The sequence below is a fragment of the Schistocerca serialis genome, chromosome 6 (genome assembly GCF_023864345.2).
Source record: "Schistocerca serialis cubense isolate TAMUIC-IGC-003099 chromosome 6, iqSchSeri2.2, whole genome shotgun sequence".
NCBI lineage: Eukaryota > Metazoa > Arthropoda > Insecta > Orthoptera > Acrididae > Schistocerca > Schistocerca serialis.
Genome location: NC_064643.1, coordinates 390,578,338 through 391,155,053, shown reverse-complemented (window position 1 = coordinate 391,155,053; position 576,716 = coordinate 390,578,338). Strand labels below are relative to the sequence as shown.

Genomic DNA, 576,716 nt, shown 5'->3' with positions numbered 1-576,716 from the left:
ACTGGCAAGGCTTCAAATCCCTAAGAATTCCATCCAGCAAATGCTGAAACATTGCCGGATAATTTTTCAAGCTAAATGGCATCCTGTAATATTGAAAACAGCCTCAGAGAACTGAGAATGCAGTTTTGGGATGGTCCTCCAGGTATACATGTATCCTATGGTATTCATACTTCAGATCTAAGGTAGAGAGGCAACTGCAAGTAGTGGAATGAAGTTGAAATGCCGCCAGTCCGCATTGTTGCCAAATTAACCATGACAGCAGCTGTCCCCCCACCGCCTCTCCTTGAGGTGTAGATGTGGCAACATTGCATTATTGACATCACTGCCCTCACTCCTTCCCCCTTCCCACGTCCCCTCATCTACCTCACATTCCCTTTCCCATAACTCACTTCACCTTCTCTCCTCCACTTGTGAACTGGTAGGAAAAAGGGTCAGCTCAAATGGGTCTGAGCGCTATGGGACTTAACTTCTGAGGTCATCAGTCCCCTAGAACTCAGAACCACGTAAACCTAACTAACCTAAGGACATCACACACATCCATGCCCAAGGCAGGATTCGAACCTGCGACCGTAGCGGTCAGGCGGTTCCAGACTGTAGTGCCTAGAACTGCTCAGCCACCCCGGCCGGCGAAAAAAGGTCAGTCCGTGCTGAGCTGCTGAAGAGGAAGAACTTAAGGTACAGTCTCTATTTATCCATTTATCTATCTATTTATTTATTTACTTTAGCAGGAAATGTGTTCTTAATGGCATTACACTGCTGCTGAATTGTCCTACAGCTGCCTCCACACTCTGTCACCCCCACTTTTCACTGCCTCCCAGTCACAATCTTCCTGACCGCATGTATGTATGTTCGTCTTCAAGTTCGAAGACTGACTGCTCTAGTCCACAATACCACCACCAGAGGGTGCTCGAAACTATCCTACAGTCACCCTTTGCCCCAGCTTGTGGATTGGCAGAAAAGTTTGGAGAGGGATGCACTGTCTTTATTTTTGTCAGGAAATTTTTTCAGTTGGTGAGACGTTGGTGTTGGACAGAGAGAAGTTTAACGAGTGTATTATATGTAAGCATATAGCTGAGGACTGCATCCATGGTCTCCTACACCCGGAACAGGAGGAAGTAATAATGGACGAGCATAGGGGGAATGCTTTCCAGCAAATGGCACTGATGCAGTGGGAGACTGAAGGTGCATTTGACAATTCATAGAGATGCTGGAGATGTTCATGGTTTTTGAAGTGGCTGCTCAATCCACACTTCAGGAGACACCTTCACATTTCCATCATCCCTCCCAGCCATCCCTTTTAACTGACTGTGTGTATCTTGCTGTTTGACTTGGATTTTGCTGCAGATGCCTCCCACTGTAATGTTGTATGCCCTACTCAACAAACACTCTGTAGCCCTAGTGTTCAAAATTCAAATAAATGATGGTCTCTCTGTTTCTCAGCAACTTTGTCCCATTCACTGCCATCGAGAAGTCACCTTGGTGCAGCTGCTTAGGAACTTGTACACAGATACCTGGTAAGAAGGGATAGGACAAACAAACTATCACTAAAGTGTAGGAAGGCCAATACACACTTCCAGAAATGATGGAAAATGCTTCACTGCTCTAATAATACACCGAAATAGTCATGAACAGAAATCAACATCGTAAACAAAGGGTCATAATGCAACATACTCACTGGAAACTGAGAAAAGTCATTGTGATAACACAACTACCTAAAAAAAAAGACCCCAAAAGATCTCACCATGAGAGAGTGACTCTTCCTTCCCCACCTATCTCCCTTCCTCCCTCCCAATCTCCCTCCCTCCCTCCCTCCCAACGAGATTGGAACCAATCTTACTTCCCCCCACCCCTCCTATCTCCCTCCTTATCCTCCCTTCCTCCTCTTCCCCCTCCCCCCCCCTCCCTCAAATTGTGATACAGGTTTTTAAGGTCAGTTCTATCCTATTGCTGACAGTACACAAAGAGATCCATCTAATGGCAGTGATAAACTGTTTCTGGACAGCAGAAATCAGTCACAGATGGACAAAAGACTCCAGAACAGTACACTTCCTTTAAGCAGTTAAATGTATTTCTTAGAAAGACTGGCCCCCTGGAACAATAGCAAAGTACCTGACTATCTGTCAGACATGAAGAACTGAATGGTCAACAGTGGCATGCTTTCAAACATTCTCAATCTGATAACACTGTCTGAAAGTGGTTCTCAGCTAAGTAAAATCAGGATCATGTAGGATAAACATTGAAATAATATGTCCTGTGTAAATCAGATACATATAGATATTTATAGTAGTCATGCGCTGATCCGCTTGCTATGTTGCCCCCCCTCCCAAAAAAAAGGTGGAGAGTGGAAAGCAGTGTTCAACGCTACATGCGGTTATAACCCATCATCGATTGCATTTATTCTACCTCTTTATGTAAAATGTCCAAAGGCTGTCTGGTAGAGGTTCCAGATGCTCCACTGTACTGAATAACAGTTGTGTGTGTTTCTGCAATTTCTTGTCTACCATGGAAGAAAGAAACATTTTGCTCGTCTCAGAGAATGTCGTCTTTAAGAACATCCACCTAAGTAGAATGGTTGTTGACAACACTCTAGGTACATATGTGGATGGTTGAAAGCAGCTCTGAAAAGAATATGCACACACAACTGACTGAATAAACACGAACACTCATTTGCTGCATGAAGTATTACCATTGTGTATTCTCCATGTGTGATTCTTAAGCCTGCAACAATGAATATTGTACAAGCAAAGCTCACCTCACATCTTGTAAAGCATGTAGTCTCATGCTTTTAAAATGAATACTTTGCAATAAATGGATATACTACTAAAAACAATGACATCACCAGATAAGAAGTGTAAACTTACTCTCATGGTATGAACTTATACTTGCTACAATGAATACTGTACTGACAGACCTTTTCTCACGTCACGTAAAAGATGTAGTCTTACACTTTTGAAACTAATATTGTGGTGACAACACTGCAAATAGAGGATATACTACTAAAATCAATTAAATCAGCAGCTAAATGAGTATAAACTCATTCTTGTTGTATGCCTGCTACATTGAGTATTAAATCGATGACATTGAATCTACCGAGGACATTGGATCTGGTGATGAATATACTACAAAATATGCACTTAACACCATCCACCATTCCCTAAAAATACTTTCAGCTAGCAAGTTCCACACACTATGGTGAGTAGAAGACTGTCAATAACGTAATGTTGGCAAGACCAAACGGTAACCAACATTGAGCAAACATTCTACAATGGGTAGACATATTTTTCTTGTGAGTGGCACCAGTGTGTCTTAGGAGGAGAGGGGCATAATTCTCTTAAGTGAGAAAGTATTACAAAAAAACATGATAGCAGTGTCTACATTACACTGTGAGTGCACACCAGCCTTGATTCTTCAGGAAGATGAAACAAAAAAATAGATGCGAGTATCACTATGTCGATTTTCTGTTAAAACTATACATGGTTTTATGAATCATGGTTGTAAGTATAATATAATATCAAGGTATGATATTGCTTCCCATGATTCATTAAAAAACTATGTCTTCCAATATGTGTGACCTATGGTACACTGCACGTGGACTGTGGTCACATTAATTACATGTTAACCACTCAGTGGACAGTGCAGGATCATGCTGCCAGAAAGCATGGTGCTCCATGGGGTAGGGTCATAAGAAAGTCATCCATCTTACTGAATTTATAAAATGATGACTTATCCAAAGAGTTTTTTCTGTGTGTGTAAGTGTGTGTGTGTGTGTGTGTGTGTGTGTGGGGCGGTGGGGGGGGGGGGGGGGGGGGGGGGGGGGGGGAGGGCTCATGAAACAAGCTGTGTCTGCAAGTTGTAAGAACTTAAACCATATATGTTTTTTCAACACCAGTGAAATATCTACTAAAAGGAATTCACTCTAGAAACACTACAGTGAGATTCCTACATGAAAAAGTATGTAACTAAGCTGACTATACCGCTGGTGAATTAAACAATTTCTGCTGTTGATCGACACCATTCTCACTGCTTCTGTGAATTACCAGCATTTTGACTGAGTGAATCAAATGGTTACGGAGTGCTTCTCAATTACAAGTAGCTCTCACTTATGAGTTAAATAAAGTAAACACTGCAGATTGTAGTTCCACAAGTTAGTAACCCAACCGCATGCTTTTCATTTCATTGAATTCAACATCTATGTCGTATAAATAAGAATCCATTCTTCAAATCCTGCTTTTAAACCCTCTTCCTGTAATTATGTCACAGAACTACTAGGGGGCAGAACATTGATGGTTCAGGTGGCAATACATTGTCTAGAAGGGATTCAAAGGAATATCTTCTTAGGTGAGTCACTGTTAATGAATACAAGACTTGTAATCCGCAATGTCAATCTAGTTGCTTTTTAATTAAAAAGGCATCTTAGTGATATAATAAAGATAAAAGACATAATTTAACCATGCAGGATGTTTCCAGCAGTCCAGACACCCATACCCACAGCTAGTAGTGTGATTCCAGGGTGGATCGCCCAACAGCAATGTATTTGAATTACAACCCTACCTCCACCAACCAGCTGTCCATGACTCTGTCTCTTGTCAACAAACACCCCCCCCCCCCCCCCCCGTCCCCCTTGCCTGCCAGTTTGTTTATTCATCCACATACACACGTACATACATTCATACAAACAAATGTAGTTTGAAAGGCTGTGATTGAAACAAATGTAGTGATATAGGAGATATGTATTTGCGGAAATAAATGGTTAAAAACCACTCTTCTTTGACTGTGCCCATCGGTGTGTGATTGAAATAAATGTAGTTTGAAAGACTGTGATTGAAACAAATGTAGTTTGAAAAACTGTGATTGAAACAAATGTAGTTTAAAAGACTGTAATCGTGAATCTCCTACTTTCTTTTCTCTTTGGCACCCTCAGATGAGGAGGTGATATATGTAGAGGGGGATATTTTGATATGGGAATGAGATACAATATCAACTGCAGAGACAGAGGAATTTAACATAGGTATATGATCGAGTTGTTGGAACTTCACTCAGCTATGATATCATCCTCAGTCTGAATAAGATCATTGCAAACAAAAGAAAATGATTGTATCCTCTTCCTATTTCACTTAGGAGTGCAGCGCCATGCTGCTGTAATGAATAGAGTCAGACCGATACAGTAAATGAGTGTGCTCAATCCAGTTGAAGTTCGTAAAGCACTCTTTGACACTTTTCACTGCATTTTAGATCTCCATCAAAAAACACACACATGCAAACAGATTATTACCCATGTAATTGACTGTCATTTGAGAAGCACTCCTTAACCATCAAATTCATCTGATCTGAATGCCACATATGATGCTGTAATTTACTGGAGTTGTGCTGCTCTGGTTGGGAGATAATTTTTGTGGAACAATGGTTACGGCATTGGAATGGGAATACAGTGCATGTTTCGTTTTGTGTCCATATTGGCATATACCAACCCTGTATCAGGCAGCTGGCCACAGAATTTCACAGAGGTCCGTGGTAGCACCACTAAAGGAGATACATATTTGCAGAAATAAATGGTTAAAAGCCATTCTTCTTTGACTGTGCCCATCGGCGTACAAAGGTTACAACCACCACCTTTTTCCAGAGGAACTGGCAAATGGCGACCTGGGAGAGTGCCTCCTGATACAACCTCCACCTGCCACACCTCCCAAAAGTCGCCACCTGCAGAAGTGGCGTCGGGAGCCTGTACGAGTGTTTCGTACCAGAGCCAAGCAGCAGTAGTAGCTGTTGTGAGGTGAGTTCCTGAACAGCTTTCTTCCTCACACAAATATTTTTTTTGGTTGTGATCCTGTCCGGCTTAGGATGCAGTCATTTTAATGTAACTTTGGTGAAACATAATGATCTGGCTAATTTGTTTGAGTTTAAGGGGAGTTGTAGGGAAGTGTACTTAGTACCAATAGTGTGTAAAATGTGTAACTTGTCTGGCCATAGTGTGCCTTGTGATAGATATGTTCCTGTTGTGTGTTCCACATGCGTGAATTATGGTCATGCGAAAGAGGACAGTAAGAAAAGTCCTTGGTTGGCAATGAGACGGAGCAATAAGTAATATTTTATATGTTTTGTGTGGTCGTGTGAGAAGGAAATTGCACAAATATAGTGCAAATGCGAGCAGCTTCTACCACAGATACAATTTCCGCTCTAATGGAGCATGTTAAGTTATTGCAGGAGCAGAATGAGCGGGTGGCTCAAGAATTGCATATTTTAATGGTGGATTCGATACAGTCGCGGTCTGATACGTCTAAAGCAGTATTACCAGTTCAATTACCATCCATAGATACTGCAGCCACTGGCCTTATTTCCACTTTTTCTGGTAAAACATCAGAGGATGTCACATCAGAGAATGTGTTATTCACAACTACCTCATGCAACTGGTCTGAGGAGATATCGCTGCAGATGGCCAAATTGTGCTTGTTGGGTGAGGCTAAACGATGATATGACTACTATAAAGATCTCTGTGCATATTATTGACACAGGATGTATTATTACAACATTTTTCCTACATGGGCCTGATTTTACTTACCTGAGGACCACTTTCAGATAGTGTTAGCACATCCAGAATGTTTGAAAGCACACTGCTGTTTACCATTCAGTTCTTCGTGTAGGACAGATAGTCAGGTACTTTGCTTTTGTTCCAGGGCGCCAGTCTTTCCAAGAAAAACATTTAACTGCTTACAGGAAGTGTACTGTTCTGGAGTCTTTTATCCATCTGTGACTGGTATCTACAGTGTGGAAACAGTTTATCATTGCCATTAGGTGGATCTCTTTGTGTACCATCAGCAACAGGTTACAATTGGCCTTAAAAACCTGTATCCCAATTTGGGGGGGGGGGGGGGGGGGAGGATAGGGAGGAAGATTGGGAGGGAGGAAGGGAGATAGGAGGGGGGGGGGTGTAAGATTGGTTCTAATCTGGTTAGTCTGTATCTGCACATTGAAGAGAATGCACATCGAGGTGAATACACATGCCACTGCTGCCACTCTCTCATGGTGAGATCTTTTTGGGTCTTTTTTTGAGGTAGTTGTGTTATTACAATAATTTTTCTCAGTTTCCAGTTCAGTATGTGTCGCATTATGACCCTTCGTTATAAGTGGTAGTTTCTGTTCATGACAATTTTTGTGTATAATTAGAGCAATGGAGCATTTTACAACAATTCTGTTTGTGTATATTGGCCTTCCTAGACTTAAGTGATAGTTTGCTGTCCTATCCCTTCTTACCATGTATCTGTGTACAAGTTCCTCAGCAGCCGTACCAAGGTGACTTCTCGGGGAGGGGGGGGGGGGGCAGTGAATAGGACAAAGCTGCTGAGAAATGAAGAGGTCATCATTTATTTGAATTTTGAGCACTAGAGTTGCAGAGTGTTCGTTGAGTAGTGCATACAATAATGCAGTGGGAGGCATCTGCAGCAAACTCCAAGTCAATCAGCGAGACACATACAGTTAGTAAAAGGGATGCGAAGTTGTCTCCTGAAGTGTGGGTTGAGCAGCCATTTCAAAAAACACAAACATCTCCTGCACAGATAATAGTCTCTATGACTTGTGAAATGCACCTTCAGTCTCCCACTGTGTCAATGCTATTCTCCCTATGCTTGTCCATTGTCACCTCCTCCTGCTCCAGGTATAGGAGACTTTGGATGCAGTCCTCAGCTGTATGCTTACTGGTAATACACTTATTAAGCTCCTCTCTGTCCAACACCAACATCTCATCAATTGATCCCATTCCCTGCCAAAAATAAAGATAGTACCTTCCGCTCCAACCTTTTTGTGCTAGTATTGTGGACTCGAGCAGTCGATCTTCGAACTTCAAGGCAAACACACAAGCACAATTGGTAAAAGTGAGAACAGGCGGCAGCCGAACGCGATGGCAGGGAGTGGTGGAGTCTGGAGGCAGCTGTATGAAAATCCAGCAGCAGTATAACACCACCAAAAACAAATTTCCTGCCAAAATAAATAATAAATAAATAAATAAAGAATCTATTTTATGTCATTCCTCTCCAGCAGCACAGCACTGACTGAAACTTTTTCTCGACAATTCCCAATTTGGGAGGGGGGGGGGGGGGGGGAAGAGGGGAAGTTGGGTAAGTGAGGGAAAGTGGGGGAGGGGGGTAATAGGGGTGGTGACATCAACAATGCAAATGCCATATCTACACCCCAGGGATGGTGGGGCAACAGCTGTCATCTTAAATTTGTAACAATGCAGACTGGCATCATTTCAGCTTTATTCCACTACTACTGCACTGTCCCAAATTACCAATAGTTTCTGTAATGTTTGAGATCGGATGTGCTTTTGTTGTAGTTTGCTGTTAGGGTGACTAAGGAACAACAGAATCTCTATCTTCTGGTCCCATCCGGTGACTCTTTCCACACAACTATGATGGTTGCAGTACATAAGTGTCTGGCATTTATTGAGATGGAATGAGATGATGATATTAATTGAAGACATCGTACCAATGATTAAACTGGATGTCAGTTTGTCTCATTCCCCTAATGAGCTGCTGTCATTAAATTTCACCTGCAGTTCTGCTGTTGTCCTGACTGTGGCCAGCATTAGGCTCCATCACATCTAGCTGGGCTTTCAGATTTCGAATTGATAATGAAAAGAGACAACAGGGGGAAGCCACAGACCAAGGAAAAACAGACAGATCTGGTAAAATGTTGCATGTATTATCCTGGAAGAACACATTAAATGAGAGGTAGCCTGTTACAAGTGAATAATAGTTACTGCCCACAAGTTAAGCTAAGAAACAGGCGAGAACTAGTCTTGCCGCAGGTCAATACACAAGAAAAATTGGACAAAAGAAGGAAGGAATAAACAAATACACAGAGCCTGATTTAGTAGTCATGAAGCAATTAGACTCAAACCAATACAAAACCCATAACTGCTGAACCCAGGCTTATAAAAGTAGACAAATTAGATGACTACAAATTTGAGGGAGGGAGTCAGTTGAACACAAATCAGCACCATCACTAACACCACAACAGCAAGCACAACCAACATCAGTGAGAGACGTTTGAAAGCAAAAAACATTGAAGTAGTGTGTGAAAAATGCAGTCTAACTGTAAGGCATCCCAAAAAGAACTTAAAATGTCTCTCAATCAGCAGCCAACACCTAACAACAATCATATAGCACCACTGCAGAAACCACAACAGAAACCAGCACCAACAAGAAGCCAGCTAATTTAGAATTTAACTTACTTTTAAGTAGACTAGAGAAAAAATATAGTGTGTTCAGCACAGCAGATGCGACTTAGATTGCACCACTTAAAGGGTGATTCTGTGTGTTTTCCAGTAGGTGAGCAGACAGACAGACTTATCCTAAGGACAGAGAATTGTCCTACATCAGCAGAGCCATTGTTCAACGTCATGCCCCAGGTCTGCAGCACAGGTAAGAATCATTTGACTTTGACAAAACATACACAGATCTTGTAAGATAACATAGACGAACATATTTTGATTACCCACAGACAGGCACTAAATGCTTTGTACACCTAAAACTCGTAGAACACACAGGCACAAAAGGAATGTATTACAACATAATACAAAACACAGTACTACAGTTAGTGTGGAAATCCCAAAAATAGGAAAATATCTGTAGGCAGACATCTTGTTGTAGTAATAATAGCAGTAGTAGTGGTGGTGGTGGTGGTGGTGGTGGTGGTCGTAGTAGTAGTAGTAGTAGTAGTAGTAGTAGTAGATGATGTAGTTTACGGTATTTATCTAGAGACAACTTACACTGCATGGATTTCATCAGGAAATACATAGTACATAAAAGTATATAAAATTAATAAATGTATGTAATGCACACACATACACATATAAGGATGTACATAATCCTACAAGTACAAGGGTGCACAGTCTCCTACACAATCTCACATTAAAATTACAAATAGAACTTTGATTAACTAGGTAAAAGATATTTTTCATGGAATAATTAGCTCAGATTAAAAAAAACATATAATAGTTGTAAACTTCTGTTCAATATACTAATTTGGATCATAGCAAAAAATAGACTGAAAATACTATTGACATTGACTATGGCATACAGGACATGAAAGTAATTGTTTGTTACTAGGTTGTTGAAGGCATTCATTTAAACCATAACAGCAGTTGGTCATTAAAAACCTGAATATTGATCCCTTAAATGTAGACAATTTTTTTATTTCTTTTATGTGTGCTAGAGGTCTGTTATACAATTTTGTACCTTGAATGTTTGTTTGCTTCTGGGCAACAGCCTTGTCTACTCTCTTTAGGTGGATATCATTGCACAATCTTGTATTATATGAATGCAGATCTGAGTTGGTTTTGGAAATTTCAATGCAACTTTTTATGTTAATTACACTTTTTATATGTAAAGGCATGGATAAGGTAGAATATTTAGCTGTTGAAATGGCTACTTGGAAGTTGTTAGCCTTAAACTGTTGGTAATTATTCTAACAGCTTGTTTTTTGTAGTGTGATGAGGGTTTTTCGATATTTTCTTACTGCGATCCCAGAAAGTGAGGCCATAGGTAATAGCAGTGTGAATGTAAGCAAAGTTAACAGTTGTGATACACTGTTTACTAGACGCATTTCTAATTACATATAGACCAAACAAAGCAGAACTTGACTTGCTAGCAGACGTGGGCTTTCCACTCTAAATTTTTGTCTGTATGGACACAAAAAAATTTTGTGACAGCTACTCTCTTATATTCTTTGTTTTGTATACTGAGGTCCACGTCATTTTATGACTTTGTTTCCCTGTAATTCTGTGTGTGTTCCGTTGCTGCTTGGTGAGTAGATTTTTTATCTGTCCAATTACATTATATTGTTAAAGTTACCTTGTTCATTTCGAACCAATTTTGTAAATGTTCCAAAACTCTAGCTGCAGATGTTGGCAATACTTGGTTTACATCATTTACAACAACGTTTGTATCATCAGCATACAGGGTTATATGAGTACCACTGATTGGAATATTGATGTCATTTACATATATTAGAAATGAGAGAGGTTCTAGAACACTTCCTTGTGTTATCTTCTGGTAAACCTTCCAGGATGTAAGGTCGTGGTCGATGAAACTCTTCAGCTCCTAACGTTTTGTCCAGAGCTGCGCCGGACATCTTTAGAGGGGTGTTTCTCAACCGGTGAGTCTTGCCGACTCGGCAAGACTCACCGGAGGAGAAACACCCCTCTGAAGATGTCCAGCGCAGCTCTGGACAAAACGTTAGGAGCTGAAGAGTTTCATGGACCATGACCTTACATCCCGGAAGGTTTACCAGAAGATATGTCATCCGGTCGTGAAAGCTTTCATACACTTCCTTGTGGTTTCCCCAATTGATACAGTTCGAAAATAAGATCTGTAAGCAGTACTTTGGTTTTTAAAGTTGGCTGAAGTAATTTCTGCTACCTGCCTTCTGTTACGGAGACAAGACTGAAATCATTTTTTGCAACTCCTTGTATAGCAACAGCTTCTAATTTGTCTAGCAAGATATCATGTTGGACAGTATCAAATGCCTTTGATAAGTCCCAAATTTATTCCCAATGTATTGTTGTGCTTGTCTCGTCCCATTTTGATATTTTCAATGAAATGGGTAATAGCTGATTCTGTACTCAATCCTTTGTGAAAACCATATTTGTTTACAGACAAGAGATTTAATTTTTCAAGGAAATTTGTAATTCTATGTTTCATGACTGTCACTATTACTTTTGAAAATACAGATGACAAAGCTTTTGGTCTATAGTTTCCCACTTCATATGGACTGCTCTTTTTATGCTGTAGTTTCATTTTTGAAATTTGTAATGTTTGAGGAAACATTCTTTCCAATAATGATATATTTATGATGAGTGAGAGTGATGCTGATCTGACACTAGTACATTTTGTTATGACTGAACCAGGTACTTCATCAGTTCCTGAAGACATTTTATTTCTCATTGTTTTTATTATTCTTGGAACTTCTGATTTGCTTCTGGAGCATAGCAATATTAAAATGACAATTTGATCTCTTCGAACAGAGATTCCACTATTCTTAAGGCATTTTTACTCAGGTTGACTGGAGTGTTTATGAAGCAATCATTTATGTAATTTGCTAGACTTAAGATTTCGGAGCAACACACCATGATCGTCTTTTAAAACAATGTAGTCTTGACTTTTAACATTTTAGTAGTAGTAGTAGTAGTAGTAGTAGTAGTAGTAGCTTTATTCATCCGTAGATCTCTTTTTACAAGGATATAGGACATGTCAAAGTATTTACAAATTTAGATCAATTTAAAATAAGCTAATTTGTATACACATATATTTACAGACTTCTAGTTAGAAACAATCATTAGATTTACTCATGGTATACACAATACTGTTTTTTACAAATCACTTATTAAATAATGTAATGCCACATTGTTCACTCATATCTCATTATCAGTCACTGCACACACTACACACACATTGTTTCATAACACTTCACTCACTAGACACACACACACACACACACACACACACACACACACACACACACACACACACACAGGTGATCTCTGGGCCATTTTCTGTACTACAACTTCCCATTTGCTATCCTGAAAAACTGAGTCACCATCCCATGAGTGAGATGTTGAGCTCAGAAAGAGGAGTAGGTGTTAGTATTGTACTATGCGTAGCTTGGGGTAAGTATTTCTAGAAAGGAAAAAAGAAGGAAAAAAAAACATAAAATGAAGGTGTTATGAGGAATGTTGGATATTTTATAATCATTATTATTATTATTTATTTGTATAACTTTTTTTATCAAACCCCTACTCTGTTTTAGCTAAGTAATCCTTCAATGTATAAAATCTATTGCATAACAGGTACTTTTTAGCTGCCTCTTTAAATAAGTGTATTTTTGCAATTTCTTTAATCTCTTTTGGTAATATACGAGGTGCGGCTAGAAAAAAACCGGACTGATGCTGGAAAAAACATTTATTTACAATTATTTACAATTTCATGTTATCTCCTTCAATGTACTCTCCTCCTCGGTCTCTACACCGCTCCATACGAATTTTCCACTGTTCATAGCAATGCTGCAGATCATTTTCGGTAAGTCTATACATTACTTCCGTCGCTTTTTCTTTTACTGCTTCAACAGTCTCAAATCTAGTTCCTTTCAAAGCTGACTTGACTTTAGGGAAAAGAAAAAAGTCACAGGGGGCCAAATCAGGTGAGTAGGGTGGATGATCTAAGATGGGAATGTTGTGTTTTGCCAAAAACGTCTTCACTGACAACGCACTGTGAGCTGGGGCATTGTCTTGGTGAAGGAGCCATGACTTTTTTCTCCACAAATCGTTCCGTTTTCTCCGTACTCGCTCACGTAGGGTAGCCAGGACACTAATGTAGTAATGCTGATTCACTGTTTGTCCCTCTGGTACCCAATCAATGTGCACAATCCCTTTGATGTCAAAAAAAAACAATCATCATTGCCTTGAATTTCGATTTTGACATTCGTGCTTTTTTTTGTCGTGGAGAACCAGGAGTTTTCCAATGCATCGATTGGCGTTTAGTTTCGGGATCGTAAGTAAAAAACCACGATTCATCGCAAGTAATAACATTTTGTAAGAAGGTGGGATCACTTTCAATGTTTTCCAGGATGTCAGAACAAATCATTCTTTGGCGTTCCTTCTGTTCAACTGTGAGACACTTTGGAACCATTTTTGAACACACTTTGTTCATGTTGAAACTTTCATGAAGAATCTGCCTAACACTTTCCTTGTCAACTCCTGTTAACTCAGACACTGCTCTGATTGTTAAACGGCGATCTTGTCGAACAAGTTTACAGATTTTTTCAATGTTTGCATCAGTTTTTGCTGACAATGGTCTGCCAGTGCGAGTGTCATCACTGGTGTCTTCGTGGCCATCTTTAAATCATTTAAACCACTCAAACACTTGTGTTCGCGATAAACAATCATCGCCGTACACTTGTTGTAACATTACAAACGTTTCACTTGCAGATTTTCCTAGTTTGAAACAAAATTTGATGTTAACACGCTGTTCTTTCTGTACACTCAACATTTTCCGACGCACAGACAAAACGTCAACTACTTAAAACAGATGCCACGGGCAGACTGAGTGCAGGAGGCAGATGAAACTCGAGCAGTAGGCGGAGCGAGAGTCACGTGACAGGCCACGCGACTTTCAGCCTTATTGCATTCGTTTTATTGTTTCACCAGTACTAGTCCGGTTTTTTTCTAACCACACCTCATATTGTACACTTTTATTCCTTGATAGAAAATGCTGTTTAGAGTTTTATGTTTATTTTTTCTTGGTAAATGTAAGTTAAGTCTATCTCTTGTTGCACGGTCATGGACAGAGCTGTTTGTGCAGTAATACCAATATTATTTTTATGTATACTGTTGGAATTGTGTGAACAATATACAGGGTGATTCAAAAAGAATACCACAACTTTAGGAATTTAAAACTCTGCAACGACAAAAGGCAGAGCTAAGCACTATCTGTCGGCGAATTAAGGGAGCTATAAAGTTTCATTTAGTTGTACATTTGTTCGCTTGAGGCGCTGTTGACTAGGCGTCAGCGTCAGTTGATGCTAAGATGGCGACCGCTCAACAGAAAGCTTTTTGTGTTATTGAGTACGGCAGAAGTGAATCAACGGCAGTTGGTCAGCGTGCATTTCGAACGAAGTATGGTGTTAAACCTCCTGATAGATGGTGTATTAAACGTTGGTATAAACAGTTTACAGAGAATGGGTGTTTGTGCAAAGGGAAAAGTTCTGGACGGCCGAGAACGAGTGATGAAAATGTAGCACGCATCCAGCAAGCATTTGTTCGCAGCCCAGGAAAATCGACTCGCAGAGCTAGCAGAGAGCTGCAAATTCCACAATCAACTGTATGGAGAGTCCTATGAAAAAGGTTAGTTATGAAACCTCATCGTCTGAAATTGGTTCAAGCACTGTCTGCAGCTGATAAGATTAAAAGAATCGATTTCTGTGATTTTATCCTTGCTCAAATGGAAACAGATGAATCTTTCGTTTCAAAGATTGTGTTTAGTGATGAAGCAACTTTCCACACTAACGGGAAAGTCAACCGTCACAATGTCAGTATATGGGGCACTGAGAATCCACGGGAAACAACTCAGTATGAACATGACTCGCCTAAGGTGAACGTTTTCTGTGCCATTTCAGCCAATAAAGTTTTTGGTCCCTTTTTCTTCGAAGGTGCTACTGTAACTGGACTAGAGTCTCTGGAGATGTTAGAGAATTGGCTGTTCCCTGAGCTCGAACAAGAAGCACAATAATTCATATTTCAGCAGGATGGAGCGCCACCACATTGGCACTTATCTGTCCGTAACTACCTGAACGTCAACTACCCAAGGCGATGGATCGGCCGGCAGGCAGCCCGTGACAGAGCACTTCATCACTTGCCTCCAAGAAGCCCTGATCTTACCCCCTGCGATTTTTTCTTATGGGGTATGTTAAGGATATGGTGTTTCGGCCACCTCTCCCAGCCACCATTGATGATTTGAAACAATAAATAACAGCAGCTATCCAAACTGTTACACCTGATATGCTACAGAGAGTGTGGAACGAGTTGGAGTATCGGGTTGATATTGCTCGAGTGTCTGGAGGGGGCCATATTGAACATCTCTGAATTTGTTTTTGAGTGAAAAAAAAAACCTTTTTAAATACTCTTTGTAATGATGTATAACAGAAGGTTATATTATGTTTCTTTCATTAAATACACATTTTTAAAGTTGTGATATTCTTTTAGAATCACCCTGTATTTCGTGTGTGATGGCGCAAAGTGCATTGTGTAAAATAGACCTCTTTGGCATTGTCTAATACTCTTTGTGTGCGCTAATTATTCTGTTGTGTTCACTGTAAATTTTTTTGTTCTTGAATGTGCAAATATAGTTATTAGTAAAATGTCCTTTTTTCTCCTTAATACTTATTCAGCTGCGCAAATTCCAATAGGTTATGGGCCCAGGCTGCATTTGGAATAAGTATATCAATAAAATAGAAGGGAGAAAGTATTGGGAAAGTTCCAATTTACGTGAAGTGCGAGTTATCCTTACAAGACGATCGCAATTTTTTTCCGCATTATTTTTCAGTGTTCTTTACGGCAATAAAAAGCAAATTACCGTTAAGAATGAGTGCGGCACAAATTTCACAGATTGAAAGACTTATAGGTCGCGAAAACTATGCAACCTGGAAGTTCGCAGTAGAAGCATATTTACGTTTAGACAACCTATGGGACGTGGTAGATGGGACAATGAAATCCACAGATCAGAATTATTCAAATAAGGATAGGAAAGCAAAATCAAAATTGATATTACTGATTGATTCGGTGAATTATGTTCATGTTGAAAAAGCTGCTACAGCGAAAGAAGTCTGGGACAATTTATGAAGTGCATTCGAGGATGGTGGTCTTATGAGAAAAGTAGGATTATTACGCGAGTTAATTACCACTCTTCTGGACGAATGTAAGAGTGTAGACGAATACGTTAACAAAATAATAACCACGTTGAACCGACTGAGAAACATCAGATTCAAGATCGCTGACGAATGGATAGGAACATTGCTGTTGGCAGGACTGCCCGAAAGGTATGCACCTATGATTATGGGACTTGAAAGCTCGGGTATACCAATCACAGGCGACAGTGTTAAGTTGAAAATCCTGCAGGACGTAAAGAGTGCTCCAAGCTGTTGTACATTGGAGAAGGAAGGTGCGTCTGCTCTCTACTCAAAAAACAAAAAGAAGAAACCGGTGAGGTGCTATAAATGTCAGAAGATGGGACATATTGCGTCTCAGTGCAAAGAAAAAGTAAGCCCAAGATCAGACACTCAGCAAAAGAGGTATGATACTGATAGCCCAGAGAGAAGGACCAATAACAAAGGTAAGGCACTCTCATGTTCTTATTCTTTTGGTGGGATGAGTAATCGTGATATGGAATGGATTTTAGACTCAGGTGCATCTGTGCATATTGTTAAAGATAAATCACTTCTTTATGACATCAAAGATAAGACTCATATGGGAATATCTACTGTTGATGGCAACGAGCTCCAGTGTCACCTGGCTGGGAAACTAGATCTACATGTAAGTGTAAATGGTGAATCAGATATGGTTACAGCACACGATGTTCATTATGTGAAAAATGTGGCAACTAACCTGCTGTCTGTAGGGGAAATTGTCAAGAAAGAAAATACAGTCACTTTTGACATGCAGGGTGCAAGAGTAATCAGTGAAAGTGGTGAAGTTATAGCTACAGCAAGTAACAAAAGGGGCGTTGACAGTAAACATAAAAATGTTAGTGATTCAGTATATTCAGCAGAAGGTTATTTATGGCACCGGAGGCTTGGACATCTAAATAGGAAGAGTATGTCTATAATAAAGGATATGGTAAAGGGAATACAGAATTTTAGTGTGTCCAAGGATCCTTGTGAGACATGTATAAAGGGTAAACAAGCAAGGTTACCCTTCAAGACTAGTAAGAGTAAATCCACAGAAGTCTTACAGTTAATCCACACAGATGTATGTGGCCCGATGGAGTGTGAATCCATAGGTGGGAGTAATTATTTTCTTACGTTTATTGATGATTACTCACGATATACTCATGTTTATTTTCTTAGTTCTAAAGACCAAGTGAGAGATATCTTTGAGGAATATTGCAATATGGTTGAAAGGTGGACGGGAAAGAAGATCAAGATCATCAGGTCTGATAATGGGAGAGAATATATTAACCAGAAATTGAAGAAACTTCTGGCAGAAAAGGGAATCGGGCATCAAACTACCATAAGGTACAGCCCACCTCAAAATGGGGTTGCTGAGAGGGCTAATAGGACCATTGTTGAGAAAGCAAGGAGCATAATGACTGACGCTGAATTATCCAAAGATTTTTGGGCAGAGGCAGTGTCAACAGCTGTATATTTGAACAATAGATCACCTACAAAAGCATTAAAGAATAGAACCCCTTATGAGATATGGATAGGAAAGAAACCTGATCTAAGCAATATAAGGGTTTTTGGGTGTGATGCAATGGCACATATTCCAAAACAGCTAAGAGGAAAATGGGATCCGAAAGCTAAAAAGTATATTTTTGTAGGCTATTGTGAAAATTCAAAGGGCTGCCGATTAATGGATCTATTGACTAAAAAGATTGTCACAAGTAGAGATGTAATATTCTTTGAAAATAGAGAGGACTCAAAAGAGAGCAAAACCACTAAGTCAACTGCACCTAGTTCAGAAGTTGAAACCTTGTGTGAGGAAATAGAAAGTGAAGAAGAGGAAGACGACAGCCAAGGACAAATGGATGCAATTTATGATGACAATGAGTTAGAGGATGAAAAAAATGAAGAAAACAATGTAAGGCGTTCTTCTCGTGTACCAAAACCGAAGGAATATCCGGATTTTGAGATGTATACAGCACAGTCTTTTAATGATGAGCCAAGAACAGCAGAAGAAGCAATGAGTGGCCCAAACTCTCAAGAATGGAAAGAAGCGATGAAGAGAGAATTAGAATCTTTATATCAGAACAAAACTTTTGAATGGGTAGATATTCCAGGAGATAAGAAACCACTGCAGGCAAGATGGGTATTCAATTTGAAGAACCCTGAAAGCTCATCACCAAAATGCAAAGCAACACTTGTGGTAAAAGGATATTCACAAAAACAAGGGGTAGATTACGAAGAAACTTTTTCACCTGTAGTCAAGTATGCATCATTGAGATATCTTTTAGCCTTGGCAGTAAAACGAAATTTAATGATTCATCATATGGATGTTAAAACGGCGTATTTAAATGGGAAATTGGAGGAGGAGATATATGTCATTCCACCAAGGGAAGCCATAAAAACCATATCAGAAAGTAAAACGATTTGGCGTTTGAGAAAAAGTATTTATGGACCTAAACAAAGTGGACGTTGCTGGAATCAATGTCTACATGAAACTCTAATAAATATGAATATGAAGCAATCCAAGGCAGATCCCAGCATTTACTATAAAGGGAGAAAAGAAGAAATAATAATAATGGCGATATGCGTGGACGATTTCTTTATCCTGACTGAAAGTGAAGGCCAAATGAGAATTTTCAAGAAACATCTGTAAACCAAGTTTAAGGTGCATGATTTGGGAGAAGTCAAACGTTATTTAGGTATGCAGATTACTAAGGATGAAGAAAGACAAGAATTGAGCATAAGTCAATCATCATACACGGAAAAAATATTAAAGAAATTTGGCATGAGTGATTGCAAACCCATAAGTACTCCAATGGAAGTAGGAGTGAAGTTAAGTGTAAATGAGACTGATGTGGAATGTGACAAGAATGTTCCTTATTTAGAAGCAGTAGGGAGTCTGTTATATTTATCTCAAACGTCACGACCCGACATTGCTTTTGCCACCAATGCAGTGAGCAGTTATTGCAGAGACCCAAAGGAAAAGCACTGGAAAGCTGTAAAGAGGATATTCCGATACCTAAGAGGAACCTCAAACTATGAGTTAAAATACCCTGGAGATGGTAACGCAAAACTAGAGGGATATAGCGATGCGGACTGGGGGAGTGAATTGGGAGAGAGATACTCCACCACTGGCTGCTGTTTTAAATTGATGGGGGGCCTCACATCATGGTCCTGTCAAAAGCAAAAAACTATTGCATTGAGCACCGTAGAGGCCGAGTAGATGGCACTATCTTACACCACACAGGAATCATTATGGCTACGAACATTAATAAGTGAAACAGAACCCAATTTAATTGAGGAACCTACAACCATCTTCTGTGACAATAAGGGAGCCATAAACCTAGCTAAAAACGATGTTACTAGTGCTAGGGCAAAGCATATTGATATACGGCACCATTTCATTCGGGACCACATAGAGCGACAGAACATTGCCGTGGACTATCTGCGCACAGAAGACATGTTAGCTGACCTTCTAACCAAACCCTTGGAAAGGGAGAAGTTTGAGAAGATTGTGAGACTATTTGGTTTATCTTGTGGAAGCAACACACAAAATATAAGTTCAAGGAGGGGTGTTGGAATTGTGTGAACAATATATTTCGTGTGTGACGGTGCAAAGTGCACTGTATAAAATAGACCTCTTTGGCATTGTCTAACACTCTTTGTGTGCACTAATTATTCTGTTGTGTTCACTGTAAATTTTTTTGTTCTTGAATGTGCAAATATAGTTATTAGTAAAATGTCCTTTTTTTCTCCTTAATACTTATTCAGCTGCGCAAATTCCAATATATACAACTGACTGATAAATTTATTCACATGGAGCGGTTAAAATACCCAGTGTTTTGAACACGTATGTACAATGAGCTCAACTAGTGTTTTTGGTTATTATTCTTATGGCTCTTTTCTGGAGTTTGAAAATTGTGTTCATATTTTGTGCATTTGTTCCCAAAAAAAGAATGCCATAGCTAAGAATTGAGTGTATGTAACTAAAATACATTGCATGTTACTCACTGATGATAGGATTCTAAGGGCATAATATGCTGATGACATTCTGTTTGCAAGTACCTTTGGGTGTTCACACCACTTCAACTGAGAATCAGTATTCCTTCCTAGAAATTTTGCATTTGTTACACAGTCTATAGAGGTGCCATCTACATTTAATTTAACATTGTCATTTTTCTTCTTCAAACTAAAATTCATGGCATTAGTTTTCTTTATGTTCAATGTCACTTTATTGCTTATTAACCGATCATAAACTTCCTTGAGAGTTTCATTTGCTTTCTAGGCAAGGAGTTCTCTTGTTTTCTCAGTCATTGATGTATATCAGGAACAGTGTTGGTCCTGATATGCTACCTTGCAGAACCCCTATATTAATGTATTTTGGTTCTGATAAGTGTTTTACTAAATGCTTAGATCTGTTTGAAATGTGTGTTATCTCTACTCTTTGTACCCTATCTGTTAGGTATGATCGAAACCAGTCATTAGCTACCCCTCTTATTCCTAATGCTTCTAATTTATTTAATAGAATCTTGTGGTCGACAGCATCAAATGCCTTAGAAAGATCCAAAAATATGCCTGTGATACACTCATCTTTATCAAGAGCATCACGTACAACTTTTGTGGATTCTACTATGGCTGACTCCGTATTTTTGCCACTTCGGAAACAAAACTTTGATTTGCTTAAAAGATTGTATTTATTCATAATTTCTACTATTATTTTTGAGAATGGTGACAGCATTTTTTTCCACTTGCCATATTGCTTTTGATATGTTTGCTAACCCTAAATTTACTTTGTCATTGTCCATTGTATTAGCTTCTTTAATCACCTTCCTATAAATCTTCTAGTATATCTTAACATAGTATGTGAAGCATTTATCTTTGTTGTCCTTTGTGATTTGACTGAGATATGTTTTAGAATTTGATAAGATACCCTAATAGCAGGTGACATCCACTGGCTGTTGTTCCCTGAGATGACATTGATTTTTGTAAGCTTGTTTGGAAAACACATGTTAAATAGGGACATGAAAGTGGCAGAGAAAGTGTTGTGTGAGTCGATGGTTGTTGTTTTTGGAAATGCATTTTCCAAGGTTTCTTTTGTTAACATTCACTTTTTTTGTGCAGAAGTGTCTTTTACATTTCCACTTATATTTTATTACCTTGAGTGTAGAAGAATTTATACACGACAAGTATGTTATGATCTGAAAACCTAAGTTTACATTTAGTGCCTTAGTGACACCATTATCCATATTTGTGAAGATATTATCTATTGGGAAGATAAAAACTTTGTGATTCTACTGAGTTCCACAAAGAGCAATTTCATATGAAAACTGTTTGGTATACTCAGTAACTGTCTCTTTTCTTCACTTTCATTAACATGTTAACGTTAAAACACGCAGATAAAAATAATGTTACTTATTATGTAAAGTGCTTAACATTGCCTCCAGCTTTTTACAAAATATGTTTTTATCACGCAGGGGTTATCTGTATATTGATATGACAATTCGTTCTTTACTCTCCTCCTCAGTTGTATCTCTATGGCACATGACTGAAAATGCTTCTCAGTATTAAGATGGTCCATGTCTGTTTTTGCTTTAAACTGTTCTTGTATAAATGCATATTCTACAATTTTTACATACACTGCAGCAGTGTTTCTAATATATCTACCATCACATGCTACCATAATAACAGGCAAGCAATTATTGTAAGGCTGCTATAGTAATTTTAAACAGAAATTGTAATGTATGGAGTGGGGACTTGGACTACAAATCTGAAACACCTAAAAAACTGCAAGCAGTAGAAATGGACTTCTGGAGAAGATCAGCAAAAATTTCTAGAAAAGAGAAAGTAAGAAAACAACTAAATAATAAAGAGAATGGAAGTAACAGGAAGAATACATGCTGTGATGGATAGAAGGAAGTTTCAATGGTAAGGGCATATAAGAAGAATGGAGGACGCCAGAATTCTGAACATCATCCTGAAATGGCAACCAGAGGGAAAGAAGTGCAGAGGACACCATATGACAACCTGGCTTCAAAATGTACAATGAACAGTGAGAAGACTTGGCACAGAGGAAGAAGATATACTAGATCAAAACACCTGGAGGAACATCCTGATTAAGATAAATTAAGATCTTATGTCAAAGATGTAATAATTTCTGGGTATTTGTTGTGTCAGAGAAAACCTTTTTATAGAGAAGAATATCAATAAATAATAAATAAAAACTTATAATGTAATTAAGAGAACACAGTTATACAATCAACACTTAGTTATTGTAGAGATAACCAATGGGAATGTTGCATAGGCAATTGCATCCATGTAAACTCAATGCAGCCATCAAATACAACCTTATCGAGCCCACATCAGAGACCTAGCAATGTATGCCAAGGGCAAAAACATTAGTGGTAAGTGCTGACATTAATTCAAGATCCACCCTTTGCAACTCAAATAGAATAGATGACAGAGGACACACAACCACTGACCTAATACAAGAAACACAGTTACGTGTAATGAATACAGAGGGACCTATATCAACATACATAGGATTCAATGGTATGAACAGTAATATTGCCTCTATGCTAGCAGATAATGCAGCACTGGCATATGCAACAAACTGGACTGTACACAACAATATAATCAGTAGTAACAATAATGTCATAACATACACACTAACACACACTCAGAACACAATCCCAAAACACACACCAGGCGCTTATTGCTCCAAAAAGCTGACTGGAACAGTTTAACAGAAATTATCCAACAACACAATCTAGAAAATATCAATGGTGGTGTTGATTACAGAGCACACAGACTAACACAGGTTATAAAACATGTACAAAACACACCAATACTGATGGAATAGAACTCAAAATGTTCACAAATACCATGGACCAACAAACTTATGAGACTCTAACAATAACATGTCAGATTCAAGTGTGAAATTGTATCAACGGGCAATACTAGATAGAGATGCATGCACTTGTGGTATGTAGGCAAGACTTACACAGAAAGACCCTACACAGCATATGCAAACAACATTGGGAATGATTTGTAACAGCACAAACAGAGACAAATGTATGAGGGGAACCATACAAAATACTGGCAGACAAGATAAAAATCCCACTAGTTCAGGCAACACTAAGGCAAGATGACGGCTCAGTGAGATGGGGCTGAAGGAATTCAGTGGAGCTTCTGCTGTATAAACTACTATTTGATGATGTCACAAATACAGACACACAATATCACAGAACAATACGATAAGATTTACACTCACCATACAACACTGCAACTGTCGCCTGCCCTTGTGTGTGAGGTGTTTCACTAGCAATCTCAGAGCTCAAGAACAAAAAAGCACCTGGACCAGATGGCATCCGCTGGGAAACACTAAAAAATCTAGCACCACAGATCACCCCTTTCCTAACAATGTTATTGGATGATACCTTATGGCTGGGTATGGGAAACCTTCAAAGCAGTCATTATTAAGAAATCGGCTGACTAGGATCCTTCAGATCCAAAGACCTACAGACAACTATGCCTAATAAACACCATAGCAAAGTTCCAAAGGAAGCTACTGTGTAAGCACTTGCAAACCCACAGAGCTCTTAGGGGCATGAGCCAACACCAGTTCGACTTCAGAACCGGCAAATCAATAGATGAAGTCATCAACAATGACCTACACTTAGTTAATATTGCAACACACAGATAAACCATGGCAATAACTACTGGGGAATTTAATAATGTCTGGTGGGCTGCAATGTTTCAAAGGTTAATAGATCTGGAGGTACTGCAGTCACTGTACAACTGTTTCCTAGACTACTCTGAAGATCGAGTCACCAAATGGCAGTTGGGCAGCTGGAAAATAATCAAAAGAATTAACAAAGGTTGTCCTCAAGGGTCAATCTGTGGCCCCATCTTGTGGGATATAGCAATTGAACCCCTCCTACAACTTCTACATGGGGATGACAGATCAGATGGAACTGTCAGCTATGCAGCTGATCCATTAGTGGTAGTCACAGCAAACAACAGAGCCGATCTAAAAGAGAAAGCCAGTGGAATACTACAAACAATTACACAATGGTGTCACAAAACAAACTCAGGATAGCTGAAAACAAAACTAGCAAAGACTTGTAAACAATTTAGCAATACTTCTGTTGTGGATACGAGTAATTTTCAAAGAGAGTTGTTTACCAGACATGGCATGCACCTTAACAGATCAGGTAAACAAACCTTAGGTACTCTTTTAAATGCAGCAATCATGAAAGAAATCAACAAAATGTCTCCTCACTCAGAACCTATTCCCCTTAAATGGCTCCAGCAATCCCAAACAGTAGCAGCTGCCTGAGGAGGAGCCAAAGGCTAGGTACAGCTGCTCACTTAGAGATGATTTTTTATGGCACCAAACAAAGAAAAGGAAGAGATTGTGCTAGATCAGCCTGAAAAATTGCAGACACGTGTCAAAAATCAGCAACAAAGCAGCACTTCACCAGGTATTGACAAAATAACAAATACTTGCAAAACTTTAAAGATAATGAGTCAAAATATTCAGTGTCTCAAGAATAAAGTTTTGGAATTAGAAGTCATCATAAACAACTTTGTAGATATCTCTTGTATTTGTCTATCAGAATATTGGTGCAGGGTCAGTGAATTAAGTCTTATAAATATAAGCAATTTTGAACTAGCATCTCATTATTGCTGCATTGTTTGTAAAAATGGTGGAGTTTGCATGTACACAATAGCTGGGCTACAATATAATGTTAGATCTGAAGAATACCATCTAAATATCGAGCAACATTTTGAACCATGTCCCATTGAGCTAAAATCTGAGGAAAAGCGTAAAAATCTAATTGTCATATCAATATACAGGTCACCATCAGATGAGGAAAACATATTTTTTAAAAATTTGGAAGCAGTGCTAAACATTTTGTATAACAATAAGGTGAACTTATTACTATGTGGGGATTTTAACATCAACTTGTTAATTGAAAATGAAGAAAAAGAGACAGCTTTTGAGTATCCTAAACAGCTTTCACATAAAACCACTCTTTGCAGACCCCACTAGAATAAGAGTATTCTTCGTCCCTATTAGATAATGTCTTTACAAATACAGAAAATTATGTTACTGTGACACAAAATGTAAACTTAGGTCTTTCAGACCACAACAAACATGCATGAATTCTTCTGTACCTGCGGTTGTTAAATACAAGTGGGAATATAAAAGGCATTTCTACCCAGAAAAGGTTAATATTTTTATGCAATCATTAGCAAAAGAAACCTGGAAAGATGTGTACTCAAAATCATCAACTGATGAATCATTCAGTGCATTTTATAATGATTTAATGTCCATATTTGAGATGTGTTTTCCAAAAAAACTGACAAGAATTAATGTCATGCCAAGAAACAGCAGCCAGTGGATAACACCTGCTATCAGAATATCCAGTCAAAAGCTAAGACTTCTCAATCAACTGAGAAAAGACAACCAAGATGAACACTTTGTAGAATATGTTAAGACATACAAAAAAATGTATAAGAAAGTAATTAAAACAGCCAAGACAAAGCACAATGACAAAGTAATCATAGCGGCAGCAAACAAGTCGAAAGCAGTATGGAATATAGTATAAAAAGAAACAAACAAAAATGTTAAAAAACAAGATGACACTGTATTAACAGATGACCATGGTGTGTTACTCAGAAATAGTACTCTAACAAATTACATAAATGACTATTTCATAAACACTCCAATCAATCTGAGTAAAAATTTTGCTAGTAATAGAAGTACCACAGTTCAAAGAGAGCAAAGTGGTAATTCAATATTGCTATGTCCCACAAATAAATTAGAAGTTCTTAAGATAATAAAAACAATGAAGAATAAATTGTCCTCTGTAATTGATGAAGTACCAGGTTCAGTCATAATTAAATGCGCTAGTGTCATAGCAGAACCACTCTTACATATCATAAACATATCATTAACAGAAGGGGCATTCCCACAAAGATTAAAAATATCAAAAATGGAACCATTGTATAAAAAGGGTAATATATATGAATTGGGAAACTATAGACCAATAGCTTTGTTATCTGTATTTTCAAAAATAGTAGAGACTGTCCTGGATCATATACACTACTGGCCGTTAAAATTGCTACACCAAGAAGAAATGCAGATGATAAATGGATATTCATTGGACAGATATATTATACCAGAACTGACATGTGATTACATTTTCACGCAATTTGAATGCATAGATCCTGAGAAATCAGTACCCAGAACAACCACCTTTGGCCCTAATAACGGCCTTGATACGTCTGGGCATTGAGTCAAACAGCTTGGATGGCGTGTACAGGTACAGCTGCCCATGCAGCTTCAACACTATACCACAGTTCATCAAGAGTAGTGACTGGCGTATTGTGATGAGCCAGTTGCTCAGACACCATTGACCAGACATTTTCAGTTGGTGAGAGATCTTGAGAATGTGCTGGCCAGGGCAGCAGTCGAACATATTCTGTATCCAGAAAGGCCCATACAAGACCTGCAACATGCGGTCGTGCATTATCCTATTGAAATATAGGTTTTCGCAGGGATCGAATGAAGGGTAGAGCCATGGGTCGTAACACATCTGAAATGTAACGTCCACTGTTCAAAGTGCCATCAATGCAAACAAGAGGTGACCGAGACGTGTAACCAATGGCACCCCATACCATCACGTTGGGTGATACGCCAGCATGGCGATGACGAATACAGCTTCCAATGTGCATTCACAGCGATGTTGCCAAACACTGATGTGACCATCATGATGTTGTAAACAGATCATGAATTCATCCGAAAAAAAGATGTTTGCCATTCGTGCACCCAGGTTCGACATTGAGTACACCATTGCAGGCACTCCTGTCTGTGATGCAGCGTCAAGGGTAACCGCAGCCATGGTCTCTGAGCTGATAGTCCATGCTGCTGCAAACATCATCGAACTGTTCATGCAGATGGTTGTTGTCTTGCAAACGTCCCCATCTGTTGACTCAGGGATCGAGAGATGGCTGCATGATTTGTTACAGCCATGCGGATAAGATGCCTGTCATCTCGACTGATAGTGATACGAGGCCATTGGGATCCAGCATGGCGTTCTGTATTACCCTCCTGAACCCACAGATTCCATATTCTGCTAACAGTCATTGGATCTCGACCAACGTGAGCAGCAATGTCGCAATACGATAAACCGCAATCGCGATAGGCTAGAATCCGACCTTTATCAAAGTCGGAAATGTGATGGTACGCATTTCTCCTCCTTACACGAGGCATCACAACAACGTTTCACCAGGCAACGCTGGTCAACTGCTGTTTGTGTATGAGAAATTGGTTGGAAACTTTCCTCATGTCAGCACATTGTAGGGGTCGCCACCGGTGCCAACCTTGTGTGAATGCTCTGAAAAGCTAATCATTTGCATATCACAGCATCTTCTTCCTGTCAGTTATATTTCGAGTCTGTAGCATGTCATCTTCGTGGTGTAGCAATTTTAATGGCCAATAGTGGTAATTACAAATTACCTCAAAAAATTCAATCTCTTGTCTGTAAACCAACATGGTTTTTGCAAAGGCATAAGTACAGAAACAGCAATTACCCAATTCATCGAAAACATTGTAATAGGACTTGACAGTAATAAAAGTACAGGAGGAATAAACTTGCACTTATCGAAGGCATTCGATACTGTTGATCATGATATCTTGCTAGACCAACTAGAAGCTATAGGTATATGAAGAGTTGCATTAAAATGGTTTCAGTCATATCTCCACAATAGAAAACAGGTAGTAGAAATAACCTCAGCAAACAATAAAAACCAAAGCATTGTGTACAAATCAGACATGCAGACCATACCAATCTGAGTACCTCAAGGCAGCGTTCTCGGACCTCTCCTATTTATTATATATATTAATGATATTAAGATTCCAATCATTGGTACACACATAACTTTGTTTGCTGATGACACAAATATTGTTGTAACAGACATAAAGAGGGTATTGCCAACATCTGAAACCAGAGTTCTGGAATACTTACAAAGCTGGTTTGAACAGAACAGGGAAATACATTATAGGTAAACAAAGTCTCATCATGATGTGAGCCTCAAAATTAAAAATAAACAAACTGAAAGGGTACCTGCATCAAAATTCTTAGGTGTGCAAATTGATGAAAATCTAGACTGGAAAGCCCACATTCTCTACCTCACTAACATGTTAAGCTCTGCTTGCTTTGCATTCCGCATAATTAGTACTGTGTGTAGTAGAGAATGTAGCAGAATTGTCTACTTTGCTTACATCCATTCTGCTATCACCTATGGCCTAACCCTTTGGGGTCACAATAAGGAAAACATGAAAACCATCTTCACCTTACAAAAATTTCAAACAGTACAAGGCTAACACCTTCCAAACAGTTATTTCAGCACCTAAATATTCTACCCTTACCATGCCTCTACATAAAAAAGTGTTGTTAATATAAAAATGCACATTGATAATTATAAAACCAACTCAGATCTTCACTTGCACAATACAAGAATGTGCAATGACATTCACATAAAAAGTGTAAAAAAGACTTTAACACAAAAACAAACCAACATTCAGGGTGCTATTTTGTACAACAAACTTCCAACTCAGCTAAAAGAAATAAAAACATTGTCTACATTCAAGGCAGCAATATTTAAATGTTTAATGACCAAGTGCTATTATAGTATAAATGAATATCTGCCGTAACCTTGTAGCAAGTAACTGCATTCATTTACTATATGTTAATAGTACCATAAATCAAATGCTTGACACTGCCTCTATGTTAATTTTTCTGATCAAAAGTGTTAAATCAATTATTTACTTGTAATGTATTTCACGCAAAAGATCCTTTTCATACTTTTATATTATTACAGTAATCAAAGTTGTATTGCCCAAAAATATTGTGATGGGTACAATGAACCACTGTATTATGTAGGAAACCGTACACCCTTATCTTATTGTGTTATACTATGTTCTTTGGCGAAATCCATACAACGTACATTGTCGCTGCTGGATGAATAAACTACTACTACTACTACTACTACTACTACTACTACTACTACTGGAGGGATCACTCCAAAGGAATCCTTCAGTTTAAATAGGGGACACAAACACCAAATGAGCACAAGTTAAATGCTATTTTGGGGTACACAGAGATGAGAAATTAAAATTCCAGGAACACATAAGGGTACCAACGGAAAAGCAGAAAAAATACTAAATAAATTGGTGAGGCAAAATTGAAAACAGTACATACTACCTCTATCAGTCATAGGGACATAACACTATGAGGTCCTTGAATCAGTACTCAGCTTCCCAGCTAGCATGTGGGCATACTGACTGAACCTGGTCACCAACAAAGCATCAGTCAGACAAGGGCAGACAAGTGTCCTACTTAGGCTATCTGGAGCCTTCGACACAACCTCAGTGGGTGCCTTATGTGTGATGTTTGGAATATGGCCCATAGATATCATAATCAAACACAGATGGGCTAGATAAGGTACGCACAGTAACCGGTATACCAATACAGATGGCCGGCTGGTGTGGCCGTGCGGTTCTTGGTGCTTCAGTCTGGAACTGCGTGACCGCTACTGTCTTAGGTTCGAATTCTGCCTCAGGCATGGATGTGTTTGATGTTCTTAGATTAGTTAGGTTTAAGTAGTTCTAAGTTCTAGGGGACTGATGACCATAGATGTTAAGTCCCATAGTGCTCAGAGCCAGCCAATACAGATGACAAATCACCTTAAAAGTTGGTATTTGGCTACATGGCAAGGTGAGTGGGAAGTAAGTGATTCCTGATGTAAGGAAGAAGTTGAGAATGAAACAGATTGATCCCAGCTGCACTACGGTACATTTCTTACCTGGACATTGACCTTATCCCACATGCATTCAAATTGCATGACTCTGAGACAGGCAATTACATGCACATGCAAGGAAAAGATTTCCCACAATACACTGTCTTCCTCTGTAGACAATATGCGTACAATAGTCATACACTACACTTAGACTACATAAGAACAGACTTACATAAGAACAGACTTACATGTATACACAGAAGTGAGGTGCAGAACAATGGGCACAACTAAATGCATTAGCAAACAGTATTTAAAAACAATAAGTGAAGAGTACCAGTGGACATGACATAAGAGATGTGACTATATGGTAACAACAATGTCCAAATGGTGGACAGCGGCACCCACAGTGACAGCGGCAACAGTGAGATGAAGAGAAATAGGAAGATGAGGTGTAACAGTAAATAAGACACTTAGAATTATGAATAAGACATAACATGCCAAAATGAATTGACAAATTGTACATGTCAGTCAAATAATAATTAAAGATAGTGAATACTAGAGTAAATGTAGTTTAAGGTGCTGGCTAACTAGCAAAGAAAGCATCCAGTGTTGTACAGGGATGAGTACCTGATGTCAATGCATAGGATTAGCGGTACTATTTCTCTACTACTGACTATAAACTCTTTTGTTGTGACCAGTTGCAGCTCAAAGAAAGTATTCTGAGGCATTCACCACCTGTCACAATCAATGATGGCACTAACAAATGTTTCCTCTAACCTATCATCTTTTTACATTCTTCTTAAAACAACATCATTTTATTTCTATTTCAACCTCAAATTATTGTTATTTTTAAAAAGTATTAGTCTTTGTCAAACGAAAAATGTGATATGTATGACCTGTTTTAAAACTTCAGGTGACAGGTCTTTAAATCTAAAATAAATAAGAACCCGTGGTTCTGCTGTTGCCTCAATAGTGGGTGGCATCACGTTCCATCATATCTAACCAGGGTTTCAGTATTCAAGTTGATAGTAAAAAGAGACAACAGGGGGAAGCCACCATCCAAGGAAATAGACAGATTGTGTAAAATGTTGCATATATTGTCCCAAATGAATATATTAAATGAGAGGTAGCCTGTTAAAGTGAATAATGATCACTGCACACAAATTAAGCTAAGAAACTGGTGAGAACTAGTATTGCTGCATCTACATCTACGTAATTACTCTGCTATTCACCATAAGGTGACTGGCAGAGGGTTCAATGAACCACCTTCATGCTGTCTCTCTACCGTTCCACTCTCGAATGGCAGGCGGGAAAAACGAGCACTTAAATTTTTCTGTGTGAGCCCTGTTTTCTATTATTTTATCGTGATGATCATTTCTTGCTATGTAGGTGGGTGCCACAGAATGTTTCCACAATCGGAGGAGAAAACTGGTGATTGAAATTTCATGAGAAGATCCTGTCACAACGAAAAACGCCTTTGTTTTAATGATTGCCACTCCAGTTCATGTATCATGTCTGTGACACTACCTCCCCTGTTTCGCAATAATACAAAACAAGCTGCCCTTCCTTGTACTTTTTCGATGTCATCCGTCAGTCCCACCTGTGTCAGTCCCACCTGATGCGGATCACATACCACACAGCAATACTCCAGAATAGGGTGAACAAGGGTAGTGTAAGCAGTCTCTTTGGTAGACCTTCTAAGTGTTCTGCCAATGAATCACAGTCTTTGGTTTGCTCTACCCACAATATTATCTATGTGATCGTTCCATTTTTGGTTATTTGTAATTGTAATCCCTAAGTATTTTGTTGAATTCACAGCCCTCAGATTTGTGTGACTTATCGCATAATCAAAATTTAGCTGATTTTTTGTAGTACTCATATGAATAACTACACACTTTTCTTTATTCAGGGTAAATTGCCACTTTTTGCACCACACAGATATCTTATCTAAATCATTTTTCAAGTCATTTTGATCATCTGATGACTTTACAAGACCGTAAATGACAGCATCATCTGCAAACAATCTAAGATGGCTACTCAGATTGTCTCCTATGTTGTTAATATAGATCAAGAACAATAGAGGGCCTATAACACTTCCTTGGGGAACACCGGATATTACTTCTGTTTTACTCGATGACTTTCTGTCTATTACTACGAACTGTGACCTTTCTGACAGGAAATCACGAATCCAGTCGCACAATTGAGGCGATACTCCGTAGGCACGCAGTTTAATTAGACGCTTGTTTGGAACAGTGTCGAAAGCCTTCTGGAAATCTAAAAATATGAAATCAATTTGACATTCACTGTCGATAGCACTTATTACTTTATGAGTATAAAGAGATAGTTGTGTTTCACAAGAACGATATTTTTCGAATCCATGCTGACTATATGTCAATAAATCTTTTTCTTCGAGATACTGCAGATCAAAACACAAGAGCAGTTAAACAGGAAACAAATTACAGATGTTCTGATGAATGGTTCAACTTATGAATTAAGGGAGAGTGCCAAGACACACCTGAAATACCAACAATCATGAGAATTGAGGAGAATGGCCCAGGAAGGGGCAGTTTAGATTGCTTTCCAGAACACGACACATTCCCACACCTAAGGGTTGGTACTTGTGCCATTGCTTCGTGTCAGAATTATCATCATTGCTTCGTGTCAGAATTATCATCAATTAGCCCATGGAAATCGATTACTGACCACATTGCAGTGAGTCTTGCAATCAGTGGCCACTACCAATACAAAAAGCATGCACACCCATGCATAATGGTAGCAACTCACTAGCTGACGATGGTCACGAACCTGTTCCAATTAAGCACTGACTTCAGCTGGACCATTGATGGAGTCTCTAACCAGTTTTGTGTGTGAACACTCAATGATACTGTCTGCTTCCACCAGCAATTGTGCCATGGTGTACAAATTCTATATTAATTAAAATGGGCATCAGAAAATTATAATCTCTTTAAGAGCCAGGAGTCCTGTTTTTAGGCAAGCCTATGGAGGTCTCAAATTACCCTGGAAAATTAATTTGATATGATTTAATCTGCATTTAATTAAACTGACTTTTAACCTACTAGTCTGATTCACCCACGACCTATATCAGTCGACTCATAATTTGAAGACAAAGCTGAAACAAAAGTATTAATTAATTTTGATTTGGACACTCCTCCTTTGTCAAAGGGCTAGACTTTCACATGCTTTGTGACTAGGTAGCACAATATATCAGTGCTATACAAGAACTAGTGCTTTCCTCTCTATTACCTCATTTACTAACTGTTGCTCAGTGAATTCCTCTAATACTGATTGCATACAACACAGTGTATAATAAGGTTTATGATATACTGGTGAATCAACTGCTATAGGGATACAATGTTTGGTTACAAGTATTGCTGGTAAAGGCCCGTGAAGGAAAAAGAACTCCTCAGATTCAAACAGTAATTTCTCAATTTCCAGTCTATCCATACCTCTAAGTCACTCTAACTTTCTACGCAATGCAGTTGTACTGGTGGTTTACATATTACCGTGGGACAAAGTGCCTTAGTCTTTACCCATATCATATAGGACTTTCAAATTAGCTGGCAACATCCCCATAGTGAGCTGTACTCCATTGATGCCAATATTATCTAAATTCATAGGCACTACTTTCCCATCCAATTCCTGCCATACATGTGCTATGCCTCTCCTTACAAAGCAATGTGACATATCTAATACATTATTTTCTGCCAGCAGTTATACCAGGCACAGCTCACTAACAGGCCATTTTGGTCCCTCATGTACCCAGACCAACTCCCCGGTGCCTTGTGGCATAACAACATGTGAATTAATCCTTATTGTTGTTGACTGCAGTTTAAGTGGTTCACCCCAGAAGATTGGTGCATCTTGTGTTCATACTACACTAGCAACCATTTCTCCTAGTTGGAATGTTGCTCCCTAAGTTCAACTATATGCTGCCTCAGATCAATTTTGGCATGCTGTGTTGTCAGGAACTCCAGTCCCAAGATCTTGCAGTAACCATCACTTATTGGGAGCATGACTTCTGCACATTGCCTAAAACTCTGCGCCCCCACCTGAAAATGTATCACTGCTGAACCCAAAGATTGTACATCAATATCTCCAACCTGACATAAATTATATTGCGGAGAGTTTAATTGCCTCTGACTAATGCGGTTTGTACTTGCCACTAATACATATGCCTCTGTGTCTAGTAAAAACTTCTGCTTTCTATCTTCCACTGTTCCTGCTATACAACATTCCACATCTGCATTTGTATTAGTTGCATTGAGATTTGTTGGGGACTCCATGTGGTGGCCTGAGGTTCCCTTTCACATTAAGCATCTGCATACTTGACCTGTTTCCCCTTACCATTCCTACAATCAAGTTGGTGGTGTTCTGTCACCCCCATCTGTAGTGGAGAATAATCTTCTCTTATCCCATACTCTGATGCTACATCAGTTTCTTCAAACTTCATGGCTAATCAGACCACAGAGTATAAATATCACAGGGTACTTGTCACCCTTCCAGATATATCAGGTGGCAAGCCTCTCAAAAATGTGTTCCACTTCATAAAGTATGATTCTATTTACTTTGTCACTTTCCCCTGAGGCATATATCTGCACATTTACTTTATGTATTCGATCCACTAAATTCCCTACTGACACATTATGCTTCTTTGAAGTACTATCTAACTGCCTGCGAAAAAAACCTGCACTCTTCTGCTTCCTGTACCTTTGTTGTAGCACTTCTTTCAGCTCCTCCAATGCCTGTGTGCCTCTTAATACCTCTGTACATCTGTCAAATTTCTTGGTTCCCCCTACCAACTGTAGCTTTGTCACCTGTAATAACAGATTGAGTGACCCTCATCCCCCTTCCCTCCAGTATGGGCTGTTAACTGCAGGTCATCCAAAATGGATATCATGTCGTTATCACATCATCAGTCAACTTTACAGAGAAGAATCTGATCAAATTGGCTGTGGCACGATCTAACAAAGGAGTAGGTTGCTAAGATAATTCCTCCCAGGCTGCAAGCTTATTATGCTAGTCTGCATTATCTGTTTTCAGTTGTGGCTTTTAAATAATGAATATTTGAACCGCCTGCCGAATAGTGACACCCAATGCTTAAGACTCTGCCATAGTGGAATCTTAATCTCCAATATACACTAAGAAATACAGAATTTACTCAGGCCACATGACACTTTACAACTATTATGTCTTGTTTTGTCATCACTACTATCTGTAAGCTTCTAGGTGACAATAATTAATACAAATTATTGCTACTGACTCCACAGACAGTGCAAAATGCCATCACAGGTTACAATGATGCCATCTTACAGACTGAAAATTATGCTCCTTTGTATTACAATGGAATTGCAAAAATACAGCTGGTCCCCCCGACTGTAAAAACATAGCCCTCAAATTTCTATGCATCACTCACTGAGAGTTCATGTTCTCTAGATATAAAACAGGAACTACAACCATGAGATCTAATAATCTGCTCATTCACCCCACTGTCCGATGAAACTGCATGCTGTGCTTATGAAGCCATGCTGAATGGAGGTTGACAGCGCTGGCACCAATTGCCAGACAATTTTCACAAGTACTTGTGACACCACCTTATAGTGACCCAGGGGTGAATGGGGCCACAATAGGGCAGAGGTGATGGAGTGGTGGGTCGTGGAGGTGGAAGTGCTGGCTGGGGCTGGCTACAAAAACTCCACTGCAAGATACGACATACGTTATTTGCATTGGATTACAACATTGGAGAGCTGTGGGACCCCTGGATATGCCCTTTGCAGGTGCATGGTTCACAGCCGATGCTGATGACATTAGAAACCTGCAGTGGTACGATGGCCAACTGACATCCATGTCCTACTTTTTTCACACTGTACCTCATTCAGCAGTGCATGCAGTCCTATGTGAGCAGTGCCAGTGATGTGTACATCTGCTGAATGCTGTAGGCAGCCATGACTTCTTATTTTCTCTGTTTATCTGATAGGTTCTGATGACGCCTCTGACCGAAACACATTAAGATGTATATTTTTAAAAATAAAATGCAAATAGTGTTCAAAATGGACAACAATATATTGACCAAAAACTGTCTTTTTATCTTTCCTTGTGTAACACACAAAAGAAATGTATAATTATGGTTCCCGTTCTGTAATCCTTCTGGTCCTTATCATCACTAGGCTAAGGGTGGAATAGGTACATAAGAGACTAAGGGTGGAAGGGATGTTACTGCATCCAAACTAGGGAAAAATGGAATGACTTTAGTCAACAAAGGAAAATTATAATAAGGATTACTAGAGGGTAAAATAGAAAGTGTGACAGAAGTTGTTATAAAATCTGGTGGAAGTTTTCGAGAAAAGTAACACTAGGGATTTTTACAGAATGTAAACAATATCAGCTTCCAAGTCACCATTTAAAATTGTAGGCTAGTATCTTAGCTAAACTGTGAGCAACTCAGGAGAGACTAAACTTCATGAGACAATCAAATGTAAATCCATAGTCAAACTATGACAGAAATAAAAAAAAAATCATCAAAGAACTAAAAGCAATAAAATGCCCAGGGAGGATGGAATAGTATTTGAGATACTTATATTTAGAGCGGATAAAACAGCAGGAAACTTGCATTGTGTGATTTGTGATATCTGAGAAAAAGAAACATACCCAGTGACTGGCTATGTAACCTTAAGCACCCACTCCATAAGAAGAGATATTGTACCAAACCAAACAACTACCGAGGAATTTTATTATAACCAGTTTCTCACAAAGTATTTTTCCTGAAGTATAATTTAGTACAATAGAAAAATAAGCAAATCATCAAATAGGTGAATACCAAGGAGGCTTCAGAAAAGGAAGATCCTCTGTGGAAAAGATTTTTTGTCTGAAGAACATCCTCAGAGTAGGAGCAATAAGAGGTAGAAGTACTGCAGTTGTATTCATTGACTTCAAAAAAGCACGTGACTCAGTTGACCACAAGTCTTCATTGTTTTGGAAGAATTAAGAACAGATGGAAAAAGTAGGGCAATTATACGGCAAATGCTAATGGAAATCATCTCCAAAGTAAAGTGTCATGGAGGAATTTCAGACCCCACTGAAATTAAAACAGGAGTTAGTCAGGCAGATGGACTTCACACATTTTGTGGAAAAGATATTCCGAACACAGAAAGAAGCCACAAAAAAAAGGGGTAATACAAGGAATTTGTTTAGGCCGAAAGACACAGGATTTGATGGTGACAGGTCAAGCATTTTTCTGGTGACTTGGCGTTATTAGCCAATGCTCAAAGCTCAAAAGACTACACAAGATATCTGAAAAAATGGGACTGATGATCTCTAAGAGAAAACAGACTATATGAAATACAAATGTGACGGAGAAACTCATCTGAATGCAAGACCTAAAAGAAATAAAGAGAACAGATAAATTCAAGTATCTTGGAAAATGTATCCAACCAAATAGGCTTGATAAATGAGCAAACAAAGGATTTGCCAGGAAAATAGAACCAGCACACATATTAGTACAGAATAGATACAACCAAAGAACAATGACGTACAATACAAAGATTAGGCTGTACTACACGGTTGTTAAAACAGAATCACTTTAGTGTTAAGAATGCCTGATACTGAATAAGAAATAGAAAAGGACAGGGATGAAGTTGTGATCAGTCAGAAAAAGATCTAGGACAAATAAGAATTTTAAATTAAGTTTGACAAATTCAAGGGGGTTCCAGGAAAAGCCAAGTACTAGGGCCACGATCATCTGGACAGAGAATGGAAGGTGGAACCTCAGTGAAAGAATGAAGAGATTCTGGGAGCAGAAGAAAAGACTAACCAGCAAACTAATTGTTCCCCATTAGTTGAAAGTCAAAGCCATGGGAGAAGGGGGTGGGGGAACTCAGATTATTGTGTGTAACACCAATATTGTGTATTTCAATTACTATGTTCAGGGTGTATAAGCTCCAGGTCAACTGGGAAATGGGGACCAAACCCGGGAATTTTTTTATCCGGGAAAAAACTGGGAAAAACCCTGGAATTTTCTAGAATTCTAGGAATTTTTCATTGTTTTAGTGTTCAATTAAATTTTTGTGATTTTTGACTGGTAAGAAGTGATAAATAGCAAAATATGTTAAAGGCTTTAGGATGAAGACTACGGAATTTTTCGTAACAGCAAACTGTTTCCAGTGAGCGTGATGTCACAACTGTTTGCATATTAGCAGTGCCTTTTTCCACTTCTGGCTACTTCAAGTGTAGCAGCAGCAGTAGTAAGAAGCAGTCATGCTACCCAGAACATATTCTCTGGCACACCCATTGACAGATTTGCACTTGAAGAGAGCAGTCTGGGTTGTAATGGGAAGGGGGGATAGTGACCCAGGTTTACACTTAGTGATTTTGCTGATCCTCTTCATTTACAGTTCACAAATGAAAGCAAAATGGGTTTCTGTGGCTGGGAGCTATCAAGTGAATTAAAATACATTCAGGTAATTACAGAAGGCTGTTATTAGTTACAGTTTTCCAATTTTATTTTATTTCCACATTTTGGCAGTCAAGCATTAATCGTCTTGCACAACAATGAAGTTATTTTTGTTACTTTGCAAAATAAATGTGCATTTTATTGATCTTTTCCACAGATGCAGTCAATTGATAAGAAATGAAGTGTTTCATTCCACACTATTGGCTAGTTTCAAGTGTTACTGAATTTAAAGTGCACATTTTCATCTTCCAGCATGTTTGGCATTATGCCATAGTAAAGAATCAAACATGAGAAATGCAGTACTGGTACTCTAAGAAACTTACATCCTGAAAAGCAACTGAAAAGCTTAATATCAGGTTGGGGCCTACTTCACTGTGAATCTGGACATATGAATGTGTCCTTTAAGCCGAATTATGCATTTTAGTACAGTTTACAAAATTCCTATGCGCTTGGAGTATCCTCTGATGTCCTATTTCTTTTATGACACATGTAAGATCTCTTAGTGGTATATGTGTAAAACATATGGGCTTCCCACATCATCTTAGCCATCCACACGCATTCACGCCTGTTTTCTGGAGCATTCTGGCAGCTGCTGTAACAAACCAAGTCTAAAACGTCATGGGTAAATAATTTGAATGGTTCATCGAAAAGCATTATTTTCAAAGAAAATTTTCTTACATGCAAAATAAACTATTTTACATGTCAGAACATGCAATGGATTTCTTAAATCACAGACTGTTTGACTCTCATTTAAAGCTTAAAACTTGCATGACCAGCCACATCAAAGAATAATTTCCAGCCCAGAAGACCAGACATTAATGTCACTGTTTAAAATTTTACTGACACATTTGTGTGATCCACCTGAAAGTGTAAGACATGCAAAAAAGACAGCTTAACTTTTCTTGTAACTTATTAATCCTTAAGTCCAGCATTATATGTGAGAGCTTAGCTTTTCTTGTAGCTACACTGTGTACATTAATTTAAACCCTTAATTTTTCTTATTTGTGAGTTCACACTACTTAACAGTGATGTTACTATTGGATGACTACATCACATGTCCTATGCTCTGAATATTTGCTGTGTTTGGCTGACAAGATCATGTGACATGAGCTATGATTGGCTTACAATAGTGCATTGGAATCTCTGTTTCAATGCTTTGGAAACTAACATGCTGTGTTTGATGGAATTCGAATTTATACTTTCGTAATATGAAAATATGCAGTGAACATGTTGCTGCACATCAAAGATCTTTACAAAAAATGTTTTTTTTCCACTTTCCGAGTTTTGTTTTCTAAAGTGCTGGGAAGTTCTCACTGGTGTATAAAGCTTTTACCTCAAAGGACTGATGTTTTTACAGCTTCGAGGGAAAGTACACCATCACTTATCACAGAAAAGTGTATTTTCACATGGGAAAAAGTACATTTTTAACAGGGAGATATAGGAAAAATCCGGGATTTCCCCCCCGCCCCCCTTCCTTGCCAGTGTATACACTCCGTATGTTGATTTTCCTCCCAGTACCAAAAGAATATTCCATATGTGGTATCTAAATGCTTTATCTCTTGTGTATCTGTTGCTGTATTTATTACACAATGCACACCACGACCATTTGAAGTCTTCTTTCTTAAACTTATTGGGGTATATTTTGTGCTACATACATAAATAAATACATAAAGTTTACATGATAACCATTTGGGATGCTTTGCAACAATGTATTTAAACAGGCACCCGTAAACACTGATCCAAGTTGCATGAGTAATTTTACTTAATAATTATGAGGATACAGCTCCACTGCTTCAGATGTCTTGATAAATTAGGCCAGTAGCAAGAAAACTTAACATAGTTAAGAGCTCTACTCACAACTTGCAGCTTCCTCTCATCACTGTACTGGTGTTCTTTTTTTTAATAAAATGTGGCTTGAAGAGTTTTAGCAGCTCAGGAAAGTATTTATCACCCATTCTTAAATAATTTTGGAAATTGATGAAGTCGGCATGTTCTGTAATAAAGCTCAAGAGAATTTCTTCCTTCAAAGAAACCATTTCTGTGCACACAGCTTTCTCTCATCATTTCCTGGCTTTGTTGTTCTGAACCACCAAGAAAAATGTGAGTTTTTGTATGATTTTTATATAAAGCTACATCCCAAGGACCACAGACTCTATGAACAATGTCATAAACAATGAGCAGCCAGCAACTGGAATGGGGCACCACTGTGATAACTGCATGTCATCGGTCAGGCAGTGTGGAGGCTGCCACGAAAGCGGTCAGTCGGTTGGTCAGCCGACAAGTTGGTGCATGTGCAGGGCCCTTCAATTTCTTTGTGCCATTGCAGTTGTACATGTTTATGACTAACATGACATGAGTGTAAGTAACATCATGGTAATGTTGCTCCCTTAATATCGGTAACAATGAGTACAACTGAGAAAGGGGGGTTGGGTTATAGCTGACAACCTCACATGAATGGCTAATGGTTGTCGTTAAACTGAAAAGAACAATGCAGTTGAGAATAAGTTTTGTTCAAAACATGCTCAAGCTTTTTTTATGTGGTACTAATAAACCTAGGTCTTCAACTTTTGTTTTATGTTCAACTTGTGTATGACAAAATAAGCTGAACTATGGGCTGAAAAGAAATGGAAATGGCAAACCCAAAAGTGGAACTAATTGCAGACTATTATGAATTAGACTGTAGTACCAAAACTGATGGTGGACTCAAGTTACACACTTCACTATGCTATAAAAACTGTGCCATTATTTTCAAAATTTTTTTCCAAAAATTTTTCTTCTATGTAATGCAAGAAACTTCTCTTTCAAGAAACTTCTCTTTGATATCCAATCTGGGGCATAAATTTATATTTGGACAATTACTATATGAGAATTACACAACAGATCTGACTTGGGCACACACATTATTGCCACTGTACTTTCAATCTGTTTTTCATCACTGCAACAAAACTGTATGTGAAAGTAGGTGTGAATCCCCTTATTAAGTAAGTATTTGAGGTTACATGAAAGCATCAACTTAGTTTTTTGGACCTTTTTAATTAAAAACATAAAAAAATGACAGAACAAATTACTTCTAATGAAATTCGTCTGTCATCAGAGCAATTTGTCATTATGTTAGCTAAGTTAATCATGCATACACAAGCTGAGATAGACATGACTGAATCACAGAAAATTCTTTCCATTGTAGTATAGTTTGTTTACGATAGCCTGAGCAAGTTTTCAGGAGGATGGCGTGGGGAGTGAAGGATACAAAAAAAATGGCTCTTAGCAGTATGGGACTTAACTTTAAGGTCATCAGTCCCCTAGAACTTAGAACTACTTAAACCTAACTAACCTAAGGACATAACACACATCCATCCCCAAAGCAGGATTCGAACCTGTGACCGTAGCAGTTGCATGGTTCCAGACTGTAGTGCCTAGAACCACTCGGCCACCCCGGCTGGCGTGAAGGATACAAGTTCAGTCTATCAGAGCTCAATGCAACAAAGACAGCATTGGAAATGTGGAGGGAACAATCTGCACTTTCCTCATGCAGTTCTGGTACTACATATTCTTACTGGTTTGGCACAACAGACACTTTCATAGTGGCTATGTTACACACAGGTATTGCAGTTTAAAATTATCATTGTAGAATGGCTCCATCTGATGCATAACTGGAGAGGCCTCATTCAGGACATTGTGAAGAAACTATGGATGTATTATTTGAACAATCCAACAAAACATCTCTTACTGAAGAATAAATGGTACTAACTACAAACAAAATATCTGCCAAAAATAAGGAAATGTCTAATAAAATGGCTAATTTTGTCAAAAAAAGGACAAAATTGAAAGCAGTGTCAGTAACTCTTTCTCAAATGGGGCCATGTCCATGGGGATACCAATAGCTATTATAGTCTCAAGGGGATTCTAAAATATTTTTGCTGAACAGTGGCCAAAACCAATGGGATTTTGAAGGAAGTGGCCAATTTATCCAAATCCAAAATAAGATACACACCGGGAAATTGAAAAACAAAAGACAAGAGAAAGGCAATCATTAGTGACTGACTTTGGAAAAAAAAGCCTGATGCGAGAGGATCAGAAAATTGTTGAACTTATTAATATGAAATTTGACAGTTTGAATAACCAACAAACCCAAAAGTGTTTAGAATGGCAGGAAACACATCAGAAGGAACTGAAAGAAAATCTAGATAAGGTATTTAAAAATTGTCTATTGGATTCAGGCAGCGATTCAGTGAAGATGTACCTTAAAACTTTGAAGGAGTCAGTCTCCATTGAACAGGGAAAATTAAGGAACAGATGGATGGAATGCACGAAAGTGCCACAGAAAACCTAAAAGAGGTGCGCACTTTAAGTCTTGTAGAGTCTGGAGGATATAGAATACACAGACCAATTGAAAATAAATATAGTGATTACAAATGGCTGTATATATTTAACACCCTGTGATAATCAATCAAAATTACAGAGAATGTAAGAGCAGTATTTTGATTACTGCCCCTGCTGTAACTACTGTGGAATAGGCATTTGCCACACCCCCACCCCTCTACCTCATTTCGAAGTCTGAGAGGAGTAAGGGGGAAAACGTGGTTGCTGTATCCCTGTCCCCCTCCCCAAAATTCATTTAGAGATGTGCATGATATAAAGGTACTGGATGTGTGATTGTACAATTTTGGCCTTAGCCCATTTCCATAAATCTAAAACAGAAGCATTATACATTGGATGCAATGGTATCAGTTGTGAATTTAACATAAGGGATATCCTAAGATATGCTAGCAGGAGTTTAACTTGCTGAATATGGATGTGTGTATAATGTAGCATCCTGTTACTACAGGTTAAGTAAGGAAAAAGGATGAGGTGCCACTTACATTCAGCATTGATACAGATTTTTAGTGATCATCATTCTGTAGCTTGTGTGTAGGAGCAGATTTTCATGCAAAGCTAATAATAAGAGTCACAATACACAGGCCTTCATTGGTAATTTTGAATTATTTCTGAGACAACTTCATGCATTATTGGGCTTAGTTACCTACACTAAAGCTGTACTTGAGTCACTTGCCATTTTATACTATATACTTCAACTCATGCAATTCGCAACAATAGTCGTGGTAATCAGTATCACTGCTGTTTATAGGCGCATGAAGTTTTTAAAGTCATCATGTAATCCCAAAAGTTAATTGTGTTTTAGGCTATGGTACCATGGTCAACTGATGGTGCTCAATATCAGGTTGCATCATATAAATAAAAAGCGTTTGGGGAAACTACAAAGGTGTTTAGGAATTAGTGCAGTATTTGACAAAATTGAGACTGGAAATATGTACACAGTAACATTAGTTTTAAAGGCTTAATTAAATCTGTGCCATAGTCATATACTAAGCTGAAAATTGTTTTCCTAAGAAATTAACAGGTGGAAGCACATAAAATGCATCTAAACCCTTGTTTACAATGGAATGAGATGATCATGAAAAACTAAGAAAAGACTCTACTTAGCCCCATGACAGGGTTAAATCACATAACAAACTGTTATTAAAACTAAAGTCAACAGTATTTAAAAAAATCTTCTCCAGCAAGAATGTGAGAACTACTTAATTCAAAGCAGAAAAACATGAAACAGTAAAAATGAATCAGAAAAAGGAAGGAATTTCTTTAAAAAAATCAAATGGCTCTGAAAACTATGGGACTTAACTTCAGTGGTCATCAGTCCCCTATAACTTAGAACTAGTTAAACCTAACTAACCTAAAGACATCACACACATCCATGCCCGAGGCAGGATTCGAACCTGCGACCGTAGCGGTCACACGGTTCCAGACTGAAGCACCTAGAACCGCACGGCCACACCGGCCGGCGGAATTTCTTAAAATTTCAAATTTTTTAATGGTAGATGAACTAATCAAAGTATTTGGAGTATATAGCTTACAGTTTCTAAGAAAAGCATCCCAAAGCAAGTTTGATAAATGTTCAAGTTGATATGATGAAATCAGCAGAAAAATAATTGAATGTTGATCAGCTGTGCTTTGAAATGTATTGAGTTCTTTATGTTATGAATTTTTAAACAGTGGGCTTTTGTCAAACCATTTCACAAAAAAGAGAGAAAATTTTAGTAGAAAATTAATAGCCCATTTCATTACCGCAGTAATTTCAAGTTTTCAATAAACTTGTGTACTACAGAATACACTGACTATAGGAAAAAAAGTCCCCCCCATGAACCATCGACCTTGCCGTTGGTGGGGAGGCTTGCGTGCCTCTACGATACAGATAGCCGTGCCGTAGGTGCAACCACAACGGAGGGGTATCTGTTGAGAGGCCAGACAAACGTGTGGTTCCTGAAGAGGGGCAGCAGCCTTTTCAGTAGTTACAGGGGCAACAGTCTGGATGATTGACTGATCTGGCCTTTTAACACTAACGAAAACGGCCTTGCTGTGCTGGTACTGCGAATGGCTGAAAGCAAGGGGAAACTACAGCCATAATTTTTCCCGAGGGCATGCAGCTTTACTGTATGGTTAAATGATGATGGCGTCCTCTTGGGTAAAATATTCCGGAGGTAAAATAGTCCCCCATTCGGATCTCCGGGCGGGGACTACTCAAGAGGATGTCGATATCAGGAGAAAGAAAACTGGCGTTCTACGGATCGGAGCGTGGAATGTCAGATCCCTTAATTGGACAGGTAGGTTAGAAAATTTAAAAAGGGAAATGGATAGGTTAAAGTTAGATATAGTGGGAATTAGTGAAGTTTGGTGGCAGGAGGAACAAGACTTTTGGTCAGGTGAAAACAGGGTTATAAATACAAAATCAAATAGGGGTAATGCAGGAGTAGGTTTAATAATGAATAAAAAAAATAGGAGTGCAGGTAAGCTACTACAAACAGCATAGTGAACATATTATTGTGGCCAAGATAGACACGAAGCCCATACCTACTACATTAGTACAAGTTTATATGCCAACTAGCTCTGCATGTGATGAAAAAATTGAAGAAATGTATGATGAGATAAAAGAAATTATTCAGGTAGTGAAGGGAGACGAACATCTAATAGTTATGGGTAACTGGAATTCGAGAGTAGGAAAAGGGAGAGAAGGAAACATAGTAGGTGAATATGGATTGGAGCTAAGAAATGAAAGAGGAAGCCACCTGGTAGAATTTTGCACAGAGCATAACTTAATGATAGCTAACACTTGGTTCAAGAATCATAAAAGAAGGTTGTATACATGGAAGAATCCTGGAGATACTAAAAGGTATCACATAGATTACATAATGGTAAGACAGAGATTTAGGAACCAGATTTTAAACTGTAAGACATTTCCAGAGGCAGATGTGGACTCTGACCACAATTTATTGATTATGAACTGTAGATTAAGATTGAAGAAATTGCAAAAAGGTGGGAATTTAAGGAGATGGGACCTGGATAAACTGAAAGAACCACAGGTTATACAGAGTTTCAGGGAGAGCATAAGGGAACAATTGACAGGAATGGGGGAAAGAAATACAGTAGAAGAAGAATGGGTAGCTCTGAGGGATGAAGTAGTGAAGGTAGCAGAGGATCAAGTAGGTAAAAAGACGAGGGCTAATAGAAATCCTTGGGTAACAGAAGAAGTATTGAATTTAATTGATGAAAGGAGAAAATATAAAACTGCAGTAAATGAAGCAGGCAAAAAGGAATACAAACATCTCAAAAATGATATCGACAGGAAGTGTAAAATGGCGAAGCAGGCATGGCTAGAGGACAAATGTAAGGATGTAGAGGCTTATCTCACTAGGGGTAAGATAATACTACCTACAGGAAAATTAAAGAGACCTTTGGAGAAAAGAGAGCCACTTGTATGAATATCAAGAGCTCAGATGGCAACCCAGTTCTAAGCAAAGAAGGGAAAGCAGAAAGGTGGAAGGAGTATATAGAGGGTCTATACAAGGGCGAAGTACTTGAGTACAATATTATGGAAACGAAGAGGATGTAGATGAAGATGAAATGGGAAATATGGTACTGCGTGAAGAGTTTGACAGAGCACTGAGAGACCTGAGTTGAAACAAGGCCCCGGGAGTAGACAACATTCTATTAGAACTACTGACGGCCTTGGGAGAGCCAGTTCTGACAAAACTCTACCATCTGGTGAGCAAGATGTACGAGACAGGCGAAATACCCTCAGACTTCAAGAAGAATATAATAATTCCAATCCCAAAGAAAGCAGGTGTTGACAGATGTGAAAATTTCCGAACTATCAGTTTAATAAGTCACAGCTGCAAAATACTAACACGAATTCTTTACAGACGAATGGAAAAACTGGTAGAAGCCGACCTCGGGGAAGATCAGTTTGGATTCCGTAGAAATGTTGGAACACGTGAGGCAATACTGACCTTACGACTTATCTTAGAAGAAAGGTTCAGGAAAGGCAAACCTACGGTTCTAGCATTTGTACACTTAGAGAAAGCTTTTGACAATGTAGACTGAAATACTCTCTTTCAAATTTTAAAGGTGGCACGGGTAAAATACAGGGAGAGAAAGGCTATTTACAATTTGTACAGAAACCAGATGGCAGTTATAAGAGTCGAGGGACATGAAAGGGAAGCAGTGGTGGGGAAGGGAGTGAGACAGGGTTGTAGCCTGTCCCCGATGTTATTCAATCTGTATATTGAGCAAGCAGTAAAGGAAACAAAAGAAAAATTCGGAGTAAGTATTAATATTCATGGAGAAGAAGTAAAAACTTTGAGGTTCGCCGATGACATTGTAATTCTGTCAGAGACAGAAAAGGACTTGGAAGAGCAGTTGAACGGAATGGACAGTGTCTTGAAAGGAGGATATAAGATGAAAATCAACAAAAGCAAAACGAGGATAACGGAATGTAGTCGAATTAAGTCGGGTGATGCTGAGGGAATTAGATTAGGAAATGAGACACTTAAAGTAGTAAAGGAGTTTTGCTATTTAGGGAGTAAAATAACTGATGATGGTCGAAGTAGAGAGGATATAAAATGTAGACCGGCAACGGCAAGGAAAGTGTTTCTGAAGAAGAGAAATTTGTTAACATCGAGTATAGATTTAAGTGTCAGGAAGTCGTTTCTGAAAGTATTTGTATGGAGTGTAGCCATGTATGGAAGTGAAACATGGACGATAAATAGTTTGGACAAGAAGAGAATAGAAGCTTTCGAAATGTGGTGCTACAGACGAATGTTGAAGATTAGGTGGGTAGATGACGTAACTAATGAGGAGGTATTGAATAGGATTGGGGAGAAGAGAAATTTGTGGCACAACTTGACTAGAAGAAGGGATCGGTTGGTGGGACATGTTCTGGGGCATCAAGGGATCAGGAGGAGGAGGAGGAGATTAGTGTTTAACGTCCCGTCGACAACGAGGTCATTAGAGACGGAGCGCAAGCTCGGATGAGGGAAGGATGGAGAAGGAAGTCGGCCGTGCCCTTTCAAAGGAACCATCCCGGCATTTGCCTGAAGCGATTTAGGGAAATCATGGAAAACCTAAATCAGGATGGCCGGAGACGGGATTGAACCGTCGTCCTCCCGAATGCGAGTCCAGTGTGCTAACCACTGCGCCACCTCGCTCGGTCAAGGGATCACAAATTTAGCATTGGAGGGCAGTGTGGAGGGTAAAAATCTTAGAGGGAGACCAAGAGATGACTACACTAAGCAGATTCAGAAGGATGTAGGTTGCAGTAGGTACTGGGAGATGAAGGAGCTTGCACAGGATAGAGTAGCATGGAGAGCTCCATCAAACCAGTCTCAGGACTGAAGACCACAACAACAACAACATAGGAAAAATACTCAGTGGCAAAGAATTTGGATCTCAAAAAAGAATGTCAACTGTAAGGCTTCTTTCACCTTGACAGATGATATAATCAAATTAATTAATCAGAAATTATTACAATTGGGAATATTTTGTGACTTAGATAATGTTTTTCATTATGTGACTTGTGATATCTTGATGAAAAACTTTAAATTTTATGGAATAGTAAAAAAAGTAATTTCATAATATTTATCTTAAAAAGGAAACTGTGTTGATGACATAACAATAGGCACTCAGGAATTGAAGTAATCAGGTGTAGTGCAAGGTACAGTTTTGGGCTTTCTGTTCTTTCTGACATACAGAAATCATCCCTCACTTGGAGTTTCTGAAGACGGAAATTTCTCTTTTTTGCCAGTTTATGAATACCACAATAGAAAATAGTATCAATAAATTTACTGAAAAGTCAGATATTTAAGTATTTGAAACATACAGTGGGTCCATGGCAGACGGTTCAGCATTGAATTTTGGTAAGTAACGGAATCATTTTCTGAGAACTTCACTTGCGAGGATAATATGTTCAGAATACAGAAGTATTTTATAAGAATTATGTCTGGTGATACACTCTTCTTAGAATAACTTTGTTGAGTGACTTTTCAGCGAGTTGAGTGATAGGACAGCTGTAAGTCAATCATAGTTCTTTCTCGAGCATCATATGATTGTTGTGTTGCCTGTTTTGTAGGTACATACTGAACCTTGTCTAGTGTGTCTCGCTTTGCATTGTCAATGTAGTCTCTGCTATTTTAATCTGTCAAGCACATTGTAATTTTAATCAGAGTATAAGTCTAGAAAATCTGGAAGGGGCCAATTTAAAAATATATTCATTCATTAATATTTCGCTTTTCTCAAAATGTATCATTATGGACAAACACACACACACACACACACACACACACACACACACACACACACACACTGAGGGGGTGAACGTTAATACAGAAAGGAGTGAGATACATGTATAATGGAACAGTGTTATTGTCCATAAGGGTAGTATGCTGTTGAGATCTAATTCACCCACTTAGTAAATTTTGTAAAGTTTTTATTTAAATAATAAATACAGAATTGAATTATTGTTCTTGAGATTAAAAGATAAAACAAATCACTTATGTACAGTCTGAGCTCATCCTTAACTTAATATTTGTATTATTAAAGAAAGTAGCAAAATATGCATAAGAAAAGAGAACACCAGATTTTGCTCTTGTTGTTTCTGTTTGGGGAACACTTGTCCTTCAAAATGAGATGTGATCTAGGCACAGCCTGCAGACAGCATTGTGATAGAGGTAACAGATGGCCTTGTTGCATTCCACTGTACTGTAGGCAGACTGAGTGAGAATATTTCTGCATTAAAAAGTTGTCTCTGGTAATTATTATCCATCATTGCAAGAATTACCAGGCCCTATTATGGGTTTGCAGCAATTGCACAACTTTGTTTAAAGTATGTCAAACATGAGTAGCCTTATAATCTCCTTTTCATGTTTTTTTAACCAGAGAAATGAAGAATTTTCAGAAGCATTTTTTGGCACCACATCATCATCTCCACTGCAGTTTGCAAGATGAGCTACACACTTTTTAATTGTCCTTAATGTAAAGAAGAGCCAGATTTATTACATCTTGTTCAGTGATCAAGTGTGTTTTGTTCAATAAATTATCACTTTACGTATTGAGTGTCACTGTTTGATTACAATATCCCCTTCATCTATTTTAAATCTTTATTTCAAATGGAACAATGATGACTGTAACATCAGCCGTAGTAGCTGCAGTGTTTTCTTAAATTTAATGAGTCATAACATTATGCTTTATTGATGGGTCTCTTTGCTACATCACTTACATAAAATTCAACTGCATAAAGTCATTTTCTTACAGTTTCAAGAGCATAATTTCATTATGCAAATGACAAGTATTAGTTTCAACTGAATGGTGAAAAGTCTTACAGTACTGAAAGAAATTGATGAATATCTTGTCAGTTTAATTCTGATTCTTAAAAGCAAGTTTTCCTTTGCAAAATTGTAACTTCAACAACTGTTCCAAGATGAATTAACAGACGTAACTCTCAAAATTCATTACCAGTTGTGACCATATATACAGTAAACAGAAGAATTAAATTTCAGGAAGAATTTCTGAAGGTGAGTTTAGTCTCAGTTCCTGTTCCACCAGTAGATGCAGTCATTATGATTTACGGGAAAGCAAAATCAAGGTGAACAGTGAAATGCATCAAATACTTTCTTGCTAACTACAGCACCCAATGGTTTGTCTGCTAAATGCTTCGGAAGAAGTTTGATAGCCAAATTAAATTTCAGTTAGGTAAAAACACAGTCATGATTAGTTACAGAGTGCTTTGTAATGAAGTGTAATGTTCAAAGTGCAAATACTGTTGTTGTTTGGTTTCATTATTAACTTTTACCTGCTACATCAGACAGATGAAATAGTAGCCAATATAAAACAGAATGAATATAATTAAAGTCTGAAGTAATTATAAACTTACACTACTTCAACTTTTACTGACTGCGTCAGAAGAACGTCAGCTTTGCTAACTACACTTAAGTCTACATCTAGACCTATTATTACAACACTGTTCTACATTGCCCTCACCATTATATGCATGTCTCAGCAATTCTCGAGCTTAAGCATACCAATGTGGGTGACCATTGCATATTTTTTTTAATAGTGTTTCTTAATTATACTTTAATCATGTTAAAATTTTCTGCTAAGGAGTTAACGTTTCTTGTTAGTCTTCATCATTGCTCCCCGGTCTTTTGTTCTTAGTTTGACATTCAGAACATCCACCTCTTCTTAAAATCTTGTAATGTGTCAGAGTAGGATAACGTTTACTGTGTCTACCAATAGCAAGTATAACCACTTTTTTAATTGATAATATCTGAAATAATTAATGGCATTGAAAAACTTTTAATAATAAAAAAGAAACTAAACAAAAGACCTGGTGATCTCACTTAGAAGAAGGCTACATGAGCTGAGAAGCTCAAACATGATAATCACCTCTGTTCAACATCGACATATCGTGCCAATCTGGCCGTGTGTAAATAAACAGATCCTAAATATGTGCAGGAGATTAAAAAATGTTACATTTCTTGCATTATAAAGTACAGGGTTTAGAAAACAAAATAGATGCTTTTGAATCATTTATCACAGGACTATCTCCAGATGTTGTAATAATTACAGAACATCAGAAAACAGTGGACAACATTCAATATTGCAAATTAGAAGGCTACAACATAGCTACATTCTACTGCAGAACACACGATAAAGGTGGTGGTGGTGTTGTCGTCATCTACTCAAGAAGTTCATAACCACCATGGAAAAAGTGTTATGGGAGAACAGTTTCTGTGATGACAAAGATTTTGAAAATGCAATTATTAAAGTCACCATTCCTTTCTATGTCATAGGTGTATAAATATCCCACTGTGAAAGCTTTGATGTTTTTCTGAAATCACTTGATTAAGTTTTAAGTAAATTAATGTCAGGCTGTAGAAGTGTAAATCTTATACTGGGAGATCTGAACATCAACACTTTACATGATGGTCAGGAAAGCAAATGTTTTACAGATTGTATCCTGTGATATGGAGCTAAAGATCTTCTTGGACTAGTACCCACCAGAATAGCTGACACACATAGTAGTTCGATTGATCATGTTATCACAAATTATAACCACATCATCTCAACAGATGTAATAAATGGTCACCTCTCAGATCATTTAGGCCAAACACTAGTGCTAAAATGTAATACCAAATTCAAACCAAGAAAAATGTACAAACAGGCGAATAATATCTGCAAACAACTTGCTACAGTAAGACATGGTTTAAGCCAGGAATCATGGGAATCAGCTATGACTACCATTCAGGTCAACAATGAATGGAACATATTCATGGAAATTATGACTGAGCACTTAAATAGAGCCATGCCATTAAAAAAAGTGAGTATCCAGAAAAATCAGCCTTCAAAATCAAAACCTGTGCAAAAGATTGTAAAACAATATATCTGAAAGAAAAAGTGGAAAACATGTATAGCTTACACGGACTGACTAACTCAGAGTTACATAAAGAACTCTACAAGCAGTACAAATATGAGTACCGCAGAGAAGTCAGGAGATAAAAATCACAAAGAATCAGCAAACAGATACGAGGCCCAGATAATGTTTCGAAGACTTGCTGGTCAATTGTAAACAAAACCAGAAACAATGAAACAGAAAATAAAATTAATAATGTACAGTTAACTGCGAATAATGAAGATATCTCTGATACTCTTCTAGTTAGCAATATTTTTAATAATTACTTCATAGATACTGTCGAAAATGATTTCCCTATGAAACACGATATGCAGCACTCATTTGAGTCCTGTAACAAACAGAACTGTAGTACACTACCCGCAGTAAGCACATATGACGTTCTGCAGCTTATCATAACCTCACAAACAAAAAAATCAGCAGGATTACATGACATTTCTCCACATCTATTGAAGAAATGCAAACATGAATCAATGAAACCACATTTCATATAATAAACTGTGTTCTCGAAGACGTTTTGTTCCCTGACAAGTTGAAACTGTCTGTAGTGAAACCAATACACAAAAAGGGGGGAAATAAAGCATGAACAGAACTACAGACCCATTGCCTTAATCTCAACTTTCAGAAACTGAGAGACAAAATAATATTTAAAACAATCTTGGAACATTACAACAATGCTGACGTATTAAGTGATTTCCAGCACGATTTCAGAAGAGGTTGAAGCGCCGTGTCAGCAGCAGTACAATTTGTCTATTATGTATGGTACTTGAGAAAATACATGAAAAATCCTAAGCAGCAGGAGTATTCCTGGCCCTCTGAAGGGTTTTCTATAGAGTACATCATGACATGCTCTTACCAAAAACTGCAAAGAGTGGTGTCACTGGAAAACTTATGCAATTGCTAGAAAAATATTTAAAGGGTAGACAACAGTGCACAGAGATTATGTACTCTAATGGAGAAATATTGGACAGGAGAATGTCAAGTATAAGAAATACACATTTTAGTGTTTCTCAGGGCTCCATTTTAGGTCTAGTACTATTCATTTGCTATGTAAATGATTACTCAAATTCTCTTGACAATAAGCAATTGATCACTATGTATGCAGATGATACATCTGGTGTCTGCTATGCAGACAATAAGCCCAGCCTAGTTGAAGAGATAGGTAACTTTATTGAAAAGGCAAGAGCTCACTTTGAAAGAGAGTACCAAAAAGTAAACATAGAAAAAAACTAATATTATTCATTTTAAACCAAGTATTACAGACAGACAGAATACTATGATTGATGAAATTCTACCAAAGACCTGTACAGATTTAAATTCTTGGGTTTATGCATAGATGATAGACTTTCACGGAAGCAACAAGCGGATTATGTCTGTAAAAAATAACACCTAGTCTATAAGTATTTAGAAGATCGTCATCACATTTTAATTCTGAAACCCTAAGGACTGTGTATTATGGATTAGCGTGGTGAAAAGAGTTTTTATAGTGCAAAAGCGAGCCTTGAGGATCATAGCAAAAGGGAAGGGATCAGGGCTCTTTTGTTAAACTGCAAGAAAAGTGACTATAGTTAATTGATACCGGACAGACTCACGTTGAAACTTGTACTGAGGTCTAGGTAGATTTTTGCCGTAAGGTCACGGACCAAGAATATCTGAGGAATTGCGTGCGCGAGAGTAAGTAGAGGTCAGTATTTATGAAACTCTTATTACATGCCAAATAACCGATACAAAACGCAGTCATTCATGATCATTTAATATTTTAAATGTTGTTAATAAAAAAACTAAGATGACTTCCATAATAGCTTGTGTATTAGTCAACAATATTCATAAGCAAGCTGCAAACTGTATCTCCGGATGACTGAAGGTTCTATTATGAAATATTACCACGACTGCGATATTACGAAGCGTAAATTGCGACTCAAAAGCTGTTTAACATTTCATTTCCAGTCGGACAGAAATAACACAAAATCAGAAAAAGTGCGAATAAGTAGTAACGTCGAAAATAGGAAGTTGAAATAATAACTAACATCCAAAGACGTTATCAACTATCTCGTCTTCAGTAACTACGCAACAAATTATTATTACGACAAACCAAAATTTAGTCGCCGTTACAGTGAAAATGTTTGTAGCTCTCCATCTGATACGTAGATATTACTAAAAGTCGAGCATATACAGTAGATAACAACATCAATATCTTAACAGCAGATCGATGAAGGGCAGCTGCGACTGGCGCCCAACGTTCGGAAAAGGGTACGAAAACAATTATTACGTAATGCACAGTGGTGTAATGCAACTGTTGTGACTGTGCTGAACAGCGAATGAAAAATTCCAAAATTATATGTTTCATATTCTCCACAGCGACGACGTACGCGCAAAGACACAAGCTGATTGCGGGCGGAAGATCGCATCTGCGAGTGCGGCCGACAATGAGGCGTCGACCTACGGGAACTACAAGTCGTCAGACGCTGTACGGAAGGTAGGAAATAATTTATCTGCGTTACTGCGGCTAGGGCTTGTATGTATGAAGACGTTTTATTACTGGTTGAACAGTACCTCATTGTGCTTCCTTTTGATTTTTAATTGCATGTATAAATGAGGCAAGCCCGTGAAGCAGAAACTGTATAAGTGGTTATATTTATATTTTATTTATTGTGTATTATTATTAGTTTGATGTTATTCTGAGAGTGTATATTGATAACGCAACAGGGATACCATTTCAGATCGAATCTAGATACAAGTTTGGGGACTTTAGGGAGAGAAGACACGAGCGAAGATGAGAACCATGTGGAAACTTTAGATGTTAATAGGCTGTTTGAATTTCTAGTGAATAAATCAAATCAGGAACAATTAGAGCAAAAAAACAGCTTGAACTCAGAGAAATAGAGCTAAATAAACAATGTAATCTAAGAGACAAAGCCTTCAGAGAGGAAATTTTAGAGCAAGAGAAATGACGCGAACTTGCGGAAAAAGCTTTTTGGGAGGAGATGTTAGAATTACAGAAACTGATCATCAAGACCAAGAATTTAAGAAAGTTATATTAAAGATTGTTAGAGCGGGCGTCATGTAACTTGGCGGGTGAGAACTGGATGCGCAGTAGCACGGAAGTCACTTGATCTGGCGACCAATAGGAGTCAGTCAGCCGTAGGGAGCGCCTGATTTAATGTCGTTCTGTGCGGAGCAAGTTTACGATTGGTTTTAGCATTGTATGTGGTGCTTTTTCGGAAGTTATTGCAAGGCATTGTGGTAATATGAGTGGCAACAGCAAATCTCACACGGTGTTACACAGGCAGGCGAGAGAAATAATATTTCGCGTGTATCAGTTCTTTAGACGGGAGCTGGAAGTGGCAGCTACAGCTGACAAAAAAGCGTCGCCCAATGTTGCCAAGTGCCAAGAACGAACAGCTGAGACGCGTGGTATCAGTTCGAGAACTGTACAGCGGATCGCAAGAGAAGTTAAAGCACATCCACAGAAGAGAACGAATAACCTATTTTTAAATCGCCTGGTAACTGCCGAAATCGAAAGAAATTCGTAAGTGAGCTCGACGATTTCAGCAAGAATGTGCTATGGCGCAAAATATTCGACATGTATAGCCACGGTGAATATCCTACGGCAGATAAATTATGTTCCTACATGAAGGAAGCCGAATGCTCAGAATATTACGAGAGGTGGGATTTAAATACAGAAAGAGCAATGATGGAAGAAAACTGCTCTTAGAGAGAAGTGACATTGTAGCAGCAAGAACTGTGTTCTTGAGAGAAATGCATGAGATAAAACAAGCTGGAAAATCACGTATTTATTATCTCGATGAAGCATACGTTCACCAGAACTATTCAAGACCAATGTGCTGGAAGACAAGTGACGATGTTGGTGGCCTAAAGGTTCCTATGGGAAAAGGGAGACGCCTTATTCTGCTTCACGCTGGTTCTGCAGAGACAGGCTTCACGCCAGAGAGTAAATTAATATTTAAAGCATCGAAGACGAAGGAATCATATGACTATCACTCTGAAATGACCTATGCTGTCTTCAAGCGGTGGTTTGTGCAGCAGCTACTTCCGTACATGGCAGAGAATGCTGTTATTGTCATGGACAACGTAAGCGTGCCCTCTGTACAAGTGAATAAGGCTCCTACTTCAAATACCAGGAAGGATGAAATTATTTCATGGTTGTCCGTCCAATGGAATTCCTCACACAGCGTCACAGAGCAGGGCAGAGTTACTCATGCGCATAAATGCATACAAGCCTAAATACCGCACTTACACGATAGATGAACTGGCAAGACAGCATGGTCACCAAGTAATCAGGTTACCACCATATCACTGCCAATCCTATTGAGCTGGTATGGGCGCAAGTTAAGACCCATATCTCAGAAAGAAAAAACACCTTCCGAATTGCTGACGTGGAAAGACTCACACATCAGTGGACAACGTTAGCATATCTACATGGGCAAACTGCGTCAGACATATGGAAACACGCCAGGAAGAGGATTTTAAAAAGGAAATCGACAGAGACTCGGTGATGGAGCCTTTCATAGATAATCTTCACGATTCGGATTCGTCTTTTATCAGACAGCGAGGATGGAGACGATGTTTTGGGATACCTGTGACAGTACTGCAATGCTGCGGTAAGCTTTTAAACATATATCGTAAAACATAAGTCTGTATTATGTAACTTGAGTCTAGGTTTGCCTGGCTGGTAAAGTAATTATAAAAAGATTTTAGTTGCTTACACAATTTCGTTGTGGTCTTTGTTTAAAGCTTGTTTTCAGTGATTACACTCGTCGATTTTCTTGTTGAATTATCCGCCAAAATATGTAAAATTTCGTTTGTATTTATGCTAGTCGGACTGCTGTCTTCATTTTTGAAAAAGTAATTGTTTTTTCTTTCCGAAAATTAGTCCCAACAAACAGCACGTGGAAACTTGTCTTATATTATGTATGACAATAACTATAAATTATTTGTTGTAAGCGAGGTGTCTAGAAACAGAAAGTGCCTTCGGTTTTTTTAAAAACGATTTTTAATATATGACAGGCTCATTTTATATTTTCTGAAATATGATTCTTTCAGCTATGTGCCGAAAAGATGCTCTACATGTAGACTGCTCAGACGTTTGCGTAGGTCACTTAAAAAAAAGTCATGTAAAAATTACACATGTGCGAATATTTCTCCTACAATCCAAATAAATAATTTTGACTACACATGGCAAGCCACCACAGGGTGATTGTATTCACGGGTTCGAAAGGGGGAGAAATGGGCCAGATTACTCTAAGCACTATGGGACTTAACATTTGAAGTCATCAGCCCCCTAGCCTTAGAACTACTTAAACCTAACTAACCTAAAGACGATTCGAACGTGTATTATAAAAATCGTTTGAGTATCAGTAGGTATACATTTTTTCCACGAGGTTTCTTCTGTTTTTCATATTTTATTTTTCAAGGCAGCATAAGCAGATTGTATTTTCTCAGTTAGAATAGGAAAATAAATAAATGCACAGCACTTTTCCCAGTTACTCAACATGGTATGCTTGTGTTGATCGACAGACACAGTAAACAATGCAAGTCTGTCTATTATTCTTGCCCAATGTTCATAGCTTTTTTATTTTTTACACATTTTATACAACTCCATATTTTAAAGGCAGACGATTCGATGACACGCCTTTCTCACAAAGACGTATAGGTATTACTGCGCTTGTCACCTTTCCTGTATGCGCGCGTAGTTCAATGCGCGGCAGTCAGTAACCGACACTTGAATGGACCAGTAACGAATAGTGTGGCTACACTGCCGCAGCTGGCTCCCCCCACTGCCAAGATGCGTGACGCCCACTCTAATGAACTAGAATCATATACTAAGAAAAGGGATGAATACTTATCTGCCAAGATAGATAAAATTAACATTAAGTGTAAAATCTTCTAATGTAATGAACGAAACATTGAAAACTTTGGTCTCCAAATTAGAGTGGAAGAAATAAAGAACAGGAAAGAAGAGAGCAATAAATAAAGAACAGACTAAAATAGCTGAACAGATCGATAAAGTAACTGCACAAGTAGAAGATCTAAAAATCACAAGGCAGGAGTTAATTGATGACTATTTTAGTAAACAGAGGACTAAGATAGAGGAGGATTTGTCAGAACGGTTAGAAGCAAAGGCGGGAAAAGTTCACACGCAAGTTCAGAATGCTATCGAGAACGCGACGCAACAGAATAAACCAAATGCACCGCGACGCAAGGAGGTAGACAGCATGGAACAAATGAAAGCAGAATTCAATCTTATTAAGGAGAAAGTTTTATCCAAGATGCCTATATGGCAGGAATATGTTAGTAACAGTTTGTCAAAAGGTGAAGGTATTCCTAAAAGACAAAACAATTCGAAAGATATCCAGAATAGTATTCTAGAAATCAATCGCCCATTAGGCGACATCGTAACGGTAGAAGTAGCGATGAGTCAGATCCTGAAGAGCAATATTATGATCGCAAGGGGAGTGTTTCATCCTTTAAGGTTGAACACAGTATTTTCAAAGCTAGACAATTTCAAATATTTTCGAACGATAAAAATTCTGAACATCCAGTTGTGTTCATAAAAAGTTTCAGAAATGTATTTCCCCGATCTTGTGAGGAACAAGATAAAATACAGTTTATAGTGTCAAAGACAAGTGGAGATGTGTCACTGTGGGCATCGGAAGCAGCTGAAAGTTGTAGAACATGTAGAGATTTTGAAAATTTATTCATCGCGAAATATTGGTCGCAAAGCAAACAAAATCGATTAAGGAATGAAATTTATAGTCCAGTTATTTTATAGTCCTAAAAAAGGGACTTTACGAAAATACTCTGAAAAGTACATAAATAAAACTCGATACTGGGATGATCTTATTAGTCACAGAGATTATTAGATTTCCCAAGGGAAATTACCCATTGTTTATGCAACAAATTAATAAACGTACCGGACGACGATGTTGGCCAATTTTTGTCAGTTATTGATTCCCTGGACGTAATTCAGGAAGATGCCAAGAGCATGGGGAATCAATTTCACAGTCATAATTCTAACAACTCTCAACAAAATAACTGCTGCAGTGGCGATAACAGTAATAGTAAAACGAAAGACAATGGAAAGGGGTCACCATGTTAATCGAAATCAGAATAATAAGTATAATTAAGTGTTACGTATTTTTTAAATGTGTAACTACTATAATGACTTGTCCCATATCATGTAGTACTCTCTGTACACAAAATTATTCAGTAGGTCAATAAAGAACGAATGAATGAGCAATCATGACGATGGTAATCAGTCTGGAGATAAAAATTATAAAGAGAATAATTCTAATAAGAATTATGGAAGTAATGGACAGAATCGTAATAATAACGTTAAATATAGCAATATAAATCAGCAGAATCAGAATGGATGCAATTCAAATGGTTTTTATAGAAAAAGAAAGTACGAAGAGCAGTCGGGACAGCAAGGACAAGCGCAAGACAGGCATGTTCAGCAGGGTAATGGACCAGATATTCAGTTGCGAGCTCCCACTAATGTTATTACGGTTAACGGACAATTTGTAGCCACGCACTTAATGTCTATGCCAGAGAATATGTCTACTAGCAGTAACAATGAATGGAATGGTTAGAATTCTGAGGTTTGAATGGTGGTTCTCGATAAAACGGGTAACCAATAAACAGATAGGACAAACTAAAAACAGCTGCACTGAGCCTTTACAGTGTAGTTGGCGAAGAGGCGGGCAGCAATAAAATATTAAGAGAGTGTATACTGAGGTATAATGATGGTATGGATGTTGTTGTGGTCTTCAGTCCTGAGACTGGTTTGATGCAGCTCTACATGCTACTCTATCCTGTGCAAGTTTCTTCATCTCCCAGTACCTACTGCAGCTTACATCCTTCTGAATCTGCTTAGTATATTCATCTCTTGGTCTCCCTCTATGATTTTTACCCTCCACGCTGGCCTCCAGTACCAAATTGGTGATCCCTTGATGCCTCAGAACATGCCCCACCAACCGATCCCTACTTCTAGTCAAGTTGTGCCACAAACTCCTCTTCTCCCCAATTCTATTCAATACCTCCTCGTTAGTTATGTGATCTACCCATCTAATCTTCAGCATTCTTCTGTAGCACCACATTTCGAAAGCTTCTATTCTCTTCTTGTCTAAACTATTTATCGTCCATGTTTCACTTCCATACATGGCTACACTCCATACAAATACTTTCAGAAACGACTTGCTGACACATAAATCAATACTCGATGTTAACAAATTTCTCTTCTTCAGAAACGCTTTCCTTGCCATTGTCAGTCTACATTTTATATCCTCTCTACTTCGACCATCATCAGTTATTTTGCTCCCCAAATAGCAAAACTCCCTTTAGTACTTCAAGTGTCTCATTTCCTAATCTAATTCCCTCAGCATCACCCGACTTAATTTGACTACGTTCCATTATCCTAGTTTTGCTTTTGTTGATGTTCATCTTATACCCTCCTTTCAAGATACTGTCGATTCCGTTAAACTATTCTTCCAAGTCCTTTGCTGTCTCTGACAGAATTACAATGTCATCGGCAAACCTCAAAGTTTTTATTTCTTCTCGCTGTATTTTAATACCTACTTCGAACTTTTCTTTTGTTTCCTTTACTGCTTGCTCAATATACAAATTGAATAGCATTGGGGAGAGGCTACAACCCTGTCTCACTCCTTTCCCAACCACTGCTTCCCTTTCATACCCCTCGACTCTTATAACTGCCATCTGGTTTTTGTACAAATTGTAAATACCCTCTCGCTCCCTGTATTTTACCCCTGCCACCTTCAGAATTTGAAAGAGAGTATTCCAGTCAACATTGTCAAAAGCTTTCTCTAAGTCTACAATTGCTAGAAACGTAGGTTTGCCTTTCCATAATCTAGGTTCTAAGATGAGTTGTAGGGTCAGTATTGCCTCACGTGTTCCAACATTCTACGGAATCCAAACTGATCCTCCCCGAGGTCCGCTTCTCCCAGTTTCTCCATTCGTCTGTAAAGAATTCGCGTTAGTATTTTGCAGCTGTGACTTATTAAACTGATAGTTCGGTAATTTTCACATCTGTCAAAACCTGATTTCTTTGGGATTGGAATTACTACATTCTTCTCAAAGTCTGAGGGAATTTCGCCTGTCTCATACATCTTACTCACCAGATGGTAGAGTTTTGTTAGGCCTGGCTCTCCCAAGGCTGTCAGTAGTTCTAATGGAATGTTGTCTACTCCCGGGGCCTTGTTTCGACTTAGGTCTTTCAGTGCTCTGTCAAACTCTTCACGCAGTATCATATCTCCCATTTCATCTTCATCTACATCCTCTTCCATTTCCATAATATTGTCCTCAAGTACATCGCCCTTGTATAGACCCTCTATATACTCCTTCCACCTTTCTGCTTTCCCTTCTTTGCTTAGAACTGGGTTTACATCTGAGCTCTTGATATTCATGCATGTGGTTCTCTTTTCTCCAAAGGTGTCTCTAATTTTCCTGTAGGCAGTATCTATCTTCCCCCTCTTAAGATAAGCCTCTACATCCTTACATTTGTCCTCTAGCCATCCCTGCTTAGCCGTTTTGCACTTCCTGTCGATCTCATTTTTGAGACGTTTTTATTCCTTTTTGCCTGCTTTATTAGCTGCATTTTTGTATTTTCTCCTTTCATCAAGTAAATTCACTCTCTCTTCTGTTACCCAATGATTTCTACTCGCCCTCGTCTTTTTACCTACTTGAGCCTCTGCTGCCTTCACTATTTCATTCCTCAAAGCTACCCATTCTTCTTCTGCTGTATTTCTTTCCCCCATTCCTGTCAATTGTTCCCTTATGCTCTCCCTGAAACTCTGTACAACCTGTGGTTCTTTCAGTTTATCCAGGTCCCATCTCCTTAAATTCCCAACATTTTGCAGTTTTTCAGTTTTAATCTACAGTTCATAACCAATAGATTGTGGTCAGAGTCCACATTTGCCCCTGGAAATGTCTTACAATTTAAAATCTGGTTCCTAAATCTCTGTCTTACCATTATATAATCTATCTGAAACCTTTTAGAATCTCCAGGGTTCTTTCATGTACCATGTATACAACCTTCTTTCATGATTCTTGAACCAAGTGTTAGGTATGATTAAGTTATGCTCTGTGCAAAATTCTACCAGGCGGCTTCCTCTTTCATTTCTTAGCCCCAATCCATATTCACCTACTACGTTTCCTTCTCTTCCTTTTCCTACTGTCGAATTCCAGTCACCCATGACTATTAAATTTTCGTCTCCCTTCACTACCTGGTATGGATATTAGAGAAGAACTCTTAGATAATCCATGAAAATTAGATAATAATCCTATTGAAGTGGTGCAAGCCATTGTTAGGGTTAAAATGTTAGATGAGATAGCATTTTGTAGTGTGAGGAATATTGGACTTTATATATATTTGAATAGCAAACAGAAGTCTCCAGTATTACCGGTAGCCGACTGTACTTTGTCTGGAGCATTAGGAGCCCATTCTGTACCCATAAAGGCCCAGGTACAGGTAGAAATAGTAGCGCAAGGGGAACGACTTATTACCACCTTCTTGTTAGCTCCTAATTTAACTTACCTCTGTATTCAGTATTCAGTGATGGGATTTTGTGTGTGAACAAGACGTAACGCTCGAAACTGCGAAGGGGGGTGGGGAAGGTGTTCCTTAAGGGGACCACACCGTGGTTCAGGTCGAAAAAAATTGATTTTTGGTTTTCATCATATTTTGATAGATTAAGGTTTTACTTAAGTACTCTGAAAAGGATTTTGCTGAAAGAATTTTTTTTTTTAGCATTTTCCTACCACGTGTGTTTATGTGTCACGCCCACTTTCCTGTCACCCACTTTTCTGCATATATTTTAGATTTTTATATCATAAAGTGATAGGAAATGTGACACTTAAAGTAATAAAGGAGTTTTGCTATTTGGGGAGCAAAATAACTGATGATGGTCGAAGTAGAGAGGATATAAAATGTAGACTAGCAATGGCAAGGAAAGCGTTTCTGAAGAAGAGAAATTTGTTCACATCGAGTATAGATTTAAGTGTCAGGAAGTCATTTCTGAAAGTATTTGTATGGAGTGTAGCCATGTATGATAGTGAAACATGGACGATAAATAGTTTGGACAAGAAGAGAATAGAAGCTTTCGAAATGTGGTGCTACAGAAGAATGCTGAAGATTAGATGGGTAGATCACGTAACTAATGAGGAGGTATTGAATAGGATTGGGGAGAAGAGAAGTTTGTGGCACAACTTGACTAGAAGATGGGATTGGTTGGTAGGACATGTCCTGAGGCGTCAAGGGATCACAAATTTAGCACTGGAAGGCAGCGTGGAGGGTAAAAATCGTAGAGGGAGACCAAGAGATGAATACACTAAGCAGATTCAGAAGGATGTAGGTTACAGTAGGTACTGGGAGATGAAGAAGCTTGCACAGGATAGAGTAGCATGGAGAGCTGCATCAAAACAGTCTCAGGACTGAAGACCACAACAACAACAACATATCCCCTACATTGCACGTTAGGGTTTTTTTATTTCCCTAGTGTGTTGGTTATCCTTGGAATGCAATGGTGGGTATTCTTTTGTTTCTGCTATTTGTAAACAATATGCTTTCAAACACACGGTTAGTTTTGTTCAACTGTGTTTGCGAGTATTTGTTATACTTACTTTGTAGGCATGCATACAATGAAACTAGGAGTTCATGATACTGTTATTACATTCAATTGTGGTAATATTGGAAAGTGTTGGGTACTGAAAAAGCTGGGAATTTATCCTGGTGAAAATATGATCATTGGGCTGCAACATTGCGATAAAATGAGGATAGCCAATGCAGACCGGTCTGCATCTAATATGGCGAAGATAGCAGCATCTAATATGGCCAAGAAAGCAAGACAAACATCCAGGAAGGTGAAAAAGACGCTGGAAGACCTGCTAGAGGCCAAACAAGGGTCATCATATAAAGCAGGACTGTTTTAATTAACTGTAAGTAACAAATATCAAAAGTTTTTTCTTTAAGGTCAATTGCCCTCAAACTAAAATTTTCGGTACATATGCCCCATTATATCAGAAACTATCATAGATAAATGAATGAAATTTTCGAAGACTATGTATAACATGAAAAACTGTCTCTGGTACCACATTCATTAATGTTCCCCCATTAGGAAGTTCACAAAAAATATTTTCTGCAGAAAAAACTTAATATTTTTTGTTAATAAATTTGAAAAAAGTATTTCTTAAAAACTATAAAATGGATAAACTAGATTTTAGTACAGTTGACTCTATTGGCGTCATGTAACATACATTAAAAATATTAAGGTGCTGCATCAGATAGTTTTTTTCAGAAATGGGTCAAATAGTTGCATAAATTAACATGGGTGAAATAGGCAGGGTGTGGTCCCTTTACACAATCAGGGAAGGGTTGTTGAGTTACAGAGTTACAGTTAGTCCGGAAACTGGAATTTCAAAACAAAATGTGTAATCAAATTAAAATAAGAAATAATGAGGCCAAAATACTCTACTTCAACAATAAGGACCCCCATATATTCGTTAACTGATCAAGGAGCATCAGACGTCAGTGAACTTACAAAAGTTAAAATGCAAGAATCCGAGTCTCTAACTAATGAGCAAAGGTACGAACTAGCTGCAGCACTTCGAAATCGTGTAATGTGTCTGATAAAAAATCCTGGTATTATAAAGGATTGTGAATAGCTGATCGCGTAATAGACAGAAATGTACTTATTAGTAAAGTTCAGCTAACCTTGCACAAAGCTGGGATGTTAAGGAAACAGAAGTTTGATAGGAAACTAATGTGTATATGTATAATTTGAATGATAAAGTACTGTTATAGAAATACACCAAATCATCTGTGGTGAAGAAGATGAATAAAAAATGGCACCATCTATGTACCAGACCATATAAGGTAATCAAGGTTCCATATCTGGGTAGTTATGTATTGGGAGATATCCATAAAATGAGAAGAGAATGAGGAAGAAGAGTTTAGTTACTGTATATAGGATAAGTTATACTTTTTGGGGTGATTTCATGTAAATGCAAGGAAACTATCTTAGTGTATGTTTTATGTCTGGAAATTAGCACTGTTAGTGAATTTATGTTCTATTAAGTTGAATAAATGCCTCAGATGTAAAGTCAGTCACATGAGGCCAGTATAAGTAAAAACACGATGAGTACTGAAGCAGTAATTCAGTACTTATTGTTAGTGTGAGGACAGTTGTTCTAAAAGTTAAGTCAATTATTTCCTATTTAATGGGGGTTGATCCTAATTCAATGGAACAAACTATGAGAGTTTTTGTAATATATAATCACCGACTGTGACTGACCTTGTATTAAGAACTAGCTTGAGGACTGAATCTTGGTACTATACTTAATGATTTGATGAAGTGTAACTCTGTGTTTAAATATAAACGCAACTGAATCATAACGTGTGAGACAGAGGCTTGGTCAGTCATATCATGCACATTGTGTGTTCGGAACTGAATAAAAGACAGAATCTGGGCTCGTGACGCACAGGAAGTGGTTAATTACGGGTTTAGAATTGAAAAGAGAATCTGAGCTTGTGATGGGGGACATTGATTGATCATGTGTTGTGTCTGTACGTGGGTAGAACTTAAAGGACAGAATTTGTTTACGTAACTAGTTGCACACTTATTAAATGCAATTCATGTCAGTGTTACTATAAAGTGAACTCTATGTGATTATGTATTTAATAGAAGACGATCTAGAATCTGTGTGAAACACAGTGTCGTGAGTAATTTGGTGAAAAATAACTATGATCAAGTTTATTACGTGAAGCTCATGAGCACTTAAGATGATAACTATTTTAAACATGACTAATTATTATTCTTTTGTCATGAAGTGATGCATTTGTTGATAGTGTATATATGCACAAGTTGTATGTTCCATACCCACACTATCTACGAGACTGAGTTGTGCAGAACCACTACCTTCGAGAATCAGCGCTGCAACGTGCTGACGCTGCACAACCTACCTGATGGGGGCGTGAATACACACCGCCACTACCTACATTTTACAGAAAGAGATTACTTGCTGAGGCTGCCCCACAACTATCTGGTGGTTGAGATGACGTGTTGTCGCTGCCTGAATTCTCTGATGGGAAGAGAGCACATTAAGCTGCAACAGAGTACTTCTACATGAAATGAGAGTCAAGATGCTGTACTAGTATCCTGTTGGTCGAAACTGCACGCAGCTAGGGGTCAAGACAGTAAGAAGATAGCAACAACGACAACCCAATAATCAGATGGTCGTCTAAAGCTGCTTATGTCAAGATTGACGATGAGGCCAAGAAAGAAATCTGGGGGGGGGGGGGGGGCGGCACCATCTGCAAACTAAAACCCCATGCAAGAAAGCAATGATGCACTAAAATGCAATGGAAGATGATAAGATCTTAATAAGAACTCCGTCAATCAGCAAGAAGAAATCAGATGCGCCAGTGATCAAGATATAACATCCACCGCTGATTGATAATTATAAGAGGAGACATATCAGCAAATAGTCAGCTGAACGAATGTCTCCTGCAAGTTATGAGAAGAGACAGGTACATAAGTTGGAAACAATCTCACTGAGGCGCTGACGTAACAAACAAGTAACTGAAGTCAGAATGCAGACAATGCTAACAACAATCTGTCGAGTCGCTAGCCTATTCAAGAGGCGGCCTAAAAAGATGAGTTCTATCTCAAATAATTGCTGCACTCCCCGGTGTAATTGCACTCATGAACATTGGTGCTGCTTTCCCCCGTCTAACTGCATGGAGGGCCTCAAGAGAAGTTGATAGCTGACGTCGGCTGAAAACTCTTATCAAGATCAAGATCGAAAATTGTTCTTTTAGACAACTTTTAAACAATTGTTGTAAAGTACTTGCAATGAACTTACTTATTTATGACAGGTAGACTTATTCTGCATAATATACTCATGAAGTATTTAAATAACTTATAACATTTAAAAATCTATGACGACATTATGTAAACGTTATTTGTAAGAACCATTGTAAAACTATCCCCAAATAGATCAGCAAATATAAGTTCATTCCCCCTTTTACGAGAAAGCAAAGACTGTCTACTAACTTAGTGCAAATATAAAGATCACGGTTAAGGGTGAGAATGACAACACTGTGCAGCAGAGTGCATACTGTTGTCATTCTGGTTGGGGAGAGGGAAAGGGGGGAGAGGGAGGGAAAAGGGGGGAGAGGGAGGGAAATGGGGGAGGGGAGGGAAATGGGGGAGGGGAGGGAGAGGGAAATATGGGAGGGGAGGGAGAGGGAAAGGAGGGAGAGGGGGAGAGGGGAAGGGGGAGGGGAGGGGGAGGGGAGGGAGAGGGGAGGGAGAGGGGAAGGGGGGAGGTAAAAGGGGGAGGGGAGGGAGAGGCGAAGGGGGGAGGCAAAGGGGGGAGGTAAAAGGGGGAGGGGAGGGGGAGGCAAAGGGGGGAGGTAAAAGGGGGAGGGGAGGGAGAGGCAAAGGGGGGAGGTAAAAGGGGGAGGGGAGGGAGAGGCAAAGGGGGGAGGTAAAAGGGGGAGGGGGGAGAGAGGCAAAGGGGGGAGGTAAAAGGGGGAGGGGGGAGAGAGGCAAAGGGGGGAGGTAAAAGGGGGAGGGGAGGGAGAGGGAAAGGGGGGAGGTAAAAGGGGGAGGGGGGAGAGAGGCAAAGGGGGGAGGTAAAAGGGGGAGGGGAGGGAGAGGGAAAGGGGGGAGGTAAAAGGGGGAGGGGAGGGAGAGGCAAAGGGGGAAGGTAAAAGGGGGAGGGGAGGGAGAGGGAAAGGGGGGACGGGAAAGGGGGAGTGGAGAGAGAGAGAGAGAGAGAGAGAGAGAGAGAGAGAGAGAGAGAGAGAGAGAGAGAGAACTTTTATAACCGTTCCTTTAATTGAGAACAATATTACCAGACTTATTCTCATACAGGGGAGAGGTGATCTATAATGCCCGCAGCTAAGGAGCACCGCAGGGAAATCAAAGAGGGCTCAATGCGGCTACTTAATGTTTCTAAATTCTACTGTATACACCATGTGCAGGTATTGTTAGTTCCCTTGTCTTGTTTTTTGCGCTCTGAGTAAGTCTACGTAGCTGCGGTCTGTGATATAGCTGACATTTCCATATGATGTGGGAAGGGATCAGAGCTCTTTTGTTAAACTGCAAGAAAAGTGACTAGTTAATTTATACTGGACAGACTTACGTTGAAACTTATACTGAGGTCTAGGTACATTTTTGCCGTACGGTCACAGACTACGAATATCTGAGGAATTGTGTGCGCGAGAGTAAGTTGCACTCAGTATTTATTAAACTCTATTACATGCTGAATAACCGATAATTGAATCTGTGGGCTGTACGAAGAGAGGTGAAATTTAACATAAGAACGGAATTGGACACTTATACCCGAGCTGCTGAAACATTGCACTTGACGTTTGCGTATGAAGTTGGCAGCGTAACAGTGTAACAAGTGAAGAACGAGAGGTGCTAGGTGTTCAGTGTGGGTCGCCAGCCAATCACAGCGCAGTGAGCACTGCTGTTACTCACTCGCTGTGACGTCAAAGTTCCCGCGATGCCGGAGTTGTTTAGTGATGTGTAAACAACGTGAATTGTATGTTGTTTACCGCATGTTTTCATTGTACTGTGTTCTATATCGTTGTGACTTTTGTTACGTTGTGAGTTTACATACTTGGAAAATGTCACCGAAAAGACTTTGTTCACCTAGTGACACTCCTTTGCGTTGAGGGTTGCCGCTAAACAGCCAGGCACTGGAGTTACTATGCAGAACTCATGAGTTTTACGAGCAGGAGAAAACTATGTAAGTATTCATGGACAGCGATCAATTCCTGCCAATAAAGTGGTGGAACATACATCGAAAACACTTGGCATTAGTGCAAGAACCGTAGTAAGTAAGGGAGTATCACTACAAAACTTGGAAGATACTGAAGTGAGCTGTAATGATTCCAAGCTGTCTGGATCAAATAATACATTTTTAATGACTCCAGGAAAGAAGAAAAAGCAGTCTAGTCCCATCACAGATTTAGATTCTTTCCAGACTGATGCAATTCGCAAGCATGTTTATGCTTACTACAGCAGAAAAGAGTTATATAGCCCACTTCCAACCCTAAAGGAAATAGGAACAGATGAGAACAATTGACAGGAATGGGGGAAAGAAATACAGTAGAAGACGAATGGGTAGCTATGAGGGATGAAGTAGTGATGGCAGCAGAGGATCAAGTAGGTAAAAAGACGAGGGCGAGTAGAAATCATTGGGTAACAGAAGAGAGAGTGAATTTACTTGATGAAAGGAGAAAATACAAAAATGCAGCTAATAAAGCAGGCAAAAAGGAATACAAACGTCTCAAAAATGATGTCGACAGGAAGTGCAAAATGGCTAAGCAGGTATGGCTAGAGGACAAATGTAAGGATGTGGAGGCTTATCTCACTAGGGGTAAGATAGATACAGCCTACAGGAAAATTAAAGAGACCTTTGGAGAAAAGAGAGCCACTTGTATGAATATCAAGAGCTCAGATGGCAACCCAGTTCTAAGCAAAGAAGGGAAAGCAGAAAGGTGGAAGGAGTATATAGAGGGTCTATACAAGGGCGAAGTACTTGAGTACAATATTATGGAAACGAAGAGGATGTAGATGAAGATGAAATGGGAAATATGATACTGCGTGAAGAGTTTGACAGAGCACTGAAAGACCTGAGTCGAAACAAGGCCCCGGGAGTAGACAACATTCCATTAGAACTACTGACGGCCTTGGGAGAGCCAGTCCTGACAAAACTCTACCATCTGGTGAGCAAGATGTACAAGACAGGCGAAATACCCTCAGACTTCAAGAAGAATATAATAATTCCAATCCCAAAGAAAGCAGGTGTTGACAGATGTGAAAATTACCGAACTATCAGTTTAATAAGTCACAGCTGCAAAATACGAGGGCAGTTCAATAAGTAATGCAACACATTTTTTTTCTCAGCCAATTTTGGTTGAAAAAACCGGAAATTTCTTGTGGAATATTTTCAAAAAACATTCCCGCTTCGTCTCGTATAGTTTCATTGACTTCCGACAGATGGCAGCGCTGTACGGAGCTGTTAAAATGGTGTCTGTAACGGATGTGCGTTGCAAACAACGGGCAGTGATCGAGTTTCTTTTGGCGGAAAACCGGGGCATCTCAGATATTCATAGGCGCTTGCAGAATGTCTACGGTGATCTGGCAGTGGACAAAAGCACGGTGAGTCGTTGGGTAAATCGTGTGTCATCATCGCCGCAAGGTCAAGCAAGACTGTCTGATCTCCCGCGTGCGGGCCGACCGTGCACAGCTGTGACTCCTGCAATGGCGGAGCATGCGAACACACTCGTTCGAGATGATCGACGGATCACCATCAAACAACTCAGTGCTCAACTTGACATCTCTGTTGGTAGTGCTGTCACAATTGTTCACCAGTTGGGATATTCAAAGGTTTGTTCCCGCTGGGTCCCTCGTTGTCTAACCGAACACCATAAAGAGCAAAGGAGAACCATCTGTGCGGAATTGCTTGCTCGTCATGTGGCTGAGGGTGACAATTTCTTGTCAAAGATTGTTACAGGAGATGAAACATGGGTTCATCACTTCGAACCTGAAACAAACGGCAATCAATGGAGTGGCGCCACACCCACTCCCCTACCAAGGAAAAGTTTAAAGCCATACCCTCAGCCGGTAAAGTCATGGTTACAGTCTTCTGGGATGCTGAAGGGGTTATTCTGTTCGATGTCCTTCCCCATGGTCAAACGATCAACTCTGAAGTGTATTGTGCTACTCTTCAGAAATTGAAGAAACGACTTCAGCGTGTTCGTAGGCACAAAAATCTGAACGAACTTCTCCTTCTTCATGACAACGCAAGACCTCACACAAGCCTTCGCACCCGTGAGGAGCTCACAAAACTTCAGTGGACTGTTCTTCTTCATGCACCCTACAGCCCCGATCTCGCACCGTCGGATTTCCATATGTTTGGCCCAATGAAGGACGCAATCCGTGGGAGGCACTACGCGGATGATGAAGAAGTTATTGATGCCTGGTACCGTGCAGGTATACAGGCCCTCATTTCAAGGTGGCGTAAGGCTGTAGCATTGAATGGTGATTACGTTGAAAAATAGTGTTGTGTAGCTAAAAGATTGGTGAATAACCTGGTGTATTTCAATGCTGAATAAAACAACCCCTGTTTCAGAAAAAAAAAAATGTGTTGCATTACTTATTGAACTGCCCTCGTACTAACACGAATTATTTACAGACGAATGGAAAAACTGGTAGAAGCCGACCTCGGGGAAGATCAGTTTGGATTCCGTAGAAATGTTGGAACACGTGAGGCAATACTGACCTTACAACTTATCTTATAAGAAAGATTAAGGAAAGGCAAACCTACGTTTGTAGACTTGGAGGAAGCTTTTGACAATGTTGACTGGAATACTCTCTTTCAAATTCTAAAGGTGGCAGGGGTAAAATACAGGGAGTGAAAGGCTATTTACAATTTGTACAGAAACCAGACGGCAGTTATGAGAGTCGAGGGGCATGAAAGGGAAGCAGTGGTTGGGAAGGGAGTGAGACAGGGTTGTAGCCTCTCCCCGATGTTATTCAATCTGTATATTGAGCAAGCAGTAAAGGAAACAAAAGAAAAATTCGGAGTAGATATTAAAATCCAGGGAGGAGAAATAAAAACTTTGAGGTTCACCGATGACATTGTAATTCTGTCAGAGACAGCAAAGGATTTGGAAGAGCAGTTGAATGGAATGGACAGTGTCTTGAAAGGAGGATATAAGGTGAACATCAACAAAAGCTAAACAAGGATAATGGAATGTAGTCAAATTAAGTCGGGTGACGCTGAGGGAATTAGATTAGGAAATGAGACACTTAAAGTAGTAAAGGAGTTTTGCTATTTAGGAAGCAAAATAACTGATGATGGTCGAAGTAGAGAGGATATAAAATGTAGACTGGCAATGGCAAGGAAAGTGTTTCTGAAGAAGAGAAATTTGTTAACATCGAGTATAGATTTAAATGTCAGGAAGTCGTTTCTGAAAGTATTTGTATGGAGTGTAGCCGTGTATGGAAGTGAAACATGGACAGTAAATAGTTTGGACAAGAAGAGAATAGAAGCTTTCGAAATGTGCTGCTACAGAAGAATGTTGAAGATTAGGTGGGTAGATGACGTAACTAATGAGGAGGTATTGAATAGGATTGGGGAGAAGAGAAGTTTGTGGCACAACTTGACTAGAAGAAGGGATCGGTTGGTAGGACATGTCCTGAGGCGTCAAGGGATCACAAATTTAGCATTGGAAGGCAGCGTGGAGGGTAAAAATCATAGAGGGAGACCAAGAGATGAATCCACTAAGCAGATTCAGAAGGATGCAGGTTGCAGTAGGTACTGGGAGATGAAGGAGCTTGCACAGGGTAGATTAGCATGGAGAGCTGCATCAAACCAGTCTCAGGACTGAAGACCACAACAACAACAAGATCTTTGAATGTGCAGCCATAAAGCTTACAGATCTAAATCTAATTGTAGCTACAATTTACCGTCCCCCCTCCAGTAGTTTTAATGATTTTCTGTGACAAATGGACTTGTTTGTATCCAAAATAAGTCAGTGATTATATGTGGTGACTTTAATATAGACTTTCTCACCCACAACAGAAACAGGGAAACATTGATTAACATTGCAACAACTTATAATGTGCATGACCTTGTAAACGAGCCCACTAGAATAACACCCACATCCAAGACAGCTCTAGATCAAATTTTTGTAAATAGAAATAAACTTAACCCAACTCTAGAAGTTACAATGCAGGATTCAGCGACCACCAAGCTGTCATTCTAAAGGTCGATGTTAGCAAAGATACCCCAAACCCAGTCCCACCTAAAACTTTACAAAGGTTTTTCACCCTAGAGAACTTTAACAATCTAAATGCCCTCCTTAGTAAAGAAAAGTGGACAGAGATGTACACAGCCAATGATGTCAACATGAAATTCAACATATTTCTTGACAAAATGATCCACCACTTTGAAGAGGCCTTTCCGCAAAAACCAGTAACAGTAAATAATAATAATAATAATAATAATAATAATAATGGAAACAGGAGTTGGATTACACCAGCTATAGAAATCTCTTGCAAACATAAAAGAATACTCCACATGTTATGTAAACAAAGTAGTGACTCCCCCAAACTAACAGAATACTATAAAAACTACACATGTATCCTAAGAAGAGTGATAAGACAAGCAAAAAGGATGCAGAATGATGAGTACATTGACAAATCCAGCAATAAAGTAAAAGCAATGTGGAATATCATAAAAAGGGAAAGAGGGGAAACAAAAGCTTCACACATGAACATAGAACTCAAACTCAATGAATCTATATCTAATCCCGAAGTTGTGGTGAACTCTTTCAACAATTTCTTTACAAGCATAGCTGAAAAACTGGTCCAAAATAATCCTAACACAAATTACCAACCAGCAAACCAAAAATATCACACATGTGCAGAGTCAATTTTCATTACCAAAGCCCTCAGAGAGTTAAAAAATTCATATTCAGCTGGAATTGATGGTATCCCAGCAGCTGTAATCAAAAATTGTGAAAACACAATTGCTGAACCATTAACTCACCTCTGTGACTGTTCTTTCCTGGCAGGTATCTTCTCTGAAGCTCTTCAACTTTCTAAAGTAATTCCTGTCTTCAAAAAAGGTGATAATAAAGATATGAATAACTACAGGCCCATCTCAATCTCATCCTGCTTTTCTAGAGTTTTTTAAAAAATAATGGACAAAAAAATGTTGGACTTCATTGAAAAAAAAAAGATTTACTAAGTTTAGCTGAACATGGGTTCAGAAGCAACAAATCTACTGAAACTGCAGTATATGATTGCATAAATATGCTTTTAGAACTGTTAGATAGAAAACAGCCCACAACAGGCATATTTCTGGATCTGTCAAAGGCTTTTGACACTGTTGACCACAAAATATTATTGGAAAAATTAGAACACTACAGTATCAGAGGAATTGCAAACAACTGGATTGCTACATTCCTAACCAATCGGATGCAGAGAGTCAGCATGAAATATACTAATAGACAAAGCAACTCAATAACCGAACTGGGACTGTGATTGCTGTGTTCGGATGAGGGCTGAATTGGCATCCCTTCGCTCACAGCTGCAAGTGGCGCTGACTTCAGTCGCGCAGCTTGAGGCTGTTGCCAATGGGCACCACTGTGGGGAGCCGGACTTGGGTATCACGGAGATGTCAACCTCGTCCCGTCTGTCCCCAGATTGGTCTGCCACTGTGATTGTCCTGGTTGCTGCCCGCAGTGGGGCTGAGCCCTTGCCTGTGGTTGATTGGGAGGTCGTTCCAAGGCGTGGCAGGCAGTGAAAGACGTCCCCGGAGGCTGATCAGGAAGTCTCCCCGGTGCGTCTGACAAACAGGTTTCAGGCACTGTCTCTGGCTGAGCCAGATGCAGCTGCCTGCCCTGTTTCAGAGGATGATTCTCAGTCTTCAAGGTCCGGGCAATCACAGAGGGTGGGCTTATTGGTAGTTGGGAGCTCCAATGTTAGGCGCGTAATGGGGCCCCTTACGGATATGGCGGCTAAGGAGGAGAAGAAACCCAGTGTGCACCCCGTGTGCATTCCGGGTGGTGTCATTCCTGATGTGTAAAGGGTCCTTCTGGATCCCATGAAGAGCACAGGTTGCAGCCAGCTGCAGGTGGTGGCACATGTCGGCACTAATGACGTGTGTCGCTTTGGATCTGAGGAAATTCTCTCTGGATTCCAGCGGCTATCTGATTTGGTGAAGGCTGCCGGTCTTACTTACGAGATGAAGGCAGAGCTCACCATCTGCAGCATCGTTGACAGAACCGACTGCGGACCTTTGGTGCAGAGCCGGGTGGAGGGTCTGAATCAGAGGCTCAGACGGTTTTGCGACCGTGTTGGCTGCAGATTCCTTGACTTGCGCCATAGGGCGGTGGGGTTTCGGGTTCCGCTGAATAGGTCAGGAGTTCACTACACTCAGCTGGCGGCTACACGGGTAGCGGAGGCTGTGTGGCATGGACTGGGTGGTTTTTTAGGTTAGAAGGCCTCGGGAAAGTACGGGGTGGGCTGCAATCTCAAAGGGTCGATGGCAAATACAGGATGTGCTTGGATCAAGGAACAGTCGGAATTGTAGTTGTGCTGGGAAAGTCCCTGAGCTTCAAGTGCTAATAGAAAGCACAGAAGCTGAAATTGTTATAGGTACAGAAAGCTGGCTAAAGCCTGAAATAAGTTCTGCAGAAATTTTTACGAAGTCTCAGATGGTGTTCAGAAAAGATAGATTAGGCAGAATTGGTGATGGAGTGTTTGTGTCTGTCAGTAGTGGTTTATCTTGTAGTGAAGTCGAAGTAGATACTTCGTGCGAATTGGTATGGGTGGAGGTTATACTTAACAGCCGAACTAAGTTAATAATTGGCTCCTTCTACCGACCCCCAGACTCCGATGATATCGTTGCGGAACAGTTCAGAGGAAATTTGAGTCTCGTAACAAATAAATACCCCACTCATACGGTTATAGTTGGTGGTGACTTCAACCTTCCCTCGATATGTTGGCAAAAATACTTGTTCAAAATCGGTGGTAGGCAGAAAACATCTTCCGAGATTGTCCTAAATGATTTCTCCGAAAATTATTTCGAGCAGTTAGTCCACGAACCCATGTGAATTGTAAATGGTTGCGAAAACACACTTGGCCTCTTAGCCACAAACAATCCAGAGATGATAGAGAGCATCATGACTGATACAGGGATTAGTGATCACAAAGTCGTTGTAGCTAGGCTCAATACCGTTTCTTCCAAATCCACCAGAAACAAACGCAAAATAATTTTATTTAAAAAAGCGGATAAAGTGTCACTAGAAGCCTTCCTAAGAGACAATCTCCATTCCTTCCGAACTGACTATGCAAATGTAGACGAGATGTGGCTCAAATTCAAAGATATAGTAGCAACAGCAATTGAGAGATTCATGCCTCATAAATTGGTAAGAGATGGAACTGATCCCCCGTGGTACACAAAACAGGTCCGAACTCTGTTGCAGAGGCAACAGAAAAAGCATGCGAAGTTCAGAAGAACGCGAAATCCCGAAGATTGGCTAAAATTTACAGACGCGCGAGATTTGGCACGGACTTCAATGCGAAATGCCTTTAATAGGTTCCACAACGAAACATTGTCTCGAAATTTGGCAGAAAATCTGAAGAAATTCTGGTTGTATGTAAAGTACACAAGCGGCAAGACGCAGTCAATACCTTCGCTGCACAGTGCCGATGGTACTGTTACCGATGACTGTGCCGCTAAAGCGGAGTTATTGAACGCAGTTTTCCGAAATTCCTTCACCAGGGAAGATGAATGGAATATTCCAGAATTTGAAACACGAACAGCTGCTAGCATGAGTTTCTTAGAAGTAGATACCTTAGGGGTTGCGAAGCAACTCAAATCACTTGATACGGGCAAGTCTTCAGGTCCAGATTGTATACCGATTAGGTTCCTTTCGGATTACGCTGATACAATAGCTCCCTACTTAGCACTCATATACAACCGCTCGCTCACTGATAGATCTGTACCTACAGATTGGAAAATTGCGCAGTCCGCACCAGTGTTTAAGAAGGGTAGTAGGAGTAATCCATCTAACTACAGACCTATATCATTGACGTCGGTTTGCAGCAGGGTTTTGGAGCATATACTGTATTCAAACATTATGAATCACCTCAAAGGGAAGGATCTATTGATACGTAATCAGCATGGTTTCAGAAAACATCATTCTTGTGCAACGCAACTAGCTCTTTATTCGCACGAAGTAATGGCCGCTATCGACAGGGGATCTCAAATTGATTCCGTATTTCTAGCTTTCCGGAAAGCTTTTGACACCGTTCCTCACAAGTGACTTCTAATCAAGCTGCGGGCCTATGGGGTATCGTTTCAGTTGTGCGACTGGATTTGTGATTTCCTGTCAGGAAGGTCGCAGTTCGTAGTAATAGACGGCAAATCATCGAGTAAAACTGAAGTGATATCAGGTGTTCCCCAGGGAAGCGTCCTGGGACCTCTGCTGTTCCTGATCTATATAAATGATCTGGGTGACAATCTGAGCAGTTCTCTTAGGTTGTTCCCAGATGGTGCTGTAATTTACCGTCTAGTAAGGTCATCCGAAGACCAGTATCAGTTGCAAAGCGATTTAGAAAAGATTGCTGTATTGTGTGGCAGGTGGCAGTTGACGCTAAATAATGAAAAGTGTGAGGTGATCCACATGAGTTCCAAAAGAAATCCGTTGGAATTCGATTACTCAATAAATAGTACAATTCTCAAGGCTGTCAATTCAACTAAGTACCTGGGTGTTAAAATTACGAACAACTTCAGTTGGAAAGACCACATAGATAATATTGTGGGGAAGGTGAGACAAAGGTTGCGTTTCATTGGCAGGACACTTAGAAGATGCAACAAGTCCACTAAAGAGACAGCTTACACTACACTCGTTTGTTCTCTGTTAGAATGTTGCTGCGCGGTGTGGGATCCTTACCAGGTGGGATTGACGGAGGACATCAAAAGGGTGAAAAAAAGGGCAGCTCGTTTTGTATTATCACGTTGTAGGGGAGAGAGTGTGGCAGATATGATACGCGAATTGGAAGAGAAATCAGAGCTCGAACAGAAAGGTTTAGGTGTTCATTTTTCCCGCGCGCTGTTCGGGAGTGGAATGGTAGAGAGATAGTATGATTGTGGTTCGACGAACCCTCTGCCAAGCACTTAAATGTGAATTGCAGAGTAGTCATGTAGATGTACTATCAAGTAATAAAACTGTAAAGCAAGGTGTTCCACAGGGACCCCTACTTTTCCTCCTGTATATTAATGACTTGAGCCTGAATGTTGATTCACACAAAACAATAATATTTGCTGATGACACAACTGTACTCCTCAAAGGGGAGAATACAGAGGCTGTGCAAAAAGCTGTGAACTTGGCTACTGATCAACTCAGCAACTGGGCAAAAATCAACAGATTAACTATCAACACCAAAAAGACAGCTTCCATGAACTTTCACACAACACAAAATGCAAATTCCTCTCAGCCATTTGTCACTATAAATAACCAGTCAATAGATACCAACATTGTTTTAAAATTCCTAGGTTTGTGGGTTCAAGATAACCTGAAATGGAATGCACATACAGGAAAGGTAAATGCCAGGATTGGTACTGGCTGTTATGCATTGAGTGTACTGAAAACATGTGCTAGCCTGAAAACATTAACCAGTGCGTACTACGCTTACATACAAGCCCACCTAAAATATGGTGTAATATTCTGGGGAAATTCTCCAACTGCTCTGAGCACATTCAGAATCCAGAAGAGAGCAATGAGGATTATTACTGTGAGCAAACCCAGAGACTCCTGCAAACCCATCTTCAGAAAGTTGGAAATCCTTACACTTCCTTGCCTCTACATTCTTGAGACTCTAAAATTTTTCAGAAACCACATAGTGCCAACTGACCCCAGAGTCGTAAAAAATAATGAAATACATGTACACAGCACCAGGAAAAATGCAAACCTGCATGTTATACGTACCAACACTCAACTGTGTAAAAAGGGAGTTTTCCACATGGGCCTTCAACTGTTCAACAATCTTCCCACTAGTATTAAGTCCATCAAAGACAACATAAAATTTAGCAAAGCCGTGAAGTCATATTTGTTGTGTCACTGTTTTTACTCTGTAAATGAATACTTAGAACAGTAATCTTGCTGTTTGTGTTAAATTGGAAACATTGAGCAATATAATACATTAGGATACTATAGGCCTACGTTAATAATGTCAACAATGTTAAATGATATTTTCCAACATCTGCAACACACTGTGTACCATCAGATCACATGGAATAAATAAATAAATAAATAAATCCAACTGTAGCTAAGTTATTACTCTCTTTAAAAGAAAGTGAACTCTTCAGGGGTGGTAAAACATCACTAAAAATTGTGCTAAAAAATATAGGTTTCTGTTACAAAATGCTAGACGGATGCGAAGTACTGCTAGAAAGGGCACATATTGTTACCGCTCGAAGCATTTTCTTGCACCAAATTGTGGGCAGAGACTTTAATTCCATAATTTGGCTAGATGGAATGTGGGTTAATGCCGGGGAAGCTGTCAGTAAATGCTCGATGGATAACACACCCAGCAGCAGCAGCCATCAGCCGACGGGAAGAGGAACTAGGTTAACTGTGGTCCATGCAGGCTCCGCCAGTGGTTTTGTCCCCAACGAACTTTTAGTTTTTAACTAATTAACATTTCATTTCCAATCGGACAGAAATGTTTATAAAAAAAACCTAGAAAAGTGTGGATTAGTAGTAGCATCAAAAATAGGAAGTTGAAATAAATATGTTATTAACTATCTTATCTTCAGTAACACCATAGCAAATGAAGTGTGAATGATTGTGCAAAAAGTTAAGATTAATTATTTTTATTATGAAAACCTGGAATTTAGTCGCCGTTAGAGTGACGATGTTTGTGGCTGCTCCATCTGATGTGTAGATATAATGAAAAGTTGGGCATATACAGTAGATAACGACATTATTATCTTAGTTCAGAGAAGTTGATGACCGCATATCAACGGAGGGTGGCTATAGAAGTCAACCTGCTTATCTGGTATCACAGTTCCGGGCGTTCTACTCATGCATTGCGTACATTGTCTAATTATTGTGTTCATACATTTTACTGTGGCATGATCTTTTATTCAAATTCTGTTGCTTTTAGACACTTTTTTGATTTTGTTATGCATGTAAGTGAAAAGAACATTCTTGTAATTCTCAACATGTCAGTATTTTTGTAGCTGAACTTTGTCACATGAAAAAAGTTGACTATTGTAATTTGGATTTAATGAACAGATTAGTTAAAAATCTTTGTTGTAAAATGCAACATTGTATAATTTCATATGAGGATTATAATGTTTTCAAGCATATTTATGGCAAAAGACATTTTGCAGTGTTCAGTGATCCTTGATGGGCAAAACTTTTCCAAAATTACAACTTTTGCAGACTGAATTTTCACTCTGCTGCGGAGTGTGCCCTGATATGAAACTTCATGGCAGATTAAAACTGTGTGCCGGACCAGGACTCCAACCCAGAATCTTTGCCTTTCATAGCAAGTGCTCTACCAACTGAGCTACCTGAGCACAACTCATGACCTGTCCTCACAGCTGTACTTCTAACAGTACATTAGCTCCTACCTTCCAAACTTCACAGAAGTTCCCCTACATACTTGTGGGACTAGCACTCCTGGAATAAAGAATTCTGTAGAGACATGGCTTAGCCCCAGCCTGGATGATTGTTTCCATAATGATTTTTCATTCTGCAGTGGAGTTTGTGCTGATATGAAACCTCCTGGCAGATTAAAGCAGTCTGTCATATCGGTACTATGCCTTTCGTAAGCATGTGCTCTACCAATTGAGCTACGTAAGCATGACTCACAACCCATCCTTGTGAAAGCCAGTCGTACTGGGTTCAAGTATTGGTCCAGCACACAGGTTTAATCTGACAGGAGGTTTCATATCAGCACACACACCACTGCAGAGAGAAAAGTCATTATGTAAACAAAGCTACAGTCTGTAATTAAGTCATGTCTCCATAATGTCCTTTCTTCCAGGAATGCTACTCCCGCAAGTTATGCAGAAGTTTTGAATATAGAGGATATGGTACTGGCAGAAGTAAGGCTGTGAGCACAGGTTACGAGTCATGCTTATGTAGCTCACCTGGTAGAGCATTGGCCTGTGAAAGGCAAAAGATCCTGGGTTTAAATCCCAGTCTGGCAGACAGTATTAATCTGCCAGGAAGTTTCATTACAATTTAAATTGTTTTCAATTAATATTATGGTTTCAATAATGTAACATTATACATTGTTAAGTTACTTGAGGTGACGTGGCAGTGTCTATGGGAGGCAGTTATGAGCTGTCTTTGTAGTACCAGCTATTAGCCAGATTTTGTGATGTCTAATCTATGCCACTAATTTCAGAGTAAAGATTGACATAAACTTCTCTATTAATTTTTATAATATATTTAAAGTTAAAAAAACGATTATGACAACTATGTTATTTAGTAGTTACAGAGCTAATACCATGTTTTCACACACAAGAACAAAGGATTGGTGATGTGCAATAAAATTAACTGTAGCCCATAAATTTTAATCTTTTACAATCTTTTGCAAATCACAATCTAAGTGTTTGCATTTCTTTTCTAGCTGAAAATGGGGGCAGTTGAAAATTTCATGATCAGTGGACTCTTCTTCTCCACATTCACATATTAGTGGGTTACCACATCTCCCGCAACAAGATGTTTTGGATATGGGCCATGACCTGTTAATAGATGCATGATATCTCAAGTAGCTTCGAAGTCGGGTATACTGAGCCTGTTCTTAATCCATGGTAAAGTGTAGAATACCTGCATTGCAGAGCTTCTAGGTCCCAGTCAGAATGCTATTTGCCCAGTCTCCAGGTTTCTTTTATTAGAAATGTGAGCATATTTTATCTCACATTTTCAGTCATATTCTTCACTCTCCAGTCAATGTGACACTGTTCTGTAACGTACCACACTATTTGATGGAAATGTCCTGAGATTCACCAGTAAACTATCAACAGGTTCAGTGCAAAAGACACCAGTGGGCCCAAGGAGTATGCTCTGCTGTATTTGTCACAGTATTATTGTGTACCTTTCCAGTCAAAAGTGATGCATCCAGATGCTGGCAGTGAAGCCCATATATCATTAAAGATAGGTTTGTGATACGACTGCACAACATGCAGCAATAATTTATATTCAGTAGTGCCAGCGTAGACAATATTATACGTAATTTTGACCACTTTCCAAATAACAGACTTTACAAGTTCTACGGCATTCCTTCTCTCATCTAGAAGAATGCATAGATACCATCTAACAATGCTACATTTTACAGAGATTCCATCAGGCCTAAGGACTGGATTTCTGGTAAGAGAAAGTCTTCAGTTCAGAAGTGTGTTTGTGGTTTTCTGGAAAGCTATTGCCAGTTTGTTGTCCGTGCACCATCATTGCATCTGAACACAGGCACATCATTCATCTTTTCCTCAATAGTCTTCCTGGAGCCTGCAAATTCAACTACTTGGATGTCACCCACATACACAACACCTGTTCAACAATTTGTCCCCTGTATAACATATGTAGGAAAGGTTCAGTATCTATTTATTTATTCATGCTTCACATTACTGTCTATTATCTAAGAAGCTAGCTTAGGCCATACAGTCAAGTTTTTGTGGATAGTAAGAAATATATGCATTAATGAAACTTCCTGGCAGATTAAAACTGTGTGCCCGACCGAGACTCGAACTCGGGACCTTTGCCTTTCGCGGGCAAGTGCTCTACCAACTGAGCTACCGAAGCACGACTCACGGCCGGTACTCACAGCTTCACTTCTGCCAGTACCTCGTCTCCTACCTTCCAAACTTTACAGAAGCTCTCCTGCGAACCTTGCAGAACTAGCACTCCCGAAAGAAAGGATATGCATTAATTATTACTTCATGGTACATATAAACATTTAGAGAAAAGAATGCTTAATTCTACAAAAATGCTACTACTACAGCTACTTTCTACCACTACAAAACTACAATAAAAACCCCTTAACCAGTTACCCAACTTAATAGCACTGTTCTGTCTATATTCATGAATTAGAGAGCATCTTAACTGTTGATGTTTTTGTCTGCTGCTGCCCCTCTCATACTACTCCAGTCAAAGCCATTGTCTGCTGGATTCCATGGGTTCAATGCTAGCGTCCCAGAACAATGGACCACGTATGGAGCCTTCAGGACAGCTGTAGGTAATCTTTTTTGATTACCTTGCTTTCTACTACATGCCATTGACAAACTCTTGTACAGATATTTGGGAACCTGGAGATCTCAGAGGCATATGAACACTGCAGATCACCCAAGATTGTCAAATGTGCCTACGATGTCAATCATGAGTGCAGCTAAATATTTCAGAGTCAAATTTTCTATGATGTAAGAACTCCATTAACTATGTTGTGTTTTGTAGTAACTAATCTTAACAACAGTGAATTTAGTTTGTGCAAGATGGCTGGCTTCGTGTCATGTGAGTGTGCGGAATGGCACACTGCTTCTTTATTGTTTCAACCAATTAATGCCATCTTTTCAGACTGTTCATACTCAGCAATATTGTTATTTGTGCGCCGATATTACATTGTAAGATACATGATTTTAGACTCACGAATTCAGGCACCTTTCATGTTATGGCAAAATATGGGAAGACCACAAAAACCAAAAATGGAAACTGAAACACAAGACAACATAGAATCGAATGCCAGTGATAGCCAATTCATGGATAGTAAGGTAGAAGCCAGCAAAGACAAGTATTAAACAACGTTCAGTCAGTTGTCAAGTGAAATGTCAAGTAAATATTTTGAAATGCATAATGAAATATCATCTAAATATGACGAAGTCTCCAATCAGATGTCAGTTAGATGAAATGTCAACTAAATGTAGTGAAGTGTGGAGTCTGTACAACGAAATGCCATCTAACCTAAAAAAAAAAGAAGAATGTCATCTACCCTAAATGAAATGTCATCTAACTTAAATCAAATGTCAACTAAGCCAGATATGTTGTCTAGACAAGGAACCATATCCTCCAAGATGTCAATTAATCTCAATGAAAGACTGGATTCAGAACTGCCCCATATAGTGCAACAGTCTGATACTGAAGTCTCATCTCATAAAGACACTTCTGAAGGAGTAATTAAGATTGAATTAAACCCATTTGAAACTGTGTTAAGTAGAGAATCACCAAGGTGTCAAGAACAGTATTACATCACAAATTAATTGTATATGACATGAGCTGTCCATTGTGAAAATAGTAGTCTTACACAAGATGATGAAATGTATACAACCAAAATAAATCTTGTGAGTCTGCCAATCAAGCATATCTCTTATGGAATAGGGGCAGCATCGTATTTATAGTCAGTCTTATTAGGTGAATGCTTTTTTTTTAAAATGAATGATTTCAGGTTTCTCTATTGATGTGAATACCAATAATAGCAATAACAATAGCAGCACACTGTGCTTTAAATTCTACAGTCATAGCAGGTCAAAAAACTATTGTATCAATCCTGAGATGCAGCTCAACATGCCCTACATGGCCCACCAAATGTTATTAAGACAAGAGGGCAATGGTAACACATACTAACTGATTATCATCATGTCAGTCTAGGACAATGGAAAGGCTATGCCAATAACAATCAATGGTAACCCCATCATGGAAAGGATAACCACTTGACAGTGAATGATATACACTTCCAAGGAAATTATGTGCAAAACCATATGATTGAAGAAACTGGCGAACAGAAAATTCTGCCATGTATATTATTGAGGTGGCAAAAGAGCTCTGCCCTGTGACATCCAGTTTGCATTATACACTCCAGGGTTGACCCTGGGGTGCAATGTATGCAACACAATGATGACAGGGTTATTAGGGAAGAATTAACAACTGACCACTATGAATGCAGCGATCATAGCGAAGAAATTGTTCAAGCTGCTGTAGATGCTATTATAGTGAATGTACAGACTACAGTAGTTGTGGACACACATACTATGATGAATGTTATTTCAGCCAGTTTGTTTGGTAACTCTTGTGGGATCACAAAGGTACCAACATACCATGCACAGAATTGGAAGTTTATTGGAGCTATTGGTGCCAGATTGCAGAATGTCAAACTGCAAACACATGTGGAAGTTGTGATAGGAAATGTAATCTAACTGGAATCTTCCCATATCCCTGGCATGTTCCATGTATATTTCCTCTTCTTGTGATTCTTGAACAGAGTGTTTACAATTAATCGCAGAACTCAGTTAATCTTTCTCATTCCTACTACCAAGTCCATATTCTATGGTTAGCTGCAGCAGGTGGAAGACATGCTTTGTTGGTGTTGCACAATTACTGATTTCAGCTGAGATAACCTCACACTGCAGTGTTCCTTGGCACATCAGAGTAGAAGTGTCCACAGAAACAGTGAAGTAAAAAATCCATGCAGTATGCATGTTCATTTATACATAAAAGCCGATTTTGGAATGACCCTTTGTGTGAGACTGCATGTATAAGATTCGTGTGCCAATTTGAATTTCTAGATTTGCATATTTTACTGTTCGTGTTGCTTCTGTGTAATCTTATAGTGATTGCATCAACACCTGTTTGTATTATGATACATTGTATGATCTAGAAAATTCCCAAGTGCTGCAATAAACTCGTATTGTTATTGTCAATTGTAGGCTTAAACTTACATATGCTCTTTCAAAATTTTTGAGAGCTTTAGTCCTATCCTCATTCAAAACAATCGTTCTCTAATTTCAATGTATTATTACATGAAAAACAGCTTATTTTTCAGAAGTTTCGGACACTTGCAAAACTATATTTTTGTAATTTACCGTTACAAGTGTTTTGGATATATAACATATTTCATAGCAAATCAATATTCATGTTTCACAGTTCTGCCAGATAATACATCACTCCTGAATTTCAGTGTATAGCAATGGATTGTGTGTTTTTGAGAATTTTTTGAAGCTACCACTGACCTTTGCATAATCTATGAGCAATTTGTAGTAAATCGGGGTGTGTCATTTAGTTATGTAGCAGGTAATCTAAATAACATAATATATTACATATAGTTTTCCCTTAAAGAGGAGTAGCCCTATATATTATCTGCATATATCATAAATTAACTGTTTTCAAGATTGCTATCAACTATAATTAACCTCAAAATGTTGTAGGGAACTAGTAGTTTTTACCAAAAGTTTTTGTGTTGCTTGAATAGAAATCTTGTTTTTTTAATATATATACAAAGATGATGTAACTTACCATACGAAAGCGCTGGCAGGTCGATAGAAACACAAACAAACACATACATACACACAAAATTCTAGCTTTCGCAACCAATGGTTGCTTCGTCAGGAAAGAGGGAAGGAGAGGGAAAGATGAAAGGATGTGGGTTTTAAGGGAGAGGGTAAGGAGTCATTCCAATCCCAGGAGCGGAAAGGCTTACCTTAGGAGGAAAAAAGGACCGGTATACATTCGCGCGCGCGCGCCCACACACACACACACACACACACACACAAAAGCAGACATTTGTAAAGGCAAAGAGTTTGGGCAGAGATGTCAGTCGAGGCATAAGTACAGAGGCAAAGATGTTGTTGAAAGACAGGTGAGGTATGAGCAGTGGCAACTTGAAATTAGCGGAGGTTGAGGCCTGGCGGATAACGAAAAGAGAGGATATACTGAAGGGCAAGTTCCCATCTCCGGAGTTCTGACAGGTTGGTGTTAGTGGGAAGTATCCAGATAACCCGGACGGTGTAACACTGTGCCAAGATGTGCTGGCCGTGCACCAAGGCATGTTTAGCCACAGGGTGATCCTCATTACCAACAAACACTGTCTGCCTGTGTCCATTCATGTGAATGGACAGTTTGTTGTTGGTCATTCCCACATAGAAAGCTTCACAGTGTAGGCAGGTCAGTTGGTAGCACCCACATGATTTACCAACTGACCTGCCTACACTGTGAAGCTTTCTATGTGGGAATGACCAGCAACAAACTGTCCATTCGCATGAATGGACACAGGCAGACAGTGTTTGTTGGTAATGAGGATCACCCTGTGGCTAAACATGCCTTGGTGCACAGCCAGCACATCTTGGCACAGTGTTACACCGTCCGGGTTATCTGGATGCTTCCCACTAACGCCAACCTGTCAGAACTCCGGAGATGGGAACTAGCCCTTCAGTATATCCTCTCTTCTCGTTATCTGCCAGGCCTCAACCTCCGCTAATTTCAAGTTGCCGCCGCTCATACCTCACCTGTCTTTCAACAACATCTTTGCCTCTGTACTTCCGCCTCGACTGACATCTCTACCCAAACTCTTTGCCTTTACAAATGTCTGCTTGTGTGTGTGTGTGTGTGTGTGTGTGTGTGTGTGTGTGTGTGTGTGTGTGTGTGTGTGTGTGTGGGCGCGCGCGCGCGCGCGCGCGAGTGTATACCTGTCCTTTTTTCCCCCTAAGGTAAGTCTTTCCGCTCCCGGGATTGGAATGACTCCTTACCCTCTCCCTTAAAACCCACATCCTTTCGTCTTTTCCTCTCCTTCCCTCTTTCCTGACGAAGCAACCATTGATTGCGAAAGCTAGAATTTTGTGTGTATGTTTGTGTTTGTTTGTGTGTCTATCAACCTGCCAGCGCTTTCGTTTGGTAAGTCACATCTTCTCTGTTTATATATATATATATCCTCATAGGGTATTAGCAGCTTTTTAGCTCAACAGATTAAAAAATAACCAGCAAGCTTAATTTACAGTTATTTGTTCAGTGCCTTGTAATACATTGCACCAGCCAAAATGCAGCCCCACAGTGAATGCTGTTGGTTGACATTCATAAGCAGCTGGTGATAGCCCTGACTACTGTCAAATGTTGGCAGCTGCTGTGAATCGGTGTGTTAGAAGAGCTTCTGAGAGTAATGTACTTGTGAAACCAGTACAAGAGGAACCTCAAGTAATATCCTCTCCTGTGGATCCTGTTTGCTCTGCAGGAAGTACGGAATTTGACTGCAAGTGGCATGTCAGTGGTAGATCTAGACATCCTGTATGGGATGGACAGGGGCCAGGAAGGACTCAGGGTGTTGTAATGATCCGCTTAACCAACAAGTTTGAGATGCTGTCTTTCACTGACACTGAAACCGAGTTGGTTGGACTCATTTCACCTATTCTGGGGAAACCTGTTTTGTCTGGAGGCAAGATGAGGTAAATGCAGAAGGGTGGGAGTCTACTGATCATTAGCAATTAATATGTATGGCGAATGACGTACCCCCTTAGGGAAATCTCTGCAAGGGATTGGAAAGGACACCAGGTGCACTCAGTGTGTATGCTTGAGGGCCTCATTCAACATGTTGAAAAGGCTATTCCAGCAGCCATCGTGGGAACAGTGTGCAACCAACTCTAGATTGTCACACTTTGAAACAAATGATGTTTGTCATTTGGGTTTTGAGGTCATACTTGGGTCATTCCACAGACTGGCAGAGAAGGCTGACAATACCAGCCTTGTGCATGGAGTTTTAACAAACCTCACAATTAGCAGCAATGTCAGATTTGGCTTGAATTCGAACACATAGTATCGACAGCAATTGAGAGATTTACACCAAATAAATTAACAAACAATGGAGCTGATCCCCCACAGTACACACAATGTCAGAACACTGTTGCAGAAACAACAAAACAAACATGCCAAATTTAAACAAATGCAAAATCTACAAGAATGGGGATGTTTCATAGAAACTCAAAATTTAGAGATGCTTATAACATTTTCCACAAAACTGCCTCGAAACCTGGAAGAAAACCCAAAGAGATTCTGGTTGTATGTAAAGTACGCTAGCAACAAGACACAGTTGATGCCTTCTTTGTGCGATAGCAATGGAAATGCTATCAATGACAGTGCTGCGAAAACAGAGTTACTAAACACAGCCTTTTGAAATTCTTTCACCAAAGTACACAAAGTAAATATTCCAGAATTCGAATCAAGAACAACTGCCAACATGAGTGACTTAGAAGTAGATATCATTGGAGTAGTGAAGCAACTTAAATCACTTAATAAAAGCAAGTCTCCTCTCCAGACGGTACAACAATTAGGCTCCTTTCAGAGTATGCTGATGCATTAGGTCCATACTTAACAATCATATAGAACCAGTCGCTTGACAAAACGCCCATACCAAAAGACTGGAAAGTTGCACAGGTCACACTAATATTCAAGAAAGGTGTGTTTGAACATTATGAATTACCTCGTGCAGAATGGTCTGTTGACACACAATCAACTGGATTTAGAAAACACAGTTCTTGTGAAACTCACACGATGTGCTGAGTACTATTGAAAATGGATTTCATATTAATTACATATTTATAGATTTCCAGAAGACGTTTTACACTGTAGCTCACAAGTGGCTTCTAGTCAAATTGCATGCTTATCATCTCAGTTATGTGACTGGATCCATGATTTCCTGTCAGAGGTCACAGCTCATACTTATTGACAGAAAGTCATCGAGTAAAACAGAAGTGATTTCTGGTGTTCCCCAAGGTTGTATTATAGACCCTCTGCTGTTCCTTATCTGTATATGTCTTAGGTTGTTACCAGATGATGCTGTCGTTTATCTCTAGTAAACTCATCAGAAGATAAAAAAAAAAATTGCACAATTATTTAGAAAAGATATCTGCATGGTGTAAAAGTTGGCAATTGACCCTAAATAATGAAAAGTGTGAGGTATCCACATGAGAGCTAAAAGGAATCCCTTAACTTCAGTTACACGATAAAACAGTATAATCTAAAGGCTGTAAATTCAACTAAATTACTAGGAATTACAATTATGAACAATTTAAACTGGAAAAAACACACAGAAATTGTTGCGGGAAAGATGGGGGAAGACAAACCAAAGACTGAGTTTTCATGGAAGAACACTTAGAAAATGTTAACACATCTACTAAAGAGACTGTCTATACTAGGCATGTCCATCCTCTTTTGGAGTACTGCTGCGTGGTCTGGGATCCTTACAAGCAATACACAGAGTATACCGAGAAAGTTCTAAGAAGGGCAGCATGTTTCGTATTATCGCAAAATAGGGGAGAGAGTGTAACGGACATGATACAGGATTTGGGATGGACACCATTAAAACAAAGGCGTTTTTTGTTACGGCTGAATCTTCTCATGAAATTTCAATCACCAATTTTGTCCTCCAAATGCGAAAATATTTTGTTGTTGCTGACCTACATAGGGAGAAACGATTAGGGAGAAATTATCATCAGAATACAATAAGGGAAATCAGAGCTCGCACAGAAAGATGTAGGTTCTGGTTTTTTCCAAGTGCTGTTTGAGAGTGGAGTAATAGAGAATTATTGTGAAAATGGTTCGATGAACCCTGTGCCAGGCACTCAAGTGCGATTTGCAGAGTATCAATACAGATGTCGATAGAACTTGCAGAATATTACCCTTATCAAAGAAAAGTGCACCTTGGGTATGAGCAAGTGACTGCTAGAAGGAATATGATTCAGTAAAACATGCTTTAATTAACTCTGATATTTTACATTGTCCATATATGTCTAAGTATTTTTGTGTTGTGATTGATATCTCATTTGCTGGATTGGGAGCATGTTTATTTCAAGTTCATGATGAGGACTTCAAGCAAGATATCCGTATGTATTTTACGGATTGTAACATGCTATGTACTACAAGACATACCTTAATTTTTAAGCAATTTTTAAAAATTTGTATTATTAGGTTGCAAAGCCAGACTTTAAAAAATTCTTAGTTTATAAAACTCAACTGACCTTTAAACCCCCTGAAAATCATCATCTGAACATTTTACTTCCTCCTCTTAGTTGTCATGGTTGCCCTCTTCATTCATGAGATGGTCTTCACTGCCATTGAGAGAATTACTTATCCCGTACTTCTTGAAACATTTAACAATAACGTCTTCTTTCACCCTAGACCATGACTGTTTTATCCATTGACACACATGTTTGATTGTAGGCCATTTTACTTTGACAAAAATTCATGTTGGGTTTCATTCATCATCCATTTGTTCCAATCCTCTCTCATACACACTTTAAATTGTTTATTTATCTAGACATCAAGAGGCTGCAAATGTGAAGCAAGTCCTCCCGGAATAACAGCAAGCTCTGTGTTTTCCTTTCTCAATTTCTCTTTCAAAGAGTTTTTCAAATGACTATTAAACTGATCTAGCACAAGAAGATGAATCTTCTTCAATGAAGCACCTTCCCTTCTCTCCCACATTCTTTTAATCCATAATTTCATACCAGCTTCATCCATCCAACACTTGTTAGGTATGTAAATTGCAACGCCTGGCGGTATTTCAGAAGGTTTCGGCATTGTTTTATGCTTGAAAATGATCATTGGATTAAGTTTAGTACCACCTGGACAATGTGAAAGGATAACAGTGTAGTGCATTTTTTCATGTCCATTTGTTTTTATAGTTACAATTTTTGCTCCTTTCATGACAACAGTTCTGTTACTTGGCACATTAAATGTTGGAGGAGTTTCATCCATATTAGCTATTTGGCTTAGTTCCACACTGGTTTTCTTTTGATGTTAAATAACAAAGCGATGGAAAAAGATTTTTTGTCTTGATATTCTTAAAGCATTTTCTGATATATTTTGGTTTTGGTTTGCATGCTAACTCCATGACACTTCATAAACTTGCAGAGCCAACCAAATTCACCCTTAAAGTCTGTAGCACTAGCTTACAAGTGCGCATTTGAATAATTTTTGTATTAATTCCATTGCCATTTTAATGGAGTCCTTGAATCCATCTTCTAGTTTCGGTCATTTTGCATTCAGTCCTCTATCTGCACATTTAGTCTTCCTCATTTTATCTGTTCTTATTTACTAGTAAGCCAATCATGAATGGTTCTTTCTGTTGGTGGAGGCCCTAAATGTTGCTCAGCTGCTCTGTTTCTATGTTCTCAACGTAGACTGCAATGATGCATCATAGGCTGGACAGTGTTCTGGGTTTGTGATGGTGGAGTGGGGGGGGAGACAGTATTACCAAGCTTGTGAATCCCCACAACTCATGTTTGTCACATCAGTGCACTGCTGCTGCCAGTTGAATTCAATTTTGCCAGATGAGGTAGGTTTCCCACAGCATAGAATATATGGCCATTCTTAAGACTGGCAGGAATTTTAATTCAAACGCTGGACATTTTTATATTAATTTTGATATAAAACACACCTGAATTTTAATGGCAATTTTTCAAAGAAAAGAGTATGTCTTACAGTCCATAAAATATAATGTAACTGCACACTGTCAAAATGCAAGTGAGCCTACTCTGCTACTGAGTTGGAAACTCCAGTTGTAATTTGGGCCTTTAAGGAGTTCAGTTACTATATTTATGGAAAAACTTCAGAGTCTTCTTTGATTATCAGGCATTAACCTTTATTATGTCATGTAAACTACTCCATGCATGCCTGGCACTTGGTCACTATTTTTACAAGAGTACAGTTTTTAAATCATACACATTTCAGGGAAAGATAACAAAGTGGCCATGCTTTGCTTTGTCTATCACCAAGTTTACCAGAGTACATAGAACTTTTATGGAAAAAAAACACTGATTATCGTGCATTTTTAATGAATACTGTAATTACAGACAGTATTATTTAAATATGTGCCAAAATATGGCTGATATGCAACATGATAATCAGCACTGGTGAAAATCCTACTGAAAAATTAAATCATTACTACAAAATATGTAATGAGGTTTTATTCTATAGATGTGATGTACAATTTGACACATCGTGTCTTTGTATTCCAGCTGCCAGCCGTATGTCAGGATGCCTTAATTTTGTGCATACATCACATGTGGGACAATTATGCAAGAAAGATGAATTTGTATTTTTATTTTTCCAGAATGAGGAGGTAAATACAACAGTTGCAACAATGTCTCTCATATCAGAAAACAAAAGGATTGAAAAAAAAGTTATGATACAGAATTGTATCCTGTCATACCAACAAAACAGCTACAAATCATTTCAATTGATATTGCAGGACCTTTGTCCTCTGCAAGAGGCAGACTTAAATGCATAGTAGCTCTTTATGACATTTTCACAAAATATGTTAAATTATATGTTACAAAGTCTACTGTGGCAGGTCCAATCATTAAAATAATTGTAAATGATTACAAGCCTACAGTTCATAAGCCTGACATCTTGCTGTCAGACAATCCATCAAACTTCACTTGTCAAATGTGAAAAACATTGCTACTTGAACGCCAAATTAAACAAATGCTAATATGAAGACTTAACCCAGAAGATAACCCCATGACAAGAATTTCCCATGAATTGAATATGTTTACACACACTTAAGCACACTGTCAACAGACACGATAGGTAAAATATCTAGAGTTATTCGAACAGACCGTAAATAATTTGCCACTGTACACAACACAATACATCCCAGCTGAACTAGTGTGCAAGAATGTATATACACGAATTAGCAATTAACTTCATAACTGATGGTGGCAGAAACTTTGGAGCCACATGCAGGCATGGTATCCATATGGATACCAAAGCTATGTGATTAATACTATTGATACTATTTAGTACAGAAGGAAAATTTTGACGATTAGAGTTTAGTTTGACCAGACCCTCATACACTAGTTATATATGTCAAATGGACTGATTACTAAGCCTTACATTGCCTGTGTTACTCAAATATTAGTTGAAATGTATAGGTAAATAGTAGTTATTACAAATTCAAAACCAAAAGACATATTAGTGTTAGTACGTGTGCTGTATGAACAGTGCACTATGATAAACAAAAACTACATGGTGTGATGCTATCTTACTCAAAAGGAAAATATTTCTTTATATATTTTTTCCAGTACTTGTACAAATTAAATGAAAGATTGGAGCAAGAAAGGCATGTGCTCACCACCAATTATATGTAAATTCGTAACAGGTCTTGTTGCTATATCTTAAGGATGAAAAGTTGATTTAGTATTAGTAGTATTCAAAAACATTTAAATAATGACATCAGTCATGTAAGTGGGCTTGAAGAATGACATTTATCATGGCATCCCGCAAGTTCTAAGCAAGTGTTCTGCTCGGATTTGAGCATGTTTTTTGTTCTTTCTCTATGCTTTGCTGATATGTCACATGTGGTTTTCACTTCATCCACATATGCAAAGGTTAATTTTGTCCAATGAATAGATGATGTTGCCAAACCCGCATAAACGTTGGTTCATTGAGAACACTAACGTTTTAAGAAATCAGGCCAGATTCATAAAAAAAGAAAAACATTATTGGTAGCAAACTTATTTCTCTAATGGAGTATGGATCTCCTTCCAACAGTATGATGTATACAGTTAGTTTATCAGCATTTTTAACTGTATTTTACTAGAACAATTGAGATCCATGGGGGTGGCACAAAAGCACGTAGTGTAAACAGTATTTACCGATAAATTGTGGTATAGTGAATTCAGTTTGTAAAAGGTAACGGTGTTAATAAATCTGTGAAGTAGATATGGACAATGATGAATACACATGGTGAAAGATCAAGGCACAATAGAATGGTGGTGGTGGTAATTCACACACACACACACACACACACACACACACACACACACACACGAGGGAGGCCTTTAACCTCCGATGGGGGAGCTGCCTGAACCATACCAAGGCACCTCAGACCAGACGGCCGCCATGCGCGGCGCACAGAACTAGCACTGTGTTAGGACACGTTGAAATGGACAGCGAAAACTAATGCTGGTAAAAAGCTCTATGCAAAGTCTTGCAGTAACCTGAGATGAATTCAGCAATCTGCTAACACTTCTGCAGTAGTGCAAGATGATGCAATTTTCTTCATGTGATTGGCATGATTCTATGCACTGTTTCATACATGCTAAGGAATTCAGATGTTTGATGTGCAACCGGCACAGTGACCTAATGGCGTGACTAACTGTACTGCATACCATGCACCTACCCTGGGCACACAGTCATTACTGATTTGAACTGTACATTCAAAACACTATAAAACTGTCCTACAGAGACACTTACACAGTGCATGTCGTAAAAATACCCCTCCCCACCCCCCCCACCCCCCAACAAATCAGATCCATTTAATTTATCCTTAGTAATTTCTATTTGTGTAATAAAATTTTACTTGTATTTTAAAAAGCAGTGGCTTTCAGTATAACTGTTGTAGGTCATAAATTAAACAGCAGTAATTCTGTTGTAAAACTGTTAGATGAACTCTGATTACAATGGAGTATCTGATGGCCTCATGAGACAATCCAAGCTATTATGACAAGACCCTCCTGATGTCCAGTCATCATCCTCTGTCCAGAATGTGACTACAAACATAGGTTCCCAAGATGACTGACAACATCACACACACCATGTCCTTGGGTCCATCCCTTGTCAGCACCAGCAAAACCACTCAACCATCACCACTGTACAGCATATCCTGATTTCTGACACTTACTGTTGTGAAACACAAACTATAACAGTCATTTCACAGCACTTTTCATATGTGTCATATGCTGTTGATACAATGCTATCTGTGAGACAATGGAAAAGAAAAAATAGTAGTTAGGACACTAACTACAAGTTTATATATGTATACTTGTTAATTACACCAAATGAAAGTTACTCTTGCAAATTTGAGTGGTACAAACTGAAACTGTTTTATCGAGAACCATACTCAACAGACTTGGCACCTGTAATCTATTCTGCAGCGTTCTCACTGTTAAATGGTACATGATATCTCACACTTTGTAAAGCGTTGACATCTGAAGGCCCCGTTGCAGTTTCCTCAGATTTTCCCTTGACTACACCAAAACAGGGGTGCAGATATTCACCAAAAGTGTCCTGAGCATAGCATTAATTCCAGGCTTTAACACTAAGTCATTACATCTAATATTTTGTTATGAAAACTTTAAGCAATCTGCTATGATCGAATAGCTTACCTAAATATCATGAGAAACAAATCAATTCTTTCATATTAATCAACTGTAACTGTTCACTGTGAATCATTCTTTATCTGAAACAAACCAATTATCTAGCAAAGCTAGTTTCTCTATTCTATTAACTACAACTATGTAATTGGTATGTTGCTACATTATTTTGAACACTGAATGGAGCTTCCAAAATCTGGAACAAACATTATCTTCGCTGTTCATGGGGGTAGGGTAGAAAATCATTATAATTCACTATCTCAGAGATAGAACCATTATGCTTGAAACAGAATCTCTATCCATGTAATAAATTCATATCTTTTTCTGATTTTTCGACTGTATCCTGTTTTTTAAGAAAAATTGAAGTACAATAAATTGTCATCTCATGCTTCTTCCTCTCATTGCTAACTAGTATTGTCCTGACTGCCGTGCTGTAAACTCATGTATCTTTTATATTCTGTAATCTTACTTGAATAATATTAGGTTTAGGCTTAACTATATTTTCATTCTCTAGTAATGTGATTCACCTTTTTTACTAACAATGTATAAAGCATGTGTTAATGTTTCAGTCTGCTAAATTCGTCAGAAGTGGCTGGTTAGTGTTGAAATGATCATGCGACATCAGTACACTATCGTTTACATATTTTCATTTCTACAAATTGAGCCTGTGATCTAATGTTCTTTATGAAGATCGTTTATCATTGTTGTTATAATTTCATTGCATTGAAACTAAGCATTAACAAGGTTTTGTCTCTCAAACTTTTCTGCTCTCCAACAGTGAAACAAAATTTTGTGTCGGCAAACTTTTCTGCTCTACGGCGACGACTTCTGGGTCATTTACATGAAGATAATGTGTTTATTCAATGGAAAGAATTAAATGAAGCAGGAGAACTAGATTCTAATTCATTAACTCTAAAACTTAGGTTTTCATGACTTTGGTATTCTCTTTCTGTTATCAATGGGATGCGACCTTGTTTCACGAATATTATGCCTCCAATTTCAAAAACCTTTAAACAATTCTACATGGTATAGACAAAGCCAGCATTAACTTCTGCCTTAGCTGTTATCCAAAAAAATCACAATCCCACTTATTTGCTATGACTCTTTTAATAATAATACCAAATAAAGACCTATCAGTGGACACATCACTTGCGCAACCTCAGGGTAGAAACCACCTGAACCTGGTGCGTTTTCAGTTTTGAGCTTGCAGACTGAGACAGCAGCTTCTTCCTGAGAAAAAGGCAACACCAACATCTGACTGCTGTATTCTTTATCATGTCTGCTTTGAAGTTGTGCATCAGAATCGGTGTTCATATTATCAGGAAGTAAGGCTGCCCCTCCATCCAATCAGCATTGAGCCGCCTTTTCTTAATGTGCCACAGAACAGATTTTGCATTCATCTCTGTCGCCACAAGGGGAGACGTAGCTCATCTGTAGAGAATTATCACCCTGAGCTTATTTATAAAATTTGCAATAGGGTGTGAATACGGCATGTACACTGTCAGGCAGAAAGAGGAAAGCAATAAGATGACATGCTCAGATGCCAATGTAACTTCGTACACATACATACCATTGGTTGGTATGTGACTGATTCGACTCGCAATTCTCTGTGACAGGTAAAATGGCCACTAGAGTGCATTGGTGCTGTTCATGTTTAGTACTGTTACCAAGGCTGATAGGGCTTAGAAGGGGTGCAGATGTCGACTGATCACTGTGAGACAGTGTTATCAACACATGACAAATGCCTCATTGTGAGTTTCCATTTGTCTGGCTGGTAGAATCTTGCAATATCCAGATTTGTGGGGAATTTGGAAGCGACAGTGGCTTGATGTGGAACTGCATGGACATGCGAGGGCAGGCATACTTGGGGTCAAGGTTCCTGTCAACCATATTTGACCACGGCAAGAAAGTGATTGCTCTATGGTGCACCAAACACGTTGTAACCCCTTCATACCCGGATCTGGCCCGATAACAAGTAATGGACTCCCTACAACATTCTGGGTCATCCTGTACCATTGGTTTGGAGACAAGCAGCAGTCATACTAAGGAATTAACATCCCATGTGTAGGTTGTTGTTAACACCACAACACAGACAGGTGCATTTGGAGTGGTGCCATGCCCAGGAATGATGGACAGTTGACGGATGGCGTCACACTGTGTTCAGACATGAACTGCAGTTCTGCAGTACCCAGGATGACCAACTTCGGCAAGTATGGCCTTTATCTGGAGAGAAGACCTACTTGTCCAGTGTTCTGAAGTACAGAGGTGTTACTCTTGGCATCACACTTCATGTCACGGCTGGTATAGACTAAGGGAACTATGATGGTACAGTGGTACATCACAGACATACTGTGTCATCACGTGTTAACCCTCATGAGACAGAATTGCGGTGGCATTTTTCAATAGAACAATTCTTGTCCATAGGTGGCACATGTCTCTATTAACTATATGCGTGATGTTGAGGTGTTCCTGTGGCCAGCAAGATGCCCAGATCTGTCCCTGATAGACCTTGTGAGGGACCAGTTCAGGTGTCAATGCCTTCCCAGTGCCAGTATCCAGGATATCAAGGACCAGTTACAACAATAGTGGGCCATCTTGCCTTAGGAAAGGTTACAATGACTTCACAACACTCTTCCCAACCAAATGAGTGCATGCATCCAAGCCAGTGAAAGTGCAGCATTGAGCTGATAAGTGGGCTAATACTGTCAAGTTCTTTGTCAATCTGACTTGATTTTGTAATCACTGAAATAACATCACATACCCTCCTAGCCCATGAAGTTTCTTTTGCTTCCTTTTCACATTCAGTGTACTTTAGTCTTTTTGTTGGACAGTGTGTACACTTACAACAGTTTGTTTTGTCTGTGCATCTTTCATTTCTACTGTGACAATTTGCCTTAGTCACAGTGACTTTCCTACTTGTAATGACGATGACAGACATTCCCTCATCATGACCAGCAATTGTTAAGATATTTACAAGAAAATGTGGGAACCTATTGTTTCTACAGTGTGGTACTTGCAAACAGACTGTATCAACATTGTATTTCACTAACAGTCAGTTTACTTACGCAGCATTAATCTCTGGCATCTTTACCCTTTTATGTTTATTGAGCGATAACAAAGAACTTCAGAGAACAGAGGATTGTATCAAAATGTATACATACATATGCTTTAGGAATACATATTCGTAACTGTTAGAGGTTGAATGCTTCACATCTTCTCCTGAATATTTACTGGAGGAGGTCACATAATGATTTAATCTCTGTCTGATGCCCCAGGGATGGAACAGATAGCCGATTCACCTTTAAGATATCCAACTCTGATAACATGTCTACGGGGAACCCACAGTTCAGTGGGAGCCTCTAAAGAACTTAAATCCTTATAAAGTTTGTCTGAAAGTAACCGATTACCATTTTTAGTAGGGCTCAAAATACCAAAAAGAATTTTTGTGTTGAACAAGAAGCTCCGAGTCTCTCCGTAATTCACTCTCTTGCAATTTTTGTATCCACCAGTATTACCAGTCACCACATTCCACTTCTCATACTTGTACATTTAGGGGAGAATTTGCGATGGTGTCAATGCCGCAAGGGCACCTGCTATTACTACAGCTGTGATAGCAGTTTCATCACCACCACCACTGCTGCTACTGCCACTGCCGCCGCCGCCACCACCACCACCACCACCACCACCACCACCACCTCTGGTAAGAGCTGCATGAAAATGGTCTTCGGGTTGAATAGCTGATGTCAGGAAGCCTCCCATTGCAGATGTTACTGCAGCAGGAATTTTTCTTTTGAAAGCAGCCACTGCAGTTTGATGAGTGGATGCAAGTGTTCCCCTCATGGTCTGTCCTGGAATGAAGATGATGAAATTCATCTACATCTACATCTACATTGATACTCCGCAAGCCACCCAACGGTGTGTGGCGGAGGGCACTTTACGTGCCACTGTCATTACCTCCATTTCCTGTTCCAGTCGCGTATGGTTCGCGGGAAGAACGACTGTCTGAAAGCCTCCATGCGTGCTCTAATCTCTCTAATTTTACATTCGTGATCTCCTCGGGAGGTATAAGTAGGGGGAAGCAATATATTCGATACCTCATCCAGAAACACACCCTCTCGAAACCTGGCGAGCAAGCTACACCGCGATGCAGAGCGCCTCTCTTGCAGAGTCTGCCACTTGAGTTTATTAAACATCTCCGTAACGCTATCACGGTTACCAAATAACCCGGTGACGAAACGCGCCGCTCTTCTTTGGATCTTCTCTATCTCCTCCGTCAACCCGACCTGGTACGGATCCCACACTGATGAGCAATACTCAAGTATAGGTCAAACGAGTGTTTTGTAAGCCACCTCCTTTGTTGATGGACTACATTTTCTAAGCACTCTCCCAATGAATCTCAACCTGGTATGCACCTTACCAACAATTAATTTTAAATGATCATTCCACTTCAAATCGTTCCGCACGCATACTCCCAGATATTTTACAGACGTAACTGCTACCAGTGTTTGTTCCGCTATCATATAATCATACAATAAAGGATCCTTCTTTCTATGTATTCGCAATACATTACATTTGTCTATGTTAAGGGTCAGTTGCCACTCCCTGCACCAAGTGCCTATCCGCTGCAGATCTTCCTGCATTTCGCTACAATTTTCTAATGCTGCAACTTCTCTGTATACTACAGCATCATCCGCGAAAAGCCGCATGGAACTTCCGACACTATCTACTAAGTCATTTATATATATTGTGAAAAGCAATGGTCCCATAACACTCCCCTGTGGCACGCCAGAGGTTACTTTAACGTCTGTAGACGTCTCTCCATTGATAACAACATGCTGTGTTCTGTTTGCTAAAAACTCTTCAATCCAGCCACACAGCTGGTCTGATATTCCGTAGGCTCTTACTTTGTTTATCAGGCGACAGTGTGGAACTGTATCGAACGCCTTCTGGAAGTCAAGAAAAATAGCATCTACCTGGGAGCCTGTATCTAATATTTTCTGGGTCTCATGAACAAATAAGGCGAGTTGGGTCTCACACGATCGCTGTTTCCGGAATCCATGTCGATTCCTACATAGTAGATTCTGGGTTTCCAGAAATGACATGATACGCGAGCAAAAAACATGCTCTAAAATTCTACAAGAGATCGACGTAAGAGATATAGGTCTATAGTTTTGCGCATCTGCTCGACGACCCTTCTTGAAGACTGGGACTATCTGTGCTCTTTTCCAATCATTTGGAACCCTCCGTTCCTCTAGAGACTTGCGGTACACGGCTGTTAGAAGGGGGGCAAGTTCTTTCGCGTACTCTGTGTAGAATCGAATTGGTATCCCGTCAGGTCCAGTGGACTTTCCTCTATTGAGTGATTCCAGTTGCTTTTCTATTCCTTGGACACTTATTTCGATGTCAGCCATTTTTTCGTTTGTGCGAGGATTTAGAGAAGGAACTGCAGTGCGGTCTTCCTCTGTGAAACAGCTTTGGAAAAAGGTGTTTAGTATTTCAGCTTTACGCGTGTCATCCTCTGTTTCAGTGCCATCATCATCCCATAGTGTCTGGATATGCTGTTTCGAGCCACTTACTGATTTAACGTAAGACCAGAACTTCCTAGGATTTTCTGTCAAGTCGGTACATAGAATTTTACTTTTGAATTCAATGAACGCTTCACGCATAGCCCTCCTTACGCTAACTTTGACATCGTTTAGCTTCTGTTTGTCTGAGAGGTTTTGGCTGCGTTTAAACTTTGAGTGGAGCTCTCTTTGCTTTCGCAGTAGTTTCCTAACTTTGTTGTTGTACCACGGTGGGTTTTTCCCGTCCCTCACAGTTTTACTCGGCACGTACCTGTCTAAAACGCATTTTACGATTGCCTTGAACTTTTTCCATAAACACTCAATATTGTCAGTGTCGGAACAGAAATTTTCGTTTTGATCTGTTAGGTAGTCTGAAATCTGCCTTCTATTACTCTTGCTAAACAGATAAACCTTCCTCCCTTTTTATATATTCCTATTAACTTCCATATTCAGGGATGCTGCAACGGCCTTATGATCACTGATTCCCTGTTCTGTACATACAGAGTCGAAAAGTTCGGGTCTGTTTGTTATCAGTAGGTCCAAGATGTTATCTCCACGAGTCGGTTCTCTGTTTAATTGCTCGAGGTAATTTTCGGGTAGTGCACTCAGTATAATGTCACTCGATGCTCTGTCCCTACCACCCGTCCTAAGTAGTGATTCTGCACATGCTGAGGAAGGTCCTACTCGTTTTGTGGGCAAGTCATTACGAGACATATCATCATCTTATTTAAGCTTCTTGGAAGTTCAAAATTTACTTGCACAAAACTGCTGTATGTCATGTTCATTTACCATACAACACTTATTTAGTCTGCATCATCTCCCATTTATAAGATACTCCTACGGTCTTTTGCAACTGTTGCATCTAATCTCTTCTATAGTGTCACCTATGAAAATCAAAATGCTACTTTTTTATAAACTTTCTACTGATGGGTGCCAAAATGCCCTCAAAATGTGATGATCTTCTCCATGATAGTATAAGCCCAATATGTTGATGCCAGGCTATGGCACGACACCAGTTCCTGCCTACTATCGATGAGGCATATGTTTCCATTTCTGTGGAATATGTCTTTCGTTACTTGATTTACACACATACAACATGGACTTGACCACTCTAAGTCTGCTGGTATTTTGGGATGGGGTTCCATAGTCAGTTCTAGCTATTTCACTTATGAACAGCACTACGCAAGTTGCAATCTTTTCCAGGTGAGTTCTATTTTTCTATTCCTATTGCAACATGAAATGCAGACAGGTTTCTCTTTAATTTTTGTGCATGCATTTTTCTGATGGGCCTCTGACTATGGTGAAGATAGCCAGATATGGGAAATTAAAGAGCCCTTCGGAGAAAAGAAAAGCAATTGAAGGAATATTAAGAGCTCTGATGGCCAACCTGTAATAAGCAAAGAAAGGAAAGCTGAAAGGAAAGTATATAAGGGAAACAAACTTGAACACAATATTTTTAAAAAGCAATAGGTACTAGATGAAGATGAGGTGGGCGATATAATACTGCGAGAAGAATCTGACAGGGCTCTGAAACACCTATGCTGAAACAAATTGATGACATTCCCTCAAAATTATTGAGATCGTTGGGAGAACCAACCATCACAGAATTATTCCACTTCTGTTCGCTTGGTATGCAAAAGACACGAGACAGGAGAAATGTGCTCAGACATAAAAAAAATTGTAATGATCCTAATTTAAAAAAAGGCAGATGTTGACAGGGAAGAATATTACTGAACTATCACTTTAATTAGTCATGTCTGCAAAATACTAACATGAAACAAAATAATGGAAAGAAGAAGCCTAATTTCAGAAAGATCAGTTTGTGTTCCAGATAAATGTAGGAACATGCTAGGTAATACTCACCCTACAACTCATCTAAGAAGATAGACTGATGAAAGGCAAACCCTCATGCTACATAGCTTTAGAGTAAGCTTTTGGCAGTATTTAAGTGTTGAAGGACAAGAAAAGGAGTCAGTAGTTAAGAAGGGAGTGAAACAAGTTGGGGCATGCCTTTCATGGTTTTCAATTGTTACACACAGGAAGCAGTAAGCGAAACCAAAGAGAAATTGCAGAAGGGAATTAAAGTTCACGAACAACTAAAAAGTTTAAGGTTTCTGATGACCATGTAATTCTGTAAGGTACATGAAAGGACTTTGAAGATCAGCTGAAAGGAACACACAATGTCTTCAGAACGAAGTGTAAGATCAACATCAGCACAAGTAAATCAAGAGTAATGGAGTGTAGTGGAATCAAATCAGGTTATACTGAAAGAATTACTTTCGGAAATAAGACCAGGAAAGCAGTATATGACTTTTGCAAGTTGGGAACCAAAATAATTGACATTGGGTGATATAGAGAGGATATAAAATGCAGTCTGGCAATAGTAAAAAATGAGTTTCCCAAAAAACAAAGTATTTCATCATTTAATATAAATGTAAATGTCAAGAAGTTTTTTCAGAAAGTATTTTTATGGAGTGTAGACTTCTGTGGGAGCAAATTGTGAATGATAAATGTATAGACGAAAGTAGAGCAGAGTCCGACGCATAGGGGAACGGTTAATTTTGTAATAGACGGAAGTGTGGGGCGTTAAATATTGTAGAATAAAACTAAGGCACGACTACAATAAGCAGGCTCAACTGCTTATAGAGTGCAGTAGTTATGCAGAAATGAAGAGATTTTAACAGAATAGATGTTGTGGAAAGCTGCACAATGCCAGTGTTCAGACCAAAGACAACAACAACAAAATGAGACCAAAAGCAGTCTCCTCCTCCATCTAGACTGAGTGAGGTGGCGCAGTGACTAGCACACTGGACTCGCATTCGGTAGGACGACGGTTCAATCCTGCATCTGGCCATCCTGATTTAGGTTTTCCTCGTCCTTCCCTAATCCGATGAGACTGATGACCTCGCTTTCTGGTCTCCTCCCCCAAACAACCCAACCCCAACCCCTCCATCTTGTCCACACTCCTAAAGTGGTACTCTTCAGCCCACCAAGTTTATACAATATCCTGATCCATCCATATGCCACACCCACGATAAACCCCTTTCCATATAGTTCATATCATCATGAAAGCTCCAGGTGAAGACTTGCCCAATACACTCACCTAGAACATACCATACCACTGCAGTATCATCACAGGCTCATTCTATCTCATCAGAGGCAGGGTCCTGTGTGAAAGCAGCCATGCCATGGACCATCTCTGCTTGAATTTCTACACGGATTTTATGTGGGTATGACCAAGACACAGCTGTCCACCTGAATGAATGGCTACTGCCAAACTATGGCCATGAGCAGAGTTTGCCACCCGCCCCCCCCCCCCCAAATACCAGCTTTTTGGAAATACACAGATGAGAGTTGTTCTTGCAACAAATTCTCTGGTCTTGTAATCCTTCAGCCTCAATCTCCCCTAGCCCCCTTCTCCACACTGCCCCAAGACCCTGACTTCACTCTCCTGCACCCATAAACTTTTCCCTACAGCATCTTCTACCTCTATTCAATCACCCTCTTCCAATCCATTCCTCCACATCATCGTCTAGTGCATTGCACGACCTTGCCAGTTCCAGGTCCCATGTTGCATTCCTTCTGTGTGCACCTGCTGCCTCTCTCTTCCACATTATTATTCTGTGGATCTGCTATCTCCCTTCAAGCCATCAGTCAGCCATCCCCAACCATCCATTCTGCTCCCCAGTTCATTTCTCCCCTCTCTGACTCTGTCAGACGGGCAAAAGCTATCAGAGTTTTCAGTCTTGTTTGAGTGTGTGTTGATGACTCAGTGACACAGCTATTTGATGTGTCATTACTTTTACTCCTAAATTATAGAGGATGTTTGACTATTATAGGTACAAATGAAAGGGGCAAGCAGAGGCCAATGAAACAAGCAAAAACTTTAAGTATACGTAAAACAGTATGTGTAACAGTGTTGTAGCATCTTCTGTCATTGTCTAGTGCCGTGACATGCTCGGGTGTTTGAAAGTACAGTGCTGCGAAACTTTCCCGCTGGACGCCAGAGACGCTATACACAAGCAACATTTGTTCTGTGTTTTATTCTTTGATCGTTGTTTTCTGTTCCACATTCAACTCCTCGACGAAAGCGTGAATCCAAGTGTGTTAGATACGGAATCCGAACTTTTCTCACGCCTTCGCATGAGCTATCGGTTGCATTGTATGATTGTTCCAACCACAGGGTTGGACATAGAATTTCTGCGGCAGGATCGCTACCAGAAAAGGTGGAAGCCATTTTGCGCATTCTGAGGCCCGCTACAGCCAAGGAACTACGGTGTTTCCTCGGGATGTTAAATTTTTTCTGCCGCCATTTGCCACACACTGTTGAGCTACAGAAACCTTTAGTCGCAGCACTAACTGGTCCGAAAGCCAAGGGCAATGCGCTCATAACTTGGACTCACGAAATGACTGTCGCATCTGAAGCGGCCAAGAAAAGCATCGCCAACGCAGCCCTGCTGGCTGGATCCTACCGCCACGTTAGCACTGGTAGTCGATGCTAGCCAGGCCGCAGTCGGCGCTGTGTTGCAGCAACAATGCAGTGACACGTGGCAGCCACTCGCATTTTTTTCACGCAAGTTGACAACCTCACAAAGACTTTGGAGCGCATACGACAGAGAATTTCTGGCCATTTACAAATCTGTCAAGTACTTCAGACCGCAACTGGAAGCACGTGACTTTGTTATCTTTACGGATCACAAGCCACTAACATAGGCATTCCGCGAGAACAGAACAACATGAACAGTTCCCCCAGACAACACAACCAGCTCATGTTTATTTCTCAGTTTACCACTGATATATGTCATGTGTCTGGGATCGACAATGTAGTGGCTGACTGTTTGTCCAGAGTCAGCAGCATTGCCAGTACGATCGATTACGTCAACCTCGCTGCAGCACAGCAAGCCGATGCAGAATTACAAGTGATTCTGTCAAATGGTGAATCAGCGCTGGATCTGCAGCTGGTAGACATTCCTGGAAGTGATGTAAAGCTACATTGGGACATGTCCACGTCAAAGCTGAGACCCTTCCTACCTCTGGAATTTCAGAAGTACGCTTTCCATTCACCGCACAACTTATGTCACCCAGGCATACGAGCTACGACACGCTTAGTAACAACGCATTACGTGTGGCCTGGAATGCAAACGGACTGGTGAATGGGCGAGATGCTGCTTGAAATGCCAGCATAGCAAGATAAATTGCCATGTCCACTCACCGGTAGGAAGCTTTCCAATCACGACAGCATGATTCACCCATGTCCACCTTGACATTGTTGGCCCACTGTCAGCACCCGATGGTCAGCATTATGTACTTACGATGATTGATGGGTACACTCAATGGCCAGAATCTGCACTAGTGGACAATGTTATGGCAGAAACTATCGCATTCACCCTCATCACACACTGGGTGTCACGTTTGGTTGCTCGCTGCACATTACGACAGACAGGGGACGTCAATTTGAGTCCCATTTGTTTCGAGAGTTGACAAAATTTTGTGGTACACTTCACCACCGGACAACGAGCTATCACCCTGCCAGCAATGGTTTAATAGAGCGATGGCACCATACCCTAAAAGCTGCTCCAATGTGTCATGACACCAGATGGACCAAAGCACTTCCTGTGGTATTACTTGGACTCCGAAGCACATTCAAGCTAGACCTGGATGCTTCTTCAGCCGAATTGGTTTATGGTGAAGTATTATGCCTGCTGGTAGAATTCATGGCTACCGGTGCTCTGCCGAACCCTACGGGTGACCAGCCGGAATTTCTCCGCCAACTGTGACAACGTGTGGCTCGCCTCCATGCGCAGCAACCTCACCGACACGGGACTCCTGCCACGTTTGTCTATCGTGACCTATCCTCCCGCTCACACGTCATGTTACGAACGGAAGGTATTAAACCCTCACTCCAACTACCATATTCCGGCCCACACCGTGTCGTAACCAGAGGAAGCAAGACCTTGGACATCTTGATCAACGGGAAACCGACTACAGTCTTCACTGACCGTGTGAAACCAGCGTTAAGTCTTTCCGGAAGCAACGACGTCTGACCTACCACGACTTCTGCCTGACTCAGCAATCACTCCGTCAACATCGTTGCCGACAGACGCAACTGGGGGCCGCAGTTGACCCACCACCACGCACCTCAAGATATGGACGACATGTCAATTTTCCAGCACACTATTTGGAATGACACTCCGCTTCCACCATGGGGGCTGATGTGGCGTCTTCTGTCATTGTCTAGCGCCATGACATGCTCGGGTGTTTGATAGTACAGTGCTGTGAAACTTTCCCGCTGGATGTCAGAGACGCTATACACAAGCAACATTTGTTCTGTGTTTTATTCTTTAATTGTTGTTTTCTGTTCCACATTCAACTCCCTGGCGAAAGCATGAATCCAAGTGTGTTAGATACGGAATAATTTACCGTACTGGACTTTTCTCACGCCTTCGCACGAGTTATCGGTTGCAGTGTACTATTGTCTGTGCCGACCACAGGGTTTCGTTAATAAATTATTACATCCACCTGAGACTAGCCTACTTCTCTTATTCAGCCTACAAGCACACCGCAGATGTTTAACCGTCGATCATGGTAATTGAAACTGGTACCGACAAGTGTTATACAAAGTATTTCCATTAATAATACGAGTTCAGTGCTTGTACCAGATGTAAAACATCCTGCAAAATATATCTGAATCTATAAAACCGTCACTTGTGTCTTTTCTTACACTTTTATGTCACTGTTTACAGGTAGAAACAAGGTGCACATTATTTAATGCAAATACAAAATGTTCATTATTGATAACTACGTATTTACTTTATTATAACTTTTTATAGATGTTAGACTCAAAATATTGTTGATGTTCAGTGATCTTTCTGACAGTGAAATAGAATCATGAAGGGATAAGAAGCTCCAGAGACAAAACAAGTAAAAAGTGAGTAATGATGGCTTTAACATCTTACCTATGGGAAAGTTACAAGTAATGGGCTGAGGAACGCCTTCGCTGAAAATGTTTATTGAGTCGGCCATCTTCTGACTGGTTTGATGCAGCCTACATGAATTCCTCTCCTGTGCCAACCTCTTCATCTCATAGTAGCACTTGTGACTACATCCTCAATTATTTGCTGGGTGTACTCCAATCTCTGTTTTCCTTTACAGTTTTCACCCTCTACAGCTCCCTATAGTACCATGTGCCCCTCCTTCTTGTCAGTGTTTTCCATATATTCCTTTCTTTGCTGATTACCTGGAGAACTACCTCAATTACCTTATCAGTCCACCTAATTTAAACATTCTTCTGTAGTACTACATCTCAAATGGATTGAATTCTCTTCTGTTCTGGCTTTCCCACACTCCATGTTCCACTATCATACAAAGCTGTGCTCTAAATGTACAGCCTGAGAAATTTCTTTCTCAAATTAAGGTCTATATTGATGATGGGAGACAGCTCTTGCCAGGAATGCCCTTTCTGTTAGTGCCAGTCTCCTTTTTATGTCTTCCCTGATCCATCCATGATGGGTTATTTTGCTATCTATGTAGCAAAATTCCTTAAATTCATCTACTTCTTGATCACCAATCCTGATGCCAAGTTTTGCACTGTTCTCATTTCTGTTACTACTGATTACTTGTGTCTTCTTTCAATTTATTCTCGGTCCATATTCTCTATTCATTGGGCTGTTCATTCCATTTAGCAAATCCTGTAATTCTCCTTCCTTTAACTGAGAACAGCAATGTCGTCAGTGAATCTTATCATTATTATCCTCTCACCTTGAATTTTAATTCCAGTCTTGAACCTTTCTTGTATTTCCATCATTGCTTATTTGATGTATAAACTGAACAGTAATGACGATCATCCCTGTCTTGCACCCTTTTTAATTGGAGAAGTTAGTTCTCTATCTTCCAATCTTCTTGTTCTCTCTTGGTTCTTTCCCTACAGCTTACTCCTTTTTTTCTCAGAATTTCAATCATATTGCACCATCTAACATTGTCAAACACTTTTTCTAGGTTGACAAGTCCTAAGAACATGTTTTGCTTTTTCTTCAGTCTTGCTTCCATTATCCATCACAATGTCAGAATTGAGTCTCTGGTGCCTTTCCCCTTACTAAAGCCAAACCAATCATCATCTAGCACATTCTCAATTTTCTTTTCTGTTCATCTGTATTTTATTCTTGTCAGCAACTTGGATGCATGAGCTGTTAAGCTGATCGTGCAATAATTCTTGCACTTTTTGGCTCTTGCTATCTTCGGGACTACATAGATGATGGTTCCCCAGAAGTCTAGTGGTATGTTGCCAGTCTCATACATTCTACACACCAAAGTGAATCATCATTTTGTTGCCACTTCCGCCAATGATTTTATAAATTCTGATGGAAAGTTGTATATCACTTCTGTCTTGTTTGATCTTAAGTCATCCAAAGCTCTATTAAATTCTGATTCTAATACTGCATCCCCCATCTCACCTACATCAACTTCTGTTTCTTCTTCTATCACATCATCAGACAAGCCTTCACCCTGAGTAATTTTTGTACCTATTCACACTCTCCTCTGCATTTAACAGTGGATTCCTACTGCTCACTTAATGCTACCACCCTTGCTTTTAATTTCACTGAAGGTAATTTTGACTTTTCTGTATGCCGAGTCAGTCCTCCTGACAATCATTTCTTTTTTATTTTTTCGCATTTTTCATTCAGCCATTTTGCCTTACTTCCTCTGTACTTCCTATTTATTTCCATTCTTAAGTGACTTGCATTTCTGTATTCCTGAATTTCCCGAAGCATTTTTGTACTTCCTTCTTTTGTTATTCCTGGTTTCTTCACAGTTACCTTCTTTGCACTTATGGTTTCCTTTATAACTTCTGTGACTGCCCTGTGTAGATATGTCCATTCCTCTTGAACTGAACTACCCACTGAGCTGCACCTTATAGCAGTATCTACAGCCTCAGACAACTTCAAGTGTGTCCCTTAATTCCTTAGTACTTTCATATTCCACTTCTTTGCGTATTGATTCTTTCTGACTAATGTCAAACTTCAGCCTACTCTTCACCTACTAAATTGCAATCTGAGTTTTTACATCCAGGGAACACCTTACAATCCAGTGTATGATTTCAGAACCTCTGTCTAACCATGACGTAATCTCACTGAAATCTTCCCATATCTCGCAGCCTTTTCCAAGTACCCTCCTCCTCTTGTGATTCTTGAACAGAGTATTTGCTATCACTAACTGAAATTTATTGCAGAACTCAACTGGTCTCTTTCCTCTCTCATTCCTAGTACCAGTACCAAATCCATGTTCTCCTGTAACCCTTTCTTCTACTCCTTCCCCTAGAACTGCATTCCAATCCCCATTGACCATTAGATTTTCACCTCCCTTTACTTACAGAATTACTCATTGGGTACCCTCATATACTTCATCTCTTCATCTTTGGCTTGTGATATTGACATGTTTATGCCTGAACTACTGTTGTTGGTGGTCATTTGCTGCTGATTCTGATGAGGATAACCTTATTACTGAACTGTTCACAGTAACTAACTTTCTGCCCTACCTTCCTATTCATAACAAATTCTATTCCTGTTACATCATTTTCTGCTGCTGTTGATATTACCCTATGTATATCTGATCAGAAATCCATGTCTTCTTTCCATTTCAATTGTTGGCCCCCACTGTATGTGGATTGACCTTAGCATTCCCATTTTTAGATTTTCTAGCTTCTCTACTATGTTCAAACTTCTGACATTTCACATTCCCCAATTTTTGGAGCATTAATCTTTCATTATTTATTCAATCTTTTTGTCATGGTCACCTCCCACTTGACAATCTCCTCCCGAAGATCTGAATGGGGGATTAGTCTGGAAGTTTTTTGTTATTGGAGAGATAATCATGACACTTTTTCATAACAGGCCGCTTGTAGATATGCATGATGTGTCTTTAATGCAGTGGTTTCCATTGCCTTCTGCATCCTCATGCCATTGATCATTGCTGGTTCGTTGACCTTTGGGGCAGTTAGCCACCCCAGTGGTAACAGAGTACCCTGAACCTCTGTTCCTCTGTCCTCTTTGACAAGGCCATTGGCAGCATTATAAATCCATAACAGGGAATTGGAGAAAATAACAGTACTACCCTATTGAAGATGTAACAGAATTATGATCTCTAATTGGTCATAGTACACACACCAAAAACTGTTTCGCATCACCCCGTTTCCCAGAACTCCTAATGATAGACGTTCACTGTGGATATTTTACCACAGACACAGTCCCTTTGACACAACCATGCATGAGCAAAGCCTGTTAGATGGAGGGGGTCCAACAGCCAATCAGCTCCAGTCATTTCACCAGGAAGAAGGTACACGGCTTGCGTTGTCTGTAGTTCAACCACGCCTAGATGGTCAATACCGCGGTTCGATCAGGTCCGCATTGTTACTTTGTGCCAGGAAGGGCTCTCAATAAAGGAAGCATCCAGGCATCTTGGAGTGACCAAAGCAATGTTGTTTGGACATGGTGGAGATACAGACAGGAAATGCAATGACATGCCTCACTCAGGCTGCCCAAGGACTACTACTGCAGTGGATGACTGCTATCTACCTGTCTGACAGCAATGCCACCATGTTGAATAATGCTTTTTGTGCAGCCACAGGACGTTGTGTTATGACTCAAAGTGTGTGCAATAGGCTGCATGATGCACAACTTCACTCCTGATGTCCATGGCGAGGTCCATCTTTGCAACCACGACACCATGCAGAGCAGTACAGATGGGCCCAACAACATGCCAAATAGACCGCTCACGAGTGGCATCACATTCTCTTCACCAATGAGTGTCGCATCATATGGCTTCAAACTGACAATCGCCGGAGACGTGTTTGGAGGCAACCCGGTCAGACTGCCCCCATCGTGCACATCTTATGAACGACTTCCTTCAGGATAACGACATTGCTCGACTGGAGTGGCCATCATGTTCTCCAGACATGAAACCTATCGAATATGCCTGGAATAGATTGAAAAGGGATGTTTATGCGTGACGTGACCCACCAGCCCCTCTGAGGTATCTACACTGAATCGCTGTTGAGAAGTAGGACAATCTGGACCAACAGTGCCTTGATGAACTTGTGGATAGTATGCCACGATGAATACAGGCATGCATCAATGCAAGAGGACGTGGTACTGGGTATTAGAGGTACATCGATCTGGACCACTACCTCTGAAGGTCTAGCTGTATGGTGGTGCAACATGCAATGTGTGGTTTTCATGAACTATAAAAAGGGCGGGAATGATGTTTATGTTGATCTCTATTCCAATTTTCTGTACATGTTCCAGAACTCTCGGAACCGAGATGATGCAGAATTTTTTTGGTGTGTGTGTGTGTGTGTGTGTGTGTGTGTGTGTGTGTGTGTGTGTGTGTGTGTGTGTGTATAAAATAAAAAAATAACAGATCTGTCAGATCAAATATATTTCCCATTATTTACAGTGAAAAGTATTTTAAATAATTATTCATTTAGACAGAATTTCTAGAATTTTATTTTATCTATCATTTCTGTATTATTCAGTTCGATTTCTGTGTAACAAATACTTGTGCCAGCTCATCATAATCATATGTCCTTTTTAGAAAAATGTCTGTGAGGCGAATTCCTGATATGTTCTGAAACACACAAGAAGAAAATCATATTTAATGAATATAACAATAGTGGATGATTCAAAGTAATGAACAGTAGTTAAAACTATGGAGAGTACGAAACAGTGTCACTCAATCACATTTTTATGTAACTACACTTCTTTTGTAAATAATAGAACACAAAATTTTGTCAGATGGACTACCAGAAACTAAACAAACACTATAAACAACATATTGCCACAGTTGCAGTTTGGATTTATAAAGATTTCTCATACTGAGGTTACAAACATATATAGTGAGAAGTACTTAGTTCATTCAATACTAAATTATAGGTTGCTGGTGTATCCTTTGATCCATGAAAGGCATTTCAGTGCGTAAATAACTTTCTTTTAAGTAATTAAAAATGTTATAGTGTCACAGGAGATTCTGCAAAATGGTTTGATTCAGTTCTCATCACACAGTGAACAAGTGCTTGTGGTGACCAATAAAGTTCCACCTAGTGAATCTCTTAGCTGAAGTAATTGAGGTATACATTACAAACAGTATTAAATGATGTGAGTTATATGTAATAAATGAATATTGGACTTCAGCAAAAAGTGGGTAATTAAAAAATGTAACCATTTCTTTGCCCCCTACAACAGCCAGGAATTATTTTACCCATTACTTCTTTAAAAAATCATTATAGAAGAACAGTTACAAACAAGTTTAAATTTGATCCACTAGATTTTGGGTATGCAGCCATAGAAACTTAACTGATATTTCAGATATATATTTTTCAATCTTCTTCCAAGTAAGCCGACAGACTAAAATTACAGCAATCGCATTTCTTATTTTAACACAAGATCCAAATAACTTTACTTGTGCTCACAGCATGTATAAGGCCCAGAGATGTTGTTCAGTGGCAAAGAGCTTTGCACAAACTGAATCAAGAAACTCCCAGACAAACAAACCAGTCTATAAACCAAGACCAACAGACTGTCAATAGGACTGGTTATTTCAGATGAAAAAAGATTGAGATCCAAAAGGAAGAAGAAATACTGGGGGCAACAGAAAATCTTTTTTACAAAATTGAATAAAGAAATACAATGAAGACCATGTATAAAAGAATAAAAAGGCAAGTTGGAGCACTTGGTTAGCTCAATAGATAATAGGCAGACTAAGAATAACTTAAATTCAACAAACCAGTAAATTTTAAGCTTTGTGACAACCACTAGTGAAACTTGGCAATTTGAAGCATTTTACAGATGTACTGGATCAACACAACAGCTTAATAACAGCTCTTCAAGAACTTCACAATACAGATCAGGACCAACTTGAATCACAGGTATATTCTCTTTACAAAGGACCTTCAGGGAGAAAGAGTAACACAGAATGTCCCTCAATGCAGTGGGGGTTATCAGTCCATAATAACATAACAGACTTGACAGAGGATTACTTCTTGAACTCTTCAAGGACAGCAATCTTCACAACTAAAGTAGAGAATAAAACCTTCACGTTTTCATAAATGTGTAAGCACCAACAAGGGATAAAAACAAATGTACAGGAGAAATGGGGAAAAACTGAGAAGAGCTCAATCAAATGAAATCAAATAGAGCTAATGTACAAATAAAAATGTTTCTAGAAGATTTTGGTGTGAGAATAGGATAAGAAAGGTGGTCACACATAGGTAGGAAAACGACCAACTTATAAACTGACAAAGAAGAATGGTCAATGATGAATGGACTTTATCCTTGAAATTACCAGATTTATCAGGCAACCACTTAAAATAATCACCAGTAAATGTAATAATATAAAGTTAGGAAAGTTCCAAACTGATCATGCTGCCATGGGCAAAACCTACAAGGAAATTTATAATGTCAAATTCCTATAAGTGGTTGACACTGGCTTAGGTCATTCTACATGAGAAATGAAAATTAAGTTAACAGCAAAAAGGAAACATAATTCTTCCCAAGCCAATAGGAATAAGAATTTTCACACCAGTTATTTAATAAAAAATAAAGTAGTACAGAGAGGTACAAAATATACCTACTTGACCAGCACAAGATGATGATTAATAAGTTTAACGCCACAGCTGAAACTGATACTATTAAATAGAGGAAGAAACATGCCTAGTAGATAAAGATAAATTGCCAACAACAGAAATACAAATAATTCAGAGAAGAACTAAGGCTAGATGACAAGTGAACTTTCAGGCAGCATAAGACAATGGAGTATTACAAAACATTTAAACGATCCTGCCAGATGTACTAATCCAAGATTGAAGCTATTGATAAGTGACATTATGTCTGCATTTCGGGAGGGCACTACCAGGAAGGAAAACACAGCCCCAATGGCTGATTGATCATGTGTGACCAGCTGACGCTGTGTTCTCTTCTAGCCACTGAGAGTATATTTCCACCCCCTGCCAAATAATGGAGCAGACTGCTCTTACTGTTGTACAAGTTAAATAACCCTGAAAGTGAGATTGGCAAAGTGAAGTTGTGCCTCAGTACCTACGGCCTCCTACATTTATATAGCCAAGGGAAGTAACTATCACCAAATCCATTTTATTATATGGCAACTGGCATGTACTCACTTTAAGCTGTGTGCACACTGAATTAGTTGTGTGAGTTCTTTAATTATCTTGCAGCTCAGAACAATTATTTTATTTTACTGTGAGCCTATTGGCATTTGTTTCATGTTACAATGTACTTATGCGAGTGTAATAAATGGCTGTTGCACTAGAAGAGCATGTCACAAAGTCACGAAATAATCCATCGAAGCTTATGGTGAGAAACAAAATGGGGAAATGGCAGATAAACATCAAGATAATACAAAATCTGGGCAGAATACCTTAAAAAGTTTACCAAAGTATGGAGATCTAAAGCAGACAAACATTACTACCAAAGGTGACACTTCCAAGTTACAACAAGGTGGCCACTGTGATTAGCTTGGTCAACAAATACAGAGTGGAAGAAAAGAATCAAGTAGCTGCAGTGTTATGGAAAATATGCCAATTATCAAACCCTTCACCATTTATAAAGCCTATTATCTATATCTAGAATATTGAAAAAATGCATGAGGAATTGGATGCAGTGATAATCCACCCATTACACAAAGTAAGTGACAGATCAGATCTGACTAATTATCAAGGGATATTCCGACTTGATGCTGTGTTGCAAATATGATTTTATCCAAAATTATTGAATCCAGTGCTGCTTTGCAATTGCTAAATATGCATGGGAATTCGATATATGTCCTAATCTCCTTCTTTCTCCCTCCTACCGCTGTTCATCTCCTCCTCCCAGCACACTCTCCCCCCCCCCCCCCCCCCCCCCTCGGCCCTGTCTCTCACCCTCTCTCTCCATCTCATCATCTCCCTTCTCACTGTCCACTTTCTCCTTCCTCCTCTCTATGTCCATTCCTTGCCTCTGCCCTCCCCTCCTCTTTTCTTCTCTGTCCATCTCATTTTCCTCCTCCTCCTCCTCCTCCTCCTCCTCCTCTCTGATCATGATCCTTGTTCATTGTTACTGCAAATTAAATCTTTGACTGGGAACTGAAGTAGTTTAAAATGAATCAGTAAATCAGGAATACTGGTATATGGCATATGACATATCTCTCTGGCTGCTGGATCTGTGAGGCTAGTAGCTGTTCAAGCTGCTAATGTGTAGGATTACTAAGTTAGCCATAAATACAATTTTTTCTCTTTTCTGTTAAAACTAACTGCAAGGAAGAAAACAAAACAGCACATTCCTGTGTATACAATTGTCGAAAATTATACATAAGGAGAAAGAATTTATATGAGAGAACTGATTTGTCTAATGATTTAAATGCTCTGCTATTGAAGTTAAAACTGTCTGTGAGAAAGAAAAGAACTCGCACATTTTCACAGACAGCACAGCATTTTCGTTCTTGAAAAATATGTATTAGAGTATCATGGAAAAACTTGGACTAAATCAATCATGAACTTTTTGGGATTCTTGCTAAACAATACAGACCCTATGGCCATTCAAATGTTTACTGGAGTGTCATGTAAAATTTTGAAGTAAATTTGTCAGGAACTATTCTGGAATTTTGCTAACAATGTTTCCCCCATTTCATATTTGTATACATTGGGGAGGGGGAGGGGGGGTGGGGTGGGGGAGAACACTACACACTACAAAGGAATTATCCACATGGGACAGAAATTGGATGTAATGTACATGTACAGACAAACAGATTGTTACAATTCCAAAAGAGCTTCACAAATTAAGTAAGTTCAACCTTGGTCCACCCCTCATTACAGATGTCAGACATCATAGGCTGGGCAGACTGATAAAACAGGACACACGGTGAACTCTAGCAGAAAAAACATCCGACTAATGCTCAGCAGAGTACAAGTGTGTCTGAACACACATTGCATCCGATAATCCTAACAATAGGCCTCCGCAGCTGACGAGCCCTGCATGTGCCAATGTTAACACCATGAAATCGGCAACTATGCAGAAATGGGTGTTGCATGGTCTGATGAATCCCGATACCTTCTTCATCATGCTGACGGGAGGGTGTGAATCCACCGTCTTCCAGGGGAACAGCTCCTTGACACTTGTACTGTGAGACAGTGACAAGCTGGTCGTGGTGCCATTATGCTCTGGGGAACATTCACGTGGACATACAGGGGGTCCAGTGGAACTTGTGCAAGGCACCATGATGGCCAAGGAATGTTGTACACCAGTTGCAGACCATGTACACCCCTTCATGATGATCACGTTTCCCAATTGCAGTGGCATTTTTTAACAAGCTAATGCGCCATGTCACAAGGCCAGGAGTGTGATGGATTGGTCTGAGGAACACAGTGGCAAGTTCCAACTGATATGCTGCCCCACCCCGCCCTCCAACTCACCAGATATTAACCTGATCAAACACACCTGGCAAGTGATTGAACATGATGTCAGAGCTGATTGCCCCCTCCCCACAATTTACGGCAATTAGGGTGTGTGTGTGTGTGTGTGTGTGTGTGTGTGTGTGTGTGTGTGTGTGTGCACACGTGCAGATGTGGTGCCAACTCCCTCCAGTGACCTAACAAGGCCTCATTGCTTGCATGCCACGATGTGTTACTGCTATTGTTTGTGCGAAAGGAGTACATACTGGCTAATAGGTAGGTGGTCATAATGTTCTAGCTGATCAGTGCATGCACACTTGTGTGTGTGTGTGTGTGTGTGTGTGTGTGTGTGTGTGTGTGTGTGCGTGGGCGCGCGCGCACGCACGTTTTTTTTTATTAGAGTATTGTGTGAAAACCTGAACTGAATTGACCAAATTATTTTCAAGAAATTTTGATAACAACGTTAGACAGCTTGTCTCTGTGTAGTAGTATAGATTACTCACACAAGAACTTAGGAACAACTTGACCGCAAACTTGTCCAAATCAAATAATAAGTGTTAAGTGTATCATTAAATACTGACGAGTTAAAAACAAGTGCCTAATCATCACTTTTCTTTATTCTGAAAAAATTTATGACAGTGTCCAACAGGAGTCATTGCTGGAAACACTTAAAGAACATGTGTATACATAAAATCTCACCTACCTCACAGGAATCACCCTCAAGTATACTAAATCAAGAGTTAAATTTAGAGGTGAATTGTTCGATCCATTTACGTTCCATACTGGAGTGATAAGGGGAGGGACTCTCACTGATACTGTTTAATTGTGCGTAGACGCTTTTCATGTGAGAATGTAAAAAGATTTGCTCACCATGCAAGAAGATTGGTAAAATTTATAAACTTAACTGCCATGCTTTGGTTGGTAACCTTGCAATATCAGCAAATAATGTGGAAGAGTCTAAACTCCAAAATAAACAACTAGAAACATAGCAGGGTAAGTGGGACTATAAATTTCATTCAAAAAGATATAAATGATGCCAACCTTCAATACTGAAGCACCTTTCATCTGACTAAACAACAATAAAAAAATAAAAGTTGTACGTAAGTTCAAATTTCTTGGCAAAATTGTAGCTTGCAATTCCAATGGGAAATATTAATAGGAGAGAAATCAATGGAAGAGAAACAACCACGACAAATCATCTGGTCCACCTTATTACGAAAAAAAAATATTGATGAACACCAATAGTAAATAGTTTGGATTTGTAATTAAATATGAAACAATGTGTGTTAGTGAAACATTATGTCCAATACCAAAAGAAAAACAGACAAACTACAGAAAGTAAACAGAAGAACCATCAGAAAATCATTAATTAGAAACATCAAACAACAGAAAACTGAGATTGTTGCCTAATGAAATTATCTGCTAGGAAAATGAGTCAGTTGGAGAAAACAATGGAAAAAATGAGAATGGCCTTTTTCTACCATATATATCAAGACTATCAAACACCAGACTAGCGAAAACGACTATTCAACACCTTTTGAAAAAATAAAACCACAATCAGTTCCTCCAAGGAAGTCTAGGATGATATAGAATAGTCTGATATAACACTGCAACAAATCAGGTAGAAAAGAAATGGGAATTCTTTGGATCAGGGATGTAAGACAAACTAAAAACATCTGAATGGAAACAACACTCAATTACTAATGAAGAAATGGCAGCTAGGACATAAAGACTGAAGCATGAAACTTTCAGATTAAAACTGTGTGCCAGACTGAGATTCAAACTCACGGCCTTTGCCTTTCACAGGCTCTAGCAGCTGAGCTGTCTAAGCACGACTTGCAAATCCCCCCCCCCCCCCCCCCCCCCACACATACACACACAGCTTTAATTCAGCCGGTACCTCCTCTCCTACCTTCCAAACTTGAAACATTTTTGAAAACAGAAGACAAGCCAAAAAGCATATCAGGCTAATACTTTGATGACTTTTGTGTACATGGATTGATTAAGTGCTCCAATGTGGAGATAAAACTGTGGTAATAAATGCGTAAAAAAATAAATAACAAATGGGTCTCTGTTGTTGTATGGGAAAACCTCTCAATACACCGAGTCATTCAAGACATCACTGCTGTGTTGGAAATGGTAGTAAACCAGCACTTAAATATAACCCAAATCACAACTATGTAATTGGATTATGGAGACTGTGCAGTACTTTTACACAATTATGAATAATTTTGTTTAAAGTGATAGGGCAGTGTGTAGAGACAATGCGTAATGGTCCAAAATGAAATTTTCACTTTGCAGCGGAGTGTCCCCTGATGTTGAACTTCTTGGCATATTAAAACTGTGTATTGGAAAGATACTTGACCTTGAGACCTTTGCCTTTTGTGGGCAAGTGCTCTACCAACTGAGTTACCCAAGTATGACTCAAAGCCTGGTCTCACAGCTTCACTTACGCCAGTGCCTCATCTCAGACCTTCCAAACTTTTCAAAAGTTCCCCTGTGAGACTTGAAGGACTAATGCTCCCAGAAGAAAGGATACTGTCGAGACATGGCTTAGTCATAGCCTGGGGGATTGATTCTAGAATGAATTTTCACTCTGCAGCAGAGTGTGTGTTGATACGAAACTACGTGGCAGATTAAAACTGTGTGCAAAACCGGACCTGAACCCAGGACTTGTACCTTTCACAGGCACGAGCTCTACCAAACTGAGCTACGAAAGCATGTCTCAAGACCTGTCCTTGTGCACACAGTTTCAATCTGCCAAGAAGTTTGATATGAGCACACACTCCACAGCAGACTGAAAATTCATTCTGGAAACAATCCCCAGATTGGGGCTGAGCCATGTCTCCACAATACTCTTTCTTCCAGGAGTGCCAGTCCTGCAAGTTCTGCAGGAGAACTTCTGTGAAGCTTGGAAGGTAGGGGATGATGTACTGGTGGAAGCAAAACTGTGGAGGCGGTTCTTGAGTCATGCTGAGTTCTCAGAGAGCACTTGTCCACAAAAAGAAAAGGTCCCTATTTAAAGATTTAATTTGTCACACAGTTTTAATCTGCCAGTACATTTCGATGTGTAATAGTATTTAATGCCATGATAAATAAGAATAATGGTGTAAAATGTTTGTTTCAGAACCTGTCACGAACCACATCCACATTGTGCAGCCAAACCAAACTAGGACTGGTATCATTGTACACTGAAGGGGTATTACAACGAGAAGAAGGCTGCACTGAATTTGGACCTGATTCAGAGATATTTGTGTAAAGTATGTTTTCCAGTGTGACTCCCATAGGATACGCTCTGGCACATGGCATAAGCGTGTCTTAATGAAATAAGCTCCCATGCAGTTACCAGCATACACAGGTCAGCATATGAGAGATTGTTGCATCACGACCTAGCTGAAGTCTGCATTCCCTGCAAGGATGATCTAATTGAGTATTGGTCAGAGATGATTACACTACAGCAGGGGCGGGCAAACGTTGCACTCGGCTCATGAGTACACAGCGCTGCATGTGTGCTGCTCGCGTGCAATCGTCGACCGGGGCAGTGGCGACAGCCGGCAGGTTGCGGTAGTATAGTACCAGGCTAAGCTGCATACATTGATGCGAAGCGACCACTACTTAGTGAACGTTGTATTTCAAGAATCGGAAAATACAAGGTGAAACAAGGAAACAGAGACGTGGAAATTTGCTTTCTTTTAAAAATGAGTGGGAGAATCATTTTTTCTTTGAGCAAAAACGTGAAAATTCGAAATTTTTAATATGTGGCAGTATTCTCGCTGGTCAGCGGAAGTTTAGTATTGAGCGCCAATATAACACATTTCACAAGGACGAGTACTATTTATTTTCGGATTCTGAGTGGCTGGGGAAATTCACTGAGCTTAAGAAGAGCGATCTGACGATACTAGATGAATCTGACATAAGTTGCTGTTGTCACGAGAGATCTGCGACCTTCTTTCGTCATGTCTCTCATCTAACTGATTTAACATTTTATGGAGCACTGTTTTCAATTTTTCAGGATGACAACAATGATAGCCCAGCGGTACGTGCAAGTTATAAGATTGCGCTTAATATAGCGATAGCTGGAAAACCATTTGCTGATTGCTAATTTATAAAAGAGTGCATCAAAGACGCTGCTGATTTACTTTTCCCATTGAATGCAAATCAGTTTCAAGCTATCACTCTTTCTCGGCGGACTGTAAGTCGTCGAATAAGTGCCATGGCAGGTGACGTTTACCGTCAATTAAGGAGTGCAGTGCAGGAGTTTATTGAATTTTCCATCGCACTTGATGAATCCACAGCTATTTCAGACACCACGCAATTAGTGATTTATGTCTGCGGCGTGGACACTGTTCGGCACGTAACAGGGGATTTTTTTAGATAAGATATCTTTAAAAAGCATGACCACCGGCGCAGACATTCTAAAAGCCGTTGAAGAAGTTAACGATTCAGCTGGCTTAAACTGGGAACGTTTGGTGTTGGTGACAACAGATGGAGCACCTGCAATGAAAGGGGAACAAATGAGATTTGTTGGATTGCTAAGAAAAAGGCTACAGCATACAGAAGAATCATTGTACAGCATCCACTGCATTTTGCACCAAGAAGTACTCAGTGCAAAAGCAGCAAAACTGGGGGACATCATGCAAGTGGTTATTCAGCCAGTTAATTATTTGAGATCTCACGGGCTTACACATAGGCAGTTTCACACATATTTAGCTGAAACTGGGGAAGAGTACGGTGACATACCATACCACAGTGAAGTCCGCTGGCTTAGCCGCGGTAATGTACTCAAAAGATGTTTTGAGCTGAGAATACCAATAAATCAGTATTTAAAGGACAAAGGAATGTAATTCTCGTCTGAGAGACAAATTCCTTTTGACAAGACGTGTAATAGACTTTTATCATGACTTTCCACAGCAATTGTTTCCTCATCTCCATCGTGAAGCCGCGAAGATATTGTCAATGTTTGGCTCGACATAGGTTTGTGAGAGATTTTTTCTGTTATGAAAATTAATAAGTCTCGGTTAAGAGCAAACATCACTCATGAAAATTTACGTAACTGTTTGCGTTTGTCTGCATGTAGAAATTTTGTTCCAGACATTAACCGTATTGTAAACCCCACCTGTGATAATTAAATAAAATGTATCGTAGGTAATAGATACTCTTTCAAACCATGATTTCTTTCAAGCACTGCTACTAACCTTATTCCTTCATTCAATAAAGCAAGCCAGGAAATAAAAACGCATTACAGAGGAAGGAGCGGAGAGACGGTATGGGGGGGAGGAGAGAGAAGCGGGTGGTCAGCTTGCTCCTGTGTGCATGCAGAACACCCATTAACTGCACACGAGCAAGTGCACCGCACACGTGCAGGATTCCTGCCCACCCCTGCACTACAGTATTATACAAGACAATTAACTATGTGTGTGCAGGTGCTTGTCACCTAAGTGAGCTCTTACATTAAACATCCCAATTTGTGTGCTGTAATGAAATTTACAGCTGACTACCGTGCTTGTCAATGATGGTTCACAGTTTATATCACAAAGTGACAGCACATTACTATGATGGCTCAAAGTTTATATCACAACGTGACAGCATATTGCTGTGGTATGGTAGGAAGCTAGGTCCAATTATCATCGATCAAACATACGTGAAAAATATGTCTTTAGGAGATATCTTATTTGTGTTAAGGCAGGAACTTTGGCCTCACAGGACAGCTGCAGAGACCAGACTCTGGATACAGAGTGTGTCACTGCAGCCTGATAATGTTATACTACATCATGACACAACTTCACTGCATGGGTCTCAGTCTGTAGACAAATTTCCTTCGACATTTTGTTTTCAAGAGCAGCAAGTATGGCTAGATAGCACTTGAGTGACAAGCCTGTTTTTAATACTTGCTGAAACATAAGTTTTCGTCTTGTTTTTACTGTATTTTTGTCTGTTTCACATTTTGATAACCTTTTCAGTATATTTCATGGTTATTATAGTGAAAGTTTATGTGTAAACTGAATTTATGATTGTTATTATCTGTTCTAACTTTTGTTTGTGTACTGAACTCACGAAGAGAACCATGCGCATCCTTGTGTACTTTTATAATACCTTTTGCTGTGAATACCTACAATAGCATCTCTTGATTGTCACAAAAGTGAAGATTTGGCATCTCTACAATACGTTTAGGAATTAACTTGTGTTATTGTGAATTTCTGTTAGGTGCAAATTCTGACTAACATTTCATTTACACATGTCTGACATAATTAAACTGAGGCTTGTAGTTAACTCCACACATTACTGGTTGTTGCATTCTTTTATAGTGAAAGGGACTAAATACACCACAGAATATTCTTTTAGTTTCACATATTCAGAGTTTTTCCCTTTGCTATAGATACTTTTTTTGACTATGAATAGGAACTGTGTAAGTTGTCGTACAAATAGTAATAAAATGCTTTCACAGAGGTGGGGTTGGAGGGGGTCTGGAAGTATACTGGGGAGAGCTCTGTGGAGGTCAGTGATGCCCTCTCTTGGAACTGCAAAATATGCAGCTGGAATAGGTCAATAGAGGAGCAGGAAAGGAAGATCCATGCACTTTACACACATTTGGATGAAGCTAAGAGAGAGCTAGTGAGGATGAAGGAAAGCTGTGGTGACAGAGATGTTCGGAAATTAGCTGTTGGCAGGAAGGCTAGCAGGAGGAAGGCATGCTCTCACAGTTTTGTTGTGTCTACCAGGAACAGGTAGCTGGCTGAGGTAAGGGGAGAGGGGCCTGGTAGAAGTAGGTACTGTGCTGCAGACTCTGCCCTTGAGTAGTAAAGATAGGAAAAGCACAAATGTGTGGAAGAAGAGAGCACTGGTGCTATGTAACAGAAGTGTAGTCACCAATTACAGGAGAAATTAGGGGAGCTTTTTCAAGCTCAGTGCCAAGATGAATCAGGAAATTGAGAGTTAAGATTTTTTGTAAGAATTTCAAGAGAGATTATCAAGTAGTGATAATGAACAGGCAGGGTGCAGCTTGGATACGGACAGGATCTGTAACTGAGTAAGATAGCTTTCCTAACTGGTAGAACCAATGTGAGATAGTTGAGCTGTACCAGCAGCATGATCAGCCTCATCTTAGCATGCCGTATGACAAGTTAATGTGATACTTGAGAGGCTGCTGATGACTGGCTATTGGGTGCACATTGCACTGGTGCTGATGGGGACTATTGAGAGGTGTGACTACACTAGGCACAGTCTGCACCTCGACAGGACTGTGAAAGGAAGGTTGGTGGAGTTATTAGTGAGAGCATAGCAGGAGGTTGTGGGCATCACATGGTCAAACACCTCTTGTCATGGGAAGGAGGATTAAGTTATTTTTAGGATAAATTATTACAACAGTCTCTCAGCCTTAAGACTATCTCAATCATTTGGGAGATTTCTTCAATGGTATACGAAAGACAGAAAGTACCACAATGGAGTGCACAAACACCACAGAAATTTGCTCAGAATTATCTGTTATTAATCAAAACATGCACTCTATTGAAAATACAGTACACCAGCTTGAAGTTGAATTACAGACTTTGAAATTCTTCAAAAATCTTGGTGATATGCATTGCAGAACACTTGTATAGACACAATGAAATACAGCATCTAGTGCTATAGTCATATGAATGTCGAAGTTGCTACTGTATAACTGCTTTGAAGGGTAGGTACAGGATTGTGTATTTGTATCATAGGTGGCACACATTTTCAAGCTGGAAATGATATGATCACAATTAGTGTAGATTAATATTTTGAACTGGCAACCAGTAAAATTAATGAAGCTAGACATTCATAAGGAGATAGTGTGTGTACCGCTCACATAGTGGTAATGTGCACACTTTCGTCAATAAATCAACTCAAGTCCTGGAAGGGGCAGCAGCCATCAAAATTAACATTATGAGATGTGGAGACATCTATATTAACACAGGTATTGATGATGAAATTAGTACTAACTTCCTAAATACTTTGAGCACATCTTGTGTAACTTCCTAAATACTTTGAGCACATCTTGTGGAACAAATGAGTGTATCAAAAAGTTCAGCAGCATCAGTCTTAGACCATGTGCTTACAGATACCAACAGGGAAAATTGTGAAGTATTTGTGCGAGATCTTAGCCTTTCCGATAATTACTGTCAGATTGTTTTTATTTTATCTTTGTCTGCAAAAACTAGAGAGAAGAGTTCAGAACAACTACACACTACGCCCAACTGACAGAAGGAAAGACAGCCAAAAACAGGCACTCGGAGGAAGGTCGATAAAATACGTCCTAGAGAAATGGTGTCCTGAACTAGAGATTATATGTCCTTCACTATACTGCTATGACAGATAGAAAGTAAAACACAGCCAACAGCCTGCATGTTGTTTGCCAAAACAACTGATAACTCTGATGGCAAACATGAGAACGTAAGTGTTAAAAAAGAGGCAATCCATCAGTCACAGGTTGAGGGCATTGAGCACATAGTGGTGGGGAAGCACCACTTAACAAATGGTGATGGCTAAAAAGACAGTGTCTAATATGCAACCTGGCTAAAATGATCTCCTTGTGGCAAGAGGGCTAAGAGGAGATCATTGAAGCGAATGGGAGAGGATTAATTTCCTGGAGCTTGTTCCCATGAAGGGAGGATCAGGGATGATGGCAAAGTGACACCACCTGCTGACAGATGGCAACACACAGATCATGGGAGGGAATGAAAGAACTAGCGGGCAGAGGTATGAGGACTGCAGCCTTGGCAGCAGTGTCAGCAGGCTCATTTTCTGTCAGAACAATGTGATCCGGTACCCACAATAACATCAAGAGTGACAGTTTTCCTGGACCCCTTGCATTAAAGGAGGAACAGTGTATGGTATACTGAGGCTCTGAATAGCACTGAGAGTCAGAGCAGATGACACAATTGAAGATCTCATGTCTCCAGATGTACTGTGTCACCTGACACAGGGTGAAGAGTCCTGCTGTAAATACTGAGCAGTGCTCTGGAAGTCAATACTGAAAAATTTTAGTGTCAATGATGAAGACACACCCGACACCAAAGTTCGTCCAAGAACCATGAGTGTGCACAAAGGTACTATCACAAAGTTCTGTGCAAAGGTTGTGAAAGTTACGGTGATAGATTGAGCCTGGCGTAGTGTCTTTAGGAAGTGAGTGAAGGCCAAGGTGAAAACGGGCTGCCGCATGAAGCCGAGGGGTCACACCCATCGGGAAAGTGGCAGGTAGCATGAAGTCAAGCTGCTGGAACAAGAGCTGAATTTGAACTCCAGGAGGTAACAGACAAGAGGGACATGCCCCATATTGGTGATGAAAGGAGTCACTGAAGAAGGAGGCATAGGATGGGTGGCCAGGCATGGCTGATAAACGACATGCATATCTGCCGAAAAGAAAGTCACGGTGGTATGATAGCGGTAGTTCATCAGCTTTGGCATACAGACTCTCAACTGGGCTAGTGTAAAAGGTGCCAGTGGTCAAATGAATGCCACGATGGTGGATAGTATTGAAACGGTGTAAGAGGGATGGACATGCAGATGCATAAATGAAACACCCACAGTCTAGTTTCAAATGGATAAGGGACTGATACAAACAGAGGAGAGTGGCCCAATCCATTCCCCAGGAAGTACAGCTGAGGACACAGAGGACAATGAGGGACCATGTACAGTGGGCAGCCAGGTAAGACACGTGGGAAGACCAAGAAAGCTTGCTATCGACCATGAGCCCCAGGAATTTAGTTCCAACGAATGGAAGAGCAACAGGTCCAAGATGTAAAGACGGTGGAAGAAACCAATTGTGCCACCAAAAATTCATACAAATGGTTTTGTCAGTGAAAAAGCAAAAGCCACTGTTGAATGCTCCATGAGTAAGGATGATCAAGATATCGCTGAAGATGCAGCTCAAGGAGACAAGTATGTGGAGAACTGCAATAGATCGCTAAATCATCAATGAAAATGGAGCCAGAGATGCCCAGTGGCAGACAGGCCATTATAGGGTTAATGGCAATAGCAAAGAGGGCGATGCTCAGGACGGAACCCTGAGGCACATTTTCCTGGATGAAGATGTCAAACAAGGCAGAACCCACATTGCCCTGAAAACTCGGTCTTTTAAAAATTCCTGAACAAAACTGGGCATGTGGCCATGGAAGCCCTACGTGCAGAGAGTACAGAGGATACCAGTCCTCCAGCAGGTGTCATAGGCTTTCTCCAAATCGAAGAACATGGCTACAGTCTGGTATTTCTGCAGAAAACCATTCATGACAGGGGTTGACAAAGTGATGAGATGGTCAATCACTAAACGGCGTGCTCAAAATCCACACTGTGCAGTGGTTAGTAAATTGTGACGCTCTAGTCACCATACCAGCCAGGCAAGAATCATACATTCCATCACCTTGCAAACACAGCTGGTGAGAGACATGGGGCAGTAACTAGAAGGAAGGTGTTTGTCCCTGCCAGGCTTATGTATGTGTGTTACAGTGGCTTCACGCCATCATCTGAAAAATGTGCCCTCTGCCCAGATGCGATTGTACATATGAAGGAGAAAGTGCTTGCCCACAAGAGAAAGGTTCTGCATTATCTGGATGTGAAAACTGTCCGGCCCTGGGATGGAGGATCGGGATGAAGTGAGAGCATGATCTATGTAAAGGTGGCATTGTAGCACTCATCATTCTGAGAAGAGAAAGGTATCACCCAAGCCCCCTCCACTCATTCTGATGGAGGAAGGCAAGGGGCCGGGACACGGAGCGGCAGAGAGGAATTGCGAGGAATGAAACACTCTGCAACAGTAAGGGTAATGTTCGTAAGATATTCTGCCTGGTCCTCACAACTGGGGGAGTGGTGTTCGTTGGTAGTCTCCAGGGAGTAGTAAAGCCTCCAGCCAGCCCTAGAAAACTGTCATTTGGATGTGCATGTAGGTGCGGTAGGAGTTAGCAATCCGATAGCACACTGGAAATTGTCGCTCGATATTTGTTAGAGAGAATGGACCACTCGAGATAATGGGCAAGCTGGGCAGTGCAGGAGAGGCCCAAATAGGAACATGGGTGCTCCTGTGTTAAGGCAGATGAGGTTCAGTTAATTGAGAAGTCAGCAAAGAGGGCACTTTTCTGACAGGAGAATTCCAAAAGGGATGGTGTGCATTAAAGTCACCGAACCGAAAGGAGTGAGGGAGTTGCCCAATAAGCTGGAGGAAATCTATCCTGGTGACATCAAACAATGGAGATCCAGTACAAAGGGGAAAGATCAAGTGAGGAAGGAAAATGTGGACTACAACAACTTGAAGCTGGGTAGTCAGGGAGATTGGTTGACTATGATCATCATCTCCGATGAGCAGCATGTCTCCCCCCATGAGATGGAATACCCTCCTTGGGAGGAAGGTCAAAGCGGACTGGGAAGAAATGCGAGAGCTCGAAGCGGTCATGAGGACACAATTTTGTTTCCTGGAGGCAGAGAACAAGCAGATGCTGTGATCTAAGAGCAGCCATAAGTCCTCTTTGTCGGACTGAAGGCTACAACCATTCCATTGGAGGAGAGTCATAATGATGAAAGGGAAGGAGGGAAAAATGAGGCAGTGTCACCTCAGCGGCTGCCTTTGAAGACTCATTCCTATAGGGCACAGAGGCTGGAGGATCCTGCTCCATGAGATCAACAAAGGCATTCTCCTTCTGTTAGTCTGTAGAGTCAAGGGCAGAAAAATGGATGAGGTGCACACCGGTGACATGGAGGCCAGCCGGATGAGGGTATCACATGGCAACACCGTTGAAGAAGATCTCTGAGTCAGTGAAGGAGAAGACTGTTTGCCTTTGCTTGACTTCTTGGAGACTTTCCATTTGGCATAGGAAGACTCAGATGTTTGTTGGCTGGAGGGACGTAGGAAGTCTTCATGGGAGTATTCCTTCTGTCCTTTCTGGCCTGCTGGTTGTGTAACAGGTGACTTCGCCCAGTGAGACGAAAGTTTGGTGGCTTGTTGCACACCTGGAGGAGGAGTCAGGACTGCTACCATGACATTGGGCAATTTTACAACCATGGTGCTGAATTTGAGGTCACATGTCTGCTTGGTCATGTCCTACATGGAGCGAGATGTAACAAGAACACTACTGTAGGTGCTGGATGGTAGAATGCACGGTTTCTGACTGGCCAACAACTTGCGAGTGACTGGGTATGGCCCTTTTTCCTTCACCTAGATCTCCTGGATAAAGAGAAACATGGGACATAGGACAATCATGGGACGAGGCGACATGATTACCATCGCAGTTGATACAGTAGGGAGGAGGAGGTCGACTATTGCCCTCATGAGCATCCCTACCACAGGTTACACATTTGGCCGGGTGTCGACAGGACATTTGATGTGGTTGAAATGGTGACACTGGTAGCATTGCATCAGGTTCATAATGTATGGTCGGACTGTGATAACTTCATAGCCTGCTTTGATCTTTGACGGAAGCACCACTCTATCAAAAGTGAGAAAAAGAGTGTGTGGGCACTAAGGATGCATCTACCTTTTTGGTCACCCGATGTACTGCAATGACACTCTGATCAGAGGGGTACGTTTGGATATCTGCCTCGATCAGACTATCGGGCAGCCTAGTGTAAATAATACATCGGGAAGAATTCAGTGTTTGATGGGCCTCAACATGAACAGGATGGCCATGGGGAAGTGAAGCTGCAAGCAGTTGTTGTGCTTGAGAATCAGAAGTAATCTCCAAAAGCAAAGTGCCATTTTGTAAATGAGAGCAGGATTTCACAGGGCCAGCAATTCTATCAACACATTTCTGAATAATATAGGGATGTACCGCAGCAAAGAACTGACTGTCTTCAGCATGTGAAATGATGAGGAACTGTGGTGCAGCTGGGAGTACTCGTTAGGCTAATTCCTTTTACATTTGGTAGATGTTGAATGTGAAGATGACGATCATTTCATTGCAAGAAAACCCCATATGATTGCCAGCATTCTTTGATGGTGTGCCCCTTCTAACTGGGAGACCCCCATCCCCTCAGAAGGGGGCGCACCATCTTAGGTGATTCATACCTCATGTCACACATCCCGAACACCTGACAAAGGGACTAATCGGCAATTTGGGAAGGTAGCAGCTCAGCCAATGTCCTTTCCTGGGCATCGTCTGTACCAGGGGGTACATGCGAACCCCAACTGTCAACCTAGGACTGGGAATTAAGCATTACCCAGTCACCTGTTATGCGTCACATGTGGCCTGGGCTTCAGGAGCACACAGGGAGGAAGAAGAAAAAGAGAAACCTCAAACACCAAAACGGAGGAAGGATAGGAGAAGGGGGAAAAAAGGGAGGGAGGACGAAAAACAGTGGAGAGACTGTTCTTATAGCGGCCGCTGAAAATTCAGAACACATTTCCAATATTATCCCAGACATATACCCCAATGGAGGAGAAAAATAATAGCAAGAAGATAGGCATGCAGCATGAAGGAAAAAGATGCTGCAAAGGGTGGGGCACCGTAGTAGCCAATCACAACCTTCCAAAGAGCGGAGAGCCTCCTTGGGGGTATACAGTCAGATGATAAAGCTAAAGACATGCTGGATAAAAATCTGTACACAACTAATCTCCAAAAGAATAATCTTGACACATTACATACCTGTTTTTTCTAGGACATTGGCAATTCAAAGGTGGGGTGAGGGCTATATGGAAAATAATGTATATGCTCAGTTTTCTAAATTCTGCACATTGTTCAAATTAACATTTGAGGAGATATTTCCAAAACTAGTCACTTCACCAGCAGCACCTAAGGAAAATAGATGGTCAGCTGTGGGTATTAGAATAGTGTCCCAAACATTTAAATTTCTTGGTTCTTTACAAAAGCACGACATAATCCACAATTCCTAGATTACTATCACAGATATAAAAAAATATGCAGGAGGATTGTGCTTGCTGCCAAAAAGTCATTAAATGACAAAATAAAATAAAATGCAAAAAATAAAAGCACAGTAAGGTGAAATGACATAAAACACTAAGCTGGAAAAGGTATACATAACTATAATGGGGATAGGATAACAGAAAATCCTTAATGCTTTGCAAATTTTGTAATGAATATTTATATAGTATTGAGGAGGAGTTGCAATCAAATCTTCCTAAAACACATGTAGCACCCAATATGACATTCACAGCAACACAATAATGTTTTCCACAACAGAGCTTGAAGAAAGGAAAGTAATACAGAAATTAAAAATGAGAAGTCAGCAGCCATAGATGAGGTTCCAGTCTCTGTTTTCAACGTTGCATGGACAGCATACAAGACCCATTAATAAACATAATATTAGAGTACTTTAGTTCAGTTATTTTTACTGAATACCTAAAGTATGAAGTCTGTCCTTACAAAAGGACAGTATTGCTGAAAGTATTGAAAACTACAGATCAGTTTCTACATTCTCAAAAATAATTGAATCAGTTATGAAAGTTGGAATAATGAATTACATGGACACACAGACAACATTTTAATGACTAATAGTTTCCTTTCCAAAGTGGGTAAATTATGAATTGGCCATATGAGTGGTTCCAGTCTTGCCTGGAAAACAGTGTGCAAAAGGTATAGTGTGTTCACACACCTTCTGCTGCTAAATTTATAGAAAAACAATTGTCAGACAAGAAGCACACACACACACACACACACACACACACACACACACACACACAGGTGTTCCTCATGGCAGTGTATTGGATCCAATTCTGTTTTTAATACGTATCAATGACATTCCAGACAGTATAATTCAGGGGGGAAAAGTTGTCTTTTCTGATGACAGCAAAAATCAGTCACTGATGAAACACCAGAACTCTTACTAGAGAAAGCAAATGAAAACAACAAGGATGTTTATTATTGGGCAGCAGGTAATGAATTAACATCAAATATAAAGAAAAGAAACAGTACCCACTTTGGCATAAAGTGGGAAAACAACTGTCACATTAAGCGTATATGACTAATCTACAGAAGTGTGACAAACACAAAGTTTTTGGGGGTGAATACTGAGCACGGAAAAAACATGCAAAGATAGTGAAAAAAGAGAATATCATCAGCATGTTATGCTCTCAGGGTCCTATTATCATTCTGTATCAGCCTATGTCCAGTGGTGACATACTATTCCTGTATGGGCCATTTCCAGCTATGGGATTCTTTTCTGTGGACTGAAAGCACAAAACATGCACACAATTTGGAAAAAAGGCCAAGAATAATACACAGAAGTAGGAGTCAGGCTCACTGTAACGAGCTGCTTAAAAACCTTGGTATCTTTAGTGCAGCAAGTGAATACTTTTACCAAACTTTTGAGTATATCCAGAAAAAAATTACTAAGTATTTCACTAATAGGTCTATATGTCATCATGGAACAAGTCAGTTTGGACTTATATTTACCAAGAAGGAAAACCTCGGAACAGCATGTTCTACCAAAGAGCAAAATTGTATTACAAAACGTCCCAGGAAGGAGAAGAAAAAGATGCTAAAATACATCTGTTTAAAAAGGCATTCTTCTTCACAAGTAATGCATATTACACAACTGAAGATTACTTACAACGAGAAGACCTTAGATACACCAAATGATTCAGCTTAGTATCTGTCACATCACTTTTGTATAACCTAAAATGAAAGACTCTATAAGATACTTTGTATCAGTACTACCCATTTCGGTACCACTGACTCAAAACTGATGGGGTCAATAATTAACTGAAAACCGAGCATTTTTTGTCATCATATACAGAGTTAACGAATGCATATTTTCCTTGAAATTGTGGAAATAAACTTATACGACTACTGCTTACATACCAATAACATAAACCTGGTTCAATAAAAGTGCTGCTGGCAAAGCGACACTGGTGTCTAGATGGGGAAAAGACAACCATATTTGATTGCCACAGGCGTTCTGCAGTTCATTTGTTTTCATTTGTATTTTTCTCCATATTGAAATTGGTAAGAGTAGGAGGGTTAATTAAATGAATAAATCACTAAGGAATAATAAGAAGGTACTACTTGGATTATAAAAGATTAAAATTTTAAGCCTTACTGTGTGTAAACAATTCTGAGTAAGATTGCTGCAAATCCATCATCATGAGGGACTCCAGACAGCTGACTGCTCATCACTTCTTGCAGCGAGGTGCAGGACAGAATGCACCCAGGGACAGTTATATTATTCTCATTGCGTGCTCATCATATTATTGTTCTGAACTCAATGAGGATTTCCAGCAGTTATGGTATGTTCATCAATTGGAAGATGTTCTTGGTGCTGCAAGTATGTTTTCTTCAAATGTTTACAAGAGAAGCACTGTCTATCTACTTATTTGAAGGAAAGTGAGGACATGTAAAAGAGTAAGTGAGAGAGCCATTGTAAAGCAACCATGGATTAAAAGTTTAATTCTTTGTTAATACAAGCTGTTCGAGAAATTTATTGGCCTACCTTGTTATAGCTTCTCAATTTACTCATCTCATTAACCCTATTACTCCCACCAATTACGATATGTAGAGACTGTATAATGCATTTGGTAGTCGAATACAGGTTCTCTGACATGCTCATTGGTCCTTGGGGTACTGATAGCAGATTTGTAAGAAAAGCAGAACTTATTCACATTGAAATCTGCGATGGCTGTAAATTTTCCAATTTTTATGAAAATAAGCATTTGTGGATTCCATATATGATGATGAACAACGCTCAATTTTCAATTAACTATCGATCCCATCAATTCTGAACAATTGCGCGTCATGAACTTTAGGGATGGTTTTCCTAAGAAATGGGGGATATCTTAAGAGTCTTTCATTTCAGGCGGTATGTAAGTTATATGTTAATATATGCCAAATCCATTGGTGATGTCATACAGCACTCACAGTAGTGGTTAATAATGAAAGGTGATAGGTATGTCACCCTGTAACATTACGTACATGATCACAATGTAATGCTTTTACAAGAAAATAATGTGCCAAAACCTCTAGTGCCTGGTAGTAATGTCTTATCATTCTCCTGAGTTCAAAATCTCATTCATAATGGGGGGATGCTGACTCAGTTTTTCAGCTGAGTAAGGGGAGAACATGAAGATGTTCACTGTGCATAGTTGTTGCTTGTTTATGGGCCTGAAATCATGTTTTCTGAACAGACTGTAATTAGTGCAAAGGGCGCAGAAGCATGTTCATGATCCAGGAGTCACCAGCAAAAGGTCTTAGAGTGAGCAGCAATGAAGAGCGAACTATGTTTTACATTACAAGCTATCTGGAGCACACTGTATGTACTTCAAAGAACATTGTACAATATGGACTAACTGGATGAAGCGGTGTAGTTGTTTAGACAATGATCTCATATTTGGGAGGACAGAGTTTACTCTGTCTAGCCATATTGATTTAGGTTCCTATTTCAGGAAAATGATGTGATGGTTCCTTCACAAAGGCCATAGCTAACCACCTGTTATATCCTTATAAAAACGTAATTATATGTTCTGCGTGTATGTATATTCTGAGTTATTTATTTTCAATGTATTGTGATAACAAAACCAGTAACATTGTAAGATGATTATTGGATGAATAAATACAAAACATTAAATAATTTGAAACCCGAATCCTATATTCAGCATGATTGACATGCTCATGGGTCCTTGGGGTACTGATAGCAGATTTGTAAGAATAGTAGAACTTATTTCCATTAAAATCTGAGATACCGTCTACATGGTGTACATCAAGTCCGGGAACACTTTCAATTATTTATTACATGAGAACCAAACACTGTGCATATGTCATTTTGAAGAGAAACCCAGAAAGTTTTTTTCATGTATACCGCCAGAGACAGTGTAGTTTGGTAATTTGGTAGTTACAAACATGGCGAGTTCAGGTGCAGAGCAAGCTCTCTGTGTGTTGGAGTTCAACAAACAAGTGTGCTACAGCTGTTCAACGAATGTTTAGAACCAAGTACGGTGAGCAGCCACCAACAAGAAAGGCCATTTACCACTGGCACAACAAATTTGTTACGACAAGTTGTTTGTGATCGGCAAAGAGAAGTGGACGTCCCAGTGTGAGTGAAGTCAATGTGGAGCACATAAGAGACATTCATAAGGAGTCCAAAGAAATTGGTGCATCGTGCATCCCATGAACGTGAAATGGTTAATGACAGTGTGGAAAATCCTGCAACAGAAGCTGTCTTGAAACCATTCAAATTGGAGCTAGTGCAGAAGCTCAATGATGATGACAAAGATAAACATTTCGAGTTTTGTTCACAGTTGCAACAACTGAATGAGGATGGGGATGGCATTTTTGATTGACAAAGCCATCTTTCACAGTAATGAGAATGTGAAACAAGCATAATTGCCAAATCTGGGGTACAAAGCATCCACACGAATGCATTGAATTTTAGTGTGATTCCCCAAAGGTAAATGTTTTTTGTCCCTTGTCACATCGAAAACTGTACATTCCTACTTGGACATGTTGCAGCAATGGCTGATGCCTCAAATGCAATCGGACTCTCCATTCACCTTTCAGCAGGAGGGCTCTCTGTTCATCTTTCAGCAGGAGGGGGCTCCACCTCATTTTCATCGTGAAGTTCGTGGGTACCTGAACACAGAGCTGATGCATCGATGGATAGGCCTTGCTACAGAAGGAAACAGCTCTGTTTCATGAAATGGCCTCCCCAATCACCATATCTCACTCTGTGTGACTTTTTTCATGGGGACACATTAAAGATATGGTGTATGTACTGCCTCTACCATGTGATGTAGCAGAACTCTGGGAGAGAATACGGGAAGTGACTGCAACAGTCAACGATGCCATGCTGGGACAGGTATAGGAAGGATTCGCTTACTGTATTGACATCTTCTGGGTCACTCATGGTTCGCATATCGAATGTTTGTCAAAAAAAACTTTCAGAATTTCTCTTCAAACTGCAATATGTATTACATCTGTACAATGTTTAGTTCTTGTGCAATAAATAATGGAAAGTGTTCCCGAACTTTATGTACCCCATGTATATTAGTGTCACACATTTCTGTGTGTGTTTCATCAGTGCCTTATGTAATCACATTCCGTATTGACATTAGTTGGGCTATTGCCAAGCTCATACATCTATTTGCAACATTTCAGTCATGTTCAAGTTCAAACATAAATTCTTTCACTGTAACAGTATTTTAATGTTATACATACAAGTTCACAATACTGCCAATAAGTAGATTAAAAAACACCAGCTATTTTATTAAAAAAAATGTTTGTTTTTACCTGTAAACCTGGTGTTGTAGGAACTAAACAGAGAGAGAAATATACTGAAGCCCCAGGTTCCAATTTACCCATCTGCCTGCCAGACACTCCACTCCAAACAAGACCAGATGCTGCTGATGACTCAAGTCCCAACACGAGGTCCATTGATCTTTCACTGTAAATGACAAGAATGCTATTATATGATGGGATCTCGATGGTATGATACTCTGCATACTTTCTAAAAATATCTAGGATAAATGTGAAGAACTGGGTAATGGTTGAGATATAAAGTCAGTTAAGAATCATGTTCTCTCAAATTTTCACTCAGATTCACTTGCTTCATTACACCTAACCCTTCAAAATGTCTGTTTCAATTCTTTTTTGTAACAATGTAGACAGGTAATCAGAGCAAAGAATTAAATAATAATATGTAAACAAAGGGGGGGAGGCAGGGGCAGGAGGGAGGGAGGGAGGGAGAGACACTACATACCACCCACCTTCCCACTGCACTTGGGGGGGGGGCGCAAACTAGAGTATGGGTGCCCTTGCTTACAAGAGGGAGACTTGTTTCAATCATTCTTTCTTTCTCAATGCCCATTCCTTTCATGACCAGCCACTCCTGATTATTTTTACTGATTTTATCTGGGGGCATCGTCAAATAGATGCCGTAAATGTTATCGTCCTACATGAGCATCTACTAATTCGGAGCTATTTTGAACAAAATTCTTAGGCATCTTCAAAAATCCACTAGTTTTAAAAAATGAATGTTTTTAAGGTACAGTTTAAACACTACAAACAATGAAGTACTGTGGTTAATTTTAGGCCCAACATTATCAATCTCCTTTAGTTTGCGGTGTCGCTCTTGCACACATACAATACCACAATAAACTAACAAATTACTAATGAATTCCCAAATAAACAAATAAATTATCCCTCCAAAATTACTACCACTAATTACAGATTAGAACAGCTTTTCACTTCTGCCCTTTCTCTATATACCTTTAGCAATTTTAAACTTCTCTCGTTTCCACATATGTGGCAGCAACAACCATAATGTTCTACTATACGAACGCCAATCAGTTTGCTAGAATCACACTCTTCCTTCGTATACCAATTTGTACGAACTTCATTACACAAACTATCTCCATCCATACTATTTACTTCAGCCCCCTCTAAGTTTTCTGTTAGTTCCTCCACACATTTCGCCGGTTCACTACCCACAGCATGCACAACTTTACTGTTTTTCCTCTCCAAAATATTGACACTTGTAGCTTCAACAAAACTACACATCAATTCACTGTCAAACACTTTATCTTCCTGAAATGATACGTTGATGCCTAAGCCATCATCATCATAAATATTCATCTCGGCAACCTTATATGCTGATACACCATTTAAATCACAACAAAAATTCACATAAGAAACCTTACTTTCCTCCGTTCGACAAATTAACTGTACGTGAATCGTACACTACTTTATCCTCCACCGCTACATTACACAAATTGCTACTACCTTGTTGTACAATTTTGGGACTTCCAGACTTGCTACATTCCACTGTACAAAAATCAGTACACACTGCCATTTCTACACACTTTTTATCCAGATTAAGCCCCAATCCTACTTTACATACATTTTCACATTCACACACTGACAAACGTTTTAGATACACACATTCATCAGTAAGTCTCATTTCACCTTGATTTGTGACTAGAAACACGTAAATTCCTTCCTCCGAAGTATCAATGCCAGTAGCTTTTGCATCATTACATAAATTACTATTACTCTGTTTCTTTAAACAGAAATCCTCTACCTCCGCTGATACATTTTTTACTTCAACTGCTGGTGAGACCAATGCTAAGCCTCCCTTAGTAACATTGACTCTTTCCACCGAAATACAATCACCCTCACTTGCAGCTGAAGAGACCAAAGCTACGCCGCCTTCACTAACATCAACACTTTTCACAAACTCAAAAATACTTTCTACTGCAATTGCTACTATTTGCTCTTACCTCTTCAGAACTCTCCACACAATTTGCTTTCACAAAATTCCTCTCCTCTTTAACTTCTTTTTGAACCACTGAATCTTCCCATTCATCACCATTCGCCCGTTTCCTCACAAACATTTCCAAACGGTTAAAATGCAGACTCCTACAATCACAGTCTCTGTCAAATCATAACCGTTTAAATTTTGTCGATTTGTTTACGCTCTCTGTAGATTAGTTCAGACGTTCTTTGCAAAGCAGTTTTTAGCATGGATAGGGACTGCAACTGCTGTGTTCGGATGCAGGCTGAGTTGGCATCCCTTTGCTCCCAGCTTCAGGCAGTGTTGGCTTCGGTCACACAGCTTGAGGCTGTTGCCAATGGGCATCACTGTGGGGGTCCGGATTGGGGTTTGTCAGGAACGGCCAGCTCGTCCCACGCATCCCCCGATCGGACTACGACTGTGGTTGCCCGGGATACTGCCCGCATTGAGGCTGATCCCTCACCTGTGGTAGAGTGGGAGGTCGTCTCAAGGTGTGGCAGGGGGCGAAAGACATTCCGGAGGGCTGAACGGAAGGCCTCTCCAGTTTGTCTGACGAACCGGTTTCAGGCTCTGTCTCAGGCTGATACTGATCTTTGGCCGGACATGGCTGCTTGTCCTGTTCCAGAGGTTGCCCCTCAGTCTGCAAGATCCGGGCGGTCGCAGAGGGTGGGCTTACTGGTAGTTGGGAGCTCGAATGTCAGGCGCGTAATGGGGCCCCTTAGGGAAATGGCAGCAAGAGAGGGGAAGAAAACCAATGTGCACTCCGTGTGCATACCGGGGGGAGTCCTTCCAGATGTGGAAAGGGTCCTTCCAGATGCCATCAAGGGTACAGGGTGCACCCATCTGCAGGTGGTCGCTCATGTCGGCACCAATGATGTGTGTTGCTATGGATCGGAGGAAATCATCTCTGGCTTCCGGCGGCTATCTGATTTGGTGAAGACTGCCAGTCTCGCTAGCGGGATGAAAGCAGAGCTCACCATCTCCAGCATCGTCGACAGGACTGACTGCGGACCTTTGGTACAGAGCCGAGTGGAGGGTCTGAATCAGAGGCTGAGACGGTTCTGCGACCGTGTGGGCTGCAGATTCCTCGACTTGCACCATAGGGTGGTGGGGTTTCGGGTTCCGCTGGATAGGTCAGGAGTCCACTACACGCAACAAGCAGCTACACGGGTAGCAGGGGTTGTGTGGCGTGGGCTGGGCGGTTTTTTAGGTTAGATGGCCTTGGGCAAGTACAGAAAGGGCAACAGACTCAACGGGTGCGGGGCAAAGTCAGGACATGCGGGGACCAAGAAGCAATCGGTATTGTAATTGTCAACTGTCGAAGCTGCGTTGGTAAAGTACCAGAACTTCAAGCGCTGATAGAAAGCACCGAAGCTGAAATCGTTATAGGTACAGAAAGCTGGCTTAAGCCAGAGATAAATTCTGCCGAAATTTTTACAAAGGTACAGAAGGTGTTTAGAAAGGATAGATTGCATGCAACTGGTGGTGGAGTGTTCGTCGCTGTTAGTAGTAGTTTATCCTGTAGTGAAGTAGAAGTGGATAGTTCCTGTGAATTATTATGGGTGGAGGTTACACTCAACAACCGAGCTAGGTTAATAATTGGCTCCTTTTACCGACCTCCCGACTCAGCAACATTAGTGGCAGAACAACTGAGAGAAAATTTGGAATACATTTCACATAAATTTTCTCAGCATGTTATAGTCTTAGGTGCAGATTTCAATTTACCAGATATAGACTGGGACACTCGGATGTTTAGGACGGGTGGTAGGGACAGAGCATCGAGTGACATTACACTAAGTGCACTATCCGAAAATTACCTCGAGCAATTAAACAGAGAACCGACTCGTGGAGATAACATCTTGGACCTACTGATGACAAACAGACCCGAACTTTTCGACTCTTTCAGTGCAGAACAGGGAATCAGTGATCATAAGGCCGTTGCAGCATCCCTGAATATGGAAGTTAATAGGAATATAAAAAAAGGGAGGAAGGTTTATCTGTTTAGCAAGAGTAATAGAAGGCAGATTTCAGACTACCTAACAGATCAAAACGAATATTTCTGTTCCGACACTGACAATGTTGAGTGTTTATGGAAAAAGTTCAAGGCAATCGTAAAATGCGTTTTAGACAGGTACGTGCCGAGTAAAACTGTGAGGGACGGGAAAAACCCACCGTGGTACAACAACAAAAGTTAGGAAACTACTGCGAAAGCAAAGAGAGCTTCACTCCAAGTTTAAACGCAGCCCAAACCTCTCAGACAAACAGAAGCTAAACGATGTCAAAGTTAGCGTAAGGAGGGCTATGCGTGAAGCGTTCAGTGAATTCGAAAGTAAAATTCTATGTACCGACTTGACAGAAAATCCTAGGAAGTTCTGGTCTTACGTTAAATCAGTAAGTGGCTCGAAACAGCATATCCAGACACTCCGGGATGATGATGGCACTGAAACAGAGGATGACGCGCGTAAAGCTGAAATACTAAACACCTTTTTCCAAAGCTGTTTCACAGAGGAAGACCGCACTGCAGTTCCTTCTCTAAATCCTCGCACAAACGAAAAAATGGCTGACATCGAAATAAGTGTCCAAGGAATAGAAAAGCAACTGGAATCACTCAATAGAGGAAAGTCCACTGGACCTGACGGGATACCAATTCGATTCTACACAGAGTACGCGAAAGAACTTGCCCCCTTCTAACAGCTGTGTACCTCAAGTCTCTAGAGGAACGGAGGGTTCCAAATGATTGGAAAAGAGCACAGGTAGTCCCAGTCTTCAAGAAGGGTCGTCGAGCAGATGCGCAAAACTATAGACCTATATCTCAGACGTCGATCTGTTGTAGAATTTTAGAACATGTTTTTTGCTCGAGTATCATGTCGTTTTTGGAAACCCAGAATCTACTATGTAGGAATCAACATGGATTCCGGAAACAGCGATCGTGTGAGACCCAACTCGCTTTATTTGTTCATGAGACCCAGAAAATATTAGATACAGGCTCCCAGGTAGATGCTATTTTTCTTGACTTCCGGAAGGCGTTCGATACAGTTCTGCACTGTCGCCTGATAAACAAAGTAAGAGCCTACGGAATATCAGACCAGCTGTGTGGCTGGATTGAAGAGTTTTTAGCAAACAGAACACAGCATGTTGTTATCAATGGAGAGACGTCTACAGACGTTAAAGTAACCTCTGGCGTGCCACAGGGGAGTGTTATGGGACCATTGCTTTTCACAATATATATAAATGACCTAGTAGATAGTGTCGGAAGTTCCATGTGGCTTTTCGCGGATGATGCTGTAGTATACAGAGAAGTTGCAGCATTAGAAAATTGTAGCGAAATGCAGGAAGATCTGCAGCGGATAGGCACTTGGTGCAGGGAGTGGCAACTGTCCCTTAACATAGACAAATGTAATGTATTGCGAATACATAGAAAGAAGGATCCTTTATTGTATGATTATATGATAGCGGAACAAACACTGGTAGCAGTTACTTCTGTAAAACATCTGGGAGTATGCGTGCGGAACGATTTGAAGTGGAATGATCATATAAAATTAATTGTTGGTAAGGTGCATACCAGGTTGAGATTCATTGGGAGAGTGCTTAGAAAATGTAGTCCATCAACAAAGGAGGTGGCTTACAAAACACTCGTTTGACCTATACTTGAGTATTGCTCATCAGTGTGGGATCCGTACCAGATCGGTTTGACGGAAGAGATAGAGAAGACCAAAGAAGAGCAGCGCGTTTCGTCACAGGGTTATTTGGTAACCGTGATAGCGTTACGGAGATGTTTAATAAACTGTGGCAGACTCTGCAAGAGAGGCGCTCTGCATCGCGGTGTAGCTTGCTCACCAGGTTTCGAGAGGGTTTGTTTCTGGATGAGGTATCGAATATATTGCTTCCCCCTACTTATACCTCCCGAGGAGATCACGAATGTAAAATTAGAGAGATTAGAGCGCGCACGGAGGCTTTCAGACAGTCGTTCTTCCCGCGAACCATACGCGACTGGAACAGGAAAGGGAGGTAATGACAGTGGCACGTAAAGTGCCCTCCGCCACACACCGTTGGGTGGCTTGCGGAGTATAAATGTAGATGTAGATCATCCATCACTGGGAAACATGGGTTGCATTGAGAGACAAATATTTATAGAAGGAGTAACACCATCACTAAGTTTCATAGTCGTAACTTTATTATTGTCAATATTATTATTATTATTATTATTATTATTATTGATATTACTTTAGGTGATGATAAAACTTTGTGACCATTCCTTATAAAAATCTATTGTGTCCAACTTCTTCCCTTTATTACAAAACGTCTTGTTTTTCTTTCTGTCCTGCTGGTCCTTATCAACTGACAAATGACAAAACTTATCATCCTTTTCTATTTTGCTTCTTTGAATTTTAATGACAGACATCCTAATTTTTTATTTGCTTATTACCATTAATTTTTTCTATTAATTTTAATGGACCAATCACTTCAATGGTGGATGAAGCTGACAACCTCAAACAGTGTTATTCATATGAATGCAATTCAGAAAACACAAGCTGTCAACTTAGATTGTAACTCAGTATTTATTAGCATGGTCAGCATGACCTGAAGGGCAGTAAACCTTTGATGTAGAAGTCAAGAGGTGTTTTATATATACTCATATGTAGAAATGGAAAAGAATTTAAAGGATAATGCAATTGCATTATTAGAAATGGTCTGCTTGTATGAATTTAGGCTATTCGGACTTCCTCTCTTACATTTCAATTGTAGATGCTGGCAGCTGACTTCAAGAACACCAGTGCATGTCAAAAAATGAAGAAAATCCTCCTTACTGGGCTACACTTCACTTCAATAAAAATACTTAATACTGCTGTTAAGTCTTCGCTTATTCATACACACATATAATACATAACACTCATAATACTCCATACTCCATATACTGCGACAATGCATATTTGCATTTTTCATTTGCCTTATGACATTTGTATAAATAACCTTATAGCTACTAAATTGTTCACTTGAGATGCGGCCCGTTTCTTTATTTGATACCTACTACTCTTGATGTAATTCTCTCCTTCTGCACCATGACAATGCACTGGTCATAGAAATAAAAAAAAAAGACTTAAAACTAATTGCATTACTTAGCTCAGTGGCCACTGATACATTTGATAATTACATCCGTCCACAGATATTTTCATACTTTGTTTAAATTCATAGACATTCATTTATTCTGTTACCCATTATGATTCATTTACCCTGCAAAGAAAAATATTTTACATTTCTTATGGTATTTTATCGTTTCTTCTTAGCTTACACGTCACATATGTTTTTTCATAACGCTTCCTTTTGCTTGTAAATATGTTGTATATAACTTAGTACTTCATTAAATCTCTGTGTACATATATCAATAGGTTTCTTAGTTCTTAGACAATAGATGCAATTGCTTAGTATTTAAGTTAGGTACATGCACATATCGCATTCCTGTTTGGCTGCGCCTTCTGCCAGTCTGTCGTGCATGCACACAGGACAATGCCTCCTCTCCTACTACTGGCGTCAGCACGTATTGTTGAGTGTGGACTGCTGAGCTGTCAGCTAATTTTGCTTATACTTTTTGCTTTGCCTGAAGCGGCGTATTCCTTCTCATTGCTGTTGATTTTATGCCTACATGCACAAAGCAAAAGAATTACATCTACATCTAGATCTACATGGATATTCTTTCAAACCACATTTAAGTGCCTGGCAAAGGGTTCATCGAACCACCTTCACAATTCTCTATTATTCCAATCTCGTATAGCACACAGATAAAACAAACATTTATATCTTTCCATTGTTGTTATTGTTGTTGTGTTCTTCAGACCTGAGACTGGTTTGATGCAGCTCTCCATGCTACTCTATCCTGTGCAAGCTTCTTCATCTCCCAGTACTTACTGCAACCTACATCCTTCTGAATCTGCTTAGTGTATCCATCTCTTGGTCCCCCTCTACGATTTTTACACTCCACGCTGCCCTCCAATACTAAATTGGTGATCCCTTGATGCCTCAGAACATGTCCTACCAACCGATCCCTTCTTCTAGTCAAGTTGTACCACAAACTTCTCTTCTCCCCAATCCTATTCAGTACCTCCTCATTAGTTATGTGATCTACCCATCTAATCTTCAGCATTCTTCTGTAGCACCACATTTCGAAAGCTTCTATTCTCTTCTTCTCCTAATTATATATCGTCCATGTTTCACTTCCATACATGGCTTCACTCCATACAAATACTTTCAGAAACGACTTCCTGACATTTCAATCTATACTCGATGTTAACAAATTTTTCTTCTTCAGAAATGCTTTCCTTGACATTGCCAGTCTACATTTTATATCCTCTCTACTTCGACCATCATCAGTTATTTTGCTCCCCAAATAGCAAAACTCCTTTACTACTTTAAGTGCCTCATTTCCTAATCTAATTCCCTCAGCATCACCCGACTTAATTAGACTACATTCCATTATCCTTGTTTTGCTTTTGTTGATGTTCATCTTATATCCTCCTTTCAAGACACTGTCCATTCCATTCAACTGCTCTTCCATTTCCTTTGCTGTCTCTGACAGAATTACAATGTCATCGGCGAACCTCAAAGTTTTTATTTCTTCTCCATGGATTTTAATACCTACACCAAATTTTTCTTTTGTTTCCTTCACAGCTTGCTCAATATACAGATTGATTAACACCGGGGAGAGGCTACAACCCTGCCTCACTCCCTTCCCAAACACTACTTCCCTTTCATGCCCCTCAACTCTTATAACTGCATGTTGGTTTCTATACAAATTGTAAATAGCCTTTCGCTCCCTGTATTTTACCCCTGCCACCTTCAGAATCTGAAAGAGAGTATTCCAGTCAACATTGTCAAAAGCTTTCTCTAAGTCTACTAATGCTAGAAACGTAGGTTTGCCTTTCCTTAATCTAGCTTCTAAGATAAGCCGCAGGGTCAGTATTGCCTCACGTGTTCAAATATTGCTACTGAATCCAAACTGATCTTCCCCCAAGGTCGGCTTCTACGAGTTTTTCCATTCGCGTTAGTATTTTGCAACCATGACTTATTAAACTGATAGTTCGGTAATTTTCACATCTGTCAACACCTGCTTTCTTTGGGATTGGGATTATTATATTCTTCTTGAAGTCTGAGGGTATTTTGCCTGTCTCATCTTGCTCACCAGATGGTACAGTTTTGTCAGGACTGGCTCTCCCAAGGCTGTCAGTAGTTCTAATGGAATGTTGTCTACTCCCGGGGCCTTGTTTCGACTCAGGTCTCTCAGTGCTCTGTCAAACTCTTCACGCAGTATCATATTTCCCATTTCATCTTCATCTACATCCTCTTCCATTTCCATAATATTGTCCTCAAGTACATTGCCCTTGTATACAGGGCTATTACAAATGATTGAAGCGATTTCATAAATTCACTGTAGCTCCATTCATTGACATATGGTCACGACACACTACAGATACATAGAAAAACTCATGAAGTTTTGTTCGGCTGAAGCCGCACTTCAGGTTTCTGCCGCAGGAGCGCTCGAGAGCGCAGTGAGACAAAATGGCGACAGGAGCCGAGAAAGCGTATGTCGTGCTTGAAATGCACTCACATCAGTCAGTCATAACAGTGCAACGACACTTCAGGACGAAGTTCAACAGAGATCCACCAACTGCTAACTCCATTCGGCGATGGTATGCACAGTTTAAAGCTTCTGGATGCCTCTGTAAGGGGAAATCAACAGGTCGGCCTGCAGTGAGCGAAGAAATGGTTGAACGCGTGCAGGCAAGTTTCACACATAGCCCGCGGAAGTCGACGAATAAAGCAAGCAGGGAGCTAAACGTACCACAGCCGACAGTTTGGAAAATCTTACGGAAAAGGCTAAAGCAGAAGCCTTACCGTTTACAATTGCTACAAGCCCTGACACCCAATGACAAAGTCAAATGCTTTGAATTTTCGGCGCGGTTGCAACAGCTGATGGAAGAGGATGCATTCAGTGCAAAACTTGTTTTCAGTGATGAAGCAACATTTCTTCTTAATGGTGAAGTGAACAGACACAATGTGCGAATCTGGGCGGTAGAGAATCCTCACGCATTCGTGCAGCAAATTCGCAGTTCACCAAAAGTTAACGTGTTTTGTGCAATCTCACGGTTTAAAGTTTACGGCCCCTTTTTCTTCTGCGAAAAAAACGTTACAGGACACGTGTATCTGGACATGCTGGAAAATTGGCTCATGCCACAACTGAAGACCGACAGCGCCAACTTCATCTTTCAACAGGATGGTGCTCCACCGCACTTCCATCATGATGTTCGGCATTTCTTAAACAGGAGATTGGAAAACCGATGGATCGGTCGTGGTGGAGATCATGATCAGCAATTCATGTCATGACCTCCACGCTCTCCCGACTTAACCCCATGCGATTTCTTTCTGTGGGGTTATGTGAAAGATTCAGTGTTTAAACCACCTCTACCAAGAAACGTGCCAGAACTGTGAGCTCGCATCAACGATGCTTTCGAACTCATTGATGGGGACATGCTGCGCCGAGTGTGGGAGGAACTTGATTATCAGCTTGATGGCTGCTGAATCACTAAAGGGGCACATATCGAACATTTGTGAATGCCTAAAAAAACTTTTTGAGTTTTTGTATGTGTGTGCAAAGCATTGTGAAAATATCTCAAATAATAAAGTTATTGTAGAGCTGTGAAAGCGCTTCAATCATTTGTAATAACCCTGTAGATCCTCTATATACTCCTTCCACCTTTCTGCTTTCCCTTCTTTGCTTAGAACTGGGTTTCCATCTGAGCTCTTGGTATTCATACAAGTGGTTCTCTTTTCTCCAAAGGTCTCCTTAATTTTCCAGTAGGCAGTATCTATCTTACCCCCTAGTGAGATAAGCATCTAAATCCCTACATTTATCCTCTAGCCATCCCTTCTTAGCTATTTTGCACTTCCTGTTGATCTCATTTTTGAGGCGTTTGTATTCCTTCTTGCCTGCTTCATTTACTGCATTTTTATATTTTCTCCTTTCATCATTTAAATTCAATATTTCTTCTGTTACCCAAGGATTTCTACTAGCCCTCGTCTTTTTACCTACTTGATCCTCTGCTGCCTTCACTACTTCATCCCTCAAAGCTACCCATTCTTCTTCTACTGTATTTATTTCCCCCATTCCTGCCATTTGTTCCCTTATGCTCTCCCTGAAACTCTGTACAACCTCTGGTTTAGTTAGTTTATCTAGGTCCCATCTCCTTAAATTCCCACCTTTTTGCTGTTTCTTCAGTTTTAATCTACAGTTCATAACCAACAGCTTGTGGTCAGAGTCCACATCTGCCCCTCTCTTTCCATACGAGCTCTGATTTCCTTTATTTAATTGTGGTGATCGTTTCTCCCTATGTAGATCGGTGTCAACAAAATATTTTGACATTCAGAGGAAAAAATTGGTGAGTGGAATTTTGTGAGAAGATACCATCGCAACACCTTTGTTTTAATCGTGTGCAGCCCAAATCCTGTATCATTTCAGTGACACTCTTTCCAATATTTCGCAATAGTACAAAAAGTACTGTCCTTCTTTGAACTCTTTCTATGTACTCCATCAGTCCTATCTGGTAAGGATCCCACACCACATAGCAGTATTCTAAAAGAGGACGGACAAGTGTAGAGTAGGCAGTCTCCTTAGTAGATCTGTTACATTTTCTGTGTGTCCTGCCAATAACATGCAGTCTTTGGTTAGTCTTCCCAACATTTTCTGTGTGTTCCTTCCAATTTAAGTTGTTCATAATTGTAACTCCTAGGTATTTCGTTCAATTTATGGCCTTTAGATTTGACTGATTTATTGTGTAACCGAAGCTTAACGGATTCCTTTCAGCACTCATGCGGATGACCTCATGCTTTTCATTATTTAAGGTCAACTGCCAATTTTCGGACCATTCAGATATCTTTTCTAAATCGTTTTGCAATTTGTTTTGATCGTCTGATGACTTTATTAGTCGATAAATGACAGTGTCATCTACAAACACCCAAATAGTTTATATATATTTGGAACACCAAAGGGCCTTTAACACTACCTTGGGGAATGCCAGAAATCACTCCTCTTTCACTCAATGACTTTCCGTCCATTACTACAAACTGTGACCCCTCTGACAGGGAATGGGAATCACGAATCCACTAACATAACTGAGACGGTATTCCATAAGCATGCAATTGCACTACAAGCTGCTTGTATGGGGAAATCCACAAATACGAAATCAATCTGAAATCCCTCATCAATAGCACTCGACACTTCATGCGAGAAAAGAGCTAGTTGTGTTTCACAAGAATGATGTTTGCTAAATCCATGTTGACTGTGTGTCAATAGACTGTTTTCTTCAAGGCAATTCATAATGTTCGAACACAATATATGTTCCAAAATCCTGGTGCATATCGACGTTAATGACATGGGCCTGTAGTTTAGTGGATTACTCCTACTATCTTTCTTGCATATTGGTGTGACCTGTACAACTTTCCAGTGGGCATGGATCTTTCACCGAGCGAATGGTGTATAAGATTGTTAAGTATGGAGCTAATGAATCAGCATACTCTGAAAGGAATCTAACTGGTATACAGTCTGGTCCAGAAGACTTGCTTTGATTAAGTGATTTAAGTAGCTTCACTACTCTGAGGACATTTTCTTCTATGTTACTAATGTTGGGAGCTGTTCTTGATTCAAATTGTGGAATATTTACTTTGTCTACTTTTGTGAAGGCATTTCGGAAGGCTGTGTTTAGTAACTCTGCTTTAGCAGCAATGTCTTTGATAGTATCTCCATTGCTATTCTGCACAGAGAAGGAATTGATTGTTTCTTGCCGCTAACATACTTCACATACGACCTGAAAATCTCTTTGGATTTTCAGCCAGGTTTCGAGACAAAGTTTCGTTGTAGAAACTATTATAAGCATCTCGCATTGGAGTCCGCACGCTAAATTTCAAGCTTCTGTAAAAGATTGCCAATCTTCGGGATTTTGTGTCTGTTTAAATTTGGCATGTTTGTTTCGTTGTTTCTGCAACAGTGTTCTGACCTGTTTTGTGTACCAAGGAGGATCAGCTCCATTGTTTGTTAATTTATTTGGTATAAATCTCTCAATTGCTCCCGATACTATTTCTTGGAATTCAAGTCACGTCTGGTCTATGCTTAAATTATTAATTTTGAAGGAATGGAGATTGTCTCTCAAGAAGGCGCCAAGTGAATTTCTGTCAGCTTTTTTGAATAGGTATATTTTTCGTTTATATTTGGAGGATTTGGGAGTTACAATATTCAATCTCGTTATGACAATCCTGTGTTCACTAAGCCCTGTATCCATTTTGATGCTCATTATTAACTCAGGATTATTTTCCACTAAGAGATCAAGTGTGATTTCACAACCGTTTACTATTCGCATGGGATCAGGAAGTAACTGCTCGAAATAATTTTCAGAGAATGCGTTTAGCACAATTTCGGATGATGTTTATGCGTACCTTTGGAATTAAACATGCATTTTCACCAACATATTGAAGGTATATTAAAGTCACCACCAACTATAATCGTATGAGTTGGGTATGTATTTGAAATCAAACAAGTTTTCTTTGAACCTTTCAGCATTTTATTTGAACCTTTCAGCATTTTATTTGAACCTTTCAGCAACTGTATCACCTGAATTGGGAGGTTGGTAAAAGGATCCAATTATTATTTTATTCCAGTTGCCAACAATGACCTCTGCCCACACTAACTCACAGGAAATATCTACTTCAATTTTGCGACCTGACCTATTCAGCGGAACCCCGAAACCCAACCACCCTTGGCACAAGTCGAGGAATCTGCAGCCTACATGGTTGCAAAACTGTCTGAGCCTCTGATTCAGACCCTCCACTTGGCTTTGTACCAGAGGTCCGCAATCTGTCTTGTCAATTATGCTGCAAATGGTGAGCTCTGCTTTCATCTTGTAACCAAGACTGGCAGCCTTTACCACTTCTGTTAGCCCCTTGAAGCTGAATTACTTATGCCTATACACATTACTTTATCTCAAAATATACTCCAGAAGAAAAAAATTACATTTAGAGTTATGTACACTATGTACAATTATCTTGTGATAGAAAGAGAAAATGCTACCTAGCTTCATCATTCTATAAAAGCGTTTATATCTTTGTGAGAGTGGAGATTCTTGTCTCTCCCTATTTTCTCATAGGTTAATCTGTACATCCCAGGGTATGGTATTTTGGAAATTATATGTGGTCCTGAATAGAGTAATTGCCACTTAGTATTTAGTTCACCAAATTTTGTCGATTTAGGGTGTGTCCGTAAAAAGGACTCTCTGACCTTCAAGAAACTGTGAAACGCATTTCCGTTTCTTATTATAAATTTTCCTTCAATACTCGGCCCTGTTTTCTAGTGCAACCATGGTTTGTTTCATTTTGTCTTTTACTGTTATTCCTGTAGTGGGTACCTTTGGCACGGGCAACTCCCACTCATTCATTTGTTTTGTCTGGAACATCAATTCGTTATGTGTGAAATCTGATTAAGAGTGTGGATATTGACAACTTGCATGAAAGTAGTTACATATTCTTCCCATCAGGTGTGTTTGTGAGGGGCATGTGCCCTAATAAACCGGTTAAATTCTTTAAAGACTTGTTCTACTGGGCTACCTTCTGGGTGGGGGAAAAAAAAACTTGCTAATACATGTTTCATGCCCTGTGAGGTCATAAATTGTTTACACTTTTGCCCAAACGAAATATGAAGCATTATCAGTTAGTAGTAACTTTGGTTTACCTACTCTTCTCAAATGGTCTCCCTCAGTTCTTTTTCTGATATTTGTGACTGTTGCATTTTTAATGGCATACATTTTGATACGTTTTGAGAAAGTATTGTGTAGTGCTACTATGTATCTTACTCCTCCTCTACTTCTTGAATACGGACCAGCTATGTCCAGGGATACTATATGTAGAGGGTTTTTTGTGAGTATTGGGTGTAGCTCAGTATATTTTGACAGATTGGACTGGTTTGATTTCTGACATATTGCACACCTTAATACCTGTAGGACTTGCCTTCTCAAACTTGGAAAATAAGAAAGTGTTGCAACTTTTTCAGTACATTTGCCAACTACACACACACACACACACACACACACACACACACACACACACACACACACACACACCACTGACCAGATTTTTCTATGAAACAAAACGCCCTTGTACTCCTGATACCATTTACTTATCCTTCCACCTTCATCTTGCTTGAGGTTTTGCATGATTTTACTCCATCAGTGATTTTGCTGTTGCATAATTTTCATTTGCTTACAAAATGTATGGGAATCAGACTGTTGTGCTGTATCTTGCATTAATAACATTTTGATTTCTGCATCTTGCTCTGCTAATTCACTAAATTCCTCTAAACCTTGTGGTAACCCAGACAAGGCATCTGCAATAACATTCTGAGTTCCTTTACTATAAATGATCTCGAAATTGAATTCTTGTAAATATAGACACCACCTAGCTAATCTACAATGCAATAGTTTACATGTTAAAAGAAATGACAGTGATTGATTCTTACCCCACAAAAAATATTCAAACTTTTTAAATGCCCATATTACAGCTAAACTTTCCAATTCTGACACAGAGTAAGATCTTTCTGTTTCTGATAAAGTGGACTAGCAAAACTGATAACCTAGGGTTCTTCTTTATCTTCTTCTTCTCACATCTGGAACAATCATGGCCCCAGCCCCTGAGATGAAGCAGCTGTTCATACACAAAAATCGTTGGACATGCCAGGGTGGCTAAGGATGTTTGCACTGACTAATGCCTCCTTAATGTTATTTAAGTCCTCCTGACACTTATCATCCCATAACCAAGGCCTTTTTTTTTTTTTTTAAAAAAAAAAAAAACAAGTTGAGTAATCCATCATTACTCATCAGTTGTTACTGTACAAATTTTCGAAAAAAAGGATGCTAGTTCTAAAAAAGCTTTTAGTTGTTTTTTATTCCTTGGAGCTGGACAGTTGCGTATGGCATGAAGTTTTTTCAGATCAGGTAAGACACCTTGTTCTGACACGTCCTAAAAATCTGACTTGCTCCCTACCAAAGCTAGATTTTTTAAATCGGCTGTTACTCCGTAATCTGCAAATTATTGAAGCACATGTTCAATTAGACTGATATGTTGTCACCAAGTGGGTGTGGCTGTTAGCACGTTGTCAACATAAACATTGACTTTGCTAAGCAATTCTGGTCCCAAAACCTTGTCCAATGCAGATATAAACACTCCTGCGCTAATGTTCAGTCCAAACGTTGTGTGTACCATCCTTGCTGTGTGTTTAGATCACACTTTACTGAATGATTTACATAATTATGTTGTTGTCGTGCCTGATTTTCTGTTGTACTCTTGGGTACAGGTCTTTTCTCATAGATTAAGTCGATAGAATCGAGCACTGACAGAAAGCATTCAGTGTCATGCTCTGGCGTTGTGACTAATTTTTCTCTAATGTGCAATGGTAAACGACTTTTCAAAATTGTTAACATGTCTACCTGTGACATTGGGTTCGTCCAGTAGCATGTCTTGTTCAGGTATTTTTCAAAGTATCCACATAGGTTACCGTATTCGCCATTGAATGGCACAGGGTTGAAAACCTCACATCTGAGTCTTTCTTGCACAGCCTCAGACCAGTGTTTGTCGAGGGAAGCTCATTCCAATTGGATATAAGTCCTGCAACGTTCGGCCACTTCAGTTGCCCATAAAAGAATGTCACCTTGCATATATCCCATGACAAATCCAATTTTGTGTGCTTCCATCCAGTTGCGTGGAAATGCATTATGAAAAGCACGGATAACTACTACTGGATTCATTCTTTTACCTTCGGTAGTGAATATGGGAAACTGTCAAGGTCTCAGCAAACCTTTGTCTGCAAAAATAGTGGAATTTTCAGTTGTATTATGTTGTTATTGGAGGTACCTGTAATTCCGGTTGGTAATTGCTCAGGTATTGGAGTTGTGGGTATGTTAATATTTTGTGCTCCACAACTGTCACTGGTACCTGCTGTGGGACTTTTGACAGTTTGTGGATAAATACAAACAGGTTGTGGTTTGTTCTCTGTAGCCTGCGTATTATTTACATGCATGTTTCGAGATCCAGTAATATTTTCTTCTAAAAGATTGCGGAGCCTACATTCCATGGCTTGTACATTAATGTTTACCTTGTTCAGTATTTCATTTTCTTTTTTCTGACTAGCCTTTTCTATTACATCTCTGTATAGCTTACAATCTGTTACTAACTTCTCTGCATGGTATTACTCTTATCTAATGTCCCTACTTCAGCTTGACAAATGATATCCCTCAGATTTTCATTGATTTTCTTTCTCTCCTTTTTAGCACATGGAGTCAACTTGCTACCCTTAAAGTAAGCTCTTCTACAGACAGAGGTACACCTTCATAGTTTTTATTTTGTTTGTTAACGACAGTGTTTACCGTTTTTACTGTCAAACACAACTGGTTTTGTGTGGCTTCAATAAAAGTGTTCACATCTGTGATTTTCTTTATCTGTTGCTCTACTAGATCATGATGGTCATTAAAAGAATCTACCTGCTGTTTTAACTCCATAATATTACTGTTAACTTCAGAAAGCACTTGATGCTTTACTTGTTTTTTCATATCATTCAATTTTTCGTTGATTTCAGTGCGAAAATTTTTGGCTCAGTCATTGAATTTCTGTAAGACCGTGTCTTTCAAATACTTGACTACTCATTTTTGTTCTTGTTTCATTGTATTTAGATCTTGTGTGACAGTATTCAGATTGTGTGTCAAATTATCAATTTGGTACTCATATCTTGTTTCACATCACTGAAATTGGTGTTCATTTGTGTTTCATATTACTGAGATTCGTGTTCATGTTATCAAATTTCATGCTTATGTTAGATAATAACTGTCATAGAAGTGCTTCATTTGTATTACTGTGGTTGCTGTCAGCTGTACCTTCCAAGTTAATGTTTGTGTTGTGAACAAGTGGTGTTTGTAACATGTTGTCAAGCCTGATATTTGTATTGCTCTCCAATGTTTCATTCATGAGCAGTATATCACTCTGGGAGATTTGAGACACTGTCTCATCAATTGTAAACATTGTGTCGTGAACGTTATTCTGCTGTGGAGCGTCGCTATAATTTGTCACGCCTGCGACACTCATCTCTGACCTACTTAAACCTTCTGCAGTAGGCATGCATGGTGTCTGAACTTTCATTGTTCAATTGCGCAATTCTACGCCACCTTGGCCGATTGCGTTTTCACTATTGCTATCATCAATGGACATATATTTTTCTGCCATGTTGTATGAGTATGCAAAAATAAAAATTTCACACAAAGTGTTAAAATTTCATATGCTAATTATTACACTTGATAATTATAATTTACACGATATCAAAGCCTGTTTTACATCTATTATGATGAGCAAAATAGTGTGTCACAATTATTTATGTTTCACTGACAACGCATATCGCGCTGAGAAACTCCTGTAAATTTTCCACCACAAAATTCAAGGAAGGGAATAATGGGGAAAAGGTTTCTGTCTACATCAAAAGAGGCGCTACCAAGAGTAACCATGCTGCGCCGAAAAAAAAAAAAGCTTACTATGAAAAATTTTACATAACCTGTGTCTAATTCTTATTCCTTTCAAAAATTTTTTCCTTACTTTTTGCCTTTTTGCTTTACATGCTCCCCATTGTAGTTCATGCAAACAGAAAATACAAACAATTAGTTTTATGACTAATAACAATGTCATAGAAATTTCTTACTACATCAATAGTTAACAAACCCCACTCACATGTTCTGCTTGTACGAATTTAGGCTATTCGGACTTCTTCTCTTACATTACAATTGTAGATGCAGGCGGCTGACTTCAAGAACACTAGTGCATGACCAAAAATGGAGGAAATCATCCTTACTGGGCCACAGTTCACATGAATAAAAATACTTAATACTGTTGTTAAGTCTTCTCTTATTCACACATCCATAGAATACATAACACTCTTAATACTTCATACTTTAAGCACTACATCTTAATCATCCTTCTACATATGAGAGAGAAAAAACAAAATCATGTACAAAGAAAAATGAATGATTCCCTCCCCCCCCCCAATTTGTCTGTGCCTTACCGCATATTCATAATTAATGTCTTTGCCGACGCTTATGGTCTATCGCTGTTTTTTTATTTTTAAACCTACACAGAGGATACAATCACATTATTTCTTGAATACAGTATTATAATTAGTTGCAGCTGTAGGTTAAGGTAGAAATTTGACCTACACCAAAAATCATTAAACTGAGTTTTGCTTGGCTGAAAAATTTTGTCTTTGCTTGTGAGTGATTTATGAAAACTGAGTTCATTGTAAATTGAGCAATGATATGTAATGCCAATGATTCTGGAACAAATGAATACTGATACAACTGACACACCACACTGAACTGTTTCCATAAGGAATTTGGCAGCTCCCAGTACCAGTAAAGAGGATAAGTACAGGTCCAGGCTAGTCCATAGACACCTGAGGCCAACCCAGTACCCTGATGGAGGATAGCATCAGTCACGCTTTATGTATGATTGAGAGGTTTACTGTCATAATTCTGAGAACTTATATTCCAACAACAGTCTGGCAACATATTACTGATTCCCACACGTGGATTCATTTTTTATGACTATGTTCACTTTTTTATCCATATGTCTACTCACAATACTTCTTTCCACTGAACATGTCAACAGCCAGCTATAAATATTCAAACTGTGAATTTTGTTGCAAGAGGAGTATTAATTGACCATGTCCTGTTTGTGTGGCCACCAACTTGAAACACAAGACTTTATCACCTAATCTTTAGACAATTTGTTTTACGTAAAGCTGTCTTTTGCCTGACGAAGGGTCTCTAGATTATATAGCCTGTTCATCTGTTATCTTCTTTTGTGTGTGTATATGACTGCTACCAACTGGTACTATGTTTTTCTCCCAAGCTTTATTTGGCTGTTGTGTCATCAATAAATAATTCAACTGATAAGGGGTCAGTTGTTTAAAATTTGCAAAAACTGGAGTCTCTCTACAAAACAACTCAAAAAATTTATTTGTTCAGCAATAACTGAATCGTGTCTCACAAGGAGCAATTAAAAATCAAGAGTAAAATGAAAATGGCATACAATTTCTTCATGAAGTGGTAGCATGCATTAAATTATTGCTGCAAATAATGAAAACAACTGACAAAATAATTCCAAGAAAATCATTGTAATCTGTTAAAAACAGGCACTGATAAGAGAGATATATAGTTCCTTATGTAGGAACTAAAAGAAAGAACATAGAAACAATTGGGAAGAAATAAATAAAAATAATTTTCTGTAGGTATTAGAAGCATAACTTGCAGGAAGTTAACTGGAATGTTCATCTGTTGTTGTTGTGGTCTTGAGTCCTGAGACTGGTTTGATACAGCTCTCCATGCTACTCTGTCCTGTGCAAGCTTCTTCATCTCCCAGTACTTACTGCAACCTACATTCTTCTGAATCTGCTTAATGTATTCATCTCTTGGTCTCCCTCTACGATTTTTACCCTCCACGTTGCCCTCCAATGCTAATTTGTGATCCCTTGATGCTTTGTAACAACAACGACGTTGTACTATTTTACATATAAATATTATATTTTTTTTCCATCTGATTTTTCGTTAAACTTGAGTAATTGATGTTCTGATTTCAATTCTTTTTTGTTTCATGCCATTATGTTAAGGAAACTGTAAACAATTTTCAATGTGAATATTAATGTTTATGTCAAATGTCAAGCAATATTGTAATAGAATTGAGATGTAACAAATGTTGAAACTATTGTAAGATGTTTAAAATTGTAACTGTGCGTCTGGTCCACATGTAGGCAATGTGTTAGAATATGTAGAATGCAAAACCTCAGGTGAATACCCTGTCTGTAAGGGAGCGGTAAAAGGTGGATGGCAGGCGAGCGCGGGAAAATGCACATGGGCGCTGCACGGCACAACGGGCTCAGCAGTAGTAGTTGGAGTTTGGCATTGGTCTGAGCAACACGTTCTGGAGCGAGGAGGCTCTCCTGGAAGACGTAGTTTCATTCAGCCTCGGGTATGCTGTTCCAACGCCCATACAGCATGGCAAAATTCCACAGGCACTAAAGGGAAAAGTATTGCGATGCTATGAAGAAATAAAGTGCCGATACGTCAAGAGCCATAGCTGTGGTTGTATGTGTGCTTTGTGCCTCGCCATCTCGCCGCCTGCCAACCGCCGCATCGATATGAACAGGTTGAAACTTTTAGTACTGTATTCGTATGGACCAGTGTTACTTTTGCTCCGTACTGTTCAATAACAACTTAAATTTTACCAGAACTTTCCTATCATTTAATTATCCTCACAACTAACCTAGATAGGGTCCTTTCCAAATGTTGTGCAATCCGGGTGTCCCGAAATGAAAAAAATAAATTTTGTATTAATAATAATTACTTGCAGACCTAACTATGTTAGAATGGAGTTTAAAGAACTGTTTTGTTAATGAACCAGTAAATGAATAACGAAGGTCTGATAAAGTTGGAGGATAACTTTAATATTGATTAAGTAATGAAGTTTAATTATTTCGAGACAGATATAAAGGTATTTAAATGAGTAGGAAATAAGATAAAGAGAGTAGTAACTCATATATTGGAAATCTTGAGCGCATAATGGTGTCAGTAATAATGGTCCCCCCCCCCCCCCCTTTTTTTTTATTCATTTGAATTTTGAAGTGTTTTGAATTGATTTGACCAGCAAAAGTTAAAGTCAATATAAAAGCCAAAATTTATCAGTGTTTTATCTTTATTAAAATTGACATTTTGTTTGTGGCTTGAAATTACTATTTCTAGCGTAACCTATGCCCGATTTTAATCAGATCAATAGACAGTACGAAGTTTTGTAGTATACATTATAGTGTAGTGTTATGTATTTATGGTTTTTCCATATCAGTACAGAACGTGAAACTATCAGTTCAATAGATTTTCTGGTTCTAAAATTTACTATATTATGCAGTGTTACTACTTGTTGGTTTGCATGTTTATACACCAACTTGTACAGGAAAGAAACTCAGTTAATGCCTAATTAGGCTGGCGACCGTATTATTAACAAATTGGTAGCATCTTCTGTGTTGTTTCTCGTCCGTCCTGACGTGTAGTTGCATTTCGGACTTGCTTGACGTATCATTGTTATTACAGAGTGGGTGTAAGTCTGATTTGCCACCATTCAGGTACACGCGGTCAATATCTATACAAAAATCCTGTCTCGTAAGGTGAACCCCACTCACCATAGTACAGGCTTTAATGAGTATTGTGTGCCAAACGCGCACGTTACAGCCTCAGGACATGTCCTACCAACTGGTCCCTTCTTCTTGTCAATTTGTGCCACAAACTCCTCTTCTCCCCAATTCTATTCAATACCTCCTCATTAGTTATGTGATCTACCCATCTAATCTTCAGCATTCTTCTGTAGCACCACATTCTGAAAGCTTTTATTCTCTTCTTGTCCAAACTATTTATCGTCCATGTTTCACTTCCATACATCGCTACACTCCATACAAATACTTTCAGAAACGACTTGCTGACACTTAAATCAATACTCGATGTTAACAAATTTCTCTCCTTCAGAAACGCTTTCCTTCCCATTGCCAGTATACATTTTATATCCTCTCTACTTCGACCATCATCAGTTATTTAGCTCCCCAAATAGCAAAATTCCTTTACTACTTTAAGTGTCTCATTCCCTAATCTAATACCCTCAACATCACCCGACTTAGTTCGACTACATTCCATTATCCTCGTTTTGCTTTTGTTGATGTTCATCTTATATCCTCCCTTCAAGACACCATCCATTCCGTTCAACTGCTCTTCCAAGTCCTTTGCTGTCTCTGACAGAATAACAATGTCATCGGCGAACCTCAAAGATTTTATTTCTTCTCCATGGATTTTAATACCTACTCTGTATTTTTCTTTGGTTTCTTTTGTTTCCTTTACTGCTTGCACAATATACAGATTGAATAACATCGGGGAGAGGCTACAACCCTGCCTCACTCCCTTCCCAACCGCTGCTTCCCTTTCATGCCCCTTGACAGTTACAACTGCTATTTGGTTTCTGTACAAATTGTAAATAGTCTTTCGTTCCCTGTATTTTACCCCTGCCACCTTCAGAATCTGAAAGAGAGTATTCCAGTCAACATTGTCAAAAGCTTTCTCTAAGTCTACAAATGCTAGAAACGTAGGTTTGCCTTTCCTTAATCTAGGTTCTAAGATAAGCCGTAGGGTCAGTATTGCCTCACGTGTTCCAATATTGCTATGGAATCCAAACTGATCTTCCCCCACGTCGGCTTCTACTAGTTTTTCCATTCGTCTGTAAAGAATTCGTGTTAGTATTTTGCAGCTGTGGCTTATTAAACTGATAGTTCGGTAATTTTCACATCTGTCAACACCTGCTTTCTTTGGGATTGGAATTATTATATTCTTCTTGAAGTCTGATGGTATTTCGCCTGTCTCATCTTGGTCACTAGATGGTAGAGTTTTGTCAGGGCTGGCTCTCCCAAGGCCATCAGCAGTTCTAAAGGAACATTGTCTACTCCCGGGGCCTTGTTTCGACTAAGGTCTTTCAGTGCTCTGTCAAACTCTTCACGCAGTATCTTATCTCCCATTTCGTCTTCATCTACATTCTCTTCCATTTCCATAATATTGTCCTCAAGTTCGTCGCCCTTGTATAGACCCTCTATATACTCCTTCCACCTTTCTGCTTTCCCTTCTTTGCTTAGAACTGGGTTTCCATCTGAGCTCTTGATATTCATACAAGTGGTTCTCTTTTCTCCAATTGTCTCTTTAATTTTCCTGTAGGCAGTATCTATCTTACCCATAGTGAGATAAGCCTCTACATCCTTACATTTGTCCTCTAGCCATCCCTGCTTAGCCATTTTGCACTTCCTGTCGATCTCATTTTTGAGACGTTTGTATTCCTTTTTGCCTGCTTCATTTACTGCGTTTTTATATTTTCTCCTTTCATCAATTAAATTCAATATTTCTTCTGTTGCCCAAGGATTTCTACTACCCTTCGTCTTTTTACCTACTTGATCCTCTGCTGCCTTCACTACTTTATCCCTCAGAGCTACCCATTCTTCTTCTACTGTATTTTTTCCCCCCAATTTCTGTCAATTGTTCCCTTATGCTCTCCCTGAAACTCTGTACAACCTCTGGTTTTATCAGTTTGTCCAGGTCCCATCTCCTTAAATTCCCACCTTTTTGGAGTTTCTTCAGTTTTAATCTACAGCTCATAACCAATAGACTGTGGTCAGAGTCCACATCTGCCCCTGGAAATGTCTTACAATTTAATACTTGGTTCCCAAATCTCTGTCTTACCATTATATAATCTATCTGATACCTTCTAGTATTTCCAGGATTCTTCCATGTGTACAACCTTCTTTTATGATTCTTGAACCACGTGTTAGCTATGATTAAGTTATGCTCTGCGCAAAATTCTACCAGACGGCTTCCACTTTCATTTATTTCCCCCAATCCATATTCACCTACTATGTTTCCTTCTCTCCCTTTTCCTACTCTCAAATTCCAGTCACCCATGACTATTAAATTTTCGTCTCCCTTCTCTACCTGAATAATTTCTTTCATCTCATCATACATTTCATCAATTTCTTCATCATCTGCAGAGCTAGTTGGCATATAAACTTGTACTACTGTAGTAGGTGTGAGCTTCGTGTCTATCTTGGCCACAATAATGTGTTCACTATGCTGTTTGTAGTAGCTTACCCGCTCTCCTATTTTTTTATTCATTATTAAACCTACTCCTGCATTACCTCTATTTGATTTTGTATTTATAACCCTGTATTCACCTGACCAAAAGTCTAGTTCCTCCTGCTAGCGAACTTCGCTAGTTCCCACTATATATAACGTTAATCTATCCATTTCCCTTTTTAAGTTTTCTAACCTACCTGCCCGATTAAGGGATTTGACATTCCACACTCCGATCTGCGGAATTCCAGTTTTCTTTCTCCTGATAACGCCGTCCTCTTGAGTAGTCCCTGCCTGGAGATCCGAATGGGGGACTATTTTACCTCCGGAATATTTTATCCGAGAGGATGCCATCAACATTTAACCATACAGTAAAGCTGCATGCCCTCAGGAAAAATTACGGCTGTAGTTTCCCCTTGCTTTTAGCCGTTCGCAGTACCAGTACAGCAAGGCCATTTTGGTTAATGTTACAAGGCCAGGTCAGTCAATCATCCAGACTGTTGCACCTGCAACTACTGAAAAGGCTGCTGCCCCTCTTCAGGAACCACACGTTTGTCTGGCCTCTCAACAGATACCCCTCCGTTGTGGTTGCACCTACGGCACGGCTATCTGTATCGTAGAGGCACGCAAGCCTCCCCACCAATGGCAAGGTCCATGGTTCATGTTCATCTACTTCTTTCAAAAGCTCTAAAAGGAGGATGCTGGCCTACTAATTATACAAAGAGAGACCTAAGAATGTGTTACTTAAGAATAAGCAAGAAAATAGTAACGGGTTCCTCAAAAATGTGAAGAAGGTGCAAAGCTACGGAAGGGATGGAAAAAAAAATGTTAGTAAGAAATGGTAGTAACTTGTAAAAAAGGAAAGAAGTAGTTGAAAGGTTTCATCAGAAGATGCTGGGGGAAGGGGGGGGGGGGGGGGGTGTACTGAAGAGGGAAGTAAAAAAGTCAGAACTGGAAGATATCATGACAATAAGCAATGTAAGTGAGTAGAATACCAAATAAGCTAGAAAGCACGATCTCCTTCAAGGAACTCAGAGGCACTACAGAAAGAGTTCACAGGAAATTAGTCCAGATCTAATAGTTTTCAGTGCAACATGAATGAAGCATATCATTAGACTACAACTCCTAATGGCAACTTCCCAGTTTGCAGAGTTGCCAAGTCATGGTGTTTGATAAGGGGTCTAAAACATCCAATTCAAGTGCTGTTTGTTTTATTCCATATCATCTGCAGCTTTGATTGCGTGATTCAGAGCTACCTTAAATTTCAGGAAGGCAGTCAGGAAAAAGGGGAGCAGATAATGGCACATTTGTAAGGAATGGGCAGAAAGAAGGGGAAGAATGTGGCTCTGCTATTTGGTTATTTACAGGTGGATCACTATTACTATTATCCAATATGTGGAACACATTTAGAAAAAAAAAATCCATCGGCACCTGACCAAATGAATATTTACTTAATATTTCACATACCATGTGTTGATTATCCTGCACACAATCGTGAAGGCTTCCTCTAAAATCACAATATTTGGGAGTTCTTGCACAGACAAACGTATGTCCCCATAATCTGGAGCCTGGAAAAAAAAGAAAAACTTTTGTAACACATACATTGTCGAACACTTAAAAAACAATGAAACATGAATGTCCAATGTCAGCAGATTATCTACAGAACACTACACAAGTGATCTGTTACTTTAATGCTTATCAGTTAGTGACTCAGTCAAATGTGACGGCAAACATTCACAAAAATTTTTAGCTAAAAAACAATAATGCTGTGACATTTGATATGGACATCAGTGAACTGAATTATGATGATATAAAGGAATTTCTATTTCAATTCAGCAAAGAATGGGGACATGTGGTGGCTTACTGTTTCCAATAAGATTGGTGCACAGTGTCCAAATAATTACATCCAAAATCGCTTAATATTTTCTTATTAACTGAAAAATATACAACAGTGTAAATAGTAATCTCTCTGATGGTTGAAGATGTTGAGCCTGACAATCCTGTTAGTGCTTTTCTCTGTAGTTATCATTTCATTCTTTAACTTCTCTGAGCTCCTTTATACTTTATGTCATGTTATGCTGTATATATACATATTACAGTTATCTAACCTGAGCAGTACATTCAAGAAATTTCACTCTCAGTAACTAAAAGCCTCTGTGCATCTGAGAGAGGGAAAACAGTTGCACAAACTTCACACTAACCAGTATATATAATCTATTATTATTTCAAAAGATTCTAAGAATTTAACAGTAAACAAGTTGCACCCATCCATATTTAGTATCACAATTTACACATTGAGATGCAGTTTGATGATTCAAAATATTTATAGGTGGATACTGATGAAAATGCACTGAGATCCCATATTCAAGACCCTGTCGGCATATGTGTAGTGTACTCAGTTGGCATTGGAAGCTGCCTTGCTGATTCATAAGGGACCCAGTCATGTTACCACTTATTCACTGATGCTGAGTCACAATCCTTGTTTCATTGTAACTCATCGAATCACCAGTAGAAATATAGTGTTCGGTGATAGTGGACTTATTGGCTTGGAGGAGGTGAGTATGACACTGATTTTCCACAATGTGATCCTGAACAGTGTGCATCATTTGCCATACATAAGATTTGCTGCATTTACATGGAATCCTGTGAACAGCTGCCTTGTGGAATTCTAAGTCATCTTTGGCAGATCCCAAAAGTGAGAGATTTTGAAAGGAGGATTAAAAATTACTTTAACCTTTTGTCTTCTTAAAATTCTGCCTATTTTTGCAGAAGCATTTCCAGTATACAGTAGACAAGCAGTCATTCTGAAGGCCCCATCCTCTTTCTTGTTCTGTTTGTAGGTGTTCCAGTTCTGTTAGCAGATTATCGGAATTTGAGACCGTTTGGGCTCGGTGGATTAAGGACTTCAGAATACCCACTGCACCGGACGGTGGAAACTAGTAGCTTGTAAATACAGGTCTGTATGAGTGGGCTTTTGAAACATGGAATGTTGAAGTGTTCCATCGCTTTTATGTTGCACAAAAACATCTATAAGTGGCAATCAATCTTCTCTCTCCATCTCCCTAGTAAATTTTATGTTTTCATTTATGGAGTTCAGATGTTTAAGGAGCTCTCAGAGACAGCTCAAATGATGATGTTAAATTATGAAAGTGTCATCAATGTATCACCAATATACAGTTGGTTTAAAATAGATGAGGTGATGGCTTGCCCCTCAAAAATTCCATAAAAAGCTTGGCCACCAGGCAAGGCAAAGGAATCCTCATGGTGACAGTCAGACTTTTTGAAAAGCTCTCTTATAAATAAAATGTATGTCAGGGAGACTTTGCTCTAACAACACTGTAACATTAGCCCCAAAGCTATTGCAGATGAAATGTAGTGAGTCCACCAGAGGCACATTTGTAAAAAGTGAAACTTTCCAGCTAAAGTGACTTACATCTGTTGACAAAATCAGTATAATTTCTTACATGATGTGGATACTAGCCTACAATGGAACTGAGTGAAGACTCCAAAACTGGCCACAATAGGATGTAGAGCTGCATCTTCTTTGTGGATCTTGGCCTATTCTAGGTCGAACTAAACTATTTGGTCTCAAATGTCTTAATAACGTTCAATTGTAGAGAACTGCCAGACAGAAGTTCTGCTGTTTTTCTCATCACTTTTCAATCTTGCGATATGTTGATCACTTACCAAAATATTTATCTTATTGATAATAGTCCTCCCACAGTGAGCACAGTACCATTATGTTTATCCACTTTGAGTGTCACTGTACCCATGTCCACTCTTAAGTTAAGGAGGGCTGTCCCCTCCAAAGGTGAAACGCCACCCTTCAGTTTTGTGGCTCTTGCCAACACACGGCAAGACTATATCAAAAGTTGGTCAATCTTTGCAGTCAGTTCACTTTGACCTGTGTCACACCAATCACGCAGTCCTCAGACAATGAAGACAGTCTTGCTGCCACTTCTAAGTGCAAATAATATACTTACATGTTGACAAAGACGGAATCTGATTCACATCAACTGAAATGAATTCTCTGTCATATGAGCACTACACTCACTCTGCTAATCATGTAATTTGCAGCAGCAGTATTAATAAGAAGCACAATTTTAACAAATTTTAGAATATTGCCCTTGCCTCTGCAACTTAATAAAGCCATCAGTGATCAGTAATTTCGCTCTTCTTCCACGTATTGGACCTTTGAATAGACTGCATCAATTCTTCATCATATATTTGCTAGATGTAAAATTTAAAACTTTCCCAGGGTACAGATTGTTCCATGAAATTCTCGGCAAACTGCTGGATGTTTGCAACTTGCTGCCATGATATCCTGATGCAGAGTCATATCACCATTTTCAAGTGAATTCTCACATTTAAGGCCCCCACCCCCCGGAACATACATGATGTACCGAGTTGGCATTGTGCATGCGGTTCTTGAGCACATGTGCTCTTGCTGCAAGTCTGTTGTTTGCTGCACTGGGCATCCTCTTAGGTGAGCTCAAGCAGTAAAATCTTACAACAATGCTGGCTGAATACAGCACAAAGTTTTTTTAAGAGAGGATTCCATGCAGAATTTGACTGGAAGCCACTGTTCTGACTGATGAGAGTCATATTTCCACTGACTCATTCATGATGGAGCACCAAACATTTGATTTGTGGACCACAATTTTTGTGTCATTGCATTTCATCAAATAACCAATAGAAATATAGTGTTTTTTTTGCTTAATAACTTACAAAAATCATAAAAAAATAATTTTATCATTTATTAGTGTTTGTAGACCTCATCGTGAAGAAGCAGCCTTCAGGAATGTAAACTGACTCGGATAATCACAAAGAAAGAGAAACAGAAATAAAACCTGTACAGGGTATTAACAATAAGATGTCACTTCATTGCTGCACGATACTGTATCCACGAGTGAATGGCACTATTGGTCAGGAGATCCCATCTGGAGTTGTTCAGCTGCCTTGTGCAAGTCTTTTTGACACATCTCTGGTGACTACTGCATTGAGTTCATGCATAAATAAGCTGATAGATAAAATTATCATAAAAGCTGCTACCTGCTTTCAGGTATACTAAAAAGATGCTGTTCATCTATTACCGTGAGCTTAACAGGTATGTGAAAACCTTGTGTATGTAAAGAAACAACAGTTACTTGTACATTGTAAAAATTCAAATAATATATACTTCTTTCTTGACTAATCTTACTCATTATTTTCAAGATTGTTGCCAGATGAGCTGTAAAGGGCCACACCTCTTTTGAGGGAACCATCCCAGTATTTGCCTTAAATGATTTAGAGAAATTGTGGAAATCCTAAATCCTTATAGTCAGATGGGATTTGAACTGTCATCCTCCCGAATATGTGTCCAGTGTCTTACCACTGTACCACAACACTGAGTATGGCAGTGTGGCAATTCAACTGACTATACAGGTTGTCAGTTGTTGTACCAACATAGAAAGGCTAACAGTAACAGCATAGATGGTACATGATGCGGTGACGATCACCTTTGCTTTGATAATGAATGACTGTGACTGGACTGCTGTAGATGCTATTGGTGGGATGTATTGAAAAGTCTTACACTTTGCCGTCCGTATACAGAAGAATGTATCCGTGAAGTATAGGTCTGGGTCTGGGAGATATAATTGGGAATTGCACAGATTGTGAGAGTGCCAGAATGTGAGGAGTGGGATTTTGGGTACAGGATATACCTCAATGCAGGGCAAGCAAAAAGGTAACCAATGTTCTTGTAAAGCATGTGGTCGAGCTTTAAAGGCATAGATGATATAGGGTGACAAGTGGAGTGTTTCTGAATAAAGTCATGGCAGTTGGCTGTTAAAATATTATTTATTGCTGAGATTGCAATTTCAATATATGGTCATCGTCAAGCAATGTAAGATAATGGGACCCACTCCACAGCATAAAGTTGCCATGCTGGAGCCTAACTCCCAGCAGTGTAAAAACAACATGAGGTGGTACAAGTCTATCCACTGTTCCGTATACCATGTTACCATGAATGAAAAAGCTTATAAAATAAAGATGAACAGCTGACATGACAGTAAGAACAATGTCCACTATAAACATTAAAATCCAAATCTCGAGTAGAAGTAAAAATCTCACAGTGTATGTAAAAGTGGATAGATTTATACCATCACATGTATTTAGTTTTATACTGCTGGGAACTATGTTACAGCATGCCACAACTTTATGTTGTTGAGTAGGTACCATTATCCCACAATACTTGACAGCAAAAATGTTGAAATTGAAATTGCAATAAATAATATTTTAAAAGCCTAAAGAGGCAATGACTCCATTCAAAAATTTCACTAAGGCTGTGCACCCACTCATCATCAAGAGGAGTTTTTGTTAGTGACTGGATTGGTGATGGATGAGACAGAAATGGTGTAGAATGCTTCTTTGTCAACTTGATATACAGGTATATTCTGTCTGTGTAGATCTAATGAGGGTATCACCATATTTTACTAACACCTAGTTGCCTCTACAGACATGACACCCATGAATTATTTAAATGTAGAGAAAGATATTTTTAATGTGAACTGAGGACAGCTGTCAAAATAGAGATACTGTTGGTGATTGGTGTGTTTGACATTGATAAAATTATTTACTGTACCATCATATAGGTGAAGATAAATATCCAGGAAGGTTCCATAAGGTAGCATTCCATGGCAACAAGGTGGTGGGCATGGGGGATCATGAAGAGATTATGTATTGGGACACAACATTTACAAGATGCGCTTTAAGTTCAGGTCTCAAATTTCTTTTCCTACCTGAGGACTAAAGTTCATTAGCATCTCAGTGAGATATGTGGTGGTGCTGCCATGAATGTGAAGAATGTGTGTTCATGGATGTGGCACTTCGAAAAAGGCTGAATGTCGTGTGATAACAAACCAAAAAACTCTTAGCTTCAAAACACCACACTAACAACTTGGTCAAATGAGTGGAGAAAGCTGTTTTGGTGGAGTGCTGATTGTGTGTGGAATGTATTGCCTACAAAGTTGGAATTTCTGCGGGATATATAAACACAATCCTGCACGATACCTGAAAATATGGAAAGTGTACTCCAGGTGGGTGGCAAAAATGCTGACAGATGACTTAAAGGTTGTGTGCATGTTAAATTGCTGGGCAATGATGACAAGATGGTGGCAATGATGGGATTTTCTTTTCAACAACTGTGGCAATGTATGAGAAGTGGACACCATTTTTCAATCCTGAACAAAGCACCAGTCAGTTCAAAAAAATGGTTCAAATGGCTCTGAGCACTATGGGACTCAACTGCTGTGGTCATCAGTCCCCTAGAACTTAGAACTACTTAAACCTAACTAACCTAAGGACATCACACATCCATGCCCGAGGCAGGATTCGAACCTGCGACCGTAGCTGTCGCACGGTTCCGGACTGCGCGCCTAGAACCGCGAGACCACCGCGGCCGGCACCAGTCAGCTCAGTCTAAGCACATGGACTCACTTCCACCAAAAAGTTGCAGCCAAGGGCCAGTCCTGAATAGCAATGATGTAATCTTTGCTCTCTGTGTTGAAAAGGGCACAGTGGTGACAGGTGCAAACTACTAAAATGATTTTAAGAACAAGCTCCTTCCAGCATAGTGACAGAAACAGCTAGAAAAGGCTGCACATGTACTTTTTCACCAAGCCAATGCAGAGCACATCAGGCAAATGCAACATAGGAGTTTCCATATAAATACAACTTTGAAGTAGTTTCTCATGCTCCTTGCTCATCTGACATGACTCCTAGTAAATCTGGCCGTAGTGAATCTGGCAGTAGTGAATCTGGCAGTCTCCAATGATGAAAGACAAACTCCACAGTTACGCATTTTCCACTTGTGCTGCTATGATCCACTGGACAATACAAATTTCTAATAAAAGCGTTCTTAGCAGTCATGGTATCATGGTGTCAACAATGTGAAAATTGTATATGGCTTCAGAAAAATTGCTTAAGAAGAGACAGAAGTTTCGAATATTTTGTGTGACTATTTGTGAAAAAGAAAATTGCACCTCATACACTGATAAGCAAGTAATTTGGTGGTGATACTGCAAGAACTGTGGGAATATGGAGGAGGAAGTGATTAATGCTATAGATGTAGGAACAGAGACTCGATAATTGGATTATGTCAGGCATCATTAACAGTGGCTCTTTGTGTGTGGTATCAGGTTTAGTGGTGCTCTTTAAGCAGGTACACATTGGTTGTTGGTTGTACATAGGTCCACAATCGGAGGTAACAGATTTCGGGATGACTTAGTTTTATGGTGGATATTTGGGAAGAGATAACAGTGATATGGCTTGGAAGTGGAGGAGTCAGAAAGCTGGTGGAAACATATTACCCATGCAGTCACTGTGGGGGACTTCTCAATGATAATGGCAACAATGACGTTAACAATAATAGTAATAATATGAAGACCACTCCATAGCTATTATGCTGGACTTACTAGAATGGTGTTTGGAGAGGAAAGGAAAAGCCACGTTGGAAATAAGGAATTTTTGGAAGACTATAAAGGGTGGCTGGGTGGAAGAATTATGGTTGGAGTGAGAATGGAACTGAATAAGAGATGTTTCAACATGTACTTTGGATTGGTTGAGGTGTTTAGCGTGGACGGCAAAGAAATGTTTCTGCTTGGAAGAAGAGTGAAGGACAGGAGGTTTTTGACTATTCAAGTAAGGATAAAGTTAGGCTTAGACCAAGAGAAGATGCCTTTTGAGAAGGGTGAGACTTCTGAACAAATCAGGTTTTCACGCATATGTTTAGCCAGGAGAAAATAAACATACACTACCGACACAATATTTTTGTAGTGTTCTATGTCATGAAATGTGAAATTCTGCAAGCCAACATGTGCTGAATGCAGAAATAGGTGGAAAATGTGCAGGCACGTGTAAGCAGAAGTATGACACAAATGCAACTGCTGTTGTTTTAAATGAGTAAAACAAAACACATAAAATAAAACATATGCTGATGACAGTATTTTGCATGGAAGAGTGTTTGATGTTTTATAGGAACTGACACAAGCTTTTATGGGTATGGGAGCCAGTATTTTGTTTGGAAGAGTATTTGACGTTTTATAGGACATGAAATGTGAGGGCCACAGCAGGGCAGCAAGGACAGGTCAAACAAATTATGACAGTAATGTTTCATGTGAATTATCTACAGTTTCACACAAAAAGTAAAAGTAAGTCTTAAATAATCGCACCCATACACTCCCAACCTCACACCTGATCACCACACAATTAACTATCCAACATCCTTTAACATGGCATAAAATTGCTCAGATTTTCTAAAACAAGCAATTATAACACATAGGCAAAAAAATCTACTCACCAAGCAACAGGAGACTGGCAAGGGAGACTAACTGGACAGGGTAGGAAGGAAAGATTGATTGTTGGTGACTACACAGTACAAGATTTGAAAACCTGAGAGCTTAAAGGTGGAAGGTAGGTTAGTAATCAAGAAAGAGATTACTAACAAAACATCATACACGAGTTAATAAGAGCGGTAAACTAAGAGATTATATGTGATAAAGGTGATTGGGGGTGGGGGGAGTCAGGTCAGAAAATGAAAGATACAGGAAACTAAAAGGGAGTAAAGAAAGTAATAGTTACTGTGAAGAAATGAAGAGACTAAACAAATTAACGTGAATTAAGGTGCGATGGGCAGTGAGAATGAAGGACATGTTGTAATACCAGTTCTCTCTTACAGAGTTCTGAGAAACTAGTGTCTGGTGAAAGAATCCAGATGGCACATATGGTGAAACAAGAAACGAGGTCACGTCTGTCATGTTGTAGAGCACACACTACAACAGGATACTGTGTGTTGCCAATATACAACCTCTATGCCCATTCATCCTAACTGATATCTTGGAGGTAACCATGCCGATGTAAAAGGCTGAGCAGTGTTTACGTAACAGCTCATATACAAAGAGTGTCGTTTCACAGGTGGCTCCCACTTTGATAGTACAGGGTGAGACAGAAAGAACTCCCTGATTTGAAAGGCATCATGCAGCGTGCAACCACAGAGTAGAGGGATGGGGGTGCTCTTTAATAGGTGCATTTGTGCCATTTTCAGTGTACGCCATGACATGATCATGGTGCTTTTGTCATTGAGCAGTTTATTCAAAATGGTGGATCGCCATTAACTACTCAACGTGTCCTCCACAGTCAATTCACGCTCTGGCGACGGGATCCTGTTCCTGATAAGGAAACCATTTATTCATGGATTCTGAATTTTCAAGAGATTGGTTCTGCATTCAAATATAAACCCTTAGATTGATGGCGGCTACAGGCCTGGAAAACGTTGCTGCAGTGATATATTCATTTCAACAATCACCTTGACGTTCTGCAAGAAAGCGTGCATTACCCACACTATCATCTGATAGAGGCATGAGAAGAATATTGCATCAAGATTTTAAAATGCACCCCTACATGATTGTGTTGATTCAACAACTGTGTGGAAGTGATTACGAAGTCAGTACAACACTGTGTCAAAATATGTTTTGGGAACGTTCACCGAGAAGATGTGATTTTTTCATACAAGGCACTTTTCCATTTGTCAGGTGCAGTAATCAAGCAAACTTGCAGGTACTGGTCTGAAAACAACCCCCAGGAACTCCATCAATGACCACTCCATACTCCCAAAGTAACAGTGTGGTGTGCTGTTTTTAATTCTGGTGTGATTGGTCTGTATTTCTTTGAAGAAAATGGTGAGATTGTTACTGTAAACAGCAGTCAGTACTGTGCCCTGCTCCGTGACTTCCTACGGCAAAAACTAGGTGAACTGTTTAATGATCTTGACCTTGAGAATGTGTGGTTCCAACAAGATGGTGCTATAGCATACATAGTGTGTCAATCACATGCACTGGAGAGGGAAATGTTTCCTGGACATGCCATTTCTTTGCGTGGTGATATTGGGGGACCATTACGTTCGCCACACTTCACACACTGTGACTTTTTTTTGTCTATCCCAGGTCCAAGGTGCACCAACATTACCTTCAAACTATAGAGGCCCTCAAGGAAATGATAACTAAAGAAGTTGAATCATGCTCTATATTACCTGTAGAGTAATGAACAATTTCACACAACAGCTCAACCAATAGATCAAGAATGGAGGCAGCCATTTGAGTGATGTATTGTTTGAAACAAATTAATATTGTTTTCTTGTGTTTGTAGAAATAAAAATGTCCTACCTTATTTGGTTTAGTTTTTCTTAACTTCCTTAAAAGGGGGTTCTTTCTGCTGCACCCTGTGTATGTTTTTCCAGTTACACTTACAGCTTTCCATTCTTATTAACTCATGAACTATGTTTCGGCAGTAATTTCTGTCTCGCATATACCGTATTTCCACTTTTAAGCTCTCAGATTTTCTAATCTCTTTTGGTGCAGTCTCCAACAGTCTTCTTTCCTTCTCATCCCATCTGGTAAGTCTCCCCTGACCTGAGGTTCTGGATGACTTTACTGAACTCTCTCCAATTCATAAACATCACTAGTCCTTTTCCTTCAACCCTCTTCCTTCCCCTTCAAACCTTTATGCCAGAAGGAGCCACTGCCTCCATAAGCTTGCAAATTTAAATAACTTTATGTTTGTTTTCCCTTGCTGCTGCTGCTTCTGCTTTTTTATCTGTCCAGTTACATTACATTTTAAAAAACTGATTATTTTCATTGATATATATTAGTCGATAAAATGTGGTGCAATGTGAGCCATGTGCCACAAGCATGCACACATTGGAAGGTCCTCCTGCCGGAACAAAGAAATCATGTGTCATAGGGCTCTGTCCTATGTGAAGGCGACTGAAAGACCTCATCCCCTCTGTGTGGCTGGAAGGAGGTATGTCATGACTAAATTATTTACTTTACTAGACACAGCTTATTGTTTGTAAATTCCAGCCACTATCTCCCATCTACATATGATTTTGTATCTCAACAGTGAGATGAGAGCATGGGGAGGAATCACATACTGAACTATTTGATTATCGTGACATGCCTCCTTGGCAGCTACATCCACCATTTTGTTTCCCTTAATACCAACCTGGACTGGTACCCAGCAAGAAGAAATCTCCTTCCTCAGGACTTTCTAGGTGAGGAGGACGTTCTGGATATTCTGAGCTACTTTATCTGATATGTACAAGTACTGTAAATAGTTATGGGCACTCAGAGAGTCAAGACAGATGAGGAATTCGGCAGTTGCAACACATCTCTTTTGGTCCAGTGACCTCAAGATCACATATAATTCTGTATTGAACACAGTGAATTCTTGAGGCAATCTGATCTTGAGGGCATGATCGGGGAAAACAACAGAGCAACTAATGGAGTCTGTTATTTTAGATCCATCTGTGAATACAGCTACATAGTTGGGGTGCTCATTTAAAATGTCAAGAAATATGGAAGAGTGCAGCTTCTCCGGTACTGAACTAAATCTAAAATTACTCTTGGCCTTTGCAGCTAGCATGGTAACAGATGATCCCAACCCTGGATTTGGGTTTGTACTTTCCCTACACCACGCAATTCCAGAAAATGCTGTATGCAGATCCCAAACAGCCTTGTTGCTTCTGTATGCTTCGATAAAAGGCATTCCACAGCTGGATGAGCAACAGTATGGTATGCTGACAAATTGGGAACAGTGAGGGAGGACGTTCTATGCTAACGCACCATGAGGAGTTGCCTCTGCACAGTCAGAGGCAGTTCCACAGCCTCAGCACAGAGAATAGGTATGGGGCTGGTCCTGCATGCATCTGTGGCCAGCCTGATCCTCTCATGGTGGATAGCATCAATGATTTTGAGGTAAGAAGGCCCCATGGACACACACACTGCGCACACAGTGTCTAGCAATGATCACACAAAAGCCCTACATAACTGGAGCAGAGTCAATCTGTTCATTATCCATGACCTGTGGCCTAAGGTTCCTTATGATATTGAGTGCTTTCCGGGCCCTTGTCTTCAGGTCCATTACGTGTGGTAGCTAAAACAGTTTGGAATAAAGAATGAGGTCCAGAAACCTCACAGAGTTCTTAAAATGCAGACTGGTGCCCCTCATATGCAAGCTAGGTAATTTAAAAATTTGTTGAGAATGGACACACTTATCTGCAGAAAATTTAGAACCAGTCTAGGCAATCAACTCCTCCAACTTTTCACTGTAAGTTGTAATTGATGACTCATTGCTGCAGTGCTGGAGGAGGAACAGAAAAGCATAAAATCATCCACTAATAAGGACCACTGCAGAAGATGCCTTACCATAGACATTGTACTGCTTATGACTACAGCAAAGAAGGTAACACTTGAAACTCTTCCCTGGGGAACACGATTCTGTGTTTCAAAATTATATGACAGTACATCACCAACTAGGTATCTCAAAAGAGTTTTGATAAAGAGGACTGAACGAACGCGGGGATATGACCACGAAAGCCTCACTGGTGGAGCTGTCCTAGAATACTGTGCCCCAAGTAGCATTGTACAGCAGACAAACTTAAAACAAAATATTCCTATAAGGGTTTTCCTTCATAGCTTATTAAAGCAACACTCTAGTAACTACTGGGACATGTTTGGTCCTTTCCTGATTTGAGGAAGGGTACCAAAACTGCCTAACTCCTTGAACTGGAGAACTGTTCTGTCCACCATATCAAATTAAAAAAATTCGAAGTGTATTTCATGTGATTGTATTTGAAAGTTTTGCAACATGCTGTATAAGATTTGGTTGTGACTGGGTGCAGTACCCACAAGCCTCAAACAGTGCTGAATTCAGCTGCCACATGGAGAAAGAGCAACTGTATGACTCAGAATTGATGGATGTGAAGCCCAACTCAACCTTTTCTGTGGTCACATGGTATTGGGGAAACTCTGGATCCTGGCTGCCAGTAGCAGTAGTCATTATAAAATGCTCTGCCATTGTCTGGATGATGTCTGTGGGTGTTGTTTGGAGGCACAACTACTTCAGCATCTCTGCTACAAGTAACCGATTTCTTTTGCCAGAAATCCTCTTGATGGATTCCCATACTTTTACAGCAAGTGAAACTATGGTAGGATTCAGGAAAATGTGCCATGACCTTTTCTTGCTCTCCACAATTATATATCAAGCTTCGGCTCTCACTACTCGAAGGCTGTGAGGTTTTCTGCTGCTGGGTAGCACTTAAACCATTGCAGAGCTGCACATCTGACCAGGATAGCTGAGCTACCTACATCAAGTTACAGGTGGACTGACAACTTCCGGATAGATAGTCAGAAGCATGGTGGATCACACTTGTAGCTTAGTATACCCATTTTTCGACATTGTCTCTTAGTTCAAACACAGCCAGGTAGCAGAACTTCATTAAGTTAACTCTGCTGATCATGCACATGGGTGGCTTCCTTTCAAGGATTGCTCTTTCTGGCAGGTGGATCCAGGATAGGGAGTGGTCACTGGAATGAAGGTTATCAGCAACTTCTCACTGAACATAATTTGTGATGGCTGGGGAGCAGAAAGAGAGGTCCTTGGTTAAGGATAATCCAGTAGCATGTTGAAATGAGTGGGATTGCCTGTGCTGAGGAAGCACAGTTCCAGACACATTATGATGGTTTCCAAGATTCAACCCCTGAGGCAAGTAGAATTTGGGGCTCATAATAAGTCTCTCAGTACAAGAAATTCTTGAGGAAGTTGGTCTATAAGATCTGTGAGAACCTCAGAATCTAACGCTTCTTGTGGTGGTAAATACGTGAGCGTATAGTGATCCTCTGACCCACACAAACTTCAACTGCAATAAATGCAAGTGCAGCAGATGGTCCCTGCACTAGGAGTTTCAGTTTCTCCACATGCATCCTGAACCTACAGACATTATGTTTAAGTCTGGGACCCCATGTATCAATGAGGTTTTCCTTTCATCCTGTGTCTCTGTTGGGGTAGGGACCCTGCAATGAATGGAGGCTGAGACCAGGGACTAGATGGTTGCCCAAAACAGATTTCATAAGGCAAATCATTAGAATTGTCAGATAAAGTGCGATTTACATGGTCCAATGGTTTATGGCCTGTCTTCTACTGCGGTTGATACTTCCTGTTTGCTTTGTTTGCCAGAGGAGACTTCAAATGAATGTTTGTGGCAGCAGCAGTGGCAGTGCTGGTGTGTTTACTAGAGTCTGCCTACTGAGGTGCCAGAAGCTCTACAATGTCAGCAATTTTGACATTTTCTGATGTTCTCTGGGCGATGCCTTAGGCTTTGTAATAACAGCACCTACACTAATAAATACAGGTAGTAATGCTGACACTAGCAATTTCTGTCTGTGTAGAGGCATCGATTTTCTGAATAGGCTTTTTAAGAGCTGAAGTAAATGAAGTGGTGTAAGTGAGGGGTTGCATGGTTTTGTAGATCTTATTGGCCTCACCATACAGGATACACTTAATTGTTTCTAGCTCCTCTATCTTCCTTTCCTCAAGGTATGCACTACAGTCTCTACTCCAGAATAATAACTAGATTAGTTAATGCATTTCAAAGGAAATTAACAAATGACACCATTGTGGGTGGCTTTACCACATTTGCCACAAGTGGCTTCTCCCTTCCATGATAAAGTGATGACTAAAAGCAGTGGCATTTAAAACAGCACACTAGGTTGGGAATATCATGCCTCACATTTAAGTAAATAAAACCTGCCTTGATATGCTCTCTGAGTGTTGTGCTACTGAATGTAAGAATAAAGGCATTTGATTTTACAAGTTCACCATCTACCCATTTTATTATACTTTACACATTAATGACACATTCTTGCGCCTACTCGCCTTTCACTTCCTCTTTTAGAATACCTGTAACATCTCTACAAGACAACTTTTTACTGTAGTTCAAGGCATTATATAACTCTTTTTCGATGGCATGTTCCCCGAGGTGTTTATATGGGAAGACCAAAAAGTTTTCATTTCAAGACATCGTTGCAGCATATGTGCAACATAGCGGAACCACTTTGTGGGCATATTAGAGCAAATGTGAGAATGTGAACTATGGTGACACTATTTACAAAATGTACTATTACTCTTTTCTTGGCGCCAAAGGACAAACCCCGGCAGACATCAATTGGAGAATAAAAATTACGTATGGGGCAGACTGTCAAAAACCACTTTTGTGGAATGGTGTGCCAAGTTCCGTGCTGACTGCAGTTTTACACAAGACACCCAATATCACAAATGTTGTAACACAGAAGTTATGCCAACTCAAGTGGAAGACAATCGAGCACCTGCCCTAAAGTCCTGCAAGCACCTGCCCTGAAGTCCTGATCTCTCCTCACGCAATTACCAATTTTAAGTCCCTTAAAAAAAAGTCTCGCAGTGTCAATGACCCCTGTCAAAGATGTGCAGCACGCAGTTACAGGATTCTTCATGCAGCAGGACACAGTGTTTTACCAAAAGGTATCTTCAATGTGCTGCATTGGTGCGATGGTTGCCTTGGTGTTCACGGTGATTTTTCCTGATTGGCATACCAATTCTGGACTGTATGGCCTTCGAAAATGGAAACTTTTTGATCGCAACCTTATGGTTGCGTGGAGGCTTGTTGCTTGTTGGGAACTAGAGGTTTCAACTAACAGTATTCAATTGCTTTACAGATTTTAAAGAGTCAACATTGCCTTCTAAAACCTTTTGAGTGTAGAAAAGTGAAACTTCCTCAAAACTGCCCTCTTTCTTTTTAACTATTACAAACACATTCTGTTTAGCAGCATGTGTAATGTTAAGATATATGGAAATAATCCACATGTCAAGTCTGGTGACATGAGCCCTCTTATTAGGTGAGATGCTGATACGCCCCAGTGATGCAGCCACTGCACTGTGAGTTGATAAGGTTGATGGGTCCATCTCAGTCCCAAGCGTTTTAATAGAAGTCTATACCATTCTCGCAATCCGGGCAGTTAAACCAAGATTCCGATTCTGTATCACACAGAACGCTTCACCACTGTGCCGTGGTTGCCGTAGCATGCCTGGGGCTTATGGTTACATGGAAATGGTGGTGCTTACAAGTCCCCAGCTCAGGCAACCCAAGTTCGCTAACTGATATCCAGCAAATGAAAGCTAGGCTTCCTGAGGTGCTTGTAATTTAGAATGACCTGGGGAGCATATGTGGTTTTATACAAAATACCAGAGACACAGCAAGCATTACCCCCCCCCCCCCCCCCACCCCACACACACACACACTTACTTTGAGCATTGATGTTAAATATGAGAGTACTATGAGAAGGATAGTTGCTACTCACTGCATAGCGGAGATGCTGAGTCGCAGATAGGCACAACAAAAGGCTGTTGGAAAGTGAGCTTCAGCCAAAAACTGAACCACCACCACCACACACACACACACACACACACACACACACACACACACAACAATCTCATGCAGTTGCAGCCGGAGTCTGGCTTCAGCTGCCAGAGACTGTGTGTGTGTGTGTGTGTGTGTGTGTGTGTGTGTGTGTGTTTTCAGCAAATGTCTTGTTGGCTGAAAGCTTACTTTGTGACAGTCTTTTTGTTGTGTTTATATGCAACTCAAAAGCATCTCCTCTATAAGGTGAGCAGCAGCTGTCCTTTTCATAATATTTTTACATTCCATCCTGGATTTTCCAATGTTAAATGTTAGAATTTTTGCAGGGGATTATACAGTGATTGTTTTGTTTATCTGTGGTAAATAGTTCAACTGTGGTGGGACTAGGGGTGGGGGCTAGATAGGGGTGAATGCAATGGAAAAACCAATGAGACTATGTCAATGTACTGCAGGTCAGGCATTTGGAAAAAGCTAACAGGGGACAGGAAAGGGAAGATTTGAGGCTTGGATATAAGTGGAAGGAACTGAGAAAGAACTGCACAAGAATACAATTTAGAGAATGGGGGGATGACACAATTACTGATAACAAGGCAGGCAGAAAGAATACATATTTGCAGTTTACTGTTCAAATAATAAAAAAAATATAAAAATATTTTAAAAATTAAAACAAAAAGTCAACCAGCAGTAGCAGTTGAGTTGAAAGCATCTCCAAACAGAATTGTGCATTAACCTAGCACAGCACCTCAACTCGGATGAGGAGAGCATGTGAGAGCAGAAGGAAGAGAGGATGAAGAGAAATGACTGGAGGTAAGGGAGGATGAGGTCTGCAAGAGAGGTAGTACAGGAACAAAGAAACGAATGAAGTGCCAATGAACCTTCCCTGGCACAGACAGGGGAAGAAGTGTGTGTTACACAATGATGTGGAGGGCTCGGTGGTTGAGATGGGTAGTAGGGGGAGAGGTGGGGGGGGGGGGGGGGGGTAAGGGGGGAAGACAAAAGATGAGGGAAACTGCAGAAGATACAGTGTGGGCATAAATTAGTGGAGTAAAGTGGGAGGAATGGGAACCAGTGGAGGTAGATGTGGGACAGAGTCTAGCAGAGATGGAAAATTGCACGATTAAAGGATTTGTTGTAATAACAATTACCATTTACATTATACAGAGAACCTTAGTATTTGGGAAGGGAGTGGGGTTCAGTGATAAGGATGGTATGGGCTGTCACATAGTCACTGAAGTAGAACATGTTGCCAGTGACATGCTTTGGGTGGTTAATTTCGTTCATGGTCACAGTTCGGCAGTGGCACTCAATTGGATGGGTTGTTTGTCTATAATGAAGTCCACATGAAAGGCTGTCAAGGAGCTGCAGTACAGTTGGTGTAGAACATTGATAGATTGATGGCTGTAACATGTTCCCCAGCCTCTGATGAGGACAGCCTGTGACAGGACTGGAATAGATGATAGTGGGAAGATGCATTGGACACATCTTGTATGTGGATTTTCCACTGAATGTGACCCAGGTGGCAAGAGGTTGGAAACAGGTGTAACACAAAGATAGATCATGATATTTTGTAGATTGGAGGTGTATTTCAGTCAGGTGGGAAGGATTTTACAGAGGATTTTCTTTTTCAAGGCACAGTTAATGGTAACTGAAACCCTCACATAGGATCTGGTTAAATGTTCCATTTGGGATTATATTGGGTAATAAAGGGATGAAGGGGGTGCTCTTTGCAGCTAGTTAGTGTGGAGTGGTGGGAGAAGAAGAGATATATGTGGCCCACACAACACACTCCCTCCCAATCCCTCACTCCCTCCCAATCCCTCATCCCCTCCCCAACTTACCTGCTTAACTCACTGTGAGCTACATTCAAATTTCCCCTGCATGATGGTGGGTTTGCCAGTGCCATATTTGGCTGATGACCTTAGCAGTTAAGTCCCATAGTACTCAGAGCCATTTGAACCAAGCTCAGTGCCGTATTCCTAACCTTTTTCCTTGTTGACTCTCTCTTCCACCTAATACCCTTTTTCCCTTTACCCTTCACTTTCTTTATGTACCTCTCATCCACTTCACCTAAGAACTGCTCACACCAGTCTGACTACAACATAGTAGTGATGTATATGTGTATGTGTGTGTGTTTGTTTCTGTTAGATTTTTATCACCAAGAAATGAGACTGCACAAAAACTTAGCAACTATTTCTGTCTTGTTTGTGCACTAGTCAAGTCACTCAATGCCTTGTCTATACAGTGAGTGGGTCTCCCCTTTCGTTGTTCACTCAGAACTTCACGGTATTGTATCAGTACAAAATTTTGAGCAGACGCCTAAAGTGATTAAGAACTTATGAACAATGATGGAGATTAGGAAGACTGAAGTACTGTTGTTAGGCAGTAGTCATAGTGAGTTGTAGGTACAGAGTTCAGGAATGTTTAACATGGTATCAAGCTATCAGGTTCTTCTGAGAAAGAGCACAGCTCAATCAGATGATTGGAGACTAAGGGGCTTTAGGAAAAAGTTTTACGCAAGAGCATCAGATGGTGATAGATGGTGGAAAAGCACTAGTCAAGTTGCAACACCTAGACAATGTAGGCGGCAAAGAGAATATTGCTGTGTGTGTGTGTGTGTGTGTGTGTGTGTGTGTGTGTGTGTGTGTGTGTGTGTGAACGTTTTCAGTTTTGTTTATGTGCCTGTTGTCTATATAGACAAGATTTTTAGACTAGCAAAAAGGTGTTACAAATGGTAACCAAGGTAAATAGGAAAGAGCCTTGTAGAGATGTTTTCAGAAAATATAAAATACTTTCCAACTATACTGTGTACATTCTGCAGCTAAACATGTTTGTGAAACTAAATCCAGAACATAATGTAATAAGCAGTAATGTACACAACTACAACCCACAGGAAAGGGAAAACTTTCACAGTATTACAAGTAATAAAAAGGCTGCAGACCACTGTCCACATATATAGGGACAATTTTTATTTACAATAGACTACAATTTGATTCCAATACAACTGATGTAAATAATTAAGGAATTAGCTAAATCACTTGTTAATAGAGAAATCATTGTATTCAACACAAGATTCTAAATTTTAATGTTCCCTTGTAAATCTATTAGTGTTTATACGCATTAGCTTGTTTTTGTAAGAGAAACCTGATAATTACTGATCCTCTGTTTTTATATCAATGTATGAATTTATAATTTACAGATAATTACAATTAGTAGAACCTTGTATCTCACCATATATGTAAACTAAGGTCATGATAATGTCCGAAAGGTGGTTGTTGTCTAGAGACCACATAAACACAAATAAATAAATAAACAAAGTTAATGTCTCAACTATAAGATGAGTGGTTAAGTTTAAAAAAAGAAGGCACAAATATCAATGAATCAAAGATAAATGTGTTAGACTATAGAAACTCTTACCATCCTTTGCAACTGACTTGTCTGTAATCTTCCCCGTTCCCCAAGGTTAGATCTCCACACTATATCAAGTTTTCCTATATTTGTAGCACCAGCAAGTAGTCTCAAATCAGATGTCAGTGACGGCTGTGGAGCAAGGCAATAAAGAAACTGTCGGCTTGCTTGTGGCTGAAGAACGTTCACTCGGCCAAAAACAGATTCTCCAGCTGGAGTTGAGTTTAAGGCTGTCACTGAAAATCATTTTCCACAATAAAAGTCCAAATATTAAAAACTGGCCTTTCAGAAGTAATATTTACTAAGCAAAATTATTGATAATTTATGGTTAGAAAACAACTTATGTGCGTTAATGATATATTGCATACAGTGTGTGTATTGTAATATATCGTGAAATTTTGAACATCTGCAAATGTCACAATAAGCTATTACTGTTACTGTTAATTACAGGCTTAAACTTAATTGAGCTCTTTTAAAATTTTTGAGAGCAGCAGGACTATCCTCATTCAAAACAATCATTCTTTAATTTCATTGTACAATTATGTGAGAAATATGTCCTTTTTAAGAATTTTCACATGATTACAACACTATATTTCTATAATAAAAATATCCACGGGTGTACTGCCGGTCTACAGTGTCCAACGGGCACAATATTTCAGCGATCATACATGTCGCCATCATCAGGTGAACTGACGGACTGAGCTCCTGTGAACGTGCCACCACCCTTCACAGAGGAATGGGGTTCTTAAAACTCTAGTACATAGGGCGTGCAGTATCTCTGATGCAGAGAATCTACCCCAGGAATTGGAGCATCTGAGAACTGTATTTCAAAAAAATGGGTACTCAGAGTGGCAGATTCAACGTGCTCTCTGCCCAACCACTACAGCACAACCTGTGGAAATGGATGAAATCACGAGGGAGGAGGTAGGCACTGCATTTATTCCATATACAGGTGCACTCTCGGGGAAGGGTGGAGGGGGAAGACGGGGTGGGGTGTGGGAGGGTGGAGACGGGGGGGTGGGGGTGGGAGGGGGCAGACGGGGGGGTGGGGGTGGGGGTGGGAGGGGGCAGACAGGGGGGTGGGGGGTGGGGGTGGGAGGGGGCAGACGGGGTGGGGGGTGGGAGGGGGCAGACGGGGTGTGGGTGGGAGGGGGCAGACGGGGGGTGGGGTGGGAGGGGGCAGACGGGAGGGTGGGGTGGGAGGGGGCAGACGGGAGGGTGGGGTGGGAGGGGGCAGACGGAGCGGGGGGTGGGAGGGGCCAGACGGAGCGGGGGGTGGGAGGGGGCAGACCGTGGGTGGGGTGGGAGGGGGCAGACTGGGGGTGGGGTGGGAGGGGGCAGACCGGGGGTGGGGTGGGAGGGGGCAGACCGGGGGTGGGGTGGGGGTGGGCAGACCGGGGGTGGGGTGGGAGGGTGCAGACGGGGGGTGGGGTGGGAGGGTGCAGACGGGGGGTGGGGTGGGAGGGTGCAGACGGGGGGTGGGGTGGGAGGGTGCAGACGGGGGGTGGGGTGGGAGGGTGCAGACGGGGGGTGGGGTGGGAGGGTGCAGACGGGGGGTGGGGTGGGAGGGGCCAGACGGGGGGTGGGGTGGGAGGGGCCAGACGGGGGGTGGGGTGGGAGGGGGCAGACGGGGGGGTGGGGTGGGAGGGGGCAGACGGGGGGGTGGAAAGACGGGGGGGGGGGGTAGGAGGGGGCTGACGGGGGTGTTAAGTTAGTAATTTACAAGTATCTGGGTTTATAGCTGTCACTTTATTTTGCCATCTGTCAAATCTTAATGAAAAAATATTACGAACTAAAAAAATCTTTCTTTTCTTATCAATTATTAATTGCATGATATTAACATAGTTCAATAAACATTTTTTATCTTGCCTTCTTTTGCAAGAATGTAAAGATTTACCTTGTTTAATTTTTGACTATACTATCAAAAATAAATTTAAAAATTACAAAATATTTATCATCTACTACAAAATGGATTCCTGTTTCAAGAAAACAAGGTGGGCATGAAAATAAAATGTGCACTTTTTAAAATTATTAAATAGCATTCAACTGTCAAAGAAAGAAAGTTAATAACTTTTAGTTCAGTGCAGTGTAAATTTTGTAATATTTCTACATGGAATAACTTCAGGCAGCCTCATGTGTCTGCCAGTTTCAGTAGGCACAGCTCACGATATGCCTCCCCCCTCCCTGCAATCAATTGCCCCAATGCATGACAGTGCAGCATACACAGCATTGCTACCAAGAGGTGTGTGCAGAGGTTGGTTGGTTTTGGGGTTTGATGGGGGCTAAACATCGAGGTCATGAGTCCCCAGTTTCAAACAGACATACATGTAAAAGGCCTATACAGTAAAAGTGTAGCCCCTGCACCCAGAGCGAGGGAACACCAAGGGGTACAGAGCTAAAAGGAACACCGCAGTAACACAAAATAGAGGACACTTGAAAGGAGCAGAGCAAATAGTTGACTTGAGTAAAACAGACTACAGTGGTTGATGGATCAGGTAAAAGGTCAACCACTCAACGACGCAAGAACCTGCAGCTGGAAAGCATTGATAGAGGTACCAACACAACTTGTAACCATAAGAGACACTATTTTGGTATCCACGTCACAATTAAAAGTTGCTGGAATGGGTGTAGCCTTAGAAACCATGCGAGAGTGCCCACACTAGAGCGAGTGATAAAACCCAGCTGAACGGATAAAACGTAAAACTAAGTTAGCTATAGAGGCATTGTCACCGAGAATTAAAGGAAGTGCAGCTGGTAAATTAAAGGACTGCCGCAAAGGGGCTAAAAGGGGGCAGTCCATCAGAAGATGGACCACTGTCAGACCCGCATCACAGCGACACTTGGGCGGGTTCTCATGATGAAAGAGATAGCTGTGGGTCAACTGTGTATGTCCAATTCGGAGACGGCAGAGAAAAACTGAGTCCCTATGTGTGCCCCTCAAGGATGAGTTCCATATGGCCGTGGACGACTTGACCATGTGGAGCTTATTTGGCGTGTTCAAGACAGACCATTGAGAGCTCCAGACATCGCAGACCTTGCGATGTAGGGCTGACTGGAGGTCTCTTTCCACGAGACCAAGCTCCAGGGGTGGCGAAGTGGTGGCCTGCTTGGCCAACCGATCAACACGTTCGTTTCCTGGAATGCTGATTAGGCGTGGGGTCCACACAAATGTTGCTGAATGACCACACTTGGCGAGAGCAAAATCTCGACTACCACGCACCAAAGGGTCCCGAGAAAAACACTGGTCAAGTGCTTGCAATCCACTCAGAGAGTCACTGCATATGACAAATGACTCCCCCGGGCAGGAGGAAAGGTGAGCGAGTGCACAATAAAGAGCAACCAGCTCCACAGTGAAAACACTGCTCCCACAAGGCAGGGAATGCTGCTCAACGTAGTCGCCGTGGATGTAAGCAAACCCAGTGCATCTATCGACCACAGAATGATCGGTGTAGACTACATCTGCATCGCGAAACGAGGCAAGAGGAGCCAGGAATTGTTGACGAAGACTGGCAGATAGAACGGAGGACTTGGAGTCGCAGGACAAACCCAAGCAAAGCCGCAAGCGAGGGATGGACCACGGAGGGGTAGAAGAAGAGGGCCAGAAGGATGGAGGAAGGGGAAAGGACTCGAGTGACGAGAGAAGGGAATGAACACGGATCGCGATTGGGAGACCTGACCTAGGCCGCCGTCACGGAGAGGGGAATGCAGAAGATTGTAAAAGGAGCCTGCGGTTTGGATGGTGGGGCGAGGCATGGAAGTGGGCGATTTATGACGCAAGAAACTTGTAGGGGAGGGATTCCAGCTTCTACAAGAAGGCTAGTCACCGGACTAGTGCGGAAGGCACCTGTCGCCAGTCTGACGCCACAATGGAGAATCGTATCGAGGATCTGCAATGTTGAAGGTGCTGCTGAGTCATACACCACGCTCCCATAGTCGAGACAGGACTGGACTAAGGCCTTATAGAGCTGTAGGAGGGTTGTTCGTGCAGCCCCCCAAACGGTGAGGCTGAGGCAGCGAAGGATGTTGAGGTGTTTAAGCTCGCGAAGATGAGGTGTCCAAGTGAGCTGTCAAACAGCATGCCAAGGAAGCGTTGCGTCTCCTCAAAAGTTCATTGGCAAGGTAGAGCTCTGGATGGAGGTGGACCGTTCGACGACGACAGAAATGCATCACTTGGGTCTTAGAAGCTGAGAGCTGAAAACCATGGTTGGATGCCCAAAAATGTGCCTTACGGATAGCTCCCTGCAGCCGCCGTTCAGCAACACTGATGCTTGGGGAACTGTAATAAAGACAAAAGTCATCGGCATATAGAGAGGAACAGACCGATGAGCCCACCGCAGCCGCAAGACCATTTATCGCCACCAAAAAGAGGGGAACACTGAGAACCGAGCCCTGCGGGACACTGTTCTCCTGAATTTGAGCAGAGCTAAAGTAAGTGCCAACTCCAACCCAAAAGGAGCGATTGGAGAGAAAATTCTGTAGAAAAATCTGAAGTGGACCCTGTAAGCCCCATTCGTGCAGTGTAGCAAGGATATGGTGGCGCCAGGTGGTATCGTACGCCTTCCAAAGATCAGAAAAAACAGCAGCTAGATGTTCTCCCTGAGTAAAAGTTTTATGAATAGCCGACTCTAGCGAGACTAAATTGTCGATCGCTGAACGGTCCTGACGGAAGCCCCGTTGCTGGGCTAGGAGGCCCCGAGCTTGGAGGATCTACATGAGCCGCCGACTCACCATCCGTTCCAGGAGTTTGCACGTAACATTGGTAAGGCTGATAGGGTGATAGCTATCAACCACCAGTGGATCTGCATCAGGTTTCAGCACCAGGATGGTAATGCTATCCTGCCAATGAGTTGGGAAAACGCCCTCTGTCCAGATGTGGTTAAACAGGGTGAGTAATTCACCCTGACAGTGTGCCGAGAGATGGCGAAGAAACTGGTTGTGAATTCGGTTTGCACGTGGAGAGGTATTGGGGCAAGCTGTAAGGGCACTTTGGAACTCCAATTCACTAAACGGGGAATTGTATCGTTCCCAACGGTGCATGCGAAATGACAACTGCATACGCTCAGCCTAGTCTTTAATGGTGCAGAATTCTGCGCTGTAGCCTGCTGTCGCAGAAATACGAGCGAAGTACTCTGGCAGATGTTCGGCGATGGCGATTGGGTCAGTACAAATTGTACCCCGAAGAGAAAGGCAAGGGACAGATGCATGAGGGCGAAAGGCAAAAATGCGCTGAACCCGCAACAACACCTGAGATGGGGAGGTGCGAGAACCTATGGTGGCAACATATCATTACCAGAAGTCCTGTTTGCTCTGCCAGATTAACCGCTGAGCCTGGGCCCGTCCCACAGCCGTTGAAAGGCAACCAGATTCTCTAGGGAAGGATGACGCCGGTGTCGTTGCAGGGCTTGCCAGCGGTCCCAGATAGCTTCTGCAATCTCTGGTGTCCACCAAGGGACTGACTGACACCTTAGGGTACTTTAAGAGCAGGGGACAGTTGCCTCGGTAGCAGAAACAACGGCCATAGTGACCTCGTCCAGTTCCAAATCAATGTCACCAGGAAGCGGAGCAATGGCCGTAGAAGCTGAGGTGTAGGCTGCCCAATCAGCTCCATGAAGAGACCATCGTGGCAGCTGGTCAGGGGGTTGGGATTGAAGAAGAGAAACCAGGACAGGAAAGTGGTCGCTACCACAGAGGTCATCGTAGACCCTCCAACTGAGGTAAGGAAGAAGACCTGGGCTACTAAGAGAGAGGTCAATGGCTGAGTATGTGCCATGAGTCAAGCTAAAATATGTGGGAGCACCAGTGTTAAGGAGGCAAATGTCCTGCTGTGCCAAGAGAGTCTCAACGTTCCTACCCTGGCCCGAGATCTGGGGCCCACCCCATAAAGGGTGGTGGGCATCAAAGTCCCCCAAAAGGAGGAATGGTGGGGGGAGCTGGGCAAACAAGGCAGCTAGGTTGGCAAGAGGGACAACCTCATCCGGGGAAAGGTAAAGGGAACAGATGGTAAGCTCCCATTCCTGCCCAGACTCTTAACAGCCACAGCCTCGAGAGCCGTGTGAAGTGGCACTGGGGCACTAGGAACAGTGGCAAGAACATAAACACAGACACCGCCAGACACCCTGTCATATTCTACGTGGTTCTTATAGTAACCCCGGTAGCCACAGAGGGATGGGGTTCGCCGAACAGGAAACCAGGTTCCCTGTAGGGCCAGACAAGTGGCAGGGAAACGGCACAAAAGCTGTTTCAACTCAGCAAGGTGGTGGAAAAAACCATGGCAATTCCATTGAAGGATAAAGGTATCAGACTGTGAAGACATGAAAGAACCTGGGGGGGGGGAGGGGGCATAGGTTACGCCTTAGGAAGCACTCGCCGCCACCGATTGCAAAGTAGCCGGATTAACATCCGTAGGAGCTGTGGGTCGAGCAACATCTAGCTCCTGGGGAGACGCTAGATGCTCCACATCATCTTCAGGTGTAGTGGTGAACTCCTATTCTGTCTCTATGTCCTTCTCCTTTTGCTTTTTCTTCTTTTTGGTAGGGTCCCGTTTGTCCTTCGGTTTATCAGGCTCGGTGGGCTTTTCCGACCCAGGCTCATGGACCAAAGAAGACCTGGACCCCCTACAGCCCTCATGTGGTGGCTTTTTCAGCCACTGGCTGACATCTGGAGGGGCAGTAACCGTGGAAGGGAGGGCACCAAGCGATCCCTTCCACACGAGGGGAGCCGGAGGAGGCGCGCACTTCTCTGGCTCAGAGGTGGGGACTGAAGTTCCTAAAGAATGAGGGGTAGTTAGTCCCGATGTTGATAACAGCGGAGCAACGGAAGAGGGTGTTCCCCCAACTACCTAGGGGTCAGGAATAGACGGCCGGGCTGGAGGGCCCACAAAAAGCGGCTGAGCTTGGGGGCTCGTCGCCAGGGATGGCGACATCAAAGCTGCTGCAGCAAACGTCGATGAAATGCGCATAGGGTGAAGTCAGTCGTACTTGCGTTTAGCCTCTGTGTATGTGAGCCTGTCCAAGGTCTTACACTCCATAATCTTCCATTCTTTTTGATAAACCGAGCAGTCTGACGAGCAAGGTGAATGTTTCTGTCCGCAGTTGACACAAACAGGGGGCGGCGAACACACCATGTTGAGGTGGGAGGCACGTCCACAATCCCGACAGGTAGGGTTGGCGTCACATCTAGATGACATATGACCAAACTTCCAGCACTTAAAGCAGTGCATGGGAGGAGGGACGTAAGGCTTAACATCACATGTATCATCACCTTGACCTTCTCGGGCAGGATGCCTACCTCGAAAGCCAAGATGAAGGCGCCGGTGGCAACCCTACTATCTTTAGGTCCCCTGAAGACACATCGTACAAAGTGGACACCGCGGTGTTCCAGATTTGCACGGAGCTTGTTGTCAGACTGCAACAACAGGTCATGATGAAAAGCAAGTCCCTGAACCATATTGAGGCTCTTATAGGGCGCAATGGAGACTGCAACATCACCGAGCTTGTCACAAGCAAGCAATGCCCACGACTGTGCTGGGGATGCTGTCTGTATGATGACTGCTCCAGACTTCATTTTAAACAGGCCCTCAACTTCTCCAAATTTGTCCTCTAAATTTTCCACAAAAAACTGAGCCTTTGCGGCCAAAAATGAGTCCCTATCTGTTTGGTTGCAAACCAGAAATCGAGGAGAATACGTCTCATCAGGTAATTTTGACCGCCGTTCCTCCCCTGGTGTGGACAGGGAAGGGAACGATTGGGGGTCATACTGTAAAGCATTGAACTTTCCTTTCTTAGAGACTCGTGCTTGCACACTATTCATATTTCGTTTCATGGTGGTCCCACGAGCAGCTAGGGGAAGGAATGTCCACCCAGACAGAGCCCCGCTTGCCTGGGTAAGCCTAATACAACCGGGGGAGGGGCAGGGGGGGGGGGGGCGGCAGGTTCCCCAGAGGTCGCCCGCTGGCAACTGTTCTACCTTAACAGCCATGCGTCTCCTCAGCGTACAGCACACCTTGAGATTGAGGATTTTTTTTATAGAGGTTTATACCATCTTCGTGACCCAGGCAGTTAAGCCAAGATCCCCGGGCTCTGTAGCATACAACGTTCCACCGTCGCGCCTTACGGTGGTCATTGAAGCACGCTCAGAGCTTACGGTACTGAGGACTGGTGGCACTTCCCAGTCCCCAGTTCAGGGACCCCGGAGTTGCCAAGCCCGTACCCAGCAACTAAATGCTGAGCCCTCTGAGGGGGTGTGCAGAGGGGCACGGGGAAGAGCACATGTCTACAAGCTATAACAAACTTTATGAATTTCTAACATGGTTTATGTCCACTGATATAAAAACAGATGCTCCTTTCCTTACTTCACCATCTTACAGATGGTTTTTTTTTCCCACTTTCTAAAAAAGTAATCTATGGTCTTCCTCAGGGTTCAAGCTATCTCGATATTAAATTTCATCAAAACGTAACAGTTATTTTCACATTTATAGCATCAGTATGGATTAAAGGGCTCAATCATATTTTTTTTTTTTTTCCTTATGTCATTAGAACCATATTCTAACAGCAATTTCCTACAATATTCATTTCTAATCTGCCACTATAGCACAATACTAATGTTAACATTTAATTTTTCTTGTTGTTATAGTGATCAAGAAACCTCATTACTTTCAAAGGCAGCAGTAATACTGCTTTAAGGAAAGTGTGGGAAAATAACATCTGAAGACCAAAATACTCTGTGTGAAATACCAAACAAAAGGGTTACCAGTCAGAAACATAAATCTTCTTAACCTATAACATATACTGTGTTACAGTTTTAAGATGATACATACCATTGAAAAGATGTGAAGATTCCAAAGATACTTTCTCCAAACAGATGGGGCCTGACGTAATATTCTGTACTTGGGCTTCTAGGTAAACTTCGTCAGACTATATAAGGAAAGAATTGAATTTTTTTACAGATATTAGCACACTTACAATAATATCACAATTTTATGAAGCAATTCATCATAATAATCAATAAATAAAATAAAATAAATGGAAAACACAGGACGAAATAATGACAGTATTACGAAAAGGATAGTTGCAACTCACCATATAGTGGAGAGCGAGTCACAGATAGGCAAAACAAAAAGACTGTCAAACAATGCTTTTGGCCAAACAGTCCTTCATCAGAATAGATAACATAAATGCGCGCGCGCACACACACACACACACACACACACACACACACACACGCAAATGTGCCTTGGCAGCCATAGGCTGTGGTCGTTTGCATGTAAGTTTCATTTGTGTAAGTGTGTGTGTATGTTGTCTAGTCTGATGAAGACCTGTTTGGCCAAAAGCTTTGTTTGATGGTCTTTTTGTTGCCCCTATCTGCAACTCATCATCTCTGCTATATTGTGAGTAGCAACTATGCTTTCCATAATATTGTCAATAAACAAAATTGCAAGCTTCTCTGGCTAACATCATGCGTATGCTATATCATAACAGCGAGTCGTGAATATATATCTGTGTGTGTGTGTGTGTGTGTGTGTGTGTGTGTGTGTGTGTGTATGTGCACAGTCAATTATAGCAGCACAGAAGCAGAAAGCATTTATGAATTACAAAAGCAGACGCTTTAGATATGGATGTCATTTTCCTGAAGCATACAGTTTTGTTTGCTGGGCTAGTGGCTACTATTATGAAGACAAGCTATCTGTAACTATAACAAGCAAAACAACGAAAAAGTGACATCTCCTGAAGAATGAGCAACTTGCAATGTTATATATAACAGATCAAAAGTTTTAACTTACTGTTTTATATTTGTTTTCTTTAAAAGCAAAGAAGGCCTTCGGTAATTATTGAAGAAGGCTTTACACAGTGCTGTTTTGGCTGTCAAACACATTTCATTTAGAATATCTCTATATTTACTCCTATGCTCTGCTTTACACCTATTACATAGTAGTTGTCATTGCTAATTTAAAAGTTTCTTTACAGAGGCTGTATTACTATGGATGGTCCTTCCTATCACAAATTGTTCTACTAAGTGTTTATCAATTCAGTGCTTATCAACTGTTCTAAACTTCAGCCACAGTTTCTCTAAGTGCTCCTGCCCAGTGCTATGCATTTTAAATTCCTCTACATTACTGCCTCTCTACCCAGTTCATTAAACATGTAAATCTTTCTACTTATTTTGGTTACCCATTGTACTTTATTAATCATTATTGGTGCAACTGCCTTACGCTCACTGATATCAGTTTCGCCATAGAAGAAGTCAACCTATTCACTGCCATTAGATCTAACAGGTTTCCATAATGAGTGGGCTTCTAATCTACCTTTTCATGGTACTTTTCTGAGAATGCATTTAGTATTGTTTGGAAGGAATGTATCATGTCCACCACATATTGAACTGCAATTATCCCATTCAACTGTTGGGTGTTGAAACTCGGCACCAATAAGGATAGTGTGACAGGGGTACATATGCACCAGTGGGCTGTGGATTTTGTAACAATTTTTGATTACATTTGGGAGGAGTCTACCACCCTTGATATCAAGTCTGTCCCAAAAAATCTTGTATGTAAAGTCAATTTCTATCTCAGTGGGTTTTAGTTTCTGTGGCTGCTACATACACCACCTCCATTTCTCATTTGCCTACTGTTTTGATATACGGTTACAAGGGAGCAGTCCAATCTGACGTGTCGAAACCTGCTCTGAAATTATTTATACACAAAGCATACACTGAAAGAAACACTGTGCCAAAATTTTTGCTGCTAAGACACACTACAAGTTTTTTTTAATTTTTAATTTTCAAAATTGTGATTCATAGCTCACCTGGCAGCTGTAGAAATGTACAACCCTGCTGTAACTATAACAGACAGCACACACACAGCATGGCAGGTGCACAGCCTTGATTGCTGGTGCAATAGGAAACAGATGACACATCATAATTTAATTATAATTTGTAAAGCAGATTTCAGTGTCCATTGATAGTGTCTTTGATGCAATTCTTCACTGTTACTATTCGCTTCAATCAACAGCTCATTTGATATCCATAATAATTAGCAGTTGCCTTTGAGAAATTGCTAACTGTTACGAATGGAGATAAAAACTGAAATAATTTTCTTTGGTTTCTCCGTATATGCCTGCTAATAGCATCCATCTTTGTGCAATTTCCAGAGTTTCACACTAATGTGGAATCTTATTAATGTTTTTAGCGTCACAAAGATGAAATATGAAGAACACAGACACAATCACCATTCTCCTGAACACCAACACACTTATTATTAGAGTTTATTTCTGGGACATTCATTTGAATGATGTCATTATTTTGTTAGAAACTTTGGAAACATTACAAGAAACAGGAAATAACCCTGACAATTGTGTGAATTGTGGTTTGAACAATGAAATTTTTGGTTGAACGAACGGGGGAGAAAAATGGTTGTAATGAAGCAGTGAGGAAAGCCAGTTTTGTTTCATAATATCTGAATGCGAATTGTATAAGTGGAAGGTAGATTTACACAAACTACGCAATACATGCCAAAATGAAACTTGTGAAACTGTGAAAGAAGAACTATTCAAAAGATTCAGAACTGCACACGAGAGACAATGTAACATCACTGAGAGAGACGTATGAAACTGGGCCCTCTGAATCGCAACTGAGATGAACATTACTGATTCCCAGATTTCTTACACCCAGTTTCAGATTCAGGAAATTGTACAGGAATGGCAGTCACAAAATTACGAAATTTACTTCAAGTATGTTTGTAGAGAAGATGTCGTTAATAGGTAATACTATAGAGAATTTCATAGCTGACATAAGATGAAGTTTCTTGTTACCCCATGAAGTATGGCGTATATAGACAATGAGTCAGGTGTTGTGCAAGAACTGCACTCTAAATATGCTTTATCATTTTGAGTGAAAAAAGACAGTCACTTTGCAGTCAATGAATGCTATGACACATTTGTATACAACTATGCCAGTGATTGGGATCTGTCGGTTACTGTTTCCGCATCTTTCTTCAGAAAGATCAAGGATGCAATTGATGAAGAAAAATCTAGAAAAATGGGAGAGAATAAGTTTCAGTATTGCAGCCGATACGTGTTCTTACCGGTTGCAGAAAATAATTCAGTGCTTTTGTTGAACTCTTGGCCTGGACACACCAATACATGTCTTTAGGAGGACAGCAAAAAGCTGTTAATGTGAACTGGATGCCATCAGGAACTAACAGTGCGATTCAGCCTCTCAATAAAAATAAAAAAATAATTCTACAGCCTAAATGGTCAGATAACATAATTTCCTATAGCTCTTTGGCATTTCAGATTTAAACTTCAGATGTTTGTGCATTGTCAGTTTGCAGCACCACATTTGGAAAATTTGCTCAAACATGCCTGGTATGCAACATATTAGGCAGAACAACGGCCATGACCCTTTCTACGGTGTTGAGACGAGATCATTGCAACATGGCATGACTGTAGGATTATTAAACCTTTAATGCCGAGTGTCGTGAATTTGCATCATACCAATGCTGTGCTAATAACTGGAAGGTTAACTGTTTTTGAATGCCAGCACTGGTAGATGCTGATTCTTCGAGGAGCTACCAACACTTCTGACAAGTGCTGCATTGTTCCAAGTGTTTTGGGTAGCTCTAAAGCAAAACAATTTTTAATTTTTATCTTTCATCTAGAGTTTTATTCAGGCTTAAGGGGTTAAGGAAGTTACTATTGTTTTTGTTATGGTAACTATACAAGTAATAACAAATAAGACAATGGAGAAATCTGACCACATGACGTGTCACATGAAAGCTGTCAATGTAGGAAAACTACCTAACAAACTTCTTTTCAAATTAGACATATGTATAAAGAATTACAGATGATTTAATTATGAGTCGATAAGCATATGTGTCAAAACTATAAATCCTCAACTGTGACATGCAGCACGAAGTCAGCACAAGTTTCCCAGATCTTTACCTAATATTCCTACTGGCTGAATAACCACAACTTCCTATTTCATACATATTTATAATTTTAAGTCTTGTCACGTTGCGAAACCAGACATCGGCATGCATTGGGAATATCCTTTCATAACTTCTTTAATACTGTCCTGTTATTTTAATAGGAGGATGAAAAATTACTGCAATAATTAGTTTTAAATTTTTCAAGTGGTCATGATTTAAAATGTCTAACTTGATTCAGCAGTGTGTGACATTACAAATTATTTAAGGGGGAGTGGCAGAATGCACAGGACCTTTTGCTGGTTTCAGGGAAAGCCTACAGCAGTTAGACTGGGATGAGGTGTACCGTGAACCTGATGCCAATTTAAAATATAATTTATTTCATGACATTTTTGTAAATGCATTTGAAAACTGCTTCCCCAAGAAAATATTTAAATATACTCGTAAGAAACCTTGTAACAAACCATGGCTTACTAAGGGTATAAAAATATCTTGTAACCGGAAAACGGAAATGTATCTGACAGCAAGAAAGAGTAGTGACCCAGAAACTATCAAAAATTATAAAAACTACTGTGTTATATTAAGAAAAGTTATTAAAAAATCCAGGAGTATGTGTATCATGTCTGAAATCAGCAACTCTGATAATAAAATTAAAACAATTTGGAATATTATTAAAAGAGAAACAGGTCAACCAAGAGCAGAGGAAAACAGTATTACCATCAAATTGAATGAAAACTTTACAAACAAAAAGTCAGAAGTTGAAAATATTTTTAATAATCATTTTCTAAATGTTGTGGATATAGTAGGATCCAGGTGTTCATTAGAAGATGCTAGGCTGTTAATGGAAGAGGCCATACCTATGCAATTTGATACAATTGAAATCTCACCCACTTCTCCCTCTGAAATTAGGAAAATAATAAACTTGCTTAAAAGCAAAAACTCACATGGAATTGATGGCATTTCCAGCAAAATACTAAAAGCTTGTTCTCAACAGATAAGTAAGATTCTCAGCCACCTGTGTAATAGCTCTCTGGAACAGGGCATTTTCCCTGATAGACTGAAATATGCTATTGTTATACCTTTGCATAAAAAGGGGGATAGATCTGATGTCAACAATTACCGTCCAATCTCCCTTCTAACAGCTTTATCCAAAATTTTTGAGAAAGTAATGTATTCAAGAGTAGCTTCACATATCTGTAAAAATGAAGTACTAACAAAATGTCAGTTTGGTTTCCAGAAAGGTTTTTCAACAGAAAATGCCATATATGCTTTCACCAGTCAAATTTTGAATGATCTGAATAACCGAACACCACCCATTGGGATTTTTTGTGATCTCTCAAAGGCTTTTGATTGTGTAAATCATGAAATTCTGCTAGACAAGCTCAAGTATTGTGGCATGAGTGGGACAGTGCACAAATGGTTTAATTCGTACCTAACTGGAAGAGTGCAGAAAGTTGAAATAAGTAGTTCTCATAACATGCAAAGATCAGCACATTCCTCAAACTGGGGTACTATCAAGAATGGGGTTCCACAAGGGTCAGTCTTGGGTCCTTTGTTGTTCTTATTATATATTAATGACTTGCCATTCTATATTCATGAAGAGGCAAAGTTAGTTCTCTTCGCTGATGATACAAGTATAGTAATCACACCTGAGAAACAAGAATTAACTGATGAAATTGTCAATACTGTCTTTCAGAAAATTACTAAGTGGTTCCTTGTAAACGGACTCTCACTGAATTTTGATAAGACACAGTACATACAGTTCCGTACAGTGAATGGTATGACGCCACTAATAAATATGGACCTTAATCAGAAGCATATAGCTAAGGTAGAATATTCCAAATTTTTAGGTATGTCCATTGATGAGAGATTAAATTGGAAGAAACACATTGATGATCTGCTGAAACGTTTGAGTTCAGCTACTTATGCAATAAGGGTCATTGCAAATTTTGGTGATAAACATCTTAGTAAATTAGCTTACTACGCCTATTTTCACTCATTGCTTTCATATGGCATCATATTTTGGGGTAATTCATCACTGAGGAATAAAGTATTTATTGCACAGAAGCGTGTAATCAGAATAATAGCTGGAGTCCACCCAAGATCATCCTGCAGACATTTATTTAAGGATCTAGGGATATTCACAGTAGCTTCTCAGTATATATACTCTCTTATGAAATTTATTATTAACAACCAAACCCAATTCAAAAGTAATAGCAGTGTGCATAACTACAATACTAGGAGAAAGGACGATCTTCACTATTCAAGATTAAATCTAACTTTGGCACAGAAAGGGGTGAATTATACTGGCACTAAAGTTTTTGGTCACTTACCAAATAGTATCAAAAGTCTGACAGATAACCAACAAGTATTTAAGAAGAAATTAAAAGAATTTCTGAATGACAACTCCTTCTACTCCATAGAGGAATTTTTAGATATAAATTAAGAAAAAAAATATTAAAAAAATAAAAAAAAATAAAAAATAAAAATAAAAAACACAAAAAAAAGTTGTTATATTAACTTAAGTATGTTGTTAAATTAACCTAATTATGTCATGTATTGGAAAATTTGACTCGTTCCACATCATTACGAAATATCGTATTCATGATCCATGGAACTAGTATTAATCTAATCTAATCTAATCTAATCTAATCTAATCTACTCCTTCGTATTTGGTTGGTGTTGATGAGAGTGCTTTTGTCAAATGGCTGTGCAGCCAAGCAGTGTGGGAGTTATGCAGTTTTTGTCGGACTTGCAAGGAGCCTAAAGGACAATGAGCATTTTTAATACAGTAAAGCAAAGTTGCTTCTTTGCTGGGTCGTACGATTCTGCTTGGCTGCTAAGTGGGTGACCCGTTTTTGATTCCCGACATGAAATTTTCAACAAAGGTGCATGCTCTATGAGAATAAGTCAGGCTTTAGCTCTCAGCTGTGATACGAGTGCATATACAGAACAGCAAGTTAAGTGTTTATCCTTCTCTGTGTTATCCATGTAGTATATTAAATTTTGTGCATGTTTCTCTGTTTAAGAGCATTAATCTCGCATTTTTGTGAGTGTAAATTCATTTAGTCTTTAACGCAATAGTTGCCCACTGAACACCATCTTTAACCCATCAGTGTCCACTGGTGACACCAGGTGGGTAGCAAGTTGCATATCTAGGATTGCTTTTATAGTTCACTTCTTCAGTTAGTCTTGCTAGGACACGTAGGATGCATGCATGCTGCGTGCAGATACAGGAGCAGCTGACTGCAGTCCACGAACAACAGAATGTACTGTTGGCTACGGTCAGTCACCTTCAGGCTGCTCTTTTGTGGTGTAGCAGTGGCGGAGAATATGGTGTGTTGCAAGGGAGATTTGGTGTCACTTGTTTTGCCCATGGGATATGCTTCTGAGGCACCTCCTACAGCATACGATGCGGTGGATCTGCCTTCACAACAGGGTGAGTGGCGTGTGGTAACGCATTCGTGTCGCCCGAGTGGGAACTCTAATGCCCCTTACGCAGATAGCATTCAGGACAAGAAAGGAAGCCAATTGTCACTCAGTATGTCTGTCGGGGGGGGGGGGGGGGGGGGGGGGGTCTCATCTGAGATGTGGAGGCAGCCTTGGAGGTGGCTATCGAGCGTGCAAGGTGCGATCTTCTGCAAGTTGTGGCTAACATCAGAACCAACGATGCCTGTCGTACGGGTTCTGAGGTGATCCTCAGCTCGTACAGGTGGCTGACGGAGGTGAAGAAGATTGCTGGCCTCACTTGTGGGGTGCAAGCACAGCTCACAATTTGCAGCATCGTTCTCAGAGTTGATTCCAATTTGGTTTGGAGCCAAGTGGAGGGTCACAACCAAAAGCTTCATTGACTCTCTGATGGTATTGGCTGCAGATTTCTGGACCTGCGTTAAATTTGCAGAGATTTATAGGACTCCCCCTGATAGTTTAGGGTTGCACTACACAAAGGAAGCAGCTACTTGGGTAGCAGAGTGCTTGTGGAATGCACGTGAGGATTTTTTAGGCTAGGTGGTAGTTTTAGGTGCTCTGATGAACACTCGCCAGTCGATTCACAGCAAGGGAAGTCAAACAGCATTCAGAATAAAGACACTTCACCTGTCACAATTTTATCAGTGAACTACCGAAGTATTTGTAATAAAGTTCCCGAATTTACTGCCCTCCAGGAAAGTTCTCATGCTCAAATTATTCTTGGGACTGAGAGCTAACTGAAACCTGAACTGGAAAGTTCTGAGATATGTAGCAAATCATGGAACATATATCAGAAAGACAAATTGGAGGCCATAAGAGGTGGAATGTTCACTGTAGTTGACAAAAATAGATTCTCTCTATTGAAGTCAAAGTAGAGTGCGCCAGTGAAGTTCTCTGGTCACACATAAGAGCGTTGGTGAAACCAGGTTAATTGTTGGATCTTTTTACAGGTCACCCGATTCCGCTGTGAAAGTTTTAGAGTCATTGAAAGAAAGTCCTCGGTCAATAGCATGTAAATAACCAGATCACGCAATGCTAGTTGGAGGTGACTTAAACCTGCGAGTATAGACTGGGATGTCAATGGGTTCATTTAGTGTGTGTGTGTGTGTGTGTGTGTGTGTGTGTGTGTGTGTGTGTGTGTGTGTGTGTGTGTGTGTGTGTGTGTGTGTGTGGGGGGGGGGGGGGAGGGGGGGGGGAGTGTTACAGCCAGACAATCATGCGAAATACAAGGGTCATCTACAAAGTACGTTCCGTTTCTATTTATATCCATGTCAGCGCTACGCGCTACGATCGCAGTTCTGTGCATGCACGGCAGTAACTCTGACTCAAGGAGAAGATATGTATGCCATTTTCAGATCGCTGCTGCCGACATGTGTTCTGTAGTGCTTCTTTATAATGTCAGCCATGATTGAAAATGACGCCACGTGTGAAATCAGATCTGTGATTCGTTTTATAAATGCAAAGAAAGTTAAACCAAAGGAAACTCATTGGCAAATCTGCGAGGTTCACAGAAAAAATGCTACGAGTGATTCAATGGTTAGAAGATGGGGGTCAAACTGTTCAATGAAGGACGCGATCAAGTGCACGATAAAGAACGAAGTGGTCGCCCATCTGTGGTTACTGATGAACTGGTTAACACAATTGAAGAGAAGATCAAGCACAACTGTAAGTTTACACTTAATGCCCTAGAAGTTCTGCAAATCTCACTATCACTAATTTGTGAAATTGTTACTGAAAAACTGAAATTTCGGAAACTTTGCTCACGTTGGGTACCCAAAATTCTTACTGAACAATACAAAAAACAAGGGACGGGCAGTGGATTTTAATTTTTGACATGCTACAATGAAGAAGGTGATGGTTTTCTTTCTCGGGTAGTCACAGGGCACGAAACTTGGGTATCGTACGACACCCGTGAAGCAAAATGGCCATCAGTGGAATGGAGGCACACTTCATCCCCAGCGAAGGTTAAGCCTAAGCAAATATGGACACCTCAAAAAGTCATGTGCACCATTTTTTGGGATAGATAAGGCATTTTGATGATTGATTTCTTACCACAAGGCCAAACAATCAATGCACATGGCTGCTGTGAGACCATTAAGAAATTGTGCCGCGCAATACAGAACAAGCGCCGAGGATTACTGTCAAAAGGTGTTGTTTTTTTCCATGATAATGCCCAACCTCACACTGTGAATGTGACCAAACAACTCTTACAGGAATTTCACTGGGACACATTTGATCATCCTCCGTACAGCTGGACCTCGCTCCTAGCGACTTTCATCTCTTCTTACACCTAAAATCTGTCCTTTGTGGTTAACACTTCAATGATGATGATGAGCTGAAAGAACATGTTACCACATGGTTAAATACGCAGGCGGCAACCTTCTATGTAGAAGACATAAAAAATTTTGTACCACACTATGACAAGTGCCTACAAAATTTCGGAAGCTATGTAGAAAAGTAATTTAACAGTTTTAGATTTTTGTACAATAAATATTTTTTCTATATCTGTTACACGTTTGTTTTATATAACCAAACTGAACTTACTTTGTGGACATACCTCGTACTTTTGAACACATTTTCTGAAAATTGTCTTGAGCAGCTAGCTCGACAGCCCACACGCTGTGGAAATATATTAGGCTGGACCTTACTGACAATGTCAGTATAGAAATTGCGATCAGTGATCACAATGTCATTATAGCAACTATGATTATGAAAGTTAATAAATCAGTTAAGAAGGCCAGGAGAGTATTTGTGCTAGATAGAGCAGATAAGCAGTTATTAACATCTTACTCAGACAGTTTGGCATCACTTAGTACTGGTAAGATGGATGCAGAGGAATTATGGGCAAAGTTTAAGCAGATTTCAAATTGTGGTCTGGAGGGTTACGCGCCTAGTAAGTGGATAACGGATGGAAAAGACCCACCATGGTTCAATAATGAAACTCGTCACATGCTGAGGAAGCAGGGGCTGTTGCACTTTAGGTTCAAAAGCGGATACACAAATGACAACTAGTGAAGGTTAGCAGAGATTTGTGGGCCTATGAAAAGACCTATGCGTGAAGCATACAACAACTACCACCGTCACACACCTTTGAAAAGATGAGGCAGAGGAAAATTCTGATCTTATGTAAAATCGGTAAGCGGGTCTAAGGCTTCCATTCACTCCCTTGTTGACCAGTATGGTATGGCTGTTGAAGATAGCAAAACGAAAGCCAAAGTTTTAAATTTATACTAACAAAGAGATAGAGGGGCTGGCCAGTACTCACCTCAGCTCAGTACAGCCGATAGATACACATAAAACAGAACTGAAAATTTACATTCCTAGCTTTCGGAACTTTGTTCCTTCATCAGGGAGGAGAGAGGGGGAAAAAAAGGGAAGAAGGGAAAGTGGATTCAGTTACTCACAACCCAGGTTATGAAGCAACAGGGAAAGGTAAACAGGGAGGGTAGCAAGGATGGAGGCATGGTTGTCAGAGGGAAGCCAAAGATATTCTACTGTAAGTACTGTGCCAGCTTCAAACCAAAGAGGATGCATACAGAAGTAAAGAGGTATATAGTATAAAGATAAACACAACTATGTAGGATGAAAAGATGCGTGAATGGCTAAAGAGGAAAGGGAAAGAGGAGAAGACTGAAGAGTGAATGGGAGTGAGGTTGTTTAACGTAGGTTCAGTCCAGGGGGATGGCGGGATGAAAGGATGTGTTGGAGTGCAAGTTCCCATCTCCGCAGTTCAGAGGGACTGGTGTTGGGTGGGAGAAGCCAAATGGCACATACAGTGTAGCAGGTTCCTAGGTCCCAAGAATTATGCTGGAGGGCATGCTCCGCTACTGGGTATTGGGCATCTCCTAGGCGGACAGTTCGTCTGTGTCCGTTCATGCGCTCAGCCAGTTTGGTTGTTGTCATGCCGATGTAAAAGGCTGTGCAGTGCAGGCATGTCAGTTGATAAATGACATGTGTAGTTTCACACGTAGCCCTGCCTTGAATTGTGTATGTTTTACCAGTAGCGGGGCTGGAGTAGGTGTTCCTACCCCCAGATCACACAGAAGCATCCCCCTTGTCACCCAATATTATCCTGGCCTCGAAAACATCAACAAATTACTCCGCCAGGGATATGACTTTCTCAAGTCAACCCCTGAAATGAGATCATCCCTTGACAAAATTCTCCCCACACCACCCAGAGTTGCCTTTCGTCGCCCCCCCCCCCCCCCCCCTAACCTCTGTAACAACCTTGTTAAACCCTACAATATTCCCAGACTACCTTCTCTACCCAGCGGTTCCTACCCCTGTAACCGACCCCGCTGCAAAAGCTGCCCCATGCATCCCCCCACAACCACCTACTCCAGCCCCGCTACTGGTAAAACATACACAATTCAAGGCAGGGCTACGTGTGAAACTACACATGTCATTTATCAACTGACATGCCTGCACTGCACAGCCTTTTACATCGGCATGACAACAACCAAACTGGCTGAGCGCATGAACGGACACAGACGAACTGTCCGCCTAGGAGATGCCCAATACCCAGTAGCGGAGCATGCCCTCCAGCATAATTCTAGGGACATAGGAACCTGCTACACCGTATGTGCCATTTGGCTTCTCCCACCCAACACCAGTCCCTCTGAACTGCGGAGATGGGAACTTGCACTCCAACACATCCTTTCATCCCGCCATCCCCCTGGACTGAACCTACGTTATACAACCTCACTCCCATTCACTCTTCAGTCTTCTCCTCTTTCCCTTTCCTCTTTAGCCATTCACGCATCTTTTCATCCTACATAGTTGTGTTTATCTTTATACTATATACCTCTTTACTTCTGTATGCATCCTCTTTGGTTTGAAGCTGGCACAGTACTTACAGTAGAATATCTTTGGCTTCCCTCTGACAACCATGCCTCCATCCTTGCTACCCTCCCTGTTTACCTTTCTCTGTTGCTTCATAACCTGGGTTGTGAGTAACTGAATCCACTTTCCCTTCTTCCCTTTTTTCCCCTCTCCCCTCCGTGATGAAGGAACAAAGTTCCGAAAGCTAGGAATGTAAATTTTCAGTTCTGTTTTATGTGTATCTATCGGCTGTACTGAGCTGAGGTAAGTACTGGCCAGCCCCTCTATCTCTTTGTTAGTATTTGTTTCACATCTTATATGAGATTTTCCATTAATCATTTAAAGTTTTAAATTTGACGTTCAAGAAATCATTCACACAGGAAAACCATACAAACGTACCATCATTGACCATCGGACAGACTCCCTTATGGACAACAGGGAAATAACCATACCTGGTATAGAGAAGCAACTTAAACATTTGAAAACAAATAAATCACCAGGTCCGGATAGAATCCCAGTTTGATTTTACAAAGAGTACTCTATGGTATTGGCGCCTTACCTAGCTTGCATTTATTGTGAATCTCTTGCCCAGCACAAAGTCCCAAGCGAGTGGAAAAAAAGCACAGTTAATTCCAGTATATAAGGAAGGTAAAAGGATGGACCCACAAAATTACAGACGAATATCCCTAACTTCTGTTTCCTGCAGAATCCTTTAATGTATTCTCAGTTCAATTATAATAAACTTTCACAAGACTGAGAAGCTTATACCCACGCATCAGCATGTTTTTAGAAAGCATCACTCATGTGAAGCTCAGCTTGCCCTTTTTTCACATTATATACTGCGAACTACGGATGAAGAGCAACAGAGATTGCATATTTCTATATTTCCAGAAAGCATTTGACACGGTGCCCCACTGAGGGTTGTTAACGAAGGTACAAGCGAAGACAATAAATTTGCAGATATGCGAGTGGATTGAAGACTTCTTAAATAGCAGAACTCACTATGTTGTCCTCATGGCAAGTGTTCACTAGAGACAAAGGTATTGTCAGGAGTGCCCCAGGGAAGTGCGATAGGACTGCTGTTGTTCTCTGTATAAACAAATGATTTGGCAAACAGGGTGAGCAGCAATCTGCACTTGTTTGCTGATGATACTGTGGTGTATGGTAAGATGTTGAAGTTTAGTGACTGTTGGGAGATACAAGATGACAGACAATATTTCCAGTAGGTGTGATGAATGGCAGCTAGCCCTAAATGGGGAAAAATGTAAGTTAATGCGGATGAATATGAAAAATAAACCTATAATGTTCGGATACAGTATTACTAGTGTACTGATTGACAGTGTCAAGTTGTTTAAGTAGGCATAATGTTGCAAAGCGATATGAGGTGGAACAAGCATGTGAAAACTGTGATAGGGAAGGCAAATGGCCGACTTTGATTTATTGGGAGAATTTTAGGAAAGATTGTTTCACCTGTAAAGGAGACCACATATAGGTTGCTGGTGTAACCTATTCTCGAGTACTACTTGAATGTTTGGGATTGGTACCAGGTCACATTGAAGGAAGACATTGAAGCAATACAGAGGAGGGCTGCTAGATTTGTTACTGGTAGGTTCAAATGAAACTTAAGTATTATGGAGATGCTTTGGCAACTCAAACGGGAATCCCTGGAGGGAAGACAACATCCTTTTTGGGAAACACTATTGAGAAAAAATTTACAATTAAATCAATACAATGAAATGAATACCCTTAGCTGCATACAGGCATTGATATATGTCAATTGCGACAGTTGAAAATGTGAGCCCCGACCGGGACTCAAACCCAGGATCTCCTGCTTACATGGCAGACACACTATCCATCTGAGCCACTGAGGACACAGAGGATAGTGCAACTGCAGGGACTCACCTCCAGCATGCCTCCCGTGAGACCCACATTCCCAACTTATTGTTCGCACTATATTCGTAGTGCCCCTGCCCATTACACTCATTACTCGTAAGTTTACCGACGCCTGTAAGAGTTCAGGCAATGTGTGTGCATCCGCACAGAAGATGGTCAAATGGATGGTGAGCCTTAACTATTTATATGAAGGTGGTATCTGTTCTTTCGGACATGTCCAAAAGAACGGCTATATAGTTAAGAGATATATAGTTAACATATGTATAGTTAAGGTTCACCGGACATTTTACCATCTTCTGAGCAGATGCACACACACATTGCCTAAACTCTTACAGGAATCGGTAAAGCCACCAGTAATGAGTGTAATGGGCAGGGGCACTATGAATATAGTGCGGGACAATAAGTTGGGAATATGGGTCTCACGGGAGGCATGTCACAGATAAGTCCCTGCATTCCTCGGTGGCTCGGATGGATAGAGCGTCTGCCATGTAAGCAGGAGATCCTGGGTTTGAGTCCCAGTCGCGGCACACATTTTCAACTGTCCCCGTTGACATATATCAACGTCTGTATGCAGTTAAGGGTATTCATTTCATTGTACTGATTTAATTGTAAATTCATTCTAACAAGCTGCACGGTCACCGATGGTATCTGTTCTTTCAGACATGTCTGAAAGAACAGATACCATCTTCATATATACCATTCACAAAATCTGGAGAACCAGCATTTGAAGCTGACTGATGAAAGATTCTGCTCTTGTCAAAATACATCATGCGTAAGGACCACAGAGATAAGGTACGAGAGATTAGGGCTCATATAGAGGCCTATAGACAGTTGTTTCTTTCCCTAGCTCTATTTGCGAGTGGAACAGGAGGGGAAATGACTTGTGGTACAGGGTATCCTCCGACACCCACCTTACCCTGATGAGTATAAATGTAGATGTAGAATTATTACAAAGCTTAAAATATATAGAGAAAAAAAGGAAAGAAAGATAAAAAGAAAACTGAATCAGTACCACTTGAGAATGGCAACTGCCTTGACTCCTTAATCACTGATGTTTATAAAAGATTGTTTAAATTACAAATTTATTTTCATCTTCATGTATTTTACTCTTCACAGAAATGCTCACTGAATGCTCTTTGCTTAAAAATTTACCTAAGCTGGGAATTGAACTTGTGCCACCCTCATGCAATGTGAGCAGTCTACATTCCTGTACAGAGGCATGCGGCCTGTAAAAAAACCCAACCAACCCTGCTTCAGGGTATTAAAGACACTCAGAAAACAGCAAAATCAATTTTCTCAAGAATTTTTGAAATGGAATTTGACTGCTTCTGTGGACTGACATATGATCACTGTGGGGTCTCCTCTTAAGTATGATTTTGTGAGCAAGAGTTACAGACAGTGACTGATTTTGTGCAACTGTATGAACTTCAGTTTTGTTTAAGGGATTTGAGACAGCTGTGAGCTACAATTATTTTCTGCATTTTATATTTATATTCATGTGTAATGGACTTGTTGCATAATTTTTTTTAAATTTTCAATATTTCCTTGCAGTCGTTATTTAGAATAAAATTACTTTAGTTTCCATCACAATAGATAGTGGGGAATTACACTTCCTGACTGAGTATTTTCTGTTGTTTTTTTGTATTACTGTGCAGTTAAATGAACTTTGCTTACACATTTTCTGTACTCTATGTGATGCTTGCACTGCTACCTCACTATCTACTACCTACCCATCTACCTACCTACCTACATACATACATTATTGTTTACTTGTTTTCCCTATGAATGTGTAATCTGTGTGAGGACACCATTCTCATATGCAAAAATTTTGGTTAAAGAACATTTATTTTGTTTAAACTGTAACTGTCTAAATCTGTAATCTCATTAGTTCTATGGGATTTATCCAGCCACTTTCTTATTTACATATATTTTGCTTAAAATGGTGAAGGATTTATTTTGGGTTTACTGTATGGGCTTCTAGCAATGGTGCATGGCCAACCCCTCACATATTACAATGAGTCAAGCCAAGCTACCCTGATAGCAGCCAATTAACTGTCAATGACTCATAATGGGAATGAATGATTTATTACAAGGATCATTCCCAGCTGCGTGATTCAGAAAAACTGGTGTTAGTGGGAATAATCCATATAGCATGGGCTGTGAATCACTTGCTGCAGTCAAGCACACAGTGTTGCATTGCACCATCAACATGTCCTGTCCAAGCATTTCAAACTCCATCAAAGGCATGGCTACGTTTGTAAGCAGAAAAGTGGTTTGCCAACTTAACTGCAGCTACAGTGCATAATAGTATGTGTGCATGACCACTAATAAACTGTCTGTCCACCTGAATGGTCACCGCTCAACTATCACTAAGACAGTTGGACCTCTCACTTGGTGAGCATGTAGAGCAACATGGGATACTTGATTTTAACGACTGCTTCAGAGCCTGTACTATCTGGATTCTTCCCATCAACTCCAGATTTCCTAAATATGCAGGTGGGCGCTCTTCCTGCATCATTTCCTTTGTTCCTGTATCCCCTCTGGCCTTAACCATTGGTTATCCCTGTCCTCCACTTGCCTCTTATCACCTTCCCTACCCTCATTCCAGCATCACACTTGACTTCTACGTTTGCAGTGCACCTGCACAGTTCTTTCTCCTTCTCTCCTCTCCCTTTTTTCTTCTCAGCAGCCTACCAGCCCATCATCCTGTTTCCTCCATATCCCTGCACAATTCCACAGACAGCACTACAGTATCTTTCTCCTCCTCTGCACTGCTGTCCTTCCCCTTCTCACATCACACTGTTTCCCTCACCCTACTACACACCCCAGCTGAGATCACTAGTAACCTTAGTCCAGCTTCAGCGTTCAAAGATGACAGTGGTCATGTGTCTGCAAGGTGTGTGTGTGTGTGTGTGTGTGTGTGTGTGTGTGTGTGTGTGTGTGTGTATGTGTGTGTGTGTGTTTTAGTTTTGTTTACTTAGGTCTGGGGATCCCCAGCTATGTGTCTGTAAAGCACTTCCACTATTTGTTTGCTTCAAATACTTTCAGCCTATTTCTTCAGTTTGCTGTTTCTTTAATTGCCATTGTGTTACTTTTATGTTACATAAAAATATTAATTTTATTATCTACATCTTAACACTGTATTTGCTCTGAGCCATTTTAATTTTGAAATAGTTGTTCTAAAAAGTTCCTTGATACTCGTCATGCTAATTTCTCTTCCCTTCTCTTCTCTTCACTTTGTGCCGACTCCTATCATGAATTTACACTAATACTTGGTTTTTTTACCACTATATGTCTCCCACTTTCTGATGCCTGCTACAGTTTCATAACGGATCCAGTATCCTTCTACATATTCCAATGAAACTACTCCAAATGAAACACTCTCAGACTGTTTCTCAAATATTAAGACAGTCTCCAAGTCCATAAAAACAATATTTTGTCACTGAATTTTCTCTAATTGCAGCCTGTAATAGAAACTTATTCATTTTATGTACTAAATAATTTACAGATAAAAAAATCTACTCAACAAGTGGCAGCACACGTAAAAGGAAGGTAAGATTTTGGAGCCCGTGGCACCTTCTTTAGACAGAAGGGTTGAAAGGGTAGGAAAATGGATGAAGGACTCGACAAGTCTACGAAAAGGGGTAGATTTCGCGAAAGTCATCCGGGACCGCAGGTCAAAGGAGACTTACCGTACAGGATAAGAAGGAAAGACTGATTGTGGTGACTGCATCAGACAAGTTTTGAAAACCTGATAGCTTATAGGTGGAAGACAAGGTAATATGCAAGAGAGAGATTACTGTTTAAACATCATGTACGAGTTGATAAGTATGAAAAGCTAAGTGCATTGTGCGTAAGAGGGGTAGGAGGGGGGTGATGAAAAATACATGGGTAAGACAATGAAAGATGTAGAAAACTAAAACACAGTGAAGAAAAGAGTAGTTACTGTGAAGAAATGCCGAGACAGGAGAAATTAATGTAAATTAAGGACAGGTGGGTGGTGAGAACCAAGGAAATGTTGTAGTGCTAGTTCCAGCCTACAGAGTCCTGAGGAACTGGTGTTCAAAAATGGCTCTGAGCACTATGGGACTTAACATCCATGGTCATCAGTCCCCTAGAACTTAGAACTACTTAAACCTAACTAACCTAAGGACAGCACACAACACCCAGCCATCACGAGGTAGAGAAAATCCCTGACCCCGCCAGGAATCGAACCCGGGCGTTGGAAGCGAGAACGCTACCGCACGACCACGAGATGCGGGCAGGAACTGGTGTCTGGGGGAAGGATACAGAGGGTGCATGTGATGAAACAGGCACTGAGATCACGAATGTCATGTTGTAGAGCTTGCTCTACAATAGAATATTGTGTTGTCAGTATACACCCTCTGCCTATGCCCATTCATACTATTGGTGGTAGTCATGCTGATGTAAAAGGCTGAGCAGTGTTTACATAACAGCTGGTGTATGACGTGTCATTTCACAAGTGGCTCTCCCTTTGATAGTGTATGTTTTGCTAGTTACAGGGCTGGTATAGGTGGTGGTAGGAGGATGCATTGGACAAGTCTCACAGTGGGGATGGTCCATAGGGTAGGGAGATGGATGCAGGAGCAGCACAGGGTCTGACAAGAATATTGCAGAGATTGGGAGGGTAACAAAAAGCTATTCTAGGTGTGGTGGGTAAAATCTCAGACAGAATGGATCTCTCTCTAGGGCATGGTTTTAGGAAGTCATAGCCTTGTGAAGTAGCTGATTAATACATTCCAGATCAGGATAATACTGAATCGCCAGTGGTGTGCTCAGAAGTAATTTCTTGGAGGGATCAGCAATACCAAGATTGGATGTGCTGGCCCAGCAAATCATCTTTCGAACTAGACTGGAGGACCAATTATATCCAGTGAAGGCAGAAGTGAGAATGGTGGTGTATTGCTGTAAATAGTTTGCATCTGAACAAATATGTCTGGTCTGAATGCCAAGGCAGTATGGGAGGGAACGTCTGACATGGAAAGGATGCTGACTGTCAAAATGTACGTAGGGTTGTCTGTTAGTAGGTTTAATGTGGACAGAAGAGTGTACCTGGACTTCAGTGAGTTATTAAGAGATTTCAGGAATTTTAACAGGTCAGCCTCACCATGAGTCCATATGGTAAAGATGTCATCAATGTATCTAAAACCAAACCAAGGACTGAAGACTTGTGGATCCCAGGAAAGCCCCCTCCAAGTGATCCATGAAAAGGATGGCAGGGGAAGGAGCCATTCTGGTTCCCATGGCCATACCCCTGATATGTTTGTATGTCTGCCCCACAAAGGTGAATTAATTGTTGGAAGTATAAAATCCCGGTCTGGAATGTATTAATCAGCTACTTCAACAAGGCCATAACTTCCTAAAATCATGCCCTGAAATGAAAGCTATTCTGCCTGAGATTTTACCCACCACACTTAGAACAGCTTTACGCCGCCCTCCCAATCTCTGCAATATTCTTGTGAGACCCTATGCTCCTTCTGCACCCATCTCCCTACCCTTTGGCTCCTACCCCCTGTGACGGTCTCTGCTGCTAGAGTTACCCTACGCACCCTCCTACTACTGCCTATACCAGCCCTGTAACTGGCAAAACATATACTATCTACGGTAGAGTCACCTGTGAAACAACACTTGATATACAAGCTGTTGTAACACTATTCAGCCTTTTACATCAGCATGACTACCACCAAATTATCAATTAGGGTGAAGGAGCACAAGCAGAGGGTGTATACGGGCAACACGCAATATCCTGTTGCAGAGCATGCTCTACAACATGACAATCATTATCTCAATGCCTGTTTCATCACACGCGCCATCTGGGTTCTTCCCCCAGACACCAGTTTCTCAGAACTCCGCAGCACTACAACATGTCCTTGGTTCTCACCACCCATTGCCAAATATTGTTTTTGTTATCATTTTATGTACTGACAGACGTTGCCCATCACATCTGTGAGTCCACTCCATCTGATCGTACTGAGTCCCAGAAGTGCTTCTTCTCATGGTGTTTTATCACAATTTTACCCTGATACCAACAGGTTGTAAGGGGCACGATACACAGTCTAATTTATGATGGATGCTTCATAATAACTAAAGTGTCCAAACTGGCCAATTGATAGGGTGATTATTAGTCAAGACACCAAAAACAGAAAACCCGATCTCTTACAAGTAACCCGTTAATATCTTCATGATTAATATTACCAATATAGGGATGCCATCAGCACAAAAATGAATTAGACACCATATTACTATGCACTAATCATAGAATAAAGACCCCACTCCACTAATAAATGCCAATGAAAATGTGCCTACAACATTACCTACGGAAGAACTAAACCTTAGTCCCAGTAACATAGAAAAAAAAAAATATTACTAAGGTGAAGCACATGACAAGAGTACTTAACTGTTAAAGATGATTGTATTTTGATTAAAAAATTTAAATATTTCCAGATGGTAATAAAACCAAAATAAAATGCATTAAACTTACAATGAAGTCCTTTTAACATGCAATGCAGCATGCAGGCACCAGCAAGATTCATGCAGTGAACATAAAAAGAAGATTATATGAATGTAAAATTTAGTTTCCAGTATGTCACACATGTTACTTTGTATAAATTAATAGCAAATTTTATTCTATAATAAATGTTAATAAAAATGATCAAAAATGTTAATAAAACACTCTAATTTATTATACACTGTGATACCGTAAGTTCACCATTGAGTAAGGCAAAATTTCACACATTGCTTACAATATTAATTTAATGAAGCACCTCTATTCAACTAGCCATGCACCACAGTATTATAAAATACCATAAATTTCAACAAAAACATTAACTTTTTCATGTTATTCAGTCATTTTCTCTCTGCCTTTTCTGCTCCAAATAACATATATACTTAATGTGGCCTTCCCCAATGAAAATATACACACTATGTACGAGGGCAATCCCAAAAGTAAGGTCTCTTATTTTTTTTATAAGTTTGCTCTGCCCAAACTCTTTGCCTTTACAAATGTCTGCTTGTGTCTGTGTACGTGCGGATGGATGTGCGCGTGCGCGCGCGCGCGAGCGAGTGTATACCTGTCCTTTTTTCCCCCTAAGGTAATTCTTTCCGCTCCCGGGATTGGAATGACTCCTTACCCTCTCCCTTAAAACCCACATCCTTTAGTCTTTCCCTCTCCTTCCCTCTTTCCTGATGAAGCAACCGTTGGTTGCGAAAGCTTGAATTTTGTGTGTATGTCTGTGTTTATTTGTGTGTCTATCAACATGCCAGCACTTTCGTTTGGTAAGTTACATCATCTTTGTTTTTAGATATAATGTAAATAATGAGTCACGTAGACCAAAATTTAATTGAAATTTCTTTGCTCCAGACATTCCTGAATTATGCTTCTCTGTCACTCCATTTTCACCCACAACCACCACCCCTATGGAACATAGGTTGTTCTTACTCATGCAGTGCTTCTTTCCACACAGAAAATGATGTCTGTACCAAGTCTTTGTTGAAATTGATCCAGTCAGTTTTCTGAAGGAAGTGAGGTAATGCCAGTAATTAATTCGAAAGAAAATTCTTATAGAAGATGGCACCAATCTTAGAGGTACAGTCCAAAAGGTTGATAAGGCAAAGAAGAAACACGAATGAATGAATAATAATATAACTGAATTCAATGACACAAGCAATTTGCCATCTAAAACTTGGATGCTTATGTTTAAAAAACTATGTAGAAGAAATGACCTACTTTTGAAGTAGTGCACTTTCACTAGTGTTTCTTCACAATGTTATAAATATCCCTCAAGGTTACCCTTCTCGATGGGATCTACAGAACACAGTGATGAATGAACGCTACTTGGAGCCTGATCAATCAAGAACGGATGGTCCGATTTCTTTAACAAGACATCCCTCCAAAACATTATGGTTTTCAGGAATCTCCTGAGGAAAGTAGTAGAGGCAGCAAGACTCAGTGACTAAGCATGCTAAAGATGTACTTAAAATAAGAAATAAAACATTTGAAAGCTCCCCTGGTGGCCTGCAGTCGAGTCAGCATACGTTGATTCCTGACAGCAACTGGGTGCAGCACCTTCACCCATCTACTTCAACCAATCACGTAAGGTGATTTTGTAACTCTTTCTACGGCTGTGCCTCAATGTTCACACACCTCCATACACAGTGCTTCACATCTGAAAGCTGACAGCTGTGCTCCTAGCTGTGAGGGATCCTCTTATGTAGACTCAATTAAAGAAAAATATTTTATTGAGTGCTGTTTCAGAATACTTAAGACAACCACAGAATATTTAACTAGCACAATTCACATCTTCATTTTCAAATGGCAATAATGTTGTATGTGGTCTGGAGCATCACTCAACATGTTAAAAGTACAGGCCAATGCCAAGTCATTACATGTGTGGTTCAACAAAATGTTCCAAGATATTCACATACCATTCTGAATTCAAACTGTTTTACCTTTTTTATGTTTTTTAGGGAATTTGCAATTCCAAAAACACAGGACTCCACACAAAACTATCAATAAGCCAGAGTGCAACAGTACCTCATGCAGTTTTCGTTGGTTTACAGATATTGAATGCTATATGTTCACTTTGTTGACTAATCTTCGTCTGCCTGGAAGAAATTCTTCAGGGTGCCCACCCATTAGAATATAGAGTATGACTAAACAGAAAGCCACAATTACTGTCTTGATTATTTCCAATATTTTTCAAAGTTCCAGCTTTTAAGAGTGAAATTTGAAAAACTGGTTTGGCTTAAAAGTTTTCAGTTCCAACCTAAAATGTAAGAATATTTGTACTCTGAGTATTGAGGGCAACAGCAAACTTTGTGCATGTATACTGATTAACATGATTATGTTTCATGTTAATAATCAATGCTTTCTTTTTCGATTTCTGGAGGCAAAACAGTATTTCCCCATTATTGTTTCATAGTAACAGGGCATAGAGGAAACATAACACTGCATTAAGAGACACATCACTGTGGCCGAATTTTAACTGAAGTGGTACCATGCCCTGTATTGTTTTTTCTGGTGCAAACAGCATGAAATTACTGCACCTGTGACATGTGAAAATTAAAAATTTCTTGTTTGGCTGGGACCATCACATATAAATAAACTGATTTTACATTGAAATAACTTAAAATAGAGCTAATATGGCTAAGAATTTCTTAACCAGAGAAGCTATAAAAGGATTTATCATCATTTCAATGAACAGATTTTTTTTGTAGCAGTAGGGTCCACAGCCACAACAAACAGTCTAAATGTTATCATACAAACTGTAATTATAACATAGGCCATTAAAATAAAAATGTTGAGAAAGATAGCACACAAAAAATTTTACTTACTGCGAGTACACAATATACTGGGAAGAATATATGATTACATTTGTAGGAGATTTTGGGGTAAATATGATGCAACATTTACTACATAGAGTTGTCACTGCTGGCAGAACACTGCCTATAGTCTGTCTGGAAAAAAAGTAAAACACAGTTTGGATGATGGGTAAAAGTGCAACAATCCATGCAACTTTAACTCTGTGCCAGAGTTAATCAATTATAGTGCCTGGTAAGCAGTGGCCTGCATATCTCTCAGCAACCAGTGACCAGACATTCTGGACTGAGAGATCTGGAATAGGTGTTGCACAGGACAACAGCTGAGCAACCCCCGTTTCAAGGTAGGTCAGGGCAACACGCGCAATATAAGGTCTGGCATTATCTTGTTAAAAGATACCATCATTGAGACCTCAAAGATAAGGCACACACTCTGGCCTTATCATTTCAAAAATGTAATAGCTAATGCTGTCTGAATCATAAGTGATCATGTTGTGTACTCAGTGGCATCCTATTACATCACGTCATGTGTTGGACCCATATGATGATGACTAATGCATTGTGGCAACAATCGTTCTACTCTGAACATCAGCAATGTGATACCTGCAGTTTGGTGACCTGCAATTTGATGCTGTATGCAGAACTCTGATTACTCTGAAAAATGACTTGTTGCTACTCCTGCGTCCAGTGTTGTTGTTAGGTGCACCATCTTTGGCATGCTTCCATCAGTTGCCATGTGGAAGGAAGGCACAACATAGATTGCTGTGCAAACAGTCCTTAATGCTCCAGCAGTTGTAGCACTGACGATGCCGATACTTGTCTTGCTGCAAACAAACTCTTATCATGACTCAAGATGTGTGACAAGACCGCACAGTCCTGTACTTCTGAATGAAAAATCTTACCCTTTTATTAACAACAGAGGAAAAGATAGATTGCAACTTACTGTAAAGATGACACGTTAAGTTGCAGACAGGCACAATTAAAGGACACTTACACATAAGCTTTTGGCCGCAGCTTTGGTTGGAAAAAGAGAAACAGGTACACAGACAATTCTTTCACACAAGCAAGCACACCTCATGCATACGTGACTGCCAACTCCGGCATCTCACAACTATCATGTGGGATGGAAGCAGCAATCTGGAGGGGACGGGACAGGGGGAGGGATAGCAGTTTATGGGTCGGGGGAGAGAGAAGTACCATCTGGTGGAATCTGCAGGGACTAGAATGCCAAAAGGTGCAGTATCAGGCATCTGTGGGCAGCGAGGTGGGGAAAACACAGCAAACAAGGAAAGGAGTGCAGAAAGATGGGCGGGTGCATTGACAGAGGGTGGGAGACAAGAAAGGGGAGGTGATGGTAAAACAGATGTGAGTGGAAACTGTTAGGTGGAGGGTGTTGGGAGAGAATGCTACCGTAGGTTGAGGCTGGGATAATTACAGGAGTGGAGAATTTGTTGTGAGGAAACACCCATCTGTGCAGTTCAGAAAAGCTGGTGGTGGAGAGGAGAATCCAAAGGAATCCTGCAATTAGCCCAGCCTCAACCTATGGTAACATACCGTCCCCGCACCCTCCAACTAACAGTTTCCGCCCCTCTGTCCTGTCATCTCCTTCCATTCTTGTATTCTATCCTCCTTGTTTGCCACCCTCTGCCGACGCACCTGCCCGTCTTTCCCCACTCCTCTCCTTTTTTGCAATGTTTTTCCCATGTCCCTGCTCCACAACCTCCTGATGCTGCACCTGTTGGCATTCTAGTCCCTTCACACTCCACAAGACAGCACTTCTCTCTTCCCCCACCAATACACTGCTATCCCTTCCACCTCCCCACCCCATCCAGAATGCTGCTTCCATCCTACATGATAAATGCATTCTGGCCTGAGCTGCCGGAGTTGGCAGTCATATGTGCGTGAGGTGTGCTTGCTTGTGTCAATGAATGGTGTGTGTTTTCTTTTCCCGATGAAGGCTGTGGCTGAAATCTTATGTGTAAAGTCTTTAAACTGTGTCTGTCTGCAACTTAGTGTGTCATCTTTATGGTAAGTAGCAATCTATCATTTGCTACATTGTTGATATTCCTACTTGGAGTTTACATTGTTTGATATTACCCTCTTCTTACTCACTTCTTGCAATGATGTGGGTCTGTTGAGCTCCTGTATGGCATAGAGTATCCCCTCCCATACCCACTGTTTCCATACTTGCATGACAGTCATGGGATCTCAACCAAGGGGAACAGCAATATTGCATAATGATGAAGTGCAGTCTCAATAGGACATGATACTGCCATTGTCAAATTCGCACAAATGCTGGCGAACATTTCTGGTTCTTACATGAGGCATAACACAGTCTTTTCACAAATAACTTAAAGTCAAATGAAGTTTCTGAATGAGAAATATGCTGTGAGATCTTACATTATATACAAAATGCAGATGGCATTACTCCTACCTACTTCTTACAGTTGCACTGAAATGCTAAGCATTTGCATATGCAAGCAAATGTAGTACACTTCAAGGCAAGTTGACATTTGTTGCATGTCATTTCATGGTGTTTTAATTTTAATAGTCAGCAGAGAAGACAAAATACCTTTTCACACACCCTGTGCATCAACAATTGGACCAACTCTATAAGAAATTTGCAAACCCAGAAATACATGATGAACAGTCTTTAAAGGTGCTGAATGATTAAAATGTTTTTAAGTATCATTCAACTATTCCATCATTGCTATCATATGACTGGTTATCATTAATTCTATAACATGTCACTTATAACAAAAGAAAGTCTTAAATTAGCCATTTAAAATTCCATTAATACCAAAATTTCTTTTAAAACTGAGCCTGTATAGATGTTTATAAGATGCACTTCATGAAGTTAAAAGCACTGACAGTCAGCATTGTCTTCATATTGAAGTGGGGATTTTTAAATGTTTAGTTGTAATGAACTAGTTGAAAATAAGAAAATTATGTTAAATACCTCTGCATTATAAAACTTTGTTTTTACATCCAAAGGTTTGAATACTTCAAATTTAAAAAACTTGCGAAATGATAAATGATTCTTCATGGGTGAATTGTAGCTCACTTCACAAAGTAGTCTGCAAAGAAATGGTACAAGTTTATGAGTGGGAACATAAAGAAGACAAATGGTTCATACATTTCGAATAATGATCAGTTAAAATACTTTATATGAATCAATATTTTAGCACAGCAATCAACTGACGTTAATTATTACTGAGAATCAATGGCAAACCTTGAAAGGAGGTATGAAACTCTCATCTTAGCAAATAATTGTGAAGCAGGTAAGAGAGAACGGAACATAGCTGTCAAAATTAGTGAGTGTCTCAGCACTGTCAGGCATGTGAAAAATCAGATAAAGTTATGAAATTAAATTTTCCTTCATATTCTGAGCTAAATGGATAGGTTTTCTTATGTAGACTTTGGATTCCCTTAGCAGGGTCACAATTTCACAGCAAAAAATCACATATGCAACGTGTAATTTTCATATATATTTGAGAAATTGATGTTTGAGATCATGACAGGTCGCATCTGGATCTGGTCACATCATTTAGTTATTGAAAAACTGTCTCTCTATGAAGCTCACCAGGAAGTTAGGGTATAACAATATATAATCAAATTCTACTTCACTGACACATGTCATACAATCTAATCTCTCATTGCAAGTTTAAACAATGTGTAAATATTTCATGTGGAAAGGCATCCACTGTTTCATTTCTCATAATGTTTGGACAGTACAAGCTGTAGAACAACAACTGCAAAATTTTCGTGTGATGCCTGTTTATGATTTTGGTGTGCTGGAGGAGGAATCAGTGACTTGAATAAACTGATTTGGAGATTCTTCTCAGACTGTCATCAAAATTGTTCACCAACTCAATGAATTCAGATGTAAAAAGACAGAAACACACACATATTTCACTAACAAAGACAGCAGGTGATTGGGCCAAGCATTACCCATTGTCAATAGAAGTATGTATCAATATCAAGAATGATTGAAACTGATGGCCACTACATTCACTAGCATATTCAGTGCAATCTAAGACCATGTTGAATAGTTGTTGCTAAGCTCTAACATTACATTCTTCATGCCAAGATGACTGGTGGGAGGAGGGGGGGAATGAGATTTTGTCAATTGAAGCATGTCCTTGAATAAAGCTGTATGGCACATTTTGTAGAAATGCGTGGAACAGTGTTGTATACGGCAGTCTGCATCACCTGTTGTAACAGTTGACCCATTTATCATCCAAGGGTGGCACTTAACAACAAGGAGAATCTCTTAGTTTTTGCACCTCTGCACAAATAATGCTGTGTATTACTAGAATGGTGAGTGAATCAAGGTGATGCAAAATGTGCCATACGACATTATTCATGCACATGTTTCAATTATTAATAGAAAGTTGAATGCTTGGATTTCTGTCATCAGCAGCATTACAGCATTAAAAATAATACATTAAAATCACTATTTACCTTTCAAGCTGATGACTGTGGTTTTACCAGTTTGTCCAAAAGACATACTACCAGCTGTGTTTCTGGACCTTATAAATAACACCCATCAAAAAAAAAGCTAAGTAAGTAAAGAAAGCATACCATAGATGAAGGGCAGCAGGCATATTTCATATCCATAGATTTCAGGAAAGTATTTGACACAATTCCCCATTCCAAACTGTTAATGAAGCTACGAGCATACAGAATATGTTTTCAGATATGTCAGTGGCTAGAAGACTTCCTAAGTAATATAAACTAATATGTTGTCCTGGATGGCTAGCAATCATCAAAGACATGGGTATTGTCAAGAGTGTCCCAGGGAAGTGTGATAGGACTTATCTTGTTCTTTATGTACATAATTGATTTAAGGGATACGGTGAGCAGCAATCGGCAATTATTTGCTGATGACATGGTAGTGTACGGGAAAGTGTCATTACCATGTGACTGCAAGAGCATCCAGAAGGGCTCTGAATTTCTATTTGGTGTGATGAATCACAGGTAGCTGTAAATAGAGAAAAATATAAATTAATGCAGATCAGTAGGAAAAACAATCCTGTAATGTTCGAATGTCGTTTGGTGTGGTGCTGCTTGACACAATCACCTCAATTAAATATCTAGGCATAATGTTGCAAAGCAATATGAAATGGAACAAGCATGTAAGGGTAGTAACAAGGAAGGCAAATGCTCAGCTTCAGTTTATTGGGAGGATTCTCGGAAAGTGTAACTCATTTATAAAGGATACCTTGTAGAACACAAGCGTGACCTCTTCTGTAGTAGTGCTTGAGTGTTTGGGATCCCAACAGGTCAGATTAAAGGAAGACATTGAAGCAGTTCAGAGGCTTGGTGCTGGGTGTGTTACCAGTAACTTAGTCAACACAAGTATTACAGAAATGCTCTCTTAACTCAAATGGGAATCCCTGGAGGGAGTACGATATTATTTTTGAGAAACATTTCAGAGAAAATTTAGAGAACCAGTATTTGTGGCTGACTGCACAATCACTCTACTGCTGCCAATGTAATTTTTATGTAATGACCATGAGAACAAGATAAGAGAACTTAGGGCTCATACAGAAGTGTATAGAAAGTCACTTTTCCCCTCACTCCATTTGAGAGTGGAACTGGAAAGGGAATAACTAATAGTGATACAAGGTATTCTTTGCCATGCACTGTGTGATAGCTTGTTGAGTATGTATATACATATACTACAGATGGGTCTCTTTCATCCTGGGGTGTGAGTGACCTGTATTTCCTTTTTAACCTATTTTGAACCTATTGCCTCCTCAGTGAAGTAACTAATAGTTCTGCAAGCTAGGATAATGTCATCACTTTCATGTGTGTCCACCAGCAATACTAAACACTTTGCCATCTGAAGTACTGACCATCAATTCTGTCTCAAATTTATTTTCTTGGCAGCACTTTCCTTTGATAGAATTAAATTCAATCTCTTTCCCTGATTCATGTTTATTCACTTTGATACGTTAATTTGCAATCTACTACTATTTGCCATTTGTCTATTTTATTGTTTTGATGATTTCTTAAATTATTTTTGCAACTATTATTCAGCTACACCCTTCCACCTACTATTTCTTACTTGCATACTCCAACAGTACCATTAGGTCTAAATGCTTAAGCTTATATCATTATCTTTCCTCACTGCTTTGTTCATAAATTGTAGAGAACTGAGTTGGTTTGAAACCAAAACCAAAAATTTTTCTGAAAAAAAAAAAAAAAATTACTTTATCAGAAACTTAAAATTTAACAGAGAGAGAGGATTACTTATTGTGAAAAAGTATGAAATTATTTACGTACTTAAATTTTGCATTTTTCAGAAAAACCTGCTGAAAGTAATGTAGCTGTACAGCTCAAAAAAAGATATTCTACATCACCCCCCAACACAAACATTACTAGCTGCAAGCTGTCATTTTAATGGTGTACCATGTTTCACAAGAAATACTACAAATTCACCATCTCTACATAAAAATTAAAGAAAACTTTGGAGAAAAGAGAGCCACTTGTATGAATATCAAGAGCTCAGATGGAAACCCAGTTCTAAGCAAAGAGGGGAAAGCAGAAAGGTGGAATGTGGAAGGAGTATATAGAGGGTCTATACAAGGGCGATGTACTTGAGGAGAATATTATGGAAATGGAAGAGGATGTAGATGAAGATGAAATGGGAGATATGATACTGCGTGAAGAGTTTGACAGAGCACTGAAAGACCTGAGTCGAAAAAAGGCCCCGGGAGTAGACAACATTCCATTAGAACTACTGACGGCCTTGGGAGAGCCAGTCCCGACAAAACTCTACCATATAGTGAGCACGATGTACGAGACAGGCAAAATACCGTCAGACTTCAAGAAGAGTATAATAACTCCAATCCCAAAGAAAGCAGGTGTTGACAGATGTGAAAATTACCGAACTATCAGTTTAATATGTCACAGCTGCAAAATACTAACGCGAATTCTTTACAGACGAATGGAAAAACTGGTAGAAGCCGACCTCAGGGATGATCAGTTTGGATTCCGTAGAAATGTTGGAACACGTGAGGCAATACTGACCTTACAACTTATCTTAGAAGAATGATTAAGGAAAGGCAAACCTACATTTCTAGCATTTGTAGACTTAGAGAAAGCTTTTGAAAATGTTGAATGGAATACTCTCTTTCAAATTCTAAAGGTGGCAGGGGTAAAATACAGGGAGCGAAAGGCTATTTACAATTTGTACAGAAACCAGATGGCAGTTATAAGAGTCGAGGGACATGAAAGGGAAGCAGTGGTTGGGAAGGGAGTGAGACAGGGTATTAGCCTGTCCCCGATGTTATTCAATCTGTATATTGAGCAAGCAGTAAAGGAAACAAAAGAAAAATTCGGAGTAGGTATTAAAATCCAGGGAGAAGAAATAAAAACTTTGAGGTTCGCCAATGTCATTGTAATTCTGTCAGTGACAGCAAAGGATTTGGAAGAGCAGTTGAACGGAATGGACAGTGTCTTGAAAGGAGGATATAAGACGAACATCAACAAAAGCAAAACCAGGATAATGGAATGTAGTCGAATTAAGTCAGGTGATGTTGAGGGAATTAGACGAGGGAATGACACACTTAAAGTAGTAAAGGAGTTTTGCTATTTGGGGAGCAAAATAACTGATGATGGTTGAAGTAGAGAAGATATAAAATGAAGACTGGCAATGGTAAGGAAAGCGTTTCTGAAGAAGAGAAATTTGTTAACATCGAGTATAGATTTAAGTGTCAGGAAGTCGTTTCTGAAAGTACTTGTATGGAGTGTAGCCATGTATGGAAGTGAAACATGGACAATAAATAGTTTGGACAAGAAGAGAATAGAAGCTTTCGAAATGTGGTGCTACAGAAGAATGTTGAAGATTAGGTGGGTAGATCACGTAACTAATGAGGAGGTATTGAATAGGATTGGGGAGAAGAGAAGTTTGTGGCACAACTTGACTAGAAGAAGGGATTGGCTGGTAGGACATGTCCTGAGGCATCAAGGGATCACAAATTTGGCATTGGAGTGCTGTGTGGAGGGTAAAAATCGTAGAGGGAGACCAAGAGATGAATACACTAAGCAGATTCAGAAGGATGTAGGTTGTAGTAGGTACTGGGGAGATGAAGGAGCTTGCACACGATAGATTGGCATGGAGAGCTGCATCAAACCAGTCCCACGACTGAAGACGACAACCACAACAACAACAACAACAACAACAACAACAACAACAACAACATAAAAATTATCCAACATGTAATTGAATCTTACAAAATCAAATTAAATAGCAATCTCACTTAGTAGACATAAATTTACTGTGTTGTTAAATGGTTTCAAATGGTATAATATCAGTGAAATTCATTTCAATAAAATACAGATTATCTGGAACAATACTTACATGTGTGTACCAACCTCCTTTACTTCATGATGAATCACATCATCAACAGTCTCTTGTGGATGAAGCTCTTTAGCGACAGCTTCTGAGTGGCCACCCGATAGAGGAATACGTTGGGAATTTGTCTGCAGATCCACCTATTGAAAAACATACAAGAACTATTAGTTATGGAAACTGTAACATAAAATTTCTCATGTACAAATTCAATAACAAATCAGAGAAGACACACACACACACACACACACACACACACACACACACACACACACACACACACAAGTGTGTGTGTCCACTTCTCCAGCTGCTGGGGCATGTTGGTCTTCATCTGAAAGCTCAATACTTTAGCAGTCTTTTTCACTGTGCCTGTCCGTGATTCAACACCACCTCTATGTGGTGAGTAGCAATCTGTCCTTTCCATATTGTTGTTATTCCATCCTGGACTATCCCCATTGTTTCATATTTAATTAGCAAGAAGTCAAGTTTTAAACAAATTACCAGTTCATTTATGAATTTACCCACCGAGCAAAAGCACTTCTGCATTAGTGCTTCAAATACCTTTCTTTTTAGTGGACCTAACTTCAACAGTATTATTTTGTTCAATTTATATATAGCAGACTGTGTGTGTGTGTGTGTGTGTGTGTGTGTGTGTGTGTGTGTGTGTGTGTGTGTGTGAAAGGGGGGGGGGGTGTGTTCTCCGCCTAAACACCTAGTCGGATATCAACTAATTTGGGCACACAAACAGCATACTTCATCAGTATCAGGACTGTGAGGTTTATAACCTAGCTCCAATATGGGTGGAGATACAGGAAAAACATGTTCTTTAGCTCCTACCACATAGGCATGACAGGTGTAATGTGTTGCATTAGTAAGGCCTGCCTTATAAATCAGCTTTCGGGGGGGGGGGGGGGGGGGGGGGGAGGTGAGGTGAGGTGATTTTCAAGCACCAGTTGTGTAAGTTACCATGCATAGGTAATGGAGAGGGAGGAGGATGAGGTGGACAGTGAAAGAAGGGAAGAGGGGATTGTCAGGGGGGGGGGGGGGCAGAAAGAATGGACAGAGAGAATTGGAAGGGGACACGTTCAGGCAGAGAGGGAGGAGGCAAGTTGTACCAGTAGTATCAACATACCTTGCAGGGCTAAAAGTCAAAGTGCAGATGGGCACAGCTGAGAAGGAGAAGGAGGCTAGTGTGACACGGGGTGATGTGGTGGACAGGGGAAGGGGGGAGGATGAGATGGGCAGAGAGAGGGGAGGATGACACGGACGGAGAGAGAGGGATGAGGGGGTGAGGGGAAGGGGGAGTTGCAGGGGGTGAGGGGAAGGGGGAGTTGCAGGAGGCAGGTGAAAGGTGTAAAGAGGTAGTGGGCAATTGGAAAAGTAAGAGGGCAAAGACAGGTAGAGAGAAGGAGTAAGATATGGACAGAGTGGGAGGGTGGGGGGGGGGGGGGGGGGCAGATAGATGGAGGTGAGAGGATGAGGTGGACAGAGAGATGGGGTGGGGGAGGGGGGGTGAGGGTGGGAGGAGAGAAGAAGTGGACACAGAGAGCGCAGAGGAGGCAATGTGTGTAATTTGTGTGTCCAACAGGTACATGAGCAAAGCTGTGGGGAAAATACTTGTTCCTTAGTTACATGTTAGACAATGGTCTTGCTGCAGTGGATACACCGATTCCCATCTGATCACTGAAGTTAAGCACTGTTGGGCGTGGTAAACACTTGGATGGGTGACCATCCAGGCAGCCATGCACTGTTGCCATTTTTCGGGATGCACTCAGCCTTGTGATGCCCATTGAGGAGTTACTCGAGCAAATAGCAGCGGCTCCAGTCAATGAAAACCATCATAACAACTGGGAGAGTGCTGTGCTGTGCTGACCACACGACCCTCCTATCTGCATGCTTAGCTGAGGACGACACGGGGGTCGGATGGTTCCGATAGACCACTTGTGGCCTGAAGACAGAGTCCTTTTTTTTTTAATTACACGGTCCATGAGTCATTTTGCACCATAGATCATAATGATGTGGAATGAGTCATTTTGCATTCACACTGCAAATTAATTTGACCATACCGTTACATTATTTTTTTCCCAAAAAAAAAAAAAAAAGAAGAAGAAGAAGAAGATATATGTATGTGAGTTAGTAATTCCTACCTACCACCTTTCACAGATTACAGTAATATAAATTCTTCTACGCTACAGAAGGAGTTGCAAGGAGAAACTTTCTCAGTTTGTTTTCACATTTTACTTTTGTCAGATATTTTATACCATTGAGTAAGTGATCAAAAATTTTAGTTTCAGCATTGTGCATCTCTTCTTGTGATAAAGACAACATTAATGTGGAGTAACGAGCGTCATTTTTCCTTTTGGTATAGTAATTATGTTCATCATTGTTCCTTTTGAACTGTAATGCATTATTTACAATGAACTTCATGAGGGAATAAATATACTCTGAAGCAGTAATCGGAATCCCCAACTCATTAAACAGATGTCTACCAATAATTGTGGGTGTGCATCACATATTATTCTTACAGCACACTTTTGTGCAATGAAGACTTTCTTTCTTAAAGATGAGCTACCCCAGAACATTATTCCATATGAAATTGTTGAGTGAAAATATGCCAAATGTGTAAACTTTCTGATCTGTCTCTCCCCAAGATTTGCAATGATTCTTACCACAAATATGGCTAACTACGTTGTTTTAGGCATTCCAAAATGTGATTTTTCCAATTTAAATTCTCATCAATGTGGATCCCTAAGAATTTTGAAGTTTCCACCCTGTTCATTATTTTCTCACCATGTACACCTATCATTGGTTTACTACCTCTAAATGTGCAGAACTGAATGTGTTGTGTCTTTTTAAAAATGAGGGCGAGACCATTCACAGAAAACCAGTCAATGATAGTTTTAAGAACTTTGTTAATCATTTCTTTTGTTTCTGTACACATGTTTGGATTGATTACAATACTAGCGCCATCTGCAAAAACAACTAATTCTGCTTGTTGTATACTAAGCTGGAAGATAATTTATGTATAGGGGGAAAGTATTGGAGCTAAGATTGAACCTTAGGAATGCCATATGTGATTTCTTTGCGGTCAGAATTACGTCCCTAGACTACATGTTTGAATTATTAAGTACAACTTTCTGCATTCTTTTGTTTATATATGACATTATTCATTGGTTGACTGTACCATCAATTTATGTAGGACAATACTGTGATTTACAGTGTCAGGTGCCATAGAGGGGTCACTGAAAATGCAAACTGGAGCTATTTTATTATTTAGCACTTTTAAAATCTGGTGAGTGAATGTGTAAATGGCATACTCAGTAGAGCAACTTTTCTGAAACCCAAACTATGATTAGCTGATGACATTACTGTTGCTAAGCTGAGATACTATCTAGAACACATCACCTTTTCTAAGATTTTGGAAAAGGATATCAAGGGTGAAACAGGTTGGTAGTTATTGACATCTCCCTCATCACCATTCTTAAAGAGATGTTTATCATCATCATCATATTTCAGTTTCTCTGAAAAATGCCTTGAGTTAGTGACGGTTATTTAAGGTAAGTCTGGGCTTACTAATGGGAACAAATTTTTAGTACTCCACTGGAAAAAAAACTTCAAAACCAGATGAGCTTTTATTTCTGAGAGAAAATATAATTTTTTTTAATTTCAGAAGGAGAAGTTGGTGATATATTTGTATGACTGAATTCTGTGAAAAGTACATTTTCAACATATTGTTGTGATTTTGTTCTTGCACTGTTTGTCCCTATGCTTTCTACTATATTTAAGAAATGATTATTAAATGAGTTTGCTACCTGTGAGTCATTATTTATAGCCCTTCCATTCAGTTCAATAGCGACATTGTCTTGTTCTGTGGCTGGTTGTCCTGCCTCTCATTTCACTACATTCCATATAGACAAGTCTGTGGGCAGAAGTGCTGATTTCTGATATTAAGTGCATGTTCCTTGATTTATTAATAACCTTTCTTGGTAAATTTGAGTAATAGTTGTAGTATGCATCTACTGCTCAATCCCTACTTGTTCTTGCCAAAAGATTCATTTCCCTTTTCCTTTCAGGAGATACTTTATCCCACAAGTGATCCACAGTTTTTTACATGGCTGTTTAGCATCCTTTCTGATTAGCTTATGTGGAAAGCTATTTTCATGGAATGATATGAACTTATCGTGGAACAGATTATTTATGTTAACATTTGGTTCATTACAAATTACGTCTCATGTCATCTCCTATAAACTGTTCTTAAAAACATTTGTCTTGAAGTCATTAATAATTCTGTTTCCACTGAGGAGCATCCATACTGTAAGGCACTGTTATTTATCCTAACCAACCGTGCACCATGATCAGAGACAGCATTTTTTTACTGGGTAAACAGTTATTTCTTGCTCTGAGTGTCATCAACAAAAACATGATCAATTAGGGTCCTACTGTCTTTATCCATAGATGTTAGAAAGTCATTTACTCAAATTAAATTGCAGGATCCAAACAAAGTTTCCATATCATTTTTACTATCAGAATCCCTTAGAAAACCTACACTGAAGATACTGCATATCATCAATTGCTTGCAGCTGTCTGACAGATAGCACAGCGAGGACTCCAGATTCCTCATAAATAGTTCAAAATTTCCCACTCGGGGATTTGTAAATGGTTACAATTACAAGTGAACTATTTTTCAGCATTCATTCACTAACACACAATTCTATGTGCTAATCACTACAAAATCCCTGTCTCAATGTTTTTGAACTTGTATTCTGCCTTAAGTACTAACAACTCCTCCTTTTCCCAGTTATTTCTACATGAGTAAGCTGCAATAGTGTAATCTTGTATATGTAACTTATCCAATCATGTGGTTATGTGGGGCTTAGACAGGCATAGGATATTTATCTCTCCAGAATACACAAAACTCTCCAAACAGACAAGAAGCTCTTCTACCTTACTACTCTCTCTTCTAAGGTAACCTTACTTTTCTGTGCATTATTAAACATTTTGTATTATATGAGGTTCATTCAAATGAAACCTTGTCAATGTGTCTACGTTTGTCTTACATGTAAGGTGGCAACACGTAATTGGGCGTATGGTGGCGTCACCTATTGGTAGAGAGACTGATGTGGTCACCACCCACACCATAATGCATCAAACCTTGAACTTTCGAAAAATCTTTGCACAGTGGGTTCCCCACTAAATGACTGCCAAACAGCGCAATACTCGAATGGCACTGTCTTTGAGTCATCTGCAATGTCATCATGAGGAGGAATACAGCTTTCTGTTGCTTATTGTCACAGGTGACGTAACATGGCATCACCATTTTGAACCGGAAAGCAAGCATCAGAACAAGCAGTGGAAACATGCAACTTCACCACCTCCAAAGAAACCAAAGGCCGTGCAAACCAGTTCTGGTAAGGTCATGATGTCCTCTTTTGACCACAAGGGTCCACTGCTTGTCGAGTTCCTGCAACGGGGAACCACCATCAATGCCCAGCATTATCAAGCCACTTTACAGAACCTTAGATGAGCCATCAAGTCTAAACACCGAGGCATGTTGTCCAATGACATTATCCTCCTGCACTACAATCCCCGCCCACACACAGCCAATGCGGTGAAGATGACATTGCAGCAGTTTTTGCGACTATTTTTGAGTATGTGGACTGTGTATAACTACATTTTTGAGTTAATAAAATCATTACCATTACTTTACACCAGTGCCAGGTTTCATTTGAATGCCCCTTATATAAAGCAGACACACTGTGTGTGTGTGTGTGTGTGTGTGTGTTTTCAACAAAATTTGTTACACAAACAAAAACTTCAGGAGTATCAGCACTGTGGGGTTTATAATATCCTAGATCCAATAGGAGAGGAGATGGGGGTAGAAATGAGGTTTTTTTCAGCCCTGCTACATAGGTCGCCCAACATGACAGTTGTGTTGCGTGGGGATAATATAGGCCTGCCTTACAGACCTGTCTGCAGGGCAGCACACAGGTCAAAAGCAAGAATGGTTTTCAAGCCTCCAAATTGTAGTCTGCCCTGCTTGACAGGTGTGTTTTGCTGTAGTAGTACCTGCCTGCCTTATTGAACTACTTTGGATGGCGCGCAACACGTCATTGGTGGGGAGGAGGAGATGAATGAACAGAGAGAGGGGGTGGAGGAGACCCATAGAGAGAGTTGGGAGGCGAAGAGTGACAGATAGAAGGAGGGGAGGAGATTTATAGAGAGAGGTGGGAGGAGGACATTGACAAAGAGAGGGAAGGAGAATATAACAGAGAGAAAGGGGACTAAAGAGGTAGATACAGTGAGGATCAAGGAGCAGATGTGTGCAACGTATGTGTTGAATGCCTACACGGGCAAAGCTGTGGGAGAAGGCGTGCATGTTTGTTTGTGTGTTTGTGTGTGTGTGTGTGTGTGTGTGTGTGTGTGTGTGTGTGTGTGTGTGTGTGTGTGTGTGTGTGGTGGGGGTGGGGATGGGGATCTTCTCCCAAACCCTTGAATTGATTTCAACCAAATTTGGCACACACACAGCAATATTCACAACTATCAGCAATGTGGGAATTATAACCTCCTACTTGCAATAGGAGTGGAGACACAGAAGGAACTCTCTTTTTTTTTTTTTATCAGCCTGCTTTGCAGGACAGCCTACACAGAAGGGGGCAAAAAATGGCTTTCCGACTTCTGACATATAGCTTGCCTTGCTCAACAGGTGTGTTGTGGGAGTAGTATCAGCTTGATTTATTGAATTGTTTTGCAGGTGCTACATGTGCAGATGGACATGTGTGGGGGAAGGTTGAGATGGCTAGAGAAGGGGATGAACAGAGAAAGGGAACAACATGGTTGGATATGGAGAGAAGAGGAGATGGATAGGGAGAAGGACCTGGATAGGGCAAGGGGGAGATGGATAGGGAGAAATGGACTGTAGGAGGTAGATAGATAGATAGATATAGATAGATAGATATAGAGAGATATATGGGCAAGAGGAAATGAAAAGGGAAAGGGGAACAGGAGATGGACAGGGGAGGATGTATGAGGAAGGTACGGACAGGGAGACGGGAAGGAGATGAGCAGAAAGATGATGAGCAGAAAGATGGTTTGGGGGAGGGGGGAGGAGGAGGAGAACAGAAAGAGAGAAGGAGGAGGAGATGTACAGAATGAGAGGGAGGAGGAACAGATGAACAGAAAGGGGAGACAGGTATGGATAGAGAGAAGGGGGGAGGAGTAATTGGACAGAGAGAAGGAAGTGGATATGGACAGAGGAAGGGGGAGGAGGAGGGGTGTACTCAGAGAGATGAGGGAAGGAAGGGGTGTACAGTGAGAGAGGGAGGAGGAATTGGGTGAAATATATGTATCGAATGTGTACAGGAAACAGGTAGTTAATTATAAATCTCCCTCTCTACACAGGGTGTCCCGTTTATCTTGACCACCTTAAATAACTGTTTGTCCAGATGCAAATTACAAAATGTTTCAGGCAAATGTTCTTTAGCCATCAGGAGGACATCAATCAGCATGATTGCCTTCATTGTAGCTTTGTTTTTTACAAAGATATGACCAGCAGTATGACTTTTTTAAATGGCACCCTGCATTTTTTTATTCGGTAATTCATTTCCTCTCCTAAAGACCTATTCATAAAATGTATCACAGTGCACAATTCACTGAAACACAACATTATCAATTACATAACACAACATTGACATTGATGCTCCCAGCGCTTAGTGCAGGCACTCAGAGTAATGGAACACATCCACATGTTGATGTTGACTGAGGACAAATGTAAACATAAGTAGAACACACACCTGTCATTCTGTCAACCATGCAGATACAACCAGCAGCCATCTACAGAGCTGTGACAACAATGAGCTATTGTCATGGAGATATTTACAAAATAGTGTTATTTACTGGTTGAGGTAGGCCCGTGCAGCTGCACCACTGTAATTGTCAAGGATCAACTTAGTTTATTGCATTGTTCTTTAAAACGGACGTTAAATACCTATGCACAGCTTTCACTAACAAATCTCCAATATACAATGTCACCAGGTTGTATAGAAGTTTCTGGATAATCAAATTATGTTCTTTGTTTGAATGATATGATCTTCTTCACTGTGGCTTTGAAGCAAACTTGTTCCCATGTGGCCATAAACACTTTTGTAATGTCTGTTAGAGTTATCTGTTATGCTTTCTCCTGAATTTAGCATGCTGTTGAAATGTTTGTCTACTTGGTAGGGCCTGCCCTAATCTAAATTTTTTGAGTTGGACACTGCTACCACCTTTTTTTGTGTCAGTTTGGCTCTCAAAGGAATGACCAGCAACAGTACTTAGAGTCTGGAGAGAATTTGTGAGAGTAATGAATTTAATCGGATGTGATGAGAGTTTCTGGGAATATATGAAGTAGAGTATGTTGAAAAGTATGGTCTGAAAGCTGTGGGTGTCAAAGATTGGGGAGGGGTCAGCCTGAGAGAATTATTCCTGGTGATGGGCAGTAATACTACCAGATGGGGGTATAATGTAAGTACTTTAATTAGTTTCCACAGATGGCATAGGGAATATTCAGTTCCAGCTATTGCAGGACAAGGTTTCAGTTTCAGATATGGGGGACTGGAAATGCCTGTCACAGACTGAAAGGATTTTGCAAAGACAGCAGAAACAGTTAAGTAAGGTGTGCACTTCAGTGCAATAACTTTATAAGACTACAGTGTTGAGGGAATTGGGAACCAACGGAGACAACAATGGTGAATTTTTATATACTGGACAGGTCACTGTCAGATAGTGATTTTACAATAAATCTAATGGGAGGGCTATCAAGAGCCAGGCAGGCTTTCTCGCGAAGTATACATGGAATTGCATTTTAGACAGGATGAAAGTAGTTCATCTGAAATGGCGAGGCAAAATGAAGGCAGGTTCAAGTCGGAGAAAAATGTTTTTAAATCATATTATACTGAAAAAATAATGGATATATTATTGCTGATATTTTTTTGTGGGCTGTCGTCCAAGGCATAATTCTCTGTGTCGGATGATGGCCTTATGTCCATAACATAAATATTAGTAATGATGCAAATACTGGTCTTGAAAGCTTGCATTCAGTGGAAAGTTTTTTTGAAAGAAGATATTAGACCCTACTATGATAATAAATCAAGAATATTTGCAGACTATTAACAAAGCAGCACTGAAATTGTAAATGTAGAAGGAAGGGTAAGTGACTACATATAATGACATGTAGCAGAGAAGCTTCATGTGTTATTCGACTGAGAAGCAGGGACTGGCACCTTGAGTATCAGGTATACTGTGCATCATATGATGTAAGGTAAAATACACTGAGGTGGCGAAAATCGTGGGATTGCCGTATGAACACATGCAGGTGGTGGTAGTATCATGTACACAAGATATTAAAGGGGAGTCTATTGGCAGATCTGCCATTTGTACTCAGGTGATTCACGTGAAAAGGCTTCCAACTTGATCATGGCAGCTTGACAGGAATTAACAGACTTTGAACAAGGAAAGGTAGTTGGAGCTAGATGCATGAGACATTCTATTTCCAAATCTGTTTGGAATTCAATAGTCCATGATCCACAGTATCAAGAGTGTGCCACGAATACCAGATATCAGGCATTACCTCTCACCACAGACAATAGAGTGGCTGACAGCCTTCACTTAACAACCAACAGCAGCGGCATTTTTGTAAAGTTGTCAGAGCTAACAGACAAGTTAGAGTGCGTGAATTAACCGCAAAAATCAGTGAGGGATATACAACAAAGGAATCTGTTAGGACAGTGTGGCAAAATTTGGCATTTATGGGCTGTGACAGCAGATAATCGATGCGAGGGCCTTTGCTAAAAGCATGTGATCACCTGCAGCGTCTCACCTGGACTCTTGACAATATCAGTTGGACCCTAAAGGACTAGCAAACCATTGCCTAGTCAGACGAGTCCCAATTTCAGTTTGTAAGAGCTGATGGTAGAGTTTGAGTGTGGCACAGATCCCATGAAGCCATGGGCCCCAGTTATCAACAAGGCACTGTGCTAGCTGGTAGTGGCTCCATAATGGTGTGGGCCGTGTTTACATGGAACGGACTGTGCACTCTGGATCTTTGCTTGCAGACCATTTTCAGTCATTCATGGATGTTATGTTCCCAAACAATGATGGAGTTTGCACGGGTGACAATGCGCCATGTCACTGGGCCACAATTGTTTATGATTGATTTGAAGAGCATTCTGGACAATTTGAGCAAATTATTTGGGCATCCAGATCGCCCGCAAGAATCCCATCGAACATTTATGGGACATAACCAAGATGTCAGTTCATGCACAAAAACCAGTACTGGCAACACTTTCGCAATTGTGAATGTTCATAAAGGCAGCATGGCTCAATATTTCAGCAGAGGACTTCCAACGACTTGTTAAGTCCATACCACATTGAGTTGCTGCACTACACTGGGCAAAAGGAGGTCCGACATGAATTAGGAGGTATCCCATGGCTTCTGTCACGTCAGTGCACAATATTAAAAGTGAAAATAAATAGAAGGAAATGTAAGAGGAAACAGCACCTGAGGTTCAAATAAATGGCTTGTCCATACCACAAGTGATCTGTATCTTCAACAAGGTTGATGCACCACTTATTGTTCCCGAATTATGGTGGAATGGTCTGAGGAACACTGCACATCAGAGTGCTTGTGCGGTTCATCATGGAAGGTGTGTCCAATACCACACACACACACACACACACACACACACACACACACATTCTGATTCCTTATGAACAGTACCCCACAACTTAGCACCTGGGTGTGGGAGAACATGAAAAAGATTAAGTCAGATGGTAGGGTGGGGGGACACATGTGGAGCCAGGAGGGGTAGAGAATGTTTGAGTCACAGGAGAGGATGGATATAGGTGGCTTTCAGTGACAGTGGTAACATGTGGGTTAACAGCATTAAAAGTCCTGAAACTGAAAAGGAAGAGCACTTTGCCAACATGAAAACCAAGACATTTGAAGAATGTATTTTTGGAACATGGTCACATGCAGCATCCTACTCACTTGCACTGATTCCCATATATATAGAAACTTGTGACTGGAAAATATTTTGGTTCCAATGAAAAGTTTATGGTAACTGTAGTGGGTATTCTGGAGAACTGGAATTGAACCTAAAGGGTGGAATCTATGTATAGCAAAATATTGTGAACGTACACAACCTTTGCTCAGAAGAACAATAGCAACTGAGGATCATATTGACTAGACTGAAAACTCACTTCAGCTGTGAATGATGTATCCTTAACTGCATGACTAGTTTCAGAGACCTATAGTTCCATCACCTGGTGTCACACATCAAATGTGTTTGTTAAGTCATAGGTATGGGACAGGTGGGCCAATTACCCACAAAAGATCTAATTCGTGCATATGCCACATTTCAAAGTGCCAGAGCAGTGAGAGGAGTGCGTGCCCCACCAGTATCCAATGAACTAAATGGTGTGGCAGCAGAGGTGACCAGCATATGAACTGTGTGGCTGGGGATGGAAAGAAAATCGTGGGAACTATAGAAGTGCCCGAGTGACGGATCATTCACTTACATTATTAAAAGGTGCAGACAATAAAGAGGAGACACAATCACGGTATAATGTGAAACATATCAGTAATACACGCAAAAAATCATACTAAAATGAAACTCCATATTTAAGCAATAAAAATAAATAATACATACAAAAAACTGTATACTAAATGAAAAACCCCCATACTAAGGCAATAAAATAGGGCGATGGAGTAGTAAGATCTTACAATATATAACACAACTGTCTGTAGTGCTCATTAAGGCAGTAAAATATAAAATAAATCTGCTAACAGTTCAAAATGACAGAAAAACAGAAACCAGCTCTGTGCTAACAAGCCTCAGGAGCATGCACCCATGTGTTGAATATGCCTATGCTACCTTAGCTTACTCTAGTTTTTATCTGTACTTGTTCTAAAAATAGCCACGCACTTTTGCGTTTATGTTTTATCTGCCTGGTAGTTGACTCCTCGGCACACCGGGCAGCCCATCCAAGCAGTCGCCCTGCCAGGAGGAAGTATGTAAATGGCTCTCACCAAAAAATAGATTTTTCCTTGTATGGCCTGGCTGTTTACCAAAAAGTTATATGTCATCTCCTCAGTGTCTGAGAGCACCAACCTTGCCGACAGGCACCATGTCTGTCACATCAGAGTGCTGTCGGCAGGGAACTATTTTGCTACCTAGTTCATTGCCACAAAGGTAGCCATCTACTCCTCAGGGTCATTCCATGTAAAGTCATCCAGGCCTGACACCTATTATCTATTTGTGAACTGAGATTTGGTGTAATGCTTTTGTATCTAATATCATTAACTCTTGCCAATTTTTATTGCTTTACATACATTCTGTTGGTAGCAATTGCTGAAAGTTTTATGCAATGCGTTACTTCAAAGCAAACTGTAAAAATTTTAAAATTGGCTGTAGTTTTTAAATAAAAAATGGTAAGCTGACAGTTTTCTCCCTGAATATCCTTTCGGACATGCAGTTTCTGAAAACATGTTAGACTGGTCCAATTAAACTTTTTTAAATTAATTTTATTTAATTTTATTGTTAAATTATAAAAAATATTTTGGACAACTGCCCCTCTGGGAAACACTCAAAAAAATTAGAAAGTGATCTACAAATAATAAAGTTTCATCACACAAAAAATCAGTTTTGAGAAATGAATGGCACTGGGGAACACAAACACACACACACACACACACACACACACACACACACACACACACACACACACTAGAGAGAAATAAAATTACTACCCAAGAGACTTTAACAACATAAGTACACATAACAATATCCAAATTAAACAAAAATTGCAATATATGAAACAAAATTACACATTATAAAATATAGGGCAACTTGTACATTATATGACATATGAACACTTTCTTACCTCTGCCATAACCAAATTAACTCTATGTAAAAATACATAGCATTTTGTTTATAATATTTAAGCATTTTGTCAAAAGCCAATATTGTCAACACTGCACTAAGTGCTGGTGCTGCAATCTGCATTAAAGTTGGTTCGTAACTACACATGTGACAAGACACTTTGATGCTTAGACAATATTTTCTTGTACGAGAACCACTTTTCTTCCATCAACTTTGAGGACTCGTTGCTCAGAGAATAAGTACAGCCTGTTGCTGTTGTGACAACTTCACACAGAACATGAGAGAAAGAATCACAAACATCATTATCAGGCCAATAGAAGGACGGGGCTGGTCCACGAGGACATATGAACTTTGCTGTAACATCTCCTCCTTCGAAATTCACCTTCTCAACAATTCCCAAATACCAAGAAGAGCCATATGCACATGCAACATAGCAGTTGGGCTGCACAGTGTATTCTGGCATTAGTGGCAGAAGAGCATCTGAGAAATCATGCACAATAGTAAAATCCCTGCCACAGCTCAGCCTTTTTGCTCCCATCTTGGTTGGTGGTATTGGTACAATGTGATGCACAGAATTGTTTTTGCACTTGTTAAATGCTGAGAAAGATAATGTCTGACTTGTACTGTTTCATCTTTTGAAACAAAGAGAACTGAAATGCCTTGCAGGTTCTCGTGACAGAATTCAAATACCTGTGAAGCTGTAGGTATTTGACCTTTATAAACTCTTTGAAAACTTGTTTTTGTGACAAGTCTTAACAGTGCCACCAATACGATCACAGGGAGATTTGCCATTGCCGGTAGCAAACAAGGACCAGCTGCACTTTATGTTGAAGTCGTGCTCATGGTAGAAGATATTTCTGAAATTCTTACAATTTTTATATTGTGCAGCACAACCATCAGTGAAATATTCAACATACACAAGATAAATTTCTGGAAATTCACAATTAAAAAAATTCAATATTATCTTCTTCGTCTGGTACAAGAAGACTACCTCATGTTCTAGATCATCAGGAACAATACAAATACTTTTTGCATGCAAATGTGTGTCCTTTTTGAAGTGTGCAGAGTGCAGCTGCCATTGTTCCAATGGTACCCCTGCAGTTCATCTTGAGCAACAAAATTGAGATTTTCACTGAAATCCATTAAAATTAACAGTGATCCTTCATCGAGTGTTTCCTTCTTTATTTTCATATAATCAGATTGTAATTGAGAAAAAAAAAGGAAGAGTAAGTTTTTCAATTTTCTTAATTAGTGTGTCACAGAATTCTGATAGAGCAGTGATTTGAACACTTTAGAAGTCATTCTATCAGTTTATGCCCATTGACTGTATTGAACCATCTCATCAGGATCATAGTCTTCTATTTCATTTTCTAAGTGGGTTTGAAGCAATGAACTGGTGGGGCATTTTTCCACACAGACGAAACATATAGGCTCGGCTATTTATATCACATGTTGTTATTTTAATTAGATCTTGGTATGCTTCTTTAATAGAAATGGAATTCAGAAGCAATTTAATGTTTTGGCGGTAAATGCACACACATGCAGTATGTTTTCCTGATGATTCTGCAAGTATACACTGTTTTGGTTGAAGAGAAGCAAATTTTGAGAACCCTACTTTGTCTTCAGGATACTTTTTTTTTTGAGAGAGAATGCAGTTCAGTTAAATTACTTAAAACAAGATGCTTTTGTTCATGGGTATTTTTGGTGGTGCTCACTTTGTCTTTTTTCCCCCAGGTGTTATTCTTGTGTTTTCATCATCCAAATAAAAACTCTTTACTCTTTGCACGGTATCATGTGACAATGTCTTTCCTCTTTTCTGCTCAGCCATAATTAAATACCCTTCTTCATTAAAAGAGCTCTTGCTTGTCGTACCAAATATTCAGAAACCTGAAATTGGGAACTGACTTTCTGTCAAGACCAAGTTGGTGGCACAAGAGCAAGTAACTGAATTTTTTCACGATTATTTGCATATTCAATTTTCTGTTTCATTTTGTCTATGAGTTAGAATTCTCAAAAATAGAACCACTTTTCATCACCTGTAACTATACAACACAAAAATGGCTTCCTTTTATACTACCGAATGAGCAAAATTTCAGATTTTTTTTGCACTTTTCTATTTGCCTGTTGTTCAACTTGTGGCACCCATCTACCAGTCTTCTGAATCTTTCTCATCTCTCATAGCCTATTGGAAACAGCTTGTTGACTAACATCCAATTGCTCGGCAAGTCGATTTTGTGTTTGTGAATACCTTCATTGAACAATGCTTCCAATTCCACATCTTCATATTTTTTTGGTAGTTTTCCACGTTCCTTGTTCATAACATCGAAGCCACCATTTTTGAAATGCCGAAACCATCATTCACACACATTTTGCAATGGAGCATGTTCACCATAAGCTTCTCTAAGTAACTGGTATGATTCAGCACCAGTTTTCTTCAAATGAACACAAAAAATTAACTCTGCCTGTGAATGCTCTTTGTTCGGTACAAATTTCAACATATTGAACAAACAACACAACGCTACGCACACCTGTTTCCATTTTATCACTCGTGTGAGTGTCTTTCACTTGTTTATGATACAACAAAATGGCACAATGTCAAATCTTTATAGCACACACTGCATTGGTGCGACATCTGTTGTCTGAAATCTGCATTTCATACTTGTACACTTGGTAGATATTTATAATTAACTGGATTGCCTGTCGCACCCTGTGACTTAAGAAACCATGTGATGGGTGGCACCTGACAATTGAGCTATGGAATTCCTAAACTAGATGTGCAATAATAGATATATTCACAGTTGAAGCTGATTTTCAATCTACTTATTGTAAAAGTTCATTGCCCAAAAAAGAGACTGCAATGTAGTGCATTTTTTTAATCTAAAAATACATAGACTTGCAGTACTAGGCCATGTTGTACATTTATTTCAGTTCATTGGGGCATTTTGTTTATGAACAATCTGTTCACTTTCCATCATAATGAAAGTGTATGTGGCAAACAACATATCTAGCACAAAACAAAACACAAGAGTTTAAAAAAATCATTACCTTGACAGAAACATCACTTGCTACCTGGTTACTGTCATTGTGGACACAAATATAGCTTGAGAAGGTTTCGCCAAGATAAATATTTCTGAAAATAAAGAAAAAAAAGCTTCTCACTGCTTTGGTAACACATTTCATCAGCCATAAAACACTGGTGCTACATATCTTTTTGGACATAAAATTCATATGTATAAGAAGTGAAAAGCAAACAATGGAAAATCCAGAATGGAATGTAACAATATTATGAAAAGGAAAGTTACCACTCACCATATAGCAGAGACACTGAGTCACAGATAGGCACAACAAAAAGACTATCACAAATAAATAAAGCTTTCGGCCACTAAGGCCTTCGTCTAAAACAGGCATAGACACACACACAAGCAAACGCAACTCACACACGTGACTGTAATCTCAGGCAACTGAAACCACACTGCAAGCAGCAGCACCAGTGAATGATGGGAGTGGCAACTGCCTGGGGGTAAGGAGGAGGCTGGGGTGGGGAGGGGGAGGGATAGTAAGGCGTGGGCGGTTGACAGTGAAGTGCTGCAGGTTAGATGGAGGGACAGGGGAGAGGGGGGGGGGGAAGTAGTGGAAAAGGAGTGACGTAAAAAGATAGTATGATGGTGGAACGATGGCTGTGTATTGCTGGAATGGGAACAGGCAAGGGGATGGATAGGCGAGGAGAGTGACTAACAAAGGTTGAGGCCAGGAGGATTACGGGAATGTAGGATGTATTATTGCAGGGAGAGTTCCCACCTGCGCAATTCAGAAAAGCTATTGTTGATGGAAAGGATCCATATGGCACAGGCTGTGAAGCAGTCATTGAAATGAAGGATGTCATGTTTTGCAGCGTGTTCAGCAACAGGGTGGTCCACTTGTTTCTTGGCCACAGTTTGTCAGTGGCCATTCATGCGGATGGACAGCTTGTTGGTTGTCATGCCCACATAGAATGCAGCACAGTGGTCGCAACTTAGCTTATAGATCACATGACTGGTTTCACATGTGGTCTTACCTTTGATGGGATAGGTGATGTTAGTGACCATGCACTGTCCAATGGCATTATCCTCGTATCTGCACAAATGCTTTTGGCTGCCTTAGTTGCTGTCATCCCTCCACTGACTGGAGTAGGTGATGGTGGGAGGATGTATGGGACAGGTCTTGCATCTAGGTCTCTTACGGGGGTATGGACCATGATGTAAGGGGTTGGGAGCAAGGGTTGTGTAAGGATGGACGAGTATATTGTGTAGGTTCGGTGGACGGTGGAATACCACTGTGGAAGGGGTTGGAGTTGATTTGGGGGAAGAGACCAAACAGCAAGGTCATTGGTCTTAGTGGATTAGGGAAGGATTGGGGAGGAAGTTGTCCATGACCTGTCAGAGGAACCATCCCGGCATTTTCCTGAAATGATTTAGGGAAATCACGGAAAACCCAAATCAGGATGGCCGAAAGCGGGATTGAATCGTCATCCTCCCGAAAGAGAGGTGGGAGGGGTGGGAAGGATAGTGGGCGGATGCACTATTTTCGACAAAGGCCTTGCTGACCAAAAGCTTATTTTGTGACAGTCTTTTTGTTGTGGCTATCTGTGACTCAGCATCTCTGCTATATGACAAGTAGCACTATCCTTTTCATTACATTGTTACATTCCATATTGCATTTTCCACTGTTAGAAGTGACATAATCTGTTTTTATAAAAAAGTAATTCAGTATTGTCTTACAAAGCCAGCATCTATTTGCTACAAATATAAACTCCTACTAGGTAATAACAGCATAATCGTTGAAGAAAAATATTAACTTTCACAATACCAAAACTGATGAAAACGAGTCCCAGATATATAAGCCACAGAGGTCTTTATTGATACTCAACACAGCATTTAACACAAAGTTCACATCAAGAACTGCAGTTAATACTGAGTTAGTGAAATAAGCCAGTCATTCAAGAAAACTTGTAATTACAATATTGTAACTAAATCTTTGGTTGTGCAAAATATGTAATATTTTCCTTGCTCTTCAACTAGGAAAACATCTGAGAACAGCTGACTAGCAGAATGTAATGTGTTTTATATAGATCTACTCTTTGTAGTTCTTGAGTTAAAAAAAAAAAAAAAAAAAAAAAAAAAAAGCTTGCTTATAATTCTACTGACCGGCAATAGATTCTTTAACTAACAAAAGATCATATCCACTGTAACTTTTTATAAAAAATGTAAATTTCAAGAAAGTTTTTCCATGGAAAATACATAGAACAGCAGTTTATCAGCAGATTGCTCTATCTGCAAGCAAATACTGTTTAAAAAGTTTTCATGTCCTTTGAATCCTACAGACATACCAATTATTCCATCAGAATATCTACTTCTACGCCTACATGCATATTCCACAAGCTATTGTATGGTGCACTATTAGTCATTTCCTTTCCTGTTCCACTTCCAAAGAGAACCAGGGAAAAACAACTGTCTATATGTCTTTGTAGAGCCCAATTTCTCTTATGTTATCTTTGTGGTCCTTGACAAAATGTACACTGGCAGCTGTAGAATCATTGTGCAGTCAGCTTTGAAAGTTGGTCTCTGAATTTTCTCAATAGTGTCGAAAAGAATTTCACCTTCCCTCCAGCGATTCCCATTTGAGTTTCCGAATCATCTCTGTATCATGTGTGCTGACTGACCATACCTGTAATAAATCCAGCAGCCTACCTCTGAACTGCTTCAGTGTCTTCCTTCAATCTGATCTAGTGGGAATACCACACACATTAGCAGTACTCCAGAATGGGCCACACTAGTATTCTGTATGCTGTCTTCTTTACGGATGAACCACACTTTCTAAAAATTCTGCCAATAAACTGAAGCCAACCATTTGCTTTACTACTACAACTCTTACATGCTCATTTCATTCCATATCGCTCTGCAACATTATGCCTACATATTTAATCGATGTGACTGTGTCAAGCAGCACACTACTAATGCTGTATTTGAACATTATGTAATTGTTTTGTCAACTCATCTGCATTAACTTACATTTTTCTACATTTAGAGCTAGCTGCTATTTATCGCAACGACTGCAGCATTATGCCTACATATTTAATCGATGTGACTGTGTCAAGCAGCACACTACTAATGCTGTATTTGAACATTATGTAATTGTTTTGTCAACTCATCTGCATTAACTTACATTTTTCTACATTTAGAGCTAGCTGCTATTTATCGCAACGACTAGAAATATTGTCCAAATTATCTAGTATCCTCCTACAGTCATTCAATGATGATACCTTCCTGTGCATCATAGTATCATCAGCAAACAGCCGCAGATTGCTCCTCACCCTGTCTGTCAGATTATTTATGTATATAGAGAATAAAAGTGACCCTATCACACTCCCCTGGGGCACACCAGAAGATAACCTTGTCTCTAATGAACACTTGCCATGAAGGACAATATACTATATTCTATTATTTAGGAAGTCTTTGCGTGCCTCACATATCTGGGAACCTATTCTGTAAGCTCATACCTTTGTTAATAGTCTGCATTGGAGAACTATGTCGTATGATTTTTGGAAACTTAAAGAGTATGGAATCTGCCTGTTGCCCCTTCTTCCATTGTTCACAGGATAACGTCAGAAAACGGCAAGCTCACTAAATCCGTGCTGATTTGGGGACAGAAGCTTTTCCATCTGCAGGAAATTTATTATGCTGAAACTGAGAATATCTACAAGGATTCTGTGGCAAACGAATGTTAAGGATATTGGTCTGTAATTTTGCGGGTCCATTCTTTTACTCTTCTTATAAGGGAGTTACTTGACTTTTTTCTGGTCACTTTGAACAGTGAGCATGGGGAAAGATTCACAATGAATGCAAGCTATAAGGGACTAATGCAGTAGAGGATTCTCTGTAAAACTAAAATGAGATTCCTTCTCGACCTGGTGCCTTATTTGTTGTCAGCTCTCTTAGCTGCTTCTCTGTGCCAAGGATGCCTGTTACTATGTCCTCCATAAGGACGTCTGTGCAATGGTCAGATGTTGGTATGTTTGAATAATCCTTCAGTGTGAATGATTTCTTAAATATGAAATTTAAAACTTCAGCTTTCCTTTTGCTATCTTGTATTGTCACACTAGACTGGTCGATGAGTGGCTGGATACAAGCCTTTGACCTGCTTAGCAATTTTATGTAGGATCAGATTTTTCTTGGTGGTATGACGGTGGTCGTAGATGTACGTTTTGCGCACTGATCTTTTTGCTGCCACATGAATCCTCACTAACTTTTGCCTGTTGTCATTTACACATTCTGTTTTGAACCAATGCTTCCACAGCATTTTCCAAATTTTGTGATTAAACTGCGGTGGGTCTTTTCCATGCTTAATCTACCTACTATGCTCATACTTCTCCTCCAGAGCACAATTTACTATAGATTTAAACTTCATCCATCATTACTCTATGTTCATCATAGTGGAACTAAATGATGTCCATTCAGTGTAAGACAACAACAACTGCTTATATGCTCTTTCTAGAAAAAATAATCTTCTAGACTTCTTGATTGATTTATTAACTTTAGTAACCACTGTTGCTATGATGCCATCATGATCACTAAGCCCTGCCTGTATACTGTTGCCATCAATTAGGTCATGCCTGTTTGTAGCTGCAAGGCCTAAAATATTTTCACTGCATGTGGGCTCTCAAACTAATCCTTCAAGACAGTTTTCCAAAAGCTGTGTCCAAAAGAACTTCAGAATATATTATATTCAACTATCTTTTACCCCGCGATATTGATGGAAATTAACACAAATGTGACGATCAGAAAGTGTTTATGTAAACACACTCTGCAAATATATAGACTATTTTTCTACACGTTAACAATGGCAACTGAATCTTTTTTCATAATGTTGTACCAGCTTTCTTATTCCATTCTTACCTCAACACAAAAATGTCTGCAGTCTGTCTATTAAGCCAATATCATCATGGTCTCCTACAGTTCCACATCCAAGAAATCCACAGGATGTCATGTTACTGGGGACAACAATCGATGTGGCTGCACACTGTGAGACATTCAATGCCGGCTTACCTGAACCCACGAAGCTTCACTGTAACAGCCCCTGATGTGTTATATAACAACTTCTTGAGGGAAAGAGGATCAATTTTCTCTGATTTATAAGATTCTTTAGGGGTGTAAAGGTAATAGAAAGTAGTACTGACATTAAATCAGGAGGCATGCTTTGATTACAGTGTACCACAAATCATAATAGCCAGATATATTTTAGTCCTATTGTCAATTACATCATTTTAACAATCACCACAGGTGAGAATACCTCTCTAAAACAGTTTTCAATACAAATGTTTTGAAGCCTTTCTGGAAGTTTTCTGTTTTCAGAAAAATACCAATTATGCTGAAACTTCCTGAAAGTAAAATCATGTGCTGGACTGAGACTCAAACTTGGAACCTTTGTCTTTTCCGGGCAAGTGCTTTACCAACTGGGCTACCCAAGCACAACTCTTGATCCATCTCCACAGATTTACTTCCCCCCATACCTTACCTCATACCTCCCAGACTTCACAGAAGTTCTCCTGCAAAACTTGCAGGTCTAATACTCTTGGATGAAATGATATTGCGGGGACATGGCTTAGCCACAGCCTGGGGATGTTTCCAGAATGAAATTTTTACTCTGCAGCAGAGAGTGAGTTGATAAGAAATCTGCCAGGAAGCAAGATGATGGCGAAAGTTGTCTGAAATTTGTAAAGCTATAAAAAGTTTGATGTGTAAAGCATACAACAACTTTCACTGTCATATCTTAGCAAAAGCTCTTGCTGAGAACCTGACAAATTTCTGGTCCTAAGTGAAACTGCTGAGTTGGCCAAAGGCTTGGTCACCAGTCTGGTGTGGCAATAGAAGACAACAAAAGTAGTTTTAAAATTCAGGTTGAAGCCATTCTGTCTGAGGATTGTACAAACATTACATAGTTTGACCATCACAGACACACCCGTATGGAAGACATAGTAATAGGTATCCCTGGCATAGAGAAGCAATTCAGTCTTACGGAGAGTACTCGACGGTGTTAGTCCCTTAGTTAGGTTGTATCATAAATCTCTTGCCCAGCACAAAGTCGCAAGCAACTGGAGAAAAGAAGAGGTGACTCTAATATACAAGAAGGGTAAAATAAATGGACCCATAAAATTACAGATCAACGTCCTTAATATCAATCTACTGCATACACTGAGTTCAGATATAATAGATTTTCTTGAGAAAGAAAGCTTCCATCCACAAATCAGTATATACTTAGGAAATGTCACTCATGCAAAACTCAGTTTGCCATTTTCTCACATGATATCCTGTGCACCATGGATAAAGGGCATGAAGCAGATTCAATGTTCCTAGATTTCCAGGAACATTTGATGTGATGCCCCACGGCAAACTTTTAATGAAGGTCTGAGCATTTGCAATCAGTTCCCAAATATGTAAATGGCTCTGAGACTTCTTATGTGATAGAACCCAGAGCATCGTCCTCACCAGGAGTGCACCAAGGAAGTGCAATAGGACCACTCTTATAGTTAAAAGCACAAATGATATGATGGACAGCAATCTCCAACGTTTGCTCATGATGCTGTGGTGTGCGGGAAGGTGTCATTGAGTGACTAAGCTTGCTCTAAATATAGAAAACTAAGTTAATGCAGATGAGTAGGAAAAACAATCTTGTAATGGTTAAATACAGCATTGGTAGTGTGCTACTTGACACATGCTGATTAAATATTTAGGTGTAACGTTGCAAGCCAGTATGAAATGGAATGAGCTTATAAGTGTGATATTAGGGAAAGTGAATAGCCAACTAGGATTTATGAGAATAATTTTAGGATAGTGTAATTCATCTATAAAGAAGATCACTTATAGAACACAAGTGTGACACATTCTTGAATACTATTTGAATGTCTGTGATCCCCAACAGGATGGATTGAAGGAAATCATCAAAGCAATTCAGAAGCGAGCCACTAAATTTGTTACTGGTAGGTCAATCAACATACAAATATAACGGAGATGCATCATGAACTCTAATAGGAATCCCTGGAGGAAACATGACATTCTTTTCATGAAAACCTATTGAGAAAATTCAGAGAATCAGCATGTCAAGCTGACTGCGGAATGATTCTACAGCTGCCAATGTAAATTTCTCTTAACAACTACGAACAGAAGATATGAGAAATTAGGGCTCATATGGAGGCATACAGCAGCCATTTTTCCCTCGCTCTATTTGCAAGCGGAACAAGAAAGGAAATTATTAATAATGGTACAAGGTACCCTCCTCCATGCACCACACAGTGGTCTGCAGAATGTGGGTTTAGATGAGAGTATTTTGTAACCTATCTTCTTTGTATACTAGTATTCCATCAATTCATCAATTAACCGAAGTCTGACACCTGCTTTACATACAACTGAACCTATTTACATTCCATTTCATATTCTTACAAACTGTTACATCCAGGTATTTTTAATAGCTAAACAATTCCAACTGTGACTCTTTGATATTATAGTTTTAGGATACTACTACTTTTTATTTCATGAATATATATAACTGTACATTTATGTACATTTAAAGCACAATGCTAATCTTGTCAAGATCTGACTGAATATTTGTGCAGAATCAAACAACTGAAAGTTGAGGATGGAATAACAGCAATATGGAAACGATACATGGCTACTAACCACACAGAGGGGATGGTTGGTTGGTTTAAAAGAGGGGGCAAGGGACCAAACTATGAGGTCATCGGTCCCTTGTTCTTAATAAAACAATGCTACAAGTGTGAGAATAAAACGGATGAGACGTATAACACAAAACAGGAAAAAAGCAAAAACCACAAGAACGAAGGAGAGGCAATGAACCCTAAAAGGAACAAAAGAGGACTGGAAAACAACAGAGAGGCATTAGAAACAGAAGAAAGTAAAACAAAAAAGCAGATTACAGTGGGTGGCCGACCATGAGAATAAAAAGGAAAAGCCAGCCACTCTGCAACAAATCCACCCTAAAAGCACTAGGGTGGAGGACACAGAGGGACAGAGGATGTACGCTAAAACCTACATAGAAGTATAAAACCCACTCTCACGAATAAAATATAAAACTAAAGCTGCTGCTGACGCATCATCACCCAACACCGAAGGTAGGGAGCTGGGAAAGTTAAAAGCCCGAGCGGCTAAAAGTGGGCAGTCCAGCAAGAGGTGGACGACTATTATTTGGGAGCCACAGCAACACAGAGGAAGATCTTCACGACGCAGTAGGTAACCATGAAATTAGCCATGTATGGCCAATGCGGAGCTGGCAGACGACAACTAATTCCCTGCGAGAGGACTGCATGGAAGACATCCACACATTCATTGTCTCCTTAATGACACGAAGCTAGTTGTGCATACTGTTATGCCATTCCGTCTCCCAAAGCCTGAAAACCCTGCAGTGTAAGACAGAATGCAGGTCAACTTCTCAGATGCCCATCTCCAGAAGCAGTTTCCGCATTGCATGTTTGGCCAGCCTGTCGGAAAGTTCTTTGCTGGGATTCCGACGTGTCCTGGTGTCCACACAAACAGGGCATAGATGGATTCCTGGATGGACACTAGCAGAGGATGGTGTGGGTAGCACTGGTTGATAGCTTGTAGGCTGCTCAATGTGTCAGTAAACAGGAGAAATGACACACCAAGGCATGAACGGATGTGCTCAAGAGCACGAGATATGACCGCCAGCTCTGCAGTGAAAGCACTGCAGCCATCCGGCAAGGAGTGCTGCTCAATATGTCCTCCACGAACATATGCAAAGCCTACATCACCATCAGGCATTGAGCCGTTGGTGCAAACCACATCAGAGCCACGGAACACGTAAAGAATTGAGAGGAAGTGACAGCGGAGAGTGGCGGGGTTAACGGAGTCCTTAGGGCCATACAAAAGGTCCAGACGAAGCTGCGGCCGAGGCATACACCATGGAGGTGTACGTGAACGGACCGCAAGTAGAGGTGGCAAAGGGAAGAACTCCAGTTAGGAGAGAAGGGATTGCACATGAACCGCAATCGTTAGTCCCGACCTGGGGCGCCGATGTGAGAGATGGACTACCGCGGGCGAGAAAAGGGGATGGTAATTTGGATGCTCAGGAGAACTACAAATGTGTCCAGCGTAACTGGCAAGCAGTTGTGCACATCTGATCTGCAATGGAGGGACCCCAACCTTCACTAGTACGCTGGTCACCGGACTCGTCCTAAAAGCTCCTGCCGCTAGTCGAACTCCGCAGCGGTGCACAGGGATGAGTAAATGCAATGCTGAGGGTGTTGCCGAACCATAAACCACACTCCCATAGTCAATTTGGCACTGGACAAGGGCTCTGTAGAGTCACAGCAGCGTAGAGTGATCTGCACCCCAATTGGTGTTGCTCAAGAGAATGGAGGGCATTGAGGTACCGCCGGCACTTACGTTTAAGCTGATGAAGATGAGTAAGCCACATCAATCGAGCGTTGAAAACCAGTCCTAAGAATCGATAGGTTTCTACTACAGTGAGTGGATCGTCATCAAGGTAAAGTTCTGGGTCCGGATGAACGGTACGATGGCGACAGAAGTGGATGACATGACTTTGCGGCTGAAAACTGGAAGCCGTGGGATAGAGTCCATCATTACGCCTTGTGGATGGCTCCCTGTAGGCGCTGCTCAGCAACACCAGCACTGAAGCAGCAGTATGATTTGCAGAAGGCGTCTGTATACAGAGAAGGTGAGACGGAGGGCCCGATAGCTGCTGCTAAACCATTAATAGCCGCTAAAAATAGAGACACACTCAATACAGAGCCTTGTAGGTCACCATTCTCCTAGATATGGAGGAAACTGTGGGAGGCACCAACTTGGACACGGAAAGTACGGAGTGACACGAAGTTTTAGATAAAAATCGGGGGTTCCAGAGACTCCACTAATACAATGTGACACGGATATGATGTGGCCAGGTCGTATCGTATGCTTTACGTAAATCAAAAAAGACAGCAAACAGGTGTTGGTGTCCACAAAAGGCTGTTTGGATGGGAAACTCGAGGGACACAAGATTATCAGTGGCAGAGTGACCCGACCCGACTACCGACACACCATACGTTGAGAGCAACTTATGACAGTAAACTTGCGACAGTAAAGTTTCGACATCTCTGCCTTGGCCAGTAAGTACAGTGCCACCCCACAAGGGGTTATGGGCGATAAAATCTCCCAAAAGTAGGAAAGGTTTAAGGAGTTGATCAATCAGTGCAGCTAATACATTCAGGGGGACTGCAACATCTGGAGGAAGATACACATTGCAGACAGTTATTTCCTGTGTCATCCTTATTCTGACAGTCACAGCTTCAAGAGGGGTTTGAAGGGGCCCAGTGTCACTACCGACTGAGTTTAGGATGTAAACGCAAACTCCACCTGACACTCAATTACAGTCACTACAGTTCCTGTAATATCCCTTATAGCCATGGAGGGCAGGGTTCTGTATTGCCAGGAAGCATGTTTCCTGGAGGGCAATGCAGAAAGCAGGTTTAAAGCTTAACCGTTGCCATAGTTCAGCCAGGGAGTGGGAAAAACCGCCACAATTACACTGGAGGATGATATCATCGTGAGACTGGTAAGGCATAGAAAATTCAATGAGGCAGTTTACGCCTCAGAGTCACCTGCTGCCACCGACTTTTTGCCTGAGCAGTCTATATCCATTGCGTCCGTGGGTCTGGCAAGATCTAGGTCCTCAATGGAAGCCAGAATCTTCACCCCATCCTCAGACGCACAGCTTGTAGGTAGTGGGGGTGTAGGTGTCACTGCAATTTCCTTGGTCTTAGGGGTCCTATTTTTGGATTTGTCTCACTGCTCCTTGGATTTCCTTGACTGGGAGGACTTCACTGTCTCAGTCTCCAGTACTGAGGATGAGCGTGAAGCCGTATGACCTGCTGCTTTTGAGCTCTTCAGCCACTGGTGGATGTCATCTTTCCCACAAGCAGAAACCTGGGAAGGGAGTGACCCAAAGGACCCCTTCCTAGTGAGAGAAGCCAAGTAAGACATATGCTTCTCCAGCTTAGAAGTGGGGACGGATGTCCCCGATGGTTTGGGGAAGGGGAGGGTGTTGCTCCCAAAGTAGGTGGTGCGAGAGCAACAGGGAGGGAAATGCCCCCAACCATCATGGAGGCAGGTGTAGTCTTCTGGCTCTGAGAGGTGACTGGGGTTTGGCGGAGCTGATGGTGCCACAACTGTCGTAGCAGTGGCGTAAGACGATGTCATACGTACAGGATGCAGGCGTTCAAATTTTCTCTTAGCCTCAGTGTAAGTCGGCTAAAGATCTCAATGTACGATGGACACTATGCACCATGTAAGGCACCCTTCCCCAATTGGCTCGCTCTTCTGGAAAATTTTGAAAAATGGACGTCAAACCATACAGGGGACCATCACATAAAGGCTGAAACATGTGAAACTCCTTTAGTCGCCTCTTACGACAGGAAGCAATACCTTGGGGCTATTCTTACCACCAGACCCACAGGGGGGCTAGGGGATGGTGAATCACAGACAGGCATGATGAAAAAGAATGCTAAAATGCTTAAGCTTTTGGATCAGGTCCTTCTTCCGCGCGCGCACGTTAACGTGGGCAGCAATCTAGCTGGGATGGATAGTACGGGTAAGGAAGTTTTGGGGCAGGGGCGGGGAAATATGGCATGGTAGGGTTCAGAGAAGATACTAGTGCTGCCTGTGAGAGCAGGCAGGGGCGTGGTGGCAACAGTATGGAGTGGGAGGGGGAAAGGAAGAGAGAGAGAGAGAGAGAGAGAGAGAGAGAGAGAGAGAGAAAGGAAGGGGAGAGATGTAAAAAAGGGGAAAGGAATACATAGGTGTGTTAGAGAAATAGAATTCCTATGTAGTTCTTGAGTGTGAGCAAGGAAGGGGATATAATTTGATGGACCCCAACCGTATTCAGTCTGAGGAAGTCTTTGATGCTGCCCAGAAGATTCTGTATTTTTGCAGGTGGTTAAAATACAATTCTGATACCTTTCATAGACAGAGCTCAACTGATTCTTGCAGATATTGTACCCATGTATAGCAGGAATACAAGTTTTCGTTCTCTTCCATTGTTTTCCTCTGTTTTGGGCTTGTCATTGTTTCTTAGTGTCCCCCAGCACATTCTTAATTTCTTCATTTATATAGCCATTGGAAATGAAAGCTTTTTATAGGCAATCCATCTCTATCAATAATTTGTTTGCTAGCATCATGTATGTGTTTCTTAGTATCCCCCAGCACATTCTTAATTTCTTCATTTATATAGATTGAATCTGTAGTTCTTATGTGGCTGAGGCACTGTCCTTAAAATATAAATCGCTCATCCTAAAAACAGCAGTATGAGAAATTTGCATGCAAAACTACGCATCTTACCACAAAAGACATCTGAATGCTAACCTATTCCAGGTCTATGAGAAGAACTTTGGAGAGAGAGAAAAAAAAAACCATTTTTACAGGATCGAAAACACACACATTTCAATATTGTGACTTACTGATACACTTCCCTCTACTTAATATAATTATCTAACTGATCAACAAATTTTTCTACTGGCCTGATAGCATTACACAGCTATTCAAGTCTTCAAAGTGCACATGTGGGATTTCAATGAAGTGGAACAGAACGATATGCACCTCTGACTAAAGTCACTTTATCACATTCAACATCACATCTGCATTCAAGCAGTCCAATATCAAACACCACACTAATTGCATTTTAAAATGATGCTATTGGTATGTTACTGTTGTGATCTGCCTTTTGCTAAAAATGTTGTAATGTATGCTTATACTTCTTTTCTTTTTTTGTGTCATGGGTCTTCTGACCGGTTTGATGTGGCCCGCCAAGAATTCCTCTCTGTGCCAACCTCTTCATTTCAGAATAGCACTTCCAACCTATATCCTCAATTATTTGCTGAATGAATTCCAATCTCTGTCTTCCTCTACAGTTTTTTGCCCACTATAGCTCCCTCTAGTACCAAGGAAGTCATTCCCTCATGTCTTAACATATGTCCCATCATCTTGTTCCTTCTCCTTATCAGTGTTTTCCGCATATTCCTTTCCTCTCCGATTCTGCACAGAATCTTCTCATTCCTTACCTGATTAGTCCACCTAATTTTCAACATTCGTCTGTAGCATCACATCTCAAATGCTTCAATTTCCATCTGTTCTGGTTTTCTCGCAGTCCATGTTTCACTACCATACAATGCTGTTCTCCAGATGTACATTCTCAGAAATTTCTTCTTCAAATTAAGGCCCATGTTTGATACTAGTAGATTTCCCTTGGCCAGGAATGCACTTTTTGCCATTGCTATTTTGATTTTGATGTCTCCTTGCTCCATCCGTCACTGGTTACTTTACTGCCTAGGTAGCAGAATTCTTTAACTTCCTCTTCTTCGTGACTATCAATCCTGATGTTAAGTGTCTCTTTCATCTTTCTTCAATTTACTCTCAATCCACATTCTATACACATTAGATTGTTCATTGTAATTCTTCTTCACCTTCACTCAGGATAGCAATGACTGAAGTCTACAATGTAGGAAAACAGACTACTATTTACTGTGAAGATAACATGCTAAGCTGGAGGCAGGCACAATTAAAAGACACTTACACATAAGTTGTGAGCCACAGCCTTTGTCAGGAATAGAGAAACACACACCATTCACTCACACAAGTAGATGATGATGTAGCCCAACCTTTTAATGGTGAACCTCAGTTGAAGAGGCTATGAGTGTTCTGAATTCTCAACAATAGAGAGAAGCAGCTATGGAAAGTGAACTGGAGTAATTTCATCAAAATGAAGCTTCTGAATTGGTTAAAATACCAGAAACGAAAGAACTGTTAAAGGCACAATAGGTGTTGTTGTTGTCTTCAGTCCAGAGACTGATTTAATTCAGCTCTCCATTCTACTCCATCTTGTGCAAGCCTTGGAATCTCTGAATAACTACTGCAACCTACATCCTTCTGAATCTGCCTAGTGTATTCATCTCTTGATCAGCCTCTATGATTTTTACCCCCCACACTTCCCTCCAATACTAAACTGGTGATCCGTTGATACCTCAGAACATGTCCTACCAACCGGTCCTTTCTCCTAGTCAAGTTGTGCCACAAATTCCTCTTCTACCCAATTCTATTCAGCACCTCCTCATTAATTATGTGATCTATCCATCTAATCTTCAGCATTTTTCTGTAGCCCCATATTTCAAAAGCTTCTAGTCTCTTCTTGTCTACACTGTTTATCATCCATGTTTCACTTCCATACACGGCTACACTCCATACAAATACTTTCAGAAAGGACTTCCCGACACTTAAATCTCTACTTGATGTTAACAAATTTCTCTTCTTCAGAAATGCCTTCCTTGCCACAGCCAGTCTACAATTTATATTCTCTCTATTTTGATCATCATCAATTATTTTGCTCCCCAAATAGAAAAACTCGTCTACGAATTTAAGTGTCTCATTTCCTAATCTAATTCCTCGGCACCACCTGATTTAATTTGACTACATTTCATTATCCTTGTTTTACTTTTGTTGATGTTCATCTTATATCCTCCTTTCAAGACACTGTCCATTCCGTTCAGCTGCTCTTCCAGGTCCTTTGATGTCTCTGACAGAATTACAATGTCGTTGGCAAACCTCAACGTTTTCATTTCTTCTCCATGCATTTTAATTCAACTCCAAATTTTTCTTTTGTTTCTTTTACTGTTTGCTCAATATACAGACCGAATAGCATTGGAGATAGGTTACAAGCCTGTCTCGCTCCCTTCCCAACCACTGCTTCCCTTTCATGCCCCTCGACTCTTACAACTGCTTTTTGGTTTCTGTACAAACTGTAAACAGCCTTTTGCTCCCATTATTTTACACCTGCCACCATCAGAATTTGAAAGAGAGGATTGTCAAAGGCTTTGTCTAAGACTACGAATGCTAGAAATGTCGGTTTGCCTTTCCTTAACCTGTCTTCTGTGAGAAGTCATAGGATCAGTGTTGCCTTGCATGTTCCAACATTTCTATGGAATTGAAACTGACCTTCCCTGAGGTTGGCTTCTACCACTTTTTTCATTTGTCTGTAAAGAATTCACGTTAATATTTTGCAACCATGACTTATTAAACTGATATTTCGGTAATTTTCATACCGGTCAACACCTGCTTTCTTTGGGGTTGGAATTATTATGTTCTTGAAGTCTGAAGGCGTTTCACCTGTCTCATAGATCTTGGTCACCAGATGGAAGAGTTTTGTCAGGGCTGGCTCACCCCAGGCTATCAGTAGTTCTAATGTAATGTTATCTACTCCCAGGGCCTTGTATCAACATATGCCTTTCAGTGCTCTGTCAAGTTCTTCACACAGTATCATATCTGCCATTTAATCCTCATCTACATCCTCTTCCATTTCAATAATATTGCCATCAAATACATCACCCATGTATAGACCCCCTCTATATACTTCTTCCACCTTTCTGCTTTGCCTTCTTTTCTAAGGACTGGTTTTCCATCTGAATTCTTGATATTCATACAGGTGGTTCTCTTTTCTCCAAAGATCTCTGTAATTTTACTGTAGGCACTATGTTTATTACCCCTAGTGATATATGCTTCTACATCTTTACATTTGTCCTCTAGCCATCCTTGCTTAGTCATTTTGCACTTCCTCTCCATCTCATTTTTGAGGCATTTGTATTCCTTTTTTCCTGCATTTTTATATTTTCTTCTTTCATCAATTAAATTCAACATGTCTTCTGTTACCCAAGGATTTCTACTAGCCCTCATTTTTTTACCTACTTGATTCTCTGCTGCCTTCATTATTTCATCTCTCAAAGGTACCCATTCTTCTTCTACTGTATTTCTTTCCCCTGTTCTTGCAACCGTTCCCTAATGCTTTATCTGAAACTCTCTACAATCTCTGATTCTTTCAGTTTATTGCTGTCACATCTGCTTAAATTTCTACCTTTTTGCAGTTTCTTCAGTTTTAGTCTACAGGTCATAATCAATAAATTGTGATCAGAGTCCACATCTGCCCCTGGAAATGTCTTGCAATTTAAAACCTGGTTCCTTAATCTCTGTCTTACCATTATATAATCTGAAACCTTCCTCTGTCTCCATCCCTCTTCCACGCATACAACCTTCTTTCATGATTCTTAAACCCAGTGTTAACTATTAATTAAGTTATGTTCTGTGCAAAATTCTACTAGATAGCTTACTCTTTCATTCCTTATCTCCATGCCATATCACCTACTACTTTTCCTTCTCTTCTTTTTCCTACAATCAAATTCCAGTCCCCCATGACTATTAAATTTTCATCTCCCTTAATATCCGAATAATTTCTTTTATGACATCATACATTTCTTCATGCCTATCTTGGCTACAATAATACGTTCACTATGCTGTTCGTAGTAGCTTATCCACATTTTTTTTTTTTTAAACCTACGGCTGCATTACCCCTATTTGATTTTGTAGTTATAACCCTTTATTCTCCTGACCAGAAGTCTTGTTCCTCCTGCCATTGAACTTCACTAATCCCCACTATATCTAACTTTAACCTATCCATTTCCCTTTTTAAATTTTCTAACCTACCTGCCCGATTAAGGGATCTGACATTCCATGCTCCGATCTGTAGAATGCCAGTTTTGTTTCTCCTAGTAGCGACATCCTCCTAAGTAGTCCCTGCCCGGAGATCCAAAGGGGGGACTACTTTACCTCTGGAATATTTTACCCAAGAGGTCACCATCATCATTTAACCATACAGTAAAGCTGTTGCCCTCAGGAAAAATTACAGCTGTAGTTTCCCTTGCTTTCAGCTGTCTGCAGTACCAGCACAGCAAGGCTGTTTTGGTTGATGTTACAGGGCCAGATCAGTTGCCCCTGCAGCTACTGAAAACACTGCTGCCTCTCTTCATGAACGACAGGTTTGTGTGGCCTCTCAACAGATACCCCTCCATTTTGGTTGCGCTTACGGTATAGCTACGTGTATCACTCAGGCACACAAGCCTCCACACCAATGGCAAGGTCCATGGTTCATGGGTGTTTAACAAACACACACACACACACACACACACACACACACACACACACACACACCAAATGTGTTGGAAGACAGCTTACTCAAATGGGGAAGTAGATGAGGAAATGTGTGTGACCCTTCCAGATGAAGCTGAAACGCTCACCTAGGAAAAGAGAAGATTTGACAAAGAAAAGTATTTACAGATTGAAACAGAGTGGCTGCTGCTGGAACAGACGTCTGCACAAAACCTTGATAAAGATGAGTACGAAACAGCCTAAGATAGATCACAGTATCTGTTATACAATTAGTAAAGAGGGGGTCACAATAATGGCTGTATGGGTGGATGATTTCTTCATTCTACCTAAAGAAGAAGATTAAATGAACAATTCTGAAAGACAACTAAAAACCAAATTTAGTATGCATGGCCTAGGAGAGATAAAGCAATACTTGGGTATAAAGAACATTAAAAACAAGAAGACAGAAGTGTTATGCATAGACCAATCATCATACACACAGTAAATTTTGCTAAAGTTTGGTATGAGTGATCAGTGACTGCAAACCAATTCCTACACCACTGAAACCAGGAGCCAAATTAACAACCAAATAATAAGATGTAGAGTGCAATGAAAATGTACCCTATGTAGAGGCAGTACGCAGCCTTTCTTATTTGTCACAATAATAATGTTGCTTTCACCACAAATTTTATAAGAAGATTCTGCAAAAGCCCAAGAAAGAAACACTGGAAAAATATTACATGGATATTTAGATACCTAGAGGGAACAACAGACTATAAATTAAGATAATATAAAATGGGAAATATAAAACTCAAGGGCTATAGTGATGGAGACTGGCAAAGTGAGTTACAGGACATTCCATTACAGTATGTTGTTTTAGATTAATTGGAGGGCTTATATCCTGTTCCTGTAGAAGACACAAAACATTAGCCATGAGCACTGTAAAAGCTGAGTACATTGCTATGTCACATGCAATTCAAGACACATTGTAGATCAGGACTCTAATAAGTGAGATAGAGCCTAATATCAGTATGGATTTCAACGAGATTTTCTGTGACAACAAGGGAACTATAAATGGAACTAAAAATGATGTTACTAATGACAAAACCAAACACATTGATATAAAGCACCATCTTATTAGGGATCACATAGAGCAATGGAGTACCAAAGTCGAGTACTGATGCACAGAAGTGACGTCGGCTGACCTACTAACTAAATCCTAGAACAAGGGCAAATTTGAGAAAATAATGAAACAATATGGTTTGACACGTGAAAGTCACATTCAAAATTTTTTCAAAGGGGTGTGTTGGGTATGTGTGAACAATATACACAGACAGAAAATAATACACCACCATAGAGGAGGTGTGTGACATACACAAAAGTTGGTAGGCATGTTTCTACATGTGAAAGATAATGTCTATAAAATTTCGTGCCAGTAGCGTAAGAGTCGTGCGAGTTGTGCCACTATGAAAAATCGAACGAAGTTTGCTTTAAATACATGTTGTAATGGTTGTGAGAGTCAATGACCATTGAGGTTGAACCTGGTTCATTAATGTGAGTCAAGAATGCCTCACTGAGGTAGAATGTGGTTGTGTAATAGGGTATGAGAAGCTGGATGTTCATTCTGTGATATTGCAGAAAGACTTGGCTGTAATGTAGCCACTGTACATGACTACTGGCAATGGTAGTCACAAGAATGTGCAGTCACAAGGAGACCAGGCTCCAGACAGCCACTTGGCACTATCGTGAAGGATGACCACTGTGTTTGGTGTATGGCTCTGAGGCATCATACTGCATCTGCAGCAGCATTTTGAGCAGAATTTGGCACCACAGTGACACAATAAACTGTTACAAAGTGGTTACTTCCAGGAACCTTTGAGCCAGATGCTTTGTAGCGTGCATTCTACTGATCCCAAACAACTGCCATTTGTGAATTCAGTGTTGTCAAGCAAGAGCTCATTGGATGGTACAGTGGAGGTCTGTTGTATTTTCTGAGGGAAGTTGGGTTTGCTTTGGTGGCTGCGACTGCCGTGTGTCAATTAGCAGGAGGCCAATTGACAGCCTGCCACCAACCTGTCTGCAAGTTAGACACCCTGAACTTACAGATGGAGTTATGGTCTAGGGTGCAATTTTGAATGACAGCAGGAGCACAGTTGTGGTTATCCCATGTAACCTGACTGCAAATCTGTAACATCAGTCTGGTGATTCGACCTGTTGCGCAGCTATTCATGAACTGTACTCCAGGGGTTGTTTTCCAACAGGGTAAAGCTCGCCCATATACTGCTGTTGTAATCTAACACACACTACTGAGTGTCACACACTGCCTTGGCCTGCTTGATAATCAGATCTATCTCCAACTGGGCACATAAGGTACACCATCAGATAGCTCTAGTGTCATCTACAACCAGGATTAACCATACTAGTTGATCGACCACGTCCAACAGGTATGGAACTCCATCCCACAAACTGACATTCGGCACCTGTACAACACAATGCATGCAAGTTTGCATGCTTGCATTCAACATTCTGGTGGTTACACCTGTTATTAATGTGACAGCGTTTCACATTTCAAAGGCTTATCTCACACTTACATTAACCTGTGACCTGTGATCTTGCAATGTTAATCACTTAAATATGTTACCTAGAGAATTGTAACGTACTATGATAGTTGTTACTCACCAATGTATGCATATGTGTATCTATTGTTGACGAAGGCCCATGGCTGAAAGCTTTAATTGCGAGTGTCTTTTTATTGTGCCTATCTGTGTCTCAGCATCTCTGCTATATGGTGAGTAGCAACTTTCTCATAATATTGTTACATTCCAGCCTGGATTTTCCATTGTTTGTTTTTTACTTAGAGAAATGTATTTCCAAAATTTCATTACTTTGCATTAAATATTTTTGGTGTTGCAATTTTTTTCTGTCCATATATCTTGTATGTGTGTATATGTTGGCTGCACAGTACACTGCACAGAGTCCAGTAGAGCTCCATGACTGTTTTGTATACTCTGCAGTGTTACCTTAACTATGTACTGAAATGCGAGGCTCTTATGTAATTGCCTTATTCATGCAATTTTGTATTCATAATTACTTATTTTTTGTGCTCATTCTAACACTATTGCAATACCGTCACTGGTATATTCTACCCCATCAGCAGCAGGGCCAACCGTGACATTCGGTTAATGTGACTGCAATCACTGTATGACATTTACCTGGCTATGAGCACTGTGCAGCTTTGCTTTCATATGAAGGGGTGCTATGAGATTTTAGCCAAAGGCAAGAGACACCACCTACTTACAGATACTGCTCAGTACAAGATAGCCAGCATTTAAGACTGCTTTGTAAGTGGGACCATCTAGTTTCTCAGTGGGGTGGTGAGGGGTGAGGTTGGGTGGGGTGGTGTTGGGTAGGGAGAGGAGATGAGAGGTGGGTGGGGTGGGGGGTGGGGGGTGGGAAGAGGGGAGTGGGGAGGTGAGGTGAGGGGTGTGGGGAGGTGTGGTGAGGGGTGTGGGGAGGGGAGGTGAGGTGAGGGGTATGGGGAGGTGAGGTGAGGGGTGTGGGGAGGTGAGGTGAGGTGAGGGGTATGGGGAGATGAGGTGAGGGGTGTGGGGAGGTGAGGTGAGGGGTATGGGAAGGTGAGGTGAGGGGTTTGGGGAGGTGAGGTGAGGTGTGTGGGGAGGTGAGGTGAGGTGTGTGGGGAGGTGAGGTGAGGTGTGTGGGGAGGTGAGGTGAGGTGTGTGGGGAGGTGAGGTGAGGTGTGTGGGGAGGTGAGGGGTGTGGGGAGGTGAGGGAAGGTGCCACCCAAAGTCACTATGAGTACTGGTGCAACATTATTACTATTTACAACTATGGCCCCACTATTCAGATGGCTCTGACCCTCAGGTACACTGTCTGAAGGGATCACACCAGACTCTGGCATACAAACCAGCCCACGGATGGCCTTCATGGTGCTGCGATTGCTATTATCCTGCCTAACATGGTATTTTCTGGTGTCCTTTATTTGTAATAGACTGAACTCTGATGTGGCTTGGGTTGTACTTTGGGAATACTGACTTCAGTTCAATTGAACTGTTCTTTGTAACACCTTTGTGTGTGTGTGTGTGTGTGTGTGTGTTTTATTGTGAATGAACTAATCAGTGCAGGGGTGCAGATCACCTTTTACAAAAATCCATTTATACCTACCTATCCATTAACGCCTAATGCACAACAATACAGTAAGTCATCAGAACACAAAATAGTGGCTTTTTCTCTGCCTTTTTTTGTTCCTAAGTACAGCAGTGAGCTCAATAATGTGGAACGGAAAATTACTCATAGATGAAGGAAACCTGTGCTCTGAATGCCACCCTCATCTTCCCTTTTCACTGTATGTGTGTGTGATATAAATGAGAGCTTTGAGCAGCCGCTGGTGAAGTATCAGTGCAGCAGCAGTGCAGCAGGGAGTCGCATATTTAGCTTTCATATTTGTTTTGTAGTTTGATTCTTAATTTCTTTCTGAGTGTTTGTGCACTTGCATATTTAATTACATAAAATCCTTGCATATTCTCGTATTTGAGAGGAGTTACATTGTTTATTGATAGCTGTAAATTATAAATTCGCAGAGTTGTTAGTCAGTTGTTTGTTTTGGACAGCCAGTGCTTTCAGTTTATTTTGTAGAGTCAGTTAGCAGCGGACAGAGGCCAGTGCTGTTTCATCTGTGTTTGCAGAGTGGCGTGTGCGAGCAGCAGTAGCAGAAACTAGTCATATATTCAGTTTTTCGTATAAGTTCTGCACGTTTAATTCAAATTACTTTGTGTGTTTGTGTGCTTGTGTGGTGAAATTGTTTGGAACTTTGCGTATTTTTGGATTAGAAAGGTGTAGTATCAAATTTTAATAACAGTAGAGTGTAACATCGCATAGGCGGTTGTCATTTGTACTAAGACAGGGGTAGGATTGCATTGTAATATCTGCATAGTGGTGTAGTCATGGTCATTTGATTGCTTTGATCATAAGTAATTGTTCATACATCGCAGCTCAATCTAGTGCTGGTGATGCAACTATGCAGTCGCATATTGCTGTTTCATCTGTTGCAACTCTATACATCCAGATATTAGCAATAGGATGGATAGGGTGTGTCCGTGCTGTGTGCGGGCGCAGGAGGAACTGACCGTGGCTTGCGAGCAGCTGAGCGTGCTGCTGGCCACGGTCAGCCGCATTCAGGCTGCTGCCTCGAGGTGCAGCAATGGCGGAGGGTCTGGCGCGTCGCTTGAGACACCTCAGGTGTAGCTTGCTGCGTCAGCCGCTGAGGCACCTTCTTGTGTACCTGGCGCGTTGGGGACGCCCTCACCTCAGGGTGAGTGGTGGACAGCAACGCGTTCGAGTCGCTCGAGGCGGTGGGTCAATTTGGAGGCTGGCTGCCTGGCCTCGCCCGTTCATCCTGTCTGTGGGCAGGTGGCTGCTCCTTCAGCAGGGCCCGAGCAGGCACACAGGGGCAAAGGCTTGCTGGTTATTGGGAGCTCCAATGTTAGGCGGGTGATGGAGCCCCTTAGGGAAATAGCGTACAGGGCTGGAAAGAATTCTAACATGCAATTGGTTTGTCTGCCGGGGGGCTTCATCCAAGATGTGGAGGCGGCCTTGCCTGCGGCTATCGAGCATATGGGGTGCAGTTGTCTGCAAGTAGTTGCTCACGTCAGCACCAATGATGCCTGTCGCTTGGGTTCTGAGGTGATCCTTAGTTCGTACAGGCGGCTGGCGGATTTGGTGAAGACCGCTGGCCTCGCACGCAGGGTGCAAGCAGAGCTCTCTATCTGCAGCATTATTCCCAGAGTGGATTGGGGTTCTTTGGTTTGGAGACGAGTGGAGTGTCTCAACCAGAGGCTTCGTCGAATCTGTGACGGTCTTGGCTGCAGATTTCTAGACTTGCGCTATTGGGTGGGGAATTGTAGGTCGCTCCTAGATAGGTCAGGGGTGCACTACACAAAGGAAGTGGCTACTCGGTTAGCAGAGTACTTGTGGCGTGCACATGGGGGATTTTAGGCTAGGCAGTAGTGCGAGGTGTCCTGATGAACACTCAGCAGCCAACGTGCGGGCAGGGAAATCCGGACACGCTCAGTGTAAAGACACTTCAGCTATCAAGATATTGGCAGTAAATTTTCAGAGTGTTCGGAATAAAGTTCCTGAATTTACTGCCCTCCACGAAGCATGTGGCGCACAAATTATACTCGGGACTGAGACCTGGCTGAACCCTGAGATAGGAAGTTCTGAAATAGTTTAGTGAGGGTTGGAACGTGTATCAGAAAGACAGATTAGACACCGTAGGAGGTGGTGTCTTCATTGCAGTTGACAAAAATATTGTGTGTCCTGAGGTCAAAGTAGAGTGTGATTGTGAAGTTATCTGGACACGTTTAACAGGGCTAGGAGATATAAAGTTAATTGTTGGATGTTATTACCAGTCACCAGCTTCCACCGTGACAGTTCTAGAATCATTGAAAGGGAGTCTACACTCTGTATCGCAGAAGTACCCGGATCATGCTATATTAGTCGGAGGCGACTTCAACCTACCTAGTATAGACTGGGATGTCTATGGATTCATTACAGCTGGTACAGACAAACCGTCGTGTGCATTGCTTTTGAACACATTATCCGAAAACTGTCTTCAGCAGCTAAATTGACAGCCAACGCGTAATAGAAATATTTTAGATCTGGTAGCCACGTACAGACCTGACCTCATCGACGGTGTCAGTGTTGGAACAGGGTTTAGTGATCATGATGTTGTCATTATGTCTATGGTTACGAAAGTTAAAAAGTTGGTCAAGAAGGCCAGGAGAGTATTCTTACTAGAAAGAGCAGATAAGCAGCTGTTAGCATCCTACTTAGTAAATGAATCTGGTACAATGGACGTGGAAGAATTACTGGCAAATTTTAAACACATCGTAAATCACGCATTGGAGAAGTATGTGCCGAAAAAGTGGGTTACGGACGGAAAACACCCACCGTGGTTTAACAGCGCAACTTGGAGAATGCTCAGGAAGTAAAGACAGTTGCACTTGCGGTACAAGAAAGATCGGGAGAATGAGGACAGGCAAAAGTTAGTAGAGATTCATGCTGCTGTAAAAAGAGCGATGCACGAAGCATACAACCACTACCACCGTCATACCTTAGCAAAAGATCTTGCTGAAAACCCAAGGAAATTCTGGTCTTACATAAAATCGGTAAGCGGGTCAAAGGCTTCCATCCAGTCACTCACTGATCAGTCTGGCCTGGCAATGGAAGACAGCAAAATGAAAGCTGAAATTTTAAATTTCGCATTTGAGAAATCTTTCACGCAGGAGGATTGTACAAACATACCACCGTTTGTGTCTCGTACAGATTCCTGTATGGAAGACATAGTGATAGACATCCCTGGGGTTGTAAAGCAGCTGAATGGGTTGAAAATAAATAAATCACCAGGTCCTGATGGGATTCCAATTCAGTTTTACAGAGAGTACTCTACTGCATTGGCTCCTTACTTAGCTTGCATTTATCGTGAATCTCTTGCCCAACGTAAAGTCTCGAGCGACTGGAAAAAAAGCGCAGGTGACACCTGTATATAAGAAGGATAGAAGGACGGATCCTCAAAATTACAGACCAATATCCTTAACATTGGTTTGTTGCAGGATTCTTGAACATATTCTCAGTTCAAATATAATGAATTTCCTTGAGACATAGAAGTTGCTGTCCATGCATCAGTATGGCTTTAGAAAGCATCACTCCTGTGAAACACAACTTGCCCTTTTTTCAGATGATATCTTGCGAACCATGGATGAAGGGTATCAGACAGATGCCATATTCCTTGACTTCCGCAAAGCGTTTGTCTCTGTGCCCCTAATAGAATACAGTACGTTGTCCTCGATGGTTAGTGTGGTAGGTCCGCTGTTGTTTTCTATCTACATAAATGATCTTTTGGATAGAGTGGATAGCAATGTGCGGCTGTTTGCTGATGATGCTGTGGTGTACGGGAAGGTGTTGTCATTGAGTGACTGTAGGACGATACAAGATGACTTGGACAGGATTTGTGATTGGTGTAAAGAATGACAGCTTACTCTAAATATGGATAAATGTAAATTAATGCAGATGAATAGGAAAAAGAATCCCATAATGTTTGAATGCTCCATTAGTAATATAGCGCTTAACACAGTGATGTCGATTAAATATTTGGGCGTAACACTGCAGAGCGATATGAAATGGGACAAGCATGTAATGGCAGTTGTGAGGAAGGCGGATAGTCGTCTTCGGTTCATTGGTAGAATTTTGGGAAGATTTGGCTCATCTGTAAATGAGACTGCTTATAAAACACTAATACGATCTATTCTTGAGTACTGCTCGAGCGTTTGGGATCCCTATCAGGTCGGATTGAGGGAGGACAGAGAAGCAATTCAGAGGCAGGCTGCTAGATTTGTTACTGGTTGGTTTGATCATGTGAGTGTTACGGAAATGCTTCAGGAACTCTTGTGGGAGTCTCTGGAGGAAAGGAGGTGTTCTCTTCATGAATCGCTACTGAGGAAATTTAGAGAACCAGCATTTGAGGCTGACTGCAGTACAATTTTACTGCAGCCAACTTACATTTCGCGGAAAGACCACAAAGATAAGATAAGAGAGATTAGGGCTCATACAGAGGCATATAGGCAGTCATTTTTCCCTCGTTCTGTTGGGAGTGGAACAGCGAGAGAAGATGCTAGTTGTGGTACGAGGTACCCTCCGCCACGCACCGTATGGTGGATTGTGGAGTATGTATGCAGATGTTGATGTAGAGATACTACGGGTAAGACAAATAGAACATGAAAATAATTAACTATGCATACAAGTGCACACTTAAAAATGTCAATGTACAGTTTGAAAAAAAGTAGTCCTGGTTGTCACAAGAAACAAAACTTTATGAGAGCAGGCTGCACAATGTTAACCAAGATCAATAATTACCCAAAACTTTGTGGTAACAGGAGAAACTGTCCAGCAGCTAGTGTCTCAACACTTGATACAGAAGTAATGTCATGCTTCAGATCATTGTTGAACAGGTTTCCTGGCAGATCTTTCGCATCACTTGTCACGATTAATGGACTTGATAAAGTTGGTCTTGTAAGTCGCATAACTGTAAGGAAGAACAAAAAAATATTAGATAAGAATACCGACAGCAGAAATTACTGCACCAAATATGCAATAAAACATTGAAATTTGTGGCATGGTGTTTAGTATAAGCACAACAAACTTTAACGGAGTGTTATCTCAGATTGTGTTGACCATACACAGTCTGGAGCTTGAACTGTATAATTTGAGGACAATATAAGTTAACCATTGTGCCATTCATTACTTTGTTATACAAATATATAAAGAAAATATACGTAATACATCTTGGAGAATAAATGGTAGTTATTCTGTGTTAACCCTTGAGTGGGTGCATCTATATGTAAAGCATGCCAACCACAAATAACATTGTCTTGTACTGTTCTATTATTGTTTTACAATTGTAAGCATCTACCTATTCCTTCACTATAGCTTCAGCTAAAACAGTGCTAAGTGAGCAGCGATAATATAAAGTAGGTGAGAAAAACTTTATGATCCGTGCAAGGAAAGATCCACATTCCCACCCAGCAGCAATAACTCACAATGAGGCAGTTGTCTGCAAGCTAATTATAGTTGGAGTTAACGTTGATTGAGCCATTGTATGTGGCAACAGAACAATATAATGACAGTTTATTTTATTCTTGTTTGATTAAAGAGTGATATAGCTCTATAATGTAACTTTATCATTTTTTAATTAAACCAAGATTAAACAGTAATTTTGCTCATACATGCTTCTCTTGGTAACATAAAAACAGCTATTCTTTACATGTGTACAAAGTGCACCACACATCTGCTCATATTGTATAAAACCAGACTAATTACCAAAATGCTACAAACATACCAATAAAAATCCTTTTCAAACATGACAACAGCTCCTTTATGATAACTTTGGTGCATGATGTTTCCCTTACACAGTCAGTAATCTTACAACAAAGTGAAACTATAAACATACAATCACTTTTGAATAACTGAGAATTGCCACACAAGGATAGAGATTGTTGTTGCTATTGTCCGTTTAGTTACTGTAGTGGCACTACCATTCGGGATAGGAAAAGTCAGTATTGGTGCAATATTTTTGAGCGTGTAAATTACAGCCAGGCGCGGGCCTTTTTACAGTGAGTTATGCTCACCAGCAGCTGCAAAGTAAAATGGAGGCTACAGGGGCATAAAACCGCTGGAAAAAATACACACAGTGTTTTGTATGGCGCAAGTCACAGGTAGAAGAGGCCCACTGGCCAACGTAAGTGTTATGAGTATGTAATGCAGAGTGGCGCGTTTAGCAAAACAGAGATGCGTAGCCACATGTAAATAGGTGCCAGTTCACTAACAAAGCATTCAAGTGTTACAGCTCTCCTGGACGGCGGGGCATATCACACCACCAGCTACACACAGCAGCAGATGGGGTGCCAGCATTCCAGTCCACGGCAGGTTGTTGGTTTGACCCTCTGAGGCCAATGCAGGGTCCGTAGCTAACCAGCGGTGGGCCACGCCACGGCTTGCTACTGCGGGCAGTCTTGTTGGCTCCCAACACATGCCGGAAGCATCCCGAGGCAAGGGCCATAGATTCGGACGCCGGATCGTGGGCGCTTGTTGTCACTGCGATCTTAACCACGACGGTGAAGAAGCACGCAGTGCAGCTCCCAGCGAACGCCAATGACGCAGGGATGAAGACCACTGAGTCGACTGCCAGCGCATCCCGAGTCGCAGCTGTACAAGGCCGACATACAGCGGAGTGTTGCACGGGTCACTGAGGCACCCATTCCGCGCCAAGCTGTTTCACAGACAGCAAAGTGGTGTCCTCAACATTGTGGGACCCGATGACGCAGACCGAGGGGAACGCGGCACTGTAGTTGTAAACAATAAATCACTTGGAAAGCTCGGACAAGTATTACTAAGGTGCCTTCTCCCTCTTCCCACTACTTTTGGTGTAGCTGTTACATTTGGTGTCAGAAGTTGCTACTACATTACTCATTAAAGCTCTAAACTTACTTTTAAACAATAATTTTTTGACACCTTATCCTTGCACAGGGATGAGATTATAATGATTCAAAGCTGTCACAAATGAAGTAATTAATGTTTTCTGTCAAACCAGCTCTTTTAGTCTAATGTAAATCACAACTGGTATATTTTTGTTTGATATCATTAGTGTCTGCTGTCTATTAGGTAGTTTACTAGGCATTAATGAAGAGTTAAACACCCACTGTATATTACAAATAGCTCCAAACCTAAAAGCTTGTATACTTCAATTTGAGTGTAAAATGAGCTGAGTGTTAGGTGTAACAAATATTCACTAAAGAATGATGTATCATATAAAAAGATAATAGCTACCTGAGAGAAAGCCACTGCATTATTTACATTTTGTATATGTGTATAACAGATTACACTTTACTTAAAAGAATTACAGTAAAAGAAAATCATATCAATTATATCATCTTAATATGAAATAATGATTGATAATACATAATTGTTGTGGTATTCAGTCCAAAGATTGGTTTCATGCAGCTTTCCATGTGAGTCTATTCTATGCAAGCTCTTTCATCTATGAATAACCACTACATCTTACATACACTTGAACCTGCTTAATTACTGATCTCCAATTTTATCCCACACACTTACCATCATTGCCAAATAGACAATTCCTTGATGCCTTGAGATGGGTTTTATCAATCAATCCCTTATTTTAGTCAAGTTGTATCATAAATTTCTTTTTGCTTAAATTCAGTTCAGTACCTACTGATCAGTTATTCACTTTACTCATCTTATCAGCCCCCCATGAACCATGGACCTTGCCGTTGGTGGGGAGGCTTGCGTGCCTCAGCGATACAGATGGCCGTACTGTAGGTGCAACCACAACGGAGGGGTATCTGTTGAGAGGCCAGACAAACATGTGGTTCCTGAAGAGGGGCAGCAGCCTTTTCAGTAGTTGCAGGGGCAACAGTCTGGATGATTGACTGATCTGGCCTTGTAACATTAACCAAAACGGCCTTGCTGTGCTGGTACTGCCAACGGCTGAAAGCAAGGGGAAACTACAGCCGTAATTTTTCTCGAGGACATGCACCTTAACTGTATAATTAAATGATGATGGCGTCCTCTTGGGTAAAATATTCCGGAGGTAAAATAGTCCCCCATTCGGATCTCCGGGCGGGGACTACTCAAGAGGACGTCGTTATCAGGAGAAAGAAAACTGGCATTCTACGGATCGGAGCGTGGAATGTCAGATCCCTTAATCGGGCAGGTAGGTTAGAAAATTTAAAAAGGGAAATGGATAGGTTGAAGTTAGATATAGTGGGAATTAGTGAAGTTCAGTGGCAGGAGAAACAAGACTTTTGGTCAGGTGATTACAGGGTTATAAATACAAAATCAAATAAGGGTAATGCAGGAGTAGGTTTAATAATGAATAGGAAAATAGGAGTGCGGGTTAGCTACTACAAACAGCATAGTGAACGCATTATTGTGGCCAAGATAGACACAAAGCCCATGCCTACTACAGTAGTACAAGTTTATATGCCAACTAGCTCTGCAGATGATGAAGAAATTGATGAAATGTATGACGAGATAAAAGAAATTATTCAGGTAGTGAAGGGAGACGAAAATTTAATAGTCATGGGTGACTGGAATTCGTCAGTAGGAAAAGGGAGAGAAGGAAACATAGTAGGTGAATATGGATTGGGGGGAAGAAACGAAAGAGGAAGCCGCCTTGTAGAATTTTGCACAGAGCATAACTTAATCATAGCTAACACTTGGTTCAAGAATCATGAAAGAAGGTTGTGTACCTGGAAGAATCCTGGAGATACTAAAAGGTATCAGATAGATTACGTAATGGTAAGACAGAGATTTAGGAGCCAGGTTTTAAATTGTAAGACATTTCCAGGGGCAGATGTGGATTCTGACCACAATCTATTGGTTATGAACTGCAGATTGAAACTGAAGAAACTGCAAAAAGGCGGGAATTTAAGGAGATGGGACTTGGATAAACTGAAAGAACCAGAGGTTGTAGAAAGTTTCAGGGAGAGCATAAGGGAACAATTGACAGGAATGGGGGAAAGAAATACAGTAGAAGAAGAATGGGTAGCTCTGAGGGATGAAGTAGTGAAGGCAGCAGAGGATCAAGTAGGTAAAAAGACGAGGGCTAATAGAAATCCTTGGGTAACAGAAGAAATATTGAATTTAATTGATGAAAGGAGAAAATATAAAAATGCAGTAAATGAAGCAGGCAAAAAGGAATACAAAAGTCTCAAAAATGAGATTGACAAGAAGTGCAAAATGGCTAAGCAGGGATGGCTAGAGTACAAATGTAAGGATGTAGAGGCTTGTCTCACTAGGGATAAGATAGATACTGCCTACAGGAAAATTAAAGAGGCCTTTGGAGAGAAGAGAACCACTTGTATGAATATCAAGAGCTCAGATGGCAACCAGTTTTAAGCAAAGAAAGGAAGGCAGAAAGGTGGAAGGAGTATATAGAGGGTTTATACAAGGGCGATGTACTTGAGGACAATGTTATGGAAATGGAAGAGGATGTAGATGAAGATGAAATGGGAGATAAGATACTGCGTGAAGAGTTTGATAGAGCACTGAAAGACCTGAGTCGAAACAAGGCCCTGGGAGTAGACAACATTCCATTAGAACTACTGATGGCCTTGGGAGAGCCAGTCATGACAAAACTCTACCATCTGGTGAGCAAGATGTATGAGACAGGCGAAATACCCACAGACTTCAAGAAGAATATAATAATTCCAATCCCAAAGAAAGCAGGTGTTGACAGATGTGAAAATTACAGAACTATCAGTTTAATAAGTCACAGCTGCAAAATACTAACACGAATTCTTTACAGACAAATGGAAAAACTGGTAGAAGCGGACCTCGGGGAGGATCAGTTTGGATTCCGTAGAAATGTTGGAACACGTGAGGCAATACTAACCTTACAACTTATCTTAGAATAAAGATTAAAAAAAGGCAAACCTACGTTTCTAGCATTTGTAGACTTAGAGAAAGCTTTTGACAACGTTAACTGGAATACTCTCTTTCAAATTCTGAAGGTGGCAGGGGTAAAATACAGGGAGCGAAAGGCTATTTACAATTTGTACAGAAACCAGATGGCAGTTATAAGAGTCGAGGGGCATGAAAGGGAAGCAGTGGTTGGGAAGGGATTGAGACAGGGTTGTAGCCTCTCCCCGATGTTATTCAATCTGTATATTGAGCAAGCAGTAAAGGAAACAAAAGAAAAATTCGGAGTAGGTATTAAAATTCATGGAGAAGAAGTAAAAACTTTGAGGTTTGCCGATGACATTGTAATTCTGTCAGAGACAGCAAAGGACTTGGAAGAGCAGTTGAACGGAATGGACAGTGTCTTGAAAGGAGGATATAAGATGAACATCAACAAAAGCAAAACGAGGATAATGGAATGTAGTCAAATTAAATCGGGTGATGCTGAGGGAATTAGATTAGGAAATGACACACTTAAAGTAGTAAAGGAGTTTTGCTATTTAGGGAGTAAAATAACTGATGATGGTCGAAGTAGAGAGGATATAAAATGTCGACTGGCAATGGCAAGGAAATCGTTTCTGAAGAAGAGAAATTTGTTAACATCGAGTATAGATTTAAGTGTCAGGAAGTCGTTTCTGAATGTATGTGTATGGAGTGTAGCCATGTATGGAAGTGAAACATGGACGATAAATAGTTTGGACAAGAAGAGAATAGAAGCTTTCGAAATGTGGTGCTACAGAAGAATGCTGAAGATAAGGTGGGTAGATCACGTAACTAATGAGGTGGTATTGAATAGGATTGGGGAGAAGAGAAGTTTGTGGCACAACTTGACTAGAAGAAGGGATCGGTTGGTAGGACATGTTTTGAGGCATCAAGGGATCACAAATTTAGCATTGGAGGGCAGCGTGGAGGGTAAAAATCGTAGAGGGAGACCAAGAGATCAATACACTAAGCAGATTCAGAAGGATGTAGGTTGCAGTAGGTACTGGGAGATGAAGAAGCTTGCACAGGATAGAGTAGCATGGAGAGCTGCATCAAACCAGTCTCAGGACTGAAGACCACAACAACACAACAACATCTTATCAACATTCTTCTACAGCTTCATATTTCAAAAGCTTCTGATTTCTTCTATCTGAACTGCTTGTCATCCTCATTTCACTTCCATACAACACTGCACTACATACAAATGCCTTCACGAAAGACTTCCTAACACGAGATATTAACAAATTTTTTTTCAGAAATGATTTTCTTGCTCTTGCCAGTCTCCATTTTGCACCCTTTCTACTTTGGCCCTCACCAATTATTTTGCACCCTGTATAGCAAAACTCATCTACATCTTTTAGTGTCTCGTCTTCTGGTCTAATTCTCCTGGCATTGCCCGATTTAATTTGACCACACTCCATTACCCTTGTTTTACTGTTATTGATGTCAATCTTACCAACTCTTTTTAAGACATTCTAATTCCATTCAGCTGCTCTACCAAGTCCTTTTCTGTCTCTGACATTATTACAATATTGTCTGCAAACCTCAAAGTTTTTATTTTTTCTCGTTAGTTACCTTTACTGCCTGCTCAACATATATGCTGAATAACATCAGGAAATCATTACAAACCTATCTCACATTCTTCTCAACAATTGCTTGTCTTTCATCACCCCCAACTCTTATAACTGTAGTCTGGTTTCCACAGAATTTGTAAGTAACCTTTCACTCCATGTATTTTATCCCTGATACCTTCAAAATTTCGAACACTGTCTTGCTGTTAATACTGTCAAAAACTCACTCTAAACTAATAACCTGTCTGGTTAGTATCAACACAAATCAGTTGTTACCCTATTTCTCCGGAATTGAAACCGATCTTCCCTCACATCAGCTTCTGCCAGTTTTTCCATTCTTCTGCAAACATTTCATGTTAGTATTTTGTGACAATGACTTTTTATCTTATGGCTCAGTAGTATTAACACCTTCCAGCATATGCTTTCTTTGGAACTGAAATTATTACACTTTCCTTAAGTCTGATGGTATTTTGCCAGTCTCGCATACCTTGCACACCAAGTGGAATAGTTTTGTGAATATCTCCCAATGGTCTCATTAATTCTGAGGGAATGACATCCACTCCAGGGGCTTTATTTTACTTCCATCTTTCAGTGTTCTCAATTTTCTCTCTCAGTATTGTACCTATCATCTCATCTTCATTTACTTCATCTTCCCTTATGATTGGCTTCCCATGCATGTTCTTGATTTACGAATATTCGTAATAGAAGCATATCTAAATGTGAAATTAGCTCTGTAGAGTAGACAATACCAACAAGAACAAAGAATAACATAACAACATCCTTTCCCAAGGCTTTAGTTACCAACCACCACAACCAGAAATAAGGAACTTCTCCCCCAAAGTCTCTCTCATCCTTCCCAACTTAGTATTCTGCCACCCACCCTACCTAGAAACTCTCACACTAGTCAAGCTGCAGTGACAGTAAAATCTAAATGGCCATGCAATGTAACCACGTAAGTCAATGCATTTATTTGCAGTCTGTTGTTACTCTACACAAGACATCATCAACAGCTCAACAATGTTTTCATTCTCGTTTATGCACCTATTCATCACACAGTGCCTCAATGCATGCACTGATTCAGCTGGGAAGGGTGTCATGAGCCGTTGAACAATCTCCTGAGACAAGCTATCCCATATATGTTGGAACTTGTCCTTAACATCCTGGATACTCGCAATGGGACGGAATCTGCATCCGAGGTAGTCCCTCACATTCTTCTGGGGTCAGATCTGGGAACCCTGATGGCCATGACAATACCTAAACACCACACAGACAATTCATTGACACACATGCCATGCATGGACAAACACTGTCCTATTGAAAAATGGCACCATGATACTGCCACAGGATAGGTAAACATATGAGAACACAGGACATCTGTGACATACTACTGTGTCATCAGAGTTCCACCAATCACTACTAAACATGACCTGAAGTCATACCCAATACTCTCCAAAACATTGAAACCTCCACACAGGTTGCCACTGTACTTGCTGACAATGGACATTCAGGGTAGTGCAGAACTGCAATTCATCACTGAACACAATGCGACACCATTAACTGGCTGTCCACATTTCCCCGTCATCACTCCAAAAAAAGCCCTTTGTGTTAATATAATTCTGTACATGGGACATTAATTTCCTGGTTCAGATGCTATTAATATATGACCAAGGGTGTGAGTTTACCAAGAATGTTGAGACACAGAATGTTTCAGAAAGTCTGTTACTTGTTCTCACTTGAAAGGTGCAGATGTGGAGTTATGATGTGCTTGGATTACAACAATCCTCTCTCATATCTGAATGCTGTAGAAATTTGGATATTGTATGACTGACCATCCAACAAAATGGATACCCACAATGAGGCCCCTTTCAGCACTTTCAGGTGCTGATAATTCTGGCTCATATGAGTACATGGCATCTCCGTGTCCTTCACAGTTACCACTCAGTATCTCTTGGTGTTCTTGCCTCATATACACCTTACCAAGCCTGGTAACTACACTAAACATGAACCACATGAATACTCTCTGGTGGCCATTCTGTCTTTCACAGAGAATTGCATCTAGCAATTTACATACACACTGATGATGTGTACCTGTACGAAGTTATGTTGACAATTGACCACATTCTCAAGAAGCTTCATTTTTTTTTTGTCAGGCTGTGTGTATGGAGAGTTGTATATTTACTCCTTTCGTTTTTTATAGTCACCAATAATTCCCCAATATTGTTTTTTGTATTTACAACAATATGAAACGAATAGATTGCTACTCACCACACAGAAAAGGTGCTGAGTGGCAAGCAGACACATTGAAAAAAGACTACCAGATATTATTAGCTATCAAACTAGGTCTTTCATCAGATGTAGACAAAACAGAACACGTGTGTGTGTGTGTGTGTGTGTGTGTGTGTGTGTGTGTGTGTGTGTGTGTGTGTGTGTAGGAGGGGGGGGGGCATGGAGGAGGGGGGGGGGGGGGGGGGGAGGATGTAGGGAGGAGAGTGCAGGCGTGCATGGGCTCAGGCACTGGCCAACAGCTAATAGTATCTAGCAGTCTTTAATCTATCCTTTTCACATTGTTATAATTTCTCCCTATATTTTCCATTGTTTGTGTTTTGTATTTTAGAGTTCTTTATAAGGATGTTGCTCACATGTTCAGCAATGTTTTGAAATTAGTTTAGGTACATGTCAACTGCTCAACTCGTCAACTATATGGTGATTGCTTATACTTTTTCTTTCCATTATTTGGATTCCAGTCACGACCTTCCAGTATCACAATAATTTAAAAATTTGACATGAAACACAATGGCAATTTTTACAGTGCACATAAGAGATATGAAAAGTGGGTGCAGATTACTATGCACACATGTAGCTACTGACAATTAATTCCTGGTGAATTCACATTTACACTGTAAAAACAAATCATACAAATTGAAACAGCTCCCATCAATTAAGCTCTAAATAAAAATTTCTGAAGTCTAGAATTGGCACTTTCACATGAGCATACCTAAATATGGCTAAATTACCAAGAATGCTTATAGAATAAATAAAATAAGACTGTAGTAATATTTTGCCAATACAGCTACTATACACAAAAGTAATTCCCATCAGGGATTTGACTGCATTACAAATTCTGCACACAGTTAACAAACCTCATTATTTATGAAGTAGTAGTTATTGTCGCTGCTGCTTAAGGTTTGTGATAGCAAAGCCGACAGCTTCCGTACATCAATATTTACAAAAGTAAATTTCATAGAAGTTTCACTTACTCAAAAACACAATACTGATGATAAAAAACAGCAACAGAGATAAGAACTAACATGGTTTTTGTTGTGGTCTTCAGTTTGAACATTAGTTTGGTGCAGAGCTCTACACACTAGTATGGCCTGCACAAGCCTCTTCATCTCTGCATAAACTACTGCAATGTCTATCACTTTGAATTTGCTTAAGCCTTGGTCTCCCTTTACACTACCCACACTTCCCTCCATTAGCAAAATGACTATTCCTCAGTGCCTCAGGAAGTTTCCTACCAAGTGATTCCTTGTTTTAGTGAAGTGGTGCCATAAATTTCTTTTCTCTCCAATTCAATTTAGGATCTCTTCATTACTTACTACATCTCTCTTTTCAGCATTGTTCTGCAACACCAAATAAAAAGTAATACATGCAATAAAGGCATTCAAAATTTAAATAATGAGCTACAAAACTGAATAGATTCGTACTTTCCTGTACGGAGCAGCAAAATGGACATACACAGGGTGGAGAAAAATTGTGCCACAAATTTTAACCTTGGATACCTAATGCCAGTAGAAACGAAAATTACAAATGTTGTGTAGGTTGACAACGCACCATTTTTAAACTATGGAAACTTGGCGCCACACACTCCGTTGATGGGCAGCGTTATAGTTGTCGGTTCACATATTCAAACGTCCCTCCCCCGTCACTGCCCCAACGTGATAATCACACATGTCAAATAGGTCTTGTTATTTGTCTCTACCTCACATCAGAGGCTTCCACATGCAAGCTTCGCATTGGAGAACACACGCGAAGCGTGGCACCACAGTATTCGTTTGAAGAACAATGAGATATGGCTTTTGTTTATGGACTAGCTGATGGTAACGCACATGAAGCTCGACGGTTGTATGAGGAATGGTAGGCACCAAGACACCACCCACAACTGAAAACGTTTACAGCAATTCACTGGCGACTTGGTGAAACAAGCTCATTAGCAGGATATCATGGTTATGCTGGAAGACCTCAAACACAACAGGATGCTGCATTTGAAGAGACTGTTCTTCGAGTGCTTCGAGGAAGCACCTACGACAAGAACTCAAGCGGCTGGACATGACATGGGGGTCACTCACAAAATCCTGTGGTGGACTATGAACACAAGCTAGGGTTTTGCCAATGGTTTACACGAGGCGTTGCATGAGATCCTAGCTTCCCCGCCATTGTGTTGTTTACCAACGAGTGTAACTTCCACCAGGATAGCGTTTACAACACTTGAAACATTCATTACTGGGCAAGGGGAAATCATTATGTCACGTACATCCACAGACATCAGGAACGATTTTTGCTCAACATTTGGGCAGGCATTGTGGGTGACAATCTGATTGGGATGGTCCGTCTAACTCCTCAAATTACTGGGGCAAATTATCTTCCCTTTTTGCAAGAAACTCTATCTGACCTGCTGGAAGATGTACACCTGGACATATGGCTACGCACGTGGTTGCAGCATAATAAGGCCCCCACACATAACAGTCGTGATGTGCACATTTAAATGAACTCTTCAACGTCTGGGTAATTGGCAGAGGTGCTCTCATAGAATATGCTTGCCCCCCTCTCGCTGTTCCTTGGGTTTCCCTGGCTGGGAGGACTTCACTGGTTCAGTCCCCGGGACTGAGGATGAGGGTGAAGCCCTACGACCAGCTGCTTTTGAGCTCTTTAGCCACTGGCGGTTGTCTTTTTTCCCCACTAGCAGAAACCTGGGAAGGGAGTGACACAAGGGACCCCTTCCTAGACTTATGTGTCTCCGGCTTAGAAGTGGGGACGGACGGCCCCAATGGTTTGGGGGAGGGGGGGGGGGGGGAGGGAGGGGTGTTGTACTGAGGCAGGTGGTGCCGGAGCAACAGGGAGGGAAATGCCCCCACTATCAAGGGGCCACGTGTAGTCTTCCGGCTCTGAGAGGTAACTTGGGTTGGCGGAGCTGATGGTGGCAGAACTGATGTAGGGGCAGCGTAAGACGATGTCATACGCACAAGATGCAGGTGTTCAAATTTTCTCTTAGCCTCAGTGTAGGTCAGTCGGTCCACAGTCTTTTATTCCATGACCTTCCTTTCTTTCTGGAGAATCCTGCAGTCAGGCGAGCAAGGCGAATGGTGCTCTCCGCTGTTGACACAGATGGGAGGCGGGGCACATGGAGTATTGGGATGGGATGGGATGCGCGTCCACAATCTCGGCATGTGATGCTACAAGTTCAGTGGGAAGACATATGGCGGAACTTCCGGCACTTAAAGCACCGCTATGAGGGAGGGATATAGGGCTTTACCGGTAGACCATCACCATGACCTTCTCGGGCAATGGATCACCCTCAAAGGCCAAGATAAAGGCACTAGTGGCAATATGATTATCCTTTGGACCCCAGTGGACACGCCAGATGAAATGTACACCTCGACACTAAATCGGCGCGCAGCTCATCGCCGGACTGCAAACGAAGGTCTCTGTGAAATATGATACCCTGGACCATATTTAAGCTCTTATGGGGCGTGATGGTTACAGAAACATCCCCCGGCTTGTCACAAGCGAGTAACTCCTGTGGCTGGGCAGAGGATGCTGTTTTCATCAAGACTGACCCAGACCTCATTTTGAACAAGCCCTCCACCTCCCCAAACTTGTCCTCTAAATGCTCAACAAAAAACTGAGGCTTCATCGTCATGAAAGATTCTCCATCAGCTCTTGAACATACGGTACTGGGGCGAATAAGATTTGCTGCCATCCTTAGCCTGACATTCCCCCCATGGTGTGGCCAGGGAGGGGAACAATTTTGGGTCGTATTTCTGTGCGTTGAATTGAGCTCGTGATCGCAATGTAGAGACATTGCATTGGAACACAAATTAAACATATTCAATTAGTTCTACGAACTAGGTGATAATGTTAAACAAAACTCTTATTTGGTGAAAAACTGAAGTGTATGCAATGTTAGAAGAAGGCATCATGGTTCTTACACAGGAGAGTCGCAGAGAGGCTAGGGTTTTTTATACAGTTCCTGATGACGAAGATAGACATTTTCAAGTTTGCAAAAAATCCTTTCTGGAAATACACAAAATTACCAGGCAAAGAGTGGAAACCTTGGTAAAAGCAAAAAAGAGTGGTGATGTTACCTACATTGAACATAGGGGAAATAAAAAAAAAAGAAAGGAAATATAAAGCTGCTGATGTAAAATGCATTGTTGAACACATCAAAAGTTTCCCTAAGGACGTACGTCATTCCACAAGGACTAAAAGCTCCCTTCTACTTTCAAGCCAAGATTTAAATTACTGCAGAATGTATGAGGCTTTTGTTACGCTTTATCCAAACTCAAACATCAGATATTTGTACTACAAAAAGTTATTGAAAGAATACTTTGCCAAACTGAGATTTCACAGCCCACGGAAAGATACCTGTAACAGGTGATCTGCTTAAAAGTAAAATGTTGAATGACTCAACCAATAGAGCTGTACATTGTACTTCACTAGAATTTCATCATAGACACAGTGAAAAAGCTAGAGAAGAGATGGAGCATGATCATATATATTCTACAACTTCTACAAGTGATACATGCACAGCATCCATAGATTTGCAACAGGTTTTCTCTCTGCCAACATTGTCACACTGCCAAATGTATTATTTACGCCAACTTTCTTGTTACAATTTGGGGCTGCATATGACAGATAATAATAAAGGTCTTTTGTTTCTTTGGCACAAGGGCATGAGTGGCAGGGGAGGCAACGAAATAGCAAGCTGTGTTTAGGGGGATTGAAAGTAAAATTACCCAGAAAAAAAAGTTAATAGTGTGGTCTGACAACAGCTGTGGCCAAAACAAAAATCCAATGGTATTGTTCCTCTGGTTATAATTCGTCTGTAATGATTTCTTTGATGAAGTTCACCACAAGTATGTCGTCTCTGGACACTCATACTTAACCTGTGTCCGAGACTTTGCTCTAATTGAAAAAAGAAACGGAGCAGAAAAATGTGAAGTTCCTTCGGATCTTGTGAGAGTTTTGTGTAATGCCAATAGCAAAACTCCTTTTCTAGCCACTATGATGATTTTTATGACTTCTTCAAAGAAGCTAAACAACACTTCATCACAAAAAAGTTAGAAATTTCCAAGGCTGTTTGGCTCAAGTTTCCAAAACGAACCCAGGACAAGAATAAAATAAATTCAATGGAGCTGAAATGTGAAAGCAAACAAATGTATTCAAAAAAGATGTGAAGATGGAAACCATGAAAGGCTTAGATCTCCCCCGGTTTGAGCTAACAGCCAGATTGAAAAGTGAGGAGGAGGAGGACTTAAAGATGATACCTTATCTCAAACAAGAAAACAAACTGTTTTACCAAAATATGACTGAGTAAACACAGCAGCTGTTTATAGACTGTAACACTGCAATATTTTGTTAGTAAAACAGTGGTAAATTAATACAACATGTAACTTTTTAAACCTTGTAAAAGGCTTTTATTTCAAAATAAAACTAGTAAGAACACATTAATGTGCTTGATTTTTGTCTTTGTTCTTTAACTAGTTTGTCTGCTAACACAGCACTTCTGTAGGACTGACTGACTTTTCATAATAATATAGTTGTTATAGAAAAACTGTAAACAGTAGTTTCCAGATTTTTATAATAGCAAAATAATAATAATAATAAACCCCGTGGAGGCCCAGGAAAAGAATATGTCCCCGGTATGTTCTGCCAGTCGTAAAAGGCGACAAAAAGAACAAACCACTAACAGGGCTAATCCCCCTTTTAGTGTGATTAGTTGGTTCAGGACAGAACTAAAGAAGCCTCGGACAAGCGCCGTCATAGTCGGGGACGACGCTTGAACCCTATGCCCGCCCATAACGGTAACGACACTGCTAGCCAACTGGAAAATGATTTAAATCCAAATAGAGGTGTTTTGCAGGATATGCTTCCTGCAACCACCCTAGAAGGAAAACAAAGACAGAGGATGAGATGGTCAGATAAAGTTAATCGACACCTCATGTTCTGTTATTACCAAGCAACAAACGTAGGAACCAACACAACTGGATACAGATCACAAGTATACATAACATTTATTACCAGATACCCACAATTAAAATTTTTAACATAAGAACGACTAGCTGATCAGATCCGTGTAATAATCAAAAATAACAGGATACCCCAGTCAGATTTAGAAAACATCAAACAAGAAGTACAACAAATACTGGAACAAAATAATGTGCAATCAGAAGAAGAAGAAAATACAGTAATGGACTCAAACATCCCAGGGCAAACAAACAAAGAACAACACGCATCAATTAAACAATCAGAGCAAAACGAAATCTTAAGACAGCCACCAGAACAAGCACAAATAGAACACGAAGTGACACACATGTTAGATATAGAAGAAAAATTTCAGCTGACATATATAGAATACAAATACACAAATACAGACATTAGATCATTCTTGCATAGACCGCCAAATAACCCACAAGTCGAAACAACAATAAAAACTATCAACACAATCATACACAACAAAATAAATGAAAACACAACTATGGAAGAGTTACAACTACTGGTTTATATAGGAGCACTCACTACACTAAATATACACACTAGGCAGAGATCAGAACCAACCAACACACAGAAGAAACCCACAAAACCAGCATGGCAACACAGGCTACAGATTAGAATAGAAAAACTGAGAAAAGACATTGGACAGCTAACACAATTTATAAGAAATGAAATGTCAGAAAAAAAAAAAAAACGAAAAAGGTTAGGTAAAATCTCACAACAAGAAGCGATAGAGCAATTAGATGAAAAGAAGCAGAAATTACAAGAAACGACTTAGAAGATACAAAAAAGTGAAAATAGAAGGAAACAAAACCAAACATTCAACACAAACCAAAAGAAATTTTACCAGACAATAGATAACACACACATTAAAATAGACAATCCACCAAACATAACAGACATGGAACACTTCTGGAGCAACATATGGTAAAACCCGGTACAACATAACAGGCATGCACGGTGGATACAAGCAGAAACAAACACATACAAGATGATACCACAAATGCCTGAAGAGATAATTTTGCAACATGAAGTCACCCAAGCAATTAATTCTACTCACAATTGGAAAGCCCCTGGAAAAGATAAAATAGCAAATTTCTGGCTAAAGAAGTTCACCTCAACACATTCACATCTAACTAAATTATTTAACAGTTACATTGCAGACCCATACACATTCCCTGATACACTTACACATGGAATAACTTATCTGAAACCTAAAGATCAAGCAGACACAGCAAACCCAGCTAAATATCGCCCCATAACATGCCTACCAACAATATACAAAATATTAACTTCAGTCATTACACAGAAATTAATGACACATACAACACAGAACAAAATTATAAATGAAGAACAAAAAGGCTGTTGCAAAGGAGCACGAGGATGTAAAGAGCAACTGATAATAGATGCAGAGGTGACATATCAAGCTAAAACTAAACAAAGGTCGCTGCACTACGCATACATTGATTACCAAAAAGCTTTTGATAGTGTACCCCACTCATGGTTACTACAAATATTGGAAATATACAAAGTAGATCCTAAATTGATACAGTTCCTAAACATAGTAATGAAAAATTGGAAAACCACACTTAATATCCAAACAAATCCAAATAATATCACATCACAGCCAATACAGATGAAGCGTGGAATATACCAAGGAGACTCATTAAGTCCTTTCTGGTTCTGCCTTGCTCTGAACCCACTATCCAACATGCTAAATAATACAAATTATGGATACAATATTACTAGAACATACCCACACAAAATCACACATTTGCTATACATGGATGATCTAAAACTACTGGCAGCAACAAATCAACAACTCAACCAATTACTAAATATAACAGAAATATTCAGCAATGATATAAATATGGCTTTTGGAACAGACAAATGTAAGAAAAATAGCATTGTCAGGGGAAAACACACCAAACAAGAAGATTACATATTGGATAACCACAGCAACTGCATAGAAGCGATGGAAAAAACAGATGCCTATAAATATCTAGGATACAGACAAAAAATAGGAATAGATAATACAAATATTAAAGAAGAACTAAAAGAAAAATATAGACAAAGACTAACAAAAATACTGAAAACAGAATTGACAGCAAGAAACAAGACAAAAGCTATAAATACTTACGCTATACCAATATTGACCTACTCATTTGGAGTAGTGAAATGGAGTAACACAGACCTAGAAGCACTCAATACACTTACACGATCACAATGCCACAAATATAGAACACATCACATACATTCAGCAACAGAAAGATTCACATTAAGCAGAAAGGAAGGAGGAAGGGGATTTATCAATATAAAAAACCTACATTATGGACAGGTAGACAATTTAAGAAAATTCTTTCTAGAACGAGCAGAAACTAGCAAAATACACAAAGCAATCACTCATATAAATACATCGGCTACACCACTGCAATTTCATAACCACTTCTACAACCCTTTAGATCACATAACATCAACAGATACGAAGAAAGTAAATTGGAAAAAGAAAAAACTACATGGCAAGCACCCGTATCATCTAACACAGCCACACATCGATCAAGATGCATCCAACACATGGCTAAGAAAAGGCAATATATACAGTGAGACGGAAGGATTCATGATTGCAATACAGGATCAAACAATAAACACCAGATATTACAGCAAGCATATTATTAAAGATCCCAATACCACAACAGATAAATGCAGACTTTGCAAACAACAAATAGAAACAGTAGATCACATCACAAGCGGATGTACAATACTAGCAAATGCAGAATACCCCAGAAGACATGACAATGTAGCAAAAATAATACATCAACAGCTTGCCTTACAACATAAACTTATAAAACAACACGTTCCCACATACAAGTATGCACCACAAAGTGTACTGGAGAATGATGAATTCAAATTATACTGGAACAGAACCATTATAACAGATAAAACAACACCACATAACAAACCTGACATCATACTCACCAATAAAAAGAAGAAATTAACACAACTAATCGAAATATCCATACCCAATACAACAAATATACAAAAGAAAACAGGAGAAAAAATTGAAAAATACATCCAACTGGCTGAGGAAGTCAAGGACATGTGACATCAGGATAAAGTTGACATTATACCAATTATATTATCAACTACAGGAGTCATACCACACAATATCCACCAGTACATCAATGCAATACAGCTGCATCCAAACTTATATATACAACTACAGAAATCCGTAATTATTGATACATGTTCAATTACCCGAAAGTTCCTAAATGCAATATAACACATGCCATACAGTTAAAAGGAAGTGACGCTTGATCAAGGTCCGCGTCAATTTCCATTTTTAACCAGACTTAACGTCTGAGGAAGTAAATAAATAATAATAATAATAATAATAATAATAATAATAATAATAATAATTATTATTATTATTATTATTATTATTATTATTATTATTACTATTATCCTTCCCACACCCCTTTATTTACAGATATAAGTGGCAGACTTAGCCCAGTTTCTATGTTAGAGAGGTTGGCACATAATCCTGCTCTTGTTTTGTTCCATCAACAATTTTTGTTGTTGTTGTTAAATCTTTTACAGTAACTTTACTCTAAAAAAATGTTTGTAGATTAACTGTCTTCATTTGTTTAGGGTATGAAAAAATAAGGATATCAAAAAGGAATGCTTTCTGGAAGTTTTTTGCGATTTCCTCAAAACAGCAGTTGTGGCACTTACCATGGATTTTATGATTAGTCAACAACTGTGGTTAGAGCAATAAACAATCAACACTTCATAGTTTACCTGCAAAGCAACGTCAATAATATCACCCGTCTCAAAAAATTAGTTAAAGTGCTTCACTTTGATTAAATAGCTAACAGCAGAAGGATTACACATCATTTATTAGATGTTGCACTTCTCGTACCAGTCAGCGTATATTCTTTTCTGGATTATTTTATTCATTGCTTCAATTAATCACGCAATGTAGGCTTTCACAGCTGGTGCTTATTTCAGTTAAAACCACTGGGCTGAAAGGCAGTGGTTGATATATAAAACTATTCTTAAGTTTTGTCTCCAACTGCAGGAGACATCATCGGAGGTAAAAAGGCAAGGGCATACTAGGATCTCCTTCAGGTGATGAATCTTCCCCTGGTCAATGTGGAGATTGAGCATAATGTGCTACTCCTCTGGATCTGTGAAATGTATAAACCTGTACTTCTCTTTTTGCAATGTCTTCTCCTTTTCCTGTTTCAGATTTTATGTCTTCTGAGACCCACTGCAACATCTCGGCAAGGTGCAGAACATTGTCTGCAGTCGATTAACAAAACTAGATTTTCACTTGGAACAGTGGCAGCTGTAGCATGGTGGAATGCTTCCTTGGCGTGTATGGCGGTTCATAGCATTGCCGCTGCTGTCACATGCCATGGTGTGATGTTTACTGTTACAGGGTTTTCCCCCAAGGGAGATCATCTCACTCATCCTCCTCTAGCATGTTGGCCCTGGTATCATTTCCAGTAAGCACACCCTTTCTTCTGCTGCTCCCTGGAGTAGAGATGGTTTTGGTAAAACCCCTGGCTAGCATTGGTGCGATGCTGACAGTGCTAATCGGTGCTGCCACTGTCCTTGTGCTTGCTGCAGACATTGAGAGGACAAGCTAACCTACATGCTGCCATGCTGGTGAGCTATCACAGCCTTAAACTTACCAGTCATGACAGTTCACAACATGCTTATGCCACTTTCTTGCACCTTGGCATGTTCATTTTTCAGTGGGGGCCTTCTGAACTCAGGCAGTCACTTGCACACTACGTACATGACACCATTGGCACCCACTTCACCTGAAAGAGGTTTCTGTTCTCCATCTTATTGGTTGCTATAAAGAGGAGAGATGGAGACTCCTGTAATAAATTATTGATGGTGTGCAGCAACCAGACGCAAACTGACTTTAGGATACTTTTTGAATCAAGTATCATTATCAATTTTGAATTTTTCACAATTCATCATCAGACGATTTTTTCGTGCTTTCATCAAAATGAATTATACAATGGTTTTCTATGAGTTGCCCTAGAATAAACAATAATTCACAATTATAAAAATGGTTGCATTAGATATTCGTGTTAGAACATAGCACAACCATTCTGGTTATTAATTATCCTAGGCAACTCCTAGGAAACCACAGCATTGAGAGAGAGAATTACTAAGGTACTATCTTATTTACGGAAATGTCCAGTTGTTTGTTAGCTCCTTTTCTTCACAACGGTTATGATCTCAGTACTTGTGCTGCAAATGCAATCACTCAAATATCTTATTGGTTTAGAGAAAACTGATACCTGATGAATGAACACAAAAGAGTCACAGGGGTAGGGGGTCCGGGAGGGGAAAGGGGGGTTGGTGATTTTTACTTTAGAACCAAATTTCTCCACATATGATCCTCGTTGTATTCAGTTCTTAGGTGATATTTAGATGATAAATTATCTTAGGTCAACATGTATAATATATTTGTGGTAAACCGCATAGAGTAATTCATACGTTAAGATGCTTTATGAACTGTGAATCTGAAAGCTTTATTTTTCCATGGGATATCATCATGTACCATTCTTTTGTGGGAAATCCTAGCTGTGTGCATGACATCTCAATTCAGCAGACTAAAGCTATTAGTGTAATTTCTTGTTCTTCATTACACAGTACACTGTAAACCTTTGTTTTCTGAACAAAAAATCATGACAGCACCAAATTTCTGGAATGTGAACCTGTTCTTGAGGCAAATTTTCTGGGTATTTAGGTACAAGGCACCTGTGATCTCTGGTGGTTCACTACAGAGTAATAATGTAATTATGATTCATTCAGTTGTTACCTGTTGTCATACACCTACATGAAAACGTAAAGGTGATGTGGTTGCTATCACTTCAGGAGCAGCTCACCTTAGTGATGTCATGACACTCATTCAGAGAACCCATACACAAGGTTCATATTGGCCAACTCTTCATACATATTTGTTAATGTACAACTAACACTCCCAGAGAAACAAACCCGAGACAGAAGCAATGTTGAATGCAAGCTTGAGGTTGATGCGTAGAGTGTGAGTGTTACTGTTGTCAAATAAGGCAACTGTAAAATCAAAACCTAAGCTATTGTACTTTTATATTATCAATTAACTGTATTATGTATATAACATTATCTACTGCTGTGTTGGTCTAACGACAGTAAAATAATAATAAAAATTATTATTATTATTATTATTACAACCACCTCTATTACACTTTCTGCAAATATGAAACTGACTTAAAATAAATTTCTTTGAAGTTTTAGGCACCAATAAAGTGTAACTGTAATCTGAGTCCTACGGTGTTTCATGATCCACTTGCTTTAAGTTTACTTTCTGCAGTTGTATGTTACTGGAGCAGGTCACCTGTCCCGTGAATCCAAAATTATTCATGGAAGAAAGAGGGTCCACTAAAGGTGGATGGATCCAGTTACGGGAGTCAAATTATAAAATAATGAAGTTAAAACACACGTAGTAATAAGCATAAAAAGTGAGACCAAATCTAAAAATTGGAAAAAAGGGGCAGTTTTCCATGGGAGAGTAGTCAGGGGTCCCAGACCAAGAAGACACGCATAGAGGTCCCCACCACAATCACCCTGCCCCTGCTCTAAGAGTAATGTAAAACCTTATATCTGGAAACAAAAACCACTTTCACGGAGGAAACTGAGGACCAGTTCAACTATCCTTAAATTGTCTGCTAATATTTAAGGAATCAGGGAAACTATACTTAGCACGAAGGGCCACAAGAACAGGACATTCCACCAATATGTGGGACACTGTCAGTCTGGCTCTACAACCACATTGTGGGGGTGGTCCATTACATAGGAAGAAACACAATGGGTGGCCTGGTATAACAAATGCACAGATGGCATGAAACAGTTGACTTCTTCCGAGAGGAGCGGAAGGAGGAGAGCGAAGCTGCAGCCGACTCCTTGATTGCGCGGAGTTTATTACTATGAGCAGTAACGCACCAGACTTCATTACATTTTTGGGCAAAGAGAGATCTGACGTCGATCCGCATACCAACAGCTGGAATCATGAAAGGGAATGGGGATCCAAACAGTTAGCCAGTTAATTCCCTGGGATACCACATGACTTAGGACCCAGAGAAAGACAACTGAGGAGGCAGAATGGCCAAGGGCAGAGAGAAGGTCAGAAATAGGAGAGACCAAAGGGTGATGAGAATAGCATTCGTTCAAACCCTGCAGGCTGCTCATTGAGTCAGTACAAATTGAAATGCTGTGAAGGAAGGCCCGAAAAACAAAATGGAGGGCTCTGTGAATGTTTAGAAGCTCTGCTGTGAACACACTACACGATCCTGGCAATAAATGGTGTTCTAAGCCAGTATGAGACGTGAAAGCGTATCCCACCTTACTGATTGTCTTAGAACCATTAGTGTAGAAGAAGGGGGCACCCTGGAACCCTGCAAGGGTGGCATGTACAAGATGCTGGAAAACCATAGAAGCGACAGATTCCTAATCCACGGTGTAGGCATCATCCAAAGGGGGGTATGGGAGGAAATAAACAGGATGCATTCCAGTCAGTGAAGATGGAGATCCTGACAGAGGGAAGTAAGACACATGCCAACTGGCAATCCCACCCGTGGGAGGGTATCAGGAGGGAGACACCCCTCATTTGCAAATAGGACAGGGTACATGGTATGGTCAGGGAATTGGCAATTGGTGACTGCATAAGAAACCAGGAGTTGGCTCCGTCGTATTTGTAGATGGAGAATCCATGCTCCTATGAGGATACTGTCAACGGGACTCGTGCAAGAGGCACCAATAGCCAGACTCATCCTTCAATGGTTAACATGGTCAAGTATCTGCAAAGTGGAAGGAGCCACTGAACCATAAACCTGACTACCATAATCTATTCTGGACAAGACCAGAGCAGAGTAAAGATGGAGATGAATGGTACGGTCTGCACCCCAAGATGTGTGGAATGTGAGGCGGAGAGCATTAAGCTTCAACATGCATGTAGTCTTTAAGTGGCAAATATGGGGCAGCCATGTCAGCTTTTTATCAAAAATAAGGAACAAGAAACAGGACTGTACTACAACATAGATGAGCTGGTGCCTAAATAAAGTTCTGGATCAGGGGGTACTGTGGGTCGTTGACAAAAATGCATAACCCGTATTTTGGAGGGAGAAAACTGGGAGCCCATGCAAAGGTCCACTGGATGGCGCCTTGGAGTTGGTGCTCAGCAGATGCTACCGAGTGGGAGCTGCAACAGATGCAAAAATCGTTAACGTACAACACCGGGTTAACCAGAGGCCCAACACAGGTTACAAGCCCATTGATGGCTATGAGGAAGATTGTGACATTTAACACAGAATCCTGTGGGATACTGTTCTCCTGAATCGGAGGGGTAGTGAGTGAAGTGCCAACTCAAACCCGGAAGAGCCGTTGAGATAAAAACTTGCGGATAAAAATCAGAAGGGGGCCATGGAAGCCCCAGCCATGGAGGGTAACTAAATTGTGATGACACCAAGCCATGTTATATGCCAGTCAAAGAAGACCGTGCCAAGATGCCAGTGATAGTAAAAGCCATCGGATGGCTGTTTCCAATCTGAATAAATGGCCAGCTGGAGATCGTCCTTCCCGGAAGTCACACTAATATGGGGACAAAAGGCCCCGAGATTAGAGTACCCAGCATAGTCTGAAGTTAACCACTCTCTCTAACAGTTTACAAAGTACATTCATCAGGCTAACTCAGTGGTAACTGCCAAAAGACGTTGGGTTCTTCCCAGGCTTAAGGACAGGGCAACTATAGTGTTTCACAATTCTGATAAAAAAGCACCCATGAGCCAAATGGGTTTGAAGACCCTGAGGAAATGTTGCCTCTGGATAATATCCAAGTTCTGGATCAGCTAGCTGTGGACGGAATCCGGGTCTGCGACTGTGTCTCATGAATAGGTAAGAGCCTGCAAGAATTCCCATTCAGTTAAGGGTTCATTATAGGGCTCAACATGGTGCAGGATGAAACAGAGAGCGTCTTTTCAACTCGGCTTTTCTGCTGGAGAAAGGTAGTAGGATAGGAAGAGGACACCAATGGCATCACAAAGTGTGTTGCGAGATGTTCTGCAAGGACAAATGGACCAGTGCATAGAGTACCTTGGAGGTTAAGACCCTGGACTGTTGCAGCCCAGAAGGCTATGGAGCTTGGACCAAACCCGTCGTGAAGAGGCATACGTTCCCAGGGAGGAAACAAGGTGCTCCCAGCATTCCTTTTTACTGTACCTATTAAGGTAATGAGCCTTAGCAGAGAGCAGCTTAAAAGCGAGGAGGTTGGTGTCTGAAGGGTGTCATTCAAATCTCTACAGTGCCCGTCAGAGACCCTCGACAGCAACTGTGACATCCTTAGTCTACCACTGTAACGGCCAACAATGAGGACGACTTGTGTATAGGGGGACAGCAGTGCCAGCAGCATGAAGAATAGTGGCAGAGACGCCGTGCATGACTTCATCAATGGAATTCGACAGAGAGGTGTCAAAGTGAATAGCAGATCTATATGAAGGCCAACTGGACCTGTGGAATGCGCAACAAAGGGGCCTGTCTGCCTGGTAGCGACAGGGTAACGATTGAATCACTGGAAAATGTCAATGTCACAATGATCATCATGGGGCGACCAATGTAGGGAAGCAACAAGAGCAGGGGAGGAGATCATGCGATCGGTAGCAGTAAAGGTGCCATGAGTGGACTGAAGTGGGTAGGGAAACCATCATTGAAGAGACACAAATCGAGGTCCGTGATAAGTTGGTCAACTAGGAGACCCCTACCTACTGAAGTGGCACTCCCCCACAGTGGGTGGTCAGCACTGAAGTCCCCAAGGAGAAGAAAGGGGGTGGGAGTTGCTGGATTAAGGTAGACAGTTCAATCTAATGAAGTGTCCTGCCGGGAGTGAGGTAGACTTTGCAAATGGTGATTGCCAGATTCAGTTGCACTCGAACCACTATTGCTTCCAGATTGGTATGTAGGGGGATCCAGTCACTAATGACATCGGAGCAAACCAAAGTGCAGACCACACCAGATGCTACCCTGGGGTCACAGGGTTCCGACAGAATGCACGATAACCAAGAAAAGTTGGAGAGTGGTCACCAGGGAAATGGTTTTTTTTTTAAAAGAACAAGACTGACTGCAGAATATGAGGAGACAAGATGTTATATTTCCAGTAGGTGACGATAGAATCTGTTGCAATTCCACTGGATGATTGTGTGCCGTGAGTCCAAGTAAGATGTAAAGAAGCCAAGAGGAGGTCACGTCACTCGATCAGTGGTCATCACCGACAAGGATGGGGTGACATCCATAACTAAGATGACAGACTCAGGTTGCGGGCGGGGGGAGGGGGGGTTGTCTTGAGACTTCTGTTTCTTCTTCTTTTTCAGAGATGGAGGAGGGGAGGACACAGAGGGAGTACAGGCATCAGCAAGATCTGGAACCGAAAGACAGCGGACGACATTGGGGTGCACAGATGGTGCATCTCATGGCCGAGTGGTGGTAGGAGTCTTCCGGCCTGAGACACACTTGGGAGAGGGGTCCTAGGAGGCAGCCTGATCACCGGCAGGTGCCGAATAAGGGAGCACTCCTTCAGCCTGGGAGGGGAAGTGACTCTGGAATGGGAGGTTGTGGGAGCTGCAAGGGAGGGAGAGGGGAGCGGGAGACGGGGCTGGAATAAGGAAGAGGTAGAGGGGGAAAGGATGTAACAGAGGCAAAAGTGGAATATAAGTGACACTGGATGGAGTCTCTCATACTTTTGGCGAGCCTCAGTGTAAGACGGGCGATTCAGGGACTTATATTCTTGTGTCTTCTTTTCTGTCTTGTAAGCTGGGCAATCAGGTGGGCGAGGGGAGTGACGGTCAGCACAATTAACACACACAGGTTGCGGAACACAAGGGGTTGCCTCATGGAGGGGGTGGCCACAGTCACCACAAAGGGTTCGCCGTACAGAGGGAAGACATATGCCCAAAACGCAAGCACCAAAAGCACCGCATAGGTGGAGGGATGTACAGCTTCATGTCACATAACCTTGACCTTCTCTGGGAGGGTACCCCTTCCGCAAGGCAGGATGAAGGCACTAGTATCGGTGCGGTTGTCTTTGCGATCCATCTGCACACGTCGAACAAAATGAATGCCGCATCACTCCAGATTAGCCTAGAGTTCCTCATCAATTTGCAGGATGAGGACCCTATGAAAAACCACTACCTGAACCATATTCAGAGATTTGTGAAGAGTAAGAGACACTGCGACATTGCCAAGACGATCACAAGCACGAGTAGCTGCAAATTGGGTGACAGAAAAGGCTTTGATCAAGAGGGAGTTCAACTGCATCTTACTAAGAGGCTCCACTTCACTTCACCAATCTCGCCCTCGATATTCTCCATTCTGACAAGGGGCTCTCCCTATGGGCGCCATTCAGCCACAGCAAGGGCCACCTGGCATGGCAGTTATTGTCGGGAGTTCTGATGCTCCAAGAAGACAAGGAACCACTCCTTGGCATACATGGGGAGTGAACAGCTGAGGTGTCAATAGTGTGATCCCTGTGTTGTCAGGAGGCTCAGCCCCACCACATGGAAGGGGTACCTGTGCTAGTGACCTAACAGGGTAGAAGGAAGGGGGGAGAGGAATCCACGCCATAGACACTAGGGAGGGAGCTCTTCCCCAAATAACTCACACTAAAAACAGAAAATTTAGAAGTGGAGGTCAAACCTCAAGCGGTGACCTAAATGCCAAAAAGGATGAAAGAACAGGCAGAAGGAACAGAATTGTAAGCAATACAGGGAACCAGGTGGATAGCTAGGTCGACGCAAATCAGAACACTGAGAAAGGGGCAGGAGGGTGCAACGGGGATGAAATTAGGAGAGGGAGGGAGGGCAGCATGAAGGAAATGAGGCCAAGGATGGAATGGCTGCAATAGCTCTGGGCCCCGTGTGCGCCATGCACGAACTCATGAAAGAACCATGAGCCCCCTGCGGGATACAAAATATTAGAATTGCTTTTCAATTATGAGAAGGAACTCTCACACACAACTGCAGGCTCAGGCAACTGAAACCACACTGCGAGCAGCAGCACCTGTGTATGATGGGAGTGGCGACTGGGTGGGGATGAGGAGGAGGCTGGTGTGGAGAGGGAGAGGGATAGTATGGTTGGGGTGGCAGACAGTGAAGTGCTGCAGGTCAAACAGAGGGCAGAGGAGAGGTGGAGAAGTAGCGGAAAAGGAGAGAAATAACAAGACAGTGTGGTGGTGGAATGACGGCTGTGTGGTGCTGGAATGGGAACAAGGAAGGGGCTCGATGGGTGAGGACAGTGACTAATGAAGGTTAATGCCAGGAGGGTTATGGGAATGTAGGATGTATTGCAGGAAAAGTTCCCACCTGCAAAATTCAGAAAAGATTGTTTTGGTGTGGGGGGGGGATCCAGATGACACAGGCTGTGAAGCAGTCACTGAAATGAATTATGCCATGTCTGGCAGCATGTTCAGCAACAAAGTGGTCCACTTGTTTCTTGGCAACCGTTTATCGGTGGCCATTCATGCAGACAGAAAGCTTCTTTGTTGTCATACCCACATAGAATGCAGCACAGTGGTTGCACCTTAGCTTGTAGACCACATGACTGGTTTCACAGGTAGCCCTGCCTTTGATGGGATAGGTGATGTTACTGACTGGATTAGAGTAGGTGGAGGTTGGAGGATGTATGGGACACATCTTGCATGTAGGTCTATTACAGGGGCATGAGCCACAAGGTAAGGGACTGGGAATAGGGGTTGTGTATGGATGGACAAGTATATTGTGTGACAGCTGCCACCTGTTCCATACCAAAAAGTCCCTTCCATACAGCCTAGCCCATGGTCGTTGCATCTGCAGTGACGAACAGTCCGTCTTGAAATATACCAAGGGTCTCACTGAAGCCTTCACTGACCATAATTATCCTCCCAACCTCATACAAAAACAAATCTCCTGTGCTTTATCTTTCCAGTCTCTCACCACCTCCCAAAGTCCCACCATCTGGCCACAGAGGAGCATTACCCTCATAACTCAGTACCACACAGGACTGGAGCAACTGAATTACATTCTCCGCAATGGTTTCAGTTATCTCTCTTTATTCCCTGAAATGATAAATGTCCTGCCCACTACCCTTCCCACCCCTCCCACACTGGTCTTCTACCACCCACCGACCCTGCACAATATACTCATCCATCTTTACACAATCCCTTATACCTCATGGCTCATACCCCTGTAATAGACCTAGATGCAAGACCTGTCCCATACATCCTCCAACCATCACCTACTGAAGTCTGGTCACTAACATCACCTATCCCATCAAAGGCAGGGCTACCTGTGAAACCAGTCATGTGGTCTACAAGTTAAGCCGCAACCACTGTGCTGCATTCTATGTGGGCATGACAAAAAACAAGCTGGCTGTCTACATGAATGGCCATCGACAAAAGTGTGGCCAAGAAACAAGTGGAGCATCCTGTTGCTGAACACGCTGCCAAACATGACAGCCTTCATTTCATACATTTCAATGACTGCTTCACAGCCTGTGCCATCTGGATCCTCCCCACCAACACCAGCTTTTCTGAACTGTGCAGATGGGAACTTCCCAGCAATACATCCTACGTCCCCGTAAACCTCTTGGCCCTAACCTTTGTTAGTCACTGTCCTCATCCATCCAGCCCGTTCATTGTTCCAATCCCAGCACTACACAGCCGCCATTCCACCACCACACCCAGTCCTTTTATTTCTCTCCTTTTCCATTCCTTCTACCCCTCCATACATCACTCCTACCCACCATCTGATCTGCAGCACTTCATTGTCCACCAATGATAACCAATTGATAACATTTTTATAGACAAATCAAAGGAACAAAATCATAGCATAAAACCTGTTATAAATGGACTATCAGATCATGACATGCAGCTCCTTGTTTCAGATGTAAATTCTAAGCAGATTATCAAGACTGCTAAATCTGAGTACAGGAGAGTAGTCAATCAACCAAAAATAGAGTGTTTTAGAAAACTGCTCAAAGATATGAACTGGAAAGATGTTTATAGTGCTCATGACATGAATTAAAAATGTAACACATTCATGAACAATGTCAGTACCATGTTTGAACACTGTTTTCCTCTAAAAGTTACTCAAATTAAACAGAAGTCTATAATAAAACCATGGATTACGCAAGGAATAAAGATTTCTTGTAGGACAAAAAGGAAAATGTATCTGTCGACCAAGAATAGCTCCAATGCTGATGATTTAGCTAAATACAAGGAATACTGTACAATATTAAAAAAAGTAATTCAGACATCTAAACAAAGGCACTACAAGAAGAAGATAGCAATGTCAGGGAACAAAATAAAAATAATATGGGATATAGTGAAACAGGAGACTGGTAGAACCAGAAAGGAACAGGAGCAAATAGCACTAAGGGTAGATGACACATTAGTAACCGATGGGCATAGTGTGGCAAATCTATTTAACAAGTACTTTATATCCATTACTGATAGAATGGAATTGTCAGGATCAGTAAATAATGCCCTTGAATATCTGAAACTAGCCTTTACAAATAGCTTCAGGTACATGAATGTGTCACTCACTTCACCAAAAGAAATAACTTCCATAATAAAATCTTTAAAAACAAAGCATTCTAGTGGTTACTATGAAATATCAACAAAGTTAATTAAGGCTTGTTCTTGTGAGTTTTGTACAATTCTAAGTTACTTGTGTAACCAGTCAATTATAACTGGGACATTTCCTGACTGGCTAAAATATGCAGATGTTAAGCCTCTATTCAAGAAAGGGGATAAAGAGATACCATCAAACTACAGACCGATTTCACTTTTGCCAGCATTCTCAAAAATTTTATAAAAAGTAATGTACAGGCAGCTTCTCAATCATCTGACCACAAATAACATATTACCAAGAACACAGTTTGGATTTCTGAGGGGTTCTGATAAGGAGAAGGCTATTTACACCTACAGTGAAAATGTACTTATTTAATGGATTAACAAGTTACAAGCAGCAGGTATTTTCTGTGATCTGTCAAAGGCATTCGATTGTGTGAACCACAACATCCTTTTAAATAAATTAGAATTCTATGGTGTCACGGCCAGTGCTGCAAAATGGTTCAAGTCATACGTCGCTAACAGGAAACGAAGGGTGTCGGTGCAAGCGACTAGTGAAAAGTCATCATCAGAATGGGAAGAAATTACATGTGGTGTCCCACAAGGATCCATCTTAGGGTCATTGCTTTTTCTTGTGTACATTAATGATCTCTTATCAGTTATACTGCCAGAAGCAGAGTTCGTTTAGTTTGCAGATGACACAAGTATTGCAATAAATAGTATGTCGAGTGTAGTTCTAGAAAGATCTGCTAAGGATATTTTCATGGATATTAATAAATGGTTTAAAGCCAACTCACTGACATTAAACTTCGAATAGACTCACTATATGCAATTCAGAACCTGTAAGAGGTTTCCACCCAGCATATGCATAAAGTATGAAGAAGAGCAGAAAGAAGAGGTTGACAGTCTTAAATTCCTGGAATTACAACTAGATAATAAATTCAGTTGGGAGGAGCACACCACAGAACTGCAGAAATGCCTTAAAAAATCTTTATTTGCAATTCGAGTGTTAGCAGACATAGGCGACATAAAAATGAAAAAGCTTGCATACTTTGCCTACTTTCATTCCATAATGTCATATGGTATAATATTTTGGGGTAACTCTTCAAGCCAAAAGTTTTCAGAGTCCAAAAGCGTGTAATACGTATTATTTGTGGAGTAAATTCAAAGACATACTGTAGAAACCTCTTAAAGAACTGGGTATACTAACTACTGCCTCTCAGTATATTTACTCCTTAATGAAATTTGTCGTAAATAATATATCTCTTTTTTCCAACAAACAGCTCAGTTCATACATACAATACCAGGAACAAAAATTATCTGCACAAGGACTTAAAAGCACTTACTTTAGTTAAAAAACGGGTCCACTTCTCAGGAACACTCGTCTTCAATAATTTGCCAACAAACATAAAAAATTTAGCTACAAATAAAGATCAGTTTAAAAAGGAGCCTGAAAGACTTACTAGTAGCCAACTCCTCCTACTCCATTGACGAATTTTTTAATAGAAACAAATGATGTATTGTATATATTCATACTATTAGTATTGTTATTTCAGCTTTAAAAATAAAAGAAATAAAATTGACATGTTCCACATCCACGAGGATCTCCTCAGCACAGATCTATGGAACGAAAAACTAATCTAATCTAATCTCACCCTCATTGTGCTATCCATCCTGCCTTAGACTGCAGGCTGTGTGTGTGTGTGTGTGTGTGTGTGTGTGTGTGTGTGTGTGTGTGTGTGTGTGTGTGTGTGTCTAGTGTTGATGAAGGCCTTAAGGGCCAAAAGCTTTAATTGTGAGAGTCTTTTTGTTGGGCCTATCTGCAATTCAGCATCTCTGTTGTATGGTGAGTAGCAACTTTCCTTTCTCATAATTGTTACATTCCGTCTTGGATTTTCCTTTGCTGGAATTGCTTTTCCTTATACAGCAAAGGTGACAGACAATGTAGAACCAGACATCTTCTTACCCAGCTGCAAAAATCACTTAAACGATGCTAAAGAAAACAAAGAATTTTAACTTAAGATCCCAAGTGTGTTCCACTCATACTCAAAATAATAGTAACCTACACTGAAGCACCAAAGAAACTGGTATAGGGATGTGTATTCAAAAAAGGAGATATGTAAACAGGCAGAATACGGCACAGTTGTTAGATTGGTTACTGCTGCTACAATGGCAGATAATGAAGATTTAAATGAGTCTGAAAGTGGTGTTATAGTTGGCGCATGAGTGATGGGACACACCATCTCCATAGTAGTAATAAAGTGGTGACTTTCCCCTATGATCATTTCACCAGTGTACCCTGAATATCAGGAGTCTGGTAAAACGTCAAATCTCCGACATCACTGTGGCTGGAAAAAGATCCTGCAAGAATGGGGCCAGCGAAGACTGAAGAGAATCGTTCAACCTGACAGAAGTGCAACTCTTCCACAAATGGCTGCAGATTTCAATGCTGGGCTATCAAAAAGTGTCAGTGTGTGAAACATTCAATGAAACATCATCAATATGGGCTTTCAGATGCGAAGGCACACTCATGTACCCTGGATGACAGCAGGATACAAAGATTTACGCTTCGCCTGGGCCCGTCAACACTGACATTGGACTGCTGATGATTGGAAACATGTTGCCTGGTTGGACGAGTCTTGTTCCAAATTGGATTGAGCAGATGAACATATAATGGTATGGAGACAACCTCATGACTCCATGGACCCTGCATGTCAGCAGGGGACTGTAATAATGTGGTGAGTGTGCAGCTGGAGTGATATGGGGCCCTTGATAGTCTAGATATGCTTGACAGGTGACATGTAATCATCCTGCCTGATCACCTGCAACCATTCGTGTCAATTGGGCATTCTGATGGACTTGGGCAATTCAAAGCAGGACAATGCGACACCCTATACGTCCAGAACTGCTATACAGTGGCTCCAGGAACACTCCTCTGAGTTTAAACGCTTCCACTGGCCACCAAACATCCCAGAATGAACATTATTGAGCATATCTGGGATGCCTTGCAACGTGCTGTTCAGAAGGGATCTCTGTCCCCTCGTACTCTTACAGATTTATGGACAGCCTTGCAGGATTCATGGTGTCAGTTTCCTCCAGCACTACTTCAGACATTAGTCGAGTGCATGCCACATCGTGCTGTGGCACTTCTGCATGCTCACAGTGGCCCTGCACGATATTAGGCAGGCCTAACAATTTCTTTGGCTCTTCAGTGTAGATCTTCCATACTCATGACTGACATCAACACATAAGATGCAAAGTACTCAAGTTTGAAATTCTATAACTAACTCCCAAAGTCAGTGTGCAATCCATCCCCAAACTGATTCAAGCATACCACAGAAGAGTAGTTCCAGAATACACAATTCTATTCAATTGATGAGTTTGTAAAGAGCAACACACATAACACATGCAATAAGAAGCCAATAATTACATTATGAACTACATATGAGTGACAATAATGTATAAGCATGTATTATTCACACTTTTTTACATGGATATTTAAAACAAAACACAATTATGTATGATACTATTGTACATGTGATCAATATAATGTCTTATTAAAATAATTAGTGTTATATTAACACTCTATAGTACCACTGTATGTACGAGGGCAACAATAAGTAACTCAAAACATTTTTCTCTGAAAACAGGTTGGTTTTATTCAGGATTCCAATACTATTTTTCAATGTAATCTCCAGTCAATGTGACAGCCTTATGTAAACTTAATGGGAAGGCCTGTATGCTTGCATGGTACTGCTCTACTGGTTGACATCAGAGCCAACATCTCGCTGCATCAACAACCTCCCCACCACTCATGTAATGCTTCCTGCAGAGTGCAGCCTTCATTGGCCCACACAAGCAGAAGTCGGAAGGTGAGAGATCCGGTCTATAGGATGGATGAGTGAGAACAGTCCAATGGCGTTTTGTGAGCTGCTCTTGCATGTGCTCAATTTTGTGAGGTGAGTGAGGTTTTGCGTTGTCATGGAGGAGAAGTTTCATTTGCATTTTTGAGGCAACAATCACACTGAAGCCATTTCTTCAATCTCCTGAGGGTAGCACAATACACTTCAGAATTGATCATTGCACAATGAGTGACAACATCAAACCGAATTACCCTTTCAGAGTCCCTGAGAACTGTCACCGTAACTTTACTGGCTCAGGGTGCTCCTTTGAACTTTTTCTTTAGGGGCGAGGTGGCGTGGTGCCACTCCATGGATTGCCAGTTTGCTTCCGGTTTAAAGCGATGAAGCCGTGTTTCATTGTCTCTGATGAAGTTAGACAAAAAATGTTATGATCAGTCCCATAATTCACAAGCAATTACACAGAGGTGGTCCTTTGTTTATTGTCTTCTATTAGTGTGGAAACTAGTAGCTACACACCTTTGAGTACCAAAACTGGTGGACAGAGACATGCTGCTGTGCAGCAAGGAGTTTGTTTGTGATCCATTGATCACCTCAAATGAGACTATTCCAACATTGTAGGAATCACAGTTGCGCGTGTCTGGCCAGCACGCTGCAGGTCAGAAAGGTTTATGCGACCTCATTGTGGTGATGGCAGACGCCTTGCCCAATGACTCACTGTGCTTTTGTTCTCTGCTAGGTCTTCACAGACATTCTACAAGAGTCTATAAATATCTGTGATGCTCTGGTTTGCTGCCAAAATAATCTCAATGAAGCTCTCTGCTTGGAACGCACCTCTGTTACAGATGCTATTTTGAAGGCTACGATAGTGCAGTCTCCTATCTGAACAGGGACTGATGTGGGAATATTCCACAATGTCCCACAAGTTTTGCATATTCCCAACCAAAACTGACCAAGAAAAACATGTGTTGCATTACTTATTGAACTCCCCTCATATGATTCTTGCATCATCACTATTATTTTAGCATATATACCTACTTGTAATGCATAAGCATATTTATGTAAAATAAATAATAGTACTGTTTTATGTATTAAACACACTGATGAAACCAACAGTATGGAAAACATATTAAAGTCAAATAAAGATTCTACTCTATTTTATCCCACTGCATGTGCCTTCATGGAGTCTACCAATGTGAACACATCAGCTTTAGTAGTTGTTTGCTAGGTTGCTTGGTTAGTTCCATAGATAATATTCACAATAAGATTTATGGATGATGAACATGTCAACTGAACAAAATATCTCATACACAATTGAATGTAAATTGGTCATTTACAAGTTTGTAACTGACTACTTAACTCTATTCAAGAGCTCCTAAACAGTGCTGAAGGAAAACACTCCAGTTGTTTGTCAGATATTTTCATGTGTAATCAGGTATATTCAGTACACTGAATGAGTCACTGATATTTTAAGGCCTTTCCTGTGCTCCATTTTCTGTAATGATCTCTAGTTCTGATCATAGCAACAGTGTCTTGCAAGTTTCAAAATAATAACAATAATAATAACAATAATAATTTACATTGTGTATTTTTGAGATTAAATTCATTAACTCATGGTAGAGGAGCTAGTGGTAAGCTAGAAGTCTGAGATAGTAGAAAACTACACTTACTTTAAGAGCACTGAATACAAAAGGCAAGTGTCTGGGTTCATATTTTGGCTCAGTATCAAATTTTAACTTACTGAAAATAGCTTTTGTTTTCTTTCAGATGTGTTGCTCATTTCTCAAGGTTCAGTGATTTGTAAGTATAAATTATGTTCCTCTTCTGCTTCAAACTGCGTTACGGGAAAAGCTTTACTCTATGGAAAAAAATGACTGTGTAATCCTATGATAAAATCAACATAGGAAAGCACATGGGTGCCCTCCTTGCATACAAGATGACAAATTAAAATCCAACAGGGCAGCACAAATCTTGATCTGTTCTATATCACCTGCCTTCTTTAACCTTTGACATCATGAAAGTGGCAGACAAACCAGTCACCAAAATCTAAATTCATAACAACTAAATTTTGCCACCTCACAATTAGAAACAACCAAAGTACCTTTCACCTAATGTTCACCTCCTGATCACCTTTTCATCACAATCTTCATTTCAGCAAATAGCTTCTTGTTACTACACAGTCATCATTTTTCCAATCTGAAATCATCATTACATAACAGGTCAAAACCGCCAACTGGTATCATTAAGTTCAATCCAACAGGAGCAGAAACCAGAAAGGGTAACATGGGATTGGACTGAGTGTTCTTTGCAGATTTGCTAAATGTTTAAATGCAATACCAGATGGTAGTCTCTGAGGGATGCAAAGAGACTGCATTTTCAGTTAATCAGACATGCTGCTGTAAGTTGACAGACAACAGATGAGGTTAGTGTAATGCATGTTGTAGGAGATGGGGAGAAAAGAATTTCAAGTTGTTAAAATTTTTACTCGCATTTGTTTTGCTTTACAGTGCAAAAGACAACTGAGGTCATACATGCCCAAGTCAAAACTACAGAACACGAACACAGAGAGGAGTTAAATGTCTATACGCCAGTCCCAATGGAGGAATAGGAGACAGCTAAAAACAAGCAACTGGAAAGAGGGCTAAAAAAACACCATACAGAAGTGGAGATCCAAAACTAAAAATTAAATGGCCTTTGCCATATTGCTTCGGTGGATAAAAAGTAAAGCACAGTCGACAGCCCGCGCATCATTCACTGAAATGGCTGATAAATCAGATGGCAAACCCAAGCTGGAACATAAATTGTTAAAAAAAGGGCATTCCAGCAGGAAGTGGCAGACAGTTAAAATTTTGGTGTAATGTGTACAAAGTGGTGAGGTAGTGACACTTGGCAAATGACGATGGCTAAAAAGGCAGTGCCGATACACAGCCGAGTTAAAATAATCTCCTCCCAGCGGGAGGGCCGAGAGCTAGTTGTCCAAGGTGCAAGGAGGTGTTTAATAAGCCGAAGCTTATTTCCGTGAAGGGAGGACCGTTGGTGATGCCAAAGGGACACCACCTCCTGACAGATGTCAACGTAGAGATCAATGGAGGGAATATAGGTACTCGTGGGCTGAGCTGTGATGACTACAGCCTTGGCAGCAGCGTCATCAGCAGCCTCGTTTCCTAGCATGACCAGGGACCCACAGAAACATGACATGGGCTCCACAAAGAGTGAGCGAGTGACAGTTTTCTTGGACTGGCTACACTAAGGAATGAGCAGTGTGCAGTGCACAGACTCTGGAGGGCACCGAGTGAGTCTGAGCATAGGACAAAATTGGAAAGGGTGTGTCACCGGATGTACTTCGTGGCCTGATACAAGGCAAAAAGCTTGGCTGTAAATACTGAGGAGTGTGCCAGAAGCCAATATCGAAAGACATGGGTGCCAATGACAAAGGCACACCTGACCCCACGGTCAGTCCGAGAGCCATCAGTGTAGACAAAGGTACTATCGCCAAGTTCTGTGTGATGGTCGTGAAACTGGAGGCAATAGACCGAGGCTGGAGTAATGTCCTTAGGAAGTGAATGAAGGCCAAAGTTAATATGGGCCGCTTCACAAAGCCAAGGTGTTCAAAGGTTCACACCCACCGGGAAAGTTGCAGGTAGTGTGAAGTTAAACCGCTGTAGCAAGTGGCAAAAGCGGGCTCCAGGAGGTAACAGAGAAGAGGGCAAGCATCTGTACTGACCGTCAAAGGAATCATCAAAGAAAGAGGCATAGCAGGGGTGGCCACACATGACAGACAAACGGCATGTGTAGCTGCTGAGGAGGAAGTCACGGTGGTAGGACAGTGGTAGTTCAGCAGCTTCAGCATACAAACTCTTGGCCGGGCTGGTGTAAATGGCGCCCGTGGCCAAACGGGTCCATGATGGTGGATAGTGTTAAGACGGCGTAAGAGGGATGGGCATGCAGACACACAAACAAAGCACCCATAGTGGAGTTTCAAACGGACAAGGGTCTGGTACAAACGGAGGAGGGTGGTTCGATCAGCACCCCAGGAAGCACAATTGAGGACAGGTACGAGCTTGAGGGATCGCGTACGGCGGGCTGCCAGGAGACACATGGGAGTACCAAGAGAGCTTCCTATCAAGCATGAGTGCCAGGAATTTAGTAGTTTCCACGAATGGAAGGGCAACAGGCCGAAGATGTAGAGATGGTGGGAGAAAGCATTTGCACCACCAGAAATTCATATAGAGGGTTTTGTCAGGGGAAAAGCGAAACCCATTGTTGATGCTCCAGGAGTAAAGATGATCAAGACAGCACTGAAGATGCTGCTCAGTGAGACAGGTCCATGGAGAGCTACAGCAGATGGCAAAATCGTCAACAAAAAATGGAGCTGGAGATGCCCGGTGGGAGACAGGCCACGAGAGGGTTAATGGCGATAGCAAAGAGGACGACACTCACGACATAACCAGGAGGCACACTGTTTTCCTGGATAAAGGTGTCTGACAATGCAGAACCCACATGCACCTTGAAAACTCGACTTTGTAAAAATACCTGAAGTAAACAACAGGGCAGGCGGCCACGGAAGCCCCACGTGTAAAGAGTACGGAGGATGCCAGTTCTCCAGCAGGTGTCGTAGACCTTCTCCAAATCGAAAAACACAGTCGCAGTCTGGGATTTCCCCAGAAAACCTTTCACGACATGAGTGGACAAATTAACTGCAGAATATCGTGCTCAAAATCCACACTGTGCATTCATCAGTAAATTGTGAGCCTCGAGCCACCACACCAGCTAGCATCAATCATTAAGTTCCATCACCTTGCAAATGCAACCGGTAAGAGAACAGAGATGGGGTGGTAGCTAGAAAGAAGGTTTTTGTCCTTGCCGAGCTTAGGTATGGATACAACAGTGGCTTCACGCCAGTGTCTGGGAAATGTTCCCTCTAGTTGTACTTGTTTAGCAGAAAGTGCTTGCCCGCAAGAGAAAGGCGCTGCAACATCTGAATATGGATGGTGTCCGGCCCTGGAGCACAGGATCAGCATGAACTGAGAGCACAATTGAGCTCTCTCACAGTAAAGGCATCATTGTAGCACTCATGATTTGGAGAAGAGAAGGGTATCGCCTGAGCCTCCTTTGCTCATTTCCGATGGAGGAAGGCAGGGTGATAGTGCGAAGAGCTCGAAACTTCCGCAAAATGGTGGACCAAGGTGTTGGAGATAGCAATAGGGTCCACAATAACATCGTCTGCTACTGCCAGGCCAGAAATTGGAGAATGGATCTTGATCCCAGAGAACCATCGGAGGTTGGCCCACACGACAGAGGAAGGGGTGGATCTGTTAAAAGAACCAGTGAATGAAATCCAACTAGCTCTTCTCCTTTCCCAAAGAATGTGATGACACTTTGCATGCATCTGTTTATAATGAATGCAGTTTGCCATCATAGGATGATGGTCTCTGTGGGTGAATTGCATTGTGGCATGCCTCAGTCCACCAAGAGACTGGAACACAATGTGGTAAATAGGAAGTGCGAGGAATGGAACAGTCTGCACCAGTAAGGATAATGGTGAGATAGTCCACCTGGTCATCACAACTGGGGAAATCTTGTTCTGCAAAGGTCGCCAGGGAGGAGTAAAGCTGCCAGTCGGCCTTAGTAAGCTGCCATTTGTGCGTGCATGCAGATAGGTTATGAGTCAGCAAATGGAGAGCGCACAGGAAATCGTCACTCAAGTAGGTGTCTGAAAGAACGGACCACTCAAGACAATGGGCAAGCTGGGCAGTGCAAAAGGATAGTCCAAATGGGAATAGGTATGCGAGGGTTCAGGAATGAAAGTGGGTGTTCCAGCATTAAGGAAGAAGAGGTTAAGTTGATTAAGAATGTCAGCCAAGATGGCACCTCTCTGACAGGTCCTGGAAGAACCCCAAAGGGGATGATGCACATTAAAGTCACTGAGTAGCAAAAACGGGGGCACTAGCTGCCCAATAAGCTGAAGGAAGTCTGCCCTGGTGACATCAAAGGACGAAGGTCCATAAATGGTACAGAGGGGGAAAGTCAGGCGGGGAAGGAAAAGCTGAACTGCAGCAGCATGAAGACAGGTAGTCAGGGAGATGGGTTGACTATGAAGGTCATCCTGTACGAGCAGCATGACGCCCCTAAGAGATGGAATGCCAACCTCAGGGGGAAGGGCAAAATGAATCGGAAAGTAATGTGAAAGCTCAAAGCAGTCGTGAGGGCCCAATTTCGTTTCCTGAAGGCAGAGTACAAGGGGATGCTGCAATGCTAAAATCAGCCATGAATCATCTTTGTGGGACCGAAGGCCGTGAACGTTCCATTGGAGGACAGTCATGAGGAAAGAGATGGAGGGGTGTCAACTTGGCGACCGCCAAGTGACAGCCAGTATAGAGTCGTTATTACAGGGCACAGGAGCAGAAGGATCCTGCTCCATGGGGTCCACAGAAGCACTGGCTTGCTTGTAAGGTCGGTTTGTGGAGTCCAACGCTGAAAAATTGTTGGTGGTGCGCATCGGTGAGACAGAGGCCGGCTAGCCGGCCGGCCGGCCTAAGGTACCATGTGGCAACACTGTCTAACAGAACCTTCAAGTTGGCGAAGGTGAAGACTGTTTGCCTTTAGCGGACTTCTTCGAGCCTTCCCGGGTAGAGGAAGACTTTGGTGTTGTTTGATGGAGAAACGGAGGAAGTCTTCATCGGAGTACTCCTTCAGTCCTTTCCTGCCTACTGGTTGTCTAGGCAGTGGCTTCACCTCTTGACGTGAGAGTTTGACGGTTTGTTGCACAGAAGGATGGGGGGTGGCGTTGGTACCTTGACACTGGGCGATTTCACAACCTCAAGAGCCGAATCTGAAGTTGCATGTCTGTGTGGCTATGTCCTTCATGGAGCAAGGGGTAACAAGAACAGAACTATAGGTGCCAGACGGGAGAACACAGGGTTTGCAACTAGCCAGTAACTTGCAAGCTACTGGGTAAGGAACTTTTCTCTTTATCCGAATCTCTTGGACAGCCCACTAATCTAGATACACGGGACAATCCCGAGAGGAGGTGGCATGGCCGCCATTGCAGTTGATACAGCAGGGAGAAGGTTACACATTTGGCTGGGTGTAGACAAGATGTTCTGGTGTGGTTAAAACGATGACACTGGTAGCAGCGCATTGGGTTTGGAATGTACGGCCGGACTGTGATAATTTCATAGCGTGCTTTGAGCTTGGACAGCAGCGCCACCCTATCGAAGGTGAGGAAAAGAGTGTAGGTGGGCACTAAGGAGGAATCTACTTTTTTCATTACACAATGGACAGCAATGACACCCTGATCAGAGAGGTAACATTGTATTTTGGCAGTTAGACCGTCAAGCAGCCTGGTGTAAATTACACCACAGGAAGAATTAAAAGCTCTGTGGGCCCTGACACAAACAGGGTAACCATGGAGAAGCAAGGCAGCAAGCAGTAGTTGCGCTTGAGAATCAGAAGCCTTCTCCAAAAGCAAAGTGCCATTCCATAAATGAAAGCAGGATTTCACAGGGCCAGCAATTGCATCAACACCTTTCTGAATAATAAACGGATTGACCATGGCAAAGGACTGACCATCTTAGTACCTGAAACCACAAGGAACTGTGGGGCAGTGGGAAGGGTCTTCGAATCAATAGCCTCATTATGTTTATGTTTTGTAGACACTAAGTGGAAAGTTGATTGACTCATCACAAGGAAATTCCCCACAATTGCCAGCGTCTCCAATGGTGTGCTCCTTCCAACTGGGGGCCCCCTTCACAAGGGGGTGCACCCGCCTTAGGTGGCTGTTCACACCTCAAGTCACACCTCCCGAGCACCTGATGGAGGGACCATCGACAATTTGGGAAGGTTACAGCTCAGGCAATCACCCCTGCCTGCGCCTGGCCTGTACCATGGGGCACGTGCGAACTCTACCTGTCGACTTCGGGCTGGGAATTACGTGTTACTCAGTCAACTGTTACGCGTCAGATGCGTGGGTCAGCCTTCAGGAGTGCACAGGGAGGAAGAAGAAGAAGAAGAAGAAGAAGAAGAAAAGAAGGTCCTCAAACGCCAAAGCAGAGGAACAAGAGTAGAAGGGAAACAAAGAAAGGAAAAGGGAGCAAAAAACAAAGGTGAGACTGTTTGCATGTCAGCAACAGAATGCAGAACATTCCCAATAATGCCCCAGACATGTTCCCAAGGGTATACACATTCAGCACTTAAGGGGAAAATTGCTGCAAAGGCTTGGGCCCAGTGGTAGCCAAGCACGAACCCACTAAAGAGTGGCGAGCCCCCCTGGGAGGGCTCACATTCGTGTCCTCCTGGCCTCAACCTTTGTTAGTCATCATCCTTTACCCACCTATACCCTTCCCAGTTCCCCTTCCAGCACTACACAATTCTCTATTCCATCAATGCACTCACAATCTTTTTACTTCTTGCTAACCCCCACCCTATGTCTAATCTCCCGACTGTTTGGTCATAAGCATCACATATCCCATCAAATGTAGGACTACCTGTGAAACCAGTCTTGTGATCTACAAGCTAAGCTGCAACCAATATGCTGCATTCTACGTGGGCATGACAACCAACAAGCTGTCTGTCCGCATGAATAATCATCGTCAAACTGTGACCAAGAAAGAGCTGGACCACCCAGTTGCTGAGCATGATGCCTAACACAATGTTGTTTATTTCAATGACTGTATCACAGCCTGTTCCATCTGGATCCTTCCCACCAACACCAGCTTTTCTCAGTTGCACAGATTGGAACTCTGCCTGGAAAATATTCTACATTTGTGTAACCCTCCTGGCCTCAACGTTCATCAGTCATTGTCCTTTACCCACATATCCCCTTCCCTATTCCCATTCCGGCACTACGCACCCCTCTATTCCATCGAGGCACCCACAGTCTTTTTACTTCTCTCCTTTTACATCACCCACCCATCGTCTAACTCCCAACTGCACCTAGCTGCCCTACCCTCTCTCCACCTCGACCCTGTATACTCCACAAGCAGCACTTTAGCGTTCCCATCCCTATCCTATTATCCCTCCCCCTCACCACCCCAACCTCCTCCTTACCCCCACCACCCAGACTGTGGTCATGTGTGTGACTTGCATGAAAGCATGAGAGAGAGAGAGAGAGAGAGGAGAGGGAGAGAGGGAGAGAGAGAGAGAGAGAGAGAGAGAGAGAGAGAGAGAGAGAGTTTAATTCTGATGAAGGCCTTTTTGCCTGAAAGCTTGCTTCTTTGACAGTCTTTTTGTTGCGCCAATCTGTGACTCAGCATCTTCGCTATATGGTGAGCAGGAAATATCTTCTACATAATAAGTCATTACTCCATACTGGATTTTTCATTGTTTAAATGTACAATAACATAGACTGAGATCTGCAAAATCTAATTATATAAATTCTTAGCATGTCACTCCATGCAAATGGTCAGTGTGTTACCATATTTTCACTGAAAAAAGTATATTTTAGTAAAGAAACGGACATGTTCATCATCATAAGGAAATATCATGTGTATGGTTCATGAAATGAGGAATAAACTAGATTTAACTGATCTGAACTCGTCAGTGACTTTTAGAGCTATTTATTTCTGCATGATCTAGTTCAACTATGATTGCAAAAAATGTCACAGGCTTAAAGCATAATAGTAACACCACCATATAATTACACCAAAATAATTGAAAACTTAATAATATTTCGATAGATGACCTGAAAATAAATGACTAAGTCATCAAACTCTACAGCCATTTCGATTTAGTAGGTATCACATATTCTCCACTGGAGATGTTCAGTGGCAGCTGCAATAAAAAGGGGATGTAGAATATAGATATTACTTGCTACAATACACAATATGTTTCACACACATCTGCGAAGTGTAAGAAACATTGCATAGAGTGTTGATTGGTTAATAAGTTTGATGTTCCACAGATTATTTGCACGATAAATCGTAATGATGTGGAACAAGTCATTTTACATGCACATTGGAAATTAATTTGTACACTTGGCTACATTTATAAGTTATTATTATTATTATTATTATTATTATTAATTCCTTGTTAAGGAGAGTGCTACAACACAATCTCTTTCTGAATTGGGCTGTAGATCTTTCTCAGTATTTTCCTCTTTTGTTTTTCCATCACCTTTACTTTTGTTATTCCCTTTATTACTGTTGTTTCTGAGACATACAATGCCTCTGGTAAGACTAGACTAATGTACTGCAGTGTCTTGATTTGGTATTGATGGAAATACCTCTTTTTTTTGTAAAGGTTCCATTGAAGCTTGTATACTTTCTGTAGTTTTGCGATCCTTTGTTCATTGGATGTTGCGTTCAGTTCTGTTTTCTGTACAATGTCTTCCAGGTATTGTAAACTATCTACTTGTGTTATTTTTCCATACTTTCTTACCAATGGGTTTTCTTGGATTGTGTGTCCATGTATTGCAATTTTTCATATGAGATTTGTAGTCCCATTTTTGCTGAGATTTTGTGTAATGTCTGTAGGGTTTCGTTGGCGTCTTTTCTGTTATTTTTTTTTGATGGCTATATAAACAGCAAAGGTCAGACATTTTAAGTTGATGGTTCTATCATTGTGTCTCCCTATCCTTAACCCTCCTTTGTCCCATGTCCTGATTATTCTCGCCAAAACAGAGTTAAATAGAATGGACAACTGCCTGTCTCCCTACCTCACTCCAGTCTTGATTTCGAATGGTTGCAATTATTATTGTTGTTGTTATTATTGTTATTGTTATTATTATTAAACAGGTGTGAGTTAGTGATTCCCACCCACCACCTTTCACACTGTCCTGGAGAAACTTTCTCAGTCTGTTTTAAAATTTTACTTTTCTGTCTGACAGACATTTTATACCATTGTGTAAGTGAGCAAAGATTTTAGTTTCTGCATTGTGAACCCTGTTTTGTGCTAAAGATAACCTTCATGTGCTATAATGAATGTAATTTTTCCTTCTGATATTGTAATTATGTACATCATTGTTACTTTTGGACTGAACTGGATTATTTAAAAAATCTTGAGGAATTAAATATACTGTGAAGCAGTAGTCAGGATGTCGATTTCTTTAAACAAATGTCTACAAAATTATAATGGATGAGCACCGCATATTATTCTTATGGCATGTTTTGCAGCAATGAAGACTTACTTTCTTAAGGATGAGTTAACCCGTTCCATATGAGACTATCAAATGAAAATCTATAAAATCTGTAAACTTACTGATTTGTCTCTCCACAAGATTTGCAATGATTCTAAGTGCAAATGTGGATGAAATATGTTGTTTTAGGAGTTGCAAAATGTGCTCTTCCCAGTTTAAACTCTCATCACTATGGACATCCAAGAATTTTGAAATTTTCACCTTATTTATCATTTCCTTATCATGTGTTACATTCACGATTGGTTTAGTAACCCTAGATGTGCAGAACTGAATATTTAAAAAAAATATTGAGGATGAGACCATTCACAGAAAACCAGCCAATAATACTTTAAGAATACTGCTTACCATTTCTTCCATAGCTTTACACACACTTGGACTGATTACAACACTAGTGCCATAAAAAAAAATCTGCCTATGGTATATTAGATGGAAAATCATTTACATGTAAAAGGAACAATGGCAGACTAAGATTGAGCCTTGGCGAGTTCCCTATGTTTTCTCCCCAGTCAGAGGAACCTCCCTGGGTCATTCCATGTGAATTCAACCAATTTGAGAAAATGTTCCAGCTGACAGTTTCAGATTTGGCTGAAATTTAGCACACCAATGCTACCAAGTGCGGAACACTCATGTACAAAATTTTAAATTCCCCTGCCAATTAGTTCCAGAATTACGGCTTGTGAAAGGTGGCGTGACCCGGAAAGTGCAACCCGCATCTGGCAATCTATCTTCAGACCCAGCTTCAGGTCTTAATAACTTTGGAACTATTCTGCACAGTCCAGTGAAATTTTTACAACCCAATAACATCCACTTAGAGAACACACTCTATGAATCAAAACATCAACAACATATTTCGGAGGGAAGATAAATTCAAAAATGTGATTAAAAAAATTTAATAAATTAAAAGGTACATATTGTAGGTGCCCTTTATGCCAAATATAATTCACTCAAAAAGGGTATTTTTTTTTTTTTTTTTTGGTAAGCTTAAAGTGGCCTAAACACACACAGAACTCATCTTGCCCATATCAGTCACACTAACAGAGTTACATGCACACAAAAATACAAAAACTTGAAAAATTACCTGAAAAACATGGATTTTCTAAGTGTGGTAGCACAAAAGGGACAAGTGATATCCGAGACAAATTTCAAACACTGCATAAGTAGACCATAATATAATATGTGGCAAAATTTCAACTTGTTATTGCAAGGCATTTGTGTACAATAAAAGTTGACAGAGATGTATTTGGTTACGTTTCTTTTAACATGATTTAGCAAGTAATAGTGATGATGCAGACAGCTTGTTTCAGATAAAGCTGCAGCAATTGTTGGGAACCATTAGGCAACAGAAAGTTAAACAATGGTAGTTTTCAGGGACAGAATGATTCATAGGCAGGAACAACAACGGAAACAAGCGACAATTACAGGTTACTCATGTTTTTAAGATTCTAGTTCAGACTGGTCAATACTGTTGTGGAAAGTCAGTATGGAGGCAGAAGAGTGTACGAGTGGTACTTTTGTTCAAACAAGTTGCAGTATTGGTAGAGCACAAGCATCTGAATGTCATAAAACAACATATGGAACAAAATGTGGCATTCACTTTGTACTGTATGATCTGGATGAATCGGACCAAGATTTGTTGCTATGGAGATCCGGGATACACCCTGTGGGCACAAGAAGTACAGTTACAGGAAACTTTAGTGTTTGTTATCATCATATGAAAGTGTTTCTGGATAAGTATTCTTTCCTACAAAGAAGTTGTTTTGATCCATTTTGGATTCATAAGAAGACAGTGAAGTGTAGCCTCAGAGAAATTTATATAAAATCAGTATTGAAAGTGAATCAGTGCATGGGACTTAACATGAACAAGGACAAAAGTTATGTTCCATGTATGTTACACTGCTAAAAAATGAAGAATATTCTGATAATTTACATGACAGTGACGAAGAGTATCAGTCACCTACAACCACCGCGGATGAGCAATTAAATACTTCAGTGACTGCTCTTGGTTTGTCTCCCATGAAGACACACACAAAGTTGGGAAAAGAGACAGGCCCAGCTGTGGTAGCAGAAAACACCAAGAAGCTCAAATGGAATTAAAACACAAAATAGCTGACACACTAATGGTGAAAGAGGAAGAACTATCTGCTCCAAAGGAACAGAAATCATGCCAGAAATGCTCTGATTTGGGCAAAATTGTGCATGATTTGAAAGAAAAATGTGCCATATCCACACATCAGAAAAAAGTAGCTATTCTTACCCTTGCACCTTCCAGCTGGTCTATTGACTACACTGCAAAGGAACTCAATGTTTCTACATATATGGTAAAGCAAGCTAGGAAAATAAAAGCAACCCAAGGAATGCTTCCATAACTTCAGCAGGATCAGGGTAAGCAATTGAGTTCAGAAATAAAGGTGCTAGTGTCAGAGTTTTATGAAAATAATGACTACAGCCGAATAATGCCTGGAAAAAAGGACTATGTAACGGTGAAAATGTGAAATGTACGTGTACAGACGCAAAAAAGACTGTTGCCATACAACATATCAGAACTATATGTAGAATTCAAGGAAAAGTATCCCAATACCAAAGTAGGTTTATCATCTTTTTTCAATCTTCGGCTAAAATGGGTTGTGCCTGTAAGTGCAAGGGGCACACATAATGTTTGTGTATGTGAGACCCATCAAAATGTTAAGCTGATGTTTGCAGCTATAAAGGATTCTGGTCTGGATTACAAAGGTGCAATGAAGCTGCTAGTGTGTGACATCAGTTCCTACCAGTTCACGATACACAGGTGTGAAAAGTGTCCTGGTATGGCAAATCTTGCAGAACACATGAATAACAAACTGTATGGTGAACTCGTTATTGATGACGATGAACTTGTTTCTTATAAACAATGGACACACATGGATCGCACAAGTCTTGAAACAAAGTGAAGTACAGTGGAAGATTTTGTTGAAATGTGTTGTCAAAAAATGGACAAACTGACCACACACAGCTTCACAGCAACAGCAGAATCGGCTTACCTCCAGTTTTGTAAGGATAATTTGAAACAAGATGAAGTTGTAGTAATACTAGACTTTTCTGAAAATTATGCATTTATAGTTCAAGATGCCATCCAAGGATATCATTGGGACAACAGTCCAGCAACTATCCAGCCATTTGTGATTTACTATAGAGGTGAATCAGGTGATGTGTCCGTCATGAACATGGGCATTTTTTGTGACTGTTTAATTCATGATGCCATTCCAGTTCATGCCCACATTCGCACTGTCATGACACGTGAAAAACAAGCTGCCTCACATACATTTTGCGAAATACTTCAGTGATGGGGCAGCTAGTCAGTACAAAAACTGTAAAAATCTCAAAAATTTATACATGCATTACCATGATTTTCAGATTCACACAGAATGGAATTTTTTCGCAACAAATCATGGCATCATGAGCTAGTCTGCAGCACCCTACAGAAGGTCACATTCTAACACCTCTTCAATTATTTACCTGGGTACAGAAAAATGTCTCTGGCATACAATCATTCTATGTTTCGAAAGATGAGGTGAAACCAGTCGAAGAGTTGCTAAAAAGCAGACTAGAACACGTTAAAACTGTTGCAGGCACAAGGAGCCATCATCACTTCTCTCCAGTGGACTCTGACAATGAGCAGATGAGCAGAATATCTGGTTATAACTAAAGGTTCATGCACAACATGTGTCTTCACAATGTGTCTGACTCAGGATTCAGAAGCAAAAGCAGCAACATACAACCAGGTTGCTATGTTATAGGTGTTTATGATGACAAATGGTACTTAGGATGTGTTGCAGAGTGCTGTGAAGCAGATGGTGATGTATTTGTGAACTTCATGGCACCAGCAAGATCATTTCATTGGCCATGTTTGGCAGACAGGTGTTGGATTCCTTTTGAACATATTCTTATGACAGTTCCAGTTCCTACCACAGTGTCAGGAAGACAGTACAATTTGCCACTCAATGTACAGAGTACAGTAGCTAAAGAGTGGGAGAACTTCTGTTCGAAGCACAATCGACTGGTTTTTAGCAGTTAAGGTGCAGTAAACATTAATGATAGGTTGTCTTAATCTGTCTATATGTTGTTGCTTAGTGATTAAACAGTTGTGGGAGACGATAAGAAGCAGCAGAACAGTTTACAATATGTTTTTACAAAATTGTGTTGTGGAACAATGGTCAATCACCAAATACATCTGTCAACTTCCATTGTACACAAATGTCTTGCAATAACATGCTGAAATTTTCAGATATATATCATTATGGTCTACTTATGCAGTGTGTGAAATCTGGCTTGGATACCACTTGTCCCTTTTGTGCTACCACACTTTGAAAATCCATGTTTTTCAGGCAATTTTTCAAATTTTTGTATTTTTGTGTGCATGTAACTCAGTTTCTGTGACTGATATGGGCATGATGAGTTCTGTGTGTGTTTAGGCCACCTTAAGCTTACCACAAAAAAATTTATACCCTTTTTGAGTAAATTATATTTGGCATAGAGGGCACCTACAATATGTACCTTTTAACATATTACATTTTTTTAATCACATTTTGGAATTTTTTATTTTCCCTCAGAAATATGTTGTTGGTGTTTTGATTCATGAAGTGTGTTCTCTAAACGGATGTTACTGGGTTGTAAAAATTTCACTGGACTGTGTGGAATAGTTCCAAAGTTATTAAGACCTGAAGTTGGGTCTGAAGATAGATTGCCAGATGCGGGTTGCAATTTGCGGGTCACGCCACTTTCTTTCACTAGTTATAGTTCTGGATCTAATTGGCAGGGGAAACTAATACTTTGTACACGAGTGTTCCATAGAATTAGAGTACTGAATTCCAGTCAAATCCGAGACTATGAGCTCGAGCCCCGGGTTGAACTGACATGGAATCACAACCCACCCCCCCCCCCCCCCCCTCCTCCAATTACATTGGTTGGATTCCGAAGTATGACTTTCTGCATTATTTTGGTTAGATATGACATTATCCATTGTTCAGCTATAAAAATTGCATATAACCTCTGTTTATCTAGGAGGATATTGTGGATCACACTGTCAAATGTCTTAGGTAGGCCACAGAAAATATAGGGTGACACAGAAAAACGGGAACATTTCCACACTCCAATGAAACTAGAAGTGATGAAGGAAAGAAACAGCATTTATAATTTTTTTTTAAAAATTAGGTCCTTTAGATGGCATCCTCCTTATGAATACATTTATGAAATCTACTGTTGAGATTCCTCATTGACCACTGCAACATCTCACCTGGGATACTGTGAATTGCATCCCAAATTCTCTGGTCTAACTCATCCAGGGTTCTTGGTCGAGTCGTGTAGACTTTGCTTTTGAGGTAGCCCCACAAGTAAAAATCACAAACAGATAAATCTGGTGATCTAGGGAGCCAAGGAATGTTACCGATTTGTAAGATCACACGGTTGCCAAAAAATTCTCACACGTATGCCATTGATTGCCATGCAGTGTGTGATGTCGCTCTGTCCTGTTGAAACCAGGCTTCTTGAGTGTTTGGAAAGTTGCTCAATGCAGGAGTAATGACAGTTCATATCATTTCCATGTAATGATTGACATTGACAAGTTATTGTGTTTCCCTGTTCATTTGTGAAAAAATATGGTCCGATAATCTGAATACTGTCACTTTACTAGCATGTAAAGTGTCTCATCTGACATCCACAACTTGTTTAAAAATTCATCATAATTGTTTATTTTTGATATCATTTGTTGACAGAATCCTAATCGTAACCGGTATTCATTTTCCTTCAATTGTTGCGCCATCTGTAGTTCGTACAGATGAAATTTTTAATCAAGATGAAGAATTCTGTGAACACACTCCCGAGACATTCCAACCGCTGCTACTTGCTTACGAATTGAGCGCAGTGGGCTCCGTAAGCAAGACTTGCACGTACAACATTGATGTTCACTGGAGAATGCACAGTTCTTGCTCATCCTGTTGGTTTCTTCTTGTGGGTGGATCCAGTCTCTTCAGTTATTAATCCAACATTTTATCATGTGTATTGGCAGAATGGCACCATAACGTCCTAAATTATAAACACGTCGAAACTCACTCCATTTTTATGGTTAATGCATGCTGCTGTCCATTTCACCATAATTACTGAAATAGTGTACGGTTTACTCGCTAACTGTCAAGAACCCACAGTGCTGCCACCTGCCCACGGCTGCCACTACTCATTTAAAACATTTCTGTTATGTGTCACCCTGTACTAATCAGTGCTATTTTGTTATTTAATGATTGTAAAATTTGGTGAGTGAACATGTAAATGGCATTCTTACTACAGCAACTCTTCTAAAATCCAAACTTTAATTTGCTGAGGACATTATTGTTGAGAGGTGAGTAGTTATTGATATTTCTCCTACCACCTTTCTTAAACGGTGGTTTAACAATGGCATACATCATTCTCTCTGGAAAAATGCCTTGAGTAAGCGATGCATTACATATTTCTGATAAGACAGGCCATAATATATGGGAACAAATCTTAGTACCTGGTTGGAAATACCATCAAATCCATATGAGCCTTAATTTTTGAGGGAATGTACAGTTTTCTTAATTTAGGGGGAGAAGTTGGTGAAACATTCACATGACTGAATTCTGTGAGAGATGCTTTTTCAACATACTGCTGTGATTTTTCTGTTGAACTGTTTCTCCTCATATTTTCTACTCTATTTAAGAAATGATTAATAATTATTAAACACATTTGCTATTGTGACTCATGATTTATAGCCCCTTCATTTAATTCAATGGTGATGTGATCTTGTTCTTTGGTCAGTTGTCCTGTCTCTCATTCAATGACATTCCATAAAGCTGTAAGTCTATTGTTTGAATTACTGATTTCTGACATAATGTGTATGTTCCTTGATTTTAAATAACTTGTCTTAGTAATTCTGAGTAGTTTTTGTAGTGTGCAAATACTGCACAATATTGACTTGTTCTTGCAAAAAGAAACAATTCTCTTTTCTTTCCACAAGATAATTTAATCCCTCAAGTGAGCAAAGGGTTTTTACATGGCTGTTTAATGTCCACTCTGAGTAACTTATGTGGGAAACTATTTTCAAATAATGTTATGAATATATATGGAATAAATTAAATTCTATGTCAGCATTTGGTTCATTGTACACACATCAAAAAAAGTTTTGCATCACCCCATTTCCAAGAGTTCTGGAACCTGTGCAGAAAACTGGAATAGAGATCAAAATAAACATCATTTCCGCACTTTTTATTGATCATGAAAAGCACACATTGCAAGTCGTACCACCATACAGCGAGATCTTCGGAGGTGGTGGTACACACTGCTGTACACACCGGTAGCACATCCTATTGCATTTATGCATGCCTGTATTCGTTGTGGCATACTATCCACAAGTTCATCAAGGCACTGTTGGTCCAGATTGTCCCAGTCCTCAATGGCGATTCGGCGTAGATCCCTCAGAGTGGATGGTGGGTCATGTCGTCCATAAAACAGCCCTTTTCATTGTATCTCAGGCATGTTCGACGGGGTTCATGTCTGATGAACATGCTGGCCACTCTAGTTGAGCAATGTCGTTATGCTGAAGGAAGTCATTCACAATGTGTGCACAATGGGGGTGCGAATTGTCATCCATGAAGATGAATGCTTTGTCAATATGCCGCCAATATGGTTGCACTATCGGTCAGACGGCTTTCACGTATTGTACAGCTGTTACAGTGCCTCCTATGACCAACAGCGGCGTACATAGGCCCCACATAATGCCACCCCAAAACAGCACGGAACCTCCACCTTGCTGCACTCACTGGACAGTGTGTGTGTAAGGCATTCAGCCTGACCACGCTGCCTCTAAACACGTCTCCAACGATTGTCTGGTTGAAGGCATATGCGACACTCATCGGTGAAGAGAATGTATTGCCAATCCTGAGCAGTCCATTCAACATGTTGTTGGGCCCATCTGTACTGCGCTGGATCGTGTTGCAATTGCAAAGATGGACCTCGCCATGGACGTCAGGAGTGAAGTTGCACAACATACAGCCTATTGCACACAGTTTGAGTCATAACACGGCATCCTGTGGCTGCAAGTAAATCATTATTCAACATGGAGGCATTGCTGTCGGGGTTCCTCCGAGCCATAATCCATAGGTAGCGGTCATCCACTGCAGCAGTGGCCCTTAGGCGGCCTGAGGGAGGCATGTCATCATTAGCTCCTGTCTCTACTCCATGTCCGAACAACATCCCTTTGGTTCACTCCAAGACGCCTCAACACTTCCATTGTTGAGAGCCCTTCCTGGGGCAAAGTAACAACGTGGACGCGATAGAACCATGGTATTGACGGTCTAGGCGTGGTTGAACAACAGACAACACAAGCCGTGTACCTCCTTCCTGGTGGAATGACTTGAACTGATCGGCTGTTGACCCCCTTCCGTCTAATAGGCACTGCTCATGCATGGTTGTTTACATGTTTGGGCGGGTTTTGGGACACCTCTGAACAGTCAAAAGGACTGTGTCAGTGATACAATATCCACAGTCAACATCTATCTTCAGGAGTTCTGGGAAACGGGGTGATGCAAAACTTTTTTTGACGTGTGTAAATTTCATCCCAGGTCATCTCTTGCAAACTATTTTCAACAAGATTTGTTCTGGAGTCATTAATTATTCTCACTGATTTCTACTGAGAAGTATCTACAATGTACAGAACTATCTCATTTATCCTAACTAGCTGTCCACCTTGGTCATAAAGAGCACTGAGTATGCAGTTATTTCCTTGCTTTGAGCTACACAGAAGACATTATCATTAGAGTTCTATTATCTTTATCCGCTTGTGTTGGAAAGTTGATTGCTGAAATTCAATTGTAGGATATAAATAAGGTTTCCTATCAGAATCTTTTATAAAATCTACATTGATATCACCACAGACTAACTGCTTTCTACTGTCTGGCAGATGGCATAATAAGGAATCCAAATTCCCATAGGCAGTTAAAAATTCCCCAGTAGGGATCGTACAGTTACAATTAAAAGTGAACTGTTTGTCAGTATCAATGCACAAGTACACACTTCTATGTGCTAATCACTACAAAAGCTCCCTGTCTCAATGTATTTGAGCTTTAATTTTGTCTTAATGTATGTAACGACTCCTCCTCTTCCCATATTAGTTCTACGTGAGTAAGATGTTAGCGATCTTTTATATTTAACTTCTCTAACACTGTGGTTATGTGTGCTCATACGGGTACAGGATGCTCTAAATTTTCTAAACCGACAAGAAGCTTTTTTACTTTATTACTCAGTCATCTAATATTCTGATGACGTATGGTAAATGCCTTACTTTTCTGTGCATTCTTAAGCATCTCATGTGATTCTTCAGTTATTTTAATTTCTTCATACTAGGGTGCCTGAATGCTGATTCTAACTGAAGGAAGATACCATTGGGACACCAATAACCGCAGAGATCTCACATTGTGTGATAGTGCCCCCCACCACATTTTCTGAAAGAAGCTCAGCCAACCTATCTTCCCCTCTCTGGTTCAGGTGTAGGCTTTGGCTAGTATATCCTTGTCTCCCAATTGTAGCAACAGGCACTGCACTCATGTGTGATTTCATTTCTGGCAGCAGCAGTGCCTGCTCAACTCCGTGTTCACAAGGCTTGCAGCAGTATAACACAGAGCTGGTCGCGATGCTGTGGGACCTCCATAAAAGTCATACCTGTGTGTGTAGTTGTTACTTTTATTTCATCAAAATCACGTCTACTGCTGTAATTTCTGTCTTTAGCGACACTGTTCCCTGTTCCACCTTCTAAGATAGCCTGATCCTCCTAGTCAAAATCTGTACAAAAATTCCCAGTGTCCTCTGTCAGTTGGACAAGACTAGCACTCTGCTTCACAATACTTATGATCAGGTTCCCTCTTCCTAATTTGTCCTGTACCATCTGGCCTACACCCTCTCATGGCTACTACCTAGCAGCAGGACTCTTCTTTATACCCTTTACTGATAACAACCTACACTTAGTTTCTTTGCTAGAAGTGTGCTGAACTCAATTGTAACCTACACCTAGATGAGTCTCTTCCCCTCCTACTTCAGGTAACAAGTCAAATTTACCAGAGACAGAAAGGTCAAATGTACATGAAGTTGCAAAGCTGTTCCCCCTTTCACCCATTACTTGTTACCTTAACCGAGTTCCCATGATGTTTTTTTCCATCTTCAACCTATCTAGTTGAAATTTCGCACAATCTAATTCGGCCCGAAGGGTACAAATCTTTTCCTTCTGTTTGACGATTCTCCATCTTTTCTGCAGAGCCTACAATTCCGAGGGAGAGCCTTGTTGAGTCCTCCATCGCAGTTGCCCCAGTGAAATTCCAGCCCACAATCTACACATACCAACTCTGCCTGACTACCCTGTGGCAACAACCACACTTATCACACACCACAACACAACTTAAAAACACAGAAATCTAATTAAAACTATTAGCACACTTTCCAGTACCACAAATTTTCATAATTTATGAGATGCAAAAATTAGGCTTACTGGAAAGCAATTCAGATGTACGATATAATACGACAAGTTAATTCTTCCACTTAAAAAACATAACTCCGGCAAAATATGGCCTCCTAAGCACAATGCAATTTTATGTGACAATTTAAAAACAAAACCATTGATCCCAAGATCTTCAACAGCCCAGATGAATGAGTTATAAAAAATGAATTTATGCATAAAATATTCTTCGCACAATCACTTTATCCTACGAAAACTGACTATTTTTAACCAATAACACAAACACAGCTTTAGCCTGGCACCAGTGCTACCAACCCAAAAATCAAGTGACAACCCACCCAGCCCCTCCCAATTTCACTCTAAAATCTTAGCTGTTGTGACAGACTGATATGTAGCAATCCCAACACCTGCATTAGTTTGGAGGGTGACAATCTGATTGAGAGTTTGTGAAGCCAACAAATGTGATTGAGAAATAAAGGTTATGGCAAGGGACTGATCTGTAATGGATCTAAATGTCTACATTTGAACTGCATTTAGTTTAAGGCAATTTTCACTATAACAGTGAAACTGGAAGGTAACTTTAGAAAACATTAATTTGCTACAGATATTTTCATGCATATTATGCACATACACATCAACTATGAAAACTGCAATGGAAGCCACTATGTAACTCATATGAACACATGGATCTGTCATCATACCTACAAGAAAAACTGAAAGCATGGCGAAAGACTTACGAGGCTTCATGAAGGAATATTTTGTTGGTTGGGAATGACAATTCCTCTGGCTTCCAGTATTTAATTTTGATTACATTGTGGGGACAAAAACAGACACATAACTGGCTTCTAATGTGATTCACTAGAACCATTTGTAGATTGCAAAAAAATACAAGGAAGTACTCTTTCACTAGAGCAACACTACAGCAGCCATAATGGTGACTACACATAATTTGATATCTGAACATGTTCCTCACCTACTTTGTTCTCCTGATTTGGTCTCGGCAGACTTTTGCAAATTTGGCTACACAGAAAGAAACGGCAGCACATTCTGTGAAGTATCTGTTCAACAGTCACTGATGTCAGATCACCTACAGAAGAAGTTATAGCACCCACAGCAGATGGTGTTAGATCACTTACAGCTGAAGCCAAGTGAACTGCAAAAGAGGACCCTACGCCTGCAATTGGAGACTTGGTACTGGCATCAGCAGACAGAGACTGTTTACTGGCAGCACTAAATCCAGCCTCATCAGTAGCAGCTGCAGTGGACATTGCAATGCAACCAAAGAAAAGATCTAAAAAGTACCTACAATCTGTAATACTCAAGGATTTTCGGTGCCCCACCTCAAAACAGCAATAGATGGGACACAGAGAAGTATAAGTACAACAGTTACTAGTATAACTGTTCTAGACGTTTTCATATTTCAGCTATAATACCTATACTTTGAGAAATAAATCTTTTGAACTTAAATTTTGAGTTAATGATGCCAATACTGACCGTATGTGTAACATGTAGCACTGCTGCAGGGATATATTGGGCCCTCATTTTAAGTGAAGTTATTGAAATATCTCTGAAACTACATATCAGATCAAAAATTTCATTTTGTTTGTCTCAGAGGGAGACATCAACAGATACCATACTCGAGCTGCCATCTCACCTCGTGCATGGGTGGTAGGGGGCCATTTTAAAATTTTCAATGGGAACTGCCATTTTTTATTACAGATTACAACTCTACAGCAATATCTACATACATGTTCTCTGAAACACTTTCTTTGTTCTGCCACAGATGACGCTCTAATCGGAGGAAAGAAATGAGTACACAATCGTAATTTGTGATGTACTACATAATGGCCCTTGAATATCCAATGGCACGTGGGACCACACCTCCAAGCTGTGAGGGTGGGACAGGCCAGCATTTCGTAACTTCTAAGTGGAAACCTCGTTCACAACATTATATTCCTCCAACATATTCGATGTGCCATTGTGGCCATGTAGCAAACTACAGTGTATCATAAATGGCAGTAAACTGCAACTGGAGCTACATTTTGTGCACACTTAGAACAGATAGTGGCTCTGAACATTACAATATTTACACAGTGTTTATTGTCTGCACACCTATCTCTCATTTGGAGAACACATGTGCAAGTGGATGATGACTGTTACAATCACAGAAGAAAAAAAATGAAAGTATCCTGATTTACAGAGAATGTAGGAGAAATGTTGAGGCTGCTGTTGCCTTAAAAGCCAAGTGTTTTCCACAGAAAGTTCACTCTTGTTCATTTTTTACAAGGTTGTGAACACCTTTATATCTGATGCCAGCATATAGACCAGCAAAAAGAAACGAAACAAACGTGTTACAGGAGAAGATAATGAAATAACTGTACAAGTGGCAGTGCACCACAATCCATGGATTAATGAACAGCAAAAGAATTACACCACTATTCCGGTAGGTTCATAGGTAGTATTGTCATAATACTACACCATCATAAGTATCAACTATACATCATCACTGTATCAAGAACTTCAAGCACCGACTTCTGTAACTGGGTAGTGTTTTGTGAGTGGGCATGTCAACAAATACAAATGACCCCCATGTTCTTTGCTAAGTACTATTTTCCAGTGAGTCTACTTTCACAATGGTACTGTTAACAGGCGTGACATGCATTGCTAGAGTGTAGAGCCCCCCCCCCCCCCCCCCCCCCGCTCCCCCCAGTTATGACAAGTTGACCATCAACGTCCTTGGTCAGTTAACATACAGTGTGGCATCAAGGGGAACAAACTCATTGGTCCATATTTTATCAACCGCACAGTCAATGGATGGAAATATCAAATGTTTTTGGAACAGGAAGTACTGGTACTACAGCAGGATGCTGCCCTGCATGTTTGAGATCATATGTGAATTCAGCATGACGGTTGCTCAGTGCATTACGCAATTAAAGCATGGGATGTGTTAAAACCTTGATTACATAGGCTGGTGGGTCAGCTGAGGTGCCCCTATTAATTGGCCTGCTAGGCTACCGGATCTGATGTTGCCGGATTTCTTTCTGTGGGGACATTTAAAAGATAAGGTGTACCAGCAAGTTCAACAGGCTCTGAGGACATGGTTGACTGCATCAGAAATGCCTGTGCTGATATTCCTCCAGATATGCTTCTATCCTGTGTACTGTTATTTTAAAAGAGATCACTAATAGGTATTGTTATTATTAGTCATTGCAATTTTGCTGGTCAGTTCTCTAGGAATGCTAAATATAAAAGGAGGTGTGAGGTTGTGTATTAAAAAATATTTTGAAGGTGCTGCATTAGAGTTACATGGGGACCTGGGTGAAGTAGTAATAATAATAATAATAATAATAATAATAATAATAATAATAATAATATCAATATGCAGGTCACTTAACTGGAAATAAGACACTTTCATTAATATATCAGTCTCTGTTGGAAAAGGCCACTATAACTGCCTGTGAGGACTTCAGTATAAACACTGTGAATGGATCTGTACCAAAGCAGCTATTTCTTAGCATACTGCACAGCTTCAACATGTTTCCTTCTTATAAATAGCCTCATAAGAATAACAAATAGAACGGAAAGTCTTTTTACAATAGGGCTATATTATTATAATGCACTCATCATTACAATTCCAACTACCCCTATGAAACAAGTGTATATCCTCTCTCTCTCTCTCTCTCTCTCTCTCTCTCTCTCTCTCTCTCTCTCTCTGTGTGTGTGTGTGTGTGTGTGTGTGTGTGTGTGTGTGTGTCACAGGAGAATTTCTCTGCAGAAAAATAGGCTAGCTATGTTAGAAGTGCTTTCACACCCTGATACAATTCTTTCTCTTGTATGTGTAATAAAAGATGTTTTCTCTTTAGTATTCATGACCAGTTTTGAAATGTGCTTTCTGAAGGAACTAACCAGAGCCCATTCATGTGGGGCCACTAAATCTAGTACCTAGATACGGCAGGCATTAAGTTTTCCAGTAGGACTCTAAAAAGTCTCAGTTCTCAAATAAAAAAGGCATAAAGGCACCCTGTTTGTAGAATATCTGAAAACTTATAAGAAAATATATTGACAGGTAATTGCAAAGGCAAAACTGCTAAGAAAAGATAAGATAACAACACTGCCAAGCAATCCGAATGGGGGGAGGGGGGGGGGAAGGGGCGGCAAAGGGGGGGGGGGAAGGGGGGGGGACACAAGAACAGCAGGAGATCGCCCTTACAAATGTTGACAACATTAATTTTGGCACAAAAGATCTACCAAATTATGTAATGGAGGTGTGGTGTATTTGAAACGTATCATCATGTTTGCAGAGAGAGAGAGAGAGAGAGAGAGAGAGAGAGAGAGAGAGAGAGTGTGTTGGAGTATGCAGTGGCACACCCTAGTGCAGGATTTTTATGTTCCTAATATTTGTAAGTGGTGTTAGAGATACTGAACTCCTTGAGAGCTGATTTGGTATTAATATTGGAAGAGTTTGTTGTGGTTCGTTAGTGAGTTACTTTGATGTTGGCAGTTATACACAATAGATCAGCTCTCAGGTTTGGAAATATTACTGTTGTGTGCTGTTTATGTTTGGAGATTTAATTTTATGTTTTGTTTTTAGTTACTTATTGATGTGACAATGAAGTTCATGAGTAGGTCCCTGCTTGTTGCAATGGGGACAACATATTGAGCAAGATTAAATTCCTTCAGTTATTACCTTTAACTGCAAGTGTGAAGTGTTAATGTTTGTGGAGAAGTTGCTGTGCCTTGGACCAGTGACCAGTATATGTGACTTTGTAGGTGGGACAACACATGGCATTCCATACAGACGAGTCCCCGGTTTGAGAAGTGTATGCTTGCTACTTGAGAGACTGTGTGATCGGCATATTGTGTTTACCATTGCTGGATAACAGATTTGTGTATGCTTATTATATATTTTATATATTATATATTTATTATATAATTATTACAAAAGAAAATGAAACAGCAGCAATCCATGCATCACCTGTAATAAATCTGACTCAGCTTCCACACAACGCAAATAAATGATGTACAAATACATGAAAAAATACAGCTCTTCTTCAGAAAGGCATACACTCTCCAAGCATCAAACTGTATAATGCATTATCCCAATCCACAAGAATAGTAATGAACAGATACAATTTAAAATCAACCATGAAGAATTACTGGGCCAAGCACTGTTTCAATGCAGTAAAGGTATATCTTGGAAACAGAGGAGGAAGGGGGGGGGGGGATGGGGTGGAAGACACTGTAGCACAAATTAAGATTGACTCTGTGAAGCATGTAGAGCAATAATATATTGTGTAATGTTAGTTTTGCTAAAATGGTGGTACACCATATGTAAGAGTCAAGAAAAGTGTATAGTAATTAATGGTCCAGTATCTCTTTTACACTGTTTAAGATTCAAAGGACCAACAAACAAATAAATAAATACACACACAACCTTTGGTTCGCTCCATGTAGAAGAACTTTTACTTAGATGTGTGAGCCGCTTTGGTGTAATTTTTTATAACGCACTTCCATCATACATAAAGACATACGAAAAGGAAACAGCTCTTTTAGAGCAGAATTAAAAACATTTCTTGCTAGGAAGTGTTTTTGAAGCATAAGTGAATATCTTAGTTTGAAAAAATACTAGACCCTCATTTACTGTTGAGTACTTTTTAATCTTATCAGATGTACCATCTATGTTGTGTTTGCGTAATTGAACAAAAATATTTCTAATTCTGATTTCCTGTTTCAAATACACTCCTGGAAATTGAAATAAGAACACCGTGAATTCATTGTCCCAGGAAGGGGAAACTTTATTGACACATTCCTGGGGTCAGATACATCACATGATCACACTGACAGAACCACAGGCACATAGACACAGGCAACAGAGCATGCACAATGTCGGCACTAGTACAGTGTATATCCACCTTTCGCAGCAATGCAGGCTGCTATTCTCCCATGGAGACGATCGTAGAGATGCTGGATGTAGTCCTGTGGAACGGCTTGCCATGCCATTTCCACCTGGCGCATCAGTTGGACCAGCGTTCGTGCTGGACGTGCAGACCGCGTGAGACGACGCTTCATCCAGTCCCAAACATGCTCAATGGGGGACAGATCCGGAGATCTTGCTGGCCAGGGTAGTTGACTTACACCTTCTAGAGCACGTTGGGTGGCACGGGATACATGCGGACGTGCATTGTCCTGTTGGAACAGCAAGTTCCCTTGCCGGTCTAGGAATGGTAGAACGATGGGTTCGATGATGGTTTGGATGTACCGTGCACTATTCAGTGTCCCCTCGACGATCACCAGTGGTGTACGGCCAGTGTAGGAGATCGCTCCCCACACCATGATGCCGGGTGTTGGCCCTGTGTGCCTCGGTCGTATGCAGTCCTGATTGTGGCGCTCACCTGCACGGCCCCAAACATGCATACGACCATCATTGGCACCAAGGCAGAAGCGACTCTCATCGCTGAAGACGACACGTCTCCATTCGTCCCTCCATTCACGCCTGTCGCGACACCACTGGAGGCGGGCTGCACGATGTTGGGGCGTGAGCGGAAGACGGCCTAACGGTGTGCGGGACCGTAGCCCAGCTTCATGGAGACGGTTGCGAATGGTCCTCGCAGATACCCCAGGAGCAACAGTGTCCCTAATTTGCTGGGAAGTGGCGGTGCGGTCCCCTACGGCACTGCGTAGGATCCTACGGTCTTGGCGTGCATCCGTGCGTCGCTGCGGTCCGGTCCCAGGTCGACGGGCACGTGCACCTTCCGCCAACCACTGGCGACAACATCGATGTACTGTGGAGACCTCACGCCCCACGTGTTGAGCAATTCGGCGGTATGTCCACCCGGCCTCCCACATGCCCACTATACGCCCTCACTCAAAGTCCGTCAACTGCACATACGGTTCACGTCCACGCTGTCGCGGCATGCTACCAGTGTTAAAGACTGCGATGGAGCTCCGTATGCCACGGCAAACTGGCTGACACTGACAGCGGCGGTGCACAAATGCTGCGCAGCTAGCGCCATTCGACGGCCAACACCGCGGTTCCTGGTGTGTCCGCTGTGCCGTGCGTGTGATCATTGCTTGTACAGCCCTCTCGCAGTGTCCGGAGCAAGTATGGTGGGTCTGACCGACCGGTGTCAATGTGTTCTTTTTTCCATTTCCAGGAGTGTACAATGCAACATATCTCCACAGAGTATGGCGCCAGCTGCAAGAGTAGCTGAGATGGATATAATGTGGGTGTTTGCATGTATATACCCTTCAGAAGTGTAATAAAATTTGTTATTTTTTCAGAAGTGCAACATAACAGTTTCATGGTCTAGATATATCACTGAATATACTTTTGTGTAATATGTTGGCTCGTTGTAGACTAGTTACATGTAACCTACTTTCTTAGTTATATACAAAGCGAAGTCGTTACGGCAGTGTTGAAGCACTGGTGTCGCTTGTGGAAGGAGGGAGCTCTTCGTCTGGCCGAAATTCGCGATCAAGATTTTTCCCAACTTGCTAACGTGAATGTTAAGACGGTTCCTTTGATAAGGTTATGTCAGGTCTCCTGCCCTATCTTCACCTACTTGGTATACATATATTATTACTTCTGGAATTTGACTGTCCTATACTGTTGTGCTGAATTGTCGTCGGGTGAATAAACACACAAATTTTCCTAAAACGAGCGACTTCCATCATAACGCAGTAATTTGCAGTGTAACAAAACTAACTTACTCCCTGACAATACAGTAAGCAAAATGCGGTACGTGTTAAGATTATGATGGAAGCTTACGGTATTTTAAAAGAAAACAATCAAACGGTGCATAAAATTTTCACATATCCTACATCACCGTAAGCAAATTATACGGATACTCGTATTATTCTGTTAACAACCCATAAAACCCATCCGTTACCTTTCAAAGCAAGAATGTGCTCGTTTCTTTCCTTGCCTTCCATCTTTCCACAATCCAATGGCGTTAGGAACACCACTCTCTGCAAAACACTGAAATAAACTAGTTTCTTATATGATGCCCAAATGACAACATAAGTTTTTCTTCATTTTCCGATTAGAATTTTGTACGCAGGTAATCTGTATACGACTGAAATCATAGTATATATGTGCCTCTAGGAAACTTTCATAAAAGCGTTTACTTTGCAACAGGCTTAGCGACGCACTACAGACTCAATTCCGAATAAACTGCATCATCAACGTCATGTCAACAGATGCTGCTCTTGACACATTCACATTCACCAGCAGTCGCAAAGTGACAATCAAAAACAAGGTAGCAACGCGTGATTCTCGCATCTCTAAATAAGTTTTTTTGTTATAGCTTAAAGATATTTTCTAGTAACGAAAAACAGCAGACCCAAATTATTGAAACGTTCGTTGACGATAACTTTCCGCAACTTTTTTTCCCCCGGCGTCTTAATGTTTTACAAAGTTGTGTCAACCGACCGGATTGTCGTCTGCTTATCGTTGGTGACCAGTGATCTTCATACATGAGTAGCATTCGTACAATGTGTCTTTGCAGGTGTGGAGTTGTTTGGTTTTATGTGTGTGTCGAGTTGTAAAGGGAGTGTTAAATGTGATTATTGTGTGAAGCAGTATATTGAAGTTCACAGAAAATGTCGTCGTCTTCTGTATATATACTCGATGTGAAAGGCAAAGTTCTCATATCGAGGAACTATCGAGGCGACATAGACCTTGGTGTTATTGAGAAATTTATGCCGTTGCTTATGGAGAAAGAAGAAGAAGGAATGCTGACACCAATACTACAAACAACAGAATGTACTTTCGCCTATATAAAATATAACAACTTGTATATTGTTTCCACCACTAAGAAGAATGCTAACATAGCCCTGGTGTTTGTTTTCCTCCATAAAATAGTGCAGGTAATGATCGAATATTTCAAAGAACTAGAAGAGGAAAGTATAAGGGACAATTTTGTTGTAATATACGAGTTGCTGGATGAGCTAATAGATTTTGGCTATCCACAAACTACGGATAGTAAAATTCTTCAAGAATACATAACACAAGAAGGCCATAAACTTGAAATTCAACCTAGGATTCCTATGGCTGTCACAAACGCAGTGTCATGGAGATCTGAGGGTATAAAGTACAGGAAGAACGAAGTATTTTTGGATGTCATTGAATCTGTTAATTTGCTGGCAAATGCTAATGGAAACGTCCTCCGCAGTGAAATAGTGGGGGCAATAAAAATGAGGGTGTACTTATCTGGGATGCCAGAGTTGAGACTTGGATTGAATGATAAAGTTCTTTTTGAGAGCACAGGTAGAGGTAAATCGAAGTCAGTAGAGCTGGAAGATGTCAAATTTCACCAGTGTGTTCGTTTATCCAGGTTTGAGAATGATCGTACAATATCTTTCATTCCTCCAGATGGAGAATTTGAATTGATGTCTTATCGTTTAAATACACACGTGAAGCCATTAATTTGGATTGAATCTGTTATTGAAAGGCATGCACACAGTCGGGTAGAATATATGATTAAAGCAAAGTCACAGTTCAAAAGGAGATCCACTGCAAATAATGTTGAAATTGTTATTCCTGTGCCGGCTGATGCAGATTCACCAAAATTCAAGACAACGATAGGAAGTGTGAAGTATGCTCCAGAGCAGAATGCCATCACCTGGACTGTCAAATCATTTCCTGGTGGTAAAGAGTATCTCATGCGTGCACATTTTGGTCTTCCAAGTGTTGAAGGCGAAGATGTAGAAGGAAAGCCTCCTATTCAAGTCAAATTTGAAATTCCATATTTCACAACTTCTGGAATACAAGTACGTTATCTTAAGATAATTGAAAAGAGTGGTTACCAAGCGCTCCCTTGGGTTAGGTATATAACTCAGAATGGTGATTACCAACTTCGTACAAACTGAATTCTTTAATTTATGACAGCTAAGTTTTATGTGCAGAAAACTGTTGTGTGAATGGATAACATTGTTATAATCTGTTAAAACTTTGTAAATATTTTTTTGAAAGATCTATATTCCATATTGTGAACCTGTATTCTGGAGATGAAATTTAGACAGTGAGAGAATTTCATAACTGTTGCGGTACTTGATGTTTTATTAATTTTACGCAAATCAATGCACATGATCTTGTAAAGATATTGCACTTGACCATTAACTGAGTGTGCATTTAGTACTACATTCCTGGCCACTGATTGTAAATTTCTTTTTGAAAAACAAGTTTCTAATAAACAGTATTAAATATTTATTTCTTGATTAATTGTTCCATTCTGTAATTTTTTTCCAATGCAGTACTATGTTGGCACTGCAGTACCTTTATCTAAATCTTGTTTAGTTTTTATCATCATGCTTAGCAACATAATTTTTCGAAGAGACAGGTTGAATATTAGCAAATTTGCAAGTTTTTATATGATTCTTTAGATTTATGAAAAGTGTTGCATTTAGTGTAATTGCATGTTTTTGAGAATGACATACCCTCATATATCTGCTCAAGGGGTAAGAATGGTATTTCTTTGCCTTGCTTGGTTTTAGCATAGTTGAAGGGTAAAATGAACTATGGCTGCCCTCGTCCCACAAGGGAATTAGTGGGCTTGGTTCCAATGTTTTTGAACACCCTAATTTAGGTGGAAAGACATTTTACCAGTCTAACAAGAGTGCTTCTTTAAAAGTTTGCTTGATTTTAAATTGTTGGCACCAACTAGTTATTGCTTTTCACTGATCATTGTGGGTACATTATCCTATTAATACTTAACCATTGTAAAGAAAAGTAACCTTACAAATTAGTGTTTTCATATTAACAGTGTAATAAGTAAAAAAAATAGCAGATCTTACAATTTCCCTGAATTGTCCATGTGTTTAACACTGACTGTCGTACCTGTAGTATTAAGTTACCTTCAGTGTTGGAAAGAACACCATGCCTGTAATATTTTGGGAAGAACATTTTGGTGAGGACTGCTATGCCCATAATATTACAGGAGTGGCAGTCCTCACTTAAGGTGCCTAATATACTATCGGCATGGTATTCTTTCCCGCAGTGAATGCAATGTAATACTACGGGCATGGCATTCAAAAGTGTTAAGTAATGGTGTCGTATGGGAAATAATTTGTTGATTATCTTCTTTGACTTGTTACATTCATCCAGACTGTCCATTAATTTTCATGCTTATCTGACAATGCTTGTGTTTATTGATAATGACAACTGTGATATTTTTAACTGTAAGGCAGTATTTATTTGTTTGCCACGAACCATTGTAATTACAGTATGAGACATGTCAAGAAATACATTACAAAAAATGTAATTGAACAGTGGAAAATCCAGGCTGGAATATAACAATATTATGAAAAGGATAGTTGCTACTCACCATATAGCAGAGATGCTGAGTCGCTGATAGGAACAAAAAAAAATACCGTCAGCAAATGAGCCGTTGGTCAATTGAGTGTGTGTTTGTATGTTGTCTATGTCCGACGAAGACCTTGTTAACCGAAAGCTTTGCTGACAGTCTCTTTGTTGTGCCTATCTGTGACTCAGTATCTCTGCTGTATGGTGAGTAGCAACTATTCTGTTCAAAAATGTAAAAAGATTACATAGATGTTAAAACAAATATATGTATATGTACAACAAAGCACATGCTACAATGACGTGGAAATGAAGTATCTTCAAAGAAACAATTGCAGCATTTGCCTCAGCAGATAGGGAAAACCACAGAAAAACTTAATCAATACGGTTGGTGAGGGATGTAAAACCTTCTCAGAGAAACCACATTTCACTGCTGTTCTCTCCAATGTAAATTACATTTGATGTAATATCAATAGCAACAACTTCAAAACCAATATCATAGCTAACAGGGAAATAGAACTTATCAAAGCACCACTCAGTGTTATATTCGAAGCACTTTTCTTGGTACAGCTGGCAAACAAAAACAACTGCAATGAGCATTCTTGTAAGCTATTAACTTGTTATGCATGACTGTCTCCTGTCACAAAGTTAATGTAGGTATTCCATACAGATGTGTGGACAAACCAGAGTCATGTGCTGTTTTATTTATTTTTGAAGCCAGACAGCACACTGATATTCTTTATGTTGGATTGAATCTTGTTGGGGGGGGGGGGGGATATATTACTGCCTGCACCTACTGGGTCTTTATCCATTAATTTTAAACCTTTACATTCTGTGTGATAATGAGTATCATTTATTTTATGAAAATAATGATTTCAAATGTGTACAATGCTGGGATAGTTAATATCTGGAAATCTTTAACACCTTTGTACAGGTTCCCGGTAGGACTTGTGAAGTAACACTGTAGATGGACAGCACCCAGGTCTTGCTCATGCAGTGAATTAACCTTCATAGCTGCAATTGTGCTTCCTTCCCTCTACAGTGACCACCTAGAAAGCACAAGGAAGGGTCTCTTCCTTGTGCTGCCATAAAGCTTTTAAATTCTGACCTATCTGTACTCAAATACAGCGGCTTGTACACTGTTGTGTCCACACTGGTTTTATCTGTCTGTAAGAGCCAGTAGGGGAAAAAGTTCCAAAAAGAAACACTCTTGTGGTTTCCAAATTGTAATGTAGCTTTTTGTATGCTGAAGTGTTTTAAAACATACCACACCTAGACATATTGTGTGTTAATGGCATGTACAATTCTTTTGTTCCAGAATAAAAACAAGGTTCAATAAGACTGTTTGTCTCCTACTATGAGTATCTCATAATCCAGTGTTTACAAATAGTTAAATCTGGTTTCATCATTTCAAATGACACATAACAAGAATTTATTGCTTTTGCAGTTACAATGCTGTGATTGTCATAAATGTGTTAAAAGCTGCCATGCGGTTGCCTCTACCACAGTTGCTGAGGGCTGCCTCGAAAGTGTTAATTTTATCTCTGTGAGAAATTATAGGATATATTCTCTTTTTGCATCATATGACTTTATTTTGAAGTTTTAACAAGCTTTATATACACAAATTTGCTGCACAATCACAGGCCAGAAAGAAGTAGGCCTAAGCTAAGTGTGGACATATGAGACTGAAGTACATTTTTATAAAGTGTCTTTGTTTATATTTTTCCTTAATAAGAAATATATCAGAGCTTATTTTTAGCAGGTCTTACCTGTGTGAGTTTTCCAATTCATGTAACTGTCCACTAGCACACCCAGAAACTTGTAACTGTTTGCCTTTTGTATGTCTGGGCTTCCAAGACTGATTCTAAAGCTATGAGTATGGACTAATCTGCCTTCGTGTACATTATTTTTCTTTTTTCCAATACTCAAAGTTTTTGAAGTTTATCAACTGAGTTGCAGTAAATAATAAGTTTCATCAGCATATGTGATGACTTTGCCCCTTTCAATATTGTTTAAGTCATTTACATAAGGAATTTAAAGTAATGGTTCAGGTACTACATCCTGATGCTCCATACTTGACTTTATGGCACCCAAAGTAAGTATTCATAACAGTGTTATCTGTTTTAATTTTATCTCAGAACAATGTTCACTCTGTTTTACTAAAGGTCTGTAAGATTGGGTGACTTTCTCTTACACCATAATGGTGAACTTTCTGCATGAATGTGACATGACAGTCACAAGCTTTATAGAGGTCAAACTAAAAACTTGTTTTTTCATCTAACACCTTTGAAATAAATGATACAAAGTTAGCAACTGCTGTCTCAGTTGACCTATTTGTTGGAAAACCATGCTATGCTCCACCTAGAATGTTGTGTCTGTTTATGGACTTAATTGATTTTCATTAGTTTCCATTATTTTTGCAAGCAGAAGTAATGGTTATGGGTCCATTTTGCTACCTCCCTTATATAAAGCAATGATTTTTTTAAATATTTTTTTTTTTTTTAAAGAGTTCACAAAAAAATAGTTTCCTCCAGAGTTAAGTTGATTAGAAAAGTTGAGATACTGCCATATACTGACAACAATGTTTAATTACCCTAGAAGATATATGATCTAGTCCTTCTGTACTATTACCTTTTAAAAGATTTGTAATTTTTGCTACTTCATGGTCAACTATTAGGAACAGAAACAGAATTTCTGTTACTTCAGCAGTGTTAACTTCTTCCTTCACTCTATGGGCTCTACATCCTGTCAGTGTGCTTACAATAAGTATATAGTGCTGGTTGAAAATGGAGCAGATGTCCTTTAGGTCTGAGAAAGTGTCCTTTCTTAGTTATATTTCTATGCCCTATACTAGATGAGCCTTTCCTTTGTGTATTTATGTAAGTCCAGACAGTCTTTGCTGTCCCCACTTTCTTTCTTGTTTAATGAACAGGAAGTGTAAATGCCCGACCAGTTTTCTACTTCAAGCATTGTATGCCATTAATTTATATTTGATGCATGTGTCAGTCTGACTTCCATGAAAATATCATTAGTGCTCTGTGTTGTCAGTTGTGTGTATTAGCAGTCCATAGTGTTCTATTATTACAGTGTTTATAATTTGTACGTACATCATGTTCTATGGTATATTTGATGTAACAAAGTTTTTAAGTTGGGAGTGCTGATTGGATTACACAGCTGCCTAGTAAAAGAATTTTCAGTTAAAGTGCTAACTAATGCCTCCTGCCACTGCAATATATGGGATATGCCTCACTGCATTTACAAGAAACACATCTAGTTCTTCAAGAAATCTGTCTACAAAGGCACTTGGGGATCTGTGTAATCTGAGAATCAGGCATTTATGTCCCTATAACATAGTCTCCATTGCGGCTGTCTTAAAAAAAACATTTCTGTACTGCTTGAAAATACCTGTTGAATATAGCATTTGCATCACCTTTATGTTTCATTCTACCAAAAGAATCAGTTCCTTGGAAACCAGTTACACTGTAAGTCCATATTTCATTTTCTCGTAGATCACGCACTGCAATAATGAAAATGTTGGGGACTCAGAAACAGTAAGCATTTCTATCTAGTCTGCTTTCCTTACAGTATTCTGACCTTCTGATGTAGGATTCCAATGTTTGAAATGTGTACCTTGATATTCATATTTACTATTTTTTCTTTTTTCCTTCCTGTATGTAAAAAAATAAATAAATACTATATCCTGACCCAGTAGCTGTATAGGCTTATAGGCTTCCTGGATCTTGAGATTGTGGCCCATGTCTTCATCTCGGCTGCTGGCCTGGTGCTGATGCAGTTCGTGATGATTCTGGGAGCCGTTTGGTTGATTAGAGCTCAGTCCGTAGTGCTGAGATCTAGCTGACCTAGGTAGATATTAGAATTTCTGCAATGTCAGCCCCTGCTTTTGGTGCTGTTGGCTTAGTTGCCACAAAAACAGACCCAAAATATACTGGATGTTCCTAAAAAGAATGTTGAAAATGAGAGGGCTGGTAGAGTGGGTCGTAACAAGCAACTTTCATGCAGCAACCCATGTCTGCATCTCTTACGCTCAGAACTAGGTGTCATTTCAATAGTGTTGCATGCTGCTGTGAAGGGAGGCATACATTCTGCCATCTGAGTCAAGATGTAGCAGATCTGTAGGTCAACATTTTCAATTTCTTTGTGCCAGCAAGATAAAGAGAGGTGATGGGATTGATGTTTCGTGACCTTTATTTGCAAACAGTTACAAAAACTGCTCAGAATTACAACCTCTGCTTGAATGTGTGCAATGATTGTCACGCCCTTTCAGACACCCCTGGCGTAGTGGGGATTGCATCAGAGGCTACCATAATTTGCGCTATAAGCTCTTCATCTGTTTTGATAGATGTTCCATAAGCAACAGATTTCAGCTGCTGCCAGCACGTCAGGTCAAGGGAATATGCAGGTTGTGACACTGGCCCAATGTGCCCTATCCAGTTCTCACCAAAGGTCTCATCCAAATGATTTCACACTACCCAAATGAAGTGCAAAAATGCGCCATCACGTTGGTAACATGTGTGCAGTTACACATTAAGTAGCAAATGTTCCAGTTGCCTACCAGTGCAGCCAAATGCTGACAGTGAAGCACTCTTGTTGGCCACAAATGAAGATGGTGTGCAGATTTTCCTGTGCCCACACATGTTTATTGTGGCTGTTTAACAACACACCTACTCTTGTAAAGAATGTCTCATCCATAAAACCTACAAAATGTGGGAATTCAGGTTGAATAGCACACTTCTGCAAAAACCACTTGCAGAAATCAATGCAACATGGAAAATTTCTGGGTTAAGGGCTTTAACTTTCTGAAGGTTGTAAGGCTGCAAATCATTTTCATTCCACACATGTTAGACTGTGGAATCGCTTGCACCCATTTCTCAAGCAACACTCTGTGTGTCCTTGGAGAGTGTGTTTTGCAGCGGTGCCAATGCCTCCTCTTCTAACTCCAGTGTGTGCACTTTGCATTGACAATCACTTCCATCCAGCCTTTGCACCTGTAGCACAAAATGAATGCATCAGGTTTTGATGAAGGCCATTAGGACACCTTTTCAGTGAACAGCTCACTTCAAGAGCACCTCTCTCTCTCAGGGACTTATTGATAGCGGTGAACATGCATGGATCTGGTACTCGACTATTTGGAGACTGCTGAGCGTACAACCACTGAGCAGTGAGAGCATTTCCATAAGCTCAGTACATGCCTACCCCTTTCTCCTAAGAAAAGTGTATCCTTTCCCATATGCTCAGCACAGAACCAAGCACAAGTGTGTCCCTGTTTGTGGTCACACTGATGTAAAGCAGACTTGACTCTGCGGTGGACACAGGTGCTGCAGTCCATGCAACATCAAACCAAACATTGCATTTGCTTTGCCAAATGCAATATGTACACGTCCCAGCAAATGCTGCATGAAAGTGTATGGTGTTTTCCCTCCCAGAATACCTGCCATTGTTTTGACTCGGGTGGCAGGTTGTATGCCTACCTTTGTGGCGGTGCGCGACACTGTTAAATGATGGCCAGTGCTGAATGCTAGGGGATGCAGACATCAGTTGCTATTTGAAAGTTGCTTGTTACGACCCACTCTACCAGTACTCTCATTTTTTAAATTCATTTTAGAAACAGCCTGTATTTTTACAATGAACACTAATTACTTCAGGCTCAGACGAGCTGATCTGGACTATATGCTTCAAATGTCTGCACAGCTTCTTTTTTTCCTTGCATAACTAAATGTATGCCATGCCTGGTATAGTCATTCCTTCTAGTGTTAACTGTTCCCTGTAGAAATTCATTAAGAGCACTTTTAAAGCCCTTAGTATTTCTTCTGGTGTCATTTGCTCCACCAATAATGATGACAGCACCATTTATAAAAAAAAAACCTTTCATCCTTTGGTCTGTATTTGAGACCACATCCTTTAACAGTGTGCAAGGCTTATAAACTGATGAGACATGGTAACCTGGGTGGACAAAATCATTCATTATACTGGCAAAGTTATGATCATGGCTGTGAGCAAGCAGGAGAGACTGTTCTGCTCTTTGGTTTCATTGCCTGTATGATTCAGTATTTCAGTGCACACGTTTTGTTTACAATTTTCGCCTTCCTTTGACACTTATGCTCCTCTTTATATGATGTATTGTTTGAGATCAATGTCAATATCCATACAGACTTTACTTTCTTGTCTTGTGTTCAGAGTGAGGTTGTGTATTCTAGTGTTAACATCTTTATCAAGTTCGCATCACACACAAATCAAGAAATTGGTAATTCCGTTAAATTTAAATGAAAATCAAAACCTTTATTAGCCACTACTCCTAGAAATTATGTGATTATCTAGACAACTTGATTGAAGATACCTGTTAGCTACATAAAAAAATAACAATGTTCATTGTCAACAAACTTTGCTTTCTGTGGTTTATACCTGCTGTTCATGATAAATATCACTATGGTTGGCCATTAATTCATTGCATTCTGTGGATCATGTCTATGAGAATTATGAGTGGGGATGTGGAAGGAGTCAAGGTATACATTAACAAACAACTCATAGAAACTTAATATATACACTATATTGACAATAGGCTATCATTGTACTGCTTAAAGCTAATTATGTCAATGCCAACTAAATTTAGCTGAGGAAATTAGAAAGGAAGGTGCTATTTTGAAAAGAAAAAAAGTAAAGAAGAAGCTGCCGATTATTTAATTATACTGAATAACTACTGCTTATCTCATATTGCTAGCTTAATATTTACTTGATTACATTTTTATTTTACAAGAAAAATAGTTCCTTAAACATGTAAATACTGAGTCACAATATAAGGAAAAGGATCTTCATAAAGATGATCCACTGAGTGATAATCTGGCACAATAAAAAGACAGTACACATATAGCTTTTGGCCTTCAGAAAAGGGAACATACAAACATTCATTCAAACAAGCAAGCACACCTCACTCAAACATGGTCACGATCTCCAGCAACTCAGATGGGAATGTGTGTGAACAAAAGCAGCAATCTGGAGGGGGCGGCAGGGGAAGGTATAGCATGGTAAGGGGGAGAGCAGAGTGCTGTCTGGTGGAGCATGCCAGAACTAGATGGAGGTGTGAGAAGACTGCCATCAGGTGCAGTGTTGAGAGCCTGTGAGGTATGGAGGTGGGGATGGGGAAATGAGGGGTAGACAAGGACAATGGAAAGGGGTGCATTGCCGGAGGGCAGCACACAATGAGGTTGAGGGGATGTGAATACGGAGAAGGTGATAGAATAGATGGAGTAGAAACTGTTATGTGGGGACAGTAGGTTACCATAAAGTGAGGCTGGGATAATTTCAGGAGCAGAGAATGTGTTGTAAGGATAACTCCATCTGCACAGTTCTGAAAAGCTGGTGGTGGAAGGGAGGATCAAGATGGTCCCAGTTGTGAAGCAGCCATTGAAACTGAGCATTTTATATTCAGCTGCATTTTGTTTCACAGGTTGGTCTTCTTTGGTATGGGTCACAGTTCGCAGATGGTCATTCATCCTGGTAGACAACTGGTTGGTATCATTACCAACATAAAAATCCGTGCAGTGGTTGCAGCAGAGCTGTTATATGACGTGGCTGCTTTCATAGGTGGCCTGGCTTCTGACAGGTTATTGTAAACCTTTGGCAGGAGTGGAATGAGAAGTGCTGGATGGGAGGATTAGGCAGGCATTGCACATGAGCCTTCCACAGGGGTGTGATCCCTGTGACAAGATGTTGGTATTGGGAATGGCATAGGGATGGACTAGCACAGGGACACACGATATATGGCCCACGGGCCTGTTAAGTCTCTGACTGTGGCTTGCAGGAGAATTCTAAGAAGAATGATCAGTTCCAAATTTTTTTGATACAGTTATTTGGTTTTTAGATTAATCTAGTCTGATAAAAATCTAGGTAGCATTAAAAAATTCTTTGACTTATTAGCAACGAAACTCTCCGAGCAGATAGGTAAAAATAGGATTACATTTTTAAACTTATCAGTAATGGAAGTGCATGCAACAAGATGGCAATTATGGGCTTTGATTTACTGGTGCTATCATTAAACAACAGTAGTGGGAACAAAACTGCACTACTAATGCGCTCCACTAAACAGGTTCTATGCGTACCTGCCAAGCGGCACACAGATGGTGATTTAGGGTGGGGGAAGCTGCTTGATTGGCTGCTATCTCACGTGGACAGAAAACACTGCATCTGACTGCTGCAGTTTCAAGTGATAATGAAGTGTTTCTAAAATGTTGAAAGAGGAAAAACTGCCAAGATACTGTACTCTTGTGGAATTAATATTGCTGACATAACGTTGATTAAAGAAGAAAATTATTGTCCATGGTTAGAAGTTCAAATTCATAAGTCTTGGGATGAACATACCACTTTATTTGTAGCTTGTGCCATTTATGAGCCCTCTGCTTTTACATTGCGTGCAAGGTAAAGTAAGAGTTTTATTTATTAATGTTTACTTCAAAGTGGCCAGAAAGAATGTGACAACAACTGCAAGTGAATAATTGTGCCTGAAGGTAGAGAATTTAATACCGAGTGAACAAATAAGTACCTTCTTATGTTGTACAATGTATTTTGTTTGTTCACTACAAATCAGTTGTTGGTGAATTTTTATTAATTTCAAAGATCATATTCAACAGAGTTTACCAGGAGGTATATTGTGGCCTGTGCTTTAGATCTAGTTTGGGTTTGGCCCTAGATTACTTTTGTGTTGTGCAGGGCTGGGCTGGGATGTTGCGGAGATTGTGTGGGTGATGGAACACCAACTTAGGAGGGGTGGGAAGGATCTTGGGTAGGATGTCTCTCATTTCAGGGCATAATGATAGGTAATCAAAGACCTGATGAAGGATGTGGTTCAACTGTTCCAGTCCGCGATGGTATTGGCTGATGAAGGGGGTACTACTTTGTCACTGGTTCTTGGAAGTGATAGTATTGGAGGTCTGTGGGGAAATGGCATGGGAAATTTGTTTGCAAACTAGGTCTGGGGGTAGTGCCTGTCTGTGAAGCCGTGATGAGACCTTCAGCAAACTGGACAAGAAAGTACTTGTCACTGCAGAGATGATGTACACTGCAGAGATGATGTACCCAGGCGGTCAAGCTGTTTGGAAGGGATTTTTTTCATGAGGATGGGATGACAACTGTCAAAATGCAGGTACTTTTGGGGGTTGTTAATGTGGAGACAGATGTGGGTGGAACCATCAGAGCAGATGAGGTCAAAGTCCCAGAAGATGGTATGCTGAATTGAGGAGGACCAGGTCAAGTGGATGGGAGAGAAGGTGTTCTAGTTGTGAAGGAATGAAGATAAGGTGTCTTGGCCATGAGTCCAGATCTTGAAGATATTGTCACTGAACCTGAGCCACATTAGTGATTTGGTGTTTTGGAAGACTAGGAAGGTCTCTATATGACCCATAAACTAATTGGCATAGGAGGCTGCCATGCGGGTGCCCAAGGTGGTGCTGCGGGTTTTGTTTCTATACCTTACCTTCAGAGGAGAAGTAGTTGTGAGTTAGGATAATGTTAGCAAGGTGTATGTGAAATGAGATAGTAGGTTTGAAGTCTGAAGATTGAGAAAGGTAGTGTTCAGTAGTGGTGAGACCATAGGAATGAGGGATCTTGGTGGATAGGGAAGTGGTGTCAACAGTGATGAGTAGGGATCAAGGACTAAAGGGTTAGGGATGTTGTAGAGTCAGTGAAGGAAGTGGTTGGTATCTTTAACATGGGAGGCTAGATTATGGGCAATTGATTGGAGGTATTGGTCAATGAGGACCAAAATTCTTTCAGTCTGGTCACAACAACATCTGCAATTGGGCATCCAGGATAGTTAGGTGTGTGGATTTTTCAGACCACATAGAATGTGAGAGTGCATGGTGACAGGGGGGTTGGCTCTGCTATGTGGATGATACATTTGTTATATGGCCACACAGCAAAGAACAACTTCATGCATTCCACAATTTCTTAAATGGAATTCACCCCAAAATCAAATTTACTTTGGAGGTTGCAAGTGAGGTCGGTCTTCTGTTTCTAGATGTGTTGGTATAAAGAACATCTGATAACACTCTAGGGCACAGAGCGTATAGAAAGCCGACCAACACAAACAGGTATTTAGATGAAACTTCCTGGCAGATTAAAACTGTGGGCCGGACTGAGACTCAAACTCGGGACCTTTGCCTTTCGCGAGCAAGTGCTCTACCAACTGAGCTACCCAGGCACGACTCACGCACCGTCCTCACAGCTTTACTTCTGCCAGTACCTGGTCTCCTGCCTTCCAAACTTTACAGAAGCTCTCCTGCTTATTTAGATGCCACTTTGCACCACCATCCAGCCCAGAAGCCAGCAGTGCTCTACACTCTCTTCAGGTGCCTTCCGCATCAATGATGATGACAACTTCGAATTGGAGTTGGACTTTTTAAAAATGACAATGAAGGCAAATGGCTATGATAGTTGTTCAATCGACAGGGCTTTTAAGCAGAATATTAATCACACTAATAAGAATGATGAGGAACCACCTTCTCCCTCTGTTAAGTTACCATTCTTTTCTGGGGTCACTGACCGCATAAGCAGAATTCTAAAGGAAAATGGTATCCAGACATCTTTCTTTAGTCAAACCAAAGTAAAAGATTTTTTTCTGATGAAAAATGGATGCACCTGATTGCCTCCACAATGCAGGCATCTATCAAGTGAAATGTGACTGCGGCAAAGTGTATACTGGTGAAATGGGAAGAATTGGTAAAGAACACATTAAGGAACACGAACGACATACGCGGCTAAAACAAAGTGTAAAGTCGTCAGTAGTGGAACATCATGAGAACTGTGGCTCTGACATCTACTTTAATAATGTATGTGTGCTGGCTAAGGAAACCAACATTTATAGAAGAAAGGTCCGGGAAGTGGTCGAAATTTCCAAGAATGCCTGTAATTTCAATAGAGGCGATGGCTGTACGCTCCTGGCATCGTGGCTCCCTGCCATAAAGAAAGTGAATATGCAGCTGAGGTGTGCAAGCAATATAAAAAACATGCTGCAAGTCATCTCGGCTGACAATAATATTTTTGGTAAACATTCCCCCTCTCTTGCTCCGTCTGTTTTGCACCTAGCCAATGATAATGGCCAACCAATAGCAGTAGGAGGAGTTTCAACCAATAACCCTTCTCCACTAAGTGTGGAATAGTGCCTTTATATCAAATAATGATGGGCCACCAATAATATCATATGAGTTTAGCCAATAACGCCCCTTCTTCTGCAACAATGGGAAAATTAGCCAATGATCATGGTCCAACAATGGCAGTCACAAGAATTTTAACCAATACTCCCACTTCTCCAGCACAAACAGGGAAAACTCCCCTTTATAAGAGAATACGAGACTTGTCTCTGACAGTGTTCTAGCAATAGTGGATATCGAAACATAGTGAAGAAGGTCCCAGCAGAGGGGTCGAAATGTCGATTATTTTAGAAGGAAATATGATGTGGCCTAACAACCTGGAAGATTTTAACTTAGTAAACATGGTTAAATGTAGGCACAGGGCTATAGGTGAGGCCTTTGGATAGGACTGAAACTTTTGTGGGGTTGAGGGTTTTGATGGAAAGATGAACAACATTGTTCCAGGAATGATTTGGCTTTGCATTTGGTGGAACATTGGTGGGGTTTTTTGGGGATATGTCAAGCTGAAAAGGTCATCTACACAGGGTCTGCGTGCTATGAGGCATTGACAAGGAGGATCACTGTGGGTAGGATAAGGGTTAGATTGTGGTGCCCTGAGGCTGCAGTAGGATGTCAGCAGATTGTTTAACTTATGAAGGTGGTGTCTGAATTGCCCCTCCCGTTGCTCTTGAGCAAAGGATTCAATTTCAGATACATGATGTATGTAGTAGGAGTTCAACAGTAGCAGGATCTTGTGGAGGTAGAAGAAGTGGTTCTGGAATGCTTGTGCCACGGAGATGTATTTTTGCAGTACCAGGTTTGTGAGGGTCAGGGACTGGTGGTATCTGGAAAGATGAAGGTCATTGTGAAAGGAAGAGTGAGATGCAGTGAAAGGAATTTTTATAGTTAGGCCATTGGGGGTATACCATGGTTTATTCAGCATTTAAGGAACATGAATTGAGGCTCGGTTTTAGCTGGGGAAAGGCTACTTTTCTGAACTGCTGTAGAAAAATGGAGCAGGAGTTCACGGTGGCAGGGATGTCATAGGGGAAATGAGAATAATGTAGAAATGGTCAGATGAAAATTAGATAGTTGGGAGGAGAACTGGAGCATGAAAGTACATCTACATATGCAAAAATACAATAAAAATGTAGAAAAACATGTGACAAAAGGAACAGATGAGGTAAGGGAGTATGCATGTTTTGGGATAGGGAAGAGAGGGGGAAAGAGTGACTGGTCAGGTTGAGGTTCGCAAGGGGTAGGTGTGAAAAATAAAATGCAAAAATATGCAAAGACAAGGAAGGAAATGGTATCAATAGGAATAATTGTAATTAGCAGTTGGAAGAATTAGGGGTGTAGCTGGAAGCGATATCGATCAGTGGATGTAGATGGCAACAATATGTTTCAGTGGGTTTTATCTTTATGTATATACTTGTTTGTTCTGTTGCTCTGGTGCACACTTTAAATATGTTTTGATGCTAACTCACAGTGTTTTAATTTTTACTTTATTGTAGATATATTAAGTACCTTGCAAGTGTGGGGCTTATTCTTTATCACCATCAATTCTATCCGCTTAAGGTAGATAGCTGAAGTGGTGACCCTGCTGACAAAGTAGAATCAAGAGTAACAATACTGTCAAGTTGGAGCCACAGCAGCAACATCTAAATGCAGCTACACAAGACACTACAGCAGAGGCAAGCTCTTAAAATGAACTTACAGTCTCTACATTTTATGGCAAGAGCTTCAACCATGTTAAACCTCGCACCTTCTGGATGAAATGACCACACCTGGGGTTCAGGCAGGTAGAGAGGATATTTTTGTAACATGGCATCCTAGCTTCACTTGACAGGTTCCATTGTGTGGTGACACACTTGGATGAGGCACAAATTACAGCAGTAGAGGATTTGTTAAGTTCACAGAATTATGCGATTCTAAAAGCAAGTTTAATCAAAGAGTGTAACAGTATTTTATCAATCAATTTTATCAGTAAATTTAATCAAAGGGTATTCTTTAATCCCACAGAGCAGACTGAATAAACTTTTACCAGAGATGCTGACTGGTGACATGTTGGCAAAACAAATGTTGGCACAACTAAAATCACTAGCTGGTAATTATTTGTTGCCTGAGACTTCCCTTCAGTTATTATGGCTTGGGCAGCTACCACCAATACTTGGCAGTTTTGGCTGACAAAGCCAAGACAATAGCTGAATATTCAGAGTGTAAAGGTTATAACACTGTCAAACAGACTACAATGGTTGATGGCCCCAAACCAAGCATTACCAGCAAAGGCAGGCAAGGCAGTTCTGTTGCAGGTATAGTGCTAGCTATGCCCTTAAGCAAAGCAGAAAAAGTGATGGACTCCTATAACAGTTTATGCAATCTGCTCTCCAGGTTTAAAAAATACTTTTTGATTAAACCTGCTTTTAAAATCTCATAGCTCTGTAAATTTAAGAAGTCCTCTGCTTGTGTAATTTGTGCCTCATCCAAATGCGCCACCACACTATGAAACTAGGACACTATCTTGCAAAAATATGCTCTCTACCTGCCTGAACGATAGATGCGCCCACACACACACACACACACACACACACACACACACACACACACACACATACACACACACACACAGAAAGAGAGAGAGAGAGAGAGAGAGAGAGAGAGAGAGAGAGAGTCACATGAGCACAAAACACACACATGAACCTGGCTGTTATGGCCAGACTATGGACTGCAACAGCACCTGATGGGAAAATCTGTCTGGTGTGGGTGATGGGGTTAAGGTGAAGGCTGGTGCCGGGATGGGAAGGGATAGCAGGGTAATGGTGGGGGAAGGTGTAGCATGTTCAGCAACTGGTTGGTCCAGCTGTCTCCCCAATTTGTTGGTGGCCATTCTGGGGGACAGACAGCTTATTAGTTGTCATACCCATGTAGGAAGCAGCACAGTGGTTGCAGCTTAGATTGTAGATCACATGATGCTTTCACAGGGGACAGGAGATGCTGTGACTGGACTGGAGTAGGTGGTGGTGGTGATGGGAGGATGTATGAGACAGGTCTTGCATCTAGGTCTATTGTGCAACTATAAACCTTGAGGTAATAATGGTTTGGGAGCAGAGGCGTAGTAGTGATGGACAAGGATATTGTTTAGATTTGGTGGGCAGCAGAATACCACTGTGTATCGGGGGGGAGGGGGGGAGGGGGGGGGGGGAGGATAGTGGGTAGGGTATTCCTCACTTCTGGGCATGACTGGTAATCAAACCCTGGCAGAGAATGTGATTCCGTTGCTCCTGGGTGGTACTGAGTCATGAGGGAAGTGCTCATTTGTCACTGGATGGTGAATACGTGAGAGGTAGTACGTGACTGGACAGACAAGGCATATCTACTGGGTTGGAAGGGTAATTTCACTCTGTGAGGGCCTCAGTGAGACCCTTAGTATATTTGGAGAGGGACTGCTTGCCACTACAGATGTGAGACCATGGGTGGTTTTGCTGTATGGAGGGGACTTCTTGGTATGGAGTGGGTGGCAGCTATTGAAGTAGAGGTATTCCTCATGATTAGTAGGTATGGAACTCAAGGACATACTGAAGGAGCAACCATGGAGCTGGAGGTTAACATCAAGTAAGGTGGCTTGTTCGGTTGAGGATTGCTCGGATTGTTGATGCAGCTTTGCATTTTCCACATTATTCCAATCAATGTAATTAATCCTAGACCTACAAATTGATCACTCATTCTCAATCACCCTTCTCTAGTTTTGCATATTATTTTCCATGCTTTCTGTGCAATACACACTTGTTGAACCATGACCTTATCAACCCCATCCCTCCTTCACTCTCTTGTCTTACTCCAGTACACACATAATAACCTCACATAATCCATTTACATCTGCTGTCCCTCTCTTCACACACATCCACACACTGGCCACTGACCTGCATCCCACTGTTATAATGGTCATTTTTTAATTTATTTTTCTCTTTATCTCACTGTATTTTCAATTTTAGTTCATTTTTGCCTTTCACTAATGGCCTTGCTTCCTCGAGTTTCATCTTTTTCTGCATACATCATCTGTTCCACCCTTTTCATTATTTTTTCCCCACATATTTTTATGTTTTTATCCTCCACTGGGGATCCTTGCTCCTTCCCTCTGCACTAATACAGACACCTTTCCCTATTCATAGCCAGAACCCAGTTCCACATACTGTTTCTGCATTGTTGCCTGAGCATATCACACCCATCTCCACCTGCAACCTCTCATTACATAATGACCTCTATCTGTTCAAATTACACCAGTCCACAGCTCTCACCAACCTAGTCCTACAATAATACGTAGATCAGGCCAAAACCATCTTGGAGTAGCTCCCCTTCATCTGTAAAATTTTCCTGCTCTGTAATCCCAAATTCTTTCATCCTATCTCTCACACTGAAACTCTTACACTCCATGAACTTAGAGCAGGAAGCACGCCACTGCGTCAAAAAATTCTCCAACCTGTTCTGTGATGGACTATAACTATTTATCCTCCCTACAAAAGCCTCCAAACCTCCCCACATCTCCTCATAGCTGCAAACCCTGCCTCGCAGACTTACCACATTCGCCACACCCTCAGAAACTCCCACCAACCATAATACAGAATCCATATCCTAGACAGATCCAAAATACTGCCATGAACGTTTTCTCCAAAATGCTTAGTTCCATAGAAGTAGCAGTCCTTCCACAAGCTCTACCTTTTACCCCAGTCCAAAATTCAATAATGCTGAACTTGTTAAAGACCTTCTTTCCTTCCCCCAGACCCTATAGTGGAAACACTTTTCCACCACCAACCCTACCAATCAGACTCAAGCCAAAGCCAATGTAGAGCTTCACCTGACTAAGTTCACTCCTTCATCCAACCATGATCCACCCCCACTGACTTTAAATCAGCCACTGTTGAAAAAGACTTCACCATCATGGTTTTGAACCACACGGATTACCTGTTGAGGGGGAGTCCACCATCTGTCAGCTCATCCACCTACAAACCCTACCACAGTGACTCCATTCCAGAAATCCAATAGGATCTCCTGTCCCTCCTCAAATCTGCAGGCCCATCCCACAACCTCTCCCCTAAGCTGATTAGATTAGATTCAGTTTTCATACCACAGACCCAAAAAATGAGATGATTCTCGTGGGTGTGGAACATGTCAGAAAGTATAACATAAAACATTTGAATATAATACTTACTACCCTGATCATATGTCAGGAGATTGTCAAACTAGGTGAATACAATGCGGTAAACTGGAACAGCTAATATTTACAGAATTAACACACTGTCAGAGTGAAACATTGTTATGCACTATAAATAAATTTATCACACACAAAATACTTAATTTTGACTGTTGTGACCAAGTGCTGTCAAAACTGAAATACAACAGACATTTTTACTTAAGCTGGCTTAACAGTCTCTGCTAAGGTATTCGTCTATGGAGTTGAAGGAGCTGCCTATCAAAAAGTCTTTCAAACTCAGTTGGAACTATGCTTTATCTGAAACCAAGTTTTTAATGTTTGCTGGCAATTTATTGAAAATGCGTGTTCTTGAATATTGGAACCCTATTTGGACCAAGGTAAGTGATTTTATGTCTTTATGTATAATGTTCTTATTCCTAGTATTGATACTATGTATTGAGCTATTGGTTGAAAATAGAGATGTATTACTTGCAACTAATTTCATTAAGGAATAAATATACTGAGAAGCAGTGGTAAGAATACAACGTTCTTTGAACAGGTTTCTATGTGATGTTCTTGAATTTACACCACAAATGATTCTTATCACATGCTTTTGCACCCTAAAAAGTTTTGCTTGGTTTGATGAGTTGTTTAGGTGCTTAAGCTATTCTGTGGTATGTGCTTCCCATCTGAATTTATTATCAAGTTGTAATCCCAGAAATTTAACATTGGCAACCTCTTCAATCTGCATGTCTTCATACATTATTAGATTAGATTAGATTAGATTTTCTTTCATTCCAATTGATCCGTAGTGAGGAGGTCCTCCAGGATGTGGAACATGTTAGAAAAACAATAATACACGACAAATATTTACAACTAAAACAAATAAGCTAATGTACCATTCCACAGGTCCCAAGTGGAATGATCGTCATTTTTTAATGAACACTATATGAAAGTCATTTTACAAATACTAATGCACTGAATTTAAAATAAAATCTCTTACAGGTTCTGAACTGCATATAGTGGGTCTTCTCAAAGTTTAATGACAGTGAATTAGCTTTAAACCACTTACTAATGTCAGTGAAAACTTGATTAGCAGGTATTTCTAAATCTGTACTTGACTTGCTACTTATTGCAATTTTTCTATCATCTGCAAACAAAACAAATTTATCGTCTGGCAATGTAACAGATGAGAGGTCATTAATGTACACAAAAGAAAGCAAGGGACACAAGATAGAACCTTGAGGAACACCACATGTAATTAATTCCCAGTCAGATGAAGACTGAATGCTTACTGCGCAGGTATTTAGCAATGACACCCTTTGTTTCCTGTTGGATGGATAAGGCTCAAATCATTTCACAGCATTGCCAGTGACGCCATAATATTCTAATTTTATGAGAATGCTGTGGGTCACACAGTCAAAGGCTTTTGATAGGTCACAGAAAATGCCAGTAGCCTCTAATTTATTATCTAATGAATTAAGTACATTTTCACTGTCAGTGTAAATAGCTTTCTCTTTATCAGAAGCCTTAAGAAATCCATACTGTGATTTGGACAATATATCATTTGCAATCAGATGCTTAAGGATATTTGAGAAAGACAGCAAAAGTGAAATTGGTCAATAGTTTGATGGTATCTCTTTATCCCCCTTCTTGTAAAGAGGCTTAACTTCAGCATATTTTAGGCAGTCTGGAAATGTTCTGCTGATAAGAGACTGATTACACAAATAACTTAAGATAGAATTCAACTCGCATGAGAACTCTTTGATTTACTTTGTTGATATGTTCTCATACCCACTGGAATACTTAGATTTTAAGGATTTTATGATGGATGCTACTTCTTTGAAAGATGTGAGTGTCATTTCCGTTATACTGAAGTTATTTTTAAAGACTGGTCTCATACACTTCATTGCACTGTTCACCGAACCTTATAGCTCCAAGCTGTCAGTAACAGAAATGAAGTACTTGTTTAAGAGGTTTGCAACACTACATGTACTTGTTACCAAAGTCTCATTTATTTTTAGAGCTATCTGTTCCTCTTCCTTTTGGGCCCCACCTGTCTCTGTCTTCACTCTATCCCATACAGTTTTATTTTGTTGCCTGATGTAATCATATTTTTCTCATAATAAGGCTGCTTTGATTTCTGGACTACTTGCTTCAATATTTTGCTTTATTCTTTGTAATGTATTACAATTCTAACATCAGAGCTGTTCCTAGATGGTAGATACCATCCCCTTTTTGTCCCACATGATACCTTTATTCTTTGTATAATCCAGGGTTTATTTTTTGACTTCTGTGTGATTCAAGTTACCTTTAGGGGAAAACCATTTTCAAAAGTCGAGGTAACTTTATTAATGAATGCTTCGTATTTTCTATTTGAGTCAGAAGTATTGGAAACATCTATCCAGTTCATGTCTTTGAGCAATTTCCTGAATTTCTCAATTTGTGACTGGTTTATTACCCTTCTGTACTCAGATTTAATAGATTTTTTATCCTGACAAGTTTCAACATTTTCTCTCTCTCTTCTCACCCCTGCTAATCCCTGCAAACCTAGCTTCTATATGCTTGCTTAAGTCCATAAACCCAACCACACTGAACATCCCACTGTGGGATGTTACTGCACCCTTGCTAGAGGATCTCTGCTCTCATGTATTTACACCCCATTGACAAGAAATCAACCATTTCCTCCACTGACTCTCCACAGTTCCTGTTCCTCTATCACACGGCACCCTGCTTATCACTATTGATGCCACTTGCCTCTACATAACATCCCCAATCTCCATGTCCTTGTTGCTATTGAATACTACCATTCCCAATGACTTACTGACTCCAAACCTACACCCTCCTTCCTGGTCACCATGACCAACCACATTCTCACCCACAATTATTTCTCGTTTGAATGAGGGCATCACCTATGAACCTCGGTGTTGACTTCTACCTCAAGGATGGCTAAATCAGTACCTCAGTCCATAACAGACATAACAACCACCAGCAATCCCTATACTTTGGCAGCTGCCACCCATTTCATACATCCTATCTACCCAAGGTGGTTGTATCTGTAGTCCATGAGCGTCCCTCTCCAAATATACCAAGAGCATCACTGAGGCCTTCAAGGACCAAAATTAACCTCCCAACCTTGTACAGAAACAGATCTCCTAGGCCACGTCTTTCCTGTCACTTACCACTTCCCAGACCCACAATCCAGCCACACGGAAGCACTTCCCTAGTGACTTAGTACCATCCTGTGCTGGAGCAAGTGAACCACATTTTCCACCTGGTTTTGACTACCAGTCATGCCTTGAAGTGAGGAATATCCTGTCTACCCCTCACACAGTGGTATTCTGCTGCCCACCAAATCTAAGCCCTATCCTTGTTCTTCACTACTCTACTCCTGTTCCCAACCCCTAGCTTCATGGCTAACATCTATACAATAGACCTAGCTGCAATACCTGCCTCGTACATCCTCCCATCGTTACCTTCTCCAGTATGGTCAAAGCATCTATCTCATCAAAGACAGAGCTACCTGTGAAAGCATCACGTGATCTACATTATGCGCTACAGCTACTGTCCTACTTTCTACATGTGCAAGCTTGTTAATTAACAAGCTGTCTGGCCACCTGAGTGGCCACCGATAGGCTGGCTAAGAGGAATCTGGATCTCCCAGTTGCTGAATATGCTGCCCAACACAATGTGCTCTTTCAGTGAACGCTTCACAGCCAGAGGTGGGAACTCTTTCTGCAACATACACTATGTTCCCATAATCCCACTGGCATTAACCGTCACTAGTCCCTGTTCTTCACCTACCTATCCCCTTTGCTGCTTGCATTCCAGTACTACACAACCTTCTATTCCACCAACACACCCACTAGCCTCCCCCCCCCCCCTTCCTCTGTTTCTCTCCTTTCCCATTCCCTTTACCTCTGCCCCCCCCCCCCCCCCCCTCCCCACACCCACACCCTACAAACTTCACGATTGTAGCTGGCAAACCTACCCTTTTCCCACCATGTCTCTGCATGCTTCCACAAGCAGCACTACGCCTTCCCCCACCCCTACCCTGCTATCTTTCTCCCTCCCTGCCCCAGCCTCCTCCTCACCCACACACCCCATGCCATACTGCATTTCCCATAAGGTGCTGTTGCAGTCCACAGTCTGGTTGCCACGGCCAGTGTGTGTGTGTGTGTGTGTGTGTGTGTGTGTGTGTGTGTGTGTGTGTGTTTGTGTGTGTGTGTGTTTTCCAGAGGATGGCATTTTGGCTGAAAGCTTAATTGTAAAGCAGTCATTTCACTTGGCCCGTCTGGAACTCAGTGTCTCCGATATACGGTTAGTAGCAATCTATCCTTTTCATAATACTGTCAGTATTCCATACCAAACTTTCCACTGTTTGATCTACACGATTCGATGACCTACATTAAAAGTAAGTATCATAAACTCTTCATATTGACAAGATGAATCTAAGGCACATTTTTAACCCCTGAAAATATATAAAAACAATAAAACTATTGCTGTCACAAATCATGTAAATGGTGCTGATAGTTTCAGCAGTGCTGGTAGAATTTACATATACGTATTGTTTCCAGTTTCAGCATAAAAACAATTTCAATCAACAAGAAATCAATTAAGGCGGGAACACACATATACAGTGATCAACATTATTACGAACATAAATTTATAATAAGCTCTGCCTAATCTTCATCCTGATGTGTCCAAATAGGAGCTTTCAGATAATATTATTAATGATTAATTAACTAACATGTAAAAGATTTGGCTCTTACCAAAATTTGGTAAGACTCAGAATAATTGATAGTTTATTTGATTTTTTAAAATATTTGTCTCTTTCACAATGTTGCGAATTTGGACTATTTGTTGTTGTCTTCTATCTGAAGAATGGTTTGATGCAGCTCTCAATGCTAGTCTATTCTGTATAAGCCACTTCACCTTTCCATAACCACCACAGCTAGCATCCATTTAAACATCCTTATTGTGTTCAAGCCTTGGTCTCTCTCTAAGATCCCCTCCTTTTTCATCCATTACCAAATTGACAATTCCTTGGTAACTCAGGATGTTACCTATCAAAAAATTCCTTCTTTTTTCCAGTTTGATTCAGTACCTCCTCATTAGTTATCTGGTTGTCCATATAGTCTTCCACATTCTTCTATAGCACATTTCAAAAGCTTTTATCCTCTTCTTTTTTGAACAGCTTACTGGATGTATTTCACTTCCATATAAAGTTGCACTCACAACAAATACCTTAAGACAGGACTTCCTAACTTTTAAATGAATATTAGATGTTAACCCATTCTTTTTCAGGCAGTGGCTGGCACGAAAGTAGAGTCCTCAAGGTCATTGCTGCTGCCTGCCGCCAGCAGGGTCTGCAGGCTGTGATTTGCTGCCTCTCGGCTTTGTTGCCGTGTAGGTACCGGTAGCGTTGCGGTAGGTTAGAGGAGCTGAAAGCTCAATGTTGCCGTGCTATATCGACTGTTCGTGTCTGATCTCAGTGTCTTTAGAAAGGTGCTTTGATGTGTGTTTGGTGGTGAACCACAATGCAGGAGCAACAGTCTACTTGTAGTACTCTTCTGGTCAGTGTGCATAAAGGGTCAAACGACATTCATAAACAATTAAAATTATCATCATATTAAATATACTAAAGTTTTTTTACTGATATGACCGACAATGAAGAAGTGAGGAATAACTTAAATTTTGCTTACTGCTAAAGCGTGCGATATCTCCAAGTCAACTGTAGGCTGTATTAGCAAATCTTTATCATTGGTAGAATCTCCAGACATGAATGAGTGTTTCGATTCTCCAAGAAAGGGACTGAACATGAATGGAAATCAACCAACTTTTACGATTTTAACAAAGAGCTCACACGTAGAATTGTACTTGGATATTACAACAAACGAGAGTATCCAAAGGCTAAAAAAATACAGGCTGACCTCCGTGAAAAAATTAATTATTTGGGCTCACAATTCTTCATCTTCTCTGCTCCCTTGGTTTCCGATTCAAGAAGTGTAATGAGGGATGGAAATTCTTAATGGAACGCAGAGACATTGCAGCAGCAAGAGCGAAGTTTTTGTGTGCTGAACACACCAGGTCTATAGTGTACTTGGATGAAACTCGGGTTTCACAGAACGACTCCAATAAGTATATATGGCACGACTTCAAAGGAAAGGGCAGTTTGAAAGTGCCTACTGGTAGAGGTGGCTGATTAATCATTGCCCACACTGGTTCATTACCCATAGACTTCATACCAGAGGCCAAATTTGTTTTTCGTGGTGGGAAAAGTTCTTTCGAATCCGATTACCATCCAGAAATGAATGGAGAAGTTTTTAAGAATTAGTTTACTCGACTGTTGTCAATTATCGTGATGGATAACGCCAGCTGCCACTCCACTGAGATAGAAAAAGATGCCAAATCCAAATTGGCGCAAGGCAGATATTATGGAGTGGTTAAAGAGAAAGAATGTTTCATTTTCAGTCAATGAAACGAAGGCTGAACTCCTGTCTAAGGAAGAAATCGTAGGTGCCAAAAAGGCTTACGAATTAGATCAACTGGCAAACAAAATGGGACACCAAGTGCTACATGTACCACCATATCACTGTCAGTATAATCCCATTGAATTGATGTGGGCCCAAGTAAAGAGAGAAGTAGTGAAAATTAATACTACTTTCATACTTGCTGATGTCGAGAAGCTAACACACGAAGCTCTTGACAATGTTACTCAGTAGGATTGGGAGAGGTGAGTAAAACATGCAGAAGCATTGCAAGAAACTGATTTTTTGAACCATGGTTTAAGAGACACCATAATGGAATCGGTGATGATACACCTGGCTGAAACAAGCGACAGTGAATCTGAAGACACAGAGCCAGAAGAAACTTCAATTTAGGTAAGTGCCGTCTATGTAAAAAGCTGACTTGATGTAAATTTTGTCTATTCATTTCAGTTATAGAGGACATACTGTGAATGTTTTTCCCTTACAGTAGATGTCTGATAAATTTATCACAAGTGGTGGTGATTAGTTTACTCGACAGTAACTGTCAATTAAAAAAAGATTGTCAATCCTGCATTAATTAGCAACGGTTTTTCCTAAAAACATGTATCGAATGTCTTTACATTTGGTTATAATCTTACTGCATTCGGTTTACTTGTACATTCAAAATTTTTTTTTCATAGGATTTACTGGCTGTTTCGTAGTAAGGGTAATGCAGTTCATAAAATGACAAAACAGTGTGGTACTTCTGTATCGACTGTATCTGTAAACAGTGCAGTAACATCAGAACAGACCCATCACCTATTCTGATTCTCCAAGAAAAGCATACATGACTTTTACAAAAAGCTAGAATGTAGAATTGTATTACTTTAGTATGACAGAAGATAATATCAGATGGCTAGAGAAATACATTCAATGCACTGTCTTCTCTGCCCACTTGGTTTTTAATTCAGAAACTGTAATGATGGACAAAATTTGTAACACGAGACAGGGACATTGCAGTAGTAAGAACGAGGTTTTTGTGTACCAAGCACATATTGCATACTGAGAATAATAGGCTTACAGCAAATTTAGATAAAACTTGGGTTTCACAAAACCTTTAGAACAAATATTTTGCTCGACTTCAGTGAAAATATTGGCTTCAAAAGAGCTACCAATTACTTCTGTGTAGCACATATTGGCATTTTGAGTGATGGTTGCAACGACGAAGGATATGTATTAGCAGCTAGTAAAATATTTTCGGGATGTAGGGAATATTCTCGATCATATTAAAGTGAGCCGTCCGAACAAAACTCTTGGCGACAGCCTACGACTTGCGCGCTGCTGTGCATGGAGTATCCCGTAAGTAATTTGCCTCTGAATGTGATACAATACAATAATGATGTCTGAAATATTACCAAAAATAATTTTGTAGTTTTCTTAACAACTTTCTTGCAGGAAGTTTCTTTGCAGTCCCACAGAATGAAAATTCATCAGGTACTACATTTTTTGCTACGCAGCCAGTGCAGTTTCACACCTCATAATATTTTATTTTTTATCTCAGAATACTTTTATGTTCCCAAAATAAAAGACGCAGAACATGCATCTGTAAACTTTGAGGATGTTCATACATATTTTTTTCAGTCTAGTTACATTAGTGATTCTGTTGCTACCACAGGTTGAAGTAAAAAAATTATTATCCTCCAAAATTTCTTGTAATTTCAGTTTTCATTTTTTTTTTCCTAGCAGCTAGTGAGAATTATCTTTGGGAAAGTACTCCATCATATTCTAAACTAAAAACAGAGTTGCCCAATCTGTTTTTAAATTTTTATGAACACACGAAATTGATAACTGGCAATGCTGTAAGACAGCGAGATGACCCTGAAGCCCTATTTTCGTGCCGGCCACTATAGTGCCCATCAGTATTTCATGTCCTCCCTAATTCACCATGATCACTTATTTATTTCCCAAACAGCAAACCTCATCTATTACTTTTACTGTCTCATTTTCTAATCTCATTCCCTTAGGACTACCTGATTTAACTCTATTACATTTCATTATCATTGTTTTACTTTTTTGATTTTCATCTTATACTCAAGACACTATCCATTCTTACTTTGCTGCTCTCCAAATCCTTTGCTGTCTTCGATTCCCTTTCCATTTCTTCTTGAGTTCCTTCACAGCCTGCTGAATGCACCTATTAAACATCATCGGTGATAGGCTTCAAACATGCCACACTCACTTCTCAATTCTATAAGCATGTCCGACGTTACTCGAATGACATCATTCCAGAATGCTGGATTGGAAGAGGAGGAGCAGAAGATGAACTTAATTGTCGGTGGCCTCCTAGGTCTTCAGACCTCACAGCGACTTTTATATGTGGGGTTATGTAAAAGACCGCGTTTTTATTCCCCCTATGCCTGACATTCTTGGAAGTTTGGAACATCACATTGTAGCAGCTGTGAATTTGATAACAAGAGACTTTGCTTTGCGTGTGGCTGGAAATGAGCCACTGTTTTGATATTTGTTAGATAACACATGGTGCTCACGTTGAGTACATAAACATTTGAACTTTTCACTTTCCAGGAGCGTATTAACTGTGTTTCTATCTTTCGTGCTTTGGAAGCAATAAACGTTTGATAACTGTTCCTTCTTTTTGAATAGCCCTGTATTTTCATAGATTTTGGAGTTTGCTGAATTTACTGCTGGATTCCATGATACAAAATCTCATGTAAGTTTTGGACTCTTAACTTTGGATGGCGTAAGGCACTTTATTTGGTTCTGGAATATAATCGATATTTTGAAACTTGAACTTATATTTCATTTGAGTGTACATTTGCAGAAGTTTTACTGTTTTGCAGTATTTTGCTAAGTTTTATTTTTGGTGAATTAAGAAACAATGGCACTTGAAATTTACATACTTATTGTGTGAAATAATGATAGCTGCTCTGCACATGTTCTGAAATATTAAACTTTACTGCTTGCCAATTCAATTATGTGAGTTAGTAGCACATAACTCTTACGTAAATGTAAATTTGTAATGGGCACCATTAATTTCATTTAAAATTAATTTCACTCAATGAAACTTTTCATATATTTATTAAAATCATTTAGAGATCCGATGTCTCTGAGAAATTATCTGGTATTAAATAAATATACCATATTTACCCAAACGTAAGACGAACCTGAATATAAGATGACCCCCATTTTTTTAAGAGGCTACTTGAGACAAAAATTATTTTTGAACATATTTTGACTAATTGAAATTACAAACTTTTCTTGATGTAAAGGTATCTGCCTAAAAAGTTAAAATCGCACCTATTCTAAACTTACAATATTACAGAAGGAAAGTTGCTACTCACCATATAGTGGAGATGATGAGTCGCTAGGCACAACAAAAAGATTCACACAATTATAGCTTTCAGCCATTAACGCCTTTGTCAACAATACACACACACACACACACACACACACACACACACAGAGTCACGCAAACGCAAGTTGCACACACGTCTGCAGTCTCAGTCAACTGAAACCACACTGCGAGCAGCAGCACCAGTGAATGATGGGAGTGGCGACTGGATGGGGGTAAGGACGAGGCTGGGGTGAGGAAGGGGAGGGATAGTATGGCGTGGGTGGTGGACAGTGAAGTGCTGCAGGTTAAGTGGAGGGCAGGGGAGGGGGAAGTAGCGGAAAAGGAGTGAAGTAAAAAGAGACTGAGTGTGATGGTGGAATGATGACTGTGTACTGCTGGAATGGGAACAGCGACGGGGCTGGATGGGCGAGGCTAGTGACTGACAAAGGTTGAGGCCAGGAGGGTTAGGGGAGTGTAGGATGTACTGCAAGGAGAGTTCTCACCTGTACAATTCAGAAAAGCTGGTGTTGGTGGGAAGGATCCATAAGGCATAGGCTTTGAAGCAGTCATTGAGATGAGGGATATCATGTTTGGCAGCATGTTAAGCAACAAGGTGATCCACCTGTTTTTTGGCCACAGTTTGTCGGTGGCAATTCATGTGGACAGACGGCTTGTTGGTTGTCATGCCTTCATAGAATGCAGCACAGTAGTTGCAGCTTAGCTTGTAAATCACATGACTGGTTTCACAGGTAGCCCTGCCTTTGATAGGATAGGTGATTTTAGTGACCGGACTGGAGTAGGTGGTGGTAGGAGGATGTATGGGACAGGTCTTGCATCTTGGTCTATTACAGGGGTATGAGACATGAGGTAAGGGATTGGGAGCAGGGGTTGTGTAAGGATGGACGAGTGTATTGTGTAGGTTCGGTGGATGGTGGAATACCACTGTAGGTGGGATGGGAAGGATAGTGGACAGGACATTTCTCATTTCAGGGCACGACGAGTTCATAAACTCCTGAAGTCCATAAACCCAACCATCCAGTATGCCCCATTGTGGCCGGTTACTGTGCCCCCACTGAGAGAATCTTTGCCCTCATAGACCAACACCTTCAACTCTTCTCTATTATTGTTACATTCCATTCTGGATTTTCTGTTCTAAACTTAGCCATTTACTGGCTCTCTACATTTTGATAATACAAGGAGAAATAAAATAAATTTAAATTTTTATCTTCACTGTCTTTTTATGTTTACTTAGCCTGTTGTCTGTGGTACCACTGCTGTTGACCATTATCATCCTAACAGGGCAGCTGTGAAACTTACATCTTTCTTGTTACAAATATTTGGCTGCTTCTTAGAAATATGTTCCAATTCCATTTTTTCTGAACGCACAACACATTTCGCTTCTATACTGACATGAGAATGTTACAATGTGTTTTGCTTCCAAACACAGTCTGCCACCGCTCAATTCATTGGCTGTGTAGAACCAGAAGGTGACGCGCCCCTTATTGTTCCCATCATACCTCACAATGAGGTTCGACAACATTGCTGCTTGTAACACAGAAGTATGCCACTGGCCCCAATCTAGACTTTTAGGATCTCCTGCAGAAATTTGTGCTGTTGTTGAGTATTTGTCTAATTTTAAAGGCTATTTGATTCCGAGTACAGATGGATTCAGGTAAACTGCAGTTTAAACATGGTAAATGTTCATAAAAAGCCAAAGCACACAGCATAGATTCTCATGGTTGGCAGCATGATGAAATATGCTGCCCAATCACCTCTCTCTTCCTCACACCCATTATAGTTCTCAGCCAAGCTGGTATCACTGTTCACCCTCCAAGCCTTCTGCTGTGCTGTGCTTGCGCACCAGAGAAACATGAATGGCAATACCTTCAAGGGTGCACGTCATATGTAACAGCAAATAATTCATAAATAAAAGATTGCAATCATGATTCAGTCCATTTCTCTACTTTAACTTATACCGTGACCTAATGATGTCTGTTGATACTGTCTCCACAACTGGTCTTTCCACTGTAATTTATTCTTGCAATAACAAGTGCAGTCAAATTGGATGTGATTTGTTTTATTTGTTAGACATTTATTTCTGGATTAATTTTCTTTCTCATTTCATCTGTATGTCACCATCTCGTTCCAAAGCTGAGAAAAACGTGGTAACATTTTTCCCCGGTATTTGAATATATGATCAGCAACATAATTTCTTATTTGTAAACCCCTTTGTAAATCAATAGTTTCTCACAACCAAATAAAATATTGACTTGGGTTCAGAATCAAATAATGATGTTTGAAGGACAAGATTTTCTTCTTTGAATGGTACCTTTACTTAAAAAGCAATGTAAAATATGTTATCCATACATGTATGAGAACTTCCATTGGAAACCTGCTCAAACGCAACAAAAGTTTGTAAGCTGATAGAATTTAATGCTCCCGTGTTTCACAAAACTGTCAATATTTTGAGCAGAGCATTAGATTGTTGTAGTAGCTAGTTCATAGTTCTGATGTATCTGTTGCACTAGTGCCACAAGTCAGATGTCACGATTGTTCGAGTGAGATCAATACTGTATTGAGCACTTCAGCGTATTGGGAAATCTCAAGCCTATTCGAATGAAAGTACTACTGTTTCCTAAGCTATACTCTTCAGAATTGCTCAAAATAAATTTTTACGAAATCTCAATAACCAAAGCTTCATCTGTAAATGTAAGATGACCCCAATAATAGTATTTTTCGAATGACAAATTTGGGAAAAAACCTTATCTTATAATCAGGTAAATAGGGTAACAGGGTTTTACAAGTGTGAGATCTGTCCCTTAAGTACAGAATACAAGCCAGGTTTATTCAGAGCCACATGTTTACCCAACTCATTGTGGAGGCTGGTAGAGGAAGTCTCAATGATTTTCTTGTAATTTAATCAGACCAATAGGGGAAGCCTCCAAGTGTAATACAAAGGTAAAGCTGTCATCCATCCAAAGGTTGGTTTTAACACCACACTTTATTAACCTTGGTTATACTTAAGTTGTGCCACTATCTTACTCCAATCTTTGAACTAACTTACCCAGGCAATTACAGGGGAAAGAACAGTTTTATGTGGGTGCCTGATGATGGTGTGACATGGCATTTCTCACATTAATAATATATTTCCAAAACCAAAGTGGGTGATAAGTGACAAAAATAATCCTTGGAAGAGAGGCATTAATCCCCAGATTTTTTGATTTGCTGTCTGGCACTTACCTACCAAGCCACACAATGTGACAAAAAAATTGGAAGAATTGAAAACATTTACAGCAGATACCAAGTCAATCTCATTTAGCAGCAATACAACAAGACAATTTGTACCCATGTTCTCACTTGGTACACTTTCAACTATACCATAAAAACTAGCATACTATTCAATTTCAACATCCACTGTTTGAACTTCTCTTTTGCATTCTGTATATGATACTTAAATGTCATACTTCAGGATGAATCAGAAGCAAGTCTTCTCAATTCGAAGAAAGTGACACAAACAAACTGGCTTTTTGAAAATCACAAAAACCCTATTGAAAAGATTGCTTCACTGCAACAAGCAATGTGCTAAACAAAGGAATGGAAAACGGAGATCTGAGTAAGTTTGCTCCAACTGCTCTAATTTTAAATAGTCCCAAGAATATGTTACCTTTACAATTATGGCACCACATGACATTCGAAGAGAGTATTTATGATATGGAAGTCATCAAAGGAAAGACAATGCCCAATACAACATAGCGAAAATTAAATAAAACTTTCGATATAAAATAAACTGTTTAATTATATAATACATTAAGAGAGATCAGTGACTATAACATTGTACTGAAGAGCAGCAGTGTAAAAATAGATAATTTCAAAAATTGTTTGTTATTACTTGTATAAATATTTACAACACAGACAGCCTTTGTGATTGGTTAACAGCAAAATTTAAATAACAAAAACTTAAAAAAGTGTAAATGTGCTTCTTTTTTCTTACATTAATGACTAGCATCAAATGACTACAATGTAAATATTTTGGCATTGTTAAATAAGTACAGTCATAAAAAATGTATAAATATATCATGAACATCAGTTCGAACAATACAAAGTCATCAAAATTTCTCTGTGACAGCTCATGTGTAACAAAATGAGAGATTGTGCAGTTGTTAAAATCCCATGTAGATACGTAAAACAAAATCTTACACCAGATTATAGCAGTCTTCCTCATTATCATACTCCACATGGGATAGTGAAGTTGAAGAAACTTTCCACTTGCTTAAGTGAAAACTTGGGATTGGTACTAACATAAACAAGACCAGTTGAGCCAGTGTCTTTTGCTATATTCACTGCCACCTGAAATATGAAAAGGACATTGATTATTGCAAAAAGTGACTGAGGAATATTTACATAGTTGCACCCTTTTAAATTGCTGCAAATTCAGCAATGCATGCACTGAAAAATGAACTGTACAGACACATGAAATGTTAAGGGATCAAATCGTATTACTTAATATTATCAGAGAAAATTACAAAATCAGATATTTCCTAATAGCAAATTTGTGGACCAAGGCAATTTCTTGCTTTTTCAAAACTCTGTGTGCCTCCCATGCAGAGTTAACTGAATTAACCTCTGTAGGAGACAGAAACTGTGCCAGATTCTTGTACCAGGCACTCTAACTTTTGCTAGAAGTGCTGTTACCACGAGCATGACTTGCAAAATTTCATATTAACTTCAATTTGCCCCATGTTTCTATTGTAGAACAACATGTGAACACTTTGCTAAGAAATAACATTTTCCTCCTGGACTCTAGACACAAACAAATAGAAAATAACTTTACTAAGAGTTAAAATATTGTTCGAAAAGTAGCAACATCTTTTGGTTAATGAGTCCTTAGTCCAGACACGGCAGTTTTGAGCCACTGTAGATGTGACTGTTTCATGTTTTTTAGCTGTTAGAACAAGTACCCCAGGTTAAATTTGCGAGACCTCTTCAGTTAGTACAGCACTACCTGCCGACTAATTAACAGGATGCTTCTGGATGTTTTGCCAAGTAGTTGATTCCATTTTGAGCACAAACTTGGCAAAGCACCCAGAAGCACACTATTTTCAATAATTAATCTCTCATATACTGTGTGTCACTTTTTAAATTCCAACTATCCTAGTAACATACCAGAGTTATCAGAAAGTAATTTTCTCACACTGCCAAAAGAGACAGGGCCTCCCCCATAAAAAGGCAAACGCTCATGCGTCAGAGATTTTCAACATGTATATGATACCTTATAGATGATACTTCCCGTCACTCACTAAACTGTCTTCGTAACGGGTGGTATTGTCAACCGTAATTCTTTTAACGACTGCCAGTTAGATTTGTGACTGAACATAACAGCAATAAAATTTCATTGTCATCTTTGCTCTGCCTACAGAACAGGTGTCATTAGTATGCAAGTAATGCATATTAGTCAGTCAAAATATCTTAAATGAAGATCTTGAATATACTTCACACTTCAATGTTTCAAGTTAACCTTTTTAACATTAATTCTGTCAGTCTACACAGTTTATGTCAGTAAATGTACATCCATAATATAGTAAAATTTATTTCAAATATGTTTTAATCTGTAGAAGCACACTTGACTATGTAAAAGAGATATGTTTCCTACAGGAAAATTAAATAGAACTTTGGAGATAAGATAGTCACCTGTATGAATATTAAGAGCTCAGATGGCAAGCCAAGAAGGCTGCAATGTGGAAGACATATATAGATGGTCTATACAATATAAATGGACTTGAGGACAATATTACAGAAAGGGAAGGGAAAGTAGATGAGGATGAGCTGGGAGATATGATACTGTGAAAAAAATTTGACATAGTACTGAAAAACCTTAATTGAAAGAAAGCCTTTGGAGTAGGTGAAATTCCCTTATCATTAATTAGCACTGTGAGAGAGCCAGCCATGTCAGGTGCAGGTGCTGACAGAAGTAAATATTATCAAATCATCAGTTAATAGGCCATGGCTGCAAAATACTGACAAATTATTTACAGAACTGAAGAAACGGGTACAAGTTGACATTATGGAAGATTAGTTTGAGTTCTGGAGAAAGGTAGGATCATGCTAAGTTAAACTACATTTATACCATTTGTAGATTTAGAGAAAATTTTCAGAATGTTAACTAGAATACATTCTTTGAAATCTTGAAGGTAGCATGAAAATATGCAGGGAATGGAAGGTTATCTACAACTAGTACAGAAGCAAGACTGCAGTTATAACAGTCACTGGACATGAAAGGTAAGCAGTAGTTGAGATGGGAGGGAGACAGAGTAGTGGCCTATCACCCATGTTTTTCAGTTATTCAATCTGTACACTGAACAAGCAGTTAAGGAAACCAAGGAGAAATTTGGAAAGGGAATTAATGTCTGTGTAGAAGAAATAACAATTTTGTGGTTTGTCGAGATCACTGTAATTCCATAACAGACAGCAAAGGGTTTGGAAGATCAGCTGAATGGAATGCATAGTGTTCTGACAATAAGTTATAAGATGAACATCAACAACAGTAAATAAGTGTAATGAGATGTAATCAAATTATATAAGGCAATTATGGAGGAATGAGATTAGAAAATGTGGCACTAAAAGTAGTCAACAAATCTTTCTACAGCAACAGCAAGAAAAATACCGCTGAAAGAGAGAAATTTGTTAGCATGTAATATATATTTATGTTTTACGAAATCTTTTCTCAAGTCAATTGTCACGAGTGTAGCCTTGTATGGAAATGAATTACGGAAAATAAATAGTTCAGACAGGAAGAGAAATAAAGTTACACAATTAATTTTCTGTTCACTTGCAGATAGATGTCTGCAGCACTGGCACACAGAAACCTTTTGCCACAGTATTGTAACACACCAGTAGAGGAGAAAAACAAAATGGCACAGACCACTAACAAAGCGGAATAAGTAGGAGGGGTATTCATAAAGTTTTAATTATCACTTTCAAAAAATAGTTGTATAGATATATAGCTTGTTGCACAATCTGCACTGCATGGAAAGACTACTGTAAGCACTGTACCTATTTATTTCTCTCCAAAATTCCATTCACAACTTGAAACCTGATCAATAACAAAAAATTGTCAACACTAAATCTACCAAAGAATAGCTTCATTACAACTCAGCTGCTTGACCAAAGAATAATAAATATGTCTGTATTCGTCGTCTATAGCAGGTGCTTTCCTCAGAGATCTCCCCCTCCTGGCAGAGTGGAGCTCCTGGTATGTGTTGATACTTGTGAAGAACACGCTGACCTGTCCTTGTGAAAGTAGTCGGTGTTTGTTGCTCCTCTACAACACTGTCAGCAGCTTATCATTGTATGCTGTCTATAATGTATGTTTGTTTTGCTTCAGCATCTGGAAAGATCCTAAATAAGGGGCTGCAACTGCATGCATACCATATCCGTTCTTAACATGACGTGCGAGCACATTGCAATGTCCTTACGTATGAACACTTTTCATACATCATGTCATGAGGCTTTGGAAGGGAGCAGTGTAGTTATTAACCTCTTAATCTACTGCAGCACATACGGTGGCTCTGATGATGTATCGGTCAGTTGTGCTACATAAAAATCCATCAGTTGGCACAAAGTTTCCCCACGAACCATTTGAGTGCTGGAGGCCTCCATGTCAGTCTTAAAGGCTTTCTGCAGCCCCAAAAAAACTAGTGGCAAGGCTGTCACCTTTGAGTTATTGTGGTACATAAATGCAGTTTTTAACATCCTGTGCCATTTCTCCACCATCCCATTGTTTGCTAGATGGTGGCTGATCCTGTGGTGATGTTGGAATCCACATAATGTAGACAGCTCTACGAACAGGGTCAGTTCAAACTGTTGCCCCTGATTGGTGGTGATGTGATATGGACATCCACCAAATCATGACACCTATGTGTTTACGAAGGCCCTCAAAAAATGGCTCTGAGCACTATGGGACTTAACATCTCAGGTCAGCAGTCCCCTAGAACTTAGAACTACTTAAACCTAACTAACCTAAGGACATCACACACATCCATGCCCGAGGCAGGATTCGAATCTGCGACCATAGCGGTTGCGCTTACGAAGGCCCTCCGTTTAGTCTCTGCTGAAATGACTCTGACAGGTACTGCCTCTGATCAACAAGTATACCTGTCTATTGCTGCAAATGAATAACAGTACTCCTCAGATGGCGACAGTGGGCCTTCGAGGTCTATGTGCACAGGGAAAAGTTGATTTGTTGCTTCTGGGGAGTCTCCTACAGTCTTGTGAATGTCTCTGCTATAGTGTGTTTACAATAAGTTGCGACTTTTGACAGTTCAGCACAGAGCAAGTGGAGGGACGCATAGTTGTCAGTGTGTGTAACATGCGTGAGCAGACGTCGACAGTATAATGCCAGTCCTAGTCGCTGCGGAACATGGCAGGGTCACTTGACTGCATGAACAACAAACTGGCCGATCTGCAATTTTTCTGAAATGATTTTATAGAAACTATTTGGTAATAAACTCTCATTCTCTCACATCCTATAGTTGAAGCTGTCAGCTTCATGACAAACCACCTATCATTTTGTTAATAGTCATAGTTACTGTGATATTTCAGTAGTAGGTAAATTACTGCAAGAAATTCTTAGTTTGCAGTGCAAAATAGGTTCCCTATGAATTTGTGTTTGATGCATGTTAGGTTACCTGTTGCTGTGTATTAAATGTACATAATATATTGAATTACTCTTTAAACTTGCCAGGATATCACTGTCTGTTTCCAAACTTGAGAAAATGGAATGTACATAAAGCACTTTGACATGAACTCTTGGGTCAGTAAAAAAACTAGAATGGAATATTCATAAATTTCTTGTATCATAAATGTTTTGAGATATCGAAACAAGATTTTGGCAAATGAAAATGATTATGAGACTGTTCTGCCATATGATTAATAAGTGGGATTTCCTTACAGCAATATTCAAGTGACTACAGATTTTTTTCAATGAAATAACGTAATTATTGAGGACCACGATGAAACAAGAACTGCTGTGGGTTTTGTAACAATATAAGCTAAGAAGTTACATGTTTATTTGTGTACTGAGAATTTGCTGTTTCATAAACTACTGACCTGACTTACACTAAGTTGTTAGTTTAATAATACACTATTTCAGGATTCTGTTTCAATTTCGACTGCATTTCAATGTTAGTGGGATGAATATTTCCAAACTATACTGTGTTTTAACAAGAGAAGCAGATTTTAACATGGAAACAGGTGAAGTTACGAATTCCTCAAAACTCATCACAATCCTTCATGAATCAATGTCTCCTCAACTACCTTTTTGGTATTATGGCTGACACCTCAAGCCCAGCCCTGTCGTGTAACATTTGCAGTGGGCTTCTTTTATCAGCATTTCAGTCTCAGTGAGTGTAAACTTCTTCCTGTTTTTTGCCATGTTACTTTTCACCTAGGCCAATATATTATGTCAGATTTAAATGAGCATGATATGGGTGAAGCCAGATTAAACTACGTACTTTACCATTATCCAGTTCGTCGACATGGTATCGTGAAGTTTTGGATTGTAAAACACTAAAAGTTTCATTAATGTCACCTTATACGTGCTAGGTTAAACTTCATCTCATGAAACATTTCTTTGTACCCAGAGAAAAATATCCACTTTCGGCCACTACGCTGTTGGAGCTTTATGCATCACAACAGAGTGGCACGGCGTTTTGTCCATTACTATTATCAAATTCTGAGGTATGTTTTGCAGCAGAACATTACCTTCCCACCTGGTGAATGTGTTCTTGGATGACACTTTTATTGCAAATCTCATATTCAAAAGTACTGCACTGTTGTCATTAATGCAACGCCAACACAAAACACTTATTCACGATACCTGATGACTACAGAACACTTCGACACCAGAAAATATGACTTTACTACAAGAGCTGACAAACACTGATGCATCTAATGCTTGACACCACAGGCTACTGTTTACTCGTGGTGTGGCAAAAGGGGCGCTTTACCAGCCGAAGTGCTGGTGCCTGGTGTGGAAAGCCAGCTTGCCATTGGTGTTACCTGGACAACGGTGTCACGTCCCCCCTCTGGTCAGTTAAACGTCAAAAGTTGCAACTGATTTTAAATGCACTATAAGATTACACTTTTGACGGGGTCAGCACTTGCTCACCATCTTCCAGAAATTTTTCTTTACACCAGGCCACAAAATTTACTTCATCAAGAATTCAAACAACAGAAAATCCAGGATGGAATGTAACAATATTAAGAAAAGGAAAGTTGCTACTCATCATATAGCGGAGATGCTGAGCCACAGGCACAACAAAAAGACTATCACAAATAACGGTTTTGGCCCATAAGGCCTTTGTCAAAAATAGACGACCAGTGGATACAATTGCCTGACACTGTAGTCACGTGTGCGTGACGTGTATGTGTGTGTGTGTGTGTGTGTGTGTGTGTGTGTGTGTTGTGGTCTATTGTTGATGAAGGCCTTAACAGCCTAAAGCTTTAATTGTGAGTGTCTTTTTGTAGTGCCTATCTGCGACTCACTATCTCCACTATGTGGTGAGTAGCAACGTTCCTTTTCATAGTATTGTTACATTCCATCAACAATTTGATGGTTGTGTTAGGCCGTGAGTCACACTGAATGAGTCCCTCCTTGCATAATATCCACACTTGCTGGAGTTTAAGGGACATCGAGTTGTCCTGCAATAATTGCTCTAGATGTCCAACCATGGCTTGCTCTGTTCTTAGCTGATCATAATCTGCTGGTGTATAAAATGCACCGACCCTTGAGAACAAATCAGCCATGATACTGTGCATCCATTTTATGAGCTTGATATAGGTGTTAAATTGCCCACTGAATTCCAGCTGGTGGAATGGCTGTGGAGAACAAGCTTCTTTCCTCCCCCGTAATGTGAAGGTAAATGACTTATGATCAGTACAAACTGTAAAAGGCCAACCTTTGACATACGAATGTAAGTATTGAAATGCCCCATAAATGGCCAGCCGCTCCCTGTCATACACACTCAACTTAGCTTGTGCTTTTTTGAGGAAAAGTCCTAAAGGTTTTCAACTATGCTCAACTTTTTGATGCAGGGCCATACCAGTTACAAACTGGTTGGCGTCCACTACAACTGTCAATGTCACATTATGAGCAGTGTGTGCCAAAAGGATTGCTTCTTGTAAATTGTGTCTTACCTTCTCAAAGGTCTGTTGCATGGCAGGCATCGGTGGCAGGGCCTGTTTGCAGTAGTGGGATGTTTTTAATGGCCTACACATTTTCTTTGAGGACAGATACCCAACACCGATACTTCACGCCCTAAGAATGTGACTTGTTTTTGCTGGAGGGCACACTTAGTGTTGTTTATTATTAGCCCATACTTCCTGATTACCTTGAACGCCATCTTCAGTTGGTCTTCATGTACTTCAGCCATTTGTGAAAATATCAATACAGCAGAGGCTGAATCAGGTTATGAAGGCAGTCTTGCGAATGTCTGCTTCAGCCACTAGGAGCTGGCTGTAGGCCAGTCTACCACGCTGAAAACTTGGGTTCTGTCCAACACATTTGTAAAATCCCGTAGAATGGGAACAGGGTAGTGGTCAGGGAATGTCCTTGCGTTTAGTGCATGATAATCCCTGTAGGGTCTCCAAGTGCCTGAATCCTTTCGGACCAGGTGCAAGGGCAACACCCGCAGGCTATCTGATCTCCATACGATGCCCGCTTCTAACATGCTGCCAAACTCTGCTTTTGCTCCTGCAAACCAGTTTGGGCCAGTCTTCTCAGCCTTTGAAAAACCAGTTTACCTGCTGTGGTTTTAATGTTATGCACAGTGTTATGAAGCACCTTATGGCCCAATTCTGGTGAAACTGCATTATTAAGTAAGCAACAGCATTGCTTGAAACTCTGCTACAGCACCCATAGTTACCTAACTCTTCTGTCTAATTTGTGCTGTGCTCAGCTGTAGCTGTAGCCCATGGTGGTGGATAAAGTCTGCTCCCAGTATTGACTTGGGCACTTCTGCTAGTACGAACTTCCACTTGAATCTCTCACTGAACTTGATATGTACTGTTACTTATTGTTCACCATATGTCTTAACTAGTGAATTGCTGGTGGTCATTAGATGAAGTGCTGCACCCACTATTTCCTCTTAAGTACGTTTATGTGGCAGCATACTGATATCTAAGCCGTATCAACTAGGCCAGGACTTAACAACTGGCCGGTTTTGAGCGCGAGTACTCGCCTCTGCTCAGGCACGTGCTCGCGAGCAGGTGCAAGGTCGCGGAGTAGGGAGGGAGAGGAGGAAGGGGAAATGCGCACGCACGTTTGAATAGGGCCGCAGCGTGCCTATTGAATTCGTGCCGACTGTGTAATGTTTAAAGTACTACTATCAGCTCTAACAGTCACTTCGCTGGTTAAGAATCATGTCAAGTCGCCGTTGTGTAACCACAACCATGCTTTCGCAGTTCAACCCCCATTGGGAGGAATTGTATCTGTTTACAGAAAAAGATGGTGTTGCAAAATGTTTAGTGTCACAAAACGCTGAATTCTTCTAGGAAACTTAATTTGCAGCGACATTATATGTCGTACCACGCGAAAGACTACGGAAGTGGAAAATGTGATGGACCAGATCATGCACAGGAAGTTATTAAACTTAAAAGAAAGCTATCCGTAGAAGATCTGGACGGCGAAGAAAAATCAACTGAGGCAGCTCTCAGAGTGAGTTACAAAATTGCTTTGCTTTTAGCAAAATCCCTGCACCCCTTCACTATGGCGATTTAATAAAAGTATGTCTGGTAGTTGCAGCGGAACATTTGAGTCCATATCAAGTTGAACAGTTTTGGATTGTGCCATTATCTAACATGACCATTATGCGTCGCATACAGGACATGGCAGACGACGTCCAGAGCCAGCCTGCAAATATCTGTAAAGATTTTATGGTGTATTATCTAGCTCTGGACGAAAGTGTTGATATCACTGGAACAGTGCAGCTTGCCATATTTATTAGAGGTGTTAATAGAGATCTTCAGGTGAGGGAGGAGCTCCTCGATGTAGTAGCCATGAAGAACATTACAACCGGAGGTGATATTTTAAGTAGTGTTGAAGAAAGTGTTGAAAATATAGTATTGTCGTGGAATTCTTTAGTTTCAGTGTCTACAGACGGTGCACCAGCGATGACAGGGAAAAAGTCAGGTTTCGTTGCGCTGTTGAAGGAGAAAATGCAAAAACTGACCGTGCCAAATGAAATAAGGGGCATTTACTTTGCGATCCACCAGGAAAACTTATGTGCAAAGAGTATCACTCTAAAAAATGTGATGAGTATTGTTGTTCGTACAACCAATTATATAAGGAAGCATGGGCTACAACACAGGCAATTTAAAAGCTTTCTTGAGCATGAAAGCCAGTATGGTAGCCTGCCTTATTACAGCGAGGTCCGCTGGCTTAGTCGTGGCGAATTATTAAATCGATTTTTTTGCCTATTAGATGGGATAAATATGTTCATGGAAATAAATAACATGTGTGTTCCTGAATTGAAAGAGCCTTCATGGAAATGTGATCGCGCGTTCTTAGCAGATTTAACTAGCCATCTGAATGCTTTGAACATTTCACTACAAGGTAAAGATCTGCTAATTACTCATTTCGTAGGTCGAACACGAGCTTTTAAAATGAAATTGACGCTTTGGGTGAGTCAACTGGAAACAGGAAAACTAGCTCATTTTCCTAAATTATCATCTGTGCAAGGTGTTCACAAAGACTGTGAACGTTATTCACATAGTTTAGTTGCCCTTAAGGAAGAATTTGATCAACGCTTTCAAGATCTGACAGCACTAGACAGTGATTTTGATCCGTTCTCCTCTCCATATTCAGCGAATATTGAAGAGATTCATCCTGAGCTGCAACTAGAAATTATTGACCTCCAGTGTGACATAGAATACAGAGACAAATTTCAGAACAAGAAAAACATTTTGGAATTCTACAGACACTTTCCTCAGGATAGATTTCCTCGTTTGCACAAATTGGCGGCTACAATAATATCAATGTTCGGTTCCACGTATGTTTGTGAACAACTGTTCTCTGCAATGAAATGTAACAAGACGCGCCTGAGAAACGCATTGTCTGATCGAAATTTAAACTGCACGCTGCGCCTACAATGCACAAGAACAATTACTCCGAACACAGACGCAATTGTAAAGAGCAAAAAGTACAAGATAACCGAGAATCCCACACTTCAGTGACATCTTTTATTGTGTAACAGTTCACAAATTAATACGAATGTAGAGGAATACACTAAGCTAATAAAATTATGTGGCACGTGTACATTCTCCTTTATTTGTTTCATTTGTCGCAGTAATAATTCGTGAGTGATATCCCTGCAGGTGGCCGCAGATTTACATTGACTGGTGGCAGCTGTTGTGTGCCCCACGTGACTCTCCCCACTCTCCGCTCTGGTCCGGTAGTGGGGGTAGCGTGCTCGCGCTGCTCTGTGCTCGCGCCTTGCTGCTCACAACTTGCTCCGAGAGCACGTATGTTGTGAAGCCCTGGACTAGGTAATGTCAGTTTGTTTATTGCTCCTTTACGTAAAGGTGCCCAGATAATGTGAGTAGTCAAACAGTTTTCTCTCTTGTTGGATGTGAGGTCTGCCAGTTATGCAAAAAACCGTTTTTCTCAGTACCCAAACATGCTTCGGCACTGGGTACTGAGAAAAACAGTGTTTTGCATAACTGGCAGACCTCACATCCAACAATTTTAACTGCAAACATGGCCAATACAAGGAGCTGCAAATCAAAAGATGGATAGTTTTCTCTCTGTTGTCCTGGCTAAACTCTCTCACATAATTGGTCCAACCATGGGTGCAGAACCTTGTTTGTTTCCTACGATTTCACACTCAGTTACTATGGTTGTAGTGATTGTCACCTCATCTGTATCTTGGTAACTTTCAGAAAACATACGGCCTGCTACGCTTACTGCACTGCACTGAGCTCATTCGGGAATGAGGAACGTGAAGTGAAGCTAGTAGCCCTTGAGCCTAACTGTTTGTGGTATCAACATATAGGTTCATCTCATCCCACCTGTGCCTGCCTCTGTCGTCCAGGACAGATATGCCACTAGCATAGACAGCTACTTATGCATTATGTCAGTCTGTAGCTTCACATCACGGAGTTGCGCATCAACATTAACTCTCAGCACTTGCCTTATAGGCTGCAGCTTCCACAGCGCTGTCGCCGTCCACATCTTGTGTTATTGCTGCTCTGCTTACTTGTCCCACTACTGCATCTCTTTTATCCGCATTGACAACACAGAGTTGATGTTATCAGAGGTACATGTGACAATCACCGCCTTCAACAACAGTGGCATCAATGTGAGTCAAACATGTCTTAGTGTATCTCCTCTACAATATTTCAAGAGATGCTGCCAAAACTCAGAAGGTGTCCTATTGACAATATGTTCTGGGTGCACGACCTGCTGCATTTGCTGGTCTATGGATGTGCATAGACACTGTATTACTGTATGAGATTTTCACTCTGCAGCGGAGTGTGTGCTGATATGAAACTTCCTGGCAGATTAAAACTGTGTGGTGGACCGAGACTTGAACTCGGAACCTTTGCCTTTTGTGGGCAAGTGCTCTACCATCTGAGCTACCCAAGCATGACTCACGCCTCGCTGTCACAGCTTTACTTTTGCCAGTATCTCGTCACCTACTTTCCAAACTTTACAGAAGCTCTCCTGCGAACCTTGCAGAACTAGCACTCCTGAAGGAAGACATTGCGGTGACATGGCTTAGCCACAGCCTGGGGGATGTTTCCAGAATGAGATTTTCACTCTGCAGCGGAGTGTGCACTGATATGAAACTTCCTGGCAGATTAAAACTGTGTGGTGGACCGAGACTCGAGCTCCTGAGTTTGAGTATAGGTCTGCCACACAGTTTTAATCTGCCAGGAAGTTTCATTGTATTACTGTGTCTCTCAAGTGAAAGTACCAGTCTCATGTGGGCATTTAAATACAACATCTGACACTGCCTCTACCGTTTGTGCATCCAGGCTATTGACAACCACCATGTACTTTGTGTAATCTTCTGTCATGTTGTTCAGCATGAATGCTAGATCCAACATGGCAAACCAAACCTCAGGCTTCTCTGATAGCAACTTCAACACTTGTCTCTTCATTCAGGAACTCGTGACCACATTACGTGCCACTGTTCCACTGGCTGTTGCCGAGGCTGGCTGTTTGTAAGGGTGAACTCTTGTCATCCTGTACAGTGATTTTCATTTGCAGGTCTTTAATTTGTTTCTCCAAATCTCCAAATAGCCATGAAATTTGTCGTTCTATCTGACTGCATCTGGCTTTGTAATTTACCGTTTTGTCTTTCTTTTCTGGTGTCACCAAGTCATAGGTATAGCTAGCTGCACTAATAAAAATGTCTTTCTATTTGTGCTTCCCACAGTTATGTAATCCAAGTGCTAGCCAAGCCTGACAATGCTTAACTTCGGTGATCTGACAGGAAATGGTATAAACCACTGCAGCAAGACCAGTGTCAAAAAATTCATTAAGCAACTTTAGTTTTGCGAGGTGGTACTTAAAATTTTGCCTTTCCTTCTCTAGTATGCTGGTGTTATCTGCACATCTCTGTGCTATTTTCTATGCACTGTCCATCAACTGACTAACTGAGTGGTTGCCTTTTCTCATTTTTGTTAATCATCTCATTATGCATATCACATTTTGTGGTTCACTTCCTAAAAGAATACGAAACATCCTCATATTATTTTCACTGCATTACAAAGAAGCACGGAAAAATTTATATGTGGTTCTGGTTTTAGAAATTTTTTTGCAGCATATTGCAATTTTTGTTTTTCCTATTGACTCCTTGGTATGTTTTCCTGTGGTGGAAGATGGCAGGAAATGTTTCCCCAGTAGATATTTGCAGTAAACCCATAGTTACCACTACCTTTCACTGTCTGCCTCACTCCAGATCCATACGCTGCACCAACCAACAGGCACAACTCATTACTTTTAATTATACAGTATTTTTCTGACAACTTACACACCTGAATTACATTCCACTTTTCTACAGAGCAATTATCACTTTCATACTCAACATATCCTTGGGTCAGTAGTAATGAAGCATCTGTTGTTCAGGAAATTGTGAGCTAGGTGAGAGGCAAAGACCTTAATGTGTAAACACAAAGCCCATTGTGTAGAAATAGCACTATCATTTGTGCAGTTGTATCAAAATGACGGCAACAAATTATTGCATAGTATTTGCACAAATGATGAATGGACAACTGTTTGATTTATCTTAGGAATTTAGGTGAAGTTGATGCACTGACATGTTGGTTGATGGTCCTTCACGCAAGACAACATTCATGCTAACTGTATTAGCATTAAAACAGATGTTAGTTATTGGAGACAGAAAATACATTTCATTCACCAATGACTTGCACAGAAGTGAAACACAGAACATTTAATGTCAGAGTTCCCATATACAATCAAACTTATTTGTCAAATCTGCTCTTATAGAACCATGGATGTGTCAACCAAGCCCGTACACAATCTTACAAGTTTGCCAACTTAATTTCACTTCTGAAGGAGGTGCTAATCATTCACGTTGTATTCTGAAACAATTGGGAATCAATACAAATGCAAATAAAACATTTCTAACATTGACTATGGCAACGTCTTGAAAGAAGGGAAAGAAGAAGAAAAAGAAGAAAACAAGATGCTCATCCAGGGAATGGTATAAAATGAGAGAGAAATATACACAAGTAAATCTACATTGTACTCAGAACCTGATGACTACATCAACTTTCTACAAATAGACAGCGAAACATTTAACATCTTGTTTAGAGTCACTTCACCCTCACACAGAAACAGAAAACACAAGCATGTGAAAATTATTTCTCATTTACTTGGTCCTCCAATGACATTTTGTTAAGGTATTACAATGTGGGAGCATATAGCCTACATATCATGTGGAAGAACCAGAGAACTTTGATTTTTACTTTATTTTATCTGTATTTTTTAAAAATTTTTAATTGTATTTCCACTTGTATGCCGTGCACAGAATTTGTTCTTAATCTCTTCCTGCATAATATACAAGGTTATTATAAATGACTGAAGCGATTTCATAAATTCACTGTAGCTAGATTAATTGACATATTGGCACAAAACTCAAAACACATAGATAAACTCAAAAATGTTGACAACAGGTACCGAGAAAGTGTATGTTGGGCTTGAAAAGCATTCACATCTGTCTGTCATGACAGTGCAATAACACTTCATAATGTAGTTCAACGAAGATACACCAAATGCCAATTCCATTCGGCAATGGTATGTGCCATTTAAAGCATCAGAATGCTCTGCAAGGGGAAATCAATAGGTCGGCCTGCAGAAAGTGAAGAAACGATTGATCATGCGTATAAGAGTTTTGCACGTAGCCCATAGAAATCGACGAACAGAGCAAGCAGAGAGCTGAACATCTCACAACCGACTGTTTGGCAGATCTTAAGGAAGCGACTGAAGCTGAAACTTTACTGCTTCCAATTACTACAACCCCTAACTCCCAATGTCAAAGTCAGACTCTGAATTTTTGTCACAGTTGCAACAATTATGGAAGAAGACAGTTTTGTGAGAAACCCCTCTTCAATGGTGAAGCAACATTTCTCGTAAATGATACAGTGAACAGGCACAATGTGTGAACCTGAGGGACAAGGAATCCCTATGCTATTGTACAGCACTGTCTCATGGTTTAAAGCTTATGGTACCTTTTTTTTCTGCAAAAAGACTTTTACATGACACATGTATTTGGACATGCCGGAATATTGGTTCATGCAACAACTGGAGGCCGACAGTGTGCTCCTACCAACAGGAGGTGCTCTACCCCACTCCCACCATGATGTTCACAAATTCTTAAACAGAAAATTGGGACACCGATGGATCTGTCATGATGGGGCTGATGATCAGCAATTCATGTTAGGCCTCCACACTCTTGTGTGAAGTTACATGAAAAATTCAGTGTTAACACCTCCTCTACCAACAAACCTACCAAACTGCGAGCTCAAATCAACAGTATTTTTGAACCGATTGATAGGAACATGCTACACTGAAATGGGATGAGCTTGATATCTGCAGAATCAGGAGGGGTCACATATGAAGCACTCTTATCAATAATAATAATAATAATAATCATAATAATAATAATCAAAGATTTTTGATTTTGTTCTACTTGTGTACAAAACCCTGTGATAATATGTCAAATAACATAGCTACAGTAAATCTGTGAAATCATCTCAATCATTTATAATACCCTCGTATGGCTGGGAAAGACAAACCACCTCTATCGTTTTGGTAACTGCTAGTACTATTTTTTTTATCCTTGATCATTGTTTCCACAGTTGTAAAAACTCACAATACAGTGGGATAAATTGTAGTAAAACTCTTTTTCACTACACATGTGGCGAAACTTCAACATAAGCAATGACCACTAAACTTGTCAAATTTCCTGTCAATCAAAATTTCTCTCAAACATGTTCTATGTTTGACAAACATATCAAATAGCACCGCACACCATCAAATATTTGGTACATGTAGTAAAGTTCTGAAAATTGTCTGATCATATACGGAGCCCTTTATAATAAAACACTATGGAAAACCATGACAGTCTATTTAGAACAGCATGGATAGGTACACAACGCAGTTGATGAGTTGATTCAGAACATAACTCTCCCACAAAGATTCAGCACATTTTGTTTGTTCATCCATACTATGGCAAAATTTTTCAACTTTTCTTACCTCCCTATAAATTCTTATTTCTTCAACATTTCTGTAATGATGAAGTAGTACAGGCAGCTTTCACACACTGGAACAAACTCCAGGTGACAGACTCTCATGACACAAAGATACAAAAGTTGATCCCACAAAATGATGAAATATCTGAAGGTGTGTATGTTGAGAAGTAGATCTACAACTGTTGTAGCCATTTTTTTTTTAGGGGCCAGGGAAACTTATTTTTTCAATGCAGCTCCCCAGATGGATAAATACACAAAGTACACTCTTGTGGACCTGAACTAAAGACAGTTATTTAGTAGCATGTAGCACCCCCCGCCCTGGTGATTGATGATGCGTTGTGGCATGGGCTTCCCGAGACACTGTGGGTGTTGGGAAGCCCCCCTAACCTACGAGTGCCACCACCAACAATTCTTTGATATTGGGCACAGCTAGATCCAAAGAGACCACATCTCACTCAATAATGTCCAAAACGAGTTCAGCAGAAATGAGGTAAGATGACCATCATTTCCTCTGAGGGTTCCTTAAACCACAATTCAGGAATGACAGGGTGGTAAATTGTTTTACTGCGATTACAAGTTATTTGTGAGATGCTGTGCTGAAGAAACACACAAATATGATCAGATAGTAGGTTCCTGTATCAGTAGCTGGTTAGATACAATGTCAGATGTATAAGGGGTCCTGTTTCACCACATATAAATATCCACCACATGAGACAACCTCCATCACCTGCCTGAACAGTCTCCTGTTGGCAAGTGGGATGCATCACTGCATGTAGTGTTCCCCTGAATTGAACCAAGATTCAACAGCCCTGCCCAACTTCTGCCATGCTTTGAGAGTCCAGAGGTAGTGTTCAGGCATTGTTGCTAATCTCTGCACTCAGTTCCATGCAATGATCAGGGAAAAAAATGTTGTACAATCATTCCTGTACATCAAAGTAAGGTGACAGTTCTGGACAGCATGGCTGCTCACTGGTTCTGTGAATTGGTGAGTGATTTTCTACACTATGGCCACTCTATCAGCTCTTTTAATACAGAATAGTTGATGGCTACTGTCAAGAACAAACTGTTGCACATCATAGAAACTTTGGTGGCACTGGTTTTCTCTTGAGACATACACAGTACACCTTTATCATATCATACATGATATGGGCCTGCATGATCTCAGAGATGGAATAATCCCATGCTCAAGCACCCAATATCAGATGCACTGATATTATGCTAGAGTTTTGCGCAATGGACAGTTGAAGGTCTGATAAAATACCATTTACACATTATGGCCAAACTATTGCAGTTACTATGAGGACAGGTGTGCTCCCTTGCTAACATAGCAGCTTTAACCCATTCAACTGCTTTTATGTGAAAGTAGCAAAAAAAGATCAACAGTGATTCACCTATAATTGAAAATGACGTAACAAAAATGCTGCAAAATTTGTGAACATTCCACTCTCAGTTCAAATACGAATTTAGGGGAAATGAGAGACCAAACTCCATTTCATCTTCAAATCCTCTTTGGCTATTTCGTGTAAAACCATATCCAGTGGCATAGTTTATAGAAAACTGAAATGTGCCACACTACTACTCACTTCAAGAAGCTGCAGACATCTTCTCCTCATGACCTGAAACACTATGAAGTCCTGCAGCACGATTTCAATCCAACATTTGCAGCTGGTTTTTTTTTTAAGGGCGCAAAACTGCTATGGTCATTAGCGTCCGGTCTGTGACTTAGGAAAAGCTAAAAAACGAAACTGGAAACCAGCAGCAATGGGAACAAAACTCAAAAAATTAGAGAAACTAAAAACAGAAGGAAAGCTTTAAAAAACCACTATAGAAGGGGGTTGGTTGTCCCCAAAAAGAGCTTCAAATGACTGATGTCATCTCACTGGCACTAATAAAATCGAGAACGCGATCGGCTGAGCGTGTGTCATCTGCTAAAATGGAAGATATATCAGGCGACAGCTGTAGACGGACGCATAATGGAGTAAAATAGGGGCACTCAAGTAAAAGGTGTCTTACTGTCCACAGCTGAGAGCAGTGGGGACAGAGTGGGGGAGGATCGCCACATAAAAGATTTCGATGGCTAAAAAGACAGTGCCCTATCAGGAGGAAGAGATTCAAGCACAGGGAAGAGCTTTCACGTCTCGCAACTTATTATTGGGAAGTGTCAACCAATGTGCGTGCCATAAAAAAGCAACACGACGACATAAAACACTCCGTAGATCGGCGACAGGAATCATGCGAATAGCTGGCCGAAGAAGAGAGACTGCTGCCTTGGTCGCTATATTGGCTGCCTCATTTCCACAGATATCAAAGTGTCCTGGGAGCCAGAGGAACGCCACAGAGATGTCCCCGAAGTGGAGCAAGTGGAGGCAGTCCTGAATCCGGTGGACCAGAGGGTGGACAGGGTAGAGAGCTTGGAGACTGAGGAGAGAGCTGAGAGAATCTGAACAGATAACATACTGTATCCGCTGATGGCGACGGATGTATTGGACAGCCTGGAGAACAGCGTAAAGCTTCGCAGTATAAACCGAACACTGGTCAGGAAGTCGAAATCGATTTGGGGTGTCGCCAACAATATAGACACTCCCAACACCTAACGATGTTTTTGAGCCATCAGTGTAAATAAATGTAGCATCTTTCATTTGTGCGCATAGAGCAGCAAATGCCCGATGATAAACAAGTGAAGGGGTACCATCCTTGGGAAACTGACAAAGGTCATGGAGCAGGCAGGTCCGGGGATGGAGCCAAGGCGGTGCTGTACCCCCAAGTTGTCAAGAAAGTTTTAGGAAAGCGGAAGGAAAGAGAATGGAGCAGTTCACGGAAGCAGACTCCTGGTGGTAGTAGGGAGGAAGGGCGGCCTGCATACCCTAAATCCAAGGAGGCGTCGAAAAAAATGTCATGAGCCAGATTTGCAGGCATGGAAGACAGATGGCTAGCATAACGACTCAGAAGGACAGCTCGCCGATTGGACAGCGGAGGTTCAGCAGTCTCAGCATAAAGGCTTTCCACAGGGCTGGTGTAAAAAGCTCCAGACACTAAACGTAATTCACGGTGGTGGATAGAGTCGAGACGACGAAGAATAGATGGCCGAGCAGAGGAGTAAACTATGCTTCCATAGTCCAATTTCGATCGCACTAAGGTGCGATAGAGGCGGGGGAGGACCACTCGGTCCGCTCCCCAGGAGGTACCATTCAGGACACGGAGGGTGTTGAGGGATCGCAGACAGCGAGCCGAAAAATAGGAAACGTGGGAGGACCAGCACAGTTTTCTGTCAAACATAAGACCCAAGAATTTAGCGACGTCCGAAAACGGAAGGTTGACAGGTCCTAGATGTAAGGAAGGTGGAAGAAACTCCGTACAACGCCAAAAATTAACACAAACGATCTTACTGGGAGAAAAGCGGAAGCCGGTTTCGATGCTCCAAGAGCGGAGGCGATTGAGACATCCTTGAAGACGTCGTTCAAGAAGGCTGGTCCGTTGAGAGCTGTAGTAGATCGCTAAATCGCCCACACAGAGGGAGCCTGAGACATCAGGAAGGAGACAATCCATAATGGGATTTATGGCAATGGCAAACAGTACAACACTTAGCACAGAGCCCTGGGGGTACCCCGTTTTCTTGGGAGAAAGTACGGGAGAGAGAGTAGTGTTCACCCGCACTCTAAATGTGCGCTCTGCCATAAATTCGCGAAGAAAAAGGGGCAGCCGACCTTGAAAGCCCCAAGAGAACAGTGTGCGGAGGATGCCTGTCCTCCAACAGGTATCATATGCTCTCTCCAGATCAAAAAATATTGCTACCGTTTGGCGTTTCCGGAGAAAATTGTTCATGATATAAGTGGAGAGGGCAACAAGATGGTCAACTGCAGAACGATGCTTTCGGAAACCGCATTGGGCAGGTGTTAAAAGACTGCGGGACTCCAGCCACCAAGCTAGACGGCAATTCACCATACGCTCCAAAACCTTACATACACTACTCATGAGAGAAATGGGGCGATAGCTAAAGGGGAGATGTTTGTCCTTTCCAGGTTTCGGAACAGGAACGACAATAGCTTCCTGCCACTGTCTGGCAAAAGTACTGTCGGTCCAAATTCGATTATAAAGGCGAAAGAGGTAACGCAGACTATGGTATGGTAAATGCAGCAACATTTGGATGTGGATACCATCCGGTCCTGGGGCAGAATAGCAAGAAGAAGAGAGTGCATGTTGGAGTTCCCGCATGGAGAAAACAGTGTTGTAGCTTTCGCGATTTTGAGAGGAGAAAGCAAGAGGTTGCATTTCCGCAGCGCATTTCTTCGGGAGAAACGCTGGCGGGTAATTTGAAGAGCTCGAAATCTCAGCAAAGTGTTGACCCAATGAGTTAGAAATTGCGACGGGGTCCACTAATGTATCATGTGCGGCAGTGAGCCCAGAGACCGGGGAGAAACTAGGCGCACCAGATAACCGCCAAATCCGACTCCAAACTTCCGAGGAGGGAGTGAAGGTGTTAAATGAGCTAGTAAAGAAGTCCCAGCTTGCCTTCTTGCTATCGCGGATGACGCGACGGCATTGCGCACGGAACTGCTTATAGCGCATACAGTTGGCTAATGTAGGATGGTGTCTGAAAACGCGAAGAGCACGCCGCCGCTCACATATTGCGTCATGGCATGCCTCGTTCCACCACGGAACTGGGGGGCGCCGGGGCAATTCGGAGGTGCGAGGTATTGAACGTTCCGCAGCTGAAAGTATAACGTCTGTAATGTGAGTGAACTCATCGTCGACACTAGGAAAGTGACGGTCATCGAATGTCACTGGAGACGAAAAAAGTGTCCAGTCGGCTTGGGCAAACTTCCAGTGTCGCGGGCGCATGTATGGCAGGTGTGGCTGCAATCGAAGGACACATGGAAAGTGGTCACTCGAGTGTGTATCAGCAAGGGCGATCTATTCGAAGCGCTGAGCTAGCGGAACAGTACCGACCGAAAGGTCCAAATGAGAGAAATTTGTCGTGGACGCAGACAAAAATGTAGGGTCCCCAGTGTTGAGGCAAACAAGATCCGCTTGGTGGAAGACGTCTATCAATAGTGAGCCACGCGGACAAGGATGTGGAGATCTCCAAAGCAGGTGGTGGTCATTGAAGTCCCCAACCAGCAAATAGGGGGGTGGAAGCTGACCAAGAAGATGAAGGAGATCAGCTCGTGCCATTGGTGTGGACGATGGAATGTATAAGTACAAAGAGAGAAGGTGTATCCAGAAAGGGAAAGACGGATAGCGACAGCTTGGAAGGAAGTGTATAAGGGGATTGAGTGATAATGGAGAGTATCATGGAGAAACCTTACATACACTACTCATGAGAGAAATGGGGCGATAGCTAAAGGGGAGATGTTTGTCCTTTCCAGGTTTCGGAACAGGAACGACAATAGCTTCCTGCCACTGTCTGGCAAAAGTACTGTCGGTCCAAATTCGATTATAAAGGCGAAGGAGGTAACGCAGACTATGGTATGGTAAATGCAGCAACATTTGGATGTGGATACCATCCGGTCCTGGGGCAGAATAGCAAGAAGAAGAGAGTGCATGTTGGAGTTCCCGCATGGAGAAAACAGTGTTGTAGCTTTCGCGATTTTGAGAGGAGAAAGCAAGAGGTTGCATTTCCGCAGCGCATTTCTTCGGGAGAAACGCTGGCGGGTAATTTGAAGAGCTCGAAATCTCAGCAAAGTGTTGACCCAATGAGTTAGAAATTGCGACGGGGTCCACTAATGTATCATGTGCGGCAGTGAGCCCAGAGACCGGGGAGAAACTAGGCGCACCAGATAACCGCCAAATCCAACTCCAAACTTCCGAGGAGGGAGTGAAGGTGTTAAATGAGCTAGTAAAGAAGTCCCAGCTTGCCTTCTTGCTATCGCGGATGACGCGACGGCATTGCGCACGGAACTGCTTATAGCGCATACAGTTGGCTAATGTAGGATGGTGTCTGAAAACGCGAAGAGCACGCCGCCGCTCACATATTGCGTCATGGCATGCCTCGTTCCACCACGGAACTGGGGGGCGCCGGGGCAATTCGGAGGTGCGAGGTATTGAACGTTCCGCAGCTGAAAGTATAACGTCTGTAATGTGAGTGAACTCATCGTCGACACTAGGAAAGTGACGGTCATCGAATGTCACTGGAGACGAAAAAAGTGTCCAGTCGGCTTGGGCAAACTTCCAGTGTCGCGGGCGCATGTATGGCAGGTGTGGCTGCAATCGAAGGACACATGGAAAGTGGTCACTCGAGTGTGTATCAGCAAGGGCGATCTATTCGAAGCGCTGAGCTAGCGGAATAGTACCGACCGAAAGGTCCAAATGAGAGAAATTTGTCGTGGACGCAGACAAAAATGTAGGGTCCCCAGTGTTGAGGCAAACAAGATCCGCTTGGTGGAAGACGTCTATCAATAGTGAGCCACGCGGACAAGGATGTGGAGATCTCCAAAGCAGGTGGTGGTCATTGAAGTCCCCAACCAGCAAATAGGGGGGTGGAAGCTGACCAAGAAGATGAAGGAGATCAGCTCGTGCCATTGGTGTGGACGATGGAATGTATAAGTACAAAGAGAGAAGGTGTATCCAGAAAGGGAAAGACGGATAGCGACAGCTTGGAAGGAAGTGTATAAGGGGATTGAGTGATAATGGAGAGTATCATGGAGAAGAATCGTGAGTCCTCCATGTGCTGCAGTGCCTACAACAGAGGGGAGATCAAATCAGACTGACTGAAAATGGGAGAAAACAAAGCGGTCTTGGGGACGCAGCTTTGTTTCCTGAAGACGGAAGATGACCGGCGAGTAGGATCGTAAGAGGATCGACAATTCATCCCGACTGGCTCGAATGTCGCGGATATTCCAATGATAATGGACATAGGGTGCTCAGAAAATGGAAGAATGTGACCAAGGTTGCCCTCAATTCAACGACAGCTCAGAGCTTGCGACTGACAGTGTGGAACGGCAGTCAGCCGAAGGCAGAAGATCCTGATCCATAGGTTGTTCAGGAGCAGCTCCTGCCACCAGCGATCGGCCGGTTGATCGGCCGCCAGCAGTGCGCCTTGGCGACACAGAAGACGGCCCTCGGCTACTGCCAGGTGGTGCTGTAGATGAGACACACCGTGGCAGAGGAGAGGAACTGGGTTTCTTATTGGCCTTCTTGGAAACAGGATGTTTAGATGAAGGAGGAACTGATGGTTGTTAATTTGGGTACGTAAAAAATCTTCACGTGTAGGCTCTTTTTTGGAAGTCCGGGTGTCTGACTTTTGGGCTCGAGATTTAGCAGAACCCGATGAAGGGTGAGTCTTAGTGTGAGCAGGCGAAAGTGGGGAGGTTGAACGGGCGATCTTTGCGCTGGCCGATCTGACGACTGTGGCACTGAAGGTGAGATCACAAGTCTGCGTGGCCGCCTCCTTTGTTGGCCGAGGAGAGGCAAGGACAGTGCTGTATTTAGCTGTCTGAGGCACAGTGGGCTTTTGACTGGCGAATAATTTTCGAGCAGCAAAGGTCGACACCTTTTCCTTCACTCTGATTTCCTGAATGAGCTTTTCGTCTTTAAAGATGGGGCAATCTCGAGAGGAAGCAGCGTGGTCACCCATACAGTTGATGCAACGAGGGGATGGGGGTGGACAAGCACCCTCATGGGCATCCTTGCCACACGTAACACATTTGGCCGGATTGGAACAGGACTGGCTGGTATGATTGAACCGCTGACACCGATAGCAACGTGTAGGGTTTGGGATGTAAGGGCGAACGGAAATTATCTCATAGCCCGCTTTGATGTTCAATGGGAGTTGAACTCTGTCAAATGTCAAGAAGACAGTACGGGTTGGAACGATGTTCATGTCAACCCTTTTCATGACTCTATGAACAGCAGTTACGCCCTGGCCAGACAGGTAGTGTTGAATTTCCTCATCAGACAAACTGTCGAGGGAGCGTTTATAAACGACTCCACGTGAGGAATTTAAAGTGCGGTGCGCTTCCACCCGGACAGGGAAGGTGTGTAGCAGTGAAGAAAGCAGTAATTTTTGTGCCTGTAGGGCACTGACTGTTTCTAACAACAAGGTGCCATTTCGTAATCTGGAACAAGACTTTACAGGACCTGCAATTGCGTCGACACCTTTCTGAATAATGAAAGGGTTGACCATGGAGAAGTCGTGACCTTCGTCAGACCGAGAAACAACAAGGAACTGTGGAAACGATAGAAGAACTGTCTGTGGCTGAGACTCATTGAACTTACGCTTGTGAGCAGACATAGTAGAAGATGAGGAAACCATTGCGGAAGTATCCGCCATGATTACCAGCGTCTCCGATGGCGCACTCCTCCCTTGTGGGGGCCCTCTCTGAGGGCACTCCCGCCTTAGGTGATTGTTCACACCTCAGGTCACATCTCTCGAGAAACGGACGGAGGGACCAATCGGCACTTTCGAAAGGTATCAGCTTGAGTAATTACCCCTCCCTGGGCCTGGCCGTTACCAGGGGGTACGTACGTGGTCTACCTGTCTACCGGGGGCGGGGAATTACGCGTTACCCCGTCACCGGCTACGCATGGAAATGCGTGGGTCGGCCTTCAGACACGCACAGGGAGGAAAAAAGAGAAAGGGAAAAACAAAGAAGGGGAAAGGAAAGAAGAGAGGTCTCAAACGCCGCAGCGGAGAAAGGGTAAAGAGAAGAGGTAAGGAAAAGAGAAGGACAAAGGAAGGACGAAGACTTGCAAGCACAGAAAGCGAAGAATGTGTTACATTTTCGAGCGTACGTCTCCGGACGTAGGCACAAAACATACTCCCAGAGGGGGAGAAAGGGAAGGGAAGAGGTGGAGGTGACGGGGGAGGGGGGGGGGGGGCAAAGATGGGGGATGGGGAAGGATGCAGAATAGGAAGGTATGCAGCCCGGAAAGGAAGGAGGGCCACATTAGCTTGGCGTCCCGTGCTTGCTACACAGGTATCCACAAAAGAGTTGTGGACCCCCTGGGGGGTTTTGCAGCTGTGTGTGCTTGGCACGGTAAAGAAAGGTTCTTCACTTCACCTATGACCACATGCTGAAACTGTTTAAAAATTTGAGGAGTGGGTACACATGCTCCCTGGTGTAATTCATCATGTCCTCCATTCAAATAACAGCTGTGAAGCATTTGCTAAATAATGTGTTCCAGTGGATTCCACTCAAAGGTATCACTGTGTTATGTATGAAACTAAATTGTGAGACAGTTGCTGATCTTCAACTTGTCAGACAATTCCCACTTTGCAGAATCTATGAGAACAGAATTGCATAATGAAAAAAAAGTAACTGCCTAGGACTTCATCTAATAGAAACTGAAAAGGTCATCCCCTGCCACATACAGGGCATGCCCTACAACATAATATATTAGCTTGGGGCATAAGTTCATAACATTTTTGTTTTACATGTTGGTATTCCAGTTGCTATGGGTTTATTTGTCGATTGTTGTTTTTTATTTGTAGTTCCCTGTTGCTATCTGAGTTTACAAATCACCATTTTGTCATTTGAAGATAGTGAGTGAAGCTGTGGATGCTACAGATGGACTGTCAAGCAGAGAAATCAGATCATTTCTGACGTATTCTTTTGTTTGCATTCAACAGCGGGGTGACAACAGTGGAGGCAGAAACAATTGTGTTGTGTACTGGGCTTATGCTGCTGTACAGAGCATGACAAGAAAATGGTTTTCCTATTTTAAGGAGGATCATTTTGCTACTAGTGACTCTCCATGTTCAGAAAGACCTTCTGGGTTTGATAAAGACCATTTAAACAAGTTAATCCACAATGATCCACACCAGTGTACTCAAGAAATTTCAAATGTGACAGACTGTGATCATTCCACCATTGTGTGAAATTTGCATACAATGGGGAAGGTTAAAAAATCAGGTGTAAGTATACTGCATGCTCTAAGCCAAAATCACGAAAATTTGTGGGTGCATCTGTGATTGCTCATCATCAATTGGCTCGTGGTCAACAACAACCACTCCTATCCTGTATCATTACTGGTGATGAGAAATGGTGTCTTTATGCTAACTTAAGGAAAATAAAGGAATTGTTGAACCAAAACAAAGCAGCAACTCCCCGCAAAATACCTGCGCACATCCACAAAAGATAAGGTTTTGCAAATGAAGCAACAGTGTGGTGTACTACAAATTGCTTCCCTGAGGTGTAACTACGACTGCTGACATTTTGTCAACAACTGAGACGATTGCAGATGTAATCAAAGAACAATGGCCAGGAAGACTGTGTGAAGTGATGCTACTCCACGATAATGCCTGCCTGTATTCTGCTAGAGGGACAAAAAGCACTTTTCAGGAGTTGGATTGGGAAGTCATTCTGCAACCATATTATTCAACTGATCTAGCACCCACTGACTTTCACCTTTTGCACTCTACCAAACAACCTTTAAGGAACTTCCTACCAGGAAGTGAAAGTGCTCCAAACATGGCTTGATGAGTTCTTTACTTCAATACCACAATTTCTACAGTCAGATACTCAAAAGGGTAGTTCAGCATTGGGAGATCATTGTAAATAGTAAAAGAGTTTATATTATTGATGCCCCAGGAGAAGATGGAATTATTGCAGAACTATGGAAACTAAATGATGAAAGATTAACAGGAAAAATCCAGAAAATCATATTAAACATTTGGGAAACAGAACAGATCCTTTCTGAATGGAAATGCGCACTCATCCATCCACTCCACAAAAAAGGGGACAAAACTGAACCAAATAATTACAGGGGTATCTCACTCGTGCCGGTCACATATAAAATCCTGTCAAAAGTTCTCATGAATAGATTAGAAGAACAAGCTGACCTACAAATAGGAGAATACCACGCTGGTTTTCGCAAGGGACAATCATGCATAGAGCAGATCTGGAATCTGAAAATGATTCTCCAGATGAGCACACCTGAAACACAGTGGTCACTTTCATAGATTTTAAAAAGGCCTACGACTCAATAGACAGAGTAGCGCTCTGGAACACGCTGGAAGAATTCAGCATTGACAGAAACACAAGAGCAATCATTCGGCAAAACATTAACTGACACAATCTCCAGGGTTAAATTTGTGGGGGATATCTCTGAACCATTTGAAATCCAAACTGGAGTGCGACAGGGTGACGGACTTTCACCATTACTCTTTAATATCATTCTTGGAAAAATTATCAGAACATGGGAAAAAGAAGTCAAAGAAATCCAAATTGGCATTAGAAAAGATAACAGATTCAATGTGAAGTGTTTAGCTTTTGCAAATGATCTTGCAATCCTCACAAATAATAGAAAAGAAGCCACTAACGCCATAGAGAAGTTATAGGAAATTGCACAAAGAACTGGCCTGCAAATCTTGTATGAGAAAACGCAGAGACAAATTGCCTATTGAGACAACCCATGGGAAAATTGTACAAATACCACATTTTAAGTACCTGGGAGAAATCATCCAGCCATCAGGGATCAACCTAAAGGCCAATGAGGAAAGAATAAAAAAACTGCAGAAAGCATATATACTCACGTGGAACTATTATAACAAAAGGTCCACATCCATTAACGCAAAATTGAGGCACTACAACACTGTCGTAGTTCTGGAGGCTCTCTATGCATCTGAAGCAACACAAATAGGTGGGCAAACTAAAATCAAAGAAATAGAGAAACAAGAAAGGAAAATTCTCAGGAAAATTTTTGGCCCAATACAAGAGCAAGGAATCTGGAAGAAGAGACCAACATCAGGATTATATAAATACACAGACAAGATTACAGATACAATAAGGAAAAGAAGAATGCAGTTCTAAGGACATATCCACAGGATGAATGAAAACAGAATTTCAAAGCAAATTCTTAAAGTCATCAACTCAGGCAGAGGAAAAACAAAATGGATAAAAGAAGTTGAAGAGGACCTCAGACAAGCACACACAACAGTAAATGATGCAGAAAATAGAACTGAATTCAGGAACATCATCAAAAAACATAAATTTGACACCACAACACAGAAGAGACCAGGATAGAAATGGACAGCAGAGTGAAAGAAACAACACAATGAACACATGAAAAAAAATTGTGCTCAGAAAAAACATAAACAATCATCATAAAGGAATTCAAGTTCAAACACTCTCTTTAAATGGGAATAATTGAAAATCATAATTTTTTATTATTTTGAGCTTTCCCTCATGACAGAGGCTTATCTCCAACATAACAATTTACTTGGAAATTACAATACAAACAATAAATTTTCAAAATATTCCTCCAGGTGTTTTGATCCTGTGTGTCCTCTTCCTCTGCGCCCATTCTTCTCATTGTGTGCTGTACATTTTGGAGCCAGGTGGTCATAGGTCATCCTCTTCTTCTTCTCTCCTCCGGTTCCCACTGCAGTATCAATTTTGGTATTCTGGTTTTCTCCATTCGTTGTACATGCCCGTACCACTGCAATTTCTTCCTATCCATTACGTCATATATTCTTTCTTTTATTTCCATTCTCCTTATTATTTCGGTGTTCCTTATATTTTCTTTCCTGGAGATTCTTGCCGATCTTCTCCAGAAGTCCATCTCTAGAGCTTGTAATTTTTTAATACACTTCATGTTAATTGTCCAGGTCTCCGTTCCATACAGAACCACACACTCTAATATGGATTTGTATATTAATTTTTTAGTTCTGCTCATTACATTCCTGCTCCATAAGACTGAGTTAAGCATCCCAATGAACCTCCGTCCGCTACTAATTCTTTTATTGATTTCTGACTCTGATTTTCCCTTGATTTCTAAAATGGATCCCAAATAACAGAAAGTGTTTATCTTTTTGATTTTCTTTCCTTCAAAGTATTCTGTTTTTTGGTAATTAATCTTCAAACCCCAAGTTTTGTATGCTACTGCTAGTTGATTGCACATATAGTTAGCATCCTTCCCATCTTGTGCTATGACTACTTGATCATCAGCAAACAATAAATGATGTAGGTAAACTCCACCTCTTATTTCTAATCTCATACTATTACATTTACGAGACAATGTTCTAAGGCTAATATCTATATAGTTTTTAAATAATGATGGGGACATGGGACAGCCCTGTAAAAGGCCTTCGCTTGTTCTAAATTTCTGTGAAAGTTTATTACCAACTTTCACTTGGCAAATGTTATCTTTATACAGGGTTATTACAAATGATTGAAGCGATTTCACAGCTCTACAATAACTTTATTATTTGAGATATTTTCACAATGCTTTGCAAACACATACAAAAACTCAAAAAGTTTTTTTAGGCATTCACAAATGTTCGATATGTGCCCCTTTAGTGATTCGGCAGACATCAAGCCAATAATCAAGTTCCTCCCACACTCGGCGCAGCATGTCCCCATCAACGAGTTTGAAAGCATCGTTGATGCGAGCTCGCAGTTCTGGCATGTTTCTTGGTAGAGGAGGTTTAAACACTGAATCTTTCACATAACCCCACAGAAAGAAATCGCATGGGAATAGGTCGGGAGAGCGTGGAGGCCATGATATGAATTGCTGATCATGATCTCCACCACGACCGATTCATCGGTTTTCCAATCTCCTGTTTAAGAAATGCCGAACATCATGATGGAAGTGCGGTGGAGCACCATCCTGTTGAAAGATGAAGTCGGCGCTGTCGGTCTCCAGTTGTGGCACGAGCCAATTTTCCAGCATGTCCAGATACATGTGTCCTGTAACGTTTTTTTCGCAGAAGAAAAAGGGGCCGTAAACTTTAAACTGTGAGATTGCACAAAACACGTTAACTTTTGGTGAATTGCGAATTTGCTGCACGAATGCGTGAGGATTCTCTACCGCCCAGATTCGCACATTGTGTCTGTTCACTTCACCATTAAGAAAAAATGTTGCTTCATCACTGAAAACAAGTTTCGCACTGAACGCATCCTCTTCCATGAGCTGTTGCAACCGCGCCGAAAATTCAAAGCGTTTGACTTTGTCATCGGGTGTCAGGGCTTGTAGCAATTGTAAATGGTAAGGCTTCTGCTTTAGCCTTTTCCGTAAGATTTTCCAAACCGTCGGCTGTGGTACGTTTAGCTCCCTGCTTGCTTTATTCGTCGACTTTCGCGAGCTACGTGTGAAACTTGCCTGCACGCGTTCAACCATTTCTTCGCTCACTGCAGGCCGACCCGTTGATTTCCCCTTACAGAGGCATCCAGAAGCTTTAAACTGCGCATACCATCGCCGAATGGAGTTAGCAGTTGGTGGATCTTTGTTGAACTTCGTCCTGAAGTGTCGTTGCACTGTTATGACTGACTGATGTGAGTGCATTTCAAGCACGACAAACGCTTTCTTGGCTCCTGTCGCCTTTTTGTCTCACTGCGCTCTCGAGCGCTCTGGTGGCAGAAACCTGAAGTGCGGCTTCAGCCGAACAAAACTTTATGAGTTTTTCTACGTATCAGTAGTGTGTCGTGACCATATGTCAATGAATGGAGCTACAGTGAATTTATGAAATCGCTTCAATCATTTGTAATAGCCCTGTACATCTGGTGTATTATTTTAATCAAGGAAGGGTTTATGTTTGCCATATGTAGTGCTCTCCAAAGTAATTTTCTTGGAACATTATCATACGCTTATTCTAGATCTATGAAAATTAATCCTATATTTTTTTATTTTTCCCTATGTTTCTCCAAAATCTGTCGTAATGTGAAAATATGGTCTACACAAGATATCCCAGCCGTGAATCCACATTGTTCATCTTGGGTTCTACAATTTTTTTCCAGTTTGTTTTTAATTACTTTCGCAAAAATTCTCATTAATGTGTTTGTAACACAAATTCCTTGATAGTTTGAACAAATTTTGTGATCCCCTTTCTTAAATATTGTACTAATGTAACCTAGCTTCATCTGTTGGGTATTGAATCTCCATGTATCATTTTGTTGAAGAGCTGTGTTATCAGTTTCACAATTTTGTCACCACCATATTTCAGACATAATAATAATAATAATAATAATAATAATAATAACTGATGCCTAAAGTCTGTTTTGTGTAGCTGTTGTGTTTATTAAACTTATGGAAAAATGCTATGAAATTATGCACCAACCGAACATACTACCACTGACAGGTTCAGATGAGTAGTAGTATATGAACTTCATGAAAACAGAGTCCTTTCACCTTTATCGTTGTTCCCACAATACTTCACTGTTAAAACATGTAGTCTTTCATGAAGGTCTGAATGAGATTCTAGTTGTTACTACAGATGTTTTTAAAAAATCAATGCCATTCTACATCTTCATTAGTAGAAGAGGAAGAGGATTAGAGTTTAAAACCCTGTCAACAAAGGTCGATTATGAAATGCGATTATGAAATGACAGGGAAGGAAGTTGGCTAAGCCCTTGTCAAAGGAACCACTTCGGCAGTTGCCTGGAATGATTTAGGGAAACCAAGGAAAACCTACATCTGGATGGTCAGATGCATATTTGAACTGTCATCCAGCTAAATGTGAGTCCAGTGTGTTTACTAGTAGGTCAGTATAGGTTAACTGAAAGTTGACAAAAATAGTGTCATGACAGACAGGCTTTTTTCACTCTGGTTTATGGTATACATGTTATTACCATAACTTCTCTTATACTGTTTTTAACATATGATGCTTCTTATCATGACAGAGTCACTACAAGACCAGTTGATAAATCCCTGCAGAAACAAGTATGTAGTGTTTACTCTTCAAGCAACTTTCCTGCAGCATTTTTTGAGTATACACATTAACACTGTGTTATCTAGTTGCCTGTGTACCAGCTTCAGTGACAGATCCAGCCTTAACATGGTCTTGTTGTGATCAGTTATTAAACATTAATGCAATGAGAAGGTTTTTCGAACTTGATAATTTTTCTATTCATTATGTTCATAAAAGTTATCATTCATGCACAACAGTACAATTTTATTGAAGTTCTGTTATAACCAAGTAATTGAAATGTGGCCCTATTATAGCCAAGTAATTACCAAGAAGCTTAGAGTACCAAGCAGCTTAGAGTTATCACACCTAACAGCCCTTGCCACATAACGGCAAGAAGGTTTAAGGAACACAAAAAAGTCTATGATAGAAAACAGTACTCAAATTACATTGTAATGTTTATGACATGCAGAAATTACAGTAGAGTGAGTAAACAGTTATATAAAATCACTACTGAAGTGGGTGTGGGGAAACTTACTTGTTGACATGAAGAAATGCATTCAGGTCCACAATAATGGAGACCAACAACAGGGCCTCTCTGAATGATGCTGTTGTAAGAAGTTGACCTAAAAACTTTCTCCGCTTCAGCAGTACTCAACTGAACCTCCTTGCTCAGAAGTAACAAACAATCAGCCTGGAACAATATCACAAAAATAAGTGATAACACTTATAACAAAGATGATATTAATACTTATTACGATACAACGGGACTCATTCAACCATTCAACATAAGCACAGAGAAAATTAATATAGCTTCAGTGGTGGTGGTGGTGGTGGTGGTGGTGGTGGTGGTGGTAGTAGTAGTAGTAGTAGTAGTAGTAGTTCTAGGTCAAGCAAAGTGCATGTTTGGGATGAGGGTTACACAGGTTAGTTATGGTGGGTTGTTTAAGGGATGAAACAGCAAGGTCATCAGCTCCTCATTCAACAGGTATGCCATACGAAGTTAGTGACATCAGCCAGAAAGTTGAGCAAATTGTGTTAGTATGTAGGAGTGGTAAAACTGAGGCCAAGCATTACTCTGTTGTAAAAGAACGTGGTGATGTACTTGTTACTATACGGTCCAATACGAACCTGAACATGTTAAGGGGTTCGATGTTTCAGTACAATGTAACACTAAAGATTAACGAAGAATAACATGAAAACTTGGAGAAATGAGGGATGCATTTCACAGATTGTATACATCAAGCCCTGTCAGGCAATCAGGTTGACACCAGAGCAGTCACCGTCGCTTTTGAGGGGGATTTGCTTCTTGAAGAAGTAGAAGTCATGGTCTAACATTATTAAGTTGTGTTTCCCACCCCTGACGCGGTGCCCCCCCCCCCCCCCCTCCCCTCCACAAGACGGCACCCAGCCAGAGAAATGCTCACTTGGCTGGATTGACAGTGTCCGGAGTCCTGTTGCCTCACCCCCCCCCCCTCCCCCAGCACCCCCCACCCCCATCACACATACAAGCACATACTCTCAGCATGTGCAGGAAGGTAAGTGTTGGGTATCATCAGTCAGGGGGCTATTACTGTGCAGGTACCAGATGACCCTCACATGGACTAGTTATCGTGCTGAATACTGGCTGACTTTCTAAACACAGCCTTCACTTGCTCATTTATAGTTGACATACAAACATGGTGGGTCACTTCACAATGTGTAATGTGGAGCAATGTTCGAAGTGACCACTATGAGGTATGTTGGAAATGCAAGTTGTTCTGTTGACAGCTGATTTTAAGAGACCAGTGACTAAACTGCGCCAGACAACAGGTTTTGTAGCCTCGAGTTTAAACTCATGTTCTAAGCTAACCACAACCGTATGATGTGTAATGTATCTGAGAAAACAGAGGTCAATAATCTGCTGCAGAACTAAAATCATGATCACTTTGTTCACCAGAATTAAAGCTAACCTCTACTAGTAAACTGTAGACAGAAAAGGTTCAATTTCAACGTTAAAAGCAAACTGTAATTTTTAGCTATCATTGGTTACCTAAAACTATTCTCACACTTGCTACAAAGGCTGCTCCGTTACCAACCACTGAGCAATCCTCATGGCACTTGGTTGTAGATTGTAGGTGATACAGCCAGATTCCAAATGAAAAAGAATGATACTTTTAAACAAATTAATTGAATGAAAATAATAATAAAATCCTTTTTGACTGGATTTAGGAATGAAAATAACTTCACTACCTTGATGGGCTCCGAACCTACAACCTTCTACAATTGAAGTTCATACACTAATAATTGCACTAAAGCACAACACTGTGTGAAGCAGTTCTAGTTATGACTGTGGTGACCCAGTTACAACAATGAATTGCCATCTTTGAAAATATGACTTCACGCAATGTCATGCGAGCTTATCTACTGTAAGCCAATCTCTGTAATTATGACAACTGCATAGATGACACTGAATCATATCTTGTGCAGAAGTACCCAGTAGTGTTTGGTTAGTGCCCTGTATGAAATGCATGTATTTCATTAGCATCATTGTGTGTGTGTGTGTGTGTGTGGGTGGGCGGGGGGGGGGTTATGATGAGTGATGAAATACAAAATGAAGTGCCAGACCCATGATTCAGGATCCAAGTAGTTTTGATTGGACTTATAAGTAATGTGTGACTCTAGTCTCTATCAAACACATCTGTGTATTTTATGAGATATAAAGTTCCTTGATCTACACTACGTACAGTCTTTAGAATATACAACATTATTATTTTTTTTTTTTTTTTTGTATAGGCAGGAATTTCACAAGTTGTAGGAATACGTATCATCTGCAAGTATGACTGACTGACTAAATTACGGACAAGTGTCTCACTTCCAAGAAAGAGAAGTTGTATCTGCATTTCAGTTTTTCCAGCAAGCTGAATGATCTATCAGGTTTGAGCATGCAGCAGAGCTATAATTAGGTTTTTCAATTATTCTGCTGAAATTTTATGGAGAAATAACTTCTCAGCTGTGTGCCTGGAAACTGCTGGAAGAAGAAGTGATAATGTACAATGTAAACAGATGAAAGTGCAGTTACTGAAAGTGTTGAAGAGACTCAACTGTCAGGCTCATACATTATTCCGTCAATATCAGTTATGATATGGGAGCATTTCCATGCAATTATATTTTAATATTTGGTTATTTCAAAGTTTATTAGAGTGCAGAACAGTGACTCAAGAGCTGACATTTGGCACTTGGTGATTTTCTTTCTTTCGAAGCAGTTGTCATTCATTGTGTTTAAGAGAAAGACTGAAGAGGATGGCCACTGCACCTACCAGCACATCCCATGCACTCTTAGGACTGGATTGGCAGCCATTTCTTAAGATCTTCCTTGAGGGTCAACATGCTGAGGAAGTCTGATGTCAATGGATGCCACATCATCATCTAACCTAGAAACAGAAGGTTCAGTATTTGGTGTTCAGTGACTAGTTTCTTTCTCAATCAGGACAGGAATGAGGAATAGAGTTCAATGACACACTGATGTTGAGGCCATTACAGTTGGAGGTTTAGCTCTGTTGGAGAAAGATGAAGGGAGAAAGCAGCAGATGCCCCAATTAGTGTACCACTTCAGTATCTGCCTGAACTCTTTTAGGGAAACCACAGGAAACCTAAATTAGGATGCCAGACGTGGATCTGAAATCCATTCTTTCTAAATATGGCACCTGATGCTTAAATAACTTCTGCAAATAGGAAGTCACAGAATTTTACCACATTTACAAAGAGAACAATAATGCAATATTAGAGATAAGAAGTTCTTTGTCCGCAGTGGCTGCTGTATGATTAATTGAAACTTGTCAAGGTATGGGGTGAAGCAAGCTAAGAAAGTGGATTTGATTTGCACTCTCTGAAGCTATGACCAGGGCAAAAAATCATGCTTTTTTCAAATACACAGTACAGCAGTTAAGAAATATTCACTGACATAATTTACAATTACAGCATGTGAATATTAAGTTTGTATATCATTCAAATTATGAACAGGACAAAATTGACAAAACAGTTCTTTGTTAACAATCAGGCACTCTCTCAGTGTGCTACTGCTGTGAAGAGGATTAGTGGACAATGTCTTGTGAAACTGATTATACTGTCAGGCAACATACTGTACAATCAGGTCTTAGAGTTTGAATAAATTTGTAGAATCTGTAGTTACCTAGTATCATCAGCAAAAGAATGTCTCACAAGTGTAGAAAGAAGATAGAGTAAGAGAAAAAAATTACAACAGTCATGTAATCTCAGTTCAGCTTTTAACTGGACTGGAGCAGAAGCTGGTATTCTTTCAGTAACAGAACGTGAGTGAATGTCAACTCACGGGTATATTTTGACATAAATTGACAATGTCATGAAGAGGATAGACTGCTACTTACCACACTCTTCCCCAGTACCTTTGCTACCACTGAAATAGAGAGTGCATGGAATGGAAAATAATTGAAATATCACAAAACTGTTTAGTAGCTATCTTATAGTAGAGTATAAGAGTAATGGATCAGACGAAATTAATATAAATGCTTTACACTAAATCAAGTCACTGAGCCAGAAAGAGCCTTACTAGCAGAGCTCAATAACTTTCTATGGACCCCACATTTGCTAACTGACAGGTGCCATTCCACATACAATCACGTCCATACACACTGGTATCGTCCAGGAAGCGAAAATAATCTTCTCAGAAATAAAACTCTTGGACAATAGCCAACAACAATAATAATAAAAATAATAACAAAAATTCTGTAGCATAGAAAGCTACAGTACACATGAGCTGTACAGAACTCCAAGCTCCAATAAGGATGGAAGTATAAAGAAGTCACAGAAGTGGGGGAGTGGGGGGAGGGGGGGAAGAGGAAGGTGAAACGCAAACTACGGCTTTCATTTCTCCTGTACTCAATGAATTTATTGTTACAAGCTTTTACATATGAAATTACATCTGCACTTCCTCCACCCAAAGAGTTGTTACAAGTGCCACAGGTTTGACAACACAATTTTGGAATGTATGGTCGAGGAAATTGTGGTAAATATTGTGCAGATTTTCATTAGCATGGTACTGCATACATGTCTTGAAAACTACATTAATTATTCAGAAAAATTATTGAACATGGAGTAAACAATGCCCATTCTTTCTATAGAAGAAATTAAAGTGATCAAATGTTCATCCTATACCAAAGCAATGACGTAATTCGATGTAACACAGCTTCCCACCCTTAGGTTGTAAAGCTCATGCAGTTGAAGTGACTGCTTTGGCATGACTTAATAATTAGGTGAGTAGGTCCCACTTGCACTTGCCACAAGAGGCCCAACAGTGAATCTGTCACTTCAAAGACAAACATCAAACAACGGCAATTGCCCCCCCCCCCCCCCCACCCTTCTCAACCACAGAACAAAAACCTGCAATAACTGTGTCATCAGTGATGGCCCCTCATGTGGTAAACCATCTCACATTACCATAGCCAGAGTGGGCATGACAGGCTCGTTGCAAGCAATATGGTCTGTTAGCTAGGTGGAAGTGTAATGAGTGACAGCTAGAGTTCGTGAAAGGTGGTAGGCGAGGGCAGAAACTTGTACAATGACTGAAAAAATCCTAGACTAACAACTACGAGGAATGTATTCATGGCGGAATATACAACATGCCAAGAATGGCACATGTGTGGATTATGACAAGATGCATTTAGTAGGATTAAGACATGAAGAATTCAGAAACCATTCTAACTGATAAAGAATTTTTGAACAATTCCTGTATGAAATATGTAGCATAGCACAATTTGTACTTACCATGAAAAATACCCCTCTGTTTGGGTAAATTTGCAACATTGTCAGCTGCATTCTGCTCTACATATTGGCAGTATTGTAAATCTTCCACGAATTTCCCTACAGGTATTAGAAGTCCCAGTTCCTGTCACTTAAACATACCCCAGACCATACAATTTCCATCACTCGTCTGCCATTTTGACACCTTCTGTGATGGATAAATAACATCAAAGTGTTGATGAAAAATACAAACTGAGTAATGGAAAGCTGACAAGTTGTTAAGCCAAAATACATTTAATAAGGAAAGACGGAAGATTAAGGTTTAATATCATGTCAACTACAAGGTCATTGGAGATGGAGCACACAGTCTTTTTGAAGGGAACCATTTTGGCATTTGCCTTAAGACTTATGGAAACCACAGAAAACTTAACTCATGATGGACAGATCGGGATATGAACCACTGTCCTCCTAAATGCAAGTCTGGTGACTTATCACTGTCCCACTTCATTTGGCGAGACTTTTTAATACGTGTCTATCACCCAACTGATAAGCTAGTAGTACCAACTAGATTGTTTATAATGGTAATCTACACCAGTTACAGATGAGAGAGTCAAAATACATTGACACTGTCTACTGCATAAGGTCATCAGGGGTATGCTTCTAGGTTAACTACTGTTGTATTGCATAATCAGATATCAAAGTGCAGAATATGCTGGCAAGTACCAGTCACTGGAACATCTCAACTTTCACTTTTCACAGCACTCCTCAGTTGTACTAATGATTCATTATTTTTACAAAAGTCACCACTCCCAAATTATTTTTGTTACAACATTTAAGAACACACTACAGGCCACCAGCCCTACATGAATTTGCTGTACGACACTCACAAAATATCAGTTACTCCGTTAGTTTCCCCAGAGTGGTTGACAAGCTCACTAAATATGAAATTGTGTAAAGTTGCTCACTGACTGTGTGCCCTCATGACTGATACTGTGAGCTGGTGAGATGGTCACAACTGAGTGATCAACAAATAACAGGTACCACTAGCAAAAAGATTTGCATTTCACAACTTACATATTAAGTAGGTGTATTCATATTTTTTGCTCATATGCAATATGAGCATTTTGATATTATTGTAATGAACTCCATGTTAGATTGAAGAATATGACGCTGAACGTGGGCGTCCTTTCACTACTCTTTCCTGACTTAAAACACAAATCACCACTACGATACATGAGGTATGGAATGTTCTGGCAGAACATAAATAATTTTGGAGGAAAGGTAACAATTTACTGAATAGTAGGTGTGTTAAGACTGTCAACACGCACATAAACCGACTGAAAACTCTGCTAGTTTCTGGATAAACTCTTTTTTGAGCTATAGTGCATCCTGTATTTACATGGCTATAAGATGATTTTTTTTCCCCAAATCTGTCACTAAAAAATGAAGGTTTGTCTTACCTTCACAGACTGAACTTTTACTGCAGTCAAGGCTTTTATGCTTTGTACTAGATTAATGTATGGATTGTCTTACTTTTACAGATTAAACTGGCAAAAGAGGTCACTTACACATTTAATTAGAAGATTTTAGAAGGGCTGGAGGAGGAACAGCAACACCAGCCAGGTGGAGCACTAAGACAAATGTGAGGAGGGAAGCAGTTAGTGGGTAGAAAATTTCACTGCACAGCTAACTGTGTGAATGTGCACCTTGGCTTTTTCTGGACACCTATTATGTTTTAAACTGCAGTTCATTTCAATTCATTTTTTGTCAGAACTTAATTGCCTTTAAAATTGGACACATATTCACTGATGATATACATTTCTATAGGAGATAAATTAATGCTAACAAAAATGTGTTCACAAAGAACACTTGAAACAAAAGATTAAAGCTACTACTGCTCTACAGCACCATTGTTTTTCTACGCTGGTGGCAGTATTAGCCCAAGCAGGTAAGATTACAACCAATACAGCTGTAGGGAGCTGAGAGCAGAACATACTATTATGATTCAGTTTGCTTAGATTGTCAGAACTGTAAACTGGAGGACTCAATAATGCGTGAAAATAGCAGCCACGATTCTGCTGTGAAATATAGATCTACAAGATCACAGTTCACAATTGCATAAATGCATAAAATACTGATTGAATAATGAATCATGAAGCAAAGCCCACAAATAACTGTGAAACAGGAAGACAACTTGGTGTCACAAAAATGAATGTCTTTAGGTGGTATCAGATAAAGAATAAACTGAAGAAAGCAGTTCCACATGCCAAACTTTCAGGGGACTGAAAAGGGGCAGGGTTTCCTGAACTGAAGAAGCAGGTTGTTCAGCATGTACTAGAGAAACACAGTGAAGGCTCACTGATTACTTGACAAATTCTTTAAATGAAGGCACAGGAGGTAAAGAGGATTTTCCAACTACATGTGTAATGGAATTCAAACCAAGTTGTGCCTGATGCACAAGGATGACGAAGAGGATGGGGCTTACATTGTGATGCAAAACAGTGCTAGCTCTGCAACTTTCCGCTATGGCTGATGGAAAACGATTTATATATCAGTGTTGTATGACCAATCTCCACCCCCCCCCCCCCCCCCCCCCCGCATGAACCATGGACCTTGCCGTTGGTGGGGAGGCTTGCGTGCCTCAGCAATACAGATGGCCGTACCGTAGGTGTAACCACAATGGAGGGGTATCTGTTGAGAGGCCAGACAAACGTGTGGTTCCTGAAGAGGGGCAGCAGCCTTTTCAGTAGTTACAGGGGCAACAGTCTGGATGATTGACTGATCTGGCCTTGTAACACTAACCAAAACGGCCTTGCTGTGCTGGTACTGCGAACGGCTGAAAGCAAGGGGAAACTACAGCTGTAATTTTTCCCAAGGGCATGCAGCTTTAGTGTATGGCTGAATGATGATGGCGTCCTCTTGGGTAAAATATTCCGGAGGTAAAATAGGCCCCCATTCGGATCTCTGGGCAGGGACTACTCAAGGTCACATCGTAATCAGGAGAAAGAAAACTGGCGTTCTACGGATCAGAGCATGGAATGTCAGATCCCTTAATTGGGCAGGTAGGTTAGAAAATTTAAAAAGAGAAATGGATAGATTAAAGTTAGATATAGTAGGAGTTAGTGAAGTTCAGTGGCAGGAGGAACAAGACTTTTGGTCAGGTGAATCCAGGGTTATAAATACAAAATCAAATAGGGGTAATGCAGGAGTAGGTTTAATAATGAATAAAAAAATAGGAGTGCGGGTAAGCTACTACAAACAGCATAGTGAATGTATTGTTGTGGCCAAGATAGACATGAAGCCCACGCCTACTACAGTAGTACAAGTTTATATGCCAACTAGCTCTGCAGAGGATGAAGAAATTGATGAAATGTATGGTGAGATAAAAGAAATTATTCAGGTAGTGAAGGGAGACGAAAATTTAATAGTCATGGGTGACTGGAATTCGAGAGTAGGAAAAGGGAGAGAAGGAAACATAGTAGGTGAATATGGATTGGGGTTAAGAAATGAAAGAGGAAGCTGTCTGGTAGAATTTTGCACAGAGCATAACTTAATCATAGCTAACACTTGGTTCAAGAATCATAAAAGTAGGTTGTACAGTGAAACCTCTATATAACATTTTTCAAGGGACCACAAATTCTGAACACTGTATAGAGGAAAACACTATAAACAGGAAGACTTCCAAATAATAATTATAGGGCATTACTGAAGATCGGGATACCACTAATCAGCTTTGACAAATGGTGCCATACATGACATTTTAAATTTTCACAACACTGTAATATGATATTCATTGCAAATCATCAATGTATCAAATGATTAGTTTTTTGTAATTAAAACATGGGGCCCATTAGGTGGATGGGTGAAAGTAAATGGCGCTAAAAAGATCGCAAGTAGAATGTGCGTCATATATCAAATGACCATGTTCTGCCGCTGACAAATGAAACACGCTGAGCGTGGGCTATCCGAGCCGGTGCAAACTGTGAATCTACAGAATGGAAAACGATGCATTTAGTCACTTAAACGTTATAAAGAGGTAAATAACTGACCAGAGTTCCAAAAATATAAGCATTACATGGAGGAAATTGCAATATAGAGGAAACGCAGTCAAGAGGAAAATTTAACATTGTTTATATGGGCTTAGCCGGGACTGAAAAAAACAGATGTAACATAGAGGAAAACATTATATAGAGGACCGTTATAAAGAGGTTTCACTGTATACATGGAAGAATCCTGGAGATACTACTAGGTATCAGATATATTATATAATGGTAAGAAAGAGATTTAGGAAGCAGGTTTCAAACTAAGACATTTCCAGGGGCAGATGTCGACTCTGACCACAATCTATTGGTTATGAACTGTAGATTAAAACTGAAGAAATTGCAAAAAGATGGGAATTTAAGGAGATGGGACCTGGATAAACTGCCTAAACCAGAGGTTGTACAGAGTTTCAGGGAGAGCATAAGGGAACAATTAACAGGAATGGGGGAAAAAAATACAGTACAAGAAGAATGGGTACCTCTGAGGGATGAAGTAGTGAAGGCAGCAGAGGATCAAGTAGGTAAAAGATGATGGCTAGTAGAAATCCTTGGGTAACAGAAGAAATATTGAATTTAATTGATGAAAGGAGAAAATATAAAAATGCAGCAAATGAAACACGCAAAAAGGAACATAAACGTCTCAAAAATGAGATCGACAGGAAGTGCAAAATGGCTAAGCAGGGATGGCTAGAGGACAAATGTAAGGATGTAGAGGCTTATCTCACTAGGGGCAAGATAGATACTGCCTACAGGAAAATTAAAGATACCTTTGGAGAAAAGAGAGGCACTTGTATGAATATCAAGAGCTTCGATGGACACCCAGTTTTAAGCAAAGAAGGGAAAGTAGAAAGGTGGAAGGAGTATACAGAGGGTCTATACAATGGCGATGTACTTGAGGACAATATTATGGAAATGGAAGAGGATGTAGATGAAGATGAAATGGGAGGTACGATACTGGGTGAAGAGTTTGACAGAGCACTGAAAGACCTGAGTCGAAACAAGGCCCCAGGAGTACACAACATTCCATTAGAACTACTGACGGCCTTGGGAGAGCCAGTCCTGACAAAACTCTACCATCTGGCTAGCAAGATGTATGAGACAGGCGAAATACCCTCAGACTTCAAGAAGAATATAATAATTCCAATCCCAAAGAAAGCAGGTGTTGACAGATGCGAAAATTACTGAACTATCACTTTAATAAGTCACAGCTGCAAAATACTAATGTGAATTCTTTACAGATGAATGGAAAAACTGGTAGAAGCCAACCTTGGGGAAGATCAGTTGTATTCCGTAGAAATGTTGGAGCATGTGAGGCAATACTGACCCTATAACTTATCTTAGAAGAAAGATTAAGGAAAGGCAAACCTACGTTTCTAGCATTTGTAGACTTAGAGAAAGCTTTTGACAATGTTGATTGGAATACCCTCTTTCAAATTCTACAGGTGGCAGGGGTAAAATACAGGGAGCGAAAGGCTATTTACAATTTGTACAGAAACCAGATGGCAGTTATAAGAGTCGAGGGACACGAAAGGGAAGCAGTGGTTGGGAAGGTAGTGAGACAGGGTTGCAGCCTCTCCCCGATGTTATTCAATCTGTATATTGAGCAAGCAGTAAAGGAAACAAAAGAAAAGTTTGGAGTAGGCATTAAAATCGATGGAGAAGAAATAAAAACTTTGAGGTTCGCTGATGACATTGTAATTCTATCAGAGACAGCAAAGGACTTCGAAGAGCAGTTGAATGGAATGGATAGTGTCTTGAAAGGAGGATATAAGATGAACATCAACAAAAGCAAAACGAGGATAATGGAATGTAGTCGAATTAAGTCGGGTGATGCTGAGGGAATTAGATTAGGAAATGAGACACTTAAAGTAGTAAAGGAGTTTTGCTATTTGGAGAGCAAAATAACTGATGATGGTTGAAGTAGAGAGGATATAAAATGTAGACTGTCAATGGCACGGAAAGCGTTTCTGAAGAAGAGAAATTTGAATCATCGAGTTTAGATTTAAGTGTCAGGAAGTCGTTTCTGAAAGTATTTGTATGGAGTGTAGCAATGTATGGAAGTGAAACATGGACGATAAATAGTTTGGACAAGAAGAGAATAGAAGCTTTCGAAATGTGGTGCTACAGAAGAATGCTGAAGATTAGATGGGCAGATCACAGAACTAATGAGGAGGTATTGAATAGAATTGGGGAGAAGAGGAGTTTGTGGCACAACTTGACTAGAAGAAGGGATTTGTTGGTAGGACATGTTCTGAGGCATCAGGGGATCACAAATTTAGCACTGAAGGGCAGTGTGGAGGGTAAAAATCGCAGAGGGAGACCAAGAGATGAATACACTAAGCAGATTCAGAAGTATGTAGGTTGCAGTAAGTACTGGGAGATGAAGCTTGCACAGGATAGAGTAGCATGGAGAGCTGCATCAAACCAGTCTCAGGACTGAAGACCACAACAACAACAACAACAACAACAACAACATGACCAATCTAAGGAAATGGGACAATTATTTGCTTAGCCACATGGACCACGCTGATCAGAGCCCTGTTTATTTTGGAATGCCATCAAAAGTTACTATTGATGTGAAGGGTGTTAAAAGTGTTCATGGCTGCTGGACTCATCTTTAGCTGCCAAGAAAAAGATGGATGAGAAATGACGTGATGCTAGGGTGAAAGTGGTTTGCACATGCGCACATGACCACCAACTCCAGCATCTTGGCATTTCAGCCTGAGATGCTGGAGTTTGTGGTCATGTGTGTATGACGTGTGTTTGCTTCTGTGTACGAATGGTGTGTATGTCTCTCTTTTACTGATGAAGGTTGTGGCTGAAAGGTTTAAGTAAGTGTCTTAATTGTGCCTGTCTGCAACTTATAATGTGTCTTCTTTACGATAATTCAAAAAGTGCTGCATATTCAATGCTATGGATCGCATAGATGATGACATGCTATGGGAGGAGTATCAGAAAGGAAGAATAGCTAGTGGGCATACAAATGATGATCATACTGGTGGTGATGATTAAAAAAGTTATACCGCAGTTGACTGGCTTAGATAGTATTGGGGGGGGGGGGGGGGGTAAGGGGAAGTGAAGATAAAAATTAATGTAAACCATTGCACCTTGGGAAATACAGAAGTGTTCGATTCCACCCATCTGCTTTGACCCATGACATCACACCATCCACCACGACTCCAATATGGCGCCTATGACGTCATTATGTAAACATGATAACAAACATGGAAATATCGAAAAACCAACACACACACATTCCACAAAAAAACTAATGACACTAACGGGACAAGCGTGGGAAATTGGGGGTTTTGGGTGGGGACAAAGTAAATATAAACACATTTAGACACACACCTCCATACCAAACCACACAAAACGACTAAAAAAAAAGCGACAACACAAAACTCCCAAAATTCCACTAAACACAATATCCTCTGGAATCAGACACTTCCCTTGACCGATGTAGCTCAACAGCAGCTCCCGTTCCCACAAACTTGCGATACCTAAACAGCCACAACCACAAATTAGAATCTAACACTTCCCTTGACCTATATGGCTCAAAACCAACTCCCGACACCAGAACACCCACAGCCACAACCACACATTGTAATGGAACACTTCCCTCGACCCTAACACACAACAAATACACTAAGAACAAGATAAATAAAAACTTACCACAACAAAGTTTCGGCACCGCAACTTAGGTCGGCCACCACAATCTCTCTCTCACACACACACACACACACACACACACACACACACACACACACAAAACCACAAACCAACGAAAAAACACACAGCAAAAAGAAAGACCCAACCCAATCCACTCACACCCAACACAACCTTCCCCCACCCCGAAATAAAATACCCATAAACAAAAACCAAGTGCAAAATAAAAAAATCTCAATCACACACTACAACTCAGCTCAACAAAATAGATCCTCCACAACTAAATCACAAACCAACCACTCCCACCCCCCTCACAAACAGTACCAGCAATTAAAACCCCACTCCCCCCCACCCTGAGCCGTAGCCACCCATCCACCCAAACCAACCTCCTTCGGCCTGTACATCTTACTAATAGCCCTTACCGTCTCATAATTTTTAAACTCTAAACTATGGTTAACAACTAAATGATTGTACCCCCTCTCACCCAACCCCCTATTAGAAGAAAAAGCATTTGAAACTACAGTGGAACCTGGTTCTATAAACTAATCAATTAACCCCACTAAATCCACCTTAGACTGCCCCACCACAACCCTGAAAACACATTCCAAACACCCACCCACCCCCCGGTACAATAGCCCCCCACACCCAGAGACCAACCACAGACTTACCCCTGCCATACTTCCTTTTCCCAAACTGTGACTTGTTCACCTCCACCAAAACCCCAGGCCCACCTAACTTACCCCTGTACTTAATAAACTCAGAACATACTTCACGACAAAACGAAAACCAGTCAAGCACCCTCCTCCCACTCACGCCAGTCTCATGCACGCAAAAACTTCGAGAGGATCTATAACAAAAGTAATACATCAACAACACAATCTCGCGCATGCGCAAACCTAGACTTCTTGAACCAGGAACCGTGACGTATGGAGTGCCATAGGTTATCCCTACAGCACCACCACATATAACCGTCCCTGGTCCGAGACGCTGGAACTTTTGCCAATGTCATTTCCTTACGACAGACAGCACACTTGACCACCTCCGCAATCAACCCAAAAACTCGTAGAAATTTGATCAGCTCCAACTGAGTCGCGCCCATCATAGTATGGAGTCGCACACTATTTATTTTATCAGTCATATCCACACCTAACAAGACCAACAACAAATTCATTTACTGACATTAACATACGACCTACAGTGAACAGCACTACAATAACTTTCACACAACACCACTAAATCATTAACTCACTGAAACCAATTCCGCTCGAAACACAGCCAAAACGCAAACCAGCCATTATAATCAGTAAGACCAAAGTGAACCCATTACACCACACAACACAAAACCCCTAAACACATCACCAGAGGGCACTACGAACCGCAACACAACACCTACAAACATGCTTTACTCACAAAACAAACTCCGCGCCGACATGACGTCACACACCACAACAGCCTTGCATCACTGGTCAAAGCCAGCGGGTTGGGTCGGACGCTTTGGTTGACCCGCACCTTGTAATACTCATTAATAAATAGAATACGTATAACGTCAACTTTATCACAGTTTGTGTGTGTGTGTGTGTGTGTGTGTGTGTGTGTGTGTGTGTGAGAGAGAGAGAGAGAGAGAGAGAGAGAGAGAGAGAGAGAGAGAGAGAGAGAGAGAGACTGACTTTGTGCAGCTTACAATAACAATGGCATGAGGGACTGCACTGTGAAGGGGTGACATAACAGCAGAGAAATGGGAGACTCAGACGAAGAGTATGTGTGGATGGTGGATGAGAAAGTTAGGTTTCTGGGGTATGGTGGAGCTGAGAGGCAAGTGTGAGGTGGGGGATTACAGGAGATTGAGACGTGGAGAATCATGTGGACATGTCTTGCGAAGATAAACACCCATCTATGTAGTTCAGAAAATCTGGTGCTGGGGTGTGGAGGAGGGGGGGGGGGGGGGGGGGGGGCTCCAGATAGTATGGGTTGTAAAGCAGGTATTCGTGAAACTGAGTATGTACAGCAGATGTGTTCCCCATTGGATGGTCAACTCTGTTCCTGGTCACAGTTTGGTAGTGGACATTTATCCAAGTGGATAGTTGGTCAGAGGTCTCATCCTCCATCATTCATTTGTGACCTACATAATCACCAATAAAACTGAAAAACTTGATCCATAATCCAGAATGAGATATTCACTCTGCAGCGGAGTGTGCGCTGATATGAAGCTTCCTGGCAGATTAAAACTGTGTACCGGACCGAGACTCGAACTCGGGACCTGGCCCGCGAAAGGCAAAGGTCCCGAGTTCGAGTCCTGGTCCGGCACACAGTTCTAATCTGCCAGGAAGTTTCTTTATCCATAATATCTAAATCAGACACGTGAGTTACTAAGAAAAATTACTTATATTTGGCTTTCAGATGTGCAACACAATAACAATATCTGTAACTGTGTGTGTTGGCACAATGGCAGTTTTAAATACTACAGGACAATATTGAACAAATGAAGAACTTGACATGTCTATATTCATGACAATACAATATGCACTAACAAGTAAAAAGAGGAGTTTTGGAATGCCCCCGTAACTCTGTCTAATTTGTGATGAATCTGTGTTGATTGTTATGGATTAGGGACCAGGTTCTAAGAACACAGTTCTTTCAAGATGCTCGTGGTAACTCTGGATTATGACTGGCTTTTATTTAGAATTTCTCTTAGCTGATAAAATGTCTATAATTTTTGCATGTCGGCATAAATTAAGGTGCTGGGGTCTGAACACAAATTAATACACAGTCCTTGTTATAGATATATCAGCATATTAGGCACCTTCAGAAGTCTGATACAACTTAATTTTCGTACCACTTGCTTCTGATATTCTACAAATGAAAGATAGCAAACCAAAGATCAGATACAGCATAAAATCAAGAAAGGCATCAACAGGAGATAAATGTAAAGGAAGATTAGGATCTAATGTGCAAAAACTTCGTGAGGCAGAGCATAATCATGGACAAGAAAATGGTGGGGGAAGGGAAATGGCTGTGCCCTTTTCAATACAGCCATGCTGCTATTCATCTTTGTAGAGACAATGAAATTGCAGAACATCTAAAAAAGGATGGCCAGATAGAAATTTGAATCTTGTTTTCTCCCAAGGCTGGTCCAATGTCTTTGGAACCACTAGCTTTGTTTTATTAAAACAGTTTTCTGTTAAATGTGATTTGAGACTTTCTCGGCGTATTCCATTCGTGAAATCTTCTCGGGTGATCAGCCGAGTAAAGGCGTCGTCTTCTCGCAACGTTTCGAAGGGTTTCGTACCCATCATCTTCAAGCGAAGAAGATGATGGGTACGAAACCCTTCGAAACGTTGCGAGAAGACGACGCCTTTACTCGGCTGATCACCCGAGAAGATTTCAGGAAAGTTTTCTGTTATTTTGTCCCACACTTCCACATTAGTTGCTTACCACATTAGCATCAAAATGTATCTTAATTTAAAGCTGATAAAAATTTGATAAACATTTTAATAACAGAAAATGTCTAAATTGCTGTGTAAATTCTACTTGCCAAAACGAAAAGGTTTAATCTAAATCATCAACTGGAAACATAATATGGATGTCATATTTTCATTTATGTCTTACGTTTTCTCTCTTCAGAGTGTTGATGAAAGCTTTTGCACGCTGAACTTGCTGCCCATCTGTGAAAAATATTACAAGACATGATTCCCCATCCATTGTCTTGTGTGGTCCCCAAGTGTATGGCACAACACTTTTATCTTCAAGCAAAGACAGATTTAACCTACAAGACAAATTGATACATTTCATGAGCATTAGTTTGAAAACTATTCAGTCATAATTGCTGACGAATACTTAATAGTCACAACAATAGCCTTTCATGCTTACTTTTTCAGTTCTTCTGCTTTTGGAATGGAGATATAATCATGGATTGTTATTGTATCGGGAAGAAGGCACCAATTATTTTCTCCTTCTACAGGTGTGTAGTCATGAATGACACTCCACTCATTATTAAATGCACTTAACCCTGCTTGATGAAACTGATCTGCAATTTCCATACTCATTTATATGAATTAACTACAGAAAACTGGATGTAATATAGTAGATACAATAAAAAGGAAAACACAAACAAAAGATATTTAGTACATTCTCCATAAGGAAATTATTGGAATAACTATAAAAACTACATTACCTTCGAGGTCATCATAATACAACTGATAACAGCCAAAGTGCATACTAGTTGATGCTTCTATGACAGGTTGTGTTGGGCAACATAAAAATACATCTATTTTCCTGCAGTCACAGGATCGAAACTGTCCACAAGCCACAACACAAGAACAGTCCTTGCAGTTTCTCAGAAAAATGCTGGAACAAGGAGAACAGCAAAGCCTTGTACAACTCAGTGTCACACAGTAACACGTAACCTGAAATTGAAACAATCAGACACGGCACACTACTTGGGTTCTCTGTTACTTCAAACATACATTAATGAACTCTCACTTACAGTGACACGGCATGGAAATTTTTATCTCCTCTACAGATGATACAAATACGAGTGAAAAAAAAGCACTAGTTCTCACTTACTGAGGAGACAGCTATTAAAATATCTAAAAACCTACCAATATATCTCAAAGTAAATGGATGGCATTCTAAGTTAAAAATGACCCATTATACAAACTACAGTAATTCTCATATAATGCTAGTAGCTGTAACTACTGACTATTCAGATGCCAAAATTACAGCAGAAAATCTCTGCTCACGACCTGGAAGTTATACATATCCAAGGAAGATGGAACATTGTGCTTTATGCAATGGTAACTGTGAATCAGGAAGCAGTATGTTATCGACAAAAACTCCACAGTTTAAGGCCAAATGACCATCCTGTGAGAAACACTATCATCTGGATTGCTTCTTTGATGTGTGTTGATTTATGATGTGATTAGAAAGATGGCACATTCAATTCCCCTCCCCCCCCCCCCCCCCCCAAGAAAATAGCATTAAGGTTTTCTCTATCTAATTCTTATGCAGAAACTAATTTGAAAGCATTATCAAAAATAAAAAGGTTTATAATAGTGAATCAAGTTTTGAGATTTGTTGTTTTATAAATTAAACCGAGCATCAGGCCTCACTGGATAGATACTTCAGCAGGTTTGGTATAATACTATTTCATGCTACTGTAAACATAAACTCCGCCCACAAGCCCTAGCGGACCCAGTGGTACTGACTGGCCACCGTGTCATTCTCAGCCTACAGGTGTCACCTGATGTGGACATGGAGGGGCAGGTGGTCAGCACACCGCTCTCCTGGCCATATGTCAGTTTCTGAGACCGGAGCCACTACTTCTCCATCAAGTAGCTCCTCAGTTTGCCCCACAAGGACAGAGTGCATCCTGCTTGCCAAACAGCGCTTGGCACACTGGATGGTCACCCATCCAAGTGCTAGCTCGGCCTGACTGCGCTTAACTTTAGTAATCTGACGGGAACTGGAGTTACCACTGCGGCAAGGCCATTGATGCACATGGTACTGTACATAGCTGTAAATGGTAAATATGATATGACTGGCATCATTAGGCATAATATAAGCAAAGTGCCTGTGAATATAATACGTCCTGAATGGCATTAAGGCCTGTGAGTTGATGTCAGTGTCACATGATAACAAAGTTGTTAAATGTCTACTAAGTAATATGCAGCAGTGTAAATGAAATTTCTCACATAAAAATATGCACATAAACTAGCCTAATAATTCCTGTCTCGGACAGGAAATAAGGATAGGTTGGGGAAAAATATGAAGGAAGAGCTGGTCACTTAGGCCACAGTAAAGGGAAGGATCTGCATGCTTTGAAGATGTATGTAGTATACATTTCCTTTTAAGCTATCGCGCGTTATTCCTCTCACAATCCCACAGAAAAAACTAATACTTCTCCTAGCTCGAACAGTGTGTGCACTCTAAGGTGTATTTAGTTAAGTATTAAATATGCACATCCTAGAAGCAAGCAATTTACTAGCTACAAAAATCGTTTTCTTTTGTCATTTGACACACATTTTCTGTGGAGTGATTTCTTCTATTCCACGGAAGACAACTATAATTCATCCGGGCAGTAGCACAATACATGTTAACAGTATAATATAATGTAATATTTTAGCCATTTTACTGTATTGTAGTTAAATAAATAGAACACACTTTATTTCTTGCTACATATCCGATTCTTCTCTATGGGTTTGTTGTGTATGATTTACATAATCTAACGTAAAATTTCTAAAAACTGTTTTTTTAATGACATGCACTATTTTATGTATTGGTTTTTTAACGGTATGCACTATTTTATGTATATTCTGCTGTAAATCGCGTTTTATCATTTGACAAATGGTGGCTACAGACATGACACCTAACTCACCTGCCCTTTACAGCACCTATTACAAATTTACAATTCACACAATCGTCGATAGTTATGGTATTTATATGATCTAATAAATATACAGTTGATGTTTTGCATTTCTGAATAACAAACTGTTGGCCATTAATTGTTCCCGGCAGCTTCCAAATTTCTTCGTTGTCCAAATTTTCCACAGTAAAATCTTTCAGGTTGACTTTATCTCGTTTGTCCCTAAGAATGAAATATGGATGATAAAAAAAATGGATAGATTTAGAAAAATGGAACGAAAGGAGAAAAGTTAACAAAAACTGTCAAATTATTGACAGTGTCATACCACGAATATTCCTTTACTTTTGAATCTTTAGTATCCTGTCGCCTTCCCTTGTGGAAAAGACATCCCATAATCGATGCTTTTTCCTGCTGCAAATTCAGCCACTGCACAAAATACTGTTCTAGCAGTGTTTGTTTTCGATAAGATACCCGACCCACGCCATAAGCCATTTGTTTACACACCACTATAATCTCTGACGAGCGAGTAACATATCGTGTTACATTTTCGGTTACGGATTGAAATCTGAAATTTTATTAATTTATTGCATATAGCGACCCTATATTACATTTAAGGGGGAGGTAACGTAGTTCCTTAAAACAAAAGTATGAAAATATATTCTTTCAGTATAAATAGTCGCATTAACTTTGATCGAGGCATAGTATTTACAATAAAAGTCTGCTGCTGCTCACTGCCGCGAAGTGGGGGGGCGCAGAAGGCGAGATCCGAGAGTGTAGTCCAACGTACTAACATAGTTGAGCGGTAGTCGAAGAGATCAAAAACGAACGCATAGACGAAACATGGGCTACAAATATTATGATTCCCCAGACGGGCAAGACTGTTTGAAAAAAATGTGGTATACCACAAAAATTGGAGCACTTATCGGCCTTGGACTGTCGTCATTTGACGTTATTATGTATTCTCGGCCAAAAGGTTATTTTCCTACATTAATGAGATATGGATATATTACCCTTCCCATTATGGGAATGGCAGCCTCATTTTCTGCCACAACATGTATCGCCACGAATGCTCGCGGGAAGGACGGAAAACTTAACTATTTCCTGGGTGGCTGTGCTGCTGGTGGAGTGTTCGGGGCGTGGAGGAGGAGTATTTTTGCTGGATTTCTTGGTTGTGTGGCGCTGGGTGGCTTCGCTGTCGCCAAGAAGCTGTCAATTGAAGAAGGTTGGGAGTTCATCGGTAAACCTCCAGGACATATCCATGGATCTCTTCGAGGGGTACGACAGGACTGGACTATAACTGATCACCGTCCAGGAAACTGGAAGGTTTCAGAGTAACTGTATACAACTGATTAATGTGTATATTAGCAGCTTTAGATGAATGTGATCAGTGACATTACCTGTCGAGAGTCTGTGTAGCTTATTTAATGTGAATAAAGCAAAATTGTTATCTAATGGCTGTTGTATGCTTTTACTTATGCTTTTTATTTATACATACATGACCTGCATCAAATAAGAAAATGTAATGTATGGCAATGAAGTAGACGTTTTACAATGCTTTCTCTGGTAATCTTTGGGAAACTAGTTTGGAATTATATTTTGATGTAGCATAGCCTGGTTACAATTGAAATTAATTTTGGCACCCCCTCCCCCCAGTTCCTGATTGTTTAATAAGGATCCATGAAAGGCAGTTGGAAAGTGCAATATTATATAAATATGCATGAATGTCAACAACTTTGAAACTGTGCTGTCAAGGAAAGTCTGTATTATAAGTTGTAGAGAGGTGCAATGAAAATGCAAATTACCGAAATGAAATTCATGCTTTCTTCACAATGAATTCTTGTTTTATTGATGTGTCCATATGACAACTGATATCTTAAATATTAAGTACTTTCATTTGACTGTCTTTTGATAGTGTTTTCATCATTGTTCAAATTTGTTGTTTGCAGCATATTACATGTTAACATGACGGAGAAGGTATCATGCAACTTTTCTATTACACTAAACAATAATATCCTGAAAATTTTAATTCACCTATTTATTCATTGTTTCATGAATTCAATCAAGAAAGAGAAACATTAGTGGTGTGAAATGAGTCAAGGGTGACATTAACGTAAGACAGTCTCGATTTTTATGTTGAAGTAACAATAAACTGTCGCCATAGTGCTTAATGCCATGTAAATTTAATAAAGTAAAGTGGTAAGGAAGCTGCTGCTCCTTCAATTTATTGTATAGCTGCCGTAGGCAGTTTAATATTTACTTGGTTACAACAGCATTTTTCAAAGAAGCTGGTTTTTACATCTATGGATACTGAGATTATGCGTAATACATTTTTAGTTGTAACAAACAGTGCTAATCGTCATGTGGCTAACAGAACCTTCCAGTGCCCGTATCTAGCTATTCTGATAATTTATAAAAAGAGTAGCTAATGATGTATGCTTTTAAGTTTAGTTTGAATTGGTAGGAATTACCAATTTTGTGCTTTATATTAGATGGAGCTTATTGAATATGTTACCTCCAGAGTATATAACTGAAGCATGGACAAGACAAATCATTACCTTTATCCATGCAACACAACTAGGAAGTAATACTGAAGATGTACCAGAGAAACAAAATAATAGCTACAGGCCTAGTATACGTAATGTGGTTGTGGTACTACGGGCGACCTGTATCAGTGGTTCTACACTTTTTCGACTGTGGTCAGTTACACACACTGACGACAACTTACCCTTATCTTCACTCTCCCACATCTGTTGCACAGGCATGTGGTCTGGTCCCTTTAATCGCACAAACCAACCAACAGGCATGTGACTACATCTGGATTTCAGGCATAGGTTCACATCAAAAAGATTTACAGGAGGAAGGTCAGCCACTATATCTATTCCAAATTTTTCTTTGCAGGTAAACTTCTATGTACCAATATCAAAACCACTGAGAAATATTTTTGGATATTTCTCCCTTTACTTTTCAGTTTAATTGTAATTTTCTTATGTGATGTTGCATAAATTACTCGCTCACAATTGACTTGATATCACTCCCAAGCAGATTTTGTTGACTAGATTATTAATTTTTGTAGTGACTAGGCATCTTATGCATTTAAGAATGTAAATGTGTGCAAGAAAACTAATTTCATATCTTAACATTTTTCTTAATATTGTTATTACATATCACATTACTACTGCCAGTGATTGTGGCGTGCAAAGAACACACAAAGGTATGTCAGACTGCAAGAGCACAATTTAATCTGTAAATGTGGTGACATTCTGAACATTTATAAGTGTTTCTTTAATTATACAAGTGTGAGGTAGGAGTTCTTACCTACCACCTTTTACACATTACAGTCATAGAAATCGTCTGGGGTTGCATGAGGCATGGGAACTTCAATTCTCTCATAGGAACAGCAATTGAAATTATTCTATGGAACAGAAGGGGTTGTCAAGGAGAAACTTTAAGTTCTTTTTTTTATCCAAATTTTACTTTGCTGTCCATTGGAAATTTTACATCACCAGGTAAGTTATGAAAAATATTGGTTGCAGCATTGTACACCCCTTTATGTGCTTAAGGCAATCTTAATGTGGTGTGTTGAATGTCATTTTTCCTTCTGGTATTGTAATTCTGTTTGTCATTATTCCTTTTACACTGAAGTAAGCTAGATTATTTGCAAAGGGAATGAATATACTGTGAAGCAGTTGTCAGAGTGCCTAACTCCTTAAACAGATGTATTTATTCAGGCTTTCCCAGTGATCTGGTGACATGTTGAATAATTGGAATCTCTGCTTGATGTTTGTGTCCTTCACACCTGGTATTTTGACAGCTTAACTCGCTGTCTTCTTTCAGGAGTCACCTGAGAACGATTCATAGGTGGATAGTGTTCAGTATCCCTAGGATCATGGTCGTTATCTGAGGTGTGTCAAAGCCGGTGTGTAATTTTCTGTTGCTCTGTCACATGGCTGTTTCCTTGATCTCTACTTCTGTTTCTTGCTGGGCATTCTGTAACCAGTTTGCATCACATGGGATGTTCCGTCCGTGGTCCACGTCCATCAGGAGTGGCTCCAATGGTCCTCTCTCGCACTGGTGTTCCAAATGCCAGCTACGCCCAGCTTGACCGTCTTCTGTGGTTGTGGTCATCATCTGAGGTGTGTCAAACCAAATTTGTAATGTCTGGTGCTCTTGCTCATGGCTGGTTTCTTGGTCTGCACTTCTATTTCTTGCAAAATCTTGAAGTGTCCTATGTTGAGTTTTCAGAAGCCCAAGAGTGAGGTCCCAAGCAATGCTGAGCTGGTATCCAGTTACAGTTGATGAGATTCTCAATGACCGTTATCTCAATGGATTCTTTCATAACACTGCCCCAGTATCTTGGCTTCTGTGTGATAGTGGTGGGTGTCTTTGTAATTTATTGAGTGACCAAGTTCTAGACAGTGTTCTGCTATGGCTGATTTTGTTGCCTGTCTGAGTCTGGTGTGCCTCTCGTGTTCTTTACACCTGATGTTCACAGTCCTGGTGGTCTGGCTGATGTATGACATTCCACATTGGCATGGGATGTTGTAAATACCGAGCTTGCGTAGCCCCAGGTCATCCTTTACATTCCCCAGCATTGTCCCAAATTTAGTGGGTGGGCAAAATACCAACTTGATGTAATCCTTCATGAGAATTCTGCTGATCTTGACAGAGATCAGTCCAGCGCATGGCAGGTATGCCGTCTTCTTTGCCTTTTCTGGTTCAACTTCTGGATCCTGTGGCTGACTGACAGGTCAAAGTGCCTTCTGGATCTCTCTAGAGGAAATCCCATTTTTGCTGAACACCAATTATAAGTGTTCTATTTCTGTCGCAAAAACTGTCAGGATTGACAGATCATATGTCCTTCGGACTAGAGTTTTGCGCACTCCATTCTGCTGTGCTGGCAGTGGCAGCTATTGGCTTGCAGGTATAGGTCAGTGTGAGTTGGTATGTGGTACACACTGAGCCCAAATGTGCCATATGCCTTTCTCTTGACTAGTATATCCAGGAATGGAAATTGTCCCTCCTTCTCCAGTTCCATCGTGAATTTTATGTTTGTTGTTGTTGTTGTTTGCAGTAGTTACTGGGAGATGAAGAAGCTTGCACAGGATAGAGTAGCATGGAGAGCTGCATCAAACCAGTCTCAGGACTGAAGACCACAACAAAAACAAACTTCCTACCATGGGGCACCCAGCACCATCCTTAAACAGATATCTAAAAGATGATTGTGGCTGAGCACATAATGTTCTTACAGTATGTTTTTGTTCTTAAATATAAGTTACCCAAGACCACTATTTCATATGACATTATGGAAAGAAAATATGCTATATATGCCAACTTACTGATTTTTGTCTCCCCAAGATTCATGATGATTCTCAGTGCAAATGTGGCTGAACTGTTTTAGCAGTTCCAAAATGTGCTTTTTTCAGCTCAAATTCTAATCAGTTCGGACACCAAAAAATTTTGAAATTTCCACCCAATTTATTATTTCCTCAACATTTGTTGTGCTTATCATTAGAGTAGTATGCCTAGATGTGCAGAATTGAATATCTCTCTCTTTAAAATTGAGTGTGAGATCATTTGCAGAAAACCAGTTAATGACGCTCTTGAGTACAGTGTTCACTATTTTTCTGTTTCTTTATTTATGCGTGGTTTGATTTCAATACTGGTATCATCTGCAAGAAGAAATAATTCTGCTTGTTGTACATTAGACAAAAGATTATTTACTTGTATGAGAAGAAACAGTGGACTAAAATTGAGAATTGGTGGACCCCATACACAACTTTTCCCCCATCAGAATAATGCTCCTGAACTACATTGGTTGAATTACTAAGTACAGTTTTCTGCATTCTTTTGGTTGTATATGACGAAGAAATTGAAGAAATGTATGATGAAATAAAAGAAATTATTCAGATTGTGAAGGGAGACGAAAATTTAATAGTCATGGGTGACTGGAATTCGAGTGTAGGAAAAGGGAGAGAAGGAAACATAGTAGGTGAATATGGATTGGGGGACAGAAATGAAAGAGGAAGCCGCCTGGTAGAATTTTGCACAGAGCACAACATAATCATAACTAACACTTGGTTTAAGAATCATGAAAGAAGGTTGTATACACGGAAGAACCCTGGAGATACTAAAAGGTATCAGATAGATTATATAATGGTAAGACAGAGATTTAGGAACCAGGTTTTAAATTGTAAGACATTTCCAGGGGCAGATGTGGACTCTGACCACTATCTATTGGTTATGACCTGTAGATTAAAACTGAAGAAACTGCAAAAAGGTGGGAATTTAAGGAGATGGGACCTGGATAAACTGACTAAACCAGAGGTTGTACAGAGATTCAGGGAGAGCATAAGGGAGCAATTGACAGGAATGGGGGAAATAAATACAGTAGAAGAAGAATGGGTAGCTTTAAGGGATGAAGTAGTGAAGGCAGCAGTGGATCAAGTAGGTAAAAAGACGAGGGCTAGTAGAAATCCTTGGGTAACAGAAGAAATATTGAATTTAATTGATGAAAGGAGAAAATATAAAAATGCAGTAAGTGAAACAGGCAAAAAGGAATACAAACGTCTCAAAAATGAGATTGACAAGAAGTGCAAAATGGCTAAGCAGGGATGGCTAGAGGACAAATGTAAGGATGTAGAGGCCTATCTCACTAGGGGTAAGATAGATACCGCCTACAGGAAAATTAAAGAGACCTTTGGAGATAAGAGAACGACTTGTATGAATATCAAGAGCTCAGATGGAAATCCAGTTCTAAGCAAAGAAGGGAAAGCAGAAAGGTGGAAGGAGTATATAGAGGGTCTATACAAGGGCGATGTACTTGAGGACAATATTATGGAAATGGAAGAGGATGTAGATGAAGATGAAATGGGAGATATGATACTGCGTGAAGAGTTTGACAGAGCACTGAAAGACCTGAGTCGAAACAAGGCCCCCGGAGTAGACAATATTCCATTGGAACTACTGACGGCCGTGGGAGAGCCAGTCCTGACAAAACTCTACCATCTGGTGAGCAAGATGTATGAAACAGGCGAAATACCCACAGACTTCAAGAAGAATATAATAATTCCAATCCCAAAGAAAGCAGGTGTTGACAGATGTGAAAATTACCGAACTATCAGCTTAATAAGTCACAGCTGCAAAATACTAACACGAATTCTTTACAGACGAATGGAAAAACTAGTAGAAGCCAACCTCGGGGAAGATCAGTTTGGATTCCGTAGAAACACTGGAACACGTGAGGCAATACTGACCTTACAACTTATCTTAGAAGAAAGATTAAGGAAAGGCAAACCTACGTTTCTAGCATTTGTAGACTTAGAGAAAGCTTTTGACAATGTTGACTGGAATACTCTCTTTCAAATTCTAAAGGTGGCAGGGGTAAAATACAGGGAGCGAAAGGCTATTTACAATTTGTACAGAAACCAGATGGCAGTTATAAGAGTCGAGGGACATGAAAGGGAAGCAGTGGTTGGGAAGGGAGTAAGACAGGGTTGTAGCCTCTCCCCGATGTTGTTCAATCTGTATATTGAGCAAGCAGTAAAGGAAACAAAAGAAAAATCCGGAGTAGGTATTAAAATTCATGGAGTAGAAATAAAAACTTTGAGGTTCGCCGATGACATTGTAATTCTGTCAGAGACAGCAAAGGACTTCGAAGAGCAGTTGAATGGAATGGACAGTGTCTTGAAAGGAGGATATAAGATGAACATCAACAAAAGCAAAACAAGGATAATGGAATGTAGTCTAATTAAGTCGGGTGATGCTGAGGGAATTAGATTAGGTAATGAGGCACTTAAAGTAGTAAAGGAGTTTTGCTATTTGGGGAGCAAAATAACTGATGATGGTCGAAGTAGAGAGGATATAAAATGTAGGCTGGCAATGGCAAGGAAAGCGTTTCTGAAGAAGAGAAATTTGTTAACATCCAGTATTGATTTAAGTGTCAGGAAGTCATTTCTGAAAGTATTTGTATGGAGTGTAGCCATGTATGGAAGTGAAACATGGACGATAAATAGTTTGGACAAGAAGAGAATAGAAGCTTTCGAAATGTGGTGCTACAGAAGAATGCTGAAGATTAGATGGGTAGATCACATAACTAATGAGGAAGTATTGAATAGGATTGGGGAGAAGAGAAGTTTGTGGCACAACTTGACTAGAAGAAGGGATCGGTTGGTAGGACATGTTCTGAGGCATCAAGGGATCACCAATTTAGTATTGGAGGGGAGCGTGGAGGGTAAAAATCGTAGAGGGAGACCAAGAGATGAATACACTAAGCAGATTCAGAAGGATGTAGGTTGCAGTAGGTACTGGGAGATGAAAAAGCTTGCACAGGATAGAGTAGCATGGAGAGCTGCATCAAACCAGTCTCAGGACTGAAGACCACAACAACAACAACAACATGACATTATCCCACTGGTTGGCTATACAATCAGTCCCATAATACTTTAGTTTATCTAGGAGAATACTGTGATTCATACAGACAGTTACCTTAGATTAAGAACTGGATTCATGCACACATTTAAAACCTGGTGTAGTACTACTGATTTGCCTTTCTTGGTGTTTTTCTATAGTCAGCAGCACATTAACACTACTCTGCTGCTTCCCTATAAAAATTCAAAATGCCACAGCAATTTCTAATCTTGTTTTTCCTCCAGCAGAGCTGTACCCAATCTGTATATTACCTCGATATATATCGGACATAAAACTTCATTTAATTTGAACAGAAGTGGTTGAAGGCTGGCTTGGTGGTTGGTGACTGAATTTGTTACCTACAGAACAACTCATTTACAGTATTTCATTGGACTTTGTACAGACACTCTATTCAGACTGGCTCATTAATTGGGATGTACATCAAGGATGTGTTGCTCGTTGTTGCATTGCACTGCAGACTCTGAGGAAACACTGGTGATGATGCAAGCACATCAAATAGATACTTTGCATTGTGAAACAATGTTCCAGGAGTGCCTCAAACATAAAAAACACACCCAACCAAATACAGAATCATACTACCATGTCAACTAATAAACACCTTCATTTTTGGTGAATTGTAATCTGAACTGATCATGTTTGCTCAATCAAAAAGTCTATTGACTAATGTCACACAAACTCTCGTTTGTTTCGTAAAATGCCCTTGTACTTTTACATCCAGTGCCCCTATAATTCAGTAAATGATTCTTAAACTACACACTAATATAACTAATGTATTATAATCATATCTGAATATTGTGCTTTATGTACTCAATAAAAACTTTTTCTCTTTCCCTGTGTTACATATCCATAATTAGTATCTAAAATCCCAACTTTGTATCTTTACATCACGTGGACTCCTTTTTCAAAATAGTTGTGCAGGTTGTGCCCTATTTGGGTGTGGATAGAGTTACAATTTAAAATTCAGATATCGTTACCTTTGAAGTTATTGGTAAAGACTATGGAGTTTGAACTTGTCAGTCAGCATGTGTTACATAAAGTACTCAACAGGATGATATCAGAATAGATATCAAACAAAATATGATGCTTCTGGTGGATCATTTGTAGTCTACTAATAGATGCATTTAATTAATTCTTCCAGGACTATATAATTAAAGTTAAACTTTCATACTGCTGTAGAACTAACACCACTGTTCAAAATGACGTCGAATTGCAATGGAATATTATCAGAGAAGGGGGAAAACATATGGCAGAAGAAAAATAAATAGTTACAAAATGTAGCAATAGATGGTGCTGTAAGCATCATAATTTAATAGTGGTCAACTACAAATGAATCATACAACAATGCTAAAGGTGTACATCTGATGTTAAACAAACTGTAGTATTCAGTATGCATGGGTGTAGAGGCGTGATGCAGTTAGTTACGTAAGCCTATCCGCCACAGCAAGGTCACATCACATCGGATGACAAAAATCAGTTTTTTATTGTCCTGAGGCCAAAAATTGCATAAAAAGCATAAATCAAAATCCATTCAGATTATTAATTTCTGTGTGACTGGCGCAAAACATGTTCAATATGCTGTCCACCATTTTCTGCAACATATTGCAATCGAGAAACAGCATGTTCCACAACTGATCAATGTGTTTCTGGGGTCACATTCAGAATGTGTTGCACAATGTGTGCCTTCAATGCAGCTAAGTTTGCAATCAAAACACTGAACACAATATCTTTCAGATAGCCCCACAGCCAGAAGTCACGCGGATTAAGATCAGGTGACCGGGATGGCCAGGCTGTAGGGAAGTGGTGGCTGACAATTCTAGCATATCCGAAATGGCTCTTAAGCAGCTGCTTAACTGGATTTACAATGAGTGGAGCTGTGCCATCTTGCATAAAATTGATCCCATCCACACTGTTGGAGAGCTGGAATGATGTAGTTGTGTAAAAGACACTCATAGCGCTTACCAGTGATGCTATAGATAAAAGGAGTGGAAGCACCCGTCTCTTTGAAGAAATATGGCCCTATGATAAATGATACTGTAAACCAACACCATACAATAACACATTCAGGATGAAGTGGTACTGGATTTGCAATGTGTGGAGGTGCACCATCTTGCATAAAAATGATCCCATCCACGCTTTTGGAGAGCTGGAATGACGTGGTTGTATAAAAAACACTCATAGCGCTTACCAGTGACGGTACAGATAACAGGACTGGAAGCACCCGTCTCTGAAGAAATATGGCCCTGTGATAAATGATGCTGTAAACCCACACCATACAATGACATGTTCAGGATGAAGTGGTATTGACTGATTTGCGTGTTGATTTTCCATTGTCCATATTCAACAATTCTGTGTACTGACATATTCTGTCAGATGGAAGTGGGCTTAGTTTGTCCACAAAATCTTCCACAGCCAAGAATTGTCCACTTCCATACGAGCAAGAAATTCTAAAGCAAAGTTCTCTCTTGCTGGCAGGTCAACAGGAAGCAACTCGTGCACATGGGTAACTCCGCATGTGTACAGACACAGGCAGACATATGTAAATGCCATATGTCTGTCTCTGTGTGTGTGTGTGGGGGGGGGGGGGGGGGGGGGGGGGGGGCACATGCGCGCGAGTGTATACCTGTCCTTTTTTCCCCCAAGGGTAAGTCTCTCCACTCCCGGGATTGGAGTGACTCCTTACCCTCTCCCTTAAAACCCACATCCTTTCGTCTTTCCCTCTCCTTCCCTCTTTCCTAATGAAGCAACCTTGGGTTGCGAAAGCTTGAAATTTGTTTGTGTGTTTTTTATTGTCTCTATCAACATACCAATGCTTTTGTTTGGTAAGTTACAGCACTTTGTTTTTATATACACTAAAATATTATATTAATTTTATAGTTTATTTTATGAATATGAAAATCCAGTTAGATGAACTAGTAATCTGATTTAAGCAATGTAGACATCAATACAATTCTAGAGCCATATAGACTTTACACATCAGAACTAACCATAGAAAAATGTTTTGTAACTTTTTTCTGCTGAACACACCCAACATCACATAAATCTTTATTTAGTTATAGTAGCACACTGAAGCAGTGCACCCTGCTTGCTCTGTGATGGCTTCTGTGTGAACATAAAATACATAATAGATCTGAACACCAGAGAAATTATCTGATAATTTCTTTCATAAGAGGAACAACGTGCCTGTTATGGAGTAGCAAAGAGGGCAATCTGTCTGAACCTTATTGTTATGAAATTATGTTATAATGTATAACTTGTTAGGAGAGCACTGAAGATGATAGCCACGGTGTGCTTCCCTTTGTCTTCCATTTCAAACTCTTGGGGAATACTCACTGTAACAGGGAACACTCATTCTGCTTGTGTATGCACTCTAAAATCTAAATTATCTTGAGCTTGCAATCATTTCAATTCATTCTTCATAAAACTCAATTAGAAATACTAAAAAATTAAAGTAATTTCTTCTTTGATTTTTGTTGTGGCATGTTAAGTGAATTTAAAGAGTGATTGTATTATTGTGTTTCAAAGAAGAGACCAAAAAACAAGTACCTACATTTCTAATTAAATTATTATTATCTCAAAATTTTCTAGTGCATACTATCATGATCCAAAACACACATACACTTAAATCTTTTGCACACATTATATTCTTTCTTTACACTGTTTTATAGCAAATAACACTTTGTTGTAATATTGAAAGATGCCACAAATAATGGAATCTTGATGTTTAATGGACAAGTAATGGTTTATCAAATAATAAAATGAAAATATTTTTTTTTTTATCCACTGAAAAATTGGCTTTATTGTCAGCTGCATTATGAACACTATATACAACACTGAGTTGAAAATGACCATGAATTTATGATCATGATGGTACCTATCTACTCACTAACATGAGCTACACCCATCTGTCTCTCAGAAAAGAAAAGCAAAGACTAAAGAGGCAAAATTGCTTGCTGGATCTTTATCCGAATACTTTTCAGCTCTTGGAGAAAATAAATATGGTGAAGGAAAGTGTAATCAACTGTTGAGTCTCACGTCTATACAGATAATTACTGAAAAACAAAGATGATGTGACTTATCATACAAAAGCACTGGCAGGTCGATAGAAACACAAACAGACACATACATACACACAAAATACAAGCTTTCGCAACAAACTGTTGCCTCATCAGGAAAGAGGGAAGGAGAGGGAAAGACGAGAGGAAGTGGGTTTTAAGGGAGAGGGTAAGGAGTCATTCCAATCCCGGGAGCGGAAAGACTTACCTTAGGGGGAAAAAAGGACGGGTATACACTCGCACACACACATATCCATCCATGGATGGATATGTGTGTGTGTGTGTGTGCGAGTGTATACCCATCCATGGATGGATATGTGTGTGTGTGTGTGTGTGCGAGTGTATACCCATCCTTTTTTCCCCCTAAGGTAAGTCTTTCCACTCCCGGGATTGGAATGACTCCTTACCCTCTCCCTTAAAACCCACTTCCTTTCGTCTTTCCCTCTCCTTCCCTCTTTCCTGATGAGGCAACAGTTTGTTGCGAAAGCTTGAATTTTGTGTGTATGTATGTGTCTGTTTGTGTTTCTATCGACCTGCCAGCGCTTTCGTATGGTAAGTCACATCATCTTTGTTTTTAAATATATTTTTCCCACGTGGAATGTTTCCCTCTATTATACAGATAATTATTGATGTTGAGATGACAAGCACAAATGAAAAACCTTGTACATGTAACTTTAATGAAGATTTTGACATAAGTGACACCAGGGGGGGGGGGGGGGGGGGGGGAATTGCTTAAGATGGTAATGATGAGAAAGTTACTGAGAATGAACATATTTCTGATGCATTGAACTTCAATTTCTCGTCATCCAATAATACTGCAAATTGGCCAGTAACTGTTACAGAACATATCAGAATCAAGATTACTGAAAATGGTAGTGACGTATATAAAAACAAGAAGGGACCTTTTGAACTTTCAGAAAGACTAAGTGAACATTGTAAAGGAACACACCATTGTTTAATTTTGTTGTGGTTTTACTCATATTTGAATGAGACTGAATGTTTAAGATAATTGTCACTGTACTCAACATCAACAAAGAAACTGTACCATTTTGCTGCTGGTTATTTGCCTCTAAGGGTGACACTAACAAAAATAAATTTATTTCTGGCTTCTGCCAGTGGTGAAAATTGAATCCATAGATATCAAACCATGAATCTTTGCCTGAACATATATCAAATTTAGCAAAATGAAAAACACTGCTATGAGCCTGAAACTTCATATAACCATTGACAAAAATAGTCAACTGATTGTTAATGATGGGACTGAGAAATGGAGAAACATTTTACATTACATTTTAGATATTACACCATTTTTAGCTCAGCAAAATCTCACATTCCATAGTCATTGTGAAGCTGTTTCATAAGAAAATGGCTAAATTTAAGGAATAATTTTTGACAGCATTCCTGATGAAAGCAGAATTAACCAAATGAGTCAAATAATTAGATATGTCCCTACAGAAGACAACATTGTGGAAGTTGGAGTATCTTTAGGTTTTTTAATGTTGGGAAAGACTGCAGAGGATATGTCAAAGGACATTGAACAGAAGCTGGAAAAAGATGGGCTACATATTGTGTCGTGTAGTGTTCAAATTTATGACACTACCACATGTCAGGTGTATATGGAAGAATACAACAAAAATTCAAGTAATCAATCCAAAAGCTCTGTTCAGTCCATGTGCTAATCATTCCTTAAATGTTTGTGAAGTTCATGAATTTTGATCTATTTCCTCTAACATCACCTGTTTTGGACCTGTAGAGGAGTTATAGTCATTATTCGTGCTTTCTACATATAAATGGGAAGTACTTCGAGAAAAACAAAAGAAAGTTTAAATGATGGTTCTGATTTGCGACTCAGCATCTCTGCTATATGGTGAGTAGAAACAATCCTCTTCAAAATATTGTTAAATGTTTGATACTCACTGGGGTGCTCATGATGATCCAGTTAAATTCATAAAAGAAAATATGGAAACAATTGTGAGCACTGTTGAAGGTACACACAAGGCGAACCTTGATACTATATTTGCAGCAAGCTGCTTCTTCCAGCTATTTGTGATTTCACCTTTTTTAGGTACATCACCTTTTGGCTCATGAGGAGGTAAATTTAGTCCAAGAATATCTAGTCTTCAAAAATGACTTGTGGATAAAGGACTTGCCAAATTAAAATCACTGAATGAGTTTTTAGTGACAAAATGAACTACAATTATAGGCAATGCTATTGCTTTTGGCACTACAAATGTGATGATATGGATATTAACAAGGAAGGAGGAGGGTAAATAAAACAATGCCAGGTGAACTAGCTTATGTCACTGGATTATCTATTTAAGAAAAAGTTTGTCAATAGGTGTTTGATGGATAGACTGATTTATACAAGAATTTTTGCAACGATACAAGTCCATTAAGGGAATCACCAAAGTTTTCCCGATTGTTCAAACAAAATTTATGCTTGAATTTTCCGACACTGCTCTGGCTGTAGTGCTGGAGAATCTGGTAGAAATTTATAATGGATTTGGTAAGGAACAGGTACTGCAAGAAATAAAAGATATAGGCATTTACGTGCAGCAAATACAAGTGTGGATGTTGCTGGTAGATGGATAGACCAGGAAATCCTTCAATTTATAACTAAATTGACTTCAGCGAATCATTACCCTGTGCATCACTCATAATCCAATGCTTCTAGACCATTTGTGTCTCAGTCACATCATGTGAGAGAAGTTTTTTTTTTTGTTTTTAATTCAGACAAATAAATAATTTTCTTCACTTTGTGATGAATCACGAACTACTAACCAATCTGCCCATTTTATCAACTGAAAGAAAAGTTTCAAATGAAACAGATGTCAGTGATGTTATTGAGAATTTTAGTAAAGTGAAGGCTCACAGACATATTAAAATAGTATCATTAATAAGTACTATCTTGTACTAAGGTTGTGAAACTAACTGATATTGTTATAATTGCATAACCTTTGTTTCTGGACGTGTAAGATAAAAGATAATTTTCTTATTCTATTCCTTATTATTTCTTTGCGCTCTATATGGTGGCTGCTGTATTAAATGCTAATTCATAATAAAATTAAGAGTGTGCAGAAGACACAAATTAAATATACTTGATTTTTTTTGTCAGCCTTTACATTTAAATTACTCACTTTTTACAAACTGTTTCATGTAAAAATACATTAATATCTAACCAGACTTGGGGCCTCATGTAGTTTTGCTGCCCTGGGCCTATGATGGGCTTACTCTACCACTGACAATATGTCTGGCATTGCCTGTTCAATTCACGCATAGTCTTTCCACCTGGGTTGGTCTGTGGACGGTATTTAGAAATCAAGATGTGATTTGCTTTCTCCCAAGCTGGAATCTCTTTAACCTGTTTAGCTGTCAATTGGGTTCCATTATCAGGAAATTAGTTCTTAGGTGTTTTCATATGTTTGAAATAATTATCCCTCAGCTTAAAAATAACACTACTGGTCATAGCTCTCTTCAATGGGTATAATTTGACTGATTTAGACCAGTATTCCAAAATGGTAAAGATGTACACTGTTCTCCCACCCACCACCATTGATGCAGTGGAACACAGAAATCTGCAGCCAATAAATCCTATAATTTGTGTGGTATTACGGGGTACAGAATGGTGTGCTTCTTTGAAGTTTGTATTTTAACTTTTTATAAGTCTCACATGATTTCTGTCCTAGGCTGGACTCTGGCATAGCAGCTATGGCACCTCTTGTGCTGTTAGTGTCATCTAGGATATATTCCAAGGCACTTGGCCTTGTGTGTTTTTTCAGGCTCTGTCCGTACCTAAGGGTAAGGTCAAGAAGTACTATTTAACCCAGTGTTACACAACTTTTTGTCACTCACAGTACATCCAGATGAGCTTAGACTCAACCTGGTACACCAAAATGTCTACTCCCTCAAAACCATGTGAATCTTAATATAATTATGAATTGTTACATAATTATGTAAGCAATTATTATTATAAAACAGGAATGGTCTTGTGAATTTATTAACAACTTATTAACTTTAATTCACAATAGGTAATAGACATTTGTAATATTAATTTTAAAGTAAATAACTCTACTCCTACATTCAGTATGTATTTGAGCCTGTTCGGCTGCACACAGATGGCTGATTCATGGCAGAATCATTCATAAAGCAAACTTCATTCCTTCACTGATGGATCTGAGTCTCTCTCTCTTTGTTTTAATTTCAGTTGAGAAACCCAGTTCACATTCACTAACAACATATTAAAACCGAACGAGGTGGCGCAGTGGTTAGTCCACTGGACTTGCATTCGGGAGGACGTCTGTTCAATCCTGCGTCTGGCCATCCTGATTTAGGTTTTCTGTGATTTCCCTATATCACTTCAGGCAAATGCCGGGATGGTTCCTTTGCAAGGGCATGGCCAATTTCCATCCCCATTCTTCCCTTATCTGAGCTTGTGCTCTGTCTCTAATGACCTTGTTGTCAATGGGACATTAAACACTAGTCTCCAACGACACATTAACTGTCATCTCTGAGACGGCCTGGAATTCACTAATTATTGAATTCACTAATTATTGACAGACACTATTTAATCTAAGGCAATTTGAAAACTTTAGATTTCAATTTTCTGTCTGCTTTAAAATCTGCCAGTCCCCCTTGCAAGCCTAAAATTAAATTATTCTGAATGTTCATGAGTGGATCATGAATCCAGACAGAATCTTCAATTCTTTCTCTAAAATATTTTTTGAAATCCTTGTGCAAGATTGTTAAAAGTTCTGTAATTAAGTCCATCAGCACCTGATTATCATCAGTAAGGGCCCATACAGTTTGGAGCATATTGCATGATCCACTTTCAGTTGTCTGTATCCACAAATTTGACTTTTGAATTATTTCTTGAATGTTATCACACTAGTCAGAATATTTTAATTTGTATCTTTCATTTTTATGTGTAGTTTATGTAACTGCACAAAAATATTGAAAAGATATGCCAACTTAGACATCCATTCATCACCTGCAAATAAATCCACATAAATCATGCCCCTCAATAGCAAAAATTGCAGGTACCTCATTTCTGAGTTCAAAAATTTGCCTTAACATGTTACCTCAAGATAACTGTAGCACTTCTGTATGTAGCAGAAGAGTGACATGCTGTGATCCCATTTCTTGAAACAAAACATTAAAATCGATTTCTATAGGATCCACAATTTGATGAAGTTCATGAATTTTACCATTTCGTCAGTCACAATTTTCAGAGGAAATGGCAAAACTTAGCAACTATGGCTTCACAGTGGATGAGACAATGGTCAGTTTGTAGGTTAGGATTTACTTCCTGTGCCTTATGCACTAATTCTTTGACTCATCCTGCCTTAAAAGCAATTCTGTCTGTACAAACAATAACACAATCCTCCCACATTAATTAACTGCAACTCAACTATTCATTAGTCACCAAAAAAAGAAAAAAAAATCCACTAGCAATTAAATCTCTCTCAACATACCTTTTGTAGGAATGAAGTTGTGTGTAGCTGCCAATATCAGTGGATTCATTTACCTGAAGTAAATGTAAATGATGTGTGCCTGGGCCCCCCGTTGGGTAGACCATTCACCGAGTGCAAGTCTTTTGATTTGATGCCACTTTGGTCACTTGCGCGTGGATGGGGATGAAATGATGGTGATTGGGACAACACAACACCCAGTCCCTGAGAGGAGAAAAACTCTGACCCAACTGGGAATCGAACCCGGGGCATGAAACATGACATTCTGCCACGCTGACCACTCAGCTACTGGGGGCTGATAGTTATCTGAAGTGAGAACTTACAACTGCTCTTTATTTGCTCCTTCAAAATGTCTTTGATGTCACTGGACATTTCATTAACTCAGTGACAGTGTCAGCAGGGAGAGGAACTTTTGAAATTTCATTATCAGCTTCTGAAACAAAGGCTATTTTTACCACTTCTTTACACTCAGGCACTAACAACATTTTTGCAATTGTATGTGTTTTTTTGGCCTTTGTAGTAAGTTCAGACGCCTTATAGCTAACTTCTTGTACTTTTTGTAAAACATTTACTGATAGAGTCATGAACTTTACTTGCTTTTTATTTTGTTCTAACAACTGATAAAAATAGTTACATCTTTACTTGACAGAGGGGTATGTTTTGGTAACAAATGTCTTTTAAATTTACTGGGAACCATAGCTGCATTACTGAGTTTTTCACCACATACAACATGCTTGGGGACTGGGTACATTTTGTCACTGTCACCACAAAAGAAGAAGAAGGAGATAAGATAAGTAATTATCACTATATTGCCTTTGAACTACTTCCTGTTTTTTTTTTAGGTTCAATGGTTTCATTACTTTCACATGAGCATGGATCGGTCTATACAATGAACTTAACCATATCAGAAAAAAATAGTTTAATAATACTATAACAGAAAATACTGGTGTAGCAGTCACAATATTCACACTGTTGCTGAGCATAGCTTTGGTAAAACTGAACAGTAATATTCAAACAATGGAAAGAGGATGAAATAACAACAAACAAAAAGACCAGCATAGTTTAAGAAGCAGGTGCAACTGGAACAGATGTCAAAATGAGGCAATAAAAATAATAAGAGAATGAGATTTTTGCTAATCCCTGGAATTTTAGGGGAAAGCATTTACAGGCAGATGTACACCGAACATGCAGTGTTACAAAGTACTCTCACCCTAGCATAGCAGCCACTGCACTGTTACAGATGAGAATACAATGAACTTAAGATAAGCAGAGTACAACAAATTACATTCATTTACTTTAAAAACATAAAAATTCACAGCATGTCTAAAACTGAAATTCTTAATTTCTTATAATAATATGTAAATATCCACATCATGCGCAGAACTCTGTGGGAGCACATCAGTGTGCTGCAGCATGTCACTTACAGAGCACTGCTTTAATCCAGTAAGGGGGACAATGTGAACCTTATACTTCACTGAAACCAGGAAAAAATGGCAGTACAATATTACATTCTGAATAAAATATATTATGGGTGCCCAGGTTGGACATAAATGGTGTAAACTTACTGATTAGCCTTTCTCAGCAGGATCAGAATGAAAGATGATAATGGTGGTGAGAAGCAGCGAATGTAGTCATAAAATTGTAATTGAATGTTTTATTTAGAGGAAAATCAAACACACTGAATGATAATTATATAAATGTTATAGAGAAAAAAGAATGTTATTAAGGCATTAATAATTGCATAGAACCATCTTCTTGGAACTAGTAACAAAAGATATGCTAAGGAAAACTATACAGAAACTAAAAGTCCAAGAAACCATCCGGTGATGACAAAACATCAGATCATGTAATAAAACTAGTAAGTGAACAAATAATCATTTCATTGCCAGACTTAGCAAACAGCTCCGTCAGTGGTGGAATTTTTCCATGAAAACTGAAGATAATCAGTCTAGAAGAAAGAGGATAAGGATGACCCCAAAAGTTAAGAGCACAGTTTAATTGATAACAGGTTTCTCTAAAATCCCAGAAATGTTTATGTATAACAGCTCAGTTGCTTATCTGCAAAACTGTAGCATTTTTGTACCATCACAGCATGGATTCAGAAGGGGCACATCTACAGAAGCAGCAGATGTCAGTCTGACAGAATAAATTGTACAGTTCTTAGATGAAAATAGTTCTGTTGGCAACTTTTCTGGACCTCTAAAAAGCATTTGATAGCATTTCCCATGAAATACTGACACAGAAATTCGGAATCTATAGCATTTGTGGGCAAGCATAAAAATGAATACAGAAACTAAAGCCATCAAATGTGAAGTCCCATAGGGTTTGGTAATGGGGCCATTGCCATTTAACCTGTTTTAAATGACATAGGTGTTGAAGAGAAAGAGAAGAAAATGTATGCAGATGGCATGACAATACTCAGCAGTGACCTAAATATGGAAGAGCTAGAGAAAAGAGCATATATTTCTGAAAATGTTGCAGCTCAATAGTTCATGGAAAATGAAGTGATTGTAAACCTGAAAAATTCTATGCAGTGTATGGAAACAAAGGGAAGTCTATTCATATGCATTTAGAGCTGGATGACACAAAAATGGAAGAAGCAGAATTCTCTAGATTCTTACCTACTACAGTGGATAATGTGCTGAAATGGATTTAATGATCCAGCTATTGCAGTATGCAGACTTAATAGCTACTGTGTTCAGTATTCCATGGACACCTTGGACCAGACCTGTAGTGTGGAGTGACAGTGTGGCGAAACTTACATATTCAAGAAACAAAGAGTGTTCACAAAAAAAGACCCTACAATTGTTTTAAGAAGAAAGACTTTGTATCTACTGTTATTTATAATCAATGATGTTAGGATGTAAGAAAAGTGGGTAGGAGGTATGTGATACTGAATTTTTCCTGCTTTTGATGTCTCCCATATTACATGTGGATATACTGTACACCATGTAATCCTACAGCATCAAATAAAATTCAGTTCAGTTCACATATTTCATATAAGATCTAATAGGCATTCTATCAGGTCCAGGGGCCTTTCCTCCAATGAGCAACTGAGTATGGTGGTGTAACAATTAAAAAACTGTTCCAAAACTTGGGAGGAATTTTTTCTGCTTCAGTCATCAGTCTGTTAGTGGTTCACCAGAGAACCCAGCCACATAGCACCTTCTTCAGCAGGTTTCATTTACTCGTTCTTGCTGCCCAAAATTGCTTTCCATTGGTCCACACAAACTTTCTTTGATGATATCTTGGGTATACTTAAATACAAAAAAGCGACTAGGATCATTTTAAGAAGAAAGACTTCTAACACATACAGAAACTGCATCAAAAATCTACACTGGCACCACCTTGCTTATCTTCGGTTTTTCTAGATAAAATTCCATCTCTGAAAGAGTTATCCCCTGTGTCCATAATGGTGTGATCATTTGCTCACGTTAGCTTTATTACGTGATTTGATATTTCATCATCACCAGCTGATTTCTTGACCTTCAGTTTCTGTGCAGTATTCCTCAATTAGTTTTCTGTGACTGGTTTCAGGAACATGGCCCTACTTGACCTTTTTGATACCATAGTAACCTTCTTTTTTTTTGGAGAATTTCTTTCCAATTTATGTTCTCTACCACATTTATCCACCCCATGAACCATGGACCTTGCCGTTGGTGGGGAGGCTTGCGTGCCTCAGCGATACAGATGGCCGTACCGTAGGTGCTACCACAACGGAGGGGTATCTGTTGAGAGGCCAGACAAACGTGTGGTTCCTGAAGAGGGGCAGCAGCCTTTTCAGTAGTTTCAGGGGAAACAGTCTGGATGATTGACTGATCTGGCCTTGTAACACTAACCAAAACAGCCTTGCTGTGCTGGTACTGTGAACAGCTGAAAGCAAGGGGAAACTACAGCCGTAATTTTTCCCGAGGGCATGCAGCTTTACTGTATGGTTAAATGATGATGGTGTCCTCTTGGGTAAAATATTCCGGAGGTAAAATAGTCCCCCATTTGGATCTCCGGGCGGGGACTACTCAAGAGGACGTCGTTATCAGGAGGAAGAAAAGTGGTGTTCTACGGATCGGAGCGTAGAATGTCAGATCCCTTAATCGGGCAGGTAGGTTAGAAAATTTAAAAAGGGAAATGGATAGGTTGAAGTTAGATACAGTGGGAATTAGTGAAGTTCGGTGGCAGGAGGAACAAGATTTTGGTCAGGTGAATACAGGGTTATAAATACAAAATCAAATAGAGGTAATGCAGGAGTAGTTTTAATAATGAATAAAAAAATAGGAGTGCGGGTAAGCTACTACCAACAGCATAGTGAACGCATTATTGTGGCCAAGAAGCCCATGCCTGCTACAGTAGTACACGTTTATATGCCAACTAGCTCTGCAGAGGATGAAGAAATTGATGAAATGTATGATGAGATAAAAGAAATTATTCAGGTAGTGAAGGGAGACAAAAATTTAATAGTCATGGGTGACTGGAATTCGAGAGTAGGAAAAGGGAGGGAAGGAAACATAGTGGGTGAATATGGATTGGGGGAAATAAATGAAAGTGGAAGCCGTCTGGTAGAATTTTGCGCAGAGCATAACTTAATCATAGCTAACACGTGGTTCAAGAATCATAAAAGAAGGTTTTCTACATGGAAGAATCCTGGAGATACTAGAAGGTATCAGACAGATTATATAATGGTAAGACAGAGATTTAGGAACCAGGTTTTAAATTGTAAGACATTTCCAGGGGCAGATATGGACTCTGACCACAATCTATTGGTTATGAACTGTAGATTAAAACTGAAGAAACTGCAGAAAGGTGGGAATTTAAGGAGATGGGACCTGGATAAACTGACTGAGATGGAAACCCAGTTCTAAGCAAAGAAGGGAAAGCAGAAAGGTGGAAGGAGTATATAGAGGGTCTATACAAGGGTGATGTACTTGAGGACAATATTATGGAAATTGAAGAGGATGTAGATGAAGATGAAATGGGAGACACAATACTGCGTGAAGAGTTTGACAGAGCATTGAAAGACCTGAGTCAAAACAAGGCCCTGGGAGTAGACAACATTCCATTAGAACTACTGACGGCTTTGGGAGAGCCAGTCCTGACAAAACTCTACCGTCTGGTGAGCAAGATGTATGAGACAGGCAAAATACTCTCAGACTTCAAGAAGAATATAATAATTCAAATCCCAAATAAAGCAGGTGTTGACAGAAAATTACCAAACTATCAGTTTAATAAGTCACAGCTGCAAAATACTAACGCGAATTCTTTACAGAATTCTGGTAGAAGCCGACCTCGGCGAAGATCAGTTTGGATTTCGCAGAAATGTTGGAACACGTGAGGCAATACTGACCCTACGACTTATCTTAGAAAATAGATTAAGGAAAGCAAACCTACATTTCTAGCATTTATGACTTAGAGAAAGTTTTCGACAATGTTGACTGGAATACTCTCTTTCAAATTCTTAAGGTGGTGGGGGTAAAATACAGGGAGCGAAAGCCTATTTACAATTTGTACAGAAACCAGATGGCAGTTATAAGAGTCGAGGGGCATGAAAAGGGAGCAGTGGTTGGGAAGGGAGTGAGACAGGGTTGTAGCCTCTCCCTGATGTTATTCAATCTGTATATTGAGCAAGCAGTAAAGGAAACAAAAGAAAAATTCCGAGTAGGTATTAAAGTCCATGGAGAAGAAATAAAAACATTGAGGTTCGCCAATGACATTGTAATTCTGTCAGAGACAGCAAAGGACTTGGAAGAGCAGTTGAATGGAATGGACAGTGTCTTGAAAGGAGGATATAAGATGAACATCAACAAAAGCAAAACAAGGATAATGGAATGTAGTCGAATTAAATCGGGTGATGCTGAGGGAATTAGATTAGGAAATGAGACACTTAAAGTAGTAAAGGAGTTTTGCTATTTGGGGAGCAAAATAACTGATGATGGTCAAAGTAGAGAAGATATAAAATGTAGACTGTCAATGGCAAGGAAAGCGTTTCTGAAGAAGAGAAATTTGAAACATCGAGTTTAGATTTAAGTGTCAGGAAGTCATTTCTGATAGTATTTGTATGGAGTGTAGCCACGTATGGAAGTGAAACATGGACGATAAATAGTTTGTACAAGAAGAGAATAGAAGCTTTCGAAATGTGGTGCTACAGAAGAATGCTGAAGATTAGATGGATATATCACATAACTAATGAGGAGGTATTGAACAGAATTGGGGAGAAGAGGAGTTTTTGGCACAACTTGACTAGAAGAAGGGATTTGTTGGTAGGACATGTTCTGAGGCATCAGGGGATCACAAATTTAGCACTGAAGGGCAGTGTGGAGGGTAAAAATCGCAGAGGGAGACCAAGAGATGAATACACTAAGCAGATTCAGAAGGATGTACGCTGCAGTAACTACTGGGAGATGAATAAGCTTGCACAGGATAGAGTAGCATGGAGAGCTGCATCAAACCAGTCTCAGGACTGAAGACCACAACAACAACAACAACAACAACAACAACCACATTTATGTAGTTATCATTAAGTATATTAGCTATTTCTCTACCATTTGTGACCACTATATTGTCTATTATCATTGACCTGATCTCTATTTCTTTCTTTGATCCACCTTTTTCCTTTCTTTCACCATTAATTACATTCCAAGCTGGCTTTATCTTGTTTTTTGAATTCATTGTGGTGGTGTTGCTCTTGCCTTTGCCTCTTTTATTATTTTTTGTACTTCTTTGGTATTGTTTGATAGTCTCAGCTTCGACCATCCATCTCAGAGCCTCCAGTTTCCCATACAGTTCTAATGTTTCACTGGTAATCCATTGCATTTGATCCTGCAGCTCCTCTTCTCCCTTTACTTAGGGAAATGCTACATTAAAATGGTGTTTAATTGCATAATAAATGAATCATACTTTTCATACACATTTTGCGCTTGTGGGGTTTCATTCCAGGTTTCCGTACTTGATGTAGGTCAAAGATGTTAATATTTTGCTCACTGATGATCCTGATTTCTTTGATTGTTCATTTTGATTCTATGTCATTACTTCTGCAGAAAGAGAGCAACCATCTATGATCATGAGATATTTCCATGTGGACTACATGTGAGTCATAGTTACATCTGCTAATATTACTAATTATGTCAATTACTGTCTGACTTTTGAGAAGTCACTCTTGTCACTGTAGATTTTGTTCCCCCCATATGGTACTGTATTAAAAAGTCTCAGAAATCTTGTCGTGTTTATGATGCTTTCCCCAAGTTGGTACTGAGGTCTCTCCATTTTTCAGGAATATTCTATCTTGCCATCCAGTGATATGTACACACAAAGCACTCTAAAGTCATCTGTCACTACACCAGTACTATAATTTCAAAACCTTTTTCTCTAGCTGTGGATAGCTCTGAGTTCTCCCATTTGGAAATGACTTGAGGAACACAAATCACATTTTGACCATAATTGTAAAATTATAGAAATTTGAACTTACAGGGAAGTTTCAACAATCTTTCTCCCTGCATGTGGGGAGAGGGGTGGGGGAAGGTGGATTATTGAGCAAACATTATACAGAGGCCTGTAGAGTGCACATGTAAATGGAACAGTGCAGCCATTGAGGAAATTAAGATAGAGGATAGTAGCTTAAGAGGAAAAGAAACAATTCTCCAATTCAAATTATATAAGAAAAGAGAGTGAAAGGTAGTCAGGATTATCTTATATCCTCATTCACATACATACTCTGCATGCCACATACGGTGTATGTTGGAGGGTACCTTGTACCACTACTACTTGTTTCCTTTCCTGTTCTACTTGCAAACAGAGCAGGGGAAAAATGACTGCCCATATGCCTCTGTATGAGTCCCATGTCTCGTATCTTATCTTCATGGTCCTTATGTGAAATGTACACTGCTGACAGCAGCATTATTCTGTAGTCAAATTCAAATACCAGTTATCTAAATTTTCTCGAGTGTTTTGCAAAAAGAATGTCATCTTCTTTCCAGGGATTTCCATTTGATTTCACAAATTACCTCTGTAATACCTTCATCTTGATCAGCCCTTCCAATAAAAAATATTGCAGCCTATCTATGAATTGCTCCAGTGCCTTCTTTGAATCAACCTGTTGGGTATCCCAAATGTTCATGCTGTACTCAAGAATCAGTTGCAGCAGTATTCCGTGCACAATCTCTTTTACAGATGTACCATATTTTCTTAAAATTCTCCCAATGAAGCACAGCTGACCATTCATCTTCCAGCTACTGTACTTATGTGACCATTCCATTTCACATTGCTTTGCAACGTTATGCCTAGACATTTAATTTACATGATTATGTTCAGGCAGCACACAATTAATGCTGTATTTGAACATTACGGGATTGAACTTTTTACTCATCTGCATTAACTTACATTTTTCTACATCTAGAGCAAGCTCCTATTCATCACACCAACTAGAAATTTTGTGTAATTCATCTTACAGTCACTCAACAATAGCACCTTCTGTACACCACAACATCATCAGCAAATAGCCACATATTGCTGTTCACCATGTCTGTCAGGTCATTTTTGCCCATATAGAATAGGAGTAGTCCTATCACACTTTCCTGGGGAATGAGTGCAGAAGTCAGTGCTTCCTTAGCATTTTCTGAATTTTATTGTGAAGTCAAATAGTGGGTCTTCCCCAATCTTATACCACTTACTTGGCACATACTTCTCTCCAGGGCACAATTTACAATCTGTTTAAACTTTGCTGTTAATTCCTCTTCATCCACAATATTGTGGAGCATTATAAGGAGTAATGCCATGGCTTGTTTCCAAAAACTGGTATACTAACCATAGTAAACATGTAAATTCTAAAAATCATATTACTTGTTAAATGACTGCAGCCCAACATTTGTTCCAATTTGTATCAATACAGTACCAGAAATAAAGGAAAATTTTACATCAGCAGCCACAGAACAGCATTCTATGAAAAGGGTCCACAATACACAGGTTTAAATTTAGCCAATGTACTGCCCAATAAAGTTATGACCCTACCCACAATGAAGCTTCAATTTCAGCTAATTCTTTGTACTTTACACGATTGATTAGATCATAATGTACATGTTTGTAGCTACAGAGTCTAACATATTTCCATTGCCTGTCAGCTGTCAAACTAGCTATTCAAGGCAGTTTTTCAAAACCATATTCAAAAGTCCTTCACAAGACTGCCTGCCTGTACCATCTGCAATGAATCCCAGACATCCCAGGTTATACTATGTAGATTAAAGTTGAGGAGTTTGTTCGGGTTGGTTACACCAAACAACACCTATTTAGAAGTAGTTCATTCATTCACCTAAACACATGCAAGGCTCACAAAGAACTGAACATGGTGGAACAGCCCAAAGACAATGCTCAGAGTCCAGAGATGATGCTCAGAGTCCAAAGACGAACGCATATCAATACTGGTGTCGACCTCATCGCCGCCACATAGCCCACCCCCACAGTACGGAGTACACTTGATGAGAGGCTGGTCGGAGGGGGGGGGGGGGTGACTAAGGCATCAGCAGGGGTGGTCCGTGGGAGCAGGACGACGGTCAGCTTGACAGCATCATCGGGGAGCTGCGTGGGTAGATGTCGTGAAGGAAGGTTCAGCCACCGAACGTGAAAGTCATTGAAGCGAGCCGGGCATCATACCGGGCATGCTGGTCGTGCGGCGACAGGTAGGCCAATGGTTTGCAGGTGGAACGGAGCGATGACGACGATGTCCCTGGTGGGCATGGCGAACACACGATGCATGTCCAGGTCGACATTGAGCAGGAGGGGAACACATTTCACCAGGTGGCAGGGAATGGCGGAGGTTGTGTTATGAGCAGTGGATGAAGAGAAACACATGACAGCGTATAATCGTGCAGTATTATTGATATGTCATGGATTATGGGACAGGCACAAACACCTCAAGTGAGGGCACATTCAAGATGGCGGGGTGTGAGAAACCTCAACAGGGCAAAGCTGGCGACAGTGGAGAGGTCAAAAGGACTGGCAAAGGGCCCGACGGCGAGGGCGTGATTGTAGGTAAGCTCGATATGGGAAGCATGTGGTCACTCGGCGGAGTAGAGAGCGAGGCCAGAGTAGAGCTGGAAATCACTCGACGGAATGTGTGAGACCGGCATAGAGGGCAAGGTCAGAGGAGAGCTCGACGATTGGAGCTGGGAGTCACTTGATCGAGTGTGTAAGTCTGACGTGGAGGGAGTGGTCAGAGTGTGGTGAGCCACGACAGTGAGTGGTGCGGTCGTGGCCTGAAGGGGGTTAGAAGAAGGCTGGACATGAGCAGGCTTAAGTCTGTTGAGAGAGACTGTAACAGCTGTATCTTTCATCCGGATGTCATAGGTGTTGGCTGAGCCCTGGAGAACTCGGTACGGGCTGGTATATGGAGGTTGGAGGAGAGCATGGAGCATGATATACTCGCAATTGTCCAGAGATTTCTGGACGTGAACCTTAGGGCGGGAATGGTTGGTGGAGTGATATGGAGGTTGATGAAGTGGCGTCTGACAAGGTCCATGAAGGAAGGTAAGTCAGACTGAGGGAGAGAAGCGGAAGGGCTCACAAGTTCGCTAGAGAGAACAATGTTCTGGCCATATATGAACTCAGCTATTGTGCCTTTGAGGTCTTCCTTACAGATCGCACGAATGCCGAGTAGCACAAAGGGAAGGGCCTCCATCCATAGAGAGTTGTGGCATCGAAGAGCCGCCTTGAAAGTGCGGTGCCAGCGCTCAACTAGCACATTACTTTGCGGATGATATGCTATGTTATGGATGCGCCAGATGCCGCAAATGTTAGGAATCCTGTTGAACAGGGCCGACTCAAATTGTCTGCCCTGGTCAGTCGTGATGATAGCTGGACATCAGAAAAGCAATACCCATGACTCGACAAAAGCTCGAGCAACAGTTTCTGCCATAATATTGGGGAGGGGGAAAACCTTGACCCCGTGAGTTGTTTGGTCGATAGACGAGAGAACATAACGAAAGCCATTGGAGGGGGGGAGAGGGCCGAAAATGTCAATATGAATATGCTGGAAACGCCCAGGAGGCTTCGAAAAGGCGCCAAGGAGGGGTGAAGTGTGCTTGTGTACTTTGCAGTGTTAACACGCGATGCAGGAGCATGCCCATTGCTGGCAATCCTTGTTGATATTTCTCCACACAAAGTGCTCCGCTACGAAGTGGGCGGACGCACGAACACCGGGGTGGGCTAAATTATGCAATGCGTTGAAGATAGCTCGACAGAGCATGGTTGGGATGAGGGGGTGTAATGTGCCCATACTGTCGTCACACCAGATCTCACCAGAAATGCCAGGGAAGGTGGTGCGGACGAAATGTAGTGAAGAAGTAGAGTCTGAAATCAGGTTTTGTGTTTCCTCGTCGGCGGGTTGGAGGTTAGGCAGTTCAGAGAGGTCTAACATCGAATGGACGGCATTGACTCAAGAAGGTAAATCAGCAACTATATTGTCAGCACCCTTTATGTGTCTGACATCGGTGGTGAACTGAGATATGAAGTCCATGTATGTGAAGCGGCGAGGAGGCAATTCAGCAGGTGGGTTTGTAATGGCGGCAGGCAGGGGTTTGTGGTCCGTTAAAACATAGAAAAGTCGTCCCTCAACGTCAATCTTAAAATGCTTAAATGCTTCGTACACCGCGAGCAACTCCCTGTCAAATATGGAATATTTCCGTTGTGCATTGGTGAGCTTGTGTGAGAATAACTGCAGAGGCGAAGTTTGGCCGTCGATTGTCTGGGACAGCGCCGATGGCAGTATCACTCATGTCTGTGGTGATAAAAAGCTACACATTGGGGTGAGGATGCGCGATAGTGCAGGCCTCGGCAAGAAGATTTTTGAGGGCAGTGAAAGAGTCAGTCATAGCAGGGGTCCATGGAATGGGCCGAGATCCAGAAGTGTTTGTGCCTGCCAAGGCGTCCGTCAGTGGAGCCTGAATCTCCACAGCCTGAGGTAGATGTCGGCGATAATAATTAACCGTCCCCAGAAAGTGCTGGAGTTCTTTGAATGATGAAGGTCTGGGTAGGTTTAGTATTGTTTGTACTTTCTCAGGGGGTGGTGAAATGCCGTCGGTAGAGACCTGAAAACCAAGAAAAGTGACAGCGGGTTGATGTAGCTGCAATTTGTCCTGGTTAGTCTCGATGCCTGCTGCCATGAGTGTTCATAACAGTTTGCACATGTCGAATGTTGTCCTCGATGGAGGAACTGAACTCAAGAATGTCATCAAGACATGCAAAGCATAATTTTAGGTCGAATAGCACTTCGTTGATGAAGTGTTGCCAGGTCTGGGTTGCGTTTTTCAGACAGAAGGGCATGAATCGAAACTGAAATAATCCAATCAGGGTAGTGATTGCTGTCTTCTCGATGTCTTCACGTGCCATGGGGATCTGGTGGTAGGCCATCAATGACAGAGAACATGGTCGCACCTGCGAGGGAACTGGTAAAGTCGGCAAGGTTGTGTAGGGGGTAGGTGTCCATAATTGTACATGTGTTTAGTCGATGGTAGCCTCCGCACATGCACCAGGACCCATCCTTCTTGGGTGTCATATGTATGGGTGTAGAACAGCTACTGGCAGAGGGTTCAATGACGCCGGAGCTTAGTAGTACAGAAATCTGATTTTTAAGGTCGGAGAGGCGCTTGGGACAAAGTCAACATGATTTACTCGAGGTCGTGGGACCTGGCGTGAGGCGAAGCTTGTGAACTGTGCCATTGGTGATGACAGAAATGTTGCCAGCGGTGTGGGAGGCGGTTTGTTTACAATGTGTGGTGGGCGGGGCAGGCGAGGCGTGGTCCATGGTGTTCGATGCCACTCAGCGGATCCGACGGGAGCCGAGGCGGCAAAGTGTCCCAGGAGTCAATGCGACAAGATGGCCGCTGGCCCGAAGCAGTGGCACCGTGATCGGGTGAGCTTGGTAAAGCTCGTGAGCCATTAGTGAGTCCATTGTCCGAGGGTGTTGGCTGTGGCAGCACGGTCACGGGCGAAACGCTTGGCGTGAATGCACTGTTTGTGTTGTCAGTGGCAGTCACACGGCGGCGTGCAGGACCAGAGGTTGCATAATTTGAGGTGCTGTCCATGAAGGGCAGGGTAGGAGCCGTCAGTTCGGGAACACGTGACACTTGTTGCGCATGTGCACTTGTGTCCTGCGGAGTGTCAAACATTGCTGTGTTAGGCCCTGGCCCTGCGGAACTGTCAGTATATGTTATGGCAGTCTTGATAGCACAATTGCTAGGGGTAGCGGGAGGTAAACACACGGAGGCTCGATTGCTGGGATTGCAATTAGATTCAGCGCACTTACTGACCTTGCTTTGTCCTTGCTGTAGTGTCTGTAATTCCTTTGCTGCATCGGAGAGCTGGAGCTGTGTTTTGTGGAGCTGGAGGGAGAGCTCAAAGTTTTCCTTGTGTAGGCGAGCAACGTGTTCAAGCTCGACAAGATATTTGTGCGTGGTTTCTTGTAAGGTCATCGACAGAGACGAGCATGTACGGATGAGATGAGCCCGGGACCAATGTGTCAGGGGGAGGGAGGGGGGGGGGGGGGGGTTGCTTGATGGAGCAACAAGGGAAGTGAGTCTTGGGCGGATGATGGAACATGGTGTTTCGCACCAGGTCTGGTCAAAGTTTGTGGTGTCGCAAGAAGTCAATGCCTAGTATAGGCATTTCGCACACTAAAAAAGTCCACTTGAATTTGCAGTTTGCGGAGAGTGAGACGATGTGAGAAGTTGAAACTGTGCATTGTAGTTTAGTTGAATTCACAGCCTGCAGTGAAATATGATGAGGGCAGATGTTTGATGTCGCTAAGGACGTAGGCAGCAGCGAAACATTGCCGCCTGTGTCCACTAGGAAAAGGTATCCCAACGAAATGTCTTTAATATAAAGTCGTCCGCAATTATCCGGTTGTTCCCAGACAGAATGGAGCACTGTGGGGTGCCTGTCATGTTGTAAACGGGAGGTGGCACCAGGACCTACCTGCGATTGGCTTTTGGGAAGTAGCAAGGTGGTCTGCAGTTCCGTGCCGCCTCACCAAACCGCGTGTGGAAGTAACAGTACAGGTAGTGCCATTGCATTTCCTGTGGAAGGTTTGTTGCCAGTGGCGGGGGCCAAGGTTCGGTGGCCACAGCAGGTTCGGTTGCAGGAGGGGGCTTGACCATGGGCGGAGCCAGTGATGTCCCAGTTTCTTGTTTACTGCTTCCCGGAGCGAGCAGAATGGTCGGCCGGTCCGGCCGCGTCCGGACACAGGGTGATCAGCCTGAACCTGAGACTTGTCAGGTAGGCAGTGGCTGGCGAAATAGAGCAGTGATGCATTGTGTAGCTTGTCAGCAATTGTCCTTCTTTGCTCGACAGGTTCAGGGGACCTTTGAGCCAGAGCAAAGCGGATGTGAGGAGATAGTTTATCTGACTAGATGGCGAGGAGAGCCATGTCAGAGAGTAGATCGGCGCTGACCAGAGCACATAGCCATCTCCAGAGCTGGGAAGGTTTGTCGTTGCCTAGTTGCTACACGTGGAGCACTTGCCGTATTGCTGCCTCAGTTGAGCGTGCAAGCTGACATAGAACAGTCTTTTTGGCTAGAGTGTACCGGTTAGATGAGTCCGGGGCATCGACCAGGTCACCAATCAAGTCCTCCTGGTCGTGCTGGTGGGTGATGAGGCACAGGAACCTGGTTGACTCATCAAGTTTGTAATGGTCGAACACTTCGTCCACAATTTTGAGCCAGGTTGTTGCTCTGTCGGGATTAAAAGGCAGCAGCGTCGGTAAGCATTGTAGAATATTCGGAAGAACAGGTTGAGTTGAGTTCGTCGGGGCACTGCCTGAAACGAGCTGTTGTTGCTGTAGTATTCCAGGAGAGTGTGCCTCCAGGGGATGTGGCAACGACGGCTGTTCGGGTGGCAGCGTGAAGGTGACACGTTGTGGTTGAGTGCGATCCGTCGCAACGTGGAAGGTCGATGCAGGTGAAACACCATAATGTGTCAATTGCGGTTGCGTAAGTTCAACATGTTGCAGGTGTGTTTGGATTGATGCATCGCAGAAGACCGATGCGGATGAGGTATGGAAGATGTGCCGAGAACGGTAGCAGAAGCTTGATTGGAGCCGGCATGGGGATGACAGGTGAGAAAAAGTTCAAAGTTTGAGAATGCATGTTAGTCCACAGAAAGCTCAATGTATGATCAGAGTCAGGGCCACCCGTGTTGCAGGGAGGCTGCAGAGGTGCAGGCTGTCCAGAAGCACAGTGTGGGAAATGATGTCGAACGTGGGACAGAATGTGTGAATGATCACTGTTCATAGTCACTCCACTCAAAACGGTGTGCGGATGAGGTGAATGTCATGGTAAAAACCACTGAGGCATAGCAGTGGGACGGAGGTGGAGGTGAGGCACAGACAACAAGTTATTGTTCCTGTTGCAGGCCGAGGTATCAAAGTAGGAAGGCATGTGATGATGCTGAACTGAGGCGGGTGCAGGTGTGGTCGGATGTTGAGCAGGTAGACCTGTGAACAAAGCAGTTCCAGCCATGTGGCAGGTATCCATGTGGTACTGCATGGATTGCAGCGTAGCAAATCGTTGTCCTGGCGGTAGTAGGTTGTCCAAAGAAGCGTTTGCAGAAATCGGCATTGGTCCCACATTGCACGGAGATCCATAAGAGGTAACTGCACAGTCGATGAGGGAGGGCACATGTGGTGGAAACAAAGGTGTTTGATAGCCAGAGTCATGCGCACTCCTAGCCTTACTTATTGTTGCAGGCTTGAAAACGTCCGGCGAAATCGACGGAATCATCGAGTGAGAGGCATCTTGTTGCAGTCCTGGAGGGGGTACATCACCCGCAACACGATGCATGTCGATCACAAAATCCTGCGTTAGGCACTGGGCCGAAGTCATTGTTCAAATGCTGTGTCAATGTAAGACACACGAAAATAACCAACGTGGAAGTCGTGGACACAGTAATACGGCGAAGACGGAAGACGTTACAACTCGGGGTCACCAGTGAAGAGTTTGTTTGGGTCGGTTACCCCAAACAACACCCATTTAGCAGTAGTTCATTTATTCACCTAAACACATGCAAGGCTCACAAAGAACTGAACATGGCGGAACAGCCCCAAGACAATGCTCAGAGTCCAAAGACGATGCTCAGAGTCCAAAGATGAACGCATATCGATGCTGGTGTCGACCTCACTGGCGCCACAAAGTCATCTCCAGGAAATACTGTATGATCTTGGTATTTCCTGACTACAGAGCATAGACTTACTTTGAATTACTCCAAAACTGACAGGATTGGGTGACTAGTAAACACACTTGACGTAGTAAAACTTGGCAAATTTACTGACACAGTTAGGAATATGACATAAGGTGCGCTGGACATTGTGCAAGACTGGTGCTTTAAACAGGATCTAAGGGCTAGTCCTAAGAAGACTATTGTGGTACCATTCACGAAGAAGCATATCCAACACTCGAGTTGGAATCTAAAGCTTTTTGATGTAATTCTCCGTGTGAAGGGGATTGTGAAATATCTAGGGGTAACCTTAGATGAGAAACTAACATGGACCCCTCACTTTAAGAGCATCTGCTCCAAAGTGAAAGGTACTCTAGTGAGTACCAGAATGGCTTGTGGTAAAAACTGGGGCCTAAGCGGTTAGACCTAGGATCTCCTAAAGGGCTGTAGTGGGGTGGAAGAAGTTAGAACAATAGGTTGCAGTTAAGGAGCTTGCTAAGGTGCATAGACTGGCCTGCTTATCCACAACAGGTGGAATTAGCAGCACACCAACCACTGGGATGGAAGCCATACTGGACATACCTCCACTACACCTTTGAGTCAAGAAGAAGGCAGCAACTGGTGCATACAGACTCAAAACTGGTAAGAACTGAATCTCATTGGGATATCCAGAATCACACACTAAAATAGTGCACGAGGTAAATATAGGAATGGCTGAGGAAATGCTGGCCAACTATATAATAACTCCCATCTGCTTCAACAAGCCTTACAATATAATAATTGGAAGCAGGGAGCAGTGGGAAAAAACAATTCGACACCGAAGGGGGGATATAATCTGCTTCACTGATGGGTCAAAATCAGACCAAGGCGCTGGGACTAGGGTGTACATGGTTCAGCCAAGACTGGAGGGCATCATCTCTCTAGGAAAACTGGCCTCAGTATTCCAAGCTGAAATTACTGCAATCAAGGTGTGTGTGGAAGAGAATATGCGTAGGTGCTACAAGGACTGTAGCATCTACATCTATTCAGACATCAAGGCAGCCCTGAAATCATTGGCAGCTCCTGCAACAAGATCTAAGATTATTGCAGAATGTCACAGGGCTCTGTTGGAGCTAGGGGGAAGCAATAGGGTGAACCTAGTGTGGGTCCCTGGCCATTCAGTGCTTGGTGGCAATGAAAAAGCTGACAGATTGGCCAGGATGGGGGCAAAGACTGCATTCATTGGACTGGAACCTGTCCTGGCAATCACCAAGGCTATGATCAATTAGAACTACGGAACTGGCTTAGAAGACAGCACATAGAATACTGAACCAAGGTCTATAAATGAAAACGTGGTAAGGTAATGATGCCAAAGCCGTACTTGAACAGGAAAGAGATTAAATTCATGGCTGAACTGATGACTGGCGATGGGAATTTCAAAGAACACCTACATACAATGGGTGTAACAGAAAAAGATCCTAAATGTAGGATCTGTGATGAGAGTGAAGAAACTGCATCACACCTAATCTTCAAATGCACAGCACTGGAGAGCAAGAGACGCAGAATTTTCATGACACCTAGACCTGAAGGTATTGCGTCTAACAAAGAACTGGTAAAGGGTCTCCTTGCACTATGTAAGGGAATTTATTGGCTTTACTAGGTATACAGGGAGCGATGCTGCATGATAAACTTGGTTTTGGTGCGGGCGGGCAGTGTCAGGTTAGACCAAAGCTGTTTTAGCTTCCCTACCAAAATCTAATCAAATTAAATCAAATCAAATGCACCTGCTAACCTGAGTACGCTTAGGTTGTCAGGAAATGAAAAATGGTTAAGCAGGAATGGGCAGAGGACAAATGTATGGATTTATAAGTATATTTCACTAGGGGAAAGATAGATACTTTGGAACAAAGAGGATCAGACCTATGAATTTAAAGAGCTTAGATGTAAACCCAGTCCTAAGATAAGAAGGGAAACCTGAGAGATTGAAGGAGTGTGTCGGTACATGAGAGATGAACTTGAAAGGCAGTATCATAGAAATGGAAGACGGCATGAATGAAGGTGAGACAGGAGACATGACATTGCAAGAAGTATTTGACAGAGAACTGAAAGGCGTAAGTCAAAAAACGGCCCTGGGAAGAGATGACATTCCATTAGAACTAATGGTAGCCTTGGGAGAGCCAGCCAGTATACAATGATTTCCTCTGGTGTGAAGGATATATAAAAGACAGGTGAAACACCCTCATACTTCAAAATAAATATAACAATTCCAACTCCAAAGAAAGCAAGTGCTGACACCTGTGAATATTACTGAACTATTAATTTAATGAGCCATGGTTGCAAAATATGAACAACCATTTTTTACAGAAGAGTGGAAAAACTGGTAGAAGCTGATCTCAGGGAAGATGTTTGGTTTCTGGAGAAATAGAGGAAAATACGAAGCAATACTAACCCTTCTCTTAGAAGAGAGGTTAAGGAAAGGCAAACCTATGTTTATAGCATTTGCAGATTTAGAGAAAGCTTTTGATATGTTGACTGCAACACTCTCTTTGAAATTCTGAAGGTATCAGTGGTAAAATACAGGGAGAAAAAGCTTATTTACAATTTGTAGAAAAATCAAATGGCAGGCATAATAGTTGAGGGGCAAGAAAGGGAAGCAGTGGTTGAGAAGGGAGTGAGATGGTCATGTAGCCTATCCTCAATGTTATACAATCTGTACTTTGAGCAAGCAGTAAAGGAAACCAAAGAAAACTTTGGAGTAGGAATTGAAGTTCAGGGAGAAGAAATAAAAACTTTGAGGTTTGCAGATGACATTATACTTCTATCAGAGACAGAAAAGGACTTATAAGAGCAGCTGAATGGAATGGACAGTGTCTTGAAAGGGGGATATACGACAAACATCAGCAATAGCAAAACAAGGATAATGAAATGTAGTTGAATTAAATGAGACAATGCTGAGGGAATCAGGTTAGGAAATGAGACATTTAAAGTAGAAGATGACTTTTGCTATTTGGCAGCTGATGACGGCCAAACTAGAGAGGATATAGAATGTAGACTGGTAATGGAAAGAAAAGCTTTTCTGAAGAAGAGAAATTTGTTGACATCAAATGTAGACGTAAGTATTAGGAAGTCTTTTCTGAAGGTATTTGTCTGGAGTGTAACCTTATATGGAAGTAAAACATGGATGAGAAACACTTTAGACAAGATGAGAATAGAAGCTTTTGAGTACGGTGCTACAGAATAATGCTGAAGATTAGATGGATAGATCACATAACTAATGAGAAGGTACTGAATAGAATTGGGGATACAAGAAATTTGTGGCACAATTTGTCTAAAAGAAGGGATCAGTTGACAGGACACATTCTGACACATCAAAGGATCACCAATTTAGTACTGGAGGATAGTGTGGGGAGTAAAAATCATAGAGAGAGACCAAGAGATGAATGCATTAAGCAATTCAGAAGGATGTAGGTTGCAGTAGTTATTCAGAGACGAAGAGACTTACACGAGATGGAATATCTTGGAGAGCTGCATCAAACCTGTCTTCAGACTGAAGACCACAATGACAACAACAACACCTAGACCTGTTACATGCACTCAGATAAGTACACAGTAAATCACAACTGTTACTTACTCTCTTACTTTCTGGTAACGAGTCTTCAACCCATTTCCTTACCTCTCACTTTGCATCCTTTAGACTTGAATTTAGATTGTAATTGTTATTGCTACTAGTTGTTGATCTATCACCTATGAATGTGTTAACTGATGTTGTGAATTTAGTCTCAAAATGATCTTTTGCTTTACTGTGTACCTTGTTTTCCAGTTCCCATTCTAATTCAGGTTTCTGCAATCTAGGTTCAATTTCATTAAAGATTACCAAAATTGCTTCTCCATTCTCCTTTGTAAACTTGTGTAAAATGTATTTAGTTTCTAATTATTCTTCCTCCAGATTTTATCATATGTTTATGTTCTATTTTACCATCTAGCTTTTCGTCAAAGATTTCTAGTCATTCATCTACCTCTACAGTGGGGCCTCAGTAGCCAGAGATTTTGGTCGTGTGTGTGTGTGTGTGTGTGTGTGTGTGTGTGTGTGTGTGTGTGTGTGTGACAGTTGTTTTATTGTGCCTATCTGCAACTCAGCATCTCCGCTATACAGTGAGTAGCAAGTATGCTTTTCGTTAGTGAATTACTTTCATGTTCCATGAATCATTTTCCATGTTAAATCATCACAATGTGGAATGAGTCATTTTACATTCATATTGCAAATTCATTTGTACATCTATGTGTAATCTAAACATCACCATATTATTATTATTATCATTATTTCTCTGAAATGAAAACAAGATATACAGATTGAGTTAGCAATTTCTACCCACTAGCTTTTACACATTACAAGTGAAGAAATTCTTCTATGGAATAGAAGGAGTTGTTAAGGAGAAACTTCTTCAATTTATTTTCATATTTTACCTTGCTATATGTTAGACAACTTATATCACTGAGTAAGTGGTCAAAAATTTTTGTTGCAGCATTGCGCACCCCTCCCTGTGCTGAAGACTACCTTAATGTTGAGTAATGAATCACATTTTTTCTTAAAGTTCCTTTTGAACTGTAGTGGATTATTTACAACAGACTTCATGAGGGAATAAATATACTGTGAAGCAATAGTCAGAATGCCCAACTCCTTAAACAGATGTCTACGAGATGATCGCAGGTAAACACCGCATATTATTCTTACAGCACATTTTTGGGCATTGAAGACCTTCTTTCTTAAAGATGAGTTACCCCAGAACATTATTCCATATGACATTACTGAATGAAAATGAGCAAAACATTTCAACTCATTGAATTTCTCTCCCCAAGATATGCTATGATTCTAAGAGCAAATGTAGCTGAACTAATTTGTTTTAGGATTTCCAAAATGTAGTTTTTCCAATCTAAATTCTCATCAATATAGACACCTAACAATTTTGAAGTTTCCACCCTATGTATTATTTCATTACCATGTGTTACACTTTTATCACTGATGCAGTACCACTAGAGGTGCAGAACTGAATATGATGTGTCTTTGTGAAATTCAGGATGAGACCATTCACAGAAAACCACTCAATGATACTTTTGAGAACTTTGTTCACCATTTTTTCCATTTCTGTATATATACTGGGAATGATTACAATACTAGTGTCATCTACAAAAGGAACTAATTCTGCTTGTTATACATTAGATGCTAGATCATTTACACGTATGAGAAACAGTAGTGGACCTAAGATTGAGCCTTGGGGAATCCCATATGTCATTTCTCCCCATTCAGAATTACATCCTCGGATTTTGTTGGTTAAATTACTACTGAGTACGACTTTCTGCATTCTTTTGGTTAGATATGGCATGATCCATTGGTTGGCTATATCATTAATCTCATAAAACTTCAACTTATCTAGAAGTACATTATGATCCACACAATCAAATGCCTTGAATAGGTCACAGAAAATACCTAGCAGTGCTATTTTGTTATTTAATGCTTGTTATATCTGGCATGTGAACTAATAAATGGTGTTCAAAGTAGAGCAATTCTTCTGAAAGTCAAACTACGATTTGCTGAGTATATTATTGTTGTCAAGGCGAGAACCTATTCTAGAATACATCACCTTCTCAAAAATTTTGGAAAATGATGTCAGCAGTGAAACAGGCAGTAGTTGCTGACATCTCTCTTATCACATTTCTTAAAGAGGGGTTTAATAACGGCATATTTTAGTTTCTCTGGAAAAATGACTTGAGTTAGTGATGCATTACATATTTCGGACAATACTGGACTTATTATATGGGAACAAATCTTAAGTAATATTGTCAAACTGTGCTCAGTTGAAATATAACTTACATGACAATAACAATGTAATGGAAATGAAATATCAGTTACAGAACATACACTGAAATAGAAAACTGTGTTTCACTTTGGAGGATGAGTAATATGCACAGGGAACAAAGTTATGCTAGATACCACAATAAATAATTATAACTATGAAAATAATCAATTTCTGACATAATAATTGATTGGAAACATGAAAAATCTACTCACCAAGCAGCGGCAAGAGAACGCACATACCATAAACCTCTCCAGTTCCTTTACCTTCACCCCTGGTCCTTCCCCTTCTACCCTTCTGCTGGAATAAAGAGCTATTGGCTCCAAAAGTCTGCATAAGTAAAATCTTTCATTATATGTGTGTTGTCCTGATGCCACTTTATGAGCAGAGTTTTTTTTCTATATTACATTACAGTAAATAATTACCTGGATACAGAAAACAAATTTTCACTTGGCTCCGATCGTACTCAATCAATATAAGAGAGGTAACAGTTTGAACTTAACATACACTTGAGAATAAAATAATGATGACATATATGATACAGACATTGTAGGTTGCACTGTATTTGAGCAGAGCAATGTGATCATGAATGAATTAGAATTTCTGACATAAAATTAATCAAAACTAGGTCCAAACCAATTGTAAAGTTAACAGTGATAAAAAATATGAAAAATGTGATACTGACATTGTAGTTTACACCAATTGTTAAGTAATGCATCACAATCATGTTTAGATTAGAGATCCTGACATAAAATTAATCTAATCTATTCTAAAATAATTGTAAGTTTAGCAGTGCTATTAATTCTGTCTCAGAAATTCATCAACTATACAAAAAGAGATCTCTATTAGATACTCTTTGATTGAGTTTAAATCCAAGCAGTTGATTATGAAGACATTCAATATGTGATGGGAGTACACTAACAGCTTAATGATGGAGAAATAAACTCCTTTTGAACCAGATTAAGACTTTTCACTTCAATGTGCAGACTGTTTTTGGTTCTTGTGTTGTAATCATGACTTTTCTGTTGTCTTTGCAGAGAGAAAAGTTACTACAGACAAAAGTCAACATGGAAAAAATAAACTATGAAGTGGCATAAAGTGGATGATATATTACTTCTTCTAGTTCTCCGTACAATAATGCTGTAGACACATCAGACTGCATAAGATGAATCATCTCAGCTGCAGCAACACTTAACATTTGATGATGGTGTGGTCAATTTTTCGCATTAGTGGTTTAAGTACATTATTTTTTGATATACCCATTTCTACACAGCTTTGTGTAAGTATACGTTATGAGACTAAAAGTGAATACAAATCTTTTAACCTAACACGCAGATGTCTATGTTTCTAACTTCAAAACTCAACTGACTATAGTCCTACTCTGAACTCAGTTGATGACTAGTTAAACTCAACTTCTTACTATATTGATAGCATGCATAACTATTTTGACTTAAACAGTTAATGCACTAACTCAGTTTAAAAGAAGACTATCTAACAACAGTTAACTGAAACTTGGTCCATGGCATGTTAAATTTAATGGTTTATGGATTAACATTTTTGCACTTAACTGTTATTATCAATTATTATGTTGTTCAGAAAGATAGTTGAACACAGTGAAGGAGATGCTTTCCTTAGCAATAAGTGCTACTAACGTTACATGATGCTCAGTTACATACAAAGACATTTATTTTAACAGTATGAAATACAAAATTTCTCAGAACGAATATTGAGTCTGAGTTGAAACTGTATGAACACACAAGGAAACTTGCAAATGGAATGTTATCAGCATGTTATGCCCTTAGTGTATTGTCTTCAGTGTATAAGACCCAGTGTCTTTTAGTTTAATCCTTTTCATATGCACATTCAATTCTTAGCTGTGGAATTCTTTCCTGGTAAATAAATGCACAAAATATAAAATAGCTGTAAAACTAAAGAAATGGCCCAAAATAGTAGCCAGGCTCATTATATGGATCTGTTCAAAACATTGGGGATTTTTAAGTATACCATGTGAGTACATTTACCAATCAGTGATGCATATCAATAGTAATCTTGTTAGTTACTGCAGAAGCAGCTCTGCTGATTACCATGGAACATCTAAGCTGAAAAGTAAATATAATACTCAAAACAGCATTTTCTACCAAGGAATATGATTGTATAATAAATTTTCTAAGGAAATTAAAGAGATTACTAAGTCAAACTGAGTTAAAGAGCCAGTTAAAGAGCACCTGTTAATCACTACATTCCATACCAGTCAGAATTACTTAGATAACACAGAGCAGGAGTTTGGAATAAATGTAGTGCAAGACACTAAAAATAAAACACCTCATACAACACTTTCACACTATAATTGTTTTACCCTTTTATTTTTATTTCCTGAAAAATCTTACTCTGAAGCTCTACAGTGGGCACCACTAACATCTTACCCTCCTTCTGAGCTCAACATCTCACTGATTCTGGAAGAATGCTGACTCAGTTTTTCAGGAAAACAAATGGAAAGTTATGGTATGAAAATGGAAACTAAACATCTTTCATACATTCCTGATATCAGCTGATGGCATGTGTAGAGTTACATTATGAAATAATGTGTACATATTGGGTGTGGTGGTTCATAATGCGAAATGAATGAGTAGAGCAGCACAAGCTTTCTGCATTATTTAATAACTTCTTTGCAAAAGTGTGTTGTACACTAAGAAAAAACTAAATGATGCTGTGCTATGTTAAACAGACTGCACCATGTATTCAGAGGGATGGAGGCTTCTTTCAGCCATCCTGATTTAAGTTACCAGTGGTTTACGTGGATTACTTCAAGCAAAGGTTGAGATGGCTCCCACTATGAGACCATTGTTGACAACCTGTCCCATCCTTGTCAAACTAGACATGTAAATATATAAATGACTTTACACATGAATTATGTACTATTACATCAGCCGTCTAGTAGGGGTGTTATCCACAGAGCCATGGGACTGGTGTGTGGGGAATGTGAATTTCAAATTTGCTGGGCAACTGTAGTGAGTCAGGATAAGGGATTTATAATGAGATTCTGTTAGGATATGTAGGATATGTTTGAAAGACAGAAATATTGTAGAAAAAGAGGGAAAGAGTTTTGCCTTCAGGTAATGATTTGGGATGCAAAAACTGAGTTTGAGCCATTGGGGAGCAAAAATGATTGTGAGATGTAAATAAAGGTGACAGGAGTGGACCAGAAAGGAATAGTTTGGATACTCCTGTCGGACTGAGCTCAAGTGCAGATAGAGCTCTTACCTGTTGAAGGTAGGAGCCACATTTGTCTCAAGAAGAAAATAGGACACAGCAGACCATTAATAAGAATTTAAGAGGTAGTTCACAATTTGAGTTGAGTAGTAAAAGAAAGCTTTTACTGCTAGTTAGAAGTCATGAGAGGGGTGTAGGCCAACAGTTGCAAAAAAATTTAAGATCAAGGTACTAAGTCACAAGTGTAAATGGTAGTGCCACATTTGCTAGAAGATATTGAGGAACTGGCTAAAGATTTGAGTAAAGAGGATGAGGTACTGGTATTTGGCAGAACAGGAAACAACTTGGCCAAGAATGTGGAATATAGTCTCAGGAGTGACCTGGGTAAGTTAGTACAGAAATCCAACAAACAAACATGAACTTTGTTGAACTTCTTCAGTTTCATTATCACTGTTTAATAAACAGAACCATCAAACAAACTATCAAGAAATAACTGGGTTGCTGCCGCCTTTGGGTGGAGCTTACATGGGTGGCCAGTTGCTGCTATGAGAGGTGGGGTTATACAAAACACAGCATATACTTTAATAAGAGTGGGACAGATAGATTAAATTGATGTGATAACTCAAAATACAAGGAAGGGAGGAGGCACTGTCACCAATAGTAGGATTCCTGTGATTGCAGGTATGAAGATAAGCCTTTTCAGGGGATTAAATAACGCATTCAGACAGAATGATTTACAAGAGGCTCAAACAAGTGAAGTTTCACACACAGAAGAAACTTGTCTGCATATGCTTATTGTGGACACCAAAATGTTTTAAAAATTATGAACTTCTTGTCTGTTTGCATGATCTACAACATCAAAAGGTAGCTAATATATTACATATGTCTGAGCAACATGTAAATACAGGAATCTGCATGTTAAACAGAACACTATAAATCAGCAGTCAGTATCTAGAAGGAAAACATGGAAAAAGAAGTGAACTAGTAATTTCTGTTTAGATCAACAATTGTAAGCCTGTAACAGAGCAACATGGTATTGTCCTGCTTTTATGAATGTAAAAAAGGAGAAGACATAAGTAAGTCACAACTTTAAAAACCAGAGAGAAGATCTCAACTTATTAGACTAAAAAGAGATACGCATAGAACGATGCGATCAAGATGATCCAGTGTGGGGAGTATACAGCTCTCACACACATTGCGGGGACACAGAGTCAGTAACCAAACTACATCCACTGTCACTGGCACTGGTGCTGACCTGCCGCCACATCCGCTCACCTACACAGTGAGAATTCTACACCGGATGAGCATGAAACAAAAACTTTATTACTCTAGTAAGAAGTGTTACAAAATACTATGGGGTGAACTTTTACTGGTATAACTGTAATTGGTGTAATTGAAATTAGAATTAAATGCTCACAAGAGCTAAGACCTTTAGAAGAATGGACAGTATACAACAAGTTGGGGAAACTTCAAAAACAGCCATGGCTATGAAAATTACCAAAGAAGGGCCTGACTGGTTGCAGTTAGTAAATCTAATTAAAGCTCAGAGCATACAATTAGGCTTTATGAATTCTTGATTAGAAGATCAAAGTCTTAAATTAGACTCAGTAAATACTCAGTTAAATGATAAATTAGATGATTAGAGTACAACTTTAAACACTCAGAGTGAAGTTCTAAATAACCAAAGGAAAGCTTGAATAGTCAAGCAACCAATCTAGGTTTATTAAGTGCCAAGGTTCACCCACAGAGTAGAGAATTTAGTAATCTATGCAAAGGTGAGGATGCTTTAAACACTGAATTTGACACTCTAAATGGTAAAGTTGAAAATTTGAAATTAGATTTAAAGAAGGAACTAACTGATCCTTTAAACATTCATGTAAATCAAATGTTTACTGACTTCAATCAGAATCAGAAGAATAATTTTCAGGATCTGACAAAAAGATTACAATTAAATGTCAAGGAGAAATGCAATAGTGTAGAATTAGAGATTAATGAAAAGTTAGGATCATTGGAGGCTGTATGTTATGCTAAGTTTAATGCTGTAAAGCAGAGATGGCATGCTTTGAAAGAGAATGTTGATAAGTATAGCAAATTAATGCCTATCATTCAGTCAGTTATTACAGGTGTAAATACATGAGTGGATAATGTAGAAAGAAGCTGTAAAGATAAAATAGCTAACTCTGATATCATAAATGTAAGTAGTTTGGTAGAACAAGTCGAAGAAATTATAGAAAGAAAATTTACTGAGAATTAACATCCGGGAATGTGTCATCTATGGCTTCTTCCAAACTTACTGATACCAGAAAGGGCACAGATGAACTCTGGAGAGAATTCAGACTTATTCAGAAACAAGTAGAAAAATGAATAACTTCACCTAATGTTGTGTTACCTAGTGAAGTCATGATTATTTTGCAGTGGGGAGACTTTCAAACAAAATTTAACGAGAAGTACTGGTCTGCACTTGCTCAAGTGAAGTTAATATCAGATCCATAAGATCCAGGTGGAGTCATACAGCCCCCAGGGACATTAACATTCTGAGTTAATGGGTGGAGTGATGACCATTGGATCCTGTGTTGTTTTTGGTGTTTCTTCTATAATAGTTTTCTTGTACCGAATTTCTTGCAAATCATAAACTATTCTGTCATCTTTTCCTAAAATCATAAACTATTCTACAATCTTATTACCTAGAGAACTGGATATGACTACAACTTAGGAGAATCATGGAATAAGAAAGAAAATGATCTCTAGACATGAAGTAAACAGAATAAGAATATTATGTCTATGGAAGATATAATATAATGTGATGAACGAATGACAGACTGTAGTGTACAATTTTCTATTTTGTGTAGAATATTTGATACCTTTTATGAGATGTGATGTAAATTGGAGGGTTTGTATCATTTTTGAAAGGGGTGGGTATTGTAAAGCATGATTTACAACAACAGATAAATCATGGCTAACAGAAAACACACACCACATCTATCAGACAACCCTCACAAACAAGTGTGACTGATTCTTCACCACCTGCTGTTTCCATAGGGTTGCTAAGATTTACTTTGGGATACACCAAGGGTGAAGGTGGGAATGTCTGTTCTGTAGGAGACAATTGAACACCAAACCTCCTCCGGCATCTCACTCAAGTACCTGCGAGTTAGGGATCCTGGGGGAGGGGGTGAGAAGGGTGTCCTGTCTTTGGGACTATCTTTTCCTCTTCTTAAACCTTAGCAACCATTTCTGTTTATTTCCCTTCTTGCTTCTCATTTGAGGACCTACCCATTTTTTTTCCCTCTTTTCGTATTCACATACTTCTATCGCAGAAGTCCTTCCTGGTTTCCATGGTTTCCAATAACCTACATCTTATCTTCATATAATATGGCTGAATAATGAGACATATGAACACACATCCACTTACACATAAAATTACATTTATTCATAAACATTAAAATTACAGACTAGAAGCCTCTCGCGATGTGAGAACCACCAGGTATTGTAGACACATATAGGTATGTAAACACTATGATGATTTCATATTGCATATACACAAGGGCTATGCCGAAAGTTTTTAGCAGCCCGTAAACCATAAGGTGGAGGACAATGGGGTTGTTTTCATTTGAAAGAGCGATGTTTTTGGACCTTGGGACGTGTGCGCGCGGCCCCTGGCTAGCGGTGATCCCCCCACAGCGTGGTGAGAAAGCACAGGCAGTGCTGCGTTAGAGACAGTGCAGGATGAAGCTGTCATGCCGCGACTTTCACACCATGATTTTTTATGTTTATAAAAAGGGTTTAAGTGCCGAAGAATGCCATTCTTCTTTTATGCGTGTTTTTGGTGAAGCTTCCCCTTCTAGGGCCACAGTTGGAAATCGGTTTCGCGAGTTTTCGAGGGGTCAGCAGTCAATTGAAGATGAACCTTGTCTCAGTCAGCCAGCAACAGCTGTGACTCCTGAAAACACTGATGCTGTGAGAAAAATGCTCAAAGTAGACCCACATCTTACATTTTATGACATTGAAGAGACCCTAAATATTGGATCAACAGCAGCACAGACCATCGTTCATAGTCACTTAGGCCTTACTAAGTGATGTGCCCGTTGAGTGCCACATTCCCTGAAAGAAAGCCAAAAGGAGGTGAGAGTGGACTGGTGTCGTTTCATGCTCGAAAAATTCAATGGAGGGGAGTCCCAAGACACCTACAATATCGTCACAGGTGATGAAATGTGGGTCTACCATTATGAACCTGAAACAAAGAGACAGTCTTCTGTGTGGTGCTTTCCAGGGGAGGAACCACCCACAAAAGTTCGACGAAGTCAGAGCTCAGGAAGAAAGATGGTGGCAACTTTTTTCACAAAGATCGGGCATCTCACCTCTGTGACCTTGGACATATGTTGTACAGTCAATGCTGAATGGCACGTGAATGATTGTCTTCCAAAAGTCATCACCACATGGAAGTCATAGCATCCAAAGTCCAAGAGTGGGCACCTTCTGCTGCATCACGACAATGCATCTGCGCACAGGGCTGCCAGAACGATGAACTCTCTGGAGGAGGAAAAAGTGCGAGTGTTACCCCATCCCCCCTATTCACCTGACCTGGCCCCCTGTGGCTTCTTTCTGTTCCCTAAGACTAAGGAAAAAATTCGAGGGCAGTGATTTTCATCAGATGAAGAGGCCATTGCAGCATATGAGAGTGCACTAAGTGACATCCCAAAAGAAGCTAGGACTGACACTTTTCTAAGTGGTTTCAGAGAATGGAAAAATATATACATGCTAATGGAGAGTATTTTGAAAAGTTGTAAATGTTTTTTTGCAAATAAATTTTTTTCACACATTCTGCTAAAAACTTTTGGCATAGCCCTCATATAAGAACTGTGAACTATGATGATTCTACATCGGGTGTACATAAGAAGGCGTCATGAGTAATGAAGGAGAATGCACACAAGATTGGAGCTAACCATGATGCTTATTTAAGAAAAGTCAGTACAATAAATACTTCGAAAATCGATGAATAGTAGGATAATAGGACTTGAATTATAGGTAGACATAGTATCTACCAAGAGTCTAGGAGTTGAGAAGTAAAGGAGAACTCTAGGGATTAAATGATATATTAAGAGGTGAATGCGAAGTGTAGAGTAGATTTGTAGCTTCACCAGAAAATACTTATACACTGTAGGTGCAACCACAACGGAGGGGTATCTGTGGAGAGGCCAGACAAACACGTGGTTCCTGAAGAGGGGCGGCAGCGTTTTCAGTAGTTGCAGAGGCAACAGTCTGGATGATTGACTGATCTGGCCTTGTAACACTAACCAAAACGGCCTTGCTGTGCTGGTACTGCGAAAGGTTGAAAGCAAGGGGAAATTACAGCTGTAATTTTTCCCGAGGGCATGCAGCTTTACTGTATGGTTAATGATGATGGTGTCCTCTTGGGTAAAATATTCCGGAGGTAAAATAGTTCCCCATTCGGATCTCCGGGCAGGGACTACTCAAGAGGACATCGTTATCAGGAGAAAGAAAACTGGTGTTCTACAGATCGGAGCGTGGAATGTCAGATCCCTTAATCGGGCAAGTAGGTTAGAAAATTTAAAAAGGGAAATGGATAGGTTAAAGTTAGATATAGTGTGGAATTAGTGAAGTTCGATGGCAGGAGGAACAAGACTTTTGGTCAGACGAATACAGGGTTATAAATACAAAGTCGAATAGGGGTAATGAAGGAGTAGGTTTAATAATGAATAAAAAAATAGGAATGCGGGTAAGCTACTACAAACAGAATAATGAACACATTATTGTGGCCAAGATAGACATGAAGCCTACGCCTACTACAGTAGTACAAGTTTATATGCCAACTAGCTCTGCAGATGATGAAGAAATTGAAGAAATATATGATCAAATAAAAGAAATTATTCAGATAGTGAAGGGAGACAAAAATTTAATAGTCATGGGTGACTGGAATGCGGTAGTAGAAAAAGGGAGATAAGGAAACGTAGTAGGTGAATATGGATTGGGGCTAAGAAATGAAAGAGGAAGCCGCCTGGTAGAATTTTGCACAGAGCACACCTTAATCATAGCTAACACTTGGTTCAAGAATCATAAAAGAAGGTTGTATTCATGGAAGAAGCCTGGTGATACTGACAGATTTCAGATAGGTTATATAATGGTAAGACAGAGATTTAGGAACCAGGTTTTAAATTGTAAGACATTTCCAGGGGCAGATGTGGACTCTGACCACAATCTATTGGTTAAGAACTGTAGATTAAATCTGAAGAAACTGCAGAAAGGTGGGAATTTAAGGAGATGGGACCTGGATAAACTGACTAAACCAGAGGTTGTACAGAGTTTCAGGGAGAGCATAAGGGAACAATTGACAGGAATGGGCGAAAGAAATACAGTAGAAGAAGAATGGGTAGCTCTGTGGGATGAAATAGTGAAGGCAGCAGAGGATCAAGTAGGTAAAAAGACAAGGGCTAGTAGAAATCCTTGGGTAACAGAAGAAATATTGAATTTAATTGATGAAAGGAGAAAATATTAAAACGCAGTAAATGAAGCAGGCAAAAGGGAATACAAACGTCTCAAAAATGGGGTCGACAGGAAGTGCAAAATGGCTAAGCAGGGATGGCTAGAGGACAAATGTAAGGATGTAGAGGCTTATCTCACTAGGGGCAATATAGATACTGCCTACAGGAAAATTAAAGAAACCTTTGGAGAAAAGAGAACCACTTGTATGAATATCAAGAGCTGAGATGGAAACCCAGTTCTAAGCAAAGAAGGGAAAGCAGAAAGGTGGAAAGAGTATATAGAGGGTCTATACAAGGGCGATGTACTTGAGGACAATGTTATGGAAATTGAAGAGGATGTAGATGAAGATGAAATGGGAGACACGATACTGCGTGAAGAGTTTGACAGAGCACTGAAAGACCTGAGTCGAAACAAGGCCCTGGGAGTAGACAACATTCCATTGGAACTACTGATGGCCTTGGGAGAGCCAGTCCTGACAAAACTCTACCATCTGGTGAGCAAGATGTATGAGACAGGCAAAATACTCTCAGACTTCAAGAAGAATATAATAATTCCAATCCCAAAGAAAGCAGGTGTTGACAGATGTGAAAATTACCGAACTATCAGTTTAATAAGTCACGGCTGCAAAATACTAATGCAAATTCTTTACAGAGAAATGGAAAAACTGGTAGAAGCCGACCTTGGGGAAGATCAGTTTGGAACACGTGAGGCAATACTGACCCTATGACTTATCTTAGAAGCTAGATTAAGGAAAGGCAAATCTACGTTTCTAACATTTGTAGACTTAGAGAAAGCTTTTGACAATGTTGACTGGAATACTCTCTTTCAAATTCTGAAGGTGGCAGGGGTAAAATATAGGGAACGAAAGGCTATTTACAATTTGTATAGAAACCAAATGGCAGTTATAAGAGTTGAGGGGCATGAAAGGGAAGCAGTGGTTGGGAAGGGAGTAAGACAGGGTTGTAGCCTCTCCCTGATGTTATTCAATCTGTATATTGAGCAAGCAGTAAAGGAAACAAAAGAAAAATTCGGAGTAGGTATTAAAATTCGTGGAGAAGAAATAAAAACTTTGAGGTTCACCGATGACATTGTAATTCTGTCAGAGACAGCAAAGGACTTGGAAGAGCAATTGAATTGAATGGATAGTGTCTTGAATGGAGGATATAAGATGAACATCAACAAAAGCAAAACGAGGGTAATCGAATGTAGTTGAATTAAATCGGGTGATGCTGAGCGTATAAGATTAGGAAATGAGACACTTGAAGTAGTAAAGGAGTTTTGCTATTTGGGGAGCAAAATAACTGATGATGGTCGAAGTAGAGAGGATATAAAATGTAGACTGGCAATGGGAAGGAAAGCGTTTCTGAAGAAGAGAAATTTGTTAACATCGAGTATAGATTTAAGTGTCAGGAAGTCGTTTCTGAAAGTATTTGTATGGAGCATAGCCATGTATGGAAGTGAGACATGGATAATAAATAGTTTAGACAAGAAGAGAATAGAAGCTTTCGAAATGTGGTGCTACAGAAGAATGCTGAAGATTAGATGGGTAGATCACATAACTAATGAGGAGGTATTGAATAGAATTGGAGAGAAGAGAAGTTTGTGGCACAACTTGATTAGAAGAAGGGATCGGTTGGTAGGACATGTTTTGAGGCATCAAGGGATCACCGATTTAGTATTGGAGGGCAGCGTGTAGGGTAAAAATCACAGAGGGAGACCAAGTGATGAATACACCATGCAGATTCAGAAGGATGTAGGTTGCAGTAGGTACTGGGAGATGAAGAAGCTTGCACAGGATAGAGTAGCATGGAGAGCTGCATCAAACCAGTCTCAGGACTGAAGACCACAACAACAACAACTTACAGTATACATAGAAACGTATACTAGGATAGTGAACCTTGGATCTACTCAGACAGGATAATGGGGGAACACAGCATTTACTAAGTATAAAGGGTAGGCATATCTACGTGGAGATAGGATGACCTGTGGCTCAAAGAATGGGAATGTTTTATAAAGGGACATACCTACCAGAATGGAATGAGGAAATGCTCTCATAAGGTCAACCCACAGGCAAGGTATAGTTACTGATCCTAGGGGAAAGGGACAGTTTCATGACAGAAGGAATTATTCTGGAAAGTATTAATTCTATACAAAACTAGCATTATTATGTTTAATATAAATAAATGAGTGTCAAAAGAACACTTTCATTTCGCCCAGAGTTCCTCTAAACTATAAGCTACAAACTAGTACAAAGAAGGAGAACAGAAAACAGAATACTCAAGTGTCATGAACACCTGAAGTTTATGATTGAAAATAAAGAAAAGTCTCATAATTCCTAAATACTAGTTAAGCTTACTAAATCATGAACAAATGCTCATGTCTAAACAAAGTTTTGAGAATTTCAGCATAAATTATAGAACCACTCGGCCTTCTACCATCTCAGACACATTATATTTCAGATGTGAGAGTGGGATGATAGAATCCTACCTATTGCATGTCGCATGTTTGTGTGTGCAGGTTTGAAGTTTGTCATGAGAAGAGTGTAGACACAGCAGTCAAATGGCACTGACAAGTACTTGTTGGTTGATCCATGGAAGTTGTAGTGAAAGATCAAGTAAGAACTATGGAGCTTCTGGGTTATTCAGTGTTAATCATATCAGTGACCATTGTTATAAATAACATGTACACTTGAGATTCTGAATTCTGAAAAATGTCTTAACTTGGACTTGCTGGAGGCAAGATGTATTTTATGATTTGTTTGTAATAGAGTTATGGCTGTTAAGCCAACTCTTTTCTAAAATGTACTTAAATTTGTTTCTAATATGAGATGATATGAGTGACTTACAAGAAGTCAAATGTTTATATGCAAAGTGTGAATTTTGTTCTTTATGAAGCTCAAATATACCGGTTAGTGTTTCTACGAGTACCTAATCATTTCACAAGTAGAGAGAGAGTCTTTAAGGTTCCTGTAACTAGCATCATTCTTCAGAGAAGAAGTTTATAGATATTCCAGAAGCCGGCTATCCAGAGAAGAAGATCGGCTGTGTACACCAAGTAAGTTGACTCATATAAGAGAAGTGGGAAGTTTGCAATCCAGCTTCACACATTCTTGTTGTCAAATGGCTCTGAGCACTATGCGACTTAACTTCTGAGGTCATCAGTCGCCTACAACTTAGAACTAATTAAACCTAACTAACCTAAGGACATCACACATCCATGCCCGAGGCAGGATTTGAACCTGCAACCGTAGCGGTCGCTTGGCTCCAGACTGTAGCGCCTAGACCCGCACGGCCACTCCGGCTGGCCTTGTCGTCAAAAATATTAGAGTGTGCCTCAGAGCACTGTAGGGGAAATGTTGATCTAAACTGAAGCCTATGCTCACATTTTTTGTAAATATTGAGTGGGGCTCCTCCAAACCCACACTTGCTTCGTGAACATCCAAAAAGACCTGTCACCTCTGCTTTTGTTAATATCTAAAAAGAATTCCGCCAAAAATGCAGTGATTTATTTTTGCCTGGCTTGTTAACCTTTTGTAACTTTCAGAGTTGTGCCATGAGTTGCAAATTTTGAATAAAACCTACACATTTCTCTGGTTGCCATGTCAAAATTTGCGTCTTTTGCCAAAACATAGCAGAATTACAACACTGTCTCACCTCACTAACATGTTGTGCAGACACAATTGTGAGAGAATTCTGAAACAGTGGTTTATTAAGTTTATTAAGTGAGGAACTGAGGAAATGTAAAGTCAGTAGCTTACCCTCAGTAAAAAAAAATGTGTAATGTTTTCACATATGTTGTTCCAACACCTATAGCATTTCTTGTTTCACCAGCTACTTATGGCACCAAATAACTATTTTCTTTCACCAAAAAAGACTGTAGTTATTGGAATAACAAAGTAGATAATGAAGTTTTGCATAATAATGATATGGTAAAATACTCTCCTCTTTGCTTGCTATCATTTGCCAAAATCTCATTTCAGTATCTGAAACCGTTTATGAAACATGAGGTGTGTTGTGGATATTTCACTTGGCTTTATCACTGGCACAGCATGATCACAAGTGGGTGTGCTACATCAGATCAATTTCTTGAGACTGATGATACGTTGATACCTCTACCCAAGTCTAAAGAAAAATTCAATATGTTAGTTAAATTTCATATGCAATAACATATTAGCTAATATGTACCAAACGCAAAATCATAGTGACCTCTATTCTTCATTGCACACTTTTCTGATTTTTGCACATTGTCTTATTTTCACATAAATATCGCAGTAAGTACTAACATTAATGGAATGATGGGAACATCATCATGAATCTGATGTATAAGCTATAAGTAAAGCAAAAATTAAATTTTTTTTTTACTGAATAGGGTCTGTAAAATTGTTTGAGAAAGACTGCAGGGTGTGTCACCTTCATTCTGTCATTGCTGACTTGCTGAAAGATGGTAAATACTTCTTGGCATCCCCTTCTGAATAAACAAATGAACTCACCTAGTGCTTTGTACAAAAACTGGTCACTGCACTTCAGCCACCATATCCTGTATGAGCTATACTGCTGAGCCCTGCAAAAAGTAACCTAGGAGTACACCTCTTGTCATTCAGTATTATTCTGGTCTTGAATTTAGTAATCAGCTACTTCGACAAGGCTATGACTTCCTAAAATCATGCCCTGAAGTGAAGTCCATTCTGTCTGACATTTTGTCCACCATACATAGAATAGCTTTCCTTTGTAACCCACTCCCTCCCCCTCCAACTTTCAATCCCCTCAACATCCTGGGAGGACTCTATGTTCCTTCTGCACCCATTTCCCTATCCTATGGTTCCTATGCCTGTGGCCATCCATACTGTGAGGCTTGACTGATAAAACTTCCTACCGCCTATACCAGTGCAGTAACTGGCTGTAAATATACTATCAAAGGGAGAGCAACCTGTAAAATGACACATTATGTACCAGCTGTTATGTGAACATTGTTCGGCCTTCTACATTTATGTGACTACCACCATGTTATCAGTTAGAATGAATGGACACAGACAGAGGGTGCATACTGGCCATACACAATATCTAATTGTTGACCATACTCTACATGACAATCATGACCTCAGTGCCTGTTTCATCACATCACTCCTGACACCAGTTTCTCAGAACTGCGCTAGTGGGAACTGGCATTGCAACATATTCTTATTCTCACCACCCACCTGGCCTAAATTTATGTTAATTTCTGTGCTCTTAATATTTATTTTTAGTAACTACTCCTTTTCTTTGCTTCTATATCTTTTATTTTCTGACCTGTCTATCCCTCCTGCTCACCTGCTAGCTCTTATTGACTCTTGGATAGTGTTTTTTCAGTAATCTCTGTCTTGCTTATTACCCTATCTTCCACCTTTAAGTTCTTAAGTTTTCAAATCTTGTCCAAAGCAGACACCAACTATCAATCTTTCCTTCTCATCCTATTCAGTAATTCTTTCCTGACTAGCAGTTCTGGACATGTTTTCCATAACTCTCCCCATTTTCTAAACAGAGCATCCCAAATTGGTTTCAAGTGTAAAAATGAGCATTATTTTCTTCTTAAAGTCTTGTAATATTTTTGTTGCAACTACCACTGCACCACAGTGGTGTGATGAGGTTACATAAGCAGCTCCACAGCACCAGGGATGGATCCCAAGCTCAGTTTTGCTGAGCTATGGATGCTGTCCACGCAGCTGTGGAGCAAGTAATGCTTCCAGAAGGTTCAAAGCCAACCAATGGGAGAGCAAAGATCAGTCATGTGAGGTGTGTGGGTTGGCCAGTGAGATAGTGGCCACAGCAGCAGTTTGCTCTCCTGTCTATCAGTACTGCTCCCTTACGGAAATGTGCACCTACTCCTCCAATTGAGTTTGAAATGCTCTCCAGAACAGGAGAAGGAGAATAAATCTCCATTTTTTTGGCAACTCACTTTTTCTGTCTACTCACTCAAGCTTGTAAACACACTTGGCCTGGTTGTACCTTGCCACGGTTTAAATGTCTGCTTGTGCCGGATGTGGTCCTGGTGTGCTCACACATAAGTTTGTCTGCTGAGTACACCTGCCACAGCAGTCAGCCATGATGGCTAAGTAATGCTGCTGAGTGTGCTATTTGCTGCATGCCACTATCGCCCAAGCCATGCAGAGGTGAGCCACTGGCAGTTGCTGGACTGCCAGGGCCGCATCACTTCGATAGATGCAGTATGTTGCCCCAGGCCGCCTCTAATGCTGTTGCTGCCTTCACTACCACTGTCATTGCCACCACTACCGCCTTCACCACTGCTGGTGTCATGTTGCTGCTGAAGCTGATGCCGCCTCTGATGCCGCTGCCACCTCTATATGATATAAGTGGCACTGCAATGCATTCAGCTAGTTAACAACTCTAGTGAACTGCCCCTGAGGGATCTTTTCATCACCTAGAATAGAGTGAAACCTCTTTTTTACACACCTGCTTGGTCTCAGTCCCAGTTTTGTAACCGTGCCTGATTTACATCCTTGCCGGCTAGTGGCAAGGACCGAATCAGCTTCCAATGCTGCAATAGCAACCCCAAATGAGCCAGATCACATTACTTTACTGCAAAAGCAATAAGCACACTGGAATTAGAAAAAATAAAGCTACAGGAATGGCTTAACATGATAACTTGTTAATTTGAAGCCAGATCTGCTGAAAATGTGGCAATTCCCCAAACACCTCTAAAGCTTAACCTTAAAAACTAGTACTAGATATAGCCAGTACACTTCCTGCCATAACTTTTGTATCTTCTTATTGTAAAGCCAGCTGAAAATGTAACAACATTTCTGGAAAATGTCAGGGACATGGGATGTACATACAAATGGCCATTTTTTGTTAAATGTCACCAAGCTGAAGCTTTTGGGCAATGCACGAACTTATGTTGAGTCAGTAGACTCATTAGGAGATGCACCCACTTTTGAAATCTTGATGAATGGGTTAGCATAGCGCTACTCTGACAAGTGTGCATTTACTTATTACCATGGTTGGATGTTCACTCTTAGACAGAAAAGCAGGGAGGACTTTGAAGCATTTCAGACAGAATTAAGGCAGTATCTTGTCGCAATACACCCTAGCAAGGGACAATATATGAACTGAGGTGTTGATTGAAGAGGCTGAAGTGAGAGTAATCAATGTATTCATATGAGGAATGAATCTGCAATTAGGAAGTGAGATATGGGTACCCTCCCCCACCTTGCATGAAGCAGTCAAACTTGCTCTATTGCATGAGAAAGCAGGAAGATTTGTATCTGTCCCCACACACATCAGTGAAGCATGACATGGGTAATTAATATCATGAATTAGCAAAGATGTGGGAAGACCAACCATATGGCTGAGCACTGCTGGGCTTGCTGCTGTAAGAAATGCCACACCATTGGACACAAAAAGGATCATTGTCCACAAAATAAGTGGTGGAATTCCTCAAAGAGGAATATAAGGGGCAGGCACTGCCACTCACCCTCGACCCTAGTGAAATATGTGAACCCTATAAAGAGGGGACAGCCCACTGTGATATAACATTTAGTTTTAGAGGACAAACTCAGAGAGAAGACATTCCAAATTCTTGTGGATACTGGAACTCAGATTAGTGTTCTTTTTGCTTCTAATAATGATAAGCATATGCTAACCTCCACGCCTTCATACAGTATAAGTGGTCTTGCAGATGAGATAACCATTCCTGCAGGCACCTGTACAATAGACCTGCACACTGAAGGGAAAAAGTATGTCTTTGAGATGGAAATAGTAAGGAAACACAGACAAGACTATGATGTGATATTAGGAAACGATTTCCTAATACACTATCTGGCTGTGAAAAAATTGTAAAATGCACACTGTCCAATCCCATGATTCCATAGATTGTTTGAACAGTGAGTGTGCATCACAACTGTGAGGAACTCGTGAAGGGGGCCCACTTTGCAAGCTCCAACTAAGCCATGTATATGTGTGCTGAAAACTACCACACCTGTGAAAATCAGTGGTGGAATGAGACATGTTCTGTGAATCAATATCAAAGGCTGGAAACTGTCAATATCAGATTTTATAGTCAATCTGCTTGCCCAGAATGACTTTCTTGACAGGTTCGAGTGCACATTGAAAGAGGTTTGAGTAAACCTGAGATTAATGGGAACAGCTAGAGCAAAATGTTTTACACCCAGTTTTAGAGGAATGTGTGTGGTTGTTTGAGGAAAGGCAGTATTTGCTAGCTACTGACCTCATACAGCATGAAATTCCCACAGGAGATGTGAGACCAGCCATGCACAAAGGATATCGAATACCATACCACCAACAGTCTGTTGTTGAAGATACTATTCAACGGCAGCTGGCTACAAGTATAATTTAACACTCCCCAAGTCCATGGTTGAGTCCTATCATTGTTATTCCCAAAAAATCAATCAACGGGGAAAAAACCTATCATATAAGTGTCAGTAGGAGGGGAGTAAACAAGGTTACCACACCTGATACCTACCAGCTTGCCAGTTATCGATGAGACCTTAGACAGATTAAGAAACTGCAAATACTTTACTACCCAGGGTATGAATTATGGATATCATCAGATTCTGATGCTTTTGTGGTTCCATTTGGACTGCAGCCCTTTTGGTCTACAAAATGCACCCATCACTTTCCAAAGATTTGCCAACTTGTTATTAATAGGGTTAAAACCTATTGTGTGTCTCGTTTATCTCAATGACATTGTAATTTTAGCAAAAGCAATTGAAGAGCGTGCTGAAAGATGCAAATTTAAGTTTAAAGTTAGAAAAATGTTCTTTTGCACAATCACAGATTGTGTAGGTACATGTTGAAAGACCTCCCCCCTCCTGATATGATAAAGTTAAAATTTAGTAAGAAGGAAATAAAAAAAAAAAAAAAAAAAAAAAAAAAAATGAAACAGCGATCGACCATAAGTGCCAGAAAAGACATTAATTATGAATGTGCAGTAAGGCACAGACAAATGAACAAAAAACATCATTCATTTTTCTCTGTACTTGGTTTTGTTTTGAGAACAGTCATTATCTTCATATATATATAGTTAAAGGCTACCCAGCCACTGACCTTTGTCTGTGTGAATGTGCACAGGTTGCCTGAACTCTTACTGGAATCGTCACTGTAGTGTGCGGGAGTAATGAGTGGATGGGCACCTATCTATTAGGTACATTACTTAGGTAGATTGTGGAAAGTTGGGAATGTGGCTCTCACAGGAAGTGTGCAAGGGATAAGCCCCTGCAGTCACGCTATTCATCTGTGTTCTCGGTGGCTCAGATGGATAGAGCATCTACCATACAAGCAGGCGGTCAGGGCACACATTTTCAGCTGTCCCCATCGAGGAATATCAACAACACCTGTCAGCAGCTGAGAGTTTCAATTAATTATCATTTACATCAAAAAAAGTTATGGATCACCTTGGTTCTGAGAGTTCTGGAACCTGTACAGGAAACTGGAAAAGAGATTAACATAAACATTTTTCCAACCTTTTTATTGCTCTTAAAAACAACCCATTGCATGTTGTACCACTATACAGTGAGACCTCCAGTGGTGATGGTCCAGATTGTTGTACCACCAATACCTCTAATATCCAGTAGCACGTCCTCTTACATTGATACATGCCTGTATTTGTCATGGCATTACTATCCACAAGTTCATAAAGGCACTGTTGGTCCAGAATGTCCCACTCCTCAATGGCGATTTGGCGTAGATCCTTCAGAATGGTCGGTGGGTAATGTCCTCCATAAACAGCCCCTTTCAATCTATCCCAGGTATGTTTGATAGATTTCATGTCTGCAGAGCATCCTGGCGACTCTAGTTGAGTGATGTTGTTATCCGGAAGGAAGTCATTCACAAGATGGGCATGATGAGGGCATCAATTGTTGTCCATGAAGACGAATGCCTTGCCAGTATGCTTCCGATTTGGTTGCACTATCAGTTGGAAGATGGAATTCACGTGTCATACAGCCGTTAAGGTGCCTTCCATGACCACCAGCGGCAAACATCAGCCCCCTTTTTTTTTAAATGGTAAATGTTCACTAACTGACAGGAAGCCACTTCAACAGTTACACATTTTTTGATTATCAAACTTGATATACATTAATTAATGACCCATAACTGCCTCTCACAGGAGAGAGAGGGAATTGTGCAGCCCAAAGCAGTGTTAATGGTAAGAAGAGACCATTATTTTCCTTTTAAATTTTGCAATATTTTTCTTGCAACTACTACTGCACCTCAGTGGCACAGTGAGGTTACATAAGCAGGTCTGCAGCATCAGTGATGGATACCATGCTCGGTTCTGCTGAGCTAGGGACAATATGCATGGGGTTGCTGAGCAAGTAATGCTTCCAGAAGGTTCAAAGCAAAACAATGGGAAAGCAGAGATTGGTCACATAGGGTGTGCGGATTGGCCGGCAAGACAGTGACTACAGCAGCAGATTGCTCTTCTGTCTACAAGCCCTCCTACCCTGTGAATATTTCTGCCTGATCCTCCCACTGAGGCAAAAATGGTTATGCAGAGTCCCCTCTGTGGTCATACAGATGATAGACCAAATGTGCCTCATCAAATAGGAGAAGAATATATCTCCACATTTTGGGCATCTCTCTTTTTTATTCCACATTTCAGAGTAAGCAGAATCAGTCCTGGATGCCCACTTATGCTTCTTAACCCAACCTGACATGTAAAAACATCAGCAGTCATTTTTCCTCATTCTTCTTCCTTTCCCTGCATACTCCTGCCAATTAAGAAGCCATAGGATTCAAAAGCTTGTGGATTTCTACATCTATACGTACACAAATAAAAAAAAAAGTTTTGCATCACCCTGGTTCCCAGAACTCCTGAAGAAAGACATTGACCATGGATATTATATCACAGACACAGTTCCTCTGACTGTTCAGAGATGTCACTAAATCTGCCCAAAGATGTAAACAACCATGCAAGAGCAGTGCCTATTAGATGGAGGACATCCGACAGCCGATCATTCCAGTCATATCACCAGGAAGGAGATACACGGCTCATGTTGTCTGTAGTTCAACCATGCCTAGACAGTCAATACCATGTTTCAATCACATCTGCATTGTTACTTTGTGCCAGGATAGGTTCTCAATGAGGGAAGTGTCCAGGTGTCTCAGCGTGAACCAAAGTGATCTTGTTTGGACATAGAGGAAATACAAAGAGACAGGAACTGTCAATGACATGCCTTGCTCAGGCCACCCAAGGGCTACTACTGCAGTCAATGACCACTGTATACGGATTATGGCTCAGAGGAACCCTGATAGCAATGCTGCCATGTTGAGTAATGCTTTTTGTGCAGCCACAGACATTGTGTTACAAGTCAAACTGTGCGCAATAGGCTGCATGATGCACAACTTCACTCTCAACATCCATGGCGAGGTCAATTTTTGCAACCATGATACCATGCAGCACAGTACAGATGGGCCCAACAACATGCCAAATGCACCGCTCAGGATTAGCATCATGTTCTCTTCACCGATGTGTGTCGCATATGCCTTCAACCAGATAATGGTCAGAGACATGTTTGCAGGCAACCCAATCAGGCTGAATGCCATAGACACACTGTCCAGTGAGAGCAGCAAGATGGAGGTTCCCTGATGTATTGGGGTAGCATTATGTGGGGCTGATGTTTGCCATTGGTGGTCATGGAAGGCACCTTAATGGCTGTATGATACGTGAATTCCATCTTCCAACTGATAGTGCAACCAAATCGGAAGCATACTGGCAAGGCATTCATCTTCATGGACAACAATTGATGCCCTCATCGTGCCCATCTTGTGAATGACTTCCTTCAGGATAACAACATCACTCAACTAGAGTCGCCAGGATGCTCTGCAGACATGAAACCTATCAAACATACCTGGGATAGATTGAAAGGGGCTGTTTATGGAGGACGTTACCCACTGACCATTCTGAGGGGTCTATACCAAATCACCATTGAGGAGTGGGACATTCTGGACCAACAGTGCCTTTATGAACTTGTGGATAGTAATGCCATGACAAATACAGGCATGTATCAATGTAACAGGATGTGCTACTGGGTATTAGAGGTATTGTTGGTACAACAATCTGGACCACCACCACTGGAGGTCTCACAGTGGTACAACATGCAATGGGTTGTTTTTAAGAGCAATAAAAAGGTTGGAAATGATGTTTATGTTAATCTCTTTTCCAGTTTCCTGTACAGGTTCCGGAACTCTCGGGACCAAGGTGATCCATAACTTTTTTTGATGTAAATGATAATTAATTGAAACTCTCAGCTGCTGACAGGTGTTGTTGATATACCTCGATGGGGACAGCTGAAAATGTGTGCCCTGACCAGGACTCGAACCCGGGACCTCCTGCTTATATGGTAGATGCTCTATCCATCTGAGCCACCAAGAACACAGATGAATAGCGTGACTGCAGGGGCTTATCCCTTGCACACTTCCCATGAGACCCACATTCCCAACTTTTCACAATCTACCTAAGTAATGTACCTAATAGATAGTTGCCCATCCACTCATTACTCGCACACACTAAGGTGACGATTCCAGTAAGAGTTCGGGCAACCTGTGCACATTCACACAGACAAAGGTCAGTGGCTGGGTAGCCTTTAACTATATATATGAAGATAATGACTGTTCTCGAAAGAACAGATACTATTGATGAACGTGCAGCTTCTCTAGAATAAATGATAATTAATTGAAACCCTCAGCTGCAGACAGGTGTTGTTCATACACATCAATGGGGACAGCTGAAAATATGTGCTCTCACTGGGACTCCAATCCAGGATCTCCTGCTTACATGGCAGATGCTCAATCAATCTGAGCCACTGAGAACACAGATGAATAGCGTGACTGCAGGGACTTATTCCTTGCACACTTCCCGTGAGACCCACATTCCCAACTGTTTCAATTAATTATCATTTATTCTAGAGAAGCTGCATGGTCATCAATGGTATCTGTTCTTTCATGAACAATTACTATCTTCATATATGTTTTTGATGTATGTATAAAGCCAATGTTCTGGTTGATTGTCTAGGAAGCGATTGTTTGAAATTCGACCCTAAGGGGTGTGAAGTAGTGAATGACAGGGTTTTTTGAAAATATATCACTATTAAGCTAATTTTGAAAGTAACTATGAGCATTGGTATTTGATTTCTCAGAGAGAAAAAAATGTATATGTAGAGACTATCTCTCTCTTTCTCTCTCTCTCTCTCTGCGTGTGTGTGTGTGTGTGTGTGTGTGTGTGTGTGTGTGTGTGTGTGTGTGTGTGTGTGTGTGTGTGTGTGAAAATTCATCAACTAAAGTGGTAAAATAGTGGGAGAAAGTTTATTTGAAAATAAATCATTATTTATGATTTATTAATTACAGTAAATCAGTTTTAAAGTTACTGTCCATGAAACTTGCCACTTGACTTTTCAGTTATAAAAAAATTACATGTTTCCACATTTTTGAAAATTCATCTCCTAAGGTGGGTCATCAAGGGACGAAAGCTTTTATGAAAATATTTTATTATGAAAGGATTTTTAAAGTTAAATCTAAGAAAGTATGTATTTAGCTTCTCGGTTTGGAAAAAAATGCGTTTCAACGTTTTTGGAAATTCAACCCATAGTGGGATAAAACAAGGGATGGAAGTTTCTGTGCAATTATTTAATTACAAAATCATTTTTAAAATTAAACCCTGAAAACTTGAATCTGGCTTCTTAGTTATAAAGAAAAAAAAGGAAAAATAACGTTTTTCAATAGTTTTATGAAATCCAACCAGTGTGTGAAATAGGGGAGTAAAGTTTTAAGAAATTGTTTAGTTACCAGTGTTTTAAAATATTTTTAAAGCAAGATCTATGAAAATTGGTATTGGCCTTCTAAGTAAATAAGGGTTAGAAGATTAGAGGATTACAGTTTCTGTGAAAATACCACCACAAGAACTCAAAAGATACAATTAACAAAGACCGCTTACTCAAGCTACCAGAATTGCTCTTTGATCAGAAAAGACAGTACTTCCACTGCCTTAATTAGTGTAAAAAGTATAGAAGATGTTGCAATTTGTGAGCAATATAAAATTCATTAAAGATAAACAAAAAAATGTGTGTGTAACACATAGTCTACATGAGTATAGCGGCAGCCACTAATGTTGTCTTTTACACTTTTATTGGTCCTTCCATCACTTGAGTACATTTTTTATCTATCCAATTACATTTTGAAACACTGATAGTGTCATGATGAGAATTTGAGAAAGTGTACACAGGGAAACAGCATTTTCAGAACAGTGAATAATCATTACGGTTGTACCATGAGGATCAACACTGGTTCTGCTCTTGTTCTTGTTATAGTACAAATGATATGACATCATGTATCTAAAAAGCAGAAATAATTCTGTCTGCTCACACAGAAAGTACCTTAAGCAAGCCTAATGCCAAAACTTAAACACTTGAAATTGGAAATAAAATTTTCTTGAAAATTAATTATTTGGTGTCTGCAAATGGTACATCACTGAACTTAGATAAAATTAATACAGGCAGTTATGTACTGCACAATGCTTGACCACATCATTATAAATAATGCATGAGGGTACATCAATAACTGAAAGAAAATATTCAATATTTTTAAGTGTTCTTAGTGATAAGAATCTTAAGTGGAATTCAAATGTTGCATCTCAGCAACTTAGGCATTGTTAGTAATATCCGATTCTGGAGAAAAAAATGTCAAAAAGTTTACTCACTTTTGCTATCTTCCATCCCTCATATGTGACAGCATCATCTTATGGGGCACCTCATATTTGAGGAAAAGAGTGTTGGCTGCACAGAAGCTATTAAAAAGAATAGTTTGTGGTATCCACTCTATAACCTTTTTTAGACTGCTCTTTAAACAGTTGGGCATACTGGGAAACAACCTCACAGTAGCTTTACTTCCTTTTTAATGCTGGTGTAAACAATCCATTACAATTTGAAAACAACATTAACATTCATATGTACAAAACTATCCATTATTATGTATTATTGTGACACAGAAGATAGTTGGGTATTCAGACATAAAAATCGTTGGTCATTTAGCCAGCAATGTGAAGAAGCTAACTATCATATAATAAAATTAACTTCAAACACCAACTGACATCATATATGCCTTGCTTATCGCATGTGAATACTGTCTTTGATTGTTAATTGTTGAAAATAGAAGAATGTATACTATTGAAGTGTTCCCCAGAGTAGCTGATTTAATAGTTAAGATACTGCTGTTTATAATTTCATATTTATATCAGCTGCATTTGTAGACAGGTATACTAGTATATCTGTACTTGGGATATAATATTTTGGTATAGTAGGGAAATATATTGCTATGATGTAGCTCAGCAAGTTTTACTTTTTTGTTGTAGTAGTAGTATCTTTATTCAGCTGTAGATCTCTTTTTACAAGGATATAGGACATGTCAAAGTATTTAAAAGTTTAGACCAAATTTAAATAAACTAATTCATATACACATACATTTACAGACTTTTAGTTAGAGACAATCATTAGACTTACACCTGGTATACAATACTTTTTTAGAAATAACTTATTAAATAATGTAATGCCACACTGCTTACTCATATCTCACTATCAGTCACTGCACACACTATACACACATTGTTTCATAACATGTCACTCACACACACACACACACACACACACACACACACACACACACACATGCACGCATGCACGCACGTACGCACGCACACTCACACACACACACACACACACACACACACACACACACACACACACACACACTGGTGATCTCTGGGCCCTTTTCTGTACCACAACTTCCCATTTCCTATCCTAAAAAACTGAGTCAGTATCCCTCCATAATGAGTGAATTGTTGAGCTCAGAAAGAGGAAGAGGTGTCAGTATTGTTCTATGCATAGCTTGGGGGTAAGTATTTTTAGAAAGGAAAAAAAAAGGAAAAAAAAAAACAAACATAAAGTGAAGGTGTTATGTGGAATCATTACTAACTTTTCTACAGGAACGGGTATACAATGTATATGGCATGTTACTATAAACATAACTAGGTCTACTCTGGGTCTTCGGGTCAATACCACAATGCCACATCTTGTAGGCGATGACATCTCAAATGGCAAAAGATTCAAGTCCAGGAAGGGAGGCGTTTTCACAACAAACGATGACCAGGGTAAACCAACCACTACCAGAATTTCCAGTAGCGACATTGAGGCTAAAATTAACCCTGCAGCCACGGAAGAATATAGGTTCATTTAATATGACTGCTTGGGCTGTTCCATTTCCTTCAAGTTTATTCTCGAGGCTAATAATATGTTTGTAGACAGGCATGCGGTGGCAGAATTGACGATATGCATGTCAACGAGGCATAGTGCTTCAATGCTGTTGCAGATTGCAGAATGGTTATGCTGGTGTACACTGCCCGCTTATATAGCTGACAAGTGACCTTGATTGCATAACGAGGTGATAACGGACTTAAGACTCTGCAGGCACCAGCCGTAGTGGTTTATCCCGGATGCGCGCTGTAGTCTTACTAGCAGCGCGCTCCTGCTGGTGCGCTGGCAATGCCACCACCGCCTGCCTGTCTACAAACATATTATTAGCCTCGAGAATAAACTTGGAGGAAATGGAACAGCCCAAGCAGTCATATTAAATGAACCTATATTCTTCCGTGGCTGCAGGGTTAATTTTAGCCTCAATGTTGCTACTGGAAATTCTGGTAGTGGTTGGTTTACCCTGGTCATCATTTGTTGTGATAATGCCTCCCTTCCTGGACTTGAATCTTTCGCCGATTGAGATGTCATCGCCTACAAGATGTGGCATTGTGGTATTGACCCGAAGACCCAGAGTAGACCTAGTTATGTTTATAGTAACATGCCATTTACATTGTATACCCGTTCCTGTAGAAAAGTTAGTAATGATGAAAAAATTCATGTATGGATGAAAGGACTTTGTGAAACTTGGATGTTTTATAATCATTATTATTATTACTTTTTTGCATAACATTTTTTCATCAAACCCTACTCTATTTTATCTAAGTAATCCTTCAATGTATAAAATGTATTGTATAACAGGTACTTTTTAGCTGCCTTTTTAAATAAGTGTATTTTTGCAATTTCTTTAATCTCTTTTGGTAATTTACTGTACAGTTTTATTCCTTGGTACAAAATGCTGTTTTCAGTTTTCTGTTTATTTTTTCTTGGAAAATTTAAGTTGAGTCTACTTCTTGTTCCATGGTCATGGGCTAACTGTTTTGTGCATCAATTATCAATGTTATTTTTCAGGTGAACAACTCACTGGTAGATGTATTCACATGGAGCAATTAAAATCCCCAGTGTTTTGAACAGATCTTTACCATGAGCTTGACTACCATTTTTGGTTATGATTCTTATGGCTCTTTTCTGGAGTTTGAAAATTGTGTTCAGATTTTGTGCATTTGTTCCCCAAAAAAGAATGCCATAGCTAAGAACTGAGTGTACATCTGAATAATATCTAACTAATGACACTGCACATTATACACTGATGATAGGAATCTAAGGGCATAACATGCTGATAGCCTTTTGTTTGCCAGTACCTTTGTGTGTTCACACCACTTCAACTGAGAATCAATATTCATTCCTATAAATTTTTCATTTGTTACACAGTCTATAGAGGTGTCATCTATATTTAATTTAACATTGTAATCTTTCCTTTTCAAACTGAAATTGAAGGCATTAGTTGTCTTTATGTTCAAAGTCACTTTATTGCTTATTGACCAATTGTAAACTTCCTTGAGAGCTTCATTTGCTTTTCTGTGAGGAGTTCTCTTGTTTCTTCACTGACTATAACATTGCTGTCGTCAGAGAAGGGAATTTTTTCACCATGAGTAACACTACTGTGAAAGTCATTGATGTATGTCAGGAATAGTATTGGTCCTAATACGCTACCTTGTGTAACCCCTATATTAATGTATTTTGGTTCTGATAAGTGTTTTACTAAATGTTGAGATCTATTTGAAATATGTGTTATCTCTGCTCTTTGCACCCTATCTGCTAGGTACGATCGAAATCAGTCATTAGCTACCCCTTTTATTCCTAATGCTTCAAATTTATTTAATAGAGTCTTGTGGTCAACTGTATCAAAGGCCTTAGAAAGATCTAAAAACTATGCCTGTGACACACTCATCTTTGTCAAGAGCATCAAGTACAACCTTTGTGAATTCTACTACAGCTGACTCCGTATTTTTGCCACTTCATAAACCAAACTGTGATTCGCTTAAAGATTGTATTTATTCAGGTAATTCATTAATCTGTCTTTCATAATTGCTTGTATTATTTTTAAGAATGGTGACAGCAGGTAAATGGGCTGGTAGTTTTCTATGTCTTCTGCATTACCTTTCTTAAGCGAAGGTACAATTCTTGCCTGTTTTAGCTGCTCTGGAAATGTTCCTGATGTGAAGAATTCATTTATTATATTTGTTAAGGGGCTTTGTATAATCTCTATGCATTGTTTCAGTACACACATTGGTACTTCATCGAAGCTTACTGACTTCTAATTTTTTAGTTTTTGAACAGACTTATTGACTTCATTCTCTGTGGTTGGAAGTAACATCATTGTATTTAGTGCAACATTATTTACAGGTGTTATTTTTGTTTTGGGGAATTTTTGCTGTAAATTCTCTGCAGTACTTGAAAAATGCTCATTTACATAGTTTTCTAAGTGTTGTGGATCAATTATTACCTTATCCCCCTCCCTTAACAGTATATTACTCTGGGTTTGTTTGCCTCTCACCATTTCCTTTTTTATAACATCCCAGACTGCTTTGGTTTTATTCTCCAAATTATATATTATTTTGTCATTAAATGAAATTTTTGCAGCAATCAGCACCTTTCTATAGATCTTTTTGTATCTATGATAGAAATTTAAGAATTCTGGATCATTTTCATGGAACTGAGGTAGTTAAGTGTTTGGGAGGACTTCTTAATACCTGCTGTTATCCGTCTGTTTTTGTGAGGTGTTGATACAGACATATATACTTTTGGAAATGCATTTTAAAAGTTCAATTTAAATAATCTGGAGAATTTAGAGAATTTAATATTCACATTGGTTTCCTTATACACTTCATCCCAGCTTTGTTTTGCTAATTCCTTTGAAAAATCTTTTATTTTGATTTCTGATAGATGTCGTTTGTAGGCTTGTAGTTTAAGGAATGATTTGATGCCTGATTTTACTGTTGTTATTTGACAGATTGTCTGATAGTCTGAGATATTTTACAGCTACATCACTTTTTTCGTTGTCCATATTTCTGGCCGCATCGTCAATTACTGATGCTGTTATTGTAGTAGCCCTTGTTGCACTGTTGACCAATAGGGATATGTCAAATCACTGAAGGATATTTATGAGGGTGCTGCTGGATTCATTTATGATATTAGTGGTGATGTTAATGTCCCCACATAGAATTATGTTGAGCTTTGTACTTGAGACTTAATCTAGAACTTCTGTTAGTTTATTGATATAGTATCCACACTACAACTGGGAGATCTATACACATGTAAAATGATTAATTTATTGGTGATATCAAGCTCTGTTAATTCAAAAGCTCATATTTCATAGTGTTTGTCTTTACTTGCTGTACTGAGGTCATGTCTTGATTTGAACTGTGTTCCTTTTCTAATATAAATGTATGATTCTCTATCCCTTGAAGCATTTCTGCAGTAAGAGTTTGCCCTTTCATATGATGATAACACTATGTGTTGGATTTCTGTCTCTCTACACCAATGCTCAGTAACACAAACTACTGTGCAGTTCAAAGATTGGAGCTCAACCTCTAATAGTTTTTGTTTATATACGTGTCCCTCAGTGTAGCATGTTATGACCAGTACTGTTTCTGAACCACATCAATGACTTTCCTAGCAGTACACTGCCTGATAAAAAAGTAACAACAGGGTTGTATGCCTTCTGTTTCAGTGTTTACAAAAATAAAGTTAATTTTACAAAGAACTTGACAGTATAAGGCCCCTTATTCATGTGACACTGCATTGCCTCTGGCCCAGAAGCATGCACTGATTCAGTTGGGGAGGGTGTCATAAGGCTGTTGTATCCTCCCCTGTGGCAAGATGACCCAAAACTGTTTTAACTGGTCCTTAATGCTCTGAAAACTCACACTGGGACAGAGTTGACATTCAGGCTGGACCCATACATTCTACTGCAGACAGATATGAGGATCCTGATGACCACAGGAGTACCTCATTATCATGTAGGCAGTTCACAGACATGTACAATGTGTGGATGAGCATTGTCCTGTTCAAAAATGGTAGCACAATACTGTCAAATGAGAGGTAACACATGAAGACACAGGATGTCCCTGACACACCACTGTGTGGTTCCCTCAGTCCCTACCATGTGTGACCTGAAGTCACACATGATACCTTCCAATACCTTGATGCCATGAGTAACACCACTGTGCCTCACCAAAACATGGGTCCCTTCCCTAGGTCACTGCCATACTTGCTGATGATGACCATATGAGGTAACACAGAATGATGCTGCATCACTGAACAGAATGCAATGCCATTCATCAGCAGTCCATGTTTTCCAGTCACAACACCTCTTCAAATGCAGTTGTTTGTATTGTTGTGTTAACAGCGGCCTACACGTAAGATGGTAATTCCCTAGTCTTGCTGCTGCTAGTCTCCATCTATTGTGGGATGACTCAGAATGTTGCATAAAGTCTGTTACTTGTTATTGCATATACAAAGGGGCAACAATGTGCTTGGTGCATGATACTGTGACCTTCCCTTGTGATTGTCAGACATAGTCTAGCTGAATCTTGATGATGAGTATGCCTGCCCTCATGTTTCCATGCATCCCACGCCGGCCCACTGGCACATCCTAATGCTCCAAGAATCTAGATATCACATAATTTGACCAATTGTTCAAAGGAAGAGCCTCAGTAAGGCCCTTTCAGACTCTGTCAGATGCTGAGAATACTGTCTCACATGAGTGATCACACAGTGACTACTATACATCCGACACTGTTCATGCCCCTTATATACCCTACCAGATCTGGTAATGATACTAGACACAAACAACACTGATGCAACCTGGTAGCCATTCTACCTGTCACAGAGCACTGCAACTCTAATCATTTACATATTACAGAAGGGAAGGAGGAAAAAATACAGGGTTGTATGGCATGCCATTTCAGTGATTACAAAAATAAAGTTAATTTTACAAATAACTTGACAGTATAAGGCCCCTTATTCATATGAAACTGCATTGCCTCTGGCCCAGATGCATGCACTGATTCAGTTGCTGATTGTGAGTATGTATACAAATTTATATTGACATATGATCAAGTCTTCTAGTTACTTCACTTTTTTGACAGGCAATGAGTAATGGTAGCAGTGCACTGATAGTACAAACACTGAGTCAACAAAAGACAATAAACCAAGGATGAAAACTTTTTCATGCTAAGAGTAAACACATTGCGCACATAGTATGGCTTCATTCTGTCAGCTGAATACATTATGACAGGACTGTAGTTCAGCAGCTTGACTGGAATGAAGGGTTGTGTTGAGTTTAGTGGTTGAGGGTAGATGTGGGGTAGGGAGCTAGGATGAGTGTTGGGAAATGATCACTAATGGCTTGGATGAAGGCAGCAGGTGCAGGGCATAGGAATGTGGGAAGGAGAGGCAGCAGATGCATGTGATAAGAATGCAACAAGGGCACAGGCTCTGGTGTGTTCACTGAATGGAGAAGATGGTGTGCAGAATTAGTCTGAGAGGGGGTGAGAGAAGAGGAGAAGTACAGACTGTGGTGAAGAGGGTGTGGGTGCAGAACAAGTGAAGTTACGGATTGGGATATGGCAATGGTAGGTGTGGGGCATGGGGTTTGGGAAGATACAGGCCAGGAAGATTACAGGGAAAAAGGATGTGTTCCAAAGATGACTACCATCTACCCTATATGTAGTTCAGAAAAGAATCCAGATGATATGGGTTGAGAAGCATGCATTGAAATGAAGGATGTTGAGTTCAGCAGCGTCTTCTGCCACTGATTACTCAACTTTCCTCTTGGCCATAGTTTTTGGTGGTGGCCATTCATTGGGTTTGGCAGCTGGTTGGTAGTTATGCTGACATAAAATACTGTGCAGAAATTGCAGCACAGCTGGCGGTATATGATGTAACAAGATTCACAAGTGGCCCTGTGATGGGATAGGATAAGCCTGTGACTTCCATGAAAACACCAGAAACCTTACAAATAAAAATGATGGACATCTCATGTCCATACAAGAAAATGAAAGTATAAGTGGAAGTCAGTAATATTTGTGCATATCACAATATTACATAGAAATCACTGAAATTGAACAGATTCATCTTGATGGATACACACTATATCATACTACTCTTGATCCAATATGATGAAATGGGAGTCATTATACATGCAAAATATGCAGTTAAATTTAGGTTTTTCAGTGTAACAAATGTTGAACAGAACGTCTTTGTGAATGCTGTGCCACAGTACTGGACTATGAACACAGAAGCTCATAGTACTGACAATTTACAAGCCACTATCAGGGAGTACCTTAAGCTTCATGAACCACAAAGAAACAGTTTTAATAAGGTTATGTAGACTTACTGAAGAATCATAGTTTGTGGAGACTTTAATGTTGATTTTCTGTCATATAGTAGTTATCAAGAACAACTAGAATTGTTATGTCCAGCTCTGGTTATCTGCCCAAGTAAAATATCCTGCAAAGATTGAAGGACACAGTACAACAGCCACTGACAGTTTGTTTCTTGACCCAACAGTTATCAGTGTTTTAAATGGATATCCAAGAGGCTATGATTTATATGTTCATTATGATCAAATGTTAATAGTAAAATATTCTATTCAGTTAGGTATACATTATAGAAGAAAAGTATTGCACCACTGAACCATAGCCAATGACTCAATCACAGTGTTAAGAGGGAAATTACAGGAAGAACACTGGTGAGAAATTTATAAAGGAGACAGTGTTCATGTAAAATTTAACTCCTTCTTAAACATATTCCTACACTGACTTCCTTTTGTTTACTCCTACAAGAAAAAAGTGTAAAATTAACAGAAGAAAGGGTAAGGGGTGCATAAATCCTGGGATTAAAATACATTGTGCTAGAAAGAGAGTGTTCTACCTAATTCAGAGGATAAGCTGTAGTCAAGAGTTGAATTGTCATTACTACCAGCACTTTAAAATTCTATAACCCATCATTAAAAATGCAAAACTTGTGAACTACACTCAAAAAATAATAAGTCAAAAACTATTTTGAATAATAAAACAAAACAAACAAAAACAGGGATCCAAACAGAACTCAGCCCCCAGACAACAACTCATGCAGAGATAGTGACACTTTCAAATCATTGCCCACCAAATTTAATGATTACTTTCTCACAGTTACAGCAAACACTACCCAATAATAAAAACAATATAGATACTTGCTCACAACAAATATTCATATTAAGACACAGCAATATAACACAATGTATTGCTGAAGATGCATTTACCTGTCTATAAAGAGAAATATTCACAAATATAGTGTACCTCAACAATGAGCAACAGATCAAATTTGTTAGAACTACGGAGATGGAAAAGTCATTGGATATTAACCTTAGAGTATCATTCAAATAACAGTCACAATAAACAGTCACACATTTAACATTCTTCCAATTTTCTCTGTTTCTTTCTGTCTACGTATCTGTCTTTGACACATAGATGAATAGTTGTCTTGTTTCTCTGTCACTCCAAGTAAATTTTTCAGCGAAATGGTGTAACTTCCATTACTGGTTTGTCTACCAATATCACCATGTTTATCAGCATGTCCTGTCTATAAATACCAATCTTCAGCACTTTCTTTTCATTGTTTACACTGATCAACAAATTTTGATAAATTCCTTAAAAACACAATGTTTACGCTACTATACATAGATTTCAAATGATCTTGAAAAGTCTCATTTAAAGCTACCAAAATGATTGTACTGGATAAAAACACATAGATATTATATGAGCCTTTATAATTTTTATTTCTATTAATTGCGAGGACTTTCAGTTAATTTGCTACAATTATGTTATCACCAGAGAAAGCTTTGATGAACAAATTCAATTGTTTCAACACTAGTGTTTCATTAGTCTGTGGAATATTTTTTTAGTTCAGTAACTTCTTTGGGTGCAAGGAAGTGGCCCAGAAAGTAAGTTTTGATCACAATCTTATCCTCACAGGAACAAAAATAACTGCCACAAGAAGAAACTCTGAGATGAATTACTTATAACACAGTACAAGACAATTATTAACAACACTGAAATACACAAAGTGGCAGTTAAGCACAATGGGCAGACACTCCTGTATTTCTGCATTAGTGTCAGTGAAGGTGGAGAAAGAACTGGCACTGTTGAACTCCACATGGTTCTGATTCAAATCCAGAAGTTTTACATTAGATGCTCACAATCTGCCACAGAGAAAGAAAAAAACTCATGAATTTCAAAAACATTAAAGATGATCGGTCAACATTTTTTGCCTCCTGTGGTATATTTTAATAATGTATGATGTTTAATGACATTTATTTCATAGAAACTCACTATTTAAATCATTCACTGTATTGGAATTCCAGGACTGAATTTCATCTACATCTACATCATCAGTTGTTGAATCTGCTCCTGATTCCAAGCACTGCAAAAATAAGTATATTTCAATTACACAATTAAGCTGACACACAAAATATTATTTTATTCATTATAGAGTTGTATTTGGGTAACACAGATTAAATGAAGAAGATTTATCTTTTGGAACCACTATTCTGGTTATGACACTCCTTGATTCAACTCCAGCATGCTTTTCATTTTAAAGTTTGTCCTCCACAAATTTAATATCTCACAGTGTCTACACTATGAAGAAAATATGTCACACTTTCAGATAGTGTGTGTGTGTGTGTGTGTGTGTGTGTGTGTGTGTGTGTGTGTGTGTGTGTGTATGTGTGTGTGTGTGTGTGTGTGTGTGCCATTGATATTTTCATTTGAGTAATTCTAAAAGAATTGCATTTAGAAATAACACTATTATCAAAAGACTGAAGATTTTTCAATAAATGTGGCACAGGATTAATCAGTCTAATAATATGTCATAAATAATATGACTACTCCAATGACTATGAAGTTTTTGTCAAAGTGACAGTAAATTATGCTAAATATTTGGTTTCCAAATATAATAACAGTGTCACAGTCTGATTCTGCAGCTGGCAGCAGGTAATTTCCAGACCCCAGGTTTGATTCTGCTTTCTTGCCACACTATGGAGCAAATAAGGGCATGATGCATATGAGAAAATCTTATTTCAGAAACATGCCCCAACAAGTCACAAAAATATTGAAATATTGTGGTAATTGTCAAAAAGTTAAAATACAAACTATGCTATACCCCATAATACCACAATCATATGAGATTTAGTGGCCATGGACTGCTACAGTCCATGGCCTTGAGGGTGGAGAGGAACAGTGTACAATTTTGTCCTTTGGGAATGTTGGTCTAAACTAGTCAAAGTACAATAACATTAGTTTTAAGCTGAATTATAATTATTTCAAACATGTGGGGAAATCTATGAACTTATTATCTGCTAATAGATTCCAGTTAACAGCTAAATACTTTAAAGTGTTTCCAGCTTGGGAAGAAGTAAATCACATTTTAATTTCCAAGTACCACACACAAGCCTAAATGGATGGAGAATAATGGATGAACTAAAGCAACTACATCAGATGTAATGTGGAAACATAAAATGGATGGAGTTAGTGGGACACTTTGAAAAGGTAATCAATGAACTACTTCACTCTGTTAATGGAGTGTCTCCAGTGGAAGTTCTATGTGGACAAACTGAAGAAAAATTAATGCTAAAATGTATAGAATGGCCTGATGTAAATGAAAATCTACAGCCTGTGTCAATGAACAGTATTTATCATCGTCATCTTGGACAGTTTCCTGCCTCTGGCTGGGTCTGTATGGAACACAGGTCTCTCAATCGTCTTCTGTCTTGCCACTATCTCTTTGTCTTCACCTTGGTTCAGTCTTCTTTCTTCTACTCCTTTCAGCCATCTCTTTCCCTCCAATTTTATCTCATGTATCCTCCTGGGTATCATCTTTTCCTCCATTCTCTTAATGTATCCATACCATCTCATCCTTGATTTCTCTGTCCCATCGAGTAATGGTTCCACCTTCATCAACTCTCTGATCCTCTCCTTTCTTAACCTGTCTGTCTTTGTCACTCCAATACTGTTTCTCAAGAATTTCATCTCACTAGCTTGTACTTTGCTTTTCTCTCTTCCTTTCATAACCCAGGTTTCTGATGCATATGTCAGGATCGGGACATAGTATGACCAGTATATAACCTTTTTACTGATTTGGGGTTCATCCTTGCTCCATATCAGGCTTCTGACACTCTTCCAAAATGCTTCTGCTTTTCTCCCCAACTCATTTATTTCTCTGTAATTTTTTACATCTTCCTGTATCAGACTTCCTAGGTACTTGAAACTCTCACTCTCCTCAATTGTTGCCCACCGATTGTTATTCCAGTTGTTCCTTTCTCCTTCTTTCTTGTTGTGATAACCATCTCACTCTCACTTATACTAAATTTCATCCCATATTCTTGTACTGTTCATTCCCATACGTCCAACTGCTCTTGTACGTTCTCCTCCTTATTCCCCCAAATCATCAGATCATCTGCAAACACCATAACTTTCATCTTCCTTTCACCAGTTACTTGTGCTACTGTACTCATTATATCACCCATCACTACAATGAAAAGTAATAGTGAAAGTGCTCTTCCCTGCCTCAAGCCATTCCTCTGTTTAATCCAAGCACATCTCTCTCCTCCCACATTTACTGTCAATGAACAGTATTAAAGAGTCATTAATCAAAGAATGAGGAAATAGATAAAAGAGATGAGAAAAAGGTGCTATGATACTCAGTAAGGTTGGGAATCTAGTTCTGGTTCAGAACCATAAATGTAAATTCAAGAATGAAAAGTTAACAGATAAGTAATATCACTTGTACAAAGTACCTGTTGTGGTTACCAAAAATAACACTCCCAAAAACATCAATATTAACCAAGCCAGCAACAAAAAGATGAAAGGCATGTACAGTACCCAACTCTTATGGCCTTTCATAGTCAATCAGCCCTAAGTAATTTTTGCTAATGCCAAAATTTAAAGTAAGGGAGTGTTGGAAAAGCCTCTGTGCTGATTAGGGAACATAAGGGATATGAATAACATTTGGTCCTAACTTAAGGGTAATTACAATATATTTGTATAGGGTAATTACAATATATGTTTATTTACAACTTCAGGAGATTTCATAAAAGAAATTCTATTTTGTTCATGCTCATAGTGGATGGAAATAGTTAAGTTAGTAATATATAATGGGGTGTAAGAGTCTAGGTGCCCTAGATGAAGGCAAGTGAAGTGAATACTATTGAGGAAGCAATATGAAGTTGGTAGTGTACCAGTGGCAAAAGGATGACCTCACTGAAAGGGCCTCAAAAGAAATTTTGTTGAACATTAGCATGAAGAAGAATATAGTAAATGATTGTTAGTGGAAGACTGTACAGTGAGTCTCTTATTAAATATAGTAATTTCGTTTTCTCTAAGTGAAGGGTATAGGGTTGCCCATCATGATGGAGATTTTCTCCATCGAATAGACCAAAAGATATCCACCAGAATAATGTCAAGTTGTCAGAAGATTAGGTCAATCCACTTTACTCTCCTTAGTTGGGTACTAGGACCAACCTTTTTTGGGTAATGTCCCTTCAGTGAAGTACTGTTCATTGGGTACTCATCAACGTCTTTTTAATGTAGATAACCATTTGCAATATGTTCTCATGTAGAAGTCAAGATTTCTACACATTTATTTATTTATTAGTTCTGTAGATCATATATCTTGTACAGTAAAGCACATCATAATAAAGGAGCAGTCAGTTAAAAAGTATGGTAAGATGGTGGTGGTGGTGGTGATGGTGGTGGTGGCAGCGATGGTGATACATAGCAGAATATGTATTAGAGATTTAGACAAAAACGTAAAGCTGTAAATACAATAGTTTAATTATCTTACAAAGCAGAAATAAATACAAGTGGATAACAAATGAAAATTTACATTACCAAGAAATAACCCACATGTTTTGCACAGTTATTGTTATCAAGAATATTCCATACGAATGGATTCCTACTGGAGATTTTATATGTCTTATGATATTTTGTGTGCACACACAGATAAAAATAACATGCTGTACATTATAGTTAAAATAGAATCCAGTTTATTACAAATAATTAAATTTTTGTTTCAGGAAATTCATGTATAGAATAGAATTATTGACTTAATTCTTTCAATTTAATTCTCATTATTTGTGGATTTTTACTTGGTTTGATGTTTGATGGGAGGTGGTTGTATATTTTAATGCTGATAAACTTAACTCTATTAGCATAAAATTTTGTGTTGTGAACTATAATTTGTAGCTGGGTTTTGTTTTTGGTGTCATGTAGGTGGCAGCCTAGATTTCTGTGGAGGAATTCCAGGTGCTGTACCATACAACAGGCCAATTCCATTATACAGAGTAATTGCAGTGGCAGGATATTTAAATGTTTAAGCAGTGGATTACAGTGCTCAGTTATTTTTTAATGTCATTATTCTTATCACTTGTTTTTATAGTTTGAAAATTATGAGTAATTCAGAGCTGTTTCCCCAGAAGATCAGGCCATAGCTCAAGACAAGACTCAGACAGGGCATAGTACACAAGCTTCAAAGTATCTACACTGACTTGGTCTTTTAATTATCTTAATAAATAACAGATCTTGTTAAGCTTTTGTGACAATGCCTCAATATGTGGTCCCCAATTTAGTGTGTTACTGATGGTAAGTCCAAAAAATTTAGTGTCTGACCATTTGTAATGTTATCTTTGTCAATAACTATAGCTGGACTGAAGGGGGTAAGCTTTTGTCTTGTGTGGAAGTTCATACTTACCGTTGTCTGTGTATTAATGAGTAGCGTAATCGCTTCAAACCAATATTATAATTGACAAGTATTTTCTTTGCTGTAGCTTGCGATATGTCAAGTCTGCTGGTTATCAAAATATCTGTATCATCAGCATACAGGAAGGAGGTGGCATTTGGTATGTTTTCTGGGAGGTCATTGATGAACAATAGGAAAAGGATAGGGCCAGAGGACACCATTTCTTCGTATGTAGTGTATCTGACCTGCAGTACCTGGATGTCTTAGAATTTCTTATTCCTGCATATTGCTTTCTTTCACTGTGGTAGCTACAGAACCAACTGTGAGCTATACCTCTAATCCCATATTCTGTAGTTTCATAAGGAGCAGCTTGTGGTCAGTCATGTCAAATGCCTTGGATTGATAAAGAAATATACCTATAGCAGGTTATTTATGCTCAACAAAGATTGAGCACTTTTCCAAAAAGCATGTTTGGTGGACCTATTTTTCCAAATTCCATATTGGGAAGATGTGATTACATTGTTAGTATTTAAAAATATTTCTAATCTTATTGACATAAAGCATATAGTATAGAAATTGGCCTATAGTAGTTTTCTCTCCCTTCTTGTAAAGAGGTATAATTTAAGGAAGTTTTAGATGGTTTGGAAACATTCCCTCTAGAAGTGAGGTATTTGTGATAGAGGGCCCCTGATGTAGTTTGCATATTTATGAAGTTAGAAGCAGGGTAACATAGCATTATATCATCTTCTATTTCACATGATGTTGTAGGAGATAGGAAAAAGGAGTTGAGAGGAGTACTGTTTTTTGAAAGTGAGTCTACAGTGTTTGGAGACATTGTTCCTTTGCTTTGATACTGGCAATTCAAAAACTACCAACATTACAGGAATGGCATTTCAAAATTGTAACAAAAGTAGAAAGCTTGTAGTTTGATTTTGGTTTAGTGCAATTCACTTTACTTTCCCCTTTGATCAAATAAACATGTTAAATAAGAGATATGTAATGATATAACAAACATAACACTCGATTTCTTTGTTGGACTTATGCCTTTATTTAAGAAAAATATATTTGCGCTTTAATGGTTACAACTGTATATACAACCTAAATTAACAAATAGAATTATGAAGATAAAAATAGACACTGATGTGTGGACGCAAAATAAACATTACAATGATACTCCAGATGACTATAAAAGGAAGTGTAAAATTTGGGGATATGGTTAAGCTTAATTAAGTCAAATAAGTCTTTCTTCTTTCTCTCAGGTAACAGATGTTTTTTGGCATAATCGGGTTGAAGTATCAACGAATCCTTTGCTTTTCTTCTTTTCTTCAGCTGAGTATTAGTTTCCTTGAAGTCATTATCCATATATCACATCTTGTAAAAAAATGAATAGGATGTTTCTTGTATCACCTTTATAATTTTGATGTCACTTATTCTTACAACTTCTTTATCTGTATTTTGAAATGAAGCTTCACTTTCACTAAGACTTGTTTTAATGCAGCAAAAATCTTTGTGTAACATTTAAATAACATTGTATGGTCAACCAGTCTTTCTAGCAGAACAGATTATGGTTACAAAATGGTCTGGCATGTATATTTGATCTCTTTTGAATACTTGTTTTACTTCCTTTTTGAGCATAGAGTGAGCATGTCACTTTCATGATGGGGGTGTCCCTTGATCAAAAAATTGTGTGTCTCTCTCTCTCTCTCTCTCTCTCTCTCTCTCTCTCTCTCTCTCTCTCTCTCTCTCTCTCTATATATATATATATATATATATATATATATATATATATATATATATATAAAAAAACAAAGATGATTTGACTTACCAAATGAAAGTGCTGGCAGGTCGACAGACACACAAACAACCACAAACATACACACAAAATTCAAGCTTTCGCAACAAACGGTTGTTTCATCAGGAAAGAGGGAAGTAGACGGAAAGACGAAAGAATGTGGGTTTAAAGGGAGAGGGTAAGGAGTCATTCCAATCCCGGGAGCGGAAAGACTTACCTTAGGGGGGAAAAAGGACGGGTATACACTCACACACACATACACACACATATCCATCCACACATATACAGACACAAGCAGACATGGTCTTTAAATATGTCTGCTTGTGTCTGTATATGTGTGGATGGATATGTGTGTGTGTGTGTGTGTGTGTGCGAGTGTATACCCGTCCTTTTTTCCCCCTAAGGTAAGTCTTTCCGCTCCCGGGATTGGAATGACTCCTTACCCTCTCTCTTAAAACCCACATCCTTTCGTCTTTCCCTCTCCTTCCCTCTTTCCTGATGAGGCAACAGTTTGTTGCGAAAGCTTGAATTTTGTGTGTATGTTTGTGGTTGTTTGTGTGTCTGTCGACCTGCCAGCACTTTCATTTGGTAAGTCAAATCATCTTTGTTTTTAGATATATATTTCCTACGTGGAATGTTTCCCTCTATTATAACCATATCATTAATTTGAACCCAACAATTACATTCGTTATTGTCGCTGTTACATTTCGAAATCTTTCCTGTCGTCTTATTTTCTCTTTCTGTGTTTACCAGTAGTCTCACTTTGTATTCACCTTCCCCTTTTTACCGTAATACAATTTTATCCCGCCTATATATACTCAATAATACGTAACCCACTTCCAAACCATAACCAAATAATTTTTATTTTCCGCTTTCAACACTACCGCTGCTATGAAATCCACCGTTTCTAGTTCAATAACAGCTGCATTCACGTATTAAATGTTTCCGTCTATTATGCCATATATATATATATATATATATAAAAATACAAAGATGATGTGACTTACCAAACGCTTTCAACACTACTGCTGCTATAAAATCCACTGTTTCCAGTTCACAAACAGTTCCTTTCACCTATTAAACAACCATTTTGGCTAGTTCTAATAACTTTCACTTTATTTCCATTTCCGTTTTTCCCACATCACTGATCATCTTTGGCCGCTTCCCACAGGTTTTAACGTCAGTATTTCTTCGTCAGACAATTGTTAGCCTCATTTTCATAATCTGCCACCACAAAACCACTCCTTTTAATACATTTACATGCAGTTTTTTCGAAATTTTCACGAATTTCTCCATCCTTTAACGGGTTTTGGCGGCAACACAACCACCTAATCTTTGTGCACATCATTGTTTACCAACCCAAGTTCACCACAGGATCAACATAGCTCAGCTTTAACCACCACTTTTTCGCCTTTTTCACTCCAGATCTCCAGTTCCTTTCTAGTTCACCTTTATCTCTCCACATATATTTTTATCTTCATTTTCATTTCAGCCTCATGTTACACTTTCCACCTTCTAATACCATGTCACCCTCAAAACATCCCCACAATGACCCCATTAAGTTTTATTTACATTCCCTCTGCAAACATGCCTTCGCCCTAGCCAGATTACACTCCCATATTTTATTTTCTCAGGCTTGTCTGACATTTGGCTTTACCCCCAAAGGCCTCACACTTAAAGTTCCCATCTCTGGCTGTAACCCTTCTTTCCATCAGTCCCTATACCAGTTCCAAACTGAACAATCCATTGCCCTCGCCCACCTAATCCTTCACCTACACATCAACTCAGCCAATGAACACACCCGTCAACTCCTATCCTTAATAAAAGTCCTCAATCTTTCCTCTCCCACATCCACACCGGCTGTTCAGAGCATCCTCCTACAGGCCAACCGAAAATTAGAACAGCATGCCACCCTCCACCTCAAAAAACTATCCAATCTCTTGGTTTCCCACCTCCTTTCCAGCAAACCTCAAACTCTTCTCATTGCACACAGACACAGTCTCTCCCATCTACTCAATCTCCCACTTCCAGCTCCACTCCCCCCAACACCTCAAAATTCCAATCAACACAATCTGGAACCACAACACCCTAATTCAGTAGTTACCCTTTTCTCCAAACCTCTCTCCCAATTTGAAACCTCTGCCCTATCCAAAGGCCTCACCTTCAGCCCCACTCCCAGATTCAACCAAACAGCCCTCGTCAAAGATTTACTGTCCTACACTCATAGTCTCTGCTGGAAATAATTCTTTGCGACGAAGAAAAATGATCCTAATCCTACTCCTAATGATTCAACTTCTTAAGACACTATCCAAATTGAACCCTGCCTGGAACAGTTCCATCCTGTGTCACAGCGGGACCCACCTCCTCTTCCTCAAAATCACCCTCTCCAAACCTTCCATGAATTTCTGACTTCCAGCCTTGCCTCTCAATCCTTCTTAAAAAACCTTAATCCTACTCCCAACATCACCACTGCTGAAGCCCAGGCTATTCGTGATCTGAAGGCCGACCGATCCATCGTCATCCTTTCGGCAGAGAGGGGTTCCATGACCTTGGTACTTGATCATGGGGAGTATGTGGCTGAGGGTCTGCGTCAGCTTTCAGACAACACTACATACAAAGTTTGCCAAGGTAATCCCATTCCTGATGTCCAGGCAGAGCTTCAAGGAATCCTCACAACCTTAGGCCCCCTACAAAACCTTTCACCTGACTCCATCAACCTCCTGATCCCACTGACACCCCACACCCCTACCTTCTATCTTCTTCCTAAAATTCACAAACCCAATCATCCCAGCCATCCCATTGTAACTGGTTACCACGCCCCCACAGAATGTATCTCTGCCTACATAGATCAACACCTTCAACCCATTACATGCAGTCTCCCATCCTTCATCAAAGACACCAACCACTTTCTCAAACACCTGGAATCCTTACCCAGTCTGTTACCCCCAGAAACCATCCTTGTAACCATTGATGCCACTTCCTTATACACAAATATTCCGCACGTCCAGGGCCTCGCTGCGATGGAGCTCTTCCTTTCACGCCGATCACCTGCCACCCTACCTAAAACCTCTTTCCTCATTACCTTAGCCAGCTTCATCCTGACCCACAACTTCTTCACTTTTGAAGCCCAGACATACCAACAATTAAAGGCAATAGCCATGGGTACCAGGATGGCCCCCTCGTACACCAACCTATTCATGGGTCGCTTAGAGGAAGCCTTCTTGGTTACCCAGGCCTGCCAACCCAAAGTTTGGTACAGATTTATTGATGTCATTTTCATGATCTGGACTCACAGTGAAGAAGAACTCCAGAATTTCCTCTACAACCACAACTCCTTTGGTTCCATCAGATTCACCTGGTCCTACTCCAAATCCCATGCCACTTTCCTTGATGTTGACCTCCACCTGTCCAATGGCCAGCTCCACACGTCCATCCACATCAAACCCACCAACAAGCAACAGTACCTTAATTATGACAGCTGCCACCCATTCCACATCAAACCATCCCTTCCCTACAGCCTAGGTCTTCATGGCAAACGAATCTACTCCAGTCCGGAATCACTGAACCATTACACCAACAACCTGAAAACAGCTTTCGCATCCCGCAACTACCTTCCCGACCTGGTAGAGAAGCAAATAACCAGAGCTACTTCCTCATCCCCTCAAACCCAGAACCTCCCACAGAAGAACCCCAAAAGTGCCCCACTTGGGACAGGATACTTTCCGGGACTATATCAGACTCTGAATGTGGCTCTCCAGCAGGGATACGACTTCCTCAAATCCTGCCCTGAAATGAGATCCATCCTTCATGAAATCCTCCCCACTCCACGAAGTGTGTCTTTCCGCCATCCACCTAACCTTCGTAACCTCTTAGTTTATCCCTATGAAATCCCCAAACCACCTTCCCTACCCTCTGGCTCCTACTCTTGTAACTGCCCCTGGTGTAAAACCTGTCCCATGCACCCTCCCACCACCACCTACTCCAGTCCTGTAACCCGGAAGGTGTACATGATCAAAGGCAGAGCCACGTGTGGAAGCACCCACGTGATTTACCAACTGACCTGCCTAAACTGTGAAGCTTTCTATGTGGGAATGACCAGCAACAAACTGTCCATTCGCATGAATGGACTCAGGCAGACAGTGTTTGTTGGTAATGAGGATTACCCTGTGGCTAAACATGCCTTGGTGCACGGCCAGCACATCTTGGCACAGTGTTACACCATCCAGGTTATCTGGATACTTCCCACTAACACCAACCTGTCAGAACTCCGGAGATGGGAACTTGCCCTTCAGTATATCCTCTCTTCTCATTACCCGCCAGGCCTCAACCTCCATTAATTTCAAGTTGCCGCCGCTCATACCTCACTTGTCATTCAACAACATGTTTGCCTCTGTACTGCCGCCTCGACTGACATCTCTGCCTAAACTCTTTGCCTTTACAAATGTCTGCTTGTGTCTGTGTATGTGCAGATGGATATGTGTGTGTGTGCGAGTGTATACCTGTCCTTTTTTCCCCCTAAGGCAAGTCTTTCCGCTCCCGGGATTGGAATGACTCCTTACCCTCTCCCTTAAAACCCACATCATTTCGTTTTCCCCTCTCCTTCCCTCTTTCCTGATGAAGCAACCATTGGTTGCAAAAGCTTGAATTTTGTGTGTATGTTTGTGTTTGTTTGTGTGTCTATCGACCTGCCAGCACTTTTGAGGAAATTGATTAACAATGTACTGAAAAAAATTAAACATGTAACTGTTTTTTTGTTGGCTGCTGCTGTTGTCTGTATAAAAAATAAACTTGAATTGTCCTGTCATTGAAAGGGCCTTTTTTTCCTATGTATCACAACTTCAGTTCCCTAATTTTATTAACATCATGATCCCCTTTGTCCTCATATCAAACATAACTGGTCACATAATTTGTTTTAAGATCATAAAAAGTAAGATTTAATACATTAAGTTTACTTGTATAGTAAAACATGTGAGATTCCCCCTTTAGACACTAAAAAACTACTTGCATGTCAGAACACATTACTATGGTGTTATTGATGCTTTCCTCTTTGTTTTTTCTCTTTATGAGCTAAATTTTTTTTCCAATAAATGATGGGCATAGCTTTCTTAAAGTTCAACTTTTTCTGCATTAGGCACATTCTGGAATGCAACACACTGCTCATTGGTCTTTTTTTGGTGTGGGGAATGACAAATTAAATTCTTCGGTGAAAATTCTGTAGATCATTACGTGCTGCTCAGTTCACTGTAAATATTCATGTACGTAGTGCCTATAGATTTGAGCTAAGGTTTTGCTGTCATCTATATGTTATTAACTTGAATCAGCTTGGCAGCAATGACTGAGTATTTTTTGAATTGAATTTATGAGCTGCCTAACTCCCTCTTTAATATTATCATTTATTTGTCTATAATTAGTATGTTTCACACAAATATCTTCTGCAACAATGCTCATCGGAAGATACATTTTCTTCTCTAATATAGTATGAATGACCCTATGATTTATATTCAAGGTATTCATAAAGAACACCTTGCAATCTCTTAATCAGTTCCCATCTTTCTGGAAATAAAAAGCACTACTGGCTTTTATGCTACTACTTTCTTTAATGGATCAATATGTAGGCATCACTTTCAACAAGCTCACAGCAACGAAGTTTCACTTTCTATGTAAATACCTCTTTGGTAAATTTTTCCCTTCATTTCAGCCTACATATCTCAGGGCAAGCCTCTTTTAACTCCCTGTCTCTTACTCCTTTCTTAGTTCTATAGGAAATGTATGGCTTACTACTATTTCTAAGCTTCATGCTAGAATGAGTAATCCAATTGTTCATATTTTTTGTTTTATTTTTCCCCTTACTTTCATTGCAATGGATGTTTCAAAGCTATTATTGTTCCTGTGTCTTAGATCATTATCAGATTCTGATGGATTTTCATTACCGCTGCTGTTCTAATTGTTGGGATCAGCATCAGTATCACCTAAATCAAACATTAATTCTTGATGTTCTTCATTTGCAGAGTGTTTATCTGATTGCTGTTCTCACTTACTTTCACCTTATTTTCTTCCACATCCATTGGTACCACTAAAAATGAAAACAACAATGTTAAAACTATTGTCACGTTGTGTGAAAATTCAAATAGTTGTTAACAAAATAAATATGTGGAAAAAATTATCTTCTGGCATGTCAGAATCACATTATTTTATCCTTGACACATAAATAACTATTTAGATGGCCTACAATTACCTGCATGATTGTTTTCACAGATGTTTTTCCAGACTTTGTTAATGTTACATTGTCTTCTGGTACAGTCTTATTGGAGATTTTGCAAAGCTTTAATATTAATGGAGTTCTTGCTTGGGAATACTGCACACTTTCACAATCAAAATATAAAAAAAGGAAAATAACAAATCATATAAGCTCAGATTATTTTTTTATGTAGTCATAATGAAAAATAAACCTAACAAAACTTTCATTTAATCATTGGTAGAGGCACATTTCAAAATAACAATATGATATAAGAGATAATACAACTTACCACGAAAATCAGCTCAACTCAAAATATGCTGTTTTCAAAGAAACAAATATATTGCAAATTTGTTCTAACAACAACTGTGCCACTATTTCAGAAACCTCCATGATCACTTTCTTAGAAGGCTCCTGAACAACTGAGTTTATGCTCCTGTTACTGAAAGATAGGTGGGAACTTGATAGCAGCACATGTGCCACCTAGCGGCAAGCTACTAACAACAGAAATGTGCTGGTTTACATGATGAATCTTTGCTAAGAAAGTAGTTTTTTGTCTTTTGCAGGAAATGAAAAAAATGATTTTTTAAAAGTTGTGTCACTGTCAAGTAAAGCAGTGATATGTGGAAATTTCTGAAAAATACCTGAATATATTAGCAGTTTCATTTATGTTTTCAGTCTTTTGCCCCTCTGCATTCAGAATGATTTTATTCTCTATCCTTATCTTTCTGCCAGTCTGTTCATTTACAATACCCCAGATGGTGTTGTATTTGTTGGAAGAACCCCTAATTTTTTGTCATTACTAGCCTTTTTAGCACATTTGATAACTCTCCTGTATGGAGTTTTGTAATGTTTTTAGTATTTCTCAAGCTCTTCAGATATGCCACTATTCAGTTTGCTAAGTCTGTGCAGCAGCCTCATCTTTTCTGATGAAGTTTTAATACTTTTTGTGAGCCAAGCATTCTTTTATGTTTTAGTGATAGTTTCTGTTTTTTCTGGTGAATAACAATTAAAGTAATATTCAAATATCTGCAAAAAATTTCATTTGTAGTTGAATAATTAAATATTTTTTTTTATTTATTTAGTCCTTGAAATCCTATATGTATAGAATATATACAAGGATATTGGACATGGTTAGGTATTTACAAGATAAAATACAGTTTGTATTGCAATCCTAAGGATTAGATATTGAAGTAATTTAGTAAAGATTCATACATACAACAAACGTTACAGGCAATATACAAATTAGAATATTAATAATGCCTCTTTATTTTTGTTGTTTGGCTTTTATATATTCTGTCAGACTGTAAAAGCAATGATCAATTAAGTATGCCTTTACTTCAGCCTTAAAACTACAGAGTTTACCTATTGATTTAATATGGTTAGGTAGATTATTGAAGATCTTTATCCCAGTATGTAGTGTGCCTTTTTGGCACAATGATGTTCTCACCTGTTTCATATGAAGGTCAGATTTTTGCCTTGTATTGTGTGCATGTATATCTTCATTTTTTAATAAGATATCTGGGTGCCTATCGATACATTGTTTGATGAAAACTGATGTTTTGTAGATAAAAATGCAAGGAAGAGGAAGAACTGACAGTTTTTTGAATATGGGTCTGCATGATTTCGTATTGTTTACCCCTTCAATAATTCTCAGTATTCTCTTTTGCATCCTGAAAAGCTTAATATTTGTTGTTGTATTACCCCAGAAGATTACGCCATATTTAATTACAGAATGCACATAGGAGTAGTATACATTTAACAGGCTGGCTTTGCTGCAACAAGTTTTTAAGATCCATATCATGTAACAGGTTTTGCTTAGTTTTCTTTGCAAATATTCAATGTGTACCTCCCATTTTGTGTTGTTCTGGAGCCAGAGTCCCAGAAATTTAGTGCTGTCCACACTTTCAAGAACTCTGTCCCTAAGTTCTATTTCTATGTTTGGGTGGTGTCTTCCTTTTACGTTATAGACGTTCAGTGCTACTGTCTTTTCTTTGTTTATAATTAGCTTGTTGTAGCTGAACCACTGTTGTACACTGTTCATTGTTTGGATAGCGGAGTCTTTAAGTTTTTCTTCTGTTTTACCACTAATAAGGAAACTTGTATCATCTGCAAATTGGAGGGTAGTTTGGCAATACTTGTTGTACATAAGATCATTGACATAGAGGAGAAACAGAATGGGTCCTAATACTGATCCTCGAGGGACGCCGTATTTCACATTTTCATATCCTGAATAGTAGTAGCTGATTTTGTTATGGTCAGTAAATTGCACTTCAACCACCTGTTTGCAACCACATAGATATGTCTTGAGCCACTCATTGGACATACCTCTAATTCCTAATTGATCAAGCTTCTGCAGTAGGGCATTATGGTCAATGACGTCAAAAGCTTTAGATAATTCAAGACATATGCCTGTCGCAAACTCACTTGCATCCAGTTTAGTATAGATTTCATTAAGAAATTCAAATATTGCACTTTCAGTTGTATAGCCTTTCCTGAAGCCATGCTGTGAAGGAGAGAGAATTTTATTTTTATTTAGGAAATCAGACAATCTCTTATAAAAAACTTTTTCTAAAATTTTTGAAAATACAAGCAGTAGGGCTATTGGTCTATAATTTGAAACACATTCTGGATTTCCTTTTTTGAACAGTGGTTTCAGTTTTGCTGTTTTTAAGCATGAAGGGAAGGTTCCTGATGCCAGTGAGTTGTTGCACAAGTGTGTCAAGGGTTCAGCTAAGGCAAGACAGCATTTTTTAATAACTGCATCTGGTATTTCATCACTTCCACATGAGTACCCTATTTTCAAGGTTTTTATAACGGATAAAATTTCTTCAGTATTTGTGGGTGAAAGGAACAAACATGTAGACACATTTCTCACACTATTGCATGATGGAGGTGATATTTTGTTGTGTTCTTCCAGTCCTCTCACCAACTGTTCACTTATGTTTGCAAAATATTTGTTGAAGGTCCCTGCAATTTCTGTTGGGCAAGAAATCATTTGTCCTTCATAACATAAGTTCATATTTTTATATTGTTAAGTTTCACATGTTCTTTGATTTTTTATAACTTCCCATATAGCTTTAGATTTGTTTTTTGAATTTTCAATGTATTTGTCATTTGCCATTGTTTTAGCTTTCCTTATGACATTTTTGAGGATCCTCTTGTAATTCTTCAGGTACAAATCAAATTCAGGAGGCATGTCCTGTGTGTTTGCTATATCGTGTAATCTTCTTTTCTCTGTACAAGAGATTCTAATACCTGTTGTAATCCATTTGTTCTTTTTGAAGTTAGGTTGACATTTTTGTTTTTTCAATGGAAATGCAGCTTCAAAGTATGACATGAAGATTTCCATGAATTTTTCAAACTTTTTGTTAGTATTTTCACAAGTATACATTTCATACCAAGTTTCTTCACTTAGTCTCTGTACAAAAAGGTTTATTTGTATGTTAGTGAATTTCCTTGCTTCTTTTACAAGTTCCTCTTTCTCAGTTGTTTCACTTGGGGTGTGCAAAGCAATAAACTGTGCATAGTGATCAATGAAGCCAGTATTAAGATTTCCAGCACAGTGGCTTTTATGTTATATGTTTACAGTAGAGTCATCAAGCTTTGATGGTCTGTTGACATTTCTTGAAAATCAATATTAAACTCTCCACATATGATCTCTGTTTTGTTGAAGTTTTTTTATAGTATTTAAAGCTGCTTCTAGTTGATGACAGAAATCATTTAAGTTCCCATCAGGGCTCCTATATACACAGATGATTATTAATTTTAATGCAGAGAGTTCAACTGCGGATACTTCAAAAACTTTCTCTTCAGCTAACAGTTCAATGGGATTTATGTTACAATAATCAATGCCACTCTTAACAAATATACATGACCCTCCATGACTGGATGTAATTCTAAAAAATGATGATGAAAGATTGAAGTCTGCAAGTTTTGTGACTGACATTGCATCTTTAGGCAGCGAGTGTTCAGTTATACACATTACAGAAGCGTTTTTTAGCTCATCAGTACATAAAATTTCAACTTGACTTAATTTGTTTAGAATGATTGGACATTTTGATGAATCAGCATGAAATTAAAGGATTTGTTAGGCTTTGGCATATTGTTAGACTTTGGCAAATTTAATTGATCACTTACCTTTACCTTGTCAATAAAAAATCATTCAGGTGTGCTGGAAGTACTGCTTTTTTTTCCCGACTGCACCTAATCTTCTATTATCATCTGCAGCAGAATTTTCTTCTGTGTCTGGCTCCCCTGGTAGTTGTTCAGCTGCTGATCCTACTGTTGATAATATTGCTGCTGGTGTTAGAGCTGGGTCTGCAATTGGTAGAGCTGTTACTGCATTCATTGTTGTTGCTGTGCCTGAATGTTGGAGGCACCTTGTTCCTTCTTTTGCTGTTGATGTTTGTGAGTGAGGTCTTGCTGGCATTGTTCCCTTTGAATATTTGGGGGGCCAATCCAGGATGATTTTACTTTTGAGTGTTTGATGCCTCTTGGTGATAATTTCTTCAATTTTTCCGACAAGCAGTTTTTTACCCATGTTGTTAAAGTGCAATCCATGTATAGTGTGGAATCTGCACCCAATATTGTTAACATTTACAAGTTCCACATTTCTGAAATGTTTGGAAAGTAATGAAATTTGTTGGTTGGCATTGATTATTTCTTTATTTATGCATGACCAAGACGGTAAGTCATGCCAATGTGGGATGTTCAACACTAAAACATTTTTGTGTGTCAACTATCCTAAGCACCTTTTTAGTTCTTGTTTTGCTTTGGGTGTTTCATTTTTATATATGTCATTTGATCCACCAATTAGCACAACAAAGTCTTCAGAGGATAAGTCAGCAACGTCTGTGGATCGTACATAATTGCAAACTTCCGACACAGAAGCACCAGGCTTTATGTAAGCGATTGTTTGTACACTGGACTGACCATTAATACACTTTGCCAGTCTTCTATCTTTAAGCTAAGAACAAAGTTATTTATATTACTGTCACTGTAACTTCTACCCTTAATGGCTTTTTTCCCTGTTGGTTCAAACTGTACTGTAAGTACGCTGTGATCAGTAAAACCAACATCTTCAACCTTCACAGTGCAGTCAGTGACTTCCTGGTCAATACTGCTGTTTCTTCTCACTGGAGATATGACCTTTATTTTTAGGTTAAATGACATCATTAAATTTTGTTGTGACTTTCTAGCAGATTCTTCAAGACCATCAGTGTTGAGATTAACTCAGTAGAGTGAGTCCTTTTGTTACTTTTTATCATAATTCCTAAAGCCACATTTTGTAGCTTAAAGACTGTTTGTCCGTTCCACTTATTTGTTCCCCAGAACATTATCCCATAACTCATCACAGAATGAACATATGTGAAATGTGTTGAACTTGTGCATGAGTTCACAGAATTTGCTATTCTAAGTGCAAATCATGCTGAAGCTATTTGTTTCCTGAAGGCAATAACATGCTCAGTCCATTTTAGTTGTGCATCAACATATCAACATGCATCCCTAGAAATTTTGTTTGTGATACACATTTTATGAGATCATCCTTCACTTTTCATGAGTTATTTTTGGGTTTTCTGCTTATGTGGAAATTAATACTGTTTTTTTTCCCCAGATAATTTGTTGTTGTCTACCCATCTGCCATCTGCATACATGCATGAGCACTTCTTGAACTTTGTCCTTCAGTACACTTCGTGATATTTCATTGATTAGAATGTTACTGTCATCAGCAAACAATACTGATGCACTGAGTATGACATGGTGGGGAAAATTAGTGATATTTACATATATCAGAAGAGTGTTCAGTTATATACATTACAGAAGCGTTTTTTAGCTCATCAGTACATAGCACTCTTTCTTGGTGGATGCCAATATTAATGTTTTCTGGATCAGAAAACTGTTCTATGTTATGACTGGAGTTTGTTTGAGAGATTTCTACATGTTGCACTCTGTTTTAGAGGTATGAACAAAACCATTTGCTACCCCTCTTATAACTCAGTTTACTAACAAACTGTGTAGTTCACTCTATCAAAGGCTCTTCTGAGGTAAAGTAAGTTGCCTGTTACATGATCTCCTTTATATAGTGCTTCCAGAACATCATTTGTAAAATGAGCTATAGCTGATTATGTGCTTTTACCAGGTCTGAACCCAAAATGTTCTCAACACAGAAGACTCAACTTTGTTAGGTGCCCCATTAGTCTAATTTTCATCATGGTTTCGATTACTTTTTAAAGGATGACAGTAAAGAGATGGACCTAAAATGTTTTACATTTTCTGGTTTTTCTTTCTTATGTAGGGGCAGGATGCTTTAGTGCTTCTGGAAAGCAACCTGTGGTGAACAATTCATTTATGATGTGAATTATAGGGTCTTTGACATTGTCTATACAGTCCTTCAGCAAGCACACAAGCAATTTGTCTTCACCTGCTGAGGATTTATTTTTTAGGTTATGAACAACATTGCTTATTTCCTATGAAGAGGTGGATCACAGTATCATTGTGTTTGGAACATAGTTCAGTGTTTGTACCAGCTGTATTTTGTCAAATTTTGTTGTAACTTGGTAGCTATGTTGCTGTAACATTGATTTGCAAAATTTGCAGTTGTTTTGAGGCCACGTATTGTAATACCACTGTGCTGTAATTTTATGTGTAACTGTTTTGCCTTTTTCTATTTGTCTCCTGTTTGGTGACATTCCAGGCTGCTTTTATTTTGTTTTCTTCTTTTTATATAATTTTATCATTTTGAGATATTTCTGCTGTTACAAAAACTTTCTGATATATGTTTGGGAACATTTTGGTTGTTTTTTATTCTGCTGATCTTTGTGAGGGTTACAGAGGATTTCCTTATCCTGTTGGTCACCCATTTACTTTTGTTTTGTGTTTTAGTGACCCATAGTACTATTGAGAACTCTTCTTCAAACCTTAATTTAAATTCTGATAGAAATTTTGAAAACAACCTATCCATATTAGTCTCCACGTACACTTCTTCCTATGTTTCATTGTTCATTTTCATGAAAAATTCAACCCTTCTTCCTATGTTTCATTGTTCATTTTCATGAAAAATTCAACCCTTTTTTGCTTAGAGAAGAAGCTTCTATATGTGAGTATTATAATTTTGTTTTCTGGAGCTTTGTTTAATTTTAAGAGCCAACTGGAATGATTACATCCCCATGTCAATAGAGCACAGATGAGCTGTGTTTAAGAACCTTTAATTATGCACTGTGATGTATTTTATTTTTAATTAACATTAATCACCACTAAATTAAATAATTATCAATGTTTCTTATTTCAGAGTTAAATTTTCTGTGGAACTGTCACCATATGCTGATAAAAAAAAGGCATTTGGCCACCAACAATTGTCAATGCCATTGGTTTAAATTGCGCAGCCAAAATATCTAAGAACCTCATCTTCTCAGATGTTTAATTTGGGGATTTTAAAGTCTGATGCCTTCAAATTATTCTGTCATTATCTCAGTTTCAAATGACATGGTCATGCCTTCTATTTGTTAAACAGGCAATGACACATCTGATAACATTTTCTTAATGAGATTACAGGCCTTCCAGCTAGTCCCACACACGTACACTATTGCTTAAGTAAGATGTTTCTTTATAACTGATCCTTCCATTTGAACTAAATTTTATTGCAATCTTTAATTCCAAAATCCAATATCCAACCACTAAACCTTTCACGGGATCATCAGGTAAAAATTATTGCTCTCTTTTCATGTTATCCCTTCTTAGTAACAGAACAACTATAAACAGACAAAATACATGAAGGAGGAGGAAACCAAATGTAAATTGATGCTTCTGTGACAGGACTCTATTTGAATGTGTGCTGTATAAATTCTTTTTCTGTTTCATGAACAATGTGTAATAAAATTTCTAAGCCATTCCTGGTGATTCGGAGTACAAAAGAAAGATGGGAAGTTATAGCTTCACCCCAGTCCATAAAATTTGTGAACTCCACTTCTGCAGTTCTCCAGAATAAAGATAAGGCAGCAAACTTTTACATAAGTAAATATCTTTCACAGACCCATGTAATTTACCATTTATTCCAAGTTTATGTCCAGAAGTTAATATTCAGTGTTACAAAATAGAACTTCAGTTATATTTAGTTTAATTGTTGTATTGTGAATTTTGTAATGGCTGCATCTTGGGCATAGTAACACATAATTGCAAAGAAGCCAGATTCAATTGTTATTAGATGTAAATGTAATTGTTAATGAAGGTGTTTAATGTGAAAGATATTTCAAATCATTCGTAGATATTTTTTTAGACCCATAGTTTCAAAATTTTCTCTGTCAAATTTTATTTCAGTTCTTATATAAAATGAAAATAGGCAAATTTAATACAATGTCTGTGGTAGACAATGTTGATTTGCCAATAGGCAATGAAATCGAATCAGATAATTTGTGTGAAAAAATGTTGAACAAAGTCTCCCTTGAGAACCTGAACCAATGTCAAGTTCTGAAGAAGAAACAGAAATTTGAACAGTAATCTCATGCACACCAAATCCATGATGAAAGTGAAAACATGTTGAACAAAGTCTCCCTTGAGAACCTGAACCAATGTCAAGTTCTGAAGAAGAAACAGAAATCTGAACAGTAATCTCATGCACACAAATCCATGTTGAAAGTGAGCAGCATGGAGACAATGTCTTGGGAGACACACCTACTTGTACACAAAGCACACAAATTACACAGCTCCCCACAAGCCAATTTAATGGCATATTTGCAACAGATGTTTAAGAAATTGGAATCTGATAACAAAACTTTGAAAACCAATGTAAATGACCTAAAATCTGAATTGAAGACTGAACTAACTATCCTGATTGATAAAAGGTCTTGCCACAAAATGTACCACTGTAGATAAAGAAATTACACACTTACTGAATGGCTGTAAGTACCTGCCAGTAACAGTACACAAACTTAGGAAAAATCTGAATAAGCTAAGAAATGCTGTGAAAACTATGAATCATATATAGAAAATGTTGAAGGTGAACAGTATAGTCAGCTACAACAACATATTACTGTGCATTGTCAAACCATAACAGACAATTACACTGCTTGGCATGAAAGAAAAGACACCAACTAGTGCAAAAGGTGAACCAAGATTTGAATATAATAATCAGGGAAAACATCACTGAAATCACAGGAAAACCTGAGTATATCAGTGTAAATTTGCAACAGAAATTGTTTCAGATCGGAGATGTATTACAAATTTGGCAATAGTCCAAATGATGCAGAATATCCATCAGATTTTAAAGATAAGGTTGTCACAAATAAAATCTTTCTGCCATGCAAATAGTACAAAACAGGCACAAATCCCACACTTTCTACATCATTACTGGTGGAAAGGTGTTAAAGGACAGGCAATTTCAAATCTTCTATCCAGAGAAATGAACTCTAGACCCCATGGTTTTTATTAAATCTTTTCATGGTTTATTAAACCACAAATGGACAGAGTATCAAAAGATTCAATTCGTGGTAGGACATGACCAGGGTGATGGAGAAAAATAGGCAACTGAAACATGCAATATATGCACAATTTGAAAACATGTTTTTAAAGAAATACTGGTCTACATGTATACAGAAGCATGTGAGGAAACAGGTTTTCAATCCAGAACCCTTTAGTGCCAAGTACAGCAGGTTCTTACAGTATTTTGGAAACTACCTGAACAAAACACGATACTGAGATGAGCCCTTTTCACACAAAGATGTGATAAGTGTCCTTAAAGGGACTCTATCTGTTAGCATATATAAATATTTGGTGTATGCTTCTGAAGAGGATCAATTTATGGCCACCCTCAATACAACTGATACAATACATGAGGCTTTCAGAGCCAATTACAATCAAAACAACGTGGCAGCCAGGCCAGCCACAATATGGTAACAGTAACAGTGGGCTGACAAGGGTGCAAGGGCACAGTCCATGATGTCAGTGCTTGTGTCACCAATATAATGGTCAGCCTACTGATCAATGACCACAGAACAACTTTGAAAACAAAAAGAAGCTTAACACCAGATAATACTCTGGGTATCAGGTCAATGGCAAAAGTAAGTACTACTGCAACCAAAACTCACAATATTGGAACAGGCCTAACCAGAATGTCAATAATTTTCCACAAAACATAGCAACAATAGCCCGCAAAAACTAGGTGCCGCATGAGCAACAAGGACATTCCATAAAGATAGTTGAGGTTACAAATGAGGAGACACCACCCAATGTACAGTTTGCATTGGCAAATGAGGACCAACCACATTAAGTCCTTGAATGTCAGTTGTAACCTGGCTGGTGGCACAGAACAAGTAAAAACAAACCTTCTTAGATACAGTTGTGGTATTGACATCAGGGACAAACTCACACACGAGTCACACATGAGTCAATATAAGGAGTAAATGGCAGTACAGACTAAAACAAAGGGAATTATAGGCAAAATACCTACCACTATAGTTCTCAACACAGTTGTGATGACAAATTGTGTCTCATGAACATTTTTCAAAAGAATAAGGGAAGCCACAAAAATTCCTATACTGCCAGTACAAGGTTGCAAAGTCTCAGGTACCATTGGTGCAAAACTATGTTAGTGAAATGACAGGCACAAGTAGACATAATAATTGTTAATTGAGTTATATTGAGCTCTTTCCAAGTAATTAGTGGTCTCACTGTGGGATGTCTCCTTGATTTTTTAGAGAAAAGGATGCATTGCTCAACTTTTTGATGCATGAGGATTAACAAATAAAAGTTGATTTATTGCATATGCCTAAAAGATAAGTTAAGTTTTGTCCACAGCTTCTCATACACAAAAGTGTGATGTGTGAATATGCTATGAGAGTAGTGTAAACAATAGTTGTTGTTGTTGTGGTCTTCAGTCCTGAGACTGGTTTGATGCAGCTCTCCATGCTACTCTATCCTGTGCAAGCTTCTTCATCTCCCAGTACCTACTGCAACCTACATCCTTCTGAATCTGCTTGGTGTATTCATCTCTTGGTCTCCCTCTACGATTTTTACCCTTCATGCTGCCCTCCAATACTAAATTGGTGATCCCTTGATGCCTCAGAACATGTCCTACTAACCGATCCCTTCTCCTAGACAAGTTGTGCCACAAACTTCTCTTCTCCCCAATCATATTCAACACCTCCTCATTAGTTATATGATCTACCCATCTAATCTTCAGCATTCTTCTGTAGCACCACATTTTGAAAGCTTCTATTCTCTTCTTGTCCAAACTATTTATCATCCATGTTTCACTTCCACACATGGCTACACTCCATACAAATACTTTCAGGAATGACTTCCTGACACTTAAATCTACGTATATTCGATGTTAACAAATTTCTCTTCTTCAGAAATGCTTTCCTTCCCATTGCCAGTCTACATTTTATATCCTCTCTACTTCGACCATCATCAGTTATTTTGCTCCCCAAATAGCAAAACTCCTTTACCACTTTAAGTGTCTCATTTCCTAATCTAATACCCTCAGCATCGCCGGACTTAAACAATAGAGTATGCATTAATACTAATATCACTGAATCCATACATTTAAGTGAAACACAACAACAATAATTGAAACTTCCTGGCAGATTAAAACTGTGTGCCTGACCGAGACTCGAACTCGGGTCCTTTGCCTTTCGTGGGCAAGTGCTCTACCATCTGAGCTACCGAAGCATGACTCACGCCCAGTACTCACAGCTTTACTTCTGCCAGCACCTCGTCTCCTACCTTCCAAACTTTACAGAAGCTCTCCTGTGAACCTTGCAGAACTAGCACTCCTGAAAGAAAGGATATTGCGGAGACATGGCTTAGCCACAGCCTGGGGGATGTTTCCAGAATGAGATTTTCACTCTGCAGCGGAGTGTGCGCTGATATGAAACACAGATTTAATCTGCCAGGAAGTTTCATATCATCGCACACTCCACTGCAGAGTGAAAATCTCATTCTGGAACAATAATTGAAGCTTGCGATGATTAAACATTTACAGATGTTTGACAAAAAACCAGGCATAATTAATATGTATGTCTATTAAATGAATGCCCAGTCACATGAAACATACTGTAGGAAATCATATCCCATTCTGTGTTAACCATGAAATTAAGAAAATGAGTATGTGGAAGGTTACAGGACTGTCTTCATCTCCATACTGTAACCCACTTCTTGCAGTAAACAAAGCAAATGGACAGGAAAGACTCATTTTAGATGCAAGAACCACTAATAAAATTATTGTGCCAGTTTGTAATCAACCGGAGAACAATTACAAAAATTCTGTGGTGTAAAATACCACACTATCCTAGTTCTCAGTTCTTATTGGCAGGTAAAACTTATTGCTGAGTCAAGAAAATACACTGGTTTCATTCATGCTGGAAGGAGTTACGAGTTTTGTATACTACCTTTCAGATTCAATATAAGTCTAAGAGTTTTCATTGCAGCACTTGACACAGTGCTTGGTCCTGATCTTTTAGATAAAGTAACAATATATGTTGATCACATTCTCATACTGAAACATTGTTGAATATCTTGAACTTATTGACAGAATTTTACAGTTTTTTCAAAACCAGTGTTGCAACTAACTTTAAAAAAGCTAAATTTTTTGGAGAGGCAATAAATTTTTTTGAGCTTGTTATACCATTAGCAGGCATCAAACATGATCCCATTAAGTTAGATGCTATAAGAAACTTTTCCCATCCTTCAACAAAATGGCAATTAAAAGCATTTTTGAAATTAACTGCAGTTTTTCATCATTTCATTCCTAAACAACTACTAAACAGTCTGTCAGTTTTCGAACTCTTGAAAAAGAATGACATCTGGCATTGGGTGGATGCCTGTAAAAATGATTTTGATGCTATAAAACATACCTTAGTGAATTCAAATATTTTATGACATTCAAATTTGAATTTAGATTTTTGTATATCTGCTGATGCTTCGTAAACACAACAGACTCAAAACAAGAGATCAACATAATTAGTTTTAGTAGTAAAACACTTTCAGAGTGTGAATGTTCATATTCAACTACTGAATTAAAAGCTTTGGCTGTCCTACAGGCCTCCAAACAGTTCAACTATTACATCTAGGGAAAGCATATACATGTGTAATGTGACTAACAAGCTCTATGTTTTCTTCTGACAAGCAAATTCCTACATGCAAGAATTGATAGGCAGACTGCTACCCTTCAAGAGTACTCATTTGAAGTTGTATATATACCAGGAAAGGACAATATCTCACAGGATGCACTCTCTAGATTACCCCAAGATCTCACCAATTTAAATGATATTTCAGAAGAGATTATGGACTATAGAATTTTGTTAATGAAAGACCTACACTACAGTCAATATTATTTAGACATGTACAAAGACATGAAGGTATTACAATATCTAGATGACAGATGGCACACTATGAGAACACTACTCATTTAGGACACCTCTGAAAAGGTAAAAGCAAACTACAAAATTCATGATGATGTATGATTTCGTTCAAGAAACCCTAAGCAAAATACCTGGTGTACGTGTTTTCCTACAACTGAACTAAACTCCACCTGAACAGGCCATGAAGGCCCAATGGCACTGACTGGCCACTGTGTCATCCTCAGACCACAGGCATCACTGGATGCAGATATGGAGGGACTTGTGGTCAACACACTGCTCTCCTGGCTGTACATCAGTTTATAAGAATGAAGCCACTACTCTCAATAAAGTAGCTCCTCAGTTTGCCTCACAAGGGCTGAGTGTGTTTTTTCCTGATTCTTGTAAACACACTTTAGTGTGGCAGACTCATTATTTGTGGGGCCACTAGGGAAGAGTTAAATGCCTAAGAAAAGTCAACAGGTATTGTTACTTTTCATACATGCATAGGTACACACACAACCAATAAAAACCTTGTTTGATCTGTCAGAAAGCTAAGTGTGTAGGACCTTTAAGTGGCCTACAGATATAAATAAACATTAGCACCATCTCCATATGACAAAGTAGTAGGGTTGTATGATTATACCTATTCTGGCAGAAAACGGAAGAACAAAAATAGCAATTATTTTATGTACCTTATCTGTCTTTTTTCACCAATCTTGGTGTCTATCTATCTTCTGAGTCAGTCCGAGAAAGACACATGTACTTGAGTATCAGTATTTTGTTAAGTAAAAGTTCTAATATGTGGAAGTCACAAGTACTCATTCTACTACCAAGTTACTTCTTAATTTCCATCTCCTGATGCACTGAGAACTTGCGTTTTTAAATGGACACATTCAGAGATGAAGTTATTTATGAAGAGAGAATAGCCACTCCAACCACATTGGCATTGTTGTATATCACTGGGGAGAAAGGGTAAACTAAAAAACCGCACACCAAAACCAAGAGACTAACATTACCCTAATGTTTTAGAACACATCTATGCCAGCATGAGTTTCTGTGAAGACAATTTTCGGTGGGCTTACCTATAATTCCTGCATATATCTCTCTCCCCAACCAATATATCTGGCAACCTACAGAAGGACATTGCCATCAAGAGAGAGTTAGCACATTTGTATTAATTTGAAATAATTATCAATTTTGTAAATTTTCTATTATAGTAATTGTTGTCTATCTCTGATTCATGAATGGGATAATTTGTTATTGCAACAAGGATGGAGATCACTTGATGTGCAACACATTAAACATAATCAATTGGAGAATTAATTCTGGAAGGGGCAAGAAAGCCAATGAAAAGGTAGAAAAATTCATGATCCATTGTGTGCATGACTACACTGAATAGCATCTCTGCCAATATTGATCATAGTAGCCTTTCTAATCCAGTTCCCAAATTGAAGCATTCTTGTAAAATATGTAAACATTTGGTCAGAAAATTAATTTTAGGGAGAGAAATGTGTGCTCACAATTGAGTTATGCTGACAATGCATTTTGATACATGTTTCCAAGGCACCACTGAATACGTTTCATAGTTGTATCCTCACTTTTACAAACAGAATATTTCATTTTCAAAAGTATTCATTTACTCTATCATTTTGTAAAATTATAAAAAAATAAGTACACACAATGGGCACATTGTTACCATTTCATTGCTAGATAGTCAGGCACGAGGTGTCACCAAAATGAACATGACAACAAATGAAATCAAAACTGAAAATGTCAGTCACAGTGACGATGACCAATTACATTTTTCAGTTAACAAGGACACAGATGATAGTAACATTATCATTTGAAATGATACAATGATGACAGTAGATGAGACAGGCTCACAGTTTTCTTCAATGAGTATTTTTTTCCCTGGTTGGAAGTGTAAAGTGTGACAGTGTGGACTTATTAAATCGTTCTTTCCCTGCCACACTTTATGTCCAATGCAAACATGATTGGACAGGGTGCATTGTACACACCAGAAACCGCAATTATGATGCAAACATTTATTTAAACAAAGGTTCAATTATTTTAAAAATGACTTTAAGGAGGAGCAAAATCAAACACTCAAACAAAGTATTGATGAATAATGTAATGATTTTTCAAAACAACTAAATGAAAAATGTAATGATTTTACAAAACAACAGACAGATGAACAAAATGAATTATTTGAACACAAAAACAAATTCTTGATGCTTTCAAAACTGACACAACACAACAGTTCAATGACTTGGCACAAGATTTGCAGGATAATCTTCCAAATGAACTGTTGGATAAACTTGTAAATATGGGGAAAGATCTAAAACCACAATTGCTCACAGATTTGTCACAAGATATAAATAATGTAAGGCAAAAAGTGTCATCAGTAGGCAAGACACAAGAATAGTTCATGGAAAAGGTGAAGGATGTATCTGAGGCTCAGACAAAAATGCAGAAGTCACAATTGTGCCAGAATGTAAATACACTCGCAGGTACCATTGATGGGTTGCGAATAGCATACAAAGGTCTTCTGAACATGTGTAAGACACATTGTTGCAACTAAGTAGTTTGTTGTTGTTGTGGTCTTCAGTCCTGAGACTGGTTTGATGCAGCTCTCCATGCTACTCTATCCTGTGCAAGCTTCTTCATCTCCCAGTACCTACTGCAACCTACATCCTTCTGAATCTGCTTAGTGTATTGATTTCTTGGTCTCCCTCTACGATTTTTACCCTCCACGCTGCCCTCCAATGCTAAATTTGTGATCCCTTGATGCCTCAAAACATGTCCTACCAACCGATCCCTTCTTCTAGTCAAGTTGTGCCACAAACTTCTCTTCTCCCCAATCCTATTCAATACCTCCTCATTAGTTACGTGATCTACCCACCTTATCTTCAGCATTCTTCTGTAGCACCACATTTTGAAAGCTTCTATTCTCTTCTTGTCCAAACTGGTTATCGTCCATGTTTCACTTCCATACATGGCTACACTCCATACAAATACACTCCTGGAAATTGAAATAAGAACACCGTGAATTCATTGTCCCAGGAAGGGGAAACTTTATTGACACATTCCTGGGGTCAGATACATCACATGATCACACTGACAGAACCACAGGCACATAGACACAGGCAACAGAGCATGCACAATGTCGGCACTAGTACAGTGTATATCCACCTTTCGCAGCAATGCAGGCTGCTATTCTCCCATGGAGACGATCGTAGAGATGCTGGATGTAGTCCTGTGGAACGGCTTGCCATGCCATTTCCACCTGGCGCCTCAGTTGGACCAGCGTTCGTGCTGGACGTGCAGACCGCGTGAGCCGACGCTTCATCCAGTCCCAAACATGCTCAATGGGGGACAGATCCGGAGATCTTGCTGGCCAGGGTAGTTGACTTACACCTTCTAGAGCACGTTGGGTGGCACGGGATACATGCGGACGTGCATTGTCCTGTTGGAACAGCAAGTTCCCTTGCCGGTCTAGGAATGGTAGAACGATGGGTTCGATGACGGTTTGGATGTACCGTGCACTATTCAGTGTCCCCTCGACGATCACCAGTGGTGTACGGCCACTGTAGGAGATCGCTCCCCACACCATGATGCCGGGTGTTGGCCCTGTGTGCCTCGGTCGTATGCAGTCCTGATTGTGGCGCTCACCTGCACGGCGCCAAACACGCATACGACCATCATTGGCACCAAGGCAGAAGCGACTCTCATCGCTGAAGACGACACGTCTCCATTCTTCCCTCCATTCACGCCTGTCGCGACACCACTGGAGGCGGGCTGCACGATGTTGGGGCGTGAGCGGAAGACGGCCTAACGGTGTGGGGGACCATAGCCCAGCTTCATGGAGACGGTTGCGAATGGTCCTCGCCGATACCCCAGGAGCAACAGTGTCCCTAATTTGCTGGGAAGTGGCGGTGCGGTCCCCTACGGCACTGCGTAGGATCCTACGGTCTTGGCGTGCATCCATGCGTCGCTGCGGTCCGGTCCCAGGTCGACGGGCACGTGCACCTTCCGCCGACCACTGGCGACAACATCGATGTACTGTGGAGACCTCACGCCCCACGTGTTGAGCAATTCGGCGGTACGTCCACCCGGCCTCCCGCATGCCCACTATACGCCCTCGCTCAAAGTCCGTCAGCTGCACATACGGTTCACGTCCACACTGTCGCAGCATGCTACCAGTGTTAAAGACTGCGATGGAGCTCCGTATGCCACGGCAAACTGGCTGACACTGATGGCGGCGGTGCACAAATGCTGCGCAGCTAGCGCCATTTGACGGCCAACACCGCGGTTCCTGGTGTGTCCGCTGTGCCGTGCGTGTGATCATTGCTTGTACAGCCCTCTCGCAGTGTCCGGAGCAAGTATGGTGGGTCTGACACACCGGTGTCAATGTGTTCTTTTTTCCATTTCCAGGAGTGTACTTTCAGAAACGACTTCCTGACACTTAAATCTACACTCGATGTTAACAAATTTCTCTTCTTCAGAAACGATTTCCTTGCCATTGCCAGTCTACATTTTATATCCTCTCTACTTCGACCATCATCAGTTATTTTACTCCCTAAATAGCAAAACTCCTTTACTACTTTAAGTGTCTCATTTCCTAATCTAATCCCCTCAGCATCACCCGATTTAATTTGACTACATTCCATTATCCTTGTTTTGCTTTTGTTGATGTTCATCTTATATCCTCCTTTCAAGACACTGTCCATTCCGTTCAACTGCTCTTCCAAGTCCTTTGCTGTCTCTGACAGAATTACAATGTCGTCGGCAAACCTTAAAGTTTTTACTTCTTCTCCATGAATTTTAATACCTACTCCAAATTTTTCTTTTGTTTCCTTTACTGCTTGCTCAATATACTGATTGAATAACATCGGGGAGAGGCTACAACCCTGTCTCACTCTTTTCCCAACCACTGCTTCCCTTTCATGCCCCTCGACTCTTATAACTGCCATCTGGTTTCTGTACAAATTGTAAATAGCCTTTCAGTCCCTGTATGTTACCCCTGCCACCTTCAGAATTTGAAAGAGAGTATTCCAGTTAACGTTGTCAAAAGCTTTCTCTAAGTCTACAAATGCTAGAAACGTAGGTTTGCCTTTTCTTAATCTTTCTTCTAAGATAAGTCGTAAGGTTAGTATTGCCTCACGTGTTCCAACATTTCTACGGAATCCAGACTGATCCTCCCCGAGGTCCGCTTCTACCAGTTTTTCCATTCGTCTGTAAAGAATTCGCGTTAGTATTTTGCAGCTGTGACTTATTAAACTGATAGTTCTGTAATTTTCACATCTGTCAACACCTGCTTTCTTTGGGATTGGAATTATTATATTCTTCTTGAAGTCTGTGGGTATTTCGCCTGTCTCATACATCTTGCTAACCAGATGGTAGAGTTTGTCATGACTGGCTCTCCCAAGGCCATCAGTAGTTCTAATGGAATGTTGTCTACTCCCGGGGCCTTGTTTCGACTCAGGTCTTTCAGTGCACTGTCAAACTCTTCACGCAGTATCTTATCTCCCATTTCATCTTCATCTACATCCTCTTCCATTTCCATAATATTGTCCTCAAGTACATCGCCCTTGTATAAACCCTCTATATACTCCTTCCACCTTTCTGCCTTCCTTTCTTTGCTTAGAACTGGGTTGCCATCTGAGCTCTTGATGCTCATACAAGTAGTTCTCTTATCTCCAAAGGTCTCATTAATTTTCCTGTAGGCAGTATCTATTTTACCCCTAGCGAGACAAGCCTCTACATCCTTACATTTGTACTCTAGCCATCCCTGCTTAGCCATTTTGCACTTCCTGTCAATCTCATTTTTGAGACGTTTGTATTCCTTTTTTCCTGCTTCATTTACTGCATTTTTATATTTTCTCCTTTCATCAATTAAATTCAATATTTCTTCTGTTACCCAAGGATTTCTATTAGCCCTCATCTTTTTACCTACTTGATCCTCTGCTGCCTTCACTAACTTTAAATACTCATTTCATGAGAAAGGAGCAAGAAAGGATAGATAAAGACATTAAGGAAACAAATGATAGAGCCAAGGCTGGTATCCTAGACAAAGGCAGTATCCTGGTGGAGAAGGTAGTACAGTGACACAAGGGTTACATAGATGTGATCAAGGAAACAATGAAGGTAAAGAAGGCAGAACTATGAGCTGAAATGGATCAGAGGATGAAAGCAGTGGAGGAGAAATTGTGGACTACCATCTTGGTGATTCATTTCATAAGGAAGGGGAACATTCAACTCCAAGTTATCAGGCGTCAACAGACAGAACAGATAATCTGAACATCTATCCACAATTGAACTCTAACCTGACAGGCAAAATAGGTCACAACTATAACATGCAGCAGGAGGTGCTGACTTCTGTTCCTGTTGCACAGAGGTTTTCGGAAAACGATCCGACACATCAAAACAATGCCATGCTAGCAAAGGACAGTGCTGCCTGCCTTTCTACTTTGCTCGTGGATGAAGGCTTATTACAATACAGACAGTTTCCATTTTTTTCTTGTGAAGGTAAGTAAACAAACTCAGTTGTGTTCAGAAGAGCCTTCTGGAATGTTTTCCCAAGGAATTGGACTGAAGCACAGAAGATACACTTTGCAGTACAGTATGCACAGGGTGATGTCCTGTTGTGTGCCATGGACATGGCAGAAAAATATCACACCTATGAACAGTTTGAAAGGGCATTCTTAGACAAGTTCTGGTCAATTTCAGTTCAAGAGAGATTTAAGTATGAAGTATTTAACCCACTGCCATTCAGCTGTAAGCATGGAAGGTTCAGAAGACACTTCAAGAGGTATCTAAACAAAACCCATTACTGGGCAAACCTGATATCACACTTAGATGTCCTAAAAATGTAGAAAAACCTGACTACCAGCTAACATATGTGAGAAATTAATCACCACTCCTGAGCACAATATAGAGAATTTCCTCTCTTTTCTCAATTCCGTTGATCTTATTTATGAAGAGAGATCTGCACAACCACAAAGAGATAGCACACAGGCAGACCTCACATGAAATAATGCGCAACATGGCAGAAATGGCAATAACAACCAACACGGTTGGTAGCTGTATCTTCCTCACAACAATAACAACAAGAACGAATCTGGTAATGGAAAGGGGCAAACATTCAATTCAGGATATAAGAATAACCAATTACAGAATTTCAATCAGACAAGATTTAATAGCTAGAGGCATTATAGTCAGTAAGTGTACAATGTGTCGCTGATCAAAGGCAATGACCTGAATAGCCACTGGAAAGGGAAGAAAGCAACTGGGCAACAAAATAATCGGTGCCACCTGGCTATAAACAGTTAGAATCAAAGTTATATTTCAAATAGCGGCCAGGGACAATGAAATTTTGAATCAAGAGTTGTGCAAGGCATTAAATGCTGAAAACAGATACTTAATGTGGACATAGTTGAAGCTACTGCTAACAAGTTAGTCAGTGCTCAGGGTAACTCTCAAAACTCAAATGCATCTCAACAGACCTCCATTTGATGACCAGCAATATGTGTGAGGGCATGGAACTACTTAAAAGCTGTTTTCTTAGATAAGACGATTGTGGTGACATCAAAGATGACCTGTGTCAGGAGGATAATACAAACTGTGCATACGGAAATGAAGACACAATACAGGCAGTAACCATTGCACAAATACTTGGTTTAAGGGTACCCATAGTACTGGACACTGGAGCTACTATGAATATTATTTCACAGGGTCTCTTTGACCAGTTACAAAAATGAGGACACATACCGATGCTTCCAGTCCAAAATTGTAAAATCCAAACAGCTGCAGGAGGTAAGTCTAAACGCATAAAATTGCAGGCCTGGGTTCCTATTCTCTTTACAATGCATTTTTCTTTTGGTTGAAAGGCTAGTAGTAAACTGCCTAGTCAGCAGGGTCCCCTTTAGGAAATACCAAACACAAACTGACATTGATAAAAGGAAGTGTCATTTCGTTGTGAACCACCAACAATTACCAGTAGACCTAGAATGAGATTTTCACTCTGCAGCGGAGTGTGCGCGATATGAAACTTCCTGGCAGATTCAAACTGTGTGGCCGACCGAGACTCAAACTCGGGACCTTTACTTTTGTGGGCAAGTGCTCTACCATCTGAGCTACCGAAGCACGACTCACGCCCGGTGCTCACAGCTTTACTTCTGCCAGTATCTCATCTCCTACCTTCCAAACTTTACAGAAGTTCTCCTGTGAACCTTGCAGAACTAGCACTCCTGAAAGAAAGGATATTGCTGAGACATGGCTTAGCCAGAGCCTGGGTGATGTTTTCCAGAATGAGATTTTCACTCTGCAGCAGAGTGTGTGCTGATATGAAACTTCCTGGCAGATTAAAACTGTGTGCCTGACCGAGACTCGAACTCGGTACCTTTGCCTTTCGCAGGCAAGTGCTCTACCATCTGACCTACCGAAGCATGACTCACACCCGGTGCTCAGAGCTTTACTTCTGCCAGTATCTCATCTCCTACCTTCCAAACTTTACAGAAGCTCTCCTGCGAACCTTGCAGAACTAGCACTCTCATTCTGGAAACATCCCCCAGGCTGTGGCTAAGCCATGTCTCTGCAATATCCTTTCTTTCAGGAGTGCTTTTTTTTTTTTAACCAGGATGTATTGCTTTACCAACACCACACAGAGCAGAGACAGTCATGTGTTTGTTTACCCTCACCAAGCATGAGAAATTCTTTAATTTGACACTATGTTGTTTAAACACACTGTAGGGATTGGATTGAGATACAGTGCATGTAAGTAGTGAATTGGGGAGAGGACAGAACTGCGCACATGCAGTAGCTAGCTTTAAGGTTGACAACCTCCATTCATATGCACAGCATAGTGTAAAAGCTGACAGATCGTTGCCAGACAATGATTATAGCTTAGCAAAGAAACACCAAGCAATCTACAATTAGGGAAACCTTATAATATCACTTGGCTATGAAGAATGAAGGAATATAAATTGAGTATTGAATATACTATGAGAGATTTGATAGTGCCCCACCCACAACACTTTTCTCTCTATGTACAAAAAGGTAAGACAAAACAACAAACATAGTAACAGTGTGTGCACTCTTACAACTCATAAAAGAAGAATGATGATAGGTTGAAAATTTTTTTGTGATTTACCAGGGTGTATTGCTTTACCAACACCACACAGAGCAGAGCCAGTCATGTGTTTGTTTACCAGAGGATCATGTTAATGACTTTATATTATTAGGATGAAAGTTTTGGTTTTGAAAGATTTTTATTGTATGTTTATGGGCCAGAGTAGCTCAGAATACATTACCCTCACCAAGCACGGGAAATTCTTTAATTTGAGACTATGCTGTTAAACACACTGTAGGCATGCGATTGAGATACAGTGCATGTAAGTAGTGAATTGAGCAGAGGACAGAACTGCGCACATGCAGGAGCTAGCTTCAAGGTTGACAACCTCCATGCATATGCACAGCATAGAGTAAAAGCTGACAGATCGCTGCCAGACGATTATAGCTTAGCAAAGAAACACCTAGCAACCTACATTTAGAGAAACCTTATAATATCACTTGACTATGAGGAATGAAGGAATATAAATTGAGTATTGAATATACTATGAGAGATTTGATTGTGCCCCACCTACAGCAGTTTTATCTCTAGGTACAAAAAGGTAAGACGAAACAACAAACATAGTATGAGCGTGTGCACTCTTACAACTCATAAAAAAAATTGATAAAGAATGAACTGCGTACTTATAGTAATTGAATATGTGACTATTGGAAATGTGATGTATTAGCAGCCACTGAGCAACTATGCACTCAGTTTTAAGTTAGTAATTAAGTTCCTTCCAGTGAACAATGAACAGTCACATCCTGGGTAAGGACAATAGTTAGGTATTTGGTATCAAAGCATAAGGGCCACACTAAAAATAAATAATTATGTCTATATCTAAAAACAAAGATGATGTGACTTACCAAATGAAAGTGCTGGCAGGTTGATAGACAAACAAACAAACACAAACATACACACAAAATTCAAGCTTTCACAACCAATGGTTGCTTCATCAGGAAAGAGGGAAGGAGAGGGAAAGACAAAAGGATGTGGGTTTTAAGGGAGAGGGTAAGGAGTCATTCCAATCCCAGGAGTGGAAAGACTTACCTTAGGGAAATATAGAAATATATGTGAGTGTGACAGTGTGAATGTGTGTATGAGAAAAAAGCTACAGTATGTCAGTTGTATAAAAAGGTGTTAGGTATTGTGCTACTGAATGAAAATGGGTCAGATCAGTGTGACTGAGAAGAGTGCCAAACAAGAGTTGTCTCAACATTGTTTTACACTCATTCATTGGCACAGTTCTCGCAAAAACATACTCGTGCACAACAGAGAACACAAGAGTGATGTGTAGCAAAAGGAAGTATAAATCGCCGACAATGAAGTGCACTGTTTACAGTCAATGGTGACACTTAATTAACACAATACCATACTTTCATAACGTGTCAGTAAACATGAAGTCGGTGGATTAACATGAGTAGATATGAAATAATTTGCTTAGTAGTTATCTCATGATGAATGAAGGATTGTAGTAGTAGAGTAAAACTGAATGCTTCTTTCTGCCCTTAACATTTCCTGTAGATCAGTACACGTATGCTAGTAAACTTGTCAGAGGTGTAGCTAAGCGTAGTTATGTAGGCTTATCACAATTTCATGTTCTGAAGCTTTCCTCCCTCTGCATCTGTAATGATGTATACTCACATCAAGTGCAGTGTGCAAACAAAAAACTTATGCCATCATGTGATAATCTAGTATGCAAATATTTTGTCAGTACTGGAAAATGAGACTGAAAAAAAATGACAACTGGTGTAATGTTAAAGTAAGACTATGAATACTGATTGCTCACAAATGATCATGTAAAAACTGAAAGCTATTATGGGACATAAATACATACATGTACATAATATTAAATTTTTTGTATGTATAATTTACAAACACAACAATATGTAAATTTCTATATAATACTTATGTAATGAAATACTAATAATATATAAAATGTATATATACAGAGAAAGAAATCAAACCTGGTGTGTCAACATATTTTAAAATGTAAATACAGTAGAAAGAAACATTCCACATGGGAAAAATATATTAAAAAAGATGCTGCGACTTACCAAACGAGAAAGTGCTCGTAGATAGACACAATAAAAAACACACAAACACACACAAAAACGTCAAGCTTTTGCAACCCACGGTTGCTTCATCAGGAAAGAGGGAAGGAGAGGGAAAGACGAAAGGGTGTGGGTTTTAAGGGAGAGGGTGAGGAGTCATTCCAATCCCGGGAGTGGAAAGACTTACCTTAGGGGGAAAAAGGGACAGGTACACTCTCTCACACACACATATCCATCTGCACATATACAGGCACAAGCAGACATATGTAAAGGCAAAGAGTTTGGCCAGAGATGTCAGTTGAGGTGGAAGTACAGAGGCAAAGATGTTGTTGAGTGAAAAGTGATGTACGAGGGGCGGCAACTTGAAATTAGCGGAGGTTGAGGCCTGGTGGGTAATGGGAATAGAGGATATATTGAAGGGCAAGTTCCCATGAACCATGAACCTTGCCGCTGGTGGGGAGGCTTGCGTGCCTCAGCGATACAGATGGCCATACCGTAGGTGCAACCACAATGGAGGGGTATCTGTTGAGAGGCCAGACAAACGTGTGGTTCCTGAAGAGGGGCAGCAGCCTTTTCAGTAGTTGCAGGGGCAACAATCTGGATGATTGACTGATCTGGCCTTGCAACACTAACCAAAATGGCCTTGCTGTGCTGGTACTGTGAATGGCTGAAAACAAGGGGAAACTACAGCCGTAATTTTTCCTGAGGGCATGCAGCTTTACTGTATGGTTAAATGATGATGGCGTCCTCTTGGGTAAAATATTCCAGAGTTAAAATAGTCCCCCATTCGGATCTCCAGGCGGGGACTACTCAAGAGGACGTCGTTATCAGGAGAAAGAAAACTGGCGTTATACGGATCGGAGCGTGGAATGTCAGATCCCTTAATCGGGCAGGTAGGTTAGAAAATTTAAAATGGGAAATGGATAGGTTGAAGTTAGATATAGTGGGAATTAGTGAAGTTTGGTGGGAGGAGGAACAAGACTTTTGGTCAGGTGAAGGCAGGTTTATAAATACAAAATCAAATAAGGGTAATGGAAGAGTTGGTTTAATAATGAATAAAAAAATAGGAGTTCGGGTAAGCTACTACCAACAGCATAGTGAACGCATTATTGTGGCCAAGATAGATACGAAGTCCAAGCCTACTACAGTAGTACAAGTTTATATGCCAACTAGCTCTGCAGATGATGAAGAAATTGATGAAATGTATGATGAGATAAAAGAAATTATTCAGGTAGTGAAGGGAGGCGAAAATTTAATAGTCATGGGTGACTGGAATTCAAGAGTAGGAAAAGGGAGAAGGAAACATAGTGGGTGAATATGGATTGGGGGAGAGAAATGAAAGAGGATGCCGTCTGGTAGAATTTTGCACAGAGCATAACTTAATCATAGCTAACACGTGGTTCAAGAATCATAAAAGATGGTTGTATACATGGAAGAATCCTGGAGATACTAGAAGGTATCAGATAGATTATATAATGGTAGGACAGAGATTTAGGAACCAGGTTTTAAATTGTAAGACATTTCCAGGGGCAGATGTGGACTCTGACCACAATCTATTGGTTATGAACTGTAGATAAAAAACTGAAGAAACTGCAAAAAGGTGGGAATTTAAAGAGATGGGACCTGGATAAAGTGACTAAACCAGAGGTTGTACAGAGTTTCAGGGAGAGTATAAGGGAACAATTGACAGGAATGGGGGAAAGAAATACAGTAGAAGAAGAGTGGGTACCTCTGAGGGATGAAGTAGTGAAGGCAGCAGAGAATCAAATAGGTAAAAAGACGAGGGCTAGTAAAAATCCTTGGGTAACAGAAGAAATATTGAATTTAATTGATGAAAGGAGGAAATATAAAAATGCAGTAAATGAAGCAGGAAAAAAGGAATACAAACATCTCTAAAATGAGATTGACAGGAAGTGCAAAATGGCTAAGCAGGGATGGCTAGAGGACAAATGTAAGGATGTAGAGACTTATCTCACTAGGGGTAAGATAGATACAGCCTACAGGAAAATTAAAGAGACCTTTAGAGAAAAGAGAGCCACTTGTATGAATATCAAGAGCTCAGATGGAAACCCAGTTCTAAGCAAAGAAGGGAAAGCAGAAAGGTGGAAGGAGTATATAGAGGGTCTATACAAGGGCGATGTAATTGAGGACAATATTATGGAAATGGAAGAGGATGTAGATGAAGATGAAATGGGAGATATGATACTGCATGAAGAGTTTGACAGAACACTGGAAGACCTGAGTCGAAACAAGGCCCTGGGAGTAGACAACATTCCATTGGAGCTACTGATGGCCTTGGGAGACCCAGTCCTGACAAAACTTTACCATCTGGTGAGCAAGATGTATGAGACAGGCGAAATACCCTCAGACTTCAAGAAGAATATAATAATTCCAATCCCAAAGAAAGCAGGTGTTGACAGATGTGAAAATTACCGAACTATCAGTTTAATAAGTCACAACTGCAAAATACTAAAGCGAATTCTTTACAGATGAATGGAAAAACTGGTAGAAGCCAACCTCGGCGAAGATCAGCCTGGGTTCCGCAGAAATGTTGGAACACGTGAGGCAATACTGACTCTATGATTTATCTTAGAAAATAGATTAAGGAAAGGCAAACCTACATTTCTAGCATTTGTGGACTTAGAGAAAGCTTTTGACAATGTTGACTGGAATACTCTCTTTCAAATTCTAAAGGTGGCAGGGGTAACATACAGGGACTGAAAGGCTATTTACAATCTTTACAAAAACCAGATGGCAGTTATAAGAGTCGAGAGGCGTGAAAGGGAAGCAGCGGTTGGGAAGGGAGTGAGACAGGGTTGTAGCCTGTCCCCGATGTTATTCAATCTGTATATTGAGCAAGCAGTAAAGGAAACAAAAAAAAAAAAAATTTGGGGTAGGTATTAAAGTCCATGGAGAAGAAATAAAAACGTTGAGGTCCGCCGATGACATTGTAATTCTGTTAGAGACAGCAAAGGACTTGGAGGAGCAGTTGAACGGAATGGACAGTGTCTTGAAAGGAGGATATAAGATGAACATCAACAAAAGCAAAACGAGGATAATGGAATGTAGTCGAATTAAGTCGGGTGATGCTGAGGGAATTAGATTAGGAAACGAGACACTTAAAGTAGTAAAGGAGTTTTGCTATTTGGGGAGCAAAATAACTGATGATGGTCGAAGTAGAGAGGATATCAAATGTAGACTAACAATGGCAAGGAAAGCGTTTCTGAAGAAGAGAAATTTGTTAACATCGAGTATAGATTTAAGTGTTAGGAAGTCGTTTCTGAAAGTATTTGTATGGAGTGTAGCCATGTATGGAAGTGAAACATGGATGATAAATAGTTCGGACAAGCAGAGAATAGAAGCTTTCGAAATGTGGTGCTACAGAAGAATGCTGAAGATTAGATGGGTAGATCACATAACTAATGAGGAGGTATTAAATAGAATTGGGGAGAGAGGAGTTTGTGGCACAACTTGACAAGAGGAAGGGAGCAGTTGGTAGGACATGTTCTGAGGCATCAAGGGATTACAAATTTAGCATTGGTGATCAGCGTGGAGGGTAAAAATGGTAGAGGGAGACCAAGAGATGAATACACTAAGCAGATTCAGAAGGATGTAGGTTGCAGTAAGTACTGGGAGATGAAGAATCTTGCACAGGATAGAGTAGCATGGAGAGCTGCATCAAACCAGTCTCAGGACTGAAGACAACAACACAACAAGTTCCCATCTCTGGAGTTCTGATAGGTTGGCGTCAGTGGGAAGTATCCAGATATCCCAGACGGTGTAACACTGCGCCAAGATGTGCTCGCCGTGCACCAAGGCATGTTTAGCCACAGGGTGATCCTCATTACCAACAAACACTGTCTGCCTGTGTCCATTCATGCGAATGGACAGTTTGTTGCTGGTCATTCCCACATAGAAGGCTTCACAGTGTAGGCAGGTCAGTTGGTAAATCACGTGAGTGCTTTCACATGTGGCTCTGACTTTGATCGTGTACACCTTGTGGGTTACAGGACTAGAGTAGGTGGTGGTGGGAGGGTGGTGCATGGGGCAGGTTTTACACCAGAAGCAGTTACCAAGGTAAGAGCCAGAGGGTAGGGAAGGTGGTTTGGGGATTTCATAGGGATGTACCAAGAGGTTACAAAGGTTAGGTGGACGGCGAAAAGACACTCTTGGTGGAGTGGGGAGGATTTCATGAAGGATGGATCTCATTTCAGGGCAGGATTTGAGGAAGTCTTATCCCTGCTGGAGAGCCACATTCAGAGTCTGATCCAGTCCCGGAAAGTATTCTGTCACAAGTGGGGCACTTTTGGGGTTTTTCTGTGGAAGGTTCTCGGTTTGAGAAGATGAGGAAGTGGCTCTGATTATTTACTTCTGAACCAGGTTGGGAGGGTAGTTGCTGGATGGTAAAGCTCTTTTCAGGTTGTTGGTGTAATGGTTCAGGGATGCAGATTCGTTTGCCACAATGACCTAAGCTGTAGGGAAAGGACCATTTGATATGGAATGGTTGGCAGATATCATAATGGATGTACTGTTGCTTGTTGATGGGTTTGATGTGGACGGATGTGTGAAGCTGGCCATTGGACAGATGGAGGTCAACATTGAGGAAAGTGGCATGGGATTTGGAGTAGGACCAGGTGAATCTGATGAAACCAAAGGGGTTGAGGTTGGAGAGGAAATTCTGGAGTGCTTCTTCACTGTGAGTCCAGATGATGAAGATGTCAGCAATAAATCTGTACCAAACTTTGGGTTGGCAGGACTGGGTAACCAAGAAGGCTTGCTCTAAGTGACCCATAAATAGGTTAATGTACTAGGGAGCCATCCTGGTATCCATGGCTCTTCCCTCTAGTTGTTGGTATGACTGGCCTTCAAAAGTGAAGAAGTTGTGAGTAAGGATGTAGCTGGATAAGGTAACCAGGTGAGAGGTTTTAGGAAGGGTGGCAGGTGATTGGCGTGAAAGGAAGTACTTCATCGCAGTCAGGCCCTGGACGTGTGGCATATTTGTGTATAGGGAAGTGGCATCACTGGTTACAAGGATGGTTTCCAGGGGTAACAGATTCGGTAAGGATTCCAGGCATTCGAGAAAGTGGTTGGTGTCTTTGATGAAGGATGGGAGACTGCATGTAATAGGTTGAAAGTGTTGATCTACGTACGCAGAGATACGTTCTGTGGGGGCTTGGTAACTAGCTACATTGGGGCAGCCGGGATGTTTGGGTTTGTGAATTTTAGGAAGTAGGTAGAAGGTAGGGGTGCAGGGTGTGGTGGGGTCAGGAGGTTGATGAAGTCAGGTGAAAGGTTTTGTAATGGGCCTAAGGGTCTGAGGATTCCTTGAAGCTCTGCCTGGACATCAGGAATGGGATTACCTTGGCAAACTTTGTATGTAGTGTTGTCTGAAAGCTGACACAGTCCCTCAGCCACATACTCCCGATGATCAAGTACCATGGTCATGGAACCCTTGTTGGCCGGAATAATGATGATGGATTGATCAGCTTTCAGATCACGGATAGCCTGGGCTTCAGCTGTGGTGATCTTGGGAGTAGGATTAAGGTTTTTCAAGAAAGATCTTTGTTCATCCCAATGAAATACCGAAACCACCTTCTCTACCCTCTGGCTCCTACCCTTGTAACTGCCCCCGGTGTGAAACCTGTCCCATGCACCCTCCCACCACCACCTACTCCAGTCCTGTAACCCGGAAGGTGTACACGATCAAAGGCAGAGCCATGTGTGAAAGCACCTACGTGATTTACCAACTGACCTACCTACACTGTGATGCCTTCTATGTGGGAATGACCAGCAACAAATTGTCCATTTGCATGAATGGACGCAGGCAGACAGTGTTTGTTGGTAATGAGGATCACTCTGTGGCTAAACATGCCTTGGTGCACAGCCAGCACATCTTTGCCTCAGTACTTCCGCCTTGACTGGCATCTCTGCCCAAACTCTTTGCCTTTACATATGTCTGCTTGTGCCTGTATATGTGCGGATGGATATGTGTGTGTGTGCGAGTGTATACCTGTCCCTTTTTCCCCCTAAGGTAAGTCTTTCTGCTCCGGTGTTGGAATGAGTCCTTACCCTCTCCCTTAAAACCCACATCCTTTCGTCTTTCACTCTGCTTCCCTCTTTCCTGATGAAGCAACGCTGAGTTGCGAAAGCTTGAATTTTTTATGTGTGTTTTTTATTGTGTCTATCTACCAGTGCTTTCTCGTTTGGTAAGTTGCAGCATCTTTTTTAATATATTAAAATGTAAATACTTACATTATTGCAACAATGATGAAATGTTAAGACTATGTAAAGCTCAATATGTTTTCCAGGACTGCATACACGATCTAATAACTGTAAATGTGCTACAGACATTTTGTGAAGATTTGTAACCTATAATTCTGTTTGTTCCCATGAAAAATGTGTGCAAGTGCTTAGCAGTAACAAACATTTATATCCTCGGGGTCTCAGGTATTGACAAGATATTCTACCACAGAGGGGATATGGAAGTGAACAAAGGCACTGGAGACTTACCTTGAACCCATTCAGGTATCTTTAGGATGCTGAATAGCATGAGTCTGGTTCAACCATTGAAATATGGATTATGACAGGAACAAATGCCTGGGATGTAAACGATGAACCTCCTTGCCACAGCATTGATGGTTCCACTATGCACAAGCCTCAGCACACCGCGTTGCAGCAATGGGATGAATGCTTTTATTGACTTTGGGTTAGCAAGTAAAACAGTAGCCACTCATGGACAGCTCAAATTAACTGCAGCACTAAGAAACTCAAGCGCGCACAAAGCATACGTCGAGTGCGAGGTGTGCTCACTGGACAATGGCGCAATTGCAGCTGTTAGATTCCAATAATCATATATATTTTATGCAATGACATGTTCCGAGGGTAAACAATGTAAACTTGGCCACAAATAAAGGTTTCAGTTCCCTGACAGGCCAAGAGCTCAGACTACAAAGGTGCAAATAGTGCAATGCACCACCACTGTATAATAAATATTCACACAGTCTCTGTACGGCAAAGATATTGTAGCGATGTATGATTATATCTACACTGATAGAAATTTGAAGAACAAAAATTGCAATTATTTTATGTACCTAATTTGTCTTTTTTCACCAATCTCGGTGTCTATCAGATTTCTGAGCTGGTCTGAGAATGATGCACATAATTGAGTCTCAGTATTTCGTTAAACGAAAGTTCGAATATGTGGAAGTCATGGGTTTTCATTCTACTACTGAGTTATGTACTAATTTCCGTCTTCTGAAGGGATGAGAACTTGCATTTTTAAATGGACACTTTCGGAGATGAAGTTATTTATGAAGAGAGAATGGCCACAACAGCCACACTGGCATTTTTATACATCATTAGGGAGAAAAGGCAAATTACCAAACCACCCACCAAAACTAAAAGATTAATGTCTATGCAATGTTTTAGAACACATCAATGTTTGTGCGGGTTTCTGGGGAGACAAATTTTGGTGCAGTTTACCTATAATTCCTGTAAATATCTCTCTCCCAAACCAATATATAGCCAGCTAGCAGATGTAGTGACACTGAGTTACATCCAACCATACCAGCCAAACCCAAAGTATTAGTCTGTGCTGATATTGTATGTTCAGTTCCAGCCTCATGCTGTGGTACAAAATATCTAATAGTAATTTATGCTGTTTTTACAAAATATGTTAAATTACATGCATTAAAGTTAGCAACATCATCTGCCGCAATACAAAGATTCTCACACCACTAACCACCAATGATAGGAAAATCTGGCAAAATTCTTACAGACAATGCTATAAATTTCATATGTAAAAAAGTGGAGAGATTTTCTATGGGAACAAAGTATTAAACACATTCTTATCTCAAAATTCCACCCACAAAGTAATTCCACATAGAAGATTCTATGGTAATTAAACAGATTTATATGTACTTATGCTAGTTCATATCATTCTAAATGGATAGACTACATCAAGGCTTTTGAGGAAATAATAAACAATTTGCCAATATACAATACACCACACCACTAAACTAATGTCTAACAAAAGAGAGAAGAGTGAATAGCTGCAGCCTTTCCATCAACAGCTGAAAGAAGAATCATCACTGCAAGACAAGGTAAGAGACACATTAACTGTACTTACTGTTAAATCTTCAAATTTAACACATATATTTCGGACAACACAACAACACATATAAGTCACTGAGTAAGTGGACCTGTGAACAAGTCGGCATTCAATTAAACACTGAGTCTCAGTCTAGTGGCCGCTGCTCGGCTGGCCGCTTAGGTGCCGCAGCTGCTGCATGGTTGGCAGACAGCGCCGCACGTAGAGGATGTGTGTAATTGCGCGGCGGCACTTTGAATAATCGGCGAGTCACAACACTTTTCCCTCCTTTGAAATGGTTGCACTGGTCTTGATGGAGGTGTCCTGGAGATGGCTAACGTCCATAGGCGTTGTTTGACTCGCCGTAAAGTCTCGAGGAGGAGGCTTCCCGTACGGACGGAAGTGTCCCCGATGATAACGGGTCGAGATGACAGGAGACGTAGGGGTCGAATCTGCTGGGGCCCCATGCACCAATCCGCGCATTGCGGCAAGTCCAGTTGATATGACAGGAGACATGGGCGATGTGTTGGCATCCGTTGGAGGAGGAGGCGAGTAGATGTACTCTGACAGAGGATGGTCCTCCGATTCCTGCATGGGCACGTCTCCTGGTGGCGTACGTTCTGGTGCTGGCATTGCGATGACGGTGAGAGGGATGCGTTGTGAGTATTGAGAGATGCCAAGATCCCGAGCATCAGGTAGAGCCAAAGGTGGTGCGGCGGCATTCGGAACAGGCGTTGCTGGCACCTGAGGCCAGAGCTGGTCCGAATGATGCACTGCAACACCCGTGTCCGTCTGGATTTCATACAGGCATCTGCCACGGTGTCGTAAGATGTGGTCCAGGCTCCATTTTGGCCGCCTGCCATATCCCCGTACCCAGACGAGGTCGTCGGCAGTGAACCGGCCAAGTGAAGGCACCCGCGGCCGTGAGGTGGGAGGCTGCAGAAGATGAAGTAGCGTGCAGGGCTGTTGGCCATGTAAGAGCTCAGCTGGGCTGTGATTGCCCATGGGGGCGAAACGGTAAGACGCCAGGAACTGGAGAAGCGCATCATCAGCAGCAGAAGAAGTCAGAAGTTTCCACATATGAACCTTAAATGTGCGGACCAGTCGTTCAGCCTCACCGTTGGATTGTGGATGGAATGGCGGGGCCGTGACATGCGTAACGCATGGACGAGCACAAAAATCCGCAAAGTCGGAAGAGGCAAATTGCGGACCATTATCAGTAACAAGAGTAGAGGGGAGGCCTTCCAAAGAAAAAATGTGGGCGAGAGCACTGGTGGTTGCCATGGTGGTAGGTGACGTGCAACGGACAATGAAAGGAAAGTTAGAGCGGGCGTCAATTACGAGGAGCCAATAAGTACCTAAAAAGGGTCCCGCAAAGTCAGCATGAATGTGCTCCCAGGGCTTCTCAGGCGAAGGCCATGGTGACAAAGATGACTTCGGGGCAGCAGCCTGTGATGCACAAGGGCCGCAGGCAGCGACCATGTGTGCGATTTCAGAGTCGATGCCAGGCCAGTACACATGACGGCGCGCCAGAGATTTTGTGCGAGACACACCCCAGTGCCCCTGGTGAAGGAGGTGCAAGACCGAAGCACGCAAAGACGCAGGTACCACAACACGCGGCGAAGCATTGTCAGTGGAGAGGAGGATAACACCATCCCTAGCCGTGAGGCGGTAGCGCAAAGTGTAGTAGTTCCGCAACGGATCAGAAGTCTTAGCGGACGGGCGATCTGGCCATCCCTTCTGAATACAGCGTAAAACCTGGGAGAGGGTAGGGTCAGAACCCGTAGCAGCCGCCAGCCTGTCCCCAGTGATGGGGAACCCGTCCACAACCCGCTGCTCGGCAACATCCAGGTGGAAACACAAAAGTTCGTCCCTATCGAATGCCTGATCCGGACCCATGGGAAGGCGAGACAAAGCATCAGCATTCGCATGTTGAGCCGTTGGCCGGAAATGAATCTCATAATTGAAACGGGACAAGTAAAGAGCCCAACGCTGGAGGCGGTGTGCATCCTTGTCGGGAAGTGACGTTGATGGATGAAACAAGGAAACAAGTGGTTTGTGATCCGTAACAAGATGAAATTTTGAGCCATAGATAAAAACACCAAACTTATGAAGAGCATAAATGATGGCCAAAGCTTCTTTCTCAATTTGAGAATACTTTTGTTGGGCATCCGTGAGCGTTTTGGAGGCATAAGCAATGGGTTGTTCCGAACCGTCAGAAAATCGGTGCGCAAGGACTGCACTGACCCCGTATTGAGAGGCGTCTGTGGCAAGAACAAGATGTTGGCCAGGTCGATAAGTAGCCCGGCACGGGGCCTGTTTCAGCATAGTCTTTAATTTCTGGAAAGCCGCGTCACATGACGTGGACCAGTGAAAAGGCACGTTTTTATGCAACAGGTGATGCAACGGCTGAGTCACCGACGCCGCAGACGGTAAAAACTTGTGATAGTATGCTATTTTCCCCAAGAAGGCCTGCAGTTCCTTAACAGATGTAGGGCGAGGTAGGGCATCGATCATAGCAACAGTGTGTTGAAGCAGGCGAATACCACCCCGAGAGAGTTGAAACCCCAAGTACGTGATAGATGCCTGAAAAAATTGTGATTTCTGAAGATTACACTTAAGACCGGCAGTCTGTAAGACATTAAAAAGTGTGCAGAGATTTTGAAGATGTTCTTCAGTGGTGGAGCCAGTGACAACTATATCGTCCATGTAATTGATACACCCTGGGACAGGGAGCAATAATTGTTCCAAGAATCGCTGAAAAAGAGCAGGGGCGCTAGCAACCCCGAATGGCAAGCGTTGGTATTGATAGAGGCCCAAAGGCGTGTTAAGGACCAGAAACTGCTGGGAAGCAGCGTCGAGAGGAAGTTGATGATAAGCTTCCGACAGGTCAATTTTAGAAAAATACTGTCCTCCAGCGATTTTAGTGAACAGTTCTTCAGGACGGGGCATAGGGTAAGTGTCGATGAGGCATTGAGCATTTACAGTGGCTTTGAAATCGCCACAGAGACGAATATCACCATTGGGCTTAGCAACTACAACGACAGGAGAGGATCACTCACTGGAAGTGACAGGAAGCAAGACCCCTGAAGCAGTGAGACGATCCAACTCCCGTTTTACCCGATCACGAGGGGCCACATTTTTGGGCCGAGCCCGAAAAATCTTAGGCCGAGCAGTAGGTTTGAGCATGATATGAGCTTCAAAGTCGTTTGCACGGCCCAACCCAGGAGAAAAAAGGGACGAAAATGTCGTCGACAAGGAATCCAGTTGAGCATAAGGAATAGCGTCAGAGACAATATTGACAGAGTCATCTATGGAAAACCCAAAAACGCGAAAGGCATCGAAACCAAAAAGATTTTCTGCATTGCTCTGGTCAACCACAAATATGGGAACAGTGCGGACGACGGATTTGTAAGATACCTCAGCATTAAACTGTCCCAAGAGAGAAATCTTCTGTTTATTGTACGTCCGTAATTGCTGAGTGACAGGGGGCAGGAGTGGAGAACCCAGCTGAAGATATGTCTGAGAATTAATTATAGTGGCAGCAGAACCGGTATCCACTTGCATGCGAACATCTCGACCAAGGATTTGGACAGTGAGGAATAACTTCCCTGAAAGGGAAGAAGTGCAATTGACAGACAACACAGAATCAGAATCAGCGTCATGTTCATGAACATCGTGTATGCAGTCGGATTTACAAACGGAAGACACATGACCTTTCTTTTTGCAATTGTGACACACAGCCCAACGTTGGGGACAATCCTCGCATGAATGATTCGTAAAACACCGAGGACATGAAGGAAGTTGCCGGGGATTTTGCTGCAGTTTCTTAGTGGGTTGTTTACGGCTAGGCCGAGGCTGCGTGTGGGAGCGTACTGCAGCCACATTGGCTGGCGGGGACATGACGCACGCGTCGTCAACAGCGCACAGAGGTTGTATTTCCCCGACGTCACCCCACGCTTCTATTTGCGCCCAGGTGGCGCGAGAAATTTCAAAAGACTGCGCAATGGAGAGAACTTCATCTGGAATCGGATTCGCCAACTGAAGGGCACGTTGCCGAACTTCTTTGTCGGGCGCCGACCGGATAATAGCATCCCATACCATGGAATCGGCATAGGATTCTTTGTGAACGTCAGTAACAAATTGACACTTTCGACTGAGGCCGTGAAGTTCAGCAGCCCAAGCGCGATAGGACTGATTTGGTTGTTTTTGACAACGATAAAAGGCAACACGAGAGGCTACCACATGCATTTGCTTTTGAAAATAGACAGACAGAAGGGAGCACATTTCAGCAAAGGACAAAGAAGCAGAATCCTTCAAAGGAGCCAATTGCGACAACAACCGATACATGTGAGGTGAAATCCAGGAAAGGAACAGAGACTTACATGGTTGTTCGTCCGTGACATGAAATGCCAAGAAGTGCTGTCGAAGATGTTTTTCATAATCAGACCAGTCTTCCGCTGTCTCGTCGTAAGGTGGAAAAGGAGGTACAGCCAACGATGAGAAACGCCCCGCATTTGACGCCGCGACGAAATCGCAAATCGCCGCTGTTAGAAGCATTTGCTGTTCAAGGAGATTTTGCAAGAGCTGCTCAACAGCTAACCTAACCCTGTGAGTCAACGGTGAAAAGGAAAAATCCACTACCTCATCGCCAATTGTTAAATCTTCAAATTTAACACATATATTTCGGACAACACAACAACACATATAAGTCACTGAGTAAGTGGACCTGTGAACAAGTCGACATTCGATTGAACACTGAGTCTCAGTCTAGCGGCCGCTGCTTGGCTGGCTGCTTAGGTGGCGCAGCTGCTGCATGGCTGGCAGACAGCACCGCACATAGAGGACATGCGTAATTGCGAGGCGGCACTTTGAATAACCAGCGAGTTACAACACTTACAAATCAAGCAAGGCTACAAAAAAGGAGAGATGACAAAAGACTTGTTAAAACTTAGCAGTAATCTGTGGGTGATCTAGTACTTCTACATTCTTCAACTATACTTAATAAAAACCGTACATGGCAGCTACTGTACACAGGTCCATACATGATTGTAAACATACCACATTCTGGAAGTTATGTTTCGGCATCAGTTCAGTCATTAAAGATCAAAGCAATCTACTATCACCATGGTCTAAAAGATATCTATGAACATAGATCTACAAATCGTAATATGAAAAGTTAAATCTCAAGTATACTAGTGTTTGAGCAATGACACGCTACACAAACCAACTCATGAAAATTTTACTATAAAATGCCAATGTATTTACAATGCTGTAATTTCCTTCTTCAGTGCTCATGTAAGGAATGCTGATTTTTCAATTCAATTTTGCTGAATGATGTTATTTATAAGAATATTTTACATGCAAAATGTGTTATGAATTTACATATTTCTTTCTTCAAAAAGAACTGATCTATAATGGTAAAATGTTGTTCTATGATGCAGATTAGTTTAATAGCTTAATGAAAAGGTAATACATCTGGCCTAAGACCAAGCTTAGAATTATTTAAAGAGGTTTTCTGACTAATGTGAAACTATGATTTTAGTGGTATATATTGGTATGTAAGTGGCTGTACTCACATGAAGTGGATCTCTTTGAATGGAATGACTAGCAGAGAAACTAGAATTTTACATTGGAAGGAATACTTTACACACACGTGTGTGGAGAACTTTGTGTAACTTTTGTATATGTGAGCACAACTTTAATTTAGCCCAATGGGAGGTGAAGTTTTGCCTGTTGGTTAAGTCTGAATAGTTATTAATGACTTAATGATGGACATAAATGTGGAATAGAAAACATTATGTGTATCACTGAAACACAAACAAACTCTTTGTAAGCATGTTCTTATAATTGTTAAAATGAAGTTTGTGCATTTGGTATAAGATAGACAAGCATAAACTTTGTTGTTTTACCATTAAATAGTGAATTCCATGAATGACTTGTAAACTTACAGAAATAAAATAATGAGCTATATTTGTAAAGTCCCGCTCACTATGTGGAAAGCTGACATATAAATGAGATGTAAAAGCAATATTTAAAAAAACCATTGTATATAAATATAATAGAAAGAACATTCCACATGGGAAAAATATATTAAAAAACAAAGATGCTCTGACTTACCAAACGAGAAAATGCTGGTAGATAGACACAATAAAAAAAACACACAAACACACACACACAAATTTCAAGCTTTCACAACCCACAGTTGCTTCATCAGGAAAGAGGGAAGGAGAGGGAAAGACGAAAGGATGTGGGTTTTGAGGAAGTGGGTAAGGAGTCCTTCCAATCCTGGGAGCGGAAAGACTTACGTAATTAGTTTGGTAAAAACCACAAACGTAAATGAATGGGTTCTACAGGGATGCAGTTCATTATGTGAAGAGTGAAAAATACTGTGTGTATAGTTTTAAACCTGCATGTCGGACTTCCTACATTGGAAATACGCGCGTCAAGTATACACTCTCAAAAGAGCAACATGTGAAATGTGAACATGAGTGTTAAACAGACACCGTGGTAGTGAATGAAATATGAACACATTCTAAGTGTTGTGTTGGGCAATGTTTATTGTACTACAGTGTCAAAGCAGCCACTGTGAAAAGATGTTGATTTCACTTATCAAAGCATGAATCAGAGTCACTGTGGGTCGACACTCCTAAGCGTTGCAAGGATATGAGATAATCCTAATGAACATAACATCCATACATATGCACAATCATGGATAAATAATTGTGACCATGGAAGTAGCAGTATTCGCAGAAGATGCGAACAAGTAATCCTGAAAGCAGGCTTATTGGCTGCATGTAACTGTCATGTGGAACAACAATGCCCACAGCAATGCTCTTCAATTGTCGACACTGCATGAGTGTGTGGTAGTATTTCAAATCAACACTCAAAGTAATGATCATGGACACAACAAATGACTATGATACCCAGAACACTAATAGTGTGGGATGATAAACTACGTACTACCAAGCATTAAGAGCTGTATAGTGCAATGATAATTTAAAAATTATTTTAAGTGACCACATGTACTGTGTTTTATGTACACTACCAATAGAAAATGATGATAGAGAAATGAAATCTAGTCTTGGCAAAAACAGTATTGACCCACCACACCTTAAAGATGAATAAGCGAACCCCTGAAAAATTTACAGAAATTTCATATATATGTTCTATGTTACAGGAAATCTGTATTATCTGTATATGTATACATTTTAAATGTAAATTATAGTGTGTGTTTGTGTCAAAGGCATTCCAAATCCCGTATACTGCTGTATAATGTGTTTCATGTACACGTCTACCTGAAGTTTTTCCCACTACTATCTGCTGCTGCAACTGGAGTAGCAATGAGGCGCTCCAGACTTCATGCTTGAGACTCACAGCTGCTTGTCAAAGAAGTAGGACAATACAGGACAACAAGAAAGTGTTAAATTCCACAAATGTCAGTTAATGTGAAATCTTAGGTGCAAAGACCTTCTTCAAAGAAAGACTGCTTAAAAAAATATCTTTTATGTATATTTGTGACTGTAACTTGCAATGTTTTTGTTTTATTTTTATGTTATCTGAATCTAATTAATACGAAATGCATATATTAAAAAATACACACTGGAAAATGCCACCATGTGGTGGGCACAAACTAAAAGACTCATGAATGATAGAAAAGATTGATCCATATAGTCAAATGGTGCTTACAAAACAATATCTATACTGTCAACACCATTCAAAGCGGCATGTGTGTAACTCCCTCATATTGCCAGAGCGGTGATGAGCTGTGCTCAAGAACCTTTAATTATGCACTGTGATGTATTGTTTTTAAATAAATGAAAGAATTTTTTTTTTAATTTTATTTTATTTTATTTTATTTTATTTTTTTTTACTGCCACAAAGGAGACTCACTTCTGTTTTACCTCTAGATATAGCTAGATGCCTTTTTCATTACAGGTGTAGTAACCATTTTGTGATGAGTAACATTTATGTAAATTTTGTAAAATATATTTACATAATTCAATCAGTTGTTGTAATAATTTAATTAACATTTCTTATTTCAGTGTTAAATTGTCTTTGGGACTGTCCCCATATGTTGATAACAAAGAGATGTATGTGGCCAGCAACAATTGTCAATGCTGTTAGTGTAAATTGCATGGACAGAATATATAAGAACCTCATCTTCTTGAATGTTTAGTTTTCAGAGTTCAAAGTCCATTTCCTTCCAAGTATTCTGTCATTTCTTCAGTTTCAAATAACAGTCAAAGCATCCCTTTGTTAAATAAACAATGGCAAAACTGCTAATATTTTCTTAAAAAGATGACAGTTCTTCTAGCTAGTCCCATGCACTTACATCATTGCATAAGTAAGATGTTTCTTTATAGCTGATCCTCCCATTTGAACTGAATTTTGTTCCAATCACTAATTCCAATATCCAATATTCAACCACTAATACTTTCACAGGATCACTGGATAATAATCATTGCCTTCTTTTCATGTCATTGCTTCTTACTACAAGAACAGGTATAAACTGTAAGAATATACACAAGGGAAGAAGAAACAGTTATGTTACCTACAACAACATCACAATTTTCTTTCTCCAAGTCAGTTAGTATAAGGTCAATGACTGATGCTGAATGCTTGGTTACTCCTATGGTTGTGTTAATCAATGGTGACATTCAATAGCTGTATGTCATGTTCAAGAATGTGTTGCAGCATGCAACATTAACGTGTTGATGTTTACATCTCTGCAAATCAGAATTTTGCCCATAGGATTAGTAGCCATGTCCAGTACCTGGATTAGTTTAGCTTTGAATGTATCTATGTCACCACTGGGAGAATGGTTAACACATAGTATAGTGAAACTTCCTGGCAGATTAAAACTGTGTGCCGGACAGAGACTTGAACTTGGGACCTATGCCTTTCGCGGGCAGGTGCTCTACCACTGAGCTACCCAAGCATGGCTCATGCCCATCCACGCAGCTTTACTTCTGCCAGTACGTCATCTCCTACTTTCCAAACTTCACAGAAGCTGCAGGTTCGCAGGAGAGTTTCTATGAAGTTTGGAATGTAGGAGACGAGGTACTGGCGGAAGTAAAGCTGCGTGGACGGGGTGTGAGTCGTGCTTGAGTAGCTCAGTTGGTAGAGCAACTGCCTGCGAAAGGCAAAGGTCCCGAGTTCAAGTCGCAGTCTGGAACACAGTTTTAATCCACCAAGAAGTTTCATATCAGCGCACACTCTGCTGCAGAGTGAGAATCTCATTCTGGAAACATAGTTGAAGTTATTATTTGGACCATATGTGGCTTTCTTATCTCTGTAGCTGATATTTCTACATGTTTTTCTTCACTTTTTGTTGTTGTTTTCAGTCCTGAGACTGGTTTGATGCAGCTCTCCATGCTACTCTATCCTGTGCAAGCTTCTTCATCTCTCAGTACTTACTGCCTTCTGAATCTGCTTAGTGTATTCATCTCTTGGTCTCCCTCTACGATTTTTACCCTCCACACTGCCCTCCAATGCTAAATTTGTGATCCCTTGATGCCTCAGAACATGTCCCACCAACCGGTCCCTTCTTCTTGTCAAGTTGTGCCACAAACTCCTCTTCTCTCCAATTCTATTCAATACCTCCTCATTAGTTATGTGATCTACTGATCTAATCTTCAGCATTCTTCTGTAGCACCACATTTCGAAAGCTTCTATTCTCTTCTTGTTCAAACTATTTATCGTCCATGTTTCACTTCCATACATGGCTGCACTCCATACACTTAATGAAATAATCCCCAAATTTATATATAATCCCTTCCTTTACATATATACATGACCCATCACCTCTCATAGTGGTTCTACTATAATGGCATGTTAGATTATATGAGCTTGTTACACTATATGAGCTCAGAGCTAAAAATATAATTCCAGATGCTCTACATCAATGTTCTGTTATGCAAACAAGTGAGCCACCAATAGTCTGCAATTCCACTTCTACATGTTGCACTTTATTTCTTATTGATTGGACATTCTGGAGGAGAATCGAGAAACACTAAGCACTTATTACATTGAAGACTTCTAATTTTTCTTGTTTTTGTCTAAAAAATTATTAGGATTATAAGGAGCTATACTTTTCTCATCATTCATTACACTACCCACTTTCTTTTCTGCTGACTCCTTGTACTTTACTCCCCTGTTTTGCTGCTACTGCTTATAGTTCTTTCACTTCTACATTTTGTGTGGCTATTTTGTTATTCCTGTTGGGTTTGGTTATGGTGTTGTGACAATAAGTTTTGTTTTTAAGTTATGGTGTTTTTCTTATTTCCTTGGTTATCAGGTTCACCAGATATTCTTTACCCAAACCGTTCAAGTGTAGTCTGCATTGTGTGTATCCTATATTACCCATGTCATTGCATTTCACATTTTCAAAATGCCTACAGATTTTAGCAAACTGTTGATTGGCACTTTGCATCTCTTTATTAACACACGACTATCTCACAAGATCATGGTGATGTGGAATATTCACAATTACAACATTTGTATGTGTGAGATTTTTCAGACACTGTTTAAGATTGCATGTAGCAATTGCTGTTTTGTTTTTGTATACATCATTATAACTTCCAAGAAGTATGACAAAGTATTTATTGTGTAGAATTTTTACCTCTGTAGGTGCAATTATGTTTTTAATTTCACCAGATGTCATCATAGCACATGAATATTTATTAGTTTTTTCTGTTTATTAGTTTTTTAGTGTGGCATAAGTTGCCTGAACTGCAGTTATGTTATGTTATGTTATGTGTGTGTATGTGTGTGCACGCATGTGTCTGTCATCTATTTTTGAGAAAGGCCATACCAGCCAAAAGTTTTATTGGTGACAGTCTTTTTGTTGTGTCTATCTGCGACTCAGCACCTCTGCTATATGATGAGTGATAACTTCCCATTTCATAATATTGGTACATTCCACCCTGGATTTTCCATTGTTTGATATTTGTTTTTTCTCTTGGTTTATTTGCAAAACCATGACTGTGACTGTCTGAAAGTACAAATGGTTTGCTATCCGAGTTTACTGTCTGGAAGTCACTTTGTGTGATTTCCTAAATATTTCAGCACAACTTTGGGTCAGCAGATTTGCATTGCCCACATTTACACTTGGTTCCATACTGTGAACATTGATAAATTTTCTTATCCTGCTTTATTCAAATTGTAATTTTCCTCTTTGCCTCATTCATGAGAACTACTCAGGCCTGCACTTCCACATTCATCGGTAGAAAGTACTTGAAACAAGTTTTCATGTACAAAGCTCATATATGGCAGATGTAAGGGTACAAGGGTATTTTATGAAACAAATGAGAGTTTGGGTGACATTAGTACCCTTAATGACTTTTATAAGTGAGCAAGCACAACCAATCCAAATTAGAATTCCCTGAAAATGAAGTTAGTGTTTAGTAGTTGAAATAGCGAAATAGCACAATTCAGGTTTTGGTTGGTTTTATTTTTTATGTTTGAGGTATTCCTGGGAAACTGTTCCACATGCAAGGTCTCCATTTAATGTGCCTGCATCATCACCAGTATTTCCTCAGAATCTGCAGTGTAGTGTACTGCACCATCGAGCCCCTCCTAGTGAAGTTCCATGTTTTTGGCTTCCCAAGAATGAGCAAGACATCCTTGATGTACTTCCTAATTAATGAGACATTCTGCAGAGAGAGTCTGCACAAAGCTACTAGATTGTAAAGTCCAATGTAATACTGTTAATGAGTTAGTCTGTGAGTAATAAATCCAGTTAAGGTTCGAAATTTGGGCTTTCACTTCATAGGCAGAGTTTTATTCTATTAAGGTTTCCTGGTATTTGTGGAGGTCTTGTTTGGCACATGCCAGGGTCAACTTCAAGAAGACAGGTTCTCTCACAAAAGTGAAGGAATAATTCAATCCTTTCAAACAGTTCATGGTGTAAGTGACTACATTCAATGAGCAGATATCCTTTATGATAGTTTATAAGACTTTGCATTTGTGGTTGAGCTGACCAGTTTGACTGCAAACCCAAAAACTTATCAGCTATAAAATTTTCTGAAAAGGCTGAACTACCACATTCTTTATCGTTATTTTTTCCAGTCAGTTCTAGTTTGTACAGAAGTATCGTATGCCCTCTACCTTCTTCATGAGGCCCAGATGACTGGGCCATGTGACATCTGGTGACTGAGTGATGTCAAATTGCAGCACACTCTCAACTTCCACTTGAATTACCTACCAATCAACTGAGGATACTTTATAAATGTGCTGACTAATGTGACTAATGTGTTAATAATCTCCAGATGTTAAGAAAATATTTCACTTTCAGTTATGGTCTGCCTGATCTGCACACTGGAATTGGAGGTTGTTGTTGTTGTGGTCTTCAGTCCTGAGACTGGTTTGATGCAGCTCTCCATGCTACTCTATCCTGTGCAAGCTTCTTCATCTCCCAGTACTTACTGCAACCTACATCCTTCTGAATCTGCTTAGTGTATTCACCTCTTGGTCTCCCTATACGATTTTTACCCTCCACGCTGCCCTCCAATACTAAATTGGTGATCGCTTGATGCCTTAGAACATGTCCTACCAACAGATCCCTTCTTCTAGTCAAGTTGTGCCACAAACTTCTCTTCTCCCCAATTCTATTCAATACCTCCTCATTAGTTATGTGATCTACCGATCTAATCTTCAGCATTCTTCTGTAGTACCACATTTCGAAAGCTTCTATTCTCTTCTTGTCCAAACTATTCATCAACCATGTTTCACTTCCATACATGGCTACACTCCATACAAATACTTTCAGAAATGACTTCCTGACACTTAAATCTATACTCGATGTTAACAAATTTCTCTTGGAGGTACACAGTTAAAACTCTACTAGCTCATGTGTGTGTTGAGTGTAAATGTCAGCTTATTTAGGATTTCTTACACTGCTTGTCCCACTGTCATAATGGTACAAATTGAATTAGTCTGGCATAAAGCTAATGGGTGATGCTTGTAATGGAACTGATTAATGGTCTCATTTTTTTAGGTTTTGTACTTGATGAGACAAGTAAAAAATTGGTGTATTTGATAATTACAAATTCTCAGGGTAGCCAATACACTGAACAATTAATTGATAGCTACAACAGACAGAAGACATGGTTTGTTGATGCTGCACATTTTAACAATTTTGATCAAGAGAAACTTATGATGCAGTGTTCTTCTTCGGCACATCAGTGGAGAGTGTGCACAGAATCAGCTAAGTTAAAAAATCCATGCAATAGACTCATTTATTTACATATAAAAGGTGACAGGAATTTTCCCTTGTGTGGGACTGCTTGTACAAATCTTGTATCAATTTAAAGCTTTAGATTCGCATTATTGTATTAATACCCATTTGTATGGTGATATACTGTGAAATTTTGTACATCCGTGAGTGTCGTGATAAACTAGTACTGTTATCATCAATTGTAGACTTAAACTAATTGTGCTCCTTTAAAATTTTTGAGCACAGTAGACCTATCATCATTCAAAACAATTTTGCTCTAATTCATTGTACAATTACATGAGAAATAGGATGCCTACAAAACAATATTTTTGTAAATTGGGGGTTGAGTGTTTTGGATACGTAACTTTATTTGTAACAAATCAGTGTTTGTGGTTCACAGTTCAGCCAAAGTACATGTCACCTGTATATCAATGCAAATTAATGTGAATTTTTGGAAAAATTTTCATATGCCATTGTCCTTTGCATAATTTACGAGCAATTTGTACCAAATTGGCATTTGTGATTTAGTTACTGTAGCAAATTTTCTAACTCACATATTGTGCTACATCTACTTTTCTCTTAAAGAGAAGTAACCCCATATATTATCTTTATTTATCAAAACTGAACTCTGTTTTCAAGTTTGGTAACAACTATAATTAACATCAAAACATTTTAGGAAATTAGTAATTTTTACCACAGGTTTTTCTGCTGCCTTAACAGAAATCTAGTTTTGTGTTTCTGTTTCAATTCTCATAGGGAACTAGCAACCTTTTAGCTCAACAGATTAAAAGAGGTTTAATTTAAAGTTATTTGTTCACTGCCTTTTAGTACATTGTAACAGCCAAAACGCAGCCCAACTGTTAATGCTTTTCTCAACCATGGGTTGGGTTGTTTGACTTTCATAAGGAGCTGGAAATTGCCCTGACTACTGTCAAATGATTGGCACCTCCTGTGATACCTGTACCAGAGGTACCTCAAGTACTATCCTCTCCTGTATATCATGTCTTCTCTGCAGAAACTACAGAATCTGTAATTATCCATCCACTCGACTGTGAGAAGCATGTCAATGGTAGAGCTAGGCATCCTGTACAGGATGGACAGGGACCAGAGAGGACTCAGGGCATTGTACCAGTACCACTAACCAACAAGTGTGAGGTGCTATCTTTCACTGAAACTGAAACTGAATTAGTAGGACTCACTTCAACTGTTATGGGGATATCTCTTTTGTCCAGTGTCTGGAAGAGGCAAATGCAAAGTGGTAGGGATCTACTAATTTTTGACATTTCAAACATATGGAGAATGATGGTAACCCTTAGGCAAATGGCAGGAAGGGCATGAAAGGACAGCAGGAGCTTTCAGTGTATATGCTTGGGGGCCTGTTGAAGAGGCTATTCCAGCAGCCTTTCAGGGAACAGTATACAACCAACTGCAAATTGTGGCACACACTGGAACAAATGTTGCCTGATGTCTGGACTCCAAAGTCTTTCTTGGGTCATTCCAGTGACTGACAGAGAAGGTTGAGAAGACCAGCCTTGCACCTGGAGTTTCAAGGGAGCTCACAATTTGCAGCATTGTCCCCAGAACTAATCATGGCCCTTTGGTTCTGAGCCAAGTGGAAGGACTGAACCAGAGACTCTGAAGGTTCTTTGACAAGCTAGGCTGCAACTTTCTGCACTTGCACTGTAGGGTTGAGAACTGTAGGGTCCCCCTAAATATGTTAAATATGTCAGGTGTGTACTACACATCAGAGGCTGCTACTCAGGTAGCTGGCTGTACGTGAGGTACAGATAAGGTTTTTTTTTGCTTAGGCAACTCTCCATCCAATCCAGGAAAAGACAGCTATATGAAACCCAGAAGAATCAGTGTAAGATTAAAAAAAAAAAAAATTGCCTCCCATAGGTGAGAGTATCAAAAACATAGTGGCAAATTGCTGAAGCATTCACAATGAAGTACCAGAATTTGAAGCACTCATGAAAGGCAGCAAAATTCATGTAATACTGTGAACAGAAAATTGGTTGAAACCTGAAATTGATAACAATGAGATTTTTGGGGAAAATTAAAATGTATATCGAAAGTATATGCAATTGGAGGTGATATATTTGTCATAGTAGACAAGAAACTCAATTCAATGAGATAGAAATTGAAGCTGCATATGAGACTGCTTGGGCGTATAATGATAATTGGATCCTTCTGTCACCCACCGGACTCATCTCCTGATGTAATGATGAACTTTAGAGAAAACCTCAGTTAACTTGTATGTAAGTTCCCCAATCAATCTGTAATCATCAGTGGAGACTTTAATCATCCAACAATTAAATGGTAACATTACAGTTTTGTTGGTGTTGGGCAAAAGACATCCTGTGAAATATTACTAAAGGCCTTCTCTAAAAACTACCTAGAACAGACAGTTAGGAACCCAGCTCATGGTGAAAGATATTTTGGATCTAATGGCAACAAGTATACCTGATGTCTTTTAGGATGTCCCCACTGAATCTGGTATCAGTGACCATAACACTGTTGTGGAAGTAATGATTACCAAAGTACAAAGGACAACTAAAACAAGCAGAAAGATATGTAGGTTCAGTAAACTAGATGAAAAATCAGTAGTGTCATATCTCAATGAGGAACTAGAAACTTTCAGCACAGGTCAGGTGATTGTAGAGGAACTCTGCCTCAACTTTAAAAGAATGGTTGACCACACACTGGAGAGATATGTACCCAGTAAAACAGTTCATAATGGGAGTGAATCTCCATGGTATAAAGAACCTTCTAAAGAAACGGAGATTGCTGCATAATAGGTGTAAACAAAGTGTAGGGCTATAGATAGAGAGATTCTAAGTGAAACAAATTTGGCTGTCAAGAGAGCAATGCATGTGATGCCTTCAGTGACTACTGTAGCAAAGTATTGTCAAATGACATGTGATAAAATCCAAACAAATCCTGATCATATGTAAAGGCTGTTAGTGGCCTCAAAGTTAGTATCCAGTTCCTAGTGAATGAAACAGTAAATGAAAATTGAGGGTAACAAAGCAAAAGCTGAAATGCTTAACTCAGTTTTCAAATGTTCCTTTATAAAACACTCAGTAGATATGCCCTAATTTAATCCTCAAATCGCTGAAAAGATGAACGAAATAATTATGGGTGTCAGTGGTGCTGAGAAACAGTTGAAATTGTTAAAATTCAACAAAACTCCATGCCCCAATAGAATCCCTGTCAGATTCTATATTGATTTTATTCTATATTAATTTTATTATTAAAAGCCTTGTTCACACAATATCTGAACAGCACAGCGAAATTGAGACATACATTGAAGAGAAGTAAATTACCAAATTGGCAACAAAATGGCTGGTGAAAGTTGATGAGGTATATAGCATCATCAGTGAGCTTTCAAAGACCCAAGGAAAAGTTCAGAGCAAGCTTGAAGTGCATCAGATAGAAGTTAATGCTACAAAGCTACATGTTCACATGAATATTGCTAAGATGTTCCATGGGCCACAGCTGGTGAAGTAGAAAACTAGTGATTTAAGAGCACGGATTTAGATGACTAAGCAGAGCACACCTATGAAACTAAAGGCAGGATCATCATTACCTGATAAAATACTTGTGGTTGGGGACAGTATTCTATGACACCGGTGTTTCTATACTTTCATGCAGATTGACCCAGTGACTTTTATAAAATCGTTCAGTAGTGTTGTGCCAAACAGCTGGTACGATGAACAACATCTTCATTTTGTAGCATGTCACCTGCAGGGAAATGCCACATAGTGAGTGGCAGATACTCCTGACAAGTGGAAGAATTACTGAGTTTTGAGCAAGGTTTCCCCACGAAATACTGCTCTGCTGGTATTCAAGTGTGGCTGCAGAACAAAGCTCTCAACTCAGAGATTTATTGCTTCAGGTCTGGCAGCCTGTGCTCTCACTTTGAAAAGTATATAAGTAAAGCCAAGTACTCAGACAGAGAGATTCTGCTGGCAGATATACTGCAGAATAAATTTATGAAATTCCAAAAAGCTTTTGACAGTATCCAACCACAATGCTGAGGAGTTTCTTGCCCTGATTGGTGGGCTGAACTTGTTACAGGAAGAGTGACAATTTATGAGCATTCAAAATGCATGCACATAAGACATGAAGGAAGACCACATTATGTTACAGAAATTACATTTCTATGGTATAAATGGAATAGCGTATGAGTGGTTTAAGTCATACCTACAGAACAGGGAGCGAAAAGTTTCCTTATATGGGTCAAGTGATTTAAATAAGTTTGCCACTTCATCTAAGTGGGGTGAAATTACATTAGGTGTTCCACAGGGTTCAATCATATGTCACCTTCTGTTCTTGATATATGTGAACAACCTCCCTTCCTATCTGAAACAGGAAGCTGAACTGACACTGTTTGCTGATGATACAGGCATCGTTATTAATCCAGTAAAAGAAAACCCAATTGAAAATGATACAAATAAGGTCTTCGGAAAAGTCATTAATTGGTTTTCTGCAAATGGGCTTGCTCTAAAGTTTGAAAAAACACAGTACATTCAATTTTCTGTTGGAAAAAGTACAGTTTCTTCAATAAATATAACACATCAACAGAAGTCAGTAGACAGGGTAGAGCATAATAAGTTTTGAGTGTACATATAGATGAGAATCTTAATTGGAAAATTCATATTTTGGATCTCCTAAAGCGACTAGGTTCAGCAACTTTTGCGATGAGAATAATTGCCAATTTTGAGGCTATAGAAATTAGTGAGATAACATACTACGCATGCTTTCACTCTCTGATGTCATACGGGATAATACACTCCTGGAAATGGAAAAAAGAACACATTGACACCGGTGTGTCAGACCCACCATACTTGCTCCGGACACTGCGAGAGGGCAGTACAAGCAATGATCACACGCACGGCACAGCGGACACACCAGGAACTGCGGTGTTGCCCGTCGAATGGCGCTAGCTGCGCAGCATTTGTGCACCGCCGCCGTCAGTGTCAGCCAGTTTGCCGTGGCATACGGAGCTCCATCGCAGTCTTTAACACTGGTAGCATGCCGCGACAGCGTGGACGTGAACCGTATGTGCAGTTGACGGACTTTGAGCGAGGGCGTATAGTGGGCATGCGGGAGGCCGGGTGGACGTACCACCGAATTGCTCAACACGTGGGGCGTGAGGTCTCCACAGTACATCGATGTTGTCGCCAGTGGTCGGCGGAAGGTGCACGTGCCCGTCGACCTGGGACCGGACCGCAGCGACGCACGGATGCACGCCAAGACCGTAGGATCCTACGCAGTGCCGTAGGGGACCGCACCGCCACTTCCCAGCAAATTAGGGACACTGTTGCTCCTGGGGTATCGGCGAGGACCATTCGCAACCGTCTCCATGAAGCTGGGCTACGGTCCCGCACACCGTTAGGCCGTCTTCCGCTCACGCCCCAACATCGTGCAGCCCGCCTCCAGTGGTGTCGCGACAGGCGTGAATGGAGGGAAGAATGGAGACGTGTCGTCTTCAGCGATGAGAGTCGCTTCTGTCTTGGTGCCAATGATGGTCGTATGCGTGTTTGGCACCGTGCAGGTGAGCGCCACAATCAGGACTGCATACGACCGAGGCACACAGGGCCAACACCCGGCATCATGGTGTGGGGAGCGATCTCCTACACTGGCCGTACACCACTGGTGATCGTCGAGGGGACACTGAATAGTGCACGGTACATCCAAACCGTCATCGAACCCATCGTTCTACCATTCCTAGACCGGCAAGGGAACTTGCTGTTCCAACAGGACAATGCACGTCCGCATGTATCCCGTGCCACCCAACGTGCTCTAGAAGGTGTACGTCAACTACCCTGGCCAGCAAGATCTCCGGATCTGTCACCCATTGAGCATGTTTGGGACTGGATGAAGCGTCGTCTCACGCGGTCTGCACGTCCAGCACGAACGCTGGTCCAACTGAGGCGCCAGGTGGAAATGGCATGGCAAGCCGTTCCACAGGACTACATCCAGCATCTCTACGATCGTCTCCGTGGGAGAATAGCAGCCTGCATTGCTGCGAAATGTGGATATACACTGTACTAGTGCCGACATTGTGCATGCTCTGTTGCCTGTGTCTATGTGCCTGTGGTTCTGTCAGTGTGATCATGTGATGTTTCTGACCCCAGGAATGTGTCAATAAAGTTTCCCCTTCCTGGGACAATGAATTCACGGTGTTCTTATTTCAATTTCCAGGAGTGTATTTTTGGGTAACTCAACATTTAGACAAAAAGTATTCACTGCTCAAAAGAAAGTGGTTAGAATAATGTGTGGGGTTCATAGTCGCACATCTTGTAGGCATCTTTTTAAAAGATTGGGAATTCTTACAACAGCTTCACAATACATCTACTCACTACTGAAATTTGTTCTCAACAACATGGACCAATTTAAAAACAACAGTGGCATTCATGATTATGGTAATTATACATATTTATATGTACTTATGCTAGTTTATGTCATTATAAATGGATAGACTACATCAAGTCTTTTGAGGAAATAGTAAACAATTTGCCAATATACAATACGACACACCGCTAAACTAATGTCTAACAAAAGAGAGAAGAGTGAAAGGCTGCAGCCTTTGCATCAACTGCTGAAAGAAGAATCGTCACTGCAAGACAAGATAAGAGACACATTAACTGTACTTAATAAACCAAGCAAGGCTACAAAAAAGGAGGGATGACAAAAGACTTATTAAAACTTGGCAGTAATCTGTGGGAGATCTAGTACTTCTACATTCTTCAGCTCTACTTAATAAAAACTGTACATGGCAGATACTGTACACAGGTCCATACATGACTGTAAACATACCACATTCTGGAAGTTATCTTTTGGCATCAGTTCAGTCATTGAAGATCAAAGCAATCTACTATCACCATGGTCTAAAAGATATCGATGAGCATAGATCTACAAATCGTAATACAAAAAGTTAAATCTCAAGTATACTAGTGTTTGAGCAATGATACACTACACAAACCAATTCATGAAAATTTTGCTATAAAATGTCAATGTATTTACAATGATGTAATTTCTTTCTTCAGTGTTTGTTTAAGGAATGCTGATTTTTCAATTCAATTTTGCTGAATAATGTTATTTATAAGAATATTTTACATGCATAATGTGTTATGAATTTACATATTTCTTTCTTCAAACAGAACTGATCTATAATGTTAAAATGTTGTTCTATGGTGCAGATTAGTTTAATAGCTTAGCAAAAAGGTAATACATTTGGCCTAAGACCAAACTTAGAATTATTTAAAGAGGCTTTCTGACTAATGTGAAACTATGATTTTAGTGGTATATATTAGAATGTAAGTGGCTGTACTCACATGAAGTAGATCACTTTGAAAACTTTTAATAAGTATAACTTGATGGAATGACTAGCAGAGAAACTAGAATTTTACATTGGAAGGAATACTTTACCACACATGTGTGGAGAACTTTGTGTAAATTTTGTATATGTGAGCACAACTTTAATTTAGCCCATGGAAGGTGAAGTTTTGTCTGTTAGTTAAGTCTGAATAGTTATTAATGACTTAATGATGGACATAAATGTGGAATAGGAAACGTTAAGTGTATCACTGAAACACAAACAAACTCTTTGTAAGCATGTTTTTATAAGTGTTAAAATGAAGTTTGGGGTAACTCAACATTTAGACAAAAAGTATTCACTGCTCAAAAGATAGTGGTATTTATTTTATTTTTATTTCATTTATCCATCCATTGACAATAAATATTGTATGGATGTTGTCAAGCCATTTCAAAGAAATGGACACAAACAATATTTATGTAAAAAAGTACAAAACAAAATAATACAATGAGGTTTATAATAATACAATGAAAGTAATGGTTTAAATGGCTCTAAGCACTATGGGACTTAACGTCTGAGGTCATCAGTCCCCTAGACTTAGAACTACTTAAACCTAACTAACCTAAGGACATCACACACATCCATGGCCGAAGCAGGATTCGAATCTGCGACCGTAGCGGTCTCGCGGTTCCAGACTGGAGCGCCTAGAACTGCACGGCCACTTCAGCCAGCACAATGAAAGTAATATAGCCTATATACATCCCTGCTTGTTATTTTAAATGCATAGTCTGTTTTTCATAAGACAATAGTTTTGTCCTCCCTAAACAGCAAGTCCTTATATACACAACACTGCTTAAATATATATTTACATCACACAACAGCCATCCTTTAAGTATGTAAATGTAATGAATGATGAGGTGATGAATGGTTAGGTACGTATTGAGTATTTTCCATTTTGCCTTTATAAATATCATTAGAAAAAAATTATTGACCTACATAGTCGTTTACACAATAGAAACATTGTTCTACTAGAAATTTTTTAAATTCTGTTTTAAATTTGTTATCATCTTCTAACCGCCTGATGTTGACTGGCAGTTCATTGTACAGTTTTGCACCGATATGGCTCACATGCCTTTGTGTATTCGTTCTTTTTGTTCGCTGAGTATGGAGTGCTGCGCTATTGTGGGTATTGTAGTTATGAAAGTCGGCATTTGTCTGAAAATCTGCAATGTGGGTCCTGACATACAATACACATTTGTATATGTATAATGATGGTATAGTAAGTATTCTAAGCTTTTTGAATATGGGTTTGCAGTGTGTCTGTGGATGACTGTGAGTTATTATTTGGATGGCCCTCTTCTGCAACAAAAAAATTTGTTTTAGGCGCCCTGTTGTGGAACCCCAAAATATTATTCCGTATGTGCCAAGAGATTGAAAATAGCCGAAATATGCCTTTCTGGCACCCTCTGAGGTACAAACATTTGCAATAATTCTGAGAGCAAAACAGGCTGAATTAAGTTTCTGTGCAAGTTTTATTGCGTGGTCATTAAAATTTAAGTTTTCATCCACATGAATCCCCAGCAATTTTGTGGATGTCACTCTGTCTAAGGCTTTGTCACCCCACACCAGATCGAGATTTACATTTTGACATCTTTTCCCAAACTGCATATAATTTGTTTTATTTACATTCAATGTCAACCTGTTTGCATTGTGCCAATAGTGGATATAATTTAGGATTTTATCAGCAGTCGTTGGTAGCAATTGCTTTGGTGCACTTATTATCACACTAGCATCATCTGCAAATATTATTGCTTTGGCTGCATCATCTGAGGTGTGAAAATCATTTATATAGACAAGAAACAATATGGGCCCTAGGATGCTGCCTTGTGGTACTCCTATTTCTACATTTTTTGCCTCTGATACTGAATTTATTTTGTGGCTGGAGTAAGTTGATGTCAGTCCTACAACCTGTGTTCTGCTTTTTAGGTATGATTCAAACCATTTTTTTCCTATCCCATGTATTCCCAACGATTCCAATTTTTCTACGAGAATGTCCTGGTTCACAGTGTCAAAAGCTTTGGAGAGGTCTAAATTTACTCTTACTACACTATAATCTTTTTCTAGATTTTTGATTATTTGTTCAGTGTAGCACATTACTGCTGTTTTGGTATTTTTATGTGCTTGGAAGCCATGCTGATTTCTGTTAACTAAATTATGGTCATTTAGATATGTGTTGATTTGGTGCTTCATCAGTTTTTCTAATATTTTTGAAAATGCTAGGAGGAGAGATATTGGGCGATAGTTTTCTACCTTTTACTTGTCACTGTTTTTAAATAATGGCTTTACTTTTGAAATTTTCAGCCTTTTTGGAAATTCTCCTTCACTGAATGATAAATTGGCTATGTGTGCAAAGGGCTTTGCAATTTGTGGTGCTGTCCTTGTTATGATTCACACAGGCACCTCATCTATGCCAGTCAACATTTTGGGTTTCAAGCTTGGATCACTTTCAACACTTCACCCTCAGTTGTTGGCTCTACCCTCATCCTACAAGCTGTTTTTGGATATTCAGGTTTTCCTTTGTTTGTAAATTTTAAGCTTAATGAAGTTGTTGCATTTATGAAACAATTGTTAATATAATTTGTCAAATCTTGTTTATTAATACTGACATTTTTAAAATTTTTGAGGCTAATGTCCTGGTTTTCACAAATCTTCCCCATTTCAGTCTTCACAATACCCCATATGGCTTTTGATTTGTTTTCAGACTGTCTTATAAAACTATCATTACTCATGAATTTTGCTTTAGCAATTACTTTTCTATATACCCTCTTGTAATTCCTGACATATTCTATGAATTGTGGGTCTGTGGATGTTTTCATTTTAGAAATTAGTCTCTTTAGAGTTCCACAGGAAGTTTTGATGCCAGCTGTGATCCAAGAACTTGGCTTTGTATTGCCATAAGACCTGATTTTTGACAAATTTTTTGGAAAACACATTTCAAAATATCCCATGAAAATGGAAGAAAATGTGTTATATGCATCATTTGTATTTGTTAGGAATAGAACTTCTGCCCAAGCCTCATTAGTTAGCATATTTATGAATTCTATACAGTTCTCTGTAGAAAAATTTATTTTATGCATGAAGTGTGTTTTTTTCTCTTTCATTTGCCTTGAATGGATTTTGAGGACAAGAGCATTATGGTCTGATAATCCCAAATCAGTATTTGTTACTTCAACTTCTGTGCATCCTACATTTGAAAATATATTATCAATAAGACTGACTGTATTATTTGTTACTCTTGTGGGTGTGTGTATGTGTGGAAGCAGGTTGAAACTACATAACAGATTTAGGAACTGGTCTTTTAGCCTACTTTCACTCATAAGATTGATATTGAAGTCCCCACACACAACTACAGTGGCTCCATCGGTGAACAGAGTGTTAAGCAATATTTCTAATTGGTTAAAGAATATGTCTGCGTTACCAGTAGGTGGTCTGTATATTGCTATGACTACGACTTTTCCCTGTATTTCTTTCAACTGCACAGTTGCAGCTTCAAAATGATTTTCCACACTCAATAATTCAGCTTCATCAGGAAAGAGGGAAAGAGAGGGAAAAACGAAAGGATGTGGGTTTTAAGGGAGAGGGTGAGGAGTCATACCAATCCCGGGAGTGGAAAGACTTACCTTGGGGGGGAAAAGGGGACAGGTATACACTCACTCAAACACACACATATCCATCAACACATAACAGACACAACCAGACTCATGTCAAGGCAAAGAGTTTGGCTAGAGATGTTAGTCGAGGCGGAAGTACAGAGGCAAAGATGTTACTGAATGACAGGTGAGGTATGAGCGGCAGCAACTTGAAATTAGCGGAAGTTGAGGCCTTGTGGGTAACAGGAAGAGAGGATATATTGAAGGGCAAGTTCCCATCTCCGGAGTTCTGATAGGTTGGTGTTAGTGGGAAGTATCCAGATAACCCGGATGGTGTAACACTGTGCCAAGATGTGCTGGCCGTGCACCAAGGCATGTTTAGCCACAGGGTGATCCTCATTACCAACAAAAACTGTCTGCCTGTGTCTGTTCATGCGAATGGACAGTTTGTTGCTGGTCATTCTCACATAGAAAGCTTCACAGTGTAGGCAGATTAGTTGGTAAATCACGTAGGTGCTGTCACATGTGGCTCTGCCTTTGATGTGTACACCTTCCGGGTTACAGGACTGGAGTAGGTGGTGGTGGGAGGGTGCATGGGACAGGTTTTACATTGGGGGTGGTTACAAGGGTATGAGCCAGAGGGTAGGGAAGGTGGTTTGGGGATTTCATAGGGATGAACCAAGAGGTTACAAAGGATAGGTGGATGGCGGAAAGACACTCTTAGTGGAGTGGGGAGGACTTCGTGAAGGATGGATCTCATTTCAGGGCAGGATTTGAGGAAGTCATATCCCTGCTGGAGAGCCACATTCAGAGTCTGATCCAGTCCCGGAAAGTATCCTGTCACAAGTGGGGTACTTTTGGGATTCTTCTGTGGGAGGTTCTGGGATTGAGGGGATGAGGAAGTATCTCTCGTTATTTGCTTCTGTACTAGGTCGAGAGGGTAGTTGTGGGATGCGAAAGCTGTTTTCAGGTTGTTGGTGTAATGGTTCAGGGATTCCGGACTGGAGCAGATTCGTTTGCCAAAAAGACCTAGGCTGTAGGGAAGCAATCGTTTGCTATGGAATGGGTGGCAGCTGTCATAATGGGGGTACTGTTGCTTGTTGGTGGGTTTGATGTGGACGGATGTGTGAAACTGGCCATTGGACAGATGGAGGTCAATGTCGATGAAAGTGGCATGGGATTTGGAGTAGGACCAGGTGAATCTGATGGAACAAAAGGGGTTGAGATTGGAGAGGAAATTCTGGAGTTCTTCTTCACTGTAAGTCCAGATCATGAAGATGTCAGCAATAAATCTGTACCAAACTTTGGGTTGGCCAGCCAGGGTAACCAAGAAGGCTTCCTCTAAGCAACCCATAAATAGGTTGGCATACGAAGAGGCCATCCTGGTACCCATGGCTGTTCCCTTCAATTGTTGGTATGTCTGGCCTTCTAAAGTGCAGAAGTTGTGAGTTAGGATGAAACTGGCTAAGGTAATGAGGAAAGAGGTTTTAGGTAGGGTGCCGGGTGATTGGCGTGAAAGGAAATGGTCCATCGCAGTGAGGCCCTGGACATGTGGGATATTTGTGTATAAGGAAGTGGCATGAATGGTTACAAGGATGGTTTCCAGGGTAACAGATTGGGTAAGGATTCCAGGCGTTCGAGAAAGTGGTTGGTGTCTTGGATGAAGGATGGGAGACTGCATGTAATGTGTGGAAGGTGTTGATCTATGTAGGCAGAGATATGTTCTGTAGGGGCTTGGTAACCAGCTACAATGGGGTGGCCGGGATGATTGGGTTTGTGAATTTTAGGAAGTAGGTAGAAGGTAGGGGTGCGGGGTGTCGGTGGGGTCAGGAGGTTGATGGAGTCAGGTGAAAGGTTTTGTAGGGGGCCTAAAGTTCTGAGGATTCCTTGAAGCTCTACCTGGACATCAGGAATGGGATTACCTTGGCAAACTTTGTATGTAGTGTTGTCTGAAAGCTGACGCAGACCCTCGGGCACATAATCCTGACGATCAAGTACCATGGTCATGGAACCCTTGTCCGCCGGAAGAATGATGATGGATCGGTCAGCCTTCAGATCACGGATAGCCTGGGCTTCAGCAATGGTGATGTTGGGAATAGGATTAAGGTTTTTCAAGAAGGATTGAGAGGCAAGGCTGGCAGTGAGAAATACCTGGAAGGTTTGGAGATGGTGATTTTGAGGAAGAGGAGATGGGTCCCACTGTGATGGAGGATGGAACTGTTCCAGGCAGGGTTCGATTTGGATAGTGTCTTGGGTAGTTGGATCATTAGGAGTAGGATCAGGGTTATTTTTCTTTGTGGCAAAGTGATATTTCCTGCAGGGAGTATGGGTGTAGGATAGTAAATTTTTGAAGAGGGCTGTTTGCTTGAATCTTGGAGTAGGGCTGAAGGTGAGGCCTTTGGATAGGACAGAGGTTTCGGATTGGGAGAAAGGTTTGGAGAAAAGGTTAACAACTGAATTGGGGTGTTGAGGTTCCAGATTGCGTTGATTAGAATTTTGAGGTTTTGGGGGGAGTGGAGCTGGAAGTGGGAGATTGAGTAGATGGGAGAGACTGGGTTTGTGTGCAATGAGAGGAGGTTGAGGTTTGCTGGAAAGGTTGTGGAGGGTGAGTGAGTTGCCTTTCTGGAGGTGGGAAACCAGGAGATAGGATAGTTTTTTGAGGTGGAGGGTGGCATACTGTTCTAATTTGCGGTTGGCCTGTAGGAGGATGCTCTGAACAGCCGGTGTGGATATGGGAGAGGAATGATTGAGGACGTTTATTAAGGATAGGAGTTGACGGATGTGTTCATTGGCTGAGTTGATGTGTAGGTGAAGGATTAGGCAGGTGAGGGCTATGGATTGTTCAGTTTGGAACTGGTATACAGACTGACGGAAAGAAGGGTTACAGCCAGAGATGGGAACTTTAAGCGTGAGGCCTTTGGGGGTAATGCCAAATGTCAGACAAGCCTGAGTAAATAAAATATGGGAGCGTAATCTGGCTAGGGCAAAGGCATGTTTGTGGAGGGAATGTAAATAAAACTTAATGGGGTCGTTGTGGGAATGTTGTGAGGGTGACATGGTATTAGAATGTGGGAAGTGTAACATGAGGCTCAAATGAAAATAAAAATAAAAATATATGGGGAGAGATAAAGGTGAACTAGAAAGCAACTGGAGATCTTGTGTGAAAAGAGTCGAAAAAATGTTGATTAAAGCTGAGCTATGTTGATCCTGTGGTGAACTTAGATTGGTAAACAATGACGTGCACAGAGGCTAGGTGGTTGTGTAGCCTCCAAAACACGTTAAAGGGTGGAGAAAGTCAGGAAAATTTCGAAAAAACTGCATGTAAATGTATTAAAAGGAGTGGTTTTGTGGTGGCAGATTATGAAAATGAGGCTCCAGAACCTCCCACAGAAGAATCCCAAAAGTACCCCTCTTGTGACAGGATACTTTCCGTGCCTGAATCAGACTCTGAATGAGGCTCTCCAGCAGGGATATGACTTCCTCAATTCCTGCCCTGATATGAGATCCATCCTTCACAAAATCCTCCTCACTCCAAAAAGAGTATCTTTCTGCCGTCCACCTAACCTTTGTAACCTATTGGTTCATCCCTATGAAATCCCCAAACCACCTTCCCTACCCTCTGGCTCATACGCTTGTAACTGCCCCTGGTGTAAAGCCTGTACCATGCACCCTCCCACCACCACCTACTCCAGTCCTGTAACCTGGAAGGTGTACACGATCAAAGACAGAGCCACGTGTGACAGCAGCAATATGATTTACCAACTAACCTGCCTACACTGTGAAGCTTTCTATGTGGGAATGACCAGCAACAAACTGTCCATTCGCATGAACAGACACAGGCAGACAGTTTTTGTTGGTAATGAGGATCACCCTGTGGCTAAACATTCCTTGGTGTACGGCCAGCACATCTTGGCACAGTGTTACACCGTCCTGGTTATCTGGATACTTCCCACTGACACCAACCTATCAGAACTCCGGAGATGGGAACTTGCCCTTCAATATATCCTGTCTTCCCATCTCCTTACCCTCTCCCTTAAAACCCACATCATTTCATCTTTCCCTCTCCTTCCCTCTTTCCTGATGAAGCAACTGTGGATTGCGAAAGCTTGAAATTTGTGTGTGTGGTTGTGTTTGTTATTATTTCTATCAACGTACCAATGCTTTTGTTTGATAATTCACAGAATCTTTATATATATATGTATATAAAGAGGGAAGGAGAAGGAAAGACGAAAGGATGTGGGTTTCAAGGTAGAGGGCGAGGAGTCATTCCAATCCCGGGAGCAGAAAGACTTACCTTAGGGGGAGAAAAGGACAGGTATATACTCTCACACACACACATATCCATCCGCACATACACATACACAAGCAGACATTTGTAAAGGCAAAGAGTTTAAGCAGAGATGTCAGTCGAGGCGGAAGTACAGAGGCAAAGATGTTGTTGAAAGCCAGGTGAGGTATGTGCGGCGGCAACTTGAAATTAGCAGAGGTTGAGGCCTGGCGGATAACGAGAGGAGAGGATATACCGAAGGGCAAGTTCCCATCTCCGGAGTTCTGACAGGTTGGTGTTAGTGGGAAGTATCCAGATAACCCGGATGGTGTAACACTGTGCCAAGATGTGCTGGCCGTGCACCAAGGCATGTTTAGCCACAGGGTGATCCTCATTACCAACAAACACTATCTGCCTGTGTCCATTCATGCGAATGGACAGTTTGTTGCTGGTCATTCCCACATAGAAGGCTTCACAGTGTAGGCAGGTCAGTTGGTAAATCATGAGGGTGCTTTCACACGTGGCTCTGCCTTTGATCGTGTACACCTTCTGGGTTACAGGACTGGAGTAGGTGGTGGTGGGAGGGTGCATGGGACTGGCTTTACACCAGGGGTGGTTACAAGGGTAGGAGCCAGAGGGTAGGGAAGGTGGTTTGGGGATTTCATAGGGATGAACTAAGAGGTTACGAAGGTTAGATGGACGGCGGAAAGACACTCTTGGTGGAGTGGGGAGGATTTCATTAAGGATGGATCTCATTTCAGGGCAGGATTTGAGGAAGTCATATCCCTGCTGGAGAACCACATTCAGAGTCTGATCCAGTCCCGGAAAGTATCCTGTCACAAGTGGGGTACTTTTGGGATTCTTCTGTGGGATGTTCTGGGATTGAGGGGATGATATTTACTTCTGTACCAGGTCGGGAGGGTAGTTGCGGGATGCGAAAGCTGTTTTCAGGTTGTTGGTGTAATGGCAGGGATTCCGGACTGGAGCAGATTTGTTTGCCACGAAGACCTAGGCTGTAGGGAAGAGACCATTTGATGTGGAATGGGTGGCAGCTGTCATAATGGAGGTACTGTTGCTTGTTGGTGGGTTTGATGTTGTCGGACGTGTGAAGCTGGCCATTGGACAGATGGAGGTCAACGTCAAGGAAAGCGGCATGGGATTTGGAGTAGGACCAAGTGAATCTGATGGAACCAAAGGAGTTGAGGTTGGAGTGGGAATTCTGGAGTTCTTCTTCACTGTAAGTCCAGATCATGAAGATCTCATCAATGAATCTGTACTAAAGTTTGGGTTTCCAGGCCTGGGTAACCAAGAAAATGTACATAAAGTGTTTAAAAGTAAGAAGTCAGAAAAAGTTGTGAAGAAAAGGAAAGTTCTCTTGTTAGATATTTCACATGGTAGATATGTTGGCCAACTGTTGCAGGGTGAACTAGGGTCAGGTTCTTTTTAAACCTAGTGCAAGTTTGGGTAAGGTGATAGAGGACGTAGGTGCATTTTACAAAGACCTCAGAAAGGAAGATACAGGGTAATAGTGAGTGGGGCAGGGCAATAGCATAGAAACGAGCCCTAACTATTCAACTGCAAGTGATCTGGTAAACATAGCTTCAGCAATGAGACACACTGGTGTTGGGCTTGTATCTGTTCTGAGGCACCAAGACGAGTCTCATTTAAACTCTTCTGTTAGGAGAGTTAATTTAGAGGTGGAACTGCTGCTTGGCTCAGGTAGGGATCTCATATCAGTGTGGTTCCTGTTGACTCTGTCAGCAGGTGGGACTATACCAGGCATGGCCTTCACCTCAACAGGAAAGGGAGGGGAAGGAAAAATTATCTGGGCTAATAGCAAATAAGTTAAAGGGAGGGGGGTGGGAAGGCACTAGCACAGGTGCTAAAGTACCAGTGGCTACAAGTGACTGACAGGTGGGCAGAAGCAAAAGATATTCGGAGACTGGATGAAAATGGCATTCACATTGATAAAACAGGCAGCCAGAAAGGAAATTTTAATGTACACTATTCATGCAGACAGCCTCTGATTGAAAAGTGCTGGTAACATGATAAATGTGTCAAAGTCAGTTTGAAATATATAAAAGACGAACATGACTGGACATGCCGACAGTGCTTCGTAAGTGCCGTGGAAAACACAGTAACGAACACGCTAAAGACAAAAGAAAAAATAATAAGCCTGTTAACAGATGATTTAGTGTCAATCAATACAAAATATCAAGAACTTCTGAGGAAATATCAAGAGCTGGAAACTAAATATAAAGCAGTGGATCGAGATTATTGCCTAACTCAAGACAACGCCATTGTTAATAGTCATTCTGTGCATAAAATGTGGTGTGTGCCAAAAAAGGCAAACAAGTAAGAACTACACTCCTGGAAATTGAAATAAGAACACCGTGAATTCATTGCCCCAGGAAGGGGAAACTTTATTGACACATTCCTGGGGTCAGATACATCACATGATCACACTGACAGAACCACAGGCACATAGACACAGGCAACAGAGCATGCACAATGTCGGCACTAGTACAGTGTATATCCACCTTTCGCAGCAATGCAGGCTGCTATTCTCCCATGGAGACGATCATAGAGATGCTGGATGTAGTCCTGTGGCGTGCTGGACGTGCAGACCGCGTGAGACGACGCTTCATCCAGTCCCAAACATGCTCAATGGGGGACAGATCTGGAGATCTTGCTGGCCAGGGTAGTTGACTTACACCTTCTACAGCACGTTGGGTGGCACGGGATACATGCGGACGTGCATTGTCCTGTTGGAACAGCAAGTTCCCTTGCCAGTCTAGGAATGGTAGAACGATGGGTTCGATGACGGTTTGGATGTACCGTGCACTATTCAGTGTCCCCTCGACGATCACCAGTGGTGTACGGCCAGTGTAGGAGATCGCTCCCCACACCATGATGCCGGGTGTTGGCCCTGTGTGCCTCGGTCGTATGCAGTCCTGATTGTGGCGCTCACCTGCACGGTGCCAAACACGCATACGACCATCATTGGCACCAAGGCAGAAGCGACTCTCATCGCTGAAGACGACACATCTCCATTCGTCCCTCCATTCACGCCTGTCGCGACACCACTGGAGGCGGGCTGCATGATGTTGGGGCATGAGCGGAAGATGGCCTAACGGTGTGCGGGACCGTAGCCCAGCTTCATGGAGACGGTTGCGAATGGTCCTCGCCGATACCCCAGGAGCAACAGTGTCCCTAAATTGCTGGGAAGTGGCGGTGCGGTCCCCTACGGCACTGCGTAGGATCCTACGGTCTTGGCGTGGATCCGTGCGTCGCTGCGGTCCGGTCCCAGGTCGACGGGCACGTGCACCTTCCGCTGACCACTGGCGACAACATCGATGTACTGTGCAGACCTCACACCCCACGTGTTGAGCAATTCGGCGGTACGTCCACCCGGCCTCCCGCATGCCCACTATACGCCCTCGCTCAAAGTCCGTCAACTGCACATATGGTTCACGTCCACGCTGTCGCGGCATGCTACCAGTGTTAAAGACTGCGATGGAGCTCCATATGCCACGGCAAACTGGCTGACACTGACGGTGGCGGTGCACAAATGCTGGGCAGCTAGCGCCATTCGACGGCCAACACCGCGGCTCCTGGTGTGTCCGCTGTGCCGTGCGTGTGATCATTGCTTGTACAGCCCTCTCGCAGTGTCCGGAGCAAGTATGGTGGGTCTGACACACCGGTGTCAATGTGTTCTTTTTTCCATTTCCAGGAGTGTACATGTAAACATAGCTCCAGTGATACCATTATCAAACAAATTCTCAGCACTAATAGCGAATTGTGGTAACAGACATAAACAAACCAGAAAGCAATCACAAAACTCCTGCTAAGGAACCAATAAAGAACTTGCCAACCTTAAGATGCACCAAAGTGCTCCTTCTGTATGCTGACAGTCATGGAAAAGATCTATCCAAATATTTTCGTGAAAGTAAGCCTTCAAAGCATTCAGTTTTCATGAAAATCAAGCCTGGTGCAATGTTAAATATAGTGGTGGAGAATATTACAATAGAAACAAGTCAATTGAACAAAGACGCTCACATTGTGATTATTGACAGTGGCAACGACATATACAAAAACAAAAGCAAGACAGCCCTGTGATGCTTCCGCAACATATTACCAAAACTATTTCAAACGAACATTGGCATCACAAACATGCCAGTGTGACATGATTTACCATTGTGGTCATGTATAAACAAGGAGATTCGACACTACAATTCTGAGCTAAAGAAACTGTGTGATGAACATAGCCATGTACATTTGATAGACTTATGTAAGATGAGTTGTGATGAACATACAAAACACAGATTTCACTAAAATAGGAAAGGGAAGGCCAAGCTAGTTTCCCACATAATCAAACTGTGCAAGAAAGACTGTGGAGAAAGCCCCAATCGCTCTGGGCTACAATCACGAGACTTTTTTAGAATAAAGGACCATAATAATAGTTTTCAGGGATGTATTTTGGATATTACTGAGTCCTGTTCACGCGAAGAAAACCCAGGCTGTGAAATGAGTGATCAGTCATTTCAGGTCTGTTCTAAAAAGCAGTGTATGCAAAATGTCGTAAAAAGTGTAACTCAAACAATTTTGATTCGTGCAAGATGGTAAATAAACAAGAAGGGATAACATCCTTAAAATTAATGCACTTAAATGTGCAATATCTCAGAAACAAACTAGTCATTCTACAAATATTCATAGATGAACACTTGCCAAATGTACTAGTAATAACAGAACATGGGCTAAAATGCAGTGAAATACTATATTATGGATTAGAAGGTTACATACTAGCAAATAGCTATTGTAGGCAAAACCATAAAGGTGGTGGTGTGTCAGTTTATATTAATAAGGATAAAGAAGCTAAAAAATTTCCTTTCTTGAACACCACACCAAAGAAGGATCAATTGAAATGACAGGTATTGTGCTCCATAGTAATGATCTTAAGTTACCAAAGCATAAAGTGATTGGAGTATATAGGCCACCAAATGCTGATGTAATACTGTTTATGGATAAACTTTGTAGTGTTATTGGTCAGGCTCGTTCTAATGACCTTACTATATTAGGTGACTTTAATATAGATGCAAACTCAAATAGTATAGAAAACTTGAAACTCGGTGAGGTGCTGACTTCATACAATCTTGTCAATATAGTGAACTCTGACACCAGAGTGATGGACACATGTTCCACTAGAATAGATTATGCTTTAATCAACAAAGATGTTATAGACAAGGTAAATTACAGTAACTTAGATTTTCTTTATTCTGACCACTTCTGTCAGGTGTTGTTGTTGTTGTGGTCTTCAGTCCTGAGACTGGTTTGATGCAGCTCTCCATGCTACTCTATCCTGTGCAAGCTTCTTCATCTCCCAGTACCTACTGCAACCTACATCCTTCTGAATCTGCTTAGTGTATTCATCTCTTGGTCTCCCTCTAAGATTTTTACCCTCCACACTGCCCTCCAATACTAAATTGGTGATCGCTTGATGCCTTAGAACATGTCCTACCAACCGATCCCATCTTCTAGTCAAGTTGTGCCACAAACTTCTCTTCTCCCCAATCCTATTCAACACCTCCTCATTAGTTATGTGATCTACCCATCTAATCTTCATCATTCTTCTGTAGCACCACATTTCGAAAGCTTCTATTCTCTTCTTGTCTAAACTATTTATTGTCCATGCTTCACTTCCATACATAGCTACACTCCATACAAATACTTTCAGAAACGACTTCCTAACACTTAAATCTATACTCGATGTTAACAAATTTCTCTTCTTCAGAAACGCTTTCCTTGCCATTGTTAGTCTACATTTTATATCCTCTCTACTTTGACCATCATCAGTTATTTTGCTCCCCAAATAGCAAAACTCCTTTACTACTTTAAGTGTCTCATTTTTTCCTAATCTAATACCCTCAACATCACCTGACTTAATTCGACTACATTCCATTATCCTCGTTTTGCTTTTGTTGATGTTCATCTTATATCCTCCCTTCAAGGCACCATCCATTCTGTTCAACTGCTCTTATAAGTCCTTTGCTGTCTCTGACAGAATTACTATGTAATCGGCAAACCTCAAAGTTTTTATTTCTTCTCCATGGATTTTAATACCTACTCCGAATTTTTCTTTTGTTTCCTTCACTGCTTGCTCAATATACAGATTGAATAACATCGGGGAGAGGCTACAACCCTGTCTCACTCCCTTCCCAACCACTGCTTCCCTTTCATGCCCCTCAACTCTTATAACTGCCATTTGGTTTCTATACAAATTGTAAATAGCCTTTTGCTCCCTATATACAGATATGATAGAATACAAAAATTCAGTTGTGCCTAAAATAACAAAAATTGTGCTACAGAAACAAAAGCTGAATACCACAAATATTAATGCTCTTAAAAACTAACTAGCGAATGAGAAATGAGATTCTGTGTACCAGGTAAATGGGTCGGATGATAAATGGAATAAATTCTACTCAACCCTACTGCATCATTATGAATATACTTGTCCAGTCAGAGAAATCCAGAAGGTAGTTAAACACTGTCAAAATGGAAGTAATCCTAGACCAATAATCTCTCAACAAATCTGATTACGCTCAGGCAGCAAGTACATGATCTAAACCAGCTTTATAAAGCTACTATGATGCAGGTTTTCAAGGAAAAATTCAATAGGGCTAAGCAAACTTTTAAAACTGAAATTGTTAACCTAAGGAAGCAGATCAACAGCAAAACAACAGAACAGTCTGACAACATAAGCAAAGCATCTTGGAAACTGATTGACAAATACTGAAAAGGTCCCAACAAGATGAACGTGGAACCACTCAGCATAAGACATGATAGTAACATTATAAAAGACCCAGATACTATATGTAATATTTTTGATAACTACTACATTTCTGGTGAACAATCACCCATATTATAGATACACAAGTAGAGACCCAATGCCATCTCACCCATTGTACCAAATTTGAATTTGTGGAAGTGAATGAGCAGGATGATCGTAGTGCAATATACATGATAAAGAAAAAATTTTCATCTGGATGGGATGGTGTATCCAGTGCTATTACTAAAGCGTGCTTAAAAGAAATCTCTAAACCTCTTACTCACCTGCTTAATTGCAGCATTAGAGAAAACATGTATCCAACAGTTCTAAAAATGAGTGTAGTGACATCAGTGCATAAAAAGGGAAGTAAGGAAGATGTCTCCAACTACAGAGCAATGTCATTAATTCCCACTTTTAGTACAATATTCAAAAGCATTATCCTTTCTCAGCTAAGTGCCTTTTTCACAAAACATAAACTGCTTGTAGATTCACATCATGGCTTCAGAAAAGAGCCAAGTACAACCACAGCAGTTACACAGTTCATCCATGAACTGTGTAACATTGGACCAGAAGATGCAGACTGCAGGTATATTTTTGGACCTGACAAGAGCATTTGATATGGTAAACCATAGGGTACTTCTTAAAAAGCTAAAATATTATAGTATTGGGAATCAAGCCATGAATCTTCTAACCACATACCTGCTGAATTGTAAGCAAAGCACTAAATTGTCATACAAACTAGATAATAAAATCATGAACTCCCAGTCCACCAGTGAACCTGTATTACAAGGTGTACCACAGGGCTGAATCCTTGGAGCCTTTCTCTTCCTTATTTATATTAACGACATTGCACAACCCATTAACTCCCATACCATAAGCTACGCAGATGACACGTCAATCTTATTCTATGGGAGTCAATCTAATGAGCTAGAATCTCTTGCTACTAGTGGTGTAACAGAAGTAACAAAACACTTCAATGATCAGGGACTGAAGGTGAATGTCACAAAATCTCAACTACTGACATTTAAAACAGGCAGTTCTCACCACAACAATATGAATATTGTGGGTAATATCTCTGCAACAGAAAATGGTAACTGTAAATTTTTGGGTGTGTATGTGGATGAAAATTTGCAGTGGACATACCACATTAATTTCGTATGCGGAAAAGTCAGTAGTGCCATATATCTCCTCAGCCACCTCGCAAAGATAGTTCCTAACCAAGCACTGAAATTAGTATATTATGGAACACTTTACCCCTTTCTCAATTATGGAATTGAACTGTGGGGCTGTGCAGCTGATGTACATTTAAAAAGAATACTACTACTACAGAAAAGAGCAATAAGACATATACATGGGATGGGACATAAGGATTCATGTCGTGAAGTATTTGACAATTTATATATCTGACAATATATTGTCTGTACATCTTCAAAATAGTTGTATTTTTTATAAGTCAACCAATAGAAGCTATCAAAGGCAGTGACGTACATGATCACAACACCAGAACAAAGAGTAACTATTTCCGTAACAGAACAACGTTAAAAATGACTGATAGAAGTCCATATATCAGTGGTTTCATTTGGTATAACAAGCTACCTAACTCTGGAAGAACGTACATGGGAAATGTTTTTAAAACAAAATTAAAATCTTTTCTAATAGAAAAATGTTTGTATTCTTTCAACGAATTTTAAGATAGTGATTGTAACATGAGGCATTAGCATATCAGTTGTAATGTGATAAATGTAAAAATAGACATAAGAAGCAACAGCTACAGAATATAGTGTATTTTATAAGTGTAAATATAACCATAGTATTAAGTCTGTCATTTGCAAAAGCCATTATTATGATGGCTCCACGCGAAGAAAATGTAACTAAATAAATAAATAAAAGAAACTAAAGATGCCCAAAAATTGATGGAAAAATTAGGTCCATCCAGCTGTAATTCATCCAGTGCACAAAATCGGTTATCCTTATTGCTTCAGAATACCCAAGGACTAATGGGTAAGCTTAATGAGTTGCTTATTTGTGTTGAAGAATTCGAGTTGAACAAACCACTTGATATATTCTGCCTCTCTGAATATCATGTGACCACTGGTATGGATATGTTAAATGTTACAGGATTCAAGTTAACTCCTTACTTCTGTAGAGAAAATATAGAGAAAGGAGGAGTTGCCACATTTCTCAGAAATTGTTTAGATTTCAAGGATATTGATATTAATCAATTTTGCTCAGAGCAGCACTTAGAATCTTGTGCAGTCCTTTATCATGTTTCCTGAAAGTGCTATGTATACACTTGTTATAGTAAGTATATACAGAGCACTTTCAGGAAACTTTAACCTCTTCATAAAAAATCTGGAAGCTCTGTTATCCCATCTCACAGTAAAAAAACAAGAAAATAGTAATTGCTGGTGTGTTTAATGTAGATTTATTGAAAAGTTCTATCAGTGACCATTTATTGCAATCAATAACACTCTCATTCAATTTAGTTTCTACTGTAAACTTTGCAACTAGGGCATGTGACTGCTATTGATAATATCTTTCTAGACAATTCTAGGAAAAAAACTCATATCACAAATGGGCTATCTAATCATGACATGCAGCATCTTGTGTTAAATGTTGAAACTTGTCAGGATAAAAAAATCTATTAAATCAGAACACAGGAGGGTAATAAATCAGTCAAAACTTGAGAATTTTAGGAGACTGCTCAAACACATGAACTGGATAAATGTTTAAAATACTTCTGACTCAAACAGAACATACAAAGCATTCATAATAAAGTTACTTGCATTTTTGATAACTGTTATTCTCTAAAGGTTAGCCAAATCCAGCAGAAGTCAAAAAAATAAACCATGGATTATGCAAGGAATAAAGATATCATTTGTTACCATCAAGTATAGATTTAAGCATCAGGAAGTCATTTCTGAAAATATTTGAATGGAGTGTAGCCATATCTGGAAGTGAAAAATAGATGATAAATAGTTTGGACAAGAAGAGAATAGAAACTTTCGAAATGTGGTGCTACAGAAGAATGCTGAAGATTAGATGGGTAGATCACATAACTAATGAGGAGGTATTAAATAGAATTGGGGAGAAGAGAAATTTGTGGTACAACTTGACTAGAAGAAGGGATTGGTTGGTAGGACACGTTGTGGGGCATCAACGGATCACCAGTTTAGTATTGGAGGGCAGTGTGGAGGGTAAAAATCATAGAGGGAGACCAAGAGATGAACACACTAGCAGATTCAGAAGGATGTAGGTTGCAGTAGGTACTGGGAGATGATGAAGCTTGCATAGGATAGAGTAGCATGGAGTGCTGCATCAAACAAGTCTCAGGACTGAAGAGCACAACAACAACAAACAAAGATTTCATGTGGGACAAAAAGGCAACTGTTTCTTCTGGCTAGAAAAATCTCTGATGTTAGCACTGTAATGCATTACAAAGATTACTGCAAAATACTGAAGCAAAAAATCCAGAAATCAAAGCAGCTTTATTATCAGAAAAAGATAATTACATCAGGCAACAAAATAAAAACTATGTGGGATATAGTGAAGACAGAGACAGGTGGGCCAAAAAGGAAGAGTAAAAGATAGCTCTAAATATAAATGAGACTTTCAAAAACTGTGTGGGATATAGTGAAGACAGAGACAGGTAGGCCAAAAAGGAAGAGGAACAGATAGCTCTAAATATTAATGAGACTTTCATAACAGGCACATGCAGTATTGCAAACCTCTTAAACAAGAATTTCATTTCTGTTACTGACAGCTTGGGGTTAGTAGGTTCGGTGATCAGTGCAATAGAGTATCTGAGACCAATCTCTAAAAATAACTTCAGTAAAATGCAAATGACACTCACATCTGAAGAAACAGCATCCATCAAAAATCCTTACAGTATATGTATTCTAATGGGTATGATAACACATCAACAAAGTTAATGAAAGTGTATTCATGTGAGTTGAATTCTATCTTAAGTTATTTGTGTAATTAATCTCTTATCAATGAAAAATTCCCAGACTGGCTAAAATATGCTGAAGTTAAGTCTCTTTACCCCAAGAATGGGGATAAAGAGATATCATCAAACTATTGACCAATTTCACTTTTGCCAGCTTTTTCAAAAATATTTGAAAATGTTGTGTTCAAGTGTCTCCTTAAACATCTGACTGCAGTTAATATATTGTCCAAGTCACAGTTTGTGTTTCTTAGGGGTTCTAATGTACAGAAAGCTATTTACACTTACTGTGAGAATGTACTTATTAAATTAGAAAATGACTTAGAGGCTACTGTCATTTTCTGCGACCTGTCAAAAGCCTTTGTCTGCATGAACCACAGCATCTTAAGTAAATTATAATATTCTGGTGTCACTGGCAATGCCTTGAAGTGGTTTGAGTCTTATCTAACTAACACAATATAAAGGGTGTCATCTGGAAATAACTGTGCAGTAACCGCCAGACTTCATCTGATTGGGAATTAATTACATGTGATCTTTCCCAAGGTTCCATCTTGTTTCCACTGCTTACTCTTGTGTACATTAATAAACTCTCATCCATTACATTGCCAGACGCTAAATTTCTTTTGTTCGCAGATGATACAAAAATTGCAATAAGTAGCAAGTCAAGTGCAGATTTAAAAGAAGCTACTAATCAAATTTTCATGGACATTAATAGAAGACTTAAACCTAATTGACTGTCATTACACTTTGAAAAGACCCACTATATGCAGTTAAGAACCTGTGAGAGATTTCCTTCCAGCATGTGTATATGTGTGTAACACATGAAGATGTGCAGATTGAAGAGGTTGACATTGTTAAATTTCTGGGATTCTAACTTGATCACAAATTCAGTTGGAAAGCACACACCACAGAAATGCTGAAGCCTCTAAACAAGTCTGCATTTGCAGTGAGAATGATGTCAGTTGTAGGAGATATAAATATAAAAAACTTGCATACCTTGCTTACTTTCATTCTGTTATGTCATACGGGATCATATTCTAGGGTAACTGATCAAACAGGGCAAACGTTTTCAGCATGCAAAAGCACGTAATAAGAATCATTTGTGGTGAAAATTCAAGAACATGATGTAGAAATATGTTCAAGGAACTTGGATTCTAGCACTGCTTCTCTGATTTTTATTGTGAAATTTGTTGCAACTATTATATCTCTATTTCCAACCAATAGCTCAATTCATACTTTCAATACTAGGAATATGAACTATCTACATAAAGACTTAAAATCCCTTACCTTGGTACAAAAAGGGATTCAATACTCAGGGACACACAATTTCAATAAATTGCCAGCAACCATTAAAAACTTGGTTTCAGATAATGCACGGTCTAAACAGAGTTTGAAAGACTTTTTGATAGGAAACTCCTTCTGCTCTATAGATACTTGTGAATTTGTGTTTTATTCATCTCATGACATACATTTGCAATCCATTTGGTCTGTGTACATGTCAAAAATTTATAAAACAGTTACAATGACTTTTACATTAATAAATAATAGCACTGTAATAAATAATAACACTATAAGGATATTTCTTGGAATGTGCAACATTTTTACTGTCAAAGCAGCTGAAGTAAAAATGTCTTTTAGATTTCAGTTTTGACAGTACTTGGTCACAACAGTCAAGATTAGGTATTTTGTGTATGATAAAATTGTTAAAAGTGTATAAAAATGTTTCATTCTGACCGTGTACTAATTCTGTTAATATCAACAGTTCCAGTTTACTGTAATGGATTTACCTCTTTTGACAATCTCCTGAAAAATGATCAGAGTAGTAGCTATTGTATTCAGATGTTTTATGTTTTTTATATTATTTTTCCTGACACGTTCCACACCCAAGAGAATCATCTCATTTTTTGGTCTATGGAACAAAAACTGTATCTAATATAATCTCTAATACAAACTTCTACATCTGACGATGTCTCTCCATCTGAGATAATGTTGCATCCTCCCTACCCAACCTCACTTGATGCCCTATATGATTTATTTATTCATTTATTTTAATTTTATTTTGAGCCAACATCAACTGATTACAAAAAAAGGAAAGTTTTTTTTTGTTCCAGTCTTCTGGATAGGTCAGAGCCTTACTTGCTAGAGTTAGATATTATTGGCTGGCACTTTTATCTACACAACTTTTTCTAAATTTAGTTGAGAGAACAGAGTTACATATATGGACTATACATAAGAAAATTGTTATTGCCATACTTAGATTAAGGAATCTACAATTTTTGACACAGTATTCATACCCGACATTCATATATTTACAGTTTGTGACACAGGCTAAGCTCTCAGATTACAAATATTTTTGCATAGATGGTCTTCCATCATACAAGTGTGCTGAATCTAGAAACTCATCTATTGAATATACAGGATTGTTTAGGAGCTATAATTTTAATTTCATTTTTAATTTTGTAATGGGCAATTTGGAGATATTAGGATGGAAGCAATTCAGTAGTTTTATGCCTGCATAGTGAGGGCTTTTCTCATAAAGTGTTGTTCTATGAGAGATGATGTGGGGTCTCTCTCTACCTCTGGTGTTGTGATCATGTATATCTTTATTAAGTGTTTTGTTACTGTTTACTGCCTTAATGATTATCTTCAGCACATACAGGTTATGGATAGTTTATTGGATAGTGCTTTTGTTGATCACTTCTACTACCTGTCTTGTACACCGTCCTGTTTGGATTAGATTAGATTAGATTAATTTTTCGTTCCATAGATCCGTGCTGAGGAGACCCTTGTGGATGTGGAACATGTGCTGTGCTCTTTCCAAGAACTGGGCAGGGTTTTTGTTTGAAGGATCTATAATAGAGTATAGCTGTAAGAGGGACTAAGTCAGTATCAAATTCAGGATAGAATCTGATAGGGATTCCACCAGGCTCTAGATATTTTTTCACTTTTAACTATTTGAGCTGTTTCTCAAAACCACTGACACTAATAATTATTTCATTCTTCTTTTAAGTGGTACAAGGATTAAATTGGTGCAATTCTTCCGAGATTTTCTTCGTAAAGGAGCATTTGAAAAAAGAGTTAAGCATTTCAGCTTTCGTTTTGCTACTCTTCATTTCAGCTCCTATCTCATTCACTAGGTACTGGACACTAACACTGATGTCACAAACAGCCTTTACATACAACCAGAATTTCTTTGGTTCTGTAAAATATCAGTTGTCAATATTCTGCTATGGCAGTCATTGAAGGCATCTCACATTGCTCTCTTGAGAGCCAAACATGTTTCATTCAGCGTCTCCACTATTTTTAGATGATTTCTTACAATTATGTTTCACTGTTTTCTTCGGGAAACTGTTTTCAAATATACTCACAAATGTATCATGAAATAGGTTAAATTTTAAATTAGCCTCAGCTTCCTTGTACACCTCATCCAAGTCTAACTATTGCAAGCTTTCCCTAAAATTTGTAACTGTTCAATTCTTAATTGAATGCACTATTTTGGAGGATTGTTTTGCATTACTGTATGGAGCTATGTCATATACTGCAATTAGCTGTGCACCATGATCAGAAAGACCATTCTTAATAGTAAAAGTCATGGCAGTAACCAGGATTGTAAGCAGAAAGATGGGTGATGCAAATAAACCACAAGCCAACCGAGAAGGAGTGAACCAGGAACCTAAAGATTGACAGGGGACACCCTGAATAATGGATGGTGGTGTTACAAGGGGCAGTAGGAAATGCATGTAGTTTATGTGATACCAGCATGATGGCAAGCTTTACAAACAATTCATTCACAAATACAGAGATGGAATTGAAGTATTAGTAAATCAATCAAAAATTTCTGTCCTCATTGCAGTCATGTTTGCGGGAGTGATAACTGACACATGTGCAGTCCTTAGAGTCATTTCTCTGGAACTGTGTGGAAAAATCAAGGAATGTCAGAAGAGTCTAAAGTTAGCTGTATGTGATGTAAAGACAGGTGGTACATTTGTAGCATGGAGCAACCCTATACAACCACAAGTTTTTTTAGATATAATAATAGGGGATGCTGCTTTTCTGTAAGTGTCTGGATTAGTGGTCAATTGCATTTTAAAGATTGATGTTTTTAAGTGGATATAGGACTTGATTTCTAAAGAGGCAATTTTATAATATCTGCAGGAGATCACAAAGTGACAGCCAAATTAAGTTACCATCAGGACACAATGCTGACAACCTGTAAGGTTCCAAGGCAAATGAAGACAACTGCTTAGACCATAAGAACTGTACCAAGTTTATTTTCAAGTTGGTGTTTTGAATAAAAACAAGGAATTGTAAAGAACTTTTATGTGAAAAATGTAGATCAAACCGCAAGCATGAGTTATTTTGCGCCTCCCCCCCCCCCTCACCTACCCACCCACTTTCCCATGCTATACCCTGGCAGCTGTTGATACAATTTCACCTTTGACAGACTGTACTATGATCTGTGTGCTGTGTGTCGGTTGGAGGTGGGGTTGGAGGGTTAAGGGGAGGGGGGTGGGGGGGAGATGTGCGCATACACACGTCTTCTGCCCCTCATCATCCCCCCCCCAATGAACCAAAACATGCTGAATAGTGTATTGCTCCACCTTTGGAATACAGTTATGTGTTGCATGATTTTGACAAGTCCTTGGTAGATTTGTGGAGATACTATGTGCAGATCACATAATTTCTGGAAGTTATGGGCTGGTGGTTGGTGAGGGCAGAGTTGGCACCCTATAGTGCCACTGGCTTCAGATCAGATGAATTTGGTATCCAAGAAATCAATGTGAGATCACTATCATGCTCCTGACACTGAAGCACTTAGGCATGATTCTAGCCTTGCGACTTGGACAATGGTTATTCACTGTTGGGGAAGACATCGAATATGAGGGAATGCAATTAGCATGCAATAATATTCATAGTCCCCAGTTGCCAGGTTGCCTTCAATTTTTACCATACAGCACATGGAAGCACAGGTTAATGTCCTTCTTATTATAATACTTATCCCACTGGCCTTTATCTATGGTGTGGTGCATGTTTTCAGCAGCCTTTTGCATGGTTGACGGCATATACAGACACAGCTATCAACCTGATGAACAAGAAATATGATTCATCTGACCAGGAGACTCATTTCCATTGATCCACTATCCAGTATCCATAATCCTGTACCCACTGCAATTGTAATTGAGGGTATTGTTGTGTCAATAGGGTAAGAATCATATCCTAGAACAGTAAGCTGTGTAAAGGTTAGG

The 576,716-nt window shown here is 40.2% G+C and overlaps 4 protein-coding genes across 4 annotated transcripts; 2 read left to right on the top strand and 2 right to left on the bottom strand.

The window, feature by feature from the left end:
* Nucleotides 1-113,031: 113,031 nt before the first annotated feature.
* Nucleotides 113,032-328,620, bottom strand: LOC126483621 (trafficking protein particle complex subunit 13). The gene is made up of 10 exons (XM_050106665.1): nucleotides 328,257-328,620; nucleotides 265,281-265,449; nucleotides 239,368-239,452; nucleotides 223,415-223,548; nucleotides 218,003-218,120; nucleotides 191,422-191,518; nucleotides 182,616-182,842; nucleotides 163,406-163,506; nucleotides 137,171-137,324; nucleotides 113,032-113,176 (listed from the first exon to the last, which is right to left on the bottom strand). Exons 1-10 carry the CDS (start codon nucleotides 328,297-328,299, stop codon nucleotides 113,081-113,083), a joined length of 1,224 nt encoding a protein of 407 aa, XP_049962622.1. The 5' UTR covers nucleotides 328,300-328,620; the 3' UTR covers nucleotides 113,032-113,080.
* Nucleotides 328,621-328,850: 230 nt separating this feature from the next.
* Nucleotides 328,851-330,585, top strand: LOC126483620 (AP-1 complex subunit mu-1). The gene has a single exon (XM_050106664.1). It carries the CDS (start codon nucleotides 328,969-328,971, stop codon nucleotides 330,235-330,237), a length of 1,269 nt encoding a protein of 422 aa, XP_049962621.1. The 5' UTR covers nucleotides 328,851-328,968; the 3' UTR covers nucleotides 330,238-330,585.
* A 31,118-nt stretch (nucleotides 330,586-361,703) lies between these two features.
* Nucleotides 361,704-413,493, bottom strand: LOC126483622 (protein XRP2-like). Its single transcript, XM_050106666.1, has 7 exons — nucleotides 413,302-413,493; nucleotides 412,989-413,198; nucleotides 410,787-410,959; nucleotides 410,483-410,639; nucleotides 410,222-410,378; nucleotides 393,691-393,846; nucleotides 361,704-362,161 (listed from the first exon to the last, which is right to left on the bottom strand). The coding sequence occupies exons 1-7, from the start codon at nucleotides 413,466-413,468 to the stop codon at nucleotides 362,039-362,041; spliced, it is 1,143 nt and encodes a 380-aa protein (XP_049962623.1). The 5' UTR covers nucleotides 413,469-413,493; the 3' UTR covers nucleotides 361,704-362,038.
* A 201-nt stretch (nucleotides 413,494-413,694) lies between these two features.
* LOC126483626 (NADH dehydrogenase [ubiquinone] 1 alpha subcomplex subunit 11) lies at nucleotides 413,695-414,428 on the top strand. Its single transcript, XM_050106669.1, has one exon. The coding sequence runs from the start codon at nucleotides 413,817-413,819 to the stop codon at nucleotides 414,309-414,311; it is 495 nt and encodes a 164-aa protein (XP_049962626.1). The 5' UTR covers nucleotides 413,695-413,816; the 3' UTR covers nucleotides 414,312-414,428.
* The last annotated feature ends 162,288 nt before the right edge of the window (nucleotides 414,429-576,716 follow it).

Coding starts and splice junctions, on each gene's coding strand:
- LOC126483621 (XM_050106665.1), bottom strand. CDS start 328,299: ATGGAAGGCAAGGAAAGAAACGAGCACATTCTTGCTTTGAAAG. Junction 265,450..328,256: donor GCACATTCTTGCTTTGAAAG/GTAACGGATGGG, acceptor TCTTCCTTACAG/TTATGCGACTTACAAGACCA. Junction 223,549..239,367: donor CAAGTGATGTTTCTGTCAAG/GTAATGATTTTT, acceptor GTTTTTCAATAG/GTGGATCTGCAGACAAATTC.
- LOC126483620 (XM_050106664.1), top strand. CDS start 328,969: ATGTCGTCGTCTTCTGTATATATACTCGATGTGAAAGGCAAAGTTCTC.
- LOC126483622 (XM_050106666.1), bottom strand. CDS start 413,468: ATGGCTTATGGCGTGGGTCGGGTATCTTATCGAAAACAAACACTGCTA. Junction 413,199..413,301: donor AAAGTAAAGGAATATTCGTG/GTATGACACTGT, acceptor TTTCATTCTTAG/GGACAAACGAGATAAAGTCA. Junction 410,640..410,786: donor GTATTATGATGACCTCGAAG/GTAATGTAGTTT, acceptor TGGAAATTGCAG/ATCAGTTTCATCAAGCAGGG.
- LOC126483626 (XM_050106669.1), top strand. CDS start 413,817: ATGGGCTACAAATATTATGATTCCCCAGACGGGCAAGACTGTTTGAAA.